This window comes from Lissotriton helveticus, chromosome 1_1 (assembly GCF_964261635.1).
Source record: "Lissotriton helveticus chromosome 1_1, aLisHel1.1, whole genome shotgun sequence".
NCBI lineage: Eukaryota > Metazoa > Chordata > Amphibia > Caudata > Salamandridae > Lissotriton > Lissotriton helveticus.
The window spans coordinates 1709044570-1709621285 of record NC_136057.1 but is presented as its reverse complement, the minus strand read 5'-3'; the positions used below and the strand labels follow the sequence as shown (position 1 = coordinate 1709621285).

Genomic DNA, 576716 nt, shown 5'->3' with positions numbered 1-576716 from the left:
CTTATGTATGTATACAAAAGATTTTGCACATATGCATTGACTTATATACATGTTAAACATAGAATAATATAACCATAAATAATATGTACATACGTTAAGCAGAACTAATGAAAATCTATTTATTTATAAACATGATTATTATACACATGCATACAAAGGAATATACATATCCAGGTAAACATATTTAATCCAAATAACTGGTTATATACACAAGGATATGCTGTATGTTTATGTTTGAGTATGGAGAGTTCCAAAGTTTGGCTGCTTGAACAGAGAAGGCTATGCCACCTATGGTTTTTTTCTTGTACATTGGGATTTTGAGATGAGGTGTCACTCTAGAGCAGAGGTTTCTTTGTTGAATGTATTTGGTAAATTTTTTCCTGATGAAGAGTGTCCCTATTCCATGTATCGCTTTGTGGGTGATACAAAGCAGCTTGAATATGGATCTTCTGGCAACGGGTAAACCAATGTAGGGCCTTCAAGGCAGGATAAATATGGGTGTGTGGCTTTGTAAGTAAGAGAAGTCTGGCAGCAGAGTTCTGAATCTGTTGTAGTATTTACATAGTTGTTAAAGATGATCCATGGGAGAGGCTATTGGCGTAATCGAGTTTTGACAGAACAAGAGAAATAGTAGTCTGGACCCCGTGTGGAAAGCCCGGATGGGGGAAGATGCGTTGCAGAGTTTTTATAGTAATGAAGCTTGATCTTGCTAGTTTGTCCAGTTGGGCATTCATTGATAGCTTGGAGTCCATGGTAGTTCAGAGGTTTCTTACTTCCTCAGATTCTTTAGGCAGTGTGCCCAGATGGTTGGGCCAGGCAGCAAGTGGTTCATAATGTTTCAAATCTTCACATGTGAGTATTTCCATTTTGGAAGCATTCAATTTGAGATGGCTCCATGTCATCCATTGATCAATGGCTCTGAGGCAATTGAAAATCTGTGAGTTTCCAATGTAGGGCTTTCCAGTTTAAGGAGTATTTTTGTGTGTCATCTGTATAGTTATAGTATGTGTAATTGAACGATCAGTGCCGGTAATGACTTCATGTAGATGTTGATAAGCATGGGAGAGTTGATAGAGTATTGAGGGACCCTTGCTTTTGTGAAGTGTGGTTTGGATTACATTATTTCTGTTTTTAAGGTAGGATATGATCCATTCAAGAGCAGTGGTATTAAAAGCTTGGCCCCTGCATCTATGCTGTAGCGCCAGTCACTCTTTCGCCATTAGATGTGTTGACTGTAAGAGTGCTGTTTGCTCTCCCCTTCTATTCAGGTAATAGAATAGATTGTAGTGTTATGACATAGAATGCATACCACAGATCTTATAGGAGAGACATTTATAAGTTAGAGGGACCCCCATCTGTAATACATTGTGAGAGTATGGGCATGCACTTCCCCTTACCGCTGCTTTCTCCTACCCTTCAGCAATTCCCCATGCAGCACAGATATTTTATGCAAAATAGTACAATGCATGAATCTCCAACATTCTAACCCAAAAATATTATTCCAACGTCCTATCCCCACAAGTAGGTGGTCATCCCCCATCCAAACCGTTAAACAATAGCTAGAAAAATCATGGGAGTTCCCGTGTATTTCTCAGATAGGGTGGGGTGTCCAAGGGATCCCCTCAGCAGCGACCCCTCCATCCAGTGTAGGACATAGGATATCTAACTCCAGCCCAGGAGAGGGATTTAAGTAGTATTTTCATTGACCATCAGCATATGCTGAAGGCCAATGTTCGAGCTCCCCCATTCGGTTACCAAGAAATTTAGATGAGGTTGTTGGACGATCTCGGGGTCACTTTGGGTAGCATGAGGCTCGAGACTGTAGAGCTGGTGGAGCCTCGATCAGAGTCCAAGTCCCGCACTGTAGCCATCCCTTCTGGCATTGGCGACCCTGTATCTCCTCTGCTTATCAGTGCCATCACCTCCACTAAGTTCTGTTAACCGAGTTGCTTCTCAACTTGGGAGGGAGCCGCAGAAGTGAGCAGCGATTTTCTGTACCTAAATCGGGAGTGATGTTCACGCTTTGATTGGGGACTCAAACTGGGCCCTTGCTGCAGGCGAAAATCCAGCCAGTCCCATATCTCCTGTAGAGACTGGAAAAATCAAGCACCATCGAATGTCGGCACCCGCAATTGGGCCGGAAACAACATTGCGTAGGGAAGACCCAGTTGTTGCAGTTTCTTCATAGCCTCCTGAAATGTGGCTCTCTGCCTTTGTACCTCACATGAGAAATCCAGAAAGATCCATATCATCGAGTTTTCATCTCTGAGATCTCCTTTATGGTGGCCTGCACTACGATGTGGTCTCGGTCTTTGTTGTAGAGTAATCGGGACACCGCTGGTGTCGAGGGTGGCCCCTGGCACCGGCTGCCTTGTTAGCACCCGATAGGCATGCTCAAGAGCAAATAATGCGGAGAAGCCCTCTGGCACCACTGCATCTCGTAGCTATTGCTTAAGATATTCTATCATATTGGTTCCCTCTACTTTCTCAGGTAGGCCTCCACCCGTATATTGTTATGACGGGAACGATTTTCAACATGCTCCGCTCAGAGCTCAGAGCTCTAATGTAGGAATCTCGGTTTCCATATTTGTCATTCTCTCCGTTGAGGTGAGTCTTAGTGGTATATCTGCCAGCTATCGTTGAGTAGTGGTAACTCTCTTCATTAGGCGCTTGTGTTCATTGTGTAGGAGGCTCAGATCAAAGCATAGATTTGGGCCCAGATCTTTTGACTGGGGGAGTGTGTAACATTGATCCACATTCAGTCCATCACTTGTTGTTTTTTGCAATTGCCGCCCTAAGTGCGCTGGGGATGCCCAGACGTGGGTCCCAGGCACTCCACACCACTTGGAGTCAAGCTAGCCGGGCTGAAGAGAGGTGTTACCTCGAAACCGGTCCGGTCCTCGGATGCTTGATTCCGGTCTGGGAAAGATATGGCTGTTGTAGTTCGGACTGGACTGTTCCCATGGGGCAACAGGGTCAGAGCTGATTTGCATAAAGCCATTATCTGACCCAGGGTGGTGTGGAGTGCAAAAAAACGATGGATTTGGGCCCAGATCTTTTGACTGGGGGAGTGTGTGACATTGATCCACATTCAGTCCATCACTTGTTGTTTTTTGCAACTCTCTTCATTAGGCGCTTGTGTTCATTGTGTAGGAGGCTCAGATCAAAGCATAGATTGTCTGTTTTTTTCCCAGTCCTGTCCTAGATGTTGTGTTTGCCTGGAGGATATAATGTAGTGAGGGGTTCCCATCTGATTCAGGCATTGGAGGTACCTCCTCGCGGTTGGGGGCAGACCCAGCTCGGCCCCCATGGTCCAGGTCTTGCCTGCGGGTGCGACTTGCCCATGGGCATCGCAGGTGACATCAAGACAAGAAGTCTAGGCCACAGTCTATTGACAGAGGAGGGTGTGTAGGCTGTACCAGTGCAGCAACGCAAAGATCAGTACCAAGCAATGTTAGTGACCCAGCTGTTGGGGGGTACAGGCAGTAAATATTCCTGCATAGGAGTCCTTCTTTAAAGCACCACTGTGCTGGGTGTCAGGCAGCTCCTGGTCAGTCAGGCTTGTCAATCACATGCACCCTGAAGGTGTAGGTGGAGACCGTCCTTCAGCCCTCTGCAATTCACTCTGCCGGCGTGCCAGAATTTTTAGGCAGCTCAGTCTCTTTCACTTCATGGAGCGCTCAGCAGGCCCTCAGGCCTATTTATGCGCCATTGGCAAACCTCTGGGGCCCAGATAGTGTGTCTGGCCTGTCCAGGGGCCCGCAGTCACACAGTTGTTGTCTGAAGTGGGGCAAAACCAGGTGTCGCAGCAGCTCTATTTGGGGTTATGAGCATTTTTTATTTCTCTTTTTTCAGGAAGAAATTGAAAGGGCGCAAGTCTTGGATAGGACAAAGGCCTCCATCCTTTTTGGCACTAGGAAGTAGCAGGAATAACAACCACAGCCTACTTCTGATGCCAGCACCCTCTCTATGGCTTCCATGGCCAAGAGAGCTGTCACTTTCTGGCGGAGTAATGAGATGTAGTCCTCCGTTAGCCTGTCGCAAGAAGGTGGCATGGGTGGAGGGGTAATCACAAATGGGTGAGAATAGCACTTTTGGAAAATCTGGAAAACCCAGATATTATCTGTCCTCAACCGCCAATTAAAATTAATATACATATAATTAAACTACTCAATATAAGTTATTTCAATCGGGCCTTTGAGCGCAACTACAGCAATGAAAAAAATGTGGTTGAGCACCCAATGGATTTGTTAGATCTCCCACTAAAACAGAACTGTGTTGCATCTTTAAGTATCCTTGTACTAGCTTGTCGAAAGAAGAGATTTTAGAAATGTGTTTGTGACGGCCTGTACCGAAGGACATAGGCAAAGGCTGTGCTCTACAGTTTCAAGAAATAGGTTACACAAGTGACATTGACGGTTGTTATCCCTGTTCTTGTTCCAGGATCCCTCAAACTGCCCACAGCATAAAAAGGCTTTTTGTGCCCCCATATTTAAGTCGTAGTCTAGTTAAAGTTGCCCCTTATTTCTAAAAGTTGCATATGTGTAGTGAGAAAACGTATACTTGGTTATGGCAATTAAACCACGTTCATATGATACAATTTTCATCTTTTTAATTAACAGTTTATGGGTCGTCTCAGGGATCTCCACTAAGATTTTTAGTGTGGCAAGCTGATGATTTCCTGGTAAAAGCTTTAATTCTATATCCATTGCTACCAATCGTCCTCTTGGATGCACTTCCCGATCTTCTCTGATTAGACCCTTTCGGATGTACCACGATTCATTCTGACACTCACATAAATAATTAACTACATTTATTTAATTTCAAATAGTGAGCAGAGTATGAGCGAAATAAAATCTAATCATAGCACGTGGAGTCAAATGAAAGTGTGACTGTCAGCACAGGTTCTGATTCTGCCAATTACATCCCAGGCCCTCCCATTGGTAAGAGCTCTGAGAGGCAGTTAGAGACCTGTGTTAAGGAGTCATGAGGCCTTTTTAGGTCTCAACCTAAAGCATTGCTTTAGCAATGCTTGTTGTCCAGATTTCTAGTAAGCAGTCCGAAAAGTCTGCCAAAACAGCGGATTAGCCACAGTTCATGTTAGACAGGCGTGTGCACAAACCAGCTACGTCACAAACCACCATTTGTCATTACCTCGCATCAGACTTCAAAGCTGCCGCTCCCCCGCCCGCGCATCAGACTTCAAAGGAATGCTCTGCCGCTCCCCCGCCACAGCAATGCAGAGAGCTTGTTACTTTCATGACTCTTTCCCTTTACTAATTGCTGAGCGTCTTCCGGGTTTCCACCGAGAACACGCCAATCGTACTAACAAAGAGCTGGTCACAACTTCGTACTTCGGTACACTTTAACCACTGTACGTTGAGGTAAGCGCCAATAGCATGATTCAACTCCTGGTGTTTCTCACTCTGTGGGTCCAGTACTGCCTTCATACATCTTTGATATATTACCTGAATCGGTACTAAGTCACTCTTGGCACCTCGCACTGTGGAACCTTGCTCAGACTCGCATGGGCCACGCTTGCGATCATGTATCGAGCAAAACCACGTTTTAGATGTTTATTTTCATTCAATACCTCTTTGTTTCCTTTAGGACGAACCTGGCATGTTTGTACATTGTATTTTCACACTCGTCCTTCCACCGCGTTTTTTCACATGAACACGGTATTTTTCATCACCGTGAGACGCATTCCTTAGCAATTCTGATCACATCGGTGTGTTAAAAGCCTCTGCTGCCACCTTGTGGGTTGTTGACTCCTTCCTTATGATAAAGAAACAGAACTTCATTTTTAAATGGCTGTTGTTATTTTTACCTCGTTTCTTTCAAACGTGCGATAGCCATTTCCACAGCGCAATTCTACCTGCGCCATTGTAGTCTTGTTTTTGTTGCAAAGGTGCAATTAATGCGGCCTACTGAGATGTCTTTGTGAGTCTCCCGCTGTCCTATCTGTCATCAGCATGGGTCAGACCCACAGGCCTGTCAGTCTCAGCCATGCTCCTCTTGAAATCACCTCTCTCGCTGCTTAGACAACCCCTTTCACAGCCATGCCCATCAAAGCTCAATTTGTCCACCACACATCAAGTACTGCTTACAGGCCTTCCCCTGAACCCCCTCACATCACCAGACTCGTCTTCGAGCTGACAAAATGGTTCATTAAAAGGCTCGCTGGGCAACAGTAACTAACATGAGATATTACGAGCGACAAATAGTAAGGCTTCAAGTAGTCATTGTTCCACTTGCAGCCTTTATCACTGACACGCAACTCAGCACCTCCCCTCATCAACGCATTCACCTTCACTACCATCAGAGCCATCCATTCTTACATGCATCCAATAGGCACTTTCAAACATACTCTACCAACCTTCCTCGATCATGTAATTCTTTGTGTGGGCCCATCTTGCAGCCCCTCAGGCATGTACCCACTGCCAACCCAGCCATCAACTCCATCATAGATGCATCCTTCTTGCAGCCCCTCAGCCATGTCTGCAGCCATATCCCAAACTCTGCAACAGCCAGGCCTCCCACTTATAGCAATTGTCAATCTCAAGGTCCCTCAGTTGTGTGCAACCCTTACAACCTTCCCCAATTATGCATTCCTTACAGTGTGGGCCCCTCTTGCAGCCCATCAGCCATGCACCCACTGCCGCCCCCACAGCCACCACCCTCCAACACCACCCTCCAACTCCAACTCCAACACCACCCTCCAACTCCACCCTCCAACTCCAACTCCACCCTCCAACTCCACCCTCCACCCTCCAACTCCACCCTCCAACTCCACCCTCCAGCTCCAACTCCACCCTCCAACTCCAATTCCACCCTCCAACTCCACCCTCCAACTCCAACTCCACCCTCCAACTCTAACTCCACCCTCCAACTCCACCCTCCAACTCCACCTCCACCCTCCAACGCCACCCTTCAACTCCACCTCCACCCTCCAACTCCACCCTCCAACTACACCCTCCAACTACACCCTCCAAATCCAACTCCACCCTCCAAATCTAACTCCACGCTCCAACTCCAACTCCACCCTCCAACTCCACCCTCCAAATCCACCCTCCAACTCCACCCTCCAACTCCACCCTCCAACTCCAACTCCACCCTCCAACTCCAGCCTCCAACTCCACCCTCCAACTCCAACTCAACCCTCCACCCTCCAACTCCACCCTCCACCCTCCAGCTCCAACTCCACCCTCCAACTCCATCTCCACCCTCCAACTCCACCCTCCAACTCCACCCTCCAACTCCACCCTCCAACCCCACCCTCCAACCCCACCCTCCAACCCCACCCTCCAACTCCACCCTCCATCACTCAGGAACACCACCACATCACTCCGGGACACCACCACATCACTCAGCAGCACCGCCACATCACTCTGGGCACACCACCACATCACTCAGGAACACCACCACATCACTCGAGAACACCACCACATCACTCGGGGACACCACCACATCACTCGGGGACACCAGCACATCACTCAGGGACACCAGCACATCACTCTGGGACACCAGCACATCACTCGGGGACACCAGCACATCACTCGGGAACACCACCACATCACTCGGGGACACCACCACATCACTCGGGGACACCACCACATCACTCGGGGACACCACCACATCACTCGGGGACATCAACAGATCACTCGGGGACACCACCACATCACTCGGGGACACCACCACATCCCTCAGAGACACCACCACATCCCTCGGGGGCACCACCACATCACTCGGGGACACCACCACATCACTCGAGAACACAACCACATCACTCGAGAACACCACCACATCGCTCAGGAATACCACCACATCACTCGGGAACACCACCGCATCACTCGGGGACACCACCACATCACTCGGGGACACCTCCACATCACTCGGGGACACCACCACATCACTCAGGGGCACCACTCAGGGGCACCACCACATCACTCAGGGACACCACCACATCACTCGGGGACACCACCACATCCCTCAGGGACACCACCACATCACTCGGGAACACCAATATGTCACTCAGGAACACCACCACATCACTCTGGACCACCACCACATCACTCGGGGACACCACCACATCACTCGGGGACACCACCACATCACTCTGGGACACCACCACATCACTCTGGGAACACCACCACATCACTCAGGAACACCACCACATCACTCAGGGACACCACCACATCACTCGGGGACACCACCACATTACTCGGGGACACCACCACATCACTCGGGGACACCACCACATCACTCGGGGACACCACCACATCACTCTAATACACCACCACATCACTCGGGGACACCACCACATCACTCTGGACACCACCACATCACTCTAATACACCTCCACATCACTCTAATACACCTCCACATCACTCTAATACACCACCACATTACTCAGCCCAATCACATCATCACTCAGCACCACAACAGCACTGTCCTTGCTTGCTACCAACAAGCATTGCCATAGCCAATAGGACTCGCATTAGGAAAGTGTAAGCTATTGGCTTTGTGAATAACAATGCTATTAATTTATATATTTTCAAAGCCAACACATTAAAAAAATGTGTCATTTACAATACCAATAGCTCACACTTTCCTAATGCGAGACATATTGCATTGCAAATGCTTGTTTAAGGTCTGTCTCTTCTCAAAAAGGGGACTACCTCTCAGTGCCTAATTTGAGCCGATGGTTGCAGGCGGGGCTCACTTACACTCAGTTTTGGGAAACCTCACTTATTTTCTTCATCAGACTTTAATCGAGAGCAAGAGAGAGAAAAACTCACAAGCAGGAAAGGAGGAGCACGAGAAAGACAGATGTGACAAAGGGACAAGTGCCTCTGCAACTAGGGCTAGTGTCTACCTAACAGCCAGTCTCCTAGAGGTGAGGAGACATTGCCTACAGTCTTCACTTTATGCTGGATGATGTCAATGGTCTTCCTAATGTCTAGACGGCTGCCTGCATTTTGAAAGAGGAGTGGGATGTGACTGTCCCTGAAGGAGGATGTATGGAAGGGAGTGACTGGTGGTGGATTAGACAGGCATGAGGTGAGTTGATGACCACGCAGTCTTAATATTGGTAATGCCGACATTTAGTAGCGCTTTACAAATTAAGCACAGCTCCCTATCAAACTCTAAATACCTGAACACAACTTGCTTGGGCAAGTTTCCTCACCAGCCAGTGTGGCTGTGTTGTTTCTACTGTCAATTAGAGTCTGAAGCTGTGGTGTGTGCTTTCTGACTTATGGACCTTCAGAGGAAAAAGCACATGGGGGCAACCACTAAAAATCCTAATGTGCGAACTGCCACTGCTCATGTTTTTCACCCTTCCTCCCCTAACAGGGCCTATGAGACCAGCGCAGGAGCAAAATTTCAGCCCACTTTGCTATTAGGTACCTGAAAAATGCTTGAGTTTAAGACAAATGGCTTTGTTGCTAAGGCTGAGTACTGCATCCTGAGTATGTTGCATCATAAACATGTACTAAGACATGGGTACTCACAAACATTTCTCTGGGGGCCACAAAGTACTGTCTATGGTTGCCCGAGGGCCGCACCGATGCCAGCAGGGCAAGGGTCGAGGTGATGAAAGGTGGGCATAGGGGGGACTCGAAACAGATGCATCGTGGCGACAACAAACCGAACCTTCACGTGACGTCTGTCTGCCACCAACGCTCTATTGGGACGCACTAAGAATTAAAGTCAAAACAATGCTTATGCATTTTTTTTTTTTTTAAATATGTTTTTATTGCAGAGTTAGAAACAAAGCATCCAATCAGGTCAACCAGTACACCCTTGACCCCATAACGCCCAGTAGTATCCACAAAATTGCACACAGCCATTTCGCCCACATCCCGGAGGCTGGGTGGCGTATCAGTATTCCGGCATAGTGTCACGGTGACCATCCCACGGAGATACCTGGTCAACAACAAAAGCATAGTATCTGCATTTTCAAACCAACAAAACCCCCCCCACGAAGCCCCGCCTAGTGTAACTAGCCAGCCTATATGGGCTACGTCAGTATCAACAGTGCCCGCCGTCACAGATCCTTATCAGTACCCCCCATTGTAGCTGTCCGTGAAGCCTATCGAGGACCACTATCCCTGTACCCAAGGCTCTACACCCATCGGTCCTGTCCAGTCTGATATGCGTTACGGATCCCCACTGCAGGCTCCCTCCTAGTACTACAGCGGGACTCTAAAACCTACCCTCCTCCCTCCCCCCCTCCAACTGCTGTTGATGTGGGTAGTATTCATGGGATTGGACTCTAGGGCTCTCTACCTACAGAGGTCAGCTTATCGTACTACCAGGCTTCATTCCACCTCACTCTCTGATTGTTCTCGCCCTTCACCCAACGTCAGGTGGTCACGCAGCGCCTGCACAATCGTCTCCCAAGCTCTCGCTGTTTCCAAGCTCTTCTCATTACCCGCCTTGGTGGCCTGCCGCATTCTCACCACACTCTCACATCTGGACCATTTCAGCAGCTCATTCAACCATCTCCTGATCGATGGGCCCTCCTTGGATTTCCAATGCCAGGTAATTTCCCTTTGGGCCAATACGAGTCCCAGGTCTATAAATTTACTCGTAATTTTTGTCCGCTTTGTATGAGGAAACCAAAGCAGTAGGCATGTCGCTATGTCGAATTCCACCTCCCTGTCAGTTACCGTGTTCAGAAGCTCTCCCACCTCAGGCCAATATGTTCCTAATTTCGGGCAATCCCACAATAGGTGATCCAGCTCTACCTCCGGCGCTATGCACCTTGGGCATGCTGTGTCCTGTACCCGAAAATATCGTCTAATCTTCCCCGGGGTTAGATAAGCCCTATGTAATACAAAAAAATGCACCTGCTGGAAGCGGGCATTCCTGCTACCCTTCCACGTCCTTTCCAATATCTGGCTCCAAACCGTGTCCGGTATCGGTTTGCCCACACTTTCTTCCCACTTTGCTTTGAGGGTAGTCAGCGGCTCCAATCCTTCACGCAGCATTCTAGAGTGAAGGCAGGTCACCGCCTTAATCGTTCCCGCCGCCATCACCACATATTGGCAGGCCAAGGTTGTGTTCGGCTCTGTCAGACCCCCCTTCCAAAACTTTTGTATCGCTGCCACCACCGCCGCATGCAGTAGGTAGTGTCCATCGTGGAGGCCATACTGGTCCTGCAGTATCCGGAGGGGACCAACATCCCGTCGATAAATAAGTCCCCCACCATCAGCAAACCCAGCTCCTCCCATTCCTGCAACGGGGACCAATCGCCCCCATGTGGAAGCGCAGTCAACATCCCCAACAGGATCTCCGGCGCGTACGGTCGAGTTGCTTTCGCCCTCCGTAGACTCCTGTTCCAGCTCAGCCGGAGAGTCCTCTCTTCTACAGACAAACCTTTCAAGTCTAATTTCTGCTGCATAATTATATATGTGAGGACATGACGCTGTATGCCAGTCCCTCGTTCCTGTTCCGGGCCTCTAAATTCTTTAGCTACATTTTGCGTCAACACCTGTAACTGAGCAAAAACAATGCTTATGCATGTTAATAAAATACACTTTTTTAAAGTTTGCAGAGAGCTTATCATGTTTTTACATGTTTAGTGCAAGATGTCTTTAAAACGAAAGGTGTTCGTAAAGATGAGTGGACCAGGGCACCTTCTTTTCTTCTCTTCCATTACTTTAGTAAACGTGTAAATAAAGGAAACCCATTTCTTTCACAGTTGTCTGAATGTGGCTGCTCTGTCAAGTGAACAGCAGCCCAGCCCAGGGCTGCTGTTCACCAGGGGGCGGCAATTACAGGTCAGGAGGGTTACATGCAGCCCCCGGGCCGTACTTTAAGTATCCCTGTAAGATGTTCCACTGCCCCTAAATACAAGCATTGGGATTGCCAATAGGTCTCGCCTTTGGGACCTTATAAGTGTTTAGCCATGCAATAGTTGATGTTGTTGCACCAAGGATATTTTGCTGGATAACTAAACACTTATAAAGTCCCAAAGGCGAGACCGATTGGCTATGCCAATGCTTGTTATAAATTGTTTGTGGGATTTTCATTGTGTGGTGTTTTGACGTTATAACTGTTTTAGTACTGATAAATACTTTACACATAATCCTACATTAAGCCTGTGTGCTCTGTGCAATGGATACCTTGGAGTTTAGCCCAGGTGTAACTCACGGAAAATGTATTTTTCCTTATCAAGTCTGTGACCTTATTCTTTGTGGCAGACTCCCACCCACCCCAATTACTAGGCAACATACTTATACTGGCCTTTTAGATATCACCCTAGTTTCCCAATTTGACTCCCTGCGGAATCAGGTTTGGGTCTCGGCTTCGGCTCAACAACCTGTGATTCTGGGCAAGTTACTTAATCTCCCCGTGTTTATCGAAAATGATGTGTATTGTGATTGGTGTTCATGTAAAGCGCTGCAATACCTTCTGGTCGAGTCCGCGCTATATAAAAACTGCAACAACAAAGAAAGCGGATGAAGGCTCGAAGATGGGGTTACAAGTACAAACCGAGTGGTATGCGCATGGGGGAGTGTGACGCAGTGGTAGACGGTGCACAGGGCATGGGTGCCATAGAGTGCAGGAGTGCAGAGAGTCCATCATAGCTCAGTGAAAGTGGGAAACGTCGCAGAGTGGGCGTTTTGTTTTGTTCTGCTTTAGAATATGCTGTAGAACCTTGCATGGTCATTCTGTGGTTATACTAAATAAGCAGCTACCTATGTTATGCCATCTATTAATGTAATAAATGCACTTTCACAATTGCTTTATTAACCTTCCTGCTTTCTCGAATTTGCTTGAAAATGCACGATTTTTCTTATTTTTTTTCAAAAGTTGGCAACTTTCCCAAGCATGCGCACTGTAAGTTCCCCAGCGGGACTGTCACTGCGCACTACGGTCTGCTGCAGCCTGAGTGTGGACTGCCACTCAAGTTGCAGCAGGCCACCTCCCCTGCGCAATTCCCGCCGGCGGCTGTATTTTATTTAGATTAGAAGTCAGATAGTGATACTAGGATTGCGGCCGGCGGCCGCGGTGCAGGTCCATGGTGGCTGGTGGGGCTACGCCCCTACGCCCTAATGGACGCACCGCGGCTGTGTAATACGCCGGTCTCATTTCTCTTGACTATGCCCGGTACTGTTTTCTGAAGAGCATTACTAGGAATGAGATAAGTGAACAGTCACGCTCTCGGTAACAGCAGGGTAATTATGTATTTTGCTGTTCGGGTTTCATTGGCTTTTTTTGGCTCATTCAGAGGTCGATGGTGACCCCCAGTGGTACTTGAGTGTTTTACACCAGTGAAGGGGTGAAGAACATAAGTATGACTTAAAAGAACAAGCCCATCTACAGCGTTTACCTTACGGGAGCGTGCAGCGTCAGGCGCGTTAATTGCTAACAGAGAGCGTCGCTGCTTGCTCCCGCAAGGTAAACGCCATGCATGCAAGAGTACTAATAGGAAACAGTGCGAAACATGCACGAGTTTCAACAAAAGCCAGGAGCGATTCCAAGAGCCCACTCCAACTGCAGCGCTTGCGCGCTGCGTAGGCGGGACCTAACTACCAGAAGGCCCCAGTGTAGTGGAGAGGCACTAAATCTGCTCACATCACCTCCTTTGTTAATTAATTAAGATGCCTTTTCACCCTTGGCCTGAACAATGTGCACTGGCACACGGATAGGCAGTTTGAAAGGCTATTTACTTAAAGTCTCTGAGTAACTTAAATAAACGTTTCACTAAAGCTTAAAGCCACTTTGCTATTTTAGGTTTTTAGAGTTTTCCAGGGAGAGCCAGCGCCAGTTATCTATTCACTGCTTAATATGGAAAAAAATGAGCACAGAGGGGCCAGAGTTTTTCTTAGGAGGCTGGTGCTTTTTATTCCAATAAATATGAAAACTAAGGTGGCCTAGCTTTGATTCCAACCCATACCTCTTTCTTCCACTGCGCCAGTTCCAGTCTGTTTACTACTATCTTGCAGGTTCTTTTTCATCCATTAACCCAGTGTCACTGTTTTCCTATATTTCACCTCCTCCTCCGCCTTCCTCTCTTATGCCCTGAATCAAAGTCTAATGATGAACAATAACTTCAAGTCCTCTTAAATAAGAACCGGTGCTCATCACCTACAACCATTGGTACAAAATAAATACCCATTTCGAGATTCAGAAATGGTCAAACAAAACAGACCGCTTTTTCGTTGAGGGTTTTAAACGTAAAAACCACTGAAGCTGAATCTTCAGACTGTAGTACCCTCTATTATCACTTATAACAACATTTCTATTTTTAAAAAACTTTTTAAGGAATCTGTATTTCTTTTATTCATTTACCTATTATCAATACTCTTCATTTTACAACAAGCTGCAAGAAATGCACATTTTTGTTTTTCGCTAAAATATATCATTGTATTAGGTGAAAAATAACGCAGTACATTAAACTGTGGGTTTGTGACTCAGAACTCTGGCTGGGAAAATGATTGTGGGGTGCAGATCTTGTACAAAGGGTATTCGCGTGCATATGTTGTGCACAGGACTGTGCTTATGTAGATATCTATATCTATACTAATATAATAAAGAGAGAGCCCAAACCCTTGAGGCGGGTAATCTCAGGAACCACACACCAATCACAACACCCAATACAGCGTTGGAAAGGGCAGTTGCAGCAGAAGGACAGAGGCTATGCAGACGCCCACCATATACATTTAAAAGGTAAAAGTACCGTGCCAGCAAAGTAATCCCTTGTGGGCGTGTCTGCGTTGTGCTGTGGGCGTGACAAACGCTGGGGGCGTGTGGTACGTTCGGCCCTTCATGCCATGTCTCATATCGTGTGCTGTGGGCCCGTGCTGGGGGCGTGGGCGTGTGCGGGGCACGGGATTACGGAAAGAAAAACCCAGCTTGGTGCCCAATATTTCATTGTTTTTTCTTCCCAGGTACTGTACATTCCAGCTCTGAGTGTCCACCCTGCTCCCTTTAAATATCTCTGCACCCCATAATCATAACCCACCCTTACTCCTTAAAATACCCCAACACCCTTAAACACTAACCCATCTTAACCCTATAAATATACGCTGTACCCCAAAACCCAAACCTATCCCTAAACCCTAAAAATACCCCTGTACCCCAAAACCTAAACCTAGCCTTGAACCCTATAAATACCCCTGTACCTCAACCCCCAAACTTAGCCCTGAACCCTTAAAATACCCCTGTACCCCAAAACCCAAACCTAGCCCTGAACCCTAAAAATAACCCTGTACCCCAAAACCCAAACCTACCCCTGAACCCTAAAATACCCCTGTACCCCCAAAACCCAAACCTAGCCCTGAACCCCAAAAATACCCCTGTACCCCAAAACCCAAACCTAGCCCTGAACCCTTAAAATACCCCTGTACCCAAAACCCAAACCTAGCCCTGAACCCTAAAAATACCCCTTTACCCCAAAACCCAAACCTATCCCTAAACCCTAAAACTACCCCTGTACCCCATAACCCAAAACTATATCTGAACCCTTAAAATACCCAAACACCCCAAAACATATACCTCAGTACCCCAAAACATATACCCCTATACCCATACTTACCTTATCCAAACATTAAAAAAAACATGCTTTTACCATTCATGCATTTACAACGAATTTCGTTGTAAATGTATGCGTGGTAAAAGCATATAAAATGTAATGCCATGCGTTATAATGGCATTGCGGAGTCATGGTACTTTCGTAATGAAAGTGTGCGGAGTGATGTTATGCGGAAAGAAAGTTGCGGAATAATGGGTGTTTACCCTCCCCCGGTAAGTACATTGGTGGCACGGCGGCCCACATCTCCAGCAACATACTCATATTTTTTCACCACCGATTTGAAAAATGCACAGGTCTCTCTCATTGATGGCCAGCACCGACATACACTTTTAGACACACCTCCCGCCACAAGTTCTAGAATTGCGAACTTTAGAGCTGGGGGAGCTACGTTCGAATCTCGGCATCAGCTCAACATCCTGTGATTCCAGGCAAATCGCTTTGTCTCCCCGTAACTACCACAAATGAATGTGTTCTTGTGTAATGTAAATTGTGCTCATTCCATGTTGTAGAGTTCGCGCTATATAATATTGCAAGGAAAAATAAAGTAGGGAAACTCGAGTTCACACACTACTGAACGCGCACTCATAAGTGCATCAGCAGTGCACTGTGAATCGGAGCGTTCCACAGGCCTGTCACAGATAAGAAATGCTATCAAAACGAAATCCTACAAAACAATATACTACTGGCCGGCAGCAATTCCTACCCGAACAACGTCGGGACGGGCTGCTAGTGCATTGTATGAAGGAGCTTGGGTGTGCATATATTGTGCATGTTTGCGTGTATGCACATATTGTACATAGAGTGTGGGGATGCATTTTTGCAAAAAGGAATGTGGGTTTGTACCTACTGTGCACATGATTTTGTGTAAACAGATACTGTGAAATAGGTGTTGGGTATAAATATCTGGTGCAATATGGGGAGTATTGCACAAAGTGTCCAGGGAGGGCAGTGTACATGGGCAATGTATGTGTGCACACTTTCTGCACCACCAGCCGGCGCACTTCAGGATTCCATAAGGGGCTGCAGGAGCTTGCAGTGCCCCTTCAGTCATAAAGATCATGCTGGTGGTACATGTGCAAGTGCACAATTTGGAGAAGGGAATGGTGCTGTGGGGAAACATTTGTGCCTCTGCACAATATTACAGAGGCGGGGTCACAGAGGCAAAGGAGCTTTCAGGATGCGCACTGACTGTGCTTCACACTGTGGTAGCACATAGTCAACACCCCTCCATTGACCCTTGAAAGGAGGAAAAGCAGGTCCAATTGACCCCCCCAGACAACCCGTGCATGTGGGTGTAGCCCTCGCTATATGGGGATCTCTGTCTTCCTTTGAATGGTTTTGCTGGTTCCTTTAAACAGCTGGTCCGCCTTTGACCAATGTGCTGCCTCCTGGGCACAAGCTCCTTGCTGTGTTGGGGGTAGCGTATTAACTGTAACAGGGCACATTATCCCAGTTTGCACCCAACCCACCCATTTAAATGAGCAGTGCAGTGTAAACAGTGACAGTGAATCCTACATAAAATGCCAGCCCATTGTCTGGCTATGTATCTGTTGTACAAAGGAGTGTGGGGATTGCATATTGTGCACAGGCTCTGGCTCTTCAGATGTTTACATAAGCAATGGCGTAGCAAGGGTGCCATGGACCCTATTGCAGGTACTTCCTCCCTACTGCCCTGGTTATGGATTAAAAACTTTGGATAAATGGGCCCATTACACCTCAGTTCCACTGTACTCAGTTCCACTGTACTTGTATTAATGATAGCCGTGTCCTTGTTTCCATATGTCTATTCACCCACCCATTTCCCTACATCATTCTAGAACATCTTCTGTATCTGTTTGTGATCCCTTTATTATTGCTCGGCTCTATTACTTTCTTTCCTGCCTCTTTTCATCACCTGTTATTCACTCTCTACCCCCATTGTGTCCCTTCATTCTCCCATGTATCCCTCTGTTATGTTCATCCTTCCTCATAACTCTCCTGCCCCCCTTTTCATTAGTCACTGCATCTCTCCTCCACTTCATTATCTGTCCACTTCTAAGTATCTCTTAATTCACCCCATTATTTCATTAGTCTTTCTTCTATCTTTTCTCCCCTCTCCCCATTTTCTCCACCTTTCTTACCCGCTATCTCTCCATGCCACAATCCATGTGTTCTCTCCTCTATCACTCTTCTCTACATTGCCATCTTTCTATTGATTTATGCATCCTTTGATTCTTCCCTGTACCTCTTCACTTTCCCTCATTTCTACTCACCTCTGAATGACTGTTTCTGACACTGGGTTTCAGACATGACACTATAAAATGCAGTTCTAGCTATAACAACTCGCAAGTGGCAGGATTCATGCATTCTTCACTTTGCTTCAAAGAGGCCCACCGAATGACTTAGCCAAAGCAGAAGCAATTTTGGATCTCTGAAGTTTTTCAGGTCCTTGTATTACTCATCCAATCTAGGTTTCCGCTTTATTCTGATAATTTCGGTCCTGTTTATTTCAGTATAAAGACAAGACTACAAAGTCAGGAGTGCTCCGCATCTGGCCTTTGTTGCGGTGGAGGCGGAGCAATGAGGGCATAAAGAGGATATGTGAACAAGGATGTTGGAATAGAAATGCTTTTAGCCCAATTCTCTATGCATTGTACGACTTAATTTAGCATTCGCTGCACCATTTTGTATTCAGCCGCCATTTTGAGCCATGATCAAAACTACCATCTATCTCACTCTGTCTGCCTCGGCAGAAAGCAACTGCGATTTTCTTATTGTATTTCACCAAGTTTGAGCTTCGCTGTACTAATGAATAGACTGTTTTTGTCATCACATACCTTTCTCCCTAGATAGGTCTGCTCCCACCCTTAGAGCAGCGGATGCAGGCAGAGTAACCTTGACGCTGAGATAGCATGTACCTGGTCCCAGAATTGCAACTCATCCTTCTGTATCTTCTTTGTTCACCAGCTACCAATTGGAAAATTCCAGTCTGGGTGTGCCTTTAGTGGTCTGAACGTATACACTACGTGTTACCATGTTGGCAGAAGTCAGTCCCTCTGCCGCAATCTAAGGAAGATGGTCGGACCGAACTCCACTTGAGTGTACTTTCAATAAATACCTTTGATTTGTATTCTTTACTGTCTGACCAACTCTTCATTTGTATGGAAGGCTGAGAGGTGGTCGCGAGTGACCCTAAACGGCCACTTCCCTCACGGAGTGGCGCTTCGTGTTCTAGTTATTGAGTGTGGCTCTTCCGTATCCGGTTCACCTAACTTGTTTCATCCGGGTCATCGCGTCACACTGCATGTCGGCGTTCCTCATTGGGCTGCAGTTCAGCAGTTCTCACCCTGGCTCCTGGTTGAGTGCTCCTTGTCAATGCTCTGGTACCCGTCCCTTGATTCTCCTGCAAAAAAAGAGAAAGAAAGTATCCAGAGTGACTGTACGGTGGTAATATATTTATGAGTTACTCATCTTTTTGTTGGCCCCATGGCTTTGGAGATCCCGTTTTCTGTCTGTGCATTCTGAGGAAACTGTAGTATAAAAATAGTGGATTAGTGTCTCCTGAAGTTAAGGGAACATATCAGGTAGCCTGCATATTTTCTTTTATTTAATTCAAGGGAGTCCTTCCTGTTGTTTATGCCTACTTTTCGAATATCTTATGAATTTGTGACATTTTGGGCAATACTTCGCTCACTGCTATATCCTAATTGTAGGTGGGTGTTTTACTGTTCTATTCATTTATATTTCTTTGTTTGTCCTACCATGCTGTGATTACATGATCTGTCTCTATTCTCCCTCACAGATTGCACACTTTTCCTGTATATACTGTGTAGGAAGGCAGGATCCTTCTGCATGGTAACCCCCACTTTTTTGCCTGGTGCTATGCTGTTTCTGATTAGTCTGACTGGGAGCCTGCTAATCAGGACCCCAGTCTCTGTGCTTTCCCCCTAAATTGGTTATGGGAAGTACTTAGGTATATCCCATATTGAATTTTGGTGTGTCCTTATCAGTCCCTACCTAGCATATGGTACTAAGGTACCCAGGGCACAGGAACACAAGGGTTCACCATGGTCTGAAGCATGTATTATGTCACCCATGGCAGACCACTTAAACTGCAACTACAGGCCTGCCATTGCAGCCTGTGTAAGCTGCTGCTAGCACCACTTACGACAGATATAGGTTTCCTTATATCTAAGGTCACTGCACTTAAAATCTATGTCACCCCTAAAGCAGACCTTTCAATCCTGAAGGCAGGGTGCTCGGTTCTAAGTGTGAGGGTGCCCTGCATGAGCAGGACACCCCTACAACAGTTCATTCTCCCAGGTTGTAAGTGCATCAGCCATTACGATACGTAGAGTGGCCATGCGTCATTGCACGATGACCCTCTGGAAACTGACTATAACTAACCCTGTCATGATTGTTATAAAACATATTGGAATCATACCCACACACCATAAAGGTTGTAGGAGGTATGATTCCATGAGGTATGATTCCATGCACTGTAAAGCTCCTCCGGGAGGCCCTCAGTGCTCCCGGTACCAGTCTTCTAGACCCAGACAGCACAACATGGATGCTGCTGACCATCGACATGATGGACAATAGGTATCCTGTCAAAAGGAGGGGTGGCCACCTCTCAGACAGGGTTTAGTGTATTGGGTGTGGGTGTGGGTGGGGATGCTTGTCAGCGCCACTAAGTCTGCTTGAAGGGCGCATTTGGTACCCTCCTTGCATAGTACATTTCAAACTAGCTCCGGGAGCCGTCGGCTCCCGTTCTGGCGCGTAACTGGACAAAATACATGTGAGAATCCTCCCCACAGTCCAACCCCTCCCCTGGGAGGGAACCCTGAATTATCCCAACCTTTCGTTAGGATACTTAAGGGCTTACCTGTGGGTGGGTCCCTAGATTCGTTGTGGAACAAGATTCATCTCAAGATACTACATCTTTTCCGACCGTCTTGGCACTCTGGACTTCGCTGCACTTCGCTCTGGGTATCGAGACTGCAACTAGTAAGACTCCTGCCGCTCCTAGTCTCGTCGCCCTGGTCATCTGCTGCAACATCTTTGCCTGTGCCCTATACAGGAACCTTCCAGGGCCTGTGGACATCCAAGACACCTGAAGGAATATCCCTTGAAGTGAAGGAGTCACTTCCCTGCATCTGCAGGCACTGCATCAAAGCTGACCACTCTGCTGATCCTGGGCTCCCATGGGCTCCAAAATGCTCAGCAACATAGGTGGTCGTTCTTCACATCCCTCAAGGCCTGCCCTGTCCTCTAGCCAAGTTTGAGGCCAGTATCCCTCGTTGGAGACGCAGGAACAGAACCCCTGTGCACCGCGTCGACTTGCGGTTGCAAAGGCTTGTTGGCTTTCTTCCACCAAGATCTTTAGGCTCCAAGTAGCCCCAACCTCAAGCATCTCCAGTAACCAAGATCTTTGTCCTCACGGCATCACTTGCACAATGGGCCTGCATCTTTGGTGAGCTGCTCAAGGTCCTCTTGCGACTCCAGTGCCTCCGGCCTGAGTGTCCTCTTGAGGGTCTTCCTTGATTTCAGCAAACTCCCTTGATAGCTTGGGGCCTGCTCCGACTCCCCTGATTGTGGAAAGTCACCTGGACCTTGCTGATCCTGCCACTGCACCTTTTTCGTTTTCCATGTTGGTTGCGGTTGCCATGGCCTGTTGGTGCTCCCAACAGACACCGACCCCTCAACTCTCGACATGGGACAGCTCCCGAACAGCACCTGGCCTTCCACAGCATTGCCTGGTCCGCACAGCTGCAGCTCCAAGGTCACTGTCAGCTCTCTTGCAACACCCGAAATCGGTGGGCATTTGTCTTCCATGCCTCCTGGTCACTCCTGAGTGGCATAGACTCTGTCCCCTCTGCTTGCAGGTACTTCTCCTTCTGAATCCACCTTTGGGTTCCACCGGACACTTTCACCTTCTCCAGCAGCGGCATCTTCCTGAAGTCCTGTATTGGGTTCAACAGCGGTTTCCAACACCACTTCACACGCATGCACCCGGCTTCCCTGGTGTAGGTATACTGGTTCCTAGGGTATCCACAGGTAGGGTGGCTCTCTAACCTTCTGTCTTCCACTGGGTTTCTTTAGGGTCCACTGGGAAGGGTCCTTCTTCTTTAAAATTGCAACCGCAACTTACCCACTGACTTGTATTGAGTCTGTGGTCGTGTTTTCACTGTGCACACAGCCTCCGTGGGGTTCCTAGTTACTTACCTCAGGTGGTTCCTTGGGTCCCCAGCACTTCTACATCTTCTGGGCATAGTATTGACTCGAGTCGTGGTTCGCATACCACTCTTTTAGTATATGGTTTGGTCTCCCCCTGGTGACTACTGTAGATTTCGTGCTACTTACCTGTTTTCTCTGCAAAGTATTATGCGCATTGTGTATATATCTGGGCAGTAGATATCTGTATGTGTTAGTGAGTGTCTTTTAATGCATATTTTTATAACTACACTGTGCAGTTCTTTTTCACATAATCTATACCTAAAAGATCACGTTCCTGTAAAACATCTGCTTTACACTCCTTCTGGACTAAGCCTGAAGGCTGCTCTCCTCAGCTACCACTTAGAGAGCTTTCTAAGGTTGTGTAAGACCACTAAAATCACCATAAGGGTTGTCTGGATTGGTGCAGGGTGCTCACTTACATGAGTGAGCACCATATACCAAGTCAGCTTCTCACACCTTCTTTCAGGGCCGGACTGAGAACCAAAACCGGCCCTGGCAAAGTGCTCGGCCGGCCCCCTGTGGGTGCGACCGAGCTCTTTGCCGGGGCTGGTTTTCGGCCGATTTTGTTACAGGGCCGATTTTGCAGCTCAAAATCGGCCCTCACCCTTGCAGCGCACCGGGGGATTGCCCGGTGCCCGCAACGGCCAGTCCGGGCCTGCCTTCTTTCCCCTCTTCTCCCATTACACCAGTTTTGCTTTGACGCTGTTGGGCGTACTTGCATATCGTTCCTGAGGAAACTACAGGTGAGAAATTAACAGAACGCGAAGCCCACGTTTATTTTCCACCTGGGCGATATGAAGGACACCAAATAGCACTCTCTGATTAAGCTCACATGATAGGGAATCTACAAAAAGAAACCCAAGCCCTTACACTGAGGGTAGACTCTTTAAAGCATGGCTCTCAACCTGACATGGCATCTGGGTCTAATACATGGGCTAGAAGTGCGTTTAGTTTCTCTTCTCTCCTCTTCTGTTATTCAGGTAATCCTGCCATTCATGTCACTACTCCTACTATACCGTTGTCCCCTCCTGAAAGATTTATGGGAAAACCCACAAGGTTCACCACATTCAGAAATCAGTGTCAACTACATTTAATGTGTAAAGCCTCCTGTTTCCCTACTGAACATGCTAAGGTAGCATTTGTTTAATCCTATTTAGGAGGGACTGCTGCCACCTGGTCCATCCCATTGGTAGATCGTAATGACCCTCTAGTTTATAATTATACTGCTTTCAAAGAAGAGCTAAGGAGGTTATTTGACAGGCATTCCTTTATGAAATCCGTTGATACCAAATTGCTGAATCAGGATCTGATGAGTTATATACCTAGTTTTAATAGACTAGTGGCAGAAGCTGGGTGACCTGAAGCAAAGCGTAACATCCTTTTTTACAAAGGACTTAGAGATGATTCAAAAGACCTATTATCACATGTAGTAGATCCCCCGAGTCATGTAGTGCTCTTATTGACTGGTCGGTAAAGCTAGACCACCGATTAAATGAAAGAAGGAGAGAAAAAGGGCATTCTGACACCTGGATAGTGGGGTACAGAGATAAAAAGTAGAACCTGGGAAATCAGCAGACAAACCAGAACCCATGCAAATCGTTAGCATTAGGGGCTCCCTCAGTGATGAAGAGCGACAGAGAGGTCAAGTCAAGAAGCTTTGCCTTTACTGTGGAAAGCAAAGACATTTCTTGTGTGAATGTCCACTGAAACCTAAGAGACGAAGTGAGTCGGGAAACTCCTTAGCCCCAAGCCTGTGGGGGGCAAGTGCGCGGGGAAAGTCAGGATTGATTATCTCACAATTTGCAGAATAGTTCTATACCTTCCTTCCATCATTTCTTTGTTCAGTCTCTTCTCAAATGGGACTTGCACTCCATTGCAGTCCAGATTATGATTCTGCTGCTACGGGGAATTTCATGGACATACAATGGGCCAAACAAATGAGAATCTCTTTTATGACTAAGGCTATCATGGATGGGGTTAAAACCTTCATTAAATTTGGCCCCATAACACATGATACTGGAGATTTGACCCTCTTCTTACATGACAAACATAAAGAGATAATATCTTTTGATCTTATTCAATCCCTTCAGTTTCCAGCCATTTTGGGCATTCCATGGCTAACACAACACACCCTGACATTTATTTTGAGAGTTTTATATAGTGCTGACTAGACCCGGAGGTATCAGAGCGCTTTACATAAGGTTCCACAGAAATTACAAAATTACATCAGTTACACGTTACATCAGCTACTAGAATTCTTTTTTTTTTCAAGAGAGTAGAAGACGAAATAAATGGAGCTTAGAAGGGTAAGAGGGTATAGATAAATCTATGCGACACATTAAAGAGCGAGAAGGGGGGACAAATAGAGCGGATAGGGGGAGAGGAGGAGTGAGAAGGGAGAGGAAAGGTAGACGACAGGAGAGACGAAGGGAAAATCTGCCCAATGACCGACTGGGTAGGTGACGGCCGAGGAGGGAATCCACAGCCAGTCTCCCCTTTAGCTCTCAAGGTAGCTCCATCGGGCATCAGTCAGATAGCTAGGTCTCTACGTTACATCAGTTACAGGTTACATTGGTTGCTCGAAACATTTAAATAGCATATAAGACGAGATTAATGGCACGAGGAAAGGTAAGGGGGTAAGGGTAAAAGGGAAACGAGGAGCAAGATACAACGGGGAGACAAAGGAAAAAGTCTGCCCAATGTCCGGCTGGGTAGGTGATGGCTGGGTGGGAAGTCCATAGCCAATCTCCTCTGTAGCTATCAAGTTAGCTCTACCGGGCACAGGTCAAAGTGCTATGTCCCCGCTCCCGGTGTCAGACCATAAATTTCAGGTTACATCGTTACAAAAGGTTACACAGTTATTGGAGCCTGGCAACATAGTGACAAGTAAGATCGAGACAAACAAAAAGGACATATACGTAAGTAATATAATTTCTCACTGAGCACTCCACAATATTCATAAATATAGTATGATTGTAACAGGTTCAAATTGTAAGGTCATACATCCAATTGTCAATAAAGATCACGTCCTTCAATAGTCTTTATCGAGACAATATCCACTCGATTATAATCTTGAGGAAAAAAGACACCGGGGCTCCATGTTCAATCCTGGTAGTATAACCAAGTTAGTTTTATTGATAGTTCTCCAGTCAGATAATATTCTCAGCAGCCAACACGTGTTTCGTCAAGCATTATTGTCATGCCTCAATGACTTCATCAGGGCTGCAACCCAAGAGGAAGTTATTAGGAATTGTAATAATTAAACAATCTTCCATAAGTTTAAACATCACCTCCAAATGTCAGAAAGTGAAGTTAGGAAGAGTAATACACACCCTTGTAAAAAGGTGAAAAGTATAGTCTCAAAGTCGTGAGCTGGTTATTAAAGAAAAGACCAAAATTAACATGCACCCCACAGTGTCTGTGAAAGGACCAAGATGCCAATAAAGAAATGTAGGTTTAATAAAAGTAAGTTGAATAAAAATTACCTCAACTGGTAATCCATGTGCCATAAATAATATATTTGGCCACAAAATAATGTGTGAGACCAAATTCTGAAATAAAGGGAATGCCGCATTCAAAATATATCCAGGTGGTGTGGCAGAGAGGCTCCTGGGACTTGGAGTCCGCCTTGGTGTTCCGGCGGTCTCTACAAGCCCAGGAGCGCGGCACAGCGTCCCCAACCAGTCCTCCAACGGTCACTGCTCCAAAGGGACGAAACCAGCAGGGATTAGTCTGTGATAAGAAAAAAACACAGTCTGCCCAGTGACCTCTACGCTGCGGCACCCCAGTGACACCAAACCTGCTTCCCTTTCCCGGACACTAACACCATAGCCGAGGTTCCATTCACTGACCAGACACCAGCACCGAGCTTCCCAATCCCTGAAAGTGACAGCGTAGCCGAACTTCCCCTTCTCTGACAGTGACAACAGGCCAAGCTTCCTATCCCCTGAGAGTAACACTAGTGCCGAGCTTCCCATTCCCTAACAGTGACACCAGCACCTAGCTTCCCATTCCCTGACAGTGACAGCATAGCCGAGCTTCCCATTCCCTCACAATGACACCATAGTCAAGCTTCCTGATCCCTGACAGTAACACCAAATCTGAGCTTCCCATGCCGTGACAGTGACAGCATAGCCAACCTTCCTATTCCCTGATAGTGACACCATAGCAGAGCTTCCCATTCCGTGACACTAACACCATAGTCGAGCTTCCCATTCCCTGACAGTGACACCATAGCTGAAATTCCTGTTCTGTGACAATGGCACCATTATCGAGCTTCCCTGAAAGTAACACAATAGCCGAGCTTCCCATTCCCTGACAGTGACACCAGTGCAGTGCTACCTATTTCCTGCAATGAAACAGCACCAAGCTTCCCATTCCCTGACAGTGACACCATAGCTGAGCTTCCCATTCCTTGACAGTGTAACAATAGCCGAGATTCCCATTGCCTGAACGTGACACCATAGCCGAGCTTCCCAATCCTTTACATTGAGAGCAGTGCCGAGTTTCCCATTCGCTTACAGTGATACCAGCACCAAGCTTCTCATTTTGTTTCTGACAGTGACACCATAGCCGAGCTTCCCATTCTCTGACAGTGACACCAGTGACGAAATTCCCATTCCTTGAGAGTGACACCATAGCCAAGCTTCCCATTCCCTGACAGTGACACTAGCGCTGAGCTTCCCATTCTCTGGCAGTGACACCATACCAAGCTTCCCATTTTATGACAGTGACACCAGCACCAAGCTTCCTATTCCCTTATAATGACACCATAGTCGAGCTTCCCTTTCCCTGACAATGACACTGTAGCCGAGATTCCCATTCTCTGACAGTGACACGCAGAGCGTCTAATTGTCTCTGACAGTGAGATCAGCCTCAAACTTCCCATTCCCTGACAGTGACACCATAGCCGAGCTTCCCATTCCCTAACAGTAACAGCAGCGTTGAGCTTCCCATTCCCTGACAGTGGCACCATAGCTGAGCGTCCCATTCCCTGGCTGTGACACTAGCACCAAGCTTCTCTTTCTTTGAGAGTGACACCTGCACCAAGCTTTCCATTCCCTGAAAGTTACTCCATAGTCTAGCTTCCTGAAATCTGACAGTGACACCAAGCTTCCCATTGCCTGACAGTTACATCTGCCTCGAACTTCCCTTTTCCTGACAGTGACATCATAGCCAAGCTTCCGATTCCCTAACAGTAACAGGAGTGCTGAGCTTCCCATGATGATAAACGCTCGCACGTATGTGAATGGTGAAGCATTTTGGGAACTGTACTGCTAAACTTTGGCTGTGTGAATGATATTTCGATTAGCACAGACCTTCAATTGATGTATTTTCATGTTTTAAAACTGACGCGCACTAAAACGAATTAGAGCTTTAGGCAGCGCGAGAAAATTTTTAAATGCACTGCGCCGATTGATTTTACGAATCTGCACTTTGAAATTCTACTTTGTACTCCTGATACACTCACCACTGGGAAATCGATACTCCTGCTGCCCCGGTCCACCGCAAGCGCTAGGCTTGTTTGTGTGGAGGGCGCAGGGAGGCACCTTCTTCCGGCCTCACGGCCGAGGCAGGCACTGATTGGCTGCACACGTAGAGGCGGAGCTGAGTAACAGCCCGTCTTCTACAAAAGCCCATTGACTCTGCTACTCTCCCTGATGATAAACGCTCCCACGTATGTGAATGGTGAAGCATTTTGGGAACTGTACTGCTAAACTTTGGCTGTGTGAATGATATTTCGATTAGCACAGACCTTCAATTGATGTATTTTCATGTTTTAAAACTGACGCGCACTAAAACGAACTAGAGCTTTAGGCAGCGCGAGAAAATTTTTAAATGCACTGCGCCGATTGATTTTACGAATCTGCACTTTGAAATTCTACTTTGTACTCCTGATACACTCACCACTGGGAAATCGATACTCCTGCTGCCCCGGTCCACCGCAAGCGCTAGGCTTGTTTGTGTGGAGGGCGCAGGGAGGCACCTTCTTCCGGCCTCACGGCCGAGGCAGGCACTGATTGGCTGCACACGTAGAGGCGGAGCTGAGTAACAGCCCGTCTTCTACAAAAGCCCATTGACTCTGCTACTCTCCCTGATGATAAACGCTCGCACGTATGTGAATGGTGAAGCATTTTGGGAACTGTACTGCTAAACTTTGGCTGTTTGAATGATATTTCGATTGGTACACAGACAAAATATCGAAAAAAAAATATCGGAAAGACAAAATATCGAAGTTAAAATATCGAAGGTAAAAAATATTGGGAAGCAAATATATCGGATACAAAAATATCGTAATAGGTAAGTAAGTAGAAATATCGAAAAAAATAATATCGTATGACAAAATATCGACAATACAAAATATCGTGTAGTAATGGAAAAAATAAATAGTGTAGGAAAAAATATAATAATTGTAAATAAAAATTTGATAAAAAGGTCTATATTAAAAAATTACAATATATTTAATATAAAAATATTTTTAAAAAACATATATCGTTTTAGGAGCGGGTTATTGGGTTTATAGGGGATAAGGGTGGGAAGTAATTTAAAAATAATTAATAAATTAATATATATTTGTAAAAAAAATGTATTAATAATTAATTGGTAATTAATGAATATTAATTAGTTAATTAATTAATATAATTTTGTACATTATTTTATATAATAATTAATTGGTAATTAATGAATATTAATTAGTTAGTTAATTAATATAATATCGTACATAATTGTAAAAAATTAATAATTGGTAATTAATTATAATTAATTAGTTAATTAATTAATTAATATAATTTGACATAATTTTAAATAATAAATAATTGGTAATTAAATAATAATAATAATTATTTGGTAATTAATATTAACTAGTTAATTAATTAATATAATTTTGAATATATTTTTAAATAATAAATAATTGTTAATTAATTAATATTAATGAGTTAATTAATGAATATAATTTTTTACATATTTTTTAATAATAATTATTTGGTAATTAATTAATATAAATTATTTAATTATATTAATTAGCTTCATTTAGTTTAATATATATTTTTTACTTATTGTAAATTATTTTGGAAAATATAATATTAATAATTAAATTTATTTCTTTACAGCTAATGTGCAAATATATTAACTTTATTGTTATTATTAATTAATAATTAATTTGTAATTACATAATAATAATTATTTTTGGGTAAAGGAGTATTGTTAGAGTTCAGGGTCAGTTTTCAGTTCTTGGTTAAAGTGGTATTTTTAGGGTTCAGGGTCAGTTTTCTGTTTTTGGGTAAAGGGGTATTTCTTGGGTTCAGGGTCAGTTTTCAGTTTTTGGGTAAAGGGGTATTTCTTGAGTTCAGGGTCAGTTTTCAGTTTTTGGGTAAAGGGGTATTTTTAGGGTTCAGGGTCAGTTTTCAGTTTTTGGGTAAAGGGGTATTTCTTGGGTTCAGGGTCAGTTTTCAGTTTTTGGGTAAAGGGGTATTTTTAGGGTTCAGGGTCAGTTTTCAGTTTTTGGGTAAAGGGGTATTTTTTGGGTTCAGGGTCAGTTTTTAGTTTTTGGGTAAAGGGGTATTTTTTGGGTTCAGGGTCAGTTTTCAGTTTTTGGGTAAAGGGGTATTTTTTGGGTTCAGGGTCAGTTTTCAGTTTTTGGGTAAAGGGGTATTTTTAGGGTTCAGGGTCAGTTTTCAGTTTTTGGGTAAAGGGGTATTTCTTGGGTTCAGGGTCAGTTTTCAGTTTTTGGGTAAAGGGGTATTTTTTGGGTTCAGGGTCAGTTTTTAGTTTTTGGGTAAAGGGGTATTTTTTGGGTTCAGGGTCAGTTTTCAGTTTTTGGGTAAAGGGGTATTTTTTGGGTTCAGGGTCAGTTTTCAGTTTTTGGGTTAAGGGGTATTTTTAGGGTTCAGGGTCAGTTTTGGGTTTTTGGGTAAAGGGGTATTTTTAGGGGTCAGGGTCAGTTTTCAGTTTTTGGGTAAAGGGGTATTTTTTGGGTTCAGGGTCAGTTTTTAGTTTTTGGGTAAAGGGGTATTTTAAGGGGTCAGGGTCAGTTTTCAGTATTTGGGTAAAGGGGTATTTTTTGGGTTCAGGGTCAGTTTTCAGTTTTTGGGTTAAGGGGTATTTTTAGGGTTCAGGGTCAGTTTTGGGTTTTTGGGTAAAGGGGTATTTTTAGGGTTCAGGGTCAGTTTTGGGTTTTTGGGTAAAGGCGTATTTTTAGGGTTCAGGGTCAGTTTTTTGTTTTTGGGTAAAGGGGTATTTTTTGGGTTCAGGGTCAGTTTTAATTTAATGTACGCTGGATTTGGTATAGTAATAATTAAATTATTAGAGACCAACATATACTCACATTTAATATACAGTGCAAAATTTCTGATAAGATTGTTACATTATAGTAAGATAATGATACAAATAGTACAACATGATTGTAGAAACATTATTTTTATTTATGTTTCACAAATAAAATGTTATTTCATTACAAAATTCTTTTTATTACATTTGGTTTTATAAACATATTTTATAAACACAATGATAAGCAACTATACAGAAGCATTATTATTTTCATACTTTTTGTACAAAAATGAATATTATTTATTATCTCTTTTACATATTGTAATTTCATAAAGAAATGTAGAAATAACAAAAGTATTTTTTACACTTTATTTCAATACATAAAATATTTATTATGTGAGTCACATATTTTTAACACATTTTTCTATTATTATAAATTTTGACAATGTAGTTATATTTCTATACATTGTTAATATAAATATTATTCTTTTCATAATATGTATTTATTACATTCATTTACATATTTGTTAATCAAATCATTGTAGGATTAAAGTAAATATTTCTTTACAATAATAGAAACTTAATGTTCATTTTTGCATATTTAGTGAAGTATATATATTATATTTTATACTTGGGACTATTTTATTGCATTTGGGTGCTTTATTTTGTAACCGGGTTAGGTCGTTTTGGGTTATTTGGAAGAAGGGCTGATCGCGGTTGGGAGACACTTCACGTCGCTTCAGGTAAGGTTTATTTTATATGTTTTATGTGTATTTTAATGATGTTTTGAGATTAGTGACCTTATATTTTGTGTTGTTGAATGTGAGGGAGGTATGTTTTAGATTTCGAAAACAGATAATTACTTATGGTATATACACGTAGTGTTAGTTAGTTAACTCATTATATATAGAGTGAATTTTAGTCTTTTACGGTATATCTACAAGTGAAATCATCTATTTTAATATGTTTGTACCTAATTACTAGCTAATTAATGTGGGTGGGAATGTCTGTTTTCTATGTTTTTGTCATAGGTGTACGCTACATCGGAAGTTCCGTTTTTTTTTAAAGGAAGTGTTTGTTTGTTTAATTCAACACTGCTTTACAAACACTTCTTTACATTTTTCGGTTTTGCTGGAGCGATTCTTTCTATTTTTCAAATTTTTCGGGTTTTTTATGCTTATTCGATGGCTCTGGATAACGTGGATGTCTTAATTTTGGAACAGTTGTATTTTTACATTTTTTTGGGGTTAATTTGGCACTACCTGGATTACTTTGGTGGACAAGGAGGTTATTGGATTGACAACATGATTGGTAAATCCTTGCTTTCTTATTTTGTGTGGGTGGGTAATGTTATTTTTATTATGGAATAGTTTTTTACTTGTTATTTAGTTTTAATGTGTGCATATATTATAATAATATCTCTATATATTGCATACATTAAATACTTTAGAAGCTCACGTTACATATTTTTCCATACTTAGGTGATACTTTTAGTGTTTTATAACATTTTGGGAATTAATTAGAGTAGTGTTTTGGCAATGATATTTAGGTATTCTATGCCTTTTGTACTAGGGTAAAGTTTAACTTGTTCTTCCAGGTACTTGTGCATTTGTTTATTTTGCTTTGATGTTTTAGGGACAAGTTCAGTTACAGATTGGTCCATTCTAAATTCCTGGTAGCTCTGTTCTTTCTGTAGGCATTTAATGAAATGTTCTAGAGTAGGTTTGGTTCTGCCAGTTGATTGTACAAATGCATTGTGCCAACCTTCCACTGCATTGTTAGTTTTTGAATCTCCGTTAAGGGTACTTCTGTAAACGTTCCACCAGGGTATGAGGAATTTGGGATTTCGTCTGTGGCCAGATCTGTGGAGTCTGCCTACCCAGGTGTCTTCAAAGTAGTCGAGAAATGGACTTAATTTAGCTTCATTTTGTTTGTAGAAGGGGCTGTCTATAAGAATGTTGTAGTGTTCAGCTACGTCTGTTTCAGGTACATAAGCAAGTGCAATGAGTTTTTTAATTTGGAAAGCAAAAGATGAGTTTGTAGCATATTCGACACTTAGGGTAGTTTTTTGAAGGTGTCTCCATAAACACTGGTTTAAATGATAATAGCAGCCTTGAATGCAGGTATGGGGGTGGATTTTTATGATAGTTGAGAGCATTGCTTGCTCAAAATCAAGAATGATACTTTCAGGAGAAAAATCATTAGTTTTTTGTTTAATTATATTTATTAATTCCATATATGTGGAATTATTTTTGTTTGGTAATAGTGCATATAGCAAAGGTATGTTGCAGTTGTGGTAGAGGCCATGTATTGTGTATAATTGGAAAAATGGTTTGGGACAGATGTTAAATGTTCCATCCATCATCCAATATTGGCTTTGCTGCAGTTTAACTAAATTCATACTGGTACCAAAAATTATAAGCCTTTTGTCATTGTTTTCGTTGTCATAAACTATAAATGGTTGTTTATTTAAAGTTATTATTTGGTTAGCAGTTAAATTTATATCCTGATATGTTCTGGGAGATGGTGTTGTAGAAGTAGTAGCTTTTTTAGTTCGTGCTATAGTTCTTTTTAAGGAGAGGATATTTGGCATTTGAGTTGTGGCAGTTTTGGGGATTTTAGGAATGGCTTCTTTTAAAATGACATTTGTTTGCTTTTGGGAACCAGTACTAGCTTCTTTTATATTTTCCAAAGCTGTTCTAACTTCTATTTCAGTAACATTAGGTGGATGATTGTGTTCCCTAGTATACAGTACTGTAGCTTCTTTAGTTGTTGCTCTGCCATAGCACTTGTTAGAATAATATTTACAACATTTCCAATTTACTTGCATGCCATATTGCTTTTCTTGTGTATAAGTGTAACCCATGTAGCATAGTAATAGTTTTCCTTTCTGGCTGGTCACAAATTCGGCTCCTTCGGTCATTTTGTACTTTGTATATCTATAAAATGTATATATAATAGTTAATGTCAAATTAAATGTGATAAATAATCTATGTCAGTGATAAGTAGGAATGTTTATACTTACGTGTTTTTGAATTTACAGCAAAATTAGGAGCTGCTTGCTTCTTTAGTTGGGGATATTTATTTGTGATGTTGTTGTAGCTGTTATGAAAAACATGAAAGTAGTATATTATTAATTAATGTTTCGGTACATTTGCAATGTTAGAGCTCATTTCTACTACAAAAGTGTATCTTCATGATTCACATTGTGAAGATACTTACATATTTTTTTAGGTTGGTCTTTGCCAGTATAGTTGTTTCTTCAGCTTCTGGAGAGTAGTTTGTAGTGTTACCTTAAATAAAAAAGGAACATATGTATTAGAATAATCACCATGTTGGTATGTTTTTTAATAGATTATCTGGTAATTATGTTCTTTAATATACTTACATTGTGATTATTATCTGTATTATTCAGAATGTGGAGTTCTGTATTATGTCTGTATATCTATTCGTTGTGTTTGCTCTGTAAATAAACAATATATAATAGAACATATTTAGAACAGTTCTAAATGTTTGTATTGTTTTTCCACATTTATTTCAGTTGCATAATACTTACGTAGTAAAATGTATTGGAGAAATAGTACTGATGTCCTTAGTTCATTAGTAGTGCAGTTTTCAGTAGTAGAATCTACAGAAAAAAAGAAATATGTGGGGCAAAAGTCATTATTTCTGTGTGTTTAGATTTATGTGCACATAATGAATCAATGTGAAATTACTTACATAGTTATTAGAATCTGTATTCCTAGGGTTTGTTCACAGTTATTTTGAGTAGAATATTCAGTACTCGTTGTATCTAAAAAAAATAGTTTCATATAAATATTTAGCATGTTAAGTAGTATGAATAGCAAAGGGGCACTGGGTATTTAGCAGGTAAGTAAGTAGTATTAGCAAATAATGCATTTTCTATTTTATTTACTTACTTAGAAGATGTGATAGTAGGTTGATAGTCTGGTTCTTCTAGTTGTTGTGCAGCAATTCGGATAGAGATGAATCTCCTTCAGTGACTTTTGGCAAGTAGTTTGTGCTTAGATTTTAATTGTTTATATAGGGGAGTGTCAGTAGTAATTATTTTGCTATTGGTTCATTTAAAAAATTAGGTTTGTGATTGGTTAGTTAGTATATTTGAATTTCAGTTGTGATTACTTTGTAATAGAAGTGAAAAACAAAAACAAATTATAAAATTATACAAAGTACTATAGAATATTTTTATATGTGTAGGTGATATAATTATACCAATAGGATATTTTTGACAAATTAATAGTGTGTCTATAGTATTAATTTAAGTATTGTGTGTTTATTTAGATGTGAAAACATATAAAACGTTAATTAATTATGCAAACAGATGCATATAAAAAGTCGATATAGCTGATAATCCGATATTGAAGTGCACGATATTTTTGATGTCGATATTATAGTTAATGTCATTATTTTTTGTAGATAGCGATATTTTTGTTTTCCGATGTTAATGTAGTCGATATAAAAGTAAACGATGTTTTTGTATATCGATATTAAAAAATCGATATTTGTGTATATATCTAGTTAAGTATAGGAACCCGATATTTTTGATTTCGATATTTTTGCTCCGATATTTTTGTACGTCGATATTGTGAATCTCGATATTTTGTCAGACATTCATTTCGATTAGCACAGACCTTCAATTGATGTATTTTCATGTTTTAAAACTGACGCGCACTAAAACGAATTAGAGCTTTAGGCAGCGCGAGAAAATTTTTAAATGCACTGCGCCGGTTGATTTTACGAATCTGCACTTTGAAATTCTACTTTGTACTCCTGATACACTCACCACTGGGAAATCGATACTCCTGCTGCCCCGGTCCACCGCAAGCGCTAGGCTTGTTTGTGTGGAGGGCGCAGGGAGGCACCTTCTTCCGGCCTCACGGCCGAGGCAGGCACTGATTGGCTGCACACGTAGAGGCGGAACTGAGTAACAGCCCGTCTTCTACAAAAGCCCATTGACTCTGCTACTCTCCCTGATGATAAACGCTCGCACGTATGTGAATGGTGAAGCATTTTGGGAACTGTACTGCTAAACTTTGGCTGTGTGAATGATATTTCGATTAGCACAGACCTTCAATTGATGTATTTTCATGTTTTAAAACTGACGCGCACTAAAACGAATTAGAGCTTTAGGCAGCGCGAGAAAAATTTTACATTCACTGCGCCGATTGATTTTACGAATCTGCACTTTGAAATTCTACTTTGTACTCCTGATACACTCACCACTGGGAAATCGATACTCCTGCTGCCCCGGTCCACCGCAAGCGCTAGGCTTGTTTGTGTGGAGGGCGCAGGGAGGCACCTTCTTCCGGCCTCACGGCCGAGGCAGGCACTGATTGGCTGCACACGTAGAGGCGGAGCTGAGTAACAGCCCGTCTTCTACAAAAGCCCATTGACTCTGCTACTCTCCCTGATGATAAACGCTCGCACGTATGTGAATGGTGAAGCATTTTGGGAACTGTACTGCTAAACTTTGGCTGTGTGAATGATATTTCGATTAGCACAGACCTTCAATTGATGTATTTTCATGTTTTAAAACTGACGCGCACTAAAACGAATTAGAGCTTTAGGCAGCGCGAGAACATTTTTAAATGCACTGCGCCGATTGATTTTACGAATCTGCACTTTGAAATTCTACTTTGTACTCCTGATACACTCACCACTGGGAAATCGATACTCCTGCTGCCCCGGTCCACCGCAAGCGCTAGGCTTGTTTGTGTGGAGGGCACAGGGAGGCACCTTCTTCCGGCCTCACGGCTGAGGCAGGCACTGATTGGCTGCACACGTAGAGGCGGAGCTGAGTAACAGCCCGTCTTCTACAAAAGCCTAATGCCCCCTACGACGCGCAGCGGAGACGCGCTGCGATCGCGCCAGAGCCGCGCCAAAGACAAGCCTAAGACCTGCCCGTCTGGGCCCGTCCGGGACAGTACGGGGCTAGGGGCACGGAGCTATGACCCACCTACTCCGATAACCACAGGTATGAGCGCCTCCTTTCTAAAATCCCTGCGCCCCACCAAACATAAAAATTGTGCCACTTTATCGCCTTTACAACTTATAACAAATACCTGTTGCAACTGCAACTTCACTCTCTCTAATCATCAACCCTACCCGGAGCCCGATCACCACAACCAAACTCCTAAATTACGACCTAACCTAGGGGCCCAATGCTTCACGTTCTACAGTATCAACTGTAGGTCGCTACCGCAGCACAAATTTGATATTTTTCATCTCCTATTTGACAACAAACCCAGTGCTCTATTTTTAATGGAAACTTGGCTGCACGAAAGTGCGGGTCCTGATATAGCCACGGCTCTCCCACCTAACTATGCCATAGTTAGGAAAGATCGCAACGGTCAAGTGGGCGGGGGAATTGCTATTATCTTCAATAGAGACTTTACATGCACGTTTGAACCCGTTAATATCCCAGACTGTGAAGCGGCGTCGTTCAAATTGACTCTGACCCCCAATTTCACAGTCTCAGGCATCCTAATATACAGACCTCCTGGGAATGCCAATTCGTGGGCAGCAAACCTGGCTAATTACATCACTCCTTTCCATCTCTCCTCTAAAAACTTTTCCCTTTTGGGAGATTTTAATCTACATTTTGACGACCCTGCTAATGTGACTTGCAACAATTTAATGGATGACCTAGTAGCATTGAATCTAACACTACTCAACTCTGGGCCTACTCACAGGGCAGGACACTTGTTGGACCCTATCTTTTCCAATATTCCTGAACTGAAATGGCTAAATACGTCCCCTACTGGCTGGTCAGACCATTACCTTGTTCAATTCTGTCTAAAACTGCCACTACCCTCGAAACCAAACAACCCCTGCCCCATATCTTCCATGAGAAATTGGAAGAGGCTAGATGTTGAAAAATTTAATAATACACTAGCCATACATCCCCCGACCTTTGGCCATGATATGGAAAGTATAGCCACATCCACTCACGCTTGGCTTGAAAAGGCCAGTGAAAACTGCCTCCCCCTCTCTCGTCTAAAGAGTAACATCCACCGTCCCCCAGCACCATGGTTCAATGAAAATCTAAAAATTGAAAAATCAAAATGTGAAGTTCTAGAAAGGAAGTGGCGCAAAGACTATGCTCATGACAAAAAAATGGCATACCACAAAGCCAGAAATGAGTATCACTCTGCATGTGCCAAAGCGCGTGCCTCCTACGTGGCAAAGGCCATTGACACGGCGCCGAACAAGGCAAGAACGCTGTTTAATACAGTCAAAGACCTTGCCGGCGCAAACACGGCTGCTATAACTCGCCCTCTGGATAAAACAAAATGCCAAGTCCTTGCGTCTTTCTTTACCGATAAAATTGAAAAAATCATCTCCGACATCACCAGGAACACCCCTGGTCATGACCCTAGTGAGGAAATGCCCCTGCGGTCAACAAACTCTAATACCCTTGACCACTGGCCCCAATTCACCCTGGAATCATTGAAATCCACTCTTAAGACTGTCAAATCTGGTTCCCCTTGCGATCCATTACCCGCCTCTGTTTTCAGACAACTGGATGACCCAGCCTTGACCATCATTGCTGAAAGCCTTAATTCCTCCCTTCAGCTCTCCATAGTACCATCAATCTGGAAACATGCGATGGTATGTCCACTTTTGAAAAAACCCTCTGCAGACCCTGAATTACCTGCAAACTACCGACCCATTTCACTCCTCCCCATTTTTTCAAAATTACTTGAAAGACACATCCACTCTGCCCTCACTCTCTTCACCGAAGAAAATTCGCTCCTCCACCCGTCTCAGTCAGGCTTCAGAGCGGGTTTTTCCACTGAAACTGCTCTGCTGGGAGTAACTGAAACCATCAGGAAGCTCCTTGATGATGGCCAGACAGTTGCACTCATTCTGCTTGATTTGAGTGCGGCATTCGATACCATCTCCCACGCCAAACTCCTGGCCACGCTTGAGAGAAACGGTATACAGGGCAAAGCGCTCAAATGGATCGAGTCTTTCTTGTCCCAGAGAACCTTTCAGATCTCATCCCCCATCGCCTGTTCGGACACGTTTAGTACCCCGCACGGTGTACCCCAGGGTTCCATTCTAAGCCCTCTGTTTTTCAATCTGTACCTTAGACCCCTGGCAGATTTGGCAGACAGGGCGGGACTCACCCTGACGACATATGCTGACGACTCTCAGATCGTCTTCTCACTGTCAGAGTCCAAACCAACGGCTCCATCCTCCCTTAAAGTAGGGCTAGGAAATATCTTTAGCTGGATGTCTACAAACCAGCTGAAGCTGAACGGTGGAAAAACTGAAATCCTCCTCTTGGGGAAAAATAAACATCTATGGAATGCCTCCCATTGGCCCACGGAGCTAGGCAATATCCCCATCCCTGCTACCCACGTTAGAAATCTTGGGGTCACCATCGATAATACTCTCTCGATGAAACTTCAAGCTAACAAAGTAGTAGGCATCTGCCTCACCATCTTGAAATGGTTGAGAAAAATCCTCTGGATGCTGCCCCCTGCAACACAAAAGACCGTAGTCAGTGCCTTAATTACATCTCGGCTTGACTACGGCAACATTCTCTATCTGGGTTCGAATCAAGCAGTCATCAAACGCTTACAGCTAGTCCAAAACTCGGCTGCAAGATTACTCTGTAAAATTCCTAAAACGGCTAGCGTGTCCAAACATCTGAAGGACCTACATTGGCTCAGGGTAGAGAACCGGATCAGGTTCAAAGCCCTGAGCTACATGTTTAGGATAAAATCTGGTACAGCACCCAAGTATCTTTTATCCTTAGCGACCCCCTATACCCCGGGCAGAGAACTGCGTTCTCTTACCGCAGCAAACTTCTCGACCCCGAGATTCAAACTGGCAAGAATAGGAGGTAGATCTTTTTCTGTATTAGGGCCCTCCTTGTGGAACAAACTTCCCCCTAATATCCGAAAGGAAGAAAATTACGCCAGTTTCAGAAAGAATATAAAGACCTGGCTCTTCCAGAAATAAATCCCCATGCTTCACCGTTTCCCCCGTTCATAGAAGAATCATCGGCGCCGGGAAACCCTTTTTGGGTAGCTGTACAAATGTAAAAAATAAATAAAATAAAAAATAAAATTCCCTAACAGTAACAAGAGTGTTGTGCTTCCCATTCCCTCACAGTGACACCGTAGCTGAGCTTCCCATTCTCTGACAGCAACACCAGCGCCGAGCTTCCCATTCCTGGACAGTGAAACCAGTGTCAAGCTTCCCATTCCCTGACAGTGACACCTTAGCCGAAATTCCCATTCTGTGACAATGGCATCATAGCTGAGCTTCCCTTACCCTGACAGTAACACCATAGCCAAGCTTCCCATTTCCTGACAGTGACACGAATGCTGAGCTTCCCATTCTATGACAGTAACACCATTGCCGAGCTTCCTATTCCCTGACAGTGACACCAGCGCCGAGCTCCCCAATCCCTGACAGTCACACCAGGGCAGAGCTTCCCATTTCCTGACAGTGACACCAACACTGAGCTTCCCATTCCCTGGCAGTGACACCATCACAGCTTCCCATTCCTTGGCAGTGACACCATAGCAGATCTTCCCATTCCCTGACAGTGACACCAGCACCGAGCTTCCCTTTCCCTGATAGTGACTTCATAGGTGAGCTTCCCATTCCCTGACAGTGACACCAGTGCCGAACTTACCAATTCCTGATAGTGACTCCATAGGCGAGCTTACCACTACCTGACAGTAATACCAGCTCTGAGCTTCCCATTCCCTTTTAGTGACACCAGCACCGAGCTTCACATTTCCTGATAGTGACACCAGCACCGAGTTTCCCATTCCATGATAGTGACTTCATAGGCGATCTTCCTATTCCCTGATAGTGACACCAGCACCGAACTTACCATTCCCGATAGTGACTCCATAGGCAAGCTTCCCACTAACTGACAGTACAATCAGGTCTGAGGTTCCCATTCCCTGCCACTGGCCGTGACACTATAGCTGAGCTTCCAATTCCCTAACAGTAACACCATAGCCGAGCTTCCCATTCCCTGACAGTGACACCAGCGCTGAGCTGTCCATTCCCTGACAGTGACACCATAGCCGAGCTTCCCAATCACTGACAGTGACATCCGCGCCAAGCTTCCCATTCTCTAAAATTGAAACCCGCGCTGAGCTTCCTATTCCCTGAAATGTTACCATAGCCGAGCTTCCGATTCCCTGACAGTAACACCAGCACCAAGCTTCCCTTTCCCTAACATTGGCACAATAGCCGAGCTTCTCATTGACTGACAGTAACAACATAGCCGTGCTTCTCATTCCTGAACAATGACAACAGAGCCCAGCTTCCCATTCCCTGATAATGATACGATAGTCGAGCTTCCGATTCTCTGATTGTTACACCAGCACTGAGCTTCCCATTCCCTGACATTGGCAACAAAGCTGTGCTACCCATTTCCTGAAAGTGACACCAGCGCGGATCTTCCCATTCCCTAATGGTGACTCCACCGCTGAGCTTCTCATTCCCTAATAGTAACACCATAGCTGACATTCCTATTCCCTGGCAGTGGCACCATAGCTGAGCTTCCCATTCTCTAATGGTGACACCAATGCTTAGCTTCTCATTCCCTGACAGTGACTCCAGCGCCGAGATTCCCAATCCTTGACAGTGACACCATAGCAGAGCTTCCCATTCCCTGCTAGTGACACCAGCACCGATCCCATTCCTTGACACTGAAACCAGCGCTGAGCTTCCTATTCCAAGACAGTGATACCAGCGTCAACCTTCCCATTTCCTGATGCTGACACCATAACTGAGCTTCCCATTCGCTGACAGTGACACCAGTGCCGAGCTTCCCTTTCCACAACAGTGACACACTGTGGGGCTAGGGGTAGTTTTCAGGGCTGGGGGTTCGGGGTAGTTTTCAGGACTGGGGAGGGTTTGGGGTAGTTTTCAGGGCTGGGGGGCTGGGTATTTTTCAGGATAGATGGGGCAGGGGGAGTTTTCAGGGCTGAAGGGAGTTTTTCAGGGCTGGGGGAAGGGTTGTTTTTAGGAGGGAGGAGGTAGTTTTAGGTGTCAGGGCGTGGACTTGGCTGTTTTAGGGCCCAGGGCGGGGGGCAGGGATCTTCATACTTTTTTGACTTGGGGCCAGGGTAGTTTTTAGAGCTTGTGTAGTGTTTAGGGATTAGGAGAGGGTGGGGTCGTTTTTGGGGCTGGGTGGGCCGCGATAATTTTTAGTATTATAGTCAACAGTTGGTCCTAGACATCAAATCAGCATATACAATATAATGATATAGTTCGATTAGTCACTTTTGTCATTACTAGATTAAATCCATTATGGTTCATATAGAACAGAACATGACAGATACAGTAGTCCAAAATATCAGTTGATACAAGAAAAAATACACATAAAACCAAGCAAATATGTCTCACCAGAGTCCGAGAGACTTACTCATCTAATATATATTTTTTGAAAATAGCAAATATAAAATACAAATATTTACAAATGGGGTTCACTGTCAATAAGTGTGCACAGAAAAGAGTGAAAGTAAGTGCTCGTGTAAAGTGACCAAGATGGACAGTGTAGAAAAAATAGAATTTTTTAAAATGACAAACGTAGGTTGTCCAGTGAGGCGACTCGGAGCCGTTACAACTTGTGGATGGAGGCATACTGGTTGTTTGGCGTCTTGGGAGACGGACTAAAGTGAATTGGTATCGAAGACTGAGATTTGTTTCAAGGGACGTCTTGTTGTGCTCACTTCAGCACACTGGCAAATCTTTTTGGGTGCGGACTAACGTCGCACATGTGGCACACCGGTTAAGGGTGCCCACTGATATTGGGGTCATTAAACCTACGTGCACATTGTCCCCCCCCTCCCTCGTCCTGATGAAGACCCGTCCCTGAGGATCCTAGCCACCCGGTATTTTGTTTTGGGTCGATACGTTGACAATTCCCTTCCTTTGGAGCCTGTACCAACGTTTTCCTGTGCCCTCCCCCTTCCACCCTTTTCCCGTTGTCTCCTGTGCCAGTCCAGGAATACGGAGGACTATCCAACCACATGCCACTAAGAAAGAATCACATTTTTTGCGAGCTATTATTTTAGGACAGGCTCACCTACGTTTGTCACTTTAAAAAATTCTATTTTTTCTACACTGACCATCTTGGTCACTTTACACGAGCACTTACTTTCACTCTTTTCTGTGCACACTTATTGACAGTGAAGCCCATTTGTAAATATTTGTATTTTATATTGGCTATTTTCAAAAAATATATATTAAATGAGTAAGTCTCTCGGACTCTGGTGAGACATATTTGCTTGGTTTTATGTGTATTTTTTCTTGTATCAACTGATATTTTGGACTACTGTATCTGTCATGTTCTGTTCTATATGAACCATAATGGATTTAATCTAGTAATGACAAAAGTGACTCATCGAACTATATCATTATATTGTATATGCTGATTTGATGTCTAGGACCAACTGTTGACTATAATACTTGATACCCAGGTCCTTTGACTACAATTGGGTTACCCCTTGTTTTATAGCGATAATTTTTAGGGCTTAGGGAGGGCGGGGTAGATTTTAGGACTGGGGGCAGGGAAGTATCTAGGGCACGGAGGGGGATGGGGTCGGTTTTCAGGAAGGAGGGGGTCGTTTTAGGACTTAGGGTAGGAGTCAGGGGGTTAAGACTTAGCTTTCAAGTCTTAACCAAGGATTTGTCTTTACCATACATGCCGAAGCAACGCATAATTTGTTGTAAAGGTGTGCGTGGTAAAGGATTATTCGTGGTTAAGACTTGAGTTTTTAGGTCTCGCTGAGCGAACGCGCATGGGTTCTCAGCGAGACTTAAGTAAGGGCTCTCAAAAATGCACCCAAAGGCGGATTGCCGACAGTGCATGTGTGCGGGCGCGTGCACATCGCACACCATTAGCCTCTCCCCTCACTCATGCTGGTTTGCTTGCAGTCAGCATCAGACTTCAAAGGAATCTGCTCCCCCGCCCCCGCCGTTTCTGGCTTTGCTGGCTGGAGGCTGTCATGCCCAAGATCACACCCGATTAAACAGCCGAGGTAATGCGCCCATAAATTATAATGTTGCTTCCTGCTACTTTGGTGTCACCTCCGCTTTCATCATTGGATCCCAGTCTTTTGCTATCTAGATGTTGTAAAATAGACATGAAAGGCTTAGTTATGTCCTGATTAGGGTCACTTTCAGAAAGTCTTACAGAAACTACATTGTACGCATTCCTACCCGTTCTGGTCTCGTTTCTTAGAGGTTTATGGTGCTGTTCATTCACACTTGCCAGAGATAACGAAAGAGCTCTTTTGAGCTTCTTAATTAATTATGTGCTAAGAAATGTTTTATTGTGTACCATACCATGATGCCAAATTCTGTGTGAAGTCTGTGCATTGCAACAAACGGCTAGAGGCGCTGCTGAATTTTGCACAGCCTGCTGGCAGACTTCTGCAGGAGTACCACCGCACCCACCTCCACCACGTCCACCACCCACCACCACCACCATGTCCACCACCACTACCACCACCACCACATCCACCACCACGTCCACCACCACCACGTCCACAATCACCTCCTCCACCACCACCTCCACCACCGCCACATCCACCACATCCACCTCCACTACATCCACAACCACTACGTCCTCCACCACCACCACGTTCACCACCACCACGTCCACCAAACCCACCTCCACCACCACATCCAACACCACATCCACCACCACCTCCACCACCATGTCCACCACCACCACCACATCCACCACCACGTCCACCACCACGTCCACCACCACCATGTCCACAATCACCACCTCCACATCCACCACCACGTCCACCACCACGTCGTCCACCACCATGTCCACAATCACCACCTCCACCACCACCATGTCCACCACCACTACCACCACCACATCCACCACCACCACGTCCACCACCACCACGTCCACCACCACCACATCAACAATCACCACCTCCACCACATCCACCACCACTACATCCACCACCACTACGTCCACCACCACCACGTCCACCACCACCGCATTCACAAACACCACCTCCACCACCACCTCCACCACATGCACCACCACTACATCCACCACCACTATGTCCACCACCACATCCACCACCACATCCACCACGACCACGTCCACCACCACGACCACGTCCACCACCACCACCACACCTACCACCACCACATCCACCACCATGTCCACCACCACCATTTCCACCATGTCCACCACCACCACATCCACCACCACTATGTCCACCACCCACCACCACCACGTACACCACTACATCCACCACCACCACGCCCACCACCACCACTACTACGTCCACCACCACTAGGTCTACCACCACCATGTCCACCACCACGGCCACCACCACGTCCACCACCACCACTACCACCACATCCACCACCACCACATCCACCACCACCATGTCCACCACATCCAACACCACGTCCACCACCACCACACCCAGCACCACCACCACCAGGTCCACCTCCACTACCCCCACCACCACATCCACCACCACCGTGTCCACCACCACCATGTCCACCACATACACCACCATGTCCACCACCACCACGTCCATCACCACCATGTCCTCAACCACCACGTCCACCACCACCACGTCCATCACCACCACGTCCATCACCACCACGTCCATCACCACCACATCCATCACCACCACGTCCATCACCACCATGTCCACAACCATCACATCCACCACGTCCACCACACCCACCACCACGTCCACGGCCACATCCACCACAACCACATCCACCACCACTACGTCCACCACCACCATGTCCACCACCACCACATCCACCACCACCACACCCACCACCACCACATCCACCACCACCATGTCCACCACCACCACATCCACCACCACCACGTCCACCACCACCACGTCCACTAACCACGTCCACCATCACCACGTCCACAATCACCACCACCACCACATCCACCACCATACATCCACCACCACTATGTCCACCACCACCACATCTACCACCACCATGTCCACCACCACCACCACGTCCACCACCACACCCACCTCCACCACCACGTCCACCACCACCATGTCCACCACGTCCACCACATCCACCACCACGTCCACCACCACCATGCCCACCACCACCATGTCCACCATCACCACGTCCACCACCACCACGTCCATCACCACCATGTCCACAACCATTCCACCACCACTATGTCCACCACCACCACATCCACCACCACCACCACGTCCACCATCACATCCACCACCACTACGTCCACCACCACCATGTCCACCACCACTACGTCCACTACCACCATGCCCAGCACCACCACATCCACCACGACCACCACACCCACCACCACCAGACCCACCACCACGCCCACCACCACATCCACCACATCCACCACCACCACATCCTCCACCACCACGTCCACCACCACCACCATGTCCACCACATCCACCACCACATCCACCACCACCATGTCCACCTCCACCAATGTCCACCACCAACAATGTCCATCACCACCACATCCATCACCACCACGTCCATCACCACCATGTCCACAACCACCATGTCCACCACTTCCACCACCACAACGTCCACCACCACCACACCCACCACCACCACCACATCTACCACAACCACATCCACCACCACTATGTCCACAATCACCATGTCCACCACCACCACGTCCATCACCACCACACCCACCACCACGTCCACCACCACCACGTCCACAATCACCACCTTCACCACCACATCCACCACCACTACATCCATCACCACCATGTCCACCACGTCCACCACCACCACACCCACCTCCACCACCACCACATCCACCACCCACCACCACATCCACCACCACCACCACGTCCACCACCACCACGTCCACCACCACCACGTCCACCACCACCACGTCCACCACCACTATGTCCACCACCACCATGTCCACCACCACTACGTCCACTACCACCATGTCCAGCACCACCACATCCACCACACACACCCACCTCCACCACCACCACATCCACCACCACATCCATCACCACCACATCCACCACCACCACGTCCACCATCACCACATCTACCACCACCATGTCCACCACCACCATGTCCACCACCATGTCCACCACCAACAATGTCCATCACCACCACATCCATCACGACTATGTCTACAGCCACCATGTCCACCACATCCACCACGTCCACCACCACCACACTCACCACCACCACATCCACCACCACATCCACCACCACCACCACCACACCCACCACCACCACCACATCCACCACCACCACGTCCACCACCACCACACCCACTACCACCACCACATCCACCACCACTATGTCCACCACCACCACGTCCACCACCACCACACCCACCACCACTACCACCACATCCACCACCACTACCACCACGTCCACCACCACCATGTCCACCACCACCACGTCCTTCACCACCACCACGTCCATCACTACCATGTACACAACCACCACGTCCACCACCCCACCACCACCTCCATGTTCACCAGCAACACCGCCACCACCACATCCACCACCACCACATCCACATCCACATCCACCACCACGTCCACAACCACCATATCCACAACCACCATGTCCACAACCACCACCTCCACCTCCACCACGTCCACCACCACTACGTCCACCACCACTATGTCCACCACCACACACACCTCCACCACCATCACGTCCACCACCACTACCACCACCACCACGTCCACCACCACCATGTCCACCACCACCATGTCCAACACCGCCACATTCACCACCACATCCTCCACCACCACGTCCACCACCACCACATCCACCACCACCACCACGTCCACAACCACCACATCCACAACCACCACCACCACCACCACATCCACCACCACTATGTCCACCACCACCATGTCCACCACTACATCCACCTCCACCATGTCCACCACCACCACGTCCACCACCACCATGTCCACCACCACCGTGTCCACCACCACATCCACCGCCACCACCACCACGTCCACCACCACCACGGCCACCACCATGTCCACCACGAGGCCACTACCACATCCACCACGTCTACCTTCACCACCACCACATCCACTACCACCACCACATCCACCACCATGTCCACCACCAAGTCCATCACCAAGTCCACCACCAAGTCCACCACTACATCCACCACCATGTCCACCACCGCCACCACGTCCACCACCACCACCAAGTGCAATACCACGTCCACCACCACCACGTCCACCACGCCCACCACCACCGCGCTCGTCCACCACTACCACATCCACCACCACCATGACCACCACCACATCCACCACCACCACGTCCACCACTTCCACAACCACTACCTCCACCACCACCACGCCCACCACCACCACATCCACCACGTCCACCACCACTACCTCCACCACCACCATGTCCACCACCACCACGTCCACCACCACCACCACACCCACCTCCACCACCAACAAGTCCACCACCAGCATGTCCACTACCACCACATCCACCACCACCATGTCCACCACCACCACCATGTCCACCACAAACACCACCACATCCACCACCACGTCCACCACGTCCACCACCACCATGTCCACAACCACCACCACCACATCCAGCACCTGTACGTCCACCACCACTACATCCAGCACCATGTCCACCACCACCACGTCCACCACCACCACCCCACCCACCTCCACCATGTCCACAACATCCACCACCACCATGTCCACCACCACGGCCAGCACCACGTCCACCACAAGGCCACTACCAAGTCGTCCACCACCACGTCAACCTCCACCACCACCACATCCACTACTACCACTACATCCACCACCAAGTCCACCACCAAGTCCACCACCACATCCACCACTACATCCACCACCACCACGTCCACCACCACCATGTCCACCACCACCACCACACCCACCTCCACCACCAACACGTCCACCACCATCATGTCCACTACCACCACATCCACCACCACCATGTCCACCACCACCACCATGTCCACCACAAACACCACCACATCCACCACCACGTCCACCACGTCCACCACCACCACGTCCACAACCACCACCACCACATCCAGCACCTGTACGTCCACCACCACTACATCCAGCACCATGTCCACCACCACCACGTCCACCACCACCACCCTACCCACCTCCACCATGTCCACAACATCCACCACCACCATGTCCACCACCACGGCCAGCACCACGTCCACCACAAGGCCACTACCAAGTCGTCCACCACCACGTCAACCTCCACCACCACCACATCCACTACTACCACTACATCCACCACCAAGTCCACCACCACATCCACCACTACATCCACCACCACCACGTCCACCACCACCATGTCCACCACCACCACCACACCCACCTCCACCACCAACACGTCCAGCACCAGCATGTCCACTACCACCACATCCACCACCACCATGTCCACCACCACCACCATGTCCACCACAAACACCACCACATCCACCACCACGTCCACCACGTCCACAACCACCACCACCACATCCAGCACCTGTACGTCCACCACCACTACGTCCAACACAATGTCCACCACCACCACGTCCACCACCACCACCACCACACCCACCTCCACCACCACCACGTCCACCACCACGTCCACCACCACCACCACCACATCCACCACCACCATGTCCTCCACATCCACCACCACCATGTCCACCACCACGGCCAGCACCACGTCCACCACAAGGCCACTACCAAGTCCACCACCACCACGTCGACCTCCACCACCACCCCATCCACTACTACCACTAAATCCACCACCAAGTCCACCACCAAGTCTACCACCACATCCACCACTAAATCCACCACCACCACATCCACCACCACCACGTCCACCACCACCATGTCCACCTTTACGTCCACCACCACCCACCACATCCACCTTCACATCCAACACCACCACATCCACCACCACCACGTCCACCACCACCATGTCCACCACCACCATGTCCACCTTCATGTCCACCACCATGTCCACCACCACCACGTCCACCACCATGTCCACCACCACCATGTCCACCACCACATCCACCACCACCACGTCCACCACCACCACCACGTCCACCATCACCGCGTCCACCACCACCATGTCCACCACCACCATGTCCACCACTAACACCACCACGTCCACAACCACCACCTCCACCACCACTCCAAATACCACTCAGTGCCACGTAATTACACACCACATAATTACACTGCACTCAATGTAACATACACACCAAATACCAGTCGGTGCCACATAATTACACGCCACATAATTACACTCTACTGAATGCCACACACACGCCACACAATACCACTCAGTGCCACATAATTATATGCTACATATTTACACTGCACTCAATGCAACATACTCTCCACACAATATCACTCAGTGCCACATAATTATATGCTACATAATTACTCTGCGCTCAACGAAACATACACTCCAAATACCTCTCAGTGTCACATAATTATACCCTACATAATTACACTGCGGTCAACATAACATACACTTTAAATACCACTCAGTGCCACATAATTACATGCCACATAATTACACTGCACTCAATGCAACATACACTCCAAATACCACTCAGTGCCACATAATTATATGCTCCATCTTTACACTGTGCTCAACGCAATATACACTCCAAATACCACTCAGTGCCACATAATTACACGCCACATAATTACACTATCTATCTATCCATCTATCTATCTATCTATCTATCTATCGCCCTCACTCTAATGCTCTCACTCTATCTATATATCGCCCTCACTCTATCTATCACCCTCACTCTATCTATCGCCCTCACTCTATCTATCTATCACCCTCACTCTATCTATCTATCACCCTCACTCTATCTATCTATCTATCTATCTATCTATCTATCTATCGCCCTCACTCTATCTATCTATTGCCCTCTATCTGTCTATCGCCCTCACTCTATCTATCTATCGTCCTCACTCTATCTATCTGTCTATCTATCTATCGCCCTCACTCTATCTGTCTATCTATCACACTCAATCTATCTATCGCCATCACTCTATCTATCTATCGATCGCCCTCACTCTATCTGTCTATATATCGCCCTCACTCTATCTATCTATCACCCTCACTCTATCTATCGATCTATCGCCCTCACTCTATCTATCTATCACCCTCCCTCTATCTATCGCACTCACTCTATCTATCTATCACCCCTCCCTCTATCAATCCATCTATCTATCGCCCTCACTCTATCTATCACCCTCACTCTATCTATCTATCTATCTATCGCATTACCACAGCATCACTCAGGGGCACCACAACATCACTATGCGCCACCACAACATCACTCAACGCCACCACAGCATCAATCTGTGTAACCATTCAACAACAACTGGTTCAAATATGTTCTCTCAATGTTTCAAGCTTCATTACAAATGTCACAAAAAGATGTTAATATTTCACTTCTGTTCTTGTTTTTTCGTCACAATAAAATACACTGAACATAATCTTCACAAAAGTTATTTATAAAAGTTTAAGCTATTGCCATTATAAATACAATAACTTTTATTTAAGTATTAATTATTAATTATTTGTAATATCAATACATCTAAGTCACGTAAATACAACACATATTGCATTACAAATGCTATAGGTGTCACATTTGCGAAAGTTATAACTATTGGCATTGTAAATGACAAAGTTATTAATTTCGCTATTTTCAAAACCAACACATAAATAAAAAATGTGTCATTTACAATACCAATAACTCAAACTTTCCTAATGCGAGACCTATTGCATTGCAAATTCTTGTTGAGACTGCATGCAACCAGCATGTGTAGGGTCTTGGGTTGCTTGCAGCTTCATTTTATGGACGGATGGCAAAGTTCTCCCTGAAGCACAGAATCTACTTGAAAAATATGTAAGTGTCCCATACCCTCCTTATCCCCGGAGGTGATAATATACATGCCAACATTTTAAAACTTCAAAGAAGGAGATTATGGCTAAAAATCTGAGTAAGTTATTTTCTCCATTGACGTGTGTGGTACGCAATTTTAGGCGGTACACAGATAAAGTAAAGTTGTATGGTGTGGTGTGCGCTCTAGTCTATGTGCGCATACGCGATGACGCGGTGACGCACTAGACTAGAGCGGAGAGGCCGCGCATGCGCAGGAGCGATAGGAGATAGGCGCGAAAGACAAGAGCGGCAGTTGGCGACCGGAGCTGGGGACAGTTAGACGCTCGGCGCCCTTAGCTCTGTGATATATACATAAATGTATGAAAATAAACCTGTGTTAATTACAATACTGGCTCAGAGTGATCAGTGGAGGAAATAACATTACAGTGGCGACGAGGCTGGGACTTGGACACCACCCGGTGCAAGGACGACAGCAGACACCCCCACAGCCATCCTCAAGAGTCAGCAAGGCTAATCACCGGCAAAGAAGAGCTAAAGGGCGTGGCAGCAGCGCAGCATCAAGGCAATAAGCTGAACACCAACCACACAAGACAGGTCAGTGTGGCCCTAGACTTCAGGAGCCCCCAGGCTGCACCCTGGCAACCAAGGGAGACTCCCCAGAGCCAGAGGAAAGGGGGGAGAGTGCACAGTCTGCGCACAAGGCGAGAAGTACAACCCCAGGGAGCCCAAGGGGCCAAAGTGACGCATCAGTGAGCGCAGGAGTGTCAGGTGAACCCACTCAAAGGAGGGTCCAGGAAGGAAGACCCAGAAGTGAGGAAAGAATGGCGAATCAGGCGTCGGCCCTGATGGCTCCAGTTCCGTTTCTACCGAGACCAGGTGAACCCCAACTCAAATGGGAAGACTGGAAAGATTATTTCCTAAATTACATTGAGGCTCTAGGTGATGAAAGCGAAAGTGAGTTCACGCCGGAAAGAAAAAAGAGACTGTTGCTCCACAACTTAGGCCCAGAAGGGGTGAGAGTGTTTAAGAACCTGGTGCCCAAAGAGAGGGGTGCAGCGGAGACGGATGTGTTTGCAAATGCACTAGATGACCTGGACTGCCATTACCGCCCAGCGGTCTGCGTCTCGATAGACCGCTATAACTTCCAACAGCGGAAACAGGAGGCGGGAGAGTCCATTGATGATTACGTGGCAGCCCTTCGCCGTCTGGCAATCACATGTAGGTATGGCAACCTGCAGGATGAGTACATTAAGGACCAGATTGTAATGCACACCACCAGCAGGTCGGTGCAAGACAAGCTGTGGGCAATGAATGAGACAACCCTGAAAGAAGTGGTGGCGATGGTCAAAAAGGCCGAAATGTCGAAGAGAGGCGCAGACGCGGCGAAAAGGGAAAGTGGCCCAAGACAGATGGTCAACAAGATTGAGGAGGCACCACAATCCAGTAAACCCAAAAGTAACTACGGGGACCCGAGGAAAGATATGAGAGGAGCTGGGAAACAGGTGACTCGCTCTGGCCAGGGATCAAAATTCGCATGCTACAGATGTGGTAGTGCAGCACACGCGGCCCAGGACCGGCGTTGTCCCGCGTTCCGCGCCAGGTGCTCGTTCTGTGGGTTGACTGGCCATTTCGAAAAAGTCTGCCGAAAGAAAGGGGCGAAGTCCATGGTTAAGTGCATCGATGCAGCAGCGGCCAACGTAAGTGAGGAAGACGAAGTGGATGATGATGATCTAGTCCTGTGCATAGAGGATCAAGTTTTGGACGTGTCCGGCAAGCGAAGAGACAAGCCCCGCACCGACATGCTCATTGGGGGCGTCAAAGTACACGTGGCCGTGGATTCTGGATCCCCCTGGACCATTGTACAAAGGTCGATATGGGAAGAGGACTTCGTGCCTGCCATAGGTCCTGACTTGATGCCGCCGGACATCAGACCCATCTCGTATACTGAGAATACCATCCCCCTGGTTGGGTGCAGGGACTTGGAGTTCGAATTCCGAGGACGGTCAGCCACGTGCACCCTGTATGTAGCTGAAAAAGGCCCATCGGTACTGGGATGGAGAGATGCAGGTGATCTCGGTATCATCCTCAACCCTGGGGGGAAAGAACAGATCCTGCTAACAGACGAATGGCCCCTTTCGAAGGAGGAGGATTGGAAGGTGGCATACTCCAAAGTATTTGAGGGCACAGTTGGAAAACTGGACAAATTCGTGCACAAGATGGTCATCAAGGAGGGAGCAGTGCCAGTGGTGCATAAAGTACGGAACATACCGATGTCTACGAGCGAGGCGGTGCGCCAAGAACTAATGAGGTTGGAAGAGCAAGACATCATTGAACCAGTGGACAGTGCGGAATGGCTATCGCCCTTGGTGGTAGTTAAGAAGCCGAACGGCAAGGTCAGGCTCTGCGTGGACCTAAGGGAGCTCAACAAAAGCCTTGTAGTGGAGAGATTTCCGCTCCCCAGAATAGATGAGATGCTGGCGAGGACTAAAGGGATCAACCATTTCTCCACCATAGACCTGACGTCTGCGTACTACCAGATAGAATTGCATCCATCGAGCAGGAAGTACACAGCCTTCATAACGCCCTTTGGATGCTACCAATTCAAGAGAATGCCGTTCGGCCTGGCATCCGCTGCGGCCGTGTTCCAGAAACTTATGCATAGGTTGTTCAAGGACATTCCGGGAGTGCAATACTTCCAAGATGACATATTAGTGATGGGCTCCGACAAAAGCGAACACGACAGGAAGCTACACCGAGTGCTGGGAGTGCTGCAAAGCAGGGGATTGACGGCGGAATGGAGCAAGTGTAGAATAGGGTCCCGCTCTGTGACCTACCTGGGGCACGAGATAGGGACGCATGGCATATCACCGAAGGAACAAAATGTGAAAGCAATTAAAGATGCCAAGGCTCCAACTACCAAAGAGGAAGTGCGGTCATTCCTTGGAATGGCCGAGTATTACAGCCGGTTTGTCAGACATTTTGCCACCAGAACGCACCGGATGAGACAACTAATCAGGAACAATGCAAAGTTCGTATGGGATGCGGAGGCCCAATCCGAATTCGAGTCCATTAAAGACTGTATCAGCCACGCCATCCCGCTGCAAGGGTATGTCCCCACCGGAAAAACAGTGGTGACAACTGACGCAAGTGACAAGGGCCTGGGAGCTGTCTTGGCGCAAGAAAGGGAAGATGGTGCCAAGGAAACGATCTGTTTTGCATCCAGGGCGCTGTCCCCGACGGAACAACGGTACAGCGTAATCGAAAAAGAGATGCTGGCGGTCACATGGGCACTGAGCAAGTTTCGTCAGTTCATATGGGGCACAAGATTCAGGCTCCAAACGGATCACAAGCCACTTATCAAGGTGTTGACGTCATCGGGTCATGACACGGCCACCCCGAGGATAGCGAAGATGACCTTAAAGTTGCTGGACTATACATATGATGTAGAATACCTTCCAGGTACACAGAACAAAGTAGCTGATTACCTCAGCCGGGCGGCAGCAATGGAGGAGGCGCCAGGTGAGACCCAGGACACAGAGGAGATGGTAGCCAGCATGGAGGACCACGAAACGTCAATCAGTGCACAAGAATGGCAGGCAGCTTATGAGCTCGATGAGGAAAAGATGGAAGTAAGGAAACACCTTACCATGGGCTGGCCGGACAAGAAGAAGCTCAAGGAAGGTGTGCGACGATTTTATGAAATGAGGGAGGAACTATCCCTGAGTGACTCAGGAATATTCTTGTACAGAGGAGAGAAAGTGGTGCCCCCAGTGACACTGATACCAAGACTGCTGAATTTGCTCCATGAGGGGCATTTGGGCATCGTAAAAACCAAGGCGTTGGTCAAACAGATGTATTGGTGGCCGGGAATGGATAATCACATAGAGAGGCAAGTGAGGGAGTGTGTACAGTGCCAGGGCGCGGATAAGGTGCTTCGGCCACTCAGACCAGCTCTAGGGAAGTTCGACACCCCACGAGGCCCGTGGGAAGAAGTGGCCATTGACATTCTGGGGCCTGTGCTGGACAGCAGAGGAGTGAATAAGTACATTTGCGTGATAATTGACAAGTACTCCAAGTGGCCGGAAATAGACTTACAAGAGTCGATGGACACGGAGACGATCCTTAAGTTTCTAACCTCGGTGTTCCTCAGAGAAGGAATACCCAAATCCATTCTTAGTGACAATGGACCGCAATTTGTGTCAGACAAGTGGGGAAGATACATGAAGAGGAATGGGATCGAAGTGAAACACACGGCCGTGTACCATCCGGCTTGCAACGGCCAGGTCGAAAGGTTTAACAGGGTGCTCATGGGTTCCATCCAGGCGGCCATTTCGCAAGGAAAAGACTGGGAGATGGAAGTGATGAACATGCTGTGGGCTTACCGGATAACGCCCTCGGTGGTGGGGTACAGTCCGTTCCAAGTGCTTAGGGGACGTCATCCCTTCACTCGGGACAATGTGGCATGGCGGGAGAAGACCATCACCAGCAAGTGGTCCCCGGCGGTGGTGCAACACAACCTGGAGAAGGCCCAGAGGATCTACGCAGCCCACTATGACAAGCGACGAAGCACAAAGGACACGGCATTGGAAAAAGGGGAGTGGGTTAGGATCAAACTTCCCACTCTGCAAAAGAAAGGCGAAAGTAAGTTCAGCCAGCCGCTACAAGTCAAGGAAGTGCGTGGTAGGGCGGCTCTCCTCAGTGATGGAAAGGTCTGGTCGCAAGACCGCATGGCCAGAGTCAACAAAATATTGGTTTGGCCCAAGGTTGAGGTGGAAGAGAGTAGCAGGAATGACCAGGAGGCCAGATCCTTCGCGGAGCAAGGCACGGATAACCATGAAGAAGGCGCAAAGGCCGACAGTGAAATGGAAGCCTGGGGAGCCAGGTTGTCCGAGGGCCGTGATGAACAGGTGAACGCAGACCAGAGAGCAGATGCGAGAGAAGCTGGGGTGTCCCGAGGAGAGACAGAAGTGTCAGAGAGCATACCGGTAAGACACACCCGCAGTGGAAGGGCAGTTATTGTGCCCTCTCGTTATAGAGACTTTGATATGGAAGGACATTAGATGGGCTATGCCCCCCCTGGGTTCCCCACCAAGACTATTCTCAGTTGAGGACACCCAACCTGGTGGGAGGGGGGAACATGCTTCTGTTTTCATTAAAGGAGGGAGATATGTGGTGTGCGCTCTAGTCTATGTGCGCATACGCGATGACGCGGTGACGCACTAGACTAGAGCGGAGAGGCCGCGCATGCGCAGGAGCGATAGGAGATAGGCGCGAAAGACAAGAGCGGCAGTTGGCGACCGGAGCTGGGGACAGTTAGACGCTCGGCGCCCTTAGCTCTGTGATATATACATAAATGTATGAAAATAAACCTGTGTTAATTACAATACTGGCTCAGAGTGATCAGTGGAGGAAATAACATTACATATGGGGCCTTTTAAATTCGAGTCTCCTGCCTCAATCGGGTCTGTTGGCATGTATGGAACCATACTTACAAGTGTTCTGCTGAAGGATGTTTAAATGGCAAAATATACTTGGCTCTTTCTTCCCTTACCTGTCATCAAGCTCGGAGTCAGTGCTACAGCAGGCAGAGTCTGTGACAAAATTATTGTGCACTGGGCTGCAGCAGCATATCACAGTCAGTGCATACTCCAAATCAGACGAGACCATTTCCGAGCTCATGCTGGCTTGTCACCAGCAGATCATCGTTCGTCAATTGCCGGGTTTCTGCCTGCAGGAATCAGGAGGCGGGAGATTCGCCTTTAAATCGGTAGTCTCCCGCCGGAATCGGGAGGGTTGACATGTATAGGGTTGATTGACTAGACCTGCGGATGATCCAACAGTGCCCTCTTGTGGACACTTGTAAAATGTTTCAGGTGTCGGAAAAATGGGCTTTCATTTTGCAGCTAATAGGGCACCGGCAGAGTCCAGAGTTGACTATTTATTTTACCTTTTCGGTCTAGATGTAGCGCGAACCATCCATTGCTACACAACCGCTTGTAGTAAATTAAGTACTCTCAACAAGAGTGCTGGGTGCAGTACCGCCTTCTACTATATCTTAGCAATAAACCTTTGTTCATCTTATGCCACATAGCTAAACCCCCTAGGATCATCTACTAACGGCTCATGGTCAAATTTTTATTTATTTATTTAGTGCATTTTTATATAGCGCGGATTTTCCCCAAAGGTGTCAGAGCCCTTCACAATAGAACCAAGTACGTTACATGAGGAGAATATTACAAATTTACACATTGCAGAAAAAAACGAGAAACAAGAACAGGTAAAATAAAATAATAGATGGCAATCACTCAAAAAAACAAAAAACACAATAGGATGAAGATTGTACAAGCATAGATTACAAATTTACAATAATGAAAGAGCTTCCTTGAGGGAAATGAAAAGAGGTGTATTAGTTCTGGAAGTGTCTTTTGAAAAGAAGAGATTGGAAGTCAGTTTTCAAGGTCTGGGTAGAGGTGGTGGTACGGAGTAGTGGAGGAAGTGTGTTCCAGATTCTCACTGCATTGCCTTAAAAGGATTGAGCCATTGATCCTTCCCTTTTGAAGGTGGGTGGCTCAAGCAGTAAATGTTCTGCATTACGAGACGGTCTAGAGCCTCCAGAGATTTTCAGTTTATTTGCCAGGTATCGAGGGGAGGAAGTGTGCAAGGCTTTGTGAGTGATACTGGCAGTCATATAGATTGATCTTGCCTCGATGGAAAGCCATCAAAGAGAAGACAAAATGGGTGTGATGTGGTCACTTCTTTTGGCTCCAAATATAAAACGAGCCGCTGAATGGAGAATTGATTTAATAGTCCAATCTAGAGAGAACCAGAGATTGGACCAAGGTTTTTAGGTCTTGCCCCAGAAAGAAACGACGAATCCCCCAGAGAAGGAGCAGTTGGTATCAGCATTCTTTGCCGTGGAATTGATGTGGGAGAGTAGATTGAGCCTTTTGTCAAGTATGACACCCAGGGATTTTGAGGTGTAGACAACAATATGTTTTGTGTTGAGTAAATTAACTCATCCATCTGAGATTGAACAGGAGGAGGAGAGAGTGAGGTAGAGAGCAGGAGGAATTCCACTTTGGAAGGATTCAGAATGAGTTTATGACCTAACAACCAGTTTTGGATAGGGTTGGGGTTGGAGATATTGTGTGCGGAAGACACCTTAAGGTAGATTTGAGTGTCATCCGCATAGAGATGATAACAGATCCCAGATTTACTTAAGAGATTTCTCAATGGTTCCAAATAGAGATTGAACAAAGTGGGTGCAAGGATAGAACCTTGAGGGACGCCTTGACCTACCGCCAAAGAAGACGAAAGACTGTTCGCTATTTTGATAATTTGGGATCTGTCCAAGAGGAATGAGACAAACCATGTAAGTTCTGTGCCTTCCAAACCCATTCTCTATTGAAGAGTGTTGAGGAGAGTGTTGTGATTAACAGTGTCAAAAGCTGCAGAAAGGTCTAAAAGAATCAAAGACAAGACTCTCCTGAATCGATTATATGCAGCGCATCGTCGTTCATTTGCAGGAGGGCTATTTCAGTGCTGCAGTTTTGAATGAAACCAGACTGGAAATTGTCAAGATGATGGAGGTGCGTTTTGCACTGGTAGATAAATTGAGCCTTCATAAAGATGACCATACCGAAGAAATCTCTTATTTTTGTTTTAATTTCTGCAGTGGCGGCCGGTGACATTTGAAAGTGGTAAGACATAGAGTTGGGTATGATTTGTAAGTAGCAAGCGAAGAAAGCAAGGTTAATGGACAAACGTGGGGGACAGGGGGGTACTCCTACTGAGATAAAATGAATAAAAATGCATTTGAAAGTAAAATACATTTAGTGTGAAAGCAAGCTTTATGAAGCAGTGGGAAGGTATAATATTGAAATATTAAACACATTAAAAACTGATCCATATCTTACTGAATTAATATGTTCAATAGTTATTTTAATGCAAATTGTACAGTGTGACAACTTCAGGCTCTTTAAATTGTGTGCTTGCCCAGTGTCTTGCACTGCATGTGGCATCAACTTTGGAAGAGAACACTCTAACCAGGTATCGGAAAGCACCCACAGCTGCTGGCTGCAATGAGTCATATAGAAATATGTGCAGGCAGTGGGATACAAATAGTGGGGGTTCTCTACGAGGGAACGTGTCACATACATTTATGTGATTCCCACAGTGGTTTCTCTCTGAGATGTTATTGCATCAAGATATATAAAACAACAACTGACATACACCTAATTGGCTTTGTCAATGGTTGTTAGTGGTTTAAAATAAAGGAATAACAAAAATGATTTGTTATGAATAATTAAATGTAAATGTTTCAATTCTGAAATTGTCAGACAAGTAATTAAAATATTATTGAGGCCTGTGGAAGGAGTATTAGCCTTCAGTTATGTGCCCTTTATGTTAGATATGTATGGGCCACATGTATGAATGCACAATTTTGCAACTTCCTAGTTGCAACTTTTTGTTTCTCACAATTAGGAAATCGGTAATGAGTCCCACCGCTAAATAGGAAATCAAACAAATAACATTTTCCTGTTTCATCGCAATCTGCGAATGCAGTCGCAATTTGCGATCACAATTAGCGACCGCACTTGAAAAAAATAGCCTTTCTGCTTCCTGGGTCAGGGGAAGGACCCCAAACACAGGAATGGCTGCCCAGGAGAAGCCAAGAAAGCAGGCAGAGTGAGGAGGTGAGAACTGCTGCACAACCCTGAGTGAAGTTAGGAGGCTCAAAAGCACCCAAAATCACATTCACAAATGCCAGCCAGCAGCTAGAGAAGGAAGCAGGGCTAAGATAGAGGAAATTAAAGTCCGCAGAAAGAGAACTTGAAATTTTGACTGAAGAATACTGGAACAATCACGACCAGCTGCTTGGGCATGCCCCAATAACTGTGCCAGAATCCCAGAAAAGAAAGTTCTGGAAAGACATGCAGCCGAGAACAAATGCTGTGGGAGTGAAAGAACACTCAGTGGAGGAAATAGGGAAAAGGGGGTACGACCTGCTCTCCCGCCCAAAGGAAAGTGTGGCAACACACCTGCGGGACGCTCAACTGCACCCCAACCTCGACAATGCAGTCAGTGGTGGAGACTACCCATGAGCCAGAGGCTGTAGCAGGATTTGGGAGCCTGGACATGTCTACGCCCATACCATCACCAAGTAACTGCTAAATTTCAACTATGCCAACTTTTCTGCCCTTATACCTGGTGACCACATGCATGTAATACAACCGTAAACATACCTATCTGGATGGTCCATTTTCATGTAGAAAAAAATCACACATGGCGCATTATGGAAAAGGTAGTCATAGACCTAAACAGTGTAGTCAGTGTCAGAAAATTGTTGAGTAATGTAGTATGACCAATGAGAATGTGTATCACATGCAACATTTATTGATATCTCCATTATCCAATTAGATACACATGTGGATGAAATTGTATGGCCGGCAGTTGACGGAGAAGGCCAGCAGGAGGAAGACTAGAATGAAGTGCCTGAGAGTGTGACCTCCACATCACATGGCCAGTCCAGCACTTTGTCCATCTCCCCACAGCCAGAAGCAGTAGAGGGACAAGATAGCTGACAACCTTGAACCAGCCACTCCAAGCCTGCAACCAGTCAGCAGGACCCGACAGCAGCGCTCCACTCTGGCTGGGCGTGGGGCCATCACACTAGGCAGGCATCTGGGTCCCAGGCGAGTTCTGAGTAGCATGCGTTGTATGGCGGGCTGGAGGCAGCAAAGCTGCAGGTTCAGTGCCTGCAGAAAGAACAAATAAGGTTGATCAACTGAAAATTGACACTGGGGTTAAGCACCCTGTCTAAGCAGGTGGCTGGCAATCAGGACACCATAGACAGCAAAATGGACGACCTAACAAGTCAGTGCCATTACCAGACTCTGCACTGAGTTGTCTGAGGCCAGGAGCCTGCAAAGGCGCAGGGAGAGGATCAGAGATGCCCGGGTGGATGCCATGAGAAGGACAGTATGGAGGCTAGCACAGGCCACCACAACTTTGTCCTAGTGCACGGTGGCCCTACAGATGGAGATGGGCCACTACGGTGGGGGACATCTCACAGGGCCTTGCCCAGATAAATGTAGCACTGGATGCTATCCAAACTGCTCACATCGCTAGCTGGGAAAATGTAGAGGCCCTGGACAGTGAGGTGTCAAGCATCAGCATTCCTCACCCTCAGATGCCCATGTGCTGCCACGCAATGGCAGCTGCACATAGTAGCAGCTCACATACTAGATGCATTTCTAAAAAGTAATTGATGGGTGCAAGTTAGAGTTTGTTATTTTCAGTTCTTCACTTCAGTTCAGTTTGCAGTGATGTAACCGACCTACATTTTTACTCAATTGATTTTTGACTTCTGGTGGCCAGCAGGTTGTCTGTCAATGCTTGTTAAAACCTGGCATTAAAGGGACCTTAAGTTTGAGCAATCAATCACTTGTTGTGGCATTGTCCTACAGTATTATGTATATGGACGTGTCTTACAATGCACAGTGATGTCTGGCTAAGTGATCCCTGTGCCTTCTCCCCACTGCTGCTCTGCTTTCCTTGGTTGGCTGCTGTGCAAGTCCTCCTATTTGGAGTCACTTCCGGGTACCTCAATGAGTAGGCCTGTCCTGCAGGCAATGTTATGAAGTATGGCACAGGCTGCCACAATCTTGCAAGCAGTCTCAGTCGCATACTGCAAGGCACCCCTACTCTTGTGCAGGCACCTAAAGCAGCTTTTGAGGAGCTTGAATGTCTGCTCGATTACCAACCTGGTGTGCCCATGTACTGTATTGTATCTCCTTTCTTGTGGGTTGCGGGAGACAGGTAGAGTGTCAGGATCTAGGGCCTCAGGGCATATGCACTGTCACCTGAGAAAACAAATATCTGTGTAAGACTACATACAAAGACTGATGAATCAGCAAATATGTGTATGTGTTTTATTTAATTTGCAGTACCTTTGTAGGTAACCTTCATCAAACCTCTCTCTTTCCAGTCGGTACGGAGTGTTCTTGCGGTTCCTGGACAGTTCGGATGGGGGACAAATGGGCACATGGGTCCAAACTATACACCCTGTGTGAATCTGGCTATCTGGTAAAATTGCAGATTCTCAGTTTTTATTTCCAAATCATTCCTGGGCAGGTAAATGTGTTGGTGTATGTGAAGGAGTATGGCATCTGAAACAGAAACTGAAAAATGCTTTATTCGATTTTAGCAAGAACATAAAATCATAAAAGCAACAATTATATATAGACCATTTCATACGGATATAACAAGAAAAACATTAAAATAAGATTAAATTGTTTCAGTTAACAAGCTAAAACCTTTTCTTAATACAGTTAACAGGTTATAAAATTCAGTTTCCTCTGGATACTTTTTAAAAAACCAGACATAATCATAATACAACATTCATTTTCCAATTGTTGTAGGAATAGGTACACTGGGTGGCATTGCCGCCAAAATCCCTGCTTCAGATATTGCTTAATCCACCTTCTACGTTCGTTCTCATAATATTTACAAAATAAAACCACGTGCAATGTGGATTGCAATGGTAGGTTATCACACGGGCAAAACTCCAAGGGGCATATTATCAAGGGGGTTTATCTCCGCTTTTTTGGCTTTAAAAGCCAAGAAAGCGGAGATAAAATTATCTCCCTATTACCTAGCTGTCGTTAACACCAGTTAGCGACAGCTAGTAGGAGATAGCGACCATCTTGGGCCCCACTTTGCATGTCAGTGATATTTATCACTAATGACATGCAAAGTGGGCGTGCCAAGATGTTAGCGACTGGAAACAGTCGCTAACATCGCTATCTCCTATTACCAACTTTTGGAGATACACCTGCCCTGAGCAGTTCTTAGCCATGTTATCCAATGGGAGGTGGATAACATGGCTAAGAGCATTAGCTCGGTAATGCATGAATATCGCGAACTTTTCAGCGATATTCATGCATTGCGGCCGTTTTTTATCGCATTTGCGATAAACCTTGGTAATACCAAGGTTTATCTGCGGTAAAAATCGCCGCAGCTCAGCGGTAAAATTTTCTCTCTAACCAAGCAATAACGATAATTATCGCTATTGCTTGGTAACATGCCCCCAAATTCCTTGACCAGTCATTTTTAGCTGGAAATGTTACCAGGCGGTGGAATATTTCAAATCTAAACCTGGTCAAAATAAATCGATCAAAGCCCTTTGTGCAATGAAGCAAAAAAAGTTGGATCGTGTAACAGGCCAAGGTCATTTGATGTTGAATCACTGATATTTTAGTAATTTCGCCCGATGATCTAAGCAGTTCTAAGTGGTTCATACATAACATTTTTAGTTCCTTTCTAGATATCATGCAGATTATGAAAATGCGTAATAAACACGAAAGTGTACTCTGCTACAACCCTCCTCCCACAGCTATCACATTTTGGTAACTGCCACTGGCCAATTGGTGGAGGGAGCACAACCCCTGAACATGGGTGGGGATTGCATTGCTGCGCTGCGGATTGCTTTTAAGGTGAGGCTTTAAGAGGGCTATTAGCTCCAAGATAACATTACTACTCAGTCTGTATTGTTCATATATTTCTTCCTCTGTCTTTTCAAACAAGGTCAGCCTGACTCGTAACATCCTCTCCTTTCTCTGCCTCCTCTGCTGAGCAGTCAATATGCGTATCCTCCGCGCTATCACATACCGGGCAGCCATTGTGAAAGCCCCTGATGTATTCTGGGGCTGCTTTCATACTTTGGAACCTGTTACCACCTGAAATGTATTGGTGGTAAACTGCATGTGCAAAGTAACCGATTTGCGAATAGGCGCAATTTGCAGCTCGCATGTACATATACTTTGCAACTCGCAATTAAGAATTTCCCTATTGCAACTCGCAATTTCCGGTCGCAAATCCTGCCGACCCACAAATCTACTGCATTGGTATTTTTGTTTTGCGAATGGCTTTCGTACATCGCGCACTGCCCTTTTTGCATTCTTAAAACTATTTGTGACCAATTTGTGAGTCGTAAACCATCGTACATGTGGCCCCAAATTCTTTGTCTGTCAACCAACTGCACATTTTAATTTCCTCTCTTTCCTCTTTAGCACCTTCAGCACCTGGTAAGCAATGCGTTGTGCGTCTCAGTGCAGAAAGTTGATTTACTGCCTAGCTTCCTTCTCCTGTTTAAGAGTGAGGTGGGACAGGCAGCCTGGGGCAGAAAGCACAGACTGAAATACATTGACTTGTTTAGAGATTGATTGTATCTCTAAATAGATCGTCCAATTTAAGATTTTTTTATGTAAATGTGTAGGAATTTTAGAGGGGCGCAGTCCCTGAGCCCTAATAGAATGAATTTATGGGCACTGTGTTCTGATTGAATTTTAACTGTGTGTTACCTAAGTACTATTATTACTTGTATTTATGTAGCACCTATGACATACAGGTTCCTAGTTGCAAGTCGCCTTATTCATGGCCAAGCTTCAGGTAAAGACATTCCGTACCAATTTAGAAGAGATGTGCGTTTTAATATTTTTCAAAGCTTCCTAAGATATTTTTAGACCTTAGGCCAGATTTACTAACATTTTGCATCTTGATTTTTTGGTATAGCCTTGACACCAAATGCTAGTTGAGATTTACGAAGCCACACAACATATGATTTGCACTCACCTTGCGTGGCATTGTAAAAAAAGTAATGCAGTGCCTTGAGCTGCATTGCATAAAATTGCATCAGGTAGTCACTACATGAGTGGGGCATGGGCATTCCATGCATGTATCCATGTATTTTGACACAAATCCAGATTTACTAAAGGAAGTAAACCTAGGTTTGCGCTAACATGGAGCACCTACCCGAGGCTTGTGTAACGAAAAGAAATATCTTAATTTCTCCTTGTTACTTCCTCTTTCCATGTACACTGCATTCTGCAACACACATAGAAAGAGTAAAATGCCGCTGATGGTTGTTTTTGTGCAGAAAGATATCCCTTCAAACATAAAAACAATCCTGATCGCAATGCTGACACCCTTGCGATATCCCGCAAGGGAGGCAGGATAGGCGATATCAACAAATGCGCTAGCACATGGAGAGAGCTGAACAGCGACATAACTTTATAAATATGGTGCTGTTCAGCTCTTTCCCACTCACGCAACACAGTGCAGCAACTTGCTTTGATACATTGGGTGAACTCTTAATAAAATGGTCTTAAGTCATTGTGACACTATTCCAATTTCTCGAGACTAAAACTGAAAAGCGGCTGAAAATTGATATTGTTTATTTTAAGTGATCATTTTATATGCAGGGCACAAGTACGGAGAAGAGTGTTGGGAGTGGAGTGAATTGGAGTGGGGAAGAGGGGAGTGGAGTAGAGTGGAGTGGAGTGGAGTGGAGTGGAGTGGAGGGGAGGGGATGTATGACGTTACAACGCATGCTTTTACCACGCATGCTGTTACAACGCAAGTACCTTTACAACGCATTACACTTGGGGGTGCTGGATAGTGAATAGTTTAATTTACTATTCCAACTCCAGTCCCCGTGGACACTAGGGAAGGTGTTGGATAGTAAATTAAAACTATTCCCTATCCTAGAGCGCCCCCCAGTGTAATGCGTTGTAAAGATTTTCGTTGTAATACTTGCGTTGTAACAGCACTGCGTGGTAAAAGTTTCGTTGTTAAGGATGTTTCCCAGGGGAGGGGAGTAGAGTGGCCTGAAGTGAAGTGTCATAAAGTGGCATAAGGTGGAGTGGGTTAGAGGAGAATAGAGTTGAGTGGCGTAGAGTAGAGTGGAGAATTGTGGATTGGAGTATCGTAGAGTGGAGTGGGCATAGAGTGGAGTGAAACAGAGTGGAGAGGCATAGAGTAGAGTGTCGTGAAGTAGAGTGGTGTAGAGTGGAGTGGCATAGAGTGGAGTGGCATAGAGTACAGTATAGTTGGTATAGAATGGAGTAGATTGGTGTTGAGTGGAGTAGAGTGGCATAGAGTGGAGAGTGGAGTAGCATAGAGTAGTGTAGAAGGAAGTGGCGTAGGGTGGAGTAGAGGGAAGTGGTGTAGAGTAGAGTGGTGTGCAGTGTCGTAAAGTGTCCTAGATTGGAGTGGAGTAGTGTGTTGTAGAGTGCAGTGCAGTAGAATGGAGCAGATTGTCATATAGTGGGGTATCATGGAATGAAGTGTAGAAGCTAGGGCTTGAGTAGAGTGGAGTGAAGTCGAGGGAATAGAGTGGAGTGGCATAAAGTGATTTAGATGGATGTAGAGTGGAGTGTTTTAAAGTGGAGTGGTGTAGGGTGGGGTGGATTGGTGTAATGAGAATTTGTTTGGAGAGGCGTAGACTGGAATATAATGACGTAGCCTGGTGTAGAATAGAGTGACGAAGAGTTGAGTAGAGTAGAGCAGCGTAGGGTGGAGTAGTGTGTCACAGAGTGGAGTATTGTACACTGTGTGGCATAGAGTGGTGTGGTCTGGAGTAGCATATAGGTAGGCTGTCCGAATTCGGTTAAAACCGACTCTGCCCGATATTACCCTACCGACTGCAAATCAGCGGACCCGGTTTAAACCGAGTATCGCTGAATTTTTCACATTTGATTCACCACTTGGCCATTTGAGGGAGCCAAAGCAGTACAAACCCAGCATCCGAGCTAGGCATCGGTAATTCGATGAAACATTTCACCCTCCTCCCGCTGTTCATGGCTTTCAAATACACTTTTACTTTTAGCGCTGTGCTCTTGAAACGGGCGCTGCGCTTTGCATTCGGCGATGGTTCCGTGTCCCTCCCCACTGTAGTGTATGTCTCCCCTGGGGCTTAAGTTAAACCCCGAGCACCAGAGTCTTAATCTCAGCGCAGTGCCCTTGTTTTAATTGAAGTAACAAGAGGAGACACACTTCTCCTCTCACCCTGCTGTTAGCCTTAGTTTTCAAAGTTATCATCCCTTTCCTGTTAATTATTTGGCACTGTTTTCCAACTCAATTATAATAATAAAGACATTTATAAAGCGCCTGGTTACGCCATCCCGGCGTGTCCCGGCGCTGTGGAAAAAGGAACTGTCAAGGGCGAGCAACCAACAAGATTGACCACAAGAAACTAGTTGTTAAATAAATAAGTTTTAAGCAGTCGTCTAAAATTAGTCTCCGACCTCTCCAACCTGAGGCCGGCCGGAAGTTTGTTCCAGCTTTGAGCGACTAAGAAGCAGAACGAGCGGCCGCCCATTCTTGCTTTCTTTATCTTGGGTACTACCAGCAGCCCCGTACCCTTGGATCTCCGGGCCCTTCCTGGAAGATATCTGGCGACCAGATTCCTAAAATATGCTGGTGCCTTTTCCCAGAGAATACGATGGCAGATAAGAAGGGCTTTAAACAAAACCCTTTTTTTTATTGGAAGCCAATGAAGAGCATCAAGGGCCGGCTTTGACGCTGCCCTTCGTGGCAGCCTCATGATCAGCTGTGCTGTGGCGTTCTGTAGAACCTGTAAATGTCCCAGATTCTTTGCAGATGCACCCAAGTATAGTACACTCGCGTAATCAATACGAGAAGTGATAAGGACATGTGTCAGCGTCTGTCTGGCTTCCAGCGGGAGCAGGTCTAAAGTTTTGCGTAAGGTTTTTAAGATGCCAAAACACTTTCCCACAACACGGCGGATCTGACCATCATAAGAAAGGGTGGGATCCACCCATACCCCCAGATTCTTTGCTTCCCTACAGGGCGTCGGGATAGGGCCCAGACATAGTGGCCACCAGTCTGAGGTCCAGCTGGATCTGTTTCCACCTACCACCAGCACCTCCGTCTTTTCACCATTTAACTTCAAGCAATTCTTGTTCATCCAACAGGCCAATTCTTGCATACATGCTTTAACATTAGAAGCCTCGACCGAGGGTGCTTGGGATAGGGAGATCAGCAGCTGGGTATCGTCTGCATAGGAGACTAGCTCCACACCAAACGCCTGGACCACCTCAGCCAAAGGAGCCATATATATGTTGAACAAGCTGGGGCTTAGGGCAGAGCCCTGAGGCACCCCGTGTTCCAGTACAAAATCCCTGGACTGGAATGTTCCTCTTCGGACCTGGAAACTGTGCCCTGTCAGGAAAGATTTCAACCAGCCTAGAGCAGGACCCGAGACACCACCCCTGCTCAGACACTGCAGCAAGGTGTAATGTGCTACAGTGTCGAACGCTGCTCTGAGGTCTAGCATTATCAGCGCATGGTGTGTCCCACGTCCACCCCCTGCCTAATGGTCTCCGTGGCACTTAATAGGGCAGTTTCCGTGGAATAGCCAGCCCGGAAACCTGATTGAGAGGGTTGTAGAAGGTTGGCCTCGTCCAGAAACGCCATTAGCTGTTTATTGACCACTTTCTCTGCTACCTTGGCCATGTAAGGCAGGAGTGAAATAGGTCTCAAGTTTCCTAGGATGTCATAGCTAATGGAAGTTTTTTTCCTAATGGGCTAGACCACAGCTCTCTTCCAATTCACTGGCAGTGTCTGCGATGCAAAGGAGGTGTCTAGTAGATGCCTGATGTAGGGCTCCAGAATCTCCAGACTCTCCCCAATACCTTAGGGGGGGCAGGGTCTCTAGGGGAGCCTGATTTAATAGTGAGACAGATGCTCCTTAAGGTCTCAGGAGGGGGGACTGAGAAACATGTCAGCCTCCACCCCTTCTCCCTGTCTCCTACCAATTCCTCAAAATCTAGACCATTCCCAGGACAGCCAGTGAAAGTAGAGTAGATGTTTCTCACCTTCTGGGAGAAGAATTCTGCCACCCTATTACATTCACCCTCGGAATCATCACTAGGTGCATTTAGATTGGCCACCGCGGAAATCTCCTTATATATTTTAAACAACTCTTTTGAAGAGTTCTCCGTATCTCCAATTCTAACTTTATAATGTGCCGCCTTAGCTCCTCTCAGTTGGGCCTTATATTTCCTCTGTCCCTCCCTGTACAGTCGCCTATTCTCTGCTCCAAAATCCTTTCTCCAGCACCTTTCCAAGCGCTTACATCCTGCCTTGGTTTGCTGCAGGGCTGGGGTAAACCATGGGGCAGATTTCCTTCCTCTGGTGCCTGCTGTATTCATAGTTAGCAGCGCCACCTTATCAAGAGCATTAAGAATGCGCCTATCCAGGTTTTCACTAGCGCACTCACTATTTGACCCCCCAGGGGGGGCCCCTTCACTCAGCTCTTTATTGAATTTATCCAGCGTGAAGCTATTCCACTTCCTACAGGGATATCTGTTTGTCACCCCCTTCAGTGTCTCCTCTGCGGTTATATCTAAGCTAAAAGACACCAAGAAATGGTCCGAACAGGGAACTGGAATTGGAGTCCCAACCTCCACACTTTCCCAGCTAGCGAACACAGGGTCTAACAAATGACCAAATTCATGCGTGGGGGAACAGGACCTTAAATCCAATCGCATTGATTGCATTATAAGCAGTTCCACCTTTAAGAAGGCGGGTCTTCTCCATAAATGTGCAACTTCCTCCAAAGCCCGGAGTTTCAAGCCGGCCCAGTTCCACAGGGTCTGCATTTTGTATTACCTCCTCGTCCTGTCTCCCCGTCCCATTCCTTAACAGTGAGCAGCTAGTCTGCTCTACAGAAACCTATTACCTAGCTGAGCTTTTGCACTTCCCCCAACATGGTGTCACCATCACGTAACAATAAAGGGGGAAGTGCAGAAGAGAAACATCCTGTTCCTTTTTTTTCTGCGTTGCAGTTGCCTTTATACCTGGCTGTGCTGTGGGTAAGTGTTACCTTTTTTTGATTTCTCTTGTCATGCGGCAGCCTGCTTTAGCGGCCGCCTTTTTGTTTTTCTTTTCTTCTTTCTGCCCCCTTACTGCCTGATGTGCCTTTGTGTGAGGTTCGCTTTAGCGGCCGCTTTGGCGGGATGCGCTCACTTGTTAGGTCGCAGCCTGCTTCAGCGGCCGTTTTCCTATTTTGCCGGTCCCGGGACGCCCTGCTTTAGCGGGCGGGGGTTGAGGCGGTGTTCTCAGCGGCGCGTGTGATACGCTTCTGCGGGTTGGATCCTGGGGGCATATTTCGGGTGGCCGGCTGTGTTTTGTAGTCCGGCCCCTTTTTTCAGGTCCCACGGGAGCTCGGGTCCTCGGGACTTCGTTGCTTCATAATGGGGTCCTTTTTTGCATGCTCTCGTCCTCTGTGAGTGCCTGTTTTGGTTCTTGGACGTTGTTGTCTGCAGTCATGGACTCGGGTGCCTCTTCCTCTGCTGCTTCTATTGATGCCCTGCGCCTGTTAATTAATGAGACGGTGGCTGCTGTTTTCCTGGCGAGGGACGCTGCTGGGCCTCCTTCCAAGGTGCCTCATGGTTCTGTGGATCCGCAGGCCGCTCCGGATGATGAGATGGGTCCTGATGAGGATCAGGGTGTCCGGGGGCGCTTTGTTCAGGGTGCTGATCTCCCTGGCCTGTTCGCCCATGTGCGGGACAATTTGGGTTTCTCTCCTCCTGTTGCGGATGTTCTGGAGCATGACTTCTTTACTCAATATCACCAGCCGGCTCCTGACTCCTTCCCGTTGCACGATGCTGTGCGCAAGGTGCTGGATCACGAGTGGAAGGACGTGGATAAATCCGCCTTCCCTCGCTTCCTGTCCAGGCGTTACCCTCTGGCGGGTTTTGCTGCTGAGTTTCCTCAGGCTGTGAAGGTTGACAATTTGATGGCTGGTCTTTCCTCTCAAGGTTTGGTCCTCTCAGATGACGCCCTTCCTGCTGACGCTGTGGAAAAGCATGTTGAGGGGGCGGTGAAGCGTTCTTATGCTGCTTCCAATTTTTCTGTCCGTGCTACTGCCTATTCAAATTACATGGTCCAGTCCCTCTTCAAGGATTTTCAGTCCCTGTCCCTTCGGTTGCAGGACGGTGAGGATGCCACCCCTCTTTTGTCTCTGATGGAGTTGCAGTTGCGATACTTATCAAATCTTTCCTTTGACAATTTGAGTGCCACTGCGGCTGCTTCTGCTGCTTCAATTGCTGCACGACGACATATCTGGATGCGTTCCTGGAAGGCTGAGTCTTCCCAGAAGTCGGTCCTCCTTAAGTTGCCCTTTGGGGGTTCCAAAGTGTTCAGTCCTGAGCTTGGAGAGATGGTCAAACAATCAGCGGAGAACCGCAAGCTTGTGGCTCCTGTCCGCCCTCCTTCTCTGGGGCGTGGTTTTGGCTACCGTCGCGCTTTTGGGCCTCCTGCTTGGGGCGCTTCACAGCCCTTTCGTGGCAGGGGTCGTGGCCGTGTGGAAAAGTAAATTTTGCCATGTTCTGTGTCCCTACGTGTCCTCCATCTTATGTTATGTGTGCATGATTAAATATGCATATGTATCCCCCATGTTTGATTAAAGACGCAATTACAGTTGTGTCCATCACTAGTATGCCAGTTTCCAGTTCTCGTGAAAGCTACGAGTATCAGGCCTATGTAAAGTTACGTTGCCACGTTTCTCAGTGTGCACGTTATTTTATTGTAAAGTCCCCGTTTCTAGGCCTCAAAAAGGGCCCGGACACCAGATTCAGCTCCTGTCTCCTGAACCCTCGCTGAGGAGCGATACAGCCCCCACCTGTATCCTCGACCCTTCACTTACTTCCTGCCTCACAGTGCCCGGCTCAGCCTGGCTCTGCCTCTGAGTCTGCCAAGAGTATGTTATGATTCTAGTTATCAGTCCAGCCCTCCTTCTCTGCATTCCTAAGCTACTGAATCGCATCAATAGTTTCCGTCATTGTCTAGCCTTTACGTCTCCATGTAAGAGAAATACTGCATTTAATGGTCATTTAATATTCTTCATCACGCACTACATGTAGAGTAATGCATGCTCCAGTCTTAGAGTCTGTTAGCCTTTACCCCGATAACTTTTGGATTCTATCAACATGTTCTCTAAACATCAGATACTAGATATTGTTTAGGTACATGTCGCCCTGACTCTCCAGACTTCAGTCTCTGCTCCTAGCACAGAGTTCATAGCCCCCAGCTTCTCCTAGTAACACGTCATTGTCAGTTTGCGCGCACCATTAGGTTAGAGGTCCCGGCTCCTTAGGTAGCCCCCTCCATGTTTCCGCCCCATTTATGACATATTCTGTTACGTTTGCATCACATGTCTATGTATACGCCCCTGTTACACCCATTTTCACCCTTATCTTTCGCGACTGCTATTGACCACACCCACTGCTCCGCCTACTGTAATTCATTGTAATGTAACTGTTTTAGTATATATATTTGTGCACTGTTATTAAATGTTACGCCGATTCTGATCCTGCCCCCGGCAGCGCTGCCATCCTGTTCCCGTGCAGGTTGTCCTGTTCCTGTCCTTTATGCTGTATTAAACCTGCAAACTCCTACTACCTCGAATCTTGACTCTTATTTATTGAGCTATCTGTTATTGCTATGTCCAGTAAAACCTAGATCCGGTATTATTTATTTATATACCACATAATGGCGCCCGAATAGGGACTTGCCCTTTCCCCACGCGCCGGTGAAGCCACGCCGGCCCCCTGACCCTCTGCAGCCGTGACGGAACCATACCGTGCACGTGCAGATATTTCTGCTTCAAGTATCCCTCAGGCCCACGGAGGAGACGGAGGTGGCGGTCCAGCATCCAGACGAGGCGGTGGAGGAACGCGGCGAGTCCCGACCAGAGCCCAAGCCGAGAGTCCAAGGTCCGAGGTATCCGGAGGCCCACCAGTAACAGAAGTCCGAAGTTCGTCCGTCCGGCGTCGAAGCAGTCCAGTCCAGTCCGAGGCCTTCCGTTCTTGCTGCCCGGTGAGTACCATTGCTGGGGTAGTATCTAGACAGGGTCAATCTAATTGACTCTGGTCCGTGGGTTGGTGGTACACAGACCCAAAACGAAGTGTCCACTTCGGTGGATGCGGGTCCTGACGTGTCTCTTTATGAGACCGGTAAGTTTCGTACTGTTTTAGCAGTGCATCTAGTTTCTGTTCTAGTCAGTTCTGTTCTCGAGAAAATTCATGTATTCTGTTTTCAGTATTCCAGGTAGTATTCTGTTCGAACTGTTATTTTAAATGTTCTTCATGTATTTTTAATGTCGTGGTACGAAAGTGGTGTAATTATCGTGTTCATTGTGTATTGTAATTGCGTATTGTGTCTAGGTTACAGTTCAGTCATGCCGCTATTTTCTAAACTACGTCAGTTGAAAACTAGAAACGGTCTGTTAGAAGCAGCAGTTCCTGTCCCGCCTAGGGACAGTCCAGGTCATTTTATGTATCAGAAGCATGGCATAAGTGCCATATTATATCTAGATTTATGGGTGGAATACACCAAAGAGTTAGAAGAAAAGTATAGATGGCCCGTATCAGGCACATGGGATGCCGAGTGCATCATGAGAGTAGAAGAAGCATTATGGAAGAAGAAAGCCAGACAGTCACAGAAGGATGCCATCGAGTTATGGCGCAAAGAATCTCATAGAAGAACCGAAAAAGAAATCAGAAAGTCAGAACTAAGTAGAGAATCCTTAGAACGAGCCCAAGAAAAGGAATTAATCGAGATAGGTGAACGAGTTAAAACCGAACAGTCAGACAGACAGAGGCATGCCCTTATTAAGGGTATGTATCCTCTTCTTGCCGAGGGCTTGCCAAAAGCGACCCCGGAGGCATCCAGTAATTTTCCGCCACCACTAGTTCCGACTAAGCTACGTCACAAACCGACCGCAGCTGATATTTTCATCTCGTCCTATTTGGACGACACAGTCCCGGAATATGCAAATCCTGTTCCGCCAGTCCCTGTAAATAATGTAAATCTAGCTCCTCCAGCCACCGGAGTACCTGCTACGGTACCCCCGGTCCAGCCTACATTACAATTTCCCACTCTGCCAGCACGAAGAGTATCAGTCGACGATTCCAGTTTAGGGGCCGCAGGAGGAGGTCCTCCTGGTACCCCGCCACCACACCAACGTAGAACGTTGGCCGAGTTACATGAATGTGCGTTACAGCGTACGCCCAAATATAAGTCCGTTGCAGACATCCGACGAGCTCTTACTGAATGCCGCTATGATCCAGTTGCAGGTGATGATAGTACAGTAATATATTCCATCCGTGTAAGACGGGTGACCGGGTATTTAGACACCCTACCAGATATGAAAGGAGATCTAGACCGAATATATCGTTTCATCCGTACAGGGGATGATCCAGAAAGTATTGGCGAAGCCATGTCTCAAAGGAAAGCTGAGATCCAGCTCATGATATTAAAGTTTCTGATTAATTGTCTAATAAGAGAACAAGATTACCCAACTAAAGATCCGGCCGAAATGAAAATCCTGACAAGGTGGAGTGATAATATAGCCGAGGGTAAGCACAAGACTATCAGTAGTATAGAGAGTATGTACAAGAAAATTCGTAAAGAAATACTAAAGTTACACGAACAACGTAAAGCAGCACAAGTAAGCGAGAAAGAAAATGACTCTACTGAAGAGGTAGAGGACGAGAATCCCACTAGAATAGCGTATGTAGGAAAATCTAGATTTCCAGACCGACATTCACGTCTAGACTACAAGAAAACTGTTCCTCATCCAGCACCAGAACAAGGTTCTCTGGAACAAGTATTTCAAGCTACCGATCACATTCTGAAATCACGAATCGGTTATAGTGAGTTAAGTACTATGCATGAACAAGAACTAGCCCGATCAGCAGTCCGATGGATTACTGATTCTACCACTTTTCCAGATGAAATAGTGGCTCAAATGTTTCTGAAACTGCCCCCAGCCGAGCAACGACTGGTGGGTATGTATATGATCCAGCACCTCATTACTCTGTATGAGGGTCAACATTCTGATCCAGGTCCGTTACACGATGTCCTGAACGAGTTACTCCAGTACAGATGGAAAGGTTTAGGTACCGATTTAATTAGTGTTATTTTAGAACAGCGCCACAAATATAGAACGTTTTTGAACCCGCATTTTGTTCATGTCTCACCCCCAGAAAGTAAACCCTTTTACATAGACAGACAGAATCCGTTACGAGAAGTACACCCAGTCAGGACAACAGATGGTGAAATGCAACGAGTGTTTGTTTACACTCCGATTACAAAGATAGAACTCTTAGAGATGAAGAAATTAATTCCCTGTCATGACAAAGATCCAGCAGGGTTCCACCGAGAATTAAAAGACATGCTCCGTATGGGAGAATACACGTATCCAGATATAATTAAAATGTTAAAAGTCCTGTTGCCCGCAGGGGTATACGAAAAACTCAAGGAAAAAGATTGGGAGGTGGGAGAGAAAAAGATCGATTGGGCAGTCCTAGAAGCTGAAGATAAGATACGAGTACCAGGTACCGGTCTAGGAGAGAAATGTAAAGAATTACCAGAACTGTTAATACAAGTTTTGCCCAGATTATTAGCCACTAAAAAGGAAGACTGGGATGCAATCTCAGCCTGTAAACAGAAACAAGACGAAGACACTAGTGATTTTTATTCTAGATTCGAGAAATGCTTTAGTATCAACAGTGGCCTCAAGACAAGTAGCGAGTCATACCCTCATCTTTTTGTTACTAAATTAGTCGAGAATTCAAGTCCACAAGTTAAGAATCGAGTTTTGAAAGTCGAAAGTACCTGGCAAGCTAATACCCCGTCCCAGATGTTACAGATGCTTCAATACCACCAGAATAGAATCAGAGAAGAACAAGATCATGAAAGGAAACGTATGAAAGACTCGAAAATGAAAGTACTGGTTGCACAATCTATTCCACAAGACAGTCAGAAGAGGGGTACGAATCAAGCCAGTCATCCTGCAGTTCCCGTTAAAGGGACCTGCAATTATTGTAAACAGCTAGGTCATTTCATAAACGAGTGTGCAGTTCTGAAACATAATATAGCTACTGGTAAGACTAAAGAAAGACCACGTCCGCCTAGACAAGAACAAGTTTCACAGACTTCTCAGCCACAGAATGCACAACAGACAGTTCCAGCACCGCAGCCTATTGCTGCAACACAGCATGTTACACAGCAGATGTACCAGTATGCACAGTCCGAGTATCCAGAGTATCAGCCATATTCATGAAACAGCCTAGAGAGGGAGGTAGGCTTGCCTCTCATCGAGATACCTGTAGATCAAGAGGGTCCCTATGTTCACAGTCAAGTATTAGGGAAAGACAGAAAGTTTCTGATTGATACAGGGGCAAGTAGGACCACCATTAGTCACGCCGAAGTTCCAGGGGCTCCGCTCTCAGGCTCAAGAAATGTTTCCCTTGGATTTTCAGGAAAGCCTATTGTAAATGAGATATCTCAGCCAGTTACTCTAGAAGTAGGTCCATTGTCCCGCACTACTGATCTGTTACTTACGAAGTCATGCCCAGAAAATTTATTAGGCATTAAAACACTGAAAGAATTAGGTGCAGTTATTTGCTGCTCCCCAGAGGGAATACGATTGTTCCTACGTGACTTCAAGGGTCACTATGTATTACGAGATTTTGATCCGAGATTGTCTAATGTTCCGCAGCATCTATGGGCGCAAGGTCCAACTGATGTTGGCTATATGCAAATCACACCCCATCGTGTGACTCTTAAGCCAGGTGTGGTCCTGCCACGAATCAGACAGTACAGATTGCCACCTGAGGCTGCAGCAGCCTTATCCAAAATTATTGACGAGCTCATGGCTCAAGGAGTAGTTGTAGAAACTGACTCTAATGTATGTAATTCTCCGATCATTCCAGTCATGAAACGTACTGATCCAAATGCACCCCCAGTATATCGATTAGTGATTGACCTTCGGGAACTCAACAAATGTATTATTCCCCAGTACCCAGTTGTCCCAGATATCTCTTCCCTATTGACAGCCATTGATTCTGAAGCCACATTTTTTTCAGTCATAGACCTCAAGAACGCATTTTTTAGTGTCCCCATTCATCCAGACAGCCAGTTCCTTTTCGGATTTTGTTTAAATGGAAGGAGCTATATGTTTACACGAGCTCCTCAAGGTTTCACAGAAAGTCCTAGTATTTACAGTCAAGCACTTAAGAGACAACTAGACAATATTCACATGCCAACTGACACTGCCCTGCTCCAGTATGTCGATGATCTACTGATCACAGCCCGTTCTGAACGTGCTTGCGAGCGAGCATCCCTTACAGTCTTGTATTTCCTTGCCGAGATGGGGCACAAGGTGTCCCCTTCTAAGCTTCAATTCTGTGTCCAGCAAGTGATCTATTTAGGCCACTTACTGTCCAAGAGGGGTAGGCAGTTGACACCCGACCGTATCCAGTTAATAGCGAGTCTTCCTCAGCCCAAGACCCAGAAGGAGGTACGTGCTTTTATCGGCCTCACTTCTTACTGCAGACAATGGATTCCTCAGTATGCATTTCTAGCTAAACCACTGATACAGTTAACGACACAGGAGGCAGCCGTATCGACTGTCCTCCCTTGGACATCTGAACATACACTTAGTTTCAACGAATTAAAGAAAGCTCTATGCCAAGCTCCAGTTCTAGCTACACCAAACTACAGTAAGCCTTTTACACTTTGTCACTGAACGCGAAGGTACAGCATTATCTGTTCTCACACAAGATCAAGCAGGACAGTACAAGCCCTGTGCTTATTTTTCGAGCACATTAGATCCTGTAGCCCAGGCTCTGCCTGCGTGCCTCAAGTCAGTTGCAGCCACAGCACTAGCTATCAGACAAAGTGATTCCATAGTATTAGGACATTCCTTGACAGTACAAGTTCCACACTCCGTGGAAGTTCTTTTAAACCGAACACAGACTCAGCACTTGACAATTGCACGTTTAACAGGTTATGAATTGACACTGTTCCAGCCACACATAGAAATCAGACGCTGCAACGTTCTAAATCCTGCAACACTGTTACCGTCAGTTAATTCAAATCCTGCCACACATGACTGTGTGGAAGTTGTTAACACTATGACTAAGCCAAGACAAGACTTGACAGATATTCCATTACCAGATCCCGACCTGACACTTTATGTGGATGGTTCATGTATGAGAACAAGTACAGGAGAACTAGTAGCCGCGTATGCAGTGACTACTGACACTGAAGTTATTGAAACACACCGTATTGACACCCTGTCTGCTCAAGCAGCAGAGCTAGTTGCTCTGACACAAGCCTGCATACACGCTAAAAACCTGAAAGTTAATGTTTACACAGATTCACGTTATGCATTCGGAGTCGTACACGACTTTGGAGTGCTCTGGCAGGAGAGAGGTTTCATGACTTCTCATGGAACCAAGATTCAGCATGGTCTCCTTATTCAAGCTCTGTTAGATGCCATACACTTACCGACATCCATTGCTATCATGAAATGCAAAGCACATACGAAAGTTACTGACACTATTTCCCAAGGTAATGATCTAGCAGATCGCACAGCCAAGCTTACAGCTCAGACACCAGACATTCCAGTAAATAAGACACCGACATACACTCCAGATCTGACTACCTGTATGACAGTTAAGGACCCTACTCAAGATGTCATAGATATCCAGTTACATGCTACTCCCGAGGAAATCAAGAAATGGTCCGAACAAGGAGGGGTCCAGACAGATCAGGGATGGGTAACGAAGGGTAAAGCCACATGGTTTCTCCCCGACTCTATGGTTCAAGTCATTATCAATACCGCACATAGTCCAGCACATTTAGGAGAAAAAGCTATGTTAGATAGTATCCAGAACATTTGGTTCAACAAGCATTTACGAGCTGCAGCCAAGCAGAAGGTCCGTACCTGTATGATATGTTGCCAGTTTAACCCAGGTAAAAGTGTCCCGGTGGAACAAGGTGGATTCCAGCCTCCTGACCACCCTTTTGAAGTCCTCCAGATGGATTATATTCAGATGGAGCGATGTCGAGGTTTCAAGTATGTCCTCGTAGTTGTATGCGCTTTGTCCAGGTGGACAGAAGCATATCCAGTCCCAGATTACACAGCCGCGACCACTGCCAAGCAGTTGGTTCGTGAATTCTTCCCCCGCTACGGACTCCCTAGAGTCGTATATTCTGACAACGGCCAGCCATTCTCATCTGAGCTCATGAAACATATTTCCCTTTTGTTAGGGTACCAGTGGAAGTTCCATTGTGTACGCCATCCAGAAGCAGCCGGTCTCGTAGAGAGACATAATCAGACCCTGAAAATCCGAATTGCAAAAGTATGTAAAGAGAAAGGTGTGGACTGGCTAGTAGCTCTGCCAGTTGCCCTATTTTATATGCGCATGGTCGCACATTCCAGATCAGGTCTGTCCCCTTATGAGGTCGTATTCGGCCGCCCCCCTAACATGTGGGGTACACCTAGACCTCGAAGTATTACCGATGTTTCAAGTAATATGCTGACAGATTACCTAGCTTCCTTGATGTCTGCCCTCAACTCTTGTCGTTCACAGGTTGCTGCCGCATTTCCAGACAATACCGAGGTGGCACCGCATGAAATCGTTCCCGGATCCATGGTTCTTGTCCGGAATTTTGATCGTTCAAGTCCGCTGGAGCCTCGCTGGAAGGAACCCCGACAGGTCCTCCTGGCCACCCGTACTGCCGTCAAGTTGGAAGGCAGGAAGGGCTGGGTCCACTTGTCACATGTGAAAAGATTTTTTGGACTGAAGCCTGTTTCAAAGAACATTTCCAAGGATCTTAAAGACTGCCAAAGTACTATTCTTAAGGACTGTCCCGCAAAAGACATTGCTACGAACCCTTCCCTGTTAGAGAAAACTCTGCAACAGGAGTATAAGCTTAAACTAAGGTCTAGTAAAATAAGTCAGCCAGTTTGATTGTCTAAGTCCTCCCCTAGGTGAAACGGTTAGACCGGTTTCTGACATGTATATAATAGACCCCCATAGTGAGAGAGTTAGTCAAAACTCAATCCGATGTATCGTTTTTCTAAGTTTCATATTGTTTTTCAGCCTTATGACTACCTGCACCAGTTATGCATTTTATTTGTATTTTCCAGTTTCTCATGTAAATAAGTCTGCTAATGTTACAGTAGAGCACACGTTTAGTGATCTGCCTCCTCATGAACTCTCATATCGTCTTGCTATGCGTAATAATTCTTTTATCCGCATGTTACATTATTCACACCAGACCAGCAATGCCACAAATTGTTGGGTGTGTGGTCGACTCCCCCCTTTCCAGACACCGAAGGGAGTTCTGCCACTCTTTCCTTATCCATTTTCACATAATGGTTCGTGTGGAGCATGGTCCACGTTAACGTCATCCTCAACAGATATGTCTTTTCTGAACAGTACATGTTTCCCAGACAAGCAAGGTCTTCCCCACAGAACAGGGTTAGATCTAGAAAATGAAGTTTATAATTTGGGTAATTATTCTTCGAATTTTATGGTCCTGAATGTTCAGTCTGATTCTACTCCAGACTTACCTGCCATGTCAGTACTACCAGTAAAAGGTGAATTATGTGTCCGAAATAATGGTTCCGTACATGTAGGCCATAGTGATTGTACTACTATTGTCAAGTATAGTGACAGTGGGAAATCTATTTTCAAAGCTTCACGTCATTCTTATTTTGTTTGTGGTCAGACCGCATATGTTCGTCTGCCCCTTGATTGGGATGGTACATGTTACATTGCCTTCCTACTGCCACCAGTTTTCCTAGCCCCACCAGACTATCATAGGAATTCCCACCTAGTACATACTAGACACAAGAGAAATTTCCCGATTGTCGATTATACTGAAACTGCTCTAGAACAATACATAGATATCAATAAAGGTGTCTTCCCCTATTTAGGTACTGTCGTGAATAGTAAACTGATACGTAGATTAACCAGAACACTTGAAGCAGTAGTGATCGAGACTACTTCTGCTCTAGGTAACTTAACCGAAGAACAATCCTTTATGAGAATTGTCGTGCTCCAGAATCGTCTCGTCCTTGACGTCATACTGGCCGATAGGGGCGGGGCCTGTAGAGTCATCGGATCTAGTTGCTGCATTTTCATTCCTAATAACGCACCGTCTGTTTATTCAGCTATTACCAGACTCCATAAAATTGCCCATATGTTACACCAAGATCCAGGCACCTGGACATGGTCCGGTTGGTTCTGGAATATAATTTCCGCCTGGGGATGGAAAGTATTGTCATTTCTGGGTATTGCAGTAGCGATCATGTTCAGTTGCTGCCTCTGTTTACAATGTGGCCCTGCGATTTGCTACATCTTGTATTCCTAGTCCCAAGTCCCGTTCTAAATCCCGTTCCATGAAAATTCGAGACGAGCAAATGATACTGTATGAAATGATAGATGGTATCATGAATATTGATGTTTCCTGATGGAAACGTAGTGACAAGGAGGGAATGTGGAAAAGTACATTTTGCCATGTTCTGTGTCCCTACGTGTCCTCCATCTTATGTTATGTGTGCATGATTAAATATGCATATGTATCCCCCATGTTTGATTAAAGACGCAATTACAGTTGTGTCCATCACTAGTATGCCAGTTTCCAGTTCTCGTGAAAGCTACGAGTATCAGGCCTATGTAAAGTTACGTTGCCACGTTTCTCAGTGTGCACGTTATTTTATTGTAAAGTCCCCGTTTCTAGGCCTCAAAAAGGGCCCGGACACCAGATTCAGCTCCTGTCTCCTGAACCCTCGCTGAGGAGCGATACAGCCCCCACCTGTATCCTCGACCCTTCACTTACTTCCTGCCTCACAGTGCCCGGCTCAGCCTGGCTCTGCCTCTGAGTCTGCCAAGAGTATGTTATGATTCTAGTTATCAGTCCAGCCCTCCTTCTCTGCATTCCTAAGCTACTGAATCGCATCAATAGTTTCCGTCATTGTCTAGCCTTTACGTCTCCATGTAAGAGAAATACTGCATTTAATGGTCATTTAATATTCTTCATCACGCACTACATGTAGAGTAATGCATGCTCCAGTCTTAGAGTCTGTTAGCCTTTACCCCGATAACTTTTGGATTCTATCAACATGTTCTCTAAACATCAGATACTAGATATTGTTTAGGTACATGTCGCCCTGACTCTCCAGACTTCAGTCTCTGCTCCTAGCACAGAGTTCATAGCCCCCAGCTTCTCCTAGTAACACGTCATTGTCAGTTTGCGCGCACCATTAGGTTAGAGGTCCCGGCTCCTTAGGTAGCCCCCTCCATGTTTCCGCCCCATTTATGACATATTCTGTTACGTTTGCATCACATGTCTATGTATACGCCCCTGTTACACCCATTTTCACCCTTATCTTTCGCGACTGCTATTGACCACACCCACTGCTCCGCCTACTGTAATTCATTGTAATGTAACTGTTTTAGTATATATATTTGTGCACTGTTATTAAATGTTACGCCGATTCTGATCCTGCCCCCGGCAGCGCTGCCATCCTGTTCCCGTGCAGGTTGTCCTGTTCCTGTCCTTTATGCTGTATTAAACCTGCAAACTCCTACTACCTCGAATCTTGACTCTTATTTATTGAGCTATCTGTTATTGCTATGTCCAGTAAAACCTAGATCCGGTATTATTTATTTATATACCACAGCCGGGGGGCCCCTGGAGGTGCCAAGTCCCGGACCCCTGCCAGTGTTGCTACCGCCGCTTCTTCCTCTTCCCAATGACTATCTGCCTTTGCCGGTTGGTGGTCGCCTCAAGTCACTCCTGCCCCAGTGGTTGTCGGTTCCGGATGCCTGGGCTGTTCAGACCGTGTCGGAGGGTTGCCGGATAGAGTTTTCCTCTCCCCTACCTCCGGTCTTCCTACTGACTCCCCTGCCCCGTCTTCCTCTGTGAAGGGAGGCTTTGTTGGCGGGTGTGCGACTTCTGTTGGAGAAGAAGGCGGTTGTGGACGTTCCTCCTCTGGAAAGGGGCGAGGATTGTTATTCGATCTCCAAAAAAGATACTTCGGATCTGCATCCTGTTTTGGATCTGAAGCGGGTCAATCGCTTCGTTCTCCATCGTCCGTTCAAGATGGTGACTGTGCATTCCATCCTGCCTCTGGTGATTCCGGGGGGCTTCCTGGCGTCCCTGGATCTGATGGATGCATATCTACACGTCCCTATCCATCCGACGGACCAGAAGTATCTCCGGTTTGCTGTGGGTTCCCGTCACTACCAGTTCCGGGTGCTCCCCTTCGGCCTTTCATCGGCACCCAGGATTTTCACCAAACTCTTGGCCCCTCTGGTGGGTATTCTTCATTCCAGGGGGCTGCAGATTTTTTCCTATCTGGATGACTGGTTGATTGTTTCTCCTTCTTTTTCTCAGGCTCTGTCGGATGTGGGCCAGGTGTTTCATGTCCTGGGTTCCTTTGGGTTCCTAATCAACCACCGGAAGTCCTCCCTGGTGCCCTCCCAGTCCCTGAAGTTTCTGGGGGCTCTCTTCCACATGCATCTGGGCATGGTATTCCTCTACCAGGAGCGCCAGTTGACTTTGTTTCTTCACCTTTCTTGGCTTCTGTCCCAGTCCCTGGTGTCCGCCCGTCTCTGGTTGCGGAGTCAGGGGGAGATGGCGTCCACTTTGCATCTCCTTCCTAGGGCTAGGCTGTATCTATATCCCCTCTTGCATCATGTCCTGTCGCACTGGGATCCTGCCACCCTGGACTACGAGGCTCTGTTACCGGTCTCTCCGGGGATTTGTGTGGATCTCCAATGGTGGTTGTCCCCTCAGTCTCTTTCCCGGGGGTTCGATCTTCTTCCACCTCACACTGTGGTTGTGTTGTCCACGGATGCCAGTGCCATGGGTTGGGGTGCTGTATTGGGTGCCTCCAAGGCTCAGGGTCGGTGGTCCCATTTCGAGTCCCTCCAGTCCTCGAACTGGAAGGAGTTGAGGGCGGTTTGGTTGGCTCTTCGATGGTTCGCTCCTCTCCTTCGGGGTCGGGCTGTCTCGGTGCAGACCGACAACCAGTTGGTTCGGGCTTATGTCAATCGGCAAGGGGGCATGTGTCGGTCTCTGTTTCTCCTCACCAGGAAGATCGGGCTTTGGGCCGAGCTGAATCTCTTGTCTCTGACGGCGGTCTATCTTCCGGGGAAGGAGAATGGGCTGCGGACTCTTTGAGCAGGGTGTTCCCCTCCTCGGTGTCTTTGTGTCTGTCCCCGGATCTGTTCAATCAGATTGTCCTCCGGTTCCGCCGTCCGTGGCTGGATCTCTTTGCCTCTGAGGATTCTGCCCTTCTTCCTCGGTTTTGCAGCCTCGTTCCCTCCCGGTTGGCATGGGCGACCGATGCTTTCTCGGTTCCGTGGTCGCTGGGGCTGTTGTTTGCCTTCCCTCCGTTTGCTTTGATTCCGCGGGTCCTCCGGAAGATTCGGTTGGTCTGGGCGGAGGTTCTCCCGGTTGTACCGGAGTGGCCTCGTCAGTCTTGGTTTCCCCTGCTGCTGACCTTCTGTTTGCCCCCATTGGAGTTTCCCCTGTGTCCCTCCCCTCTGCGGGCTCTTCTTCTCGGGATTGCCTCCCTGTGCCGCCTCCGGCTGGGGGGTTGGCACTTGAGAGGTTGAGTTTGTTGGGTCAGGGTTGCACGTTTGAGGTTGCCCGGTGCCTCCAGTTTTCGCGACGCCCTTCCACCTTAAAGTCCTATGACCGTCATTGGAAGAATTTTTCCTCCTGGTGTCTTGGGAAGGGTCTCTCTTCTGCCTCCTGTGAGGCTGTTGGACTTCTTACGGGATGGTTTAGTCTTGGGGCTCGCGGTTTCTTCCCTGCGTGCGCAGTGGGCTGCCATTCTTGCTTTTCGGGGTTCCTCTGTGTCCTCTGTCTCTCCGTTGGTGGCTCGCCTTCTGCAGAGTTGTTTGCTTCAGCGTCCTGTTTCCCGCTCTCCTGTGCCTGCCTGGGATCTTCCCTTGGTTCTCCAGGCCTTGACGGGCCCCCCTTTCGAGCCTTTGGCCTCCGTGAACCTTAAGTTCCTCTCTGCTAAGGTTCTTTTCCTGGCGGCCATTACTTCTGGGAGGCGGGTTGGTGAGATTGGGGCTTTGATGGCTTCTCCCCCCTTTTTGCGCTTTTGCGCTGACAAGGTCATTCTCCATCCCAGTCAGTTTTTTCTACCTAAGGTGTTATCGTCTTTTCACTGTCAGGAGGATATTGTTCTCCCGTTTTTTTTACGGATCCTGCCTCTCCTGAGGAGTTGGTCCTCCATTCGTTGGATGTGCTGAGGGCTCTCCGCATCTACTTGGAGCGGACCTCTAGTTTCCGTAAGGTTGATTCCTTGTTTGTCACCCATGGCCTCTCAGGGCGGTCTTCGTCCTTCTTTGTCCACCATGACTCGTTGGGTCAAGGGTGCTGTGATTTCTGCCTACGATTCTGCCCGCTGTCCTCTCCCCTCTTCTGTTCAGGGTAGGTCGACCAGGGGTGTTTCCTCCTCTTGGGCCATGTTCAAGGGGGCCTCCTTGAGGGACATTTGTAATGCTGCCACGTGGGCTGCTTCCCATTTCTCATTATCGTCTTCAGTTGGGGATGGCGGCCTATGCTCATGTCCTGTCTGCGGTACATGGTTTGTGATATGTACTGTTTTTCTGTTGACTAAATGGACCTGTTTTCTCGCACTTTCTGGTCTGTTTTTTTCTTACAATCACCGTTTGCTTGGGTATGGGCTCACTGTTAAGGAATGGGATGGGGCGACAGGACGAGGACGTAATGCCCGGTTACTCACCGGTAATATTCATTACTCTGTGTCCTGGTCTCCTCGTCCCATTCCTGAGCCCTTCCCTCCCTCCCTGTGTTACATTTGTTTTCTTTGGGGTGATTGTTTCGTTTTCTGGGATTGTTTTCTTTGGTATTCTCAGGATGTTTCTCTACTGCACTTCCCCCTTTATTGTCACGTGATGGTGACGCCATGTTGGGGGAAGTGAAAAAGCTCAGCTAGGTAATAGGTTTCTGTAGAGCAGACTAGCTGCTCACTGTCAAGGAATGGGACGGGGAGACCAGGACTCAGAGTAATGAATATTACCGGTGAGTAACCGGGCATTAACTGTGGGACTGTGACTCGCCGCCAGTGTCTGTGCCCTGAGGAGGAACTGGCTACATACACCACAAGAGGTGCCCAGGTGTGCGTTACACCCCTGTTGAGACACTTAAGGAGGCTTTGTTCATTCACCCGAGATTCAAAGGAGATTCAATAATAATGCCTTGTCCGATTTTATTGCGGGGGGGTCACACATGGCAGCGCCTGCTGAAAACATGTGCAAGAGGCGTGTCATCAATGTTAGTATTGACAATTGCTATTGTTGCAGTTTATTGTTTGTATTTGCAGCGCACCCACCGCTTTTAGTATAGAGCCCACAGCACTCATGGCACTATGGCAAAGCTTTTTTTTTATGGCAAAGCTTTTTTAAAATATGACTTTTTAGAAGAATGCGGCGTCCGATTCAGGGACACCGCACGTTCTTTCGCCATTTCTATTTTTTTTAAACTTGCAAGCTGAGCGCGGCGCACTACACAGCCCTGCAACTCTGGGTTCGGAGGCTGTGCAAATGAGGGGTAAAGTTTCTTTTTGTAGCACCAAGTCTGATGTGATTGTGGCAGATGGTGTAATGAAGGCGTTGCGCTGCCACACACTTTGACCGTGTCCTGGTGCTGCAGCTCTAGGTTGGTGGCTGTGCAAATGAGGGGGAAAGTTTATTTTTGTAGCACCAAGTCTGATGTGCAAATGAAGGGGAAAGTTTATTTTTGTAGCACCAAGTCTGATGTGACGGCCGCACCCAAGTACTTCACAGGTCTTTAAAAAGACCATTTACTTAACAAGACGTTAATAAAGGAGTGGGCGCCGGGGGACGGGCACTGGAGAAAGAGACGGCACCTAGACAGGTATGAGGAGGTACTTGTCATGACGTGGATGCCATTTCTTTTTCTCTTATTTTACCATTACACGATAACGGATTCAAGACTTGGAGAGGTACACAATATGTGCGAGAGCACTAAAGAGAAAGAGCAAACTGCAGCCTCCCAAAATGAGATTGGGCAGGAGAGCATCTGCACTGTCTATCAGTCTTGTGATCGAAATAAAAGAGGAGAGGAAAACAGCACACATTTTAACTTTACATAAATGAGATTGAAGCATGAGCACAAATATCCACTACGTCTGACAGTTTCAGTCAGCACCTTTATAACAGCCAGTTTTCCAGCAGTCACTGAAACGTGTGTGCAGATCACATTTATAATTGTTTCACCTGATCACTGGGCATTTACAGGTTATAATCTGATGCAAGAGTTGCATTACTTACAGACAAACAAATGCAGAGCAGTATTTCCCAAAATATTGGGATAGCAGAGACACCTCGGTGATCATGATCCTGGAGTTTAAAGTGCTTGTTATCCATCACAAGCACATTTGCTTATATAGCACACGCCATATTTTTTTACCAAATCTGAGAGTGACATGAGTGAAATAAAGATACCCAACAGCAGCATGCCCCCCCCCCCGCCACACCCCCCCCACCCCCGGGTCAGCTGGGCACCAGCACATTACAGAATATGAGACTACACAAAATAATCTGACGGGTTAAAAGTTGGAAATTACAGCTATAATGAATATTCGGTATTCTCAACAGCTTACAAACAACACATGCATGAATTTTTGTTACAATTCCAACCATCAGGATGTACCAGGCAAGGCAAAGAGCCAAAGGCATAATACAGAAAGACAGCCCGCCCAAGGAAAACAAGGCTAGAAGCCCACAAGGCTAATGCAACCCTACAGATATCCATAGGCACTGGATGGTGCAGGCCTACATTCAGGGCCATTCCTTTAGCTTTGGGGACGTGGAATAATCTGAACGGTCGCATTTACATGTGAGAGAGCTGGTTAGTAGTTCTTTTGGCAGCAATGACAAGGGTGATGGGTGGTGCAACTGCAGTGGCCTCCTGGTCAGTGCCCTGGCACTTAATACTTTACAAATTAGGCACTGCTAGTCATACAATAAAACACATGGTAAAGAAGCTGTGGTCCAGGGGACAAACAAAATAAGGAGGAAAGCCATTGAACAAAAGCACACAAATGAGATTGACAAAAAAGCCAACCAATGATCAGCAAAGGGCCGCCCCAAAGCCTACTGTAAGTATTGGTATAGGACACACCAGGTCTTTTGACACAAACAGCTAAAACTGTGGTACGGCAAGACCTAAGAATGACACAATATTCTGAACCAACAAACTCAGAAGTGTTTTCAAAACTAAAGAACTTCAAAGCAAACGAAAACTGAATTTTCCAATGGAGCACTTATTTCCACTTTTATGAATGTGCATAGATAAACAAGTATCAGGCTCTGAAATTACATAATTTGGCAACTTAAAAAAAAAGAGTGCAGTTTTGCCTTAACAACTAAGTGAATGACGAACCTCTCAAAGTTAACCACTCCTCTTGGGGTAACAGTTCCACCTCTTGTTTACATTCGAGTGGCTCACCCACTGAAGGACACAGCCCGCCCCCTGGGTCCTACCCCAGCGCCAGTCCCATGGAGCACCCCGACTCATGGCTCCACCTCCCGCTCTTTGTTCAGGCTCACTCCTTGTTCGACTGCCTTAAATGTCCCAAGAGGCATCAGATCCGTCCTGGCTGAGACACTCCTTACCTCTCATCCAGTTACTAAGGCCTCTTAGGCTAACTGCCACAGGGCAGCTTGGTTCCTACAGACACCAACCTAGAACCTACAGTCTGGTCCAAAAAGGAAAAGGAAGGCAAGCGCTGCAGGGTTAGGGCTGCTCCTGGTGTGAGGAGGATGACTCTGTGGGGATGGTATGGGTGAGCGTCTGGAGAGTCAGAAGAAAGAGAGGAGGGGACAAGTCCTACCCCTTCTATATAGAACAAAAAGTGACCATGGGTGAGGGTGGACCAGCACACAAAATGGTGAAGACTACTCGTGAGATGGAGCTGGAAGGTAAGACGAGGACAATGCCTTCGAGCACAGGATTGCAAATAACAATGCCTTTTATTTTTGTTTTTGTTTTTAAAACATAAATAAAAGGCTTTGTCATTTACAATGCCAATAGCTTAAACTCGCATAAATGTGAGAACTATTGCATTGCAAATGCTTGTTAAATCTGAGCTGCAGAATCAAAGAACAATGGAAAGTATTTCATGACTTTATTAAGCTTCTGAAATGTAGAGCAGTATACAATTTCTGAAGAAAAATTGAAAAAGCAATCATAAAACAAAGTGTTCCATAATAACCGGCAAAACACAGTTTCAGTTGTTTTTTAAGGCGCAAAAATGAGTAAACTCTGAAAAGCACTGTTTTTTTGAAGTATGGAAATCACTGTAAAACACTGAAAAAACGCCACCAGAATTTATCAAAAATAGAAACTGAAAACAGGAAAGCCTACGTATAGTGATATCAAGTGGAATGGCGTAGGGTGGAGTGGCGTAGAGTGGAGCACAGTGGTATCAAGGGAAGTAGAGTAGAGGGAAGTACAGTGGAGTAGAGTAGAGTAGACATGAGGGTTGTTGACTAGAGGACAGTGGAGTGGCATAGAGTGGTGTAGAGTGGAATGGAGTGGAGCAGAGTGGTGTAGAGTGGCATGGATTAGAGTTGTATAACATAGAGGGGAGAAGATCTTTGGTCGTGTTTCATGGAGTAGGTGTCACCAAGTGTATTGATTTGTTTTGATCGTATTAAAGTACAAGTTCGGTAAGGATGTATCTGGTAGAGACGATTCTAGCCGCAGATTCCTTAACGTAGAATTATCCCCAGGCATGAGACTGGATCCGGAAATTTATCTTTGCCGCAGCATCTCTGTGCACCGGGGGCAGTACTACGTGATTCCGTCCTGACGTCATCCGTGGGCGTGACGTCAGCGAGGTCACAAAATCCCCACCCCGGCACGCCAACATCAATTTTCTTCTGAGAACTTTTCCATGCCACAACACGAAGCCATCACAAACAAAAACTGTGAGAATATGGGAACAGTGTGCAAAGTAGCAGATAAACAGAAAGGAAAGAAGCGAATGGAGGGGAAAAGTTCCGTTTGTAAAACTAAATTGTTTTGATGAAAAAAAAACAAAACAATATTGACCTAGAAAAATAAAATCGTTTTAACATATAACATTAAGTTCCTCTCATGAAAACGATGTTCTGAGAGAAAACTACCTAAATCCTGAAAACAAAATGGAGTCACGCTCAGGATCGTAGGCTACGCAATGACGTCAGCAAAAACATCGACCGATGTCAGTTACAGCTGAAAAACGCTTGGCTGAAAGACTCTGCACTGAAGATTCCAACGGGCCGACGTTGAAATCGACGTGACCGTTGACAGTTAACAGCTGAGGAGAAACGAGAATTGCTTCCTCGGAAACGCTGTCGAATTCGTGCCTTTACCATACGTCAGCACATAGAAAAAAGTAATGATTGAATTAGCAATTGAACATTACTTTTGGCAAAATTCGAAATATAGTAACTTGCCTGAAATTAACTTTAAGAAGATCGCTGAGTCTTTAGCCAAAGGAACACGCTTTCAGTTCTCAACTCCACCTCACATGAAAAAATAAATTCGAATTAGCATTAAATAATCTGCCCCGAAAAAGACAATCTGTAAAACTTGCCTTGTGAAATTTTTCTTTGACGAAAAGAAACGATCCTCTGTAATTCACCGGCGGGCCTTGTACAACTCTTTTAGTATCCCACCCTCGTCGCCATCTGAAGTGTCACACCAAATTAGGACACTGCGCCAATTGAGTTGAAATGGTATAAGTTTATTAATATCTACGGCCCGCAGGTAACGGACCGGTACAATGAACAGCTGGGGCTCAAATGGCGGCCCGTGAACAAACACTGACTCAAGGTATATGACGAAGGCCAGCAATAACCAATGAGCGGGGAAGGAGAGGGAGGGGAAGGGAAAGAACACTGATAGGCTAGAACGATAACCCTTACTACATTATGTTGAAGGTTACAACAAGCCCATTTGGGGAAGTGCCAGACACTGTGGCACCGAACGTCATAGAAGGGAAGAGCAGAGCACAGCCACTGCAAAGCAACCCTGCAAGCGAATACAACATTCTCCCTGGAGACAGAAAAAACATGTGAAAAACTGTGCAGCAGACAAAAGAAGCCTGCAACCACAGTCCATTAACAGTGAAGGAGAAAGAGTCCAGAACAGAAGAGTAAAGACAATGAACCCCAAGACAACAGCATCAAGGAGAGTTGCGTCCCCTGAAAGGAGGTAAGGCTGAGGTCCAGCCAAGAGACCCCAACTTAGAGGACTGCACATGAGTTAGAAACTCCAAGCAAGGTAAAGGGGGAAGTATGAGAAGGCCCCACACTGGAAACACCAGGATGTAGGGATGCAGGAGTCCCCATGAACCTACCAAGCAAGTACCAGAAAGGAAGGCATGGATGCAAACCCACTGAACAAACATCCCGCTAGGGAGGAGTAAAAGAGGGCACTCGCCGAAGACAAAGCACCCAGAGGCAGGCGAGTGCGGATGACCAAGCTAAGGGCCCTCGCAGAATGGGGAGGAAGGGCGGGTTGTGAAGGAATCTGCGGCTAGAATCGTCTCTACCAGATACATCGTTACCGAAGGTAAGTAACTTGTACATCTGATAGAGACTACTAGCCACAGATTCCTTAACATAGAATAGATACTCTAGCTATAGCCATGGGGAAGGAGGGTCTGCGAGAGGACCCCACCAGCCTGGACATAGCAAAGGGTCCCACAGGGGACGAGTCAGACGGACAGGGCGAGGAGCCCTGTCTTCCCAGGCAAGGTGAACCCCTACAGTCAGAACACCACCGAGCACAAGGGAGATGGTGGAAGAAGAAAGAAAGAAAAGAAGAGGAAGCCCGTTCACACTCCGCAGAGGAAACAGGGGCAAGGCAAAAGGAGGCAGAAGCACCCCACTCCCATATCAGGCAACAAAACCTCCATCCAAGGCCAAAGCAAGGAAGAGGAAGAATATCAACCTAGAGACACCAAGGAGACGGGGCAGAAAAAAGGCAAGCCCCACCACCAGGAACACACCCCATGAAGAGGGCAGCTGAGCCTACCACAGCCAGAAGTCAATAGACCTGACAGCACAGTGCCGACAACAATAAAGCAGGCGGAAGCAGAAAGAGTAGCCCGGGGGCACCCAGGAAGACCGGGCAGGGTGTGCCTGAAAGAGAGAGGAACAGAAATCCATCCCAGCCCCCAAGACAGAGAGCAGGAAGGCGAAAAAGGGCCCAGGCACACCCCAGAGAGGGTTCCGCAAACACGACACAAAAAGACGTGGAACCAGAGCCATGACGCCAGGCCGCAGACCGCAGGTCAGACCAGGCTAACAGCGCAGCGACCCCAGAGAAGGATACCCCGGCGCACCACCAAAGGCATTCCAACCCAACAAGAAGGGAATTGCACCTGCAACGTACTGAAATGCCAGGGAGAGCAGAGGCCCGAAAGCGACCACAACTCCCAAGCACAGAACAAGCTATGTAACAGCTACCACTACCCCACAGAGGGTATGTTAAGTCCCAAGACATGGGAGCCCTCTTAGGAAGAAACTTCCGCAGCAGAGGACAACAGAAAGATCCACGGGAAAAATCCCCACAGAAGGCTTGTCAAGTAGCCAAAGAGAAAAAACAGAAGGCCTAATCTCAGGGCCAACCTGGTGTAGATAACCCAAAGCAAAAACACACAGACAAGAAGGGCCGGCCAGCAGCCAACAGAGCCACAGTCCCAACAAAAGAGGACTCACAGGCACATGAATCACACAGATCACACAACTGGGGTAACCCGCCCCAAGGAAGGAACAGTTCCCCAAAAACCAGATCAACTCACAGGTCACTGAGGGGGAGAAGAAGGAGGAGGAGGCCGAAGCCCCGCCAAGAACCTCCGGATGGCCGAGTCTGCCGGGGCATGGAACAAAAGAGTGCCATCGAAGGGAAGATCCACCAGCCGTTCCTGAAGGTTTTCCGGGAACACACTGTCCCGAAGCCAAGCATGGCGGCGAAGGGCAACCGAAGAAGCCATGGCATGACCAAGCACCTCCGAAATGTCCAGAGCAAAGCGAAGAATAAACGCCGCCAGCTCCCGGCCATCTAACGCATGGTGCCGCAAATCAACACCAGCACCCTCCTGAGAAGCTGCAGATCCTTGGGACTCCACCGAGTCCCACAAGCAAGAGGTGGCCCTAGCCAACACACATGAAGTGTTAAGGGCCCGAAGAGCCGCACTGGCGTCCGAAGACGAGTCCACGACCTGACGCCTGTCCGGTGCCATAGAGCCGCAACCTGGAGCAGGTTGTCGTCGTCCAGCGCCAAAGGAGACCGGGGCTGGGCCGGAGCCGAGGCTTCTAAGGGACAGCGCCGACTCAACCTCAGATGAGGCAGCCACGTGCGTGGAGGGACGAGAGGCACCCGGGAAGTGACAAGGAGTCCCCGCCAGCCTCGACCCACGAGGAGTTTGCGGCAAAGCCGGGGCACCGTGGTCCGAAGGAGTGACCCCCGAAGGGCCACACCCCAACGACACCACATCCTCTGAGCCTGGATCCAAACCAGTTGGCACCTGAGCCGGCGGCGACGCCGCAGAGGGCCCCACACAGTGCAAGGGATCCACCAACGTCCCAGGAGGGGAAGGAGGAGAAGGAGAAGCCAGTGAGGCCTGCAAAGCCACCGCATATGTCTCCATCTGGGCTCTCGACACCCCCTCACTGGGAAACGGTGGATAGGGGGACGATACACGGGGCCGCATCACCAGCGGAGAGCCCATGCCCCCAACAGGCCGGAAACCAGCCCTCGAGGACAAACTGCAACACTTACCGACAGGGGAGCAACGCTCTTGCGGCACAGGAGAGGGATGAGGACGACGACGATGACAGCCGCTTCGAAAACCTTCTGCAGGAGCTGATCTAGGTGACGAAGCGGATCTGGACATGAGAGCCGAGAGAAGTTTCATCCGGCGCACCCGCCGTGACTTCGGCTTCAACTGCTGACACACCTTGCAATCAGTGGAGCCGTGATCTTCCCCCAAGCACCACATGCAAATGAGGTGAGGGTCCGTCACCGACATCAGACATCCACAAGACGACCATGTCTTGAAGCCCGAAGGCATCCACACACTGTTCCCACAAACACAATAGATGAAAGGGCCTAAACAGGCCCGGAGCACGAACCGGATCCGCGTTGCACGCGGAAAAAACTGATGTTGGCGTGCCGGGGTGGGGCTTATGTGACCTCGCTGACGTCACACCCGCGGGCGATGTCAGGACGGGATCACGTGGTACCGCCCACGGTGCGCAGAGATGCTGTGGCAAAGAACATTTTCCAGATCAAGTTTAACGCCTGGGGATAATTCTACATTAAGGAATCTGCGGCTAGTAGTCTCTATCAGATATATTTGTTTCCACCACACTTTAGAATTACAAAAACTGTGCTTAATTTGTGCTTTCCTATTTATGATATATTCTGAAATATTTTCTCAGTTCATTCACAGACATTTAAATTTTGTAGTGAGCTAGAAAAAAATAACGTCCTACATCATGTCCTCTCACCTGGGTAATCAGCAGGATTGTCACTTTGAAGGCAGAGAAAAAAATGTTGATGCCAAGCTCTCTCCGAGGACAAAGCCTGACATTTGATCTTTCTCTTTGAATACACAGCAAATATGATAAGCGAAGAACAACATTTATAGGCCTGTGTACAGAAAGCGTGCACTCGTGGAAGAATACAAGGAGTGGTGGTGAGCAGGATATGCTCCACATGAGGGACAAATACATGCTGGACAGCCTTAAACAAAAGCCAAAAAATTAAAAAACACATAAAACGCCAACAAAAGCCAGCAAATAGAAGCACATGTGAGTTATAATCCACAAAGCCAAGTGCAAGCAGTGGGCAGAATGCATTTTCAGGAAAGCATTCAGAATGTCCCCAAGATGTTTTTTTTCAAACCAGACACGTAGGCTTTGACCTAAAAAGTGGCCCATTTTGCAACTCTGGGTAGTTTTGAATTTGTAAAGACACAGTGTATTGGTGTTTTGCAAGGTATGGAAAACTACATGGATTTATGCTTGCTGCAGGCAATGTTTGTTGTACTATCAGGGAAATCATCAGTAAAAACCGGCCCAGCAGACCATAAAACAGCCAACACACAGCTTCCACACTAACCTGTTAAATAGCTCTTTGGGCCCTGCCTAATTGCCCTACAGGCTGATTCGACCCTAGGTACTGGACTGTCAAATTAATTAATTACAGAAAGGCAGGTTGTCTTAAGATGAACAGAGAGTGCTGCTTCCCTATGGGGTGCTGTCCTTTTGGAGCCCCACACTTCAAACAGTTTTTGAAGCAAGCTGCTATTTGGATTATTTGGAACGGTACCATGGTGTCTTTCAAGTGTGTACGCCTTTGGTTGTGCAGATTAAAATGTAAATGCTGAGAATTCTGCATACACACTACAAGGGAGGAACTTAGGGGCTTGTTATGAGCCTGTGGGGTGTGGCGGTGGCGGTCTTCCGACTGCCCTATTAGAACCAGAGTAGCCGGGCTTCCCTGGGACCACTGCAACTGCCAGGAATCAGAGATTTCTGGCACTCATACTATGAGTTTCCTCACCACTACACTTTTCATGGTGGTGCGAGCACCATGAAATGTAGGGCCCCCTTGTGCCTCTCCGCCACGGGGTGCACGCAGGGGGGGACACTTGTTGTGCCCCTGGTGTGCATACGCCCCATTTCCTGCAGGACATGGACTTGACAGTCCAAGCCCTGCAGGAACTGCCTTTGACGCTTCCATTTCGGTGCCTTTTTCAAAGAGACCACAGTGAGACCACCAAAGAACCACCCGCCGGAGTAAAAATAAGTCATACTCTGGCAAGCGGTCTTTAATGGCTTTGGCGGTCTTGGAGTGAGGCAGCAGGATGGAGGCACCGCTGCAAGACTGCCGAAGTCATAATAAGGTGGTTGTTCCGCCATGAAAAGTGTGGCGGTGAAGAAACTTGTAATATGCTTGCCGGGGCCGCAGCGGCCCCGCCAAGAATATTGTGGCTTCAAGACCACCACGCCACCGTCAGAGATTTATAATCCCGGTTGGTTGCGGTGGTCCCTGGGTGACCATACTGCCCTGGTCCTAATACACCACGCTCCCGCATGTCTGGTGGTCCCTGGACCGCCAAACTCCTAATCAGCCCCATATATCAAGCTCCATTGCTTCTGCCAGGTACATTAAGGGCTTTTGGCCAAACAATTAATTACACTTGTTTACAAAATTAGATAAAGGGGACGCAGGTTCACACTATATTTATTTGATGTTTTTTCCTTCAAATACGTTTTTTTTTTTGTGACTAGACACTTTCTGATCCCAAATAAAACAATCAGTAGAGTACTCTAGGGTGAGATACTTACTAGCAAACTGCATCCAGAATCTAACAATGTTTAGCTTATGCCAGAGTACATAATAAATTCTCCTGCCAAATGCTCTGTCTCATTTGTGATCTCTGCTAAATTTGAACTATAACAAGGGCATCGTTCGCAAACACTGATACCTTTGGACCCACATTTTTTTACAAGTATAAGTCCGATAAGGGCTTCATATAAAGTACAGGAAGCAGGTGCATGTGGGTATCTCTGCCAGTACGGATGATGTACATCTGTTAGCACAGACTGCCCCTTGTGGAGGGCGGCAATGGGCATTAACCCACGGTGCAAAGAAGGCCTGGCCACACAACCCGATCAAACGCCCTTAGGTTCTATCAATGTGGTGGGCTGTTGGGTCATCTCTGCCCAGACCGTCAGACTGGTGGGTGATGTGGTGTCCTGCTCTGAGTCGGAAATTGAGCCAGGGCCCGACTGGCAGTAGCAGGCACCGTGCATTTCCCTGGTGGGCCGGAGGGGTCGGGCCAATTTTGTGCTTGTGGTGGCAGGTTTTGTCACTGGGGGATGGTTTTGCAGCAGTGCTGCAATATCGGCCCCCTGTGACAAGAGCGGGAGTGGTGATTCTTGCTAGCCACCCTCCAACCCGCTCCCGGTGCCGGTCGAGCAGCAATCTGCCAGGGCCAGTTGCTGTTCCCAGTCCGGCCCTGATTGAAGCTGTGCTGCCATGGAGACACTAGTCAAGCTATCACTGATGAGAGTCACATCACTATTATCCGGGCACTGATGTTACCACCATAGCCGAGGAGCACACGTGGATGTTGAAGCTCAGCTGGATTAGTGATTTGTCCCTTTATAAAAAATAGAATAGACTTAAGTGTATGACAGGAAAAATCTAGTATTCCCAGTGATGCCTGGTGCTTTACCACAGGGAATTGCCATCAGTGCCTTCATAAGTTACTGCTTGGTGGCTTTATCCTGCTGCTTTACAGAAACCTTTGGAAGCCCAACTTTCTATATGAAAGCCAGACTCCATTATTTATGTATGTATTCATTTGTGGTTTTGTGTAGCCTGAGCTAGACTCATCTGGGCATTAAGAGCAGAAGGTGTACAACTATAGAGGACAGCAAAAGGTACATGGGAAAAGGAACCAATCTTGGTAATACGGAGGATGATTAATTGTTGCAATGTAAGAATTCAGTGGCACATCAAGAGAATGAGGAAGAAGCCTCTAGAAACACAAGTTCAATGAGGGGGCTTAGGTGCGATATATGGCCAGGCTCATTTGGAAGTGGCGCCGGAGCAGCAGAAATTTAAGTTCATTTTTTAAAGTGCTGTAAGAGGGCATCTTCAGTAACAGTAGGAGTGAGTTTCATATTTTTGCTCAACTCCTGGAGAAGGAATGATTTAAGATTTTAGAATTCCTGGACAAAGGTATTTGGAAGAGGAAGAAGTCTGATCTGTACAGTCAGAGGAAGTCACCTCAGATGGTCAGATTTCTACAAGATAGAGTGCGGAGGGTATTTGGACATAACATCTAATCTTTAGTATAAAAAGTACAGAGTTTTAATGTCGCGACACATTAATATCGTGATACAGAAATATCATGGACATAAATATCGAATTTTAGTTTAATAATGTCGTTTGCAAGAATATCTGTGTTTTTAATATCGTTTGCAATAATATAGTTGTAAAAATATCCTTTTTAAATTTTTTCAGTGTGTTTTAGTTCATATTTTAATTGTATATCCTATATATTGTTTAAAAATTTCCTTGCAGGCATAGAGTGACGCATAAATTTTGCAAAAAAGAAGAAGAGAACTCTGGGTAGTTCCCAAGTTTAGGTGGAAGGCAGCTCCTGTATAGAGCACCCTCAACACCAGCGACACTCTAAATTTGCTCACCTCAAATGTCTGCTTTTCTATCAAAAGTTTTTAAGCATAGGATTAGCACAGTGCTATCCACGCCGAGATAGAAATGGACAAAGTCTTTTGCCATTTGTACAGCAAAGTCTTTAAGCATAGGATTGGCACAGTGCTATCCACGCCGAGCTGTAAAATGACAAAAGCCATTTATCACTCCAGGCACAATATTACAGCTTTGGATTGCTAAAATACCATCCAAGCAAACATGAAATGAATAAAAGCAACCCCTGACACGTGTTTCGCTGTCATTACAGCTCTTCAGAGAGGTTTAGCTTTGTCCAGACACAAGGAAGCACCCGATATATGTCAAAACAAATCCCTTGCAGGCATAGAGTGATGCATAAATTATGCGAAAAAGGAGGAAAGAACTCTGGGTAGTTCCCAAGTTTAGGTGGAAGGCAGCTCCTGTCTAGCACCCTCAACACCAGCGACACCCTACATTTTCTCACCTCAAATGTCTGCTTTTCTATCAAAGTTTCTAAGCATAGGATTATCACAGTGCTATCCACTTGTTTGTATAATTGTTTTTAACATTTGTAAATGCCGTTTTTAATTTTATTTTATATTTTTTATTTAATTGTTAATAGTAATTTATAGTGTTGTTGCGGGTTGTGAGGTTTGCAGAGTTACAGGGTGGGAAGTTAATTAAGTAGAATTAATCAATAGTTAATTTTAATTCACATTAATTATTTAATTAATAATCATCAATTGTGTAATATTATAATTGTTTAAGTGATATTTTAGCTGTGGGTTGTTTTGTTGTAGGGGTGTAGGATGGGAAGTTAATTAAGTGATAATGTATTAATTATAAATTAAAGCATGGAACAAAGCTGCACCACATAAAACACAATAAAATACTGTGTTACAATGGAATGTATCAACAATTTAGAAATCATAAAATGTAGCATGGTCCAATTGCATTTTCTTCCTTTATTCTTCTCTCATTTGATATTCTTAGAAACACCAGCCAACGGGTTTCGTCCAGTAAAAACCTTGGGCTTTTTTCAGGGCAAAATGTAGTAATCTGTTACAACGGTATCTGGACTTCCAACATTAAACATGTTTCAATAATTCTTGGCCAAACAGCAATATCTGTTTAATGTCACAAAGGAAGCCACTATTCTGGCGACACCTTAGAATGGAAAACTCTCAATGGGTCCGGCTCTTTAGTGCGCTTGTAAAGCTCCTTATTTGTCATGTCAATAGGCAATAACCTATTGGAGGGGAATGAAACCACCCCACTGGATACACTTCAATCGGTGTCCCACGGGTAAGATGACCGAAAGTGCAACGCAGCGTCATCCTTAGTTCGCTAGACTAGGAGGATGCCAAGTTGCACTTTAGGTCGTCTCACCCCTCAGACACCAATTGAAATGTATCCAATGGGGTGGTTTCTTTCCCCTTCAATAGGTTATTTCTTATTGATATCACAATTAAGGAGCTTTACAAGCGCAATAAAGAGCATGACTCATTGAGAGTTTTCCATTCTAAGATATCACCAGAATAGTGGCTTCCTTTGTGACATTACACAAATATTGCTGTTTGGTCAAGAATTAATGAAACCTGTTTAACGTTGGAAGTATTTTTTGGAAATATTTGGGTGTGTGTTGTTGGGTTTGTAGGGTATAGGGTGCGAAGTTAAGTATTAATTGATGACTTATTGGGATCTGTGGGGGAAGAATGGTATCCTCCCCTTCGAGACCCTGCAAGAACGGTATCAGATGCACAGGAGTGAGAGGTTCCGTTATCTTCAGATTCGGCATGCGCTGCTGGCTAATATTCCCCTTGGGGGGATACCCCCGGAGGCATCTCTGTTGGAAGATAGGGTGCTCGATGGTTACCTCGCGATGAAAGCGATTTCTTTGGTTTATAAGAAGCTAGTCAATCATGCGGAGGATCCTTTGGTGGCCCTGAAAGATCAATGGTCGGCTGACGGTTTGCTATTTGATGACGAGGACTGGAGGGAGGCGGTGGCCTCTCCGCGGGTTGTGGCTGTCCAGATGAGGCTTCGCCTGGTCCAGTTAAAGATTCTACATCGTAATTATGTGACTGGCCCTCGGCTGGTGTGAATAGGTTTGGCCGATAGCGGAGGGTGCAGGAGAGGGTGTGGTGAGTCGGGAATCTTTTTTCATATTTTGTGGGAGTGCGCTCACGTTCTAGGGTACTGGTCGGCTGTTCATACCAAGGTGAGAGAGGTGTGGGGAGTGGGATTTGGTTTGGAAGCGAGGCGCTGTCTTTTGAATGTATGGGACCCGACAGATCTTAATTCGCATGGGAAGGTGTGGGCAACGCTGGCATGTAGTATAGCGAAGCGTAATATCGCTCAGTTGTGGGGAGCGGCTCAGCCACCGACGGTTGGGAAATGGATGGATGATTTGGATTGGTGCATGTTTCGAGATCGGGCAGTGTATGTGGCAAGGGGCAGACCCAAGAAATGAGGGAAGATCTGGGGGCCCTGAAATGCTTATAGGGGCGACATATGTACTCCCCCAACGCCAACAGATAACCCAGAAGTGTTGGAGGACCCTTGATCCCAAATGTCGCTGTTATTTTTGATATTTTCGTGTTTCAGGTTGATGTGAGCAGATTTATTGTGCAGATTGGTGACTCAGTGCAATTATTGTAAGTGTATTATTTCTATGTGTTTACAAAAAAAAGTATTAATTGATGACTTATTAATCAATAATGTATTATTAATGATTTAATTGATAATTCAAGTAAATTGTGTAAAAAAAATAATCTTATTTTTAGTTGCTGGTTGCTGGGATTGTAGGGGTATAGCGCGGAAAGTTAATTAAGTATTAATCAATTAATTATTTTTTAAGTAAATATTTAATTAATCATTATGTAAATTGTTTAATTATATTTTATGTTGTGTTTGTAGGGGACTAGAGTGGGAAGATATTAAATTATAATTAATTAACACATAATTAAAAATGTTTTAATAATTATTTTATATATTACATAATATGTTGTGTTATCTTTTTTTTATTTAAATTATATTTTAATTGTATGTTGCTATGTTTGTGGAAGTATGTGTTTTAAATTAAATTATCAACATTTGTTATTTGAAAATAATTATTATTATTTTAATTTAAAATATTTAATTGTTTTTCAAAATGGATTACATTTATAAATATAATTCTTATATTAAAAGAGATATATTTTTGGTCAATTAATAGAGTCATTAAAATATGTAATGTGTTTGAAGTAAGCTACTTTTTCTGCTGTTGCACAGACTGGAGTGGGAATAATAATTTCACCCCTCTAGGGACCAACGCTTTCCCTACTGTTGCACAGACTGGGGTGGGTATAGTAAATTTTACCTCTCTAGGGTCCAACGCTTTCCCTACTGTTGCACTAACTGGAGTGAGAATAGTAAATTATATCCCTAAGGCGTCCATCATTTTCCCTACTGTTGTAGAGACTGGATTGGGATCAGTAAATTTTACTCCACCAACGTCCAACTCTTTCGTTACTATTGTACAGACTGGAGTAGGAATAGTAAATTTTACCCCTCCGGAGTCCAATGCTTTCCCTACTTGTTGCACAGACTGGATTAGAAATAGTAAATGTTACCCCAACGGAGTCGAACGATTACCCTAATGTTGCACAGACTGGAGTGGGAATAGTAAATTATACCACTGGGGTGTCCAACGCTTTCCCTCTTGTTGCACATACTGCAGTGGAAATATTATGTCTACTTTTTTACAGAATTTATTATATTTGTATTATTGTTTAAGTATATATAATATTATTCGTTGTTTATTTTTTAAATGTATTATATATATATATGTGTGTGTGTCTAATAAAAAAAAAATATTTTTAGTAAATGTATTTTTCTGTTTACCTTTTGTTTTTATTTTTTAATTTTTTTATGTTTTATGTGTATATGTATATATATGTATCTCAAGTATCGCTCCTTCCAACTGCGTTGGCTCCGGGGAAGGTGGCGTACATGCCGGCGGAGCACGCCGGTAATCAATCACTCAAAGTTCCTTCCAGTAAGTATGCTCTCAGTAACGAAGATGTTCACCAGGTCATAAACATCAAAAGGTGTTTATTCGTTTACATGTTTCGGCTTGCGGAGAAGCCTTGTTCAAGTAACCGAGTGTGCTAAACAAACAAACTAATAAAGCATTGGGCACATATTAAACATAGACACTTCTCACTGCTCGTTTACCTGCCATTCGCCTTCAGGGTCTGATATTTGTAGAAACTGACAAGACCGCTGCATTCGAGCGACGTATTTCATGTGGTTACTGTCAAAGCAGTCCATTGATTACTGCTGCTTTAGAGACAATTCGTCCAATTCACCTGCGGGAGTCGCACTGGTGGTTGCCCACAAGCAGTTGACACACAGGTACGTTCCACTGAATCATTTCATGTACTGGATGCACTTGCCTTGTCCTCTGGGGTATACAAATACGCTACAGGCTGGTATGATCTTTTGGCTGTAGTTGTGATGTAATTTACATAGCGAATCATTGCATCTGAATATCTATTATATGGGTGTGTGACATTTGTGTGGCAGGACGTAGGGGTCACTCTGTAGGGTTACCACTGTGCAAAGTCAAGATGTGAGAGTAAACTGGTGGTCACATGACCGTTATTTAAGTTCTTTTTAACATTTACTTTGACAGCTTATCTTTTTATTCTTGGCTGTAAATAAGAATAGTTGTATTGCACATGATTAATTCAAGTTTGAGTGGTGATCCGCTTGCAGTACTATCATGCATTATGAATTAACTACTAACTTATTTCAACATTCAAATATGTCTGCCATTTTCACCTGATGAAAAAGAATTCCCTTGCAGTCCTTTGCCTATGTTTAATATGTGCCCAATGCTTTATTAGTTTGTTTGTTTAGCACACTCGGTTACGTGAACAAGGCTTCTCCGTAAGCCGAAACATGTTGTAATCGAATAAACACCCTTTGATGTTTATGACCTGGTGGACATCTTCGTTACTGAGAATGTATATATATGTATAAATATATATATATATATATATATATATATATATATATATATATATATATATATATATATATATATATTCACTGAAAAAACCATAGGTTTCACACCAGTTACAGTTAGCTGAACAGTTTACTTATACAAAACCATTGAAATTCCCACGTTATAGTTAGTTGGACTCACTATAACTTGCGCGCCCGCAATCCACTGCTGATGATGTCACATATTACATCATTCATGACATGGTCAGTGACATCACTGATGACTTCTCAAATGACATCACTGATGACATCACCGATGACACCATCCAGTGAATGTGTGTTCCTGTAAAGTTAAAATGTGTCTAACATATTGAATAATGAGTGTATGTATGAGTGTTTGGATGAAGGATTTAGTAGGTGCATGACTGACTGTATGAGTGAGTGATTAAATGTGTCTTACTGAATGCATTGGTTAGTGACTAAACTGTCTGAATGTGTGCATCATTATGTCTGTTGTTGTGTAAGCTGCTGCATGTGTTGATCAGTAGCTATATGAGTGGCTATATGGGTTATTGATTGGTTGTCCAAGTATTTGAATGTGAGGGTGAGTATGTGTGTGGGTGGCTGTGAGGTGTGTGACTCTGTGCATAGATGTGTGACCAGTTGATTCACTAGGTATATGGGTTCAAGAGTGCATGTAGAAACAGCTGTATGGGCGGTTGACTGTGTGCATGGGTGTGTTGCTGAGTGAATAGATATATCAGTGCTACATGTCCATGTAAGTACATATATAAAACACAGTGCAAGTTAGAGTTGGCATATATAAATGACTAAACATCAGAGCCTGTGATTGCGTAAGTGAATGTATGGATCAATGTGTACTTGTATTAGTGATTGTAAAAGAGAGTAAGTATGTTTTAGTATATGTTTGAATAAGTAAGGTTTAGTGTGTATAAGTTTGTAGTTGTGGAAATGGGAGTGTCATTGATTCTTTGCATAACTGACTAGGTGTTTGAGTAACTTTGTGGATGAGTGTCAGCATGTAAGTGTCTGTATAGGTGTATGAGTGGATATGATAGTGTTCTATTGATGAGTGACTTTATGTATGAGTGATTGTATGGGTGAATGAGTGGATGTGTGTGTAGACCTAGGAATCAGTGAGTGCGTATGTAGTTACGGGTATTGGTGTGTCAATAATTTCAGAAATGGTAGTTTGTATTTAACACTGGGTGTATCAAAGGTTAGATTAGAGTATGAGGAGGTGCATCGTATTATCAGATAGATGATGTCATCAGTGATGTCATCAGTGATGTCATTTGAGATGTCATCAGTGATGACATCAGTGATGTCACTGACCATGTCATGAATGATGTAATATGTGACATCATCAGCAGTGGATTGCGGGCGCGTGAGTTATAGTGAGTCCAACTAACTATAACGTGGGAATTTCAATGGTTTTGTATGAGTAAACTGTTCAGCTAACTATAACTGGTGTGAAACCTATGTTTTTTCAGTGAATTTCAAAGGTTTTTTAAATGCTAATTCCTAACTATAACGATTGTGAAACCTATGTTTTTTTTAGTGAATTTCAAAGGTTTTTTAAAAGCTAATTCCTAACTATAACGTTTGTGAAACCTATGGTTTTTTCAGTGAATTTCATACTTTTTTAAAAAGCTAATTCATTTGTATATCGACTTTGTAACCTACGACTATTTTTTTTTGTTACCTGTTTTTTACCACAATTAATTATATATATATATTTTTAAAAATCATTTGTTAAATGTATATATTTTTTTTTAACATTTTTTCCTGGTGCGCTCAGGGTGCGCGCACCGGTAAGCTCTCCCGAGAGCGCTCCGAGAGCGCTATTTCTGCGTTCGTAAAAAAAAATATGTATGAAAAGTAAATAATAATGGAAGACATTTAGGGGCCTATTATGATTGCGGTTTTTCCGCATCCTCAGGGCCGGCGGAAGCCACCGCCGGCCCGGAGGATGCGGAAAAACCACAACGGACCCACCAAAGACCCACCGCCACATTAGGATGGCTGGTGGGTCCTGGTTTCCGTCCGCAGCTTTTCCGCCGCGGTTGGCTTACAACCGCGGCGGAAAAGCTCTAATATGGTGGCCGTGTCTCTCAGACACCGTCCGCCATATTAGGAAGGACTTTAAAAAATGCTTTTCCGCGGCGGGTTTTCCGCCGTGGAAAAGCATGTGTAACGGGGGGTGGGGGGTGCACATGGGGGGTACCTATGGTACCCCCCTGCATTTGTATGCAGAAATCGGCAGGCACCCCACGGTGCCTGCCGCTTTCTGCATACAAATGCAATGCATTTTGTATTTGTATTTTGTATTTTGTATGGGGTATTTCTAAAGCGCAATCTGTCGCTCCGGAAGGAGCATCCTGGCGCTGATAGACTAGTAGGTAGACCTAAGGTGGAAGTCTAGATGGCTGCCATTACAAAGTCGTTAGGCAAACTAAAGATCCAGGTTTTTAACTGTCTCCTGAAGGCATTTTCCTGTGTAAGTAATCTAAGATTTAGGGGCATGGAGTTCCAAGCCTTAGATGCCAACACTGTAAGAGTCTTTCCTCCTTTGGTTATAAGCTTGAATCTTGGAATTTTGATTAGGTTGCCTCCCGACGACCTCAAGCATCTCAACGGGTCGTACCGAGTAAAACGTTTCCTCAGATATTTTAGTCCTGCCCCGTTGAGGGATCTGAAGGCGGTTAGCAGGATTTTAAAAAGAATCCTTTTGTGTAAAGGTAGCCAATGGAGGGTTCGAAGCGCAGTGGAAGTAGCGGATCTTCTAGGTAGTTTTAATACTAATCTAGCAGCCGCATGTTGCACGCTCTGTAGTTTTTTTAGTGTGGATTTTTTTATACCGGCCATAAGTCCGTTACAATAGTATAATCGGGATAGTATAAGGGCCACTGCGACCGATGTGCGAGATTCGGTGGGTAAGAAATCAAAAAACTTTTTAAGGGATTTAATAATGCTGAAACAGCTTCCTGCTGTGCACCTTACATGCTGGTCAAAAGAAAGGGAGGAGTCGAATATGACCCCTAAGTTTCTTGCAGTTTCTACGGAAGGAGGGGGAGCGGGATAGTTTTCTGGCCACCAATCCTTGGAACAAAAAGAGGCCTCCTTTCCCAGTGAACGGATCTCTGTTTTATTAGTGTTACATTTTAGATGGTTGTAGTCCATCCAACGGAATACATCCGTCATGCAGGTCTTTAGATTTTGTTCTGCTTTAGTAGAGTTTTTGTCTAGGGAAACCACGAGTTGGGTGTCATCGGCATAGGATGTTACCAATATGCCGAATGACTCTATTAATGTAATAAGTGGGATCATATAGATATTGAACAATAGGGGGCTTAAAATCGAGCCCTGTGGGACCCCAATTTCGACCTTTTCGTCTTTGGAGAGAAAGGGGGGCAGAGACACTGATTGCGATCTATCGGTCAGGAAAGATATTATCCAAGCTAGGGCTGTGTCAGTTACCCCTATACCTCTAAGTCGATTGATCAGAATCTCGTGGGAGATGGTGTCGAATGCTGCCGTGAGGTCCAATAAAATCAAGACAGCCTTATTACCTTCATCCTGTAAGAATTTAATGGAATCGGTGAGTTCTATGAGTGCAGTTCCAGTTGAATGTCTTGGGCGGAATCCTGATTGTTGCGGATGTAAGATATCGTGAGTATCTATGAAATTCTTTAACTCTTGGTACACTACCTGCTCTGTTATTTTACCTAAGTCTGGAAGGAGTGATATTGGGCGGAGATTTGACAATTTGGTGGTTGGTTTATTAGGCTTCTTTAACAGAGGCTTAACGATCGCTTTTTTCCAGTCAAGAGGTACGAATCCTGAGCTCAATGAGGCATTGACGATGGTATTAATAGTGGGGTTAACTATGTCAATTAACTGATGTAATATCAGTGGAGGGCAGGAGTCGGAGGGCGCTCCAGACTTACAGGCCATAATGACTTCTCTAGTTTGAAGGAGGGAGGCAGGGCGAAAAGTGCTCAGGACGTGGGGTAAATTATTACCCCTCTCCAGTTGGATAGTAGGAGCATCCGGGGGAAGGTTAGGGAAGTCCTTTTGGATGAGCGCAATCTTCTCCTCAAAGAAGTCTGCGATTTGGTTGCAGAAGGCTTCTGAGACAGGGATTGACGGCTGGAGGACTTTAGGGTGTGTAAAAGATTTGACTATAGAGAAGACCGTTTTTTGCTTTAGTTGGGCATCATTGATGGCCTTGATATAGTATTCTCTCTTGGCCAGCTTAATATTGGCCAAATAGAGTTTACATTGTTGGACATAGGCTAATTTGGCAGATGGGTCGTAGGACTTCCTCCATTTGCGTTCCATTTTCCAATGTATGCATTTTTATCATTGCGGCGGATGCAGCTTGAAGCCGCACCCGCCGCAATGGTAAAAATAGAGGATGTGACCGCTAGGGTGGCGGTCACATCCTAATTGCACAGGAGGGAACTCCGCAGGCAATGCGGAGGTTCCCTCCTGCTCTATGGTGGCGGACGGAGTCAGGTCCGTCCGCCATCATAATCGGCCCCTTAGTACCATACTTATAAAAGCAGTATTTTTGATTTACGAAATGAAAATGATTTTGCATTTCCGTAAAGCTATCAAAACGTCACTCAGGCGCGCCGCGTAAGCGCCCCTGGAAGCGCCTACGTTCTCGCCGCGTAAGCGCCCCCAGAAGCGCTCCGGTGCGCGCAGCGTAAGCGCGTCAAGTCATGTGACCTTAAAATAACTCTTTTCATTGGTTGCTAACAGTTTTTTTTTTACAAAGAATGAAATCCCCACCCATTTCCTTCACTTCTTCTTTCAATTTTGTAACTGCAAGACCTGTCTTTTTGCTGTCGGATCTTTGTTGGTTTACTATCTTGGATTACCATGGCTGCCAGAGCATCCAGCAGTGAAGATGACACAGAGGGATTTCTTGATGAAGAGGTTCCTCAGCCGAAAATAAAAGAACACTTCATATGGAAGTTTTTTTGCATTCCAAATGACCAGAAAAAAGTAAATGCTCCAAAGGTGGAGTGCAGGATTTGTCACACTGTCCTGTCACGGGGTGACCCCACCAAGAAATAATCATTTGGAAACTCCACTATGATTCGCCATGTCGAGAGGAGGCACCCCCAGAACTTTGCCCGGGAGAGTGTCAGGGCTCTGGCTCTGGCACGAGAGGCTCCCAGTGATGGGGCCTCTACTTCAACCGGAGGAGCAACTACTTCACTGAGGGGGCGATCACAAGAGCTGATTCCTAACATTCAGCCTGCTTTTAATAAAGGCGTTATTAAATGCAGAGATTGTGATCAGCTTCTTTGCTATGGGGAACAAAGTGTTCTGCTCATGGTTCGAGCATTGGAGAACCATCGCTGCCGTTCCCAGCCCTAATTTTTGTTTTTGTTTTTTTGCTCCTGTTGAGCAGTTTCCCATTGCCTGTTTTTGTTTTTTGTTCTAAAAAAAGGAAAAAAGAAGAAAAAAAAGTTCTTTTCAGAACTACCTCCAATTCTCATCAAAGAGCTGTGTACTTAAAAAAATGAAAAAGAGTAAGTGAAGTGGAGTGCATTGATAGATGAGAGGAAAATGAGTGAGAAAGCACCCCCAGAACTATGCCCGGAAGAGTGTCAGGGCTCTGGCACGAGAGGCTCCAAGAGATGGTGCCTCTACTTCAACTGGAGGAACAACTACATCAGTGAGGGGGCGACCAGAGCAGCTGATCACAAATATTCAGCCTGTTTTTAATGAGGCTTCCATCAAATGCAAAAATTGTAATGCCCTACTTTGTTACGGTGAACAAAGTATTATGATCATTGTTTGAGCATTAGAGAACCACCGCTGCCGTCCCCAGTCCTAATTTTAGTGAGAGAAGAAAGGAAAATGAGTGAAGGAGCAAAAAAAGGGACGAGAGAGGAAGGGAAGTGAAGTAGGGGGACTGAAAGAAGGTGAGTGTGAGAGTATAACTAAGTTATAGGGAGTGAGCTTGACAGAAGAGGAGTGAGAGACTAAAGAGTCGGAGAGAATGAGACTTACAGAGAGAGAATGAGGTAAGGGGAGTGTAGAACTAAGAAGATAGAGGGAGTAAGACAAGGAATTAGTGAAGTGGATTAAGGAGAGTAAGGGAAGGGAAAACAGTGAAAGAGCGAATGATGGGAAGAGAGAGGAAGGAATGTAGAGGAGAAGGTCTGAAAGAAGATGAGTGTGGGAATATGGCTCAGTAATAGGGAGTGAGCATGATAGAAGAGGAGTGAAACACTAAGAGGACAGAGAGAATGGGGGTAACACAGAGAGAGTGAGAACAGGGGAGTGAGTAAGTTAGAGAACAGAGGGATTGACAGAAGCAGTTACTGAACTACAGAAAGAGTAGTAAGGGAAGGGAAAAGAGTGAAGGAGTGAAGGATGAGAAAAGAGAGGAAGGAAAGTAAAGGAGAAGGTCTGAAAGAAGGTGAGTGTAGGAGTATGGCCGAGTTATAGGGAGTGAGTGTGATAGAAAAGGAGTGAGAGACTAAGAGGACAGAGAGAATGAGGCTAACAGAGAGAGTATGAGGGAAGGGGAGTGTACAAATAAGATTACAGAATAAGTAAGAGAAAGAGTAAATACATTGGAATAAGAAAGTAAAGGAAGAGAAAAGAGTGAAGGAGCAAAAGAAGGAAAGAGAGAGAAAGAAAACTAAAGGAGAAGGGCTGACAGAAGATGAGTGTGGGAGTATAGCTGAGTTATAGGCAGTGAGCGTGACAGAAGAAAAGTGAAAGACTAAGGGGATGGAGAGAATTAGGCTAACAGAAAGACATTAAGGGAAGGGGAGCGTAGAACTAAGAAGACAGACAAAGAAAGAGAAGTAGTAAGTGAAGTGGAGTCAGGAGAATAAAATAAGGGAAATATATAAAACAATGAAGTAAAACAAGAGAAAGGAAAGAAAATAAAGGAGAATGCCTGTTTTTCCCTATGGTGCGCTTTAGGACCTCATTTATGAGGACATGCGTCACTTTTACGCCGCCGGTGCGTCACTTTTTGTGACGCACCAGTGGTGTAAAAATTGCACCTTGTTGAGTCATATTTACAAAGTGACGCATCTAGGTAGATGTCTCACTTTGTAAACCCTTGCGCTACATTATACCTGCACCAGGTATAATATATGCAAAGGGGGCGTATTGACGCAAAGAAGGGTCGTACAAGTGACGCAGTAACATCTAAGAGATTTCACTGCGTCACTTTCAGGACGCCATTGTGTCAAAATCTTGCGCCTGCCTCACAGCAGGCCTAAGACTGACGCAGGCCCTTTCACATGGGGCTGGCCCCATGTGAAAGGATGCATTGCTTGAAATTATTTTTTTACTATAATTTTTTACACTGTTTTTCTCTGTGGTGCGCTTCAGGGCCTCATTTATGAGGCCATGTGTCACTTTTACAACGCCGGTGCGTCACTTTTTGTGACGCACCAGTGGTGTAAAAGTTGTACCTTGTTGAGTCACATTTACAAAGTGACACATCTAGGTAGATACGTCACTTTGTAAACCCCTGCGCCACATTATACCTGCGTCAGATGTAATGTATGCAAAGGGGGCGTATTGACGCAAGGAAAAGTCGTAGAAGTAACACAGTGAAATCTATGAGATTTCACTGCGTCACTTTTAGGACACCATTGCGTGAAAATCTTGCATCTGCCTCACAGCAGGCATAAGACCGATGCAGGTACTTTCAAATGGGACTTGCCCCATGTGAAAGGATGCATTGCTGGAAATTATTTGAGGGTAATAGAAAAAGACTGAGAAAAGTGGAGTGAATAAATTAAAAGACAGAGGATTTGAGAGAAGTGGAGTAAGAAGAGTAAGAGAAAGCAAAAGAATGAAAAAGCAAAGGATGAGAAGAGAGAGGAAGGTAAGTAAAGGAGAAGGTATCAAAAAAGGTGAGTGTGTGACTATAACTAAGTTATAGGGAGTGAGCTTGACAGAAGACGAGTGAGAGACTAAAGAGACGGAGAGAATGAGGCTAACAGAGAGATAATGAGGTAAGGGGAGTGTAGAAGTAAGAGGACAGAGGGAGTAAGAGAAGGAATTAGTGAAGTGGAGTAAGGAGAGTAAAGGAAGGGGAAAAAATAAAACAAAGAAGTAAGAGAAGACAGAGGAAAGAAAGTAAAAGAGTAGGCCTGAAAGAAGGTGAGAGTAAGAGAAGAGTGTGAAAAAAGAGAGTAAATGTGGGGATTCAGAATAAGTGAGGCAAGCGCTATAAGGGAACAGAGGTGTGGGAATATCAAAGAAGAGTAGTGAGGTTATGGAAAACAGTATAGAGAAAATAAATATTGTACATAAAACTTACCTTATAAGTAATGTCAACTTAGTTTTATATTTTCATTTAAATTTATATCTGTGAAAGACAAAACAAAATAAGTTACAATATTTATAATATATATTTTACAATACAAGAGACAAAGTAGGAGATTAACAAGGGTAAGTGAGGGTGAGTGAAGGGCAGGGAGGTTGATGAAAAAGGGAAAATAAAGAGAGGATAAAAGCAAGTGAGCTTGAGACAAACGAAGTGAAGGAGTGAGAATATAGAGCTAGTGAAGGAAAGAGTGACAGAAAGGAACTGAGTAAGAGAGCAAAGAAAGGTAAGGAAGGGAGTGTGGGTCATTTTTAGGGAGTAAGCATGACGGAAGAGGCGTGAGACAGTGAGAGGATCCAGAGACTGAAGCTAAGAGACAGGCTGTGAGGGAAAGGGAGTGAGGATGTGAGAGGACAGAGGAAGTTAGAAAAGAAGTGAGTGAAGTGTAATAAGGTGAATGAGAGAAGGAGAATTATTGAGGGAACAAAGAAAGGAAACAAAGGGAAGGGGGGTGAAGTAGAGTGACTGACAGCTGGAAAGTGGTGGATGGGAGAGAGGTAAAGAGCCGTGAAGGAGTGGTTAATGAGAATAAGTGAGGAAAATGGAATAAGGGAAGGGAGGTGAGGGAGAGTCAAAAAAGGCCAGTGAGGGTGAGTTAAGAAGAGTGATAGAGGGTGGAAATAGGTAAGTGAGCATAAGAGAATGGAAAAATAATATATTTTTAATAATAGAAAATACAAAATAATTTCAACAACATGTTAAATGGTTTATTTTTGCTGTTCTCAGAATATATTGAATTTCACTTAAAACAGTGAGTTCAATAGTACTCATCATATAACAGCGGGCAAAAAAAAACACAATCAAAATGATTGTGTTTAAAAAACCCATTGAATAATTTCTTAAATAATGTAAATTTTAAAAAACCATATCTAAACTCACTTTTGATCCATCCACTTTTCCACGAGGCCAAATAGTATATGGAAAGTCCTTTTCTATGTAAATTAGTCCACTGTTTTCTTAATGTCTCATTTACCCGACTTTCTGAAAGAAAAGCTCCAACATCTTTCACATTATGAAACAAGAGTTTTACTTCCATCTCTAGCTTACATTTAATAAATAATTCCTATAATACTCACAGCACACTTTACATAATAAACATATACTATCTCTGTGAGAACTACATGTTTTTTATTACCTTCATCACTCTCATTCAGAAAGTAATTTTGAAGAGCAAACTAAGTTATATTAACTGCTGCAATCTTCATAGGCCAATTACCTTCCCTAAAATTTCGGTTGTAAGAACACTAGGTAAGAATTTAGTAAGTCAGAAGGCAAACGTTGTTTGAAAGTCAATTGTGTATCATTACAGAGCTTCCAACCTTTTTCACATTTTAAATAAGCTGTGTAATGTCCTGATGTTGTTGAAGGACCATCATGGTAAATAATTGCTGCAGTTGTAAAGGTTCTTCCTGAAATTGATAATTGAGAAGCCACAAAATTTTTCATTAATGTTGTCAATTTAGTCCCATCAGGTCTACATCGTTGGAACATTAAAATAACATACTGTCCATATCTTATTAAAAATAAAGTTGATAGCGTTTCAGATTTACATTGACTACAGACCATGTTTTGATTTGCTGCTCTAACTAGATAATTAAAAGATACTGATTTGCAGTCTGGTAAAGTCAAATATATAAATCTTTCAGTGTGTACTGTAGTACTACTTGAAAAGGAGCAATTGTCACAGTCATGTTGCCATTTATAAGAAAGGCCAAAAAGATTTTCGACATCTACTCCTTCATCTTGTAAAACAACAAGCATATACATTAAAAATTCCTGAAAATCTTGCTGAATATTCTGTGAAAATTGATTTAGACCAGAACATATGTCTAAAACCTTTCGAATTTCAGAAACACTTGGTATTTTTGTTCTATCACTGCTACATTTCCCAAACACAGAATTTAATAAACAACAAAGTGTTTGATCACGATTTTCAGCAATCTGTTCTTTTACAGTTTGGAGAAAGAAAACAACATTAACCACTACATTAGCATAGCAGTTGACACCAGAACTATTTTCAAACTGAAATCCAACAACATCTTTAACTGAATCCATTTCCTTTCTGCTTACAATTACTGTCTCATCTACTTTTTTTCTTTTTGCTACAACTTCACTACAATTTTTCTCATTTCTTCTTTTTCAGCCTACCACACGCTTTTCAAACAGAGGATATTGAGGTAAATTTGGAGCATACTCTCTTCTTAACCTATTATATTCTTTTACACAATTTAGATCTGCATTAATCTTTGTCTCATCAAAATCAATCAAGTACAATCCAGATAAAGTTCTGACTTGAGATAAAGCAACATATGCCATGCCCTCCTTGAACACAGAATTTCCAATATTCACCAAAGCAGTATCAACACTTAAACCTTGAGATTTATGAATAGTTACTGCATATGCTAAAGAAACAGGAAACTGTTTTCTGCGGACATATAAATCTTTCACCAGCAAAAAGCGAGCAGAACAACGACTGATTTGTTGTACTTCTTCAATACCATCAAATTTAATTTTTATAATTTCAATTCCATCTCTATTTCGGTAATTCACTAAATCCACAACATGACCCATTGCTCCAATTACTAAACCTCTTTCCACATGTAAATTACGTCGTAAAATTATACGACAATTTAAAGATGCATACAGAGTCTTTTCCATATCAGCAGTTTCAGATATTGTCTTCTCTAAAGAATCCAATTTTGTTTTCAACTTTTCTGACAAAATAATAGTGGCTCCTTCATGTTCTATTTTATCAATAGCTTCCAGTTTCACAATCTCTTGATTTTCCAACTTTAACATTTTGGTGTTGAAGATTGAACATTCTTGCAGAGTTGGCATCAAGCATATGACAGATTTGTTTTCAGGAATTTTCTTAAAAATATTCTCTGGGAGAATATTTTCCTTTGGAAACAAATTTGAAATTAATCGTCCATGTAAAGCTTCTTTGCCATGCTCAGTTAGTTTTCCAATTCTTACATCTTGTAGAATATTTTTATAATCTTCATCCTTTGCCTGTCGCATATTTTGAAGTAGTTCTGCATATTTGAAATTTAGCCATATGTTAACATTTCCAATGCTTCCTAAGCACTTCCTGGTATCTTCATGCGTAAGCATTTTAAACACAGGCTGTCCTTTCACTGGAGTTAGTTGCAGTAAATCTCCAAAAACAATGATGTGTTTACCTCCAAATAACACATCATAGTCTGTTTTAAGAGTTTCTTGCATTCTTAAATGCACAAAAGCAAGCATTACATTTGATACCATGCTTACTTCATCAATGATAAGAAGTTTCATTTTCTTTAGTACTCTTGAAACTTCACAACAAGCTTCTCCAGATAGCTTGTGGTATTGTAATTTGTTATCATGCTCCACTGGCAGCATCAATAAGCATTGTAAAGTAATCCCTTTAATGTTGTGTGCTGCCAACCCAGTTGGAGCAGTAACAACACAAGAGAGCGATGACTCCGTTTTTTTCTGCAAATATGTTGCAATCACTTTAATCAGGAAACTTTTCCCAGTTCCTGCTTCTCCACTGACATACAGTCGGATAGGCACAAATGATGTACATGAGCACTCTTTTTTCTCATGTGATAAAGCATGCTCAATTTGTTGTGTGACTTGTTCATATATTTTTCTCTGTTCAACGTTTAGTTCTTTTTCCAAATCTTCTAAGTCAACTCCATCCTCCTGAGCTTGTTCCATGGCTCTTTCAACTTCATCCATGGCAGTGGCAGCTTCATTTTGTATAATTGGTCCTCCTAGTGGATCCTGACTCAATGAAGCAGAACTCTGACTGTCTTGAGAACTGTCTCTAGCAATCTCTGCTGCAATTGTAGCTTCTTGCTGTATTTCCTCGTTCAACATTTGCAGATAACTTGAAAAAACAGGACATTCTATGGTATCTTTTGGTTGCATTGAACGAATCTTCATAAGTAAGAAAATCTCCAAGTAGTTCCTCTTCTCTACGCCAAGGTTTAAAGAGTTGTAAAAGCGCTAAGTAATAAAATTCTCTTTTGTCTGGAGAATCACAACTCAATTTTCGATGATTAATCAAATGGTTTGCAGAACTTCATAGAGACAAGCGTTCTCAAGGTGAGTACTTCTATTTGGATAGTATGTATCCAACATGTTTGGCTTCAAAATATCTGTACTGTCTGGTTCTTTCTCTGCCAAATACTCAATTTCTTGTACAGATTTCAAAACTCGGTTTCGTGTTGCAGCAAGACCTAGACTCACCCAAATGATGGTTCTAGATTTGGCATATAGACTTGCTGATGACAACCGATCAGAACATTCATACGCTCCAATTTCATCTTCAGACTGTAACTGTATCATTTCTTGCTTAGACTCTTTTCATGTGAAATTTCCTCCCACATTTCCTTCAGTTCCGTCTTTTCTGATTTTGTGATGTAAGACGTCACATATCGAGCCACAGCAATAGAGTTGTCAGCCACATATTGAATATCCAAGTTAGCATTCCACATGGACAAAATGACTGGGTTGTAGTCATTTATGTATTTGGATTCCTCATTTCTTCTTAGGTTGTATGTATTTTTGGGTGATTTCCTTGTCACAGTATGTCGCAGAGAAGACATAAAATTGTTGACTCTTCCTTTCAATGTTACTGGACGTGGAAATGCAAAACAACATTTCATGTAGAACTTGTCCTTGGATTTGTATTTTCGACGACAATATTTCCCACAACGATGGGTTTGAAAGCGTAAAACTTGCTGTCTTAAATTGTTTTCGTCTGTACTTTTCGGAACAGCACATGTAGAATACTGCTCAATGAAACTCATCACTTTCTCATCTGAATCTGTTCCAAATTTTGGTGCATCTTTAATCCATAGCAGCATATGTATATGAGGAGCACCTCTTGCTTGATACTCCTTTCTCCAAAAGAAATCCAACACCTCTCCAAGCGGAGGATTTTTTTTGTTTGTAATAAAAGACATCATAGCTTCAAACCTATGATTGAAATACCTGCATACATTAACTGGATCCAAAGAGCACAGTTCTCCAGGTGTCTTGTATTCAATATTTTCAATGTTTTTATTTGCCTCTCGTAGAAATTCGAGTAAGTCTTCCCAAGCATACTCAGCACAGCTAAGAGTGAGGAACCATGTAGGAGTTCCTAAGTTTCTTAGCATACATTTCAATTCCTCATGACGACATTACCAATACTCGTTAGTACCACGCTGACATGCCATGAGATTAATTAGCTGAAATTCCAAAACACTGTCTTGCAGTTTAACTTTATCCATAAAATCCCTTGCCGAAACATTATGTAGATGTGCTCCACTTTTCAGTATATGGTTTACTGCATAGGAAAGTCCAGACAAGTCACTCTCAAACAGTAGATGGAACAAATATGGAATGCATTGACGAAACCTTGGATCTTCTGCATATAATCTTGAAGTCCGGTATTCAGATGCAGGAATTTGAACAGGTCGGTCGTCATATCGTCCCCCTTCACCTGTTGGAAATAACTGTGGAAAACAACGAGCTTCCAAACTTTCTTCCCATACACTAATGGGACTTCCTTCAGCTTTTTTCATCTGAAATAAGTCAATAGCATTCCCCATTACTTCTTTGGAATGCAATGGATGAACACTATAATGTTCATAAATGTCTTCACTTCTAGAGACATCAACTTTTTCTATTTGCCCAGCAGAGACATCAGTGTCCTCTTCTACAGTTGTTTCTTCTTCTCCCACATACACATTTCTATAGTACTGATTATTTTTTACCAAATACAACGTTGCCTTCTTGACTTTCCTAACATCCACTAATTCTTGCCAGATTTTCTTACTTTTTGTCGGAACACCATTGACTAGAATAACCAGAGGTTCCTCTTCTACTTTTTCAACACCAATCGTATCAATATTTTTCTTAAAATCTAGAGGCAAATAAACAACTCTTCCCTTTAATCCTCTCTGTAAATCTGAAGGAGGCAATTTTCCTGTCTTAGGCTCCAAGCGAATAATAGCCTGAAAAGGATGCACACATTGAATCAGAATAGACTCATAGGTATTTAAATCCATCAATTCAGAAGGAATGTCTACCAACTCCATATTATTATGAACAGGTCTAGCAGGCATTTTATTTTCATTTAATTTTTTATAGCAATATGTACAAATACGTTGATCAGAGCCCGAATCAAAACAATTTTCAACCAAAAAATAAGTAGCAAAATCCTTCCACTCATTATTATTTATCTTTTCGCTTTTTACATATAAATCAACTAATCTAGTCTGATGCTTATAATGAGTTCGTCGACAACAAACACAAGAAAAATTAGGCCTTTCACTTGAATTGACTTTAAACTTTATAATTTCATTTTTAAAATTTTCTGTACTTAAAATCTCTTCATTCTCTTCTACATTACCTTCTATTACTGTATCAATTTCTGTACTGACCTCTTTTTCACCAAAGTAACAAGACTCAATTTCATCACAAATGTTTTTGACATCTAATTCAGTTCCATGCAAAAGAGCACTGTTTAACTGTTTTAGTTTAAGTGCTGGACTTTTTGCATAGTACAACCTTCTCACTAATTTCCTCACTTTATTATGATGCACTGCTAACATCCTAAAATGATGAAAAACACTCTGATATACTTTTCTTAAAAGACAAGCCAATGAATGCCCTTGCAAACCCGTTTTTTCTCTCAGTCTACAAGGATCTAACTCTTGTAAAATTTTCATTTTTTGTTTCACACTTTTCTTAGTATATGTCCGTAAGAAATTGTGAAACAAATCAATTGATTCCTGTCGAACACTACAAATACTACTACAAATCCATGTATACACTGGAGCCTTAGGACATCTCCCTAAAACTTCATTTGCTAACACCTCTTTTGTATTTCGAGACACAATCTCTTCTTTTTCAACCGGACAACCATCCTTCACCTCATATGCTCGACCACTGGTGTCTACTGCATGCACCAAATCATTATCTTGAAAGTAACTTTCTTCATTAAAATATGGCTCAGAACTTGAACTATGCTTCCATTCTCCAGAAAAAACATCACAGAAATTAGTTCGATTAATTACTCTCCTCCACTTACATTTTGATTTGAACACATTGATTATCTTATCAAGTGTACGAATTCTATTCATTACTAAACTAAACAATTTATTTTTCACTTTAAATGCTTCATCCACAATCTTAACTATGTTTTTTTCTTGTAAAAAGCGGTCTTTTTTATATCTTTTGATATTTTTTAATAAATTTAATACAATTCTGTTGTAAAACATTAGTCTACGAATGTCAGAAAATTGTTTACTTCTTCTATTGCTAAGTAAGATATTGTCTCCTTGTACACGTCTAACATTTTTAGAAGGATATCCTGTCTTTTTTGAATTTACAGGTGTTTCATTTTTCTTAGGTAAACAACTTTTTTTTGCTTCATATTTCAATAACTTCCTAAGAAATTTTTTACTTTGCTTACCAGGAGCATTTTTCTTTTTCTCTGAAGATTTTATTTTGGTTGGTTCTTGATTTTCTTTTATAATTTTTTTTCTGTTCTTCTTTTAGAAGGCATCTTTTTGTTTGTTTGTATAGATGATTATAATCTGTGGAAAACAAAAAATAACATATTATACACCACTAAAAACATATTACATACAAATTACAATAAGTAAACAATATAAACACTAGTATACAACAAAAGGCTCATTTACATTACATGTGCTTTGCTTTGTGTCAAAAACGATTTACTAATTAATGTTATATCTTGTTTATATATAGGTGGCCTGTTTTTGGCCTGTAGATACAGAGAAATAATTAGTGCAGAGACACACATAGTGCTTGCACAGACAGAGATGGTAGATTACATGTAATATCGTGCACATGTGCCTAAGATCACACCAAATCTATTGCATTTTCAATGCTTGAAAACCTTGATTCCATCAAGAAAGCAGTCAGATGTGTCACACATTTGCCATAAATTTAGAATGTTAGCACTCTAGTTGCTCATTATTTCAAGCTTCACTCACAGTGTAATCTTAGACAGATTAATTGGATTTTAGATATAATGTACCATGTCTGTCACTGCCAACAGTATGTGTGACACCGAGGGCGAGATCTATTGCATTTTCAATGCTTGTTTACTTTGATTCCATCAAGAAAGCATTCAGGTGTGTCACACATTTGCTATAAATTCTGAATGTTTGACATTAATGCTGGTCCAGAGATAGTGTAAAGGTTTCATTGGCATATTTACAAACCGCTTGCACAATGTTAGATATAATTTACTAATTAATGTTATATCTTGTTTATATATAGGTGGCCTGTTTTTGACCTGTAGATACAGAGAAATAATGTGTACAGAGACACACATATTGCATCCACAGACAGAGATGGTAGATTACATGTAATATCATGGACATGTGCCTAAAATCACACCAAATCTATTGCATTTTCAATGCTTGTTTACTTTGGTTCCATCAAGAAGGCATTCAGATGTGTCACACATTTGCCGTAAATTCTGAATGTTTGACATTAATGCTGGTCCAGAGATAGTGTAAAGGTTTCAATGGCATACTTACAAATCGCTTCCGCAATGTTAAATATAATTTACTAATTAATGTTATGTCTTGTTTATAGATAGGTTGTCTGTTTTTCGCCTGCAAATACTTTGAAATAATATCAGCAGAGACATATATACTGCTTGCAGACAAAGAGATGGTAGATTACATGTAATATGGTGCACATGTGCCTAAGATCACACCAAATGTATTGTATTTTCAATGCTTGTTTACTTTAGTTCCATCAAGAAGGCATTCAGATGTGTCACACATTTGCCATACATTCTGAATGTTAGCACTCTAGTTGCTCATTATATCAAGCTTCACTCACAGTGTGATTTTAGGCAGATTAATAGGATTTTAGTTATAATGTACCATGTCTATCCCTGCCGACAGTATATGTGACTCTGCCTAACATCACAATAATGGGTGAATCAAGCTTCAGTCGCAATGTGATCTTAGGCACATGATCAGAATGTTAGATATAATGTACCGTGTCTGCCTCTGCAATAAGTATGTGTGTCTCTGCTCATATTATTTCACTGTATCTACTGGCCAAAAACAGGCCACCTATATATAAGCAACACATAACATTAATTTCTCATTACATGTAACATCCTGCTCATGTGCCTAAAATAACACTGTGACTGAAGCTTGATTCACCCATCAGTGTGATGTTAGGCAGATGACCAGAATGTCACATGTAATATACCATGTCTTTATAAAACATGTACTTCCATATTTTTTAAGACATCAAGTAAGCATATTATTCAGCCACATCAATTTCAAATGAAGTTTAACTCACAGTGTCATCTTAAACACATAATCAGCATGTTGCATGCAATTTACCATCTCTGTCTCTGCAAGCAGTATGTGTGTTTCTGCTCATAATATTTCACTATCTCTACTGGCCAAAACAGGCCACCTATATATAAGCAACACATAACATTAATTTCTCATTACATGTAACATCCTGCTCATGTGCCTAAAATAACACTGTGACTGAAGCTTGATTCACCCATCAGTGTGATGTTAGGCAGATGACCAGAATGTCACATGTAATATACCATGTCTTTAAAAAACATTTACTTCCATATTTTTTAAGACATCAAGTAAGCATATTATTCAGCCAGATCAATTTCAAATGAAGCTTAACTCACAATGTCAACTTAAACACATGAGCAGCATATTACATGTAATTTACCATCTCTGCCTCTGCAAGCAGTATGTGTGTCTCTGTTCATAATATTTCACTGTCTCTACTGGCCAAAAACAGGCCACTTATATATAAGCAACACATACCATTCATTTCTCATTACATATAACATCCTAAGCATATATATATATATACCAGACTTTTTACCAGAAAACATTTTCCATACTAAATCGTTTTTAACACAGAGCACAACCCATTTAAATGACCACTGAAAAGCAAAGCAGAAACCTAACTCATTTCCAAAATTCATTTCCAATATACACCATACAAAAACACAATATGCTTCTTAAAAACTCAATATAAATATTTATAAGGTAGACTCTCACAATGTTAACATCTCTCACAGCATTTTATATTCTTGTCTGGGTGCATATTTCATTATTCTGCATGCATTTTCGTCTTGCACCAATGTCAAACATTGCGCAACAGTCTTATGAATATGCCCCTCTTTATCTTATATTCCATCTCTTTTGATACCATTACTGAAATACTTTATGCATCTCCCCACCATTTCATATGGTTTTCTATCTGGTATTCCTATCCCTCTCCATACATTCACTACTTCCACCCAAGCTAAAGGTTGCACAAGGCGCTTAAAAAAAAAGAGCATATTTACAAGACCAATAAAACCATTACACAATTTCTAAACCAGCATTGAATCCACCGGTGGCGTAAAAGTGATGCATGGCCTCATAAATGAGGCCCTCAAGCGCACCACAGGGAAAAACAGTGTAAAAAATTGTAGTAAAAAAATAATTTCCAGCAATGCATCCTTTCACATGGGGCAAGCCCATGACCTTACCTTATGTAATGTGAGAGATGTTAACATTGTGAGAGTCTACCTTATAAACACACAGCTATGTCAAAGATTGCTTTGTCTGCCTGCATATTTACAAGCTGCATAGCACAATCTTTGACATAGCTGTGTGTTTATGCATCTCCCCACCATTTCATATGGTTTTCTATCTGCTATTCCTATCCCTCTCCAGACATTCACTCCTTCTACCCATGCTACAGGTTGCACAATGTGCTTCAAAAAAATGAGCATATTTACAACTCCAATGAAACCATTACACAAGTTCTAAACCAGCATTGAATCCAAGCATAAAAAACAATGTATAAAGAAGTCTACCTTATAAACACACAACTATGTCAAAGATTGCGCACGCAGCTTGTAAATATGTCTCTCTTTTTTTGTATATTCTATCTCAATTTATGCCATTTAAAAAAATAATTTCCAGCAATGCATCCTTTCACATGGGGCAAGCCCTAAGTGAAAGGGCCTGCGTCAGTCTTACACCTGCTGTGAGGCAGGTGCAAAATTTTGACACAACAGCGTCCTAAAAGTGACGCAGTGAAATCTCATAGATTTCACTGTGTCATTTGTACAACCCTTCTTTGCGTCAATACGCCCCCTTTGCATACATTACACCTGACGCACGTATAATGTAGCACAGGGCTCTACAAAGTGACGCATCTACCTAGATGCGTCACTTTGTAAATATAACTCAACAAGGTGCAATTTTTACACCACTGTTGTGTCACAAAAAGTGACGCACCGGCGGCGTAAAAGTGACGCATGGCCTCATAAATGAGGCCCTCAAGCGCACCACAGGGAAAAACAGTGTAAAAAATTGTAGTAAAAAAATAATTTCCAGCATGCATCCTTTCACATGGGGCAAGCCCATGACCTTACCTTATGTAATGTGAGAGATGTTAACATTGTGAGAGCAATGCATCCTTTCACATGGGGCAAGCCCTAAGTGAAAGGGCCTGCGTCAGTCTTACACCTGGTGTGAGGCAGGTGCAAAATTTTGACACAACAGCGTCCTAAAAGTGACGCAGTGAAATCTCATAGATTTCACTGTGTCATTTGTACAACCCTTCTTTGCGTCAATACGCCCCCTTTGCATACATTACACCTGACGCACGTATAATGTGGCACAGGGCTTTACAAAGTGACGCATCTACCTAGATGCGTCACTTTGTAAATATAACTCAACAAGGTGCAATTTTTACACCACTGTTGTGTCACAAAAAGTGACGCACCGGCGGCGTAAAAGTGACGCATGGCCTCATAAATGAGGCCCTCAAGCGCACCACAGGGAAAAACAGTGTAAAAAATTGTAGTAAAAAAATAATTTCCAGCAATGCATCCTTTCACATGGGGCAAGCCCATGACCTTACCTTATGTAATGTGAGAGATGTTAACATTGTGAGAGCCTACCTTATAAACACACAGCTATGTCAAAGATTGTGCACACAGCTTGTAAATATGCACTCAGACAAGAATATGAAATGCCGTGAGAGATCTTATCATTGTGAGAGTCTACCTTATAAACACACAGCTATGTCAAAGATTGCTTTGTCTGCCTGCATATTTACAAGCTGCGTGCACAATCTTTGACATAGCTGTGTGTTTATAAGGTAGACTCTCACAATTTTAACATCTCTCACGGCATTTCATATTCTTGTCTGGGTACATATTTTATTATTCTGCATGCATTTTCTGCTTCCATCCATGTCTAAAATTGCGCAAAAGTCTTGTAAATATGTTACTCTTTATCTTATATTACATCTCTTTTGATACCATTACTGAAATACTTTATGCATCTCCCCACCATTTCATATGGTTTTCTATCTGCTATTCCTATCCCTCTCCAGACATTCAGTCCTTCCACCCATGCTACAGGTTGCACAATGTGCTTCAAAAAATGAGCATATTTACAACTCCAATGAAACCATTACACAATTTCTAAACCAGCATTGAATTCAAGCATAAACGCAATTTATAAAGAAGACTACCTTATAAACACACAGCTAACATTATGGAAAAAGGTAAAAATATAATTCCTTAATTCACAGAGACACACACTATGATACTTGTAAAAAATCTTTAAACTCTCTATCTTTTTAAAAGAATCATTATTCACCTTTAAAAATGGTTTGGAAGATGTCAAACAGTGTCAGTCACAGTCAACAGATATTCTTAAGCAGAATCTCTGAACAATGCTTCCTTCACTGGGAGCCTTTCAATAATGGCACAGATTCTTTCTGATTTCAGAGCCATATTCTTGCACATAGTTAATAAAAATTATTCCCCCACAAATTCAAAACCAAACTGCACATTTTAATTGGTTGAAGATTTCAAGACTTTGAAACTCACATAACATTCACCCATCCCCCCAGTCCTCATTCACCAAGTAACCATGGTAACTCCCTCTAAAACCAGCACAGAGTTCACAAGTTCCTTTTACTATGATGCAAAAAAATCCATCAAGCCTGCTTGACCTCTCAATCTACTAGCTAATAAAATGCAATGTTTCTTTAAATGACTTTTTCTCAACCATTGAAATGACTTCGTTAAAAAAAAAAGCATGCACCCTAATTTTCAGTGGAGATTTTAAAAAAAGCTCCAATCATTTCTACTTATTCATCTGCACTGATTCTCAAACACTTTCTTTTCATAATCAAACTGCCATTTCATTTCCACAACTCATCTGACTAGAAGCACACCTACCTTCACACACCTACCTTCAAAATGACAAAAGTCTGGTTTGTGGGTCATAGCTATGTCCACTGGGCTCAAAAATACGCAACTAACAGAGGTATTTACAATCTTGATTTACCAAATGTGAACATTGTATGGATTGGACAAAGAGGATTGAGGAGTCACCAATTGATACCATTGGTAAAATCCTTTATGCATTTACCACACCCTGACCATATAATTGTGCACTGTGGTGGAAATGACTTAGGCACTTTGACTGGGGTAGGTCTGGAAATGCTTTTAAAGGACATCTTTGGGCAATTGATGTCACTTTTTCCAAAAACTGCCTTGGTATTTTCTAATATATGCCAAAGGCAAAAATGGAACTGGTCCAACCAGTTTTGTCCACAGATTGAGAAAGCAAGGAAACATGTAAATAAATCTGTTTCTGCTTACCTTTGAGACTATGCTATGGGTTCCATTTACCACAACAACTTGCGTTACAACATGCAAGACATCTATAGGAGAGATGGTGTGCATTTTACAGATGAGGGGAATAGAGTTTTCCTCTTGAATATAAGACTCTGCTTTGGTACCTACTTGTAGGTACAAAAAACACCCATTGAACAAAACAGCTCTTTTCAGAGCTAACTTACCTCTAAACACTCTACATTATTTTTTTACTCTATTTTTTTACACTGTTTTTCCCCGTGGTGCGCTCAGGGTGCGCGTACCGGAGAGCGTACCCGGGAACGCACCCATCGCTTACCCCGCGAAAATTTAAAAAAAAAAAAAAGTTTTTTTGCCCTTCAGGGTCCTTCTAGGCCCCCCTCAGAAAACCTGGGGGGTCAGGGGGTGTGTACTCTGCCCCCTTTTAATTATATCCCCCTTTCTTTTTTCACCTCTTGTGTCTCGATTCTACCGAGACACAAGATGGCGGACTCTCCGGACTGTTTAGAATGTTGACAGACACCCAACAGTCAATCAGCTTTCCGCTCGCGCACTCCCGTAGCGCGCCGGGTGCGCTCCCCGGTACGCGTACCCGTGAGCGCTCGGAGCGCGCCTATAGATATATATGTGTTTTTGAAGTTAATTTTTAAAAAAAACACTGGAGCAATTTTCAGCAAATATAGCAAAGGCACATCTGCGTACCAGTCCCTACAATTTTGCCAAGTTTGGCGTAATTCCGTTCAGTTTCAATTCTGATCAGCTGATTATGTATTAGCCGGTCGGAAGTGAAACAAGCCAGTCATTCTGACTGAATTCCGATGGGCTCATGGAGCCCGTTAGCCAGTCGGAACAGGCTCATAATCCCAAAGGGCGGGCCTTTCCGCCCTTGGGATTACGATGCATGGTTTACATGCCCAGCCTGTCCGACATTGAAACCATGTCATAAAACGTGTCTTGAGGACCCTAGCAGGGCGCCCTTCTGTATTCGGCCTCCAGTTAGGGGCCTGCACCTTGTAGCAGGCACTTTGAGGTGCCTGTCACGAGGTGCTGGGATGAACACAGACTCCTATTTCTCAATGGAAGCTTGTGTTACGGTCGGTTTACGGCCATAACACAAACTCCCATTGAGAAATGGGAGTATGCAACTGAACAGTGTTCAGTCACATTGTAATTAGGCGGTCGGGACCGCCGACAAGAGGTCTGTGAGCCCCGTTTCCGAGACAGAGTCGGGTGAAGCAAGTCCACCAGACATCATATTAAGGCACTAAATGTTACTTAGATTTATGCAATACACATTATATTATAATTATGTATTAAAATAGTTAACTTTTCCTATTTTAAACTGTATTTGTTGAAGAACAATATTATGTCTTATTTTTAATGATATTAGTGTAAACAATATTTTTAACTCTATATTTTTGTACTTACCTTTATAAGTATAGAAAAATGATATTTGTGTAAATTATATTTTTGACACAATATTTGTGTGTCACAGTATTTGTGTGTTCAGTATTATGTCATTGATCCGTGGCGGAGCCAGCTTGGATGGCCTTAAGGATGATGAACACCAGTAAGAAGGCACTCTTCTTTTCAATGAAAAGCCAGTTGCAAGATGGAAGAGTTGGCATAATGTGGTCTATCTCCTAGCATCAGAAATTAGCTGTGCAGCTACGTTGAATGCTGCTTTTAGAGGGACAACGTGTGATTTAAGGATCCACAACCGGAGGGAAATGCCGTAGGGCTTGATTATGACTATGGCGGTCAGATGGACCACCGTAGCCACAGTGGCAGTGCGGGCACAGCTGCCCTATTACGAGTTGGGCTAAATGACAACCATAGGACCACTGCTACCACCAGGGATCCACGATCCCTGACAATCTTGCTGCGGTCTGAGGTCTGCAATATGCTGGCGGTTCACCGCAGCAACCCCAAGCATAATACGAGCTTCCTCACAGCCACAGTTTTCATGGCGGTGAACCTACCAAGAAAACTGTGGCAGTGAGGAAATTAAGGGGGCCCTACAGGTATCCCTGGTTCCTCAGGGCCATGGATATGCATGTAGAAGGGCACAAGGTATGCTCCCCTGTCTGCATGTACGCTCAGTTCCTGCACAGCATTGACTTAACAGTTCATGCTGTGAAGGAACTTGCTTTTGTGTTCCAATTAGGGTGACTCTAAGGCTCACTACCTGGGACTGCCAAAGCACCACCCGCCAGACAAGGAGGCAACTCCTAATCTGCTGGGTGGTGTCAGTACGGCTTTGGTGGTGTGACAGCGAGGCGCTGGCTGACAGCCGTTGCCACACTGCCAAAGTCGTAATCGGGCCCTTAATCTAGTTTAGAAGGGACTAGAGCTTACACCACAGATCTGAGGTAATCATCAGAAATGAAGGATGTTATCACACTGAGGAGCCTGATCTGAAATTGGCAAGGGCTTTAATGTAAGCTTGCAAGAAGAGGTCCTTATCGAGGGTCAAATTAAGTGTTTGGAGTTGTTGATAATTACAGGTTTACTGTCTAGCAGATTGTTCGGATTCTGTTCAGCAAGAGTAAAGATCCATGAGGAAGGTGGGTGGTATCTCCCCTCCTAAATGGAAATGCTATAATTGGTGTGAGAGCTTTTCTCATCTTATGGTTGCAAATAGAGTGGTCCCCATAGAATCATCAAACTCGAATACCCAATATAGTGATTCTGACCAAATGTGAAAAATATGTACAAACCACTTTTCTCTCATATCTGCTGCTAACTATACCCCCTTCTTGAAGAGAAGGCACCTAGATGTAATACGTGGGTACATTTATCACACTGTCAGTGGTGGAGCTGTCCACTTGATCAAAACAGTGCTAGTTTCTAACACCTTTCAACTGTCTCTGTCATTTCCTATCCATGTGCCATGTAGCCCATACTTTGCCAAACTCAGCTCTATGAGTACCTGCTTTATGTGGCACCATAGGGAACCACGCAAAGCACTTCAGCAGAGGCCATGTCGGCGGAATCTGGGCCCAGCCATATTGTTGGCCATGTTATTGTGTTTGGGTAAGTAGGAAACTTAAAATGGCGATAAACCACGCCCTCCCCACTCCCTTATTTTGGGATACCTTAATGGAAATAGATATTTTGTTTTTATTCCTGTTAAAAGCGGCCTGTAATCTGTGCCACTTCGTATAGTACAAGGTACCAATGGATGTAGCCCATGTCAGTAACAAAATACTGAAATAACACTGGACTACTCAGTGTCACAGGGGGCCAGCGGCATAGCGAATGTTACACGCGCCCGGGGCAAGGCAGTTATGTATGACACAACTTGCAATTTGCAACCCCCAATGTTGCACCCCTAAGAATTTTGCACCCAGAGCAACTGTCCATGTGCCCCCCCATGCTGTAGGGAGCTTCCCCCTAGCGGACACTCACTCTTCCATGCAGGGCACGAGTCAGTTCAATTTTTTATTGTTTGATTAATTAAAATCTTACAATATAGTAACAATAATTCCTATTATCATAAATATATTAATACAAATTTGATTTAAAACTGTTAATAAAATGTACATTTCATTTTATCTTTATAGTTAAATATAACAGCACTTAGTAGTTCAGATTTCATAATACAACTTTTCCTATTATATACATTCTATATTACATCTCGCATTGATCTCAAATTACTCTTGTAATTCTACTTGCCTACTTACTATTATTACATTTCTAAAAGCTGAGGTCCATAATGTGACATCTCAAATTAATCATGCTGGTCTAATGCCCTTTTTGCTAGTAATAAAAACTTTACAAAGGTTGAATTAAGTGCTATGTCCTCTTCATGAAGGCATCTTATCAATGCTTGTCTACAGGTCCGTATTCCTCAGGAGTTGGAATGCCACTTAAGTATAGCTTTTCTTTCAACTTGAAGTTTTGGGCATATGCAGAGCTAATGAATAATGTTCTCTTCTCCCGTTTCACATAGGCGACAGGGCATCATCTCCGTTGATCGAATGATCGAAGCCAAGGCATTACGTGGCATAAGCCTGGGAAAACACCTAAGCAAGCTTTTATGAACACATTTTTATGCTTCAAGGACCAGGGAATTTCTAAGTACTATTGGACTCTCAATTTTGTATACCCCTTTATTACTGACCAAGCATGCATTCTCTTTGCCAGGGAATTTTTATCATTAAACATAGTTGGATGTTTTGTAATTTTATTGATTGATTTTTTTAATGAATCCGTAGTAATCGGCATATCCCAAATTGTATGCGCTGAATAATCACCTAAAGCGGCTTGTATATACTTCCAGAATGAAGACTTCTGATTTGTTTTAATCTCCTGCTAGAACAAATTGGACATTTGATTTACATTATCCATTTTGATTATTTTCCATATTTTGATGTATTGGCCTTTTCGTGCAATTAGCTGATTGTTTAGGCCAAATTCTAATCTAACCTGTGCAGACGATGAATTATGTGGAAGATAAAAAAGTGATTTAAAGATTTTTGTCACAGCATTATTAATGATTATAGCGTCAGGGCACGAGTCAGGGGTACACACGGGTGGACGGTGTCCACCCACTATTTTCACAGTGTGGATGCCGTACACCCTGCCAAGAAGTTGGGCCCCACTGAATAATGGGCCTAATTCGTCTTGATGTGATGTTCTAACACCGGGACACATTCAGCAGCGCCTACATCTTGTTGTCTGCTTTCGATAAACAACAACGTGCAGGCGTGGACAGGGCATTCTTATTTCAGACTCCTACTGGGCCCATAAGAAAGACCCAATTTGAGGGGTCATCAGGCCTCCTTTTGTCCATGCCTCCTGCTTGGAGCAAACAGGACCCTCACACCTAGACGCAAAAGCAGCAAAGGGGAAACAAAGGCTCACACTTGGTAGCACTTCAGACATACTTTAAAGAGGGAGCTTTTCACTTTGTTCAGGCTCTGTTTACGATATATTAGTGCATTGTAAGAATGTCAGATGTGTTGGTCTCTCCCATTATTTTCACAAAATAGATGTATTTTATATATCATTTTCTACCCTGAGGAGGCGTTGAAAGAATTTAAGCACTATTATGTTTTTCTGTATAGTGCTACTCATCCTAATGCAGGGTGTCAGAACGCTTTATATCACACTTATATATTACATTGACAATAAATCATATGCATTTGTAAATCATTGTACAGGATGTGGTGCATAAAACAGTGAGGATTACAAGGTGCAGAAGTCACATATCATCCGCCACATTTCACTGTGCTATATTAAAAGGTTTACAATGCAACTGACTAAAGAACTCTGTGCTCAAAGCAGTAACCCACTTACCTAGCTACATAAAAAAAACTGTCATTTGCATGTTACGTGGTGTGCTTTGCATTAATCCTCTATGTTAGTTTGAGTCAAAACTGAGGCTAGACAAAACACAGATATTTCCAGCAAGTGCATTAAGCTCCATCCATAGTTATATTAACAACTTGTATTCATTCAGATTTACTAGAACACACAGATCTCAGCAGCAGCTGCCTTAACCCCAAAAGATATTTTAAAATACAATATTTGCAACCAATTAACCAGAATAGATTTACTGTCCATTTTCTTCTTGTTGCCAATTTCTTTGTGGCAAGAGTTTAAAAAAAAAATGTATAATTTGAGGCCCAGATTTTGTGTCAGGGTTAAGTCACTTTTCTGGCACAACCCTAACTTAAAATCTGTTTTGGGATTTACAGTACTATACATTGCCCTATCTTGCATTACCTTGCATCAGGTAGGCATTATATGGGTGGTGCTAGAGTGTCCCTATGCATCCATCGATGTATTTTGACACCGAACCATATTTACAAAGACTTGTAAATATAGGTTTGCACCAAACTGGTGAGTCTACCTGAGTCTGGAGTAGCAAGAAGAAATATATCCATTCCTCCTCGTTGTTTCCTCTTTGCATGTATGTTGCATTTTCAAGCACACATACAAAGAGAAAATAGCCTCTTAAAATAGTTTTTGTGTGGCTTTGGGAAGAAAAAAATACACACATTTTTTCTTAGGGTCTTATTGCTGAATACCAAGGTTGCAATAACCTTTTTCTCTCACTACCCTAAAAATGGTTATTTTTGCAGGTTCTTTTTTTCTGCCCCATTTATGCATTCATCATTGTTTTCTTATCACTCTCTTATCTTCCCTTTCTTTCTTTCTCTCTTGCTTTGAGTCATGGTCTGTTGGTGAAAAATGAGCCCCAATCTCCTAAAATGGGTACAGGTGGGTAAGACTGAGTAAGAAAACTTTGAATAAGCTATCACATCTACATGGAAATGTGCTGCATATGGAATATTATACCTGGTTGAATAGGCTGGCGGTAGAGTTAGTTTGTTCAATCCTTGGGCAAAGGAAGCTTTTACGCTGACAAACTGCAACATTGTTTTATGTATAGCTTACAAAAGTTTGAGTCTTCTCCCTAGATCAGGAGGGTTTGCATGTATACTTGAAATGCGCTCAAATGTACTCATGATAGACCAGCTAATCATATATGTGAGGGCTCAAGGTCTGATGTCACTTCTTGCGATGCCACTTCCTGTAAAGTTGTGGCTTGTGGTGCCACTTCCTATGATGTCAACTCCTGTGATGCCAAGTTTGATGTCGTGAGCAGTGATGTTGTGCGCCGTGATGTCGTGCGCCGTGATGTTGCGTGCTGTGATGTTGCATGTTGTGATGTCGCGCGCCGTGATGTAGCTTGCCGTGATCTTGCTTGCATACTGCCTAACTAGGTTAGTCCCCCCACTTCTTTTTTTTTAGGAATTGTGCCCTGCTTCCATGACTTCTGTGCCATGGTGGCCAGTAAGGTCTTGCTTTGGGCGGGGCTCCTGTTGTCCATCAGTAATCTGTCAAGATTTCTCCCAATAATTGCAGCTCAAGAGTTTTTTTGGTGCTCGGCGGTGCTTCATGGACTTGGCCACCCATTGCACTGTAGCATCTCTTTGTGGGATCGAACCCTTTGCAGACTGGGATTCTTTCTCCAACCCCTGGAAGATGGCATGGAAAGGTGGGCCCTTCAATGATCTCACTGGATGAATCTGCCGCTCTCGCCCAGCCCTCTCACGGTATTCCTTTGAAAGGGGCCCTACATTACACTGGTTTCCAACCAAATGGAAACAGTAGGGTTTTTTTTAGTTCTACATCACCCGCTCAAAATCCAGAAGTGGAATTGAATTTTTGGGAGACTTCCGACGACTTTCAGCTCCCTATGCAAATATATTTGTATAAAATCAAGTAATTTTGCCATTTTGAAAAAAAAGTGTTTTAGGCGCTCTCTCGAATGTACTTTCTCTCAGTCAAACTCGATCCAAACATTTTATGACACACCAGTGGCGTACAAAAATGCGCCATGTTGCGCCATATTTACGAAGTGACGCATCTAGGTAGATGCGTCAATTCGTAAACCCCTGCGCTATAATATACCTGCGCCAGGTATTCAGGATGGGCGTACCCCTGCAAGAAAGGGTCCTTAAAGTGGGGCAGCAAAATCTATGAGATTTCGCTGCGCCACTTCTAGGACGCCAATGCGTCTAAACCTTACGCCTCCCTCATGGCAGGCGTAAGGGTGACGCAGGCCCTTTCACAGGGACGCAACTCCAGCAATACGCCACTTTTTTGCGCTGACATACGTTAGTTATATAGGTATCTGTCCTTCCTTGTAAATATGACTCATCATTGTTGTCGCAAGGAGGGCGCACTGAGAAGTGGCGCATGGCTGCTTTCACGCAGCGATGCGTCACTTCTAATAAATGAGGCCCTGAGACCCTAATTGCGACCTGGTCGGAGGAATGGGTGATATTTATAGCACTCACAAATAACAATACCTTGAAGTAGGTTATATTTCGTTGGGTTTAAACAGCTCCTATGCCCCGTTTTTGAGGAATAACATGCAGATTGTTGTGCTTAACATATCAAAAGCTACATGGTGCGGTAAACAACTTACACTTTCCCCTATTAAATATTGGCAGAGTTGACCCCATAACTGCCTTGTTGTTACCCTTCATGCTGCCAATTTAGAAATAAAACAGAGATTGAAAAATATATTTGTTGACTTGATCCGGTACAAAAGTTAAAACTACATCTGGTAAATGACGGGTGTAAAAGACGTGTACAATTAACTTGGCCAGAATGATATGACTGAGAGGCCGCTCATCGGAACCAAGTTCAAGTCTATGTTGTGAGTGAAGGATGCTGTTCGGCCCTTTGGGACCATCCTAGGCTGCCCACAGACGCTTCTTGAGTGCTTGCTGGCTGTACACATGAGATGTGGATGACAGACACGCCCCACTCCCACCCCCCTCGGTCTCAGTGCATCACCCTCAGATCCTTCCAGATGGTTCCCAAAGTCTAGGCCGCAAAGGAGGATGCTGCAAGTAACTGCGGCCACGTGAAGTCGGGGGTGGTCTCAGCTAGGTGCTTCACTGTGGTGAGCTAGTCTGCTGAGCAGCAGCAGCCTTAACCTCCCCCAACCATCGCAGCAGCTTTAGATGTTGCCCACAGGGCCCGACTGGCTACCAGGCAGTTTGGAATGCTGCTGAGCTGGGGGCTGATTTCGTTCACGGAGACCTGCGTGTGCTAAACGAAATTCGTTTTGCTTTAATTATTTTGAAGCACACGCAGGTCTCCATGAACGAAATCAGCCCCCACCGCAGTGAAATCAGTCCCCAGCTCAGCAGCATTCCGAACTGCCCGGTAGGAAGTCCGGCCTTGGTTGCCTACGCTCTGGTAGGTATGTGTGGCCACGAGGGATAGCACTGACAGCAGTGAGACAGTAGGTATAAACGGCAGTTAGACAGTATGTATATACGGCAGTGAGACAGTAGGTATATACGGCAGTGAGACAGTAGGTACATATGACAGTGAGACAGTAGGTATATACGGCGGTTTTCAGTTTCTATTTTTGGTCAATTCTGGTGGGTTTTTTCAGTGTTTTCAATACCCTAAAAAAACAGTTGTTTTCAGTGGTTACACATTTTCGAGCATTAAAAACAACAGAAACAGTCTTTTTCCGGTGTTTATGGAATGTTTCGCTTTTAATTATTGCTTGCTTTCTGCACTGATGGTGCATGTGTATAGACAGCGTGTGTACAGGGTATATGAGGTCCAAATACATTTTTACAAATCAAACTTATTGTAGTATACCATACAATACTTCTTTAGTGAGTCTTTGGTTATGCACACTTGCTCTGTCCTTCCTATGGGAACGTTTATCTGTGAAAAGGCCCTCTCAACATTGGCACTTGAAACAGGCAATTCCAAAACAGGCAGTACACAATGACATAGTTTTACATGCCAGTACTGGTGCACCTGAAGATTGTGATTCTCTAGGACATGTTCTGCAACATATGTGTTGATTGGACGCATAATCCTCAGTTATTGAAGCAGTCAAAAATGAAGTATATTCAAGGGGCAAACTACCTTCCTTGTGCTGTAATTGATTATTACAGATAGTCTATAGTCTGCATGAGTACCCTGAGTAGGCCCCCCTTTTACATCTATGTGCACTTGTAAGGTGTCTACTATGATCCCCCCATGGCATACTATTTGCCTTATTCTTTCTCCCACCTTCACCTTAGAGATTCAGCTCTTTCACATCTTGGTCTCCTGAGACACTCGCCTTCAATAGCGGCTGCTCGCACTTATCATCCTTCACCCCTCGCTGTTGTGAGGTTTGGCAGATCCTCCATCTCCTTTGATAGAATGACCCATGTCACAGCTGCTTCTCTAGTAGATACCGCTAGCATCACACCAACAACTTGCCTACTAGCGCTGAGGCTCTCCGCCGCTGTGAGTGTGCTTTGGCTCTGTGGGTTCGACCCCCTGCCTACTATATCCACACAGATTTATTATCATTTTCATTCTTCCTGCCTGCCTGGCTGGAGACATTGTTTGTGATCAGCCTCTGCAGAAAGAATTCCTCAATAGTGTTAAGATCTGCCCTCCGTGCTCTTTGGGGGGCAGAGTACGGTCGTGCGCTGCCACAAATAATAGCGAGACCACATACTGTTGGCACTTTGGCACGGACTGCCTAGCGCAGCACCGCCCATCTTAATTTATGGCTTTGTACTCCGACTTCCGGCGTGAGCCCAGGGGATGTCTGCTTCCAGCGCGTGTGCTGGCGGACAAAGACTAGCACGTTAAATGTCACATCCCATCCCAACTCAGTCCTTGACTGATCCCCTTGGCTGTGGCGGTCCACTTACTTGGCAGGCAAAGTCTTTCAAGCGGGTGCCTGGCTGGGGGTTGCCCCTCAGCGCATATCTGGACTGGCCACGGCTGGAGCTTGCTGCAGGAGTTGGCACACCGAGAGAAGATGTCGCCTCAAGGGGCTCTTGGGTGGCTTCGAGAGCCCTCGGAGGCGTGCTGGGTTCTGGGTGGCAACCTTCTGTCTCTTGGGGCTCCGCTGGGATGCTGCTTGGCCTGCCGGGCTTGCTGGACATGTCAGCAGGGGGGTCAGGAATGGTCACTTGCTTAAACCATGAGATGTTGCAGGTCACAGTCCCTCCTTCCTTGCTGACTGTCACCATAGTTCCTTTGATGTCAACTACTACCCAATACCCTTGTTCGTAGCGGGTTCGAAACTTCCCTCCTGGTCTCCGGTTCTCTTATGATGACTGTGCCCCCTCGATGCAGGTGGTGAGACACCGCTCTCCTGGCATGGCAGGCACTGTTGTTGCATTTCTCCCTTCTCCTGAGAGCGCCATCTTCGTCAAAGGGGGAAGGTGTCCATCCCGGGGCTGTGGGAAGACCATCCTGGCGATTGCCGTTGAACATGAGCGCCCAGGGTTCTTCCCGTGTGGAGCTTTGGTGGGTGCTACAGTATTCCCTCAGGAACTTCTGGAGATTTTGTTCCGGGTCTGTTTGTTCAGCTACGGCGATGCGGAGTGCCTTGTCAATGGTTCTCATAAATCGTTCTACCTCACCATTTGCCTGAGGCCACTGTGGTGTGATGCATCTGTGGTGAATTCCGTGGTGCTGCATGAACTCCCGGAATTCGTGCCCTTGGAATGGCGGTCCATTGACAGTTCTGAGTTCTTTCGGGCACCCGAACATGGCGAAGAGGTTGTCTATGGCAGGGTCCACGTGTGAGAACGCTGTTAAACTAACAACTTCTATGATAGGGTACTTTGAGTAGCTGTCGATCACGGTTAGGGTCACTTGGCCGTCCGGGAAGCTCCCAAAGTCCGCACTCTGCTTCTCCCACGGCCCCTCCCCATGCTTGTTGGTGTGGATTGGCGCAGATTGGCACTTGTCACCTAGCAGGAGGGGCACCTCCGGACTGTCTCCTCCTCCTGGGCGTCCATGCCTGTGAACCAGGCTTTCATCTTCTCCACCCCTTGATGCCCTCCGTGAGCCAGTTGAGTCGCTCGTGCATGGAGGGACTTAGGGATCACAATGCAAGACCCTCTTCGTAGTATCCCTCCTTGGGTGACACTCAGCTCGTTTCTGACTCTCCACATCGTATGAGGCTCTCCTTCTCGGGGCCTGACCATGAGTTGGCAGATTGCAGGAATTGACGCCAGGGTCCTCCTTGAACTGCGGTTAGGACTTTGGCAATCACCGTGTCCGTTTCAGCTGCTGCAGCGACCTCCTCGAGAGTCAGGGCTTGTGGTAACATAAGGGCTGATATTAGGTTCAGGTGAGTTCTGTGAACACATCACTTGTTTCTTCATCTCCGTTTGCTGGCACAGTCGAGTGTCTTGAGAGAAAATCAGCAGGATTCTTGGCGCCTGGCCGGTACGCTACGTCCATTTCATACTGTTGGAGTCCAATGACCCACTTCTCGATGCGTGGCGGGGGTGGGGTGCTGAGCGTTTAGATAGCGGTACCAGGGGTTGGTGGTCCGTGATGATCTTGAACAGGTGTCCACATATGTACAGGTGAAAATGCCGAAACGCCCAGCGGATTGCCAAGGCCTCCCTCTCAATTTGGGCATATTGCTTATCTGTTGGAGAGAGTGCTTTGCTGGCGTATGCCAAAGCGGACCATCGCCCGGGCTCCTGCTCCTGGGTGAGGACGGCCCCTAGCCCTAAGGGTCTGGCATCTAAGAGTATTTCAGTCCATCTGGTGGGGTCAAAGTACACCAGCGTGGTGTGGTCGAGGAGGGCGTGCTTGACTGCCCGGAATGCTCATTCTTTGTCCGGGCCCCACTGCCACCTGGCGTCCACTCGCGTTAGGTTTCGGAGTGGCTCCGCGACGGTGGCCAGGCCGGGAATAAATACCTAGGAAGCTACGGACTTCTGCTACAGCTAGGGATGCTTGTGCGCTTTTGATGGCTTGAGACTTCCGGGGGTCGACTTGTATTCCGTCCTGCGTGAAGGTGTAGACAAAGACAAAGAACTCTATTCGCTGCTGGAATAGCCAGCACTTCTCCCTGTGTAGGGTGACCCCATGGTCTTGGTGCCGTTTCAGCGTGGCTCTCACATGTCTGTAGTGGTCTTCTGCCTTTTGCGAGTGAATAAGGATATCGTCACTCACGTTCATCACGCCAGGCAGCCTGATCAGGATTTCTTTGATTGTGTTTTGGAAGATTTCGGCGGCCGAAGATATCCGAAAGTTCAGGCGCTTATATCTTCTGACTCCCAGGTGTGTGCTGAATGTGGTTAAATATTTAACAATAAGGGGTGGTGATGGACAGAGTTTCTGAATTAAGCAGAATACTCTCACCCAGTCAAGAGATCAGGGCTAGATCCAACACCGTTTTTTAGCTCACTGCACCATCCCAGTTCAGAACCTGGCTACATGCAAATTAGTCTGTTCCTGTCCCAGTGCATGATGGGAACAGGGCAAACCAAACTACCAAGCCAATTCTTACACTGGGAAGGAAACAAGCTTCCGGGGACCGGTTTCTGGCATTTCAGCCGTCGTCGGCCCGGCTTGCTTGAATCCTGACGGTGCAATGAGCAAGGGACTCACATCTGAGTATACCCTTCCACGCTTAGGGTGGACAAAATATTTAACAACAAGGGGTGGTGATGGACAGAGTTTCTGAATTAAGCAGAATACTCTCACCCAGTCAAGAGATCAGGGCTAGATCCAACACCGTTTTTTAGCTCACTGCACCATCCCAGTTCAGAACCTGGCTACATGCAAATTAGTCTGTTCCTGTCCCAGTGCATGATGGGAACAGGGCAAACCAAACTACCAAGCCAATTCTTACACTGGGAAGGAAACAAGTTTCCGGGGACCGGTTTCTGGCATTTCAGCCGTCGTCGGCCCGGCTTGCTTGAATCCTGATGGTGCAATGAGCAAGGGACTCACATCTGAGTATACCCTTCCACGCTTAGGGTGGACAAAATATTTAACAACAAAGGGTGGTGATGGACAGAGTTTCTGAATTAAGCAGAATACTCTCACCCAGTCAAGAGATCAGGGCTAGATCCAACACCGTTTTTTAGCTCACTGCACCATCCCAGTTCAGAACCTGGCTACATGCAAATTAGTCTGTTCCTGTCCCAGTGCATGATGGGAACAGGGCAAACCAAACTACCAAGCCAATTCTTACACTGGGAAGGAAACAAGCTTCCGGGGACCGGTTTCTGGCATTTCAGCCGTCGTCGGCCCGGCTTGCTTGAATCCTGATGGTGCAATGAGCAAGGGACTCACATCTGAGTATACCCTTCCACGCTTAGGGTGGACAAAATATTTAACAACAAGGGGTGGTGATGGACAGAGTTTCTGAATTAAGCAGAATGTGGTTAAATAGCAGCTCTCCTTCGCGACCACCAGCTGATGGTAACCAGAATTCAGGTCTAATTTTGAAAACCATCTGGACCCATTGAGGTCAGCCACAATGTCATCCATGGTTGGTGTTAGGTGACGTTCGTGCCAGATGGCTTTATTGGGGAGGCGCAGTTCAATACAGAGTCTTATCTTCCCCGGTTGGCGGGTTTCTCGGCGATCTCCATGGGGTACACCTAAGGTGTGGGCCCAGAGACCTTCTCTATGACTCCTTGGTCTTCCAGCTTCTGCAGCTCTTCTTCCACTAACAATCAGAGGTGGAAGGGAATCCTCCTGTGCCTCAGGGCAGTCAGCTTGATGGTCGGGTCTATGTGCAGTCTTATGGGTGCCTTCTTAAGCCGCCCTAGCCCCTGGGACAGGCCCTCAAATTGGTTGAGCAGGTCTTTGGTTTGGTCCTCCTGCATGCTCCTGGCAAACGTTACCAGTCCCAGGTCTTCTGCTGCGTGGCCACTTAGCTGTGTGTGGGCCTCCTGGTTGATGACGTGGATAACCACAGCGATCTCGGTTTCTCCTGACCGTACTGGCACGGTCATTTTCCCTCGCAGGGGCAACTGTGTGTCAATCCCATATGCCAAGATTCTTGTCTTGGACAGTCGAAGTTCTGGTCTGGGTCTTAGTTTGTTGTATTGTTGGATGCCAATGACGGTGACTGACGTGCCCATATCAATCACCGCATTGACTTCTGACCCAGTAATCTGCACCGTGCACCGGGGCTGAGGCCATCTTCGTCACTTCAGAGCTTGGGTGAACGAGACTAGGTATGTCTCCACTTCTTCATCAGATGACGACTTATCCTCTTGATATGCGGTTTGCTCCTTCCTTTTCCTCCCTGGCGTGGACGCCAGCAAAACTCTTGACAGCTGGCAGACCATCCTTCGCACCTGTCTGTGTTGGACCTCTTCCTTCCGTTGTGACTTTTTCCTGCACACCGATGCAAAGTGATTTGTAACCCCCCAGTTGGTGCATGTCTTCCCTTGTGCTGGGCATGACTGCGGGGGGGTGTTCGTCATACCTACAGTATCCGCATCGGTTCTGCGCGGTGGGTTGTGGGTAGCCTCTTGCTTTGGGGGCCTTTTTTCGTGTTCTGACAGCATTGTCTCGTATGGTTTTGACAGCAGCGCCTTTGTCACCGCCGCGCACGAACGCCACGTCCATCTCCTCCGCTCGCGCCGCTGAGAGGTCGCGTGACTGTGCCAGCACTAATATATCGTTCATGGGTATATTTGGCTGTCGGAGGATAAGGCCTCGTAGGACTTTGCTGTGGATTCTAAGGATCAACTGCTCCCTGATTTCTTCCGCCGCTCTGTCCCTTGCCAGGTGGGTGCTGGCGAGCTCTCTCAGTCTGGCGTGAAATGCATCAACAGATTCCCCTTCTCTCTGTTTCGCATGCCTTAGCTTAAAATGTTCAAAATCTGGATTGAGTTAGGGGTCAAAGTGCGCATTCAGCGCAGTGACTGCCGCTGCATAATCCTCAGGGGGTCCAGTGTTGGGGAGGTGTTTGATAAGCAAATACATCTCCTCCCCTGCTTAGTGGAGAAGAAGCGAGCGCTTAACAGCACCACTGGTCTCTCTTGTAGTGATAAAATGGTTTTCCAGGTGGTCTAGCCAGACTTACCACCTTGGAGCCGCTGCAGCCGGGTCCGCTGCCTCACTGAAGGAGGGTAGGACCCCTGTTGGAGGGTGCTGTTGCGTAACCCTAACCAGTGGTTTTGCATTGTTTTCCTGATCCCCCATGGCGTGGCAAGGAAATAGCTGGGTGCTTCCACGGGAGCGCTGTGCCTTTGCGCTGTCTTTGTGGCGCAGTGCGGGTGCTGTTGGCATCGCTGGGCCCTTACGCTGTACCCCTTTTGGCGGCGGCCTTGCTTCTCGAGGTTGGGTGGCAGCAGAGTGAAAACCATGGCCTCTGCAAGTCCTGCGCGGTTACCCGTGTGGGCGTTGTCTGCAGTCCTGTACCTCTGACGGGCCCAGGGCTGCTTCGCGGCACCGTGCATGCTGCACATGGTGCTGCTGGATGGCTGGCTATGCTGGATGCTCAGGCTTAAGGGCGTGCTGCAAGCCCCTGCTGCGAGTGCGTGGGAGCGTGGGAAGCTCCGCCCTCGTCACCAGTGTTAAGATCTGCCCTCCCCTGCTGTTGGGGGGGGGAAGGGGGGAGGGGGGCAGTGTATGGTCGGGCGCTGCCGAAAATATTAGCGAGACCACACACTAGTAGTGTTGGGCCTCAGGCCCACATGGCGGCAAATAACCGACGCAGACACAGGGTAGTATTGGACTGTAACTGGCCTCGAGCACGTGAGCCCGGCCCCCTTTATTGACCGGGTCACCTGACTCGTGACGCCGGTGGTGGGTGGGTGTATAGTGTGGATTACAACTTGTGAAAGACTAGAACGTGTCCCGCAGGACACTACATTCCTCCCAAACTTTAATAAAAATTAAAAAGAACAAAAGTCCTAACCTGCGGGAGGAAACAGACATATAATATACTATTGTCACAATTTTACAAAAGTCTCTTCAGCTGCTTGACGGATGACGATGGTGGAGACTTGCAGCTGGAACTACTAGTTCACATGGGCATGACGTCCTGGTGCTCCGTGGATGTGCCTTTCTGAGCTTTCAGCCTCGCTCCTGTGGTGACGACAGGCAGATGCCAGGATGGTAGATCTGACGGATGTTGTTCTCCACCAGTCCGTCTGGTTTCTTCACGGGTGGCAGCGGGGCTTCACTTTGCAAAGAAGGGAGTAGTTGAAAAACATCCTGCTCACTAGGACGCCCCTCTCGCGGGTGTTCTCCTGCCACGAGATATCCCGGAGGCCCTCTTCATCAGGTTTCCACTGGGCCGGGCGTTCTCCGCAGCGTTGCTCCAACTCCACAGTCTGGGTGTGAATGGAGGAGACGATGAGAGTACTACCTTAAAGTCCGTAGCTCCACCTGGAGGGTGGTTGTTGACTCCTGCCTTTGTGCACAAGTTCCTCTTCTTCCTGCGACGTGCAGGATGGACAGCGGTGGATCCATCTCTCTTGTCGGGACCCTCTGCCACCGGTGTCCCTGAGGCCTTTACCCCTTGGATGTCCACGGGCTGTTGTGGAGTGGTCAGTTCTCCTTCTGCCGGATGTCTGAGCGCTCTCCCCATCCAGACTTCCGCTCAATCCCAAAGGTGGGTGTTGACAATGGTCCGGCCTGTTCCTTCCTGCATCTGACAGGTTGTCAGAGGACTTGTAAGTAGATGCCTGTTCTTTTTCTGGTGCTACCGATGTTCCCCTGGACTTGTAAGTCCTGTATTTGATGTCGTGGCACGTGTCACCTTCTCTTCTGGTGCGTGTTGGCTTGCCACACCTTTTCACATCCTCCAGGACGTTGATGTTTCTGGTGGCACCATGCCCTTCGATTACTTTCTTCCTTTCTTCCTCGCGACGCGGTCCGGTCATCTTACTGCTCTTGTCTTCCTGACCAGGCTTCTCCGAGAGGCGTGTACTCCGCCCGTTTCCATCTGGTCTTGTCCTGGCTCTAGGACACGGTCTTCTTTTTCACTCGGTGACTGGACCGGTTGCCGCGACCTTCTCCTGTTGATAGTTTTACTTCTGGTTCTTGATCATGTCGAAGTTCGTTAGTCCATGTTCGCGGACTACGTCTTGTTTGAACTTCTCGGACCTCTTGCCAGTCCACTCTGCCGATCTCTGGCAGGGGTGTTGTCTGGCGCAGGTGCTGATGGCTGGGGTGACGGTGGTTGCCAGCCATGTAGTGACTCGGGATGACAGGTGTTGGTGACTTGCTGGGAGCGTTGGATGTCCGGAGAGACTTGGCAGCCATTTGCCTCCGCTTTGCTGAGGTGGAGGGTCTGTGGCGGCTTGACACGTAGAGTGTGGGGATCATCTCTTGCCTGTTGTGGGGCCACTGCCGACTCCCTCTTGAGGCGGTGTGAGGAGGGACACTCTGTGCTGATCTTCACCCTTGGCATCTGCAGACAGGAGCATTGATGTCGCTTGACTTAGACTGCCAACGCTCGGGACGGACGGTCTCCTGGGAAAGCGTTAGGATGAGACGCGGTTGGCGCTTGCTGCGGCTTATGTTTGGTTCACCCATGAGGCTGTATCCGGGGACTTCGGTCTGCCTTGGTGGCTGTCTGGTGTGTCAGGGTGTGCTCTTGGCTGGCTGTGATCCTCGGTTTTCTCCCTTTGTTGGCTTGTTCAGCCCACCTGTGCTCATCCGGTCTTCAGGGTGACAGGGCTGTCACTCATCTTCTTTTCTTCGAGGGCGCTGCACTTGGACCTCGAGGCGGCGCTGTCATGGCGCCGGCTTCTGCCTTCACTCCGGCATACTGGTGACGTGTTCCTTGCTTGCCGGGCGACGTGACATCCAGTCTTGTGTCCCTGTTTGGTGGAGCGCATGGTGCTGTGGCGGCCTGCCACGTGGGGTGTGCGACTCCTCTCTCGCCGATCTGGGTCTTGGCCGACTCCATCTTGAGGCAGTGTGAGGGAGGACACAGTGGGTGGTCTTCGGCCTACTGCAGGGCTTCGCTGTGGCGGTGGAGATGTGTGTGCTCTCCAACCTGTGTTCTGCAGTGCTTCTGTGTGGAGAGGTTTCCTGGGTGCTGACTGTGCAGTCAGGTTCACTGGCGCGACCTCCTGCGCGTTTCTGGCTTGGCGTGTCCTTTGAGTGCTTGGTCTCGTTTTTTTTTTTGATGCTTTCTTCTGGCACTTGGGGGTGCCTGTGGTGTGGTTGGCGGTTGTGCCTGTCCATCAGTGGGGGCGTGTGATGCGACCTCTTCACTGGCGGTGGCTTTGGGCAGCTACGTATGGTGCGTGTTCTGCACCAGTCTTTCTTGCGCCATTGCCGGGGGCACCTTCCCTTGAGATGTCGCGGTCTGAGCTGGTCGTCCATCCTTGCTAGTGGGGTGTGTGTCGCTGTGTCTTTGCTTGAGGTAGAGTCTAACAGCCTCCAGTGGTGCACACTCTGGGATCTGTTAGCTGCTGTCACTGGTTGGTCAGCTGGACGCTGTGCTGTACTGTGGTACAGCTGACGTCGGTCGCGGTGAGCAGTTGGGTGTTGGACCGCTGCTTGGATGTGCCGGTGTGGATCCCCCATTGCTAGGATTATTTAGCAATCTCCTGCTACTGGTCTAGCCACTTTCAGCAGGGTTGTGGGGCGTCAGGGCCTCCCTTCCGGTCTACGGCGCTGTCTGGGCTGACAGTCGTGGGGCACAGCTGGCTATCCGTTCCGGCTCTGCAAAATGTCTGTCCCTTAGCGCGTTGCGCCTGGGGAGCCACCAGGTGGCGCTACGGTCGTCTTAGAGGTCTGCCCTGGTTGCTGCAGATTTTGAGCTCCCTGGGAGCCTTTGGACTTCTTGGGGTCTTTGGCTGTGCCATGTGGGTGTACCCGGATTCCTGGCCGCTCTGCCGTCATGGCATCTGTGACTTTCCTGCGGCCATTAGGAGGGATCTGCACCTCTCTTGCGTCGATGCGGGGAGCGCACTCTATTCCCTTGGTGCTCTTCACATACAGTGGTATGTGGGAGATGGGAGGCAGGTCAGCACCTCCCAGGCTTGGTGTCTGCACAGCTTTCCTGTTTCTGTGCTTGCTCCAGGTGGTGGCAAGGTTTGTGCAGTGGTTGCTCCCGGCCAGGTATCAGTGCTGTGCTACTGTGTGGAGCACTGTGGGCCCCTGGCTGGTGCTAGACAGCGGGACCAGCCTTATTTCGTAGAGAGGGTTCTCTATTGCAGACTGTGAGGTGTCTATGAAGGCGGTACTGCAGGTTACCACTAAGTGGCGCTGTGGGCGCTCTTGTGGACCCTCTTTCCGGCCACGGCAGCAGTCTTTATTATGCCGGCCGGTTTCGGGGGTTTGCCGGTGTGACCATGGTCATTTGTTGCAGACCAGTGGCAGCCTTTTGTCCTGTGGTGGCACTGCGTGTGGCCACTAGATGGCGCAGATCCTTTTCACCGGGGCGTTGGCAGTCTTTCTCCGGTCGTATGCTGAGTCGCCCTCGCGAGGATCGTGTGGCGGGCGTGGTGGCAAGGTGGGTGCTTCCTTATTTATCATCTGTTATAGGCAGGCGTGGGCAGCCTGCCGTCGGGTTGCAGACAGAGAGAGACACACTGAGGGGGCCAGGTAGCTTTCTGCTAATAGTCCGCTGTCGCTCTGCGGGCGTGCCGTGCTGTAATTTAATGAGGTGCCGAACTGCTGGTGTGTGTCCGTTCTTTGCCTTGACCGGACACCGATCTCTTACCGACGCCGGGTTGCAAGGCGTGCAGTCTCTGCTGGGGGGCGCTGCACGGAGGCTGTGAGCGGAGCGCTCCTGGCCCCTGGGCTGCAGCGCTAATGCTCTTCAGCTGCAGAAACGCTGGGGTGAGATCGGAGTGGTGGGGCGGGCGGTTCACGTCGCTTCTCCTCTTCCTCCAATGAGGTAAACTGGCTCTGACCTCCTGCTGCTGGTGTCGGCGCTGGGAGGTTGGGAGCACCGTCGTCAGGTGTCTTCTCATTCTTCGCAGGCCATGCCCGATCAGTGTACGGAACGGCTGGAGGGTTGCAGGCTGTCTTGCTGCAGCAGGCTGCCTGTGACACTGCGGGCTGCTTGCCGTGCCATTTGCGGGAGAAGACTCGGGCTCTGGCTTGCCGCTTGTGTACCTTCAATCTGGGCAGCGTCGCTGGATCTTCCGCCTTCGGGTCCTTGTCGGTGCTGTCCCTAGCATGTCTTCGGCAGGAGACTCGCTGACCGGGAGGGCTAGGCACTGCTGGGTAGATGCCGTGCTTACTCTGGGGTTGCTTGTTCACCGTCCTCCACCTCTGCCATGGGGGGCACGGCTAGATTTGGATGTTGCTCTGGGACTGAAGGGGTGGTGTTGCGCTGGAGCAGCACTGCAGTTGCTGGTGGCCGGGGAAATCGCTGTGGGGTGCCAAACTCACAGGCACGTTTCTATTCTTCTCCCGCGAGCGATGAGGTAGTGTTGAGCTGCAGGCACACGGGATCAACTACCCGCCTCGTCGCCAGTGTAGTGTTGGGCCTCAGGCCCACATGGCGGCAAATAACCGACGCAGACACAGGGTAGTATTGGACTGTAACTGGCCTCAAGCACGTGAGCCCGGCCCCCTTTATTGACCGGGTCACCTGACTCGTGACGCCGGTGGTGGGTGGGTGTATAGTGTGGATTACAACTTGTGAAAGACTAGAACGTGTCCCGCAGGACACAACAACACTGTTGGCACTTTGGCTACGTGCTGCGCCTTCCGGCGGCAGCGCAGGAGATTCCGCTTCCACCGCGTGTGCCGGCGTACAAAGACTAGCACGTTAAATGTCACAAATAGCAGCTGTGCACCTCTATCATCTCCCCTGGTAAATGGAAGTTTACCTGATGCTCCTTGTTTGGGAATGACCCACTTTCCGGCTCATGCTACAGTAGCTGTACTGCCGACATCAGACCACAACCCATGCACTAGCGCTGAGGTTGCTCCACACTTGATATGGCTCATTGTAGTACCATGGGTTCGATCCCCACCCCGGCATAATACATTTTTATTTTTCACAATTATTTATTTTCTTTGCCCTCGCATCTGGAGGTATTTTCCTCCACTGGTTTTGCCACGATCACAGACATGTCATGTCACCGCAGGCTTCCCGCATCGGATTAACTGCACAGTAGCTTACACACCCGTGACGCGCCCCTCCACAAAGACTTGATGCGGCCTCCTGGCTGAATGCTTATCTGTGGCACGTGCCAGTAGCCTCAGACCCGGCATCAACTAGCATCGGGCATGCTACTCTGAGCATTGTGGCTCTAAAAGGTATGCTTGCGAGCCTAGCTTCAAAATACCTTGAGGTTCGGCCTAAGCCTTCTCCCTATCGAATTCTCCCATTTTCTTGCTTCGCTACAGGGATTCTTTTATTACTGAAACCTTCTCGGCTTTATCAAAGCCTTTGCAGGATCCTCTTCACTAGACAAGAGGTGAGATAAGTATTGTTTTTTCAACCCGGGAGGCGCGGACTGAGTTGGCCGGACCCATAACACGACAGGAAATAAAACTGGCTATCCCCTCCCTTAATCGGGGCAAAACCCCTGGTATGGACGGGTTGCCTGCGGAATTTTATCAGGCTTATTCTGAAACGCTAGTACCCGTCTTAGAGAAAATTTACAGGACCGCTTCTGAGGTCGGCCGCCTACCTGCCACGACCATGCAGGCTTCTGTGATATCCATCCCAAAACCCGGCAGGGATACCCTTGACGTAAATAACTACAGGCCACTTTCAATGCTCCCTACGGAGTATAAAATACTTAGCAAAGCTATCGCTATGCGTGTACAGGCCCATATCCCCACCTTAATCCACCCAGGCCAATGCGGCTTCCTTCCAGGGAGGAGCACCTCCCAAAATACGAGGCGGCTCCACGCCCTCATGTCGGCCACGCCACTGGATCTGCCTCAGGCTGGCTGTATTGCCCTGGACCTCCATCAGGCATTGGACTCACTGACGTGGAGCTTTATGTTTGAAGTCATAAAGCGCTTCGGTTTCCTTGACACTCTGATAAAGTGGATACGCTTGCTGTATACCCACCCGACGGCTAGAGCACGTACGGGTAGATACACCTCGGATAGCTATGACATTTACAGAGGCACCAGACAAGGCTGCCCGCTATCGCCATTGCTGTTCGTGCTAACGCTTGAGCCTCTGGAAATTGCACTCCGGACTCGGGCGGCTGGGATGGGGATATCCGTTGGAGGTACACATAATCTGATCTCCATAATGGGGACCACTCACAATTGGCAACCATCTTTGACCGTTTTGAGACCGTCTCTGGCCTGGCCATAAACCTGTCGAAATCCCTGGGTTTCTATTTCCGGGAAGGACAACGACCCTCTCATATACAATTTGGTGACTATTGGATCCAAATAGCACCGACCACATTTAAATACCTGGGCATTAACGTTTATAGAAGTCAGGAGGACCAGATCGAGGGTAATGTAAGGAAGGCAATTAATGGTCTCCGAGGTAGTGTGAATTTCTGGACCTCCGTACCCTTATCTGTCATGGGCAGAGTGGCGATCTCAAAGATGGTCCTACTCCCCCGGATATTGTACTACTTCGTAAATCTGCCAGTCCTTCTTCCGCAACACGTATTTGCCACGCTGAACACACTGCAGATTACCCTCATATGGGGCCCAGGGAGACGACGAATAAGCCTAAAAAAACTACAGCTGAGCACCAGACAGGGTGGCCTCGGTGTGCCAGACCTGCGAGGTTATTACTAGGCAAGCCAACTACAGTGGCTGACACGATGGGTGGCGGGTAGGGACCTACACGAGATCGCGTTTACACAGGACCGACTGGCACGCGGGGAACTACACTCCCTTTTGCTGCCTACAGCCAAGATTCCCCGGGACTGTCACCCCCTGCTGCGCACAGCTTTACGGTGCTGGCGAAAGGCACTGGCGAACACGTCCGGGAACTCCCCCTATGCGGATAACATCCCCCTGTTAGGGCTCCCAACACCGTAGGGAAGCTTGACACAACGCAGGTTGCGGCCCTGGACGGAGGCGGGAGTGGATAGAGTGGGCGACCTGTTTGGGGACGACACGCTAATGGATCATGCCTCCTTTGCACAGTCCACAAGAGCCCCATTACGTTTGTACCTACTACACGCCTCAGTGATTCACTATGTCCGACGTACATGGGCTCCACAGCGCAACAAACCGAAACAACATGAACTGGTACACCTCCTCCACTATATGGGGGCGGGGGGACATCTGGTACGATGGCTCTATGTGGGCATTAGGGAACACACTGCCCTACCCCTTACCACACTCAGGGACGCTTGGGTTGGGGACACAGGAGAGGCTATGACAGATGGGGAATGGAAGATTGTCCTAGAACATCACAGGAGAGTGTCCAGAAACGTCAAATTTAAATTCATACAGGCTATGATATTACACAGAGCGTATCTCACTCCCCACAAGCTCCATAGAATGTTCCCTACTTCCTCCCATAACTGTCCCAGATGTCAAGAGGATGAGGCTGATATCCTCCATATGATATGGACATGCCCGAGAATACGCAACTACTGGGGGACGGTCAGACACACACTACACGATATCACACCCCTGCAGATCCCGGAGGGGGCACTGCCCTGCCTGATAGGACACAGGAAGAGGCCAAAGACCCACAGAGCACAACTGAAATTCTTAGACCTGGCACTCTTGTTGGCACTCAGTTATCACTATGAGATGGAAATCGGCCAGACCACCGAGTGTAGGGGTGTGGCGCTCTGATTTGTTAAAATGGGGCAAAGCCGAAAGTGCGATCCTACGCAGGGAGGAGGAGAAGGGGGCCCGCAAACATCCCAAAGCGCAAGATTGGGAGCGAATGCTGATAGAGATAGAGAGTGTAGACCTATAGCCCTCACAGGGGAACGCTACATGATCATACACGAAGGGTGCAAAGCAATGGAACTGTGGGTTGAGGATATGAACACCAAATGGGGGGTTAAGCCAGCCAACTGTCGAAATCTTTCTCTGGACAAGATATGGTCCATGTGCCAAGGAAAACAGTGTGTACCTGATAGTTACGCTAGGAGACGGGAGGGTGGGATAGACGTGGGTGGGATGAAGGTTAATTAAAAGGCGATAATGTAATGTGAATGCAAAGAGATTACTGATGTAATAAGACTGATACCTCGGAGAATATAAGGAAAAATGAATAGAAACACCTGTTAATTCGCCGACAGTATATGTTAAGAAAACGAGAAAAGACTGATAAGTGGTAAAATGTTCAAAGTACACTGCAATGTTTGGTACAGTCATGAATAAAGTGTTTAAAAAAAAAAAAGTTTAAAAAAAAAGTATTGTTTTTTCAAACTCACCACGTCTACCTACTGCCCTTCACTAACCCCCTCCTCTTATGCTCGGAGAGTGGCCTATTATTTTTGTAATTCATCATCCACGAGTTACACAGAAACCGTTGTGACCGCATTGTCCGGTCCACTTCTTAGTGAACTGAGGTGAGTTCCAATGAGTGTATTTTTCCACTGATCATTGCTCTCCCTCTGCACCCCTCTGCATCCAAACATCTTTACTCTTGTCTTTAGGGATGCTGCCGTTTTGTACTTTTTACCTTTTGACCAAACTGAGGTTTTCTATAGATTGAATAAATCCATCAATTTCTAATACTCAGTCCTCTTCTTCCCTAGACCTCCATCATCCTCAGTCCTGATGAGACCCTATAATTCTGAAAGGGTCGAAACGCTATCGACACAAGTATAGAAACTGACAACGTTTCTTGCTTTGTGCAAAAACAAATATTACATTATTGTATCCACAACTGTTTGTACCTGAATTTGCTGTCTCACATGTGTGTCAGCCGATCCCTCTTTTAGTTGATTCCCATTTGTTTCACCTCTTTTATTATCTTTCCTTTAGTCTTGATTGCCTACACACCTGGGGTCTGCTATATCTTCTTTCACTATGCATAACGTAATTGATTGTTCGAATTTATATTGGTTTTGATTAAATTTGGTTCGACTGAATCATGTTACATACTTGCTGAGTTATCATTGATCCTTTTGAATGTTTGAAAAATTGCATTGCCTTTGTATGTGATTTAGTCCGGACAGAAATATCTGTGATACCGATATATCGATGTGTAAAATGAGTTCCATGTAAACATAATTTCTCAAGGATTACTTGATACCTATGATCACAAGGACATAAGGGTTGCTCTTGTTGTTTTGTTTAAACACTCATTTAAGTGAAGCACCCTCCACTAATCCACAGAACGCTTATGGTGATTTTAGTGGTCTTAGACAACATTAGAAAGCTATCTAAGTGGTAGCTGTAGAGAGCAGCCTTCAGGCTTAGTCCAGAAGGAATGTAAAAGCAGCGTGTTTTAACAGTACTTAATCATATTGAGTAGGTTAAGTGAAAAAGAACCACACAGTGTAGTTATAAAAATATGTATTTATTATAAACACTCACTAACACATTGCAATAGATCCTACCCAGAGATATAATCACAATATACACAATACTTCAATAATAGAACAGGTAAGTAGCACAAACACACAGTGGTCTCCAGGGGGAGACCAAACCCTAAACTAAAACAGTGGAATGTGAACCACAACTTAAGTCGGGACTGGACCCAGAAGACATAGAATAGTTGGGGACCCAAGGAACCACCCAAGGTGAGTAACTAGGAACCCCACTGAGGCCGTGTGCAGAGTGGGAATATGACCAAGTACTCAATGTAAGTGAATGGGCAATTCGCGTTTGCAGTTTTAAAGACGAAGGACCCTTCCCAGCGGTCCCTGAAGAAACCCAGTGGAAGATGGTAGGTTGGAGAGTCATCCCACCTGTGGATACCCCAGGAATCAGGATACCTACACCAGAGAAGCTGGGTGCATAGGTGTGAAGTGATGTCAGAACCTGCAGTAGACCACAATGGAGGACTTCAGTAAAGATGCCGCTGGTGAAGAAGACAAAAGGGTCCGGTGGAACCCAAAGGTGGATTCAAATCAAAAATCCTTTATTCGGTTTTTATATTGTAAAAACCATAAAAGTACATATGCAAAACAGAATTTCACCATTAAAAGTACTATAAAATTGTTATGTACAAATTTAAAATACAAAGTTTTAAAAGATCAAATTAAACTACCATGAATTTCAATAGTCAGAATCTGTAAAACATGAATATAGACATGGGATTTTTGGAAAATATCAAAATACGATATTCCATTAAATTATTCAAGATTTGTCCTATGTTTTATTGTAAATTTCAGAAATCTGACAACCTGTTTCGCAATATGTTCTTCCTCTAGAAATTGAAGACGGAGAAATGCTGGTCTGCATCTTCGTAAATTCATGCATTTTAAAATGGGACTGATCCAGCGCTTTCTGTGCTCAATAAAAAAACTTACAAAATAGGACAGTGTGCATTGTGCTTTGGGCAGAAGATTCATCGCATGGGCAGAGGGATAGCCACTTTGCCCAATCGTTGGTTTGCGGGAAGGTGACAAGTCTATGGAAAGTGTTCATCCTAAACCTGGTTAATAAAGACCTTTCATAGATAGTTAAATTAAAAGTTAAATAGGGCTGGATGGTCATAGATGTTTGAACCATTAGCGCATGTTGCACCGTTTTTTTTGATACCTCATTATTCAGTCGCACCTGCTCTAGATGAGTAATGCACATTGTTTTAAACACTTTCCTCGACAGCACAGGGATTGCTGCCGGATTGTAAAAATATTCCTGCATGCCCAGATCAAATAGGAACTTCTTAATGTAAGCAATCCAGCCTATCTTCTGTGCATTTTCTAGAGAGAGAGACAATCCTGTATGAGGTTTTGGCAAAAAGTTGTTCTAGTTGATGTCCATATGCGATGCCACAACAGAAGTGGTTGGATTCTAATTAAGTCTGTCAAAAAAGGCAGACCTAGTTCTATGTGGCATGCAAAGGTTGCGGAGCCCTGTGGTAGTGCCAAAAGAAATCTAAGAAAGGAATTTTCCACGGTTTGAATAGAGTCCACCTTCCCGTATCCCCACACTCCAGCCCCATAAAGTGCGGTACTCCTGCATTTAGCTTGATAAATATACAATAGTTTCTTTGGGGGTCGTTTCCCTAGTTTGCGTGAAAAACTAACTAGTGCTGCTGTTGCCCTCACAAACGACAATTTCCTGACCTCAACTGCTTGTTTCCAGGATTGCTTGTTGTCTATTACAATCCCTAAGTAGGTGTATGTCTTTGTGGTTTCTAGCTTGATGTTATCAAAAAAAATTGCCTTAGATCTACGTGTATTATGGCCTGATGTCATGACATAAGTCTTTTTTATATTTATTTTCAAGTCTAGTTTGGCCATAAATTGATGATATTTTGAGAGGGCACGCTGCAGTTCGAGAGCTGTACGAGCCATGATCACTGCGTCGTCCGCGTACAGCAGGGCAGGCATTGGACGTGTTTTTATTTGCGGTAGGTCCTGGCACCTCCTCACCATGTCTTGTTCAAGACCGTTGGTGTAGAGTGTAAAGAGAAAGGGAGCCAGGACACACCCCTGCCTTACTCCCCGCTGCACGCTGAACGGCGCAGTCAGTTGCCCTTCAAGACCGTACCTCACACGTGCAGTCGCACCCGAGTATAATTCACGCAATAAATTTACTAGCCGCAAGTCAACCCCCAATTTCACCAAGATGGCCCATAACTTGCTATGACTAACGCAGTCAAAAGCTGCTGATGAATCTACGTATGCCATATGCAAGGCACTACCCTTGGCATGTACATATTTACCTAGAAAAAGTGTCAAATTAAGGACCTGTTCGGTAGTCCCAAGCCCTTCTCGAAACCCAAACTGAAGGTCCGAGAGGATCTTATTCTCATCTGCCCACTGCTGGAGGCGATCTAGGATAATTCGTCCGGCCACCTTCCCCAGTGAATCTAGCAGCGATATCGGGCGGTAGCATGAGGGAGACTGCCTATCGCCCTTTTTGAAAATTGGTACTAATATACTGTCCGACCATGACTCTAGTAACCCTACCTTGCACGATGCCTCCAAGACACGAGTTAAAATAGGGGTCCACAGGGCTGGGTTGTACTTATAAAAGTTGGCTGGGACCCCGTCTGGGCCTGGGGCCTTTCCGTTTTTGCTTGCAAGGAGGGCTAACTCAACTTCCACAGGTGTAATATCAAGATCAATTGGAAGAAAGGGAGTGCTAGTTAGGCCGTTAATTGTGGTCGTCTTTCCTATAGCTAGATTCTCTTGTGGGAGTAAGCCATATATCTGAGTAAAGTGGTCGATCCACGATTTCTCATCTATGGCCACATCAATTTTTGGGCCATTATTGTTATCAGCTAAAAAAGGAGATTTAACTGTTGCCCAAAAGGCGATATTGTCTTTCGTAGCACAGCTTTTTTTTGGGTGGATTCAAGATGAGATGTACCTTGAAGCAGAGGGGACAGAGTCTATACCACTTAGGAGTGACCAGGTGGCACGGGAGATGAATGCCCATGGATGTCGGTAAATGCAGGTGAGTTTAGGGTGCCCTTGAAGTTGCAGCTGTGCGGACCAGGCGACACTGTTGAAGACCAGGAGCCGTTTTTTAGCTTTCCCATGTTGGATTTCAAGAGCCAGGGGGGCGGTGTCCATCGGGAGCACCAACAAGCTTTGGCAATAACAACAAATGTAGTATGCAAAAAAGGTGCAGAGTCGGGACCAGCAAGATTCAAGGGACTTACCACAAGCAAGTAAGTCAGAGTAGTCCCTAAGCAACCAGGGGAGCCCACTGGAATCAAAGAAGACCCTCAAGAAGACCTCCAGGCCGGAGGCACAGGAGTCCAAGAGAACCTCGAACAGCTCGCCAATGATGAATGTCCACGGTGCAGAGGATGTTGTGAGGACAAAGATCTTGCCAACAGGAGATGCTTCAAACTGGAGCTTCTTGGAGCCGGAAGATCTCTGGTGAAGAGAGTCAACAAGCCTTGGCAACGGCGAGTCAACGCGGAGCACAGGGGTTCTGTTCCAACGGTTTCAACGAAGGGTACTGTCCTCAATCTCAGTGAGAAGACAGTGCAGGCCTGAAGAGAGTTGCAGAACCACCACCTGTGTTGCTGACCCGTTCATAGTTCATGGGAGTCCAGGATCAGCAGACCGGTCAGCTTCATTGCGGTGCCTGCAGATGCAGGGGAGTGACTCCTTCACTCCAAGGGGATTCCTTTGGGTGTCTTGGATGTCCACAGGCCTTGTGAAGAACCTGTATGGAGCGAGCACAGGAAAAGATGTTGCAGAAGACTGGCAGGACAAGGAGACCAGGAACGGCAGGAGTCTTCAGGTGCAGTCTTGGTTCCCAAAGAGATGTCCAGGGAACTACAAAGTGCCCTGATGGTTGAAGATGAAGTGGTTTCAGATCTGAATCTTGTCCCATGATGGATCTAGGGACCCACCCACAGGTAAGCCCTTAAGTACCCTAAGGAAAGGGTTGGGACGATTCAGGGGTCCCTCCCAGAGGAGGGGCTCGACAGTGGGGAGGATAATACCATGTCTTTTGTCAAGTGTCACGCTTGAGCAGGAGCCAGTGGCTCCCTGAACTGGTTTCAACTGGAGTATGCAATGAGGGCACCAAATGTGCCCTTCGAAGCAGTCTAGTGGCGCTGGCAAGCTCCCCCACCCTGTTCCCATACAGTCATGTATGGGGGGTGTTCACACCTCCCTGTGACAGGAAACTATTGTCCTGTCTTCCCCTTCTCGAGCTTGGCTCTGCAGGAGGAGGACCGATCGTGGCTTGGATAAGCAGCAGCCATAGCTTGCTGTCTGGGTCTAAAAGACTGGTACCAGGAGCACAGAGGGCCTCTCAAAGGTGCTTTACAGTGCATAGAATCATACCTCATGGAATCATACCTCCTACACGGTTTACAGTATTGGGTTATGATTCCAACATGGTTGATACCAAACACAACAGGGTTAGTTCCCGCCAATTTAGAGTTAGCCATCACGTAATGACGCATGGCCACTCTATGGGGCATATTCTCAAGAACGTGTGATAACCATCGCAAAAATAATGCAACTTCCAACATTGCAGTCTATCACAGGAAAATTACGCTGTGTTAACAAAGCATTCTCAACACGGCGACACCATGCGATATGCTCCAGATAACGCGTCAAATGACCACGTTAAAATCAACGCCACGCCGCAAAAATTTAAAAAGCAACAAAAGCTGCAATGAGGCCAATTGTGATACAGAAATCAGCGAAAAACCAGCTACAGGCCTGCAATTAACACGTGTAAAGGCGGGAAAAATCACTATAAAAGTAGAAAAAAACTGACAAAGAAATGCCAAACAACAGCAAAGCACAATAGATGTTGCCAGATCAAGTATGGAAGAGAATCAGAACCCCACAAGCTCCCGGAGGACCCGCCTAACACCCACTGTGTCATTGGCAACAACAAAATGGACTATGGCAGTCCATCGTGGACAAGGTGAATGCAGTGGGAGTGCTGAAGAGGACAATGGAAGAGGTCAAGAGGTGCTGGAAAGATGTCAAGCGCAAAACCAAGCTGAAACTTGCAAACAACCGGAAGGCAGCAATGCAGACTGGAGGTGGGAGTCCTTCGCCACCGGAGGAGCTGGACTATATGGAGGAAATGGTGTCCACAGTCATCGGTGGAGAGACGGTGGCAGGAGTTGGGGGACCGGACACTAGTCAACATGACTGGACATAACAGCACCAGGGTGAGTAATAACCAGGGACTTGGGGGACGGGGGAGATGGGCACAATGGCACACATGCACAATTGAGCTGAGCACATCTGTGGACAAACCATGCCCCAGCCCCCAACTCCCACCAAGAGACCAATGTACCCAAGTATGCAACATCTCAGCACTGTACAGGCACAGAAGTCAAAGGCGCATCGCAGAAAAGGGATACGAGCAGCAAAATCAGAGCAGCAGGGGCTACTCCCCCAAAATGCAGCACATACACATAACACGCAGAGCATTTCAACACTGACAGCAATGTGGCACAAACCGCAACACATCCACACAGGACACAACTGGTGCCGACTGGGTGTAGACACTGGCCAATCACCAGTGGCATTGCAGGGAATTGTGAGTTGATAATGTACAAGTACACACACCTTCAGTTGTCGAAATGTACACTGTCCCCCATCAAAGAGGCACCTCCTCCCAAACAGCCAGAATGTACACAGTCATGCAGTCTGTATGTAAATATGTACAATGCGACAACATACATGTGAACACATTGTTAAACTGCATCTCCCCTTCACATTGCAGAGGGACACTCAACACCTCCTGCAGAGCAGCTCGAACCTCTTTTCTCTGATGATGAAGAGGACCACCACAACTTCGACTCCGATGCCCTCCAAGAGTTCATTGACAGCCTCCGCAGCCCATCTCCAGGAGTAAGGCAGCCCAGCTGCAACGAGGACACCCCTCCCCCTGCACAGACCACACAGCAGGTAGCACCCACCACCATGGCTGCCTCCCAGGAACCCCATGAAGAAAGCATGACCTTCCAACGCCGTGTGTTGGGGTGCCAGGAGCAGCTGGCTGAACAGGTGTGGGGGTGGCTTCGACCGCCTGGCAGACAAATTAGATGCCATACATGGGTGTCTAAGTCCCATCAGGGACCACTCACGGTCCCTAATGGACACCCACAGTCCCCTACAGGCTCTCCAACGGGCCATGGCTGACATCGCTGGAGCCCTGACTTAGAGGATAGAACTGTCCAGTCAGAGTGGTTCTAGCGATGTCACATGGGAGGTTAATGGAGACCATTAAGCGGGCCAATGCGGAAAGAGTGTCTGTCACAGCTGCACACCAGCGAGTGGTAGCTGGGTTCTCAATTACCTTAAAATCATCCTCATGGTATTGCTGCAACAAGGCCTGGTTCTGATGCATGCTGCTGCTACCACTTCATCCACATATCCGCCCCCTGAAGTGTCAGTGCCACACAGTGCGGCAGGCATTCCAGCTCCGGCCCCTGAGGTGTCACTGCCACACAGTGCTAGTAAAAGGCCAGCACCACCCATATGTGAGGCACATGGAACAGCAGAGGACAAAGATGTGGATGAAACCGCCTTCGTGGTAAGAAGGACGCAGTAGCATTCATCTCCGCCATATGGCCGGTTTCAGCCTGATTCTACCCTCTGCATCATCACCTTCCACTGTCCCCCGATGCACTCGGCGACACTCACCTTGGACCTCGACAGGGACCGCTATATTCTGTTTGATCGCCAATGACACAGCAATCAGACTGTGGACTGAACTCTTCCTCTTTCTTTGGACTTGTCATTCCCTGAAGGACTCTGGCAGGCCCTCCAATGGCCAACATTGTAAAGTGGGGTTTGCATGGCCCTGTACTGCTCCCGATGCAACACTCCACTGAATGTGCATTAAACATTCCGAATCACAAAGATGTGTTGTGTCTATGGTCTTTCAAGTGTGGTAGTATGGATGAATGTAGGGTCAGCGAATTCCTCTTACGTCCATGTGGCTCATGTCGTTGGACTTGTGTCACAGGGTGACACATTGCCGAATGTTGTCCATGTGGCGCCACGCAACAACAGCGACACACGCATTTGTTACTTCCTTGTCAAGCCCTGTACGGAACAATGCCCTGAGCCCCGGGGTCATTGTTCAAACCCTTAAGCTGGACTGGCATAAGCCAGGCCAGCCCACTACGCTTATGCACACAAGGGGGACGATAAATCTACATGTCCCAGGTCTACCCTGTATTGATCTACAGATCACAGGTCTAGTTGTCAGCATGCCGCAGCCACTCCCTCACGGGTGGTTTACACCCACACCACACCCATCTAGCACACGTGTCACAGGACATGTGACCCTGCCAATAAAAAGGGCTGGGAGCACTTGCTCGATTCCATTTCCAACCTCTCTTTGAGGGTATCTGTGTAGTGGACATGTAGGCATAGGGGCCCAGGGGCCTGTGACATCACATTCCGCTGGCCCGGAGGTGACATGATGGCGCACCACGATACCCAATCATAGAGGGTCCATGACTTGCGGGGCACAGACTTGGTGACACCAGATACACTGCGTCCGTCACAGGCACACCGCCACTGGACGGTAACTTTCAGTGCACTGAGGTAGGAGCACCTTAAGTGCTGAGCGGGTGTGCAGCCTGCGATGATGCCCCGTCCTGGCGGTCGGGACTGCTCAGCTTTTGTGTGCTCTGCTGGACCGCAGTGTAGGCCTGATCCAGCGGACAGCAGGGGCCTTTCTGCCATGCGGCGTGGCCTCGTAGGTCACAGAGTTAGTGGCACCTCAAAGGCTTAGCGGGTGTGCAGCCTACGATGATTCCCTGTGCACTAGTATGTCCTCTGCCATGGCGAAAGCAAGACCCAGCACCAAAAGTGAGACATGGTGGCCTGCGGAGCGGGCTGCATGATGTGGAGGGTTCCATGTCCGCGGGTCCCAGCATGTGGCTTGCAGCGGCATGTGGTGGGCCCACTTTTCTACATGCCGGTGGCGGAACGTGAGCAGTGAGGCCTGGGTGCGTAGGGGCGGGTATGCACCGCTGGACTGTGGGAGGGGCTGGGGTGCAGCTGCCTGGGTGCGCAGCGGTGGGCATGCACCGCTGGCCGGCGGGAGGGGCTGGGGTGCAGCTACCTGGGTGCACCCCATCACCGCTGGGTGGGCATGCACTGCTGAGTGGCGGGACGGGCTGGGGTGCAGCTGCCTGGGTGCACATGGGCGGACAGTCGATGATGTTGTGTGCAATTGTATGTACTGTGCCATTCATGTATCTGGACTCTGTTTCAGGTGACGGGTCTGACTCAGATGTGGGACCTGGGGAACTGCACTACGTACTGGCACGTGGTTGGAGACACACTGGTGGCAGCAGGAGAGCAGTGTGGCCTGGGTGCGCAGTGTCAGCACTCTCACTCCCTGTCCCTCTCTTCTTTTCTCTGTCTCTCTCTCCCCCTCTCTGTCTGTCTATCTCTCGCTCCCCCACTCTGTCCGTCTATCTCTCTCCCCCCTCTCTGTCCATCTGTCTCTCGCTCCCTCTCTTTCTCTTTCTCTCCTTCGCTCTCTCTCTGTCCCTTGATGTGCGCAGGACACACATTCTCATCATGATTTTTGTCTTGCAGGCTGTGATCTACCGATTGTCCCGAGGGGAGCCGCCATGTGTCTACATTTCAGTTCTGTGTTTATTTGAATACAATTTCATTTGTTGATTCGAAGGTGAATATGTGATGCTCATTTTTGTGACTGCACATGCATGTCACCAGATGTGATTGTGCAACATCAGACGGATTATTTGGTACATGATTCCGTGTAGTTGATGTGGCATGTCTTTGGCCGGGGGGGGGGGGGGAGGGGGGGCTTTGAAAGGGGGGTTCCTGGGGGTGGTGGCAGTGGGTGTTGTGGCCCTCTTGGGTGTCCGGCCTGCATGCTCAATGGCTCCATGGCGTCTGATGGCCTTCAGGTGTGGCTCTGGGCTGGGCTCCCTTCTTGTGGTGCAGGCAGTGATCTGACTTTACACCAGGCCAGAGCAAGTGTTAGTTTCCTGCTGCTAACGCGCCTTATCGCATGTTTTGTGGTCGTATTGCTGATCTGGCTGGTCGTTGAGAATGTTGCGGAGTGGTGTTGTCGCGGCTTTTTGCACGGGAACGCCTACTCTGCATCTCATTAGCGATAGTTGCGGGGGTCATCCGTGGCGATGTTTTTTGCGGTTCCTATCGCAGGTAAACTGGTGCTATGGGCTGTTAGCACCAGCTTGTGAATGGGGTGAAAAACTTATCATGACATTGGCTGCAATAAAGTGCCGTTAACTCGGTGATAACTCCTTGAGAATATGCCCCTATGTATCTTAATGGCTGATGCACTTACAACCCAGGAGAATGGACTCCGAAGGTGGTAGGGGTGTCCTGTCATGCAGGGGCACCCCCACACTTGAGACTGAACACCCTGCCTCCTGAATTGAAAAGCCTACCTTAGGTGAGACTTATAGGTTTTAAGTGCAGTGACCTCAGATATAAGGAAACGTATATCTGTTGTAAGTGGTGCTAGCACCAGCTTACACAGGCTGCAATGGCAGGCCTGTAGTCACAAATTAAGTGGTCCCTCATGGGTTCCATAATACATGCTCCCGCCCATGGGGGCCCCTGATGTACCTATGCCCTTAGTACTATATACTAGGGACCTACAAGGGTACACCACTAGCCAATCTGGAGTGTACCTAAGTACTCACCATTTCCAATTTAGGGGAGAAGCACAGAGATTGGCAGGATCCCAGTCAGACGAGTCAGCAAAACATAATGACCCCAGTAAAAAGTGGGGGTGACCATGAAATCAGATCCTACTTTCCTACATTCAAGAAGAATCAGGAGGCAGGAGTTGCCTGAGACTAGTTTTCGAGGTGCATCGTCGACCACCTGTACTACAGCTGTTTCTGTGTTGTATCCCTGATTGAAGCCGGATTGGTTTTCATCTATTAGGTTGTTATCTGTGATGTGTTAGGTGAGCTGCTCCGCTACACACCTTTCAGTGATTTTTGCGAGGTAAGGTAGGTTGGAGATTGGACGATAGTTGTTGAGGTCATTAGTATCTGCTGAGAGTTTTTTGAGGAGAGAGGTGACTTGTCCAGCTTTCAGACAATCAGGGAATGGTCCTTGACTGAGGGACAATGTTATCAGTTATGTCCAATAGGTGAGCACATGAGTAAAAGGTCTCTGACAATGTTACCTGCGATTGGGTCAGCAAAGTGGTTTGAGGGTTTGGTTTTCATGATACTTTTCAGTAAATCTTCCTTTGCAATGGTGTTAAAAGTTTGCTATGTGTCTTTAAATTTGCTCTTCAGGAGAGGGGGAGAGTGTATGTCTTGGTGTAGAAGCAATTTTGTTTTAGAGTAGAAGAACTCTAGAAATGTTTCAGCTTTCATTGGCATGTCATCAAATATTATGGATGCGGAGGTGGAGGGTCTGTTGGCAGTTTTGATCAGGTCATGAAGTTGTTTCAGTCTGTTCTTAGCTGAGTTCAGAAGGGAGCTAAAGTGATTGGCTTTCTTGCAAAAGATAGGCCTTTTGTACAAGGACCTTGCTTTATAGAGTTATTCAATGTTTTTTTGGTTTTTTTTGTCCTCCTATGCCACCAAGGTTTTACATGTACAATCAATAGGTTTACAAGCCACATGCTGCCTCAGTATATTCCAACTGGTAGGGACAAACATAGTGAGCAGACCTCATCCCTCGGCACTATTGCTTGATACACCCACGATCGCCAGACCAAAACCATATGGGGGGTTCAGTAGTTCAGCCAGAGTGCCAAAAGGAGTACCAGAACACGGCTTTACCCAGGAGAGGGGTAGATGGCTTAATCATTGGAACTGGGAAAAAAACAGTTTCTCAATGCTCCCATTTCAGGAGATACCAGAAAGATCTTTTATCTGGATTCCCAACTCTAGTCAAGTCCAACTTGAAGACCTGCAGGGCGGAGGCACACCAGTAATTGATAGAAGGAGATGAAGAGTCCTTCCACTTCCTGCATATCTCCCTCCTGGCAAGCAGAATGGCATAAAAGACCAACTTCTTTACCAAAGCAGGAACTCCTTCTAAGATTCCAAATATCACCAAAGGGAGATTTAACACAATATTGAAGCCTATAGATGCTGAGAGAAGCTTACTTATGTCCTCCCAAAAGAGTGACAGGCGAGGACACTCATAGAACATGTGGATGTCCGAGGCGGCCATCAGCCTGCATTTAGTACATGCCACCGTAGACCCCTGGGTGAATTTGGAGAGTCGAAGGGGAAAGTAGTAAGCTCTGTGAATTGTAAAAATGTGGTTCCAGGTTTCACAATATCCCACATCATTCTACATGACATATCCCAAAGATCTTGCAAATTGGAATTGCTCATGTGTGACGACCAAAGTTTATCTGGTAACAGGAATACTCCATCCATTTCTTCCAAAATCAACTTATACCAAGATGAGATCTCCTTCGTAGTAGGGGGTTTATCAATTAAGAGATCTATAAGAGAGCTATACCCACCTATGGGGAATTTACTTCCTCTAGAGGGCTGTGCAGTGTAAGAGCAAAACCAGCTAGATATTTGCAGGTATTTTAGCCTGGTCAAATTTGGGCCAATTTTATTACTTAAACACTCCCACGATAGCAGCTCCCCCTCGACAATTCTTACCATTCCTAGCAGGATCTTCATTTTGATTTTTTTAAAGAACTTGGGATCTCCAAATTTTAATAGGAACCCTGACTGGCCAACCCCCTCTCCTTTGAGCAAAGTAGAGTACAGAGTCCCTACCCCATACTCCAATGGTTTCTTTAATAACATCCTGGCATGAGATAACTGGAATGCCCAGGCATAAAGCTGGATGTCCGGGGCAGCCAGCCCCCCCTTTTCCCTTCGCCTCCTGAGCTTTTTCCACGATATTCTTGGAAGATGTTTATTCCATATAAAGGTGTTGATTTAGGCCTGAAGTTTTTTAATAGAAGAAGGATCAAAATATAAAGGGATAGTATTGAATAGAAACGAAATCTTAGGCAAAATGGACATTTTGACCATGTTAGCCCTTCCCAAAAAGGACAGTGGAAGGTGTGCCCAAGACTGAAGTAGCTTACGGCAATCTTTAGCTACCTTGACAAAATTGGTTGTGGCAATCTGGTCTATATCCTCTACAATTTCTAGGCCCAGATACCTCATTGTGTTTCCTGGCCGAATGCCAGAGCTAAATAGGCTCTGGTCCATGCTCCAAGTCATCATCTCGGTCTTTGTGTCATTGATCTCATAGCCAGACACTTCTCCAAATTCCGAGGCAAGCTTAAATATTACAGGTAGGGCCATATGAGCATCAGACATAAAAATGAGGATATCATCCGCGTATAGGGCCACCTTTCTCTCCCAACCCCTATACGCGAACGCCTTGATGTTGAGATTGTCCCTCAGACATTGGGCAAATGGTTCAGCGTATAGATCAAACAGGAGTGGGGAGAGCGGGCAGCCCTGACGCGTACCCCTCGCGATGTTAAAGGGATCTGATAAACCGCCATTGACCAGAACATATGCATTAGGGTTCTGATATAACAGACCAATTGCCCGGCGGAAGCCTCCTCCCATGTTGAACTTTGCCAAGGCCTCCGACAGGTACAACCAATTGACCCTGTCGAAGGTCTTGGTGGCATCCAGAGTAAGAACCGCCAAGGGGAGGGACTCCAAAACTGCCAGGTCGATAGCCCCTATTAAATCAAAGGTTAGTTCATATAACTGCCGCCCCTTGACAAACCCCTTCTGATTCAGGTGTAAGATGTTGGGGGCGACACGAGCTAATCTATTGGCAAGAATTGAAGCGAATATTTTGTAATCTACGTTTAAAATAGAGATTGGTCTGTATGAGCCACATGCCGTAGATGGCTTCCCAGGTTTTAGAATTACGGTTATGGACGCACTGTCCCATGACATAGGAGGGCGCCCACCATCCAGTAAAATCTGATTAAATAATACTACTAGGAAGGAGATAAGTTCCTGCTCCAATACTTTGTAAATTTCAGCTGGTAAGCCGTCTGTACCCGACGCCTTCCCCTTCTTAGCATTATGTATGGCTTTTCTAATTTCGTCCTCCGAAATTTCATTATCTAGCATCTCACTTTGTTCAGTCGATAGGGCTGGGAGATTGATCTTACTAAGCCAATCTTTGATCCTATCTGGGTTAATGATCTTATCCTCGTAGTAGATACTCTGAAAAAAATCTCTGAAGGCAGATCTAATGTCCACATCTAGAGAGAGTGGGACGTCATTGACTTTAATTAGCTCGATGTTATTTCGGACCCGGTCCGTTTTAGCTTTCCATGCCAATAACTTCCCCGCTCCTTCCCAATACTGGAAGTGAGTGAGTTTGCTGGCCTCCCACCTTTCTTGTATCCGCTGGTTTAGAATCGAGGCTAGTTGACCCTTTAAAGAAAGTAATCTTTCCCGCAAAAGTAACAGGACAGCGTCAGTGGAGGTGGAATCAGCGTCTATATCTTGCTGAGTCTTAACGATATTTGCCTCCACTGAGGTCATGGCCTCTCTATATTCCCTCCTCCTGTAAGCCATTTTATTTGTAATAAGGCCTCTCAAAAATGCTTTAAGGGAATCCCACCCCACTCCTATGCCCACCGTCCCTACATTTATCTTTAGAAAGTGACTAACCTCAGACTTGAGAAATAATACATCATCCGGATGGGAGAGCAGAGAGCGATCAAAAGTCCAACTATTAGCCGGGACCGCCAGCAGTGATGTAAGTTCCATGACTACTGCAGAGTGATCTGATAGATGAAGTGGGAGGTATTTAATGTCTTTAACAAGATCAATTAGCGTATGGTTAATTAAAACAAAATCGATTCTGGACTGGTGGTGATATTTATAGTTTCTGAAAGAAACACCCTGCTGGTCACCAGCCCTTAACCTCCAGATATCAACATAACTGTACTGCTTCATTGCATTTAACAAAAAAGACCTTGATTTTGATGGAATTCGGGGTCGACTATTGTGCGATTTGTCCAAAAGCGGATCTAGCACAATATTAAAATCACCAGCGAAAATTACAGGCTCGGGGAAAGACAGGAGATGGGAAAAATGGTGACAAATCATCTTGGTTGGGGCCATAATACCCCACCATAGTGATTTGAGTGCCCATAATGGAAAGAGAGGCAATAACCCATCTACCGGCTGGGTCGACCTTAGATTCTAACACCTTTGCCTTAAGTTGTTTTTTAAAGATAATCGATACCCCTCTACTAGTCAACGACTGAGAAGTAGATACTGCAAAGTCAATCCACTTGTTCTCCCTAACTAAAACATCCATTTCAGCCTGAATCAAATGTGTCTCCTGCAAGATGATGACCTGTGCCTCTACGTCCCGAAGATACTGCAGCAATTTTCTGGCCCTAGGTTTAGTACGCAGGCTGTTGACGTTCCAAGATATTATCCTTATACCTGCCATAGACATTCGTCCAGACCACTACTCCTGATGCCCCCCAGCATTACTTGGAGAAAAGGGCCCTTTTTCGTCCAACCTACCCTTGAACCAGGTGACAGCATATCAAAATTTGTCTCATACACAACATAGTGCAATAGAACCCAGCCTTGGCAAATGAGGAATTTTTTATGAAATTTTAACCCAACCCCCCCTAACCCGTGTCCCCCCCGACCACCCCCCCCCCCTCCCATGGAGAACCCTTGGTGTATCTAACTGGATCAAGTCCAGTAGATGGCACCCTACCTCAAGCTCCTGCATCTCCACCCAACCCCCGTGACGATTTTTTCTCCAAAATAACCGAATGTGTGTAAGTGTATGCATTAAAAAAAAAGGAAAAAGAAATTTATATATACGTTTTTTTTTTCGGGTTTTTTTTCCTTCCTTTTCCCTTCTTTCCCCCTTTTTATTTCCCCTTCCTTCCTTTCTTCCTTCCCTTCTCTTCTCTCTTTTATATTAATATCGAGATTAATTCATCTAATTTCACCTATTAATCAATAGGGATTGTCAAATTTTCCATACCTACAGTTAGCAATCAAAACCCTTCAAAGGCCTGTGTTATTAGGGAATCACATCTTATTAACCCTTCGCCTTACTGCCCAGATCTAAAAGGAGCTCATCAGCAGCCTGCACTGACCTGATGTTGAACATTTTATTGTTAAACATCACTTTTATGGAGGCTGGAAACATAAGCTGAGCAGTAGCACCCAGCTTCCTGAAAGCGTCCAGCCTCCTGCCAAACTCCCACTGCTTCTCCAGCGTGGCACTAGAAAGATCTGAACTGATTAGAAAGGTAAACCGCTTACCAGGAAGAGACTTTTGTTTTAGAGCTAGGTTTAAAATCTGCTCTTTGAGGGCATAAGTATGAAAATTAACAAGTATTTTGCGAGGCTTGGACCTTTGTGGGTTCCTCCTAAACGGATCTCTATGGACCCTTTGAATGTCAGTTTCCAACTCCTCGGGGGTTTGGTCCAGGCACAGCGACTCCTTCAATAATTGCACCACAAATTTTTTGACATCAGACCCTTCAGACCCTTCCGGTACATTGAGTATTCGAATGTTAGATCTTCTGGCATTATTCTCCAACACCTACATCCTGTCTAGAAGGGCCTGATCCTCTCTCCTCAATTTAACTATGTCTTCCTTAGCCTTATCCAAATAGATAGACATTCCAGCCACGGTCTCTTCCAGCTTCCCCGTCCTTGAAGTTAACCCATCGATCTTATTATCTAGGGACTCGCAATAATTCCGAATCTCGATCTGAATGGATGAGGACTCCTCAAACCCTCTTTTTATGTCGTGGGACAAAGTAGAGAACATTGCCTGTAGAGAGGCTGCAGACACTGTAGCCGTTACATCAAGACTAGGAGCCAGAATCTGCTGCTGATCATGAACAGGGGGGGGAAACTTCTGCCTCCTTACCACCCATCTCCATACCCCCAATTCCCGCTGGAACTGGGACACTGAGACTAGTATTGTCCCCTGCCCCCTCACCCACCGAGTCGTGACTCCCTCCCCCTGCAGCTCTCGTACTGATGCCCCAATCGAGCCCCCAGCTGGTCCCATCTCTGTAGGTGAAGTTGAAAGTGAAGGTGGAGCTGAAACTAGGGCCTGAGCTGACACTGCTGCGGGGGTATTACAATCAGAAATGATCAAAGGGCCCAGATCCCCTTCGGTTAGGTAGTGAGAAGCAGAGTCCCGGGCAGGAATGTCCAAGTCAGACATGTCTCTGATACTGGACTCTGACATTGTCAAAGAGGTAGACTCACCCTGGGTTTCTGATAGGCGTAGGACCTGTGGTACTGCTTTAAAATATGACCGGAGGGATGGCGTTATTTTAGAGCCCACATCAAGCGCTGCATTAGCCCCACTTTTCAGTTTTGCCTTACCCCTAGCCCCATTAGCTCTCACACACTTTGCCTTAATTTCCGCTGACAAGTAAGAAAAGGCTCTCTTACCTCTAGGTGGAGAGGAGCTGTTGTGAGCCGATTTTACAGAAGAGGTAATGGCAGGCTCCCTCGAGTGTGCTTTAACAGATACCTTACCTCTTTTACTAGTCCCTCTGCCCTTGCCTTTCTGCTGCTGCTGCTGTACCAGCTTGCTTCCCTCTTTGGAGTCCTCCGACGATCCTTCCACCCAGCCTTCCGCCTTCGTAGCACCCCCAGGATCCTTTGTAACCACAGCGAACTCTTCGCCATCCACTGCGTCAGGAAAAGTGGACTCAAGACCCTGAGCACGAGCCTGAGCCTGAGCCTGGAAACAAGCTGGAGCAGGGACGCCACATGAAGCACGTACCATACAGCGTGCCCTTCTGCCACACCGCAGCTCCAGGGCGGCCGCGGACCACAACCTCAGGACTGCTGGTGCTCCCGTAGGATCAGGAGCAGAGACGAGCAACACACCACTGCCGCCTCCGACGGTAAGAGCACTAACCACGCTGAGGGATCCCGTCATAGACAAGGAGAACAGACGTCACGCCGAGCCGTCAAAGCAGACGCGAGGTAATCCGGACCAAAATACTCAGTTTTTCTTCTATTTCTCTTTTCTCTCGACTTGTGATATTGCACACACCGCATTAGGAAGAATTCACCCAGTGGTCATACGGATTTCACGGGGACCAGGCGGAGAGGAGCGGGAGCCTGATTTCCAGAGCGCCACGGCAGCTCAGCCGACTGCCGCCATGTTCTCCCGAAAACCTTTGGAAAATTCATGTTATTGGTGCGGGGCGACTGTCTCCATTTATCTCTAGAATTCTTAAGGATTTTCTTCCCTTATATAAGGCCTTGTTGAACCATGGGGCTGATGGTTTAGTATGTTTCTTTTTGCTTTGAAGTAGAGCACCATTATCAAGCAGATCAGAGAGACATCCAAGAGTGAGGGGAGGTCAGATTATTGACATCTGTGATGTGGCCAATGGGGGTAGTACTTTCCGAACAGTGTCGCTGAGGAAACTGATGTCCAAGTTCTTGGTATCTTGAAACTAGGTAATTATGTTTTTTAGGTCGGCCAATTGTCACGGTATGAGAGAGTCGCAAGGTGAAGGAAATAAGGAAATGATCGGACCGGTCTACTGGTATAGGTTCATCCAGTTGGAGAACGTCTTCTTTGGAGCTAATTAGGTCAAGTGTGAAACCTTTTGTTTGTGTTGGTTTTTATGCTATGTTAGATCAGTTTTTTGTCGGAGAGAATGGAAGTGAAGTAGCACACTGCATACTCTTCTGTGGTGCCCCAGTGAAGATTAATGTCTCCAAGAAAGATCACTGTAATTGTATTGTATGTGTTCATTAATAAGGTCAATGTATTCCTCAACAAAGGCTGTGTTATTACCTGATGGGTGGTAGATTGTTTTTATGCTGAAATGATGGGTGGTAGATTGTGTTTATGCTGAAAGAAACCTTGTGTTGAATGTGGAGATGCAGAGTGAGGCTTTGGAATATGGAAGAAGAACCGTTGGTTATCTCCTTCCAGAGAGCCTCTAAAGATGGCTGAAATAGCGCCCCTCCCCCGTGCCCCCCTTGCTGAATTTGCCTAACCGGTCCTTTCTGATGATGGAATAGTTTGGAGGAAGCAGAAGATCAATAGTATTATGGGTGTGTCATTTAACCAGGTCTCAGTCAGGATTAAGAAATCGAGGTTGTAGTGTGTAATGAAGTCTGAGATGTATAGCTTGTGCTTCCTTGCAGATCTGCAGTTGTGGGGCGTGCAGCGTAGAGCTGAGGTGTCTGATTTGGTGCAAGGGGTGTCAGTGGTTTTGGGTATGATAGGAATAAAGTTCCTGTTAGCCAGCGACTGCTTTTGGCAGGTCTGGTGCTAGAGACTAGGGAAATGGTCAGAATTCTGTGGTGGATGGAATGGTCTCCAGAGCTGGTGGGACTGAGAGTAGAGGGGGTAGAGGAGGCTGGGGAATCAGGGTGCTTTAGCTTGCAAGCAGGCTGTCAATCTCAGCTTGGGAGAGAATAGGTGTGAGTCTTGTGGTGCGAGGGAGACTGCTACTCCTTGGTATTGAACGAACACGAGGGAAAGTGAGGCTTCAATCGAGGGAGTGGAGAGTCTAAGAGAGAAGATAGTCTAGAGTTTGGGTGGGATATAGTGTTATCTAGCTGGGAGAATTTTGAACAGAAGAGAACTAGTTTGTATTTTAGGCAGTGGGTCATGCAGATGAAGGCATGGGGAGAGTGGAGTTCGGAGGGAGGGCACGAAGATGTGTCGTTTGTGGTGCTGGTGTGTAGAAGATTACATTGTGCAGGTGTGTGAGAAGAAAGGGAGTGTCAGGTGCAGCGTATAGGAGCCAAGTGAGGTGTTCTGTGATGTGTGCCCTCAGTGGGATTGTGCAAGATTGCCTTTGTGGTGGGAGCTGGATGAAGTGGAGGTGGATGCCTAATGCTGTGTGTCAGTGTCGGGTAAGGCGAATAAGTAAACTGAGCCACAGAGGAGGGATTGTTGTCAGAGTAAATGAAGAGGATGCCTGCATAATCAGAGCTGGGAAGCTGTAGGTGAGATTGATCATTCAGGTGCGTGGGTGTTGTTGCAGTGATGATGGGGTGTGACTGAAATAGTGCCACATGTCACACTTGTATCAGAGTGATGGTTAGCACTAATTGATGGGCCTGGTTCTTTTTGCATCATTTCATTAAAGCGGAGCAAGAGTATGCACGTAAAGAGATGTATTTGCCCACAATCTTCCTTGCCTTAACCGATGATGCAATGTACCTATATAAACTGTATGACATACCACAGCAGTGAGAGCAATCTCTTGGCTAAAGCATCCTCCACTCCAGGCAGATTATGATCTCAGCCTGTTTACATTGCAGCCCATTCAGGAGGTACATTTCTTTTTTTACTTTGTCCCATTTTACTATGTATCCATTTTTCCTCACTAATAATGGGTTTGAGACTTTGACAACATAATTCCTAAGTTTACCTTCTCAATTCAAGTTACATTTGAGGGCAGCATGATCAGTAAACCCTGAAAATTGCACCTGTATATTCACTAGTCTAGCACTGATTGTTTCAAAGGTGATTATATAATCTATGGTAGACCCTTTATCTACACTCCTGAATGTCGCATCCATGGTGCCAGTGAGTGTATTTGTAGTATTAAAAATCAGCAGGTTCCATGTCATCAACAGCCTATTCAAAGCATTCCCAGAGGTACAGTGAGCAAAATGGGCCATATCGTCACCTTCACAGTCCGTTATCCCACAGATAGGCTTCCTTCTTTTTTTGCGACATTTGGCATTGAAATCCCCCACCCATTTAAAAACAATCATTGGCATAGCCAATATGTCTCGTTTTTGGGACCTTATAAGTATTTAGTTATGCAGCACAATATCCTTTGTGCAACTGTTGCATGGCTAAGCACTTATAAGGTCCCAAAGGCGAGGCCTATTGGCTATGCCAATGCTTGTTTAAGTATAGCTCAGTTATCTCATTAGCCACTGAGATAGGCCATGAGAAGGCATTACATGTTTCACCATGGCTAGTTTTAGTAGTGAACTATAAAGTAGGGATCTGCCCTAGGTGTTGGGCACTTTGTATGTCATGTTTGGCTATGGCTGACTCGTACAAGGAAACAGGACGTAATCACTTGATGCTCCTAGTTTTGTTTCCTCAATTGTATTGTGAAGTTTATGTACTCGTACTACTAGCTTCGGAAATTCGACTCTTTTTCCAGGTGTGGAATTAATTCAAGCCCTGGTAAAGTGGCCAAGCAAAACCTCAATGATTGTTGTCAAAGTCAGGTTAAAATAGTTTTACTGAGTCTGTTCTACTGAGATCATGGCAGTTGCTTTAGATAAGCGAGGACTTCCCAATTGTAGTCCATAGAACCTGATGACACTGGTTCACATGGTCTGTAGGACCAACGCAATATAAAAGCAACTTATTCGCTGTGAAGGTATTAGAAACTATGGAGCGGATAGAATACATTGTTTTTACTTTTATGTATCTTTATCGACCTAACTTGGAGAAGAAAAGGCTGAGTTACTTGACAGTATTCCGAATCTGAACCTTATTTATACATTTATCTAAGTAATAATGCCAAAGTTGCATTTCAAGAAAGCACTTAAATCAACCTACATTTGTTTTACCCACATTCAAGAAGAGATAACCTAATTTGTCACTGTATTACTTTTTCTCTGTCAAAGTAGCTGTACATTACAAAGAACCAAAACACCACCATATCTTTATGCAGTTAAGAGGCTAGGGATGTCAAAATCATAGCACCCTGCTTTAACAAGTGCTTAAAAACAAACACGAAACAACCTCCCCCACCGCAATAGGTCAGAGACGTTATCTGATCAAGGGTTCCACAAATTAATTAGACAGCGACACGAGTGTCAACCAATACATAATAACCGAAAGTTCGCTACTTTTGCAGCTATGGCCACTAGAGTGCATGGAGGGTACCAGCATCACAGCACCCAGAATCAAGTAGGTTTACAGTATTTTAAGAATTAACCATCAAGTCACTCAGATGTAACCTGAACGGGCAGGCAAGTGCGAGACGCAGCTGTGGAAAGAGACAAGTTTTATTACAAGGCCGCGAACTGCGCTTCTGTATGCCCCCGGCCTGGGGGCACTGGCTCTCGTTGTTCTTACATGTTCACACTTCAGGAATGCCGTCAAAGCAAAACAAGATGCTTCTGGGTAAACGCTGGTCTCAAGAGCACAGAGTAGGGCGCCTCTAATAAAACTGCACCACAGTCTGACGCACCCATAGGTGCCCAGAGCTGCGAGTCGTGAAAGTGGTGATTTTTCCCCAAATAATTTTTATTGACATCTTGTCTTTTAAATCGCTGGTGGATACTGCGTAGCAGAGGACAAGGCAAATTTTTTGCAATTCTGATAACGATAACGCAGCGCAGTAGGATCGAGTTGCTTGGCAGTCAGCACAGGGAAACAATTGTGAAAGTGGTGTTTGTCATGGAACAGAAATCCTGGCAGCTGGTGATCTGCCGTCAACAACCTCTCAATAAACAACAGCTGGCACAGCCTCCACAATCCCGGGAGCTGTGTGCGCGCGCTGAAAGAAAGAAAAAAAGCACACGAGTGGTGCGCACACCGGCAAAAGTAAAACAAGAAAAGACAAGCGCACACGCCTCGTGCGACAAGTTAAACAAGCAACAGAACATTGGAGGGGCGGAGCGAGGCACCTGCGCTTGTGCGCGTAAAAGCAAGCTGGTGGCTGCCTTTGGCAGCACTTTAAAAACCTGCTTACTAAATGTCTCGCCAGACCAGCGCATGTGCTGGCTCTAGCGAGACCTAAACAGGGGTTTGCGATGGTAAGAAGTAATGTCACCAATCGCCTGTTCGAAGGATTCAACCACTTGTGCCATATCACCCTCAAAAAATTATTATAAAAATGTATTAGAATCTCATCACTATCTCTATTACCCTCACAGACCAGTAAATTCAAGTAGGGTGAATTATTCACCAACTTCAAGATTTTGATCTTGGTAGTATTGGCTATCAATGTCAATATTTCACCTTTAGCCCTACAAGACATAACTGGAATCGCAGGGGATTGATAAGACTGGAAGTTATCTAAAGATGACGAACCCACCTCCCCGTTTCTTGAAAGCATATTATGTCATACTTTGTTGCCTCTTTCATCCATTCCAGGTTATCCTTTTTCTTTCTAAACCTGCTATATTCCATGTGACCAACTTTAACAAGTCTGTCCAGCCCTCCTCATCCTTTTTTTGTAAAGGTACTTCCCTGACATCCCCATCTCCAACTGCCTTTCTGCCATTAATATCCATTCAACCGCATTCCTCTAAGTTCTGCAAAGGGACATATCTATTTCTGAATGGGATCCCCCACTTCTCATTTGTGAGTAACTTCTCTGATTAAAATGGCAAGTGGTGGTGGATTTCCCCCTCTTTCCCGTCTGGGAGCTTTGCGGTTTATAAAATTAACCTAATGGCAAAGCAATTTAGGGATGGGGCAATTGGGAGTTGACATAGCAGATTCCCCACTAGGCCTGGACTATGTAAATTCTTCCCAATGCATTTCCCAATATATTCTGTGGCGCCTTCCCCATAAGTTGCTTAGTAGTCTCATCTTGGGCTGTCTCAAGCTCTGGTAGATTTTCCAATAAAAGAACATGTTGGGAAGCTACTGGTGGCAAGTCTAATACCTGGACCGTCTGAGACCTCCCTCCCCGTTTTTCCTCCCTGCTTCCCCCGCTACCCTTGCTTTTGTAGCTGCCTCTAGAGGCAAAGAACAGGGAACTGTTTGTTTTGTGAAAGGACTAACCAAGTTGGGGGTTGCATCAGTGCTAGAGCCGCCTGGCTGAACTAATAAAGAGGGAGCATTATCTTCCATCTGAAAATTAAGGCCCTCTGTGACAACTTCAGCAAACAGACTCCAGAAACCATGCCTTCCTCCAGCAATGACAGTAAGCCTACCATCGCCGCCTGGACCCCGGGCACCACTGAAGATACCACCATGTCACTCAGGAGCCCCCAAGGACCCCTGCTCTCCACACATCTTCCACAGATCCGCCACCCCATAATACCCGAGCTATGACGCACCATCAGTGCCACCTTCGAATCCGGCACTTTCCCCAACATCTGGAAACGTGCAGAAGTCAAGCCCCTCCTCAAGAAACCCTCTGCAGACCAGATGGACCTGAAAAACTACAGACCCATCTCTCTCCTTCCCTTCGCGCCCAAAATCACAGAGAGGATCGTCAACACCCAGCTGACCAACATCATCGAGGAGAACGCCATCCTCGACCCTCCCCAATTCGGATTCCACAGCAACCACAGCACCGAGAGCGCCCTCCTTGCCACCACAGACGACAACTGCACGCTCATCGACAAAGGCCACACCGCAGCCCCCATCCTTCTAGACCTCTCCACTGCCTTTAACACTGTCTCCCACCGCACCCTCACCGCCAGACTCCACGACGCCGGCATTTATGGAACCGCCCTTGATTGGCTCCACTCCTTCCTCACCTGCAGAACTCAAAGAATCAGACTCCCGCCCTTCCTCTCCATACCCACAGACCTCAACTGCGGAGTACCCCAAGGATCATAGCTCATCGTCAGACAACATGGACTCTGCATAGTATCCTAGGCCGACGACACACAGCTCCTCCTCTCCCTCACAAAGGAATCCTACGTCACCAGAATTAGCTTCCAGAAAGGAATGAAAGACGTTGCATCTTGGATGAGCAGCAGCTGTCTGAAGCTCAACTCGGAGAAGACAGAAGTCCTCATCCTCAGGCCCACCCCCTCAACTTGGGACAACACCTGGTGGCCCTCCGCCCTTGGCATCCTCCCACACCCAGAACCTTGGCATCATACTTGACTCCTCCCTCTCAATGAACCACCAGATCAACGCTGTCGCCTCCACCTGCTTCAACACCCTCTGCATCCTTCACAAGACCTTCAAATGGATCCTCCCCCCCCCCCAAATCCAGAAAGACTGTCACCCGCGCACTCATAACTAGTAGACTGTATTATGGAAATGCCCTCTATGCCTGAATCAACAAATCCCTGCTACGAAAATTCCAGAACATCCAAAACACCGCAGCCAGATTCGTCCTCGTCATCCCATGGCATGAACACATCACCCAACACCTGCAGGACTTCCACTGGCTCCCCGTCAAGAAGAGAGTAACTTTCAAGCTACTCACCCACGCCTACAAATCCCTCCACAACACCGGACGCAAATGCCTCAACAACAGAGTCTCCTTCCACGTACCAAATAGAATCCTCCTCTTCGCCGACCTCACCCTCACCAAAACCCTACACATCCGCAGAACAAGACCGGGTGAAAGAACCTTCTCCTACATCACGGCAAAGACCTGGAACGAGCTCCCAATCAACATCAGACAATCTCCCACTCTGCACACCTTCAGAAACGCGCCTCAAGGCCTGGCTCTTTGGCTGACTCTGAGCTGCACCCCAACACCTCCCTCCCCACCTCCAGTGTCTTGAGACCCTCGCGGGTGAATAGCGTGCTTCACAGTTCCCTGATTCATTGATTGATTACCTATATCTTAGTTGCAGTGAATAAAATCTCCTCCGTGTCAGTCATCTGGGTGTAATATGCTCCCAGAGACCTGCTGCTGAATAAGTTGTTGTGGAATGATAGCTCTGCCCCCATGCCAGATTTCAATACTCACATCCAGTATAGGTACAAAAGATTTTGATAGTGGATTCAAAGCAATGGAAAGGGGACTATCTGATGTGTTCTGGATTACCCCAAAATATTTGGATATTTGTGATATTCATTGCTCTATTCATTCTAATCTGCCTAAAACAGACTGCAATTGTAATGACAGGATACACTCCAATCTAAGACAAAGGTCGTCCACGTTCACAGAAAACGGGGCCTGGAATAAAGGTTCAGGTCCAAAAGCCTTCTTCGCTTTCTTAGGTTTAGGTGCACTATATTGTCTAGTCCCACCCCTTTTTCTCTTAATCGGGGGAACAGCTGCAACCGTGGACAGGTGCCATGCTGAGCAGATTGAATATCAGGCAAACCATGGGGGTAGGTTCTATCAACACCTCAGGTCCCAATTTGTTGCTATTTTCTTGCTGCTGTTAATCCTCAGTAATGATCTGACCACTTCTTATCTCCTCAATAGAGAGCTGTAGTTCTGGGAGCCTGATCTCCTTAGTTAAGACGTTTGCAGCTCTAACAAGAAAGGAGTCAAGGGTATGTATAATTTCTCCACCTGTATCCGGGTCCTTATCCTTTTTTTCCCCATACCTCTTGTGTACGACAGCTCGAGAACCTGGACGTTAGGGGGTGGCCCAGCCCAGCCTCTTCCGGGCTATGCCGGGCGCAAATGGGCCTGCTTTTGGCCTGGGCTTCTCCGGGGCTCAGCCCGCGCCCGTCCTGCACCGCGGGGTGGCTTGTGCTTATGACTGCATTGTTTGTTTGTTTTTTATATTTTTTATTTGCATTTTTTCCAGGAACAATATTACAATTACGTCATCATCAATCAACATCCCCTGTCTTCCAACCCTCCACCCCCTTCGCCATATGTCTAGTAAAAATAATGCAATCCATTTGTCAATCCAGCTCAAACTAACCTGTCGGAAACACGAAAGGGCCTGGAGACAGGACTATTCCAAATCTAGGAAGGATGACTATAGAGCCGCTATCAGGCTCTATAAACAGGAGATAAAATCGGCACAAGCTTCCTTTTATTGCAGCAAAATCGATGAAGCCGCCAATGCTCCAAGGGAAATTTTTAAAATTGTTAAAACACTTATTTCACCCCCTACTGAACTTCCCTCTGCAGACGGTGCCCAAAACCGCTGCAATGAACTAGCTGTTTTTTTCTCTGAAAAAATTCAGACTATATACTCCTCTTTTGGGGATGTTGACAGTGACTTAGACCTTCCTATTCCTACCACCTCTGAAGGCCCCGTCCAGTGTATGCTTGACGCAATCCCCCCATTAGACACTCTGGCACTGGACAGACTCATCTCTAAAGTCACCACAGGCTCCCCTAATGACCCAGCTCCCCCCCAGACCCTTGTTAAGGCAATAGACATAATTCGCCCGGTCATATTGGACGTTCTCAACACTTCCATCTCCTCAAGAACCGTACCTCCCTCCTGGAAGTGCGCGATGGTGAGGGCCCTGTTGAAGAAGCCCAATCTTGAACAATCCAACCTGGCGAATTATCGTCCTATTTCCTTGCTCCCCTGGCTGAGTAAACTACTTGAGAGGCACGTGAACAACATCTTGATGAACTTTTTGGAGTCAAATGGTCTCTTACGTGCCTCTCAGACCGGGTTTCGGCCCCTACATGGGACCGAAACAGCCCTCCTGGCGGTAACTGAGGAAGCCAGAGCAGTGTTAGACCAGGGTGGCAAAGTCGCAATCATCTTGTTAGACCTCAGCGCCGCGTTCGACACGGTGAACCATGTCACGCTACTACAACGTCTGGCAGACATGGGCGTGTCGGGCCCGGCGCTGGATTGGTTGACATCCTTCCTGGCTGACCGCTTCTTTCAGGTCTTTGAGGGCGAGGCAGTGTCACCCAAACATCCTCTTAGGTGTGGGGTTCCTCAGGGCTCATCCCTGAGCCCCACCCTGTTCAATGCCTACAAGGAACCTCTAGACAGGATTGTCCAGCCCTTCGGTGTGCGTATTGTCACCTACGCGGACGATACCCAACTGGTGGTCTCTCTGGACCACTCAGAGGTATCGTCCAACACCCTAGGTCCCTGTCTAGAGGCTGTTGCCAGATGGATGCAATCCTCCCGTTTAAAACTTAACGGGGAGAAGACAGATGTCATCTTATTGGGTAACCCCTCCCCTTCTGTCTTTTCATCCATCTGGCCACCATGTTTGGGCCCGCCTCCTGCTCCCAAGCCTCAAATAAAAAGCTTGGGGGTTTGGCTTGATACCGCATTGAACTTCTCAGCCCAAGCTACAAAGACCGCAGCCACCTGTTTTGGCTTGATGAGGATGCTACGGAAGGTGCTCCCTCTGCTTCCATTCCAGGCAAGGAGGATTCTAGTCCAGGCCCTTATACTATCTCGCCTGGACTATGGCAATGTCCTCTATATGGGAGCCCCTTCCTATGTCATTCAGAAACTCCAAGTCACCCAAAACAGTGCGGCCCGTTTGCTTTACAATCTCCCTCGCTGGCAGTCAGCAAGGACCGCCCTTGGGGAACTCCATTGGCTCCCCATAGCGGCCAGAGTACAATTTAAAGCTATGTGTACTCTACATAAAGCCTTCCACCACCTTGGTCCTGCAATTCTGCAGCCCCTGATCACCCCCTATGTCCCCTCACGTTCCCTTCGTTCCAGTACCCTCCAGCTGGCCTCCTCTATTAGAGTGAGGAAAGCCCGATGGGGAGGTCGTTCCTTTTCATACACCGCGGCTAAGTTCTGGAACACCCTCCCCTTATCCCTTCGAGGAACCACCGATCATCTTTCCTTCAGAAAAGCCCTGAAAACTCACCTGTTTGCCAAATCCCGCTAATCTGCCCGAGCCTGCGCTAAGTTAGCTTTAGTCATATGCGCTACGAGGCCTCCGGGTAGATAGCGCTATACAAGTGCAATTTCAATTCAATTCAATGCTTCTATATCCATCATTGTCCATATCACAGTGTCTTGTTTCCTCCTGATCTTTCTATACCCTAAAAGAGCCCTAGCCCTAATAGCCCTCTTACAGTCCCCCATCAAGGCCATGGTACTTTCTCCATTTATTCCAGACTCTTCCAAATTTCTTGGGGCAGCCTCTCGCCTTATATGTGACCCTTTCTGCCGTCATATAGAGGTCCATACCTCTCCTCCATTCCTCAATCTGTGGCGTCGTGCTCGCCCCCCAGTATTTTGCAAAATCTCTCTTAGCCACCACCAAGGCCAGGACCAGGAATATCAGTAGCGGGCGCGCCAAATCTATATCATTAGTCATGCCTAGTAGGATTAGCCTGGGGTCCATGTGCAAAGGGGATTCCAGTACCGCTGCCAATTCTTTCAGTATCCCCTCCCAGTATGTTTGGATCCTTGGGCAGGACCAGATTATATGGAAAAAACCTCCCTCTTCCTGTCCGCATCTGAGGCAGTTCGTATCTCCTATCTTCCCCATTTTGTATAGTCGCACCCTATCAAAGTAAGTTCTATGCAGTACATTAAATTGTATGAGTCTCAGCCGGGACTTAATGGCCACCTCCCTCGGATGCATGAGCACCGTGTCCCAATCTACCAAGTCCATCTCTCCTACTTCTCCCTCCCATTTTGCTCTAAGGGTGTCCAGACCATCCGGCATATTATTCATAATAGTCCTGTATGTGAGTGATACTGCCCTTTCAGGTATGAGTTCTTGTAGTAGCCTACCCCCCAGGGGGGCATATTCGGGAAGGATACCCTCTGGTATCCCCTCTGCCCGCCAGGCATGACGCAACTGAGCATACTTTAAGTATTGCATGGGGAGCAATCCAAATTCTGTCCTCATAGCCTGGAATGATTTTAAGATGCCTCCTTCAGTCACGTCCCCTATCGTTGATATACCTATATCGTCCCATTTCTTGAATCCTTTCAACGTATTCAGTTCCCTCAGCCAGGTACAATGCCATAGTGGCGTTTGTCTAGTAAGCTTTTGCTTCCACCCTATGGCCCTGGTCGCCCTATTCCAAATTATCAGCGTCAGTCTAGTGGCCGGCAATAGCCGACCCTTCCCTTGACCCCCATATAAATAGTAGGTATATGGACGATTACCCATAGCACTCTTTTCCAGGGCATATGTGGGGTGAGTGGCCGAGGCATGGACCCAATCGTTGATCGTTATCAGGTGCTCTGCCCAGTAGTAAGCCTCAACATTGGGGAGAAAAATCCCTCCGCTATATTGGTGTCTCTGCAGGGTCGACAATGCTACCCTAGGCTGTTTACCTAGCCACAAAAAGGAGCAGACTTCTGAATTTATATCTAGGAACACCCGTCTTGGGAGAGGGTAGTATTCGTTTTGGAACGCATATAGGAGTTTAGGTAGCGTCACCATTTTGAACAGGGCCGCGCGACCCAGAAGCGTCAGGGGCAGTAGCCTCCATCTGGTCGCGTCTTCTACAAAGTTGCGCACTACCTGCCTGACATTTCTATCGCACGAGCGTTTCCTGTCCATTGTGACAAACACTCCAAGGTATACGAACCCCTCCACTGTCGTCTGTAGCCTGCCCGGGAGGTTCGTCCACTGTTCCCTGCCACTAGGGTCATATATGACCGATTTATGCCAATTAATCTTATATCCCGAGTGCGCTCCATAGCGTTCTAGCTCTGAGAAGAGCACCGGTATCGTTGTCTCCGGATGTGTAACATATAGTAGGACATCGTCCGCGTACAATGATATTTTTTCCTCTGCCACCTCTCGGGGGCCTACCTTGAAACCTCTGATCTCCGGGTGTTGTCGAACCACCGCTGCCAGAACTTCTATTGTCAGCGTGAAAAGCAATGGGGACAAAGGGCACCCCTGTCTTGTTTCCCGCTGTACTAGGAAATCCTGTGACAGAACCCCATTTACTTTGACCCTCGCGCTGGGGTCAGTGTATAAAAGTCGTAAACACTGCCTGAATTGCGGGCCAAACCCGAAGCAGACCAGAACACCTTCCAGGAATGGCCAGTGCACAGCGTCAAGCGCTTTTTCCGCGTCAAGTGAAAGGAACCAGTGGGGGTCCCGCCGTGTACCCACCTCCTGCAGCCAGTTATGAGTCCTTCGTAGATTAAATCTGGTGGCCCTACCTGGCAGGAACCCCGTCTGGTCCAGATGGACCAAGTCCGGGATCACCCTTCGCAGTCTAAGTGCTAGTACAGTTGCCAATAGTTTGACTTCGATGTTTAATAGAGATATGGGCCGATAAGAGGAGCAATCCTCCGGCGGCTTGCCCTCTTTGACTATTGGGATAATCGTGGCCATTCGCAGGTCTGGAGGGAGTTTCCCTGTTTGGGCTGCATCCTCAAACAGCCCAAGTAGGTGGTGAGCCAGGAGGTCCTTAGTTTTTTTGAAGAACTCTGCCGGGAACCCATTCGGGCCTGGGACTTTCCCCGCACGTAACTTAGCTATGGCCTTCTTAATTTCGTCGAGTGTAAGTGGAGTTTCTAAATCATGTATGTCTGCGTCTGCCAGTCCCGGGAGCTCTATGTGCTCCATATAGGACATAGCCTCCTCTTGCGTTCCCAGCTCTCTTCCTGCATAGAATTGTCGGTAATGCGTAGCAAACGCCTCCGCAATCTGGCCATCTGTCACTGCGAGGTTTCCACGGTCGTCTCTAACTTGATCAATCCACCGCGCGTCCCTCTCTTTCCTACTTAGCCAGGCCAGCAATTTGCCTGACTTGTCCCCCACATCGTACAGGCGATGTAACATTGCCATCGCCTGTGTTTTGGCCTCTCTCGTCACCACGTCTCTGTAATGTCTTTGCACATCAGTCAGTTTCCGAAACGTTGTCAAGTCTCTGCTATCCGGATAATCCCTTTCCAGTGCCAGTATCTGGGTCTCCATCATCCCCCGCTCTCTCTGGGTGTCCCGATTCCTCTCTGCCAGTCTATTCTGGGCTCTATCTCTCATGACAGCCTTAAAGGCCTCCCAGAAGACCACCTTCGACGAGACTGAGCCCAAATTCTCAGCTATGTACACCTTGACATCCGCCCTCAGGCCCTTCAGTACAGTCGGGTCTTGCAGGTCCCAGGCCGCTAATCTCCATTGTCCCCATCTCTGTTGTGTCTTTCGCCCCACTGTCACTAGGCGCGGCGAGTTGTCCGATATCCCCCTGGCTTTATAGTCTTCTATGTCTTCTCTTGACACCATATGTCGAGCCATAAAGATATAGTCTAGTCTGGAATAGACCTTATGCGCCCCAGAGAAGGAGTATGTCCTGTCTTCCGGGTGTACCCATCGCCATATATCCGTCAGCCCTAGCGCACTAATCATATTACAAAGGGGGGTCTGGGCCTGATCTTTCGATCTTTATCCCGTTCTATCTAGGGGTGGGAACATCACGTCATTAAAGTCTCCCCCCAGTACCTGTATGGTATCGGATGTGCTAAGAAGGATATCCGTGACCCCACGTAGTGTGATTGCCTGCAAATTTGGAGGGGCGTATGTTGATATTATTGTGTATTCCTTCCTCCTCCATGTGCCTCGCACCTCTACATATGTTCCCTGCGTGTCTGTCCAAATCTGCGCAACCCGGAATGGTTGACTCTTCCTTATCAGTATGGCCACCCCTCTCGAGCCTTTTGTGAAACCCGCATGTGCGAGGACTTTATAGTGTCCTCTCGCTAGGAAGCCACACTTGGTGCCCAGGAGGTGAGTTTCTTGCAGCAGGATAATGTCCGGGCCCACCCTTTTTATATAAGCATTTACCAGGCCTCGTTTGAGTTTGCTCCCCAGTCCATTCACATTCCATGTCAGTACTGAGAATTCCTCTAAGTTCCTATGTGATTCCCTCTGCCTATCCGGCATCTTGTGACCTATTGTATGTATTAGTGAACTGGCGTGTTGTCGATGTAGAGATCTGTAATTCAGTGCATGCGATCATGATGACGTACTGCAGTCCCCCCCATTCCCCTCCTCCCCACCCCTCCCCCCACCCCCTCCCCCACCCCATCCCTCGACTCCCCTGAACTTAGAACTGTCGTAACTCCCCCTACCCTCCCCTCCCCACCTCTCCCTCCCTCCAATCCCATCATCCGAGGAATCAGGACCATCGGTAGAGAAGGTCTGTCGCCCTCCCTCGTATCCCCCCTCAACCTAGGCTCTCAGTCCAAGCAAGGACCATGTATCCCTTCCCTGTCCGTTCGACCCGGCAAAGGCAATACAGTATTGTACAACAAACTCAATACAACAGAACGCCAAAAGGGAAAAGGGGGGTGGGATGTGTTAACTTGCGTGCTCCATGGCTATGAGCTGTAAGCTCCATTGTCCATAGCTGCCACCGTTTAAGAATGGGACTCCTGTGAGTCTATTCTCAGGTCTAGCGCCTGGCCCGATGCATCTTGTTCCAAGTCTCGGATAGCTGCTACCAGGGGGTGCAAGGATCCGCCCCCCCCCTCCTCTTCGCCCCCCGGGGAGCGGCCCTCCGTTTCTTCCTCCCCTTCCGAGCGGGCCCTTCTCCCCAGGCATCTGAACCTGGACCCCATTGCACCCCTTCCTCCGGGTGAGTCAGAGTTCCTCCTTCGACGACCTGTCGTGGAGGGGCCTGGGTACGGCATCGTCTGCAGTCTCCTCCTGTTTCTTGGTCTCCTCGTTCTCTGTGTCTTCGGCCTTTCCCACTGAAATCCGGTTGGCGTCCGTCGAGGTATCGCGTCTGCGGCCCGGACCGCCGACCCTTGGGTTGGGGGGCGCTCCTCCAGCCACTGCCATGCGTCGTCTGGATGCGTGAAGAAGTTTGTCTGGTTCTTGTAGATTACTTTCAATTTCGCTGGAAATAGCAATATATATTGAATATTCAAGTCTCTCAGCTTTCTTTTCACTGCGTCAAAGGAGCGCCGCTGCTTCTGTACCTCCTGGCTATAGTCCGGGAAAATCATGATGTTGGTGTTTTCCAGGCGAATCTCCCCCATCTTTCTAGCCTCTCTTAAAATTAGGTCTCGGTCTGCAAAGTTAAGAAAGCGGGCTATGACTGGCCTTGGGCGCGCTCCCTCCGGCGGTTTCACCAACAGCGCTCTGTGCGCCCATTCAATCACAAAGCAGTTCGAGAATTGTGTCTTTGAGAAGGTCTTCCGTATCCAATTATATAGGAATGTAACCATGTCGGCCCCTTCAATTCCCTCCCTAAAGCCTACAAAGCGGAGGTTGTTGCCTCGGGCCCTATTTTCGGCATCATCTACCTTCCAGAGTAGCTGACGGTGGGAGACCTGGAGCTCCGCCATATCCTTCCGAAGAGTGGTGAGCGAGTCTTCTGCCTCACCTATCCGCGTTTCTGCTGTGGTCACTCTCTCCGAAAGGTTCCGAAAATCTTGTCTGAGTAGCGTTACCTCCGATCCCACCTCACCGATCTTGACCTCCAGTGCTGAACGGGACTCTTGTATGTCTGTCCTGGATGCCTGGATCGCCTCCATCAGTAGCTCAGTGTCCGAGCGCGGGACCAGGGCTGGGGCCTCCGACTGAGGCTGGGCCGTGGCATACCGTTCTATGGTCCCTTGTCTAGGAGTCCTGGGGACTGCGTCTTTCTTCCCCATTCTGCCTGCTGTCGGATGACCGTCTGCGTGATTATCAGGTGTCCCTGTCTGTCACTGACACCGGCCCCTAGCGACAATTACTGGACCTCCCCGGGTGCCGGCGGCCCTCAGCGGTCAAAGTTATGGCACAGCGTGTCCTCTATGCCGGCGCCGCTATCCTCCCTTGACTCTGTAGTGCCGGGGGGGATGGGGGGGTCAGCAGCCCGGGGGGTAGTCTAGAGGGCCGTCCCCCTTGCCTCTGTGCCTTACTGTGGCCGACTCTAGCCCCCAGAGGGCGCCCAGCACTCTCGCAGGCCTTCCTAGCGCGACTCCCGCCGCCTCCCAGCGTAAGTCGGGGTATTTCTCGGCTGTCAGCGTAAAAACAAAGGGACCCAAGACCCAATTGTGGGGGGCCTGTCCCAGATGGTGGCCCGGCAGTAGGTCATGCAAACTCCTAGGGCCCCCCCAAGTCCCTCCAGGAAGGCAGCACCACCTGCAGGGCTAACCTCTTTAGCCTTCAAGGGCGTCTTCAGTCACTTGCCTCTCCTATTGTCCACTAGTGGGGTCCAGCTTGATCTGCCTCCCCTCCGGTTCCAGGGCTCCAGGCACCGACCTCATCTCTTCATTACTGACTCATCCCAGTCCGCACCCTCCAGCCTCCAGGCCTACCTCGGCTCCGCTCACCCTCAATCCATGTGGGGCGGAGGGGGGGCTCTCTCCAGCGGGGCACACGCTCAACCTTGCGCAGGGGGGCACCGCCACTCCCAGGGCTAATCCCGTCGCGTCCTCCTCTCCTGCGCGAGCCGGGGGTGGGCGCCCGGGCACCATCCGCTCCTTCTCACCGCGGCCCAGCTCTATCACCGGGACATCGTCTCCCCACTCCGTCGTCTGAACCGGAGCCCCTCTGCAGATAATTCCCAGCCTCGCTGGGCAAAGCAGCAGCCAATGATCCGCGGCGGGGCAGACCAGTCCCCCGCACTGCGATCTCCCTTCACCTGCACGGCGGACTGCTCCGGGTCTGGGCACTCTCCCCGCCGTCACCCCAGCCGACGGTAGGGCGAGCCCAGACTGCGGCCCCCGGGGGAAAGCAGGTCGGCAGACCAGTCTTTTCCCCGGGGTGTTCGCGCGATACCAGGACAAGGCAGGAAGTAGTTAGGGGGCTTAGGTCAGGGGTGGGAGGGGTTAGGAGGTTATTTAAGGGGACAGGAGGGGGAAGGACTTCCTCTTCCTGTCCCCGGTGCCTCAGGGAAAGTCCCGGTACGGCGCGCGGCGGTGCGGAATCCCACGCATCTCGCGGACGGGTCGGGGTTGCCAAACCTCACGCATCTCGCGGACGGCCTGGATTTGAGGTTGCCAAACCTCACGCATCTCGCGGAAGGTAGGGAAACGTTTTTGGAGGCATGGCAGCACCTGATGCTGAGGCAGTGAGGGCTGCACTACTGGTTCTGGGACGGGCAGGGAGGTCGGACCTCCTGCAACCCGGGGTCTTGGACCAGGCTTGGGTGGGGATGACCCGCACGCCCCGGCCGGCATCAGCGGGGGTGGCTGCAGCTGTCGCAGCCTGTATGGACGAGCCCGCTGGGGCTCGGGCGGGCGCGCCTAAAAAAGCTAGGAGTAAGAAGCAGCAGGAGGCGCCCAAGAAAGGGGGGAGGCGGCTGAGCCTCCCGGCTAAGATCGAGTCCATTGAGGCGTTTTACGGTGGGGATGGTGGGGCGTCCGGGACTCCGCTGGCACTGGGTGCCGGGGGGTCGGGAGTGTGGGGCCTCTGGTGGGGTACGATGAGAGCAGTGAGGGCAGTGGGGGGGAGGAACTGGGTGAGTGGGAGGCGGCGGCTGGTGAGGATTTTGCGCTCACCCTGTCGGGGGGTGAGTCTGGGGGGGGAGGAGGAGTTCACCATCCTGGAGCAGCCGGTTGACCTTTTGGGGGGCCGGAAAGGGGTTGTCAAGCAGCAGGGTTCCAAGGGCAAAGGCCCGTTGAAGGCGCAGCAGCAGTCGGGGGCGGGGGGTGCTGCGGCACTCGTGCCTGGAGGGGGGGGGCCTGGCGGTGCCTGGGCGGTCGTCCATTTATGACAGGTGGGAGCACATGTCCGAGGAGGAGAGGGCTCGCGACCAGCGTCGCGTCATTTCCGAGTATGAGAGGGAGTGGCAGCGTTTGAAGGAGGCCAGGGGGGCGAAGGCGGGTGGGGCGCTCAAGGGCGATGGGGCCCTGGCACCTGCGCGTGGCAGGGGGGCGAATGGAGGTAGAGGTAAGGGGGCCCCATGGTCACGCGGGCAGTGGGTCTGGGTGCAAGGTTCAGGGACTGCCTTGACGGATCAGAGACCTGTTGGCACTGGGGCCTCCCCGAGCGCATACGGCTCGGGGGGGGGGGGGACAAGCCAGCGGGGTCAGCTGGCAGAGGCCGGGGTGGGCCGGCGGGGCGCAAAACAGCCTCCAAACGCCGGGACGAAGAAGCAGGGGGGTCTGCGGCGGCCTGCCCTCCATCGAGGGAGCGGGCACCATCGATGCTGGAATGCGAGTTTATGCCTGGTGTGAAAGGAAAGGGTGCCAAGAGAGTGGTGACGGAAGTGGTGCCGCTGGATGTTCAGGATGAGTGGTTGGATTATGAGGATGAGGAGGATGAGTTGGAAGAGGGTGAGTTGCGCGAGTCAGAGTGTGTGGACAGGGCTAAGGTGGCATCCGCCACGGTGGGTGTTTCCCATGAGGCACGAGATGGCGCCAGGCGGGCCACCAAGGGGACCATGAAGCCGGCGGACGCACGGCGACGGGAGACGGACGCTCCTGCAACCTTGTCAGGTGAGGGCTCTTGGTGGGATGCATGGACTGACGGGGGGAAAGGAGGGAGGAAGAAACCCTGCCGGTCGGTGGGGGTGGGGGATGGGTCTGTGAAGACGGGGGCATATGTTGGGGCGGAGCCAGTGGCGGCTGCTGGGGGGAAGCAGGTCACGACGGCCAGTGCGCAAACCGACAAGGTGGAGGATTTGGGGGGCAAAGATGATGGTGTGGGGAAGCTCCCCAAGAAGTTGCCTTATATGGGTTTGGCCGTGCCCCTGGGCTCGCATCTGTCGGAGAAAACGAGAGGGAAAATTTGGAGGCATGAGTATGTTTTTTTTTTTTTTTTAATATTTTATTGAGCATGATCTGTAATATTCAATCAATCAAACATTTTCTTTACAAAAGAATGAATTCTTAAGGAAACAATAATACATCAGGAAAATTTAAAAATGAATACAAAAGAAAAGAAGAAAAACCAAGTAAAAGTACAAGTTTACACAGTTCGCCTCGTCATACCGTATCAGCCCTTCTCTTATCATGGGGGAGATCTTACATTAGAGTACCATTTAGAAATTGGGGCCCAGATCTGAGTGCCCCGGGTTCTAACTTTCCTGCCTCTTGTGCTATATATAGCTATCTCCTGCTTATATGTAGCAAGAAATCGACAAAGCCACATCTGAAAAGTGGGTACATTGGGGTCTTTCCAGCAGGCCGCCAGAATAATACGAAAGACGGCAGTACCCAGAAAGACAATCCTCTGTTCCTCTAAACTGTAACCTAAGGATTCGTCGTGACCTAGAAGATATAGGGTAGCGGAAGATCTAAGATTCCGCCCGAAAACTTGAGCCCAAAATCCTCCAATCAATGTTTGTAGATTATCTAACTTCGGACATTCGGCAAACATGTGGATTACGTTTGCTTGTCCCTGTCTACATCTGGGGCAGCAATCATCTACTCGTAGTCCCCAGGTGAAGAGTTTAGCCGGAGTAAAATAAAGGTTGTAAATAGTTTTGAAATATTGTGCTTTAAGGTTAGGTGCTAAAAATAATGTTGTGTAAAGAGTTATAGAATAGTTAATGTCTACATCTGGGTTTCCAAGTTTTTGTGCCCAGGATCTCTCAACACTATCTAGATCATCATTAGAGGATTGAGAAAATATATCATATAAAGTACCTATCCTACTTGCTCGTTTCTTAATAATAGAGGAAAAATAAAAACTATCTAAATTAATAGTAAGTTTAGAGTTACGGATGTTGGTATAAACTTGGAAATATTTTAGATAATCTGTGGATAGTATATCATATCTCTGTTGTAGTTCCCCAAAAGATGGAGTATCATTCTGCCCAAGAAAATGGCCAAGTGTATATATACCTAAGTTCTCCCATCTCCTGGAGACATTGTCTATCAAAGATGATGATATGATCTTGCTATGCCAAAGAGAGGTATATCTTGTTATTTTCGGTATACCTAGTTGTTTGGAGGCAAGTTTCCAGATTTTCCATGCGTCTACAATCACCTTGAACTTGGTCTTTTTATAATATGATGCTTCAAGTTGTTTCAAAAATAACCCTCGACAGTTATCACCTAGTCCAAGTTCAAAAATAGAAGGGATATAAGAATCTGTGTTGGGTAAGTTGGAAGGTTTAACTTTAAAGAGCAGGCCCATTTGTTGGAGTAGTGTCCCCCAGAGATAGAATGTCAAGTTCGGTATACCAAGGCCGCCTCTATGTGGGGGGAGAGTTAATGATGGTGGTGCTCTCCTTATTTTGCCATAGTTCCATATAAATTTAGATATTATGGAGTCAAAGATTTTAACAATGCTACCGTCGGCCATCAATGGAATAGCCCGGAATAGATAAAGTATTCTGGGAAATATACTCATTTTAATATAATTCGCTCTCCCTATTATTGAGAGGTGTAAGTTATCTACCCTCTTAAGATCAATTTTTACTGCCTTGATCAAAGGATCATAATTAAGCCGGTTAATCTCTTTTACCTCAGGGGAAATATTTACACCTAGATAGATTGCATTTTTGACTTTATAGGGACTGTCGTATATGATATTGTTTGTACATAAGACCATGGTTTTATCTCTATTGAGTGAATAGCCAGAGTGGAGTCCAAAATCCTGGGTTATTTGTTCTATTTCTGCTACTGCATCTGCCGGTTTGGTTGTAAGCACGGCAATGTCATCGGCGTATGCCAATATTTTAGTAGAATACGGACCTACCTTAACTGGTTGTATTTGGGGGGAGGTAAGAAACTTTAAAATTAAAGGATTAATTACTAGGGAAAATAATATCGGGGAACAGGGACAGCCCTGCCTAGTGCCTCTTTGTACCTCTACAAACTCTGACTCAAAGCCTTCAATGGATAGTTTAGCCCTAGGGCTGATATACAGGGCTTTTAGGGCTTTAATAAAGCCTGGGCCGAAGTTGTTAAATTTCATAATTTCCCATAAAAACAGCCAAGATACTCGATCAAATGCCTTTTCGGCATCGAGTAGGACCATCGACATCTCTCCCCCCGTGGCGCCCATGATGTCGAATAAGGCAATGACTCTACGGGTATGATCAGTCGTTCCCCTCCCGGGGATAAAGCCATGCTGCCACGGGGATACGAGATGTTCGATGACCCCCCTTAGACGATTTGCAAGTATCTTGGAGTATAGCTTTGAGTCAGAGTTTATAAGTGATATGGGTCTATATGAAGATGGAAACTGGGGGGGTTTCCCCTTTTTTGGGAATATCGCTATATTAGTGTGTTTCCAAGACTCTGGTGTAGCTGAGTGATATTGTACCCCTAGAAACAGATCTAATAAATAGGGTAGTATCTGTTCGCCCAACATTTTATAAAACTCTAGAGGGATCTTGTCAGGACCGGCCGCCTTCCCGTTAGCTAGGTCCGATAATGCAGTTTCTAATTCTTCCATTGTGATTTCTTTCTCCAGTTCTTCTCTGTCTACTCGATCGAGTATTCTAGATAGCTCTGGTTCCGGTAACCACTCACTGAGAAAGGTTTTCGTATCTCTTGTAGGTAGATGTTCGTTTTCATTTTGATATAATTTTTGATAATATTTTCGAAACACTTCTACAATATCTTGAGGGGAGGTATATTGTTGACCCTCGTATTCGATATTCTTTATCTTATTGTATGTTTGTGTTTGTCTAGTTTTGAGGGCTAATTGCTTCCCTACCTTTTCCCCTGCTTCATAAATTCTATCTCTATTAGCTTGATATATTTCTGCTGCTTTTCGAGTTAGCGAACTATTAATTTCTGTTTTTAGGATCAATAGTTTTTGCAGTGTATCAGAAGTTGATATTCCTTGCTGGATTTGTTTGGCATGTGCTATTTCCAAATTAATGAGTTCTGCGTTGAGTTGTTTATTAATACTATCTTGCGTTTTCTTATGGTTTGCTACAAACGCTATAGTCTCTCCCCTCATTGCTGCCTTAAAACAATCCCATACACTGAATCTGGGTGCACTATATTGATTATAATCAAAGAAAAATTGAGCATATGATGTAATATGATTTATATAGTCTGAGTTAGTGAGAAGCTTTCGGTCAAATGACCATTTGATATTAGGTTTATTAAAACTGTTCAATTCAAAAATTAATGTTAGTGCGTTGTGGTCAGAGATGGTTTTGGGGGATTTGATTATGTTTATTATGGCTGTCTTATGTAATGATGTCATTATGTAATCTAAGCGGACATACTTGTTATGGGGATAAGAATAATAGGTGAAACCATTTTCATTCTGCTTCAGCAAATCCCAAACGTCAACTAAGTCGTGACTGTCCATCAGGTGGGATACTGTCATGTAGACTTTGGGTTTACGGCCACTATAATTCTGTGGGAGTCTATTGTTTGTTAGTTTTTCGATATTTATATTAAAATCCCCACACAGGATAAGTGGACCGACCCAGGAGGCCAGTTCTAATTCTAGTTCAATAAAGAGTTGTGGGTCATCAAAATTAGAGCCGTAGAGTGAACAGATGGTTATATCTGATTCTAATTGAACCACAACCCACCTGCCATGTTTGTCGACAAGTCGGCGTCTAGGACTCCCCAAACCGGGTCTTGCCAAGATAGCGACCCCCCGTGTTTTAGACGTTTGAGATGTTGCAGCTATCAAGTTAAATCCAGGTATTTTTAATAAATTTTTATCACAGCTAGCTATGTGGGTCTCCTGAATACAGAGGATGTCTACAGGATCCTGACGTAGCAGTTGAAAAAGTTGGGCCCTTTTTCTCCCATCGTTAAGACCCGCTACGTTCCAGCATCGCAATGTTACTCTCCCCATTCAAAACTATTTTCCATTGAACCAATACCATCTCTGTAACATAATTTGCAACACCACCGTCCAACTTTAAATTCAATATTTACATTGAGATTCCTCTCCCAGGTTTGGTTAGTCAAAATACATGATATGAGACTCCAATCACTCAAAGAGATTAGAGTAACCGAAAAGCCTTTAAGGTTTCTTGTACTACAGATCAAACTAATTTTTACATTTCCCCCCCCCATTTTACCCTCCCCCTCCCACTCCCTCCAAACCCCTGCAACCCACCCCCCGCCCTCCCCCACCCGCAATGTGAGGCAATTAGACTCTATAAGAGTCTTTCGTGATGGAGAGACGCTCCCAAACCAGACTTAGATTAAAGATAAACACAGAAAAAGTAGAAAAACAAAAGGAAATAGAAAAAGAGGAAAAAAAAAAGAGAGAAAATAAGGAAGATATAGAGAGGCATATAGAGACAAATTGATCTAGTGTATCCATATTAAGTCTCAGTAATGTCCAATACGCTCTCTATACTCCTCTCACTATTCTGGAGTTCAGCATCCGAATTCTTTATCTTCTCTATTTCTCATCCGATGACTACTTAAAGAGTCATCTATACTGGCTTTATCGCTAGTAAATCATTAAGTGAGACTATCTAAAAATTCTTTAGCTTTAACCTCAGAAGTAAAAAATGTGGTCTGGCCATTGTATAGCACTTTCAGTTTGGCTGGGTTATTTAAGTAGACTTGTGCTTTCTTCTCCATAAAGGGTTTAATAAGTTGCCGCAGGCGCCACCTCCTTTCCACCGTAGTGTGACAAAAATCCGGTCTTACAAAATAGGAAATGGAATCCCTAGTCCGACGAGCTTCTGGCCTAGCTCTATCTGAGATAGCTTGTCGGAGAAGAAAGTTTCCAAAGAAGACAAGGACTGCTCGTGGATAATTTCCCTGCTTCCTAGTGGGTTTCAAGGTGATTGGAATTCCATGCACCCGTTGCACCTCAAGCTCCCAGTTCCATGAAGAGAGTTCTGGAAGAGTGTCTTTAAAGAGTTGGATGATGAAGGCTCGGATATCAGTACCTTCAATATTTTCTGGTATTCCAAGGACACGTAGGTTGTTACGTCGTAAGCGATTTTCCATGTCCTCCAGCTTCCATCTGACATCGCTTAGTTCTGCTTCATGTAGTTCAACTTGTTCCTGTGTGGCTGTAGCCTCTGCCTCATTGATGACTATACGATCTTCATTTCTGTCATTCTGGCATTGAAGGTGTTAACTGATCTTGACAATTTACGCACCACACCCTGAACCTTATGTAGAGCTAGTTGTGCTTTGCGTCCATCTCTTGATGTTTCTTCTCGATGGGAGGCGATAGCCTGGAGGACTGTGTCCATCACCGTGGAAAGCGTGGCATCCTGTTGATGTGGAGAGCTCCGTTGAGTTGGACGAGGGCCGGTGGTATGTTCTTGAGACCCCAATGCAATAGAGGGGGAATAATCCCACGTCAACCCTTGGGCCGTTTTCTTCCGTGTGATAGTTCGTTTATTTTCCCTGGATTCTGCCGTTCTCGTCTCATGGTCACTCTCCGTCTCAGAGCCAGTGTTAGTTTCAATATCCAGTTCAGAGTCATCTGACCATTTTGCATCTTCTATCCCTTCTGATATTGAATAGAAGTCTGAGGGATCCCTGTCAGTGTCAGTAGGATCGGGGGTTAACTCGTCTCCGTTGATTTTCTCTTTACCATCAGGGACCTCCAGCAAATCCCCCAGATTTTTTGTGATATCTCTAAAGTCTGATGTCCCCATATCCCTCTCTAGGGCATTGCATATGGGTTGATATTGCAGTGTTTGCCCTTCCTGCACATCTTGCACAGCCACAGTCATTGGGGTTTTACAAACCATTGGTATAATTTCAGGTACTGTTAGTGGTGCTGACGCTAATACCCCTGCTGGAGTAGTCTGTTTCATTGATGTTGAAGATGCTAACGAGACATTAAATAAAACAGGAGTATCACACAAGGAAAGATTCTCCATACCTTGTATTCCTTCGTTAGGGTCTGCCCCAGCCTTAGGGTCTAGTATTCCTGCCAACACATCTGTAGGCTCCTTAAATATCACAGAGGTGTCCTCTCCTGTTGTTATAGGAGTATTTGCGCTAATGTTTATTTCGATTTCCTCGGTTATGCCACTCTCTCTTTGCCCACTAGATGTCACTGTGGACCCTGGAATGGCTCTCAGGTTAACCGCGGTTTCCGAAAGAGCTGCTGGAATCTGGACCGGAGCCGAGACTGGAACGGGAGTCTTTCGGAGAAGTTCAATCACAGATGGGCCAGCTATGGGCGCTTTCGGCTGTTGCTTTGAGCCCTTTGCTGATTTACAAGCTCCCGCGTCGAGATCTGTAAAATCGCCGCTGCCTTCCAAACGTGTGCCGCCTCGCTTTGCCACTAACTCCTTGTCACGGAGAGCCTGCTTCGCTGCTCTCGTCTTAGCTGCAGCGGCTATCGAGGCGGCGTTTTTCGGCGCCATGCCACAGGGGGTGCAGGAGACACTCAGTGAAGGCGGAGCTGTGTTCGGGAGCCTGGATAGTTGTTCTATCTCTAGTGGTATGTTTTGGTCCACTCTTATAGCTCGCGTAGCTCCCCCACTGGTCTGTAGGCGGGCAATGAATTGCAGCACAAGTACCCCGATCAAAGAAGTACAGAATGAGAAGCGCAACTGCACTGCACTCGGGTCGAGTGTAGACATCAAGAGCCGATCCTCCGCTCTGTTCCCAGACATCACGCCAGGATCGCCATTTGAGCCGCAGTGAAAATGGGGTAGGTCCTTTTACTTCTATTGTTACTTAGTTACTTAATTGTAACGGGTCATTTTGTTTTTCCCATCTCTATACTGCTTTTCAGAGCGCTGGCTCAGGAGCTGCCTCACAGCGGTCTAGCAAGCCGCCGCCATCTTGCCTCATGAAGGTCACCGAGGCATGAGTATGTGGATGTGTTTAAACTGCTACATAGGGAGATTCAGGCTTAGGAAGGGTCTAAGGAGGAGGAATGGGAGCTGACCAGGCGGCCGAGGGTGCCGGTTACGATGGAGAATTGGACGTCGGCTTTCTTGATTTACGCGAGTATATATTGCGAAAAGCATGGTGATAGGGCGATTGCTCTGTTCAAGTATATGGATGTGATTAGGAAGGCGCAGCTGCATTTTGGGGGTTTTGCTTGGCTGAGCTACGACGAGGAGTTTAGGGCCAGGATCAGCGTCAATCCGGACAGCCATGGAGGGAGGTGGACCAGGAGCTTTGGATTCAATGGATGTCTTCGACGCAGGCGGCGGCTTCCACTCATACGGCTAGCGGTCTTCCGGTGACTTATCGGTCTTTTCAGTCGCGCCCCGCCCAGTCTGGGGCGGGTAGCCAAGGAAGTTCAGGTGGTTCAGGAAACCAGGCGGTGTGGTCCGGGGCTGCGGGACAACAGTACAAGCCAGTGTCTTCAGGAGCCTGTTGGGGTTTTAATAAAGGATTCTGCAACCGCCCCTCCTGTAAGTTCAAGCATGAGTGTTCGAAGTGCGGGGGGCGGCATGCAGTTACACAGTGCCTCACGTTGGCTTCACCGTCAGAGCAGTGGAAGCTTGCCAAGGGTAGGGGTCAGCCTGGGCCGAAGGGCCCATATTCCGGTTAGGTTGGGGGCCATGTGTCCATGGCTCTCACGGTATCCTGATAAAGAAGCGGCGCTGCGTTTGTACTGGGGTTTCATGGAGGGTTTTCGGATTGGTTATCAGGGGATGAGGGAGAGGCGATGGGCTGAGAACTTGCAGTCAGCCAAGGAGTTGCCGGAGGTAGTGGCGCGTAAATTGGAGAAGGAGGTTTCGGAAGGCAGGATTGCGGGTCCTTTTGCGGACTGGCCGATGTCGGATCTCATTGTGTCACCTCTGGGGGTGGTGCCCAAGAAAGAACCTGGGGAGTTTCGATTGATTCATCACTTGTCTTGGCCTGAGGGAGGGTCGGTGAATGATTTCATTGCTGAGGAGGACTCAAGAGTACTGTATGCATCGGTGGATGATGCCATAGGCTTGGTGAGGTCCTGTGGGAAGGGGGCGGAGTTGGCCAAATGTGACATCAAGTCGGCCTTTCGCCTCCTCCCCATTCACCCCACGGATTTTTCATTGTTGGGCATGCAGTTTGACGGGTCCATCTTCGTGGACATGGTTCTACCGATGGGTTGTGCGATTTCCTGTGCGCTTTTCGAGACTTTCAGTTCCTTTTTGCAGTGGGTCTTTGTGGACCGCAGTGGACACCGGCTGGTGTCTCACTATTTGGATGACTTTCTGTTTGTGGGCGCAGGTCACTCTGGTGCTTGCGGCGCGGCTTTGCGGCAGTTTCAGTTGTTGGCGCAGGATTTTGGGGTGCCTTTGGCGCCGGAGAAGACTGAAGGGCCTAGTTGTTGCTTGACTTTTCTCGGGATTGAGTTGGATTCGGAGGCTTGGCAGGCGCAGCTACCGGTACGGAAGGTGGGGGAGATGCAGGAAGCTTTGAGAAGTGCGATCGAGGTTCGGAAGCTGGAGTTGAGGTCCGTGCAGCGCCTGTTGGGGTTGTTGACATTTGCGTGCAGGGTGGTGAGGGCTGGAAGGACGTTTTGCAGGCGGCTCGGCATGGCCATGTCGGGGGCGGCCCTCCCGCATCACAGGATCAGGATCACGCTGGGGGTCCGGTCGGACTTGCGAGTGTGGCTGATTTTTCTGGAGGACTTCAATGGTGTGTCTTTGGATTTTGCGCCTGACCGGATGGTGTGGCAGATTCAGCTCTACTCTGAAGCGGCGGGTGCTGCCGGTTTCGGAATTTTCTGGGACGGCCGCTGGTGTGCAGAGCGGTGGCCGGCTCATTGGCTGCGACAGGGCACGAGCATTGCGTTTTTGGAGTTCTTCCCCTTGTTGGTTGCGTTGCTGGTGTGGGGCCCGGAGTTCAGGAACAGGTCGGTGTTGTTTCATGTTGACAATATGACTGTAGTGGACTTGGTGAATAACCAGAAGGCAAGGGACCTGCGGGTGCTGCGCTTGCTGCGAAGTTTCATGCTGCTGTGTCTGCGTTTCAATGTGCTGTTCCGCGCGCAACATGTGCCAGGCGTAAGTAACGAAATTGCGGATGCGTTGTCTCGTTCGCAGTGGCAGCGCTTCAGGGAGCTGGCGCCGGGAGCGGAAGCTTGCAAGACCAAGGTGCCGGAGGGTATCTGGGCCTGGGGGGAGTGAGAGTGGTTGGGTTGGTTGAAAGGTCAATAGCGGGGTCCACTAGGCGGGCGTACAGGTTGGCGTGGGCTGAGTTTGGGTCCTTGGTGGGGGGAGCGATGGGAGTGGGACGATTGTCCAAGGAAGAGTGTGAGCGTGGGGTGGTGCGCTTTGTGTTGGATTGCATGAGCAAAGGGCTGTCGCAGACGACGATTGCTGGCAAGTTGGCGGGCGTATCTTTCTACAGCATGGTGTACTTGGGTTTTGATCCGGCTAGGGCGGATCTGCTGAGCCGAATGTTAAAAGGTTGGGGTCGGGTGAGGGCGGAGATGGGTGGGGGGGAACTGCCACGGGAGGCGGTCACGTTTGAGTTGTTGGTGCAGGTTTTGAGGGAGTTGCATTTCTGTTGTTATGACAGGGAAGAGGTGGCGCTCTTCCGTTTATGCATGATTTGGATGTTTTTTGGTGCATTTCGGGTTTCTGAGTTGCTGGGGACGCGTGGGGCGCCGGGCCGAGTGTTTGCGGATGTGCGTGTGGACGGGGTTCGTTTGGGTATATGGTTGGGAAGTTCCAAGACAGATCAGTTGGGTCTGGGCAAATGGGTGTGGTTGTCGGAGAGTGGGTGCGAGGGTGTGTGCCCGGTGCGTGAGTGGCTGGCATTTTGTGGTCGAGTGCGGAGCTTGGAGGGGGAGATTTTTGTGCATGGGTCGCGAAAGCGCTTGACGTCCTCTCAATTGTTGGCGGTTCTGCGGATGGCTTTGCGGAAGTTGGGCAGGGACCCGGCGCGTTTTGGCACGCACTCGTTTCGGATCGGGGCGGCCACGGCTGCGGCGGGTTTGGGTTGGTCGTGGGAGGAGATCCGGAGGATTGGTCGGTGGAGGTCGCGTTGTTGCGAGCGCTATGTGCGTAAATAGAGGGTGGGGCGTGCTGCTTGGCCGGCTGCACTGTTTTTTGTTGTTGTTTCTCTTGTTCTGCTGAGGTACTAATCTCTTTCTCTTCGTAGGTTGTGTTCGTGGGCCAGGGGCCAAGACGGTCACCTGGGTCGTTGGGCACTCTTTTGTGCACTGGGGGGAGAAGTATGCTGCCAGGCGGGTGTGCGGCCGTAACCTGGGCCTGAGGAGCAGTCATCATGAAGTGCAATGGTGGGGTAAGAGCGGAATGCGATGGGGAGAATTGCTACCATGGCTCACGAAGAAAGTGGCGCAACTGGGCTGCCCGGACTTGCTCATCATCCACTTGGGAGAGAATGACTTAGTGAAGCAGTCGGGGGTGTCACTTTTGCACTTGATGCAGAGGGATTTGGAGGCAATGAGACACAATCTGGCTGGCGCCTGTATTGTGTGTACTGAATTTGTTCCACGACGGATCTGGAGGGGTGCGCTTAAGCCTGCGGCAGTCGAACGGGCACGCAGGAAACTGAACAGGGCTATGAGACTCTTTTGTGCAGATAAAGGGATTCACGTGCTGGCTCATGTCGGGCTTCAGCTGGAGCAGCCACTTCTTTTCCGGGACGATGGCGTGCACCTTTCTCACATGGGGAATGCCTTTTACCTAATGGAGTTGCGCGACCTGATTAGCCATTTGTGGAATGAATCTATCTGGTGTCCGAGAGTATGAGTTCGAAAGGTGCACGTGTGGTGGGGCAGGTAACCGCCCTCCGGGGGTTCCCTGGGTGGCGGGAACTGGGAGGGGTGGGGAGTACATGACGGGCAGAATCACCCTTTCAGGGAGGGGGTTACAGGTGCAGGTTGGGGGGAGTGGTAGACGGGAGTGCGATGGATGGAGATGACAGAGGAGTTGGAAAGTGAAAGGGGGAAAGTGAATGAGATGCAAAGAGGTCATGGTGTTAAGGGGGAGTGGCTGGTGAAGCACGTGAGTGGATGATGGGGTGAATGGCAGGATGTTGGGGGGATTGTTAAAAGTTAATGTGTTATGTTTATTGCTGATGTCATGCCTGTCCTAATAAATGGCCTTTTATGCTAACTGATGCGTGGAGTGGTTATTTGCGCGATGCGGCCCCCGGGGGAAAGCAGGTCGGCAGACCAGTCTTTTCCCCCGGGGTGTTCGCGCGATACCAGGACAAGGCAGGAAGTAGTTAGGGGGCTTAGGTCAGGGGTGGGAGGGGTTAGGAGGTTATTTAAGGGGACAGGAGGGGGAAGGACTTCCTCTTCCTGTCCCCGGTGCCTCAGGGAAAGAAGTTAGTTTTACCACCCACCCACCCTACATTTGGAAAGGGGTTGTGGGCGTTTGTTGTAATTGCCACAGTTGGGCAATGTGCCAGTTTAGGACAGGATGGCTAGATAGGGTGTTGACGGGAACTGGGAGGGGTTGGGAGTCCATGACGGGCAGAATCACCCTTTCAGGGAGGGGGTTACAGGTGCAGGATGGGGGGAGTGGTAGACGGGAGTGCGATGGATGGAGATGACAGAGGAGTTGGAAAGTGAAAGGGGGAAAGTGAATGAGATGCAAAGAGGTCATGGTGTGAAGGGGGAGTGGCTGGTGAAGCACGTGAGTGGATGATGGGGTGAATGGCAGGATGTTGGGGGGATTGTTAAAAGTTAATGTGTTATGTTTATTGCTGATGTCATGCCTGTCCTAATAAATGGCCTTTTACGCTAACTGATGCGTGGAGTGGTTATTTGCGCGATGCGGCCCCCGGGGGAAAGCAGGTCGGCAGACCAGTCTTTTCCCCCGGGGTGTTCGCGCGATACCAGGACAAGGCAGGAAGTAGTTAGGGGGCTTAGGTCAGGGGTGGGAGGGGTTAGGAGGTTATTTTTAGGGGACAGGAGGGGGAAGGACTTCCTCTTCCTGTCCCCGGTGCCTCAGGGAAAGAAGTTAGTTTTACCACCCACCCACCCTACATTTGGAAAGGGGTTGTGGGCGTTTGTTGTAATTGCCACAGTTGGGCAATGTGCCAGTTTAGGACAGGATGGCTAGATAGGGTGTTGATGGGAACTGGGAGGGGTGGGGAGTCCATGACGGGCAGAATCACCCTTTCAGGGAGGGGGTTACAGGTGCAGGATGGGGGGAGTGGTAGACGGGAGTGCGATGGATGGAGATGACAGAGGAGTTGGAAAGTGAAAGGGGGAAAGTGAATGAGATGCAAAGAGGTCATGGTGTGAAGGGGGAGTGGCTGGTGAAGCACGTGGCCTTTTACGCTAACTGATGCGTGGAGTGGTTATTTGTGCGAGGAGTGTCCGCCTCTATCTTGGCCCCTTTCCGATCCTGTCCTCAGATCGGCAGGGGGTGCGCCAACGTCTCGGGGGCCCATATAAGCCTCTCCTTCTCCTCAGGCCCGTCTCTCAAGCTCAGGGCCACTCCGCCATCATGGGTCTCGCGGCCAGACCCGGCTCTCTGTCAGCACCGTGTTCAAGCTGATGCCGGGGATTTACGTTTCGATCTTCGACCGGACTGCAAGCCGGGCCTTCTTCTCCTTTTTCCATGAAAAAGCGGGGCTTCAGGACAGATTGTAACGTCGGATTTAGGCCAGCTCGCCAGGAGCTACTCCGGAGCACATCTCACTCGGCCATGTCTTCGGCCACGCCCCTTATGAGTGCATTGTTGAGCATGCAGTGGCTGATGGTGCTTGTGGTCCCACAGCAGTGCGGCAGGAATGGTGCATGGCTTCCCCCACTCTCCTAGATCACAACAGCAGCTATGATGGGTCTGGGCAGCGTCGCACTTATGAGCACATTGCAGAATTTGCAGTGGCTTGCGGTCCTCCAACGGAGTGGCAGGAATGGTGCACGGCTTCCCCCACTCTCCTGCATCACAGCAGCAGCTACGATGGGTCCAGGGCGGCGTTGTGCTTATGAGAGCGTTGTACAATGTGCAGGGCCTGATGGGGCTTGTGGTCCCCAAAGTGCAGCAGGAATGGTGCCAGTGTTGCCAGATTTTGATACCCGTCCCAAGCCCAATGCTGTCCAAGTATAAGCCAAATTCAGCTCAACACAGACCAGTTTTAGCCCAAAAACCTGCCCACAGTTGCCACCTTCAATTTATGAAAAATCAGCCTCCAGGAAACATTTTCGCATAATCCTAATTTCTATTCAATATGCTTCAAGTGGGAGGAGGTTCAATGGGAACCTATGCACTTCTGCAATCATTTTCCAATTCGATTAGTAACTACAGATTTTTAAGATCGGCCCCTTTATGACCTGTTGCTTTGTTAATCACAAATCCAAACCTGATCCTGGCACTGATGAACAAACTTTACAAGAGCAGACTATAACCCATTTTAGCAGATTCCACAGGCTGAAAAGTTGAAACACTATGTCATGTAGCTTCTAAAACAGGACATTTAATACATTTCATGGATCTCACAGGATTAACACCACACTGATGCACATATAAAGTAACCACCTTCGCATTAAAGCAATTTCAGCACAACTTGTTTGGCAAGCTGCGATTAGAGGCCCACTCCCTCCAGTTAAAATGTACAAAAGCCATATAGGAGAGTCGCTTACTCTGATTACTGCCTGCCCTCCACTTCAAAGTCTTTCACCATGACTATCTACTGTGACACTAAAAGGTAAACAGAACCTACGTCATTCCCTTCGTGCTTCAGCAAAGGCTTGACTAAAGGCCACAGTCTTGGCAAGAAGCTTATGGGCTTGTGTGGGGTCCAAATTAAATCAACTGGAGTGGATAGGAAAAAGACTTCTTTCCCAAAACCTTAGGTAATGCCCTTCCCCACCATCTCAACACTAATGCTCCCTCAAGTCGGATGACACTGTCATCACTCCACTTGTCCCATTCAGATCCATTCCCCTTCATCATTCACACGGTCGGTCACTTATATCACAATTGATTAGTGAAATCTCACTAGGCTGTGCAACTCCTTTAAACCTATCAGCCACTCATGGCTTTAGGCATAGAAGCACCTAGAACTGACTTTGCAATGGATCACTAATGGGCTCTATTGTAGTGTAGTTCCTATATTCCCAATAGGCTCTGCACATTGGAATAATATACCCTGCAGCTTAGACGTAGGACTTAGGTCGACTAGGTCCCTGCCAAATATATTAGACTTAATTGTGAGTGCCAGCTAGCTCAGAGGTCACTAGAAACTTTCTCGAATAAAGAAGAAGGGATTAGTCTCTGACAACCATATAACATGACAACGTTGTTTCCCCAGAATGAAACGTATCTCTAGAGTCGCGGAAACAATAGACGGCTATTTCACTCAGTCAGAGGTGCATGCTTCGTTTCACCAGAGTTGCTTAGAAATAGAGAGACGGGCGTTTTCAATAAAAGTATTTATTGAACAGTCTTATTTCTTAAGCATAAGAAATGCACTGCTACAATTGAAATGCTAGTTAAGAAGTACACTGCATATAATACGAATAGTATTATAAAATAGTACTGTAAAAGCATTATATGGTTTCTGAGCCATATACATAAAATACATAGAATGCATAAAATACATACAATGAGAAAATAGTGGCTAAAAGTACTCAACTGGTGCTTCTAACATACGCCTACCCCGGTGTACCTAACCTAAGCCTAGTACGAGGGAGGAAGTAAGTGAGGTGTAGTTTAAGTTTTAGTATTTCTCTGCCAAGAATCTGTTCAAGAATTCTCTAGGGATCTAATCAGCTCCGTACCTTGGTTTTAGAATGATAGAGGTCTTGTATCTCTCTCTCGGGACTCGATCTCCCAGCAACCCGCAAGGGTGGCCTGGAAACACCGGAGCTGGACTTCTCGGCAAGAGAAAAGACAGCGTCTTTTCAGTGTGTCAGTTGGAGGGTCGGCTTCCTTCGGCACTTGCAGCAGCAGGGCGTCGGGCAAGTAGTTAGTCTATCTGCTCCTGAACCACCGTGTGTTTGACTGGGCAAATGTGGGCATATTTATACCCCTGAAGGTGCCGAGTCTGGCGTAAGATTGGACATAATATCGTCACTAGTGCCTCAGTTCCTTGAAAACTCCCGGCTTTCTTGGACAAATCAGTATTCAAGCAGGGGGAGGTTCCTGACTGCTGAAGGCTGGTTTTACCACGAAATCAATGTGATTCTCGGAGTTCGGTGGAAGTAGTCATGCCGTATTAGGGCTGCACAGGCTATAACTAAATAAGGCAATGATTCTTTATGCCTATATAAGGACTGGGTGATTTATACCTATATATGGACAAGAATCGGGAAAAATTACACTAGGGTCCTAGATTCCCACATAACACTATATTCAGGTCCTTAAATTTCAGTGCAAAAGCATGGATCAATTTCTCAATAATGCTCAAAGTGTGAACAAACTCTCAATAATGCCCATAAAATAAAACCCTAAAGTAATCCATGCCACGCAGTTCATGTTTACAGTACAAACCACTGCGTAAATGATGTGGATGTTTACAGTTTATCTTCATTCCATCTTTCATTACCTAAGAGTATTTTCAATTTTGCGATTAATGGGCTATATCGTTCCTAGACAACACATTTTCTTCTATTCAGATAAGGTGTCCTGTACCGTTCTTCCGACTAATAGAATTGAGTATAGACACATTTGTTTTTAAATAGGATTGAAGTACAATATATAAATTGGTCCCACAGAACTATTGTTGGAATATAATACAATTACCCTGGTTCTCGTGGGCATGTGGGGTTCTCTTTATTATATTTAAATGCAAACAGAAGGGGGGGCGGCTCTGGGGATTAGTTGCATACTGCTTACGGTGCATGTTTACATGAGATTCCCATCATTTAGAATATATGGAAGAATACTACTGGCTTAGCTCAGAGACTCCCTGCCTGCTACTGTACTAGGAGAAAGATGGGCCAAACAGAATGGGGCCAGCTCTAGGGAGTACTGTGTGTGCACACTACTTATGGTGCATGTTCTACATGAGATCTCTCAAAGCAAGGTTACCATTTAGTGTGTATGGAAGAATGCTACAGGCTAAGCTCTGAGACACTTCTGCTTGATGCTGGCCTTGAAGAAAGAAGATTCAAACAGTCCTTGTGGGGTATTGTGCCTTCTCGCTAGTCAGTCAGTGTGGGGTATTGTGCCTTCTTGCTAGTCAGTCAGTGTGGGGTGTTGTGCCTTCTCGCTAGTCAGTCAGTGTGGGGCGTTGTGCCTTCTCAGTAGTCAGCCAGTGTGGGGTATTGTGCCTTCTTGCTAGTCAGTCAGTGTGGGGTATTGTGCCTTCTTGCTAGTCAGTCAGTGTGGGGTGTTGTGCCTTCTCGCTAGTCAGTCAGTGTGGGGCGTTGTGCCTTCTCAGTAGTCAGCCAGTGTGGGGTATTGTGCCTTCTCTCAGTGTGGGGTGTTGTGCCATCTCACTAGTCAGTCAGTGTGGTGTATTGTGCCTTCTGGCTAGTCAGTCAGTGTGGGGTATTGTGCCTTCTCGCTAGTCAGTCATTGTGGGGTATTGTGCCTTCTCGCTAGTCAGTCATTGTGGGGTATTGTGCCTTCTCTTAGTGTGGGGTGTTGTGCCTTCTCGCTAGTCAGTCAGTGTGGGGTATTGTGCCTTCTCGCTAGTCAGTCAGTGTGGGGTGTTGTGCCTTCTCGCTAGTCAGTCAGTGTGGGGCGTTGTGCCTTCTCACTAATCAGTCAGTGTGGGGTATTGTGCCTTCTCCCAGTGTGGGGTGATGTGCCTTCTCACTAGTCAGTCAGTGTGAGGTATTGTACCTTCTCGCTAGTCAGTCAGTGTGGGGTATTGTGCCTTCTCTCAGTGTGGGGTATTGTGCCTTCTCCGCTAGTCAGTCAGTGTGGGGTATAGTGCCTTCTCACTAGTCAGTCAGTGTGGGGTGTTGTGCCTTCTCGCTAGTCAGTCGGAGTGGGGTGTTGTGCCTTCTCTCAGTGTGGGGTGTTGTGCCTTCTCCGCTAGTCAGTCAGCGTGGGGTATTGTGCCTTCTCGCTAGTCAGTTAGTGTGGGGTGTTGTGCCTTCTCGCTAGTCAGTCAGCGTGGTGTGTTGTGCCTTCTCCGCTAGTCAGTCAGCGTGGGGTGTTGTGCTTTCTCCGCTAGTCAGTCAGCATGGGGTATTGTACCTTCTCGCTAGTCAGTCAGTGTGGGGTATTGTGCCTTCTCTCAGTGTGGGGTATTGTGCCTTCTCCGCTAGTCAGTCAGTGTGGGGTATTGTGCCTTCTCCGCTAGTCAGTCAGCATGGGGTATTGTGCCTTCTCGCTAGTCAGTCAGTGTGGGGCATTGTGCCTTCTCACTAATCAGTCAGTGTGGGGTATTGTGCCTTCTCCCAGTGTGGGGTGATGTGCCTTCTCACTAGTCAGTCAGTGTGGGGTATTGTACCTTCTCGCTAGTCAGTCAGTGTGGGGTATTGTTCCTTCTCCGCTAGTCAGTCAGTGTGGGGTATTGTGCCTTCTCGCTAGTCAGTCAGTGTGGGGTGTTGTGCCTTCTCGCTAGTCAGTCGGAGTGGGGTGTTGTGCCTTTTCCGCTAGTCAGTCAGCGTGGGGTATTGTGCCTTCTCGCTAGTCAGTTAGTGTGGGGTGTTGTGCCTTCTCGCTAGTCAGTCAGCGTGGTGTGTTGTGCCTTCTCCGCTAGTCAGTCAGCGTGGGGTGTTGTGCTTTCTCCGCTAGTCAGTCAGGATGGGGTATTGTACCTTCTCGCTAGTCAGTCAGTGAGGGGTATTGTGCCTTCTCTCAGTGTGGGGTATTGTGCCTTCTCCGCTAGTCCAGTGTGGGGTATTGTGCCTTCTCCGCTAGTCAGTCAGCGTGGGGTATTGTGCCTTCTCGCTAGTCAGTTAGTGTGGGGTTTTGTGCCTTCTCGCTATTCAGTCAGCGTGATGTGTTGTGCCTTCTCCGCTAGTCAGTCAGCGTGGGGTTTTGTTCTTTCTCCGCTAGTCAGTCAGCATGGCGTATTGTGCCTTCTCGCTAGTCAGTCATTGTGGGGTATTGTGTCTTCTCTCAGTGTGGGGTGTTGTGCCTTCTCCGCTAGTCAGTCAGCGTGGGGTATTGTGCCTTCTCCGCTAGTCAGTCAGTGTGGGATATTGTGCCTTCTCGCTAGTCAGTCAGTGTGCGGTGTTGTGCCTTCTCGCTAGTTAGTCAGTGTGGGGCGTTGTGCCTTCTCGCTAGTCAGTCAGTGTGCGACGTTGTGCCTCCTCGCTAGTTAGTCAGTGTGGGGTGCTGTGCCTTCTCACTAGTCAGTCAGTGTGGGGCATTGTGCCTTCTCGCTAGTCAGTCAGTGTGGGGTGTTGTGCCTTCTCGCTAGTCAGTCAGTGTGGGGTGTTGTGCCTTCTCGCTAGTCAGCCAGTGTGGGGTATTGTGCCTTCTCTCAGTGTGGGGTGTTGTGCTGTCTCGCTAGTCAGTCAGTGTGGGGTATTGTGCCTTCTCCGCTAGTCAATCAGTGTGTGGTATTGTGCCTTCTCGCTAGTCAGTCAGTGTGGGGTGTTGTGCCTTCTCGCTAGTCAGTCAGTGTGGGGTGTTGTGCCTTCTCGCTAGTCAGTCAGTGTGGGGTATTGTGCCTTCTCCGCTAGTCAGTCAGTGTGGGGCGTTGTGCCTTCTCTCTAGTCAGTCAGTGTGGGGTATTGTGCCTTCTCGCTAGTCCGTCAGCGTGGGGTATTGTGCATTCTCGCTAGTCAGTCATTGTGGGGTATTGTTCCTTCTCTCAGTGTGGGGTGTTGTGCCTTCTCGCTAGTCCGTCAGTGTGGGGCGTTGTGCCTTCTCGCTAGGCAGTCAGTGTGGGTGTTGTGCCTTCTCCGCTAGTCAGTCAGTATGGGGTATTGTGCCTTCTCGCTAGTCCGTCAGTGTGGGGTGTTGTACCTTCTCTCTAGTCAGTCAGTGTGGGGCGCTGTGCCTTCTCGCTAGTCAGTCAGTGTGGAGTGTTGTGCCTTCTCGCTAGTCAGTCAGTGTGGAGTGTCGTGCCTTCTCGCTAGTCAGTCAGTGTGGGGTCTGAGGTCAGTTTGGAGGCTCTGGGGGTGAGGAAAGGTACTGTAGGAGAGTATTTCAACCAGGCCTCCGGGAAGGGGGCGCTGTGGAGCAAGGGGGTGCTGCTGTCCCACACCATAGCCTCTCCAGGAGGGGGCTATAAAAATGGCGGTGTGCTTTAGTAAATCCTGTCTTCTGCGTTTCATTGAAATCTTTTGGTGTGTATGAGAGAACTCTTATGAAGAGGGCACTTGGGGTAAGAGGCATCAAAGGGTTTTACCCATTCTTTGTGAATAGGGAATGCGTTGAAACATAAGGGCCTTCTGTGTATGGCTATGTAATGGCATTGAGCTATATGGAGGCCTAGAAAGCGCTCATTGTATTGTATTGTATTGTATTGTAATTGCATTTATATAGCGCTTACTACCCCTGACGAGGCGTCGAATCGCTTTTTCGGCGGGTTGAATTAGTATAGTGAAACATGCAAGTACATTTTAAGTGGTGGATAGGTTAGTCAGTTATTTGGATTTGGAATGATAGCAGAAGGATAGAGTAGGACAAAGGTTTGTATTTATTTATCGCTTGCTTGTTGACGCATGCTATTCAGGGAGCCTATAAAGGATTAGTGGTGAATTAATATGGTGAAATATGAGGTAATTTCAGTGGTGGGTATTAGTCTATTACTTGGAGTGAGAAGGATAGCGGCTGGATAAAAGGGGAAGAAAGATTTGCATTCATATAGCACTTGTTACCCCTGATGGATGTTGAAGCGCTTTTTTGGCGAGTAGCACGCCAATCCAGAACCCATAAAGGATTAGTGTTGAAAATTAGTATAGTATAAATATGAAGTAATTTGAGTAGTAGATATGTTATTCAGTTATTTGGGCAGTATATTAGTATAGTTAAATATGGAATATGGAATTTGAGAAGTGAACTGTTAATTTTGATAGAAAAAGCATAGTGGAATGATAAAAGAGTGAAGGATATTTTTTATTTAGTTTAATTTTATTTTTTATTTTTAAGTCAACTGATGGAAGGATCATTATATATTTGTTAGTGATAAAAGGTGGACTGTTAGGTGTAATTACAGAAGGGAGAGTGTATCTGAGTGGGATGTAGTTATTTATGGGGTTGATTGGAGTTGTGTTAGTAATGAGTGTATTGGTTAGTGGTATAGGATAGAGTTGTGTACTGTTTGTGGGTGATGGTGGATATGTGTGGTAGTTGGGATAGTAGGGTGTGTAGATGTGGTTTGGTTGGGTTGGTGGTGCATGCTGGTACATTAATCTGTGCATAGTGTTGTGTGTGGTGTATATTTGGTGTGAGTGTGTTGCTCTGTTTGTGGTTGTGGATGGTGTGGGCTGGGTATTGTTAAATGAATAAAAGGGCAGCATTTCTGGCCCTAGTCCCGACCAGTCTCGAACAGGCCCAAACAGGCAACTACCCTTGTCCTCTCTGCCCTTAACAGGCCCAAACAGGCAACTACCCTTGTCCTCTCTGCCCTTAACAGGCCCAAATAGGCAACTACTCTTGTCCTCTGTGCCCTTAAGAGGCCCAAACAGGCAACTACCCTTGTCCTCTCCACCCTTAGCCTCGACGCCCGGGCTGAGACGCCATAATCCTTGCCTTTTTTGTAGCCCTAGTAATCAGGTGACCCCTTCAGCCAATGGGAACCCTAGCCCTAACACTATCCAATCACAACACTAGCCCTAACATCTAGAACCAATAGGAGACCAGGACCTTGCAGCCAATCTTAACCCTAGTCCAAGCACCCAATCAGTTAAAAAACCCTGATCTCTAAGTCCAATAAAGGCCTTTGCCCTACCACTAGTCCCAACCCAAGTCCAAGCAGCCAATGGTACAGGTAGCCCTAATCCCTACTTCCAATAGAAAGTCTAGCCCTACTCTTAGTCCCACAACTGGTCCAACAACCAATCACACCAGAATCCCTAAATAGCTACTTCCAATTAAAGGTGTAACCCTAGCCCTAGTCCCACCCTACTCCCAACAACCAATAACATAGGAAGCCCTAGTCCCTACTTCCAATAGAAATCTTAACCCTAGCCCTAGTCCCAACCCTGCAATGATTGAATCACAGACCGAGAAACCAATCAGAACCCTCAAATACCCAACCAATGAGGACATTAACACTAACCCAATAGAAACACCAGATACAACCACCAATCAGTGTACACATGTGCCAACCACTAGCACATCATATAAGGTCCCGGCAACCTCAGACAAGGTTTGCTGGCCAGGGAGTTGAAAGCTGCTTGCTCCTGTTCAGAATCTCCCAGGAGACAGACAGGCTCAATCCACAACTTTGGACTTCAGCAGGTAAAAGCTTCACTAACTCGAAATCTAACAATACTGTTTGAATAAAGCTTTACTCCCCCCTGCTGGCCAAAAAACGAAGTGCACAGGCCCCAGTAAATACAGTTTAAACAGCTCACAGAAGCACCCTCTGATGGGGGGGGGGGCAGGGGGGCTGGCCTCACTGGCTTGTGAACACAAAATGGTGGCTGGGGTGCACTGTTTGAGCACACAGGCTTAAGCACAGAGCAAAGGAGAAATTTGGAGGGAAAACAGATTTGTCACCAAGGAATGAGAGGGACAAACTACAGAGGTTGGACTGCAAATCCCACAATTCAACAGACTAAATGAAGGCAATCATGGACAGGGAAAACCACACATTTAAAACACAACACAGGTGATAAAATATGCCAATCCAATCCAATCCAAAAATTCTTTATTTCGGCCATTAAAGACCATAAAAGATGCAATAAAAAACATGTAAAACCACATGCGAGCATACAGTATAAAAACAGTGCAAGGAAGCAAAGACTACTTAAATCAATACATGTAAGAATCTGGGAGACTGGAGGTACAATTAACTACAGTTCTTTACAGTCTATTTCATGTTAAGGAGTTAAAAATTACCCTTTCAGTGTTTTTTTTCTAATCTGCCACATAGCCATTAAATACTTGGCTACAGCAAATACGATGTGGTGCAGAGTACTTGTCTTCAGAATTCTGTATGATTGTAGATAGTTTCTGAAGCCTAGATTCCTACACAGTGGCACTAGCCAGTACTTTCTCGGTCTATTGTAGGCAGGGCAGAAAAACTGCACATGTAGATCATCCTCCACATTCGTGCTACACCCAGGACAGATTTTGTCGTCCAACATTGACCATTTACTCGTAAAGTCTTTAAAGGGCAATGTACCAAACCTCCCCTGGATAAAAAGTTTCCTTGCAGTAATAGGAAAGATAATGTCCATGAATCCTTCAAACTTAAAAGAACTTTTGGTGGCCAAAAATTGTTCAGTAAGGGTGCCGATTTTCGGAGCACACACAAGCATTAGGCTCTTGTCCTTGAAAGTCTTGGTGAGCGTTTTGCGGGACACCCCGAGACAGCCTCTTTTGGGATCATCCCACAGATCAGCCAGGCCCAATCGATAAATTTCTCGTTTTACGTATGCCACCCAAGGAATTCTGTCGGAGCAGTTAAAACTCAGGACGTGCTTCAGGTCTTGCCTGTAGTGGGAGAGTTCACTAGTTGACCAGAGCCTGTGCCAGACCCTCAATGGCTTTAGTGCGAATTCATCCCCTATTGAAGGGAGCCCCAGATCTAGTCTCAGTGGTAGCAGGGGTGTACCTTGTGGTAGAGCCAACAAACGTCTGAGGAAGTTATTTTCCACCTTGACGAGCTCTGTCCCGACATTATGACCCCACAGCTCACCACCATATGATGAGGCTGCTCTGGCTTGGGTTTTATACATTTCCAAGGCTGGACTAACTGGCTTGAAGGTTGAGGAATTCGAAACCTTCAGGATTGCCCCTACCATTTGGGATAACTTTAAGCGGGATCTTGCTATCTGTGGACCCCAGGATAGATTTTCGTGTAAAGTTACCCCCAAATACTGGAACGTTCTAACCCTTTCCAGCCTATCGGGTCCCAGGGTTGGATTAGGCCTAGTTGTTGTCGAGGGATTGAATACCATGAATTTGGTTTTTTCTGCGTTGATCTCAAGGCCATGCGCCCTGCAGAAGTCCCCGAACCCATCCAGTATCCGTTGGATCCCCATCGGGGATTTGGAAAGCAGTAGAGTATCATCGGCAAACATAATTGCCGGAACCCTCCTGCCTGCCAACCTAGGGGCATCGTTGTTGCTGACATTGTCAAGGTAAGATATTACACCGTTAACAAAGAGGCAACCCAGGGTCGGGGCAAGGACACAACCCTGTCTTACCCCCCTGAGAACTGGAAACCTAGATGACAGCGCCCCATCCCTCCCACACCTAACCTGGGCAAAGTTTCCGTTATGGAGCCTGATTATTGCCTGTAAGAGCTGTGGTGGGACACCTAGCTCCATGAGCACCGTCCATAGTTTCTCGCGTGGTACCAAGTCAAATGCGGACCTCAGGTCCAAGAACACCATGTACAGACTCCCCCCTTCGATCCCCACCGTTTTCCAGTAGAGGAGGACGAGCCGAAAAATCTGATCCATGGTGGACGTGTTCTTCCTGAAGCCCGCCTGGAGCGGACTAAGGATCGCATTGTCCTCCATCCAGTCCAGGAGGTGGTCCAGCAGAAGACGGGCGAAGAGTTTTTGAGGTACATCTATAAGACTGATCGGCCTGTAGTTGGCTGGGAGCAGAGGAGAGCCCTTTTTGAAAATCGGTACTATCTCTGCCCCCAGCCAAGTACAGGGGATCTCCATCCCTCTTAAAACAGAGTTGAAGATAACAAGCAAATAGGGACCCCAGATCTCTGGTTGATGTCTGAACAAATCTCCGGGGAGTTTATCGAGACCTGGGGCCTTCCCCGGCGCTAGTCTCCCTATAGCATTTAGTACTTCACCCAGTGTCAACTCTAGTTTTTCATTGGGCTCAGAAGAGCTATCAAGAACTGCCTCTGAGGGGATTACAGAAGTATCTTGGTACAGTTTACTGAAGTGGGATTCCCATATCGAAGCAGCGATGTTTGGCTCTACTGCCGATTTCTGTTCCCCTGCGCCTGTATGGACCAGAATTTTCTTGAATCCCTGGTTTCCAGTGCCATTGATAGGTCATGCCATCTATTCCAATCCTATTCGGACTTTGCGTGGGTGATGGCTTCCCTATATTTCCGTCTCAGCTCAGTTACTCTATTTTTGTCAGTGCCAGACTTGACCATAAAGATCAACTCAGTTTTTATCTTTTTGCACGTGAAATTGTACCAAGCTGAGGTTGGTGTCCTCTTCTTCCTTATCGCAGTCACAGGGTAGAAAACCTCTCCTAAGCTTCCAACTAGGTCTGCATGAATTTTACCTAGTTTCTCATTAAAGTCATTAGCTTTGGGTTTATTAATCAGTTCATCCATTTCAACAAACTTTGGGAGCGCCAAATCATAGATTTTCGTAATGCACTCTGTTGAATTAACTAATTTCCCCCATCTTACCCTACGTCTGTTATTAGATAAAACTAAGGTCCCTGTGTCTTGCTTTGGGTCATTAAGTAGCGTACCTTCTTTGGGCCCTGGGTGTACCATATCCAAACAGAGAGCATTATGATTACTGTCTGCTCTCATGATCACCCTGAAGTCCAGAACCGTGGGCCACATGCTTGTATCTACAAAAATGTAGTCCAAACGCGATTCATGGTCCTTCCTATTGAAGGTACTCACTGAAGGGGCATCAGATGGTGTGCGCCCATTACAAGCGCTCAGGGCATAGTTCAAGGTAAGGGACGTAATTTGCAGCGCCAAGGGAGACCATGATTTTGGGTTTGGAGATTGACGGGGGGATCCCCCAGTAATCGTCCTCAGCCATTAGGGCACCCTCCTTTAGACCTTTTAGTGGTTCAAAATGGCAGTTGAAATCCCCTCCCATCAGTATCTTGCAATCAACGGGTAGTTGTCCCAAAAATGAGGATAAATCATCTAAGGTGGATGATTCCATGGACACACTCACTGGACGCGAGTACACATTAAAAATCGCCAGGTTGTAGGCGTGTGGCCATTTAAGAAGAACACATTGTATGTCTTCCGAATGTGTTGATATTATCTCCGCTATACAACCCATGTGACTAGCCACCCAGATAGCGAGTCCGCCTGAAGGCCTCCCTTTGCCACCCCACCTGGCATGGACATAGAAAGTTGCAAAACCCACCCTGGGGTAAACTTCCCTAGCCCAAGTCTCCTGAAAGAGACAGATGTCATTGCTATCTACTAGGGAACCCCAGTCGCTGGAATCGATTTTGTTGGCGATACCTGCAACATTCCATGAAAGAACCTTCATCCTTTTTGGGCCTTGCTTGAGTGCCATTCCCCTCACTCTCTCGCCAACTATGTCTGTGTTTGGCGCTAGAACCCCGTCCAGAGTTACCTGCCCTTCTTGAACCCCCAAATCTGTTACTTCTTGGGATATTATATTCTGGTGAAGTATTCTTGGTGAATGGAGGCCAGAAGGTGTGGTTAATAATTCAGTAAGGGAGCCCTGAGTACTAATGATGCCTAGCCACTCTGGCGATAGGGGACAGGGCTAGAGTTACCAATGTCAAAGATATCTGTCCCTGTCCCAAGCTGAACAATAGGGAGGACCTCCCCTTCGCTACCCACAGCAGAAACAGCCCTTGAAAGTCAGTCAACCTGGTCAAGGCAACTGTATCTGTTAGCATGAACATAATTGCTCTGTGTGATTATGTCATAGCGTGGGGGCCTATACCTTGAACCGTCAATGGCAAAACCAACCCTAGTCCAGCCGTTGTTCGCCTCAGGATGCGAATTAACACTATTTGGGTAGAAAAAGGACAACGGTACCAATTCAATGGATGTATTCCCCGAGCACCCCAGCCAATTACAAATATGGGAAGCAATCTGGGAGTCCCTAAAACTTACAAGGATGCAGTCACCCCCTATTTTCTTTGCAGTGTGCCCAACCCATGGAACCCTCCTGACCATCAGTATTTCCCCTCTCAAATTTGATGGTAGTGGCCTATGAATGTTCAACCAGCTTATAACTTTGTTTCGTAGGGAATCGAAAGATTCCAAAGCAGAGTTGGAAAGCTCGGGGACCCCGGTCAAAATTACAGTGTGGGCCGCCGCCTCTGGAGGCAGATTGACTATATTTGGCCGGTTTAAGTTTTTACCAGTCCGATGAGAACGATCAGCCATCCTGGTGGGTGTCTTTTCCTGCCTCGTTATAGTTGTCGGAATAGGCAACTTTGACTTCTGGACTAAAGGCACGGGGTAGTTGCCTTGGAAGGGGTAATAGGTTAGGTTGGGGCAGGGTCGCAATGGGTGCATTCACGATGGAGGTAGAATTGGGCTGTTTTGAAAGTAAAGTGCTGGGAGCACTAGGGGGAGGGGAGATCCCCGTATTTATCACAGTTACTCCTTGAGTGCTAGTCGAGTTCCTAGCAGATCCTCCATACCCCCGGTTGCTTTTTCTATTGCTAGGAGTCTGGTGTCAATACAATCAAGCCTAGCCAACAGGGGGTCTAGCAGTTTTTTAAGGATGTTAGTGATAAAATGAATGGAGTGGTCCATACTACTACACGACCCTTCACCAAAAATAAACGGGCCGGACTGTAGTGGCATCTGAGTGTAAGCAGGGTGCATTGGACTCGCTGTTTCATTTACAATCACGGTGGAGGAAGTTTCCGTGACATCAGTGATATTAACAGGAGTGTTGGGGATGTGATCCAGTTTTGCCCTCTTTACACCCTTTGACTGTCTAGGTCTTTTTCTTTTCGGGACTGCACCCTCCCGAAGACCCCGTAGATGTGTTGTGTTGGAATCGCTCCCCTCTTCCTGGGTCAAAACTGGACGAGGTGTTGGAGATAGAGTCACCTCAGGTATAATAAGAAGAGAGTCTCGGTGTGAGTTGGAGGGTGTCCTCAGCTGCTGTAGCACTGATTCGATTTTTTGGTCGATACTATCCAAGAGGGATAGGTGGGTAACATCCACTAATTCTGGGGATCTGGCATTCGTGGTTGATCCCAGGGAAGATCGCTGTGAACTTTCAATCCCCTCTACTAACTGTTTTTCTAGGGCTGTGAGCCCATTGTTTTACCACAGTATTTGCTTTAATGAGAAAGCTATCCAAAGTACCTGTTACCAGGGTGGCCGCTTTACTCCTCGTCTCCCTCATTGCCATATTAATCAGTTCCTGGTTTGCACAAGTCCGGACCAAGTTGTTAGAGTGTGGTGCAAGCAGACCAAGAGCAGCTGGCCACGGACTTAGAGGGGTGGCCCGGTCCAGTCTCCCCCGGGCTCGAACGGGCTACAGCGGGCCCGCCCTTAGCCCGGGCTTCGCCTGGCGCCGTCCCGCGCGCGTTCCACGTGTGCGTGTATGGATGTTGTTGAAATAGGTAGGAGGAGGATGCGGGAAGAGGACGCAGCTGTGGCCAATGATGACACTCAAGGCCCGCTGGTCCTCGCAGTCCCGACCCGGCTGTTAATCCCGGCGTACTCTGCCCATCGGTCGTGAAAAGTTCCCTTGCTCAGCCTCCCTTGCTCCGTGAACCAAAGGAAAGGAGAATTCAATCTGCCAAGTGCCCACGCCTGCGAGCGGCTCCCGCTGAGCGGGGGCCGCGAGGCGCAATATGCAGTCAGGGAGGAGGGTGCGGGAAGAGGACCCAGCTGTGGCCAATGATGACACGCAAGGCCCGCTGGTCCTCGCAGTCCCGACCCGGCTGTTAATCCCGGCGTACTCTGCCCATCGGTCGTGAAAAGTTCCCTTGCTCAGCCTCCTTTGCTCCGTGAACCAAAGGAAAGGAGAATTTAATCTGCCAAGTGCCCACGCCTGCGAGCGGCTCCCCTAAAATATGCAATTACAGGCAGGCTAAAACTACAATTTTTAACTGTAACAACCACAGGCATAGACAGTAAACACAGAAAGTGAAAATCGTTTTTTTAAACAACTTTTTGCCTTGGGAAGAGACAGCACTAGTCTGTCTCCTTACCACTTCCTGGACTCTGCTCACTGCAATCTGCAATCTGGGGCACATGTGGGCTGCAACTCACAAGATGGAGGAGAATGATTTGGGGTGCACCCAGCAAGGCCTTAAGGGGCCTGGGCAAGGGTGAGAGGAGGGCTCAGACTTGCCTGGTAGCTGAATAGCCAATGGTCTGCTGGCCTGGGGATGGGGTCTGGGCAGCTGCTTGCTCCTGTTCAGAATCTCCTACGAGACAGACAGGCTCAATCCACAACTTTGGACTTTAGCAGGTAAAGGCTTCACTAACTCGAAATCTAACAATACTGTTTGAATAAAGCTTTACTCCCCTTGCTGGCCAAAAAACGAAGTGCACAGGCCCCAGTAAATACAGTTTAAACAGCTCACAGTGGCACCCTGTTGCTGGGGGGGGGGGCTGGGGCAGGGGGGCTGGCCTCACTGGCTTGTGAACACAAAATGGTGGCTGGGGGTGCACTGTTTGAGCACACAGGCCTAAGCACAGAGCAAAGGAGAAATTTGCAGGGAAAACAGATTTGTCACCAAGGAATGAGAGGAATTACGTCTGCCCTGCACACCCTTGTCCAGGTGTGCAGGGCAGACGTAATAGTCAATGTTTTATCTGATTACATCTGATTTTGCGTGTAATAAACTGCTGGTGTGTTCAGTATAAATTAGCATTCCTGCTAGAAGGCCTTCTTGTAGCGCACCTGTTCAATATTCAGACGGACTCCATGTGCAGGTGTTGGGAACTGGGACCGGGATGAACTCATTGCACTGTGCTCGAGCCATACCAAAAGGAACTCTAAATGTAAGAAATGGCTTTGGCCATGTATGATGGTATGGAGAGACGTATAGAGTAGTGCTAATCCGCTTTCGGCGCCAAGTGAAGACTTCAGGGAGCTGGGCGGGTGGAAGGAATGAACTCTGCGGGTTGTGGGTGGAGTAACACATCCGGTTCATGCTTTTGAAAAGCAGGTAAGGCAGTGACGGAGAAAACTTAAGTTGACTGAGAACTGTAGCGCCTATAAAGCATAGTCCTATTAACACTTTATGAAGAGCATGCAGAAGGGGAAAGTGCTTTACATGGATATTTCAGGTGATACCATGGGGGTACTCAATCATAAAAAAAATGGGTTGGGCAGCAATTGCAGTCACACAAAACCACCTGTGCTCTCCACGGTATTGCAATGTGTTGTACAGATGTGTGCGCTTTGCTCCCTATGCTATTGATTAAATGCAGAAAATAAAAATTTGGAAAATTAAACCTCGTAGAGCAACAAAGAAAACAGTTGTTCAACCCGGGAGAAAAACAGTTTGGACAGAAAGCATATCAGCAGGACCAAGTGGAGCCAACTGCTTAAAATAGAGAAAAAAGCAAAACTGATAATGTAAAGAAATTATTAAACTGGATAGCGAACGGTAAAGCAAGGAGATAACGGCCCTGATTTTGAGTCAGTAGGAGTTTTCCGAAGCCAGTGCATACTCCTGTTTGCGCAGTGAAAGTTTAATTTGCACATCTGTTTTCACTTGTGTGTCCTCGTACTGTCGTTATGTGGTTTGGGCCTGTTTTGGCTTGACTCATCTGGCGTGCTTTTGACACGCTCTTGTGCTTGCTCGTCCGAGGCGCAGTCTTGCCTGCTCTTAGCCTGAGGCAGCACTGGTTGCTTCGGCTGCGAGACGGGAGGAGCGATGCGCTGCTGCCGCCTGCTGAGAGCTGTGCCTGGAGGTGTGAAGCACAGGGGAGGCTGGGCATGGGCTGGAGGGACCCCCCAGGGCCCCCAAGGACCCGGCTGGAGGATGCTGAGCGAGCAGCACCCGAGAGAGTAAGGAGCGCGCGTGCCACTTGCTGTGGTCTCCAAGCATGGCTAATGGGAGGTGTAACCCCCTCTAACTAACTGTTCTTCCAGTAGTAAAGTAATTAATGACATGGGATCCATACATCTCGCTCTAGCATGTAGATATGGTATGGATCTCTACTTCTCGCACTTATATTTGAGCTACACCTCACAATCAGGTATAAGATACAGATATCCATATCTCACACATGTAGATAATGTATGGTAGTTACATGTCAATAACATACCTTCCACTAACGTGTTCATAATTTCTGGGGTCGTTCTACGTATATAAATATCCTAAACGCCAACAGACATAACGACTGAAATCTGCACCATCTACATTAACATATACTTAATGCATAGGATCTATACCAGCAAGTAGCCGATGCGTGGGATCTCTCTTCTGATGCCTCGCGCAGACTCGCGTGGCCAGGCCACTCCATGGAAGTGCTTTGAGCCTGCTTGATAAGTACATTAACAAGTGCACACAGGTTGGGGACGCTGCTGTTAAATAAAGGCAGTAAAGGTCGGACTTTGTGGGAGTTTTCAAATGTTCTGCAATACCTAACCCTTTTCCCATCCCCTGCCAGGCCAGGTGGGACGCTTATCAGGCATCTGCAGTTTTTATTCTCTCATTTTTGAGCAGTGCTTTTTAGCAGTGTTTGAGAATGGAGGACTGGGGCAGCAGCGCTGAGCAGTCATTAAACAAACATTTGTGTTATTAATACACGGATGTGAGCTTTTCCCCCTATCAAAGCCAAAGTTTCACATACGTCACTTTTCCTAGACTGCTCAACTTGTGCCTCAAATCAGGGAGACACAAAGTGACGGAAACCACTAAGGAATGCTGTTTTTTTATGTTTTAATGTTGATCCAATCCCCACCTTTACATTTTATACTCAGTATGTTAAACGAGTTCTCTGTACAGCAAAGCTGGTCCTGCCAAGGCTTGTTAAGTCACGGTCTGTATTTGTAATAGAAAAATCAAACTGCAAGTAGCAGGAGGGAAAGACACCAAAGGGAGAGATGAACTGGCCCCATCTTTCATGCGGTGACATAATATTTGGCTGTGTCACAGAGTGGCGCGTGGCCATTGGCTGCAGTGTCTCTTTCACGCGCTAAAGACGTCTTACAACACCTCGTGTCAGCCACGGCAGCGCGTGTCATCATTGTTTTACCCATGCATTCTGGGACCGCCAATCCTGCTGTTGACAGGCTGCATCCAAACGTGATGTTTGAGTCTAACAGCACTGTCTCCTGTACTGTAAGTGACCTGTGTGTGTGTGTGTGTGTGTACCTGCGATGTATGTACATCTCACACCTGTCATGGTGTTACACTTGCTGATGTCTGTACCTGTGATGTCGGAATGCAACAGCACTGCCTCCTGTACTGCAAATATATATATATATATATATATATATTACCTACTGGCGGTCGCCAGTAGGTATATATAGTTAGGATTTTTTTCCTATGGGATTTTTGAAAATTCTATGTTGAATAACTTTGGCGTTTGAGGACGGAATTGGCTGAAATTTTCTGGAAAATGGAACATTTTGTTTCTGAGCAGCCCCTGAAAATTTGGGGGGGTTTCGTCAAGCGGGGGCCGAGAAAAAAGGGGGGTCCCAAAACGTGTTTTTAACATTGAGTTTTCCATAGGGCGGTTGGACTCACTTTTAGCTCGAACGGCTGAATGGATTTCCACGAAACTTGGCAAAATTGTAGGGACTGGTAGCCCGATGTGCCTTTGCTATGTCTCAAGATATATGCTCCAGTGGTTTTTACGAAAATTAACTTTGAAAAATATATATTGGGCTACATTGGGCTATATATATGTTGGAGCCCAAATGTAGCCCAATGTAGCCCAATGAAGCCCAATGAAGCCCAATGTAGCCCAAAGATGGCCGCCAGAGACAAAAAAAACAAATGTAGCCCAAATATCAGCCAGATGTAGCCCAACTATAGCCCAGTGACAGGATGTCCCAGAGTGTTTTAAAGAACAACTAGAACGCTAACAGTCTTACTTATGACAAAAGTATGGCACACCTGAAGTCATCTTGATTGGAATAAAGTGGTAACACTTAATACATTTAATTTGAAAAGGAACAAAGTAAGGGGTTTCATTTTGCCATAGAAATGTTATATATATATATATATATATATATATATATATATAATATATATATATATTACCTACTGGCGGTCGCCAGTAGGTATATATAGTTAGGATTTTTTTCCTATGGGATTTTTGAAAATTCTATGTTGAATAACTTTGGCGTTTGAGGACGGAATTGGTTGAAATTTTCTGGAAAATGGAACATTTTGTTTCTGAGCAGCCCCTGAAAATTTGGGGGGGTTTCGTCAAGCGGGGGCCGAGAAAAAAGGGGGGTCCCAAAACGTGTTTTTAACATTGAGTTTTCCATAGGGCGGTTGGACTCACTTTTAGCTCGAACGGCTGAATGGGTTTCCACGAAACTTGGCAAAATTGTAGGGACTGGTAGCCCGATGTGCCTTTGCTATGTCTCAAGATATATGCTCCAGTGGTTTTTACGAAAATTAACTTTAAAAAATATATATTGGGCTACATTGGGCTATATATATGTTGGAGCCCAAATGTAGCCCAATGTAGCCCAATGAAGCCCAATGAAGCCCAATGTAGCCCAAAGATGGCCGCCAGAGACAAAAAAAAACAAATGTAGCCCAAATATCAGCCAGATGTAGCCCAACTATAGCCCAGTGACAGAATGTCCCAGAGTGTTTTAAAGAACAACTAGAACGCTAACAGTCTTACTTATGACAAAAGTATGGCACACCTGAAGTCATCTTGATTGGAATAAAGTGGTAACACTTAATACATTTAATTTGAAAAGGAACAAAATAAGGGGTTTCATTTTGCCATAGAAATGTTATATATATATATATATATATATAATATATATATATATATATATATATATATATATATATATTCACTGAAAAAAACATAGGTTATAGACCATATATAGTTAGGAATTAGCATTTACAAAACCTTGAAAATTCACTGAAAAAACCATAGGTTATAAACCATATATAGTTAGGAATTAGCATTTAAAAAACCTTACTTTACTCACACAAAACCATTGAAATTCCATATATAGTTAGTTTACTAACTATATATCGCGCACCCGCAATCCACTGCTGATCATGTCACATATTACATCATTCATGACATGGTCAGTGACATCACTGATGACATCACTGATGACATCTCAAATGACATCACTGATGACATCACTGATGACATCTCAAATGACATCACTGATGACATCACTGATGACAACATCCAGTGACTGTATGTTTCTGTAAAGTTAAAATATGTCTTACATATTGAAGAATGAGTGGATGTAGAAGTGTCTGAACAAAGGATTTAGTAGGTGCATGACTGACTGTATGAGTGAGTGATTAAATGTGTCTCACTGAGTGCATGGGTTAGTGACTAAACTGTCTTAATTTGTGCATCATTATGTCTGTTGTTCTGTAAACTGCTGCATGTGTTGATCAGTAGCTATATGATTAACTATATGGGTTATTGATTGGTTGCCCAAGTATTTGTATGGGAGACTGAAAGTGTGTATGGGTGGCTGGGAGGTGTATGACTCTCTGCATAGATGTATGGGTTCAAAAGTGCGTGTGGAAACAGCTGTATGGGCGGTTGACTGTGTGCATGACTGTATTGGTGAGTGAATAGATATCTCAGTGCTACATGTCAAAGTAAGTACATATGTAAAATACAGTACATGTGAGAGTTGACATATATAAATAACTGTGCATAAGAGCCAGTGAATGTGTGAGTGGCTGTATGGATCATTGTGAACTTGTATCCAGGATTGTATAAGTGAGTAAATATGTTTTAGTATATGTTTGAATAAGTAAGGTGTGTTTAACTGTATAGTTAAGGAAATGGAGGTGTGATTGATTGTTTGCATGACTGACTAGGTGTGTGTGTAACTTCATGGATGAGTGACAATCTGTGAGTCTGTGTTTACACTGAGTGTATCTAAGGTTATATTAGAGTCTGAAGAGGTTCATCGTATTATCACATGAATGATGTCATCAGTGATGTGATCAGTAATGTCAAATGAGATGTCATCAGTGATGTCATCAGTGATGTCATTTGAGATGTCATCAGTGATGTCATCAGTGATGTCATTTGAGATGTCATCAGTGATGTCATCAGTGATGTCACTGACCATGTCATGAATGATGTAATATGTGACATGATCAGCAGTGGATTGCGGGTGCGCGATATATAGTTAGTACAACTAACTATATATGGAATTTCAATGGTTTTGTGTGAGTAAAGTAAGGTTTTTTAAATGCTAATTCCTAACTATATATGGTTTATAACCTATGGTTTTTTCAGTGAATATATATATATATATATATATATATATATATATATATATATATATATGTGTGTGTGTGTGTGTGTGTGTGTGTGTGTGTGTGTGTGTCGCTCACCTTCCTTCACACACACACATACTATCCCCTTACATCTGTGCCATCCATCACTTGTCACAAGTGTCAGCCCTGCGCTCCTCAGTGTAGAGCAGGCCTGCTGGGAGGTGTTGATGCCACGCTGAGGGGACAGCAGTCCTGCTGAGACAATTTGAAATGGTCCCCATTAAACACGAGCGTCCTCTTTGTAAAAGCTGAGACCGTTCCACTCGAATAGTGCCCATGGGCTGCTGGGCCTCTTAAGCTTCGCCCCTGCTTAGTAAATAACCCTTTACGACACCCAGAAGCAGCTCACAGTGTCAAAGGGAAAGTTTAGCTCTGGCCATCGCCGTCTTACCGTACGTCACCGTATTAGCGCGTTATAAATCCAAATGTCATTTCTCATATGTTGTTAAACGCACAGCCTTGATTTGCAGCCATTATATGGAATGAATGAATGAAATGATCTTTATTCGGATTCTGAAAAATCCATAAAAGTACATACAGGATGAATCTTTTTAAAATACATAAAAACATATACAAAAGTTAAAAAATAGAAATTGTTAAAATACATCCCAAACAGACATGAGCAGCATAAATGGCATAAAGTGCATATTACATGAAATGGTATCATAAACAGTTTAGAAAAACATTCGTAAATTTCTGTTTGGATAATACTGGTAACAATGTTTCCATACAGGTAATAAAATCTCTATACAATTTATATTTAGAGTTTAAAGTGCGTTATACATCCGAAGATCGTTATGCATGTTCCATACTTGCCCTCGATTTTACACAGGCTTTTATGAAGCAGCTTATAGTAAATATAACATCATCGGTTGATAGCATTTGCAAGAATTTCAATGCCAATTTAAAGTCTCTTAAATTGTATTTTCTGAAAATTGGCAATAGGTAGTGACGGATGTACAATTTATAGTGGCCACAGAAGATAAAATAATGCAGTAAACTTTGCTTCCCACCGACAGAACACGGGCATTCAAGCTCTTCTAGATTCTTATTATAGCCGAGTGGAAAGCTCAGTAAGTTTACAATACTGCCATCACGGAACCTAAATAAGAGGCTCCGGTTCCATCTTCCTATCGGTAGAGACAGATATCTACAGGGTTTGTAAAGTTCATTTAAAACAGCATTACTAGTCACAGTTAGTGGAAGATATTTGATAATAGCTGATTTCATTAATTCAATTCTCATGCGTTCCTCTTTGTATGACTCATACAATGCCCGTTTTACAATATTCTTATGGGCGGGCACAATGGTGTTCGGCGAGCTAAACAGGGAACCATGTCCAACACTAATTAGGCTATTCTTGACCGCATTTAGCCAAGGTATGAGGTTGGATCGTTCATGGGATAAACAATCTAAAATTATGTTACGGGTCAAGGAAGCCGCTGGATTTGCCCATATTTTTAACCAAAAAAGCGTTGGCCTTGACCTTATAAAATCAGCTATATATGGCAACTTAAGTTCTTGGTGACAAATGAAGATAGACGTGCAAGGAATGCCACCCAATACCTTCCTGCAAAATCTATTCTCCTCTAGCTGCAGGGGCAGACTGTTACAATAACCCCACACTTCGGATCCATACGTCCCAGTTGGCAGACATTGGGTACGATAAATATTTAACAAGGGGGTGATCACATCAGCCGTTCTCGGTTGGCGAAGAGATAAGATTGAGTTGATTGATTTGCCAATCTTATTTCTTGCGTGAGCGGTGTGATGTTGCCACGAGCCAGTATTGGAGAATAATAACCCTAAATAGGGGAAAGTGCTTGTGCATTTTAATTCATTTTCACCACTTTTAATTGAAAGAATGTTGTATCTTTTTAAACCACAATTCATGATAAATGATTTTTTAAAATTGGTATTTAAACCTAAGTCAGACATAAAAACAACAAACCCTCTGATTAATGAGCGCAACGCATTTGGGGTACGCCCCATCAATACAGCGTCATCCGCATAAAGTAAGGTAGTGATAGGAGAACCATTAATAATTGGAACATCCTTGGTGTTCTTGCTCAGGGCAGGGCTCAGTCCATTAATATATAAAATAAAAAGTAGAGGGGCGAGTACACAGCCCTGCCGAACTCCTCTTTGGATGGAAATGTCACCAGATAATTCGCCTTCATTGTTGATGCGTACTTTTGCCTTAAGATCCCTGTGTAAATATGAAAGAAAATATACTAATGAATCATCTAAACCATATTCCAGCAATTTTGACCATAACCTAGAACGGTTAACGAAATCAAAAGCGGAACTCAAATCCATGAAGCCTAAATAAAGTGGGGACTTTTTGACAATAATATATTTGGCCATGATTAAGTTCAGGTTGAGACACTGCTCAACCGTACCCACATTACTTCTAAACCCCAGTTGGCTGCAGTGTAACACATTATTGTCCTCGGCCCAATCCCTTATTCTCTTAAACAGTACCCTTCCAAGGACTTTTAATGTATTGTCGATCAGCGAGATCGGACGGTAACAGGCCGGATCGGCCCTCTCACCTTTCTTAAATATTGGTACGATAACGCTGTTCGACCAGGTTTCGGGGATGGAGCTGTCGGTCAAGTGATTAAATAAGTTACATAATAGGGGGGCCCAGAAATTAATTTCCGATTTGATCTGGTCAATAGATAGACCATCCGGGCCAGGGGCTTTATTGCTAGCGCTGTCAGAAATTGCATCCTCCACCTCAGATATTGAGAAGTTCAATTGATCAGCATTATTTAAGGACAGTATAGGATCTATGCTAGGGGCAGCTGTGTTATAAATTTTGGAGAAGTGCTCCACCCAGTCCTCTCCATTTATGTTACAGTTAATTGGTCGGATGTTAGAACCAAGGGACCTGAGTGATTTGACTTCTCTCCAGAACCCCGCGGTGTCTTTTATTGAGACAGTCCGCGTTAGTGACTCCCAATGATTAACCACTAGAGCCTCAGTTCTTGTCCGTAGGGCGCGTTTATATTTAACTCTCAAGTCTCTCACTAGGTTGGAATCCCTAGGCTTTAGTTGTAAGGCCGCCCTCAGTTCCCTATTAGCTTTAGAGCACGCGGAATCAAACCAGCGTGGGCTGTGGTCTGTATTGGGCCTAGATGGTTTGGAGGATTCCCTTCTCACTGCCCCACAGAGATTGCCAAATGCCACAATCAATACTTCATCAGTACTCTCAAGAGACAGACAGATGTCTATTAACATTGGATGCTTTCTGATTACCTTGGCTAGAATAGCTTTGTTATTCGCCCCTTTCCATATTAGTCTTAGTCTATCAGTAGACAATACCAAATTTTGTGGCCCACTCTCCACCTTTGATGCAGCCTTTCTTGTCTGAGGATGGTCTAGATGTATTCTAAGTGGATAGTGGTCACTGTATGTACTACAAATAACCTCAGCTTTACGAATTATATTACACAAAGATGGGCAAAGAAATATATAATCAATCGTGGAGGCGCAGCCTTGGCCTATATAGGTGGGAGCAAATTTAGTTTCAGCACTAGTTCCAGCGATTTCCATAGCGTTCACTAGGTTACGTGAGGCTAGTATATTCTTCAATTCCTCGCCATTTTGACATGGAGCACTGGTGCGATACATATGAGCATTAAAATCTCCCCCTATGCAGATACCATCGTAATGACCATACTTCAAACCTTCAACGATATCATCAATAAAGCTAAACAAAGACAAAAAGTTTCCGTTGGGATGGTTAACAAAATCATTATTATAAAAATTAATTATACATAAAATCATCCTATTAATGTATTTTACAGCCATAAAACATTTGCCTGGTGTAGGGATCAATTTGGTTTGTACCCCCGGTTTTATCTTGGACCAAATAGATAGCCCCCCGCTTGGCCGTCCCATGGATGAGGCTAAGGCCTTTGAGTTATAACAGCAGAAGCCCTCCATTGTGGGGTCAGTTAAACACCAAGTTTCCTGGAGCAACAATAAGTCACAATTAGTATTCACCCAGTCAAGCCATTCTTTGATTTTCAATTTGGAATTAAGACCCGCTATATTCCAACTCACAACAGAAAATACAAAATCCGAGGACTTATGATTCGTAGATTGGCCTCTTCCAGGAGTCCCTGTCAGGGAATTTATATCTACCTGGTTTCCGTTGGTAACAGATGATAAGGAGACAGCTGAGTTGGCTGGCTTAATTAGAGGGGGTCAATCCAACATGTCCAAACCTGACAAGGGTGCAAATCTATTGAATGTATTAAAAGGGAAAGCAACTGGCTGGAAATGCATAGCTGGTGGCTGAGGGTACCTAGGTGGAGGGTAGAAATGCATGAATGGCGGTTGGAATTGCATAGGTGGCTGTCTGTAAAAATAGCTTAAAGGTAGCATAGTTGCGACCGTGGGAATGGTTGAGCAGTTACCACTTATATTAAGCAAATGCCTTACAGTTCCAGGATTTTTGAAATTAAGAACTATGCAATCTCCGTCCTTGTCTTTAGGTAGTGGTCCAATCCAAGGCACCCTACGGGCTGATATTATTACTCTTGATATGTCATATCCGACCCCTTTGTGTTTAGTTAGCCAGTCTATACATTTGTTTCGTAGTTGAACCCAGGTTTCCCCCTGATCCTCCCTCAGCACTGGTACTCCTGCCAAAATCAGAACAAACGGGCAGGCGTCCGGTGGTAAGTGTAGAGGACGCACCGGCCCTTCATTTTCATTTTTGCGGGGCTTATTTGGCCTTACTTGGGTAGAACCTATGTTATCGTTTGCAGCTGATGTTGTTGCATTAATAGGTTGGGTAGGGCGGTCGTCCTTGGTGGTTACGCTTTTATTAGTAGTGGCGGCCAAAGGAGTAAATTTCCTTGGTGCAGGGGTAGGAATGGTTTTGGCAGCTATACTAGATTTTGCACACTTAACCCCTGAATTAACAGTTCGCGGTTGGATTAGAGGTTGTGTAATGGGCGATGATGATAACGATTCCAGATTTTTCATTCCCTTATTCAATGTAATGCAAGCAGCCTGTGTTTTAGGTGGAAGGGTGTTGCTTAGGGATTCAAGGTCCTTTAAAAAACGGTCGGCTCTAATTTGGTCCAGACTAATAGACCCCTTCCTTTTAGCTTCAACGTTTTTAACCAGGTTGTCTAATCTGTCCAATCTTTTAAAAACATTATTAAATTGATTGATCATAAGTTTCTCCACTCGATTAAAAATAGTGTCTACTATAGTTTCGATAAGGTTTCCGTTCTGTTTGGAAAAATTATAATTGTCTCCCATTAGTGTTGTTTGGGTCCAAACAGTATTACAGTTCCCACCAGGGTGAGTTATGGGCGAAAAAGAAGTGCTATCTATATCCGCTGAGTCGTTTTCCTCCATGGGTACAGTTGCCACCCCCAAAGATTTTTGTTTGTTCCATAGGCTTTGGGGAGTAGGTTGACTCTTGTTTAGTGAGGGTTGTTTTCTTTTATTATCATTTTGCTTAATGATACATCTTTTCCTTTTTCCCCTTCCTGGTTTGTTACTGCAGGGCTCCGTAACATCCAGGGTGATGACATCCCCATGGGAAACAGGTGTGCAAATGGGGATGGTTTCTTTAGACAGAGGTGCCAGTTGGCTAACAGCCGCAGTTCTTAAGGGGGCAGAATCTGTAGCTATGTATGTGACAGTGTTTTCATCTTCCGACACAGTAGGCACAGCTACAGGTGGAAGTGGTGGCTTGACCACTGTGATCTCGGGGGTAATATGGATGTTTCCAGGGGCACTCGATATGTTGTTGGTAATATAAGAGCCCATTGAAAACCTCCTCTCCGTCTCTACAATTTCATTGAAAGCAGTTTCAATTAGTGTTTCAAAAGATGTGATAAGGGAGACTGAGGCAGAGGTATCAGCATCCTGGGAGGAAATATCGATGTGGGTGTTTACAGTAATGGGATCACCCATGTTTGTGCTTGAGTATGACACTTACGATTGAGGTGTTCTTAGGGGGGTGGCCCGCCCGACCACAGTCGTCCACGGACGGCCACAGACGGCCCGCCCTCTGCCCGGGCTCCGCCCGGCGCCGTCCGCGCGCGTCCGCGACGCGGAGGGAGCTCCTCGCTTTTGAGCACCTCCTGGTGCGCGGGACAGGAAGTGGCGGTGGTATCCGGCCGCTAGGGATGCTGGGAACCGTAGTTCCTCCCCTCGGCAGCCAAGGTGGTGTGAGGCGCCGTCAACGGGGATCACAAACGGCGTCAGGAGCCCAGCACCCAGCAGCAGCAAACACAAAGAATCAGCAGTGCCCAAGGGTAGGTGTAGACACGCTTCAAGCAAAAAGTCCCCGCTCCCCCGAGGGAGCTCCTCGCTTTTGAGCACCTCCTGGTGCGCGGGACAGGAAGTGGCGGTGGTATCCGGCCGCTAGGGATGCTGGGAACCGTAGTTCCTCCCCTCGGCAGCCAAGGTGGTGTGAGGCGCCGTCAACGGGGATCACAAACGGCGTCAGGAGCCCAGCACCCAGCAGCAGCAAACACAAAGAATCAGCAGTGCCCAAGGGTAGGTGTAGACACGCTTCAAGCAAAAAGTCCCCGCTCCCCCGAGGGAGCTCCTCGCTTTTGAGCACCTCCTGGTGCGCGGGACAGGAAGTGGCGGTGGTATCCGGCCGCTAGGGATGCTGGGAACCGTAGTTCCTCCCCTCGGCAGCCAAGGTGGTGTGAGGCGCCGTCAACGGGGATCACAAACGGCGTCAGGAGCCCAGCACCCAGCAGCAGCAAACACAAAGAATCAGCAGTGCCCAAGGGTAGGTGTAGACACGCTTCAAGCAAAAAGTCCCCCTATATGGGTTACTCTGACCGGATGTGCCGGCTCCTTCCTCAACAAACGTTGGCACAGCCAGTAAAGCTGTTTTATTACAATGACAAGCTTTGTTGGGACGAGTATGAAAAGGTGCGGTGTTTTACGTTTTTTAAGGTTGTGTATATGTGGGGGAGGGGACTTTAAAAGTTGTTTGGGGAGGGGCAGGAGTGAGGGCAGGGGATTCCACTCTGTGGCGTGGAATCTGCTTTAACTACCAGAGCACGCATAGGGCACACTGGTAGGAAGTGGCACCTGTGCTTAGAATAGGCCCACTACCGCGCCGCTCAGCAGAGAGGCCATACTGTGAATGGGACAGAGCCAGGACTTCTGAGCACGGCTCTTTGCTACCGCTCCTGGGCAGGGCTGCTGAACTTACACTGGAGCAGAGAGGGCACTGTCCACCGTGGCTGCCACGCTCTGAAACTGGCACTTCGCGGCGTGGGGTGGGGGGGTGGGTGGTCACGGGGGCTGTTGGACCAAAGGGTACTGTGTGTGCTGCTGTAGAGTACTGGTACAGCCTGCCTGCCTGTGCCAAGTGTTCCATCAGGCACATTGAATGTCATGTACTAATGTAGGGGGAAGAAGCATCTCTCTGGACGGTGAAGACGATGTGGCCTAACGGTTAGAGCGGCCGATCTGAAGCCGGGGAGCGGATTTCGAGTCTCTGCAGGGACGCTCAACATCCTGTGATTCTGGGCAAATCCCTCAATCTCCCAGTGCCTAATAAAATGAGGTCTGTAACTCAATCGGTGCTTATGTGAAGCGCCCTGATAGTTCGCGCTATATAAAAACTCCCCAAAAAAATCTGCATCCCAGACAACATGTCCAGGCCCTATACATCTTACACAGATGTGTATGGCTTAAAGCACTAGCTAGGAATGTAAATAAAAGCTGAACTCGATCTCAAACATATTTATCTAGTCAAATAAAGTGCTGTTAGAATGGACTTTACACTTCGCTCAAAGGGGCACAGCTCAGCCAGATGTTGCATTGGAGCCTTGCGAGAGACAATAAATACAACATTTGGAATATTACACCCAGAAAACACGCCACTGAACCCATATTATTCTCATCCAAGCTACAAATACCTTTTTTTTTTAAAGACTTGCAATGTCTACAAAGAGGCAGGTGAAATGATCCTTAAGCGTTCATTTTTGAGGCCACGGCTCCAGGTTCAAAGGGCAACTGCAAAGTAAAACGTCTTGTTTACCGTAAAACGCATTACCAACCGACTGTGCTTTACAGCCCAGCTCTGAATTGTTAAAAATGATCCAGACCAGCACCTCCACGGGGAGGCAAACACACGAGAAAACAATCATTAACAGGTTATGGTGGTGTTATGTTTTTCCAAAACAGTTCTGCTCCGAGGGGCCTTTTAAAGGTGCCATAAAATGATCGCATGTGGCTGCAGGGTGGGTGCTGCGCCTAGATTCAGGGTTCCTAGCCATGGGCACCTTTTCCTGTACAGTTTATACTAATTATATATATATATATATATATATATATATATATATATATATATATATATATATATATATATATATATATATATATATATATATATATATATATATATATATATATATATATATATATATATATATATATATATATATATATATATATATATATATATATATATATATATATATATATATATATATATTACCTACTGGCGGTCGCCAGTAGGTATATATAGTTAGGATTTTTTCTCTATGGGATTTTTGAAAATTCTATGTCTAATAACTTTGGCGTTTGTGGACGGAATTGGCTGAAATTTTCAGGAAAATGGCACATTTTGTTTCTGAGCAGCCCTTGAAAATTTGGGGGGGGTTCGTCAAGGGGGGGCCGAGAAAAAAGGGGGGTCCCAAAACGTGTTTTTAACATTGAGTTTTCCATAGGGCTGTTGGCCTCACTTTTAGCCTGAACGGCTGAATGGATTTGCACGAAACTTGGCAAAATTGTAGGGACTGGTAGCCCGATGTGCCTTTTGTAGGTCTCAATATATGTGCTACAGTGGATTTTGAGAAATTAACGTTTAAAAAAAGATATATATCTGTAACAGCGGACCGGGCAGCGCTCCAGGACGCGTACTTTTCGCGCAACGGAGCTTTGTGAAGCGAAGCTGATTGGTTCTCCGGCGTCTGTCAACATTCCAAACAGTCCGTAGCGGCCGCCATCTTGTCTCTCGGTAGGATTGAGAGACAAGAGGAGGCGAAAGCGAAGGGGCAAATGACCATAAGGGGGAATAGTAGATCCTCGCTGACCCCCTAGGTTTGATGTGGAGGTTTTAAAAGGGCCCCGCGGGGCAAAAAAAAATAATAATAATAATAATCGAACGGCTGAATGGATTTGCACGAAACTTGGCAAAATTGTAGGGACTGGTAGCCCGATGTGCCTTTGCTAGGTCTCAATATATGTGCTTCAGTGGATTTTGAGAAATTAACGTTCAAAAAAAGATATATATCTGTAACAGCGCACCGCTTCGCGTACTTTTCGCGTTACGGAGCTTTGCGAAGCGAAGCTGATTGGCTCTCCGGTGTCTGTAAACATTCCAAACAGTCCGTAGCGGCCGCCATCTTGTCTCTCGGTAGGATCGAGAGACAAGAGGAGGTCAAAGCGAAGGGGCAAATGACCATAAGGGGGCATAGTAGATCCTCGCTGACCCCCTAGGTTTGATGTGGAGGTTTTAAAAGGGCCCCGCGGGACAAAAAAAATAAATAATAATAATAATCGAACGGCTGAATGGATTTGCACGAAACTTGGTAAAATATTAGGGACTGGTAGCCCGATGTGCCTTTGCTAGGTCTCAATATATGTGCTTCAGTGCATTTTGAGAAATTAACGTTCAAAAACAAGATATATATCTGTAACAGCGCTCCGCTTCGCGGAGATAAAATTATATCTGTATTACCTAGCTGTTGCTAACACCAGTTAGCGACGGCTAGTAGGAGATAGCGACCATCTTGGGCCCCACTTTGCATGTGAGTGATATTTATCACTAATGACATGCAAAGTGGGCATGCCAAGATGTTAGCGACTGGAAACAGTCGCTAACATCGCTATCTCCTATTATCAACTTTTGGAAATATTCGAGATAAGCGGGAATATCTCCAAAAAGTAACAGCTGCCCTGAGCAGTTCTTAGCCATGTTATCCAATGGGAGGTGGATAACATGGCTAAGAGCATTAGCTCGGTAATGCATGAATATCGCTGATTTTCAGCGATATTAATGCATTGCGGTCGTTTTTTATCGTATTTGCGATAAACCTTGATAATAGCAAGGTTTATCTGCGATAATTTCTGACGGTAAAAAAATCTTTGCAATGCATCGTTAGGGATAAATATCGCTTAACTTTGGTAATATGCCCCAACGTCTGTTAACGTTCGATTCGAAGGAAATCAGGAAGTGTTGAAAAACATTGTCTGCGCCATCTTGTCTTTTTTCAAATGCCACACTTTTGTCGTGCACGGCAGCCATTTTAGATGCCTTGACCAGACCCACTCTGTGCACGCTGTCGATCCTTAGCATGGCTCCCCACCCTCGCAAGCATCTCCCCCAGGCAGTGGTCACCCCCGCTCTCTGTCTTATGCATGGGTAATAAACCTCCCCCCATCTGCGCTGCTCTTCCCTGAGAATCACACCCTGTGCCCGCCCGACACCTCCCTTTCACCCTATTCACTACCGCACCCTCTGACACTCCTTTTCCTCTGTGTCCGATTGTCCAGGCTGGTCCTAGGGTATCAGCTAGCCCTGCAGATGTAGTTTATGGCCACAGCTGTAAAGAATCACCCCTCTTCAAAGGAGTTATAGTAGATCAAGGCCCACACTCGATGAGATCCGTCACAGCAGAAGCGTTGCTATTATCTGAAAACCATCCTGTATTGTGATTGGGGAGGGGACCGAGCGTGAAGCGGAAGATTCCAGGGATGACTCTTTGTACATCAAAGTTTTTACAATTATGTGTCACATTAAAAATATATAGCACTCCGACAAAGTAGTAAGATTATAAAACTTTAATAGTTTATAAATATATACAAGAAAACAAAAATAGTAATAACATATAAACATTTTTAGGGAAAAACAACGAAGTAGCGGTCGGCTGTGCGAATAGTCCCAACGCAGCACAACGTCCAGATTTCCGGCATGGGGCGTCGCGGGGGTGGGTCATCAGTAGCAAACTGTTGTGCGAATAGTTCCAAGGCAGCAGAACGCGCTGAAATCTAGATGACACGAAAGTGATGTCTAGTAAGTTGCCACCCAGCAAATAACGGCGTGGGGCGTCGCGGGGGGTGGGTCATCAGTAGCAAACTGTTGTGCGAATAGTTCCAAGGCAGCAGAACGATGGCACCAAGGTGATGTCCAGTAAGTTGCCGCACTGGTTTTGGTATCCTACAATGCTGCTCCGAATAACGGCGTGGGGCGCCCCGGGGGAGGCGGCGTGAACGGGCCTCTCCAGGTGGAGTGTCATCTGTTGTAGTGGGGCGCCCCTTTACCGTTTCAGTTGCCATTCCGTCCGTTTTTGGTCCACTGTGTCAAAAGCCGCAATTCAGCTGAGTTGCGCCCACTCTTGCGGTGCAGCGATAGGCGGCTGTCACAGGACTCTCAAAATGGCGGCAGGCTGTTTCCTTTTTGGGACTGGTCCACTGAAATGGCCCTGGGACACCTTGGAAATCGGACGCTTGTCTGCTAGGTCTTGGACCCCATTCTCGAAAGCGTCCCCTCCGCCTTGAGAATTCATCAAAAGTTTTGGGGGCCCCGACTCCTGCAGGCTTCTGGTGGGGAGCGGCTGCCATGATTGCTCGCGGAATGACCACGACGGAGCTACGAGATGGTGGTGCTCTCATGCTGACGCCAGCTTCAGTCTGAAACATCCAGAAACAAGGTGGGGCTTTCATCGTTTGGGAAAAAAAAAAAGTTTTCATCCAATGAAAAGTGTTGTTTTTAGGTCATATGATCAAGCCTTCCATCATTAGGAAACCAAAAGTAAAATGAACCAATGAAAAGTTTTATAAACAAGTCACATGACCTGTTATGCGGCATAGGGTATAAAATGCGGAGAAAATACGTTGGCACGTGAGGCGGCGTCAGTAGCGGACCGATGTGCGAATAGGCCGAAGGCAACACAACGCGCCAAGATCCGGATGGCACCGAGGTGGTGTCCAGCAAGTTGCAGCACTGGTGTGGCCATCCTACAATGCTGAAAGTCGGCGTGGGGCGCCCCGTTGGCCTGTGAGTTTGCGTCAGTAGCGGACCGATGTGCGAATAGGCCGAAGGCAGCACAACGCGCCAAGATCCGGATGGCACCGAGGTGGTGTCTAGTAAGTTGCCGCACTGGTGTGGCCATCCTACAATGCTGAAAGTCGGCGTGGGGCGCCCCGTTGGCCTGTGAGATGGCGTCAGTAGCGGACCGATGTGCGAATGGGGCCAAAGGCAGCGCAACAATATTTTCTGACTAGAAGACACCACAAGGCGCTGAGATGCCAAGATCCGGATGGCACCGAGGTGATGTCTAGCAAGTTGCTGTACTGGTGTGGCCATCCTACAATGCTGAAACTCGGCGTGGGGCGCCCCGTTGGCCTGTGAGTTTGCGTCAGTAGCGGACCGATGTGCGAATAGGCCGAAGGCAGCACAACGCGCCAAGATCCGGATGGCACCGAGGTGGTGTCTAGTAAGTTGTCGCACTTCTGTGGCCATCCTACAATGTTGAAAGTCGGCGTGGGGCGCCCCGTTGGCCTGTGAGATGGCGTCAGTAGCGGACCGATGTGCGAATGGGGCCAAAGGCAGCGCAACAATATTTTCTGATTTGAAGACACCACAAGGCGCTGAGATGCCAAGATCCGGATGGCACCGAGGTGGTGTCTAGCAAGTTGTGGCACTGGTGTGGCCATCGTACAATGGTAAAAGTCGGCGTGGGGCGCCCTGTTGGCCTGTGAGATGGTGTCAGTAGCGGACTGATGTGCGAATGGGGCCAAAGGCAGCGCAACAATATTTTCTACAATATTTTCGGAGTAGAAGACACCACAAGGCGCTGAGATGCCAAGATCCGGATGGCACCGAGGTGATGTCTAAGTTGCGGACCGATGTGCGAATGGGGCCAAAGGCAGCGCAACAATATTTTCTGAAGAGAATACACCACAAGGCGCTGAGATGCCAAGATCCGGATGGCACCGAGGTGATGTCTAAGTTGCGGACCGATGTGCGAATGGGGCCAAAGGCAGCATAACAATATTTTCTGTATGGAAGATACCACTAGGCGTTGAGATGCCAAGATTCGGATGGCACCGAGGTGATGTCTAGCAAGTTGTGGCACTGGTGTGGCCATCGTACAATGGTAAAAGTCGGCGTGGGGCGCCCTGTTGGCCTGTGAGATGGTGTCAGTAGCGGACTGATGTGCGAATGGGGCCAAAGGCAGCGCAACAATATTTTCTGACTGACACCACAAGGCGCTGAGATGCCAAGATCTGGATGGCACCGAGGTGATGTCTAAGTTGCGGACTGATGTGCGAATGGGGCCAAAGGCAGCGTAACAATATTTTCTGTATGGAAGATACCACTAGGCGTTGAGATGCCAAGATTCGGATGGCACCGAGGTGATGTCTAGCAAGTTGCTGTACTGGTGTGGTCATCCTACAATGCTGAAACTCGGCGTGGGTCGCCCCATTAGCCTGTGAGATGGCGTCAGTAGCGGACCGATGTGCGAATAGGCCGAAGGCAGCACAACGCGCCAAGATCCGGATGTCACCGTGGTGGTTTCATAGTTGAGAGGCACTTCATCTGCAGTGGGGCGCCGAGATCCGGATGGCACCGAGGTGATGTCTAGCAAGTTGCTGTACTGGTGTGGTCATCCTACAATGCTGAAAGTCGGCGTGGGGCGCCCCATTAGCCTGTGAGATGGCGTCAGTAGCGGACTGATGTGCGAATGGGGCCAAAGGCAGCACAACGCGCCAAGATCCGGATGGCACCGAGGTGGTGTCCAGCAAGTTGCCGCACTGGTGTGGCCATCCTACAATGCTGCGCCGAAAGTCTGCGTGGGGCGCCCCGTTGGCCTGTGAGTTCGCGTCAGTCAGTGGGGGCTGTTTGAGGATCTGACTGCATTGGAAAGCAATGTGATGCTGTGCTTCGCCCCCAAGATGGAGGTTCCTCGGCTGCAGTGGGGCGCCCCTTGGTGTTTCACTCGCTATGCAGCTGAGTTGCGTGCGCACTTGTGGCGAATAGGCCGAAGGCAGCACAACGCGCCGAGATCTGGATGGCACCGAGGTGGTGTCCAGAAATTTGCCGCACTGGTGTGGCCATCCTACAATGCTGCGCCGAAAGTCGGCGTGGGTTGCCCCGTTGGCCTGTGAGGTGGCGTCAGTAGCGGACCGATGTGTGAATAGGCCGGAACCAGCACAAGGCGCCAAGATCCGGATGGCACCGAGGTGGTGTCATAGTTGAGAGTTCTGAGCAGCGCTTGTAACACTGTCTGAAGCTTATTTGCACCTGCTGCAGCTTCACTATTGCCCTGGTGTGGCCTAAGATCGCCCATGACATAGGCGGCCACCTCCCGGGGTCCGGCGGAACTTTTTTCCTTTTCCTTTGTGCATCTTGTCCCACAATCCGTTTGACCTGAAGACACGACCAGGTCCCTGAATGTGTGCAGGGGGACGCTATTGATTGAATCAAAATGGCGGCTTCACACAAAGCTGACTCAAGCGTTGCTGCTGATGCTATACAGACAAAAACTGGTTTTCAGTTTGTACATTCTTCAGGATTTTTCCATCCAAGGCTGGTTGAGAGTTTGTAGAACAATGGCTTCAGATTTTCAACATACTACTCTTCAACATTCTTCCTAAATGTAACAATGTGAGACTCACTAGGAGAACGGTGTAGTGAGGGCCACAAACGGCTGTTTATCTTTCCTTTCAAAATGCTGCCAACAATATTTTCGGAATGGAAGACAACACAAGGCGCCGAGATCCGGATGGCACCGAGGTGGTGTCTAGCAAGTTGCCGCACTGGTGTGGCCATCCTACAATGCTGCACCGAAAGACGGCGTGGGGTGCCCGAAGGAAGTGTCCTTATCCAGGGCATTATCGCTGTATCATGTCCTCCACTAAAATGGCCCTGGGACACCTTAGAACTCGGACGCTCGATTTTTTTTTTCCTTTCCTGTACATGCAAAAAAAGGTAAATGCCCGGTACGTTACACGCTTCATCTGCCACGATGAACTCTCCAGAGGAACCGAAAAAAAATATAGTTGTGGTAACTATACCATGCATCGTCATATGGAGAGGTGGCACCAATTAATTATAGTGCTGCATAAAAGAGAGATTTGGAGGAGAACCCCTGACCTGCTAGTACATTCATCAAAGAAGTGGCACTGAGAGCTTCAGAGGCAAGGGAAACGGTCCCAAATATTTAGAAGAACTTTGGAAAGATTAAAATGACATGTTTAGATTGTGGCAAATTAATTTCATGTGGACAGATGAGTGTTACTCTAATAAATACAGCATATGAACATCATCATAGTCGATGGTTGGTAGAGACATTTTGACTATATCCTGGACCTGCCCGTCCTCGCCCAAAATGGCGCCGGAATAAATGGGACTCGTAACTCCTTGTTGTGTACTGGTTGCAGAACCTTGAAATCACGAGATACGTATGCAGTTTTGAAGCACATGGCGGGCGGGGACGAGAATTGATTGAATATTTCGACATCCCTATTGATATTAAGTTCTGATGTGTTATTGATTACTGTACTGTTGAAAGTTCGAATTAACGTCACCCATGGTACTTGCCCGAAAATGAATATCTAGATAATTTTATTGTAACTGGCCCTGTCGTATTTTAATTATAAAATGTACGTCCACCGATTCCGTAACTGTTAGACACCTTAGTTCTTGCAACCTAATGGCCCGCCCGTTACGTTCCTCTACAGCAGAGGTCTTCAAACTTTTGTAGGTTGAGCCCCCCCTGCTTAATTTTTTTAAATGTCGGGCCCCCCCACCACCTGACAGAAATTTCTGCAATCTGGTACACTACATGATTGATCGCCACCCGCGTGTCCCGGCCCATATTCGGTAAATAATGTTCAACGCAATAAGAGTTTAGTTAACTGTAGGTTTGTGAGTGGGTGTGGTTAAATCACAGAGGCTTATTACACAGCTCAAAACAAAATTTTCCAAGATAAAATGTGCGTAAATTGTTTTTACTGGGATGCTTTGTTTTACAAATGACAGATTTATAATAACACCACGAACATTAATGTGATGGGTGTGCCTGTTTTCCACCACAGAGACGGTCAATCTGCGGATGGATTTTTGCCACTGCCATCCTCAGGTTGTGTTCCACATCAAGTCTTGAACGGTACTTGGTCTTTAGTACCGCAAGTGCTGAGAACCCAATCTCACATAAATAGGACGAGCTGAAAGGCAAGAGAGTTTTGATGGCAGTTTCTTGCAAAGCTGAATATTCTGCAGAAATTTTCAGCCAAAACTCTCCCAGTGAGACTTTGCTGAAATGCATCTGCAGGGTGCGGTCACTTTGGAGATCAATCAGTTCTTCCTGCATACGGATTGGGAGATGGCTTGTCACCTTTGCCAGAAATGGTTCAAAGACCCAGTCATTTAAGTGATCGTTGTCCACCGGAAAATACTTTTGCAAACTGTCCCTGAGAGAAGTCAGATGCTTTTTTATTACCTCAGCAACACTTGGAAGTTCATATTCAGTCTCCGCAAGAGCATCTACTAAACATGGAAACTGCTCAAACAGGCCTTCTTCAACTAGTCTTCTCCATAATTCAAGCTTGTTCTTGAATGCAGTTATTCTTTTATTCATGTTAAAGGAAGTCATGTCAGCTCCTTGCAGCGACAGATTCAGGGCATTTAATTTCTCAAAAATGTCAGCAAGGTATGCTAGAAGTACAAGCCAGCGGGGATTGCATAGTTGTTCTGCTTTGCCGGGGTCCAAACACAGAAGAAACTGCTGTACTTCATTCCTTAATTCAAAGATGCGAGACAGCACTTTGCCCCGGGATAGCCACCGCACTTCTGTATGAAACAGCAAGCCATCATGCTCAGCTCCCATTTCTGCACATAAAATTGCAAATAGACGAGCTCTTGTGGGATGGGTCTTTATAAAATTTACTATTTTTACGGCAGAATTCAGCACATCCTCTAGTTCGCTCTCCATGTTTCGAACAGTAAGGGCTTCCCGGTGTATCATACAGTGGGTCCAAAGGATATGTGGGGCCACTTTCAATACGTTCGCTTTTAGGCCAGCCCTAGCACCACACATTGAAGGAGCACCATCTGTGCAGATTCCAACACAGTTATCCCATTTTAAGCCATGGATATTCAGGAAGTCATTGATCATGGCAAACAAATCGGATCCTGTTGCCCGCCCCTTGATTGGCTTGCAAAATAAAAAATCTTCTAATACAAGTGTTTCATAACAGTAACGAACATATGCAATTAAGTGGGCATCCTTTGACACATCAGTTGCTTCATCCAGCTGTAAAGCAAACAAACTTGATTGCAACCTGGCTATGAGCTGCCCCTGGATATTTTCTGACATGTCAGCGATGCGGCGGCAAACTGTTGTATCTGAGATTGGTATACTTTTGAACTTCTCTGCTGCTTTGTCACCAAGCATTGTCCTAGCTACGTCGAGCAATGCTGGGAGAATCACCTTTTCTCCATCTACAAAGGGCCTTTTGTTTTTGGCAATGTGGTATGCTACTTGGTATGAAGCTTTTAATGCATTTGCTGGAGTACTTGCCACATGTTTCACCGCTTCTTTCTGCTGGGTTATCTCCGCCAACTTCCTGGAAAAAAAATCTCTTCCTTTTCCTGCCAGAGACCCATGTTTCGTTTCAAAGTGCCGCCTTAGTTTGGTTGGCTTCAAGCTGTCGTTAGCTAAGATCACGCCACAAATCACACACTGCGGTCTACTTTCTCCACTAACAACAATGCAGGTGAAACCAATATCCAAATAGGAGGAATCATATTTTCTTGTTTTTGCAGCTTTTCTCTCCCCGTCGCTTTCTGTTTCAGCCTTTCGCTTGAGCACTCCTCCATCTTTTCGGAGCACAAATTGATCCATATCAAATGTTTGCTTAACCTAAGATACAAAATTTGAAGCTGCATTTTAATGAATAGTAAATGGCTGCAATGTTACAGCTGCAGGAGGTACAGGAGGTCTTTAGCTTTGTAGTTGCAAAAAAAATCTTTAAAAAAAATATCTTATGTTTTAAATAAAATAAATTTGGCTAAAAGCATAATTCTGTGGTAAGTGGCAAAAAAGTAATTCCAGCTCATCCAGGCTTTACGTAGGTGCTCCCAAAATTGCTGCTGTATGTATATACTGTATACCACCGATGAGGCTCTGGGAGTTACTTGTTCAAAGGTTAGTGAGGGCAAACTTCAGCCCTGCCTCTTCACCCATCACTCAAAGACAAATGCGTACCTTCTTATTCACTTCCTCAGATGTTTCTTCTGCTTGAATGGGAGTCCTCAGCCTAGCGACCAAGTATCTTTTTCCCTTGCAATGAAGAGAAAATGTTGAAGAAATATTACTTGCATGTTCTCAAGTTATTAGTTGACGTCCTGATGACTGGTAAGATGGCCATGATCTGCCAGTTAAAAAAAAACACGTAATCTACTGCATCAAAAAGTGTTCATACAACATGTGCAGCTGAAAGGCATCTGGAACAGAACAAGGAGGGATCCTGGGATACTCCGTACTGCCACTCTATACCTTTTTGAAATTTGTATTCGAAATATAAAGCTAAATATGCCAAAGCTCCATTGGTTAAGATACGACCTTGATATATTGGGAAAAATCCCAGGCGGTTCAAAAAAAGCAGCCACTGAATTTTCAGCATGTATCTGTGCATACTTTGAATAGCAAATAGAAATAGAAAGCACTTTACATTGTGTTCTAGAGCTGCCTGAAAGATCTGTGACTGAAAGGAAACAATGACAGAAAAGTCACATTACAAATGAATACATACTTCGTTCTACATTCCCCAAATAATTACAAACACGTTTGGAATGGTGTAATTTAGCTTCTTTGCCAGAACCAGGCAACTGGGCATGAATGTGTCAGTTGTCTGTTTAATTTTGCCACGCATCCATTCTCAGAGGTGGACTGGACAGTGATGGAACCCTTCTGTTTTCTCGAAAGGCGGCCACCAACATAATAAGTGCAGGTGCCCAAACTTTTGCTTAGAAGCCCATGGCCCACGCTATCGGAGGTAGGAACGCAGAATACCAGGGCTGCATAGTCTTGCATCCAACCCATGCTTCTTTAATCCGCCACCCATCACTTCTTCACTCTTATCAGGTTCCTTTCCATTCCTGCTTTCTCACTGTTTTTCCGTCTATCTCCACACAAAAAAAGGTCACATTCAGGCACAGGGGGATTAAGTGATTTGCCCAGATTCACAGGATGTGGGTGCGACCCTGAGGCTCGAACCTTTGTTTCCAGCACCAAAGTCGGCAATCTAGCTGGTGAGACACATACTCACCTTCTTCTTTCCCCCTTGTGTGTTTTTGTCTCTTTCTTGGGGTAAAATTCTTTTGGGGGAAAATAAGTGCTGGTCCCTAAAAATAAGTGCTACTAGGCCCCACCTGCAAGCACCAGTTCAAATTAAGCACTGGGCAGGCACATTTTAAGGGCACCAATAATGTGAGGGAGACAGGCCACTGCCAGACATGTTTGACTTCAGCAGACCCTGCATCACTGACTTCACTGAGTGGACTGTTGTAGATCCAGGTACATGCCAGTCAAACACCACACTCCACATAGGATTCTGAAGGTGCCCTTGTAACCCACGGTTGCTTCCTCTCACATATTTTTACCTTTTGATACTTGCACAAGTGCCACCTTGCCCACATAACGCTTGTTCTTGTGCCCGAGTGTCTAGCACTTATTGCAGTACTATACCTCAAATTATACTCTGTTTTCTATTATAATTGCACACTTGTCACTTTCCTCTTGTGCACTTTTGACTACCTCATGTATTTTTGGTCGCTCACAATTTTTACTCAAGTATTTTGTTTACTCACGATTGTCACTATTAACTTTACTACCTCATGTATTTTTGGTTGCTCACAGTTTTTACTACCTCATGTATTTTGTTTGCTCACAATTGTCACTATTACCTTATGTAAGTAACGTATGTTTTGGCAATCTGTTCTTTTGTAATGTCTCTCATTATGTTTCATTTCTGTTCCTAACGTGAAGCGCTCTGACGCCTTCGGGTAAAGTCCGCGCTATATAAAAATGCATGAATAAATAAATAAACAAACATACACACAAAAACGGCCGGAACCCCCCCCACCCCCCCGCCTTCGCGCTATGTACAGTATACACACTTTGTGATCATTAAAAATCAACATTTATCTGGACTCACTGTTGGACTTTCGTAAAGAGCACAATTTTGGTACAGAGCATTAATTTGCGGTCCCTGGGCTCAAAACGTCTTGGGACATTTAACTCACCCCGCCTGCCACCCCAACTCCACAATTCTATAAATTCCAGGAAACATCTGGAGTGTCAGTGTATCACTGCTTCATTTACTGACCAAGGAAACAACGAGCGTGCACTTTTGGCCAAGAATTAAAAAAAAAAAAATAAAAGCATCAACCAAATCCATTTTAACATTCGGACAAACAGCATCGACTGGAAAAGAACACTATGCAACTGGTTAAATAAGGTGTATTGGTTGGCACATAAAAAGACTGGTTATGTAGGTATCCGTTTCTTTAGTTCTCAGTGCCCTAAAACAGCTGACAACTGTATAAAAAAATACAAATTCAGTAGGTGAGCTGAGCGGATCACGCGGAATAAATGATCATGGAAAGATGCAACCACAGCATTTCACAGTGCAAACGTTCATGTCCCAAAAGCCCCTTTAATGAGGAGTGTTTTCTTACACAACACTGATGACAGACAAAGCCTTATTGATTTGATTTGCACACTTGTCACTTTCCTCTTGTGCACTTTTGACTACCTCATGTATTTTTGGTCGCTCACAATTTTTACTCAAGTATTTTGTTTGCTCACGATTGTCACTATTAACTTTACTACCTCATGTATTTTTGGTTGCTCACAGTTTTTACTACCTCATGTATTTTGTTTGCTCACAATTGTCACTATTACCTTATGTAAGTAACGTATGTTTTTGCAATCTGTTCTTTTGTAATGTCTCTCATTATGTTTCATTTCTGTTCCTAACGTGAAGCGCTCTGACGCCTTCGGGTAAAGTCCGCGCTATATAAAAATGCATGAATAAATAAATAAACAAAAATACACACAAAAACGGCCGGACCCCCCCCCACCCCCTCCTCGCCTCCACGCTATGTACAGTACACACAAAAACGGCCGGAACACCCCCCCAACACACACACACACTTCTACAGTCCTCTTACCAGCAGTCCAGCGATGAGGGCAGATTCCAGCGATGATGGGGGCACACAGATTCCAACGAGAGGCACACGCAGAGGAGAGGCGATGAGGGGCCGATTCCAGCAGCCTTCACAGCGAGGAGGCGATGAGGGGCACAGAGTCCTTTCCGGCGATGAGGGGCCGATTCCAGCAGCCTTCACAGCGAGGAGGCGATGAGGGGCACAGAGTCCTTTCCGGCGATGAGGGGCCGATTCCAGCAGCCTTCACAGCGAGGAGGCGATGAGGGGCACAGAGTCCTTTCCGGCGATGAGGGGCCGATTCCAGCAGCCTTCACAGCGAGGAGGCGATGAGGGGCACAGAGTCCTTTCACAGCGAGACGAGGGTGAAAAGCGTCCAAAACGAAAAGCAGGAAAGGCAGCTACCTTCCAATGCAGGGGCTTTAAAGCTGCAAATTTCGCGCCACTTCCTGGAATTGCAGCTGCTGCCACTCCCATTGGTGGAACGTCGCTGGTGACGTTCTACATGCTGATTGGGAGCAGCAGGCCAATCAGAGTAGTATTAGTCCTTGCGTGTATGACTGCTAGCGTGACGAATTAAATGAAAATCAAACAAAGGAAAGCTTTTCGGCAGGAGTGCCGCGCCCCCCCTGGAATGGCGCCGCGCCCCCCCCTGGGGGGCGCGCCCCACAGATTGAAGACCACTGCTCTACAGTGTAAATGTCTACTCATCATATACGATTACAGTTTGCTCCGTGGCCGGCCCACGTGGTTATAGGCTCGTATTTGTATAATGACATTTTCACAATAAAGGTTTTTAAAAGAAAACATGGTAGTAGTATATACATTGGTAAAGTTTTTAATAATAGTCACTGTTTTAGAATCATTAAAAGGCAAGTGAAATAAAGCAGACCAATTACATGAAGGGTAAAAGGTATAATACGAAGGAACGCAGTAAAGATAAATGGTCAAGGGCTGTTGTGTTTTCTATTCCTGCAACATAAAGTGATCGATAAGAATCTCATATTCAGGCGTATCGGCGACTAAGACAGCAGGTCGACCCTCTTTTGCTCAACGGCTCCGTCATGGGACGAAGAAACGCTCTTTTTCTCGAAAAAAGAATATATTTTACTTGCAGGACAGTTGTAAAATTTCCGGGAAAGTACATTAGCCTGGAACATTATAACATATATTTAAGAAAAAATAATGTTCGGAAGTAATGAAAAGCGTAATTTTTAGGTCATATGACCAAGCCTTTCATCATTACAATAAGAAAAGTAAAATGAACCAATGAAAAGTTTTATTAACAAGTCACATGACTTGTTATGCTTACGTTACGCGCTGCGCGCCCCGGATGACTTCCGGATGCGCTAACGCGGCGCGTCATATGACGCATTACACGACAACGCAGGTCCAGAATATAGTCAAAATGTCTCCACCAACCAGCGGTCGGAACACAACCCCTTTCAGCAGGCTAAATAGTTCTGTTAAATGACAACAGAAGGGACAGGCAACAAGAACCATCAGTCAAAGAGGGGAGGGCTAGTTCTTCTCTACCGGGTTACATTGGGGCGCTACCGGAACTGATCGAATTGGTAGTCTATAGTGTTTCTGGATGTTTCAGACTGAAGCTGGGGTTAGCATGAGAGCAGCATCATTTCGTAGCTCCGTCGTGGCCATTCCGCAACCAATCATGGCAGCCGCTCTTTATCGTTATTTTGGGCGGGGTGGGTGGCGGAGCCGAGCTGTTTTGCAGCCATCATTGTGTGGAGTTCAGTTCATCTCACTAGTTTTGTATTTGTCATGAGGGGTTGTTCCTAATGTTTCTATTGTAGCGAGGTCAAAAAGAGATCCCATTAGTGGCCTACTGATTTTGCTCGATTCCTTTTCTTTTTTTTTACACGATTTTTCGTTATCTGCAAAGACTAAACAGAGTATTGCGACTCTGTGTTTGTTTGTAAATAGAGAATGAACCAAAGAGAACTAATTCTAAAACAGTAAATACTTGGATAACAATCAATCAAATGGAGAGAGAAGCAGGCACGACGGATTACAACGGGGGCAAAGGCCTGCGTTAACTACCTTTCACTATCTGCAAAGAGAGAGTACTCCTAATAGAAATGAGGGGGGGGGGCACCATTCAAAGCAGATCAGTGTGCATAAACACGAAAATGTTTTCACTTACCACGTACTTGACATTCGACAGCTTATGATATTTGCTATTAAAAAACCATTGAAATTCACTGAAAAAACCATAGGTTATAGACCATATATAGGGGTCGATTAGGATCGCGGACGGACTTGCGTCCGTCCGCGACCCAAGAGCAGGAGGGAACCTCCGCATGGCATGCGGAGTTCCCTCCTGTGCAATTAGGATGTGACCGCAAGGGTTGCGGTCACATCCTCTATTTTTAACATTGCGGCGGGTGGAGCTTCAAGCTGCACCCGCCGCAATGTTAAAAATGCATGTGTTGCATTTGCATGCAGTAAGAGGCAGGCACCGCGCGGTGCCTGCCGCTTTCTGCATGCAAATGCAGGGGGGTACCATAGGTACCCCCCATGTGCACCCCCCACCCCCCCTTCACCTAGGGGGCCCGCAACGGGCCCCCGCAGTGAAGTTCCGTATGTTTTTCCACGGCGGAAAACCCGCCGCGGAAAAGCATACTTTACAGGCCATCCTAATATGGTGGACGGTGTCTGACAGACACCATCACCATATTAGAGCTTTTCCGCCGCGGTTGTAAGCCAGCCGCGGCGGAAAAGCTGCGGACGGAAACCAGGACCCACCAGCCATCCTGATGTGGCGGTGGGTCTTTGGTCAGTCCGCTGAGGTTTTTCCGCATCCTCTGGGCCGGCGGTGCCTTCCGCCGGCCCCGAGGATGCGGAAAAACCGCGATCCTAATGACCCCCATAGTTAGGAATTAGCATTTACAAAACCTTGAAAATTCACTGAAAAAACCATAGGTTATAGACCATATATAGTTAGGAATTAGCATTTAAAAAACCTTATTTTACTCACACAAAACCATTGAAATTCCATATATAGTTAGTTGCACTAACTATATATCGCGCACCCGCAATCCACTGCTGATCATGTCACATATTACATCATTCATGACATGGTCAGTGACATCACTGATGACATCACTGATGACATCTCAAATGACATCACTGATGACATCACTGATGACATCTCAAATGACATCACTGATGACATCACTGATGACATCTCAAATGACATCACTGATGACATCACTGATGACATCTCATTTGACATTACTGATCACATCACTGATGACATCATTCATGTGATAATACAATGAACCTCTTCAGACTCTAATATAACCTTAGATACACTCAGTGTAAACAGACACTCATAGACTGTCACTCATCCATGGAGTTACTCAGACACTTAGTCAGTCATGCAAAGAATCAATCACACCTCCATTTCCTCAACTATACAGTTATACACACCTTACTTATTCAAACATATACTAAAACATATTTACTCACTTATACAATCCTGGATACAAGTTCACAATGATCCATACAGCCACTCACACATTCACTGGCTCTTATGCACAGTTATTTATATATGTCAACTCTCACATGTACTGTGTTTTACATATGTACTTACTTTGACATGTAGCACTGAGATATCCATTCACTCACCAATACACTCATGCACACAGTCAACCGCCCATACAGCTGTTTCCACATGCACTTTTGAACCCATACATCTAGTCAATCAACTGCTCACACATCTATGCAGAGAGTCATACACCTCCCAGCCACCCACACACACACTCAGTCTCCCATACAAATGCTTGGGCAACCAATCAATAACCCATACAGTTAATCATATAGCTAATGATCAACACATGCAGCAGTTTACAGAACAACAGACATAATGATGCACAAATTAAGACAGTTTAGTCACTAACCCATGCACTCAGTGAGACACATTTAATCAGTCACTCATACAGTCAGCCATGCCCCTACTAAATCCTTCATCAAGACACTTATACATCCACTCATTCTTCAATATGTAAGACATATTTTAACTTTACAGAATTATACAGTCACTGGATGTAGTCATGGAATTTCAATGGTTTTGTGTGAGTAAAATAAGGTTTTTTAAATGCTAATTCCTAACTATATATGGTCTATAACCTATGGTTTTTTCAGTGAATTTTCAAGGTTTTGTAAATGCTAATTCCTAACTATATATGGTCTATAACCTATGGTTTTTTTCAGTGAATATATATATATATATATATATATATATATATATATATATTCACACACATATATACATATATATATATATATACATATATATGTGTGTGTCTGTGTGTATACATATATATAGTGTGTGTATATATACATATATAATGTGTTATATCTATAGATTCAGAGCTAAGTGGCTCAGGAGGGTCGTGAGCCTGCTGCAGCGCCTCTTGTTTACAGTGCTAGCAAACTGCTGGAGGGTGGCAGCAAGCCCTACATATTCTCAATTTATTATTTATTTCTCCCGCCACTTTCTTTTAACTTTATATTACTTTTCTGTTTCGTTTTTAGGTTTCGCCTGGCGTCCGCTGCGCAGCAGCGTTCGCGCAGGCGAAATCTGTTGATCTACACTATGTGGCAATGTCCCGCCTTAGTCTACCATTGGCTAGCTCCATAAATGGAGACTAGCCATTGGCAGACATTGTTGTCCGTCACTCTTTCCCCTGTCCGGACGCGAATCGGGGGCGTTCCCGTGCCTTTTTTAAGTCCCGCCCCCTTTTTTCGTCACCCGCCCCTTTTTTCGTCACGGCATTTTGTTTTTGTGTTCATTACGAGTATGAGAGGTAAGACCTTTTTATTATTTATTTTTAGTAACTGCTAATGTTAATGTGTGTTTAATGCTGACTTTACTGATAATGTGTGCTTATATATGTGTTTATTTTACTTGAGGGATTATTAAAACCTAGACTGAGCCAAATAACGTTATACGTTTTTCTTGCCTCTGCCATACTACAAGGCTCCTTATTGGCCAATTGAAATCTGTCTCTACCCCTTGGCGTCCCCTATTGGTTACATCGGCGGCAGGAGGCGGGCCCAGTGACGTGTGCCCCGCTGCTAGGGCTGGGCTTCCCGGCGGCTGTAGTAGCGAAGGAGGCGGCGGCTGGCTGGGAGCGAGCCCGGCACCAGGTACACATGGGACTGGCAACATTTATGCGCCCTTGTAGAGGGCGCCATGTTGTGGGTGCTAGAGGTGGGCTGATATAAAACCGGAGCGGGCCCCAGGGAGGGGGCTCTGTGCATCGGTGGCTCGTCTTCTTGGCCGTGATTTCACAGGGTCGCAGGGAAGTGTTGCTGTGTGCACGTCTCTTCTGTTTGGGAGCTTATGTTCAGCTTAAAAATTCCATCAGACAACCCGAGGTCCGCAGCAATATGTACTTAGACAATTAGCATTGTTTTTCGTTGTATAAGCTTAGCCCTAAAGGGAAGGAACGTGGGGCAGAGGTTTAGGAATTCCATGTAATTTTGTTTAATTTGCTCCTCGTCGGTTGTAACCAACTTTATTGTTACACCAGTCAAGAATAAACGACCCTAAACACTCCAATGTAACGTGCAGTGGAGCAGCTCACCTCGGTGGCACTTTTGACCCCTCACAGCCACCATCAGCCTCCCTCTCGCAGCCAGTTAAGAGTTTTCATTCACCTCCAAATCAAGGCGCAAACAGAAACTGCGAGTCTTGATTGATTGAGTTTTCAGATTTTGACTGGACAAGCACCCGCTTCCAGGTTAAAAATGTTTTTGATATGAACCAAATTCTTCTTGTAATAACGTGATGTCTGCAGCAGTTTATTAGCGTTACATTAACGCTAAGTTAAGGCGTGGGATTGTGTGATTGGTCTCTAGGAGTTCAAACTGAAATGTTTATTTGATAAACCAGCCCAGGGGGCCTTGGCCCCGTGAATCACACACTTCTGGTCGGGCCTGGAGCGCGTGCTTCCTGCTGGCACTCGGAGAGTTGGCAGCTACAGGTGGTTGCACGGCTCAGCACACAGCACAGATCTGTGACGCCGCCGCCCTATGGGGGGGCAGCGGCGACAGTGCAGGTCACCTCAAACGATGGACGTGGACAGTGGGCATTTCCCCATGTGTTTCTGTATTTAGCTAGGTCCACCATCGAGCTGCAGGCATACAATGTGCACGCTACACTTTAAGCAGCCTGTTCCACGATGCTGTGTATTTATCATTTATTAAAATCTCCACGTTTTACAGTACTTTTGTCGACAATATTACCAGATTAAATTCACGGAAGTTTGGTCTCTTTTGAAGCAGACAGGTTACACTTTTTACACTGACTGGCATATCCGGCTTTTGTGGGACGTTGTTCTGTCTCATTCAATAAACGCAAACTTGTAAACCTCCTAATAATAGTACGTCACCACAGGCTTCTGTGGAAGTTGGAGTATTTAAGCGGATTCTTTTAGGTGTAAACTCTGCTGTTGGACTTTACTCCATGTCCGTGTCTTGAAATGTTAATAAAAGCAGTATTGGCAAAGCCATTGGGTCTAGCCTTGGCAAAGCCTTGGCAAATATATACATTTGGTACATAATTGTGAACTTTTTTTGTTGCTGAGATGTACATTAGGTGATAGAAGTTTTAAAATAATAATACGTAAAACTGAGTAGTTGTTTTGGAAGAGCATCCTCTATTTTGACATGAGCCCTTCTATCTTTGTTTTGATGGGACACGTTTTTGTTGACTATAATAGACATAAGTGTGGCTCTGTGTGTGGCTCTGTGTGTGTGTGGGGGCTCTGTGTGTGTGCAGGTGTGGGTCTGTGTGTGTGTGTAGGTGTGGGTCTGTGTGTGGCATTTGCGAGAGATTAAGCTATTGGCATTGTAAATGACAATGCCATTTATTTATCCGTTTTCATCACCAACACATAAATGACAAATTTGTCATTTACAATGCCAATAGCTCTAACTGTTGCAAAGGCGAAACCATTGCATTGTAAATGCTTGTTTTCTTTCTTACCAGGATGTGTTAGGATGGATATTTGTAAAAAAAAAAAAAAGTCGTTGTAAGTATATCTTATGCAATCTGATTTGTTTGCATCTACGCAAGGCAACTCTACTGTGCGACTTTAATCTTAATTTGCGCAGTGTTGTACAAAGATGGGGGGGGTGCAGAGAATGGGGTACACGGAAATGCATGTCAGCAGTTTTGGAGTCTTTTCCGGGGTGCCTGCTCACTGCTCACACAAGGACGTAGTGGTGTTGGAAGAGACTGTTCTGTTTTGGTTGCTCAACGCAGTCGCGAGCCCGCATGAAAGCGCAAGTTCTCTTTTTCTTATCACTGCAGGCATGGCTCGGGGTCAGGTTGGGGGGGTTACTAACTCATTCACCCTTTACCTTAGCTGTGGGTGACCGCGTCAAATGGGCTAAAATACAGTGCACCCAATACCGCAAATATCACGCCACCTCTTACTCATCCCAAGCCTCCTCCTACTGCTACGAGCTCCAAAACATCCCTCCAATATCCTTTTCAATCCAAATACCAGACTAACATGGCCACCTCTCAAATTAATTTCATATTATACTATACTAATTCACCACTAATCATTTACGGGTTCCGAAGTAGCATGCAACGCGCCAAAAAAGCATTCCAACGCCTTGTCAGGGGTAGTAAGCGCTATGTAAATGCAATTACAATACGTTGCTATAGCTAACGCTGTATCCGATGGCAGGATAACTGCCTCGATTACCTGCTTCACGCAGGAGATGGAAACACTTCCCACGTAGGTTCGATGCAAAAACAGCACCCTCCACTCACGCCACAAAACAAGCACATACAAGATTGTTTTCTATGTGCATCGCATGTATGACAAATTATGTAATGTGCATTGATTCTGTGCGCATTTGAGATGTGAAATAGTTCCCTTTGCATTTAAAGACAAGCACTAGAGAAAGAAGAATGATACATCAAACAGCCAATACAATGAGGTGAGAGGGTTCCTCCTCGGGACAGAGCCAAAGCCCATGTAGAACAAGACTTGTTAGCAATAGATTTTCACATAGCTGGAGAGTCAAGCCAGACTTAAAAAGACGAGCTAAAGAGAGGGGGATTCTGCACATCAGTTAACAGGTACTGATTGCAGTAATTCAGTCATTCAATAATACCTCGGGCAGACTTGTGTTTCCAGCACACACATTTTTCATGCATGGGATGGCACTAGACGAGGCATTTGATTTTAAGTTATATTAAGTACTGGGATGCATTAGGATCTTGTGTGTAATATTGTGGGGGCGAGTGGCCCTTTGACATGGAGAGTTACGGCTGGGAGGAGCCTCCATGTACCGCGAGCTGTCCTATCTATAGAACTGTCATCCTATTCATAGAGTGTGACAAATGTTCTGTCATGAGTGGAAGAGAAATATTTTACTACTCTGGCACTGATCCCCACGCCGTGACGCTAGCTAGACCCAGGAGTGTAGGTGAGGAGGGATGGGGTCGCACAGCCTCATCCTCCTTTATATTAAGCTCTTTAGGGGGCATGTGTGTGGGTGTGAATGCCACCTGCACACTTTGGGGCATATATACTATCACCGCCACTTTTTCTGGCGTTGTGGTGGTGATAGGGGCTTTGCCTTGCTTAACGTGGCCTAACGCTGCCTGGTAAGTAAGCCCTCCTTTCACGCTTTGCTTAGCGTGAAAGGGGAGGGCAGTGGGTGTTGCATTGGGCGTTCCACCGCAAGACCCACTGATTTGGACGCTGCCCTATATTTACAAGGGTGGCGTTAATATGGGGCAGCGCGAACATTAAGAACAGGGAAAACCTGGACTTACCCTGGTGCAACAAGGAGAAATGTTTGATTTCTCCTTGCTTTTGCTGTTTCCATGGGTGCTGCGTTGTGCAGCACACAATGCAGCACCCATAGAAACAGCAAACCACCCTTGATTGTTTATGTGCAGGAAGGTGTCCCTTCCTGCACATAAACAATCATTACAAAAATGACGTTTTGCAACTTCTATGTGTGCTGTATTAGGCAGCACACATAGAAGTTACAAAACGCAATTTAAAGATTGTTTATGTGCAGGAAGGGACACCTTCCAGCAAATAAACAACTTCCCCAGCAATGCAGATACCCTAACTCTATGGTGCAAGGGTGCCTGCGTTGGAGCTAGGCAGCTACATTTAGCGCCTGCGCAAGGGGAAATGCAGGGCTGCACCATATTGTTGTAAATATGGTGCAGCCCTGCGTTTTAGAAGCGGTGGAGCGCGGCATTAAGCCAAGGAGGCGAACGCCGCGCTGCGCCACTTCTGCTTCCCTTTGTGTCTCTCTGCTCCTGCTATTGTTACAGTCCCTACACCTCAGCAGCCTCTGCACCATCTGAGTTCAGTCTTTGTAATTTTGGCTGCATCTCTCCATCTTCAACTCCTCCACCATCTGTCCGGCAGCCCCTGCACAATCTGCAGCTCACGGGCAACTCTGTCTGTAACACCCGTCAGTGACTTTCCTGCCCTTGCATTCTCTGGCTGCAGCTCCTGTGTCCTCTGAGTGTGCCACGTGCTCTTGGACTCTCCAAGTGCAGCATATACTAGGGAATAACTAGCATGACAGCAGCCAAACGGCTATAGATTTCTCTACTTGTTTGTTTGGTTCATGCTTCTCTCTTTCTTGGGTTTTTATCTTTTTCTGTCGTAGTTCTTTCAGTTCAAAGGGTATCGGAAATCGAATTTGTGCAAATCAGTGAACTTTTTGGTTTTTGCTGGACCTCAGATAATCTGAAGATCAGTTGTGTCACTGGAATTTGCCTAGCCTGACCAACATGGCCCTACATCGAAATCGGCATTGTACCCGAGTTTCTTCCTTATCAAAAGTGTCCCTATAGCACTGGCCCTTAACCTGGGACCCATGGACCCCTGGGGGCCCCCCATGACTACTAAGTGGGTCCACGTCTATTTAGAAATGTCAGTAAGTATAGCAGGTCATAAAAAGTATATACACATAAAAAGAGCAAAATTGAAAATTAAAATGTTTGTAACACTCTGTAAATGTGAAGGAGTTTGAAATTGTATGGTAAACATTACGGACCTCATTTTTGAAAAGTGCTGCATCGCTGGGGAAAAAAACGGCGCAGCACTTTTCATTGCGCCATCCTTGCCACACTATGGAAGCGCCGTATTTATACTACACTCCATGTCGCCAGGATTGCACAAATGTGTCAGGAATCGTGGTGTATCTGGTGGCGCAATAATGACGCATTGCTGGAGTGTGTTGGTAAACTGACACAACTTCAGCAATGTGTCATTACACATGGGGTGAGTCCCATTTAGAAGGCTCTGTGTCACTCCTTATGCCTGCTTGAAGCAGGCGTAAGGATTGCGACGGAGTCAAGTCATAGGAGTGGCGCAGTGAAATTTCATAGATTTCACTGCTCCACTTCTATGAGGCATTTTTACAGGGGAACACCCACCTTGCATACATTATGGCTGACACAGGTATAATGTAGCACAGGGCTTTACAAAGTGACACATCTGCCTAGATGCGGCACTTTGTAAATAGGGCGCAGTGTGGCGCATTGTTTACACCGCCTCAGATTCACATAAAAATGATGCAACGGAGGTGCAAGCCCTCATAATAAAGGGCCTATTTTTTTATGCTTATTTGGCGATGTGGGAGTGGCACAAGTACAGCAAATGGAACCTAGCATTGGTGACCTGAACGGAAGCACTGTTATGTGCCGACAAAAAGGAGCAGGCATTAGGAGCAAAAAAGTCATGTACCACAGTCAAGTATATATATATATATATATATTTTTTTTAAACAGTTTTATTGGAAACTTCGGTGGGTTACACAGCTTCATGCCTACATCCAACTTGTGGCCGGCAGCGTTGTTGCACGTATCTTTTAGCAGCAAACTCTGCGCAGTATTATGAGGCAATTAACACAGCAAGTCGCCTACAACCACATAGGGCCGGCCGCGTCTGTAAGTTCTGACATGACAGAGGTGTAAGTATTCATGAGGTAACCCATAACGAGGTAATAAAAGTTATAATAGGTACATAGGTCGTCTCGTAAGCTCAAGCTGTAAGAATTTAGCAATTCACCAGTAACTGTAAAGAATGTACTCATCAGCAGACCCCATGGCTCACTCATCGGCACATTATATAATACATCAAGGTTGCACAAATAATTCAATAGAGGACAATTAGGGACCTTCCGTGCAGATCATGCTCCAGTGGAAGTTAGATACACAGTTTAAAGATGGCAGCCATGTGGCGGCTCACAGGAGGATCAGTCCAATAAGGCAATGTAAATAATGGAAGTACTTATGTGGGAGGACTAGCAGCAGGCTGATCGGTTGTCTCTGGGCGAGACAGCAGGTAAGCTGCAAATAGCACCTAGATGTCCCTGGGTCAGGAGTTGGTAGGAAGAAGTTCTGCATATATGTGGAGGTGTTCTTGACAGTATATCATGTCTGTAAGCCAGTCCTTAAATTTAGGCACTCTTCCTCTCCCCCACCTGCAGGCGATGCGGCGTTTAGCTACCAGCAGAGCTAGGGCTACAAATTTACGGTACGCTGTGGGGACATCTTGGACATAGCTCAGTAGTGTGATCAATGGGGAGGTGTCAAGGTCTGCATGGATTATCTGGGCAAGGGCCGCAAAGATCTGCGTCCAATACTCAGAGATAGTGGGTCAATCCCAGGCCAGATGTAGAAAATCAGCCTGAGGTGCATGACATCTGTCACATAGGTCGTTGTCTCGCAGTTGATGTTTGTGCATGCCAGCTGGTGTGCAGTACAATCTATGGAGAAATTTATCATGGATTATTCTGAAACGACTGCTCGATGATACGCGCTCAGTTTGCGAGCAGCAATACTCCCATTGTTCGTCTGTGATCTGCACTCCCATGTCCAGCTCCCATTTAGTACGGGACGGTGAGTCCAGGGGCATAGGTCTAGTGTGTACTGTGCGGTAGATAAGTGAGACCAATCGCCTTGGTGTGGGTTGTAGTAGGGCAGCATGAAGCGGCAGGAGCACAGTAGGCTCACTAGGGAAAGCAGTGTGAAGTGCTCGTAGTCCTTGTTTGAGTCTAATGTACAAAAAGCGATCTAATGGAGTATGCTGTGTATCTTGAAATAAGTCTTCGAATGTCCTGAACACTCCATTTGTGTAGATGTTTCCCCATGTTAATATGGACAATCTGCGCTGCAGTCTATGAAAAATAGCTTCCTGTAACAGTGGCATATCTGGATGATAAGTTAAGGGAAGTAGGGGTGAATAGGGTAGTGGGAGATCAAACATGCCTGTTATACGTCGCCACGCCGTGATCGTGGCGTTAACAGTGGTGTGTGTGCGCTCTCGGGCAGGCAGGGTTACATAGATCACTCCCTCGATCGGAATAGGGTGTAGCAGCCAATGTTCTGCCGCAACTTGTGGCATGTAGTTAGGCTGTCTAATCCAGTAGTAAAGGTAATGCGCTTGGGCACTGAGATAGTAAAGTTCAAAGTCAGGAATTCCAAACCCCCCGGCTGTATAGGGTTTAATAGGTGTAGTCCATTTTAGTCTCGCTCTTTTCCCTCCCCAGACTAATCTGCACCACAGTCAAGTATATTGCTTTGTCTTTTAGAAATAGAACACATTTTTGAAATGCTGCACCCTTACCACTAAAATTAAAATTTCGATTATTGTATATTTTTTATTTGTGAACTAAATAAAATATTTCATAATTTGTGTATTTGATTTGTAGTTGTTTCTGTATGTTTGTGCCTTGTTTTTAAGAACTGCTGCCCTGTGGTAAGCTAAATCTTTTGTTTCTGTCTATCCTGTGTTTTTTCTCTGGTTTTTGCTGTCATTTATTTCTTACTCGTGGACTTCTCCCTCCAGTGTTATTAACTTGTTGCTTCTTGCACTCGCGATTCTCATGATGCTGGGATACCTACATCTAATTATTAAGGCTATCATATCAGTAATCTTCCATTCACAGAGTAGCACACAGTTCTTCATAGGAATCGTTGTGTTCTATTCCACAACAAGGCTTGGTTCATATTGCATGAATGTACGCTCATGGTTGCCTCCTCTATGCCTCCTACAGCCATCAGCTCATAGAATAATTAATTTTGATATTTTAATAGTTATATTTGAATATAATTTATTATTATATAGAATTCATTTATATATATATTTTTATATAAATATTTATATAGAGCGTCATATCCCTGATGAGGTGCCAAAGTGAATTAGAAGATGGGCAGCATTCTCCACAGTTTGGAGTGCTTGGTTGCAGATAGTGACTGTGTAGTTATACTTAGGTCACTGTTTCCATTTAGAAGGCTTTTTTGGAAAGGTTATATACATTCTGTACCAGTCTGCGGGCCAAAGTGCTCTGATTGTCTGGCAGCAACTTAAAATGTTTGTTGCAATGGCAACTACTGAATGCCAGGCACCAAAGCTTGCACCGTGGAAATACATGACCAAGTGGTATAAGGGGCAGACAGAGTATCCCTGACCATACAGAGGTTCTGGCGACATCCCAGAGGGGCAGGTATTATCCCTCAAAAATAAAAAGCCTCAGTTTTAATTTCAGGGTTCGCAGACTTGAGTTCTGATGGACCGGGTTGTAGGTTCTGATTATGGTACTGGTATTTCTTCCTTATCATGTGCACTGATGTCTGTTGGTGGCTTCTCCTATCATAGGGCCTGATTCTGATGTGGTTAGGAAGGCCTCCTAACGGCATTTGCTCTGTCCAAATCAGATCAGGAATGTGTCTTTCCAACCAAGGGCTCGAATTACTATGTGGTTAGGAAAGCATTTTCCACCTAGGGACTGATTACGATGCGGTTAGGGACATAGGCTCCCTTTGAAGCCAATGGGAGTCCAACCAAATAGAATCTGGAAGCATCCGGATGCATCGTACTTGGCCGGTTGGACTCTCCCGATCCGATTTGGTTGGAAACCATTCCCAAACCCATTTGGTCGGGAAGCTTACCAAACCGAATCAGAATCGGGCCCATAGTCTGACGTGTTCACTGTCTAGCAAGACTCAAAAACACAAAACCAAAGGGTGTGCGCAGCACGGTTGGCTGCACAGAGTGATAGGAATAGTGAAATTAAAAAACATGGATCTTGGATGTAGTATATCAACAAAATATGCTGAAAAATCTTTGTTGAAGGTAACTGGTAGTTTCTTTCGCTCATACGACATTTAAATGAGTTTTCTAAAACCTCAGAAATCTCTGAAAAAACACAATTAAAGTGAGAAAACCTAAAAACTTGCTGAAATTAGTCTGCTATTGTTAGCTGTGCAAACCATACTCACCCAAGATTTTCTCAAGATCTCACATTCACACATGATGGGCCTGATTCACACAAGTTGTTTGCCCTTTGTGTAAGTTTACTATTTTTTGGGTATTCACAAACTGCGAGTTTCTATTTACTAATAGTCATTTTTTGACTGATGAGACCTTGTATTCATGGCGGAGATTATGTGCCAAGTTCTTCATCCAGACTTTTGAGTCTCCGCAGTCGTAAAATTACTTTTAGCAAAATTACATTTGTAGTTTGTGAAAACTAAAAACTAGTAAACCTACACAAAAGTGTAATTTTACCTTTGTGAATCAGTGCCAGTGTCACAGATGACATCATAAATGACATCATTAGCGAAATCCCTGGTGACATAGCATTACCTCATCATTAACGTCCTCAACAGTTCCTGAGGGGCAAAAAGGTTTGATGAGGTACCTGCTGCATTCAGTAGGAATGAAGATTTCGATTAGGAAAGGTGATGCTTTACAGATTGTTGAGGTGCATTTGCTCTGAGTTGCCTGTGGGAAGACCAATTCAAAGAACTTGAATGCCAAAGAATGTTATTCCACCAGGATTGTCTTTTTTGACCAACTTGTGGTTTTTAGGTCTTGGGTCTAGACAGCGTATGCGCTGTCTCAAAAGAGATATGTTGTATTTACTTTGTGGGTTTCAGCCCGCCATAGGCTTCCCATTTGCTGGCTCCATTATCACTCTTCTATTCTTTCTCCCCATTTGTCCATGGCATGCATGTGTTATGCCTCTTCCTGTGTTTAGCCCTCCTCAAGAGCAGGGGCCAATTACTACTATCCATCCATGTCTCCCATTTAATGATCATTTTAGGAACTTCTTTTTTCTTTGTTTAACAGCCCTCGTCAGGAGCGCTTGTGTTTTACCTTACTCCAAGTGCCATTGTAAACAGCGCTGTAAAACATTTTGCTATCTCATCACATTGCTGAGGTCATTGTTCAAAGACCGACATCAAATTTTCACAGGGCCCTTGTTCCGTGCCCCAAACCCCTCCCACTTTGCTGCTTCTTCTAAAATTAACGAACATTTCAGTGTGGAGGCAAGCAGCCCGTTTGCTCTCACGTTCCTCCAGCTGTTATTGTCCTCCCATGAGAGCTTAAAGTAGGGCTTCCAGCTGTGCTTTTTCTTTGAAAGGGATGTGGTACAAAAGGGGGTGGTGATGGACGGAGCATCTGAATCAATCAAACACTCACACCCAGTCAAAAGATATGGGTTTAATCCATCACCGTTCTTTAGCCCACTCTGCCACCCAGTCCAGCCCGAACTGCCAAGCCATGTCTTCCCTGGACCGGAAACAAGCTTCCGAGGACCGGTTTCTGGCCTTCCAGCCGTCTTCTGCCCGGCTTGCTTGAATCCAGTGGCAAAGTGAGCAAGGGACTCACGTCTGAGCATACCCTGCCACACTTATGGCGGCCAAAAGTGGTACAAAAGGGGGTGGTGATGGACGGAGCATCTGAATCAATCAAACACTCACACCCAGTCAAAAGATCTGGGTTTAATCCATCACCGTTTTTTAGCCCACTCTGCCACCCCAGTTCTGACAAGCAAGCCGGGCTGAAGACGGCTGGAATGCCAGAAACCGGTCCTCGAAAGCTTGTTTCCGGTCCAGGGAAGGCATGGCTTGGCAGTTCGGGCTGGACTGTTCCCATGAGGCACAGGGTCAGACTGATTTGCATATAGCCATGTCTGAACTGGAGTGGCAGAGTGGGCTAAAGAACGGTGATGGATCAAACCCAGATCTTTTGACTGGGTGTGAGTGTTTGATTGGTTCTGATGCTCCGTCCATCACCACCCCCTTTTGTACCATTTTCTTTAAAGGGAGGCCCAGATGCTTCTTTTTCTACCACTTTTCACCTCTACGAAGTACAGCAGGCACGCTGCCACCACACCTGCCGCTGGAATGGGGTGAACCCTCACCCTTGCATGCCCCACTATTAGACAGCGCTACGATATCACTATGCCTCTAGTCGTCACTAGGTGGCTTTGATTGCTTCTCCAGTTCCCCGCCCACCTACTGAATGCCCACACCCTGCCATGTTGATATTGGCTGAGAACACTCTGTCCACAAGCCAACCTTTCTATTGCAATCTCACTCTTGCCTCGCAGTCTGATCTCTATGTCAGTTCTCATCTATCTGGTGCGCTCTGTGGCATACTCATTGCTGTTCCTCCGACTCTTCTTTACAGCAGTTTCCTGCCTGTGTCATTTCTTCTCTTTGACAGTTTGCACCGGTACTCTCTTCTCTATACTAGTCCTGCACTTGCTCTTTGCTGCAGTGCCACCCACTATCCACCTCCATTCGAGACGCATGCGCATTCTCTCCCCCACCTGCACTCACAGGGGAAGTGCCTTATGGGGTGGTACCAACAACGCCAGTGTTTATGGCTGTGATTACACAAAGGAGTAACAGCACCTCAGCTGCAGGGGCTTTGGTGCTGCATTTGCCTGGGAAACACTTTTTTTTTTTTTTTTTTTTTTTTTTTAAATGTGTTTTTATTGCAGAATTAGAAACAAGACCACATCAGAGGCCAGTCATTACACATGCTGCAACACAGCCTGAAAGACAACAGAGGCACCATACACAGCCATTTAGCCCACATCCCGGAGGTTGGGCGGCGCTGCAGAACCCTCCTTCCCAGGAAGATAGCTCTGTGTACCCCTGTCCCAGGATTCGACCAGCATCACATTTTAGTATCTGCTTTTATCCCCCTAAAACACCCCCCCCCATGTATCAACAAGCGCACTCCAAATGCCCCAGGAAGGACCGCCAGTAGCTCAAACCCGGTCCGACATAGTTCAAGCCATACCTCTCCAGAGTCCCATTCCCAGGTCCCCCCAGTGTAACAGCCAGAACGCCTACCTACTACCTCAGGAACCCCCCGTTACCCTGATCTGATCCACACACTATCTGCCGAGAGTGATCCAGGCCGCTATGTCGAGTAACCTCCCTCCGGATCCCCTTCCCTCCCCCCCCCCACCTCCCTCAACTACCACTACTGCTGCTGCTGCCAATGCGGGTCGTCCAAAACCGTACCATCTCAGGGGCTCGCCACATATCAGGAGTCGTTCGCAATCGCTAAGAGTGCATGGAATCCACCGGGACTATCACTCCTCCTCATCCTCTCCCACCATGTAATCACGCAACGCTTGCACCACCAATTCCCAGGCTCTCGCCATGTCCAGACAGCTCTCCTTGCCAAGTCTAGTAGCTTGCCTCATTCTAATAATGCTTTCACTGCCCGCCCACTTCAACAGCTCATTCATCCATCTCCTCACTGAAGGGCCTTCTCTAGATTTCCAGTGCCAGGTTATCTCCCTCTGCGCCAACATAAGTCCCAAATCAATGAATGTACTCGTGATTTTCGTTTTCTTAGTATGCGGGAACCAGAGCAGGAGACAAGCCGCCATATCAAAGTCCACCTCCCTATCCGTCACCACATTCAAGAGTGCCCCCACTTCCGGCCAATATGTCCCTAGTTTCGGACATCCCCAAAGCAGGTGATCCAAGTCAACCTCGGGAGCCAAGCACCTCGGGCACACTGCGTCAAGCACCTGGAAGTACCGCTGTAACCTCTCCGGGGTCAGGTACGCCCTGTGTAAGATAAAAAAATGTACCTGTTGAAACCGTGCGTTCCTCGTGCCCTTCCACGTCCGTCTCAGGATCTGACTCCAGACCGTGTCCGGGATGGGCTTGCCTATGCTATCTTCCCATCGCGATTTCAAAGCCAGCAGCGGTGACAACCCCTCGTACAACATTCTCATGTGGATGCACGTCACTGCCTTCACAGTGCCCGCGGCCATTAGCACATATTGATACGCCATGGTCACCTCCGGTTCAGCGAGCCCCACCCCCCAATGCTTTTGCAGCGCCGCCACCACTGCCGCGTGTAATAGAAAGGTACCGTCCGGCAACCCAAACTGCTCCTGGAGCACCTGATAGGGAACTAATACTCCATCAACGTACAGATCCCCCACCATCAGTAGTCCCAACTCTTCCCATTCCAGAAGCCTAGACCAGTCACCCCCGTGCGGCAGCGCTGTTAACATCCCCAGAGGTATCTCCGGTGCATACGGCCGAACTTTCTTCGCTCTTTTCACGCTCCTCTGCCAGCAAAGCCTAAGCGTCCTTTCTTCCACCGTAAGCCCCTTCAGATCCAGTTTCTGTTGCATAACTATATAAGAAAGGACGCACTTTGGAATACCAGCTCCGCGGTCACTCTCAGGACCCCTGAATTCCCGGGCAACATTCTGTGTTAGGATCTGCAGTTGTGCTGCTAAGTAATACAGTTCAAAATCGGGGACTGCCATCCCCCCTTCAGTCTTAGGCCTAATCAGAGTGTCCAGTGCAACCCTCCGCCGGCCCTGGCCCCAAAGGAAGCCAGTCACCAGCGTCTTCAGTTCTTTAAAAACCCGCTGCGGAATCCACACCGGCAGTGTTCGAAAATAATAAAGCAGCCGCGGAAGCGCCACCATCTTTAGCAGCGCTACTCGGCCCAGTACCGACAGGGGGAGCGAGGCCCAGAATGTCATGCTGCCCCTCAGTGCACGTATGCATCGCCCTACATTCCCCTCTAGTAGGTCCGCCGCCTCGTGGTAAATGCGCACCCCAAGGTAGGTGAAGCCAAAGGGCTCCCACACCACCTCCCTCGTCAATAGGGGACAGGGTGTACCCGCCCGCAGCGGGAATATACAGGTCTTAGTCCAATTCACCTTAAGGCCTGACAGCCGACCGAATCCATCCAGCATATCCACCGCTCTCTCTAAGGACCGTTCAGCATCCGCCAAGTACAGAAGCAAATCATCAGCATACAGCGATATATAATGCGATTCCGGCCCTTGCGCGATCCCTTCATACATGGCGCCTGTCCTCGCCTGCGCCGCAAGCGGCTCCATCGCCAATGCAAACAGCAGGGGTGACAACGAGCAGCCCTGTCTCGTCCCTCTGCAAACAGGGTAGGTCGGAGATATCAGCGGGCCCAGGCGCACCCTCGCCCTAGCCGATTTGTAAAGCACCCTCGTCCAACTCCGGAAACCCTCCCCAACTCCGAACTTCAGTAGTACCTCGTCCAAATACCTCCATTCAAGGCTATCGAAAGCTTTCTCGATATCTACTGCCAATACCACGGAATCAAGAGCTGAAGACCCGGCACTATCCAAAATTCGGACCAGCCTTCGAATATTCATGGAGGTATTCCTAGTCGGGATAAACCCCGCCTGGTCCCTATGCACCAGTGTTGTCATGTGCGGCAGTAACCTGGAGGCCAATATGCGACTCAGGATCTTATAGTCCACCGTCAGCATTGATAACGGCCTGTAGGACGTGACACTCAACGCATCCCTGCCTGGCTTCAACAGTGGCACCACAAGTGCCTCCCTCATTGACTCAGGCAGGCAACCACGCTGCCTGGCCTCCGAATACACCACCACTAGTTTCGGCGCTAGTGTGTCAACAAATTTGGCATAAAATTCAATCGGCAAACCATCTACCCCTGGGGTTTTATTTCGAGCCATCTGCGCGATAGCCACTCTCACCTCCGCCAGTGTTATCGGACTCCCCAGTTCTTTGGCAACCTCACTATCCAGCACTGGCAGTGTGAGTGAGGCCAAGTGGTCACCTATCTCGTCCCTCCCCACCTCCAGGTGGCATTCATACAATCCCATGTAGTACGACTGAAAACGCGCCAGCACAGCTGATTGTGAGTAGACCACCTCCCCTCTCTCTGTTCTGATACTCAAGATCGGGCACCCTCTAGGTTCTGGATCTGCAAGTTTGGCTAGGAGCGCACCCACTTTATCACGTTCCTCATGCACCTTAACGCTGTATAACTTATAGTCATAGCACCGCAGCCGTTCAGTTTCAGTCGCCACCACCTCCCTCGCTTCCGCCAGTCTCTCCTGTAGGTCCGGCCGTTCAGGCCTCTGTCGCTCCAGGCCTCGCAACTCCACTTCCGCTTTCGCCAAGTCATTCAAGACCGCCGTCCGTGCATTCGAGAATCCACCCACGCACTCGCCTCTCACCACCACTTTCATCGCATCCCACTCCACCGATCGGGACGTGGCAGAGCCCTCATTCTCCGCAAAGTAGCGGTCAATGCCCTGCTGAACCATGGCACTGAACACCTGATCTTCCAGTGTCTCAGGCCTCAGCCTCCAAGACGGGACCGCCGACCTAGCCCTTTGCCACTGCACTGACACCAATAAGGGGTTATGATCTGACATGGTCCTAGCCAGGTACTCAGTATTGGACACCAGCGTCGCCAAAGTGCCACCACACAGGACTGCGTCCAATCTAACATGCAGTTCGTGCACTGTGGAGAAGTAGGAGTAGTCCCTCACCTCCGGATGCTGCTCCCTCCACACATCAAGCAATCCCCACCTCTCCTGCCAATCCTTCCTATGAGCCGCCAGCCTGCGAACTGGAGAGTCGACCAACGGCGGATGTGACCTATCTAGTTCCACATCAGTGATCAAGTTAAAGTCGCCCCCTAGTAAGACCGGGCCAGCCAAAAAGTGAGCCAGCGAACTCGTTAAGCCGTCAAAAAAACGGGCCTGATCGGAATTGGGGGCATACACACTGCACAGGACCACCTCTCTACCATAAAGCCGCCCCTCCACCGCCACATACCTACCCTCGGGGTCCACCCGCTGTGTCGCGACTTGGAACGGAGTTCCCGCTCTCACCCATATTAGTACCCCTCTGGCAAATGCAGAATAAGTCGTGCCAAACACTTGACCCCGCCACCTCCTTTGCAAGGCTCCACATTCTTTCTTAGTTAAGTGAGTCTCCTGAAGCATTGCTATCTGCACTCCCCGCCTCACCAGGTATGCATGCACCTTATGACGTTTCACCATTGTCTGAAGTCCGCGGACATTCCATGTGATACATTTCACATTAGGTAACGACCCCATAATAGGCAGTTCTACACATTGTCACCGTTGACCAGTTGTTCCCCGCATTGCAGCAGTTGCCCCCCCCTTCCCAACTCCCCCCCAAAACACCCCAAACCCCACTCCCCAGGACAGGACCTAATAACCCAGCTTCAGTCCCGTTCCAAACCATCAAAATCACACACATACACTAGTCTGTGGTCGCCACCACAGAAGGCCTTAAGGGCCACAAGAGGGTGATAGAGCACCGAACCAGGACAGGCAGAGCTCCCACCCCGCGCCCCAGTCCCATGCTGCTTACACAGCCCCATACCTGACTGCAAACCAAAAGTCTGGAGAGTCAATCCCAGCCGGCACCCCGGGGTGTCAGAGTCATCGAGACATCACTCATTAAACAGCCCATCCGACGTCTGTGGGGTGACCTCCGGACCCCTGGCACTCCCTGTGTCCGACTCATCGCCTCCAGATTTCTCACCCTCCACCTCCGAGGCCGATCCTTCCGACGTTCTTCCTTGCTGTGATCCCGTAATGCTCGCCGTTGCTGCCACAGCCCCCTTCCTGTCCTCCGCCAGCTGGGCATCTCGTATGGCCCGCTGGAGTTTGTTCCTTGAGCGAATGCGCTGCGATTTCCTGATCCGGATCGGTTTTGGTCTGTCCCTTCCGCTCTTATCCGTGCGGTCCGTTCCAGCCCGGTACAGTTCTAACCACGACCAAGCCTCGTCCGGAGTTTGGAAGAAGTGTGTCCTGCCATCGAGAATAATCCGTAGTTTGGCAGGGAAGAGCAAGGAATACTGAATCCCCTCTTCCCTCAGCTCTTTTTTAACTGACAGAAAGGACGCCCTGTGTCTCTGCACCTCTTGTGTATAGTCCGGAAAGATCGTGACCTTGCTAATTATCCACTTGGAAGGGCCCCTGGGAACGTGCTCTCTGTATCAAGAGGTCCCGGTCCTTATAGTGCAGCAGTTTTACCACCATCGGTCGGGGTGGCCGGCCCTCCAGGGGTGGCTTAGCCGGGACCCTATGCGCTCTCTCCAAGGAGAAGAAAGGAGAAAGCCCCTCCGGCGCCACTACAGTCTTAAACCAGTCCTCCATGTACGCCACTGCGTCGTCTTTCTCGATCTTTTCCGGAAGGCCCACTACCCTCACGTTGTTCCTTCTGTTACGACTTTCCGCATCCTCCGCCCGTCGTTCCAGAGTCGCCAAACGACCAAGAATATCCGTTATTGTGTGTTCCGCCGACACCACAGCCGGCTTCAAGTCCAGGAGTAATTGCCCATGTTCCTTCACCTTGTCCGAGAGCTTGGTGTGGTCCGCCCTCAGGAGGCCTAGCCCCGTGGCAACCTGCGCAATATCCTCGTGCAGCGTGTCCTTTGTTGTAGTAATCGCGGCCAGGATAGCGTCGAGACGCAAGTTCAACCTCTGTTCCGGCGTAGCGTCATCCTGCGGGGTCCGGGCACCTCCAGTTTGGATCGAGGTGGACGCGTCATCTTGTCCTGGCGGTGGGCCCAGAACCTTGCCCGTAGCGGCCATCTTGCGCCCGGAGGATGCTCCCCCCAGTCCACCAGGGAAGGCCCCGCTAACCGCAATTCTCCCTCCAGTTACACCACCAGTCGCTCCCTCCCGGGGAAGACTGCGGCGACACACAACAGGGCTCCCCACTCCTCAGCAATGTCAGTTCCTGTGTCCGTCCCGTGCCAGCTGTGACCCCAAAAAGCGCCTTCAGGCTGCGGCCATTACCAGCCAAACACAGGTCAGTGCCATCAGTGGGACCCAGGGCCACCCCCCAAATCCAGCCTCCAGGGCAGCAACGGTTCTCCTGGCAAGGAGGCGGGAGCCCCCCAGGTCCACTCACGCCGCCGCCCGATCAGGGCCTCTGAACAGGCCAATAGAACAACCACAGCCCTCGCCCCAGATGCGTCCCACCTCGGAAACACCGCAATCCAGGCGGGGGAATCCCGCTAACACAAGAGGCCCCTGTGGTCTGATAGTGAAGGCAGGGTGCGTCCGGGTTTTAGGAGCCCATAGGCGTGGGACCACCTCCCGAGATTCTGGGTCCCCAACCGCGTGAGCCCCGGCTCTTCTGCTCTCGCGGCTGTAACGTCCACCTTCCGCCCGCACCAGAATGTCCTCATGCGGTCGGGTCTGCCCGGCAGCGCGGCCCCCTCCAGACGTCTCAGGCCAGCGCTCGAAATGAGTGCCCTCCGCCCGCCACAGGCGCCGCCGCACCAGTTCCGCCTGTCCCGCGCCAGCCTCCAGGACAGCAAGCGGGAGGGGGAGGGGGGAGGGCGCGAGGAATCACACTGACCGCAATGTAGGGGGAGAACGCCTCCGGCTCCTCGCTCGAACCCGTGGGTGTCCTCAAGCGCTTCTCCGCACCCCACACTCCACTCGGCGGCCTTCAGGACACCAGCCGCAGGCGCCCACAGTCCACAGTCCGCTCCGGACCCTCACGCCGCCATCTTGCCTTTGTTCACGGGCGGGCTCCACCGCGTCATGGATCTCCGTCTCCGCTCAGCCCCGAGGTACCGCCAGCATCCCGACTCTCTGCGCCGGGCAGCAGACACCTCACACTGCAAAGTCCGGCTTCCAGAGGTCCCGCAGGCAGCAACAACAGGATTAATTACGGGACTCGGCGCGGAGCTACACGCTCACACAGCCATCCCGGTCGGCGCCAAACCACGCCCCCCTTGCCTGGGAAACACTTACCATCTGGCCATGCAATGCTGAAACACTTTAACATTGACAAATCTAATAGATCTCACATTGCCGATACCTATTGGCTTTGCCGATGCCTGTTCAGTCAGTGCCATCTTAATGTGCTCTACACTATAGAAAACATTGGACAGCAGAACCAATGGCTCTGCTAGACAGGAGTGGAACCTCACCCTGAGTCATGGGTGGTTACTCCCAGTGATGTAAAAAGAGAACAGGTGGACAATGTCTGCTGATTATAGATCAGGGGGACACACCTGTTAACCTGTATTAATACGTGGGGACACTATCACCTTTTCCACAAACCACTTAAATCCTTGGTCCGTAACTCTCATAAGAAAGAGAGTGCATGTTTGCAAATATGAAGAATAAAAAAGAACTTATATTGCAAACTTAATAAACATCAAAAAGGTGTTAGATATTTGTTGCAAAAAGATATTGGAATCAGTTTATTACAAGTCAGTCTTTTTTTTTTTTTTTTTTAAAAGGGTGAAGTAGTGCAGAATGAGTAGAAAAATGCAGAAAGATTCCAGGTTTTCCATAATTACCCAAGGAGTGATAAAAATAAACATGTTGCCATAAATAGTCTGCTTGTCTCTGTATATTAGAAAAACCGAGCAGAAGAAAGAAAAGCAACATTTTGTTTTTCATCAAACAGCTGATTTAATTATGCTCCGTGGCCTGACCTGCCTTTGCCCTCAGCTGTTGCCTATGTTAGCAGGCATTGTGACGTCAGACCTCAACTGTAATAAGTTATTACAGTGTCGTTTTAACATCTTTTCTTTATTATCGGTAACTGGGTGTGTTACAAGTCGTCTATTATAGAGAAATAAAGACATGATTTATACATAGGTTGCAGAATCCCATGTATTATAAAGGACATAGATCACTTCTAAGTTTATATTCCCAGTCATATTCCCAGTCATTTTAAAATGATTCATGGCGTTAACAATTCTTTTTGCTTGCTCTTGTTCACCTACTTTGTATATAGTCTGGGCCTCTGCTCCACTGGCCAAAGACGACCCACCATAGTTCGAGATACCTGTCTGCATAGTGGGGATGTCTGAGCTTACCGTGTAGCCTCACTTGGCGTTTCTATTTCTTTTATACAAAAAACTCCATGAGTATGAGTTTGTTTGTGTTAAACAATCAGTCAATCGACTTTTCTCCAAGTTGCATGGGGGCCACTGTTGGATTGCCATGCTTGGAGCAGCCATGCTTTGCATTGTGGGAGCGACCATAAGGAAAGTGGAAAACGGTCCTGGTAAAGTTGGAGTCTTTATTCATAAATCTATGGACCCCCCTCCGGCTGCCGTTGCTCTCGCCAACCGTAGGTGCTCACCGCTTCTCTTGCTCTCCCCACCATTCATGCACCATAACTCATGCGCTACCCTACACATTCTCTCACGCGACCAGTCTAAATAGCAGCACGAAGCAGCGGAGGACCGACGAGCAACACAACACTATGCTCAGTGCCCTCAGGCAGGGAAATCGTTTGACGTGGCCTCGCTTTAAATAGGGTGGAGTGACCATCACTGTTACCTGGTTGTCCAGTGGCAAGAGGCCACAAGGTCAAAGATTGCACTGGCAAAGCAAACTCTGTAGGTGGATACTGTAAACGTTGCCTACCTGTAAACGAGGAAACTGCCCAGATGGCAAGCCAGTCTGCTGGCTTATGATGTGGCTCCCGCTTGACAAACTCTAAATCACCCTTGTACCTCAGACAGGGCAGGCATCTTGTGCATTAATGCTTTGTGTCAAATGGTTTCTGAGTTCCAAACCACGTGATCTGCTTATCATCCTGAATCCTTCTCAGCTCCTCCACTTTGGATTCTTCCCTTGCTGTATTCCCTGCTTATCTCTATGAGCCTGCCCGTAACCTTCTGGCACCTGTCGTCACCTTCTTCCGGGCATCCCAACGTAGTGGCAACCCATGTTGACCCAGACGTGGGTCCCAGGCACTCCACACCACTTGGAGTCAAGCTAGCCGGGCTGAAGAGAGGTGTTACCTCGAAAGCGGTCCGGTCCTCGGATGCTTGATTCCGTTCTGGGAAGGACATGGCTTTTGTAGTTCGGACTGGACTGTTCCCATGGGGCAACAGGGTCAGAGCTGATTTGCATATCGCCATTGTCTAACCCAGGGTGGTGTGGAGTGCAAAAAAACGATGGATTTGGGCCCAGATCTTTTGACTGGGGGAGTGTGTGACATTGATCCACATTCAGTCCATCACTTGTTGTTTTTGCAATTGCCGCCCTAAGTGCGCTGGGGAGCCCAGACGTGGGTCCCAGGCACTCCACACCACTTGGAGTCAAGCTAGCCGGGCTGAAGAGAGGTGTTACCTCGAAACCGGTCCGGTCCGGTCCTCGGATGCTTGATTCCGTTCTGGGAAGGACATGGCTTTTGTAGTTCGGACTGGACTGTTCCCATGGGGCAACAGGGTCAGAGCTGATTTGCATATCGCCATTGTCTAACCCAGGGTGGTGTGGAGTGCAAAAAAAACGATGGATTTGGGCCCAGATCTTTTGACTGGGGGAGTGTGTGACATTGATCCACATTCAGTCCATCACTTGTTGTTTTTGCAATTGCCGCCCTAAGTGCGCTGGGGATGCCCAGACGTGGGTCCCAGGCACTCCACACCACTTGGAGTCAAGCTAGCCGGGCTGAAGAGAGGTGTTACTTTGAAACCGGTCCGGTCCTCGGATGCTTGATTCCGTTCTGGGAAGGACATGGCTTTTGTAGTTCGGACTGGACTGTTCCCATGGGGCAACAGGGTCAGAGCTGATTTGCATATCGCCATTGTCTAACCCAGGGTGGTGTGGAGTGCAAAAAAACGATGGATTTGGGCCCAGATCTTTTGACTGGGGGAGTGTGTGACATTGATCCACATTCAGTCCATCACTTGTTGTTTTTGCAATTGCCGCCCTAAGTGCGCTGGGGACGCCCAGACGTGGGTCCCAGGCACTCCACACCACTTGGAGTCAAGCTAGCCGGGCTGAAGAGAGGTGTTACCTCGAAACCGGTCCGGTCCTCGGATGCTTGATTCCGTTCTGGGAAGGACATGGCTTTTGTAGTTCGGACTGGACTGTTCCCATGGGGCAACAGGGTCAGAGCTGATTTGCATATCGCCATTGTCTAACCCAGGGTGGTGTGGAGTGCAAAAAAACGATGGATTTGGGCCCAGATCTTTTGACTGGGGGAGTGTGTGACATTGATCCACATTCAGTCCATCACTTGTTGTTTTTGCAATTGCCGCCCTAAGTGCGCTGGGGATGCCCAGACGTGGGTCCCAGGCACTCCACACCACTTGGAGTCAAGCTAGCCGGGCTGAAGAGAGGTGTTACCTCGAAACCGGTCCGGTCCTCGGATGCTTGATTCCGTTCTGGGAAGGACATGGCTTTTGTAGTTCGGACTGGACTGTTCCCATGGGCAACAGGGTCAGAGCTGATTTGCATATCGCCATTGTCTAACCCAGGGTGGTGTGGAGTGCAAAAAAACGATGGATTTGGGCCCAGATCTTTTGACTGGGGGAGTGTGTGACATTGATCCACATTCAGTCCATCACTTGTTGTTTTTGCAATTGCCGCCCTAAGTGCGCTGGGGAGCCCAGACGTGGGTCCCAGGCACTCCACACCACTTGGAGTCAAGCTAGCCGGGCTGAAGAGAGGTGTTACCTCGAAACCGGTCCGGTCCTCGGATGCTTGATTCCGTTCTGGGAAGGACATGGCTTTTGTAGTTCGGACTGGACTGTTCCCATGGGGCAACAGGGTCAGAGCTGATTTGCATATCGCCATTGTCTAACCCAGGGTGGTGTGGAGTGCAAAAAAACGATGGATTTGGGCCCAGATCTTTTGACTGGGGGAGTGTGTGACATTGATCCACATTCAGTCCATCACTTGTTGTTTTTGCAATTGCCGCCCTAAGTGCGCTGGGGATGCCCAGACGTGGGTCCCAGGCACTCCACACCACTTGGAGTCAAGCTAGCCGGGCTGAAGAGAGGTGTTACCTCGAAACCGGTCCGGTCCTCGGATGCTTGATTCCGTTCTGGGAAGGACATGGCTTTTGTAGTTCGGACTGGACTGTTCCCATGGGGCAACAGGGTCAGAGCTGATTTGCATATCGCCATTGTCTAACCCAGGGTGGTGTGGAGTGCAAAAAAATGATGGCTTTGGGCCCAGATCTTTTGACTGGGGGAGTGTGTGACATTGATCCACATTCAGTCCATCACTTGTTGTTTTTGCAATTGCCGCCCTAAGTGCGCTGGGGATGCCCAAACGTGGGTCCCAGGCACTCCACACCACTTGGAGTCAAGCTAGCCGGGCTGAAGAGAGGTGTTACCTCGAAACCGGTCCGGTCCTCGGATGCTTGATTCCGTTCTGGGAAGGACATGGCTTTTGTAGTTCGGACTGGACTGTTCCCATGGGGCAACAGGGTCAGAGCTGATTTGCATATCGCCATTGTCTAACCCAGGGTGGTGTGGAGTGCAAAAAAACGATGGATTTGGGCCCAGATCTTTTGACTGGGGGAGTGTGTGACATTGATCCACATTCAGTCCATCACTTGTTGTTTTTGCAATTGCCGCCCTAAGTGCGCTGGGGATGCCCAGACGTGGGTCCCAGGCACTCCACACCACTTGGAGTCAAGCTAGCCGGGCTGAAGAGAGGTGTTACCTCGAAACCGGTCCGGTCCTCGGATGCTTGATTCCGTTCTGGGAAGGACATGGCTTTTGTAGTTCGGACTGGACTGTTCCCATGGGGCAACAGGGTCAGAGCTGATTTGCATATCGCCATTGTCTAACCCAGGGTGGTGTGGAGTGCAAAAAAACGATGGATTTGGGCCCAGATCTTTTGACTGGGGGAGTGTGTGACATTGATCCACATTCAGTCCATCACTTGTTGTTTTGGCACTGGGGTGACAACATGCCTGCTGGCGTGTAAGAAAACACAACGGACACCCTACTCACATGGAATCAGGGTACTCATAATTTAAACAAAACAACAATGGTTCCTGTGAACACTTAATGGTTAATATTACAATATGATTATCAGCACAACCTCATTTAAATGGGGGAACAAAAAAATATCAGGTGTCCCTACATTGATAGGTCCTGATGAGACCCCATATTGTTAGCAGGGTCGAAACGTCGTCGACAAGTTGAAGCGAACCAATTTCCAGTCCCTACTATTATTGCACTAGGAGACTGTTAACATTTACTGTGTATCTATTGAATGGTCGTTTCTACAACATCATTGAAATCTTGTTGGTATGTCACAAAAGTCACAATTAATACTCATAGGTTTCACTTCTTTCACTTGGGACACTCGACACTGAAAATCTATAATAATTGTAAATTTTCATATATAAAATAACTTGTTTCTCTACACACTCTTTGTTACATGTCTCTTCTTTCGCTGATATTTTTTGTTCCCCCTTTTAAATGCGATTGTGCTGATATACATATTGTAATATTAACCATTAAGTGTCCACAGGAACCATTGTTTTTTGTTTAAAACGTGCCTGCTGGAGCATGGGGTTTCACTCTCACTTACTCATCAATCATAAACCCCGCGTACAGGTCAATGGATCTTTAATGTCGACAGAGATGCTAAGAGCTGCAGTCAATGTGAAAACGTTATCATTATCATTTCTTCTAATTCAGCCAATAAAGAGATTTAGTGTAAGTAAAGGGTTTTTATTTTAGATCTTTTAGTTTGTCATCTTTATTAAAGTATTATATTCCAAGTCTCATCATCAAAGGTTAGTATAGTCAATGAATCAACATTAAATAGTAAGGTAAATCAATATATTAATCAATAATGCAATCAATACAATAATAATGAAACAAGCGTGTTCCATTAAGAAACTCCCCTATTCTAAATTAATCAAAATGAAATGCAAGAAGGAAAGAAGATGTCAATTCAGATACCCATGAAGGGTTCTGACGAACGAATCAAGCATAAGAAGCTTTAACATAATAAGCTGGAAAGTATTCTCAGATCAAATAACAGCCGACCAGGAAAAAAGCGAAGACTTTTTATGAAGAGAGGTCTAAGAAAACTTAGTAGAGAGTCTCCTCTCTTTTTTTTTTTATTTTTTTATTTGAGATGGATTAGAATACAAAAAAAAAAAGAAATACATTCATACATACTGTTAAAGTGTCAGCTGGATAAAAGAAAAAGATACAAGATACACGAGGGTTTAAGAGCAGATCATTTATACATAATACAAAACACTATCTAAAAGTGCTTAAGAAAAGACATGAATTCAACAATTTCATCCTCTTGTTTCCCTCCACTTACTAAGGGGTGCCCAAATTTTTTTGCCATATTCTTTCTTCTTTTGTCCCTTAAAATCATATAAACATTCCTCGATATTGTGAATCCCAAGCAATCTAGTCAACCAGATCTGGAATGAGGGGGCTACTGGATCTTTCCAGGCCGCCGCTATTAAAATTCTTAACACTGCCACACACAGAAAGACAAATGCTTCCGCTTCATGTGAAATTTTAAGATTTTCGTCCCTACCAATTAACACCATCGTTGGGGATAGAAAGATTTGGCCCTCTAGCAGCCCCGATAGAAATTTCTCCATTTCAGTTAAAACAGATTTCAAATTTGGACAAGAATAAAACATATGGATTAGATCTGCTGGGCCTTGATCACATCTCGGGCACCTATCTGTATCCCTTTTACCCCATTGGAACAACTTCGCAGGGGTGTAATATAAATTAAAGATCATTTTGTAATGTTGTGCTTTTAAGTTGGTTGCTCTTAATATTTTCCTGTTCAATGCCAATGCATAGTCCACATCTACATTAGGATCCCCAATTCTAAGGGCCCAGGCATTTTCCACTTGCACAACATCATCTTCCAGACCCTGTAGCAGAAGACCATACCCTATTTTAATCTTCCTACCCCCATTCCTTATAAACTGAACAATCGGATTCATCTCCTGAATAGAAATCCTAGGTCTTATAGATTTCACTGATCGTTCTAACTGGTTGTACAACAGCCAGTGGTTCGTTGATATACCATATCTTTGTTGCAGGATCTCAAACCCAAACAGATCTTCCTTACTCATAACATCCCCCAAATACTGAATACCCAACCTTTTCCAGAGGGCACTATTCCTATTCTGTCCAAGGTGTCTAAATGGGCTTGAGTCCCAAAGGTCTACAGTTCCATTAATCTTAGGGATCCTAAGAAATTTCAACATTAGGTTCCATACACCCCATACACCTAACATCACTTTACTTTTACTCCTCTTATAGAATTGCACATTCACTTCCCGAGTTAAAATCCCCTTGGCTCTTTCACCTATTAGTAATTCATAAATTGTGGGGATTCCGGAAAAGCCAGGCAACCATACGGAGGTATTAGAACATAATAGCTGTTTCATATGCAGCAATAAACATACCCAATGGTACAGTCTGAGATTAGGAGCTGCTAGCCCTCCTCTCTCTAAAGGTAATGACATTTTAGCTAGCGATCTTCTTACCTTACCATATTGCCAGAGAAACTGTGAGAAAACTGATTCCATTTTTTTCATCAGGGCTTCATCAATTAATAAGGGAATAGCACGGAATAAATACAACAGTTTCGGAAACATTGTAATTTTAAGCACATTCACTCGTCCAATCAAAGACAAATGTAAAACATCAATTCTCCTCAAATCTTTCTCCATCGCCGCTAGTACTGGCGAATAATTTTCCTGAGTTATTTTACCCACGTCAGCATTAATTTTAACTCCCAGATAAATTGCAGCATCGACATATCTTTGATCTCTTTTCTGAATAGTCTTTGTGCAAATTATTATGGTTTTCTCGGTATTGAGTTTATACCCTGAATATGTCCCAAACTGCTGAGCCACATTATTTAGTTCCTGTATTGCTATATCCGGCTTATTTGTAACAATTGCCAAATCGTCCGCATACGCTAATATCTTAGTAGTATGACCATAAGATATAACAGGAGATATTCTATCTGAAGCCAAAATTTTCCTAATCAGCGGGTCTATATATAGTGCGAACAATATGGGTGAGCATGGACAGCCCTGGCGTGTACCTCTTTTAATCGTTACCTCCTCTGATTGAAGCCCCATAGTAGTGATTCTGGCGACCGGTTCCGTATACATAGCCTTAATACCTTTCCTACAGTTTTCTCCGAAACCCCTTTTCTCCAACACCTCCCACATAAATTCCCACACAACACGGTCGAACGCCTTCTCGGCATCCAATAAGATCATAGCCATGTCACTCCCTGTAACTGCAACCGCATCAAATAATGAAATCGCCCTGGCTGTATGTTCAGTGGTGCCTCGCCCTGGGACAAACCCATGCTGCCAGGGTGATACAAGTTGACCTATGATCCCTCCTAGTCTTTTAGCCCAAACTTTTGAGTATAGTTTCGCGTCTGTATTTATTAAGGAAATCGGCCTATATGAGCCGGGGTTCTCCTCTGGCTTTCCCTTTTTGTGAAATACCACAATATTAGTCTGCTTCCAAGTATCCGGAATAACACCTGAACATATGACTCCATTAAAAAGATCCTCCAATATTGGAAGAATTTCTTCACTCAAAGCCCTATAAACCTCGATCGGGATCCCATCTGGACCTGCTGCTTTACCCAGTGCCAGTTCATTCAGAGCATTTTTTATCTCCTCACTTGTAATACTCACTTCCAATCGATCTCTATCTTCCTCCTCCACCCTAGGTGTTATCGGAAATTGGTCTTGCATAGGAGATAGCACTCCTGGCTCCTGATCATAGAGTTTTTGATAGAATTCTTGAAACACCTGTATTATAGAGTTTGGGTCATTATATTCTCTTCCATTGTAGTTAATCTTACTGATTTTGTTTCTAGTCAAATCCTGTCTTATGCGTAGTGCTAGAGCTCTGCCAGCCTGTTCCCCTGTCTCATAGCGCCTAGCTCTTTGCGTCTGATATCCACAAATCTCTTTCTGAGTGATTATTTTTAAAAGGTCACCCTTGATCCTGGCCATATTTCTAGTGGTCTCACTACTATCTTTGCCGGTTGTTATTTCATCAATATGATATCTTTCTACTTCTGCCAGATCTGCTATAAGTTTATGTATCTTGCTTTTATCCTCTTTCCTAATTCTTGTTGCACAGCTAATCGTCTCCCCCCTTAATGCAGCTTTATACGAATCCCAGACTCCATTTCTGGAGGCGCTATATCTATTACAATCAAAGAATTCCTTTGACCATTTTTTCATATGCTTTAAAAACCTTTCTTCATTTAATAATTTTCTATCAAAAGTCCATCTAGAAGTTTTCCTTAATACACTGGGAGCTTTATAAGAGAGTATCAGAGGGTTATGATCAGAAACTATTCTTGGTAGTTTCTGAATCTTAACCCTACCTATCTCCTCTCTTGTAATGAAGAAATAGTCTAACTTAGAATACTTTTGTGCTGGATGGGAAAAATATGTATACCCACGATCACCTGGCATCTTATCCCCCCATACGTCTAACAGGCCATGAGACTGCATCATGGAGCTTATAGCTGCGTTAACCTTTCGTTTACGGCCTATATATTTGTTCCCCTGGTGCCAATCTGCAGAAATATTCATATCCCCACATACTATCATTGGGGCAGTCCAATTGGCCATTTCCTCTTCCAACTTATCATAAATCATAGGATCATCCTCATTCGGACCATATATTACACATAGTGTGAGCCCCATATTCATTTCCGCCAATAACCATCTACCTGAGCCATCTGTTCTAATACGTTTCGCTCCACCTAGATGATTTTTAGCTAATATGGCCACTCCTCTTGTCATTGATGATTGAGTGGAGCATCCAATCAGGGTAAACCCATACATTTCCAACATCTTTCTTTTATTCCAAGGAATATGGGTTTCCTGAACACAGACTATATCGATATTGTTTGTTCTGACCAGGTGGCTCAATCTCTGCCGCTTCTTCCACTCATTTAAACCCCCTGTATTAATACTACAAATTCTAATGTCTGCCATATTTTACATGTTTGCCTTTCCTACATTGACTCTTATCCAGAGAGCTGATATCAACCTGAAAACTATTCCTTTCCATCTCATACCTTTTCAAAATTTTCACCCCCCCTCCCCTCCCCCCCCACCCACTCCTCCCACTGCACTCTCTCCCTCCCACTGTTGAACTCCAGGATGGAGCCCCCCCTCCACCCCCCCCCCCCTTGTCTTGAGGCGCTCAGACCGCTGGTCTGTGCACGTGATGGTTACAGCTTAGCGTGAGGAGAAGTGACCCCTACTCTACCTTTATTTATTTATTTATTTTTTTCCCCATAGTTTAACCCCCACCAACTTTACATTATGATCCCATTGTAATCCCCTACCTTTTTCGAACCCCTCCACCACACATCTAATTACCGGGTTAAAATCTGCCATTTTCTTTGTACTCCCTCAGTGAAACACAAAACACAAGAGTATCCCCTAGTCTGTTCACTCCACATAGGAATAATATTCATCAATACCCCCATTCCCAACTTGGATCACCATTTTAGCGCTCCAGTTACTCCTTCTATGACATCAAATACTCTTTAGCTTTAATCTATGAAGAGAAATAAAGTGTTTTTCCATCCTGTATTACTTTCAGCTGGGCGGGGTTGATAAAATAAGCCTGCATACCCTTGTCCTGAAAAGGTTTGATCATCTGCCGTAGTCTCCAGCGTCTCTCAACTGTCATATGGCAGAAATCTGGGCGAACAAAAAAGGTATATTCATCAACTGTCTTTTTTTTATCCGGTCTCGCCCTCTCAGAGATAGCTTGTCTCAAATTAAAGTTGCCCAGAAAAATTAAAATTGCCCTAGGCTTATCTCCCTCTTTTGCCTTTTTATAGATGTTGGCCGGGGTACGATGTGCTCTCTGAATCTCCCTATCAAAATCCCAATCTTTCAACTCCTTGAAGGCAGACACAAAAAGTTTGACGATAAATGATTTCATATCTGTCCCCTCCGCCCCTTCAGGGATTCCAAGGATACGAAGGTTGTTTTGCCGCGATCTATTTTCTAACGACTCCAGTTTCCATTGGATATCGGTAAGCTGTTTTGCTTGCATGTCGACTTTATTAACTGCTGCTGCTGAATCAGCTTCTGTGGAAACCACTCTGTCTTCCAGGTTAGTCACACGCTCACCCAGGTTCACACAGGCCTTGGTCAGTTTTCTCACTGCCCCTTGCATTTTCCTGACAGCCGCCTGGGATTTCCGGCTATCTTGCCTTGCTTCCTCTCTGTGAGCCAATATCTCCTGGTGAATAATCTCCAGGAGCGACATTTGTGCTGAGTCCCCCTCTGGGCTGTCTAAAGAAGCATTCGAATGTGGTAGCTCTTTGTTTTGATTAAGTATTTTCGATTTCACCACCATTTTTACTGCTGTGCTTGGGGGGGTGCTTTCCTCAGGTTCTACATCGCTGCCGGTCTCTATATCGCTGATTTCTTGATCCAAGCTATCGTCCCCATCCTCTGACCATTCACCGCCCTCAGATACCGAGAAGAATGCCTCACTTGGGGCTTCTTTTTTACTACAACTACTCCCCCCTGTGTCGTCCTCCAAAATCTCTTCTGAACCCTGGTGTAATGTTTTACTGTCGCCCAGCTGGTCTGCTGCCGGGATTTCCCCTTGCTGTTCTTTCCCTTCCACCATTACTACAGTATCTGACTCAGCAAGACCATCAGCTGTTATACCAGGGGATACCTCTTCATTACCATTATCCGGGGGAACCTGTATGTCATCTTCCTTCTGATCTTTCATATCTATCTTCTTATTCAGCTTTTGGAAGATATCTGATATTGGAATAGTACCCAGATTGTCCGGGTCCCCCTTACTAGCACCCAGCTGTACCATTTTTTTTTACTAGAGGGGAGCCTTGTTTCATCCTTCTACTGCCATCATTGTCCACCATTGATTCTGCTAGCTTCGCTGCTGCTTTTCTTCTAGCTGCTGCTTTAGCGCTGGCGCTCATCTTGGGAGCCATGATTGCCCTCCGCCTCTCCTCTGGCCCAAATGCCTCCTTACCACCTAAAGTGTCTCCGTTTTCGGCAATCTCCGTCTGCAGAACGCCGGCACCCTCCAGAATGTAGGGACTCTTTACCTTCCCGTCTCCCGGGAGATTAAGATCCAGCTTCAGTTGTCTTTCAGCCCAGGACTTCCTTCTCCGCTGAAAACGCCGTTTTTGAAACCGGCTCCGCGAGGCTTCTTCCCTGAATGTTACCTCTGCGAGCTCCGCCGCCTCTGCTTGCAGTCTGATGACAGCTCCGCCTCTGAACCGCCGCGTCAGCTGAACCACCTCCAGTAGCAGCCGCTTCAGCGGCTGACTGCACGTCAATTTCATCAAGCCGCGTCTTCTTCGGTGCGAGTTCCTTTTTTACCCGTTCTCTTCCGTCTCTTCCGTCTCGAGGTAAAAATCGCTCACAGGTCGCATCAAAACACCCTAAACAGCCTTTGTTAGGGGGATATGGGGTCGTATCTCGACATTGCACTCCTCCTCACGCGCGCTGCTTTCCGACCGTCTCACACGGCCGCCATCTTCCGCAGTAGAGAGTCTCCTCTCAGAGAGTCTGGGATAAGAAACACACCTATTGCTCCAACTAGTCTAAGAACACGCCCATTTTCTATGTCGCAACATTATTATTCTTTCTTCTTCAGGTTGAACAAAAAGAAATCAGTATGCTCCTGGGAACTGGTTTACTCTCCAGCTTCTCACCAGAGTAAAATCGTGTCCTTTAACGTTGCGGCACATCCTTTTTTTGTTTTCCAAAAACGTATTCCCATGAATCATCCTGCATTTCGTCTGCATCTTGCGATGAGAACCTTACTATAAGACATCTCATACAAACAAGTGTCTACTCACTTACAAATAAACAGTAGGTTCTGAAATTGCAACATCTGCAGCAAAGAAAAGTAATACATCTTGCACAACGGTCTTTTAATGTTAAAAACAAGCCTTTCGGTATTAATATATTTTCTAATTAATTCATGGCATCTTCGGTTATGTCAAGTTAAAAACCCATGCTTTATTTCTGTGTTACAGGCCTATAGTTTTTTTTAAGTATGGTTGCTACTACAAATTGCGCTTTTAACACATGTAAATTTTAAATGCAAGATCAGTCCATTCTTTTTTATTGAGAATTTTGCAAATATTACCAAATTTGCGGCAGCATGCCTGTGCTGAGATTGCCACACCATTCCTCCATAGGGCAGTGCACCCTCTACTCATGTTTTCACTTTCTTAAGCCTGCTCATCTCTGGGTGCTAGTTCCTTGGCATCCCCACCCTCCCAAGGGCGAAGAGACAAGAACACAACCCATTTGTACCTGTTGTGCTCTGCTCGTTTGTTTGTATGTTAATGTGTTTATTGACTCCTATGTACATTGAGCCCTCAATGATGAAATTGTTATATTTTTGCATTATTTTTGCTTACTTTCATTTAATTATTATATTCATCACAGTAGATTCATTTCTCTTTCTGTTACTCAAAGCAATTTTGTACATCCTAGTTTTATCTGTCCACTTCTATAGATGTTTTCACTTGGTCTTCGGAATGTTAGATCACTTGTGAAGAAGTTTATAATTTTACCATGTTTCATTTGCATGTATCACTGAGATATGGATTTCACCTTTTATCTTTCTTGATCCTACTAAACTATTTTTCTTTCAAACCCCTGGAAGTCAATGAGGTGGCGGAAATATTATTTTTCAACCAGACATGATCCATAGTTCTTGGTCTATTTCTTTTCCAGTTGTTTGAGCTCTTTTGAGCATCTTTTTGTTAACTTCTGTAAACCTTGTTCTTGCTTTTCCCAACCTCTTGCCCTCCTATATTCCTAGTCTGTCCTTTAACACGACTTTGACTGGTTTTTTTTATAACCAAATTTTATTGTTTTGCAAAGGCAAATATACAAGAAATCGCAGCCCTTCCCAATACCCACACCGGATCCCATATTTGAATAAATCAGTACTAAGATTGGCCCCTCACCCAATAGATGCAGCGCTGCAGAGTCCGTACGGTTTTAACTGTATTTTTTCTGCTGTGTTTTTGCCTACAATTCATGTTTCTTGGCAACTTTCACATTCATTATTGATCTCTCCTTCTCTCAATTATGTCTTCTTATGAGTTAGAGCTATTACCACCAGCTTATATGCACGCTAAGGGGTCCGTGGATCTATATCCATTTCTTCTGATGTTTTGCCAATGTATTCTTTGTAAACTATGTGTCCCACCCACAAATCATTTCCCGCTTCACTCTTGATGAGCTCTGATGTCACACCACTACTCCATTGTTCCTTTAATATAGTCCATTATCAGAGCGGCTTGTGCCGGGCATCTCCTTTGACCATCGTTTGAGCCTTTGTTTCTAACATCCTTACTTATATTGTTGATGCTGCTACTGACACCTCCTCACCTATGGTCCTTTATACAATCTATGTTCTTCATCAGGCTCTTCCACACAATCCCACATATGAGCCACATCGACTATGGCTGATTACCTCTCTTTCTTTTTTGATGCATTGACATGCTTCTTCATAAAGCAGAACATCAATGGCTTAAGCCCCAAACTCTATCCTTCATTAAGGCTTTTCTTCAATCTCCTGTGACTTACCATCCGGTTTAAAACGTCGCCAAATAATAGTATTTTATTTCCCTCATCAGTAACTTCTCATCTCACACTCATCATCTTTTCTCCTCTTTTAGATCCTCGCCTCCTGAATCTGAATTTTTCTTCTAATAACCCTTCGGATGCCTTCTCTACTTATTTAAATTCTAAACTTTATATTAGCTGTGCATATACACTTGTCTACTGTTTCATCTGTAGCTTGCAGGAGTTAGCCTGAATGTGACTTGGATAATGAATCTGTGACCCAGCACTATCTTCCCAGTCTGATTCTAATTCTACGGCTTCTCCATGGGATAATTTTCCTGCTATTCCAACACACTCCGTCTTCTCTCTTGTCTTGATTCATCTTATTATCTTGGTTAATCTTTATCATTTGTGTTTTTCTGTCTTCCTTTAAATCAGATACCTTTATTCCTTTATTGCAAAAAATACTTTAGATGCTTTGCTTCCCGCTATTACCCTTTTTGCCTGTTCGAGTGCGGTACCGTTATGTCATTGTCTAAATATCATCATTTTGTTAGAGTTCATTATTTGCCACTGCTGTGGTTGAAAGCAATTTACAAATTCGAATAAATAAGAACATAAATAAGTAAACCCTGACTGTATGTCTATTCCAGAGAGTGCAGATACAAATACTAGTATCTTTAAACCATGAGCAGCACAGTGGTCCTTATGGCCAGGAACAGCAGGAGTAGACATTAGAGAGTGATCAGAGAACTGACCAGTTTAGCCAGTGGCCTCTTCAGGGCCTGTCGAAAAGGACTAGAATCCAGACTCCCTTGACTGCTGTTCAGTGGCGTAGCTAGGGTGGGTGTGGGCGGTCTGCCCGGGCAGCACTCTTTTGGGAGCGGCGGAGGTGAGAAAGTCAAACACCATCATCCCCCCGCCGAAGAAGTCGTCTGTCTGCCATCACCCGAACCCCGCCTCTCACCAAGGGAACAAGTCGGTTGTCGGCTGCCACTCCCCAACCCCCCACTCTTACCTGCACTGGGCGGTAAAGTTAGAGGCCACTCTTGGTGGCAATAGGGCTAGCTATGCCCAGGGTTGGATTGGGATCAAAAATCGGCCCGGGGGAGGGAGGAGCCTAGCCCGAGAGCGTAATGGCCGCCTTTTAGCTCGGCTCCGTCGGCCCTCCGGCCAACCTCGACTATCCTGCAATTTATCCTGTACTGCGACGATACTTCACTACAGATTCTGGAATTTAACGACCCACTCTTACTCACCGTCTGGTCCGGAGGCTCCTGCGTGCTGTGGGTCTGCAGTTGTGCCCTCGGAAAGTTTCGGCCTCCGGGCGCTCGAGACCGGAACCTCGCCGGTGGGACCCGACCGGCGGTGCTGAGATTGCTGGCCCCGGCCGCGAGAGAGAGCCACTGGTGGGAGCCGTTGTGTGTGTGCCCCGGAGATCCTGAACCAGCCCCGATTTGTGGACAGTGCGGCTGGAGGGGGACGAGACGTGTTGGGGGCTGACTGTGTGAAGGGGTCCCTTCGCCTTTGTTCTGTCCGGCGGCCCTGGACCCCGCGCCTGGCTCTCGTCTGTGGGGCCCGCCGCTGTTCGGAGGGGACCTCCCCCCCCCATCGGGCACCTAACCGTTCTGTGCCGGTGAGGCCGTTGTTGGGAACCTCTGGAGGTCTGTAAAGTCCTACATTTGGGAACTGTTTGGGGGCCCGCGGTGGAGTGCGGGGCGGCGAAACTCACAAAATGGCTACCACCAACGTGGGGGGTGCTCCGCTCTGTGTCGACGAACTTTGCTGGCCGGATTGCGCGGGGGCCTGGGCGTGTGATCGAGCGCCCACGCTCGGAGATGTCCTGGACGCCTTGATGTCCTTACACGCTGTCCTGGCCCCCGGTGCTTCTACCGGCCCCATGCGGCCCGCCGCCATTTTGGGTCGCCGCTCCTTCATGCACCCCTATCGTCCTGATGCCTCCATTGCTTCGCCCCCTTCGGCTGCGCCAGGAGTTGCTGCCGCTGTTCTTCGGCAGCTTGATGGGCCGGTGGCTTTTGAACCTCCGGTTTTTCACCATCCGGGCTTCGATGACTTGCACACGACGCGGAGATCTGCTTCTTTCCGGACAACTGGGAACTATGGTGGACCGCTGTTTGCTCCCGCTTCGATGGATCCGGGCTTCTGTCCTGGAGGGGTACCTTTGCATTGTCGAACTGTGACACTGGACTCCGGCTTGCTTTTGCTTGCCCTGTCGTTGCTACTACAATTGACTTGCTTCATTGACTTTTTGTATTCCATTAGTTTGGTGGCTCTCCCTAATCTTCATCACTGCCGTAACCCTAGTCAACATCCAGATTATTCTGCGCTGGGTGGTCCGCTTCCTGTTATCCTTTATTGGGTTGGTTTCGTGGTTAGGAAGGGCTGGGGGTAAGGTGCACAACATTGATAGACTGCTGGTTTACCTATCCGTTGCACTGATGTTTACATTCTCGACATTGTGAAACGTTTGAATTTTCCCCCTCCCCCCCCTGCGGTTATTGCTGTATGTGAAGGTGTAGTACTGATTTGATGGTCATTCATTTGATGGTCGGGGGAGGGTCGCAGCCGAGTGTGTTTGTTCGTATCCTCTGGCTCCTCCCTCTCATTTTATTTTTGTTTCATATTCCTTCTCCTCCTCCTTTTTGTCTCCCTATCCTACTTTCTTGCTTTACTATATTTTGGGTTTCGGATTAGGGCGACAGGCACGCTGTTTGGAGGGTAGGCCGTAGCCTTCTGCAGGGGTGCGGGGTGGGACGGGTGGACGGGGTCTTTCAGATGTTTTTTCTTTTTTGGTTCTATGGCCCTTTTCTATCCCTTTATAGAGGTGCCGCTTCTGTCCTCGCTTCTCTGGCATGAGTGGGTTGGGGTCTGTTGCTATGCCACCTTTCTCAGTTTCGGTGTTTCCGTCGCGACTGCCATACCCTACTTTTCGCCTGTTTTCTACTTTTTTCCATATTACTAGCCGCGGGACGCTTGGCCCGGGGTGGCGCCCTTCTTGCACGATTGTGTTTCTCCTTTTATATTTCCTTTCTTTGTTCCTCCTTCTTCCCCTTTCCCCGTTTTTGCCCTTATTGGTTTCCTTCCCTCAGTTTCCCCCTTATTTTTCCCCCTTTTCCCTCCTCCCTCTCCTTCCCCCCCCCTTTTTTCCCCAGGCTAGTATGGCGAGTAGGTTTGACTCGTGCAGTTTCTCCGTTCCCCTTGCATCTGTTAGCGTGTTATTGGGTGGGGGGCATGAGATGCTGGTAGTACTTGTATGCTTCTTTAATGTATTTTGCGTTTGTTTTGTGCTACGATCGACTCGTGTCTTCACATCCTCCTCCCCCCCCCCCCCCTCTTCCCATTTTGGCGGGGGTATATTTCTGTTTATTGGTTTTTTCCGTAGTTTTATGTGTCTGCCATAAGCCTTGTCCCCTTATTATAAAATGGACCTCATTGTTCCTGATATTGGGCCGTTAATGTAGCTTGTCCTTTCCTACTGTTTTAAATATGTTTGCCTGCCTGCCAGCTGGCCTGTGTCGCTTATTCCGACTTTTGATCATTTAATTGACTTGTGGCCGGCCGGATTGGTTGTGGGCCCACGCATGTATATCCTGATTGTGCAAATAAAGGTTTTCCAAAAAAATAAAAAATAAATAAAAAAAAATAAATCGGCCCGGACACACCAAAAAAATGTGGCCCGCTAATGCGTATTGCCTTTCCACAAAACACTGCTTTAGAGAAGTTTTATGAAAAGAAAGGGGATGGGGGCGTGTTTTATTAACTTCACTTAGATAAAAGAAAATGCACAGATTAGTTTGCACTGCTGAGCCACACATGAATGCAAGTGAGACCATTTCTGCTCAGGCCCCAGGGGGCTGCACCGCTCAATTAGCATACATTAATGGGCTGGCCCAGCGAAAGAAAGGGAGTGATACCTCTGCCCAGCTGCCTCTAGAAATGCCACTCAGGCACCCACTGGCTGCATCCTAATAGCACAGACAGCCCCCAGGCTGCCCACAAAAGCAGCCCACAGCTGGAACTCGACTACCGGCCCTTCGGCCATTTACCGAGTGCCCGCGTTACCAATCCGACCCTGGCTATGCCACTGCTGCTGTTTATTACTTACCCTTGTTCGTTAAACTGCCCTTATTGCCTTCGCTACAATGAATCTTTCAGTCCAGAAGCCTCACTCCCACCTGGAAGCTATTTTAGTTTTGGAATTGACCTTATCTACTAAGCACTGAGGCTATTTGTTTGTTTTGCAACAGATGGTGTTCATGGGAAGGAACACTTAGTGACACAATTGTGTACTTAGGATAACATTAATGCCGGTGCAACCTACTGTCTGGATCAACTCACTAAACTGTTTGCACATATTTGTGACACAGAGAGTGCTCTTTGGTCGAACTTTATCTGAAGAATCCCTACAAATCCCGTCAGAAATTAACTGCTCTGACATATCAATCGCACCACACCCTGCCCCCTTTTACCGGGGGAATGCCATTAGGTAGGAAAAATGCAATTGATGAATAATTTAGATTCAACCCAAACTATTGTTTACCACTCTATGAAAATTGTTCTCCAAAATATTTGTACTCACCTTCGCCATTATAGGGTTCACCATTATAGGGTTGGACCAACATGTACAAATTGTGTCTTATTATATTGTAGTGGTATGTATAGCATTATTTTACCCTTTGTGGGCTCCAAAGTGCTTTCTGGGTGGATTAGTTAGGAGCTACATAGTTTATGTCATTTATGTAGCGCTTTGTAACTCTGTTGACGTCGTAGAGTGCTTCTGATTTCTTTGGGGTTCCTTGGCACCTTTCGAAGTGGCTGGTTGAAAGAGTGTTGATTTTAGTTAAATCTAAAAGGTGCGTGCTGTGTGAAGTTCTTTAATTTGGGATATGTGGGATAAACATGCTGGTTCGAGAATTGCTTTGCATAAGCATGTGGAGGGGGGGTCATATTGCCGCAGAGTCTTATAAGGGAGTGCAGCGGAAGGAGTGGGAGAGACAGGATCACAACTTGCATATATTGACCAGTGGTTCTTTTGAGCTTAGTCAAATTGGAATTAAGTTTGTGGAAACTGCCTGGGTTATGACCTTTCTCATATCAAGGTGGTTGTTGATTATGCATGTGTTGGTCACTAGTCTGTTTTAGATCTTGTAAATCTATACATCGAAGGATCACCTTCCAGTTTGTGTTTTTATGAGCAGGGATAATCAGGAGTGGTGGCATTCAGGATTTGAGAGGCCTCCTTCGACTGCAGAGGTTGACTTTTGGTAGGATGAAGATGGGTCCAATCTGTTGACTGCCCGGTGGGTCACGTTGCGAGTTGAAAGAGATTCTTCTAGACAGCGGACACCAGGGCCAGAATTAGAAGGCAGGGCTGATGTTGCTGCATCTGCTCAGGTCTTGTGCTATTCACGCTGCAGCAGTCTGGATCCATTCATAGTCAACGAAGGGCAATTCTAAAGCTCTGTGGGGGAGCACAAGGCTAGGAAAGAGGGACACAGCTTTTACAACGTGGGCTCAGCCACGCGTGCCATTTTCTTACAAGTGTAACCACGCTTGCCTTAACCACGCATATGCATGGTTAAGGCAGATAGAAATCTATTGTCCGGATGGGCGGAGAGAGTAAGAGAAAGCATTGAAACAGAAAGCTCCGGATACAGACAGGTAAATGGGGCTGGGTAGCTTTTAGGGGGTGGGGTCAGTTTTAGGGTTCAGGGCGGGCGGGTCAGGGTAGTTTTTGGAAGCAGGACTGGGCTTTAGGTCTCAGGGCGAGGGGGAGGGTCAGGGTAGTTTTAAGAACTGGAACCGGGTTGGGGGGGGGCAGTTTTTAGGGGTGGGCCGGTTTTAGGGTTCAAAGCAGGGTGTTAGGGCAGTCTTTTTAAAAGAGGACAGGGTTTTAGGGCTCATGGTAGGGTGCTGGGTCTGGGAGGGAGTTTTTAGTGGTGGGGGTTGGTTGTAGGGCTAAGGACAGGAGGGTCGGGTCATTTTCTTTAAAGCGGGCAGGGTTTTAGGCCTCAGGGAAGGGTTAGGGGTAGTTTTACAGGTAACGCAGGGTAAGTTTTAGGGCTCAGGGCAGGGGGGCTGGGGTTGGGGTAGTTGCAGGTAGGGGGCTGGGTTTTAGGCCTCAGGGTGGGGGAGGGGTAGTTTTAAGGGCAGGGTGGGGTCGGTGTTAGGGCTCAGGACGGGGGGGCAAGGTAGGGATATAGGATTTTAGGGCTTGGGACGAGGAGGGCGGGTCGGAATAGTGATGATCTGTACCAGGCATATCTTGTTACCAATCATGCCTTTACAACAAAATTGCGTGGTAAAGGCATGCATGGTAAAGGCATTTGTGATGAAGGAATGCTTGGTTAAGATGCATTAGTTGTTGGGACCGCATTGTAGAGGCATACATGGTTCAGCCATGCATGCTTCTGTCATACAACCTAAGGAAATGATCCTGGTTAAAAGTCGCATTGTGAAGAATGGATTTCTGGTCTCTTTGATGGCCTTTGGTTGAGGGGAGAAAGGTTGGAGTCCATGATCACCCCTAGATTCCTCCCTTATGTAAAGGTGTTTGAGGCAGATCCGAGTTCCTAAAGCCAGAAGATGGTGAAATTATAATTCTGGTATGCTCAGTGAGTAAAGATCTTTGTTTTAGTGGAGTTTAGCATCAGGTGACTCTGCAACATAAAAGTGTGTATTGCCCTTGGAGCAGCACAATTTAGAGTCCACCCCTATATGTCACAAAATGCAATTATATACGTGCATTCGACATTATATTTACTGTGTGCCTTATCTTTATTAAAGTGTGCGAAATTGTCTACATATTAATTAAATATATCAACAGTACCAGAGAGTTAAATATGTGTGCACTACTTGTTCAGTTTAAACACGAAGGCATGCATTCCTTATCCAAGTTTTACACTTACACTTAATGGTATTTTTGCATATGTAAACATGTATTCTTTTACTCACCTTTTACATTTATTCCCAAAGTTACACGTGCATATGTATAATCATGTATTCAAAGTGCACATTATATGCTTAGTTAAGTTAGCCTGTCTACAGGTCTCAGTTGAAATGCATTTTGCTTTGCCAGCATGTTTTCTGTTTCCTTTGCAGGTTTATTATCATGACTTTGTTAGTTAGAGAAACGTTTGTTGTCTGTATTAGACTGTTAAGAGAGAGATCTTTAGGGAACACTTGGCAGTGATGATGGAGAAAGAATTGTTGAAAGAGGCCTTTTATTCATCATGTACCAGGATGGCAAGGTGTTCAAGGATGAGAACCGCAGTCTCAGTTTGATACATTGGGAAACTGAAGTGATATTGCAGATGCACTCGAGTAGTGCCTTGATTGGCTCCTGGTGGTGTGAAAGGAGATAAGGCGGTTTCTGAATCTCCAGTTACTTTTAAATAGGTGTTCACACATTTAGAGTCAGGAGAGATTCCCTTTAGACTTCAAGAGGTACTGGCCTCTCCGCTTGCCCTATTCTTGCAAGTGTGAAGCTTTATGCTAAACACTTATTTTCTTTTTCCAAGTCTTCTACTGAGGTCTGATCATGCTGACACCTTCTATGCTTCTGAATTAGAGTCCTTAACCCCTCCCATACTCGTGGCGGAACCGCTCCGTCACGAGCCTCGGGCGCGCTGTGCTGGTGACAGAGTGGTTCCGTCACGGCCCGCTCGGCGCGCCTGCGCGGCGCTGATTCCGCGCCTGCGCTGGACGTTCCATTGAGCGGGCGGGGCCGTGACGGAACCGCTCCGTCACAAGCACAGCGCGCCCGAGGCTCGTGACGGAGCGGTTCCGTCACGAGCATAGGAGCGCCGCCCCCCCTCCCCCCTAGCACTGCGGCGGAATTGCCGCCGCAGTGAAGGGGTTAATAAATGACCCTATATCTGGCCTATGTTTAGAAGAGAGAAGAGAGAGAGAACCTGTTTGCTTTAATCTGGCAATTAGGACTGTTTGTGCCAGGTCCAAGCTCCTTCTGCTCCTGTAACAGCGCTAGCAGAATATGATTTTCATTACTGCCATTACCCTGCACTATGGTGACATAACATCAGCAGAAAACAACTTGCTTCAAGGCTGTGACATCTGGAGGAAAAAAAGTTCTTTACTGTTGTTACTTAGGGCCAGGAGGAACTTCTTCCTTCACTACTGTCTATTACAACCAACCAAAAAACAAACAAGTGACTTGACACTAAGATGAAATACATCCACAGTCACTCAAAGAGGCCTCTATGATCATATTGCAAAGTCATATTGGGTTTGAACAGTGGTTCTTAACCTGGAATCTGTGACCCTCCTAGGTTCCATGACACCTACTCAGGGGTCTGCAACTCTTTAGAAATTAAATCATTTAAAAAGATTAATAAGGTATATATACATTAAAATAAAATCTTAGAATGCTCTAAAAAAAGTCCAGACATTTGACCTGGAGGCTAAAAATTAAGTTGGTATCCTTAGCTTTATTTGTGTGAGTAGCCCATGTACGCCAAAGCAAATCTCGTAGAAACGATTTGATTGGCACAATTCAAGCACTGCTGTGCGCAACAAAAAGAGAGAGTGCATGAGGAGCAAAAAAAGACAAAGTGATATGCTGGAGACTAGCATATTTATTTGCCTTTTAGAAATAAAATCACATTTTCAACGTCCAATTAAAATTTAACTTTTGATTTTTGTATACTTTTTGTTAGTGAATTAAAATAACAAAATGTGTGTACTTGATTGAAGTATTTTTGTTTCTGTGCTGTTCTGTATTGTTTTGATGTTCAAATCAGGGAATCTGCTTATTCATTGAGGGTCAACAGAAGTCTTAAGGTTACGAACCGTTGTGTTAGATTGCATTGTGGATGTGCGGCTGGCAGGCCTTGGTGGCTGTTCAGTGTATAGCTCATCTAAAGGCTGCTCAAACGAGTCAATAAATTGTTATTTATTTATAAAGAAGGAAAGTCCACACTGAAACTCTATAGGCCAGCCATTGGAAAGTAAAAAGGGCTAGTGGCGGAAAGAGAATGAGCAGAGGGTGGCCAAAGAAGAAAGCAAGCGAGTGAAGAAACCTTGAGAAAGGGTTTTGCGATGGGGAATACAAGAAGTGTGGACAAGAAGGACCAGGGAATGAGAATAATACATTCACATCTCTCTACACTGCTACTACCAACGCCACCAAGACTCGCCCGCACTCCGTTAGTAGTACTGATGGTGTTTTGAGACTGTTAATTGTCTAATTTTTTTATTTTTTTTATCAGGGGAGACGTGAGAGGGAGCAGCATGTTGGAGCGCCTGGGAGACCTCCTCTTCTACACAATCGGCGAAGGCCAGGAGACCATTCCTATCTATAAGTTCACACGGGTGAGATATAGCCTTCTAGTCTCTGCGTCTCGATAGACCTATTCCATTCCACCAAGTATGGGATACAGAGATAGACTAGTACTGACCTGACAAGGGCTGTCCTAAAAGGCTACCTAGTTTGTTTATAGGCCGCCATGTGCTATTCTTGTGGCCAAGGTGGTCTTTTTTTTAATAAATGGTTAGTGTATTATGAACCACTTCCTATACGTTTCCCCAAAAGTGCGTACCAAAGTGCTGCCCAAACAGAGTGTGGGAAAAATATCAAATCACAATTTGTGTACATAATCTACTTTTCATTTGGGTGCCAAGACTGCCTCTTGGCCCTGTCCATTCGTGGGTGGTGCAATAGTCACATATTCTAATACCTTTCTTCAGCAAAGCTGCACACAGAAGCATTCAGAGATAAAACAAATGCAAGCAAGACTACATTTTCTCCACTCTCAGTTTCCCTAAAACCATTTTCTTATTTTTATACCCTAGTCTTGACTCCCTAACACCACTGCTGGATCTCTGTACCTTAATAATGAATACCAGAATAAACTCCCTGCACACATGTATTATTAGGGTTGCAGCCAGCGTTCCTCAGGGTGATGGTACCCCCATCTCTTCAGTGAGGGACAGGATACTCCCCCATCTATTCATGGTCTTGATACCCCCAAGCTCTTTCCGTTGGTGCCCGATTATTCTTGCCTTCTGCCATGCATCAGCATACCACCACCACCCTTTACTGGTTTACCACTGAAATAACACAGGCCTTTTCCCCCATATTTCCACACTGTCCCCTTTCCGGTGGGGTCCCTCTACCTACGTGGAAGAGGTGTGGCGCCGCGGCCAGGGCGACTGACGCTGGAATCTGGGGACCACGGTTCGATCCCCGGCTACGGCGGCAGGTCAGCCCAGCACCATGTGACTCTGGGCAATAGCTCGCTTAATCTTCCCGACGGCCCCCCAGCGCCTAGAGACCCCAACGGGTGATTGTGCGCTTTACAAATGTGGACTTTACTTTACTTTTTACTGTAACGTGTTTTACCCATAAGGCAGTTTCATTCGACCAGTGTCATACTCTGAGTGGCCACAGGTGTCACTGCTGCACCCCTTTCTTCTTTCTTCAGAATCTCAGCTAAATCCGTGACATCACGTAACTGGGCTGTGGTTTCCCTCAACGACCTTAGCCAATATTACAAAGTATGAGTACATTCTGTGTGTCACTACTGCACTGACCTAAGGGCCATGTACAGACCCTAATTAGCGAGTCGCAAATTTATTTGTGACTCACTAATTTAGGGTTTGCGACTTGCTATTAGGAAGGGGTGTTTCAAGTGCATCCCTTCCTGATAGCGAGTCTGAGCCCTATGTATGACTGTTTTGCGACTGCAATTAAGGTCGCAAAACAGTTGCAATTTACCACCTACTTCAAGTAGGTAGTAAAGCATTCGCAAACAGGTAGCGGTCAGGTGAGCCCTTCTCCTTTGGGAATGCATGAGAAAATATTTTTTAAGGGCAGGCAGTGGTCCCAGGGACCACTGCCTGCCCTTAAAAAATTGAAACGAAAAGTTTATTTTTATTTTTTTTAAATGCATACCGTTTTCCTTTAAGGAAAACGGGCTGCATTTAAAAAAATTAAAAAACTGATTTAAAAGCAGTCCCATACATGGAGGTCTGCTGAGCCCAGCAGGCCACCATCTTTGGGAGGGACAGCCATTCCCAATGGGCTCGCAAATTATGAGTGGCTCATTAATATTCATGAGCCTCACTTTTTGAGACCCCATTGGGAATCGTCAACAGTGCCTCTCTGACACTGTTGTACATTTGCCTTTGCGACTCGCAAATTGAGACTCGTAATTTTTCAAAATTTGCGAGTCGCAAAAGCAAATGGTCGCACATCTGGCCTCAAATGATTAAATGTGGTTAACCACTAGGCGTCACGGCTACTGTCTGTGACGCTTGTCTGTGCAATCCAGAGTACAGCCATTTTAATATTCCAGCTGTGACGTGTCTCAGTTTCAACGTTTTTATCGACTGGCTTTTTTTCTGAAACCGTGCCGCCATAGATTATGGGGCTTGGCGTATAGGGGCTGCAAAAAGCCCCTCCATTATAGATGATCTTTTTTTGAAGCGAGATTAAGTGGAACCATTACCTCCATAAAATACTCTTTGGGTTGTAGAGCTGTGCCAGGGCATACAACACACTCAGAATGTGAGTCATAAACAAAAGAAGTGGTCAGATTTTTCTACTCAGAGTCAGAGACCACAATGGATAGCAATCTTGCTCTGAACTGTCGCAGTCTCTGATGTGTCGAGGATTTCTTTCCTTTTCCTAGGCGCTGGAGGCCACAGGACTGAGGACCAATGACCCTCGACTGCGGGACTGTATGGGGCTGTTGAATGAAGCCGTCCAGGAGTTGAGCAGCGGGGCTCTACTGGATCGAGACCTCTTCCAGAGGTAAGAATTCTACTGCGCTCTCATGTGCACGGGGTCCACCTCGAATTCAGACATCGGTAAAGTGTTTCTCTGCAAATCCTCTCTAACTTGGCATTTGTATGTCGGTGAGGTGACCAGCTTGAGTGAGGCTAATGGGCACTCACATAACATGGTGTTACAATTTCCACCATGGATTAAAAGGCTGTGTGTAAATTAGCTCTTTGTATGGGTTTTTCAGTTCAATCATTTTTGTCTTGTCAAATCTCTTTGCATTGAACGAAACAACGATTTTCAGTGAAGCAGTTTAAAATTTTGCCCGAAAGTACTGCCACGGGCTGCTCAGCGCCCACACAACTTTATGGGACATTGGGGCATATTATCAAGCACCGGTGTTAAAATTATTGCCGTTTTATCGGCAGGAAACTGCTGATAAAACACCGATAAGGGGCTTGATAATACGCCCTTGTTAATTCCCATAGAAGCCTTGGTTAATACCAGAACCTGGGCTTCTATGGGAATTAACAAGGGCGTATTATCAAGCCCATTATCGCCGTTTTATTGGCAGTTCCCTGCCGATAAAACGGCGATAATTTTAACACCGCTCCTTGATAACATGCCTCACTATTTTTGGAGGAGTTAGAAGCCCAGGCGTGGCGTAAACCGTACCAATGGGTGTTGTCACCCGTGCCTGTGTTTATATTTACTTGCCTACGCAGTTACTGCTAACGTCCGTGACATGTTTAACCCCTTCGATGCTGATGACGGCCCCCAGCCGTCATGCATCATGGGGCTCGTGTGCTGATGACGGCTGGGGGCCGTCATAAACCCGCCCACTTTGAAAAACGCCGCACAGGCGCCGAATCGCGGCCGCGCCCAAGGGGTTAAGATGCCACAGCCCTGCTTCCTGCAGTGTAAACATGGCAGCCGGAAGGGAGCTCTTGATGAGCCTCGCACAGCTTTGAATTGGGATACTCAAAACTCATCATCAGGCTCCAACGTTTCCCACTGGCAGATACAGCTAACAAGGAAGGGAGAGGTCACATCCAACTGACCACAATACACTTTAACTCACTTATAAATTGTAAGATTACCCTTTGGGGGTTGCCAGACTCTGTGTCTCATACGGTTGCCTGCGGCAAAACCAACAAGTCTGGGCTTGGCAAGCTGATGCCCTGGTTATTTATAAAAAAGAATCTATTTGTAAGCATATGCCACAAACAGAAAAAGAAGGCAAAGACAAAAAATTAAAGAAGCATTGGCATAGCCAATAGGTCTCGCCTTTTAGACATTATAAGTGGTTAGTCATGCAGCACATTATTCTGAGTGAGCTCAGACAATTCCAGCATGGAAAGTTGTGTTGAAAAGAAAGCCAATGCAGGCTGGAGGTGTCACACTGGCACAGCGCCACGTGCAGGTACAACCTGCATGGGAGAGGGAAGGTTGGGAGGGGCAAGGAAGTTGGATAGAGACAGGAAATTACTCAACTATGAGGGTGAGAGACAGCAGGAGGTGTTACTGGTGGACAAGACGGGAATGAAAGAGCTAAGGGACAGGAAGTGGGGCAGTTATCAGAGAAGATGTCCGGTTGTTTGGATGCATGTGGCAAAACAGAAATGTCGGTGCTCGTGCAAGCTGACAGCTCATGCGCTGCCTTCCGTTTAAAGCCAAGCCCCAGCAATCCGGGAAGACACATCTCTAAATTCATTTGACTTGTGTCAGAGAGTAGCAAGGAGGATTAGACGATTGCTACTAAGTGCTAACTTTTAGCTGTTAAATTTGTAATAAAGTGGCAGAAGTTACATCGGAAAAAAGAAACAAAGCATTAGCAAAAGTCTGTAGCATAGCAACCTGTGACAATAAAAATAGAACTCATGCCATCTAAAAGTGACGGCCATATGCTTGTAGATCAAATGTATTTTTATTGTATGAGCTAATAATTAGTATATGGGCTTATTTTCAGGCAAGGGTGCTTCACGCAAGCATTGGCAAAGCCAATTAATCCTAACTTTTGTATTCATTGCCTTTGCCAATGGTTTTTAGCGATTCTGTACAGTGTCCACAATGTTGAACAGCATAGCTTAAGAGTAAACAAAAAAATGCACAATGACGCATCAGCATGCATGCCCATGTCTACAAAATATTAGCGCTTCTTTTTCTTTATTGATTCTGGTTGGATCAGTATATAAAAAAAATTATAAACGGGAAAGCATTCCTTTCTAATTTAGGCGCGTGTGAAGGGAACCAACACAGGTGGGGCGAGTGTGGAAGGAAGCAACACAAGGAGACAAAGCAGGGTTGGGGGGGCGAATCAACATTGAGGGCACAGGTGTAGGAAGCGTTAGAGAGGGAAGGGGAAACTACGCTCAAGGGAGAGAGAGAGAGGAAAGTGAAGAGCAGGGCAAAGAGCAGCACATTGGTTAGAGACACACATGTGGAGAGTATGTATGCGAAAGCATATGGGGAGGGGGAGAGGTACACAAAGGAAAGTACAACACAGAGGGCAAAAGAGCAGCAAACAGGCAACAGAAATCAACCTGGAGTGTGGCACAGTGGGGAGCAGTACAGAAGGAAAACAGCTGGTAAACTGAAATACTTTGAAGGAAAACGAAATGCGATAAAACGATTTACACACCCCAGAACGGAAAGTTAAAACCTGGACTGGGTGAGCCACTAATGCATGCACCAGGGACCTTTGAGAGTTTTATTTTTTCACTATTGTACTTCTACTTAAGGTAAAGGTAGCCAAAAAGGCATTGCCCTTGCAGGAAAGGTGTATAATTCTTTTTTATGTAAAGAAAAATGTAACACAAAGCCACCGAAAGAGCAGACGTGCAGTTGAAGAGCCAACATGAATGAGAAGCCCCCTTTACACACACACAAGGGCGCTCTGTGCCCGCGCCCGCCGATGCCAGGCTACTGATGTCCCAGACACAAAGAGCAGCTGTGATGCGCAGCACCAGCTCCTACTAGAGGGCCTGAATTAGCCGGGGTATTGCGGGCGGAAGGTTTGTTACATGAAAAATAAACTTATGGGGGAGGCTTGCTCGTTACTTGCTAAAAGAAACTAGCGCTGGTCACATGGCACTCCCGGCACTCCGAGCCCAGCACCGCGGAGATCATATTTGTTTTCAGCACGGCTCACTCCCGCAAGTTTGATGCCAGCACAAGCACGAGTGCTTGAAAAGAGCTGAGCTGACTAATTTCTAAAGGTCATCTCCTAGAGCAGCACATGCGTGCTGCTTAGGTGAGACCTAAAAAGGCACGGACAATGGGGGTGTAAATAAGGTATGACAATGGGAGGGAGGGTGGGGGGGTAAAGAAGGCACGGACAACAGGAGGGAGGGCATGGTAAAAAAGGCACAGAGGGGGGTAAAGAAGGCACAGCAACAATAGGGAGAACAGGGTTGTAAAGAATCCACCAAAGCACATTATGCTTGCAGTTGGAGAAGCTTGATAAAGAAAATAGTGCTAAAAGACAAAATAACAGGTACCATGTAACAACCGAAGTAAAAGTGCCAGTTTCCATGGGAGGTGAGAAATGAAGACGAGGTGGTACTAAGGAGGGACTAACAAGCCTATTTTCGAATCAGAAGCCAGCATTTAGGAAGGATAATGACACAAGCCAATGGCAAATATGGGCAGAGAGGGGGCGGGGCTTCTATTCCCTTCTCCACTACAACAAGTCTCGCAGAGCAGTGCATGCGCGCTGACTCTAGGCTCGACCTCAAAAGGTGAGACCCAGATTTTTTCAATGCTTGTTGAAAAAGGAGTGGTGACAGGCCATCATAATGCCCATCTTTTAGAAAACATAATTTGCTAGTTCCATGAGGAGGCTATGCGCTATAATGCCAACATTCCAGAGAAGATTTCCCAAATAAATATGTAAAGCAGGGACGTGGAAGTGACATTGTGGAATTCTAATTTCTCTATCAAGATCCAGGGTATACAACCTTTACCACGCAACTTTTATCACGACCTACCTTTACCACGCAACTTTTACAACGCAGGACCCTTTACCACGCATACCATTACAACGCAGGTATTTACAACGCAGATACCTTTACAACGCATACCATTACAACGTAAGTATTGGTAAGTATATAATTTTATTTAAAATATTTTAGGTTTGGGTTTTAGGTAAATGGGTATTTTTAGGGTTCAGGGTCAGTTTTCAGTTTTTGGGTAAAGGGGTATTTTTAGGGTTCAGGGTCAGTTTTCAGTTTTTGGGTAAAGGGGTATTTTTAGGGTTCAGGGTTAGTTTTCAGTTTTTGAGTAAAGGGGTATTTTCAGGGTTCAGGGTCAGTTTTCAGTTTTTGGGGTACAGGGGTATTTTTAGGGTTCAGGGCTGGATTTGGGTTTTGGGGTACAGGGGTATTTTTAGGTTTCAGGGTTGGGTTTGGGTTTTGGGGTACAGGTGTATTTTTAGGTTTCAGGGCTGGGTTTGGGTTTTGGGGTTCAGGGGTATTTTTAGGTTTCAGGGCTGGGTTTGGGTTTTGGGGTACAGGGGTATTTTTAACATATATATTTAAAAATTAATAAATAAATATTAATATAAATAATTAAAATATTAAATATTAACATAATAATTTATTAATTAAAAAAAATATTATTAATAATTACATTATTTTACCATATTATTTACTTACCTATACTTACGTTGTAATGGTATGCGTTGTAATAGTACCTGCGTTGTAGTGTATTGCGTTGTAAAGGTATTCGTGGTAAAGGGTCCTGCGTTGTAAAAAATGCGTGGTAATGGTCTGCGTGGTAAAAGAACGCGTGGTAACGTCATATATCCAGATCCAGTTGTGTTTGAAGGTGTCAAGATTTGCTGTTAAGGCCATTCATTTTGGGACTACCCCACATTGGGTACCAAAATGGCATATCTTTGGTGGTCTGTAATGAATCCCTCGCTCAGAGTTTAGCTTGGAGACATCCCTGGTTTACAAAACAACAGCTGCTCTGTCATTTGTAGAACAATTTTAATGGGTTGCCCAACATTCGTCTGTAGCACGCGATCCATGCCAGATTTTTAGGATAAGCATTGCCAATGTAAATTACTTCCATTTACATATTTGACTCTTGAGCCTATCCCATGAAAGAGACATAGATCAGACTTCTGACCTGACAATTTGTTAAAACCTTTCTTGATGTGGAAGGCGGGGCGGCGCTTTGGAGGTTCAGGTTTTTGGGCTGAACACTACCTAAGATGCTCTTCCAGTGGCCCGCCCACCAAAGAAAAAAAGATTCTGAGGCTGCCACCGAAATCCTGGGGAGGTTTCAAAAACCAAACTGGACTTTGGTTGTGCGCAGGCTTCAAACACAAGCTGGAACTGCACTCTCTGCAGGGGTTTCTAGTTGACCCTGTGTTCCGCTATGTGATATTGGACCTTCATCATGTGACCATGTAAAGAGAGTCAATATCATGGGACTCAAAAGTTGGCACCATGTGAGTTGGAAAGACTTCTTCCCCATTCTTGGACTAATGGTGGACATTACCTCCTAGTTCCATTCCTTATTCCAGTCCTTATGCCATGGAGGTGGAGAAGACAGAGTGGGCATTCACGCCTAGATGCCTCTGGTATGCTATTCCACAATGTATCTGACATTAGGTTTCTAACAAGAGTGAAGGCAGCTACCTGGCAGGAGAGGTAAGCCTACAATTTTCATATCCCATCCACAGGTAAGCACAGTTGAGTAATGTGTTTTATGTAGGGTAGGAAGAATGTTCCAATGTGTAGTATTCAGGGTCCACTGTCTCTATCTCATTCATGAGAATGTTTCAGGGGTTTAATCTCTTGAAAAACAGAATTTTAATATTTTTAGTGGTTGCATTTCCCAGCTTTTTCTGCCCTCTCTAAAGATGGCTTACTGCTTGTTGACTGGATATTAGTTAGCCTCCAATTTGCTTATAAGGCACCCTTTAACACTATTACGCAGCTTCTATTCCTTATCAGTATTAAGATGGTGGTTGAGGGGGAAATTGGTGCCTAAACAGAACTTCTTGGTGTTTTCTAATGAGAGAATAACCAGAAGGAGTAGAACCCGACTTACACTTTCTCCGGTCTCTAAGCATCCTCAGAAACCTGTATATATTTTTTTAAACCATTTATTTTTTATTGTATTGCATTCAGTGGCAAAAGCTTCATCGGCTGTAAGAGCAAAGCAGAATTATTCCTAGTACAGCTCTTTAGAGGAGGAAGCTGGCCTTCTTAGTGTGGCAAATATGTTTGTCCTGAAGAGCCCGGTACTGCTCTGTATCATCCAAGAGAGTATCTGGGCTTTCCTGACATGGTATCTGTACAAAAATTCAGCTCAGTATTTTTTCCTCAATGTGATACACTTTCTGATCCAGCTCTAGTTTTGTACGCCAGGATAAAATCTGTTATTCAAAGAAAATGGCATGATTTGGTTCATCGAACTATTCCCCACTTCATGCACGGGATGTCACGGAAGATGCTCTATGTTGGTGAGCCTGATGGGACAAACATCTGTAAATCCAGAAGAATGCTTTCTGGTGGATCAGGCCGACAAGTGGATACAAGGCCCAGAGATTGGGAATACATGCGGCACAGCACAGCCCTTATGTAAGGATTTCCAGAGTCTAGCGAGAGCAATGCAGAAGGGAGAAGACTGTTCTGATCTTCTGCCTCAGATGGAACAGAGAGCTCAGCTTCAGATGTTGCTTGTGATGGACTAAGGGCTTCTGGTTTACCATCTGGAGCTTTAGTGGTAGCCAGAAGACACATGTGGATGAGAAATTGAAAAGCAGATAGTGCAGACAAGGCAGCTCTACTAAAGTTTCAATGCATATGCATTAAGCTGTGGAGAGACCAGTTGGTTCAAATGCTCACAAAAGTGTTTAAAGACAGGAAACATGATTAGCCGTATAAGGAATGTATTTAGGTTCTTCCTAATCTGGGTGGTGGGAAACAAGCAGCAAGCATTCCTCTGAAAAGACAACTGGTACATTCCAAATATGTCCTTCACAGAATAAAGGGAAGCACTCCTAACTACTGAAGGGTGATGAAGGATGCAGATCCAGTGGGCGGATGTATCCAGAGCCTTTTGACTGCATGGGAAGCGGATAACACAGATGAATTGGTTTTGGATGTAGGTCGATAAGGCTACTATGTAGACTTCGTCTCTATGCCTAAAAATTTGGACTGCATCTCTGAACCTATTCCCAGAAACAGATGCAAGGCCCAGGCTTTAACAGAAAGAATCAGAACACTGATGCAAAAGAAAGCAGTGCCACTTCTCATAGGAGAACAGGGAGAAGGAATCTATTGTATTGTTGTTTGTGCCCAGTGCTGGATCTAAAGTGATATCAACAACAATGGGGAACCCAATCTATCCTTGACGGCTTGGGCAAGTAATATTGGCAGGTAAGTACGCCTACAAGGTATTTACTAAACTAGACACTTAGATCAATTCATACACTCAGTCTTGAAAGGCTATCTTAATTTGCTTGTCAGTAGATGGTGTATATCCAAAAACCAATTGCAATTATTTTTACATGTATAAATCTTATATAATAGAAAACAGTGTGGAAACACGGGTCCAAATCGAAATGCCTTCAAAGTCCTAATTTAATTTGGATTACTAAATCCCTTTGTATATACCTTGAAGTAAGTGACAATAAGTCCCTTTTAAGTCACCATCGTTTTTTCTGTAACCTATTGGGCATGATTTGTGGAAGTGAAGAATCCTTATTTGACTATGGCTTTTTTTTATTTTTTTTTATTTAAATAATGCCCCTATTTTTCTTCCTTTTTTTTAAGATCGTCTAGTGGACAAAAGCTTTAATTAGACCGAAACTTCGACAATTACACCTCTTTCTTTTTTATTATTGTTTAATCATTTAAGAAAAGGTGCTCACAATTGTTACTAGGAAGAACATTTATTTGAATATGGCAGTAACTTCTGGTTTCATTGGGTTATATAATGATTCTGTACCCTCTATAAAAAATCTTGTTTTACAACTATATAAAACTCTTTTGAAGGCACACACCCGTGTTTCCACACTATTTTCTATGTTTATATAGGATATAAAGAGAGTCAACAGATGGGTTAGAGCATTTAATTTCAAGATTGACCGTCTGCAGAAAATAATTCCCTAAATCTAACCAGAGAAATGTATGGTGGCTTTGGACCTGCAGTATGTATATCTCCACATCCCAATGCATCAAGACCATATGTAATATCTAAGGTTTACAGTAGAAGCTCCACATGTTTACAGCCTATTAACATGGGTCATAGGCTCTTTTAGTGACCTACATTAGTCAATTAACAGCGTATAGTTCCTCCTCATCCCATGGTTCCTCGTTCCTTGCTGTGGAAGTGAGTCCACTTCCCACAGGCAGGCACTCCAGTGCCCAATCTACTGATAAACAAACCACCTTAGACCATCTTAAGTAAGTGTATCTGAATCACTAATACAGAAAACATCCAATTTTGTTGTTGTCTGACTTTTGGGAAAGTGCCCTATAAACCTGTGGGCAGGTTTCCTTGAAGCCTGCTTGGGTTTCTGAATGCTTGCAGAGCAGCAGATGCAACAGCATAATTTAATTTTCCCTCCCTGCCTGCAGGGCTTGGGCTGAGGCTGAAGCAAGCCAATTATGTTTTTTTACCTATGTGTTAAAAAAAAATTCTGAGCACAGAGAATGCAGTAATGTACAGGAGGGTTGGCATTCCATCCTTATGAAGTAATACAGGAAAAATAAAAGCAGTGTTGTACCTGACCACAAAGCATGATGAGCGCAGGGCAGCAGAGCAGGCCACGCCTTGAACCAGCTTGGAAGAGATCCTTGGTAGCTGTTGTTTATGAAGTCTGAAGGTAAACTGAGGCGGTAGAAAACGTCCTGGTTTTTGATTGCCCTAAGCTTCCGCCTCCTTATGCCGCAGGTAAGCGCGGCCGCATAATGTGTTTTATATAGAGAAGTTTAGGCATGAAGATTATTGTGGGTCTGTTGCTCCTTTTGTTGCTGTGGGTCGAGTGTCCTGTTTTTGTATTTAAAAGGGGGTGTGTTCACATGTTTTTTAAGGGTTTGGATTTTTCAGCAAAACATTGGGAACTGGATACATGGCTCTGTACAGGCTTCATTAAATAGTGTTTAGTCTCCAGTTGTGTTATAGGAAATATGTTAACAGTTTCTCTACCTTGTCAGTGGTGCTATAATAATTAATCGGAGAAGATCTGCTAACCAAAAACATCTTGCTTCGTTGAATTCTTCTGATGATGAAGATAGAAGAACCGTTATGAATAAATCCAGATACGCCGTTTATCCAGTATCTAAGCAGCCTTTGTCATCTACAGATGTTCAGCAGTTTGTGGAGCTTTCTGTTGCAAAAGTTATCCTAGCTGAAAGAGCACATGAAACAATCCTGGAAATCAAGTACCACAACAAAGAAAGGATTCAGAATCCAGTTATTCAGAAAAGAAGTCTGATCCTTAAATTGGTACCAGATATATTCGTTATGAGGAGCTCAGCCCTTTTCAGGAAACTTTCAGAGAGATGCTGCACTTTTCTGAGATGGTATCTGTTTAAGAGTTTGCTCCATATTTTTTCCTCAATCCAATAGATGTTATGGTTCTGCTTCAGCTTTGCAAGTTAAAATAAAAGCTCCTTTTCTGAGAGTGTCATGAGCTGGATCACCTTACTGTTCTTTGCTTCATGCAAAAGATGGGTTCCTCAGAAGACGCATATAAAGTGCTGCAGCGTTCCCTCAAGATTGATTCTGTATTGGCAATCGTGACAGGAGGCACAATGGTACATCCAGTATAATGGACTTTGGTAGATCAGGTGCACAAATGTACATAAACTTCCATCATGAAGGTCAATGCGGAGAATAATCTAACATTATAAGTGGAACAGTAGTGGCGCACACAGCACCATCCTTGGAGCAGGATTTCAAATTCCTGGCTTAGCTGTGTCCAACGTAGAAGACTATTCCGCTCTTCTGGTTACTTTCAGATAATATGTGTTACGGACTAAGGTCTTCTTCTAAAGCATCTGAAGCTTCAGTGATAGCTAGAAGGCACATGTGGATAGTGTTGGAAAACAGATAGTGCAGACAAGGCAATACAGTGAACGATTGATTCCTTTCTTAGCCATTAACCTTGTTGGAGACCAGTTGGAGAAATGGACACTAAAGCTTTCATAGATAGAAACTACGCTTTGGGAAGTCAGCTAGAAATTCCTGCTCTGAAGTGTGGGGATCAAACAAGAATTCATTGCGCAATTCCCAAACTTCTAGGAGAAAATGTTTCCAGTCCAGGAAGTCATAAGTCATTCTCTGGTCAGAATAAACGACTGTGAACCTGACTAGTGGAGGGAAATGCAAATTGTAGATTTTAAGGGCTGATTTCCTGCACTTTTTGCCAGGATGTGAAGCTGACAGTTCAGATTTTTGTTTTCTGGATATACTTCAAGAAGGCTTTGCTAAACACTTTGTGCATATTCTCAAGCCCCTATCGCCACAGGAACGTCACGTTTTCTGATGTTCCCGTGGCGATAGGGTCAGCGCCTTATTCTCAAGGCAGCGTTAACCCACGAGAATGATGGCCCCTTTCACGCTAAATTTAGCTTGAAAGGGGCGTGCAGTGGGTGTTGCGGTGGGCGTTCCACCGCAACACCCATTGTGATCGACGATGCCACCTATTATCAAGGGCAGCCGAACTTAAGACCAGAAAAATCCTGATCTTAAGTTGGCGAAACGAGGAGAAATGCTTTATTTATCCTCGTTTTTGCTTTTTCCATGTGTGCTGTCTTGTGCAGCACACATGGAAAAAGCAAAATGCCATGGTTTGTTCATGTACAGGAAGGTGTCCCTTCCTGTACATTAACAAACCTTTCCAAAATTGCCATTTTATAACTTTGATGTGTTCTGCACGAAGCAACACACATGAAAGTTACAAACACCTTCTTGTACATAAACAACCCTCTCCTGCACACAGACACCCTTGCACTCTGGTGCAAGGATGTCTGCGTTGGTGCTAAGTCGTGAAATGTAGCCCCATCGCTGGGGGAAACACCAGGCTGCACCACATTCTTGAGAATAGGGTGCAGCCTCACATTTCCGAGGTGGCGATGAGAGGCGTTAAGCCAAGGAGGCTTAACGCCTCTCTCTGCCACTTCACTGAGAATATCCCCCTTTGTCTCTAGGCTTCCAGATTAGGTGTGCATCTCTATGCCTATTCACAGAAACAGATGCAAATCCCAGGTTTTAAAGATGGCATCACAACATCAATGTAGAAGAGAGCAGTCACACTTCCCAAAGGAGAAAGAGGAAAAGGGGTCTATTCTATGCTTTTTTTCCTCAGAAAAAGTATCACAAGGCTATCACTAAGTACTGGATCAAAAAAGAGTCTACAATTGGATTTGAATATCTTAGATCAAGATCGCCTAACTTAATAAGAAAACCTTAATCCACCCAGGTAAATTAATGGGGATTTTAGACCTGCAGGATGTGTCTCGCCATATTCCAGTGTATCTGATCCATCAGAAATATCCAAAGTTTTCAGAGTCCGGTGACCATTACCAATTCCGTGCCCTACTGTATGGCCTCAAATCCGCCCCTAGGGTGCTTACCAAGCTGATGGCACCAATGATGAGTCTTCTTCAATAGAGGGGGTATTCTTATCCTCCCTTACTTGGACAATTGGATGATTCAGTCATCTTCAGTGCCTCAAACAGTAAAGGATATCAGGGAAGTGATCTCAGTTCTTCAGAGCCATGAACTGGTAATCCAATGGAAGAAGTCTCAAATTATTCCTGTTCAGGGCATAGAGTGCATGAGAGCCCGCTGTCAAACTGCTCTCCTTCCAAATCTGCGGATAAAAAAGATCACTTGATATCTCTTAGCTCTTCTGAGTCAAGCCTCTTCTATAGGTTCTGGTGGACATGGCGTGCCAATAGTGCCACACTCCGGATTTCACCTCTAGAAAGATAAGAGACTTGTTCTTTTTCTATGGAATCAAACACCACAGAATTTTGTGATACCAATCCCTTTAACCCGGAATATAAGAAAAGGAACTGTCTTGGTGACTGCGGAGTCAACATCTAAAGTAAGGGATATCTCTTGCCAATCAGAATCCTTCAATGATCACAACAGATGCGAATGGTGGTCTCATCTGGTTCATGGTCAATGCAGGAAACAAACTTTTCTGAAATTGGAAATAGTGGAAACCATTAATTTGACAAGGGAGGCCAACTCCAGGCACTAGCAAGGATACAGGCCTAATTTTTCTGTGTGCAGAGAAGGTTCGGATCTCCCTCAGTGTGGTTTATGTTCCTGTGGGAGATAGTGTTGAAGCGGAATCGTCCCATAATCCAGAATTGTTGTCTAGTTCCCCGCCTGTTTTCTCTGATTTGCAAGTAATGGGGGATTCCTGTGTGTTGCTGTTGATGAAAATGGCCTGGCACCTTAGCTCTGTTTCACGCTCCAGGTATCAGATGCATTTGGAGTGAATACTCTTCGTAACCTTTGGTCACAGGGTCTCTTACATGCCTTTCCCCCATTTCTGCTGATTTCAAAAATAATAATATGCATCAGAAGTGAGGAAGCCACATTGATTTTGATCGTTCCAGATCAGCCCCACTCCTCTTGCTTTACCCTTCTACGCTAGGTGACGACTTGTCAGTAGTGGGTACTTCCAACCCTTCCCGCTCCATTGAAATATGTGATCCTGTCTCGGCTCAGCCTTATCTTATCAACTTGGGAGTTGAGCTGGTGCAGTTGCAGAACAAGAGTCTGTCCAGAGGACTAGCTGTTGCAGTGCTAGATTTAATGAGGTAGTCTACTCTGAGATCTTAATCTCATCATTGTGCTTCATGCAGAAATTGGTGTAGCCACAAGGATGTGCTGATTATTCTATCATTCCATCAAGAAGGTTTTCAGTTAGGGTCGACACTGACTACCCTTCTTTCTTGCAAACACTATGCTGCAAGATACAGCAGACAACAGTTTGAATATCTTAAAACTGCCACTTCATTTGGGTTGCCCAAGTGTACTGGGATCTGGATATTAGGCTTTAGGGAATCTATTCCTCTTTCATGGCCTCCATCTAAGAATGTTTTATGTCACCCATCTATCCTTCAATTAGGAGTCACTGGCATAGTTTAACTATGCCTACCAGATGCAGGTGAGAGGAAGGGTCATGTAGGACTGCAAGAGTTTTTCTTGGAGGCAGCTGGTTGCAGACCTTTTTCCAGAATTGCAGTTAACGCGCTGTAACACTTCTAATAGACTGCCACCAATCAGGACATCGCCCCTTTGGCAGGTCAAAGCATTAGCCACCTTAGACAAACGAATGGCTACATTAGGTTCTTAACAAGGCACTGCCTAGAACTCAGCATAGGAACACCTGGGAGTGTGACCTTGGTATACTCTGTGGTTTGAAATCCTCTAGATAACCATGAACAGGGGAACTTTTTGAGATCCAGTGAAAGAAATTCATGGAAGTGGCAGGTGGATCAGGTAGCTCCCGATGTTTGTCTTCTCGGTGTAGATGTGTGTGGTTCACAACCTGCTGATCCAATTCTTATGAAACAACTTCAAAGTCAGTAGAACTTTCAGAAAGGCAGTTGCAAAGGGGTAGCCCCATCTTTTAGGAAGACATGGGGAATAAATAAAGTTGTCCACCCTTGTGTAAGGCGGATGGGGAGGGGAACCTGACATTACTCACACCCTTGGGCAATGTAGGGGTTTAAAAAGGACCATTGCCCCCTATACAATTGTGCAGTTGTATGGAATTTAAAACACCTGCATTGGCAGGGATAAAAAATTATTGTGAGGATTGTGGCGTATTATGGTATGGTTGTTAGACCGTAACGTCCAATACACTCTCAAAACTATCATGGGTCAGTCAGGCTCTTTTGTAAAAACATTTAGGCCAACTCTGGGTAGCTGTAGCTCGAGCAGCAAGCCTAAAACATAGGGACTAGTATAAAGCGTTTAGAAGCACCAAACAACAATATAGGAAAGTCACAAAACACAAAACAAATCTGACACCAATTTATAAAAATAGATTGCATTTTTATGAATTTGTAAACACCAAGATGAGCCAAATCCACTGTAGGGTTCCATGGATATAGCTTTTTAAGTTAAACGTAAATCTCAGCTGTTTAGTTCAAAGCACAAACAAGCATTGCTAACTGTAACGTTTTGAAACGTTTGAAAAGTTGGAAAGTGTTGCATTTGACTACTCTGACCCAAGTGGGGCAACCAAATCCAACAGGGAGAAGGCTAGGGGGCTCACCAAGAAGTAGTTGGACAGTTATCTGATCACCAAAGTAGTCTCAAGTCCAGTTCCACATTTACGTCAAGACCGTCCTAGACTTCCAAAGAAGTAGTCCTGATGATGGTGATGCAGGATGCTGAAGGATGCTCTGGGTGCTGTGCGATCGACGAGGGTGTTCTTGTGGATATACCTCAGTCTACGGGTTAGCTGGAGAGGCATTGGTCACAGAGGTCTGTGTCCCTCGAAGTCCTCTTTGAGCCAATAGAAGGCCAGCTGCGGCTGGACTACCAATCTCTGTTCACTGCGGGTCCAGGGATATCCTTTGGTGAAGGCTGGTGTCCCCTCTTGGGCTACCACTCTGGACTCAGATGACACTCCTGGGTCAAGCAGACTCGAGGGCAATTGTAGGCCATTTGGGATCGGTCTTTTGGGGAACCCAGCAGCGGTCAGCAGCGATTTGCAGAAGGTGGCTACTGACTTGACAGAATGGGTTTCTGCAGCTTTGATGCCCATGGTGCTGTTTCCGGGAGTCAGCTGACTGACCCGTGGAGTCACTACTTTGGTCTGCAGCTCTGGAAGCATCTTTTCCATGAGCCAGGAACCACAGGCACAGTCCTCGTTTCGCTAGCCTAAGGTGCAGCAGGTGTGGTCCAGCAGATGGTGCAGCCTCTCTTGCCAGGTCCAGGAGTCAGCAGGGCAGCCCTTCTTCTGTCCTTTCTCCAGTTCCATGGTCTGAGGTGGCATAACTAAGCCCAGAATGTGCCGTGATGGGACGATGCAGTCACTAACCAATGGGCTCCAAGGATCCCTCCCGCCCTGTGATGGCTTCCTGCTATGTGTGGCGTTTAGCAATCCCAGGGTGCACTATTGTGTCTGAATCCTTCTTTGGATGTTAGGAGCATCATATCCCACCCTTGAGGCGTGGCTATCCATGGGATACACCAGTGGTTCCCAAACATTTGTGACCCTGGCTCCCTTTACCCATTGGCCATTGCCCGTGGCTCCCCACTGTTATTTGTTTGTGAGTGGGGGGAGGTGTTAGCCCGGCCTTGGGAGTACTTGCATTTTCTCCCTGAAAAAAATTGGGATAAATCTGATGAAGGTATTATAATCATATACACAGGGTGTTTCGTATTACTAAGGGGGCACCTCTAATAAAATATTCCTAGTTACACTTCTTTGCCCATAGAGTACCCTCTCAAACCTTTGTATCCCACCTACAGTGCTAGAAAGCACCTCTATGCATGTAGGCCCCATTGCCAAAGTGTTTCTGCTCTTGAAGAATATTTGCATGCACTTCCGTTTCTACCCATGTCATATGTGGTAACACACCTGGGTGACTCATGGTTTTTTAAATCACATACAGCTTTATTTTTGCTGTCTCCTCCCGAAAATTGCCTCCAAAATCAATGCAAGTAAAATAAATTCCTCTGATTTTTTATTTTTTTTTACACGTCCCTCTTTCTTGCTTTCAAATGTTGGCATTATGCCGTATTTGGTGTATTACTTCCTTGTGCTCAAGGCGAGAGCAGGCATGTTTTGAAATGTGTGTGTACTGAAAGAAATGTGTACTGGAAGTACCTATGATTAAAGAACAAATGTGTCCCAGCTAATGAAGGAGACTGTGTCACGCCGCAAGTGAGAGATCCAATCTCGGTAGGCGGGGCCAAAAAGAGACAAGGCGGCAACAAGGAGGGACTAAGAAGCCTCCTTTAGAATCAGAAGTCAGTGTTTTGCATGGAAGATGACGCTACCCAATTAAAAAGATTTGCAGGGCTTCAACTCCGCCTCCGAGAGCTTTGGAATCTGTATTGATTCCAAGAAGCTCTTGAATGCCGAGAGCAGCGCATGCACGCTGCTATTGCCAGCCGAGACCTAAAAACAGCATGCCATAAGCCACACATCCAGGGGCAACTCATTGGAAAGTTCTAGAACATGAAGATGTTCAGAGCAGCAAGGAGCACAGTGCGATGATTCAGAAGGAGCTCAAGTTCTGTGATAGTAGTGCTGGATTTGATCTTCACACTGTAGCATTAAACGAGTCTGCGTTGTTAGTGTGTCTGGTCCAAATAACTAGACACTGTTGTACATTTACTTTCAACAGCAGGTCAAGACACCCCAAAGTTTATTGCTTCTTGCCAATTAAGCATATTACACGTGCCCATGAATATCCAGCACTGGCAGTGCCAGCACTGTGTGGCAAGAACTTGGATGACTGTGAGTATCCGCACTGTTAAAGGCTGCATTCACTGGAGTGGGTGAACCGGTGGTGACAGTCAGGCAGTCAAGCAGTGTGCTTCCACCCCCACAGTTTGCATTTATCAGGCAGATGCACGCTGGAGATGCACCTGTGTGCCTGAACATGAAATACTGAAAGCAGCTTACGAAGCACCCCAAAAACCGATTGCTCCTTTCTGTTGAGCGCCAATGAAGCAAGAAACTTGTGCCCAAGAACATTCATCGCTGTTTGTGCCAACAGTGGATGACAGTAACTTTAAGGACTCCTGAGTATCAACACTATTGAGAAAAGCATTTACCATAATGCTTTAGGAGGACTGGTGCAGGCAGTGTGACCCAACCACTGTTTTTAGGTCTCGTGACCTATCAATGCGCATGCGCATTGAGAGAAGCGAGACTATAGGGCTTTAAACAAAGTTTAACTAACTGTGGCGATTTGGTGCTGTGCCCGTGCGCTTTTAGGTCAATGCGCAAGCGCATTGACCTAAAATGTGCGTGCACATCATCAAATCGCCATCTGTTCCCAAAGCCACACTCCTCCCACACCTTTGAAGTGAAGCTTAGCTTCACTTCAAAGGCCCCGGCTGCTTCACATCCTCATGCCGCTCTCCCCGCTCCGCCCCCTCCCCTGCCCGCCGTGTGCATTTCTCCTCCCCCCCTCCCCACAGCAATGCCCTCCGTCTTGTTTCCTTTCTTGTTTGTCGCCCTGCCCTTCATCTGACTGTATTTGTTGTCCCTTTGCAACTGTTCACTTCTTTTGGTTTCCTTTAGCCCCCACCTCGGTACAGCTTCGATTCCATCTATGATCTGCTTGTTTGCCATCTTTCACAGGCACGGCCATGCCCTGCGCATAGCGCCGTTCAAATGCACCCGTGCACTCTGACCAACAGCGCTATCTTGGCTCTCCTTCTGTTCTATGTCTCAGAACCGATAGTTCACTCATGAATGATCTTGTCACCTGTTTGTCATCTTTCACAGGCACGGCCATGCCCTGCGCATAGCGCCGTTCAAATGCACCCGTGCACTCTGACCAACAGCGCTATCTTGGCTCTCCTTCTGTTCTATGTCTCAGAACCGATAGTTCACTCATGAATGATCTTGTCACCGGTCAGATACCTGAGGTTCTCCTCATTTCTGAGACCGGGATTAGTGCGATGCGACCCCTGTTCAAAATTAGAAGAAATCACACATAATACCAACGTCGTCTCCTGGAACCATCTGAATAAAAAGTGCCATCAAATATCAGATGCATCAAATCACCACTGCTATCCTTGAAGTGCGGAGACAAAGTGCATGAAATATTGCTGTAATTATATCTGAATGTAAAGATCGGGATCTAAAAACCGGGACAAAATGAACAAATATATTCCAGAGTAAAGTCTCAGCTCAGATCTGATACTCCCGTGCACCAGCGATCAAAGGGTCCTCGCTCTCTCCCTCCCGCCCTCTCTCTTTCTCTCTCTCTCTCACTCTCTCTCTTTCTCCCACTCTCTCTCTCCCACTCTCTCTCTTTCTCTCTCTCTCACTCTCTCTTCCTCGATCTCTCCCTCCCACCCTCTCTCTTTCTCTCTCTCTCCCACTCTCTCATCTTCTCTCCCTTCCAACCTCTCTCTTTCTTTCTCTCTGACCCACTCTCCCTCTCTTTCTCCCACTCTCTGTCTTTCTCTTTCTCCCACTCTCTCTCTCTTTCTCCCTCCCACTGTCTCTCTTTCTCTCACTCTCTCTCTTTCTCCCACTCTCTCTTTCTCCCACTCTCTCTTTCTCCCACTCTCTCTCTTTCTCCCTCTCTTTCTCTCCCTGTCTCCCAAACTCTCTCTTTCTTTCTCTCCCACTCTCACTCTCTTTCTCCCACTGTGTCTTTCTCTCTCTCTCTCCCACTCTCTCCCACTCTCTCTCTCTTTTTTTTTCTTTCCCACTCTCCCACTGGCTCTCTCTCACACTCTCTCTCTTTCTCCCACTCTCTCTCTCTCCCACTCTCTCTCTTTCTTTCTTTCCCACTCTCTCTTTCTCTCTCCCCCACTCCCTCTCTTTCTCTCTCTCTCCTTGCTGCTTGTTTTCCACAATCAGAGCACTCTCCTCGCTGCTTCCCCTGTATCATCTTAAATTTACACAGATGCCTCCTTTTCTGCATAATTCTATATTGTTATTGAAACTAGTGCGTAATTTATATTTGAAAAAAAAGTAAGTGTCAGGGCCCTTCTTTGGATGCCACTGCAGCCTGCACTGCCAATAAAAGTACCAGTACAACTACAACACATTGCAATGTTACAAGTGTAACAATTCAAACTATTCCAGGACTCCCAATACGAATGGCATGGAATAGTCTCAATTGCCATTTTCAATGTATTTTGAATTATTAAATACTGTTGTTGCTCTCATCTTATAATTAAACAGACAGCGCCACCATGTGTGAACTGTCATTAGCGCCGACACTGAGAATAAAGTGCCCGTACTGAGCCCTGGAAACCACCGGTTCAAATTAATTGCTGCGTTCCCGGTATTCATTCCAAACAATCTCTATTATACATGCACACCACACCAACCACCACCCTTCTTTCCCACATATGAATTATTTATGTACGGCCTCAGAAAGGAATCATTTAAATTTCAAACCTGTAAAGTTCAATTCACAGTGTCTGTATTTTGTGGTCGCCTTTACATAGTGCATTACACAGTGAGTTATAGCCCTCAGTTCACGACAGGCGACACTGTTTCAAGCTGTTTTCAAGCTTTCAAGCCTTATTACAAATCACAAAAAAGATGTTAATATTTCACTTCTGTTCTTGGATTTTCGTCACAATAAAAAACACTGAATATAATCTTCACAAAAGTTATTTACAAACGTTTAAGCTATTGCCATTACAAATTAAATACAGTATTTAACAATTTAACAAAAAAAATAAAAACCATTGTTATTTGTAATATTAATACATCTAAGTCACGTAAATAAAAAACATGTTGCATTACAAATGCTATAGGTGTCACATTTGCGAAAGTTATAACTATTGGCATTGTAAATGACAGAGCTATTAATTTAGCTATTTTAACAAATACATAAATAAAAAAAAAAATGTAATTTATAAGACCAATAGCTCAAACTTTCCTAATGCGAGACCTATTGCATTTTGTGTGTGATAGAGAGAGAATATTTTGGCTTCATGTCCTCTTTTCTTATTCTATTTATTTTTTTACTTTTTTATCTATTTTTATCATTTCTTTACATATTTGTTTCTGCGTGTATATTATCTTTATTATACCATAGCATATTCCAAGGGAAGAGTAAGTAGCTGTCTCGAGCGGCACCAGCAGGTAGGCATGGCCTACTCCTTCTTCTTTCGTCTTTATTCGGTTTAAACATTTTAAACCAATAAAGTACAAGGTAAAAAACAAGAAAATATACATAATTCAATTTAAAATCAGAGCTGCCCATGCCATAGGAGTGATCAAATTATTAAAAATAGAAGAAAAATTCACATCAAATATGAAACAGCAATTTAAAATGCAGGTGTGAAAACTCTAAAAACATGTTAAAATTCTAGCATTGACATTGACTTGCGTACTTGCACCGCGACTTTCAGAAACAAGGTGACACAGTTAAGAATGTCGGCATCATCCAATTGGAATAGTGCATTATTCAATTCTCTAAAATCACGGGTATGTAGCTTCTTAATCACAGGGTGCAAGATAGTTTTAGTATATATACAATAAAAACTGCAAAAAAACAAAAAGTGAGGCATAGATTGGCCAGATTTCCCATCGCATAGACATAGGCAGGTGTCTAGATTAGTTTGAAAGCCTAATGAGAAGTTTAGTCAATATTTTATTGTGCCTTCCATAAAACGAAACAATAGACTGCGTTTCCAATGATTCACGGGGCCAATCGAATAACTTTGGGGTGAGCCAATCCATCCCTGATTTTTACCTAAATAGGCCGATACTCTGGATTTTTCTGACTTCCTCTTTACTCTCTCTGCCTGCACAAGTTGGGACCAGCACGCATGCCGGTGTTTCTTACTTATAGTGCTAGGACCCTCGGATGTTGATTTACCCCTTCCACGCAGGGCCGCGCGTGGTGCCGCTGTACCCGTGACGAGCCCAGCTCATCATGCTGCACAGTGGAGCTGTGCTCATGACAAGCTGGGCTCGTCACGACTCCGCCCACTCCTTTAGAATGCCTGCACAGGAGGGGAATTAGCCCCACGTGGGCGTTCCGCGGCAGTTATGTCGAGCTCAGCTCGTCATGAGCACAGCTTCACTGTGCCTCATGACGAGCTGAGCTCGTCATAAGCGTCGAAGGTGTTATAACATATCTTGCTCAAACAGGATTCAATATGTTATGTTATGTTAACCGACATTTTATAACGTGCGCAGCTACTCGGAAGTGTCCCGGCGCGAAAACCTGTACATAGGAGAGCGGAAGTGAGAGACGCGGCTAAAAGACTAATCAAAAAGCAAGGCGTTTAACTGCTTTTTGAACAGCCTAAGGTCTTGGTTGTTCCTGAGCTCAAAAGGCAGGCTGTTCAAGGCCATAGCTGCCCTTACAGAGAGGGAGCTACCTCCCATTCTGGCGAGGCGATGGCGAGGGATAGCAGCAAGACATTGTCCCCGGGACCTGAGATGTCTGGATGGCGCGTAGAACTCAAAGCACCTCCTGAGGTATAGAGTTCCTGATTTATAGAGGGCACAGTGGGCAATGGTCAGTGCCTTAAACAGAATGCGCTGGTCAACCGGAAGCCAATGCAAATCATGAAGAAAATGCTTAATACTGGAACTACCCGGAATACCCAGTAGCATTCTAGCAGCCGCCTTCTGAATGATCTGTAGCTTTTTAAGCTGATAACGGGGAAGGCCGATGTAGGGAGAGTTCGCATAGAAAGAATGAAAACACAGGTCACCATTGCTTTAGTCATTTTAGGCAATAGCGGCAGGAATTTCTTAAGGAGTTTCAGTGTGCCGAAGCACACTCCCGCCAATGTATTAATTTGTGTTAGGAATCTGAGGTCCTCGCCAAACCATACCCCCAGATTTTTAGCTGGGCTGCCCTTGTTTTTTGGCACAGGGTAGCCCTCGGGCCACAGGTCATCCCTAGAATCCTGCAGGAAGGACCCATAGAGGAGAACCTCAGTCTTATCCTTGTTACATTTAAGTTGGGCCCGCGCTAACCATTTACAAACCTCCGTCAGGCCGTTTTTAGCGGAGTTCAGAGTTACCTCATCTTTTTTCCATGTAAAGAGCAGCTGGGTATCATCAGCGTAGGCTATGATTTTGGTGCCCAGCCCTTCCAGCAGATAAATCAGTGGAGTCACATAAACATTGAAGAGTAATGGGCTCAAAGTTGACCCCTGAGGAACACTCGTAGTAATGCTTCTTGGAGTGGGTGAAAAGGGCTGCAGCCTCACTTGCTGTGTTCTGTTAGCTAAAAAGGATTCAATCCAGTTCCACACCTGGCCTGAGATTCCAATGTTGGCCTGACGGGCAAGTAGCTGACGATGAGGTACCGTATCAAATGCGGCAGAGAGGTCAAGTAAATCCAAGGCCGCTCTGCCGCCAGAATCCCGGCATTCCCTGATAGCCTCCGTCATCTCGAGCAGAGCAGTCTCTGTACTGTAGGAGACCCTGAAACTGGACTGAGACAGATGCAGGGTGCCAGACGTTTCAACAAACGCAGACAGTTGTTTGTAAACTGCCTTCTCATATACCTTTGCCACAGCCGGGAGGAGTGAGATTGGTCGGTAACTGGCCAATATGTCGGAGTTCGATGAGGGTTTTTTTAGCAGGGGGAGTAGTTTAGCCTGTTTCCATTCATTGGGCACCGTGGCTGATTGCAGAGACAGGTTGATGATGTTATTTACTTCGGGATTGACTACCTCCGCCACAGCTACCAGCTGCCTGGCAAGACAGGGATCTGCTGGGGAGTCTGATTTAAGCGACTTGAGAATGGCCAGAGTATCTGGCAAAGAAATGGGCGAAAACACTGACAAGGAAGTGTGGGCGGGATCAGACTCAGGGACTGTCTGGGCCGACTCAGGGACTGTCTGAACCGAGTGTTCCGCGAGCTCAGAACATGCCGGCCCACAGCTATCCTGGGTTGCTTGTATTTTATCAATAAAGAAATCTGAAAGCTGCTCACACCAGGGATTGGAGGCAGGAGCGACCTTGTATTCCGCACATGGCTTTAGAAAACTAAAGATTTCCTTAGAGTTGTTCCTAGATTGTGCAATGCGCTCCGCATAAAATAGGCCCTTGGGACTCTTGACCGCCGTTTCGTAGCTTTTCTGATCTTTCCTAAGTGCTATTTTGGCCAGTGGGCAATAAGCTTGACGCCAACTGCATTCAAGCTTTTTACACACTTTTTTCTGTTCTTTTAGTTCGTTGGAGAACCGAGGTTTGGACGGGGTTGATCTTGCTCTCTTGTGGCCCAAAGGTATAGACAACTGTTCCACTGTTTTCAAGATCCAACTATGAAGATCTCCTACAGCCTCCGACAATCCCCCAGCAACTACCGGACGTGTTTCAGTCAGAGCACTGCCAAAAGCAGCCAGCTGCAAGCGTGGGGCGGTTTGACTTCGGAAGACCTCAGTGGCGGATCAGAGGATTTAATGGACATGGGGAAATGAATTAAAAAGCGGTCAGACCAGGTGACCGGGAGGGGATCCTAGACCACTATGGGAAAGTTGGAACAGACCACATCAATAGTATGACCCCCGCAATGTGAGGGGGAGTTAACCCTTTGCGTCTACTGGGCGATGTCTAAGGAGTCGTTCAGTTTGCAAGTATCAGCAGCCTCTTTGCAATCCAAATGGATATTGAGGTCACCGAGCAGCAGAAAGTTCTCACGAGATAGGTAGCCAGAGATAGCAGGGAACGTGCACCACCACTCTCCCCTAAGGCTGTGGCTTCTTTAGCCATGGGATTTTTCTGCCTTTGTCACATGCCAGGCAATCTTTTATAATGATCTGCTCATAGAGGGACTGATCTTGTAGAGGAGTTTCAGGAGGAGAGGTGAATAACCACGCCCCCTAGGCCACCAGTATGCCTTGCCTTGGTGCTGAGCAGATTCTTGTCATTATTTACTGTTTGGTCATAATGGGAAGGCCTCAGGTTTGTTGAGAAAGTGCTTCATCTGGAGATGGATCCACTGGAGGAATTTCCTAAGTCAACGGGTGGTGGGAATTTTGCTGGTGGATTCCCCATTGGATTTAGCATTTCCTCTGCAATTAAAATGACATTCTACTCTAACTCAAGGCCTACATGTCATGGATTAAAAGGAGTTAGGGTCTGCCTAAATAACTTTTTCCTTTCTGTGTAGTAATTGTTTGTCATGGGGCTTTACGTTGGGTGGGTCCGGCCAGGTATCAGACCTGGTAGTTATTAAAACTTGACTTTAAAAAGGGTCTTTACTGGGCCCTATACACGTGTCCTTAACTTTACAGGTTAAATCACTAATCAACTTCTCCAGAATGACTAAAAACCCTTAAGGTAATCTTTGTCATTGACGCAGTCCCGGTTTATATTTCACATTTTACTTCAACTCGATTTCGACAAGAATCTTCAATTTCTTTCGATGTTGTATTTCTGTAGTTTGCTTCCATGCAATGTGTGAGTCTTGTACATGGCATACTGTGTAAGGGGTCTCCTCTAGGAGACTGGGGACTGGGTGTTGATGGGTGTTCGTGATGGGGTACAATTGACTTTAGAAATGAGGCCGAAGGCAGTGTGGGTTTCTCACAGTGCAGAAAAAGAGCATATGTGACTAACAGAACGAGAGACTGCACAAATGGTGTGAAGAGGAGTGACTAAAACACTTTGAAGACCACTACACTTTACACAATCTTTAGTAATGTTTAATTCACAATGTCATAATTTGGTAATTAAAACATTGTCATTTCTAATTATTCACAACAATGTTGTTGTTGCCCATTTATCTGATATGTCTAGCAAACTTCAGGAACGCGAATAGCTCTGGCTTGTCGTTGGGCTACATGTCTGGACGCTTTAACAGAAAACTCCCTGAGAGGGACCCAAACCCTGGTCGGATGGCATGCTGTGCGAAACACTGTCCTTCTCCCTTTTTTCTTACACTTTCTCACTCGCTCTTCATTTTAAATACATTTTTACTTTTATTGTTATAACTTCTGTTTTCAATATTTGCTAAAACTTCACAGACTCCCAATTAGAAGCTTAGCACCAGCCCTGCATCACAGGATGACTCTAACCTTTCTGGGGCCGCCTCTGATTGGCAAGGCAGGCAATCGGCCATCAGCCAATAGGCCTGTGGCTAAAACCAGTTGGTGGACCTGTTTTTTGGTCTATGAAGCAGTATAACTTGCTTGGGTAGCCTTGTTACAGCCTTTAGATACATATACTGAGCCTGTCCCCATGCACACTAAATCAGGACGGGCAGACAATTGTCAGAGCCAGAGTGACAATGGGCTGCTCAAGTTGTCACAGCACGAGGTGTGCCTGTCCCACTGGCTCCCTCCAGGTGTAACAGAGGCCTCAAGGAGCTGTTGATGGGGATCCATTAGCATTGTTGCCAACATTTGAAAAACAATCCCAGGACATTTTGCAGCACAGGGACGCTGCATATAGAAAGTTCTTGTTTACGTACCTGTGTGTAAGAAAGAGAGACAGTATCTGCAACAATATTACCCGGGACAGACTCCAACTTGCCGGGACTGTCCCTACAAAACCGGGACAGCTGGCAACTATACATTAGCTCTTGCTTTGCAGAGGACTAGGACAGGGGTGAGAACTGGAGGGTTGGGTGGTGAGGTTTTGGTGAGAGGCAGGTAGGGAACTCCTCAGTTTAATGTTGTCCCCCTTCCCTCCATTGGAAATGCGGGAATAAATTAGGTCTTCTTCGCCTGCCCCATATTAATTCCTGCAGTCAACAGGGAGAAGTTGGGCCTTAGCTGACTTTGATACTGGGAAACTGGGTTTGAGTCTGAGCGTCAGCTCAGCGTCCTGTGATTCTGGGCCAATCACTTAATCCACCTGAGCCTACAAAGAAATAAATCTGACCTTCTGTGATGTTATCTGGTGCTCATGTAAAGCGCTCCACTACTTCTGGGCCATGTTTGTGCTATATAAAACTTCAGGTATGTTTCCGCTTATGTATTTTTATGGGGAACGTGATTGGGGGGTACAGTGCTTTTGCGAATGAACTCATACTTGTGATTTCCGTGTATTGGCTGATTTGTTCCTGTGTTTTTAAAAGCAATACAAATTTGTTTATCAAAAATAAACTTCAGGTATGTGAGGAAAGTGACGTGTTTTTTTTTTGTATTTACACACTATCATCATTCCCTTTGTGGGAACGTATGCATGATTCTAGCAGCAAGTAAAAGAAATATAACAATGCACCTTTCGGGGGGAGGAGCCTAGCTCGAGAGCGTAATGGCCGCCTTTTAGCTCGGCTCCGTCGGCCCTCCGGCCAACTCGAATATCCTGCAATATATCCTGTACTGCGACGATACTTCACTACAGATTTTGGAATTTAACGACCCACTCTTACTCACCGTCTGGTCCGGAGGCTCCTGCGTGCTGTGGGTCCGCAGCTGTGCCCTCGGTGGGATTGGGGCCTCCGGGCGTTCGAGACCGGGACCTCGCCTGTGGGACCCGACCGGCGGTGCTGAGATTGCCGGCCCCGGCCGCGAGAGTGAGCCACTGGTGGGAGCCGTTGTGTGTATGCCCCGGCGATCCTGAACCGGCCCCGATTTGTGGACCGTGCGGCTGGAGGGGGACGAGATGTGTCGGGGGCTGACTGTGTGAAGGGGTCCCTTCGCCTTTGTTCTGTCCGGCAGCCCTGGACCCCGCGCCTGGCTCTCGCTTGTGGGGCCCGCCACTGTTCGGAGGGGCCCCCCCCCCATTGAGCGCCTGCCCGTTCTGTGCCGGTGAGGCCATTGTTGGGAACCTCCGGAAGTCTGTAAAGTCCTACATTTGGGAACTGTTTGGGGGCCCACGGTGGAGTGCGGGGCGGCGAAACTCACAAAATGGCTACCAACAACGTGGGGGGTGATCCGCTCTGCACCGACGAACCTTGCTGGCCGGATTGCGCGGAGGCCTGGGCGTGTGCTCGAGCGCCCACGCTCGGAGATGTCCTGGACGCCTTGATGTCCTTGTACGCTGTTTTGGCCCCCGGTGCTTCTCCCGACCCCATGCGGCCCGCCACCATTTTGGGTCGTCGCTCTTTCATGCACCCCTGTCGTCCTGATGCCTCCATTGCTTTGCCCCCTTCGGCTGCGCCAGGAGTTGCTGTCGCTGTTCTTCGGCCGCTTGATGGGCCGGTGGCTTTTGAACCTCCGCTTTCTCACCGCCCGGACTTCGAGGACTTGCACACGACGCGGAGATCTGCTCCTTCCCGTACAATTGAGAACTACGGTGGACCGCTGTTTGCTCCCGCTTCGATGGATTCGAGCTTTTGTCCTGGTGGGGTACCTTTGCATTGTCGAACTGCGAAACTGGACTCCGGCTTGCTTTTGCTTGCCCTGTCGTTGCTGCTACAATTGACTTGCTTCATTGACTTTTTTTATTCCATTAGTATGGTGGCTCTCCCTACTCTATATCACTGCCGTAACCCTGGTCAACATTACGATTATTCTGTGCTGGGTGGTCCGCTTCATGTTATCCTTTATTGGGTTGGTTTCGTGATTAGGAAGGGCTGGGGGTAAGTTGCAAGACACTGATAGGCTGCTGGTTTACCTGTCTGTTGCACTGATGCTTGTACTCTCGACATTGTGAAACGTTAAAATTTCCCCCCCCTCCTCCCCCCCTGCGGGTTTTTGCTGTATGTGAAGGTGTAGCACTGATTTGATAATTATTCATTTGCTGGTCGGGGGAGGGTCGTAGCCGAGTGTGTTTGTTCATATCCTCTGGCTCCTCCCTCACATCTTATTTTTGTTTCATATTCCCTTTCCTCCTTTTGTTTGTCTCCTTATTCTACTTTCTTTCTTTACTATATTTCGGGTTTCGGATTAGGGCGACAGGCACGCTGTTTGGAGGGTAGGCCGTAGCCTTCTGCAGGGGTGCGGGGTGGGACGGGTGGGCGGGGTCTTTCAGATGTTTCTTTTTCGGTTCTATGGCCATTTTCTATCCCTTTATAACGGTGCCGCTTCTGTCCTCGCTTCTCTGGCATGAGTGGGTTGGGGTCTGTCGCTATGCCACTTTTATCTGTTTCGATGCTCCGTCGCGACTGCCATACCCTTCTTCTCACCAGCTCTCTACTTTCTTCTGTATTATTAGCCGCGGGATGCCTGGCCCGGGGTGGCGCCCATCTTGCACGATTGTGTTTCTCCTTTTATATTTCTTTTTCTCTGTTCCTCCTTCTTCCCCTTTCCCTGTTCTTGCCCTTATTGGTTTCCTCCCCTCTGTTTCCCCCCTATTTTTCCCCTTTCCCTCCCCCCTCCCCTTCCCTCTCCCCCCCCCTTTTTCCCCAGGCTCGTATGGCGAGTAGGTTTCGATCGTGCAGTTTATCTGCTCCCCTTGCCTTCGTTAGCGTGTTATTGGGTGGGGGGCGTGAGATGCTGGTAGTACTTGTATGCTTATCTACTATATTTTGCGTTTGTTTTGTGCTACGACCGACTCGTGTCTTCACGTCCCCCCTCCCTTCCCCCTCCTCTTCCCATTTTGGCGAGGGTGTATTTTTGTTTATTGTTTTTTCCGTATTTTATGAATCTGCCATGAGCCTTGTGCCCTATTATAAAATGGACCTCATTGATCCTGATATTGGGCCGTTAATGTCGCTTGTCCTTTCCTTAGCATTGTTTTAAATATGTTTGCCTGCCTGCCAGCTGGCCTTGTGTTGCTTATTTTGACTTTTGATAATTTTAATTGTGGCCGGCCGGATTGGTTGTGGGCCCACGCATGTCTATCCTGTTGATGCAAATAAAGGTTTTAAAAAAAAAAAAAAAAAAAAAAAACAATGCACCTTTCACCAGTGTCTGAGCATTGGAGGGCCTCTTGTGAGTACTGTAAAAATACTGTGCATATCTAAAAAAAAACGGGGTGAGTGTAAAAGGCCTAAGGATGAAGACTGCTATCTGTTGAGGTGAGAAATATTCACCCAAGAGAGCAGAATCCTCTGGGAACCCTTCTGGGGGCAGGAGCCTCACGGATCAAAGCGTGAGTAAGAGCATAACTGGATCCTCCAGAGGAAATTAGCGTAAGGGTTCTGAGAGTAACTGCGTTCTTTATGTGCTAACCGATGATGAGCTAGAGTCGTGACACATTAGGGAGTAACAACGTTTATATGTCGCCCACTACTCCAAAGGGACTCTTGCTGATGATTTAGTATAAACGAGGGCCACTGGTCTCTGAGGGTACCGAGAAGTCTCAAGTCCTAAGAGTTTGATCCTCTGGAGACCAGCTGCTCACTGTGAAATAAAGATCCTCTAAGGATGATCAGAAACTTGAGAGACTGGTGGCAGACAGGACATTCAGGGATCGAAGATTGAGCACGAGCTACTGGACCTAAGGTTGAGGCGCAAATTCATGGACCTCAGGGTGAGCACGAGATTTATAGCCCTTAAGCTAAGTGCCAGGAACCTGTGGGTTTGCTGCAGTAGAATAATATTGTTTCCAGACTTGGCAAAAGTTCCTGGCCCTATACGGTTCAAAATACTTTTATTATAGCACATGGTTACCAACATTCGCTCCATGATCCTAAGCAGACAATGTTTTGGAAAGGTTGCAGTCTTCGAATGTGGGCTACTCTTTATTGGCTGACTGTTCCAAATTGTGGCCCCAATCCCACCCTGTTCAGGGGGCACCATTGAGAACAAGGCAAACGAAAATCTGTGTGAAATTGGAACTCAGGGGCTTCTCATCACATTCTGCAGGAGGGCCCCAGCATTTTACGTTATGACACAGCTCGCAAGAGTCATTTAAGTGGTTCTTTACGTCGAGCCTAGCGGCAGCGGGCTTGCATTGCTCACTCAGCAAGGCATGCTGTATTAGAGTATGCTCCGCCCATATTTTTCATTGGCTTGTGTCTTTGTCCTTCGTAAATGTTGGATTCTGATTCAGTAATCGGTTTGTTAGTTCCTCCTGTGTTCCTTTGAAACCTCCCATGAGGACTGGTCCTTTTTCCTCGACTGTTACATGGTATGGTTATTTTTGTCTGTAAGCACTATTTTCTTTTATGAGACTCTGGTCCTGCAGGCACGACGAGCAGCGCGCCATAAGCACTTTCACTTTCAAAGCAGTCTGAGTTTTGACCGGTCACGGGCTCTAAGTGCCTTGTGACACACCCTCCTGCTTTACTGACTTCAATGTTATTTTTTAGGTCTCAAGTGGGTTGCAGCGCAAAGCGCTGCTCCGCCTCAGCAAGAGATGTTGTGGGAGAGGAGTTTCAGAAAAAGGCTTTAAGCCCCGCCCCTCATTTCCATTGGCTGGTGTCACCGTTTATGGTAAACAGTGGCCTGCCATTGAAAATGAGCTTTCTGGGTTGCCTCCCTTTCGCTTTTTGTTCCGGCCCACCCGGACTGGCTCGCCTGCTTCACGGCTGTTGTGAAGACTTTGCTTATCTGCTTATTTATTTAACAAGCAGATAAGAAAAGTCTTCACGACAGCTGTGATGCAGGCACAGAGCTCAGAGGTGCACAGGGGGATCCCGGCAGACTCTGTGTTTTCCTGCCGAGGCAGCAATTACATTTCCTTTCATACCTAAATGCAGTTGTGCACTGATGACATATTGGCTTGGATTCCAGATCACAAAAGTTCTCATCCGTCAGCATGTTAAATACTCGCAAGTATTAGTTACAATTAATGGAGCACATGAACTGAGCTTTCAAGTTGTAGCGAGTGCATTCCAAAAGTATTGAATGGCTCCTTGCAATAATGATGGCTCAGATTGACCCGAATCCGGACTGCATGCGCAGCTCACGCAGCTCAACGCCACAATAGGCTCAGGTTGCAGGCAACCATTGTTTGGTGACTTGACATGTCTTACCTTTCTGCTCTGTGGCATAAACATGTGAAAGCATTTCTCATAACCTACCCTAGCCTAATACAATATAACATAGCATAACATAAAAAACATAGAATAGCCTAACATAACATAACTGCATAACAAAACATAGCCTAACATAACATACCATTACATAACATAACAAAAAATAGCCTAGCATTGCATACCATAACACAACTTAACAAAACATAACATAGCAAAACATAGCCTAGCCTAACACAGGTTAAAACATAACAAATCATAACATAGCATAACAAAATATAACATAGTTTAGCACAACATAACATAGTATAGCATAACATAAGAGTATAACATAACAAAACTTAGTATAACATAACAAACCATAATAAAACAAAAACATAACATACCAAAACGAGCACAAACAGCACAACACAGCCTAGCCTAACACACCATAACACAGCCTAGCCTAACACAACAAAACATAACAAATCATAGCATAGCATAAACATAGCATAACTAAACATAGCATAACACAACAAAACAAAACATAGCATAGCATAGCATAGCATAGCAAAGCACAACAAAACATAGCATAGCATACCAAAGCATAGCATAACAAAACAAAGCATAGCTTAACAAAACATAGCATAACGTCACAAAACATAGCATAACTAAACACAACATAGCATAGCAAAGCACAGCATAACAAAACAAAACATAACATAGCATAACAAAACATAGCATAACAAAACATAGCATAGCATAACAAAACATAGCATAGCATAGCTAAACGCAACAAAACATAGCATAGCATAACAAAGCATAGCATAGCAAAACAAAACATAGCATAGCATAACAAAACAAAGCATAGCATAACAAAACAAAACATAGCATAGCATAACAAAAAATAGCATAGCATAACAAAACATAGCATAGCATAACAAAACATAGCATAGCATAACAAAACGTAGCATAGCATAGCTAAACGCAACAAAACATAGCATAGCAAAGCACAACAAAACATAGCATAGCATAACAAAATAAAGCATAGCATAACAAAACAAAGCATAGCATAGCAAAACATAGCATAACAAAACAAAACAAAACATAGCATAGCATAACAAAGCATAGCATAGCAAAACAAAACATAGCATAGCATAACAAAACAAAGCATAGCATAACAAAACAAAACATAGCATAGCATAACAAAAAATAGCATAGCATAACAAAACAAAACATAGCATAGCATAACAAAACAGCCTAACAAAACATAGCATAACATAACAAAACAAAACATAGCGTAACAAAACACAACAAAACAGCATAACAAAACACAACAAAACACAGCATAGCATAGCATAATAAAACAAAACAAAGCATAGCATAGCAAAACACAACAAAACATAGCATAGCATAACAAACCAAAACATAGCATAGCATAACGAAACATAGCACAGCATAACAAAACTAAGCATAGCATAGCATAACAAAACATAGCATAGCATAACAAAACAGCATGACACAACAAAACAAAACAGCATAGCATAGCAAAACACAACAAAACAAAGCATAGCATAACAAAGCATAGCATAGCATAACACAACACAACAAAACATAGCATAGCATAACAAAACATAACAAAACATAGCATAGCATAACCAAGCATAGCATAGCATAACAAAACACAACAAAACATAGCATAGTATAACAAAACATAGCATAGCATAACAAAACAAAGCATAGCTTCACAAAACACAACAAAACATAGCATAGCATCACAAAACATAGCATAGCTTAACAAACAAAGCATAGCATAGCAAAACACTACAAAACATAGCAAAACAAAACACAACATAGCATAGCAAAACATAGCAAAACATAGCATAGCATAACAAAACAAAACATAACATAGCATAGCATACCAAAATAAAACAGCATAGCATAACAAAACATAGCATAACAAAACATAGCATAGCATAGCTAAACGAAACAAAACATAGCATAGCACAGCATCACAAAACATAGCATAGCATAACAAAACAAAGCATAGCAAAACACAACAAAACATAGCATAGCATAACAAAACAAAACATAGCGTAGCATAACAAAGCATAGCATAGCATAACAAAACAAAACATAGCATACCATAACAAAACAGCACAGCATAGCAAAACACAACAAAACAGCATAACATAGCATAGCATAATGAAACAAAGCATAGCATAGCAAAACACAACAAAACATAGCATAGTAAAGTAAAGTAAAGTCCACATTTGTAAAGCGCACAATCACCCGTTAGGGTCTCTAGGCGCTGGGGGCCGTCGGGAAGATTAAGCGAGCTATTGCCCAGAGTCACATGGTGCTGGGCTAACCTGCCGCCGGAGCCGGGGATCGAACCGTGGTCCCCAGATTCCAGCGTCAGTCGCCCTGGCCGCGGCGCCACACCTCTTCCTAATAGCATAACAAAACAAAACATAGCATAGCATAACAAAGCATAGCATAACAAAAAATCACAGCATAGCACAACGAAACATAGCATAGCATAACAAAACTAAGCATAGCATAGAATAACAAAACATAGCATAACAAAACATAGCATAGCATAACATAACATAAGAAAATATAGCATTAAGTTTGATAAACTCATAGTAGCGGGCTAGCTAGCTTTAGCGGGCAGTGACTGTAAGCAACTCCGTCTACCCAGAAGCAGTCACTCGGTCACCTTTGCTCTTGAATTGCAGTGGCTTTGTTTGTTAAACAGTGCCCATATTTATACTGTTTGCACTTTACTTATGCAAATTTCAGGCCTCACAAAACTTTGATGAATAGAAATTCAAAACTGAGGCTGTTAAGTTTGCGCTATATAAAACCTCAAGGGTAAATAAAAAACATTGCCATTTACAATGTGAATAGCTCCAGCAAATACAAGACCTATTGCAACGTACAAAATAGTGCCATTTCCATTTACAATGCCAATAGCTCCAGCTCCAACAAATGCGAGACCTATTGCATTTCCAATGCTTGTTTATTTTGTGTTTCTGTTGACTTTTCAGCAGTCAGGGAGGGCGGCGTGAACGTTTTAACTGCAGCGTATTGGCTTCCTGGTGGCATCCACCATGGGTGAGTGTCTCCTGCTGCTGAACAGCGGCAGCAGCTGCAGAGACGCAACTGCTCAGTTCTCATACTCTGGGCAGCCATTGCCACTGTATCTTACAGGGGTTCATTTCCATGTCTGTGGCTATCCCACGCATGGGGGGGACGAACTTCAAATACGTAATGGAGCATAGAGTTGCAAGCATATATAGCTGCTCTTTGTAGAATCTGAGCCCTCTCGCTTCGCATCTGTGCAGCTGCTCTTGTACTTATTTCCTGCGGATTGGGTGGAGGCGAGAAGGATCTGTCCATGAGGCTGACTAGAAGATTATTTGAATACCAGACTGAACCCCAATAAAACAAGCATTTGCAATGCAATAGGTCTCGCATTTGCGAGAGTTTGAGCTAATGGCATTGTAAATGGCAATGCCTTTTATTTATGTTTAAAAAAAACACATAAATAAAAGGCATTGTCATTTACAATGCCAATAGCTCAAACGCTTAAATGCGAGACCTATTGCATTGCAAATGCTTGGTTTTGGAGTTGCTGACGGTGCACGTGCTGATCCTTTCAGTCTCTCTCTCTCTCTCTCTCTCTCTCTCTCTCTCTCAGGCACATTCCCCATATTTGCAGTCCTGCGCTTCCCTCCCTCCATACCTCCAGTGTTTGCATATCACACTGCAGCAGGTGCTGAGCCATAACTCATGGAGAGGACAGCTTCAGCCGCAAATGTGGCACCAGAGAGAGGAGGGGAGTAGGTCGAGGGGAGGCCAGTGCTGTCTGCTTCGGCTCCCATTGGAGGAGCTGCCACACCCCTCCACGTGACCCGGGTGGGCTCAGGTGCTTTTAGCCCTGAGTTGGCACAATCCGAGAAACCTGCTCAGCACCTGTTAAAGCGTCTGACGGGGCCCTAGCTTTGGGTTCAGAGGTGAAGAGGTGGCTGCTGGGAATGGGAGGGGAAGCAGAGAAAAACAGAGAGTAAGGAAAACAAGAAAAAGCGAAAGGGAATGGGTAGAATCGGAGAAGAGAAGATGGTAAACTTGCTTTGTTGGAAGAGGGACGGCAGAAAAAAGGAAAGGAAGAAAATGAAAGAGATAATATAGGAACAGGAAAGAGGTACTGGGGAGAGAAAACAAAGTTGAAAGAGAAGTTAATGATTAGAATAAAAAGAGAAAAATAGAGGCGAGTGAGAAAGTAAAACAAAGCGAAAGAGGGTCATTGAGAAAAAAATCTGGAAAGAAATGGAGAACGAGTGAGAGAGAAAGTGAGGGTAAGGAAGAAATGTTGAGATAGAAGTATAAAAAAACATACAAAAAAGAGGCAATTAAAGACGACAGGAAAGACGAGTGGACCGAAGAAAGGAATGATAGTTGAAGAAAAGCCATTTTGCCAAACATCTGCATCTTTACAAACAACTAAGAAAATAATTTAAAAAAAATGAAATAATGGAACAATAGTCACAAAGCTGGGGGTAAAATAGGCGTCATAGTCAGGAATGGGTAACAACGGTATTTCTGCAACTTAAATCTTCGGAAAGAGCGAAACACTGCATACACAGAAACCTACAAGACCCTTGTAAGAACAGTAAGAACAACAGAGCTACTGAAGCCCCTGACAAAACCAGCAGTCCAAGCACCTGGACTTGGGCCCAGCATTAATGAAATGTTTAAACATCCCACATACCATACTTTTAGGCCCTGCTTATGAGTCGGTCAGAGGGAAGACGCAATTTATTGCACCTGATACAACCCAAATACACTTAGGCAGAGGAGCGTCACCCCACCAGTGCAAAGGAGAAACTAAAATTATAATAACGGAGTGTTATTATCATTTTATTTTTTGTATTGGAGTTGCCGCCAGGTTAGGGCGGGATGGGTGTGGCTCCCCACGTCACAGGGGGGAGGAATGGATGATGCTACACCTAAAGTTCACATGACTGTTTGGCCAGCCATCTCGGGCCGGCCAAACAGTCATGCTCACTTTGCATGTTCTCCACCCAGGCTGCATTTCAGCCTGGGTGGAAAACATGCCTAGGGTTCACCTCCTCTCTGAACCACAGCGCACACACCAATCACAACGCTGCAGTCAGCAGTGTCATGATTGGCTAGGGAAGCCTGGGTGCTTCCTGTTCTTGCTGAGGAGAGGCGGGGGCTGAAAACGGCAAAGGCGACCAGCAGGTCATTTTTTAAAATGTATATCCTAGCCAGGCCACAAATCCCAAAAAAGGAAGTGGGGGGACGCTGTCACCAGAAGTAACGTCACAACAGAAATCTCATGGGTATTCATATGCCTTTAGATGAAAGGTGGTCTGCACCCTGCCTCGCGGGGGCTGCCGGTGCCTGCGTTTCATCCCCCCGCGGTGTATACAGGTACACAGACGTTCTGAATGTGCTCTGAGTTCTCCTCAGATAGGCCAAAGAGTGAAGTCCAGCTTTTGGGCAGGGGAGACGGCGTCCACCCGGTAAAAACCCGGTAAAATAAGTGAGGGGACGGCGTCCACCCGCGTGGTACCCCGACTCGAGCCTGATCCTACCACCCCCACCTTCCCCCGCCCCCTGCCACTGTCCCCTACCAGCCGCGCTACTGCCAAATGCCTGGGGTAGGCGTTTATCAGGTACCATAAACACACCTCTTCTGAGTTTTTGTAGAATAACATGTATATTTTGGTGTTTACCACACCAAAATTTATATGTCACAGTTAATAGAAACTCTTTTCTCATTTCAAATCCTGGTAGGTTTCACCTGTGTGAATTTAATGAATGATGAGGACGTCACCACACCTGGTAATTATCGTGCCCAGTTAATTCCACACAACTCAAAATTCCAACCGCCATGTAAGCAGGTTGGGGCAGGGTTCGGAAAAACTCCAACCCACTCATAGTCAGGGTTTTAGACTACAAACTACAGAGGTGAAACTATTCTTTGTGGCAGTCACTTCAGGAAAAAACTGAGTGATGCAGACGTGAGGGTTTCTCATGAGCATTTGCAACATTGAGGTCCAAGACAATTACGTCTACACAAACTGCACAGTTAAAAGCACGGGAGGATGGGGTATTTTGAATAGGGATGATGCTGGGGTGCACTCTTAGTTCAGATTTACCAGGCCTGAGTTCTGTTTGATATTGGCGCTTGCCAGTCCTTAAATTGTGCCTGTGTCCACATGTAGTCTGCATCTGCACATGTATTTGGGGAAGGAGATGTATGCTTTGCCATCAGACTTTGACCCAGAGCTTATAAGGGGAAGGAGGATGGAAGAGGAAGATAGGAAAACTGACAAAAGGGAGAAGGATAGGAAGAGAACTAAGACAGCAATTGTAGAGTGATGGAAAAATGAGGCAACCTTTATATTGGTAGCCCTCGCAAGCCCCCATATGAAAACCATTGGGTCCCTGGACTTTTGTAATAGAAATTAAGCACTGGCATTTCTAAAGCACACTTCTACCACTGCTGGTTAACAAATGTCATGATGTCGCATCATGAGCCACTCATTTACGCAATCAGGCCTTGAGGTGTGCTTCATAAAGGGAGAGTACAAATCAAGGAGCAGCAACCTTGAATATGTCACCAAAATAACTCGAACAATCATACCATAAACAAATTGTATACTTCAGTTATATCCCTATGTTGCCACGGCTAAGGGGTCACTATCAGCTTTTTACTACTGGGGTTGTGGTAGCACTGGTGCTTTAGTATGGCAAGAGTGAGCAGACCTCACTTAAGAGTGTCCCAGAGCCAGTTACATTGAGTGATCCGACAGTGACTAAAGTTTTGTTTAGTCCTGTTAGGGCCTGAAATGGCCCCTGCTCTGCTCATCCCTAAGTGTGCACCACAATTCAGGACGCAGCGCGTGCTTCTTGCTGCATAAGTCCACCGCCATCCCCACCATCATAACAAACACATAAAGCCTGCCTTCACATCATGCTCATCAGTGGTCCACCCGTCTTACTGCATGCAGATATGGTAGGGAGTATCACCACAAATCACCTTGATACTCTCTTCCTCCCTGAGATCTGTTTTCCCCCTACCTCCACGTTCTGGGCTCTCAAGAGTACAGCATCGTGTGCATCAGCTCTTCCCTCAGAAAAGAGGTGGAATTGTGGTCATCCATAGATCTTCATGAGCCTACTTGCACCAACAGTGCTTTCACATGCCTTATCCTGCTTTCAGGAACTCGGTCTGTTACCTTCAGTATAGTCTACAGGCTTCAAAGGACCAGCTCCACCTTTGCTTCCAAATTCTCCAACTTTAGCATCCAGAAGATACTTTAACATATTCCTCAGTGACTTCAACCTGACAGGAGATGCAGCCACAAAATCCACAGAAGACCTGCCACACATAGGTCACCTACCTAAGACACCAATTGCAACATCCTGAACCTCTTCTCTTGCACGCTTTTACCTGTCACCCGCCATTACATTACACATCCTTCACATCAGTCAATCAACCATGGTTTCAAACAGTTGTCCATCAATATCATTCAGAATGATCAGGGCTTCACATGAGAAGGATAGTTGTGGGAGTTGCTACGCTTCTTTTGACGACGTGTGCAACATATCCTGGGAGCAGCATGCCTGAGACTCAAATGGAGAATCCTATGGTGAACTCAGTATGCTGCAGCCTGAACAATAGTGGTGCATTGTGCTTTCTTACTTTGAACACTGGTATAGGCTCCTTATTTCTGTTGCTTTCACCCTATCTGCCATCTCCATCGAAGCTGTAGTTATTTACACCAACAGCTATACTACTCAACACCACTTTATGCCACTCCACCCCACTCCACTCTATGCATCTACACTCCACTCTACAGAGCTACACTCCTCACCACTCTACTCAATGCCACTCTGCTCTACACAACTTTACTGCACTCTACGCCACTCCACTCTATGTTTTGCCACTCCAAGCCACTCCACTGTACGACACGACACTCCACTCTACACCACTCCATGTCACTCTACTCAATACGTCTCCACTCCACTCTTTGTCACTCTACTCCACTCTGTGCCACTCTACTCTATGATACTCTACACCACTCCACTCTATGCCACTCCACTCTACGTCACTCCATGCCACTACTCTGTATGCCACTAATCTCTACTCTTTGCCACTCCACGCAAATGTACCCCACTTCACTTAGTGCCATGCATGGTACTCTCCACCCTATGCTACTCTACTTTATGCTAATCCTCCTCACTCTACGCCACTCTACTCGTCGCCACTCCACCCTTCGCCACCCCACTCTATGCCACTCTACACTACCCAACTCCATTCTCTGCTACTCTAGCCACTCCACTCTACACTACTTTACTCTAAACCACTTCACTTTGAGCCACTCTACTCTACGCCGCTCTACCCTATGCCACTCTACTCCATACCACTCCATTCCTCTCCATGCCACTTCACACCACTCCACTCAACTCTATACCATGTCACTCTACTCTATGCCACTCTATGTAACCCCAATCTACTCCATGCCACTCTATGCCACTTCAGCCCACACTTTTTGTCACGCCACTCTATGCCACTCTACTCTACATCACTTTATGTTACTCCATGCCAGTCTAATCCTCTCTATGCCACATTACTCCCCACCACTCCACACTCTACGCCACTCTACTCTATGCGCCTCCACACCACTCTACTCCACTTCACTCTACGCCACTCCATTCAAAGCCACTCCACTCTGTGCCACTCTGCTCTATGCCACTCTACTCTATGCCACTCTCCTCTACACCACTACATTTCAAGACACTCTACCCTATGCCATTCTACTCTACACCACTCCAAGCCACTCCATTCCTCCGTATGCCACTCCATGCCACTCCACTCTACTCTATACCATGCCACTCTATGCCACTGTACTCTGTGCCACTCCACTCTCTGCCACACCACACCACTGCACTTTTGTTCATGCCACTCTATGCCATTCACGCCACTTTACACCATGCCACTCTACTCTATACCACTCTACATTACTCCACGCCACTCTACTCATCTCTACACCACTCCACTCTACAGCACTCTACTCTACGCCACTCCACTCTACGCTACTCTAGCCACTCCAGTCTGCACCACTCCATGCTACTTTATTCTACGCCACTCTATTCTTTTCTACACTACTCTGTATGCCACTAATCTCCATGCCACTGTACTCCACGACACATTCCGCCACTCCATACCACTTCGTGCCACTACTGTACGCCACACCACTAATTTCACGCCATGCTGCTGTACAACATGGTTAAAAGACATTGGCAAAGCCAATATCTCTCATGTAGACGAGACCTATTGGTTTTGACATGCTTGTTTCTGTATGTTCTCCCGTTCGCCCATTCTACTTTGCTTGCTTTTATCAATCACTCATTGGGAAAATAGCTGGTTCTCAAATGCTCCTGCTTAAAATTTAGTATCCAGAGCTGGACTCATGAAAGTCATTCCATGCTTGACCATTCAGTGCTTGGTGGAAGGAAAGATACCTGAGGAAAATGTGTTGGATTCTTGTGCTTGGGAAAGTGGTGAGAGCATGGCACATCCTTCCCACACATCAACTCTGCACAGGGCAGCACTCACAGCTTTGGTTTTAAAATCATGCTTACCAAGTTAAAGTCAATACAACAAGACTTCCCAAATAAGGAAAGCAGTGGAAAATCACCACCAGATGCCACATCATATATAAAGTGCAAACAAGAGGTACTGGTCCAGTTCTTTCCAAGGTCTTCTCTTGTGCAGAGCACTGATATCTTGTTGCACAGGTGTCCAGCGTCACTCTTATATGGATGACCATATACATTTTGCCTACCCTGAATTTAAATGGGAATCATTTCATTAGTCTGGGGAGATCATGTAAATATTTCACAGTCCCGGCCCCCCCTGAACTTCAGTTGGATTTCTTTTCTTTATTGCTTATTCTGGGCTATAAAAATAGATGTACATATGTACTGCAGAAATTTCTCATGGTTCTGAGAGTGGTCATTTTTGGATAGTACTCAGATCAATCCGGATGTCTCCTGTATCGTAGGTCCGCACTTTGGAATAAACGTCATGTGTCTCAGCCAAAGCCTCCAGTGGTAATTATAGTGCTCTTCCATCTCTACCCCATACTTCATATACTTCATCTGGAACCAGGAGTGGGGTCAGATTTGGAAACAATATAAGACTACTTCACACAGAGGGAAAAATCTACATTACCAAGATGTTCCTGCGTGTTTGGGTGAACTGCGCCAGTTTTAAATATCCTCAAATCAAAGTTGTTTTACTTGTGGGCTCGAGACGTGGCAACCGGCAGTACCTTCGCGAGCAGGAAAGTGGAGATGCTGTCTTCATACAACATGGTTCTGAGAGTGGTCATTCGTGGGCAGTACTCAGATCCTTCCAGAACTCTAATATGTCATGGGTCCGTACTTTGGAATAAACTTCCTTTCCTCAGCCAAAGCCTTAAGTGGTTATTACACAGTGGCGTAGCTGGGGGGAAGGGGGCGGTCCGCCCCGGGCAGCACAAGTTGTTGGGAGCAGCGGCCTCCCCCGGCTTTCACCTGCTGTCTCGGGGCAGCAAGAGCAAGCTCTCCCCTCCTCAATGCGTAAATGCTCACCAGCAAACCCCCCTCTGCTGCTCTTCACTGTGGCAAACACTGAGACCGCCATGGGCGCCCATAGGGCTAGCTACGCCACTGCTATTAGAATGCTCTTCCACCTTTACCCCATACTTCAGTGACCTCACAAATTAGTCCACCTCCACATCTGCTCAAGCTGCAGTGCATTGAATCCACCATAGGGTTTCTCCATTAGACCCTCAGGCTTGCTACTCCCAGGATATGTTGCACACCTTGTCAAAATAAGGGGGCGCTAGGTGGCGCACGACCAAGATGGCCACACACCAGTGAGGCACTGGAACCTTGGTGGCATGATATGGCATTTATCCTCTGCTAACCCATAATTTCTCATCTGCAAACCAGTGCCGCTATCGCCTCGTGACCTGCCCTCACTCCGGTGCAAGAATCAGCGAGCTGCGACCTCGGCCGGAGCTCCTAGAGCGCGCTCTGTGCATGGAGCATTGCCTGCTGCCCTGAGCGGTCACTGCCGCTACTCAAGTCCGGGGACACCATGTGGCTGCGGGCCCCTCGGCGGCCTCAACACCGCTCCGCCAGCTCTTCTCGCACCCGACCTACCTAGCCAAAGCACTGATCTGCCGCTGCCTGAGCCTACCTGCTCTTTGGCCCTATACCGCCTTGGATTTGCGGATCCTTCCCACCGAAGCATCAGCGGTACCTTCGATCGCCGCCGACTCCATTCCATGACTGCTGACGCTCTGCTGTGTGAGCGCTGGGGCGTCTCTGGACTCTGCACCCCAGCCGCATCTTCGGAACTGACCTCCCTCCATTGGATCCTCATTGGCCGATCTGCACTAGCAATCACCCCTGCATCTGCCAGGTCATCCGCCATAACAGCTCCATAACACGTGGAGGCGGTGAGTCACAAGGGGGGCATGTTTCCCGGGCAGCCCCACAACTCTCCCTGCTTCCAGCGCCGACACATTGGGACTTCCTCACGCTACTGGGCCTTACCTTACCATGCTCAGAGCCGGCTTGCGGCGCCCGCAACTTTCTCTCCATGCAATTGCCTGAACTGCTCTCTCCCAGCCTACTACTCCCATACGTGTAGAGCCGCTCCCATCCACCAAGCACCGGGGCGATCGTACGCGCCTACCGGCCTGTGCCACAGCAACACCTTCCTGCCATAACTATCGTGTGGGCACCTCCCCCCTTTCCTCTGCTTGGTCCACGACTCTGCATTGGCTGGGCCTTGTTCCTGCGCCCTCACCGACACAGGCATTTGCTGGCCAGTTGGCTTCCCCCCTTGGTGGGTTCCTGCAATTCCGGTGGCACACTGAGACTAGCCTCCTGCTCCTTACCCTGCATTTCCTGGGCCTACCAGCTGCGACATCAGCCACCTTCCACCACTCCTTAAATGAGCACTACTTGGCTTCAGGTGGCAGCCGCCTCCTGGACTGAGGACTTCCATTGTTCTATTGCTCTCTTTGTGGCACGCCTCCCTCGGGGGCCCCTGTTTCTCCTCCTGGCAGCAGTTGTCGTATCCTGTGCCTTCGGCCCTCACTGGTTCCTTTGTTCAGTGCACCATCAGCCGCTGTGACCTATGATCGACTGGGAGAGACATCTCTGCTTCTGTCGGCTGACACCTAAGGAGTGGGAGTCTTAAGCATACCCCTACAGGCTCTTTCCGGACCCTCACCATTCTCCCACCTACGCCCTGTGTGACGCACCCAGTATCTGGGCATTGCTTTACTACTGCAGACATTTTCTCATGGGTCGTCCTCTCCTACGGCGGTCATGGGGAAGCCAGACGGACGCCAGCATGAGCTTGTTTTTGATACCAAAAAAGTGGCTACAGGCTCCAATTCAGAGGACTCCATCCACCCAAGCGGAGAGCAGACACAGACGCAGTCTTCAATCCCTGGAGATGAGGTTCAAAACATTGCTTCTGGCTATGCAGCATAGTCTTACAGACCTATCTACAAAAATGGACACCATGAATAGTCGCCTAGACTTTTTAGTCCAAAAGGTGGATAAGCACGATGGGCAAATCAAAGAGGCAGAGCGCCGTATATCGGACACTGAGGATACCACCACACAGCTCTAGCTCCAGGTGTCACAGATGGATAAACTGCTCAAAGTCATCGCTGCCACAAATGAGGACCTGGAGGCCTGCAGGTGGCAAAATATCATTTGAATAATTGGCATTTCGGAAAGTACCAACACGGGCCGCATGGAAGATTTTGTTGAGCACCTCCTGAAGGGTGCATGCGGTGCTGGAACATTTTTCTTGCAGCTTATTGTGGAACAGGCACATCGATCCCTGGGCCCCGATCCCCACCAGTAGTGCGCCACGTCCCATTGTGGCCCGCCTTCTCCATTACAGGGATCGGGACGCTGTGCTCAAAATGGCCTGAGAGAATTAACCGCTGCATTATGAGGACTTGGAATTCACTGTCTTCCCAGAATTCACCTTTGCAGTGCAGGAGGCGTAGCGTAAATTCCTGGTAGTCAAACAAAAGCTTTGGAAGTCGCAGATCGAATATGCACTCCTGTATCCTGAACACCTACGGGTATACTATCAAGGGAAACACTCCATCTTCACCAACCCACAGCAGGTGGAAGACTTCCTCAAATATGTCTCCCGCAGATCCCCGAGAGGAGCCTCCAGTCTATGGGAATCCAGGTCTCCATCCCCTGCCGCAGACTGACCCCTGTGTCGGCATCGCGACCGGGTGCTTCTCTAACGCCTCTTGCGCACTCTGCTTCTTCTGCGGAATCCAAAAATTCAACCGCAAGTGGACTGCCGATGTCTGGGTCTGAAGTGACAAACATTTCCTGATTCCGGAGCTCCTGATGGCTCCCAGCACATGATGGGCAGATAAGTGATGTGCTCAGCACAAGAACTTTGCATGTTGGGAAAGCGGACTCAATTCATGGTTAGACAGTTAGTACTGAACAATGCCAAGTGCCCTCCCTCTCCATGTATCCCATTGGGTAACTGCTTAGCAGTACGAGCGAGCAGGGAGGAAATCGTGACCCACCAGCGATCCCCTCCACACGGCCGATCCCCCTGGTTACTTGATTTCTGTTTGTTGGACTCTCTAGAACTGGACTGCAATGTCTTCTTGGGTTGTGGGTAGGGGGGATGGGAATTGTTGTTTTTGAATGTTCTTTGTGAAATACATCAGCAGATGGTCATACCAGCACACATTGGAATAGCCATGTATAGCACACACCATAACAATGCTTTCACTTGCCACTTACCCATCCCTGAGTAATGCATTCATCTCCTGACACACTCTGTATAAAATTGCTTACATGGAATGTCAGAGGCCTTTGCGACCCCCGTAAATGTCGGCAAATCCTTGCTTATCTTGATAGACATCAGATACACATTGCCATGCTCCAGGAGACACGTGTAGACCCGCGCCGAGCCCCCTGTTTCAGGAGTAAATGGGCGGCGGATCGCGGGTTCTCCTCTTACTCTACATACTCCAGTGGTACCTTCGTTTTAGGTAAAAAGAACACCCCCTTTATCCTAGGCGGCACTTTCAGCGACCCTTCTGGTAGGAGTTGTATGCTGTGAGGTACACTGAGTACACAGTCAATTACACTTATCTGTTGCTGTGGCCCTAACGTCCATGATCTACACTACTTTACTACACTATGGGGACACATCCTTAAGGTGGGATCCACTCACGTCATTTGGGGGGGGGGACTTTAGCACTTCCCTGTGCCCTTCTATGGACAGGGCCAACCCTCTTCCTCACCATTACACCAAAACTTATGAAACGTTAATGCGTCTACTCCCTGATCATGGGCTTATTGACGCTTGGCTCCACGTTCACCCCACTGAAAAGGAAGGCACCTACTATACTACGGCACATACTTCCTGGTCACAGCTTGATTATTGGATTGTCTCCCGAGGGGTTGCTCCTTGAATTCTCTCGGGGGAACACATGGCCAGGACCCTATCGGATCATGCTCCGGTATGCATGACAATCGCGCCCCCTAGCTCGATTGCCTCCCCACGACCCTGGCGGCTAATGCCGGAAGCACTATTAGATACTGCCTTCAAAGCGGAACTTGGGGAAGAAATTTCTGATTTCTTTGAGAGGAATAAGGGTACAGTCACCCATGTGAGCACACTTTGGGAGGCTTTTAAAGTTACGGTGCGTGGTTTCTGCATATAAAAAAGCTTTGGAGTCCTCAGAGACATTCGCCGCAGCCTGCGCCGCCTTGAAGGGGAGCTAAAACAACTATAAAAAGATATCTGGCAGGATGCCACCGGGACCCAGAAGGTTACACTTAGGGACAAACTCACAGAATGCACAACCACAGCTGAACGGGATGTTCGTTTTTGCGGCAAATACTTCACTGCTTGCAGGTTTGGGGAGGGGGAGAGGCCTGGCAGGGCGCTAGCGACGGAAATTCGCTTGACCCGTTTCTCCAATTACATTATGGATATAATAGACAGCTCGGGGACACACCACCTGGGATAGTATCGAAATCTTGCAAACTTTCACTGACTTCTACACAAATCTTTATCATTCTCACAGGTCCGAACCCCCGGATTTTGCTCCTTTCCTTAAAGATATTTCGCTGGGGTGGTTGGGGGATAATCAAAGGGAATTCCTAGGGGCTACCTTTGAAGATGAGTTTCGAGCAGCCATTATGCAGATGAAATTGGGCCAAGCCCCTGGTTCTGACGGCCTTCCTATCGACTTCTACAAGACGTACCAGGATCAATTACTTCCGGTGATGAGAGAGGTATACCTTGAAGCTCTAGAGGCACACATCCTTCCCGGTACAATGCGTGAGGTGCTAATTACCTCCCTCCTGAAGCCTTGAAATCCGGCAAACCACTGCGACTCTTACCGGCCCATCTCCCTCATTAACACAGACGCAAAAATTCTTGTAAAACTTTTAGCCAACAGCCTCAGTTTATTGATGGAGAAACTTGTGCTGCTGGACCAGGCGGGTTTTATCTCTGGGAGAGCGACCTCCCACAACCTTTGTACTCAATTTTCCATTCTGCAAACGGTTGATTCCCCAACTGGCCCTAGTGGCAGTTTTTTTAGACGCCACTAAGGCCTTTGACTCCGTGGAATGGGACTATCTTTTCACTATCCTTTAATGCCTGGGGCTACGCGTTGGCTTCTTAGCATGGATACGTCTGCTTTATGCCTCTCCCACGGCACGGGATCTGATGAATGGCCATATCTCCGACTCCTTCCACCTCATTCGAGGTACTAGACAGGGCTGCCCTCTCTCTCCCCTCCTGTTTGCCCTTGCCATAGAGCCGCTGGCGGCCACAATCAGGCAGCATCATGAAGAAAAGGGCCTTTGATGTTTCCTTCGCCAGATCCTCATTTCCCTGTATACCGACGCTGTTACTCTGTATGTCAAAGACCCTCAACAGAACCTCAACCCGCTCCTCCATGAAGTCGTTCAGTTCGGAGGTCTCTCCGGCATCCATATCAATTGGGCCAGATCTCAACTTTTTCCACTCACATAATCTGTGGTACGATTCCCCACAGACTATCCCATAGAATGGTGCACTGCCGAGGTGAAATACCTGGGGATTCACCTTACCATTGATCGCGAGGAATTAATGAGGCTCAATTATGGACTACATTGGAACATATCGCTAGCAGCATCACTCACTGGAACCCTCTCCCCCTCACTATGGCGGGCCGTAGTCTCGCTCATTAAAATGGCTATCCTCCCCAAGCTCCTATATTTGTTTTTAAATATCCCTTATGACCCGCTGGCATTTCTTTTCTCAGCTTTGCTCGGAGCTAATCAGATTAGGTTCGGGTGGTAAACAACCATGTTTGCAGTGGGGAACACTTACACGACCATATTCCCAGGGGGGACTTAATGTCTCTGATTTAGAACTGTACTATATATGTGCCCAAGCACACTATGCTCATTATTGGTTCCACCCTCCCAGATATATGCCTCACGTAGCAACTGAACACTGGCTGTCAGACAGCATCCCGCTTGATGGGGTCATATGGGCCTCGCGCGTCCTTCCAGACTTCAGTAGATTTTACGGTTGAAGCTTGGCGCTGCATTCCTTGCCGCCTAAAAGCCCCCATCTTATATTCCCCGTTGCTCCAGCTTACATATCGCCCAAATATGCCAGTCTCGCAGGAAGGAGTTTTCCACAAAACCACAACTAAACATAGCTTTCATTGCTGGGGTGACCTCTATCTCGCTGGCTTGTTCCGCACCGTACAGCAACTATTTGGTGATACGCAGCCCTCTCCCATGGACATATTCCTCTAAAACCACCTGCGGCAAGGTTTTAAAGAGTACACTCCCTCATACCCTCAAGAACCCCTGGCTGTTGCTCCACTGAGTCATGTACTACACGTTAGTAATATGTCCCACCTAGTATCTACACTCTATCATAGCATGTACACAGAGATGGTCTACCCCCTGTACTTCCCGGGATAAATGGGCGGCTGACATCGGACATGAGGTCACGGACCAACAGTGGTTGTATTGTTGCAGGCAGATTGAACAAGTCCCTTCCAGTAGTCTGTTGCGTATCACTCACTACAAGTTTCTGCACCGTATTTACTACACTCCTGTTAAACTACACAAATACAAACTACGTGAAACAAACCAATGAGACAGGTGTAGGGCGGAAGCCGCTGACTTTCTTCATCTTGCATGGGGTTGTAGCTCAGTCTTCACCTACTGGCAGCAGGTATTCACTGCGCTGGAATTGATGACCTCACTGCAAATCCCCTTGTCCCCGGTCACCGCTCTACTCGGATACACGGAAGGGATACCCGTGACGTGCTGTAAATATGTCTCATTCACTCTCCTTCTAGCCAGGCGGCATGTGGCCTGTAGATGGGGCCACGGACGTGCATCCAAATTCAAGGATTGGATTAGCGACATGACACTCTGGCAGGACCAATCACTTATGCTGAACTGCTTCCGCTCTCGTACCGTCCCCGGGATATCTGGGACCCATTTAAATCATATCTCCTAGAACACCCTGTGTAGACTAGTAATGAGTCTTAACTGTCCTCCCTATGCTACAATTTACACCCTGCATACGAATGATAGATGATTGGTATCTCTTACTATGACTATCTGGATTGCCTTACTACTTTGAATCGCCATATTTTTTTTGTCGTAGGACCTGCAGCAGAACCCAAGCCTACTGCAAAACCACTGAAACATAATGTGCTTGAAAACAAACAAATCAAAGTCATTGATTTCCAGGAAAAAAACCAAATTAAATTCCAGACAACGCGATCGTACACAAAATTGGGAGAATATCAAACTCACAACCAAATAACCATTTTTATAATGTGTCACTATGTATTTTTTTTTTACTGCACATGCTGTTGCTGCTGTGATATGTCTGTAAAGTGCTCTGATACCTTTGGGCCTAGTTTGCGCTATATAATCTTTATAAATGAATATATGTATTTGGAAACATTATTCATTGACTGGAAACTTCACTTGTGCCTTGATGTGACAGAACAGACCGTGTGAGCAGTCAGCAGTACAGAGGCAAAGCTCCCTTGCTCATCTGGATGGTGTATGTGTTGGTGGTGTTACCCATAATCCTCTGCAGCAGCGAGCCTCAGTTTCTCTTGCACCAAAGGAGGGCATTAGCCCAAGGGAAAACGTGCACCTGCTGTTCAGTAAGCAGCTACTGAAGGAAAAACCAGTTGTCCAACATGCATTAATGCTCAAAATTGGAAAGCAGCCCAAATAATTCTGGACATTTCCCAGGGAGAGCAACAAGTCGTTTGGGTTCAAGGCCACATATTTTCACAAAACAAGGCATTTACCATCCGTAGAGCTGGAGGCGTTCTTCACACGCCAGAGAACCAGAGACGGAGGCCCACGCCTCCCACATAAAGAAGAGAAATCCGAACACATGAACATTTGATCTATCTATACTGAAAGAAGCAACACAAAGGTAGACACCATAAGATAGAGTTGTGTAGTCTTTTTAAGAATGTTTAAACAGTACTCTGCATTTTTGTAGTAATTCACAATCGATCCTGTCTTCATCCGATATATGTACCTGGGAGTCAGTAGAATTTAAACCACATTGAGGCATCAGAACTCAATCAAATATGCAACAACCAAGATCCCCTCTTTGAGACGATTAGTGGTGGTCTGTAAACGTCGCCGCTCCCAAGGAATCTAGACCAAACTTTTCAAAGAAAGAACTTGGACCATTCTGAATTAATTTTAAAAATCTGATTAATTTTTGTGTTTAAAAAAAAAGAAAAGCCAAGTATTTGGGGTCTCTGTGACTAGCTCAGCGCCCAAGCCCTACTCTGGGGTTCACCCTATAGACTTTTTAAAGCCTTCCTTTCCACTGGTCTCCCTGGAAGATCTGGGCTACTCTCTGGCTTGACACTTCTATTTAGGGTCATGGATCACTGATCTGGGTTGCCTTGTGCATCCTATTCAACTTCCCACGCGGGGCAGGCCTGGTCCTTGAAGTAGGGCATTCCGCATTCCACTACAAGAGTAGACTTTGGAGTCTTAACCCTTCAAGCTGGACATCGAGTATCACCTTCATTTCTCGTTTTAGTAGGGAGAATGAGGGCTTTGCCTTCTTGCCCCATCGCTCTCTGAAGAGACGAGGACAGAGGCCTGTGCCAAATACCCGCAGAGACACCTCTCTATGCTGTGTCACGGGTGCTGGCTCCAGTGAGCAGGTATGCACTATCCTATGCATTGTCTGGTTAACAAGGCTTTAACAGTTTCACACTGGGTGGAAGACTTTGCGGTTCAGATTCAAGGGCACCCTGCAATACACCGGTGCCGCCTGCCATGGGTGATACCAGTCGTTTCAGCCCCCACTTCCAGCTTCTGATGTCTGGGTGAGAGGAGCCTCTGCATGAGGGATGGGGTTGTGGTGTGAGTTAGCCCACTAGAAGTCTCCCTCCACTTCAGAGGTTGCCCGCTCTTCTATGGCTGACGATGATGGCATCTCTCTGGTAGCAGCAGAGGACCAGCAGAGGTTCTGGTGGGGGAGCGGATGCTGTGCAACTCCCCGGACCGCTTTCTGTCAGGATCATGCTTGGTGGCACCATGGCACTGAAGGGTGCCAGCATGGCTTGAGGTGGTGGCCGACCCGGGAGCTTGAGCAAGCCTGGACTGCACCTATCATGACTGCTCCACGGGTTCGGATGGTTGTCTTCTCTGCCTGACCCCTACTGATGCCCAGTTGCTGGTCCAGGGTAGTCTGACTGGCTGTAGGAGCAAGGACACCTTAACTTGCTTGATTTGTGCTGGACCTGCCCACCCGGAAGTGAGGTAACCCAGGGTGAGAGTCTTCTCCTCGAATGGTGTAATTGCTGAATTGACTTGTGGATGTGGACACCTAATATGGTAGGGAGCACACTGGCACGCTGTGGCCCTTCTCCTGCCCCTCTGCCCCCCTTCTGGGCCCTAGCGTTGCAGCTGTATCTCCTCCTCTGCCCCCGTGCTTCGTTTTAAGCTGCGAGAATAGACTCATAGTTTGGGCTGTAAATTTCGTCATCTACCCACCCAACAGGCATATGCAGACAGTTCCAGTAGCCCGCCTGATTGCCCTTCACCAGGCCCGGCTGACCCAGGTGATCACTGCCCTGGCACTACACTAGACCCAATAGGCTGCCTGTTGTAGGGCCCTGTCAGCCCTTCTAACTAACTCCTATGCTATCTCCCGCCTGCTGATCTGGAGTTTGTTGATGAGTGAGTGATGCTATTGGACTGATATCATAAAAACAACTAAGAGAAGGAATGCTTGAATGAGTCTTAACCACTGACGATCGCTTAGGCCACATTCCAGTCCATCGTTTTTTGTTCACTATACCACTCTATAGACCATCCATATGTAAACCAGTCTTGCTTCTGTTAATATAATGTCAGTCCAGTCCGCTTTGCCAGGCCAGGTCCCTTACAGGTGGGGTCAGAAGCAACCCCCACATGTATCAACCTCGTTGGACCTCATCAGTGAGGTACACTTTGAACAGGGCCGGACTGGGAGCAGAAACCGGCCCTGGCAAACTGCTCAGCCACCCCCCCTGGGGTGAGGGGGAGTGCAGCCGAGCAGTTTGCGTGGGCCAGTTTCGTCCGATTTTGTTACACAATGATTGCGGTGCAGGTGAAGGATAGGGTACTGGGTGCCTTACACCACAATTTCTTCACACTGCAACCCCTAATTTGTCTTTATGCTAGTTTAAAAAATATGTATTTTCTACTTTGTTCATATTTAGTACAAAAATATATTTTACAGCAATCTGATTTAAAAGTATAATCCATCAAATCTGTTCCAAAACCAACACAACGTGCTCCGATGACCTGTCCCCCCACCGGCCTTAAACTCTCCGGGTCAGATGCGCGCTTGCTGAGCACAAGATGGCGGAGTGCTCCTCGGTGCTCTGACTGCGTCCCCCCTCCGACCCCACGTAATGGAACTCTGCTCTCATAGTTTTTGGTTCCTGACCCGGGTGCATCTTGCCATTTTGAGATGGTTTCCATTGATGCCCGCGACCTGGGTCCGCCATTTTGTGGATTCTTGTCCTTTCCTTTGATCCATTGTATTCCATCCTGCCGACCTTCAGTCATTTCTCTTTTTCTGGACTGCCTTATCTCTTTCTCCCCCTCAGGTCCCCCTCTCTCCTCTCACCAATCTCAGCCTCCGACTCTTGTCCCCCACCTACCGCTCTCTACCCCTTTTGATTTTTTTAAATTTCACCATTAACTCTGTAAATATGTGATATATACTTGTCCAGCCTAATCGCTAATAAAATGTAATCCTGAGCAAATCTACTATTTGTATATATATGTATATAGAGATAACTCTAACCACTAGTATATATAGTAGACCCTTGTACTCACTACCATTCCTATGTGATTCTTAGATTTATCTATTTGTATCTCTTCCTTGAGTGACTTTACAACTTGTACATTTGCAATTTTCTCTGTTTGGAGCTCTTTCTTGTGTGACTTTACAACTTGTACATTTGCATTTTTTTCTGTTTGTATCTTTTATGTAACTCGTGTAATCCTAAATCCTTATGTTTCGCAACTGGTTCTTTTGTAAAGTGCTCTGACACCTTCGGGAAATGTTCCGCTATATAAAATCGCATTAAATAAAATAAAAAATAAATTCGGGGGCACCCTCCCACTCCGTCAGGGTTTCTGTCTTTCATCCAATCTGCGCTTCTAATACAAATGCTGCAATGAATGTTTAAGCCAACCCTGTGTCCGCATTTTAAATTTCAAACAGATTAACACTCGAAAAAAGTATCTCCAAACGTTCTTACAAGAGTGAAGGTCCAATGCATTTTTTACCTCCTTGCACCATCTGCTGGATGGTTTTAGAACCACAATTTTAAACAGATAAGATACTTTCAAACATTGGCAAGAAGGATCTTTTGACATTCTTTGTTAAACTCAAATCAAACTTACATCAAAATTACATTTTGGTGTAATTTAAAAAAGGCAGATTTGTATCAATAGTGAAACTAGGCCCAACTCATTATTTAAACCTCCTGGTTCCATGGTTTTTAAAATCAGAATGTATATACTTTCTTTCTATCTGAGTATATATTCTCTATCGCTGCAGCAAATATCTTGTGAAACATGTTCCAGCGACAGAAATTTCCGGCCCGCTATATTACCACGATGATTCATTCATATGTCAATGTAAGGTAACAGTATATTTAAAGTCTTTGTTTTCTATGACCCTAAAGTTCTCTGCTATCTTTTAAGTTGGCGAATTGGGGCACCAACATAATAATACCTAGTGAGCATATGTATTATCATAAAGATCACATACGTTGTTTGGCAACTGATGGACGAATTAAGAATATAAACGTATTCTTTAATTGACTGTCATTGTCCAACCATTTTAGGGCATTAAAATGAATTTGACAGTATTTACAGTGCTCTCAAGTAAAAATGAATCCTACCTTGCAGCAAGCATAGGGCCCAGATCTCAAGTTGAAATGTTTACCACAACAAACAACAAAGTGATGGAAGGAATGCTTAAATTAATCTCAGCCACAGGCGCTTGCTCAGGGCCACATTCCAATCCATCATTTTTTGCCCACCCTGCCACTCTAGAATTATATCAGCCATATGCTAATCAGTCTTGTCCTGCTCCGAAAAAAACTGTCCAGCCCAAAGCATTCTTTCCATCACGTGGCTCGTTGTTACTGCTAATTTCGTGCATGTGATGGGTATGCCTAGAAATGAGTCCCATGCCCACTGTGCCATAGGATTCAATCTGTGCCTCCTGATGCAGCTCATGTAGACTGGAACTGGTTTAGAATGACTTGTGTTCCCATTTGAAGGGGACCAGTCCTGGCAGTTTTGGCTCACAGCTCCTGTAGGAACTCTGTAGTCTCTGGTGGACCTCTTCACCAGACTCCCAACACCAACCCATTCACCACACTACTCTGTGAACAGCTGTGGCCAAATGATGTGGCCATTTCTGCCTTCAACATCTATGGAGAAACAGTTGGCAGCTGATTCTGTCTGGTGAAAATCTATTAATAGCCCTAGGACAGCTTTCATTGGGTGTAGCACTACAGCGTCTCTTCCCTGGCCTCCCTCGCTTTACATCACTCAGGATGCTGGAACAGAAGAGACAACCTTCGTTTGCTCCTCACCTTGTGGCCTAGAGGAGTATTATTTTCAGTTTCCGGAACAGCACCAATTGAAGTGCTTCATGTTAGGCTGACCTGCCCTTTTCTTCAAACTACTTAAGAAAAAATACTTTAATACACACAGATTTTGGAACATGTGATTAAAGAGTCTCTGCTTCTACCAATAACATCTTTGTGTAACATTCTAAGAATCTTCATATCTGGATTGACGTTCCAATAGACGTACCGCACTTGGTGCAAAACAGAACTACACAATGGAACTTCTGACTCCTGTTGTGCCCTGAAGAAGTCCATCTGTATATGGACGAAACGCGTCGGCCGGCTTTTTCTGCGTATATATGTGAAGCAATTGTTAGAAAAATACAATAAAGGAGAAGATAAATAACCTTTTCGACTTTGAAATGATCAATCATTCTTATTTATCGCATGTGTGGTTCACCTCTGTTTTTTATATACAAGAGGCAACCCCTTTACCTGCAGATGTTTGTATATAAAGACAGGGATGCAGGATCTGCCACCTCAGTGACCAGTCTTGTCTCCTCTCTGACCCATCAAGTCAAACTCTTGCAATGCAGAATAGCAGCCGGTAAGAATTTTTTTTATACAAGATGGTTGACGTTACAGCGTAGCTCACAAGCCTTTTAGGCAGGATGGCTGAGTTGATGGAGCAGACCATGGAGTTGGCGAGGCATTCACGATGTAGGAGATATTTATCTCTGACAAACTACAAGGCTATTGCTCCCAAAATATACAGGTCAGGTGCCTTTCTCAGAAACCAGAGCCTGACTTGGTGAAGTCTACATAGAGGACATCCTACCTCCATCTTTGACTTGGTTGATTGTGCTTCTGCTAGCAGTCTAAGAGCGGAGGAAGTCTGCACACAACTCCTCTCCATTTTGAAGGCTAAAGACCCAAGGACTGGATCTCCAAGCTGCCCCAGTCCAGAGAGAACCATACTTAACCCAGTTGACCCAAAAGGAACACCGGTTTACACTTACATCAAGCTGGATCTCAGAAAATAACACATCTATTATCCTGCTATCTTTCTGTTCATTCTCTGGACCCAGGTGTGTCTCGAAGCACTTCACCATCTCCATGGTCACCCCTTTTTTAATAAACAACAGTGAGACGAGTGACTCTGCATAACCTCCAGTACCCTGCTGGATCACCCAGTGCTCCTAATGATGGAAAGAGATACGACCTGGAGCTTGGAATAGGTCTAGTGCTGTCAAATGTGCCCCTTGATGACATTGATTGTCCTTGGGTCGCAAACATTTGCTCATGGTAGGGTGCTGTATGCCTTCCTGTGTTTTTTGTTTGTATTTTTTTGTAGGATTGTTGCATTTTTGCCCTCTTTGGTGCATTCACGGGTGAGTCAATGGGGTTGTTTTCTGTTGACTATCTTATGGAATGCATATCTCTGCAAGGTTTGTTTGTAGGTTCCCCTTGTTTAGTATGAAAGTAGTTCTGTTCTGCCCCTTTGGCTTTATGGGGTTGCTGCTGCCTACTCCTCCTCACCTAAGGCGGACTTTCGTCGGTCTTCCACAAAGATTTTAAAATGGACTGACGGATGGCTTCCTGGTTCCTCTATTGATGGTTGGGACAGCATTTCTTGCAAGAAGTCCGCCAGTTACTGCCCGAATGCATTCAGTTTGCAAAATGCTAGGGTTTCAAGCATATTTCACTTTACCAGCTGTTTTGGAGGGCTTTGTGTTCTAATGTGCCAGGTCCTGGTGCTGGCATGCTCTATCTAGGCTGGCATCCTTAGGGCGTAGGAGCAGAGCAGCGGCGTTGTATAATGCCGCAGATAGCTGGTATCCTGATTCATATAAAGGTACATCACCGTCCAACTAGGTGTCATTGTGGATATGTTTAGCATGTGTACAATACCTCATCAATGCATTGTTCAAGGCCGGAAGGGTCAATATGAAAAGAGAATTGCAGGATATGACCAAACCCACAATTTTAAATACAGTGAAACAAGATTATTTACAATGAGATGCAACATATTATGTGCTACATGCCCAATGTAATGCGAACACACAGTACTAATGCAAAACAAGGCAGGCGAATAAAGGGTGATCACATTAAAATCCATAACATGGCAGTGAGGTCAAGAGATGGGGATATAGGTTCAAGAGTCAAGAATATTTTGTCTCAACTGCTTTAGCAAAGTCCAATTCCTGGTACAGCCTTTCTTGGTGCAGTAAAATTGACATTTGAGCTGAATCAAGCAGAGAATAAATCATAGCACGAATGCACCCTGAGAAGAGAGGCGACAAGTAACTTTATAACTTCAACGTTTGGTGGATTCCTGAGGATGACAGGGGTGGGAGGTGATGATCTGGCTTATTAAATGTCAGGGGGCTTCCTATCCAAGAGAACAAAACACTTCAGGGACAGACCATCACAAACCAATATGTAGAACAGTTTTTTTCAGCTCTATGAATCTATTTTTGTACAGGAATATCCAAGTCCAGAATTGCTACTGCTAGTTTACAAGGCCCTGACCCCACAGGTCCTTCTAACTATTGAACTTAGATTGGCATTCATAGCCTTCCCTCAGACTACTAACTGGATTATGTCCTAACAGTAGCTCGGAAGCAGGAATGAGGGCCATGTGGGAGGATATTAAGGGGCATATTATCAAGACAGGCGATACAATTATCACCGTTTAGCGGCAGAAAACTGCGCTAAAACGGCGATAATGGGCTTGATAATATGCTCTATGGAATTCCAATTGAAGCCCATGTTAGATGTCCTTCACATCTAACATGGGCTTCAATTGGAATTCCATAGAGCATATTATCAAGCCCATTATCGCCGGTTTAGCGGCAGTTTTCTGCTGCTAAAACGGCGATAATTTTATCGCCTGTCTTGATAATATGCCCCTAAATCCTCAGTTGGCTCAAATGGAGCAGCAGCGCTCCTGCTCCTGGATCTGTCTTCTGCGTTCGATACGATTGATCACCCCAGGCTGTAACAGAGATTGGACAATGTAGGAATTCAAGGAACTGTCAGGACCTGGATTCAACGTTGCTCATTGACAGATCCCTCGTCATTCACTTCCTCCCTTCTCCTAAGCAGTATTCTACTCCGCAGACAGTGCCCTTCAAGAATTGGTCATTGTTCCCCTCCGTTTAATTGCTTACCTAAACCATTCACCTCTTCAACGACTTGCAGAGGGGGGCGCTGGATGTTGGAATAGTATAATTTACTATTCCTACTCCAGTCGGTGCGGACAATAGGGAAGGTGTTGGATTTAAAATCCAACACCTTCCCCCCACCCCTCTTCAAGTCGTTGTTCCGACTTGCGGAGTAATGGTATGCGGAATCACAACACGGTCGTTGTAACAACCGCGTTGTGATTCCCTGCGGGGAGAAAGATTCATGGTAAACGTTGTTTACCGGCTGCAGAGTGCTAGAGGTCAGGGTTCAGTTCAGCCCAAATCTTTTCCTTGACTGCACTACTCACCCTTGTGGTGGCTCCTTGATTAAATATTCTTTTAGATACAATCAAAGAATGCTGGGGAATCAGACAGCCTTGGTCTTAGAATTGGTTGCTTCCTCCACATTCTTCATTCTCTTCTTTTTTTTCTTCTCCTTCTCCTCTCTGTCACCCTGTAGGCTCACCTCCAGCTTTTCAATCCTGCTTACTCCCTTTCTTCTCGCTTCAGGTGTGTCAGAGGCAACATCGTGCTGCTAACCCAGGCTTTCCGCAGGAAGTTCGTCATTCCCGACTTCGAAGACTTCACCAAGAGTGTGGACAGGCTGCATGAGAGCTGCAGGAAGATCAGTGGGGGAAAGGTAAGGGGTGTGTGAGCAGGACCAAGCAGCAGGGGGGATGGTCATGTATGTACATGTTACAGGAAGCTTGGATGTGGAACCAGAAGGGATGCAAGCAGGGTTGGATTGGAGCCAAAAAAAATGGCCCACATTCGCAGATCGCAACCTTTTGTAGTACACTGCTTGGTTAGGATCATGGAGCTAAATTATGGGAAATATCAGTGGTAATAGATGTTTTTTAAAGCTTATGAGAAATATCAGTGGTAATAGACGTTTTTTAAAGCTGATAGGGCCAGACCTAAAAAGGAAATTAACATTCCAATTGAAAAAATACACTTTGGAGGCAGAGAATTATCAAAAATACTAGGAACTCACGTTTAATTACTTTTTTATTCATAACTTACATTTTTGTGGATTTTCTTTATTAATATCCCCCGAGAAACAGGTCATGCTGTAGACCTAAACTGCCTTTTACACTCACTCTGGACTTTTCATGTTTTTACAGTACTTGAGAGAGACCTCCAATGCTCAGAGACTGATGAAAGGGGCATCTGTTTTTTTTTGTTTTACTTGCTGCTAGCATCGCATGTGCGTTCAGACTAAGGGAATCATGCTAGTGTGTAAATGGAAAAATCAAAAAATAGAGCCAATATGTTTTTATCTCACTCCAGGTCTTTTATTTCGAAACCTGGCAAGCTCTACAACCTTCAGAAAGATCGCAAACAATAGGTTTAGCAAAATAAGATTTTGTAGGCAAAAAATACCAGCGATAGCTTGGTGTGTGAAACTATACTGAGGTCGATAACACCTACCTACAGTAATACTGCATCCACTGTATAGCCTACCACTAGTGTTACCTTTTGATCTCCTTAACTCTGTATACCATGCAATATAGTCAATAGGGCAATGTAGTGAATGTGAAAATAGTGTCATGCGATATAAACCACGCAGCAGTGAGGCCCGACCCAAAAAACTAATTTACAGTGAGAATTTTCTTATAAAATACTTGATTCTGTAGGTGAAGTTTTGAGAGGTGGCAATCCTGTGTAACCTGCACCAAGTGCTAAAGTTGCAAACTTTGCAGGCAAGATATAAATTCCCCCACTGCTAGCTGTAGCTCTCGCTCTGCAGCTGGTTCCTGCTCAGGGGTGGACATTTTACACCTCAGGTGAGTGAAACCCCTAATGAGGTGCTCGGCTATCTGAGGGTCAGGGGCCACAGTGGATGAATGAATGATGAATGAATATGCTTTTATAAAGCGCATGGCTACCAGAAGGCCTCCCAGCGCTGGAAGCAGAGTCATCACCGTGCTACAGTCAGGTATCATGGAAACAGAAAGGTTTTCAGGAGTTTGCGAAAGGAAAGATAGTTGTCCTCAAGGCGAATGTTGTTAGGAAGCTGGTTCCAACATTTCGCTGCGGTGTATGCAAACATGCGTCCACCACTCCGAGATTTGTTTATCCTGGGGACAACTGCCAGATGTTTATTCTTGGAGCGCAGGGATCTTTTGGGATGATAGGGGGAATGATTCCTGGCGACTGTCCCATGGAGTTCCACCTTCTACTTCCGCCTCACGATCGCGGTTTGTATTGTCTGAGGACAGGTCTAGCCTCTGCTGCTCAGAGCACTGAGAACAAGGGTGATTCCTGTCCTCCTCTTCTTTTGCTTCCCTTTCTCTTTGTTTGTCCTCTTTTATGTTCTAACAATTCTTTTCTGTGCTATGTCTGATTGTGAACCTGGTCTTCTATTTTAAGGGCAACTGCTCGGTTGCCAGTCAGCTCTCATCATAGCGGATGCGCCCTTTTTGGGGTACTCAGTACGAAGCAGGTTATGGGCAGGCCGGGGTCAGCGCTTAATAAAAACAGAGAGGAAGGGAGGGGCAGGAAATTGGAGGAGATGAACTTGGCAACCAAGAACAGGCATGGTAGCGATGCTGCGAGAAATGTTGGCCATGTAGAGTAATACGGTGGAAAATAGCCACAGAACTCTGAGTAGTCACAAATGATCCTTCCACTACAGCCATAAGTCAATTTTATTGTATGGTTAATAAAAACCTTAACAAACAGTAAAACGCATGGGAATATACACCATTTAGATAAAACCATGTGATAATAATATGTTCGAGGCATATGGGCTGCAGATGGTACATTTATGAATAGATCGCCATCTGGTGTTGGGCTCGGATGATTGCACTTTGTTTTTCTTCTGGAGAAGTCTTTGTCGTCATAGGTGACTCCTCCTCTCGGTGTTAGTGCGCATGGGCATCGGCTCCATCCTTAGATTGTTTTTTTCCGCCATCGGGTTCGGATGAGGATCGAAGCGCTCCGGACCGACTTCAACAAAGAAGGTTATAACCGGCGCGTATTCCTTTCCAAATCGACGGTATCGTTATCGAACGCGACTTCACTCCATACCGACGCGATTCGAAGGACGACGACTACGAGAAACTCGACGTAGTCCAGCCCGGGGTCCATGGAAAGGACTCCATTCAAAAAATGTCCAACGTGTGGTGCTAAGTTCCCACACAAGGACCTACACGAGGTGTGCAACCTCTGCTTGTCCCCTGAACACGAATCCAGGGACTGTGAGGCCTGTGCAGCGTTCTCGTCAAAGTCGACGATTAGAAACCATCGAGCCCGAAGACACGAGGTATCGAGAATGCAGTCACAAGCAATCCCGGAGCTGTTCGAGGACCAGCAACCAGAAGAGGAGGAAGAAGAGGCCGACGAGGCGGGGTCAGAAGCGGACGAGTCCGACGTCGAGGAGATCGACGTCCAACAAACCGTGAGTGACGACGTCCCTTTACCGAAAAACAGACCCCGCACGGTGTCGACCCCGCCCTCGAGCCCGGTCAGACAACCGAAAAAAGTTTCCAACGCCCCGCCTTCGAGCCCGGCAACGAAACAGAAACCGAAACACTCGGTCCCCCATCATAGTGGTTCCGGTTCCGATAAACCAACCACATCGACACCGAAGCACCAGGTCAAGGAAAGCTCGAAGTCGAAGCAGTCCATGTCGACACCGAAGCACGCTTCGGCGCCGAAAACACCCTCGACACCGGGGACATCTTCGATACCGAAGAAATCGGATCCGAACAAAACTTCGGCACCGAAAACACAAATGGACATTTCAAAGAAAAGACACCTTTCGGAACCGAAAACTGCGGTACCGACACAGGAACACGGAACGGATCCTAAACAAAAGACTTTGTTTATTGACCCAAAGACGGGCAAGGTAGTCACAGAGCTACCTAAAAAGAGGAAACATGAACATTTGGACGACAAGGCTCATCCAAAGAAGAGAACAATGGGGACGAATACAACTCCTCCTCCTTCTCCCAAACCTCACACACCATCTTCGCCTATTCCTCACAATAGGCCAGATATTCCTCCCACACGTCCATCTACACCTACAACAGATGGAGAAAGTGACACAGGGGAGGGGGGACACCCTGGGGATGATGAGGACACAATCCCAGAGGAGGCAGACCCATGGGAGGAGTATAATGTGGGATCAGGTAATGATACCGACCTTGAGTCATATCCCTCAAAACCTTCACCTCCTGATGACAATACTGGGTTTGCACAACTCATTACTAGAGCAGCAACATTTCATAAGGTAGACCTACATACAGAACCTCTAGTACAGGACTTCTTATTAGAGACACTACCTACTGCACAAAGAACATCAGGAACACTACCAATGCTAAAAGGCCTTCTCAGTCATACATCAGAGATATTCAAAGACCCAGTGAGGGCTAGGGTATTGAACCCAAGAATTGATAAAAAATATAGGGCAGCTCCAAAAGACCCAATATACATTAAGGGACAAATTCCTCTAGACTCACTAGTGGTCACAAACGCTCGCAAGAGAGCAAACTCTTTATCTACGGGAGAAGCGCCACCTCCTGACAAAGAGTCTAAACTAATAGATGCCTCTGGCAAGAGAGTAGCATCTCAAGCGGCAAACAGTTGGCGCATAGCTAATACGCAAGCACTACTTGCAAGGTATGACAGAGCGCATTATGATGAATTAGAAACACTCATCAAACATCTCCCTAAAGAACATCAAAAGAGAGCTGATCAACTTATACAAGAAGGGAAGTTAATTACTAACACTTCAATAAAGTGCGCCCTAGACGCGGCAGAAACTGCGGCAAGGTCGACAAATACAAGCATCATGCTAAGGAGACATGCATGGCTCAGAGTGTCAGGATTCAAACAAGAGGTACAAACCTCGTTACTTAATCAACCTTTTGATGGGAAAACACTTTTTGGCACAGGGACAGATGAGGCCCTAGAAAAAATGAAAAAGGATACAGAAACGGCTAAATCAATGGGAGCATTGCAGCAGCCGACACAAAGAGGTTCCTTTCGTAGATCCACCTATAGAGGAGGATCCAAAAGTACAGGTACAAACCAACAGCAAACCTCTTTTACACCTACATCACCCAGAGGTAATTCTAGAGGTGGATACAGGGGTAACAACAACAAGGGTAGAGGTCGCGGAAACAACAACAACCGCAACTCTCCAACCCCAAAACAGTGACTTCATAGAGCTTCCCCCAGACCATATAACACCGGTAGGGGGACGCCTATCACAGTTCCTACCTGTCTGGGAAAACATCACATCAGACAAGTGGGTAAGACAAATTATCCAACATGGTTATTGCCTAGAACTCACAGCTACCCCACCAAACATCCCCCCCAAACAGCGTCCAATGAAACAAGATCACCTGACACTGTTAAAACAGGAAGTAATATCACTGCTAGAAAAGCATGCCATAGAGAAGGTTCCACAGCACCAACAGGGAACAGGAGTATACTCCCTATACTTCCTAATCCCCAAAAAGGACGGGTCTCTAAGGCCAATACTGGACCTAAGACCTCTCAACGCATACATAAATTCGGAACATTTCCACATGGTCACGCTCCAACAAGTACTTCCTTTACTGAAGAAAGGGGACTTTCTTTCTACACTGGATCTAAAAGACGCTTACTTTCATATCCCTATTCACAAAGCCCACAGGAAATACCTCAGGTTTGTGGTAGAAGGACAGCATTATCAGTTCAAAGTCCTCCCATTTGGTGTCACGACGGCACCAAGGGTGTTCACAAAATGCCTGGCAGTGGTAGCAGCTCACCTAAGAAGACAACAAATTCATGTCTTCCCATACTTGGACGACTGGCTAATAAAAGCCAGGTCGCAAGAGGAGTGTCTGCAACACACACAAAAGACAATTCAGCTACTACACCAGCTAGGGTTCACGGTGAACTACACAAAGTCACACCTACAACCAAACAAAGTTCAACAATATCTGGGGGCTACCATAGACACAGAAAAAGCCAAAGTGTACCCCAACCCAATAAGAGTCCAAGCAATGCTTACAATCATTCAGAGATTTCAGCCACAACACTCACTAACAGCAAGAGTGTTCATGCAGCTACTAGGTATGATGTCATCCTGCATACTGCTAATACCATATGCAAAACTACAAATGCGTCCGCTACAAGAATGCTTAGCGACACAGTGGAATCAGGCTCAAGGACAGATTACGGATCTGGTGTTGGTAGACGACCGCACACACCGCTCTCTGAAGTGGTGGAACAGAACAAACATTACCAAGGGGCGGTCGTTCCTAGAGCCAATTCCACAGGTGACAATAACAGCAGACGCATCGCTCACCGGATGGGGAGCACATATGGACAAATACACAGTACAAGGAAGGTGGAGTGTGCAGGAAAAAACACTGCACATCAACTATCTAGAACTACTGGCAGTGTTTCTAGCATTGAAAGCCTTTCAGATACATGTTATCCACAAAGCAGTCCTGATCAGAACAGACAACATGACAGCAATGTATTATATTCAAAAACAGGGGGGGACGCACTCTCTCCAATTATCCAGACTAGCACAGGAGATTTGGAGATGGGCCATTCCTCAAAACATCTATCTGTTAGCCGAACACCTACCAGGAGTTCAAAACCAGATAGCAGACATCTTAAGCAGACAGTCGGAACAAATACACGAATGGGAACTGCACCAACAAATACTGCAGCCATTTTTCCAAAGATGGGGACAACCAGAGATAGACCTATTTGCCACTCATCAGAACGCAAAATGCCAAAGCTTCGCGTCCAGGTACCCACATCACCTGTCGCAGGGCAATGCGTTATGGATAAATTGGTCCAACAAATTTGCATACGCTTTTCCCCCTCTCCCACTAATCCCATTAGTGGTCAGGAAACTGCAACAACATTCAATGACCATGATACTAGTAGCACCCACGTGGGCAAGACAGCCGTGGTTCACCACGCTCCTGCAACTCTCACAAGTGCCACATCAAAAGCTAAGAATTCTACCCATGCACCTTACACAGAACCATGGAGAGATAATGCACCCAGATCCAACTCAATTGAACTTAGCGATCTGGCTCCTGAAATCCTAGAATTTGGGTACTTAGATCTCCCCCCAAATTGCATGGAAATAATCAAACAAGCGAGACGTCCAACCACCAGAGCATGCTATGCAGCTAAGTGGAAGAGGTTTGCTATACACTGCACTAATAACAATATCAACCCTCTAGACGTATCAACAAGGGAGATTATTTGCTACTTGTTACACTTACAGCAATGTAATCTAGCGTACACATCTATCAGAGTACATCTAGCAGCTATAGCAGCATACCTACAAAATAGGCAGCGCATATCACTGTTCAGAGTACCAGCGATAAAAGCATTCATGGAAGGGCTGAAAAGAGTCATTCCACCAAGATTACCACCTACCCCAGTCTGGAACCTCAACGTAGTACTCACCAGACTAATGGGGCCACCCTTCGAGCCTATGCATAGGTGCGAAATACAATTCCTTACATGGAAGGTGGCATTCCTTATAGCCATTACCTCACTCAGAAGAGTAAGCGAGTTACAGGCATTAACAATACAAGAACCATTCCTACAGATACACCAGAATAAAGTGGTTCTTAGAACAAACCCAAAGTTCTTGCCTAAAGTAATTTCAGCATTCCACATCAATCAGCCAGTGGAATTACCAGTCTTCTTTCCAAAGCCACAGACGGTGGCAGAAAGGGCTCTACATACACTAGATGTTAAAAGAGCCATTTCATACTACATAGAAAGAACACAAGACTTCAGGAAAACTAAACAACTATTTGTAGCATTTTCCCCAACACATAAGGGCAATCCTATCTCTAAAGCAGGCATCGCAAGATGGATTGTAAGATGTATACAAATATGTTACATTAAAGCAAAGAGAACATTAAATGTTCCTCCTAGAGCTCATTCCACAAGAAAACTAGGAGCATCTATGGCATTCTTAGGGAACATTCCCCTAGATGACATATGTAGAGCAGCAACTTGGTCTACACCACATACATTCACAAAGCACTACTGTGTTGATGTACAGGCTGCACAACAAGCCAGAGTGGGCCAAGCTGTATTAAAAACTCTATTTCAGACAGTTGCGACAGACACTGGTGACCACCGCTAGGGAGGTAACTGCTGTACAATCTATTCATAAATGTACCATCTGCAGCCCATATGCCTCGAACGGAATATGCTACTTACCAGTATGCATCTGTTCTTGGCATAGAGGGCTGCAGAGTGGTACATGCCCTCCCTGCCTCCCCGGAAACCTGTGTCTGTCCCAACATTATCTTATTTAGATACATTTACATGGGCATATCTTTATGTACTACACTACACTACTCCATCTAACCCTACTATGGCAAAACAATCTAAGGATGGAGCCGATGCCCATGCGCACTAACACCGAGAGGAGGAGTCACCTATGACGACAAAGACTTCTCCAGAAGAAAAACAAAGTGCAATCATCCGAGCCCAACACCAGATGGCGATCTATTCATAAATGTACCACTCTGCAGCCCTCTATGCCAAGAACAGATGCATACTGGTAAGTAGCATATTCCTTCTAGGTATTGACAGAGGAAATTCAGATAGATCTTAGCTTTCCTAGTGGGTGGGAAACACACAGATCACGTAGCAAGGTAGACCTTTATAGATAGGATTAAGCAGTGGGCCTGTGGCTCAAAAAACAGGATCCAGACACAGTGCTGAAGAAGTGAACATGGAGAGTTAGAATGGTCTTGTTAAAATTGATTAAACCCAGCAAACAGTGCATAAAATAAGACCAGCTTTACGCAGAAGAGTTTCAAATAGTGTACAAATTTCGCAAAGCACATGCCTAAGCGAAGAACGGTCAACTAAACAGGAATGAGTATCAAAAGTTCTGTTGCTCGAAGGTTGGCTGGGTGCAGTCGAGACAGTTGAATTTGGAGTGAATCTATGCAAGGAGTGCCAGCAGACAGTACCGCCCCTCCCATGTGGTCAGCTACGGCTGATACCTAGACAGGTCCATTCTGGAGAAAACGATCTGTGGATTAGCTCTTTATTAGGTGTAGTCTTCTGCAGTTGAAGGGCACTTAAACTAGGCAAGACCAGACCATCTCGTGCCTCTTTCCCATTAGCTAAGCTGGCCAGATTCCTGATCTTTAGCAGAAATTTAGGCTTACCTTACCAAAAAGGGCTTCCTCCATCCCAATCTGGCTAACTCAGACACCCTCTTAGCGGACTGTAAGAACATGATGTAGAGGAAGCTCTCAAACCTACCCACTGACTTAATCAAGAAATTCCAGGCTGGCCAGAATGAGGACAAGTAGTGGAGTATTATTCTGCCCATCTCTGCACTGTAGCCGGCCGCCCAGGGTAGGAATCCAGTAGAGAACAAAGCATTTCAAACTTTGCTTAAGTCTCAATAGCAATAAGAAGAGACGCAGTAGATTGTGATGGATCTTTCTTTCAGTGAGAAAGAGCTGTTTCCAGAATTCCCCAACAAATAAATGATCAATTGCAAGTTAGGCCCTCAGCCACTTCTCTTCAGAAACTGCCTCAAACCCCTTCCAAGGAGCGGCGATCACCCTCTACGAAGAAGTCCCCATACCTTGCAAGGGTTTTGCAGATTCATAATCAGCTCAGACCAAAAGCTTTCATTTGTTCTCTGCCACCTAACACTAGAATCTCATTGTACAACGCATGAAGAATGCTATTCCTGTGGAGGATAGATTTTCCTTCATCTGCAATCATTGCAGTCCATCACCGTAGACCTGTGGAACTTATCGGTGGCATGCCATAAGTTTGAATTTCCTGTCCCTTCCAACACTATTTTTGCTTTTCCCTTGCATGAAGTTTCGAGAGCTCCTATGAGGGGGACAGAAGTTGCTTGAGTTGGGTCATCAAAGCTTGTGCATCTAGGGGAGAGGCCTGAAGTTTTTATTAGAGGTTCTTTGCAGGAGACACAACAAAGTGCAGTCTTTATACCATTCTAAGCCTACACCTGTTAAATCTTGCACTGCTCAATAAACCTTTCAAATAATCACTTTGGATCAAAACCTGTCTATGAGAGAACGGCCCTTAGATTGCATACACCCTACTGTTTGTCCTTGACATAGGGAGTCTTCGTTTCATAGCACGGGGCATCCATTACCAGTAGAGGACACGTTTTTTAGGTCTTGCCTGAGACAGAGATGAGCTGTCGCTTGCAAGATATTTGTTTTTTTTAGATGAAAGTGGCTTAGAGCTTGCCCATTACTTACCATTAGCTTGTTTCATTTTCACTCTCATTTACTTGCTTTTCATTTGTGAGTGTGCACTGGGTTCACTTTCTCTTTGTTTGTTTGTCTTATTTCTGGAGCATGGACCAAGTACTGCTGCCTCTTGATGCCCAGTGTCCTTCCACTGCTCAGGCTCTTTCGGAGGTACTTTTCTATTGTATTTCCAGCACTCCCTAAGAGTGCATGTGTTTGCAGGCCCTCTCTCACCCACACCTGTCTCTCATTGTTGCTTGCACCCCCTCCCGTCCCTCCTTTCCCTCCCTCCTTCTGTTGCTTGCCCCTGATTCTCCCACCCCTTCCTGCATTCAGTTTTTGCTTGTTCACAACTGATTCAAACTCACTGGGTGTCACCCCCATACTGAAACTGCTGCTCATTCAATTAACTTACACACTTTAAATAAAGGCTAAGAAAACAGTCTTTTTTGTTCGATTATTTCAAGTATTTGTTATAAATTTATTTTCTAAAACGAGGATGGGAGCTACCAAAATCCAGGTATAATTAGGAGGAGTTCGTCTTCAATTTATCTGTGTGCTGCAATAAGTCTCATCACCATACCTTCTCCACGAGGTTTACTAAAACCTCCTTGTTAATCCTTTGCAGTAACACTGAAACGAGGTAACTTGACCTGTATTGCCAGCCCCATTAAATACCAAGATAATCACTCGCTAAGGATTAAGATTTCCCACCACTATGCAGCCCTGCAAGGTCTGAAATAAGGAATTACAAGAGAAAAGCCAGGTCAGGTGGTGACACTCTCAAGCATCTTTTTTTTTTGTAAACTTTATTTATAAAGTTTTCTTGATGAACAACAAGAGGAAAAGACATTCAGGTAGGTTACACAGGTTCACATTGCACTCCTAAGCATAAACATAAACAAATATGTCGGTCGGCTAGTCCGAGCAGGCGGGATCACGTAGAAATATTCACTTAAGCTGTACTTTAGCACATGACCTACACATTACAAAACAGTAATTTATTACAGCATAGGCAGTTGTCGCTAGAGGTCAACAAGAACAATAGGCAGGAAGATTGTATACACCATCACTCGTGCATCATTGTAGAGCTGATTCTGGGCTATTCCAAGCCACACACCTTCTGTCACGTATAGACCCCTGTGCGCCATCCACAGCAATCGGCAGACAGGTAGGGGGTTATCCCCTACTCAGGACTAGGTGGACATAGCGTCCCATACAGGAATCCACTGGGTACCTCCAGCCGTGTCAGCGAAAAAACAGGTCATATGGGAGCAGCAGCTATAGCCTTCACTCTCGACTGTCATTATCTGAATCTGTTGATGCCGCTGCCTCTTTCAATAAATAGGCCTGCAGTGGACCCCATATATCGTTTGGTCTGCTTCGCACTGGTATCAAATCAGCATATACATTGTTTTGATCCTGGCAATAAACCATATCAGCAATCCACTCCTTAAACTTTGGGGCCCTCCCTCTACCCCAACGACACGCAACACGTCTCTTGGCTAGTAGTAGTGCAACATCCAGAAACCTGCAAACAGACTTAGGTATATCCCGTGTGTACCCCAACAGCATTATCAACGGATATCTATCGACCACCCCTCCAGTCATAGTCTGTAAGGCTTCCTGTACCTGTGACCAATAGTCGTATACACCAGGACACTCCCACGCCAAGTGGACGAATCCCGCCCCTTCCGCCCTGCAGCGGTCACATCTATCGTTGTCTGCTAAATGAAAGCGTAGTTTTCTAACAGGCGTATAATAAAATCGTTGTAAGAACTTGAAATGAATAATCTTCAGCCTGCTACTAGGCGAAATATGAGCTGTAATGGCACAACAATAGTGCCATTGATCGTCAGAAATAACCCTGCCCAGATCCCCACTCCAATGTCGTCGAGCTGAGCCCTCAGTCCCTTGGTGCTGCAATCTGATATTGTTATACAACCTGGAAACAAGATGGCGGCCATCGGACAGCAGCATGGCGTGCAATGGCAGAACCACATCAGGTTCCTTTGGGAAGTTAGGCAAGACTGCTCTCAACCCCTGTCTAAGCCTGACATAATAGAAGACCTCCAGAGGAGTAGGCATACCACCCTGAAACATTTGTTCCCTGGTACGGAACTGCCCGTTGAGGAACAGGGCTCCCCACGTGGCAATCTTCAAGCGTTTACACATCAACTGAAAGCCCACCTCCTGTAGGAGCGATATACAAGGGTGATACGTGAGGGGCAGAACAGGTGAATACAAGTGCGTGGCTTTAAGAATCTTCGCAATTCGATTCCAAGCGTTGATGGTGCATGTCACCATAGTAAACGGTGTGTCTATGTCCCATACCGAGCCTTGTATCAGGCCATTGAGTGGAAGAGGACGTGCGATCCAGTCCTCTGCTGCGACTTGTGGCATAAAAGGCGTGGGGTTAATCCAGTGATAGGCGTATTGTGCCTGGGCAGCAATATAATAGGTTTCGAAATCAGGCACGTAGAAACCCCCTTTCTCATAAGGCTGGGTCAGAATGTCCCATTGCAGCCGCGGTTGTTTACCCCCCCAGAAAAGACGAAGAAGTTCCGACCTCAGCTGTTTAAAGAAGAAAGTGCCAGGGAAGTAAGGCACGTTCTGAAATAGGTATAAAAACTGTGGCAGTATCACCATCTTTATCAGCGATGCCCGTCCTGCCATTGATAACGGCAACGTTTTCCACCGTGTAACGTTATCCGCCAGTTTCGAGACAGCTACCCCGTAATTCATCCTCAGTGTCACCTCCTTACTCAGGGATATCACTATCCCTAAATACTTAAAATCCGAATCACACCATTCAAGTGGGTAGTCCAACTGGTATTTTTGAACAGCGCCCGTGAGCGGGAAGAATTGAGATTTTTGCCAATTTAATTGCACCCCTGACAGTCGTCCAAAAACTAGAAATTCACGTAAAATAGGGTTAAGATTAGTTTGCGCGTCTTTCACATAAATCGTGATGTCGTCCGCATACAATGACACACCAATCTGGTGTTGGCAGCAGCGAAAGGCACTGTCTCTGTGCAGTTGTCGGATCCGACATGCCAGCGGCTCTATCGCTGTAGCGAAGAGTAGTGGGGAGAGAGGACACCCTTGTCTGGTGCCTCTGGTTATCGGTATCGGGGTCGACAGCAATCCATTAACAACCACTCTGGCCGTCGGTGCGGTATACAGCAGTGCCACCCAGCTAACAAACAATTTCGAAAACCCCATTCTATGCAATATATTAAATAGGTACGTCCACTCAACCGAATCGAACGCCTTCGTGGCATCTAGGCAGCGACTGGGAGATCCGGGGCGATCGTCTGTATTAAAGAGAACAACGTTCTGAGATTATGTGAGGTAGCACGGCCCAGGACGTACCCGGCTTGATCTGGCAATACCAACTTAGACATAATCAACGAAAGACGCGTTGCGAGGACTTTGGCTAGAATTTTCGCATCGCAATTGATAAGCAACAGCGGTCGATATGAGTCCGTGTCTGTTGGGTCCTTCCCTGGTTTCAACAAGGAGGTAATGACCACCTCCCTCATCGAGCCCGGCAGAACCCCAGCTTCCAAAGATTCTACATAAACTTCCCTTAGGACCGGAGCCATTATATCTATGTAACATTTATAGAACTCCGCAGGGAGTCCATCCAGTCCCGCCGCTTTGCCATTAGCCAATGACATAATCGCGTCGCGGATCTCATCGAGCTCCAGCGGCGCGCTAAGGAATGCTCTATGCACATCACTGAGCCAGCAGAGTGCAATGTCATCAAGGAAGCCTCCCATGTTCTCTACAGTCATCTGTTGCGAAGTATAGAGGTGGCCATAATGCGTCAGAAACTCCCTCTGAATCCTCTCAGTATCCCGATACCTTTCCCCTTCCGGCGTGACAATCTCTAATACATTGGAACTAAAGCGCGGTTTCCTCGTCATTGCAGCCAACACTTTGCCCGGCCGTTCCCCTTCGCAATACCTACGTGCAGTCCAATACTTCCCCCTGAAGTTGACTTCCCGTACCGCCTCTTCCTCAGACTCAGATAGCTTATCTCTAAATGTCTTGTGTAATCCCGCGTCTGGCCTCATCGCCATATCAATTTCTAGTTCTCTCAGCTCGTGCTCCAGTCTACTCAGTGTCCTTTGTATATCTCTCAGCACCCCCCCTCCCTTGGATATGCAAATCCCTCTGATCGTGACCTTGAATGCCTCCCACACCGTTTCCACACTAGCAACCGAATCCCTGTTCCTGGGGAAAAATTCCTCAATTTCAACCCTCAACTCTGTCTTAAATACTGTATCTAGTAGCATGGATGGGAGCATCCTCCAGGGAGGTCTCATTCGATCATGTCCTGGTATAGTGAGGGACAGCAGCACCGGGCAATGATCAGAGTAGGTCCTGGGCAAATGCACTACCACACCTATCCCCTCACAGAGTCCTCTCGTCACAAAGCAGTAGTCTAATCTAGCCCAAGTATTAGTGTGCGATGTAAAGTGCGTGCCCTCCCTGCGCGCATGATGTGTGTGCCTCCAACTATCTACCAGCCCAGCTTCCTCAATGATGCCTACCAGCACATCCCGCGCTTGTCTGTTATATTGCATGCAGCCGTCCAATCTATCCATACCAGGAATCAATGTAACATTAAAATCTCCCCCCCAAATGACATGAGTGGCACCCACCCCCAATATATGCCCCCAAAGTGTCGTGAAGAAATCCGGAGTGTCAACATTAGGAGCATAGCAACTCACTATCACAACAGTATCTGTGCCCAGCCTTCCCCACAACAGTACAAAGCGGCCATTAGGGTCCAGGATCTCACCCATCAGGTGAAAAGCAATTGAATTTTTGATCAACACAGCAGTACCCCGAGAGTACGAGGAATATGATGAAAATTTCCTGATCAAAGCCCCTTTTCTAGCAAATGTGGGATCCGAACGCGGCCTAAAATGCGTCTCTTGTAACAATGCTATATGCACATTATGCCTATCCAGATAAGCAAGTATATTTCTACCTTTCCTAGCATCATTAATGCCCCACACATTCCATGACAATATCGACAGTTTATTCCTAGACGTATCAGCCATGAGCATTTGCGACATCTATAATGATACACATTCCCACGCGCTCCAACCGCCCGCCAGCCACCTCATAGCAATCCCTCCAATGGACATGCAATTTCCTGTGTAACCTGTGTCCGTAGTAACCAACCTCTTCAACCATACCCCTCAACCATTGCCTCCCCCCGCCCAATTCAAACATCCCTCCGAACGCCCCCCTCCCCCAACCAAGCATCATCCTAGCATCCCCAACCCTCATCCTACCCAAAAGTACTCTAAGCATCCACATCGCATTCACACCCAGCCCACCCACCTCCCACTAAAGCAACCCCAACTCTCCAGCACCCCATTCCCCCACCTCCCTTATCACCGCTAGCAAACCCCCAATTAGCTGCAGTGCAAAAAACAATGTCAATGGGGCACACCCTAGTGGGGCCATCTAAGGTACGCACTTCACCACCCCCTTCGCCCCACCCTTCGATCCGAACCTCCCCACGGAGGGCTCCTCGAGGGAAGGGGGTGTCGCCTGGCATACATTACCACCATTAGTCCCAACGCCGACTTCAACAGTATCTTGTATCCATAGTAGCAGTGCTCATGCAGAGTCCCCAATTCGGCAGCACAGCTAAAGGTATTCAATATGACCCAAACTTGTCACACTGCCGTCAGCAATAAATCTCAACAACATCCAAAGAAAGTTCAATCCCCTTCATCCTCCGCTGCTGCCGCTGCAGGACGGTGTCCTTGCTCTCTCCTCAGTATTTTCAGGCAATCCTCAACCTGTTGTGGATTCATAAAGATGTGTTGTTTCGCCTGATGCGTGACTCTAAGCTTCGCAGGGTATAGTAAAGCATAATCAATTTGCAGAGCCCTCAGTTTTCTTTTCACATCCAGAAACTTCCGTCTTTGGTCTTGCACCATTGGTGTGAAGTCCGGGTATAAGGAAAAATTCACTCCATCACACGTCAGCTGTTTTGTGTTTCTTTCAGCCCGCAACGCAGTATCCCGGTCTCTATAATTCAGGAGCCGCGCTATGATCGGTCTTGGCGGCGCTCCAGGTTTGGGTTGAGATCCTAGAGAGCGATGCGCCCTCTCAACAATAAATTGCTGCGAAAAGGCTTCCCCCCCACCGCTGTCTTTAGAATCCACTCCACATAGTCCTCCATCCGCCCTGTGTTTGTCGATTCCGGCACACCAACCACGCGTACATTATTGCGACGGCTGCGCGCTTCTAACTCTTCGTTCTTTGCAGCTATTACCCGGAGGATGTTGTCCATTCTCGTCAGCCTAGTATCTGGGACGCCGTGGTATCGTCATTGTCCGAAATCCTCCTCTCAGCCTCTGTAATGCGTTCCTCGTGAACGTCCATCTTTTGTACAATAGCGTCCATTATGGAGGAAAGCCGATCCACCTTGTCCACTATCGTCGCGAATCCCTGTTTCATCTCCTGCAGTAGAAGGTGCATATCCGGCGCAGCCATGTCACAGCTAGTCCCGGCCGTGGATGCGTTTTGAGGTCCTCCTGAGTCCGACTCCAATCTCGTGCTTTTCTTCGACGGCTGGGCCGAGTCAAAGGATATTTTCGGCTGTCTGGTATCCTGCCGCCCCATGGTAGCGCCTTTGCCTTATTTGACTCTTGTTACAGAGGTCCCCTTACCCCCTCCGCCACTGGGCGATCCAGAGGCCTCCGTCATGAACTGGTACAAAATCAGTGATCGGTCCCCCAATCCTACTTCGAGTCCGTTGATTGTAGCTGTGGCCCTTAGCAAGTGCCTCACCGTCCCCAGCACGGATGCCCGCCAGATCACTGTGCACTCTTGTATGTGCCGTCACGCTATGACGTAGCCAGCATGCAGGGTATGACTGGCCTAGTCTTGCAAGGCTACAGCGCAAAAGGGCCCGGGGTCGGTCTCTCGGACTCACTCAGACACCCTTCGTCTCAACCAGCAGAGTTCAGCGTCTAATGGGTCTCGAATAATCCCCAGATTGCACCTTCCAGACTATAATCTCCCCTGTCAGGATCGCACCAGCATATTTATTTCTCTCCGCGCTGCAGAGTGGGAACCGCAGACGCTCAGCGTGTCTCCTCGATATGGCAGTGAATATTGTTGGCACCGCGTGGCTTCCAAGCACTATTCCGTATGGACTGGCATGTTGCGCTTCTGACCGTTAGCCCAGTACCATCGGTCCGCTGAGCAGGTAGACTCTAAAGTAGCGCGTCCTTCACTTTCCACACTGCACGTCGCCGGTGGTATGGTTCTCGCTCTCCGCACCCATGCAAAGCCGGCCGTCACACAGATCTCAGCCACAGCTTCCCAGCCACGTCTGGGAGTCCAACGGTCGCTCTCGCCCACTTCACGCTCAGACTCACTTATGGCGCCAAGGTATCCGCATCAGCTCCGTCCCGAACAGTTCACAGTGCAGCTTCGCCCCCTCCAACGGGGGAACGGGGTGTGGGTAGGAGGACACTGGTAGACAAGGCATATTTCGAGCCGCACCACTTCCAGCAATCCCGACCAGCTCGGTATCTCTTCGCGCCACTGCCCCGTCCGTGTACACCCCGGACCACCGCCACTCCACGCAGTCATGTCTCTGACCTGTTCCAATCTGCCAGTTCGGGCGTCAGTGTGTACAGCACCACATCTCCGCGTCCTGACCATCAATTAGGCATGGCCGCACGAACTCCCTCAGGCCGGGGCCTTCCGACCTCGTGGGCTCTCCGGTGTTGCGTAGGCTCGGCGCCCAGGCACACGCAATGCAGGCTCCGTCGCAGCAGTCGGTCGGGCACTCCCGCGGTGATATCTCTGCAATTACGGGTCCGATTCACTCCAAATTTTCAGCGAGTGTCAGACCATGGGCTCTCTGCAAACACACCAACTTTCATCGGCGTCGGAGGTGATAAAGTAAGGATAAAAAGCAGGATATCGGCACAGGCTGCAGGAGCCTCACACAAGTGCGGCCATGCTGCTTGTGCGCCCTCTAGCGCCCCCTCCACACTCTCAAGCATCTGCTGTGTATCACGGTGTCACGAGTTAAAGCGTGAGACAGACGCTGTGGGGCAAATTTACAAGACCCTTATGACAGATTTGTGCCACCGTTGCATCACTTTTGTGACGCAGCGGCGGCGCAAAGCCAGCTCCATGCTGTGGGCTATTTACAACGTGACACATCTGGGAGATGCGTCACGTTGTATAGCCCTCCACCACATTTGGGCGTTCCTGCGCAGCAGGGGGGGGGGCAATCCAGCGCAGGAACGCCTCCTAAAAGTGGCTGAGTGAAATCTACAAGATTTCACTCAGTCACTTTTAAGGTCATGCTGCGTCAAAACCCTGCGCCTGCTTGAAGCATCCAGAAGGATTGACGCAGCATGTTAGGGATAAGGGCAACCCAAGCTTTGCTGGAGCTGCGTCGCGCTTTTGACGCAACTCCAGCAATTCGCCACCTTCCCCCGGGGGATGCGACACGCATCTGCCCATCCTTGCACCACGGTGCGCCGCATTGTAAATGCGGCCCATCAGTGGTGGCACACGGCTGGGCAGATGCGCTGCAACTCTTCTGGCGCATCCCTGCTGATTAGCAGAGATGTGCCATAAGTAGTAAATCTGCCAATGTGTGTTTTATGCTTAGTTTTCATGTGGTGGCTGTGAGTTGAGGTATTTATCCTTTAATCACAAGGGCTGTTTTGCCAGGCGCACCAGTGAGTTCATTCAAAAGAAGCCAGCTATTTAGCTTTGTAAATTTTATTTTTGCCACATTGTTTTTGCGTGGCTTCTGTGCAGCATGGTTGAAAGTAAAAAAACAAAGCTTTATGACGATGTGCAACATGGCAATAAAAACATTGGCGAAGCTAAATAGCTCTACTATTTGGCTTAGTCAATGTTTTTCAGGTCTATGACACGGTCAGTGTTGACAGTGCCATTTCAGAATAGCACTTTTTAGGTTGAGTTTTCGAGACCTTTTGTATATACTTTGAAGCACGCCCACTTCTTTTCATTAGTTTGTTTCAGTGTCCTGACAAAATTCTTGCTTGCAAGTGGTCCATCCTTCCTCCTTGTCCCCCTTTTTCCTCAGTTGTTCACTCATACAGAGCAGCTCTCCAGTACTTGTACCCTTCTACTTGTCCCATTGTAGTATCTGTTTAGGACTACTCTTCCCTTTCTCTAAGAGCATTTGACCAGAGCGCTTGATGTTTTCAGTTGCTCTGAGCCCTGACTTCTATTAATTTGTACAGGGCTGTAATTCTTGTTATCTCCTCACATCTGATGCGCCCTCCTCCCTGTGTGCCTGCAGAGGTACATAATTTACCGGTACCGATCCCCTCCTCCCCCCACCCTGCTTTTCCCATTTTCTTAATAAAAGCTCATGTTTCCAATTGTCACCAGCTCTCTGTCTCTTTAACTCTGCGTGGAGTCCTCCCGGGTCACTACCCCGATTGACTAGTGCCCCCACCTTTAAATCCTGACTTCAGTGATCCGGCATTGTGACTTGAGATCCTCCTTCAGTACAATGTCCTGCTGTTAGAGCAATTGCATATCGGGTATTGTAGTGCGGTAGTGCTTGCTTTCACAGACCATTAATCTGCTGTCACTTAAGAACTACAAGACTTAGGCACCCCATCTAAGCCACTGCCCACCGTTCTTCTGCCCCACCGCCACATGGTCGTTGTTTGTGCGCGCTGATGTCACTGCGCCCTTCACACCGCTGCTCTGTCCTTGCTGCCACTGTCTTGTGCTCAATCTGCTCACTGAAGATGTCGGGGGAGAATGAGCAAACACAAGGAGATGATGGACGGAGCGCTGAAACTTTTCAGACACTCGACCCCAGTCACAGGTCTGGGTTGAGTCCATCATCGTTCTTTAGCTCACTTCACCACCTCAGTACAGACCCAGCTATATGCACATCAGTCTTGACCATGTGCCTCATGGGAACAGTCCAGTGCGAACTGCCAAGCCTGGTCTTCCCTGAACCGGAAACAAGCATACTGGGACCAGTTTCGGGGTAACACCACTCCTCAGCCAGGCTAGCTTGAACCCAGTGGCAAAGTGGACAAGGGGCATCATCTTTCTTTAGCTCACTTCGCCACCTCAGTTCAGACCCAGCTATATGCATATCAGTCTTGACCATGTGCCTCATGGGAACAGTCCAGCCCGACAATGGCCCACAAAAGCAGACCATTGCTGAGGACCTGGTGGTGACCAAGTACAAGATGAGCAGCGCCGGCTCGCCCACTACTCTTTCAGTCACTCTTCTGGAGAGCAGTAGGCATGCATTGCTTTCAGCCAGATATCATTGCGACCCTTACTAGGGCCTGGTGTTATCGGGGTTCCTGGCCCACCCTCTTGCTGAAATGGAAGTTGCTGTCGTATCTATCTTTATTTATGATGCGACCTGCGGTCCACGTGACTTCAACTGTAGATAGCAAGCAGAGAATATTTAATAATTTTCTAGAAACGTCCTGTCCAAGTGAAAGCCTTTCTTTTAGAAGAGGACACCCCACCTTTTCAAGTGTTCACAGACATGCGTGCAGAGGTAACAGGTGGATGCAGAAGTATCAGGAAGAGTGGACATGCTGGTGAAAACTTCCCATTCCTTACGTGTGCCGCGAGCACATCCTCTTCCCGGGCTTCAGGATGCGCCCCTTCTAGACACCTCATATGAATGAATCTGCCTTGAGGTTTCTATTGGGATCAGTATGCCAGCTTCCTTCTGAGTCTGAGATTCTTTCCCTAGTTGCTTTACTTGAATTTGCTCTGTCTAGCTGTATTTGTACATTGTAGAGGATGGCTCATGTCACTCAAATTTCAGATTTTAACTGTTAGGATAGCAGATTTTGGGCAAGGGCTTCCTTTAGTTTAGTTATATAGTAGTGCATTTGGGTAGCGGATTATTATAATATTAAACTTTTGTATTGACGTGCCTTGCTTTACGGGACACGCTAAACCTAAAATCTTTATCAATTCTTTGAGCGCTCCTGTTAATCAACAAATTGTATTTGGGTGTGCTTCAAGCCAGGCCATCTCACAGTCACTCATCAAGTAAGAAAGTGCTGTAACACGCTCATGTCACTGTGCAATAATAGGGGTGATGCTGTTGGATAAGGCACTCCAGGGTTCCCATATAGACTGAGCTAAGGAGGTTTATCAGGTGTGTGCTATGTCTTTAGAATAGTTAGGATCATGATTTAAACTTAAACTGGTATCTGTTGTTTATCCATTTATTGGCTGATTTGTACAAAGTGAAACCAGAAAACCTGGACGCATTGTGGCTTCCTCACTTAAATTGTCTTATCAGTCAAATTAATTATTTCGTGAAAACTCTTTTTTTCTTCATTATCGTGTATGATAGCACTTCCAGATATGTGAGTATAAACTACCAATTGTACAATAGTAACACTTTCAATAAGTACTGCTAAGTGCAGTGCTATAATGGGCCTATTAGTGTCAAAGCTTTCATGTTAAAGAACAGTAGATGTTGTAGCACCCTGGATAATGTGCTGCATGGCTAAATACTTATAAGGTCCGAAAAGTGAGACCTATTGGCTATGCCCATGCTTGTTTTGTTCACCTTTAGCCATTCTGCTGCACATCATAGCTAAAAACAACTTTGACAAGAGCCAATAGCTCTTGCAAAGGCATATTGGTGTGTGTGTGTGTGAGGGAGAGAGAGAGAGAGAGAGAGAGAGAGAGAAAGAGAGTGTTTCTGTTTCTGTTATGGAGAGGTGGATGGGGAGTACCTGCATTTGCTTAAATAAATCAACAGAAGATTTCTTCCAAGAGTCACATGTTACTCATACATTGATTTGTAAGATAATATGCATGCATTTTCTTTCAATAAATCTTTAGTTTAGGCATGTTATGAAAAGGAAGCTCGGTCTTGGTAAATTTGTCCTTCTCATTGTTTGACCAATACCTTCCTTTTTTCGCTCATGTATTTTGCACGGGATCTCCCCGCTTCTTTTTATTTGTCGTTCTCTTTCTCCCATTCCTGGTCTTTGCTCTCTTCTTTCATTGCTTCCTATCCTTAGCTTCTCCCCCTCGGTGTACCACCCCCTACTCCAGGTGACCCACTTCCTCCCCTCTGTTTCATTCATTCACTCACATTTCACTCATTCTCTCTAGGTCGCCAATTACATTCCCCAGTTGGCCAAGTTCGACCCCAGTCTCTGGGGTGTCTCTCTTTGCACGGTGGATGGCCAGCGGTAAGGACTAATGAAAAGAATACGTTATTTCCAGTTTGGTAGCAGTGTAAATAACAGTTATAAATACTGTCCTGACATAATGGAACTCATTATATCCATCTTGAAGGATGAAAGAATGAGTTTGCATGTGTGTGTGCCTCACTCCCTATTTCTGTCTGTCCTACTGTAAGTGCAAACGTATACACATTAGAGTATGAAAGGTTTTCTCGTTTTATTATTTATGTGTGGCCCTTGTGTTAATATTTCCTTCACTATGATCCAATCTCAGCTGTCTGTGATCTTGTGAAGGTCTTTTAAGTTACCTGTTTTTTCCAGTGTCTCACTTTGGACAGTAGCCAATTGTTGGTCCAGACTTCAAGGTACCCGCCTTGGTCTAACAAGCACTAAGTCTTGATCTTTCATTTTTTCCCCACACCTGCTTCTTATCCCAGTACACACTTTGCGGTTACCCAGGGACGGAGAAGCGTCGCACCACTGCCTTGCAGCAGTAAAAAAAGAAAAAATTAAATGATAATAACGTATTGTTATCATTTTATCTTGTACTCCTGCTGCGGCAGGGCGACACTGCAAAACAGGGGAGAAGTGGTAGAACCCTCCTAAGTGCACGATGAATGTTTGGTCGGCCCTCTCGGGCTGCCCAAAATAGTCATGCACACTTTCCCTGTTCTCCATGCAGGCTGCATTACAGCCTGCATGGAGAACATGCCAGGCTCCCAGTCCATGGCTAAGTGCTGAACCACGGCGCTCAGACCAGTCACAACAGGGGAGTCTGGCTGTTTTCCGGCGGCAAGGTAAGTGTATTTTTTATTTTATTTAACAATGTGCCCTAATAAAACCCCTCCCCTCCCCCGCCACCCGCGAGCCATGCCGGCCGCACTGTGGTTACCCTTCGAGGTTATAAGGTGTTTTCATAGAAGCAGGAAGTAGACGGCCATGTCTTTTAGTATAGAACAACCAAGAAAGCATATTTTAAAAAGCGGCAAAACAGTGCATGTTTTAAAATAAAATAAAAACCCAAAGTAAGGCAGAGGGCTCTAGACCACAATGAATAAATAAAAACAATTGCCAGAATCAATAGGGCTGGCCTTGACAAGCTGGCGTAATGTTTACTTTTTTTTTTTTAAACAAGCATTTCACGCATGTTCCCTAGAGATAAAAAGTTAAAAACAGATAAGGTGTTGCTGCCTACAAAATGCCATCACTCACAGTGCAAGAGAGTCAGTGACTGAACTGGGCTGACCTAGTGTTCTATGTTGTGTGGGGTGGTGGGCGGAGGCAAAATGTGAATGACACTTGACCAGCACAATGGATGAAGAGACAGTATCTGAAAAGCCCTGTATATATTTTGATTAAGATTTTATAGAAAATATAAGGCTGGGGAGGCAACCAAAGCAGTCTATAGGCTAGACCTAAAAATGAAAGATAACCATTTCAGTGGCCAGCAAAAGCCCAATCTTGTCACACCCAGAAACAGGAAAGGAATTCTTCCCCAGTAGCAGTCGTCATGACTCGCTGGTGGGGGAGTGGGCACAAGGGGTCGTGTGGGGGATACGCGGGGGAAAAAAAAGTTTACAATTAAACTTACCTTTCTGCCGGCAAGTCCCGCTTCTCCTCTGTTTCTCCTCTCCTGCTCTCCTTCCTCCGGCAGGAACAGGAAGCAGACAGCCAGGCTCCCTCCCCTAAGCCAATCACAACGCTTCAAGCAGCGTTGCGATTAGTCGGGACGCAAGCTAGCCAGGGGCTAATGGGGTGGCCATGTTCTCCATGCAGGTTGCAATGCAGCCTGCATGGAGAACGGGTAAAGTGAGCATTACTGGTTTGGCCGGCCTGAAAAGGCCGACCAAACAGTCTTTACGCACTCTGGAGTGGGCAAACCACTCCTCCCCTGCCCTGCTCAAAGAGCAAAGCAAAACCAAAGGAAAAGATGGACGGAGCGTTGACAATTCAAGAACTCACCCCCAGTCAACTGATTTGAGTTTAATCCATCACCATTCTATAGCCCACTCTGCCACCCCAGTTCAGACATGGCCATATGCAAATCAGTCTGACCCTGTGCCTCATGAGAACAGTCCAGCCTGAACCGCCAAGCCATGCCTTCCCTGGACCAGAAACAAGCTTCCCAGGACTGGTTTCTGGCATTGCAGCCATCTTCAGCCGGGCTAGCTTGAATCCAGTGGCAAAGTGAGCAAGGGACTCACGTCTGAGCATACCCTGCCAACTTATGGCGAACAAAGCAAAACCAAAGGAAATGATGGACGGAGCGTTGACAATTCAAGCACTCACCCCCAGTCAACTGATCTGGGTTTAATCCATCACCATTCTTTAGCCCACACTGCCACCCCAGTTCAGACATGGCCATATGCAAATCAGTCTGACCCTGTGCCTCATGAGAACAGTCCAGCCCGAACTGCCAAGCCATGCCTTCCCTGGACCGGAAACAAGCTTCCCAGGACCGGTTTCTGGCATTGCAGCCGTCTTCAGCCAGGCTAGCTTGAATCCAGTGGCAAAGTGAGCAAGGGACTCCCGTCTGAGCATACCCTGCCAACTTATGGCGAACAAAGCAAAACCAAAGGAAATGATGGACGGAGCATTGACAATTCAAGCACTCACCCCCAGTCAACTGATCTGGGTTTAATCCATCACCATTCTTTAGCCCACTCTGCCACCCCAATTCAAACATGGCCATATGCAAATCAGTCTGACCCTGTGCCTCATGGGAACAGTCCAGCCCGAACTGCCTAGCCATGCCTTCCCTGGACCGGAAACAAGCTTCCCAGGACCGGTTTCTGGCTTTGTTCGCCATAAGTTGGCAGGGTATGCTCAGATGTGAGTCCCTTGCTCACTTTGCCACTGGATTCAAGCAAGCCGGGCTGAAGACGGCTGAAATGCCAGAAACCGGTCCACAGAAGCTTGTTTCCGGTCCAGGGAAGGCATGGCTTGGCAGTTCGGGCTGGACTGTTCCCATGAGGCACAGGGTCAGACTGATTTGCATATGGTCATGTCTGACCTGGGTTGGCAGAGTGGGCTAAAGAACGGTGATAGATCAAACCCAGATCTGTTGACTGGGTGTGAGTGTTTGATTGGTTCAGATGCTCCGTCCATCACCACCCCCTTTTGACCACTCTGCTCAAAGGGCAGAGCAGCTCCGTCCGACATGCGCAAAGCAAACATAAAATGGTAATAACTTTAGGGCTTTAAGTGGGCCGTTTTTCTTAAGGGGGCCTCGAAACGGGTCTCTATCGGGATCAGTTTTGTGCCCTGACACAGGCGGTCCATTTTTTTCCGGACTGCAGTGACATCAGGCACATAGATGTAGCCTGCTCACACTGCTCCCGTCTCACTAGTGGAGAAGTAAGTTACGGCATGACGTCATGCCAGCTGAAAAAATATCAAAAAAGGGAGTGAAGAGGTGGTGCTGAACTACACCAAGGTGGGCGCGTCCTCCTCTCCTGAAAGTATAAATAATCAACAAGGTCCACCTTACGTAGAGTTAGTGTATAACCAGGTGTTCATGGAATACACGATGGGTGTTAAAATACCCCTCACGCACCAAAAGGGCCCTTGGTGTCATGCTTCATCATTGGGGTCTTCCCGCCCCGCTGCGGGACGGGGCAGTGCTGCGACAAGCGACTACGCTGGAGCACCTTTTATTTTGAGAGTGCTATGTGAGTGAATGGGAGTGAGTGTCAGTAGGGTCAGGGGTGATAATAGATAAGTGAAGTTAAAAAATACCTGGCCTAGTGGTAGAAAAAACTGTTTGATAAACACTGGCTGGTATTGTTAAAAAAGTGAAGCGGAGAGAAAAAGTAGGTTAATGGACTTACTCTCCTGTGTGGGTCAGCATGTTTCGGGGCCTCAAGCCCCTTCGTCAAGACCGGGGACTGATCCCCCTGTCACTCACTAATGTTTTACCACAAAAATATATAGTGTATGTACTAAGAATGATCAATGTGTATAGATATACTTTATAAATCTATGTATTCCTGGCTATATCAGTAATGCTGATGTAGTATGCCTGAAAAGATAAGAGCATACAATTATAATTGCGCAGTCCCAGAGCGCAGGACTAATAGTCACCTGTGAGGGAAAGAAAAACGAACAAACACACATATATAAAATGGTACATAGTATCCAAGTCCGTGCTGGTAAGTACCCTGTAAGTGAAGTGCTAAGGATCAAAACAGTACAACTACAGCACATATCATGAACTCTACACAAAAAGTCAAGCATTCATTCTGGTTGAGATACATACTCAGGATGTTTGGAGTCAGTGCCCCATGAGCCAGCTCTGGAGCGAAGGGTAAAATGAGGATCCAAACTGTGAATAGGGAGAGAGAGGGAATAAAAGAAAAAGTGTTTTCTAGATCTCAGTAGTTGCAGCTGAATGATTCCTAATCTCAAATTAGGGATAGAGCAGAAGTCGCTATTCCATTCGACTGTGCCGTACTCACTTAACCCCCAGCAACGTGGTGCTTCCTCCTTCGTCCTTGGCTTCCGTGATACTGAGAAGCTGGGGAGGTACGCCTTATATATGTTTAGGTTAATGGAGTAATTGGGAGTTAATAGATTTATTGGTCTCACCCGAGACAGTATTGGCCCGCGAGATCCCGTTCAGAAACGTTGTTTTTCGGCGGCCATTATTGTCAGGCTAGTTTGTTATTGAGGTACCGTTTATCTATCGTGATTCGTCCCTGTTCGGTCAGCAGAAAGAGCCCGGGTGTACCGCTAATAAATCTTATTTAACCACACTTCCAAATGTGGTGCGGAACGAAAATATCGTCCGCTCTGGGCTGGGTTTACTATTTGTGCGCATGCGCGGTGAAGAAATACTTGTAATAGTAAACACGCGCGCGTTAGAGTTCAACGCGCCTGCGTGTATGACGAGTCACTGCATGCAATACGATCTTCTACTGTTAATGGACACACGGAGTGCATTGAGATACAATGCGCCTGTTTATATAAAGTGTGCTAGTTTACAGTTAGAATGTTGGAGGCGATTTCACTTAGAGATTTGAAAAAATTAAATTGAATAAACGCACAGAAAAAGTCCCTGTTGTTATTTCAGAGGTGGGGGCAGTACTTATAAAGTTATAAATGGATAAAAAAACAGTTGGTAATGGATATTTTCAGCGCATCATGAATCAAAATTATAAATAGATAGATAAACAGTTGGTAATGGATATTGTCACAATGCATCATGAATCAGAGTGTTCGTGACTGGTAACTCACTCTTGTCTTACTCAATGGTTATTTTGAAAGAGGTGGTGGGCAGTTTTTGTAGACAGGAGTTATTTTCAGACTCTCAGCTGGGACCAAGGTATCTCGTCATTGAGGCCTGTCATATGAGTGCCTAGACGGAACACCCAGCGTTGTTCTTTTGATAGGAGGTCCTTGTCGTTACTGTATGCCTCTAGTACCGTCCATTTCAAATCATGGATGCTGTGACCCATAGTTACATAGTGTGTCGCCATTCTAGTTGTGGTTTTTTTACAGCGCACATTGCTGCGGTGTTCGCTCATCCGGACTTTTACTGGCCTGGTGGTCATGCCTACATATTCTTTCAGGCAGGGGCAGGTGATCAAATAGACCACGTTGCGGCTGTTACAATTCGTGAAGGAGCGTTGCTCCCAAGTGGACTGGTTTGAAAAGATGATTTTGCAACTTTTTTGCGTGTATTGACAGGACGCACATGAGCCGCAAGGGTGGTGTCCACTGACAGCTGTTAATTTCCTCTGATCAGTATTGGTGCGATCTTTAAGTCTTGTGTGGACCAACATATCCTTAAGATTCTTACCCCTTCTGTGTGAGAACATAGGTTTTGGGAAGTTGAGTTTCCCACAGTTCAGCATTTTCCAGTGCTTGTTCACAATCTTTGTGATGTGGTTCGAGTTAGTATTGTACGTGGTGACACATATAGGTCATGGATCAGGTTCTTTTTGTACTGTTGGTTCTAACAGAGCCTCTCTGTTATTGTTATGCGCTCTTTTTAGGCCTTTGTTGACAACAGTTTTTGGATAGTTTCGGTCTAGTAGTTTGCGTTCCAAATCCCCAGCTTGGGTTTTGAAGTCTCTAATGTCGCTGCAGTTTTTCCGCAAGCGAAGGAATTGCCCATAGGGTAAATGTTCACGGAGATGTCGCGGGTGGAAACTGTTGTAGAGTAACAAACTGTTTTTAGCTGTTGGTTTGAAGTGGGTACATGTTTCTAGTCTTCCATTGGTTGGGTAGATATTTAAATCTAGGAACACCAGGTTCTCTCTGGAGGCTGTGCGGGTAAACTTAAGGAACCGGTCTTGTTGGTTCAACCAGGTCATGAACTGATTGACTGAATCTTGGTTCCCTCTCCAGATCACTAGCACATCGTCAATGTACCTTTTCCATGTTATCACATGGTTCCTAAAGGGATTATGGTCGCTGAGAATTTTCGTTGATTCAAGGTGATGTACGTACAGTCCGGCTAGACTAGGGGCACATGTGCTCCCCATGCTCGTGCCATGTTTCTGTAAGTAATACGTACTCTCATATTGAAAGAAATTTTTCTTCAGGTACAAGGAGATACATTCAAGTACTACCTGTCTTGGTGTGTGGTATTTCCAAGTTGTGGAGAAAAGGACTTCCTCTATTATCTCCAGGGTTTCTTGGTGAGGGAGGCTGGTGTAGAGGCTCTCCACATCTAAACCTAGAAGGAGGTCCTTTATGGGCAACCAGTTCCCCCCATGGGACCAACAGGCACCCCCATTTTATTACTATGGTCAACCGCCTTTTTTAGGCCCGCGCCAAGGGCCCCGAAGAGGCAGGAATCGAAAAGGGACCCAGGTCCACTGGAACCAACAACCAGCAGCACCTCCAGGTGTGTCAACCCGGAGCCAAACAGCATCCGCCAGTCGGGAAACCTAGTGGTAAACCTGTCTGACCACCAACTAACACAGGAACAAGAAAATGTCCTGAGTAAAGGGTTGGGTTTCGTACCAACCAATAAGATGGACAAATTTAAAATATGTCAAGAGATGAAGGAGTTCATATGAAAACTAAAGCTGAAAGCCTTTTTTCAGAACTCCGACATTGACACTTCTGACCAATCTGACACCGGTCTAAAGAAAAAATACACTTTCACCCCATTAGACTCTACTCTACCAGTGGAACTTCTGGCATTTGAGAAAGCAGTCATGGGTGATCTGGAAAACTTACCAACTGACACGGGCGAAACCTACCAAAACACCACCAGATTGGAAAGGATAGCACTCCAGGAACTAGCCAACGACCAAGATATTGTAATCAAGCCAGCCGATAAAGGCGGGGCAACGGTCATACAGACCTACACCAACTATGATAGAGAATGCAGGAAACTCCTAAATGACAGACGTAACTATCAGGTACTCAGAGAGGACCCCACAGAGAAAGTCAGGATCTGTATCCTCATAATGATTGAAGAAGCAATGGCGCACGACTGGCTCACCAAAAAAGAAAGTGACTTCCTTGTTCAGGAAAATCCCAAAACACCTTATTTCTACACTATACCCAAAATTCATAAGGACGCCCCCTACCCACCTGGACGCCCCATAGTATCCGGGATTGACTCAATCCTGGAACCCCTATCCAAGTTCGCCGACGCTTTCCTCAGGCCCATAGTACAATCAACCAACACATATCTGAAAGATACAAAAGCTGTGCTACAATTGGTCAGGAAAGTTCTTTTTGACCCAGAACAGGACCTCCTTCTAGGTTTAGATGTGGAGAGCCTCTACACCAGCCTCCCTCACCAAGAAACCCTGGAGATAATAGAGGAAGTCCTTTTCTCCACAACTTGGAAATACCACACACCAAGACAGGTAGTACTTGAATGTATCTCCTTGTCCCTGAAGAAAAATTTCTTTCAATATGAGAGTACGTATTACTTACAGAAACATGGCATGAGCATGGGGAGCACATGTGCCCCTAGTCTAGCCGGACTGTACGTACATCACCTTGAATCAACAAAAATTCTCAGCAACCATAATCCCTATAGGAATCATGTGATAACATGGAAAAGGTACATTGACGATGTGCTAGTGATCTGGAGAGGGAACCAAGATTCAGTCAATTAGTTCATGACCTGGTTGAACCAACAAGACCGGTTCCTTAAGTTTACCCACACAGCCTCCAGAGAGAACCTGGTGTTCCTATATTTAAATATCTACCCAACCAATGGAAGACTAGAAACATGTACCCACTTCAAACCAACAGCTAAAAACAGTTTGTCACTCTACAACAGTTTCCACCCGCGACATCTCCGCGAAAATTTACCCTATGGGCAATTCCTTCGCTTGCGGCGAAACTGCAGCGACATTAGAGACTTCAAAACCCAAGCTGGGGATTTGGAACGCAAACTACTAGACCGAAACTATCCAAAAACTGTTGTCAACAAAGGCCTAAAAAGAGCGCGTAACAATAACAGAGAGGCTCTGTTAGAACCAACAGTACAAAAAGAACCTGATCCACGACCTATATGTGTCACCACGTACAATACTAACTCGAACCACATCACAAAGATTGTGAACAAGCACTGGAAAATGCTGAACTGTGGGAAACTCAACTTCCCTAAACCTATGTTCTCACACAGAAGGGGCAAGAATCTTAAGGATATGTTGGTCCACACAAGACCTAAAGATCGCACCAAAACTGATCAGAGGAAATTAACAGCTGTCAGTGGACACCACCCTTGCGGCTCATGTGCGTCCTGTCAATACACGCAAAAAAGTCGCAATATCACCTTTTCAAACCAGTCCACTTGGGAGCAACGCTCCTTCACGAATTGTATCAGCCGCAACGTGGTCTATTTGATCACCTGCCCCTGCCTGAAAGAATATGTAGGCATGACCACCAGGCCAGTAAAAGTCTGGATGAGCGAACACCGCAGCAATGTGCGCTGTAAAAAAACCACAACTAGAATGGCAACACACTATGTAACTATGGGTCACAGCATCCATGATTTGAAATGGACGGTAATAGAGACATACAGTAACGACAAGGACCTCCTATCAAAAGAACAACGGTGAGTGTTCTGTCTAGGCACTCATATGAAAGGCCTCAATGATGAGATACCTTGGTCCCAGCTGAGAGTCTGAAAATAACTCCTGTCTACAAAAACTGCCCACCACCTCTTTCAAAATAACCATTGAGTAAGACAAGAGTGGGTTACCAGTCACGAACACTCTGATTCATGATGCATTGTGACAATATCCATTACCAACTGTTTATCTATCTATTTATAATTTTGATTCATGATGCGCTGAAAATATCCATTACCAACTATTTTTTTATCCATTTATAACTTTATAAGTACTGCTTCCACCTCTGAAATAACAACAGGGACTTTTTCTGTGCGTTTATTCAATTTCATTTTTTCAAATCTCTAAGTGAAATCGCCTCCAACATTCTAACTGTAAACTAGCACACTTTATATAAACAGGCACATTGTATCTCAATGCACTCCGTGTGTCCATTAACAGTAGAAGATCGTATTGCATTCAGTGACTCGTCATACACGCAGGTGCGTTGAACTCTAACGCGCGCGTGTTTACTATGACAAGTATTTCTTCACCGCGCATGCGCACAAATAGTAAACCCAGCCCAGAGCGGACGATATTTTCGTTCCGCACCACATTTGGAAGTGTGGTTAAACAAGATTCATTAGCGGTACACCCGGGCTATTTTGTAGTGTAGTTCCTATTATCCCAATAGGCTCTGCGCATTGGAATAATATCTTCAATAGTATAGACGTAGGACTGTGGTTAACTAGGTCTTCTACTGACGATATTAGACCTAAAGTTATGTGTGCCAGCTAGCTCAGAGTTCACTAGAAACTTTCTCGAATAGGCAAGGAGGAGTTTAACCTCCCTGGATAGACAAGAAGGGATTTAGTTTCTGACAACCATAGAACATGACAACTTTGCTCTCCCCTAATCAAGAGTATATCTCTAGAGTCGTGTGAAAACAAAAGACAACTATTTTACTCAGTCAATACGTGCATTCTTAGTTTCACCAGTTTGTAGAGAAATAAGAGATGGGCGTGTTTCAATAAAAAGATGTTATTTATTGATCAGTCTCTTTTCTCATACAAGAGAAATGAATCGCTATTATTGCAATACTTATAGTTAAGTAAAGTGCATACAGTAAAAACAGAATTATAAAATAATACTGTAAAAGCATTTATATGGTTTCTTAGCCATATGATACTTAAAATGGATAAAAGATATACATACATATATACATTGACTAATCGTTCTCAACTGGTGCTTCTAACTACGCCTACCCCGGTGTACCTGACCTAAGCCTAATACTTGGGCGGGAGTAAATAAGTAGCAGTTTAAGTTAAGTTTGTTTTGCCAAGGATCTGACTCAAGAATTCTCTGTAAGGGGTTAGTCAGTTCAGTACCTGGGATTTAGAAGGCTGGAGGGTTGGTATCTCTGTCACAGGATTCGATATCCCAGTTACCCGCGAGGGCGGCTGGAAACGCCGGAGGCTGGATTTCTCGGCAGGAGAAAAGGCAGCGTCTCTCTCAGCGCGTCAAAAGGGAGGGGCAGCGTCCGTGGGCTTTTCTGCATCAGCTGGGCTCTCCAAGCTCGTCACCACCGTGTCTTATCTTAGGGCACCGTCGGTATATTTATAACTGAAAGGTGCCGTGTTTGACGTAAGGATGGACATAAGACGTCAGCAAGAATGTCATAAGGACTGGTCGTTCTTACATTCTTTGCAGGAGTTCTCGAGCGAAATCAAAACAATGGCTGCGGGGATTTCCCAGGTCTGCTGGAGGTTTGATTTGTTTTGAGAACTCGGTGTGCTTTCTAGGGGGCTGGCGGGATAGTGCTTTCTTAATGTGACAGCATGCGCTATGACCTAATCTGAAAACGGGTTTCTGTGCCGGTGTATGGACATTAGTGAATTAATAACCGGACAAGGGTCAGAAATAGGAGTATCAATATAGGTACCTAGATAAACACACTACACTTTCTGCTGACCTAACAGGGACGAATCACGATAGATGAACGGTACCTCAATAACAAACTAGCCTGACAATGATGGCCGCCAAAAAACAACGTTTCTGAACGGGATCTCACGGGCCAATACTGTCTCGGGGGAGACCAACAAATCTATTAACTCCCAATTACTCCATTAACCTAAACATATATAAGGCGTACCTCCCCAGCTTCTCAGTATCACGGAAGCCACGGACGAAGGAGGAAGCACCGCATTGCTGGGGGTTAAGTGAGTACGGCACAGCCGAATGGAATAGCCGACTTCTGCTCTATCCCTAATTTGAGATTAGGAATCATTCAGCTCCAACTACTTAGATCTAGAAAACACTTTTTCTTTTATTCCCTCTCTCTCCCTATTCACAGTTTGGATCCTCATTTTACCCTTCGCTCCAGAGCTGGCTCATGGGGCACTGACTCCAAACATCCTGAGTATGTATCTCAACCAGAATGAATGCTTGACTTTTTGTGTAGAGTTCATGATATGTGCTGTAGTTGTACTGTTTTGATCCTTAGCACTTCACTTACAGGGTACTTACCAGCACGGACTTGGATACTATGTACCATTTTATATATGTGTGTTTGTTCGTTTTTTTTCCCTCACAGGTGACTATTAGTCCTGCGCTCTGGGACTGCGCAATTATAATTGTATGCTCTCATCTTTTCAGGCATATTACATCAGCATTACTTATATAGCCAGGAATACATAGATTTATAAAATATATCTATACACATTGATCATTCTTAGTACATACACCATATATTTTTGTGGTAAAACATTAGTGAGTGACAGGGGGATCAGTCCCCGGTCCTGACGAAGGGGCTTGAGGCCCCGAAACATGTTGACCCACACAGGAGAGTAAGTCCATTAACCTACTTTTTCTCTCCGCTTCACTTTTTTAACAATACCAGCCAGTGTTTATCAAACAGTTTTTTCTACCACTAGGCCAGGTATTTTTTAACTTCACTTATCTATTATCACCCCTGACCCTACTGACACTCACTCCCATTCACTCACATAACACTCTCAAAATAAAAGGTGCTCCAGCGTAGTCGCTTGTCGCAGCACTGCCCCGTTCCGCAGCGGGGCGGGAAGACCCCAATGATGAAGCATGACACCAAGGGCCCTTTTGGTGCGTGAGGGGTATTTTAACACACATCGTGTATTCCATGAACACCTGGTTATACACTAACTCTACGTAAGGTGGACCTTGTTGGTCATGCCAGCTGAGCCTTGTAGTGGAAGGGAAATCCCTTAAAGAGAGTCATTTTCTCTCTGGATTTCTCTTCTCTTTTTGAAACTCAGGAGCAGCAACATTGCCGTGGTGTCACCAGGGTTTTAAGGGGAAGCTTTTTCAATACTATATACAAGCCTAAGAGAGAAAGCAAGCAGTGGGGCGACGCTCCTCCGCCCCAATTTTCCCTGACATCCAAACCTCCTCTCTTGGGTGGAGGATGGAAAGAGGGCTAGTTTAATCTGTCATCGGGGTTTGGGGTTCATGAAGCCTTAGTGACAGCACTGCCTGCGTCTGTCAGGCGTTTAACCAGGTTTGAAATATGAAGCAGCGTCTGTGACGCTACCGGACAAAAGTCATTTCAAACTTCTCTGAAGAGCTATGAGGCATCTAAAAGCACATGCCAAACGTTATCTCAATTAGGGGGGAAAAAAGTCGTCATGCTTTCATTTAGCTTGAAAAATACTGTTGAAATATAACCTGAGTCCCAACACTAGAACGCACCGGCCCTTTCACGAAAGCCTATAGTCGCCAGAGCAAGAGTACTGAAGACCGAATGGCCACTAGAGGGCACTGTTTGTCCGTGATGTCCAATCTCTAGAGGTTAGCAACGCATTCTTAGTCAGTAACAGGTTTCTCCTCACCCTTTTAAACATGCAAATAAAACGTTATTTATGAATTTCTTTCACCAGCACGTAGCAGTAGAAAAATAATCTGTATTCAAGATTCCAGGCGGGGCGTTACATCACCGAAGCTTATCAACGTGCCTTCTACTGAAAAAGACACGTAAAACACAATCATTGCTAATCATTTCCCCCCTCCAACACCGACTGAAAAAAAACACCCTTTCACTCAATAATGCGTCCCATTAAGAGCTTCCCGTTTCCCCCTGTATTGTCAAACCTTTAATGCCCCTCTCTCTACAGCTTTCTCTGTCCTTCCCAGTCCTGTGTTTCAGCTGTCTGGCCTCCACCATGCATAGTGTTGTAAAATCTCTCTGCATTATAACAAGGTCCTGTGTAGGTCTTCTATGAATAGTAGTGCTATCAGTATCGTTGTTTTCTTTCTTCGTCCATATTCAATCCCGCTTGTTACTGATGTCACACTTGACGCCACCATCTTGTCTGTCTTTTTGCATTGTCAGATACTCTATCGGGGACACCACGGTGCCCTTCTGCCTGCAGTCATGCATGAAGCCCCTGAAGTATGCCATCTCTGTGAACGATCTGGGCACAGACTATGTCCACCGGTATGTTGGCAAGGAGCCCAGCGGCTTGAAGTTCAACAAGATGTATCTGAACGACGAAGGTCAGTAGGCCAAGATTGGATCTGGTAATGAACGCTGGGGCGGCCAGTGTTGCCTATTGACCCATGCTTGGGTCAGCTTGTTTCCCAGCAGGAATGTGAGAAGCCTTCCTCCCCTCCCCCAGCTTTGGATCTTGATTACTTGGTTGAGTGGGCATGAGTGTAATGTAACAAAAGAGGGAGGCACCCTACTATTAGAATAGGGACAGGGTTAGTTCAAACCACAAGTCAGAAAGTGTCCCAACTGGGAGGCACAACATTACCCAGGCTTTATCAAAAAGCTAATAGATAAAGGCCTATTGACAACTAAAAATGTTATAATCTAAGGTACGTCAGCATAACACAATACAATCAATAAAAAGCAACAACAAAAATTATGTAAAAAACGTTGTTCCATATATTTATTACAATCAAGAGTTTAAAAACATATAGTACATAAAAAAAATTCATAATGACATTCTTAGAAAACAGAGTCGACGTGGCGTTTCGGTGAGTTAGCAGATGTTCACCTTCTTCAGGACAGTTTTCTAAATAATGGAAACAATTTATTATTTGTACATTCTTGTGTTGCTGACGAAAACCTATAAAATAGCTATTTACAATTAACATCCTAAAATAACATGCAATGTAAAAAAGGCAACATACTCTCTCTGCATTCGAGAAACTTCATAATCGATCACATATTTTTTATTGTTATAAAGTTATTTCGACATTCTGAAGAAACTGAGTATCATCTATTTCCCAGTATGCTATTAACTGTTTTTCATTACAAATCACAATGAATACAGAGGAAACAAATTATAGCCACCGTACCTCTAATCTAAGGAAGGCTGTGTTTCCTCCTTATCAGGATTGAGCCAATGAAATGAAGGCACAGGATCTTGGTGATATCCCACAAGGTAAGACCTATATCACATCAAACAAAATATGGTGATGGGGGATTTAGTTGACACTACCTTCAACAATCGGGGGTTAGTGTTCTAATTCATTAAACTAGATAAATACATTTTTTTATTTTACATACCGCTGAGTCAATGCCCAGAATCGTATGACATTTGTTGGAGCCACCGTCTTGTTAAGGTAAAAACATGAACTGTTTGGGTAGGAAATGAACCAAAGCTGATTATTGTGCCCCTGTAATGCTCTCCAATTTAAAGATGATATATCTATATGCTAATTGGAGCGTTACTTGCCTATAGAGACAGGGTCTCAAAATGCAGGGAAGCCTGTCAAGGAGCCTGTGTAGGTCAACTTGTAAGTCGCGACTGGATACCGACTTGACTTGAAACCATCCATGGGTTTTATACACTGTTTGAACACAATATTATATATAAGGTATTAATATTAAACAATATTCTCAACCTTTGTTTCCCGTTTATAAGATATTTTTGAGGGACAAGGTATATATTACCTGAGATTGATGTCTGTGGTATCACTGTGCAGGTTTTGTTAAACATTTCTCCTGACCGGCCTGTAATCATAGAGTGATAGGTAAGGTCATTCTATCTGCTCATTAGTAGTCCAGTAGATCAAAGAGCTAGCTACCATTTCATAACACAGTGTTCCTCTACAATTTACTATAACTTACAAAGCGCAATGTTTAATTAATCACCTGAACGCGAAGGGGTAAAATAATCACTCATACTTAGTTTTTAGTCTTCCTTATTGTAAGTCTTATCTACAATGTAACACATAATCAATTTGCCGATCTACAGCTACCTAATACAATTTGGGGCTAGAAGCTGTGCCAAAACACTCACAAACTAATGGTTATTGCCATTGCAAAATAGTGCTTAGGGGGTAAGGATATCCCGCATTATTACAGCGTTTGTTAGTGCTTAGACCGATAACGATCAGCCGTAATTACTCATTGCTTAGGTAAACAACAATGGCATTTCCAAGATAGTACGAATTATACACCCACCCAGAAAACGGGCACATCACATTGTTACTATAGGGCAGTCCGTAATTGCTTAGCGGTGCAGAATCGCATTAACGAACTAATGCCCAGGGATTTAGTATCTGGATAAAGCGGGCATAACGTTCTGTCACTCACCTTGGGGGTAAACTGCGGCCTTCCTGTGTCTAACGAAGTCACTTCCGGGTTTCAGTGTGACTCGTTGGCGCCGTGGTGTGCGGTTAAATACATAGTCACGCAGGTCAGAGGGAAAGGTCGCGTATGTGTGTTGCGACTTGTTATGTGTATTTACAACAGCTTCTGATTAAGAAAATTGTTTCTTATTCCTTTGTATTACAGTCAGGCATCCCACCTTAAATTTTCGGGATATTCTATTGTTATTTAACCGTTTCTTCGGGAGACGTTTTCTTATATTATAACGGCGGCTATCTTGGAAAGGGACAGCTGACTGTCATTATGAAATGTTTTTTATGTACTATATGTTTTTAAACTCTTGATTGTAATAAAAATATGGAACAACGTTTTTTACATAATTTTTGTTGTTGCTTTTTATTGATTGTATTGTGTTATGCTGACGTACCTTAGATTATAACATTTTTAGTTGTCCATAGGCCTTTATCTATTAGCTTTGTAATATAGCCTGGGTAATTTTGTGCCTCCTAGTTGGGACACTTTCTGACTGGGCATGAGCCTTGGTCAACAGCCACAATCCCTTGCAGGGTCAACCACAAAAAGTCACTAAATTAAACAGTGCTTAACCCTAAGTACCTTGGCACAAAAAGCAGTCAGGCTTAACATAGAGTCAATGTGTAAAATATTTATGCAGAACACAAGCAGTAAAAAAGGGAAAACACAACACAAGAAAAATCCCACACAAATTTAGAAAGATAACGTACATTTTAATAAATTACTTGACACCGAAATGACGAAAATATAATCAGTAGAACCAAAGTTATTAATTTTTTTAGTTTTTAGTAAAAGCTAGCTCCTAAAAGATGAAAGCAACAACCGCAAACATCTAGTGGCGCGAGACCGGGTTAAAGTAAAAAAATATGACCAACTGCAATGGAGCGTGTTTCTGATACAGGAAGTGGATTGGGCCCAGTCAGCGTTTACCTTCGTACTTAGAAGAAATGTTGAGAAAATTTTTATGAGAAGGTAAAAGTTCAGCGGGGCAAGGCTGCAGGAGGTGTCTGAGGAAGAAGCGTCATCGTCTGGGAGCCTTGGGTCAAAGCCGTGGTGAAGATTTCTATGTTCGGACTTGGTCTCTTTTTTCGATGTTGAAAATATCTAGCAGGACGGGGCAGAAAGCTGTAACTGAAGACAGTTCCAGGGGCTCAGATTCCCGTTTGGCAAAGGACCGGTGAACAGAATTTACTGCTGCGCAGAAGCACGTAGCAGGAGAGGCTGTGAAGTAAATCCAACCGGCAATGCACCTCCGGCAGATAGGTGAGCAGGCTGGTCCCGGTCTCCTCCTGGTTCAGTTTTTGACTTAAAAATGTATGTCCTCATATTTGGGTTTTGGTCATCTGGGTTCCTTTGACACCACAAGCAAGGGTCCAGGACTGGTGGGACACAACTTTGGGGTTCAGGACTCACTCAGGCTGGGTACAGGTGTAGGTTTAAGATGGTGGGAGCCTATTGTGTCCCCATGGCTCTGAACAGGAGGGCAGCAAACTAGCTCTTGCAGTCAAACTGGTAGTCCTGGGTTCAGGTGAAGATTCAGGACTCAACAGCAGGGCTGTTCTCTGAGGGTTCAAGGCAGTCTCCAGACAGCAAAGTAGTCCTTCAAGGTACAGCAAAGCAGGCTTACAGAGTGCTCAGTCAGACACAGTAGCAGGCAGTCCTCTGAAAGTCCTTCCGCAAGTCCAGGTGTGAACTGAAGAGTGGGTCTGAGGGCTCTATTTTTGTACCCAATGCCTCCTTTGAAGTCGGGAGAACGGTTTTAGAGGTTTCATCTTTGAAGTGCTTGGAATTTCCTGACTCCCCTGGCTCCAAACTGGCTACAGTGACAATGTGGAGGTGATAAGCCTTTTGTGTGAAGGCAGAGCACAGTCTATTCAGTTGCAAGATGATCCAACCTGAGACAACACATTCTTTCAGGTCTGAGGCACTAGATACAAAGTATTGTTTGATTGCCGATTGGTGAGATCTGTAGAGAGGCCACTTGAATGACAGTCCATACCGTTACCAGACACTACTTACTGTACTCTGACTGTATGCTCAGTATTCAAATTAGTCAAACCAGGTCCACAGTGTCATTAAATATAATGAAAATCCTGCAATGGAGAAGGAAAGTTACTTATTTGTAATTCTAGTTCTCTGTGTTGGTTCTTTTTTCATAAAATGAAACAATTCCCTACCTCATCAGAGGGCTCTGAAGATTATTCTGTTCAAAACAATTAAGATTCTCTCTCTCTTACTCAGGGCCACTGGAATTATGCGGCAGGGGAGTACCAAATTATGTGACAGAGTTGGCTGAATTATGCTGCAAGAAAAGGCAAATGATACGGAGTGATGCCACACATTTTATGATAATCTTACTTCATCATTTTGTAATTTTTACACAGGTTAACACAGTCTGAACAAAGGTTTCACCTTATTAGTACCTGATTAACACCCAACTACAGTAATAAGCAACTGTAAGGAGGCCAGTCAAACTTTGCAAAGGGTCTTCAACTGTGTGGCAACAAGTGTTGAAGCGTTTTTTGCAACCTTTGATCTGTTTGAAGAAGAAATCATTTTTTGGTAACATATGCAGATTCTGCAGCAGATGATGGATTAATTGGCAAATGCGGCAAAACAATAATTATGTGGCAAATGCCGCAGTCCGAAAATAGTATAATTTTAGTGGCCCTGCTTTTAGCTACCAAAAACATGAATAGAGGCTAAGTGACAATGTGGTAATTTGGAACAGTTTGGCAGCGGCAAAGGGTTGGAAACTAATTTCTGTTGCTTAGGGGTAATTTATTTTTTCTTTTAAAATAGGAGTTGGCAAATATTGTAATTAGCACTTACAGCTCATTAAATCTTGATCAGTAAAAAAAAGAAAAAGCTTAGATACGAAAAGTTATTTATTTTTTAAAAGAGATGTTGTTTCCTAAGACAGTGTTTAAGAGATCCCTCACTTAATCTGAGATACAGACTGTTTTTAGGTCGAGCCTGGGCAGCACACGCGCTGCTCTGTGAGGCATGCTGTATTCAGGTAAGGACTTTAAGCTCCGCCCACTCTCCGCCCATATTTTTCGTTGCCTTGTGTCATTGTCCACTGTAAACTGAGGCTGTTAATTGGTCAATAGGCTTAGTAGTCCCTCCTTAGTAGGGCCTTGTCTTATTTTGTAAACTCCCATGGCAACACCCCTTGTTACATGTGTTGTTATTCAGTAGGCTGTAATTTCAGCCTCCGAGCACTATTTTCTGAAATAGCTTTGTCCTGCCTCCTGTTGCAGGCAGGACACGCTCTCTCCTAACCCTTTTTTTAAAAAACAATAGCATAAATGCATTCGCAATAGCTCTAGCAGTTGCGAAAGTTTAAGCTATTGGCATTGTAAATGACAATGGCTTTTATTTATCGCTTCTAAAAACAACACATAAATAAAAGGCATTGTCATTTACAATGCCAATAGCTCAAATTCTTGTAAATGCGAGACCTATTGCATGGCAAATGCTTGTTTAATTCATGGAAGATACCTAAAATGGAGAACTGGAATTGCATGTGAGTAACTTTTCCTTTGGCATCACTTGTAGCCTCCCTATGTCCATTGTGGACTTGCCCCGTTGTTGAGTTTTAATGCAGAAGTTCACGGATGCAACCAAAATCTTACATGGACACTTTGTGTACAAGACTTAAATGGCACTATTTTTGGACCCCGCACATCAAATACTGCACTCCTGCCATGCCATGCTCTGGCAGCGCTTGTGGAAGTGGTGAGATTGACTGGGGTTAGGGGTTAGTAAGCAGGCGCCTGCACAATGGGGTCCTCTCAAAAGGGGAAATCCTTATCCTGACTACGACTATCACTGGGACATTAGGAACAAGGCCAGAAGGCACAATTTTAGAGTTGTGCTCAGCTGCTTAGTTTGACATTTTACCCTTTGTTCTTGCTTGAGTCTTGTGTGGATGTCCTTGCACTCACAGAACCCTGCCTCCCTACTTAATGCTCATCACCCTACCAGTGCCTCCTCTCTACTAATGCAGCCTATCTTTCTTCTGTTCTCAGGTAAACCACATAATCCAATGGTAAACGCTGGAGCTATAGTCATCTGCTCCCTGATTAAGGTAAGAACCAGCCGAGACACAACTCCACTACCACCATCACCATGCCAACTTCCATCACTACCACCATCACCACACCAATTTCCATCACAAGCACTATCAGCATCACTTCCACCACAAGCATTATCACATCCACACACTACATTCATTTCCACCACCCCAACCTTTTCAAACACTACACTAGCATGACTTTTGCCACAACCTCCACTTCAACATTCTACACCTACATCCACCAGCCCCTTATTTATTCACACCCATATTTCAGCCACCACTGCTGTTTACACCACCGCTTGCCTCACCAGTCCTTCCATGCCCCCACTGAATCCACCATCACTCACACTTCCAAAAACATTTCCACTGCAAACACCCCCACTATAAGCAATCTTTTAACCCATTTGCACACCACTGCCACTTTTAACTCATCCACTAGCATTTCTGTCACCTGCACCAATATTGCCACCACCTTTTCCACCATGCCAAGCACTACCATATTCAAAAATAGTACATCTTTCACCATTGCGATTATCACGTTACCACCACTTCCACCACCATCATAACTTCCACCAACACCATCAGAAGCAGCACACCCACCACATTTACCATTAATCCCATCACACCAGCCCACCGCAAACCACCCCATTACCTATATATTTATATATATATTTTATGATTTTCCACAATAAAGAAAATACCAGGACTCCCTGGGAGGCTTTGTTAATTCATTCATAAAGAATGCCTCTACACCAACGCATTTCGCCTGTCGGCATGATCATGACCGTGATCAAGCGAACTCCACCCCAAGTTATTGGAGTGCTTCACATGAGCACCAGTTACATTACACAAGGACACGTTCATGTTTGTTAGGCGTGGGGAGATTAAGTGATTTGCCCAGAATCACAAGATGGTGACCCAACGCCGAGACTCAAACCTGGTTTCAAAGTCAGCAGCTCTGGCCATTAAGCTACTTCTTCTCCCCCAACATCATTACCTCCTGTGCTGCGCTACTCAGGCCACCCCTGAGGTGCATCAACAGAACTGTTTGTAGACCCTAGTATTCTAAGAGCAGGGAGTGTTGCAGGTAAGGATTGAGGTGCGTTGGCAGAGTTACCTGGGGATTGCAGTTTTGGAATACCAGGGGGCGCTGCAGGTCAGGACTTAATCCCCCGGAAACTCCTTTGGGGTAGAGTTCTATACAGAAGTAGTCAACTAGGTTTGAGTGGACATGAAACATGGAGTCTTGGACCCCGGTACTGGAATTTCAGAGAGGCAGCAGTTCGGGGTTGATGTGAACTGGGTGCCAGTGCTAGAATAGCAGTGGGATCAAGGTGCACTGGCAGTGATGTGTGTGCTCAGTCCAGTTCTCTAATAGTAGGGTGTACCGTAGTGCAGTACAAAAGGGGGTGGTGATGGACGGAGCATCTGAATCAATCAAATACTCACACCCAGTCAAAAGATCTGGGTTTAATCCATCACCGTTCTTTAGCCCACTCTGCCACCCCAGTTCAGACATGGCTATATGCAAATGAGTCTGACCCTGTGCCTCATGGGAACAGTCCAGCCCGAACTGCCAACCATAAGTGTGGCAGGGTATGCTCAGACGTGAGTCCCTTGCTCACTTTGCCACTGGATTCAAGCAAGCCGGACTGAAGACGGCTGGAAAGCCAGAAACCGGTCCTCGGAAGCTTGTTTCCGGTCCAGGGAAGGCATGGCTTGGCAGTTCGGGCTGGACTGTTCCCATGAGGCACAGGGTCAGACTGATTTGCATATAGCCATGTCTGAACTGGGGTGGCAGAGTGGGCTAAAGAACGGTGATGGATTAAACCCAGATCTTTTGACTGGGTGTGAGTGTTTGATTGATTCAGATGTTCCGTCCAGCACCACCCCCTTTTGTACCGCTTTTGTACCATAGTGCAGTACTGAGGTGTATCGGCAGGATTGTAAGCAGATGTGGTGCTGCCTTTTTGTTGGAGCTCCTGGACTTATTTTTTAAAGATCCTGCAGTAGTTAGAGATCAGCAAAGCACACTGCTATGATACGCCGTGACAACCCTGTGGGGCTGTGCAAGTTCACCATACTGTGTTTGAGCAACTTCCACCTCCCTCCCACCTCCAGGAGCCAATCCAAAGATCCTAAAAGCGGGTGGGACAGGGCAGTTGTTGTGTAATTCCAGGCTCCACCTTTCCCACACAGACATAAACAAAGGTCACTGTACAAGGGTGGTGTGTCTGATGATGGGAAAGGTTGGTGTCATTTATTGCACTCCCGGCTGCCCCTACATAGAGCCTTGGGCCTTACATGGCAACCTTTGGATTCTGATGCAATGAATGTCAGAGAGATAATTTGGAGGGTGCTGTGTGACATGTGTATAATCATCATGACAGGGTTGGTGATCTTATGTACAGCTCACATCTTCTTGAACACCACAGACCATACCCTTGTGGACAGTCATTTTTCATTATTCAGATTTTAAAACTAAAGGTCCCCCACAAAACCTGTAAATCTCTCCCACTCGATATTATCACACATATCTTCCCACATTTGCTACACACAACCTGATCAAAGGAGCGTGGCATATGTAATTAAGGGGATATCTTAAAAACACCGAAGCACAAAATCTGTGCTTAGCATGATGTGCCGCCTGACTGGTATGTTGCTGTTTGTCATTGCATCCAGATATATAATACAGCAAGTAACATTACATCTAGAACAAGCCAGGACTGTTGGCTTTATCAATGGTTGTTAGTTGCATAAGGTAAATGAGCAACAACTATGGCTTCATTGTAAATAACATTAAAAATGCTTCCGTTCTGAAATGATGAGTCTGTGAAAGAAATTTAAAGAATATCTTTGAAGTTACATTAAAGGTAGTGAAGGATGGTACTGCTGAAGAGTTAAGAGATTTTTTTCACCCTGAGGCCGGGTGAGGGCAATCATGGAGAGCCTGATAGGGACCCGTCTCAGCACCTGCTTTTTAGAACTGCTGGTGCTGAGCACCGGCAGGACCCGGCACACTTAAAGCCCTGGCTGCTACTTCCACACCCTCTTCAGCTAACGCCTCTTCCACCATCATTCCGCCACCATTTTCACCATCACACCCACCGTCGCTACACCCTCTTCCACCACTACCCACACTTTCACCACCGCATCAAACACCACGCCTTCTGGTTGTCATGCAGGAGAAGGTGACATTTCACATTAAGAGTCTCGCTGCTTCAGTTTATAAGCCGGATAATAGCTGCCTTCACCATACCCCTCCCATGCTGCATGTCTCCCAACAGTCTCTACCCCACCACTGCCATATAGCGCTTCTCTCTACAGGCTCTACCCCACCATTATTACCATGAAGCCTTCTGTGCTCAGGCCCACCACTCCCACACAACTCCTCTCTCTGCAGACCCCACCCCACCATTCCCATATAGTGCCTGTCTTCTAGACTTCCTCTACCACTCCTACATAGAGCTTGTCAGCAGTCTCTGCAGCAGAGGAGGCAGGTTCTTCCTGCCCTTGGGGCATAAATAAAGCACAGGCAAAGTGAGCACTGGCCCGGGGCCCCAGCCTTTCAGGGGCCAATAATAGAGTGAGCTCTGTTCTGCCCAGAGGCTCGCTCTGATCACTTTGCGTAATTCCTAAACAGATTGTTTTAAATACCATTTTCCTTTAATATATTTTTAATGTGGGTGATGTGTGAGAGTCTATTACAGACATTTTTCAGTGAAATATTGAGTTTATGTCTCTTGCTACATCAATAAAAAAGTTTCGATTAGGTCAAAACAGGACCTCTCCTATGAGAAATGGGAGGGGGTCACAGAGATTATTTGCAGTTATATTAGTAAGCTGATGCTGTGTTACAATGTTGAAAACACACCTATCCCTGCATATTCGATGTAAACACATTTAGAATTTGGACGAGTGTGCCTGTGCAATCTCAGTGACCTGGCCAAAGAGGGCATGAAAGAGCTCAAATTGGATCAAAAATTCAAAGCAGTTCTGACAGGGGCCCCCAAAATAGGTTTGGTCCAGGGCCACCAAAATACTTAAGATGTCCCTGCCTTTGGGGTTAGGGTTACTCTAAACCTCACAGTTTGGGTGGTTAGTTACAAATAAATTCTGATAATATTTGTTGTGGAATGAATTGGGCCTGAGGTATCAAGTTTTACCCATTCTGGGTCTATCTGGAAGTGCGTTGTTACATAAGGACCTGGGTCCCATTGTATGGTCTAGAGGTAGCCTATACACTGATAGGTGGGCTGATCAAATGTCGAGCTCAGAAGTACGCAGACATTCATTAGCTGCGTCTTTACGTACTGCGTGCTTTAGTGACCTCTGGCTATAAAGTTCTCCGGCTGGGTAACATCCTAGTCTACCGCAGCCGGATCTTGTGTACGAACGCTGGCGCAGGACGCCAGGCGTATCTAGATAATAAAGAGGCGCGGCCCCGAGATAGTCAGTCGGGACGCGCCAACGATACTAAAACATGTGTGGCGTACTTTATTAGCGGCCGCAGCGCGCCTCACTCATCGCTCCAATATCGAGCTCAGAAGTATGCAGAGATTTATTAGCTGCGTCTTTACGTACTGCGTGCTTTAGTGACCTCTGGCTATAATGTTCTCCGGCTGGGTAGCATCCTAGTCTACCCGCAGCCGGATCTTGTGTACGAACGCTGGCGCAGGACGCCAGGCGTATCTAGATAATAAAGAGGCGTGGCCCCGGGATAGTCAGTCGGGACGCCCCATCGATACTAAAACATGTGTGGCGTACTTTATTAGTGACCGCAGCGCGCCTCACGCATCGCGCGCAGCGGCACCACAACACTGGCGATGAGGGGTACTTTAAAGCCCACGCTGCCGATTTGCTCAACCCCACAGCGCATACAAGTGAGCAATCAACCTGCTGCCACCAGAGAGAACCCTGTGATCCCGGTGTGAACCTGATGGCTGCCACATGTGAGGGCCTTGTAGCCCAGCCGGTACCTGTACTCTCAGCAATCATTAACCCTTGAAGGCCTGGTCTGCAGCCCCTCACCAAGCGGTCTCTCCAGAGCACTCTGGTAGGTGTGAACAACTGGGGCGACCTGAAGCACGCAGGGCACAGTGTTCAAGCATGTTCTCAGGCCTGACGGTGAGACAGCACGCGTGCTGCAAAGCACGCATACGTCCACGTCCAAATGGCTGCAATTATAGCCATTGTGGATAGTGCCCCCTCTACCCTTGCCCCGAAATGGAGAGACTGGATGGAACGTCTCCAATTCTACTTTGAAGGGGCGGGTATAGCCCGTGAAAGGCGGAGAGCATTACTCCTCCACCTAGGGGGCAAGGATATCCAACGTATCTACAAAATGCTGGTAGAGGCTACCCCCAAAATGTACGTGACATTGCTCAGTGCTCTCAATGCGCACTTTGAGCCGATGGTGAACAAGGACTATGAGAGGTTCATATTTCCTCAGGCCAAACAGGAAGCAGAAGAGTCTTTAGACACTTTTCATGTGCGTTTGAAGGAGCTCGCCAGTACCTGCGGTTTTCAAGATGAACAAGAGGAGATCAGGGCCGAGATAATACAAGGCTGCTACTCGTCCAAGTTCAGAGAGAACATTCTCCAGGAATCCGGCAAATCCTTGGTTGATATCCTCACCCTGGGACGGTCTAAAGAATTATCGAAGGCCAGAGCATCACACATGGAGGCGCCTGCACCGCCCCATCAATACGGAGCAAGCAAACGTGGTGCAGAAGGTCAACGTAGTGAAAGCCAGGTCACGCCAAAGCCCAGGGATGCGTCCGCAAGACAGGAAGAAAGAATGTGGCTACTGTGGAGGCCCGCCCCACCGCTTGCAAGACTGCCCGGTGAAAGGAAAAAGGTGCACAGCCTGCGGAGGGATGAACCACTGCGCGGCGGTAAGCAGGTCGTTGAAACCCCGGAAGGAAACAGCACAAACCGTAGCTGAAACGCAAGACAGCGAAGATATGGACGACGACACAGGAGATTACCCCGTCCATTATGTATTAGCAGTGGATCAACCACCAGAGAAAAGACGGTGTCTTTCATAGTGGAGACTCAAGATTCACCACCAAGACGTACGAGCCACTATAGACACAGGAGCCTCAATCGAACTGATGGCTGCCAACGTATACAACCAATTGAGTCCACACCCGCCCTTGCGCGAAGCAAAGATCCGAGTATTTGCCTATGGACAGAAGACACCCATCCCACTCCTAGGATGTTTCGAAATGGAACTCAAGCATCAGGACCTCGAGACAACTGACAAAGACTGTGGGAGTGCTTCAGCATCGATTTTGGCCACCTTCTGGATAGGCGCTATGCCCTGGTAGTCATTGACAACTATACGAAATACCCCGAGGTAGAAGTGATTGAAAGCCTAACAGTCACAGAAGTGATCACCAAGGTAGAAAAGATCATTGCAACTCAAAGGATTTTTGAAGTGGTAAAGACTGACAACGGCCCACCCTTTCAGGGACAAGACTTTTCTGACTATCTCAGGTCCTGGGGCATCCAACATCTGAAAATAACTCCATGCTGGCCCCAAGCAAACGGGGAAGTAGAGAGGTTCATGTGCACTCTCAACAAGGTCATTTGGATTGCGCATGGTGAGGGAGCCCCTCTGGAAACAGCCATCTACAGCTTCCTGAGGGAATACAGATTGACGCCTCATCTCATCATGGAGAGGGCACCTGAACTAGTATTTAATTATTTATTTTATCAAGTTTTATATAGTGCGAATCAGATCCCGAGGGATATCAAAGACAAGTGATACACAGCAATGCATTGGTCGAGTGGTGCGAGACACCATCTCTCATCACCCGGACTGGACCCCTTCCCAGATTGATACTACAAGGATCCTAACCAAAAGGACCAGTGCCAACGACCATGCCAGTGTCAGCCGAAGAGTGAAAACATCGACCATCCAAGAAAGAGACCTGGTCTATGTCAAAAACAGGTATCCAGGGAGCAAGTTCCATCTCCCGTTCGAACAGCATCCATGGACAGTAACTCGCCGGACCGGTATGATGATTACATCTTGGAGGGGAACAGAAGAACTCACATGGAATGTATCCTTCTTCAAGAAAATCAATGCCGGGACTCCCAACGTTCTATCACGAAGCAGTAGGGAGGCGGACCCAAGTCAGCAGAGAATGGAGGAGTAAGTAGAAGATGGCCAAGGAACTATCCCTATAAATAATCTGGATAGATCTGATCGAGAGGCACCATCATCGCTCGACAGTCCAGACGAACGTCTGTCCAATGCCCCAGCGAACGCTCCGGAGGTCAGAGCCTAACAGGAAACAACTCCATCCCTATCATCACAGGGAGAGCATCCCAGATATGGCCTGAGAAACAATCTGGCTCCCTCCTCTCGTCTAGTGGGATTCATGGTGTGACTAATCAAAGACTTGCAGCTGGAGGTGATTGGTGGCTGGGTATGAGCAGAGAGCAGATGACCCGACCAGGACTGGTAACAGATCGACAAGTTGATGTTTTGTTAATGTTTTATAAAGGTTGGAAGGAATATAATGTTCTCCGGCTGGGCAGCGTCCTAGTCTACCGGCAGCCGGATCTTGCGTACGAGCACTAGCGCATGATGCCAGGCGTATCTAGATAATAAAGAGGCGTTGCCCCGTGGTAGACAGTCGGGACTACGCCACCGATACTAAAACATGTGTGGCGTACTTTATTAGCGCCCGCAGCGCGCCTCACGCATCGCTCGCAGCGGCATCACAACACTGGCCTCAGCGTGAGGGGGTGCAGCAAGGTTGTTGGTGGGTGGCTCATGTAGATACCATGCCGTGTTTTTGTAGCGTCTGGTGATACTCATCTTGGTGATCCTCACCACTGGGGGGGGGGGGGGGCGTCCTGGCGGGGTTTTGTGGTTTGGACTTGCGTTGGCATGAAAATGAAAAGTTCCCAACAGGTCCCTAGAGAGCTGGGCTGCCCGTCCGTGTGTTTTGGGCTGCCAGGTGGCGGGTATTCATTTATTAGGTAGTATCGAAACATCCTCCTGCACACTGTACTCCGAGGCCCTCATTTGGAATGTGCTGGAATGCTTTCAAGGAGCAACTGATTAGCAGGGGGGGAGTGGGAAGACAATATGCAAATAAGATGGCGAACCTTCACCTGCAGACCCCGGCTGTTGCGTATTTTCACTGTTAGAATTAAACTATAAAATAAGGTATTTTATTCATTAATGCTCTTTTCTTTAACCAGGGGTGTAAAGTTTACTATAACGAGGTGTGAGTAGCTAATTCCCTCTTATTTATATCATTATTCTGGCAGTTGCAGATTTGCATTTCTCTTGATTAATTCAGGACCGCAAATATCAAAAAGCTGCACGGAAAAGAGGACTAGTATCCAGATGTACGAAGCATTTTTGCAGTCACCAATGCGATTGCAAACATTATTTTTCTTATGTACAAATGACAAATTCAGTGGGGTTCTCCCGCTAGACGGAGGAGCGTTGCCCCACTTCTCAAAAGGAATAATAAAATGATAATAATGTATCGTCATTATCATTTGATTTTTCCTATTGAGTCAGTAGCTCTCGGTGTGGCGGGTCTGGCCAGATCATTGGAGAGAGTGGTTGACACTACTTAAGTGCGCATGACTGCTTGGCCGGCCCAAATCCCAGTCACAAAATATTATTATTTTACCACTTCCTCAAAGGAGGTGGTAAGTCATTCACAAACGGGAATAAATCTCCAAAGGACCTCTTCCTCGTTGTAAATGTTGAAAAAAATATTATTTAAGAGTAGGCAGTGATCCCAAAGTGCCATTGCCTATTTTAAAACAAAATGTTAGTTACACTTGTTATTGTTTTTTAAGCGCATCCTTTTTTGCTTTAAGGAAAATGGGTTGCATTTTTTTTAAAGTCGCTTTATTTAAAAGCAATCACAGACATGGTGGTCTGCTGACCTCAGCAGGCCATCATCCCTATGATCCAATTTGTGACCTACTTCATTAATATTCATGTGGTACGTCAAATTGCGATCCACTACAAATCGTTTTTTTTTTTGCGACCGTACATATTAGTACATATGTTAGTTTGAAAAATAATACACTCGGCACAAAAACGCTGATTGCAAATAGCGACCAAAATGTTGCACCCTGTTCTACATACCTCTTGCCCCAAGTGAGCTACTCGCACATGGCGTGGGCAGCATGAGATCTCTGTTGTAGGGAATGTGTGTGAGATCTGTTTACTTTGCTGAAGCACTAGACATTTAATTATCACCTTCTGAAATGTTTAAATTCTCTTTGTCATATTTTATAAAGCTATCTGCTGCCAGTCTTCGCTGGCCAGATGGTACTAAAAATTGAAGATTTTTGCAGTAAACCTTTGGCTGATCTTTCTTTCTACAGGGCTCAAACAAGGCAGAGAAATTTGATTATGTAAGTCTCTTGATTTTGTTGCTCAGTGTTCAAGAGTATTATTATTATAGTTGCTGTTATTATAATGTGTGTTAACATCATTTTAAAATGTGGTTCTGCTGTTTCTTTGCCATCGTTTGAGGCGACCTAAACAGGCAGGCCAAGAGACAGCCGTCAACAGCTATGGTTGTCAGTGGGACTGTGGCACTGAGTGGGTTGTGGACACTGTCCACCCTAAATGGCATAGGAACTCAGGAAGGAGGGCCATCTTTTAGACCGGAAGTAATACAAGGAGATTGGTGTAGTGCAAAGAGAAGCCTGCTGGGGTGAGAAGCCCATATAAAGTAGGGTTGGGGGCGGAGCATACGAGTTAGGGCTCACTACAATTTTGGAGTAACCTAGAATGGGGAACTGCAGGGATCAGGGAGCCAGGGGTTAGAGAGATTTCATGAGTATGGAAAGAGAACATTTAGAGAGATGGGATAGTGTAAATAGACTAACCCACACAGAAAGCGGGGCTTCAGTGGTAGGGGTTACTCGGAGGGGGAGCTGTAAGACTCGGGTATTAGGACTGGAGATGGGACCGGCTGGAGAGTACTAACCGGTGGATGAGAGTCTCTGCTGAGATTGCACTTGTCCTTTCTGCAGGTGATGCAGTTCCTGAAAAAGATGTCCGGAGACGAATATGTTGGATTCAGCAACGCAACGTAAGGGTTCATGACGTTCCTACAAGGCACAAAGCACATGTCCTCACACTGCATGAAGATGTGCTACCCTTCAACACAACTGCGCTGTCTCTCTTATTTTCTTCTCTCCTTCTCTTTCATTTTGCTCTTCCTCACTCTAAGTACCTCTATCTATCTCTCTTTATCTGTGTTCTCTCTCTCCCACCACCTCTTCCTCTATTTCTGTTGGATACCTTCATGCAGACCCCTGACCATATACCTTTCCAAGTGTTAAACTCCTCTGGCAGGCTTTTCCCCAGGAATAGCTCTCCAGCGTTGCTAAGTGGCCCAATACAGCTTCAGCCGCGACTCTACCCATCCGACGTGACAATATCAGAGCATATTAGGTATCAACGAGTGCACTGGTGATAATTCCTGTTTTTTCGTGCCTCATCGACGCAGAGACGTTTTAAGGGATGGGCAAAGTGGGCTCTGGCCCAGGCTCCCAGCCTTTCAGGGGGCCCCTGATAGAGCCAGCTCTGTTCTGCAAAGAGTCCTGCCCTGATGACCTTCAATAATTGGTAAACAGATTGTTTTAAATACTGTTTCCCTTTAATTTGTTTTTAATATGGATGATGTGTGAGAGTCTATTACAGACATTTTGAAGAGAAATGTTGTGTTTATGTTTCATGCAACATCCATAATAAAAGTTTCTTCTGGACCTCACGTGCTAGAAATGGGCGGATGTCACAGAGATTATTTGCAGTAATAGTAGTGAGCTGCTGCTGTGTTACAATATTGAAAACACAGGTGTCACTATTCCTGAATATTAAATGTGAACACATTTAGAATTTGGACCAGTGTTTCTGTACACTGTCAGTGACCTGGCCAACGAGGCCACGAGATTTGAAACTGGATCATAAATTCAAAGCTGTTCCGAACAGAGACCCCCAAAATACGTTTGGCCCAGGGCCCCCGTAATCCTTAGAATGTCCATGCATCAACGTAGGTGCAAAGCTCTCTCAGTGTTTCACTTCCAAAATTCCCCCACATTTTTACAGGCACTTAATTAAACGTCCCTAAAACCCTATCATAGATGCGGCAAGAAATAACCTTGACGGACCCACGTGGTATCTGCATGTGGTGTTTAGGCTCTGAACAAGATGTTGTTGCGTGTGACTCCTGTGCTTTGATGCACCCAAAAGTCATCAGGGAGCAGGAGGCCAAACTACTTTTAGCAGAGTCCCTCAGGAATTTACCAAAGCATTCTCCTTCGACTTTAGGTAAATCTCCTGACAGAGAATGATCTCCAAAAGGATCTTGCGCCAAAAAAACAAAAAAAACATAAAAAGTGCCATTAATAGGAGAAATCCACTTCTTTCTCATGTAAATTGTCCTGCTCCCAGGAGCATTTAGAGTCTCACTGCCATTCCCCAACACCAAATCCTTCCTTGTCATTTGAGAAAATTAAGATATTGAAAAAGATGAGGTTTAAGTTCCAGGCTCCATCAGCCAACCTGCACAGGTCAATGACTTTCGGCTCATGATGCTGGATTTGTTCAGTGCGGCTGCCACACCCTCTGGGCCACTCCCTAAGGGTGCATCTGACACTGCAACTTTGGCATCTTCAACCCCGACAATACCCAGTGCTGCACCTCCATTAGCTCCTGTCCTGGCGCTTAAAGAAGTCGAAGCCTGCCTCATCGCAGTCTACCATTCAGCTGGAGTGTTCCTCAGCACCCTCACAGATGCTATCCTTGGAAGTGCCTATGGTGCAACATTCAACCTACCAGACCATGTGAAAAAGACATTTTCAGTCAGTAATTTCACGTACGGCCATCATGCTGCGTTTCCACAGTTGGATGTGTTCTCCTGGATTCTCAGGAGAAGTCCCGGCAATCTTAAAGGACATGCCCTTTCGTGGTGAGTGGCTGTTCAGAGTTAAGACAACATTATGAAATGCACCAGATAACCTACAAATGTACCACTCATATCTGGGCAAGGGAGGATCTAGGGGACCCCTTTCAAAAGCAGCAGCAGATCCAGCCCATGCTTACCTCTGCTGCCTCTGTAGACTCTACTTCTCCTAATCCCCCCTTTACTCCATCATCTTTTGGTGGTGTGGGGTCTCTTAACTTGAATTTAATTGCAAGATGACAGCAGCAGATGCTGGTTCATTCAACTAAGCCGCAAGGGATACGTTCTACCCATCCTTTCCCTCCCTCCATCCGCCGTCCTTCCACCAGGATGTGTTCTTTGACACACACCTTGACTTAAAAAACAGAGGTCCTTGCCCTTTGGAACAAAGGGGCAATCAAGGTGGTGCCTCTGGAACAAAGAGCCATAGAATGTTATTCTATTTGTTTCTTGGCTCCCAAGCCGGATGGGAGTGTGAGTCCAAATTTTGACCTTTGCCTCTTGAACTTGTTCATTTGGCAAGACAAGTTCAGGATGCTGTCCCAGAGCCACATTCTGCTGGCCCTGAATGCAGGGTTGGTTAGCATTCCCGGAACTTTAGGACACGGTTTCATCTGCTACTTCTTTCTACCCACATAGGTTTCCTGAGATTCACTTTGGAGAAGGCCTCACAATATTAGTTCCCTGTTACCATTTGGACTGATGACTGTACTAACAGGCACATGCATCAAAAGAAAAACCGGTCGCAAACGGGCAGATTCTCAGAATCTGCCCCTTTGCTACCGGTATTTTTGCATTTAGGATGCATCATCCCAAATGCAAAAATCGCAATTTAAGTAATCTCTAAATTGCGATTACTTAAATTGCGATTGCATTTAAGGAATCGCAAATTGAGATTCCTTAAATTCAATGCATTAATGTAAAAAAAATAGCAATTTGGCTAATAGGGGGCGCAAATTACCATGAAGTTGAACTTCATGGTAATTTGCAAAAACTTTGAAAAATGCATTTTTGTGCATTTTTCAAAGTTTCATGTTGCGCGCACACACATGCCCTTAGGGCATGTGTGTGCCCAACATATGTGCACAGATCAATTTCAGGGGGTGCAACTGGGCGTCCTTTTGACACCCTTGCACCCTTGAAATTGCATGCGCAATTTGCGAGGACCTATTGGTACTCGCAAATTGCGCATGCAATCTCCCATTCATTCCTATAGGCCTGTAAGTAAGTAATTTGTTTATTGTGCAGTTAATTAAAACTATTACAAAAATTGACCATCTCTTGTAAGCAATAAAACCTCAGATTAAAAAGGCTGATAGCCACAGTTAAAAACACACTTTAAGATTGCGGAACAGATCCACTCCCCCGGCCTTGATGACCCATAATCTTGTTTCGTCATTTTTGTTAATAGAGATTAGCAGCAGTTCGTGAGATAGAGTTACCTCCCTTGTCAGAGTCTTGGCTACAGAGTGAAGACATGCTGGAAGATGACAATTTAAAGTGCTTAGTGCCGCCTCAACATCTGTTGATTTGTGCAAACAAATATCATATAGTTAGCCTATTAATACTTTCCTTTGAGGCTTACATGTGCAAAAATGCTTGAATTTATGTGCTTAAAATGCCTGTAGGGCCATAGGAAAGAATGGGAAGCCATTCCTTATTTGTGAATGTGTAGGAATAGCTATTTTAACAGCAATTCCTACATGCATAGGCTTTTGCGTGTCCTTAAGTGTGATTCCTTAATTATCGCAATTAAGGACTCGCAAAATCCTACCTTGATGCATGTGCCTGTAAGTCTCTAAACAAAAGGGCTTGTAGTTGTGCTGATAGTCAATAGTCTTTGTATTTCCATACTAGGAGGAATGACTGCTGAAAGCAACGTCCCTGGTGCTAATGGAGGATCACATATGAGCATGACAACTCTTCTCTTCGATATGTGCTTTAATATGAATGGCCAGATGTCTCACCCCCTCCAACTCAGAGGTTAACGTTCGTGGGAGCAACGCCGGACAGGATCTGCTTGAATGTTTTTCCCCCTCCTCAGAGGCTTGTGAATATTTAGAGATGATTCCAAGATTTCTGACTCAGATCCGACTCATGCTTCTACATGTCTTAAGTCTGCTTGGTCTCATGGCCTCATGCATCCTGTTAGTGACACACGCCAGATGAGGGTCCTCCCGTGCTGCCTGCAACAACAGGTGCTGCAGCATCAAGGGAACCTCTTAGCTCTGGTGCCAATCTTACAACCATGTTGTCTCGATCTGCACTAGGAGATGGATCCTTCCAACTATTTGATGGGTCATCCCTTCAGCCCTCTACCGACATAAGCTACCGTGGGCTGCGGTGCCAATATGGGCGACATGATGTCATGGGTAGTTTGATCTGCCGTATAGCAGTGTCTGCACATAAGCATGCTGGAGCTGCAGGCAGTCTGCCTTGCCATGAAGGTATTTCTCCTGTCTCATGGAGCCCCAATTCAGGCGCTTTTAGAAAAAAAACACCAGCATCCATTATATTGACAGGGAGGGCAGTTTAGGGTTGTGAAACCCGTACTGAGAGGCAATTCACCTGTTGCAGTGGGTGCTGCAACTGCGAATTTTTACTGGTAACATCACAAATTTCAGGTTTCCTCAACTTGAAAGTGAACAATGGACCACGAGTGGAACCACACCACAAAGTGACAGAGGTTATATTCTCCAAATTGAGGTGTTGATACAGAGATCTTTTTGCTGCTGCACATTACAGGAGGGGTCCTCAGTTCTGAGATATACATATCCCTCTGAATTGTTCCTTAGTGGAAGCCTTCAGGTATAAGTGGTTTCATGGCCATGTTGTCACCAATCCATCTTCTGCTGAAACTCTTGCAGAAGGTGCAGTAGTATCAAGCAGAGCTGACACTGATCACCCAAGATTTAGCAAGGAAGCTTTGATATGCTGATCTGTTCCCACTCATTGTTCGAACACCTTTTCCTCTTCTACACTGGGCGGACCTGTTGTCATCCTCCGCCCCAACCCACAAACGCTGTGGCTGCTTGCATGGAGAATGAGGGGTGCCATCTAGGGTCCTGTTACCTTCCTGGTGAAGATGCAAGCTAGAAGGCCTAGATCCTTATAAATCCGACCTGTCTGACATCCTGAGATTACACTTTGTCTTCCACAACAGGGTCTGGAAGAGGCTACAGTTAATGGCTAGTGGAGGCCCTGTTTGCCATCACGTGTGTTCCTGACCCGCCATCCTTGTTTAGGTCACGTTTACTAGACCATTGTTTAAAAGGGTAACTTGTTTCTTCCCAATCCGTTTGTTGTTCCTCATTCTGACTTAAGTCTTCAGTTGACTTTCTTAAATGCTTTCCCATTCAAGCTCATGCAAAGTTACCCAGTTTGACTTTTCACTTTGAAGACAATATTGTTGGTAGCACTAGCTTCAGATTACCCTTTCACTTCCTCTGCCTTGTGCAGTTTTTGAGCTGGGACTTCATACCTGCCCATCCTTCTTACCCAAGGTGGTGTCTACCTTTTATGTGGCCAGTTACTCTTCCATCCTTCTTCCCTCATCCTCTTGGCTCCAAAGAGCAGGCACAGCTACACAGACTCGATGCCAGATGTGCTTTGTCATATTGTGTCAATCACACTCAACATAATAACGTTTATAATCACCTGTTTGTGGGCTTTGCCTACCTAAAAAGGACAAGGAAGTGACCAAATAAACCATTTATTGCCAGGGCATCCTCTGTATCAACGCCTGCTAGGCCTTAGATGAAAAGACCCTCCTTAGGGCATGTAGGCCCACTTCACTATGAGTTGCTATTTTCATGGCTCTCCTTAAAGATATTGTGGTGACAGTTGGGCAGCCACATGGCCTTCCCTGCATACTTTTGCCTTACAGCTTAGTCATTCAGTAATGGGCACTCTTCCAGAACTGTGTATCACGACTTTCTTGTCTAATCAAAACTACGCAATCCTGCTTCCAAGGGAGGAATTGCTTTGGGACTTATTCATGGGATGAGAAATCTGTGGGAAGATGTAACCATCAGAAGAAACAGTTAATTAATGTTCCTAATAATATTTGTGGTGGGTACATAATCTCCCAATTGTTTCTTCACCTCCTTCCCTCCTCCCCTAATGGGTTACTGCATTTTTGTAGGATTTATTTTATTTATTTATTTTTAGCGCAAACATGACCCTTGCGGGTATCAGAGTACTTTACAAATTCCCAGAGAGCAAAGTAGTAGAAAACAGTAATATTAAATTCACGACAAATACAGTAGTAGCCAAATATCATAGTTCCGTGACTAATAACAACATACGATCATAGTTCAGACAACTGTAAGTACCGGGTAGTGGTGAGAAGGAGGAGGGTAAGTCGGTAAAGATGCTAAGGTATGCTAACAAGTTAGGTGTTGTTAGTGTCACTGTTGTCAACGCACTGTCCATTTCTGTCCAAAAGACTAAATGGAATATGGAAAAATTTCTGGGATTTGACACAGCACACTAAAATGCTTAATATAGCCCAATGTGGTCGCATCCGGCAAGATAAACCACAGCTGTAGCCACATAGTGCCTCTTAGTGGTGCTGGAGAGCCATTTCTTGGAAAAAGTTTTCCGCGCCACTTTGGCAACTGAAAGGATATTCATAAAGGGAGGAATATGCAATAAGTCTACGGGCCTGATTTAGAGTTTGATGGATGGGTTACTACAGATGTGACCAGTATCCCGCCTGCCTTACTGAAGGTGTATTATATCCTATGGCACTTGTAATAAGGCAAAGAGGATATTCTGATATGACTGAGTAACCTGTCCACCAAAACTCTAAATTGGACACTATGTATCTACCAGAAATATCATTACAGATGGTAAGTAACTTTTTCTTCTCTCTGTCACTTCTTTTTTCGGTCTTCTTATCTGTCCCTTTCTCTCCCTCTCTTTCTCTTTCTCTCTCACTCTTTCTTCTACTACCTTTTTCTCCCTGTCCCTTTCACGTCCTCTTTTCACTCTCACTTTCTCGCTGTCTTCTTTTTTTCTTTTGCTGTGCCTCCTTACCTCTCTGTCTCTCTGATATTATCTTACTCTATTACCTGTTGTCTCTTCTCACTCTCTCTCTCTTCCCCTTTCTGTGTCTGTGAGAAATTGGCCCGGTATATGCTGTCCTCTAATTAAAATGGGCATCTTGCACCAGTCCAAACAACCCTTATGGTGATTTAAGAGGTCAAAGATAACCTTAGAAAGCTATCCAAGTGGGGTAGCTGTGGAGAGCCGCCTTTAGGCTTAGTCTTGAAGGAATGTTAAGCAGCTTGTTTTATCAGAATGCAATCTTATAGTATTGATTAAAGGAAAGGAGAACAGAGTAGTTATAAAAATAGGTATTTATTGCTATAACCCTATCTAGTATGACACAGTGTCTCCCATACAGAGATAATCACAAAGCACACAATACTAAAGCACAGAAATGACAGTAAATAGCACTAATACACAGTGGGCCCCAGGGGGGGACCAAACCATATGCTAAGAAAGTGGTATAAGAACCGTGACTCAAGTCAAGACAGTGTCGAGAGGACGTATAATCGCTGGGACCCCAAGGAACCGCCCACGGTGAGTAGATAGGGGCCCCACGGAGGACGGGTGCAGTGTGGAAACACAACTGCGTACTCTGTACAATTATATGGGAAAGTCGCGGCTGATGTTTTAGAGTTTAAGGACCCTTCCCTGTGGACTTTGAAGAAACCCCTTGGGTGATAGGAGGTTGGAGAGCCATCCCACCCGTGGATACCAAGGTACCCAAGTTACCTATCCCAGGGAAGCCGGGTGCAAGGGTCTGAAGTGGCATCGGAAACCACTGTCAAACCCAGTGGAGGACTTCGAAGAAGAGGCGCTACTGGAAGGAAGAAAAGTGTCTATTGGAATCCAAAGGTGGATTCTTGTTGAGAAGTACCTGAAAGCAGAGGGGACAAACTCTACGTCAACCAGGGGTTCGGTAGGCGAATGCCCACCGATGTCGGATGCTTCAGGTTGGTTGATGGAGTCCTTGACTCCGCAGCTGCAGGGACCAGCAGATGTTGAGGATGACCAGGAGCTGGGTGTGAGCTGACCCACAAAGCATGCCGAGTGCTGAGGGGGTCGGTGTCCAGCGGGAGCACAAACAAGCCTTGGTAATGGCAACCCACACAGAAGGTCAAGGTAGCGTACGATTCGGACCAGCGCACACAGGAGAGTCAGGGCAAGCCTGGAGCAACCAGAGAAGCCCAAGAAAAGCAAAGTTGACCCTCAAATGGACCCCCAGGCCGGAGGTACAGGAGTAGCAAGAGGACCTCGAGCGATTTCACCAAACAACAGCCGACGGAGCACTCAGGAGGTTGAAGTTCTTGGTAGGAAATGGTGCCAGAGGTTAGGGCTACTCGAAGCCTAATGCACTTATTCGGGGAAACGCCAACAAGCATATATACTTGCAAATGTACACTGTGCACAAGGGTTTGGGTATTGCAGCCCCCACGAGGGATTCTTGCCTCAAACTTGGTGAGAAGGCAACTCGGGCCTTGAGGGACGTAGAAACCCACCTCCTGTGTTGCTGAAGCCTTCGGAGTCCTTAGGAGCTTTGGATCAGCAGACCGGACAGCAGTGTTGCGGCACCTGCGGATGCAGGGGAGTGACTCCTTCACTCCAAGGGAGATATCTTTGGTTTGCCTTGATGCTCCATAGGGCCTGCTCAGATCCTGTATGGTGCACGGGCACAGACAATGCTTCAGACTGAGAGGGAGAGGGAGTCGGGCCCAAACGAAGTCCAGAGTTTCCAGATGGTCGAAAACATGGATTTCTTATTCAGAATCTTTTCTACGTCGAATCTACGGTCCTACAGCCAGGTAAGCCCTTAAGTACCCAAGAAAAAGGGTTGGCAAGATTAAGGGGACCCTCACAGGGGAGGGTCTGGACAGTGGGGAGGTTACTCCCATGTCCTTTGTCCAGTTTTGCGCCAGAGCAGGAGCCAGCGGCTCCCAGGACTGGTTTGAACTGGACTATGCACAGGAACACCAAATGTGCCATGCAGACTTTCAGTCGCTGGCAAGCACACTCACCAAGCCCTAATACACTATAACCTGTCTGGGAGGTGGTCACACTTCCCTGTGACAGAATGCCTATTGTTCTGCCTTCCCCTGCTCGAGCTTCGCTAGCAGCAGGAGGGTAGAAATGTGTCTGTGGTCGGCAGCAACCATTTTGTGCTGTCCGTGACTAGAAGGCTGGTACCGGGAACACCAGGAAACTCACAAAGCTGTCTTCTGAGGGGTGGAATCAGACCTGGTGTGAGGGTATGAATCCAACATGTTTGACACCAAACACAATAGGATGTTTTCATTCGTTTTAGAGTTGGTCATCACGTGGCCGCATAATGCCACTCTATAAGTCATAAATGGCTGCTACACTGACAACCCGGGAGAATGGAGTCTGAATGGACTCCGTAGGCTGCAGGGGTGTTCTGCTCATGCAGTGGCACTCTCTCACTTAGAAGCAAGCACTCTGCCTTCAGGATTTTTAAGGCCTGCCATAGGAGTGACTTATAGGTTTTAAGTGCAGTAACCCTTAAATATAGTAAACCTATATGTTAAGTAAGTGGTGCATGCACTAACTTACACAGGCTGCAATGGCAGACGTGTAGTTCCATTTTGCCTGGCCGCTCATAGGTGGCATAATACATGCTTCAGCCCATGGGAGGCCTCTATGGTACCTATGCCCCGGGTACATGTGAACCATATACTAGGGACTGATGAGGGCAGCCCAGTATCCAATTCTGGAGTGTACCTAAGTACATGGCATAACAGTTTAAGGAGAAAGCAGATAGACTGGGGTCTTGATTAACAGGATCCCAGTCAGACTAGTCAAAAACAGTATTACATTTAGCAAAAACTGGGGGTACCTATAAGAAGCAGATCCTACTTTCCTACACATCTCTTTCTCACTGCCTCTCACACTCTATCTTTCTTCTCATCCCTATTTCTCTTTCCTTCTCTCTCTTTCTTTGTCTATTTCTCTTTTTATCGTTACCTTCGCGTTTATGGTCTCTATTTTCCTCTCTCCATCCATGTCACTGCCTCCTTCTTGCTCAGCCCTATTGCTGTCTCTTTATCTTTATATCTTCCTCTGTCTTTTTTCTCTATCTCTCTGATTCTCCTTGTCTTTCACTCTGTCACAATCTCTTTTCCCTCTCTGTCTCTTTTCTCTTAACTTTCTATGTAGTTTTGCTCTCTTCTAACCTGTCCATTTCACCGTCTCTCTGTCATCCTCACTTTCTCATGCTGCCTTCTCTCTCTTCTGTCTTTCTCTTTCTGTTTCACTGTTTCTAGCGCACTCTTTTTTCTCTATCTTACCCACTCCCTCTTTATCTCTCCTCCTCTCTGTTCCCATTCTTATTTATATCTTGATTGCTCTCAGTCTCTTTCTCTCTTTTTCTGTCTCTCTCTTTTGTCTACCCTCTGTTCCCATCTCTCTCCTATTCTCTCTCTCAACATGCCTCTCTCTCTTTGCTCTCTGCCTCTTTCCCAACTTTCCTTGCTGTGTTTTTGACTCTCTATCTCTCCTTCTCCATCTCTTTGTTTCACTCTCTCGTGATTCTTATCCCTAATTCCAGAGTACACTCAGTTAGATTTTCCTAGCTCCTAAAGTTGCAGACAGATATCCATCGCTAGAGAAAGGGATAAAGAAAATCATCTTACTCCCTCCCTTCCTTGCCTGTGGGCAATGCACATTTGGAGGAGAACCGTTTAGAGAACACCAGGGGCCATATTATACAAAGTTCTCCAGGGGCGCAATAGACATTTGCTCCCACTTTGCACGCCCCGGGGGGGACTATGGTTTTACAGAAAGGGCCGCAGACACTTGTGCTGCCCCTTCTGTAATATAGACAGTGCTGGTGCACATGTAGTGCCAGCGCCATCATCAGAGGGTGTTTCCTCATTTGCATGGGAGAGTGGCCCCATGCAAATTAGGTAAGCTCTATGCCTCTGCGTCTACGCTGTAATATAGACTCGGGCTCAAAGGTAAAGAAGCTGTTAAGAGGTGCGCTGACAGCACACCACCTAAAAGGTGGCACACTGTCAGTGCGCCCCCTGGGCCGTATTATATAATGCTTGATTGAATGTGCTGCCCTAGAGCAGCCGCAACCTCCTGCTGCCTTGGGGGCAGCACATCAGTTAAAATACCGAGTGTTTTTGAAGCATCCTCTCTGTGTTTCACTGTGCAGGGGCAGCCCATCCTCACCTTTAAGTGGGTGAGATATCCTCCTGCAGGCTAGTGAAGTGAGTGACGGAACTGGCCAGCAATGGAGTAAAGGGGGTCTATAGGACCCTCTTAAGCCCCCCAGAAGGCTGCCATCAAGGGGGCGCACTGACAGTGCCCCGCCTTTTAGGTGGCGCACTATCAGCATGCCTCCTGACCGCTTCTTTATCTTAGCGCCTGCGTCTATATTATGAGAAATGAGAAGAGGTGAGCAACCCAATATACCCTTGCGGGCTTGGGCAAATATACTATTGTAGAGTTGGGCCAGCAAGGGATTTTGTTTGTATTATTACAATTAGGCCAATATGAGACTTAGATTAAATTGAGTACTCACACTATTGTATATTAGTTGCTAAGATAAATCAATTACAAAACAGACAAATAATGTTACCACACTAACATTATTAAAAATAATGATACACAAGCCAGGATTTTGAAAAAAAGGGTTTTCGTTTTGTTTACTTAGTGAGATAGAAATTGATCATATATCACAAAAGGGGTACAAAAAGAATGCATTGAGGATATACAGGGTGTATAATTAATATTCCACAAATATATCACACAAAAGTCTAAACTGCTAATGGATTAAACATAAAGATTCCAAATCAACTAGTAAGTAGAAATCAATATTGAATAAACCTTCTGCAGAATTAGACAATGTAGTCGACGTTTCGGTCTTCGTGTTGTACTTTCATAAGACCATCATCAGGACATAAACTTTATTGCATTTGGATGTGGACCCTTCCGAGTCAAAAACAAGTACTTCTTAATCAGTCTTGCTGGTTGGGGGGTTGTAAATGATTCAGACCCTTAGTCAAGGATAAGTGACTGCAGTTATATTTCAACCTACGCGTTAGATTTTGAAGTGAAAAAGACGTGGGTGGGACGTTTACAGGTCGGATAGTTGCACACAGTGTGTCGTCACGTTTTTTCTTTAAATTTAGATGAACAGACGAGGGTGAAACGTTAACACTTTCGGAAAGTAGCACTCGTTATATCGTCACGTATTATTAGATAATCGTGCACTGAAGAAAACATCAATTATTCGATCGGCTGTGGCAGCATATTCAGACACAATAGCTGATGGCGCAGAGGTAAAGAGATTCCCTCATTTACATGGGGCCACGCCCCCATGCAAATGAGGGAAAACCCTCTGATGATAGCGCAATATGTGTGTCAGCACTATCTATATTACAGAAGGGTTGCACAAGGGTCTACGTCCCTTTCTGTAATACCAAAGTGCCCCGGGGCAGGCAAAGCGGGCACGAACGCCTGTATTTGCATGATACGGCCTCCCAATGGCAGCCCTCTTGAGGGGGTTAAGGTGGTCCTATGGTACCCCTAGACATTCCTTGCACGCAGGTGCAATCACTGCACCAACCTGAAGGGGAATCTCTCGCGCCTCTTGAAAGTGAAGGCAGGTTGCCACCTGCACAGTGAAACAGAGCGGCTGCTTCAAAGTTGCTCCGTATTTCAATTGATGTGCTGCCCCGAGGGCAGCACAAGTTCGTGGCTGCCCTGGTGGCAGTGCCTTCAATCTAATATGGCGCACTCTCCTTGTGAACGCAGAGCTGACCGTTTGAAAGGTGTTTCCCGGCGCTAACAAGGAAAATGCGCTCTATTGTATAATATGACCCCAGGCCTGCCAGATGACTTGCACGGATTGCCTAGTCGATTTCTAAACCCCATTCCATATCAGTATGCATACAACCAGCAATTAGAATGGGTAAACAGACATAATATCGACTACAAAATATCGAATGGACATAATATCGAGTTTAAAATATAGACTGGACAAAATATCGAATGGACAGAATATAGACATCAAAAATATCGTTTTTAAGGTAAGTAATGTAATATCGAATGTTAAAAATAAAGAAAGTTAAAATATCGAAGTATATAATATAGGTTATTAAAATTATCAGAATTTTTAATAGTATCAAATTTTTTATAGTGTTTTTTATGTTATTATATGTGTGAAAATTGTGTATTTATGTTATAATTAATTTTAAATAAGGAAATTTGTTTTTTTACTTTTGCGTAATTTAATTCTGTAGCGGGTTGTGGGTTTATAGGGGAATAGGGCGGGAAGTAATTTAATTATAATTAATTAAATATGTACATTTATTTATTGGTATTCATTATTTATTAATTGTTAATTAATTTATATTTGGTAATTAATTAAATTTTAATTGGCAATTAATTTTAATTAATTGATTAATTGCTAATTATGTTAATTTTACTAATTTATTTTCTGTAGTGGGTTTATAGGGGAATTGGGTGGGAAGTAATTTAATTATAATTAATTAAATATGTAAAAATATTTATTGGTATTTTTTTCGAATTAATTGTTAATTAATTTTTTATGGGTAATTAATTAAATTTTAATTGGCAATTAATTTTATTTAATTGATTAATTGCTAATTATGTTAATTTTACTAATTTATTTTCTGTAGCGGGTTATGCGTTTATAGGGGAATAGGGTGGGAAGTAATTTATTTATAATTAATTAAATAATTCAATTTATTTAGTTGTATTTAATTTGAATTAATTGTTAAATAATTTTTAATTGTTAGTTAATTAATTGTTAATTTGTAATTAATTTGGATTAATAGGTAACTAATAGTAATACTTAATTTTAATTTGTAATTTTAATTGATTAATTGTTATATTATATTAAATTGGTAATTACTTTAAATTAATTTTTTATAGATATTAATTTATATTTTTTTAAATAATGTATGAAGTATTTACTTTCCTTACTGTTGCACTCTCTGGAGTGGGAATAGTAATTTTTACCCCTACGCTATCCAACGCTTTCCCTATTGTTGCACTCTTTGGAGTGGGAATAGTAATTTTAACTCCTACGCTATCCAATGCTTTCCCTACTGTTGCACTCTTTGGAGTGGGAATAGTAATTTTAACCCCTACGCTATCCAACGCTTTCCCTACTGTTGCACTCTTTGGAGTGGGAATAGTAATTTTTACCCCTACGCTATCCAACGCTTTCCCTACTGTTGCACTCACTGGAGTGGGAATAGTAATTTTTACCCCTACGCTATCCAACGCTTTCCCTACTGTTGCACCCACTGGAGTGGGAATAGTAATTTTTACCTCTACACTATCCAACGCTTTCCCTACTGTTGCACTCACTGGAGTGGGAATAGTAATTTTTACCCCTACGCTATCCAATGCTTTCCCTACTGTTGCACCCACTGGAGTGGGAATAGTAATTTTTACCTCTACGCTATCCAACGCTTTCCGTACTGTTGCACTCACTGGAGTAGGAATAGTAATTTTTACCCCTACGCTATCCAATGCTTTCCCTACTGTTGCACTCTTTGGAGTGGGAATAGTAATTTTTACCCCTACCCTATCCAACGTTTTCCCTACTGTTGCACTCACTGGAGTAGGAATAGTAATTTTTACTCCTACGCTATCCAACGCTTTCCCTACTGTTGCCCTCTTTGGAGTGGGAATAGTAATTTTTACCCCTACGCTATCCAACGCTTTCCCTACTGTTGCACTTACTGGAGTGGGAATAGTAATTTTTTCCCCTACGCTATCCAATGCTTTCCCTACTGTTGCACCCACTGGAGTGGGAATAGTCATTTTTACCTCTACGCTATCCAACGCTTTCCCTACTGTTGCACCCACTGGAGTGGGAATAGTAATTTTTACCTCTACGCTATCCAACGCTTTCCCTACTGTTGCACTCTTTGGAGTGGGAATAGTAATTTTAACCCCTACGCTATCCAATGCTTTCCCTACTCTTGCACTCTTTGGAGTGGGAATAGTAATTTTTACCCCTACGCTATCCAACGTTTTCCCTACTGTTGCACTCTTTGGAGTTGGAATAGTAATTTTGACCCCTACGCACTCTCCTTGTGAACGCCGAGCTGACCGTTTGAAAGGTGTTTCCCGGCGCTAACAAGGAAAATACGCTCTATTGTATAATATGACCCCAGGCCTGCCAGATGACTTGCACGGATTGCCTAGTCGATTTCTAAACCCCATTCCATATCAGTATGCATACAACCAGCAATTAGAATGGGTAAACAGACATAATATCGACTACAAAATATCGAATGGACATAATATCGAGTTTAAAATATAGACTGGACAAAATATCGAATGGACAGAATATAGACATCAAAAATATCGTTTTTAAGGTAAGTAATGTAATATCGAATGTTAAAAATATAGAAAGTTAAAATATCGAAGTATATAACATAGGTTATTAAAATTATCGAATTTTTAATAGTATCGAATTTTTTATAGTGTTTTTTATGTTATTATATGTGTGAAAATTGTGTATTTATGTTATAATTAATTTTAAATAAGGAAATTTGTTTTTTTACTTTTGCGTAATTTAATTCTGTAGCGGGTTGTGGGTTTATAGGGGAATAGGGTGGGAATTAATTTAATTATAATTAATTAAATATGTACATTTATTTATTGGTATTCATTTTTTATTAATTGTTAATTAATTTATATTTGGTAATTAATTAAATTTTAATTGGCAATTAATTTTAATTAATTGATTAATTGCTAATTATGTTAATTTTACTAATTTATTTTCTGTAGCGGTGTTGGGTTTATAGGGGAATTGGGTGGGAAGTAATTTAATTATAATTAATTAAATATGTAAAAATATTGGTATTTTTTTCGAATTAATTGTTAATTAATTTTTTATGGGTAATTAATTACATTTTAATTGGCAATTAATTTTATTTAATTGATTAATTGCTAATTATGTTAATTTTATTAATTTATTTTCTGTAGCGGGTTATGCGTTTATAGGGGAATAGGGTGGGAAGTAATTTATTTATAATTAATTAAATAATTCAATTTATTTAGTTGTATTTAATTTGAATTAATTGTTAAATAATTTTTAATTGTTAGTTAATTAATTGTTAATTTGTAATTAATTTGGATTAATAGGTAACTAATAGTAATACTTAATTTTAATTTGTAATTTTAATTGATTAATTGTTATATTATATTAAATTGGTAATTACTTTAAATTAATTTTTTATAGATATTAATTTATATTTTTTTAAATAATGTATGAAGTATTTACTTTCCTTACTGTTGCACTCTCTGGAGTGGGAATAGTAATTTTTACCCCTACGCTATCCAACGCTTTCCCTATTGTTGCACTCTTTGGAGTGGGAATAGTAATTTTAACTCCTACGCTATCCAATGCTTTCCCTACTGTTGCACTCTTTGGAGTGGGAATAGTAATTTTAACCCCTACGCTATCCAACGCTTTCCCTACTGTTGCACTCTTTGGAGTGGGAATAGTAATTTTGACCCCTACGCTATCCAACGCTTTCCCTACTGTTGCACTCACTGGAGTGGGAATAGTAATTTTTACCCCTACGCTATCCAACGCTTTCCCTACTGTTGCACCCACTGGAGTGGGAATAGTAATTTTTACCTCTACGCTATCCAACGCTTTCCCTACTGTTGCACTCACTGGAGTGGGAATAGTAATTTTTACCCCTACGCTATCCAATGCTTTCCCTACTGTTGCACCCACTGGAGTGGGAATAGTAATTTTTACCTCTACGCTATCCAACGCTTTCCCTACTGTTGCACTCACTGGAGTAGGAATAGTAATTTTTACCCCTACGCTATCCAATGCTTTCCCTAATGTTGCACTCTTTGGAGTGGGAATAGTAATTTTTACCCCTACCCTATCCAACGTTTTCCCTACTGTTGCACTCACTGGAGTAGGAATAGTAATTTTTACTCCTACGCTATCCAACGCTTTCCCTACTGTTGCCCTCTTTGGAGTGGGAATAGTAATTTTTACCCCTACGCTATCCAACGCTTTCCCTACTGTTGCACTCACTGGAGTGGGAATAGTAATTTTTACCCCTACGCTATCCAATGCTTTCCCTACTGTTGCACCCACTGGAGTGGGAATAGTCATTTTTACCTCTACGCTATCCAACGCTTTCCCTACTGTTGCACCCACTGGAGTGGGAATAGTAATTTTTACCTCTACGCTATCCAACGCTTTCCCTACTGTTGCACTCTTTGGAGTGGGAATAGTAATTTTAACCCCTACGCTATCCAATGCTTTCCCTACTCTTGCACTCTTTGGAGTGGGAATAGTAATTTTTACCCCTACGCTATCCAACGTTTTCCCTACTGTTGCACTCTTTGGAGTTGGAATAGTAATTTTTACCCCTACGCTATCCAACGCTTTCCCTACTGTTGCACCCACTGGAGTGGGAATAGTAATTTTTTACCCCTACGCTATCCAACGCTTTCCCTACTGTTGCACTCTCTGGAGTGGGAATAGTAATTTTAACACTTCCGCTATCCTACGGTAATAATATTGATTATTATTTAATTATATTATGTTACTATATATATATATATATATATGTTTTAACAAATATGATTGTAAAAAATTTTTTTTTATATAACTTTCATTAAATATTTAATTATTATAAGGTAATTTAAGTATTTTTAAGTATATTTTAGTAATTAATTTTTAATATTAATTTAATTTAACATTGTTGTACTTACCTGTTTGTAGATACAAAGTCGATATTCTGTCTGTCGATATTTTGTCAACGATATTTTTGATAGTCGATATTATGTCCCTCGATATTATGTCAGTGATCCCACTAGGAAAAATAAACAAAATGAGAGAAAAGGTTTAAAAGCACCAAACATTTTGGTTGGTTAATTAGATTCCTAGCCTACCTATGCTTTCATATCTCCAAAGCTAAGTGAAACTTCCCCCACATTCCTTGGTATGCCCAACAAGGCTGAGCCACTGGTTTATTGGTGGTAAATGTCCTTGGGATGGGTTTGGCTCTAAGGCATATGGAGTGGTGTGCCTGGAGATGATGGCTGCCTGGTAAAGATAGCATGGATCCCCGTTGCGCAAGGTTACACATTGCTGCTCTTCACTACTTAGGGACTTGTTGCTGAGCAGGAGGGCACAGCATCCACTCATCCTATGGCGTTCCAGCAAGAACTCAGTGTAGGGACTGTTAGTAAATGACATTATATCATGGCCATATGCAATCTTTGCAGGCACTCCTCAGTGAGAAAGCCTCAGTCGTATCATGTCGGTTTGACCAGTTGCACAAAACAAACACTCTTAAGCCTAATGGGCTTTTACCTAAAAATCAATTTGCTTGGGTAGTTAGTGAGGTACTATAACCAATATGAAATGGTTTCATATTCATGGAAATATCATGACAAATGATGGACTGAGGAAATCTCCCCTTGCCGCCTCACCCCAGGAAGGAGGGGGGGGGGGTGTTGGGGATTACACCACACTTTGTCTTCCTCTGTCTGTTTTTAATTCTCTTTGACTCTCTTTCTGTTTTTTTCTGCTCTTTCTCTGTAACTCTCTTTTTGTCTGTCTGTCTCTCTGTCTTGTGCTGCTCTCTCATTCATATTGTCTCTTTTGCTCTATCTTCTGTCTATCTCTGGTTCTCTAAACCTGCTTCTCTTTCACACTCTTTCTCTCTTCTTTGGTTCTGTCTTTCTCCAGCTCTCTTGATTTCTCTCTCTTGTTTTCTCTCTTGTGCTGTCTGTTGTCTACCTTTCTATGTTTATCACCCTTCCTATCTCTCTCTTTTTCTCTCCGGCCCTTCCTCACATCTCCCTCTTTCTCAATGTCCTGGTTTATTTTTATTTTTATCCCTTCATCTATTTGTACCTCCTCTTTGCATTTTTCTTCCTCTTTTCCTATCCGTCTCAAATGTTTTAATCAACGTTCTCTCTCTCATTATTATTAGAATTGTGTCTCTTTTAACTTTCACATGATTTCTTCTTCATATCTCTTCCATTCAGTCCATCATCCCTACCCCAGTGTCTCACTTAATTTCTTCCTGCCTTTAGTGCGCCGTATCCAGCTTCTATGTTCTTATTCCCATTTATGTTATTCCTCCTTCCTTCCTCGCTTGTTTTGCTTTCTTTCTCCATTCATCCTTTCTTTCACTATTTCTCCTTTCCCTTTTTATTACCTTGTCATGCTTTCGCTGCCCTATGGTGTGTTGTAAAGTTGAAAGGACTTGTCTTTACGGTTATTACGCGCAATGTGAGAGCGGAGTGATGATTTACGGTTATTACGCGCAATGTGAGAGCGGAGTGATGAGACAGCAATTGGATCCAATAACTTCTCTCCATCACCTGGGTAGGAATGCCCACATGCTTTTTCCAATAAGTTCCCTACCGTTGGCAATGTTCCATCTTGTGGTTCTCTAAGTGCCTATTTCCTGTCTGACTCCCCCCACCCCTGGACATGATGACATGGAGCTGCACTCAGGTGACACCCTTGAGCACTGATGTCAGTTCGTCTCTTATTTTTTCAATGTACTCAGATGCAGATCATGGCTGACAAGGTTGAATCTGCGCAGGCAGAATGTAACAAGCATTGATAAAGCCAATAGGTCTCACCGATGGGAGGCCTATCAGCATTGTCATTGTCTTTTACCTATGTTGTACAGCAGCCCAGCTGCTGTGCAGCATGGCTGAAATCTTACTGTCTGGCTGGACAGTGGCAATATAGAACTGATCTCATTCTATATTCATTTAGCTTTTTCACTTTACCTTCATCAAGGACCACTGTTTTCAAAATTATCGCTACCCAAGTTCCTTGTATACCATATTGGGTCCCCTTGTTTTGTTTAAAACCTCCAAACCATTATAGAAAAATAATCACTTTCCATGTTCATGGTGACATTGGCAAATCAAAAGTGGATTCAGGTGAAGTATCGAGGCCACTGGCATTTAGTAAATCCAATGTTTTCTGTAGTGCAAGCTACTTCTGATCAGTGAAAATCATTGTGAGCTACTAAGCCAAGTAACTCACGCATGATTACCAGGTACCCACATGCTCAGCTTCATCGACTTTAAGCCTATTGTCCATACAGCCAGATACTATGGTTTGAACAAAATACTTTAACTAGGGGCTCTATGACAGGGCTGCCATGTGTGTTCGTGAAAGCGTGGTCTGTGGAGATGTATGAACATGTGCATCTATGAATGGGATATATGTGTACAAGTGACTGAGAGCCTGTGTCATATGTACTTGTACATACAAAAGGGGGTCCCAGTATACAAATTAAAAGTCACACCAAATATATATACAATCAAATAAGACAACATGAAAGGAATAGATGAACACATTGTTGTTTAATTACAATGTGTCTTAGATTTCATATATTGTTAATACAATCATATTAGTGCCCCAAAGAAAGGGAGAGTGGAGGGTGTAAAGTGAAAAGGAAGGAGTGTCCAAAATCGATCATTTATACATGACATAAAATCAGAACATGAAAATACAAGGAAACCACATCATTCTGGCTTCAAAATAGAGCCAGTGTACGAAATACAGCAATCAATGTTGTATATTATTTCGGCAACATGCTATGAGCGCACTTATTAATAATGAAAATGCTGGTAGCGTATGCTGGTTAGGGGTTATATATGTCGGAATTACAGAGACAGAGACGCAGCTCTCAGAAAAGCTCGTGAATTGGGGAAGCTGACCCACCAGGGTATGGATATATCCATATACCCGGACTTTAACTTGGTGGTCCAAGACGCCAGAAAGAAATTTATCATAGCAAAACAAAAATTAAGAGATATGAACATACAATACGCTATGCTTTACCCGGCACGGCTCAAAATAACAGATGACGGCAAGTCAAAGATTTTCAATGAGCCCAAGGACCTACTGAAATTAATTCAACAAAGAAACAGCTGAGGTCCGAGACGCAAATCCCCAAGGGGAGACCAGGATGACCAGGCCACAGCGTCAGATGCTGCAGAGTAGGGGATGGAGGAGCACACGGCAGCCTTCACTGGATTACACACTACAAATAAGACTGGATAACTAGGCGCAGTGGACTGGGGTCTCAGCTGCTGAGCATTAGGACTCAGAACCTGCTGGAAGAGTGGAGCTAGCTTGGATTGCAGAGCATTCTCCCACATATGAACAATCTTCTCTCAGAAGCCTCACGGGAGGAGGTATAGGAGACGGGACGTGGGAGATAAGTTGTAATATGTGTGCAAACTGGTCAACAAACTAGATCGCTGGCAGAGAGCTAATGTCTGTAAAGTTTTATGCTGTAGCTAATATTGAAGTTTATTGCAATTATTATACTCCATCACCTGGAGTCATTAAAATATGGTTCTAGACACACTAGGTTTAGTAGGGCATCCGCCCGTGTGGAAAAGTTCCACAGGCAATGGGCTGGCAGTTACTGCCCCTCTGTGTGCACCACACACGTTTCTGTTTTCTGTTTTTGAATGGGCTGTTCTTGATCCTTGTAGAGGAGGGGGGAGAGGGTATTCAGGAAGCATAACTATGGGTCTGGCTCCGCCAAAGGGCACATGACGGAGTGGGTGGGGGGTAGGTTAGGGTACGCAGAAAATGTCTGGTCATCAGGAATGGACACAGGTACAGTTATCACGTTATCTTTGAAGGTTACAGGGCAGTGGCCGTCTTCAATGGAAACAGATGAGTATGGCTAATACAAATAGTGCAACTAGAAAAATAACATTTATAACATAGAATGTGCGAGGGCTGCAAAACCCACACAAAATACGTAAGGTGTTTGCATACTTAGATAGACACAGGATAGATGTGGCATGCATACAGGAAACACACCTTACCCCCACTTCAGAAAAACTAGTGGGCACACGTTGGGCAGCATACCGCATAGCCTCTTCCTACTCTACATACGCTAGAGGCGTGTTACTACTTGTTAGGCAAATTGGTCGATTCCAGCTCATACGAGATCTACCGGATGATCAAGGTTGATACGTTATTGTACAAGGCAATTTCGGCGGCACAGTGCTAACGGTAATAACATCCACGGCCCTAACACAGATAACCCCAGCTTTTATGTGGACTAAACTTAGAGAATTCCACAGTGCGCCTATACTATGGAGAGCGGACGTCAACACCTGTCTAGACCCGGCCCTTGACAGATCTACGGGAAACGAGGGTTACAGAAAGCAAGCAGCTTAGGCCCTAAAAGACGGAATGGTTTATGGGGAATGACAGACATTTGGAGACTGAGAAACGTGAGCAGAAAGGAGGGCACATGCATGTCAACAACACATAATACGTGGTCACGAATACACTACTGGTTACTCACAGCAGAAGCAAGCACTTGGACGACGTCAATCAAACATCTACCCAAAACATTGTCAGACCACTCCCCGGTATACATTACATTAGAGATCCCCACACATATCCCCAAACAATTCATGTGGAGGTTACACGGAAGTGCCTTGCTGGATCAAGTGTTCCACACAGAGTTGCAGCTGGCAATAACAGACTACTTCGACTTCAATGCGGGGCCAGTGTCTAGTGCAAGTACATTGTGGGAAGCATTCAGAGTCACGATTCGTGGTCATTGCATTAGCAAGAATGCCGGGATCCTGAAGGATATCCAGCAGTAACTGGACATTATAGAAAGAGACATTGGCACACTAGAAGCGGAACATACACAAACAGGAGACCCCACACTACTGGGTAGAATAAGGGAACGGATGGATAAATATTCAGCATACGCTAAAGATGAGATAAAATATAAATCGAGAAGATATGTGGCATGAAATTATGGCGAAGGTGGTAGGCCAGGTCGCGCTTTATCCTGCAAGATCAGATCCTCATGTGCAACATCATACATCACACAAATCAGGAATGAAAACAGCCATACATGCTATGATTCACCAGCCATTCTAAATCACTTTATGGAGTTTTATTCACGACTATATGACACACAATTAGGCAATTCTGAGGAAGACATTGACCTTTACCTGCAGGAAGTAGCGCTGGCTTGGTTATCGGACACCCAAAGGAAGTTTTTAAGTAACCATATATCTAAGGACGAACTCAGTGACGCAATCAACTCCCTACGAAACAACAAAGCCCCGGGGGTATATGGGCTCCCACGCGAGTTCTACAAAACATATAGAGACTTGTTAATACCACACTTAGCAGCAATGTATGAGGAATCATACGAGGAGGGTAGGCTCCCTGATTCACTTCGGGAAGCACTGATAGTGGCCCTATCTAAACCCGATAAGGACCCGACTAACTGTGACTCTTATCGCCCCCTGTCACTCATTAATATAGATGTAAAAATCTTAGCAAAGGTCATAGCTACTAGGATACAGCTACTACAAGAAAAATTGGTACTACCTGACCAAGCAGGATTTGTCCCAAACAGATGTACCACCAAAAACATAAGAACTATTTTTGCCCTTTACCACCACCTGGATCCAGAGCTAGCGACAGCGGCGGCACTGCTAGACGCTGCGAAAGCCTTTGATTCAGTGGAATGGAGGTACATGTTTGTAGTGCTGCACAGAATGGGCTTCCTGGAGCGCTTCATAAATGGACAAACATCTGCCCCTATACATATAGGAAGGGGAACAAGACAGGGATGTCCACTATCACCGATACTGTTCACACTGATCTTAGAGCCCCTAGCCTGTAAGATACGCCAGCACCACTCGGAAGCTGCCCTGCAGCTAGGTCTGCGTCCTCTTAATATTTCCCTATATGCAGACGACATGGTGCTATTTATTTGTGATCCAAACACCCACCTCGATGACCTGATCAGGGGTAGTATATCCGCTTTGAACAATAGCAGGACTGCGAATAAACTGGGACTGATCCCTTTAACGCTACGCACAACTCAGCCAACACTGAACTACCTTCTAAAATGGCCAACTGACTCAGTCAAGTACCTGGGAATATGGTTACATAGGGACCCAGGTCAAGTAGTAAGGGAAAACTATGGAAAGGCGCTAACTAAACTTGATGAGCAGATAACCAGGTGGATACAGCTGCCTTTATCGTTGGCAGACAGGATTGCGCTGCAGAAGATGATAGTCCTCCCCAAATTTTTATATTTATTTATCAATATCCCAATCTGGCTGACACAGGCGTTTTTCTCCAAACTGCGAAACTCGTTACAGAGACTCACATGGGCAGGCAAACAGGCCAGAGTAAGCTGGAAAGTACTAACAAAACCAAACCACCAAGGTTGTTTCGGAGCACCAGACGTACAGCTATATTTTTATTGCGCACAGGCGCAGCACGCGCACTATTGGACGACACACCACACGTACATTCTACACATAGCAGTAGAAACAGACAGCGTACACCTGACCTCGCTGATGACTTTTTATCTAACCCTACGTCCTATACACACACGGACATGATCCAACCTGTGCGCTGCACCTCAAGAGCATGGCACACACTAGAGAGTAGGGCGGACAAACTTCCTATGTACGCCCCGGCACTCCCCAAAGCTAACCACCCGAGACTGTCGGTGACGCAGGAAAAGAAAATGACACGGTTGTTAGAGTACATGAAGATTTATACAATGAAAGATATTTTCCCACATGGTAAATTCATACAGCGAGACGACCCATCGCTAAACGTACATAACACACCAATGAAGATGTCCGCCCATTTGCGCCTACAGATGGCGATAAGGGATATGTGTGCAACCTATCCGGAGAAACCACCCACACTACTCGCACTACAAACCTTGTTGAAAGCACCAACATGTCAGAAATTAATAACCCGCCTATACACTGCATCACAATCAGAGCAAACAGAGCTTAGTAACAAATCACTCCTTAGGTGGGAACCAACACTAGGTGAGCCCATCGAGGTACAAGATTGGGAATATAGCTGTACGCAACTGCAGCTACTTACATCAAATTGCAATTTGCGTATCATACACTTCAAATTTCTACACCAATTTTATTATTCCCTGACTCAGTTACGGACTCAGAACGCATGACAAATGCCACAGATGCGACGCTGAACATGCTGATTTTCTGCCCATGGCATGGGCATGCCCGCAGATACACAAGTACTGGCAAGAAATAATGGAGGCACTAACAGGGATGCTAGCCGAACTAGTGCCGAATACCCCTTTAGTATGTTTGCTGGGAATATAAAAGTTCAAACCCGCAAGGAGACGGAAGTTCCTTGCGGTGTTCCTACTGCTAGCGAAAAGAAGATTGGCTATTAGATGGGGTAGCAAGCGCCCCCCAGGTTTAAGGAATGGCTCGTCAACATGTCATAACTACCGCAGGCATCAAGGCCCAAGGACTTTTGGGAACCGCTAAAGCAAAATCTTTTGAATATGCAGAGTGATGATTAAGACGGTATAGAAGATGTAAATGTGATTATAAGAGATCGACGGGGATGTATGCCTTAGAGGGAGGTGAATAGTATGAAGATACAACTGTCATTTATCCACATGGCTGCCAAAGCTGTAAGATGAAGAATGTACTGGGTAACGTGTGCAATATAGAGGGACCTAAAGACACTAATGACTATTCTTTCATCAATGTATCTACTCATGTGTCTATGGATGGCGACCTGATGTAACTTGTACATATTAGATTCTCATTACTGTACCCTGTGATCTAAACACTTACATTGTAAATGTGAATCATTTGTCAAACCGAACGAAATAAAGAAAGTTTTTTTTTTTAAAAACAGTTTTTAAGTCGCCTGCCGCTTGTGGGTGATGCTGTTGTGCCCCCGAATGATCCAGCCGTCAATCTGGTGAGATATTAAATTCCCCACCCTAGATCACATTCCCTGGACCAAGGCCCGCAATCAGTCTCGAAACCTCTGGGATAAACCCGGGGTCATCCTGATTCGGACCATATACTGCCGCGAGGGTGATGTGTTGCTGGTAGAGCCTCCCGCAGGCAATGACAAATCTGCCCTCCTTATGATCTTATGAGTGGTGGACCATGCTACGGCTCGGTGGGTGGCCCGCCGCAGTGGGAGGGGTGAGGGATTCGCGGGGGGAGCTCTGCTGCAGCGGAGATCCAGGCCCAAGGACGACACCCCCACTGGGCTTGCGTGAGGAGCAGGGATCTGGCCTCCTTAATCAGGGCCTAGACAAGCTCCGAAGAGTGGGCCTCCACAGCGGCAGCGGCGCTGCCCTACACCATCCCCACGGCCTCACCAGCCCGCTCTCCTGTTGGGGCGGAGTAAAGAGAGTCTCACCATCTGCTGCCGGCGGCGAGTACCCGTGGCCAGTAATTTCCACACACACCACGGCAGGCGAGTGGGCCTCGTACCCCTCCTCCAGCTACAGTCACCGGCCTTCCTCTGCCTCAGACTGCCACGTTGATGTTAATGTAAATGACATTTATAGAGTGCACCTGCTACCCAAAGTTGTCCTGGCGCTGTGTAAAAGTCCTACTGGAACCTAAAGACAAAGGGATAAGGCTGAAGTTATACAGTGAAAAGTCAAGTTTTCAAGGCCTTTCTGAAGGCCAGTAAGTTTGTCACACATCTTAAGTGGTAAGGCAGACTGTTCCATGCCTTGGCTGCACAGACCACAAAGCCTCTGCCACCCCAACCGGCTTTTTAACAGAGGGCACTGCCACCAATTTTGCTTCTGAAGAGCGAAGTAATCTTTTTGGTACATACCACTAGAATTACTGTTTTAGGTGGTCAGCACCAGTACCTTGAAGAGCTTTGTAAACAATGAACAGCGATTTAAACTGTACACGCTTACTAACAGGTAGCCAGTAAAGCCTTCTCATCCCCGCAGAGACTGAGGTATACTTTGGTATGCCGGTGACCAATCTGGCAGCTGCATTCTGCAGAAGTTGAAGTCTGTACATATACCTTTCCTGGATATTGATGTAAAGGCTATTACAGTTGTCCAGCCTGGACATGGCTAAAGCAGTAATAACGGTTTGCCTACTGTCTTTTGGCAAGAACAGCATCATTTTCTTGCAAGATCTAAGAATTAATGCTGTGGTTGAAGCCACTGCATTCACCTGATCCCCAAAATTGAGTTTGTTATCTATCCAGACTTCCAGATTAGTTACCTTCTTGATGGGAGTAGGAAGAGGACCCAGCGTATCTGGCCACCAAGCAGGGGTCCAGAAGTTGGGGTCATTCCCAAACAGCACAACTTCCGTCTTACCGGAGTTGAGTTTGAGACAATTTTGGGCCATCCAGTTTCCCACCGCTGTCATGCCATAATGGAGTCGAGCAGCTGTTCTCAGCTCCCTCCCCAGCAGTAACAACACCACAATTTGGGCGTTGTCCGTGTATGATGTCAGACTAAAGCCAAATGATTCAATCAGGGGAGCCAATGATGACACATAAATATTAAAAAGAGTCTGGCTTATAGACGACCCCTGGGGGACACCACAAGTCAGTGAAAATGGTTTGGCAGAGAAGTCGCCTAGAGAGACAGTTTGTATTCTATCTGACAGAAAGGATTTAAGTAGTTTCCAGGCGCTGCCTTGACTCCACTCTGTCGCAGACGGTCCATCAACAGGTCATGAGGAACCGTATCAAAGGCTGCCGAAAGATCTAACATAATCATTGCAGCAGTACCTCCCCGGTCTAGGATTGCCCTGGTTTCCTCAGTATGACGGGCTCCATAGCTCGACAGTTCTTACAGGGTATGCAAGACCCGCCTGGCCGAAATCGCAGGTCCACCGGGCCGCACCACTAGCCATGTCATATGAAGGGTTCCTGGTCGCCTCAGGTCCTATAATTGCAGCGTTGCCTGATCCACAGGCCCAGGGACCGATTTCTGTGTGGGGAGGTTGTCAAGCACCCCTCTGTCCACAAGATGTTGACGGATTTTTTAGCTTGGCCAGCAGAGCCCACTCAAGGTGTGCCCATCTTGCAGCCCCCACACATACTAGACTCAACCCTTGATAGACATCCCCCCAAGGCAGGAACAAAACCAATAATGTCTCAGATGCTTAGGAAGGTCATGCTAGACCTCGGGGCCCACAATGTACGAAGTGAAACCCACTCTACTCTGCCACTCTTCACATGCCATTCACATACTTATGGAACACAAAGCAGACTGGACAGGGTTCCACTGGCGGGAGTGCTGGCCTTTCCAGAAGTGGAGGTGACCCACTTGGCGTGCTTTATGTCTGACATTCCCCGGTACGATGTTTGGTTAGGGGGGATCACCCATATTAGGCCAGAGGTGTTGGAAATTTCCACTCGATCTACTTGAGGATGAAGTGGGGAGAGCTACCGTATCTAAGACAGTAAAATCTGTCAACAAACTGGGGGGTCCCACTGGAAGTGCCACTGAGTGGGAGGACTTGTGGGGCGAGCATGGGATTGGTGTGTGGGGTGAGGCAGCAGTTGCTTGGAGAGCTGGATAGAGAGGAGAAAGTGTTACCCCGACATACAGGCGGGGAACCTGACTGATTCAGATTCAGATTCAAAGAACTTTATTCGGTTAAAAACAAGTAACCATAAAAGTAACAAACATGAAAAACAGATTACAATGATTACAGCTCTTCAAGTAAGCTCAGTAAGGAAGACCAAAAGACAGATTCTTAAAACGGAAAAAGAAATAAACATTCAACACATTTCCGTTACCATATGTTTCCGTAATTTAAAAACACTCTTTAGGAATTTTAAAACCAGATACAGATAAAACCGTATCCATTCTCTGGAACTCTAAAAAGGCTGGGCGACATCTGGTAAAATTCATTTCTTTTAAAAAAGGGACTATGATTTCTCTACGTAAGGCACTATAGATTCTGCAGAAGAAAAGAATATGGATATCAGATTGTTGTGAGGTGACATCACACGGGCAGGGGGGCAGAGTACGTATCCATGAATTCAATCTAGGAAAAGACACCAATCTAAACAAATATACAAAATCTAAATCGGGTTAAAAGGAAACGATCATAGTTTGTCATAGGCAGGGATAGGTATGGCTGTACAGACTTAGTCTCACATAAAATCAGGAGGTGTGATTGAACTGAGTGTTTCATGGATTCAGCTCTCCTCCTCTTGTCTTCAAGGTGAACCAAGCAGATGGCTTTCAGTGAGCTCCTTGAGATGCTATCCATTGTAGATGGATCCGAATAATAAGAATAGCACCCAATCTCAGTCAGAAAGCCCTTAACATATCCCAGCCATTGTGATCTCTCCACGTGATCCAGGTTGAGGGTATCCTGTAATAAAGCCCGGTTCATAACACATTTATTTGTAGTCCATACCCTGTGCCACAACAGGATGGGTTGAATTTTAATAATGTCTGTTATGTGGGGAAGGGCAAGTTCAGCGTGACAATTAAAAGTGGCAACACACTGTGGAACAGCAAGGACCTCCCTGATAAATTTGTTTTCCACCACCTGGATTGGATCAACGTTTGAGTACCCCCACAAGCCTGAGCCATACATAGCCACCGATACACATGTTGCTTTATAGATGGTTATCATTTCTTTTATCGGCTTCCTGCCCAGTTTTCTTACAAAGTTCTTTAAGGCCATGATCGTTTTCATAAATAAAAGGGTTCTCGTCTTAATTGCACTTGTCCAAGAGCCTGACTCATGGAATAAAATGCCTAAATACGAAAAAGTTGGGGTGTTGTCTAATGGAACATTATTTAAAATCATCCGCTTCATTGGTTTACCTGATTTGGGGCCACAGTTCATTGTGAAAGTTTTGCTGCAGTTTACTAGCAAGTCTAGATTAAGCATAAAGTTCTCAAAGCTTACTACTAGTTTTTGCAGAGCCCGAGGAGTGCGTGCCATAAGCACGGCATCATCCGCATACATGAGTGCAGGGATTGCCCTCCTCCCCACTCTGGGCATATCCCTGCACTCATGCAGCAGGCGATGCTCAAGCCCATTGATATAAAGTAAAAAAAGAAAAGGTGCTAAAACGCATCCTTGGCGCACTCCACGACCCACGCTAAATTGTCTGGAGCATTCACCCCCCCTGCCGTAGCGAACAGAAGCTGTGGCTCCACTATACAGATCCCTCAGGAAGGAGATGATGGTGTTGTCCACTCCCAAACTTTTCATAACTGCCCACAGTTTGGTGTGCGACACGCAGTCGAACGCTGATGAAAGGTCCACAAAGGTAAAATACAAGCGTTCCGACTTAATCCTTATGTATTTATGTTGCAGTAACATCAAGTTTAGGCCTTGCTCAATTGTGCCAATCCCTTTTTGAAAACCAAATTGCAGGTCACTCATAATTTCGTTTTCCTCCGCCCAGCTTTGGAGTCTTGCCAGCACTATTCGACCCAAAATTTTTATTGAGGAATCAAGAAGGGAGATTGGCCTATAACAGGCGCAGCTGTTTCTATCCCCCTTCTTGTAAATGGGAACAATAACAGAGGTGAACCAAGACTCCTTTGGGCCCCTTGATAAGGCCGCATTAAAAAGTTGTACCAACATTGGGCCCCAGATTTCAGGATTTTCTTTAAATACATCCGCAGGGATCCCATCAGGACCGGCTGCCTTTCCTCCTTTAGTGGCTCTTAGGGCAAGCAGTACCTCATCAAGTGAGACAACCAAGTTTGGACCTGGTTCCAAGTCCAAGCTGGTCTGAGGATCACTACTGCGGGTATCAACCTGTGCATTGTAAAGGTTGGAGAAATGATCCACCCAGTTGTCTTCGGTTATAGCGATCTCAATTCGCGCCGTATGGGTTTCATAGGGGAAAGGGGTGTTAATTACTTTCCAAAATGCAGCGGAGTTTTTTGTCTTTGAAGCCTCGCAGAGTGAGTCAATGGCCTCCTTATTTAGCGCAGTTTTCCTTGCTTTAAGGGCCTGGTTATATGCCGACCTACATGATCTTATTTCACCTATAACCCTGGGGCTTCTGTGCACTGCATGTTTTAGATTTTTCAGAGCCCTGGTGCATGCATTATCAAACCAGCTCTTAGGGCCCTTGCCTCTACGCTTCGACTCCACCCTCAAGCTGCTTTTTATGTTTGCGGCTATAATGCCAAAGTGCTCAATTATTTGATCACTACTAGAATTATGTCCCAGGCAGATCGAGAAACTAGTAGAGCACACCTCCCAGAGTTCCTTGAAGAAAGTTGCGGGGATTACTTTATTCCAGTTAAGTGTATAGCCATTTTGTCTCCCAAGGGCCACATCAACCGCTGCCTCAACAAGTGGCGCGGCCGTAGATGGGTCATGAAATAGATCTGCAATCTTAAGGCATTGGGGAAGATGATCACTTATAGGCAGTGGAATGTTTGTAACCATCACAACTCTATGACTTAGGTTACTGGGGGCGATGATAAAGTCAATGGTTGTTAAGCCTCTACCAACAAAGGTCGGGATAAAGGGTGTGGGTTTTGACGCTAATTCATTGGCAAACCCTAAGTCAAACATAAACAATAATTCGTTTAGCAAATCCCCCATTAAAGTATGATCGAAGTGGGTCAGATTCACATCTCTCTCTGTCATTAGGCCACATAGGCCCTGACTCCCTTTGATACAAAGCGAGCAGTTAAAATCCCCTCCCCATAAAATTACTAATTCTCTGTCATTTTTGTCTACCTCTAATTGAACTTCCTCCTTGAGCTGCTTAATCGCAACCACAATTTCATCCCTCGGGACATTATTATAAAAATTGATGATAATCACCTTTGCTCCTTTAAGATCTCTTAGGATTATTAGCTGGAAGTATTTGGAATTTAAGTGACATTGGACCTGTTTTGTTTTAAGGTGATTAGAAACAAACGTAGTCAAACCGCCTTTTGCCCTTCCAAAATGGCCTCCAACTGCGGGAGTAAAGAAGGTTCTAAAGCCATTTATATGGATTGGGACCTGGGTCCATGTTTCTTGTAGGGCCACTATATCCTTGCCTCCTATTACAGACTCCCAAGCTGGGTTGATGATTTTTTGCTTTAGCCCGGCTACATTCCAGAAGAGCAGTTCACAAAAAGCGCTCTTCGCCTGCATTGAACCATTACCTATCTTTCCCCTACTCCCATTATTATCGCCTACGGAGGAATGCACCTGATCCAGAAGAACACTGTCACAGGGTGTCGGCCCCTCGAAGGCGCAGATCTTATTTAATATGGGAGGTTCTTGTGATGGCTCACTAGGGGCCTCTGTATAATTTGAAGTGAAATTAGAAGAAGAAACCCCACCCATAGTACACACTTGGGAAGCTGGGGAAGGGAGCTTATTCCCATCCAGAGATTCTATGGGGGTCTGGGCTTGTTGTCAGTCTACCCCATCCAAACCAGAGAAGATCTGGTACCGGTTTTGGATCGGTAAATTATACATATTTGGTAATAGTTCTCTATTATTCCTTGATCTACTTTGGAAAGGATTGGGTTCCAGGTGTGGTAGATAGTGATTACTGGGAAGAGGGTGTTGATAGGGTTGGTGCTCATTTCTAGGATAGTAGACCTCCGGCCTCTGGGTGTAAAAAGACGAACCTTGTCCATTTGCATAACCAAAACTACCCAACGGAGGCGGTGCTCCCTCCAACTCGGTCATGTCCCATAATATTGCATTTCCAAACCTCCGACGTTGTTGGAATGGCTTCCTAATGAGCTGTCTATCCCTGCCCCAGTTATTAAAACTTTTTGGGGGTGCATAGGGATAGAAATAGGAAAGAAGATGTGTGGAGATTGAATCACTGCTACTAGCATCGAACCAGTCCCGATATGCCTCACGGCCCTATGATCCTTGAAATTGATGATTATAACATCACCATTTTTATCCTTTGGCCTAGCTCCTACCCAGTTGGCACGCCTTAGGCTTAACATTTCACCATTTATTGAGGCAGGTAACGGTCTATTATCACGGAGCCAGAACACAACCTTGTTCCGTAACGCTCCTTGATCTTCCCATTTACCTGCAGGCAGTTCCGGTACCCCTGCCATTACAATAACATAAGGGGCTGAATCAGGGGTTAGGTCTATAATATAATTAGTTTGAGTTTTTTGGGGGGCAGTGGAGTTAATATTACCTTTATTTGACTTAGTCGTTGCCAAGTCCTTATTACCATCTTTATTTTGACCTCCCCCTGCCTTAGATGGTTGCTCCTTAGTTGCAGGAGCCGCCAGTTGGGCTGTGGTCATCTGTGGCGTAGGAGTTATTGATGTAATCGCCGGGCTGGCCGATCTCACTCCCTCTTTCACTGGTTTCTGTTTTTGGTTAGATACCGGTATTATTGATGCTGGTGTTGTCATTACTTGCAGTGGAGGGGGACCTATTACTGGGGATTTTACAAGTGGGTTGAGTTTTAATAGCGGGTTTGCCTTAGGTTTTCCTATCCCCTTTACCAGATCAGATAAGAGAAGGGAATTCTGTTCAACCTTCTTCTCTATTTTGTCTAGATGTGCACACATCATAGAAGTCTTATCTAGAAGAGGTTGCATCACACCCCTGATAAGTTCTATAATTTTGGCCATCGTAGCTACCTCACATCCTGGGGTTGCGCCAGATTCTAATTGGGATGCAATGTCAACCTCTTTCCTTATTTTATGTGCTTGGTTTCCCAATGGCTTTTCCCCCCCCTTTTTTAGGTTTCGTAACCTGGCGAGGGGCGAAGCCACTCCCAGATCGAAATCTGTTGTTTCTAATAGTGAGGTTAGGACAGCCTCTGTTTCCAATTGGTTAGCTCCATAAATGGAGGCTAGCCATTGGGAGGCAGAGGCTGTCAATCGCGTTTTCTCTCGAAAACGCGATTCGGGGGCGTTTCTGGTGCTTTTTTTAAGCCCCGCCCCTTTGTCCCGGGCCGCGCTGCCATTGGCTGCCGGCCCGGGACACCCCCGTGACGTCATTCCCGGGCCGCGCTCTGATTGGCTGGCCGGCCCGGGACCTGAATTGTTCTTTAATGCTGACGTTGTGGATTAGTCTTGCAAAACCGCTTTTCTTTTCAGCGTAAAACTAAACATATGAAGGCATCTTCCAGGATATTGAGAAATATAACTGGTGTGAGCAATTGGAAAAAACTATGTATGATCACGTGGTCCGTTTTCACAAATTAAATAAGTAAAATAAAATGCACAATAAATAACACACTCAGCTTTTATCATTTTTTTAACGGGTCTGAGCTAAATCCTTGGGATATTTACTATCCATACATCTCAATCTCATGTTTAAAACGGCTTAGGTCGTCTTCAGGCAAGCCCGTCTTTGCTTTCAATGAGTGTCCCTCCTTCTTGCTGAGCCGGGAGCTCGAAGGTTTCACGTGACGTTTGAACTGACGTCTGTCATACGACAGGCAAGGAAACCTGGTGGTAGAAAGAAGATCCCGAAGAGCGCACCTGGGTAGGTACACTACTGGTGCGTTTTGGGGAGCAGTCAGTGCATTTTCGGGGAGTCATAATTTATGATAGAAGGGTCTGTTTGTAGCAGCCTTGTGACATATTACAAGGAGGGAGCTGGCGATTTAAGAAGTATCGCCGGTAATGTTAAATTAGGGTACGAAAGAGGGAAGTTTCTGGTTGTCTGAGCCACGGGAGCTCTTGCATTCAGAGAGAGAGAGTTGGTCATGTCAGAGGAGGGTAAGGTGGCAATTGTGAACGGTTAGTGTCTGCGTGAGGCCGCCCTCCCTTCCACTATGCAGTTCCAGTTTAGGGAATACACACTTCAGTGATTATTACATGCAGAGTAAACAACGGAAGTGATTGCATGCATTTGTAATGTCTGGTCCTCAATAGCGAGTTACTGAAGGGATGCTTTTGTTTGAGATGCTGCTACATTGTGCTTTTTCTGACGCGAATACAACTTGTAGTTTCCATTTATTTTCTGATTTGATCTGCTAGTTAATATACACATCGTCATATCTTTGCTCTTACAGGGACTTGAAGAACATGGGGGGTTTAAAATGGTGTAGACCGTTTCGAAGATCCGAGACATTCACCTTCCTGTTTCACAGACAGAAAAAAACCTCGCACAAACTGCTTTTTTTCCTCACTTGGTGGCCGCTTTAGGGCTCATGCATGTTTTTTTGCCCCTAACCCCTTCATCCAATGATGCCTGATATGAGTGCATGGTACAGCCCTGAATCCTGGGTAGCTTTTCTTACATGAGACATATTTTTAAATGCCTTTATCTGTCCGCATTGTTCTCCTAACTCATATTGAAAACTTTATATTAAGTGAATGTCCGGGCCTAAGTACATCCAATGCTAAATTTGTAAAAAGAATAAGTGCTCAAATCTTTAATGTATAAGCAATATAAATCTCAAGTGCCTGTCCTCTATCTCTTCTTTCACCCCTTGCTTTCATGCTCCTTTCTATTTTCCAGTCCTTCTTGACTGTTATGACAGGTAGGGAATGCATAGAATTATATAGACTAAAGGCGAGTGGACGAATCGTTGCAAACCCTGTAACAGAAATGCTAATATGTTCTTGTATAAAAATGTAATAAAGCATGTTAAAAAAAAAAAAGGCCGCCGGTGCTGCATACCGAATGTCATGGTTGCCAAATAACACCAAGGGTCTCTTGTTTTAATTTCACCTCAGATCCTTTCATCCACAAGCATACTGTACCTGCCTCTTTAACTCAATCTTGCACGTTCTTTTTCATCCATGCTATCTCTATTTTCCACTGTTTTTCTGTATCTCTCCTCCTCTTTCTACCCATACCCATTTGCTGCCTTCTCTCTCATGTTCTGGGTTAATGTCTAATGATCAAAAACAAGTCTCGGTCTGCAAAAAAAAGTGCAGTTGGGCCCCACCTGAAACCATCGTCTCAAAATAAGCAGTAGAAATTAGATGCAAATTAAAACCAAAATCAAATCCAAAGTTCTTTCCGAAGTATGCAACAAGTCTGATTGTGCTTGATTGTTCTTTAATTTCTTTTCCTTCATCGCAAGAACAGAACAAACATTCGCAGCCAACACGTTTCGCCCAAGCATGGGCTCCTTCAGGGCAGTATTGTTCTAATAGCAGTAGAATTAACGTTGATAAATGACAACCTCCTACCAGAGTCTTAAGTCATCCGTTCTAGGCTAATTATATATATATAGAAGTTAGAAAAATCAGCAAAGATATGTTGTCCTGTGAGTCACGAATCCAACAGAGTAATCCTTATCTCAGGTATAATTATTTGAAAAGAGCAAAGTACCATGTTCGGCATAGCTGTCTGGCCTGCCGCGTCCATGTCCACGTGCAGCAAACCCTTTTGTGGATCTGGACGCAGCGGCCAAACGGCTTTGACGAACATGGTACTTTGCTCTTTGGAATAATTATACCTCAGATAAGGATTACTCTGTTGGATTCATAACTCCAAGGTCAACCTATCTTTGCTGATTTTTTTCTAGCTTCTATTTGTATATAATTAGCATGGAATGGACAACGTAGGACTTTGGTAGGACGTTGTCATATATCAACTGTAATACTACTGCTATGCGAACAATACTGCCCTGAAGAAGCCCATGCTTGAGCGAAATGCGTTGACTGCAAATGTTTGTTCTATTCTTGAGACGAAAGAAAAGAAATGAAAGAACATTCAAGCACAAACAGACTGGTTGCATTCTTTGGAAAGAACTTTAGATTTGATTTTATGTTCTTCACTTGCCTCTTATTTCTTGTATTTCTAAATGCTTAATTTATGACCACCTGGTAGCTGGTCATCTGAGGTGGGCAATGTCTATATAGTCCTAAATCTGTGGTTACATCATGTGGTGCAGTGACTGAGTTTCCTAGCTGGCAATATTTCCATAGTCAAAATAAGCACAGACTGTAGATCTGTGTAGTGTACAGTATGGAGTTGCCCAGTTTCAATGTGTTTCTTCTATGTATATTTAGTAGAGGGCATCTGCAAGCCTTATTAGTTTACTACATAAGGTGTCTTATACATTCTGTTCAATTGCTCCTTGTTACGTTGTATCCTGTAAATGTGATGTTGTGCGGTGCTGGTACTGTGCAGATTGTACATTCATTGGTCCAAACATATATTAGTTGATTCAATTGTTTATTTGTAGGTTCAGTTGTACATGTGTAAGAATTACTCTGGATTTATTTATCTCTATTTACATTCTTTAAATTGGTTCCATATTTGATTAGGCTCAGCTCCATTCCATGTGCTCTAGATAATGACGTGATAGTAAGTAGTAGTAAAACGTTATTCTATTTTTCACGAAAATCACAAAAGTGTACATAAAAAAAGCATAAAATACATAGCATGGGAGTCATTAACACTAGCATGCCTCTATTAGAAATAATAAATAATGGAAACAACAAAGCTTCTATGATAGTCAAAAAACCCACTTGTTTAAAAAAAAAAGAACAGATGCCAACATTCACCTCCCATTAATAACCCCAGATAATAAATGAGTCAGATAAAACAAATGTTATGTGATTTTAACATTTGCAGAACGAGATGGCAGGCCTATCTTGTTTGAAATTCATTGGCAAGAGGAGTGGGCTGATAAATTTAAACCGCAGGTGGTTTAATGTAGGGCATATCTGGGCAATAGGGAGAGAGTAAGAAAGAGAAACGCCGTCATAGTGGTAAGGCGGAAGGTCTGAGACTTTGCACCAGGACCCCTTTGGTAACAGAAGTTGATAAAACATGTTAAACCAAAAATATGTCAGGAGCCTTCAATGATAATTCGACAACTCCAACGACAAATAGGGCTCCATTCCATGTACAGTTTCACCATGATAAAATGACGCATGGAGCGTTTATGAAGCTCCACTGCCTTGTGTTCCACAGCCATTGACATTGCAAATAACAATGCCTTTTATGTTTGTTTTTGTTTTTAAAACATAAATAAAAGGCATTGTCATTTACAATGGCAATAGCTTAAACTTGCGTAAATGCGAAACCTATTGCATTGCAAATGCTTGTTTATTGCTTGTCATGATGAGGGGGGATGTAGGGGACATGAGGGATGGCTCAATGGGGAGTTTTGGGGAACCTGATAACCTAACACTATCATTCCCGGTAAGGAGGTCCAATACAGATACACTAGTAGGTGTACTGGACAATGGCTGGTTATTAGTCATGGTGGGGTCATCAGCAGCGCTTTCGCTGTTAACAGCGACCCCTGTGTGTGAGAAATCGATCAGAAGACAAGAATCACCAGATCGTTTAGGCGCAGTAGGATCTCCTGTTTCTCCAAATACGACTGATCTGTTTCCTATGAATACAGATGAAAATACGAACTCACCCCCCCCCCCTCCTTCTAGGTTTTTATAGCTGTTTTTCCCTTGCTTCCCCCTGCGTCTCACTCGGGCTTTCTTAAATCTGCGTGGTGATTCCTTTACTGCGGGCTCGTGTATTCCGGAACAGCCCAGACCTGACCCCAGAAAGGCTGGGCCATTAGAATCCCCATCATTCTGGCCCGCATGGATCATAGCAACTGCAGTAATTATCTTGCGTACAGGGGCAGGGGGCTCCTCTATCAAGTGTGTCTCAATAGCAATGAGTGGTAGCTCCTGAGTAGTTATAGAAGGGAGCTCCAATCCCAGAGACGCCCTTCTGTTGCTATTAATTTGCGCAACCTTTTTAATTAAGAAATTGTCCATGGTTACTAGTTTAGAGGGCATAATGGGATGAAAAACAAAGCTTAAAAGGGGGAGCGTGAATAATTTGTAGACAGCAGTTTCTGACCCATGTATCAAGATGCTGGCGTAAGCGAGGGACGGACAAGGCAAGGGTTATGGCCCCGGCCCGGCACCCTCGGACCCCGGAGGGCCACAGAGGGCCCACCCTTTGCCCGGGCTTAGCCCCGGGCTGCGTCCCGCGCACGTCCCGCGGTGCGCGGCACTGTGCGTACTAATATAGACAAGGCTGGTAAGGGGGCGGGCACTGGGAGGGGGCGCGGCTCACCCGGGAAGAGGACACAGCTGTGGTTGTTGTGGGCTGGTCCTCGCAGTCCCGGGGCCGCGCCTCTCGCCTCCTCTGCGGCCTCACGCCTGACCCTCCTCACGCTGGAAATGAAGTCTGGAACAGAATCAAGCTACTCCTGTAGCGCGGTCCGTGGTACAAGCAAAGTGACTCCTCACACGAGCGGCTCCCGCGGAGCGGGGGCCGCGAGGAGTAAAGAGCGCTCAGATGGGGGCGGGCACTGGGAGGGGGCGCGGCTCACCCGGGAAGAGGACACAGCTGTGGTTGTTGTGGGCTGGTCCTCGCAGTCCCGGGGCCGCGCCTCTCGCCTCCTCTGCGGCCTCACGCCTGACCCTCCTCACGCTGGAAATGAAGTCTGGAACAGAATCAAGCTACTCCTGTAGCGCGGTCCGTGGTACAAGCAAAGTGACTCCTCACACGAGCGGCACCCCGGGAGGGGAACCTGACTGACACAGAGGTAGGCATGAAGGAAAGGAAACAGTGAGAGGGTATAGCCGACATTTGGGACAGGCTGGACAAGTACACATTGACATGTTACCGCCAACGACTACATACTGAGGGTGACAAATCAGGTCACATATTGGCATGGATACTCCATAGGGAGCGAGCTCCCCCTTCTGTTACCACTCTGAGGAGCGAGGGAGGGACCCTCGTGCACAACAGGGCTGGGATCCTAGAGGTATTTCAGCACCACTTACAGAAGGTATATACTGCAGACCTTGGAGTGGTGGCCGAGGGGTATGCCCCCATTGTTGGGGGGTTGGCGCTTCCACAGCTTTTACCCTCTATGATAGAGGAACTAGATGCTAAATTCACCGCCGAAGCAGTTCAGGAAGCATTACGAGCTATGCCCAGAGCAAAGGCGCCTGCGGCTCATGGGTTTCCTGTGGCCTTTTTACAGGCCTATTCTAGTCAGCTCGTCCAACCCTTGCTACAAGTCTATGAAGAGGCTTTCGAAGTAGGGGTATTGCCCCCGTCAATGCTCGAAGGGGAAATTGTTAAGCTTCTCAAGCCGGGGGAGGGGGAGACCAGCCCATCATTATACCGTCCCCTGACGACGATAAACTCAGATGTATAAATTCTGTGCAAAGTCATGGCTGCTAGGTTGCCCCCCCACATGGTGCACCTGATTCACGAAGACCAGTATGGTTTCATACCCGTAACATGGGCATGAATATTGGGAGGCTAACTCATGTTTTGCATGTAGTACAACATAGAGACAATGATCTAGCCCTGGTCTCCATAGACTTGGAGAAAGCCTTTGATTTGGAGGATTGGGAGAATCTGTTGGAGGTGCTGAGGGTGGCTGGCTTTGGCCCGCGGTTTAGAAGATGGGTACAGATCTTGTATACAGCGCCCAGCACCAGGGTCCGGGTGGGGCACAGCAGGTCGAACGAGTGGCTTTTGGGGAGGGGAACGCACCAGGGCTGTCCACTTTCTCCACTGCTGTTTGCACTGGCAATAGAGCCCCTGGCAATATGGGTGCGTAGAGACTTGGGACACTGGGGCATCAAAGTCAGTGAGGCTTCCCACATCATATCATTGTATGCCAACGACGCTCTATTCTATGTCTCCACACCACTGAAGACTATTCTGAGGGAACTACAGGTCTTGGAAGAGTTTGGTGGGTGCTCAGGGTTGCGACTAAACAAAACAAAATCATTGTTATTGCCCCTGGCTCGCTTGGCGAGCAGTCCCGGGGATACACTCCCTAGAGTGGGCTTACATTGGGAGACGGAGCAATTCAGTTATCTGGGAGTGCAGGTGACGGGTGTGGATTCACGGATATTGCAGCTTAATGGCCACAAGCAGATAGATGCACTAAAGGGGTTGGTGGGCTTATAGAATACTCTCCCACTCTCCATAATGGGCATGTTGGGGATAGCCAAGATGGTGGTGTTGTCCCGCTGTCAATACATATTACAGAATGCCCTTTGCCCCGTCCCCAAGCAAATATTCTGGGCATTGGATTCTATACTGATAGACCTGTATTGGGCAGGTCAACGCAGCAGAGTGGCATTTGCCACACTGAATCATACATATAAAGGGGGTGGCCTTGAGGATCCCAGAATGGAGCTCTAGTACTACGCCGCTCATCTTCAGCATGCTGGGAGATTGTTTGTTGAGGGGATAATTGGGAAAAAAGGCTGCTTCAGGACAGAGTGCAGGTTACAGATTTACGGTCCCTCATCTTGCATGGCGCATGCACCTCAGGTGCGGTGCCATATGTGGTGGACAGACTGCATGCATCTTGCAAACTTTTCCTGTGCGTATCTTAAAACGCGCCCCCGTTCCATCGGGAGCTGTCTGTGTGGGACATTGTGCCTGTTAGAAGGGTGATGTCCAAAATTACATTCGGGCCTGGCGAGAGTGGGGTTGCGGCGTTCTAGTGGATCTGTACCAGCGTGAGAGCTTTATTACATTTGAACAAGCTTGTGACGACTTTGAGTTGGGGCAGGGGCAATATATACAATACGGTGCCCTAGCTAATATATTTAAAGAAATATGACCCACACACCCAGCGATCCCACAGCTTACGCAGACACTAGACATTCTACTCACGTGCGGGAAGTCACATCATATCACTGCTGTATAGGGCCATGAGGGAGGATGCCTGTGCTCCCCCTCCCTGGGCGTTTGCTACTTGGAACGCAGTTCTGAAGGTACCACTGGAGGAAAAGGACTGGAGGGTGGTGGGTGCACTCACGCACACGGTCTCTTGTAACGCCTGATTTCGGTTAATTCACTACAATTACATGCACCGCACATATATGACTCCAGGTAGAATACATCGCATGGCCCCCAGCAGGTCCGACTGATGCTCTAGGTGCTGTATGAGGGGGGGGACAATTTCCTGTGCTTGGTTTGGGAGTGCCCTGAGGTTAGTATCTACTGGACGGAGGTGGTAAAGTGGTAAAGCGTGCCATAGGCAGCGTGAGTATGCGATTGCAATTGACACCTTCCCATTGCCTACTGGGGTTAATACAGAAACCTAAAATGCAAAGAAAAATTGCATATGGAGTCCAGCAATTCATTTTAGTGCTAGCTAGGCACAGAATTGCTATTGTGTGGATGGAGACGTGGGCACCTGAGGTTTTGGCATGGCTACGAGATGTGCGCGAATGGACATTTGCTGAGGAGGTGTACATGAAGAGATGTCACAAAGATGAGAAATTTGACGATGATTTAAAGATTTGGAGGGAACTCTGTCATGATCTGCTGGCTAATGGCACACAGTCAGGCTCCCAAAGCGCTTCAGTAGTGGGCAGCCAGGTAGGAGCCGATCAGGAAGCGGATTAAATGTCTGTTTCCTTTGCTTTGCTTTTATTGGTGGAAGGGGGGTTCAATGGTTGGTCCAACTTCTATAACTGCACATATTTAATGACTGCATGATTCTTTTTGCTGCATTGTTTGCACACTTGTAGTTTGTTATTGTGTAAAACTTTAAATAAAGTTTCTTAAAAAAAATACAGAGGGGAACTCTCAAGTGCAATTTGCTCCTCCAGAATACACCTGCTGTTGAGAAAATCCCAGCACAGCCATCAGAACCTGGAGTTCTTTCCATTGCCACCCAAAAGAGTAAGATGCCTCTTACTTTTTCATATGCGTTACGCTTTACCACCTTCTCTGCTTTTCCTCGACAACTTTGTGGGCAACCACAGTGCTTAGTTTGAGCCGGTGGTTTCCTGTGCTCAGCACCGGCAATTGTCAACATCGGCAATTATGACAGACTGCCACATGGTGGCGCTGTTTGTGCAATTTAAAGATGAGCAGAACAACAGTTGTTTATTAATTATTACACATTAAAAACCACTAATAGCTGCCGCCTAATCAATTCTTGCTTTGAGGGCCTCGAACAGTCTGAATTGTCACACTTTTAGGAGGTCGATGTTTAGTAGTTATGTAGGTATGTCATTGGCAGCGATGGGTGGTGCAAGCTGTGGTGGTCTCCTGAGAGAAGGGCGCTTGCAATTATTTTTTTCTCCAAATTAAGCCCTGGTGAGCATTAAGGAATTGCCAGTCAGTGTGTCCTATCAGTACTTCTGTGAGAAGTGTACAGCCTATAGTATGTGTGTGTGTGTGTGTGTGTGTGCTTGTTTTTACTTTAGGTCAACCTGTCCTTTAAGAGATGACGGGTGAGGGTATAAAGAGAGACAGGGCGCGAGAACGCTTTTGGGCTGCCAGTGACACCACCTCCTCTTCTGTTCCTTATGCAGGTTCCAGTCTGAGAAGGAGACGGGGGACCGGAATTATGCCATCGGTTACTACCTGAAGGAGAAGAAGGTAGGGCAGAGGAGACTGTGCTGAGAAATGTGCAGGCCTTGCGCTGAGTGTACTGCACCGGGCGCTCAGAGGCCACATTTACCAAGCTTTAGGCCAGGTGCTCGCCAAAGAAAGAATCGTAGTACGCACCATTTTAAAGGCCTGAATGTGCACTGCTATATTGCGTTGGGTTTCGGATCGCCTGAGCAAACTCTAGTAAATGTGGGCCAGGCGTGCAACGCCCATTGGGCTCAAAGGCCTTCAGCCCCCGGCGTGCGTGTCAGCCAGGGCTGAGACAGCTTCCCAGACACACACACAGCCGCACCAAGTACTTCACAGGTCTTTAAAAAGACCATTTACTTGTTAATTAGGCTTTGTTGTTTTTTCACCTCTTATTAGGGCCCCTGCATCTCCACTGTGCCTTTTTCAGCACACACACACAGGTTATCGAGGTGTCCATCCCCAGCCCTGTTTCGGAACGTCAACCCCATTTGAGCTGTACATCTCCACAGCGTGGCTGTGTTTGTGCTTCTCCAATCGTGAGGACGGATGGTAGAGTAGAGCACACGTCACTACATCCAAGGCTTTTGTGTATATGTCTCAATGTTAGTCCCATAGGAAACTCGTGCACTTAGCTCATTCTAACATTGTGTGTTTATTTCAGCACCACGGAGAGTGCACACTGACATTCCTAGATCGCAGTAGTTACATTTTTCTCTGTGAGCCCTAACTTCACACACATATGTAGCGCACAGACACCTCTCCACAAAAAAACAGGTGCTTTCTCAAGTTTCGGAAATTCTAGCACGTTTACATATCTATATATGTGCATACAACAATAACAGTGCTGCAAAGCTGCAGGGGTAGTGAGAGTGTGTGATAGATAATTAGGGGTTAGTGATCAGCTGCGTGTGGTGACGGAACAGCACAGGTAGGAATGATCTATACACAAGGTTGGTGCTTAACCTAACCGCCTCCCCCTCCCAGAACTCTGCAGCTAAGTTTTAGGTCAAAGTCTACCAGATAGCTTAACTGTCTCGTTTGCTAAGGACATCTTGAGAACATCCGGAAAGATACCCTTGAAGTGCTTTTTAACTGTTGTTTGCCATTGGTTTTGTGGTTTGTATCTCAGATGCGCTTGCTTTCTATTTGTTGGCTGCATTTGTTTTAAATGTAGGCTGTCTTGCTTGAGTTCGCCCCTTACCCTGCCCAAACCCTATTCAGTGTATTCGTCCATGAGTGCTCGATTTCTGTAAACAGGCCTTGTTTTATTTTGTCACATTGCTGTGCATTCAAAGAGTTTTTGTTTTAAGGAACAAGGGTCCCTAACATGAGGTCACAAAGCCAAAGCATATGAAAATAGAGATACAATGATGTCTACTTTTTATGTCCAATTGGACTTGATCATGTAATGTACATGGTAAAAGAGGGGAAACATGCAAGTGGGAACGTAATTATACCAAACAATTCAGGCACACAAAGAAGCGTGGCCGAACAATGTTCAACATGCAGGCCACCAATGGATAAATGGCACAACTTAGCACATTTAAATAAATGTATACAGTTGTGTCAAGGTGCGAGAAGTCGACGAAGTTTCGATCTCGCTACAAAAATGCAGGGATCATCTTCAGGACAAAAGAATGGATGCCTGTGACAATTGCCTATTGGGGGAAAAAAGAAGGAAGGGAAAGGGGGAAGGAAGAAGGGGTGGAAACAAACAGGGTGGGGGAGAAAACACAATTAGCGAAGGGATGCACAATCTGTACACCACTTCTACTCATGCCATGCATGCCAACATGGGGAGAGGATGTAGCCTTACGGCTAGAGCAGTCGACCTCGAAGTTGGGAAACCGGGTTCGAGTCTTGGCAACAACGCTCAACATCCTGTGATTCTGGGCAACTCACTTAATCTCCCCGTGCCTAACAAAAATAAAAGTGTCAATCTGTAACCAAACTGGTGCTTATGTAAAGCGCTCTGATACCCGATGTCTTGGTTCTAGTTCGCGACGCTATATAAAACTCTTTAAAATAAAAAATGCCTGTGGGAGTTGTGATAATATACTATAGGCCTGAGTTGTGGAACATGCTGATTAATCCTATTGTGGGTCAGAAGGGATGACTGTGATCAAGGTGATTGGGGGCAGTGGGGAGTGTATGGGTAACTACAAAGGTGAACAAGGGTAGCCTGGGTACCTGGAATTCACTGGTCGAAGTGCCATGATCCTGGCATAATTATCTGTGGTGGATGGTCACTGGAGTGCATTGCAGGGGCCATCGAGGGGTATAAGGGCCTAAAATCATACAGAGAACGTGAAGTTACTCTAGGAAGGAATATCGTCTTACACAATTTGAATAGGTATCTAGCTTGCATACCACAGGGTTGTGGGGGTCCGGCCCTGTGGGTGTGGGTTTGGAGGCACAGAATTGGTGTTGATAGATCCCGGGCCAGCCAGGACGGCTGTCGCTGTGGAAAATTTGAAATGAAGAATTTAGAATCAAGATTTCAGAGAAGGCTACCTAGCTCGATGTGAATTTGTGATTTACTTGCATACCTCAGAGTAGTAGGTGTCCGGGATGGGGGTGACAACATGATGTGATTAGGGGCAAAGTGTTCGTAGGTAGAGAGCCGCGGCCATATTGGAAGGAGGATAGGTAGAGAGAGAACAGATTTAACGAGAAACATTCCAAATGTTCATTATAAATTTTTTATGGATACCATTCATTAGGACTCAGTTTTAATGTTTGGACAACAATGAAGTGGAGGAAGGAATCATTTGTATATGCGGAACATTAACGTCATTCACCTTATAATTGCACAGGAAAAACACTTAGAATTACTTAGGTTTAAGATTCATGAGAAGCCTTTCTATGCCACCTAAAAGTGTATGACATAACATTATGGACCTCCAAGTAATTGGGGTTAGTGATCAATAAAGTATGGTTCATCCAGTACATTTTAAAATTAACATCCCTAGACCGGCATATTGCACAGTCAACCAAGCAAATGATATAAGAGTATGGCATAACAATGCAAACCTCCAAGTAATTGGGATTAGTAATCTCTAGACAGGCATAATGCACAGTCTAACCAAGCACATGATGACAGTGCGAGACCATCCTATGTAGAGGGACATGCAATCATTAGAATAGTTAACATTACAGTCTGACTTAAAGAATTAGAGAGGCTCATCATCTCAACGTGCAAATATTATCACAATGTGGTTCATCCAGAGAACCCCTTGATTAACATTTGGATGGGTATATTTTGCGGCGTAAACAAGAAGATAAGTAACAACGTAATGGTTGCCATAAAAAGATGAATGTATTCGCAGCATACATATAGTAATATAGTAATAGTAGGATCAAATTGAAAGGTATGGTATGGAGATAATGTTAATACAGTGATATGGAGATTATGTTAATACAGTGATATTTGTATATTACTCTCTTTTAGATAGTGGCTTCAGTTTAGGAGGTGCATAGTCTGAGAGGTGGTTGTTGCACCATTAATTGCGTGAGAGGGTCAACCAGGAAGGACATAGTCATAACTGCATTTTTCGCACCCGATGTTGTCTCATTAATCGGCTGATCTTAGACCCATCTCTGCCTTACCCGAGAGGAAGTTCAGTATATGGATAATCCCTGCCCCCAAGGAATCCAATTATTTCTCCAAACACCAACCAGGCCATTTCTTCCATGCTGCTCCATTCCTCTTAACTGTGTTTGAGGCCCTTGGCTGTCTGATGAATCCTGAAAAGACTTCCAAAAGTCCCTTGTTCATCGAGCTTCACCTGAATTCATCCTGGCAATCAGTTTGAGATGTCCCTGGACCACCATCGAATGTGGTTGTCCGCAACAGTCTAAGAGGATGACCAGGGTCTCTGGCAGCATGATTATGAGGTTCTTTGACAGCTCCATTAGAACAGGGAATCACACCTGTGACCTCCATGCAGGATTCACCATAATCAGATTTGTTCTCTGTGTCCTGGTCTAAGCCGTCACCCTAGCAATTATGGCGAAGGGTGGAAAGGCATATTTCTGTATTTCTGGCGTGAAGACCAATCCTCTAGGAAGGCCTCTGTTGCTGTGGCATCCGGTCTCCAGCTGAAGAATATCAGTAGCTGATTATTCAACCTGGACGTAACGAGGTCCAAATCCCTCAGTCCCCACGTATCCATCAGGGCTTTGAAGTCCGACCAATACAACTCATTGGCGGCCATACTATTACTGCAGTTCCAGTTCTCCACCTGTTAACCTGGGAGATATTCCGCTGTTACTGTGATCTTGTGTCACAGGCAAAAATGCCAGAAGTCCTTCGCTAATTCTATCAGGTTCCTTGAGCTTGTGCCTCCTAATCTGTTGATGTGTCTCACCGCAGACAAGTTGTTCATCTTTAGAAATACACAGCAAGAGACTTTGTCCTTGGTCATCTACTTCAAAGCAACGCATCTTGCAAAAAGTTCTTGCCAATTTATGTGTAGACTAAGTTCTTCTTCTGACTATCTTCCTCCCATCTTACTAGCATCTAAATATTCTCTGCATCTGGCGCCCGAGCCCCATCTCCCTGTGTCCTATCCTATGATCAGGTCCAGGGAGGACCTGATGATCACTCTCCTGTTCCATGCCTCCATGTGATCCACCCATGCCAGGATCTCCATCATGGCATCCTGCATTAGGAGAACTAGGTGGGAGTATGTCGACCTTCGCCTGAGATGTGAAGCCTTAACTCTTTGTAAAGCTGTTTAGTGCGGCTGCTCCAGACAGATCACTTGAATAGATGAGGATAGGATGCCTACACTCCTGGCAAGTTGTCTGATACAGACTTTGTCCCTTCTCGTGACCTTCCTTAATTCCTTTTTGATCTTCTGCGGCTTCCCTTTTGAGAGGTTCAGGGATGTCTTCACTGAGAATCACAAACCCAAAAAAAGGGGATGATCTGGCTTAGTCATAGGTGTGTATTCTCTTGATTGATCACAAAACCAAGATCTGGCAATGAGTCAATAGCCGTGATCATATTGAGTCGCAACCGTTGACGATATTGATCCATCAAGAGGATATCAGCTAAATAGATTATCTACCTTATTCTAAAGGACCTTAATTGTTCCACCACTGGACTGGGAGCATTAGCTTGGTAAAGAAACAATGGGGCAAATGAGAGGCTGAATGGAAGTGCTTGGAATTCGTAACGCTTTCCCCTCCAAACAAAGTGCAGAAATTTCATTTGAGTGGCATAGATGTGAACCGTTAAATAGACATCTTTGAGGTTGAGTCTGACCATCCAATCTGTTTGCAAGAGGATGTCTGTAACAGGATAACCTTCATCTTAAAATGGGGGTAGACCAGCCACTCTCTGAAGTCTTTCAAATATTTTATAGGTCTGAAACGCGTGACTTTTTTCTCTAATAGAAAGAGATTATTAAAGAAACATTGTGGCTGTGTTATCAACCTGTAAATCACTCCATCTGTTTCCTGTCCTCGTGACTCCTGATCTATCAGACTCATTTCACCACCCAAAAATTTCAGAGGAAAGAGGTTTGCTTTGGGGAAGCATAAAATTCTATGCGAAATCCCTGAAACGTCTGTAAGACCCAGAGGTTTTCAGAAATGTCCTTTCATTTATCCACAACCCTCTCAATCTTTTCCCCAATTTCATGGGTAAAATGGATAATCCTTACCAAAAAATCCTCCTTGGGCATCAGCTCCTCTTTGGAAGTTGGTTCTGTAATTCCTGCCTCTGTTGGAAACTCTTGAGGAGAAGAAAATTCCTCATCGACAGCCATCGTAACAGGTGTTGCCTGCCCTCGAAAGGAGCTTTGTGGAGATTCCGGCAGAGGAGCAGTCCCTGCCTCTTCCAGCCCGAGGAAAACCTTCCCAGAGAAGATCTTCTTAAAGGAAGTCTGAGCATTCTCTATGGCTGAGAAAGTGACTGAATTTTCTTATATCCCTGCCAAAATAATCTCTGAATAACTTGCCTTGGGTGTTGGCCCCTGCTTCTGAAGTTGAGAGGCCTCCCAATTTGAAATCTATCTTTATTAGGAGTGACAAGCGTTGCTCTGCTGACAGGGCGCAGTTAGCATTACCTAACAGACAGATCGCACTTTGTGCCTAGCCACAGACTGTCTCTGTCGATAGGATCATGTGCGAACTCAAGGTGTCCTCTGCTAACTGCAGGATCTTCATGAGAGGGCCCATCCAGCCAAGAAGCTAGTCCTGACAGGCCCTCCACAAACGATCGATCCCCTTTTTATGGTCATTTACATACTTTGCAAAAACTTGCACATTTTTGATCAATGTCTGGTGTTTTGTAACTTTGCCCTCCAGGTAGGGACATTCTGCTCCCAACCTTGCTCTAACCATCCTTTTAAGGGCTGGTCTGATTCTCTTGGTGACATGGTCTGCCACTTTTTGCTCGGGAAACCATTCTGATGACCTAGGATGTTAAGGTTCCCAGGTTCAAATACGTCACACTGGGGAACCTCCTCTTCCAGTGCACCTATGGAGTTGGACCCATGACACCATGGTCTGCTGCACCCAGGTTCACCATCTGAGGAACCATCATCGTCCTCTTTACTGCCCTCTCCTTATGCGGAGGACCATAGGATCGGATCATAATCTGGGTCAACTGTGTCGCCGCTCTTCCAGAAAGTACTGCCTCCCGAGAGGGTAAATGTTTCAACTTGTGCGCACTCTTACGGAAGACTTCACATAGTCCAACAAAGTCTTCCAGGTGCCACGCGTCACACTGTGCGGCCGCTTTCTTGGGGCACTGGTAATCTAGCTCTAGGTCTGCAACAGGTTTAATATTTTGGAAAGGGGGAACATTTCCAAAGGATTGAGGAATATTGCATAAAGGCCCCCAAATCTGGTCATTGGTGGGCTTAAGGGTCTCAGTAGGTGCCTTAGAAATTGATCTCTATACTTCCACAGGCAGGCCTTGCCCATCTGAAAGCCATTCTCCCCCCCCCCCCCCCCCCCCCCACCATAATAGAACTGGGAATACTCGCAGTCGTTGGATACCAGCATTAGCATCAGGGCGAGAGCACCAGTTCCATGCAATATGTGTACTCCAAGCTCTAGCTGCACCCTTTATTACTACTACGGATTTCCATGCCCTTGTGCTCGGATAATGTATTGCAGTTAACCCAGCGGGGTTCAAATCGTACCGCAAGCTCCTGTCACAGGAGTGGGTGGGACCTAGGGAGAATCGCTGGCTTCAGGGCACACTGGATGCCTTAGTCGTTAGTTTGCTGTCAGAATTGGATCAGAGCGGGTCTGTGGTGTTGCAGTAAAGAGGATATACCCTTACCATGGGGCATTGGTCACTAATTTGGAAACTTTGGATTTTGGTTCGTGTGTTAAATTGGGGTTAATTAAATAATAATATTGTGAGGTCCAGTCTATTATTCTCAAATTGAATTGTGAAGGCGATCTGAGAGGATGTGTAGAAGCAGCAAATTTGTGAAAACAGCCATAAAGAAGCAATTATATTGCAAAACACATTTTAGCTGGATGTCTGCTTTTCTGCGTCATGCAATATTTGTGAAAACAATTGAACGAGTGCTATCATAGAATGGAATTGTATCGAAAATTGAATACATTTCTTTTGATCTGAAGCAGCAAGATTGACGGATTTCTTTGACACATTTTCTCTCAGAGAACTTGAATCATTGTGTAGTTGCCTATCACTAACATGTTGTCCTTTCTCCTGCTTTGGTTCATTAGTGCTTCCCCTATGATGCAGATATGATGGCCGCTCTCGACTTCTACTTCCAGGTGAGTGTTTGAGACCTGTTCCTTCTTTTCTCCTCTCGGATGGTGGGATCTTGCCTGCATTTGGGTGTGGCATAATCCTGGCTGTTAAGTGGTCAAAGTACCAAGATTGGCCAGATGGGATTCTGTCCTTATTTCAAATAATTGGGCGCAGACTTGCTCCAGCAATGTAAATTTAATTGAAAAGTATTTGTTATAACTATAGCATTAATGTAAATGTAAATGTACAGGAATTTATATAGCGCAAATCACCAAGCGGTTTCTAAGCGCTTGCTTAGGGAACCCGTCCCCTGTGAGATAACCCCGGCAGGGTATCCGCAAGGTGAAAGCCAGGCATCCCGCCGCGAGGGGCCGTTGTGGAGATTAAGCAAGCTATTGCCCAGAGTCGCAGAGTGTGAACCCGTGAATCGAGTAGGCACCGGAGCAAGAATTGTCGAGTCCATGGACATTTTAGGACTCAAGACCCCGCCGAGCCGGGAATTGAACCCTGGTCCCGGGCTGACCTCTGCTTCCAGGTCTGTCTCCGATAACCAGTGAGCCACACTTCTCCATGTAACTACTTTATCCAGTAGCAACACCGCAGCCTAGACTAGTACATTTGTACATTTCTTTCTTGAATACCCCTAAAACAGACAGACACATGTGTTTAAATAACATTTTACAATAGCCTGCAACGACATTAAGTAGTTACACTGGATAGAGGGTTGCTGGTAGGTGTGAATCTGATTTGCAGTGTACATTAAGGCCACAATTATGTTCATAGTGGCAATGTTATGCAGCCAAAAACGTCGGGGGTGCACAGATTTTTCCGCTCCGTACCATTATGGATGCATCTCATTGTCTACTGGAGATGGACTGGGAATACCGCGCATATGGTAATTCTTGTTGGGAAGTCCCACAGCTGTTTGCTGTCACTGAAAGGATGGAGGAATTACCAAATGGAAATATTGTTGCTACCGATAAATCTGCCACTTTATCCCTTTCTGGTCAGCGGACAACATTGTTTGTGGCAGTTATTATCCAAATTACCAGTTCTACCTCTGGATACATAGCAAACAGAATGGTATTAGCAACATAGGACCCGATTTAAAGTTTTCGGGTGGTCATGATGTGTGTTCAACGCACTTTGTAACTAGTGCACATAAATATCGATGTTCAAAATATTGAAAACAAATATAGACTCCCATACCTAAACAGGTAAGTACAAAAATATCAAAGCAAAAATATTGATGGAAAAATATAGATGTAAAAAAATCGATTTAAATATATATGAAAATAAAAGAATATATATTAAATATATTAAATATTAATTTTAACAAGATAAATTACATTTAATATATAATTTAACAAAATATAACAAATAAACTTAATTTAAAAAAGATAAACACACAAACATAATAGTTTACACATATATATTTACTTTAAAATAATGAATAAACTACTATCTTTCATTTATTTTAAAACTTTAAGATTATATAAAAATATAATATATATATCAATATTTAAAACAAAAAAACATTCTATAATAAAGTAAAACATTAACTATTAAAAAATGTAAACTTACATTTCCCAATACAATCAGTGCAACAGTAGTGAAAGTGTTGGAAAGCAAAATAATAAAATTGACTATTCCAACTCCAGTTAGTGCTGCAGTAGGGAAAGTGTTGGATAGCGGAGGGGTAAAAATTACTATTCCCACACCACTGGAAGCAACAGCAGGGAAAGTGTTGGATAGTGGAGGGGAACCAATTACTATTCCCACTCCAAAGAATGCAACAGTAGGGAAAGTATTGGATAGCGGAGGAATAAAAATTACTATTCCCACTCCAAAGAGTGCAACAGTAGGGAAAGTGTTGGATAGCGGAGTGGTAAAAATTACTATTCCCACTCCAGTGAATGCAACAGTTGAAAAGTGTTGAAAAGCGCAAGGGGAAAAATTAATATTCCAACTGGAGTGAGTGCAACAGTAGGGAAAGTGTTGAATAGCGGAGGTGTAAAAATTACTACTCCCACTTCACTGAGTGCAACAGTAGAGAAAGTGTTGGATAGCGGAGGGGTAAGAATGATGACTCCCACTCCAGTGAGTGCAACAGTAGGGAAAGTGCTGGATAGCAGAGAGGTAAAAATAACTATTCCCACTCCACTGGGAGCAACATTAGGGAAAGTGTTGGATAGCGAAGAAACTAAAATTACTATTCACACTCAAACAGTTTAAACAAAAATAAAAACATTAAAAGTTATTTAAAAAGGGACGTGGCCAAGATGGCGACCTGATCGGACGCAGGTCTCCGTGGCTCCCTGCCCCGATCCTCGAATAAAGCACCTGACATAGCCTAACCCTCTCCAAACACTGCTCACCTGGTCCCTACTTGACCGCGGAGGTGGACTGCACCGTCTACGCTGCTGCTGTCGAGCCTGCCTGACCGAGCGGGGGACCTAGCGGAGGTGACACCCCATGACCGCAAGCCCTGAAATGGCGGCCACCCCAGGGGTGATCGCCGGCTTTGACGGGACCAGTGGCTGCCATCCGGGAGAAGAGACGGTAGTCCCGCGCCCTGCGGGGCCCACGACGGGGCCCGGCGGCCCGTGATACCTGGCCGGGAGTGAAGTGGAGCCCCTGGCTGCAGCTGCCGCGACCCGGCCGGTGGAGCAAGGGAGATCTGGCCGGAGGTCGCGGAAATCGAGGTCCCGGCTTCTGGGCCTACCCGGCCGCTGGCCCGGCGGACCCCCGCGACCGGAGTGGGCGCCCACACTACGAGATCCATCACCCCGCCGTTCGTCAGGCAGAGAAGTGAGTGACGGTCTGGACTGCCGCGGGGAGAGGTGAGGTGGCGGTGCGGGAGCAGTAGAGACGGGCCTGGCATCGAGCGGTGATTCAACAGGCGGCGCCCGCCCCGGGGACGGGGTCTGAAGCAGCCGAAACCGGAGGTGAGGAGAATTGTGGAGGGGCGCGAGGGAGAGACTCGGGGGGGGCACGCTCGAGCCCCCGGCGCCAGGCCTGGCGAGCCAGGAGGCGGACGGGTGCGAAAGAAAGAGGCAAAGGCCTGCATCGTGCACGGGGGCCTTCATCAGAGAGACCCCAGCTGCGGTTCTAGCAGCAGTCCCGGCCCCCACGTGCGTGCCTGCGCCCGTCGCCCTCGGGCGGGTCCCTGCCTGCGGCCGCACTCGGCCCACCGACCCCTGCACGACCGCCGACCTCCCGGCCATCGCCACAACACTTGAGACCTACCCCGGTGCTTCCGTGGGGCCCCGGTCCGCCTACTCGAGGGCCCGAATTCTGGCTCTCGCCGCTGCCCACGGATCAGGAGACCACCCATTCGGCGCCCCCGACCGCACTCGGCAACGGTCGCTCCTGGCGCACCTGGGTCCCCGAGACTACACAGGGAGGGGGTACTCTCGACAGCCAGAAACAGAGGATAGTGTACGCACCAACCGACCACTCCCGACGCCTCGCGATACTTCCCCTCCACGGAGTCCATTCCCTCCCCGCGGGGCAAACCGCCGGCCTACCCCTTCGGGGCCCACGGACAACTCAGGGGCGAGGAGTGCCCCGGGAGATGAGGGACCCGATAACACGCACCGCGATCCAGCCATGTCCTCCACCAACCGCAGAACAGGGCGCACCATCACGGACATGCTAGTAAAGGGGGCGGCCAAAAGTGAGAAAAACCCAGACAAACAGAACCCGGAGCCCCAACCCAAAGATGGAGGTCGAGCAGATGGGGAAGCGCCGGCCACGAAATCCTTCATGGAAGCGCTGTTCACCTCCCTCAAAGAAGACATTCAGACCCTTAAACAGGAGATGGCTGGAGGGTACAAAGAACTACGACGAGATATGGACGAGATTGGGGAAAGAGTGGCGGGAGTGGAGAACGCTGATATCGCCAGAAGCGAGGAAGGGCACGCACTCCAACAAGAAATACTCAGACTTCAGGAGCAACAGATGGACTTACAAGCGCATTCCGAAGACCTGGAGAACCGCTCGCGGTGCAATAACATCCGCGTCCGGAATATACCCTCAAAGGCCGAAGGAGGGGAAGTGGCAGCCTACTTACAGGGCCTGTTCCGAGACATTCTGGGGGAGCCCGAGGACTTCGAGATTAGAATCGACAGGGCGCATAGAGTGGGCCTCCCGCGCAGTTCTGCCGCCCCACCACCGGACATCCTCGCCTTCCTCCCTGACTTCTCCCTCAAAGAGCGCATCTTGAAAATGGCTCGGCAAAACCGACCCCTCATCTATCAAAGCCACACGGTGGAACTCTTCCAGGATCTGTCCGCAATTACCCTGCAGAAACGACGAGCATTCAAGAGGGTCACTGCTTTCCTAAGAGACAAAGGGGTCCCATACTCTTGGGGGCACCCATTCCGCATCATTTTCAAGTGGAACGGAACGCTGCACCAATTCAGATCCTTAAGTAACACTTGTGACCTGCTGGGCATTCCCCTTGAGGGGGAGGGCTCGGGAGACGAGACCGGTGCTCCGCTCTCTCATTCAACGCCCCCACTGAGCACTGGAGATGGCTGGCAGAAAGTGAGACACAGGCGACCTAAGAAAAAAATCAGCAGGCCAGATCCAGAGACAGTGGCGCAGGAGCACGCGGCTGCTATCCAAGAGGTGACCAAAGACACGGCCAGCACGCCATGAGACATAGCAGCCTGGGATTCTGATATACAATACCGCCGAGAGGCGGGAGGACCGGGACAGGGAGCCGGCGGGTCGCCGCTGCCACTACTTCCCTGTCAACGTTACACGTTACCACAGGCCCTGCCGGACTGATGGCTGGACCTGGGGCAATGTTCACCAAAGGGTTACCCACAGTTGGGGCACGGTTGGGGGGGGGTGTAGGGAGGGGACGGTGGGAGTTGGGGGGATGTTGGGGGGGAGGGGGGGTGCTCCTTGTCCACGAAATTCTGAGTTTATGCCGGGATTTCCTAGGCCACCACATACAAGACACGGTTCAGCTTCGCCACAGACTAGTGCAGGCCCGGCACCGCGCGTAGCGACTTAAGCTGACACACCCCTTAACGATTCTCTCACTTAACGTGAGAGGGCTCAACAACCCTATTAAGCGCAGGGCGGTCCTGTCCCTCCTGGAGCACTCGAAGGCAGACATCTGCCTCCTGCATGAAACCCATCTGATGCCCAAAGACCAACACAGACTCAAGTCCCGATCCTTTCCCTGGCAGTTCTTCTCGTCCGCTAACAAAAAAGTAGCCGGGGTAGCGATATTGGTGGCCAAGTACTTCGGGGGGAGGGTCCTGCAAAAAGAGGCTGAGATCCAGGGTAGGCTGCTAGTCCATCGCTTCCAAGTGGCGGGTCAGACATTGTTGGTAGGTACTATCTATGCACCCAACGACGGCCAAGAGACATTTCTACACACCGCCCTGGAGGCAGCCACAGCTACCACGCATTATTATTATTATTATTATTATTATTATTATTTGCTGTTTTATAACGCGCTCCATTACTCCAGAGTATCCTGGCGCGAAAAAGGGAAAAAAAACAAAAAAAACAAGCAAGTGGCCATCTAAAGGAAACATGACACTATATTATTATTATTTGCATTCACATCTGCTGCTTGGGGGTGACCTGAACCTTGTGTTTCACAAGACGGCGGACCGCTCCGGCCAGCGGTCCGGTCAATTGGGGGCACTGTCTACAGCGGGGCACACTCACATCACAGACCTAGACCTCGTTGATCTTTGGAGACACACACATCCACGGGCGACAGCATACACTTATTACTCCGCAGCCCACAAAACATACGCACGACTTGACCACTTTTTGTGTTCCTCCCAACTGGCACGTCAAGCACGAGATGTGGAGATCCTCCCGGCCTCTCTGTCTGATCACTCGCCGGTAGTGGCGTCCTTTCTGGTCTCGGCAGCGCCCAACCCGCAGCGACACTGGCGACTGCGTGATAGCCTTTTGCAGCTTCCGTCCACGTTGGAGTGGATTAAAACGGCGCTTGCTCAGTTCCTCTCACACAACGCCAACGGAGATACCTCTGAGGCTACGCAATGGGCAGCCCTGAAAGTGGTTCTAGCCTGAGCATTTTTCTCCCTCCTGAGGCGGAAGCCGGGAGGTTCTTGCACTATCCCTTATCTTGCTTCATTTTAGCGTACTAATTGTACCCTGTACCCTGCTTGATCGAAAAGGCAGTGTATTTTACCTTGGACTCTGGGGCACTTTTAAACTTACTTCGAAGCTTCTCCCCCCTCCTCCGCTACTCGGGCCACTCTCAGCTGAGCATAGACGCTGGGAGATTGGTCCCGAGTAGACGAAGGGAAACGCAGCGGCCATCTTGGGGGTGGTAAGCGCTGTGACGCGCTCTAGTTTACTATATAAGGGTTTCTCATGCCTCGGCGCCTGATCTAGCCTGAGCATTTTTCTCCCTCCTGAGGCGGAAGCCGGGAGGTTCTTGCACTATCCCTTATCTTGCTTCATTTTAGCGTACTGATTGTACCCTGTACCCTGCTTGATCGAAAAGGCAGTGTATTTTACCTTGGCCTCTGGGGCACTTTTAAACTTACTTCGAAGCTTCTCCCCCCTCCTCCGCTACTCGGGCCACTCTCAGCTGAGCATAGACGCTGGGAGATTGGTCCCGAGTAGACGAAGGGAAACGCGGCGGCCATCTGGGGGTGGTAAGCGCTGTGCCGCGCTCTAGTTTACTATATAAGGGTTTCTCATGCCTCGGCGCCTGTTCTAGCCTGAGCATTTTTCTCCCTCCTGAGGCGGAAGCCGGGAGGTTCTTACACTATCCCTTATCTTGCTTCATTTTAGCGTACTGATTGTACCCTGTACCCTGCTTGATCGAAAAGGCAGTGTATTTTACCTTGGACTCTGGGGCACTTTTAAACTTACTTCGAAGCTTCTCACCCCTCCTCCGCTACTCGGGCCACTCTCAGCTGAGCATAGACGCTGGGAGATTGGTCCCGAGTAGACGAAGGGAAACGCGGCGGCCATCTTGGGGGTGGTAAGCGCTGTGACGCGCTCTAGTTTACTATATAAAGGGACGTCCACTCTCCGCGTAGTGGACGCGTCTTGCGGACGCGCCGGACTCACGCCGGAGTCATGCCAGAGTCCTGCCCGTCTGCGCCCGTCCGCGTCACGGAGGCGGACGGGGCGGGATGTGTTGCGGGTTGTAGGATTACATATTCAGCGGCTGAGCTCTTGACATTTAGGAAATATACGACCACATGTCAGATGGTCTTTCCGGCGAGGTATAGAGGTAAATGCCGGTGTCCTGGTTGTGGATGGTTTCCATGCACCCTTCCGGTGCATGGGACCTCTAGCCCTAGGACCTCTGTTAATTATAAATGCCTTTTACTCAATACTCGCTCCCTGGGCAGACATGCTCTTGATATTTATGAACTGCTAACGGTCGAAAAACCGGTATGTCTTATGCTCACTGAAACATGGCTAGGGGTGTCCTCTAACCCTGACATTGCAACTGCTATCACTCCTGATTATGTTATTCACAGACATGATAGACCTATCGGGAGGGGTGGAGGGGTCGCGATTGTGGTTTTAAGATCTACCCCTTGTGTGGTTGTCCCTATGGCGTCCATCTCTGGCTGTGAATCCTTGGATTTTTCTATTGCCCTATCTGCCCATCAATCCTTCTCTGGGTTCCTGGTTTACAGACCACCTGGTCTGCGTGGATCTTTTTACGAGGAGCTGCAGGAGTCAATCGCGGCACTCTGCTTAAAAACTGAACATTGTATTGTGCTTGGGGATTTTAACATACACATGGACGTCCGGACGGACGGCGATGCGATTAAAGTCAATGACATCACCGCCCCCCTGGGCCTTATTCCCTATCTGTCTGGTCCAACCCATAACAAGGGCCACACTCTTGATCAGGTATTTTCCACCTTTCCTCTTGTTATGGCTAGTCCCGCCCCCGTCCTCTGGTCGGACCATTATCTGATTTGCTTTCAGATTCAGGGAACTAGCAAATCACCTGGCGGAAAATCTAATTATCTAAGGCACCCCAGGCGGGCCTATCATCTGGTTACCCCTGGGAGTTTGTCTCAGGCTTGTCTGGAGCATCCCTGTTCCTTATCAGGTGACTTAGAGAGTGATCTTAATGTGTTACAGAAGTGGCTAGTAGAGCGGTTAGACGAACTTGCCCCGCCTATTGCGCCCCGGACATCTACAAGACGGATTTCAGCGCCTTGGTTTACGGAGTCTCTTGCTTTGTCCCGGCGAAATTGCAAGGCTGCTGAGAGGCTTTGGCACCAGCAGTATGATCCGGAGGCCAAGGCCGCCTATAGGGCCACCTTAAAGGCTTATCATGCGGACATCCTGGCCGAAAAAAAGAACTATTTCTCAGCCAGAATTGAGACGGCGTCAAGTTCCTGTAGAGAAATGTTTTCCATTGTTAAGGAGTTTGTCACCCCTAAGGCTAGTGTATCGCAGCATGACTTTTCTGAACCATGGGTGGTTTCATTAGCAAATTTTTTTAGTACTAAAATAAAGCGGATTCAAGAGTCCTCCTCCTTGAACCCCTGCGCTGATGCCATCCCAAGGGATCAGCTGATCTTGACAGACGGAACTGGTCCTTTTCTATCGGAGTTTCCAGCGATCTCTGATTCTATTTCTCAGGACCTCCTCTCTAAACTTAAGTCAGGTTCCCCCTTGGACCCCTGCCCTGCTTCCTTCCTGGCCAGGGCTGCGGAGGTTTTGAACCCTCTGATCAATCCGATCCTTAATCTGTCATTGACGAGTGGTGTTGTCCCTATGGTCTGGAAACGAGCCATGGTTCTTCCACTCCTTAAAAAACCTGGTCTTGACCCTGAAAATCATGCCAATTACAGGCCAATTTCCCTGCTGCCTGCTCTTGCAAAGATAGTGGAAAAGCATGTTCACTCTGTGCTCTCACCTTTTCTTGAAACCCATGGCTTGTTGCACTCCACCCAGTCGGGCTTTCGATCCAATCTAAGCACCGATACTGCACTTCTGGAGGTTAATGAAGCCATTAAGGAAGTGCTGGATTCAGGTGGAAGAGCCATGCTGGTAATGTTAGATCTGTCGGCGGCTTTCGACACCGTCCCTCATGAGGCTCTCCTCAGCAGACTTCATGAGATCGGTCTGAGAGGGACGGTGTTGAGCTGGTTTAGATCTTATTTAGCTGGTCGCCGGCAGATGGTCTGGGCCCCCCTCACTCTGCCGAAGTGCCGCCTTTGGAGGTCGGAGTCCCACAGGGGTCGGTGCTTAGCCCGACTCTGTTTAACATCTTCATGACCCCTCTGGCGGTGCTGGCGGAGTCTTTTGGGGCTCAGATCTTGTCATACGCCGATGACACCCAGCTCCTTTTCACTTGTGGATGGGGGGCGGAGTTCAACGGAGAGAGCATCCGCGGGTGCCTTGGGGCTGTTTTTGACTGGTTTCAGCTGAACAGCCTCAAGTGCAACCCTGATAAATCTGAGGTGCTCTTCTTTGGGTGTCAGGCTGACCCCAGCTGGCAGGATTGGTGGCCTGTGAACATGTTTCCACCCTCGTCCTCCTCCTTGGTTGCCAAGAATCTTGGGGTCAAAATTGATAACAGCCTATCTCTTAAGCCCCAGATTCTAGGCCTGACCGGCACCTGTTATGGTCTTCTTAAAATGTTGCGCAAGTTTCTTCCCTTGCTCCCTTTGGCGCATAGGAAGACGACGGTCCAGGCTCTTATCTGCTCCAGGCTTGATTACTCAAATGTTTTATATTTGGGTCTTCCGGACTATCTATTACAAAAGCTTCAGGTAGTCCAAAACTCGGCTGCACGGGCGATTTTTGGCCTACCTCGTTGTGCGAAAGCCTCGGACCTGCTTCTTTCCCTACATTGGCTCCCTGTTAGAAAGCGGATTGTTTTTAAGGCACTCACACTTGCGCATAAGGCACTTCATGTGGTCGGAGCTGAATATATCCAGAAATGCCTTGCCTTCTACAAACCCACAAGATTCCTAAGATCGGAATCTCTTGGTTTGGCTATTGTCCCTGCTGTTAGGAAAGCAAGGGTTGGGGGACGTTCTTTCAAACATCTGGCTCCTCAGCTATGGAATACCCTCCCCCTGTCGCTCCGCTGTACTTCGAACCTGTTGGCCTTTAGGAAAGGTCTGAAAACGTGGCTCTATGGACAATGATTGATCTTTTTTCCTTCGCCCTCTTTTCTGTTTCCTTGTAGTTTTTCTGTGGGTTAGAAAGCGCCGGGACACTCCTTGGAGTAGCCGAGCGCTATATAAGACACCCATAACATTAATATTAACATTCTCCACGGCGAATTCATTTCTATAGCCACAGCTGACAATAGGGAGCGCGCGCAGAAAAGAGCCGAACTCACTCAGCGAGTGGCGGAACTGGAACAGATGCACCAGCGCACTGGGGCCACGCGGGCGTGGCGTCAACTATGCACGGAAAGGAAAATGCTGGCGGCTCTAGACCAGGATGTTGCGGAATATGCCGCCATGCGCCTCCGACACGCGTACTATACAGGAGGGGATCGCTGCGGGAGATTACTGGCGAGCAGGTTACGGGAACAGCGCCAGAGGCAACAGATCCGATCCATCCAGCCTAGCCACGGCGCCCCCATCACAGATGACGTGGCCATCGCCGCGGCCTTCGGCGACTACTACGCTGATCTTTATACAGCAGACCGCCTCGACCTGCAAGACGGTCATAATTACCTGCAGGGTGCAGCTCTCCCGTCTCTAAGTGAGGAGCAGACGGCATTCCTCGACCGGCCCATAGGCCTAGAGGAGGTCATATCAGCAATTTCTCGCCTTAAACTGGGGAAATCCCCAGGCCCGGATGGCTACACGGCGGCCTTCTATAAGACCTTTTGTCCACAAGTGGCCCCGCTGCTGAAGGGCCTTTTCAACACCTTCGATAAACCGGGTGCCATCTCCTCTGACTTGCTGGAGGCGGCCATTTCGGTGATTCCCAAGGCGCGACGGGACCCCACCCGATGTGGCTCATACCGGCCGATATCCCTGTTGAACATCGACCTGAAGCGCTACACCGGCATCCTAGCAAGTCGACTTGCACCCTATATGCAATAGCTGGTGGAGCCCGATCAAGCGGGCTTCATCCCACAGCGGCAGACGAGCGACAACACCAGGCGAGTCCTCCACCTCATCGAGGCCGGGTCGCGGACGAGGCCGGACTGCTTGCTCCTCACGATCGATGCAGAGAAGGCATTCGATAGGGTGCATTGGCCCTATCTGGAGTTGGTGCTACAGCGGTTCGGGATAGGAGAAACCCTGCGCAACCGTATATTTAATTGTTATCGCCAACCAAACGCTGCAGTCCGGGTTAACGGCCACACTTCCCCACGGTTTGCAATTGGCAGAGGGACTAGACCGGGGTGCCCACTCTCTCCCCTTTTGTTCGCGCTCTATATGGAGCCACTGGGGCAACGGGTGAGGAAACACAACCTCATTACGGGCATCCCGTTTGGCGGGGACACGCACACGATCAGTTTATACGCTGATGACATCTTACTATCCCTGACCAATCCGATGCAATCCCTCCGAGCACTTTTTATTGAGCTGCACGCCTTTACGCTGGCGTCAGGCTTTAAGATCAACGAGGCGAAGTCGGAAGCCCTGAACATATCACTGTCTCCAGAGGTGCTAGAGGATGCCAAGGCTGAATTTGACCTGCAGTGATCAGAGTCCACCATCCCTTACTTGGGGGTCTTGTTGGCCGCAACGGTGCAGGCCACCGCGGATGCCAACTATGCCGGGCTCAGCTCCCGACTTCGGGACAACCTTAGACGGTGGAAGCACCTAACCCTGTCTTGGCTGGGTCGTATCGCGGCAGTGAAGATGACCCTGCTGCCCCAGATTCTTTACATATTCCAGACCCTCCCTCTGCGCCCACCGGCGGGATGGCTTCAGAGGGCGCAATCAGATCTAGCGTGCTTTATCTGGAACGGCCGACGCCTGCGGTTTAAGCATACGATTGCCACACTTCCCCCTGAGCATGGCGGCGTGGGCATGCCCGACCTCACTCTATACTTCCAGGCAACTCAGCTGCGCACTCTGGTGGAGTAAAATGATTCAGAAAAGGGGGTGGTGATGAACAGAGTGTCTGAATTAAGCAGACCACTCTTACCCAGTCCAAAGATCAGGGCTTGATCCATCACCGTTATTTAGCTCACTGCCCCATCCCAGCTCAGAACCTGGCTATATGCAAATTAGTCTGTCCCTGGCCCAGTGCATCATGGGAACAGGGCAGACCAAACTACCAAGCCAATTCTTCACCAGAAAGGAGACAAGCTTCCGGGGACCGGTTTCTGCCATTCCAGGCGTCATCGGCCCGGCTTGCTTGAATCCTGATGGAGCAGTGAGCAAGGGACTCATGTCTGAGTATACCCTTCCACGCTTAGGGTGGACAAAATGATTCAGAAAAGGGAGTGTTGATGAACAGAGTGTCTGAATTAAGCAGACCACTCTTACCCAGTCCAAAGATCAGGGCTTGATCCATCACCGTTATTTAGCTCACTGCCCCATCCCAGCTCAGAACCTGGCTATATGCAAATTAGTCTGTCCCTGGCCCAGTGCATCATGGGAACAGGGCAGACCAAACTACCAAGCCAATTCTTCACCAGAAAGGAGACAAGCTTCCGGGGACCGGTTTCTGCCATTCCAGGCGTCGTCGGCCCGGCTTGCTTGAATCCTGATGGAGCAGTGAGCAAGGGACTCATGTCTGAGTATACCCTTCCACGCTTATGGTGGACAAAATGATTCAGAAAAGGGGGTGTTGATGAACAGAGTGTCTGAATTAAGCAGACCACTCTTACCCAGTCCAAAGATCAGGGCTTGATCCATCACCGTTATTTAGCTCACTGCCCCATCCCAGCTCAGAACCTGGCTATATGCAAATTAGTCTGTCCCTGGCCCAGTGCATCATGGGAACAGGGCAGACCAAACTACCAAGCCAATTCTTCACCAGAAAGGAGACAAGCTTCCGGGGACCGGTTTCTGCCATTCCAGGCGTCGTCGGCCCGGCTTGCTTGAATCCTGATGGAGCAGTGAGCAAGGGACTCATGTCTGAGTATACCCTTCCACGCTTATGGTGGACAAAATGATTCAGAAAAGGGGGTGGTGATGAACAGAGTGTCTGAATTAAGCAGACCACTCTTACCCAGTCCAAAGATCAGGGCTTGATCCATCACCGTTATTTAGCTCACTGCCCCATCCCAGCTCAGAACCTGGCTATATGCAAATTAGTCTGTCCCTGGCCCAGTGCATCATGGGAACAGGGCAGACCAAACTACCAAGCCAATTCTTCACCAGAAAGGAGACAAGCTTCCAGGGACCGGTTTCTGCCATTCCAGGCGTCGTCGGCCCGGCTTGCTTGAATCCTGATGGAGCAGTGAGCAAGGGACTCATGTCTGAGTATACCCTTCCACGCTTATGGTGGACAAAATGATTCAGAAAAGGGGGTGGTGATGAACAGAGTGTCTGAATTAAGCAGACCACTCTTACCCAGTCCAAAGATCAGGGCTTGATCCATAACCGTTATTTAGCTCACTGCCCCATCCCAGCTCAGAACCTGGCTATATGCAAATTAGTCTGTCCCTGGCCCAGTGCATCATGGGAACAGGGCAGACCAAACTACCAAGCCAATTCTTCACCAGAAAGGAGACAAGCTTCCGGGGACCGGTTTCTGCCATTCCAGGCGTCGTCGGCCCGGCTTGCTTGAATCCTGATGGAGCAGTGAGCAAGGGACTCATGTCTGAGTATACCCTTCCACGCTTATGGTGGACAAAATGATTCAGAAAAGGGGGTGGTGATGAACAGAGTGTCTGAATTAAGCAGACCACTCTTACCCAGTCCAAAGATCAGGGCTTGATCCATCACCGTTATTTAGCTCACTGCCCCATCCCAGCTCAGAACCTGGCTATATGCAAATTAGTCTGTCCCTGGCCCAGTGCATCATGGGAACAGGGCAGACCAAACTACCAAGCCAATTCTTCACCAGAAAGGAGACAAGCTTCCGGGGACCGGTTTCTGCCATTCCAGGCGTCCTCGGCCCGGCTTGCTTGAATCCTGATGGAGCAGTGAGCAAGGGACTCATGTCTGAGTATACCCTTCCACGCTTATGGTGGACAAAATGATTCAGAAAAGGGGGTGGTGATGAACAGAGTGTCTGAATTAAGCAGACCACTCTTACCCAGTCCAAAGATCAGGGCTTGATCCATCACCGTTATTTAGCTCACTGCCCCATCCCAGCTCAGAACCTGGCTATATGCAAATTAGTCTGTCCCTGGCCCAGTGCATCATGGGAACAGGGCAGACCAAACTACCAAGCCAATTCTTCACCAGAAAGGAGACAAGCTTCCGGGGACCGGTTTCTGCCATTCCAGGCGTCGTCGGCCCGGCTTGCTTGAATCCTGATGGAGCAGTGAGCAAGGGACTCATGTCTGAGTATACCCTTCCACGCTTATGGTGGACAAAATGATTCAGAAAAGGGGGTGGTGATGAACAGAGTGTCTGAATTAAGCAGACCACTCTTACCCAGTCCAAAGATCAGGGCTTGATCCATCACCGTTATTTAGCTCACTGCCCCATCCCAGCTCAGAACCTGGCTATATGCAAATTAGTCTGTCCCTGGCCCAGTGCATCATGGGAACAGGGCAGACCAAACTACCAAGCCAATTCTTCACCAGAAAGGAGACAAGCTTCCGGGGACCGGTTTCTGCCATTCCAGGCGTCGTCGGCCCGGCTTGCTTGAATCCTGATGGAGCAGTGAGCAAGGGACTCATGTCTGAGTATACCCTTCCACGCTTATGGTGGACAAAATGATTCAGAAAAGGGGGTGGTGAGGAACAGAGTGTCTGAATTAAGCAGACCACTCTTACCCAGTCCAAAGATCAGGGCTTGATCCATAACCGTTATTTAGCTCACTGCCCCATCCCAGCTCAGAACCTGGCTATATGCAAATTAGTCTGTCCCTGGCCCAGTGCATCATGGGAACAGGGCAGACCAAACTACCAAGCCAATTCTTCACCAGAAAGGAGACAAGCTTCCGGGGACCGGTTTCTGCCATTCCAGGCGTCGTCGGCCCGGCTTGCTTGAATCCTGATGGAGCAGTGAGCAAGGGACTCATGTCTGAGTATACCCTTCCACGCTTATGGTGGACAAAATGATTCAGAAAAGGGGGTGGTGATGAACAGAGTGTCTGAATTAAGCAGACCACTCTTACCCAGTCCAAAGATTAGGGCTTGATCCATCACCGTTATTTAGCTCACTGCCCCATCCCAGCTCAGAACCTGGCTATATGCAAATTAGTCTGTCCCTGGCCCAGTGCATCATGGGAACAGGGCAGACCAAACTACCAAGCCAATTCTTCACCAGAAAGGAGACAAGCTTCCGGGGACCGGTTTCTGCCATTCCAGGCGTCCTCGGCCCGGCTTGCTTGAATCCTGATGGAGCAGTGAGCAAGGGACTCATGTCTGAGTATACCCTTCCACGCTTATGGTGGACAAAATGATTCAGAAAAGGGGGTGGTGATGAACAGAGTGTCTGAATTAAGCAGACCACTCTTACCCAGTCCAAAGATCAGGGCTTGATCCATCACCGTTATTTAGCTCACTGCCCCATCCCAGCTCAGAACCTGGCTATATGCAAATTAGTCTGTCCCTGGCCCAGTGCATCATGGGAACAGGGCAGACCAAACTACCAAGCCAATTCTTCACCAGAAAGGAGACAAGCTTCCGGGGACCGGTTTCTGCCATTCCAGGCGTCGTCGGCCCGGCTTGCTTGAATCCTGATGGAGCAGTGAGCAAGGGACTCATGTCTGAGTATACCCTTCCACGCTTATGGTGGACAAAATGATTCAGAAAAGGGGGTGGTGATGAACAGAGTGTCTGAATTAAGCAGACCACTCTTACCCAGTCCAAAGATCAGGGCTTGATCCATCACCGTTATTTAGCTCACTGCCCCATCCCAGCTCAGAACCTGGCTATATGCAAATTAGTCTGTCCCTGGCCCAGTGCATCATGGGAACAGGGCAGACCAAACTACCAAGCCAATTCTTCACCAGAAAGGAGACAAGCTTCCGGGGACCGGTTTCTGCCATTCCAGGCGTCGTCGGCCCGGCTTGCTTGAATCCTGATGGAGCAGTGAGCAAGGGACTCATGTCTGAGTATACCCTTCCACGCTTATGGTGGACAAAATGATTCAGAAAAGGGGGTGGTGATGAACAGAGTGTCTGAATTAAGCAGACCACTCTTACCCAGTCCAAAGATCAGGGCTTGATCCATCACCGTTATTTAGCTCACTGCCCCATCCCAGCTCAGAACCTGGCTATATGCAAATTAGTCTGTCCCTGGCCCAGTGCACCATGGGAACAGGGCAGACCAAACTACCAAGCCAATTCCTTTTTGTAAATAATTTTGTCCACCCTAAGCGTGGAAGGGTATACTCAGATGTGAGTCCCTTGCTCATTGCACCATCAGGATTCAAGCAAGCCGGGCCGAAGACGGCTGAAATGCCAGAAACCGGTCCCCGGAAGCTTGTTTCCTTCCCAGTGTAAGAATTGGCTTTTGTAGTCTGGTCTGCCCTGTTCCCATGATGCACTGGGCCAGGGACAGACTAATTTGCATACAGCCAGGTTCTGAAACTGGGATGGTGCAATGAGCTAAAAAACGGTGTTGGATCTAGCCCTGATCTCTTGACTGGGTGAGAGTACTCTGCTTAACTCAGAGACTCTGTCCATCACCACCCCTTGTTGTAAATAATTTTGTCCACCCTAAGCGTGGAAGGGTATACTCAGATGTGAGTCCCTTGCTCATTGCACCATCAGGATTCAAGCAAGCCGGGCCGAAGACGGCTGAAATGCCAGAAACCGGTCCCCGGAAGCTTGTTTCCTTCCCAGTGTAAGAATTGGCTTTTGTAGTCTGGTCTGCCCTGTTCCCATGATGCACTGGGCCAGGGACAGACTAATTTGCATACAGCCAGGTTCTGAAACTGGCATGGTGCAATGAGCTAAAAAACGGTGTTGGATCTAGCCCTGATCTCTTGACTGGGTGAGAGTACTCTGCTTAATTCAGAGACTCTGTCCATCACCACCCCTTGTTGTAAATAATTTTGTCCACCCTAAGCGTGGAAGGGTATACTCAGATGTGAGTCCCTTGCTCATTGCACCATCAGGATTCAAGCAAGCCGGGCCGAAGACGGCTGAAATGCCAGAAACCGGTCCCCGGAAGCTTGTTTCCTTCCCAGTGTAAGAATTGGCTTTTGTAGTCTGGTCTGCCCTGTTCCCATGATGCACTGGGCCAGGGACAGACTAATTTGCATACAGCCAGGTTCTGAAACTGGGATGGTGCAATGAGCTAAAAAACGGTGTTGGATCTAGCCCTGATCTCTTGACTGGGTGAGAGTACTCTGCTTAATTCAGAGACTCTGTCCATCACCACCCCTTGTTGTAAATAATTTTGTCCACCCTAAGCGTGGAAGGGTATACTCAGATGTGAGTCCCTTGCTCATTGCACCATCAGGATTCAAGCAAGCCGGGCCGAAGACGGCTGACATGCCAGAAACCGGTCCCCGGAAGCTTGTTTCCTTCCCAGTGTAAGAATTGGCTTTTGTAGTCTGGTCTGCCCTGTTCCCATGATGCACTGGGCCAGGGACAGACTAATTTGCATACAGCCAGGTTCTGAAACTGGGATGGTGCAATGAGCTAAAAAACGGTGTTGGATCTAGCCCTGATCTCTTGACTGGGTGAGAGTACTCTGCTTAATTCAGAGACTCTGTCCATCACCACCCCTTGTTGTAAATAATTTTGTCCACCCTAAGCGTGGAAGGGTATACTCAGATGTGAGTCCCTTGCTCATTGCACCATCAGGATTCAAGCAAGCCGGGCCGAAGACGGCTGAAATGCCAGAAACCGGTCCCCGGAAGCTTGTTTCCTTCCCAGTGTAAGAATTGGCTTTTGTAGTCTGGTCTGCCCTGTTCCCATGATGCACTGGGCCAGGGACAGACTAATTTGCATACAGCCAGGTTCTGAAACTGGGATGGTGCAATGAGCTAAAAAACGGTGTTGGATCTAGCCCTGATCTCTTGACTGGGTGAGAGTACTCTGCTTAATTCAGAGACTCTGTCCATCACCACCCCTTGTTGTAAATAATTTTGTCCACCCTAAGCGTGGAAGGGTATACTCAGATGTGAGTCCCTTGCTCATTGCACCATCAGGATTCAAGCAAGCCGGGCCGAAGACGGCTGAAATGCCAGAAACCGGTCCCCGGAAGCTTGTTTCCTTCCCAGTGTAAGAATTGGCTTTTGTAGTCTGGTCTGCCCTGTTCCCATGATGCACTGGGCCAGGGACAGACTAATTTGCATACAGCCAGGTTCTGAAACTGGGATGGTGCAATGAGCTAAAAAACGGTGTTGGATCTAGCCCTGATCTCTTGACTGGGTGAGAGTACTCTGCTTAATTCAGAGACTCTGTCCATCACCACCCCTTGTTGTAAATAATTTTGTTCACCCTAAGCGTGGAAGGGTATACTCAGATGTGAGTCCCTTGCTCATTGCACTATCAGGATTCAAGCAAGCCGGGCCGAAGACGGCTGAAATGCCAGAAACCGGTCCCCGGAAGCTTGTTTCCTTCCCAGTGTAAGAATTGGCTTTTGTAGTCTGGTCTGCCCTGTTCCCATGATGCACTGGGCCAGGGACAGACTAATTTGCATACAGCCAGGTTCTGAAACTGGGATGGTGCAATGAGCTAAAAAACGGTGTTGGATCTAGCCCTGATCTCTTGACTGGGTGAGAGTACTCTGCTTAATTCAGAGACTCTGTCCATCACCACCCCTTGTTGTAAATAATTTTGTCCACCCTAAGCGTGGAAGGGTATACTCAGATGTGAGTCCCTTGCTCATTGCACCATCAGGATTCAAGCAAGCCGGGCCGAAGACGGCTGAAATGCCAGAAACCGGTCCCCGGAAGCTTGTTTCCTTCCCAGTGTAAGAATTGGCTTTTGTAGTCTGGTCTGCCCTTTTCCCATGATGCACTGGGCCAGGGACAGACTAATTTGCATACAGCCAGGTTCTGAAACTGGGATGGTGCAATGAGCTAAAAAACGGTGTTGGATCTAGCCCTGATCTCTTGACTGGGTGAGAGTACTCTGCTTAATTCAGAGACTCTGTCCATCACCACCCCTTGTTGTAAATAACTCTGGTGGAGTGGCACCAACTGGAATCTGCCAAACATTGGCTCTTCAAGGACCAGGCGGTGGCTGGTCGCCCACTCCAGGGCATCCCGTTCTTGCCGCGCTGTCATAGGCCTCCCAACCTCTACGCCTCACGGATCTCCAGCACAGTCCTGGATACCTGGGATAGAGTGGCAGTCAAGCGAGAGCTCACCTCCTTCCCCTCCCCAATGACGCCGATCTTCGACAACCCTGACTTCTCCCCTGGCCTCGATCCTCGGGCCTACGCGACATGGAGGACGAAACCTTGTAGGGCTGTGGGACATATGTTCGACCTTAAGGGCATTCTCCCATTCCGAAAGGTGAAGGAGGATTATGGTATACTCGAAACAGATCGCCTGCCCTACCTGCAGGTCCGTCACTGGGTTCTACAGCCATCGGTTCAACCCGATGCACAGCGCCACCTCACCCCATATGAGAAGTGGCTGTTGACACGCACATCCGACAAAAAACTGATCACAGATCTATACAAGCACTTACTCCTCACTAACATATACACCTACAACGCGGGGAGGGTCAGATGGGAGAGGGATCTGGGAGACAAGAATGGGAAGGAGTCTATTACAGAGCCTGGCACTCTGCCCACCATACGGGCCTCACCGAAACTATGACCAAAATCGCCACCTACTGGTACCATACACCTGAACGACTACATAAATGGGATCCCCGGGTTAGTGACCGTTGTTGGAGAGGGTGTGGGGAACTTGGAACGTTGGAGCACTTACTCTGGAGCTGCGACCACCTTCAGCCATATTGGACCTCAATCCTAGATTTGATAGACTCTCACCTAGATACCCAGCTGCCCAGGTTCCCTGCCTATGTCCTACTGGGCCTTCCTAACGCGTTGATGTACCCCTTAAAATCCTGGAGAGGGAGGCTTATTGCGATTGCGCTAGGGGCAGCTGTGCAAAATGTTGTAGCACATTGGAGAGCCCTCCAACCTCCACTACAAATAGGCTGGCTACATAGGCTGTGGGCGATCCTGGGAATGGAGAAATTATCATTGGCTAAGGCAGGGAGAGGGGCAGAGTTTGCAGCAGTTTGGCGACCATTTCTGTCCCTGCTGACAGCAGAATTCCGAGAGCTGAGCTGCCCCCGCTATCTAAGACTGCTGCGCCTTGCAGACGCCCAGCTTCCTGAGCCCAAGGTGCAGCCACACAAACGCAGGGCACCGGAGAGTTCTGCATCCGATGGCATCCCTTAGAGAGGTGATCCCCTATGGTATCAGTCTTTGCTCAGTGGACAAGGAGAGGGGTGGTTGTGGGAGGTGGGTGGGGGGGTAGGGGTTTGATTTTCCTTCCTTTTTTTTTTTTTTGTTTGTTTATTTTTGCTTACTCATGTTTCATTATAGACGCCACCTGCACCTGCATTTCAGCCTTTATGACGAGGCCGGCCCAGATGGGTTGTAGGCGGCTTGCTGTGTTAACGCTTGTAGTAGGGGCACCTATTAGCCGTGTTTATGCTATTGAACCGTTCTTGACCGCCATACGCTCAGCCAGGTGCAGGGGTGGTTTGAGATGCTATGTTTTCCTGTACTGCTTAATAAAAAGATTTAATACTAAAAATTATTTTTAAAAATCATAAAAATAAATAAACAATATGTAGAAATGAAAAATAAAATATATGAATTATATAAAAAGAAACATTTACATAATTAATAATCAATTTAAAAAATATTATTAATAAAAAAACAAATAAACATTAATTGACTACAAACACTTTAACACTATGATATCCACAACACACACCTGAATTAAACTCTAAAAAAATCAAACATAATTAAAAGTTATTTATTTATTTAGTGTTTTATAGAGCGCAAACGTGACCCATTAGGGTATCAGAGCACTTTACAGAGTTAAGCAAGATGTTTACAAGATAATTCAAGGCAGACGAAATCATGAGAGCGTTTTGCCATCAGAAGCAGGGTAATGCAATGAAAGGGAATAAGCAACATGGGTACAATTTAACGGGGAAAAACAAACATTATCAGGAGCAGAGACAGAGTGTACAGCAGGAGACTCTGCCCCGTAAAGTGAACATTGAGGTACGAATGAGGTAGAAGGAAATACCAACAACCATGGTACAAGATATTGCATAGGCTACATCAAGGAAGTCCAAATTGGCATACATATGTAGAGGTCAAGAAGAGATGCATGTCGCTAGGCAGCAAGCTGTATAAGCTCTGAGAATGTTAAGGAAGGAATTTGCCCATTAGGAAGGTCGTTGCTTCCTTTTTTAATCTAGCCAAGCACGGTATACTTCTGATGTGGTGCGGCAGCGAGTTCCAGATTCTGGGTGCAGCCCCAGAGAAGGCTCTGTTGTATGTTTTCTTCTTCCGGAAGAGGGAAGGTTTCAGAACAAAAGCCCTGGCGGACCGGGAGTGCCTGTTCCCTCCAGAGACCACGATTTTCCGGGCAAGATACGCTGGAGAGTTAGAGTGTAGTGCTTTGTGTATGACGCAGGCCAATTTGAGCTGTATTCTGGCTTCGTACGGGAGCCAGTTTAGCGCTTTGAGGTGCGGAGAGATGTGGTCGAATTTTTTTGATCCTGTTAGGAGTCTAGCGGCTGCATTGAGACAAGCATTGAGGGGAGCTGTTGAGATCTTGGGTAGTTCTGCGAGGGTAGAGCATCCGTACTCGATCCTAGAAATAACTAGTGCCTGAACTGCCATTTTAAGGTCTTATGAATCTAGGAATGGTTTTAATTTTCTCAGGTAGCTCAGGTGAAACCTTGCATTTTTGGCTAGAGTGTTGATGTGGGCTCTCATATTCAAGCTCTTGCCCAGTGTGATTCCCAGTGATTTGGCTGAGTCCACTAAGTTCGGGGTGCAGTTCAGCACGGTGATCCAGTTTGTCCATACTCGAATGTCATTTGAACTTTTAGAGGAGAGATTAGCAGGAATTCCGTTTTTGACGCATTCAGCTTGAGCTGGTTGCTAGCAAGTCATTGCACAGTTAGCTTTAGAGCCTCATTCATTGTTGTGATCTCTTTTAGAGATGAGATTTTGATGTAAATCTGTGTGTCATCTGCATTCATGTGGAAAGAAATGTTGGCGTTGCGCAGAATTTCAGCTAACAGTTCCAGATAGAGATTAAAAAGCGTAGGGAAGAGAGTTGAACCTTGGGACTTCCGATTGTGATTGGAGAAGGATTGGATAGTTTTCGGAGAATAGTAGTTTCAGTGCTGTGATCTGGCCTGAAGCCTGATTGGCATATGTCTAGCAGGTTGAATTTGGCGATGTGTTTGCTAAGTTTCTGTTGCATGCATTTTTCGAGAACATTAGCTAGAAGTGTAATAGTGGATATAGGTCTGAAGTTGTCCGGTTCACCAGGATTCAGGATGGTTTTTTTTAAGATCGAGATGACTTGCCCAGCTTTTAGAGAGTCAGGTATGGACCCTTGCAATAGAGAATCATTGATTATTGTGGTCCAAATGGGTATGATGAATTGGTTGGTTGCGGATAAGCAGCTGGTTGGTAGCGGGTCATTGAAGTGGTTGTTTGGTTTAATGGATGCTAAGATTTTCGAGATGATATGGTCATCGTATAGGTCAAAGGTAGACCAATGAGCTTAGTTTTTGGGAGCTGCTTGGTGGAGGTGAGTGGAGTTGATGGTTTGTGTTGCCGGATATTTATAAATTACAAACTATTAATATTAACAACTAATAATAAAGTAATTAAAAGTATTTAATACCCACCCTTTACCCCTTTAAAAGTAAAAACAACAGACAAAAAAATAAACAATTACCCAAAATATATATCAAAATATATATCAAATAATTAACATTAATTGACAACTATATAATAAATACAAACTACTTCCCACCCTTACTCCAATAAACACCAAAACACCCCCCAAAATTAATTCCACAATACCATAATTAATGACCAATTAATTAATTATATTTAATTAACATCCAATTATTAATTTATCAATTAAGATAAATTAATTCCCACCCTTAACACCTATAAACACCGCAACACACACCTAAAATTAATTACACGATTACCTTAATTAATTACCAATTAATTAATTTAAATTAATAAATAACCAATTATTAATTAATAATAAATTACTTCCCACATTTAACACTATAACATCTCAATTATACAATATGAATAAATTCAAAATAATCAATAAATGTAATATAATTAAATTACTTCCCACCCTATTTCCTTATTAACCAACAACCCGCTACAGAACTAAAAGAGCGAAATTCTAATTAAAAAAAAAACGAATAACTACTAAAGATGTAACACATATACTAAAAATACCAACAATTCTTATACAAAAAATACAACACATACATATAAAATATGTACTAAAATACATAACATTAATAAACAAATGATATTTTTAACAACTATATTTTTTCAAACGATATTAAACACTTCTATATTTAAAATCAATATTACTTACTCTTGACTGCGATATTCTTGCTGTCAATATTTCTGACACACAATATTTGCAACTCGATATTTGTGCAACTCGATATTTGTGATTCAATATTCTGGCTCGGCACCATTTAGATACATTGCACTTGTAATAGGGCGAACAGGATGTGTTACATTTGTGATGGAGTAACCAGTCCCCCAAACTCTAAATCAGGCTCTAGATGCTTTCTGGTGCAGACATTTGTGACATGGGCCAAACAAATGCAGATGTAAGCTATTTAAATAAAAGCATTGGTAAAGGCAATAGGTTTTACTTTTTCAACCTATTGGCTTTGCCAATGCTTAGCGTATGCGTGTGTGTTTACAGATGCATGTGCATGTGTGATTATGCATATGTGTGTGTATGTGTCAGTCAGTCAGTCAATATTCTTTATTCAGCTGGCACAGCCATAAAAGACAGCAACACATTAAAAACACACAGTTAAAATCCAGGCAATGAAAACAGCGCATCAATAAAATGTGACAAGAGCACAATCAAACAAGTAAGAACATACTATTCTAAGTTCGAGCAGTGCACCAGTACATCAGTGGTGCAAAAGGCGCAAAAGAAGCCGATCAACGCTACCCAATTACAGAGACACCTATGTCTCTCTTGGTCATAAGGCTATGGGAAATATAACTAATTACAGCATAACAGATAAGTTCAAAATTCAAAAGCTGCAAAAGTTTGCTACTCAAACTGGCCGATCTGCATTGATTGATAGGTAAAACAGGGTGTAAAAATTGAACTCTGGGGTTATTGAGACAGGACTTTTGAATATGGATCGGACTTGGAGATACGGGATGTAGGACTCGGCCCAATGAAAATCATTCTCGAATCGAATTAAAGAGAAAAAAAGAAAACAAATTGCTGGATGATAAAGTACCAGAGTATAAAACCGAGCCACTTGAAAACAAGACTTCCTCGCTGGTAACTGCGCCTGAAATCTTTTGAAACAAGAAAATAGGAATCACATAAAAATACAAGCCTAAAAAATCCCAGGCTTTTAATAGGATTTACCACCAAATCAAGCGATTCTTCAGGCCACATCCCATTGTAGCTGCCAAAGGATACCCTGTGTCCACACAATAAGGAAGTGAGCTTTTTTCTGTTGAGGTCCTGAGGAAGGTGGTACAAATCCACCGAAACGCGCGTCGACCTGGCTTGATAGTTCACATAACAATCTGTGATACCTTAGCCACAGAAGAAAGAGAGTGTATTGGATGAGAAGTGATGTACGTGTTAATGTATGTATGGATAATGTGTGAGTATGTTTAGATGTGTGCTCTGTAGGGTGTCCTTTGTTTTTTGAATTCGTATGTGTAATTTGAAAAGTATATATATGATGACCCAATTTTTACTATTTATTGAAAGATGTAAAAGGAATGTAATGAACTCAAAAAAAGTATAAAATAAATGTTGATATAAATGAAAAAAACTAATAAATCAGTATAAATACAACTAAAAGTGTTATTGCCATGTTTTGAAGGACCTTTTTTTGAAAAGTATGTAAACTAGGTGACAAGATGCAAAGTATTTAGGCCATGAGGGAATTTTCTTTTGTTGTTCTGTGGTATTGTAAAAACTACAAAAACCATGAAAGGGTTAAGGGATTGGTGACTGGTGTTATCACGAGGGCAGCAGGGCAAGGAGAAAAACCAGGAGCCTTGTGTAGGAAAGGCATCCAGAAAATGGGCTGTACTCGGCCAGATGCAAGTCAAATAAAACCTATGCTCCAGGTTGGGAATCCAGGCAAAGTATAGGGCAAGAATTTCAGTGGGGGTGATTTCCATGTAATGGCATACAGTGTTCATATATTCAGACCTATTAGCCCTTTTTAAATCCCTTCTATTTTGGAAATAGGAACGTATAAGGGTCCTCGAGTTGCCGTCATTTTCACCAGGTGAATGGAATAGATGTGAGACCCCAAGGGCTTTCTTTGACTTTCTGATATAGGCAAACCATCCAATCTTACCCCCATGATCTAATTTGATGCAGTCAGCGAGGACGTGGCGAGGAAATTATGTAAAGGGAGAGCTCTAGATTTTTGCCCACAATAGGAGGGGAGCCATGTTAATGACATCATCAATGTAAGAGGCCAACCTCTGTGTGGGTGATGATTTTGGCAGTACTTTTAGGGACTTACAGAAATCTGGCAAGAAATGTATTTTCGCTAGTTTGTAGACGACCACAATCCACATACCCCCAAACTCCAGCCCGGTAAGTGCCCAGTGATTTACATTTGGCTTTATATAGGGAAATACGCTTGTAGGAAGGTGGAATCTGACTATATGGTTACCCCCATTTTTTTCCTGGTGTTTTGCTGGTTTTCGACTTAGTTGGCCTGGGACCATGCTATTCAGGGCCACAGTCTATCTGCTGTCCCTATAAAATGGACTCCATGTACTTTAGGTACATACCAGATTGGTTACTGGGTCACCCTTGTGAGCCCCTGTATAGTGTACCATAGGTACCCAGGGCATAGGTGCACCCTAGGCCTACCAGGGGCTGCAGCATCTATTGTGCCACCCCTGGTTTGCCTACCAAACTGACACCACGGGTCTGTTCACACAGCCTGGGTAAGGTGGTGTAATCACCCCTTACTTAGATATAGTATTCCTATATCTATATATACATATAGACACATATACACCTATGATTCACTCCTATGGCAGGCCTTAACAATCCTGGAGGCAGAGTGCTTGGTTTTATGTGAGAGGGGGCCCTAGCATGAGCTAAGCCCCTCTACAGCTTTCAGAACCATCTCCTTATAGCTGTTCTATGATATAGCCATACTATATACTCTTAAGTGAATTATAATCCTCGCGGTTAATGCTAACTTTGGTTTGGCTTTATCAAAACATGTCATGTAAGGTGTCAAACACTTAGAAATACTACCCCTCCCCCCGCCAGTCATGGTGGCAGGGGTAGCATTCCACCCTTTTAGAGGGAGAAGACATGTGGTTACTGGTTTACCCGGTTAAACTTAAACAGAGCCTCAGCATCACAAAATGGATGCTGCTGCCACAGACACGAGTCTGACCTCCTGTTGCTGGACGAAACTCCGGAAGGGGAGTCCTGGACAATAGGTTTCCTGTCCAGGGAGTTGCCACAGGCTTTTGTGTATTGGGACAGGGAGGGCTGCATTCAGTGAATGCTTTCCAGACATTGCCTGGGGCATACTAGGTGCTCCATGCATTTCCCAGTTCAAACCGGTTGCTGGGGCACTCTACCCCTGCTCTGGCACGAAACTGGACAAAGGGAAAGGGGTGTAACAACCCTCTTTCCAGGTCCACCCATAGGAGGGACCTTAATGCTAGTCCAGCCCCTAAACTCAGTATAAGTATAGGAGCTGTGTCCCCGGTACTTTAGATTACCCTGGACATAACTTTGAAACATAAATCCTGGAACTTCGACATTCCATTTTGACTGGAAGATGGAAGACATCTCCCTTGTGGTCAAGGAGTAACCACCCTGTTCAAACAGGCACCAACAGCAACTTTGCTGGTCTGCATTTTCGAGGCCCCCGCTGGATCTCGAAGAATCTGCAACACAGGACATAGACTTTCAGACATCTCTGACCCCGACTGACACCCACAGCAAAGCTGAGACACGTGGCGGACACGAGAGATGTGGGACCGGAACTCCTGGACATCCTGCATTTTGCAAGCTGCACTCCTACTACTAGGTATCTCGAAATTGTGAATTGGGGTGCTCGAAGCCCCAGCCCGAGCACCATTTGCACCAAAGCCCAGGCCCCCACACTCCGCGAATGTCCCGTGGGCCCCGCTTTTGCTTTTAAGCTCGACACGTCTTCCCGGTTCCTTGCCCATTGGCTAGTTAGCCACCTGAAGACTTTTCTTTGAACTTAACTTGCTCCCCTGGTTGCTCCAGGCTTGCTCCAGCTTCCCTGCAAAGGAGAAGCGCCACAGACCTTGCTGGTCTGCCACAGAGCCAATCTCAACATCCTGCGTGGGTTGCAGTTGCCAAGGCTTGTTGGGTCCAATCAGGATACCAACACCGCAGTCAACTAGATCCTTCATGGGACAGCTCGAATCCAGCACCTAGTCGATGCCTCCTGGACCTCGTGGCTGAAGAGACAAACTCGACCTCTTCACCTGAAATCACCCGACATCGCCTGGTTCCTTCCTGGTTCCTTCCTGGTCACTGGCTAGTGACTCAGACTCTGTCCCTTCTGCTTTCAGGTTCTTCAGATCTTCGATCCACCCTTGGATCCACCCGGACACTTTTCCTCTGGTCGCCTGCAGCACTTCTTTGCAGCTCTCCATTGAAAACGATGACGAAACCCGACACAAAAAGACACCTATGCATCCGGCTTCCCTGGGTGAGGTAACACGAGTACTCCAGTGCTCCCGTGGGTCTTGACTCTCGAAGTGTCCTAGTTTAAAAGGGTTCCATCCTAGTCCATCTGGAAGTGTCCTTAAATTGTATATTTGTAGCTTTTACGTTTCCCATAGAAAGTCAATGGTAACCCGCGTCTGTGTTTAGACACTGCACACGTCTCCTGTGGGCAGTGACTCCTACCTAACTTTTGGTTGTTTAGAGTAGCCCCAGCGATTCCATAGGCCCCAGGCCTGCTTTCTAATTCTCTCGTGGTTCTTATACCACAATTTTAGTATATGGTTTGTGAGGCCCCTAGGGCATAACGTATACTGTGCAACTTATCGTATATTAACTCAGTGACTTGTATTGTATTTTTACCTCAGACCTCATAAAGAGTGCAGAGGGGTTGTGTTTGGAATAAATACATATATATATATATTCGATATATACCTTGTGTGGTGTCCTTTCATTTGGTACTCAAGGGATTATAATTGGTAAAACAACTTGCTTTATTCTCTCTCTGAAGTCTTAGTCTGATGACTGCTGGTCCATGCTACCACTAGGATAGCTTTCTATAAGGTTGACTTTACAACCACCATCAATAAGGGTTGATTAGACTGGTGCAAGGTGCCCACTAGAACTAGTGGACATCATATGCCAGGCTAACTTCTCACAAAGCTCTTTGATGGGTTTTTGTTCAAGTCGTGGAGAATTTAAAAACGGTGTTGACGGTATTATCAATTTTAAGCCCTCTCTGCGCCATAAGCTTAGCCCATTTAAAATTGAAGTCTAGCCTAATCCCAAGGTAATTAAAATGTGTGACTTTAGTGATGAGGATCTCTTCGATGGTAAACTTGTGTGAACTATTTCTGGGACCAAAGGTCAGGATGAATGAGTTTTTATGATTGGCCTTTAGCTTCAGGTCCCCCATTAACTCACTGAGTCTAGGAGGAACTGCAGCCCATCTGCCGTGCTCGACAATAACTCAGTGTTGTCTGCATAGAGGAGTATTAGCACTGGCTTATCCCCTACCTTAGGCAGATCCCTCCTTTGCTTGACAAAACTTGGTCCAATATATTGATGTAAAAGATGAACAGAAAGGGAGCCAGAATGTACCCTTGACTGACCCCTCCTTTGTGCACCTTGAAAGGAGGCGTGCATTCCCCTTCAGTGCCATACTGGAGTTGAGCCAAGGTATCCCAGTGTAGGCGCTCAGATTTGTCAATTAAGGCACTGTCTACCGCAGCGCTACTCATTTAATCCTACAGCCTGCCCCTGTCCCACGAGGTTGAACGTGCTGGAAAGGTCCATAAAAGCAAGATGTAATGAGCATCCCTTGGCATTCTTCCCCGTGAGCTGAAGCAGGTTAAGAGATTGCTCCACTGTGCCCAAACCTGGACGAAAACTGAACTGCACATCAGATAGGAAACCTTTTTCTTCTACCAAATCTTCCAGTTTCTGGAGAATCACCCTTCCAAAGACTTTGGCAGAGGAATCCAACAGCGAGATTGGACAATAGCATGTCAGATTCCCTTGGTCACGTTTCTTATAGATGGGAACTCTTGTGGATTTTCTCCAGGAATTTGGTATGTCGGCTAAGATGGTGGCTCGGAACACGTTCATCAGCAAGGGAGCCCAGAAAGTTACGTTTTGCCTAAAACATCGATTGGGATCCCATCTGGGCCTGGAGTCTTACCATGGTTGCTCTTTAAGATCACCAATGTTACATCACGGACAACAATAGAGGAAACTAAAAGTTTACAGCCATTCATGGAGGAAACAAGAGAAGTATTACTGGCTGAAGGAGCAGAGGGAGGACCAGGAATTGGAAGATCGGATGACGCATCCTCATCAATCCGGGAGAAATGGGACAGCCAGGGTTCAGGAGAGGCATGGCAATTGATCTTCGAGTTATTCTTCTCTAAGAAATAGGGGTGATTTATCACATCCCAAAAGTCTTTGGAATCCCAGAGTTTTGTAGCAACATGTAAGCCCTCCCAAGCCTTCACTCTAATTTCGCGCCTCCTTGCATTGAAGGCAAACTTTTAGGACCTCCTTGATTGCCTAATATCCTCTATGTTTACGGGAGTGGTCTTGATTGCCCAATTTAAGTTCTTACAGGCAATCGAGCAAACATGAGTAAACCATCGGTGAGAGGGAGATTCAATTAAGGTTTTCTTGGAGGCCATCTTGCTAGACATTGAATGACACAATTCAATAAAACTACTGATCGAGGCTCAGCTAGCTCAGAAAGGCAGCACATCACATCCTCTCTCCTGCCACTTACAAGGTCTGTAAAAACTTTTCCTGGTCCAAATTCTTCCATGTGGAACATATTCCCTTAGTTTTGCTGTGTTGTAAAATGGCGGGACAGCCAACAGCGGGAAAATCAATAGCTGGAAAAGATACACAAAAGCCCACTGGGTTGCGGTCACTGATGTTTGATAATTTAATTGTTAATCCCAGCACTAAAGGGGATAAGTGAGAGGAGAATAGTATAAAATCAATAGTGAATCCCTGACCTTTCCCTATGAACGTTGGGGGAAGTGACGCACCTTCATTTACAAAGTCCAAGTTGAACAATAGATGATGCTTAAAAATGATCTGGTTCATTGCTTCACCATTGGGGTTGTGCAAGAAATTAGATAAATGCTCTGAAAAAGTTAAAATAGAAATCTATCAGAAGGAAGGTGAGGAAACCAGGAAAGCTCATTAACAAAATTTGAGAAAAGGGTGTAGAGTGGAACTCTGTAAGTGTTGAGTACAGTTCACAAAAGTCTTTCGGTCAGTGGACGAGGCATAATAATGAGCATCTGACCGTGTCATAATCAGGGCCTCTGTAATTTACTTTACAATCTGTGGCAGTCACTGTGGTATTAATAGTGGTAAAACTTGTCTCCTCAGTTACATTGTTAAACTCTTTAATATGAATGTTTCAACACTGACCTTTCCTGAAATTGCCTTCTTCTTGGATACAGCTGGCAACATACCTTCATTCTGATTGCTTAAAGAAAGCTGTGTTTCAGAGACATTGTTTTTTTTAATAATAGACAGAATTTGCGTATTGAGGTTACAGCTTAAAATGTATTTGCACATGTTGCAAGTGTTCTGCGGTCTGGCATGGCAGCTGTGAGTGTTTCTAAACAAAGGAATCTTTTGGTGAGATCCACACTGAAGAATTATTATTGCAGGTATTTTTTTCTTCATAATTCTGTAGCTCTACAAAGCTTTCACTATGGAACTGGCTCTGTGTCCTGTGTGTGACCATTAATGAAGGGAATTGGAGCTTACCAATGTAAGATGGAGCTGGCAAGGTTGTGGATAGCAGACTACATTAAAAGATGTATACATTTCCTGCCTGAGCATATTGTCTCCTTTGTCCTTCTTGTTTTCCAGCTCTGCTCCATCGAAGTGACCTGCGAGTCTGGAAGTGTCATGGCTGCCACGCTGGCCAATGGTGGGATCTGTCCCATCACCGGGGAGCGGGTGCTAAGCGCTGAGGCAGTCCGCAACACCCTCAGCCTCATGCATTCCTGCGGCATGTACGACTTCTCGGGACAGTTTGCCTTCCATGTAAGTTGCATGTCATGTAAGTCTATGAGGAGCTTTGCCTTTAGAAGAGCTGAAGATAATAACACCTCATAATAAACACCCTGAGGTACCAGTTTGCCAGTTTGTTGTGGGTTAAATACTATATATATATATATATATAGATATATATATAGATATAGATATAGATATATTCTGCCTAGCTCATGTCCACAGTGATGAGGGGTGAGATAGTGACATTCTGCCGGGTCTCTTGAGGCTTGCCAGGCAACCAGCACTGAGCGCAACAATTTCTGGTAGACTCCTCATCCTGACTACTTCTCCGACCACCTGCAGAAGTACAGTAGGGGTGATGAGAGCACTAAAAGTGTCTTGCTCAATTTAGGCAGCACAGGGAGGAGTAGGCAAAGCACAGGTACCTACTCTATGTCTTTGCTGCTGCCTATTGTACAATCTTTATTGTACTACAGATGATTTCTCCTTCCGGGCATTTAAACACCTGGTGGAGAAAGAGAAGCTACACAGACACTGAAGTGCAAACCAGTGTCACTGTTTACTGGTTGGCATTTGTGGTGGCTACTGTCATTCGCCACTGGTGTCCCAGGGCCTCAAGTACCATTGCTATTCAATTGGATAACCAACTAACTCCCTTTCACTCATCTGGCTTTCTAAGAGTAGTGTGGGTAAGCAGTCGAGCCTTATTCTGAGGGGCAGTAGTAGGTTTGGGACTTACAAACACTGTGATACGGTCACATATAAAAGGTCAGTGCCCAATCACATCTTTACTAAGACTCAGAAAATGTATCTAGTGAAGTAGTTATCCGTGTGGAGGGTGGTATGGCGTAGTAGGTTAGAGTGCATGAATCTAGAAACAGTAACAATAATGTTTTAAAGACCCAGAAACTCTAAATCCAAACAAAATAGTGATTCATCACCCACATAATAATTATACTTTTTGTGTGTCAATAATTGGTCCAAAGCCAAAAGTGCAGTCTGCGTTTAACATGCCTCTGGTTGTCACCAGACACAGTACAACATGAGACCAGTTACTGCCCAAACTAGTCCAAAGAATTCAAAAATTCAACAGGCAACTGCAGGTGTTGAAATTGGACTTTAGCCACCGTAGCCTCCTAAGGGTACCAACTTCAGGTGCTCTTTTCTAGTGCATGGCTGTTCTTGATCTAGTGGACTCTGGCTCCTTGGGCAACCTTGCATGAACCTGTTGTGATGGATATTTCTAACCACAGAATCCTCACCTTTAGAATATTCCACAGGAACCAGACTGGATCCGGAGGATTTCATTGCAGTGCTCCTGCATGCTGCCAGACAACATTGTGCATCTCTGCATGGACTTCGTTCCACCCTGGAAGTGATGGAGCAGAGACGCATTTGAGCACCACCAGTGCATGCTGGCATCGGTTCCCTTTTGCTACTCTCCAGTTCCAGTGTGCAAGGGAATGATGCCCACACATAAAACTATAGGGTTGCAATCATGCTATGACTGTTGAAAACAGTCAGTGATGGACCCTCCTGAGGTGTGCCTGTGGTGTTTGGGCTCAGGATCACGTCTCCAAGCTGTTCGATTAATGTTCTGGGACTGCGAAATAAGGCTGTAAGTTGCCAAACATTGAAAAAAGTCAAATAACGCATTTAAGTCTAGCTCCAAGTCAAAGGCCCTAACCTATTTCTTCTCAAAAGGCTGATCCAGAGACTGGTCTTCTTCGCAGTGAAAGTCAAGAGGAGCTGATCCCGCAGTAATCCCAATGTGTCCTGAGATCCTTAGGCCATCAGCAATGCTGCAACAGATCAAGGCCTTTAAGAAGGACATGCTGCATATTTTTGGAACTCTTCCAGCTCTCACTGGTGCAGCTTAGGGCCTCAAGGATCTGGAGAGGCTTCTAGTTGGATTGTAGCTGGCAGATCTTTCCTCTGTGCCACATGAGCCCCTGGATATTACCTTGGGTTCTGCACCAACTCCTGGCTGACGTCCATTCCAGCTCCATGACATGCACTGACCCCTCTTTTCCTCGATGTCGCCAGTGCCGAAGGGGCATCTGCTGCTGACTCCGGTGTACATCCCAAACCTAATCCATCTTGACCCCCACCCACCTAGGTGATGCTCCAACTTCACTCTAGCACTCCCAGATCCCGTAGAGCTTGATTTAGACACTGCACTCGCACTACCACAGAGCCTTCCTCAGAAGGCTCCAGCAGGTGTTTGGTTTGATTCTGACCAGTTTGCCCCCCCCCCCCTTGGAGGTGACAGTGATTTACCCCCACATTATGATGATGACAGTGTATGCATGGATTTACAGAAGGACAATGCGATTGATATGTCCTCTGATACAGTGTTTGTTTCCACCAATGGACTGCCAACAGAAGAAAGTGCTTCCTTTGCTGCAGTAATCAGACATGCTACTGAAGTTCTGAACCTACAACTACTTGCTGTTGAAGGAAAGACAAACACCCTTACAGATGTTCTGCAACCTGGGGCTTCTTTCTTGTAGCCCATCCTCCAATTCAGTAAATTCTTAACTGACACTTTTATGGCCACTTGGTCTAATCCTTGCTCTTGCCCACTGGAGAACAGGCAGGTGGCGAGTTGCCACATAGCAGCGCCCAGCAACCCTGATTTCATGTGCTGTGTCCTACCCCGGAGAATTTGGAGATCCAAGCTTCCACCAGCAAGGTGAATCCTAATTCTTTCCACAAGACCCCGCTGGTCAGGAAGTCGAAAAGGATTGAGTTGTTTGGGAAACTACTGTTCCCTTTGGTCATAGAAGCCATGATGTTGCTCACCTCAATTTGCCTACTAGGCCTTTTTTACGAATGTACTCTGGAACATGGGCAGCAAGATCTTGCCGGCATTTCGGGAAGAGTTTAGGACCTCCTTGGCTCAAACCATTCAGGATGGTAAGAACCCTGCCAAATATGTGATTTGTGCTGATCTGGACACTACCATTGTTTGGACAAAGCATTTGGTACTAGTAGTGTGGTGCTCCAATGCCGTGCGTGAATGCAGTGATCAGGCTCTTCTGAAGAAGTGCAGACATCCATTATGGATATGCCTTTGGATAGCTCACACCCATTTGATGAAAAAGTTGATTCTGTCCTTGAGCACTTTAAAGAAAATTGGACCACTGTGCATTGTTTGGCCCTTTTGACCCAAGCGAGACAGTTTTCACAATTGTTTTGGTAATTCTGAGGCTACTCCAGAGGTTTGGCTGATGGGCAATGCCAGATTCCAGTGATGTCGTGGCCAGCAATGGGGATCAGGCTGGCAATATCTAGGTTACCAAGGGCACCAATCTTCCCTATTCCCTCCCCTATGACATCAGCACCCAATCAAGGACCCGATTGGCCTATAGGGCAATCAGCCAGTGCCCAGTGGGCTGGTTTGGCAAATCAGTGTGTGGGCCGGTTTTTTAACAGTTTTTGGGCCTGTTTAGGGCCAATGGGGCCGGTTTCTCCTGTTGATGTCCCTGGTTTTGCCACACATGTTCCCTGCAGAAAACTCAAATGCATACAGTCTCCTAAATCACATCCTGCAAAATACCCATGCAGCATGTCTTTGCAAGTTAAAAACTGATCTGATGTCCATAGGTGCCCACTTTTTGAGCTCCCTGGTTCGCTAAAGGGGGGCACTTTTATTTTAGTGCCTGGGCCGATTAGTTTCTCCCAGTCCAACCCTGCCCCAATCCAGTTTTGCTTGCCCATAGTGATGCACACCCGCCCCGTGGGGGGCACGATCTGACATTTTCTCCCAGAGTGACAATTCAGCACAACCTACAGATAGGGCCCGAGACTGTCCAGCAGGGTGTGCCCTTCCATTTATCTTCAACCCACCTTAGCTTTCTCCCGCCTCCCTGCGTTGAATGTATACTGCAGTCAGAAATTCAGACTGGGGTCATTTGGGAATGGGGTCTCTGGGATGTATCTGTAGCGCTGCTGTCCTCGAGGGGTCGAAACAGGTCAGCAATACGCGGAAACCACAAGGGCACTACAACTCCCAGAAGGACCTGGGCGCGGGCGAACCGGAAGTGGTTGTGGGACCAGAGATATAAGCAATCCTCCTGCGTAGCTCAGTGCTTATCAATCTTGCCTTCGTGTCAGGAGAGAGAGAGCCTGTGCGCGGACGCTTGCCTTCCCGCTAGGAGGACGCCGGATAGAGTTGTGCGCGGACGCTTGCCTTCCCGCTAGGAGGACGCCGGATAGAGTTGTGCGCGGACGCTTGCCTTCCCGCTAGGAGGACGCCGGATAAAGTGATGCGCGGACGCTTGCCTTCCCGCTAGGAGGACGCCGGATAAAGTGGTGCGCGGACGCTTGCCTTCCCGCTAGGAGGACGCCGCATCGTTTCCTACTCGAACACTTAGAGGTAGGAACCTGTAAAGCACGGCCGTGCTAGAGAAACTGTTTCTTTATTTTCTTAGTCCAGAGGTGGAGCAACAGTCCGTTGTTGTCTTACTTCGTTTACTACCTCCAGTGACAGTAACTAGTAGGTGCTATCGAAGCCACCCCTGTAATCCTTTCAGCGTACCTAGTGGTCAAGGAACTCTTGAGTCTCAGGATTACCGTCCCGTTACTACATCACCCAGAATCCTTTTGGGCATCTCCCCTGTTAATTTTTTGTAAGTACGGGTTTCTCCTTAAATCCTGTGGTAGTCTACGAACTGTAGGCAGGGAACTAATGTTCTGTTCGTTTGTGTTTTCCCAGTATTGTTGTGACTTGAAGACCTCCTTCCCTTGTGACCAGACCAAGAGGGGTACTTCGCAACAACATCCACCTTCGTTGTTCTCTCCCTTTTTCCTGGAGTGCCTTCTGTCCCTTGCATGTGTATAGTGCAGGGAGAGTGGGCATTATTTGGGAACTGGGATACTATTCTTCGCGCTGTGGTCCCCGCCGGCCAGTACCTGAAGGTTAGTGGCTTAGGGTTTCTCTACGTGGGATATCTGTGGGTTGCTAACCGTTACAGATTGATAAGCCCAAGTAGACAAGCCGAGCCCGGACCATGGAGCCAAATGTTATGTTAGCCTCGTTGGTAGAAAGCCTTAATGCGCTTCAACACGAGGTGCACGCATCGCGTGCCGAAAACCAAGAGATGAAGAAAGAAATGAATACCATGAGGAGAGAGGTAGCGGGCATGGTGCGTAAAGGGCAGGGATCAGGATCTTACATAAGGGAAGTGACTCTACCTCCCCCTGGACATCCAGTAACGCAATCCCCTCCCCAGGGAGCATCAGGGGGTGGGTTTTTTGTCCCCAATGCCATACCTCAGTCCTCCACCGACCACACTCCTACGGTGCATGTCATACAGAACACGGGTATCCCTCTTGCCCCGCCTGAACGCTTTCATGGGGATCCGAAGAAATTTGAGACATTCCTAAATCAATGCCGGCTCCACTTTTTATGTAAGCCTGCGGTGTTTCAGGACGATGCCTCCAAAACGTCATTCATGATGTCCTATATGAGTGGGAACGCGGCTAGTTGGACAATACCGTTGATGGAGAAGAACGATCCGGTGTTGCATCATTTCCTTGATTTCTGTTCTGCCCTACGGAGGTTGTTCGACCGCAAGACTCATATGTTGTCCTTGGACAAAGAACTTATCACATTACGCCAGGGGTCGCAAGACCTATTGACCTATATCACCGCTTTCAACAGACTAGTGGTTGAGACGGACTGGCCACAGGAGAAGCGCACCTCCTTGTTCTATCAGGGACTTCGCTGTGAGTTAAAGGACGTCTTGTCTCAAGTAGTCCAAATGCCTGCCAACTGTGAGGACTTGATAGATCTTACCGTGCAACTCGACCATCGCCTTCTGGAAAGGCGGGGAGATCGGAATCGGAGCGATATGAAAGGATGGTATCCCAAACCCAAACCGTCGGCGGAGGAAGGCTCCAAGAATCCAGAGGGGGTTGAGCCGATGCAGATCGGTGGGATCCGAGGCCCTCTGACAACGGAAGAACGGGAGCGCAGACGAAGAATGAAGCTTTGTCTTTATTGTGGTAAAGGGGGGCACTTCATACGTGAATGTCGAGCCAGGGCCCAACAACCCGAGAGAAACTCAGGGCCACGAAAACCCGTTATCCTGGGAACCAAAGAGACGTCGGAAAACTAAAAAGTCCGGCCCAGACGGAGGTCGCTGGGTTGGACGTGAGACAGACATCGATCTCCTCTCTCCTTGCCAACACTATGATGCCAGCAGTGGCCCATATAAACATGCCGGTGACCTTATTTATAGCCGGGAACAACGTCACTCACGTGGAAGCCCTGTTGGATTCGGGAGCCACAGGGAATTATATAGACCTCGAGTATGCAGCCTCCCTTGGGATTGCGTGGGAGCGGAAGAATGAGCCAGAAAACGTCAAAGCTGTCGACGGCTCTTCCTTGACCTCAGGGCCAGTAACCAAACATACGGTGCCTCTACGCATGCAGCATGAAGAACACCAAGAATTCATCCAATTTGACTTGATAGCGGCGCCACAGTTCCGCCTCATCCTAGGCATGCCCTGGCTGACTCTCCACGATCCTGATGTGAGCTGGTCAGCACGAACGGTGACGATGAATTCGGCTTACTGCAAAGAACATTGTTGCAAAAGTATCCCGGTGGCAACTGACGACGATGAGATCCCTTGGGCACATCATTTGGCTGTCTCCTGTGCGGAAGCCCCAAAGAAGGCCAGCTCTTTACCCAAAGAATATGAGAGCTTTCATGAACTCTTTGACAAAAAACAGGCAACAAGATTACCCCCGCATCGCGTGTACGATTGCTGTATCGATCTTCTACCAGGGGCTGCGATACCCTGTAGTAGAGTCTATGCGCTAGCAGAGAAGGAGAACCAGTATCTGCGGAAATACATTGACGAAAACATGGCCTCCGGATTCATTCGCCATTCTACTTCCCCTGCATCATCCCCTTTATTTTTTATTCCGAAAAAGGACTGCGATGAATTGAGACCCTGTATCGATTACCGAGCACTGAATAGCATCACGGTCAAAAACAGGTACCCCCTTCCTTTGATATCCGTGCTGATGGATCAAATCAAAGGAGCCCGCTATTTCACCAAGCTGGACCTTCGTGGGGCCTACCATCTTGTGCGCGTAAAGCAAGGCGACGAGTGGAAGACCGCATTCCGCACCAAGTTTGGGCTCTTTGAGTATAGGGTAATGCCCTTCGGTCTATGCAACGCCCCTTCCGCCTTCCAATATTTCATGGATGAGGTGTTAAGGGGATTGTTAGATACCATATGCATGGTATACATAGACGATATACTCATCTATTCGAAGACCATGCAAGACCACGTACAACACGTCACTGCAGTGTTAGAACGCCTGCAACAAAACGAATTATACGCTAAACTTGAAAAGTGTCTGTTTCATGTCCCAGAGGTGTCCTTTTTAGGCTACGTGATCAACGCTAACGGTTTCCAAATGGAAAATGGGAAGGTAGAGGCCATTAAGAACTGGGCTACGCCACAGAACGTCAAATCCGTGCAGAGTTTTTTGGGATTTGCAAATTACTACAGGAGATTTATAAAAGATTTCTCCAGGATTATCCATCCCATCTCATGTCTGCTGCGAAAAAACGTGCCATTCCAGTGGGGGGAAGAAGCAGACCTATCCTTTCGCACCCTCAAGGAGCGATTCACTCAAGCCCCCATTTTGCGACATCCGGATGCCCAACTACCATTCATACTAGAAACAGATGCATCTCAATACGCTCTGGGAGGGGTCTTGTCCCAGCGACATCCAACAACTGGACAAATACATCCCGTCGCCTATTACTCCAAGAAACTGAGCCCAAGCGAGATCAATTATTCCATCACGGATAAAGAATTGCTCGCCATCAAAAGAGGCTGCGAAGAATGGAGACACTACTTGTGGGGGGCCCGACACACCTTTGAGATATACACGGATCACAGGAACCTTTTGTTCTTGAAAACGGCGAAGGCCCTCACGCCAAGACAACTCCGATGGACACTCTTCTTCTCGGATTATGATTTTGTGATCAAGTATCGTCCCGGCCCTCAAAATGGGAAGGCCGATGCCCTTTCCAGGAACCTGGAAATCCCTGACTCAGACACCCCAGACAACAGCGAACCACCTTCTATCTTGTCTGAGGGTGCTTTTCCCGATGGCACCATTGCTTTGCTCACATCCACTGATTTCCTCGAGGACATTAGGGTATCTTTGACGGACGTCGATATTCCAACCTGGCTCCAAGAAGAACCCCTAGGGCGAACACAAAACAACGACCTTTTGTATCATCACCATGCCTTGTATGTCCCGGACCCTGGTCTACAGATGCAGGTACTTACGTGGGCTCACGACACTGTACTAGGAGGACATTGGGGTGTATATAAAACTATTGCCACCATAGAACGGTCTTTCTGGTGGCCCAACCTCAGAAACGACGTAAAGAAATACGTCCGGAATTGTTCAGTGTGTGCACAAAGCAAGGCGATACATAACCGACCAGCTGGGTTGCTCCGCCCGATTCCCATTCCCCCCAAACCTTGGCACACTGTATCAATGGACTTCATTGTTGAAATGCCTTTGTGTCAAGGAAAGACAACGATCTTGGTTCTCGTTGACCATCTGACCAAAATGGGCCATTTTGTACCGTTGGAGGGGCTACCAAACTCCGCAGAACTGGCACTCGTGATCCTGCAACATCTTGTGAGAGCCCATGGCATCCCATCCGTCTTCATCACCGATAGGGGTTCGCAGTTTACATCCCGTTTCTGGAAAGCCCTTTGCAAAACGTTGACCATCGATGCCCGGCTCTCAACGAGTTACCACCCCCAAACAGACGGAAAACAGAACGCCTCAACCAGACCATAGAGCAGTACCTGCGATGTTTTTCCCTGCAGAACTCTACGGACTGGGTCACCCTCTTGTGGATGGCGGAGTTCACCTATAATAACACCGAGCACTCCACCTTGGGCTGCTCCCCATTCTTTTGTCTTTTGGGGTATCACCCGAACATTCTTCCTTTTGAATGGCCTGCAGCATCCCAGCTGCCGAGCATCCAAGAACACCATGCCCATCTGCATGCGGTAAGGGTCGACGCCATCCATCATCTGTCAGCTGCACAAACAACGCAGAAAAGACATGCGGACAAGAAACGCAGCCCAGAGCCGGTGTACGAGGTGGGGGACAAGGTATGGCTCTCCACGAGGTATATCCATCTCCGGGGTATTAACAAGCTAAAACCCAAATACATAGGTCCTTACAGTATCGAGGAAGTGATTAACCCTGTGGCCATGAGAGTGTCTATCCCTCGCACCTGGCATATCCACCCTGTGTTTCATGTGTCCCTCCTCCAGCCCTGTCCCGTAGAGACGAGACTGCCTGTTCATCCCCCTCCAGTGATAGTGGACGGGTTGGAGGAATATGAGGTGCAGGACCTGTTAGACTCAAGGCTGTACCGGGGAAGGGTTCAGTATCTAGTACATTGGAAGGGGTTTGGTGTTGAAGAACGGACATGGGAACCTGAGCAAAATCTCCATTGTCCCGAGTTGGTGGTTCGCTTCCACGAGGTGCATCCGGGGAAACCGGGTCGACCGCCGAGTCGGCAGTCCTTAAGAGGGGGCTCTGTAGCGCTGCTGTCCTCGAGGGGTCGAAACAGGTCAGCAATACGCGGAAACCACAAGGGCACTACAACTCCCAGAAGGACCTGGGCGCGGGCGAACCGGAAGTGGTTGTGGGACCAGAGATATAAGCAATCCTCCTGCGTAGCTCAGTGCTTATCAATCTTGCCTTCGTGTCAGGAGAGAGAGAGCCTGTGCGCGGACGCTTGCCTTCCCGCTAGGAGGACGCCGGATAGAGTTGTGCGCGGACGCTTGCCTTCCCGCTAGGAGGACGCCGGATAGAGTTGTGCGCGGACGCTTGCCTTCCCGCTAGGAGGACGCCGGATAAAGTGGTGCGCGGACGCTTGCCTTCCCGCTAGGAGGACGCCGGATAAAATGGTGCGCGGACGCTTGCCTTCCCGCTAGGAGGACGCCGCATCGTTTCCTACTCGAACACTTAGAGGTAGGAACCTGTAAAGCACGGCCGTGCTAGAGAAACTGTTTCTTTATTTTCTTAGTCCAGAGGTGGAGCAACAGTCCGTTGTTGTCTTACTTCGTTTACTACCTCCAGTGACAGTAACTAGTAGGTGCTATCGAAGCCACCCCTGTAATCCTTTCAGGGTACCTAGTGGTCAAGGAACTCTTGAGTCTCAGGATTACCGTCCCGTTACTACATCACCCAGAATCCTTTTGGGCATCTCCCCTGTTAATTTTTTGTAAGTACGGGTTTCTCCTTAAATCCTGTGGTAGTCTACGAACTGTAGGCAGGGAACTAATGTTCTGTTCATTTGTGTTTTCCCAGTATTGTTGTGACTTGAAGACCTCCTTCCCTTGTGACCAGACCAAGAGGGGTACTTCGCAACAACATCCACCTTCGTTGTTCTCTCCCTTTTTCCTGGAGTGCCTTCTGTCCCTTGCATGTGTATAGTGCAGGGAGAGTGGGCATTATTTGGGAACTGGGATACTATTCTTCGCGCTGTGGTCCCCGCCGGCCAGTACCTGAAGGTTAGTGGCTTAGGGTTTCTCTACGTGGGATATCTGTGGGTTGCTAACCGTTACAGTATCCCCTAAGGCTGCACCGGGTGGACAGAGGAGTCACAGGTTACAGCGGTGGGCAGGGAACCACAGTCCTTTGCCATATGCCACATGTCTTCCCAAAGGACACAATTACTAACAAACCTGGACTCCATGTACACCCATGTAAACACAACACACACGAGACTGGGACGAGAAGGATTCCAGCTTTTGGAAGTTACACCTGGAGTGGGTAGGCAGGCTCCTCTTCCAGACCTGCAAGTGACAAGGTGTGTGCCCTTCACTAAAATCTCATCCGCAGTCATTCTCCTTGAAGTATTGGTAATCACCCCCTACTGTGGATGGAGATATGCTCTGGGTGCCCCCCCCGTCCGCAGGACAACAAACCCTGTCCTCTGCTGGCAAATTCCTCCATAGACTCACAGATGTTGAGTCCACTGGGTAAAAATACAGGGTGGGAGGGCAAATGGCATGAGGGCACGCTGTTCAGGTATGCACACATTTGTATCTTTGCAGAGACATGCAAGTCGTACACTAACAATGCCTGAGAGCTGCACAGAGATACAAACCCTGCACTAACAGTGCCTGATGGAACAACAGATACAGACCCTGCACTAACCGTGACTGATTGCACCACAGTGATACAGACCCTGCACTAACAGTGCCTGATGGCACCTTTGATACCACTCTCTCTTTTAAACAACAATCCTTAGCTGTGGTGGGCACCTGCTTCCACATCATTAAAAGCCTAAGGACATTTTTCGACCTGCTACCACACTCAGCCAGACAAACGGTTGCAGGTTGCCCTCATAACATCTAGGCTGGACTACTGTACAGCCTCTACACGGGAACCAACAAAGCAGTCATGCATAAGCTGCAGATGGTCCAGCATGCAGCTGCCCGGCTGGTTTTAAGGTGGCCTAGGAAATGCTTTGCCACAGCCGCATTGGATGTCCTTCACCGGCTGCCAATTCATAAACGTGTTCTGTTTAAGGTCCTAATCATTACTTTTAGAGCTTTTCACTCACGAGGTCCTAAATATCTCCATGCGGGTTTCAAACGTTATTTCCAGTCCCGTCATCTAAGATCATCCAACGCAAATTTGCTGACCATTCCAACCTTTAGACTGATCTCAAAGGGAGGGAAATCTCTGGCTGTCATTGGATCTAAGGCTTGGAATCAACCCCCACCCCTTCTCCGCCAAATTGCATCCGAATCGGTCTTTAGGAAGGCACTTAAGACCTGGATTTACAGTTCACCTGACACACTGTGTAAAGCTTTGATCTGAATGCCTGCACCTCTCGTAGGAGTAGTAAACCAGTGTCCTTCACCATCCCTGGTGTTCCGTTTCTAGCGCCAAGATGCTCCTTGGAGTGATAACTGCGCTATCTAAAATCCTATTTACATTACATTACACCACAGAGATACAGACCCTGCACTAACAGTGCCTGATGGCACCACATACCCTGCACTAACAGTGCCTGATGGCACCACAGAGATTCAGTCCCTGTACTAACAGTGCCTGATGGCACCACAGAGATACAGACCCTGCACTAACAGTGCCTGATGGCACCACAGAGATACAGACCATGCACTAACAGTGCCTGATTGCATCACAGATACAGACCCTGCACTAACACTGCCCGATGGCACCACAGACACAGACCCTGCACTAACAGTGCCTGATGGCACCACAGATACAGACCCAGCACCAACAGTGCCTGATGGCACCACAGAGATACAGACCCTGCTCTAACAGTGCCTGATGGCACCACAGATACAGACCCTGCACTAACAGTGCCTGATGGCACCACAGAGATACAGAACCTGCACTAACAGTGCCTGATGGCACCACAGAGATACAGACAATGCACTAATAGTGCCCGATGGCATCACAGATACAGACCTTGCACTAACAGTGCCTGATGGCACCACAGAGATACAGACCCTGCACTAACAGTGCCCGATGGCACCACAGAGATTCAGTCCCTGCACTAACAGTGCCTGATGGCACACAGAGATACAGACCCTGCACTAACAGTGCCTGATGGCACCACAGATACAGACCCTGCACTAACAGTGCCTGATGGCACCACAGATACAGACAGTGCCTGATGGCACCACAGATACAGACCCTGCACTAACAGTGCCTGATGGCACCACAGATACAGGCCCTGCACCAACAGTGTCTGATGGCACCACAGAGATACAGACCCTGCACTAACAGTGCCTGATGGCACCACAGATACGGACCCTGCACTAACAGTGCCTGATGGCACCACAGAGATACAGAACCTGCACTAACAGTGCCTGATGGCATCACAGATACAGATCCTGCACTAACAGTGCCTGATGGCACCACAGAGATACAGACCCTACACTAACAGTGCCCGATGGCACCACAGAGATTCAGTCCCTGCACTAACAGTGCGTGATGGCACACAGAGATACAGACCCTGCACTAACAGTACCTGATGGCACCACAGATACAGACCCTGCACTAACAGTGCCTGATGGCACCACAGAGATACAGACCCTGCACTAACAGTGCCTGATGGCACCACAGAGATACAGATCCTGCACTAACAGTGCCTGATGGCACCACAGATACAGACCCTGCACTAACAGTGCCTGATGGCACCACAGATACAGGCCCTGCACCAACAGTGTCTGATGGCACCACAGAGATACAGACCCTGCACTAACAGTGCCTGATGGCACCACAGATACAGACCCTGCACTAACAGTGCCTGATGGCACCACAGAGATACAGACCCTGCACTAACAGTGCCTGATGGCATCACAGATACAGACTCTGCACTAACAGTGCCTGATGGCACCACAGTGATACAGACCCTGCACTAACAGTGCCTGCTGGCACCACAGAGATACAGACCCTGCACTAACAGTGCCTGATGGCATCACAGATACAGACCCTGCACTAACAGTGCCTGATGGCACCACAGAGGTTAAGTCCCTGCACTAACAGTGCCTGATGGCACCACAGACCCTGCACTAACAGTGCCTGATGGCACATAGAGATACAGACCCTGCACTAACAGTGCCTGATGGCACCACAGATACAGACCCTGCACTAACAGTGCCTGATGGCACCACAAAGATACAGACCCTGCACTAACAGTGCCTGATGGCACCACAGAGATACAGATCCTGCGCTAACAGTGCCTGATGGCACCACAGAGGTACAGACCATGCACTAACAGTGCCTGATTGCATCACAGATACAGACCCTGCACTAACAGTGCCTGAAGGCACCACAGAGATACAGACCCTGCACTAACAGTGCCTGATGGCACCACAGAGATACAGATCCTGCACTAACAGTGCCTGATGGCACCACAGATACAGACCCTGCACTAACAGTGCCTGATGGCACCACAGATACAGGCCCTGCACCAACAGTGTCTGATGGCACCACAGAGATACAGACCCTGCACTAACAGTGCCTGATGGCACCACAGATACAGACCCTGCACTAACAGTGCCTGATGGCACCACAGAGATACAGAACCTGCACTAACAGTGCCCGATGGCACCACAGAGATACAGACCCTGCACTAACAGTGCCTGATGGAATCACAGATACAGACTCTGCACTAACAGTGCCTGATGGCACCACAGTGATACAGACCCTGCACTAACAGTGCCTGCTGGCACCACAGAGATACAGACCCTGCACTAACAGTGCCTGATGGCATCACAGATACAGACCCTGCACTAACAGTGCCTGATGGCACCACAGAGGTTAAGTCCCTGCACTAACAGTGCCTGATGGCACCACAGACTCTGCACTAACAGTGCCTGATGGCACACAGAGATACAGACCCTGCACTAACAGTGCCTGATGGCACCACAGATACAGACCCTGCACTAATAGTGCCTGATGGCACCACAAAGATACAGACCCTGCACTAACAGTGCCTGATGGCACCACAGAGATACAGATCCTGCGCTAACAGTGCCTGATGGCACCACAGATACAGACCCTGCACTAACAGTGCCTAATGGCACCACAGATACAGGCCCTGCACCAACAGTGTCTGATGGCACCACAGAGATACAGACCCTGCACTAACAGTGCCTGATGGCACCACAGATACAGGCCCTGCACTAACAATGCCTGATGGCACCACAGATACAGGCCCTGCACCAACAGTGTCCGATGGCACCACAGAGATACAGACCCTGCACTAACAGTGCCTGATGGCACAACAGATACCTGCCCTGCACCAACAGTGTCTGATGGCACCACAGAGATACAGACCCTGCACTAACAGTGCCTGATGGCACCACAGTGATACAGACCCTGCACTAACAGTGCCTGCTGGCACCACAGAGATACAGACCCTGCACTAACAGTGCCTGATGGCATCACAGATACAGACCCTGCACTAACAGTGCCTGATGGCACCACAGAGGTTAAGTCCCTGCACTAACAGTGCCTGATGGCACCACAGACCCTGCACTAACAGTGCCTGATGGCACATAGAGATACAGACCCTGCACTAACAGTGCCTGATGGCACCACAGATACAGACCCTGCACTAACAGTGCCTGATGGCACCACAAAGATACAGACCCTGCACTAACAGTGCCTGATGGCACCACAGAGATACAGATCCTGCGCTAACAGTGCCTGATGGCACCACAGAGATACAGACCATGCACTAACAGTGCCTGATTGCATCACAGATACAGACCCTGCACTAACAGTGCCTGGAGGCACCACAGAGATACAGACCCTGCACTAACAGTGCCTGATGGCACCACAGAGATACAGATCCTGCACTAACAGTGCCTGATGGCACCACAGATACAGACCCTGCACTAACAGTGCCTGATGGCACCACAGATACAGGCCCTGCACCAACAGTGTCTGATGGCACCACAGAGATACAGACCCTGCACTAACAGTGCCTGATGGCACCACAGATACAGACCCTGCACTAACAGTGCCTGATGGCACCACAGAGATACAGAACCTGCACTAACAGTGCCCGATGGCACCACAGAGATACAGACCCTGCACTAACAGTGCCTGATGGAATCACAGATACAGACTCTGCACTAACAGTGCCTGATGGCACCACAGTGATACAGACCCTGCACTAACAGTGCCTGCTGGCACCACAGAGATACAGACCCTGCACTAACAGTGCCTGATGGCATCACAGATACAGACCCTGCACTAACAGTGCCTGATGGCACCACAGAGGTTAAGTCCCTGCACTAACAGTGCCTGATGGCACCACAGACTCTGCACTAACAGTGCCTGATGGCACACAGAGATACAGACCCTGCACTAACAGTGCCTGATGGCACCACAGATACAGACCCTGCACTAATAGTGCCTGATGGCACCACAAAGATACAGACCCTGCACTAACAGTGCCTGATGGCACCACAGAGATACAGATCCTGCGCTAACAGTGCCTGATGGCACCACAGATACAGACCCTGCACTAACAGTGCCTAATGGCACCACAGATACAGGCCCTGCACCAACAGTGTCTGATGGCACCACAGAGATACAGACCCTGCACTAACAGTGCCTGATGGCACCACAGATACAGACCCTGCACTAACAATGCCTGATGGCACCACAGATACAGGCCCTGCACCAACAGTGTCTGATGGCACCACAGAGATACAGACCCTGCACTAACAGTGCCTGATGGCACAACAGATACCTGCCCTGCACCAACAGTGTCTGATGGCACCACAGAGATACAGACCCTGCACTAACAGTGCCTGATGGCACCACAGAGATACAGACCCTGCACTAACAGTGCCTGATGGCACCACAGATACAGACCCTGCACTAACAGTGTCTGATGGCACCACAGAGATACAGACCCTGCACTAACAGTGCCTGATGGCACCACAGAGATACAGACCCTGAACTAACAGTGCCTGATGGTCCACAGATACAGACCCTGCACTAACAGTACCTGATGGAACCACAGAGATACAGACCCTGCACTAACAGTGCCTGATGTCACCACAGAGATACAGACCCTGCACTAACAGTGCCTGATGGCACCACAGATACAGACCCTGCACTAACAGTGTCTGATGGCACCACAGAGATACAGACCCTGCACTAACAGTGCCTGATGGCACCACAGAGATACAGACCCTGCACTAACAGTACCTGATGGCACCACAGATACAGACCCTGCACTAACAGTACCTGATGGAACCACAGAGATACAGACCCTGCATTAACAGTGCCTGGTGGCACCACAGACACAGACCCTGCACTAACAGTGTCTGATGGCACCACAGAGATACAGACCCTGCACTAACAGTGCCTGATGGCACCACAGAGATACAGACCCTGCATTAACAGTGCCTGGTGGCACCACAGAGATACAGACCCTGCACTAACAGTGCCTGATGGCACCACAGAGATACAGACCCTGCATTAACAGTGCCTGGTGGCACCACAGAGATACAGACCCTGCACTAACAGTGTCTGATGACATCACTTTGCCTTTCAGGTCGGTCTGCCAGCCAAGTCAGGCGTTTCTGGGGCTGTGCTTCTGGTGGTGCCCAACGTGATGGGGGTCTTCTGCTGGTCCCCACCTGTGGATAAAGTTGGCAACAGTTTGAGAGGAATCAAGTTCAGCCAGGTGTGTGCAGATGTCACATGTATGTAAATGTTCTCATGATCAAATAGTACACCCGGAAATTATACTGGTGTGTAAGCATGCTACACGGATTTGCACATGCATGTTCCAATTACAGCATTTAAGTGAAGATGTGTATACACATGTGTAGAAAGGTATGTCCACCTACATACAAAAATGTGCATACTAGTGCAGTTCCTTCTGGTTCACATGCATTTAGTTAATTATGCTTATAAACATACTCACATGTTGCGGCTTGTGCACTAACAAATATAAACAAACTTAGGGGCACTTTTTTAAAATTTCAAATCACGCTGCATAGCAAGCCACCTTGCTGCAATCTGTGATAGGGAAAGGGCAGGAATGGCCTGTGTTAAACATGATAGGGCGCATTTCTGTCTTTTCCACGCGCTGGCGCATAATGTGCTGCCTAATGCCAACGTTGGCACCCTTGCACCATGGTGCAAGGGTTCCTGCATTGTAACCAGGATTGTTTTTTGTAAAGGAAGGGACACCTTCCTGCACAAAAACAATCTTCTGAGGGATGTTCCCCTTTCTGTGTGTGCCGCACAATGCAGCAAACACAGAAAGAGGAAAAAACAAGGAGAAATAAAGATATTTCTCAGTGTTATACTTCACTTGGGGAGGCGTAGCATTTTGACGCGTTCCCAGGCTTACCAGTGTTGGAAAATCTGGGAATGCGGCAAAATTCATGGGTGGATATGTGAGAACACTCACACTCCATCCAAGCAACGCCTGCCTGGGGCAGAGTAACACAACGCAGCAATTTGAGCTGCGTTGTATACTCTAGATTTATCAAGCCAAGCAAGCTTGCCTTGCGTGGCTTGATAAATCTTACTTAGTAGTTGTGTTGCCCCATTGCATAGCACAAGGGCGACACAACTGCTCGATAAATATGCTGTTCAATGTTCATGCTGTACACAATCTATCACTTGCACGCATATAATTTGTAGGTGTTTGTTTACGCACCTCGGCATCCACACTTATATCAAATTAGTTTTTTAATTCTAACAGGGCTCCAATTAAGGTTTTAACGCAGAAATTATTTAATTGACTCTATTTGGATGTTGGCAGTAAAATGTGTTTAAGGCATGTGTGCTGTAGATACTCTTGCTTTGCATACTCCTGCCATCTAGTGTTGGGTCTGGATATTTGCAATTTGTTTTTATTTGAAAAAGTCTTTCCTAGTCACGAGGAAAGGTGTTTCCTCCTTCCAGTGATACTGCGCATGGCCATCAATTCCATTGTTAGATTGTTTTCTTTCCACCAACGGGTTTGGACGTCGTTTGTGGCGCTCTGGCTCGAGACCGTTCTTCGGGATCCCCTTGGTACACAACCCACTGTGCCCTCGTCGGTATTGTTTTCGTTCGTGTTCCCTTATTCCGGCGTGTCGAAAAAAGCAAGAAAACTCCATCTTCAATCCAGAAGATGTCGTGAGTGATCTTCGGGCCTAGCCGTTTCCTCAAGTTCCACCCTGTCGTACTCCTTGTGTGTACTGCTGATGGAACTTGTGCCTATCACCAGAGCACAAGGAGGAAGATTGTGACGCTTGTCAATCTTTTCCATTGAAAAAGACTTTGCGGGATCTTTGGCCTCAACGAAGAGACATGCAGGGACAGAACATCGAGTAGACACCGGATATCTTCAGAGAAGATACCGAACAAGAAGAGATGGAAGCATCGGCAGCGGAAGAGGCAGAAGCCCTCTGCATTCATGAATCGGACTCCGAGCTTGAGATCGACCTACAGTCCGCAGAACTTCCAGCGGGACAGTGGGTCGTGAGTAAAAAAGCCCCTTTGCCCATCAAACCTGTTCTTAGTAAACCGAAGGCTTCTGGGCCACCACTGCCTTCAGGCCATGGTTGGCACCGAGAGACAGTTTTAAACGCCCTTGGCCTTTGGGCCTGCACCAAAACAACAAGTCAAGCCTTCCGGCTTGGGCTCAAGTCGAGACAAGACCTCTTCTTAGCAAAAACCTTTGACTTCAAAAGACAAAAAGCATCAGCCCGGTTCGGCACCAAAACGTTTGGCACCGAAAGATAAAGATTGTATTTCAAAACCTCCGGAACCGATTTGGACATTATGAAAGAAAAGTTGGAGACCCAAACAGAAATGTCTCTACATTAATCCAGAGACTGGACACATTGTAGCCAAGGATGATACACCATCCTAGAAAAGAAATGTTACTGAGGATTCAAGTCCTACTATTTATTTGAAGAAAAAGGACATGGCTACAAACCCTATCTATCCTCTTCCTCAATCCTCTCCACCACTTATACCATCACAAGGGTCAACTCCCTTTCAGATTACACCACACGGTTCTCCGTATACACAGCCTGACTTTGATGATGGAGATGATAATGGTCCTCCACCAGTAGATCCACAGATTGATTATAATCAACCAGTAGATAATGATCCTGATCTCTATCCTACCAGGCTTTCACCTCCTGATGATAACATAGCTTACCAGAAGCTGATTTCAACCATGGAGTTGCTCTATATAAAGAATTCTTAGAGGAAGATTTTCTGTTTGAAACATTAGGTTCCAAACATAGAACCGCACAAAGCTCGCCTATGTTAAAGGGTATGTTAAGACATACAGATTACATTTTTAAAGACCAAGTCTGTGCCCGTGGTTTTAAAACTCAAGTCAATAAGATGTACAAACCTCCACCATCTGACCCAATTTATATCAAATGGCAGCTGCCTTTAGACTCTCTGCTAGTTTCAAATGCTCGCAAAAGAGCTAATTCACAAACAACATCAGATGCACCTCCTCTAGACAAGGAGTCTACATTAAATTACTTGACGCATCAGGCATAAGGATAGCAGTGCAATCTGCCAACCAGTGGCGCATTGCTAATACACAGGCTCTTTTAGCAAGATATGATAGAGCGCAGTGGGATGAAATAGAGGAAATTCTTCAGTACCTCCCAAAAGAGCATAGAAAAAAGGGACAAGAGCTAGTGCAGGAAGGGAAATTAATATCAAATTCTTCTATTCGATGTGCACTAGATGCAGCTGACACTGCAGCATTAGGAATCAATACCAGCATTCTCCTCCATAGGCATGCATGGTTTAGAATCGCTGGATTTAAGCCAGAAATACAACTATCTATTTCAAATGTTCCTTTTGATAAAGAACACCTTTTTGGACCTCAAGTAGATGTGTAACTTGAGAAAATGAAGAAAGACACAGAAGTGGCGAACTCTATGGGAGCCCTGCAGTCACCATCCAGACGAGGCTCCTTTTGTCACTCATTTTGTAGAGGAGGATCCAAAACCAATACCTCGGGTTCCAATACTTCCACCTATAAAACCAACACGCTATCCTCTTCACCCAAGGGTTTATATAGGGGAGACTAGAGAGGGAACAACTTTAAAGCTAGAGGAAGAGGTATATCAACACGTTCCTCTCCATCTAACATTAAGCAGTGACTTACCTACCATCCCCTCGATCATATTACACCTGTCGGGGAAAGACTACAGCACTTTCTTCCTATTTGGCAAGCAATACCCATGGACAAATGGGTATTAGACATTATCCAACATGGTTATTGAAATGAAAATGAAACGAATTTTTTATTTGTAATGCACACTAATACCCAAGTGTGTCTACACAAATTATTGCCGGGAACTCACCAACGATCTTCCCAACATTCCACCTTGCAATCATCAGCTGTAATTACAACACTCACAGCTACTTAAACAAGAGGCACAAGCCCTTTTGGCAAAAGGAGCTGTAGAAGCTGTTCCAATAAAATATCAAGGGTTAGGAGTATATTCACTGTATTTCCTAATTCACAAAAAGGACGGGTCTCTACGATCAATAATGGATTTAAGGCCCCTAAATCTCTACATACTGTCAGAGCACTTTCATATGGTCACTCTCCAACAAGTGCTTCCATTGATATAGCAAGGCGGCTTTATGTTTACCCTAGACCTAAAGGACGCATACTTTCATATTCCTATTCATCCAGCGCATCACAAATACCTCTGGTTTGTGACGGCGGGAAAGCATTACCAATTCAGGGTACTTCAATTTGGAGTGATTACTGCACCCAGAGTATTCACAAAATGTCTGGCAGTAGTAGCAGCTCATCTGAGAAGACAACAAATTCATGTCGTCCCATACCTGGACGAGTAGCTCATCAAAAGCCAAAACACAGAGAAAGTGTTCCCAACACACTCAATCTACAATAAACCTTCTTCATCAATTAGGATTCACAGTCAATGTGCAAAAATCCCATCTTCCACCCTCACAACTGCAAACGTATCTAGGAGCAACACTCAACAATCATACAGTTCTTGCTTCTCCCAGTACAGCCAGGATTCACAATTATCAAAAGATCTTACTGCATTTTCAGTTAAACCAGCACCAACCAGTGAAGACTTTCATGCAGCTGTTAGGAATGATGGCATCATGCATTCACATAGTACCTAATGCGAGGTTACACATGCGCCCACTGCAAGAATGTCTAGCACGACAGTGGAGGCAAGCACAGCGTCAATTAACAGACCCAGTGTTGGTAGACAGCTGCACTCATCGCTCTCTGCAGTGGTAGAACACACAAAACCTATCAAAAGGGCCGCCGTTCATCGACCCTATTCCACACGTAGTACTAACAGCAGATGCATCTCTCACAGGTTGGGGTGCCCATCTCCAGCAGATTACAATTCAAGGTTAATGGGACACCAAACACAGAAGTCTCCACATCAATTACTTGGAACTTCTAGCAGTTCAGTAGCACTAAAAGCATTTCAGCCCCACCTAGTAGGCAAAGTCATCTTAGTCGGGCTGACACTATGACGGCAATGTACTATGTACAAAAACAGGGGGGCACACTCTATACATTTGTCCCCCCTCTGACAGACCATTTGACATTGGGCAATACATCACAAAATTCATCTTCTGGCAGAACACCTTCCAGGAATAAAATCAGTTTGATGGCCTTCTCAGCAGGATGCGGCAACAAATGCACGAAAGGGAAATTCATCCCCAGGTTCTCCTCCCATACTTCCAGAAATGTGGTTTCCCACAAATAGACCTCTTTGCCACAGCACAGAACTCAAAATACCCAAACTTTGCCTCCAGATTTCCACATCATCTATTCAAAGGCAATGGCCCATGGATGAACTGGTCAGGAATATTTGCTTATGCTTTTCCACCTCTCCCTCTCCTTCCATTTCCGGTCTGGAAACTCAGGCAGACATCACTCACACTGATTCTAGTGGCTCCCATGTGGGCCCGTCAGCGGTACTAGAACTGTCAGTAGTTCCACACAAAAAAACTACACATCTCTTCCATCTTTCTCACACAGAACCATGGAGAAATCAGATATCCAAACTCCAAGGAGCTTAGCATAGCGATCTGGCTCTTTAAGTCATAGAGTTTGGATATCTAAATCTTCTACCAGATTGTATGACAATCCTTAAAGAAGATAGGGAACCTACCACTAGCGCATGTTATGCAGCAAAGAGGAAAAGGTTTGATATTTATTGTAATAACAATAAGATAGATCCGTAAGATGCATTTATTCAGAAAATTATTTGTCATGTTTTGCATCTACAACGAGTAGGCTAAGTCTACACATCCATTCAACTACACCCTGCAGCAGTAGCAGCATATTTACAAAACAGACATAATTTGTCCTTATTCAAAGTCCCAGTTATTAAAGCTTTTATGGAAGGCCTTAAAATAATAATACCACCCAGCATGCCACCTGCACCTGTCTGGAATCTTAACATTGTTCTCACAAGGCTTATGGGTCCACCCTTTGAACGATTACATAGTTGTCAGTTACAATTTCTTTCATGGAAAGTTGCCTTCTTAATCTCCATCACTTCACTCAGGCGCATTGGGGAGTTACTGGCATTAACATTAGAAGAACCCTTCTTTGAATTACACAAAGATAGAGTGGTTCTTGTACAAATCCTAAATTCCTACCAAAAGAAGTTTCTGCGATTCATATTAGTCAGTCAGTTGAGTTATCTGTGTTCTTTCCTCACCCTTATTCAGTAGCAGAAAGAACTCTACAAGCACTTGCTGTTAAAAGAGCACCACTATACTATATCAACAGGACAAAGAGTTTTGTTGCGTTTACTCCACCTAATAAAAGAAATCCGATTTCAAAATCTGGCATTTCTAGGTGGATAGTCAAATGCATTCAAACTTGTTATAATAAAGCTAAAAGAACTTTAACTATTCCACCTAGAGCGCATTCTGCTCGCAAAATAGGAGCATCTGTGGGTTTTTAGGTAACATTCCCATAGCTGACATATGTAAGGCAGCCACATGGTCCACACCACACACATTTACAAAACATTATTGTGTGGATGTCTTAGCACGTCAACAACCTAATGTAGGGCAGACAGTGCTAAAGACACTCTTTCATACAACTGCAACATCCACTGGTTAGCCACCGCTTGGAGAAGTACTGCTATTTAGTCTTTGCAAAGCATGTGTATCCCCAGCACACATGCCTCGAACGGATTATGTTACTTACCCTGAAAGCATCTGTTCTTGGCATGTTGAGCTGTAGATTCACATGCCTCGTCGCCAGACACCTGTGGTTGTTGCAGGTCTTACTATGCACACGACATACACATGGACATCTGCATAGTACACCTAATTTACTCTATTCTCACCCTCTTGCGGGAAAACAATCTAACAATGGAGTTGATGTCCATGTGCATCATAACTGAAAAGAAGAGTCACCTTACCTCGTGACTAGGAAAGACTTATTAGAAGAAAAACAAATTGCAAACATCCGGACCCAACACTAAATGGCAGTAGTATGCAAAGCATGTGAATCTACAGCTCTGCATGCCAAGAACAGATGCTTACAGTGTAAGTAACATATCCTTATCAGGGATAATCATTTTTCATTGTGATTTAAGTAGAAGCAGTTTGACGTATATTTTTATTTAAAACCACGGGTATATTTGCGGCATTCCAAACGTTCATTGTTGCAGGTGATGTACATAAATTAAAAGAAGCATGTTTACTCTTAGAGCCCCTCTTCAGTTCAGGCAGCAACAACAGTAAAGCGCCACCTTCTATCATGTTACTGGTGATATCAGTAGAACGGTGTCACTGGATTCTTGGGTAAAGTTCTTCATATCTGTTATTACTGTTTGTGGTATGCCACTATGTTAGGATATACAACAGGCCAGTGTGCCTCTTATCTGGCTCATGTCTGTGCATGTGCTAGCTTTTCATATATCTTTCTATGCAATCCTTAGCACAAATATATACGTGCATTTGACACTCATTTACAGGAACCTGGACACAAGCTATTTGTCGTGACTCTTGCTTGCACTTTCCCGCAGGAACTTGTTTCTCTTTTCAACTTTCATAACTATGACAACTTGCGGCACTGCCCCTGGAAGCTGGACCCACGTCGGGAGGAAGGCGATGTTAGGGTAAGTATGGGAGAGCTGTTAAACAAGGTGATGCCAGTGATGAACCAGTGTACATTGGAGTTTTGAAAGGTTCCTGGCCTGTCAGAGGCTCTAAGAAGCCAGTACACACATGCCTGGGTTACTCCCTGAGTATAAGTGAGTGGCTCTTTGTTCCTCTAGTGTTTGTGGACTGGAAGTGCATCTGTATTTCTCCATCCTTTACAAATTCTGCTATCTCTAAGAAGTGGGGACACTCTGATATCTGCTGCAGTCACCACCTGGCTAAGTTCCCTTAATGTTTTGGAACTTAAATGACCTAGGTCCTTGTCTTATCCTCTGTAATCCTTACACACTCTTAACAGCTGCCCCTCTCCATTGAGAACAAGCTGTGTTGGGCTCCTCCTTGTGGAACATTGGGGCTCTTGTGATCCTTTTCCCTTTTGTTTACCTTTTGTACGCCTGCCCATTCTTTTACCTGCTATAGAGATTTGAACAGATTACAGGCACGCTCAGTGGCCTCATTGTGATACACGTCCTCTCATAGTTTGTAAGCTTGGCTTGTGGCAGCAGTGTCATTCTTGCAAAGGCTGAATACTATTTTTGTCTTAAAATATATCACGGACATTCTTTTAGCACAGTTGACAGTGGAATCATTTTTGGGGTTTTTGCAGAACAAGACTGTGGTGAACCTGCTTTTTGCTGCCTACAGTGGGGACCTGTCTGCCCTCAGGAGGTAAGATGTGAGCCAGAGAAGCCGAAAAAACAGGATATCCCTTCATTCCAAACGGGAAGGAATACAGAATCAATCTCTTTCTCCCATACACACACAGCCCCTTTCTTCCTTACTGTGTGAGTTATCAGACTCAGATGCTGTTATGTCATTCAGTTGAATGAATCACCACATATTTTCTCAGAAAAAGATGGGAAAATGTTCCTATACTTTTTCCAGAAAACAAGTTTTGCAAGTATGGATTTTATGTGTGAGAATGGGATCAGGTTATTAGGGGCATACTGTCTATTTTCAGAGGTAGGGTAACCAACGGGGATATTTCCAAACAATTCTGTGCCTATGATATGTGTAGCGGGGCTATGCCGGGTCAGCCAAAAGTCATGTTTTTGCCTCCCAATAACCGGTTCTGCGCTATCCCTAACAGTTCTTCAGAGACATATGCCTGTTGGGTATTGCACTGACTTCCACATGGCCTAAAAAGCCTTTTCAGGTTTTTTTAGTTTCTGGTTTTTTTTGAGGTTGTAACACATGTGCATGTTTTCTTTCTCTATCCCTGCCAGATTTGCACTCTCTGCAATGGATATGGAGCAGAAAGACTATGATTCTCGAACAGCCTTGCATGTGGCAGCTGCTGAAGGTACCATACATTGTAAACCATGTCCTTCGCTATGAGAAACTTCCTGCCTTTTGTGACCCTGACAGGAAACTGTAGCAAAGGTGGAGTCAAGTAGAAAATAGTTTGTTTAGAAGAAAGCGGTTGAATACGCATGGTATCTTTTATGAGGTGCCTCTAAGATGGACAACATGGGCAGATCAGGAGGAAGGGACTTGGGCTAGATGGCAAAAGTGGTATATGAGATTGGGTGACATTGGGAAGCATATTGAGGTGTGCCGGGGTGGAAAGGAGTGAGTCCTCGCCAGGAGCGATTGGCACGGACGGGGAACATGGCAGAGATATATCAGGAGAGGAAGTGCTACAAACACACAAGACGCAGTCTGAGATGTGGTAAAGTAAAGCATAGAACCAGAAGTTCCTGACCACCAACTATAAATGTGTGTGCATTATTAAGCTAGAATAGGGATTGGAGAGTTTCAAATAGTTTCCCCAGACAGCCAGGTAATGTGGATAATAAGATTGAATAACTAGAGCCCCACTGCTGTGGTTTGCTGCTCTTCCCCATGAACAATCATTTTCTTTGCAATGTTTTCACCAAATGCTCTTTAGAGCTTAATTCTGACATGCCACTAATCAGACTTTAATCCTGCCACCCAAAGTGTTATTCCTTTTATAATTAGATTAATCCCCTTGGTGGACTGTGGGTGTATGCCAGTTGGTGGCAGTTTTATTGAGTAGTAGGTACAGCTTTTTCTACACTCTTGGAGAATGAAGCTGTTTTCTGCTATTTTGCTCAGAGCCTGAATACAATCCAGCTCTTCCTTAGAACAGTTTCTGTGAACCAGTTTCAAAGAAAAGCCTGTCAAGCAGCCACTGCCCTCTTATGTTTGCCACCCAACTTTGAAAGAAGCATCTATCCTGATTGAACTAGACCACTGTCATGCCCCCCCCATACACGTTGACGTGCTGCAGCACACCAGGATTTACATAGGAACTGTGTACGGTAAATCTTGCTGCCCCTATCCTTTCATCTGGGAGAAAGCTGGGAGACATCCTGCCCAAATGCGCTCAGTGAAGAGCTTGTCTGAAGAGACAGTCACCCCCAGTGTGACCTGTCAAAGACCGTCTGCTTGCTATTCCTGGAGCCAGAGGACTCTGCATAAGTGAGAAACAAACAAAGAGGGAGGTCAGATCCCTCTTAGAGGCCAGAAGGAGGACAACAAGATTAAATGAAATCCCACATTTGAGCAGCTGTTTTTTAAATTGTGCTACTGAGATAATTTTTTGCCATGATAAAATAACGTGTATGCTGCATCTGCTGCTGTAGATCACATGCTGTGCACACCTCTGCCATTTAGTTTTTGGTTTGAAATAATAGAACTCATTGTTAATCAAAGGCATGTTTTTAGTTGTGAGGTGACTTGTGATACCTCACCCAAACATCTAGTGTACTGTCCAGCATTATCAAGGGCCTGACTAAGCTGAATACCCGGGGGCAAGTCATATCAGAATGACTCATTTATAGGGCAGTGGTACCAAACATATCATTTAAATTCTGCCCCAGTTGCATCAACAAATTGATGTGGTTGGACCAACACAGGGTCAGTAACTTCTGTCCACAAGGGATCATGATGAAAGTGTGGGCTCAGCTTGTCAGGCTTTTCAGCCTAAAAAAACATAATTTGGCACCAAAGGGACAGAACGTTCCTGCACTGCACTATAATTCAGTGCCAAGACCCTGCAGAGTCTGCCACCTGCACTGTTACCAAAAGAGTAAAGGAGCAACAATGATAAGGATTCAGATGGGAGGTGAAGGGGTGCAGGGTACACATTACATCTCATAAGACTCCAGTTCCAGAGATCAAGCCTCGGGCACACCACCACACCCTGCACCGAAACTGCACCTTTGGTTTCCTCAATCGACATTGATGACCAGTCTACACAGTACCACCGTCGACATTGATGACCAGTCTACACAAGACCACCCTCAACAGTGTTGATTTCCATAAATAAAAGGGGATTGTTCCTTCAAAGACCAGTTTTAGAAGAAGTCTCAATTCTGTACTAAGAAACTTCATTAAAAGCAGCACGATAGTTTATCTGAAAAACCTCCTTGAAAAAAAGGCTCGACCTCGGAGTCCACACCTTTTTTTTAGTTTTTTTGTTGTTGTTTTATATAGCGCGAACTAGACCCGAAGATATCGGGTATCAGAGCGCTTTACATAGCACCAGTTGCTTTGCGGACGGACACATTCATTTTTTGTTAGGCACGGGGAAATTAAGTGATTTGCGCAGAATCACAGGATGTTGAGCGTCGTTGCCAAGACTCGAACCCAGTTCCCCAGCTTCGACAGCGACCACTCTAGCCGTAAGGCTACATCCTTTCCCCTACGAATGTATGACGTTACAATGCATACATTTACAATGCATGCCTTTACAACACAGTTTTTACACCGCAACATCCCTTACAACGCATACATGTACATCGCATGCCATTACAATGAATTTTTTTAAACTCCAATTACAACGCATTCCATGACATCACATTATACCTTTACAACGCATACCATTACAACGGATTCCATTACATCGCATTATACCTTTACAACGCATACCATTACATTGCATTTAAGGTAAATGTTGGATAGTGTAGGGGTAAAAATTACTATTCTACTCCAGGGCGTGCAACAGTAGGGTAAGTGTTGGATAGTGTAGGGGTACTATGCGTTGTTATGGTATGAGTTGTAATGGTATACATTGTAATGACATGCGTTGTAATGCCTGCGTTGTGGTGTCATGCGTTGTAGTGTCATGCGTTGTAGTGACATGCAATGTAATGGTAGCGTAATGTAAATATTGCGTTTTAAATGTAGTGCGATGTAATGACTCCCCTACACCTATCATGCCCACTGAAAGGTTTTGGCATCGAAAAGCCCCTTTGACATCAGAATAGGCTTGACCTGAAACAAGTCTAAACCTCAAGCTGAACCTCATCTTCAAGTAGACCAAAACAACTATTTAACACTAAACAAGATTTTTAACAATCGCAATAGCCTCGAAATCAATACTGGCACGCAAAGAGGAGGAATTACATCTTCACCATATGCCCATCACCTAACTATATTGTTATATTCTTACAGACACTAGTAATTTTGCAAGGCAAGTCCAAAACTTCACATTTTAACAAGCATTGGCAAAGCCAGAAGTTCTTACCTTTGGGACCGATTGGCTTTGCCAATGCCTTTTATTCACGCTGTACACAATTCAGCATTAACAAAGGGAGAGAAAAAAATGTGATGAAGCAGACGCTGATGGCCATATAGTTTTGTATGCACGCTCATGCATCATTTGCAAGCGCTTATGTGTGACCATGCATGTGGGCTTCTAAAATGACACGAAGTCCTCTTTTTATTTATTTTTCTCTTTTCAGATGGATTGATAAATGTAAAAAGTACCGGCGCAAAAAATGCTTTAAAAAATAAAGTATAAACAAATTAAAAAAAACAGGACTGCCGGGGGCAACAGAGAAGTGAGTGGTGACAGGAAGCAACAGGTAATGAGAAGGCAGGGGAAAAGCAGCACACAAGGGAAAGCAACACAGGGGATTGAGGGAGAAGCGCATGATAGAAACATGGACCACGTGAAAAAGGAGAGATGCGCACAGGTGAGAGTGAGCAACACGGATTGTAGGGGCAGGGAAGCAAGCCGAAAAAGAGAGAATCACACTGTGCGGGGGAAGAACACAAGAGAGACAACTGGAAAACGCATGCTCTCTAATTAAGCGGTTAAGGAAATTAAAAAAAGTATGTTCCCTGAAAGTGAGCAATGGAAGGAAAAAAGTGAAAAGGCTATATTCCAGAGGAGAGACAAGGACAAGCTGGACCTTTGTGTAAACTTAGACTCTGGCTTAGCTTTACAAGGTGTGTTTTCACACTCCTGAGTGACACAAGTGAACTTAGTTCAATGCACCAGCGATTGAATCTGAAACACAGGTTATTGTAGCCCTGCAGACCCCACCCAAAACATAGCTGAAGAAGTGTCAGAGCTTTTGCGGAAATAACAGTCCCTAAACAGGGATTCAGGGATGCAGAGGAGGTTTGAGATCCCAATGTTGCTCTTTAAAATATCTCCCACACAAAAACCACCAAGAAAAAGACAATTTAACTAACAAGCATTGGCAAACCTAATAGGTCTTGCCTCTGAGAGCTATTGGCTTTGACAATATTTTGTAGCCGTACTGTACAGCGGCGTGGATACTTTGCATTGGGACAAAAACTAATTTAAAAAAGAGCTATGAAGCAGCCAAGGCTAATGCCCCTTTTTAGGGCTCGGGCCTACGTCACACGAAGTGGGGCGGGGCTTCCGAGCTCTAATGTTATAAAAAAAAAAAGTTCAGATAGGGCTGTGGGCTGCCGCATTCCAGAAAGCGCGCTGTTTTTGCGTGTGGTATTCTGCCATGTGAATGGTAATTGGTCCAGGCAAGGCTGTGTTTAAGTAAGGCAGCACGCCATAGGGCTTTGGAATTTTTGCAATGTCCACTTCCTGCATAAAGTGTTCGGACACGCGCAGAAGAATACATAAATCCTCAATTACCAGCTGTCCGAGGTGCCGGTAATTGAAGGCAGATGGTGCTGGGAGCGTGTGCACTGATGTGTTTTTTTTCCCTTGAGCTCTGTGTGCGCGCCGGCAAACCCGCGCCTGCTCTTTGACTGAGGTAGGCTAAACAAGCATTGGCAAAGCAAATAGGACTCTCCTATACAAAATCTGTTGGTTTTGTCAGGGATATGTTTAGCCATGTTGTACAGCAGCCTGGCTGCTATGCAGCACAGCTGAAAGTAAAAAACCAAACAAAGTGCTTTGATAAGCACTCGTGCCCACTCACCCGAACTCAAACTTTTAATGTCAAAATAGAAGATCACTTTAATTTACTGCCCTCATAACAGACCCCTTGCAGTAGCTCTCGTTGTCCTCTTACCAGATCCCTTGCATCTTCCCAGCTATTGCCAGATTCCTCACTCGCTCCCTGTCTCGTCACCATGACTCACTCTCTCCACCCTTTCATAAAAAAAACACTCCACCTCGCTTTCCTCTCACTGGGAGCCTCACATTTACTCTCACAGTCCGGTTACCAGATTCCTACTGCCGTTGTACCAGATCACTCATTGTACTATCATTCAGTGTCCTAACATTAGAGACTTGCTTCACCCTAATGTTCATACCAGTTTTTCAAACTCATTCCCAGATCACTCACTCACTGCCCAAGCAGACACTGGTACATCCTCCTGTGACCAATGTCAACAGTTCCCTTTCACACAAAGCCTTCGCAGATCCCACGCATTCACTTCCCCCTCACACCTTTTCCCACACCTCCTGCTTCTCATACAAGCCTAGCCACTGATTTCTTGCACTAACAGCCTTCTCCTTTTCACGCACACTATACTCCTGCTTCATTTCCCTTTTATTTTTCTGCCCCAATGCATTTCGTTCACTCATTTAACAGAATTATATTGTTTTTCCCTACAAAGGGAAGGCCTCCTTTACTTTGTAAAGAAGATATGGTTTATCTTGTAAGCAGGTATCTAAAAAAAAATGGGTGCTGCTCTCAGAAATACATTACTTTCAAAATCGCATGTACAAATTGCATGACCTTTATATACAGAGCTCAGTGTGAACGATGTGGCTTGTACACACCCAACCATACACACCCAACCATACACACCCAACCATACACACCCAACCGCACGCACCCACACACCCGCACACAACCGCACACAACCGCACACACCCACACAACCGCACACACACACACAACCGCACACACACACACACAACCGCACACACACACAACCGCACACACACACAACCGCACACACACAACCGCACACGCACGCACACACAACCACACACACAACCGCATGCCCACGCACACAACCCCACGCACACCACCACCACACACCCGCAGAGTAGTGAGTGCAGAGTAGTGAGGGCAGAGTGCAGAGTAGTGAGGGCAGAGTAGTGAGGGCAGAGTAGTGAGGGCAGAGTAGTGAGGGCAGAGTGCAGAGTAGTGAGTGCAGAGTAGTGAGGGCAGAGTAGTGAGGGCAGAGTAGTGAGGGCAGAGTAGTGAGGGCAGAGTAGTGAGGGCAGAGTAGGGAGGGCAGAGTAGTGAGGGCAGAGTAGGGAGGGCAGAGTAGGGAGTGCAGAGTAGGGAGTGCAGAGTAGGGAGTGCAGAGTAGGGAGAGGAGAAGTGAGTAGAGTAGTGAGTAGTGAGTAGTGAGTAGAGTAGTGAGTAGAGTAGTGAGTAGAGTAGTGAGTAGTGAGTAGAGTAGTGAGTAGTGAGTTGAGTAGTGAGTAGAGTAGTGAGTAGAGTAGTGAGTAGTGAGTAGAGTAGTGAGTAGTGAGTAGAGTAGTGAGTAGAGTAGTGAGTAGAGTAGTGAGTAGTGAGTAGAGTAGTGAGTAGTGAGTTGAGTAGTGAGTAGAGTAGTGAGTAGAGTAGTGAGTAGAGTAGTGAGTAGTGAGTAGAGTAGTGAGTAGAGTAGTGAGTAGAGTAGTGAGTAGTGAGTGCAGAGTAGTGAGTAGTGAGTAGAGTAGTGAGTAGTGAGTAGAGTAGTGAGTGCAGAGTAGTGAGGGCAGAGTAGTGAGGGCAGAGTAGGGAGTGCAGAGTAGGGAGTGCAGAGTAGGGAGTGCAGAGTGCAGAGTAGTGAGGGCAGAGTAGTGAGTGCAGAGTAGTGAGGGCAGAGTGCAGAGTAGGGAGGGCAGAGTGCAGAGTAGTGAGGGCAGAGTAGTGAGGGCAGAGTAGTGAGGGCAGAGTAGTGAGGGCAGAGTAGTGAGGGCAGAGTAGTGAGTGCAGAGTAGTGAGTGCAGAGTAGTGAGTGCAGAGTAGTGAGGGCAGAGTAGTGAGGGCAGAGTAGGGAGTGCAGAGTAGGGAGTGCAGAGTAGGGAGTGCAGAGTAGGGAGTGCAGAGTAGGGAGTGCAGAGTAGTGAGGGCAGAGTAGTGAGGGCAGAGTAGTGAGGGCAGAGTAGTGAGGGCAGAGTAGTGGGGGCAGAGTAGTGAGGGCAGAGTAGGGAGGGAAGAGTAGTGAGGGCAGAGGGCAGAGTAGTGAGGGCAGAGGGCAGAGTAGTGAGGGCAGAGTAGTGAGGGCAGAGTAGTGAGGGCAGAGTAGTGAGGGCAGAGTAGTGAGGGCAGAGTAGTGAGGGCCGAGTAGGGAGGGCAGAGTAGGGAGGGCCGAGTAGGGAGGGCCGAGTAGGGAGGGCAGAGTAGGGAGGGCAGAGTAGGGAGGGCAGAGTAGGGAGTGCAGAGTAGGGAGTGCAGAGTAGGGAGTGCAGAGTAGGGAGAGGAGAAGTGAGTAGTGAGTAGAGTAGTGAGTAGTGAGTTGAGTAGTGAGTAGAGTAGTGAGTAGAGTAGTGAGTAGTGAGTAGAGTAGTGAGTAGAGTAGTGAGTAGAGTAGTGAGTGCAGAGTAGTGAGTAGTGAGTAGAGTAGTGAGTAGAGTAGTGAGTAGAGTGCAGAGTAGTGAGTAGTGAGTGCAGAGTAGTGAGTGCAGAGTAGTGAGTAGAGCAGTGAGTAGTGAGTAGAGCAGTGAGTAGAGTAGTGAGTAGTGAGTAGAGTAGTGAGTAGAGTAGAGTAGTGAGTAGAGTAGTGAGTAGAGTAGTGAGTAGTGAGTGCAGAGTAGTGAGTAGTGAGTGCAGAGTAGTGAGTAGAGTAGTGAGTAGAGTAGTGAGTAGAGTAGTGAGTAGAGTAGTGAGTAGTGAGTGCAGAGTAGTGAGTAGTGAGTGCAGAGTAGTGAGTAGAGTAGTGAGTAGAGCAGTGAGTAGTGAGTAGTGAGTAGAGTAGTGAGTAGTGAGTGCAGAGTAGTGAGTAGTGAGTGCAGAGTAGTGAGTAGAGTAGTGAGTAGAGTAGTGAGTAGTTAGTGCAGAGTAGTGAGTAGAGTAGTGAGTAGTGAGTAGAGTAGTGAGTAGTGAGTGCAGAGTAGTGAGTGCAGAGTAGTGAGTAGAGTAGTGAGTAGAGTAGTGAGTAGTGAGTGCAGAGTAGTGAGTGCAGAGTAGTGAGTGCAGAGTAGTGAGTAGAGTAGTGAGTAGAGCAGTGAGTAGTGAGTAGTGAGTAGAGTAGTGAGTAGTGAGTGCAGAGTAGTGAGTAGTGAGTGCAGAGTAGTGAGTAGAGTAGTGAGTAGAGTAGTGAGTAGTTAGTGCAGAGTAGTGAGTAGAGTAGTGAGTAGTGAGTAGAGTAGTGAGTAGTGAGTGCAGAGTAGTGAGTGCAGAGTAGTGAGTAGAGTAGTGAGTAGAGTAGTGAGTAGTGAGTGCAGAGTAGTGAGTGCAGAGTAGTGAGTGCAGAGTAGTGAGTAGAATAGTGAGTAGAGTAGTGAGTAGAGTAGAGTAGTGAGTAGTGAGTGCAGAGTAGTGAGTAGAGTAGTGAGTAGAGTAGTGAGTAGTGAGTAGAGTAGTGAGTAGAGTAGTGAGTAGTGAGTATAGTGAGTAGAGTAGTGAGTATAGTGAGTTGAGTAGTGAGTAGAGTAGTGAGTAGAGTAGTGTGCAGAGTAGTGAGTAGTGAGTGCAAAGTAGTGAGTAGTGAGTAGAGTAGTGAGTAGAGTAGTGAGTGCAGAGTAGTGAGTAGTGAGTGCAGAGTAGTGAGTAGAGTAGTGAGAGAAGTAGTGAGTAGAGTAGTGAGGTGAGTAGTGAGTAGTGAGTGCAGAGTAGTGAGTAGAGTAGTCATTAGTGAGTAGAGTAGTGAGTAGAGTAGTGAGGTGAGTAGAGTAGTGAGTAAAGTAGTGAGTGCAGAGTAGTGAGTAGAGAAGTGAGTAGTGAGTAGAGTAGTGAGTAGAGTAGTGAGTAGTGAGTAGAGTAGTGAGTAGTGAGTAGAAAGTAGTGAGTAGAGTAGTGAGTAGAGTAGTGAGTGGAGAGTAGTGAGTAGTGAGCAGAGTAGTGAGTAGTGAGCAGAGTAGTGAGTAGTGAGTGCAGAGTAGTGAGTAGTGAGTAGAGTAGTGAGTAGTGTAGTGAGTAGAGTAGTGAGTAGAGTAGTGAGGTGAGTAGTGAGTAGAGTAGTGAGTAGTGAGCAGTGAGCAGAGTAGTGAGTAGTGAGTGCAGAGTAGTGAGTAGTGAGTTGAGTAGTGAGTAGAAAGTAGTGAGTAGAGTAGTGAGTAGTGAGTAGAATAGTGGGTAGAGTAGTGGGTACAGTAGTGAGTAGAGTAGTGAGTAGAGTAGTGAGTAGAGTAGTGAGTGCAGAGTAGTGAGGGCAGAGTAGTGAGGGCAGAGTAGGGAGTGCAGAGTAGAGAGTGCAGAGTGCAGAGTAGTGAGGGCAGAGTAGTGAGTGCAGAGTAGTGAGGGCAGAGTGCAGAGTAGGGAGGGCAGAGTAGTGAGGGCAGAGTAGTGAGGGCAGAGTAGTGAGGGCAGAGTAGTGAGTGCAGAGTAGTGAGTGCAGAGTAGTGAGTGCAGAGTAGTGAGGGCAGAGTAGTGAGGGCAGAGTAGGGAGTGCAGAGTAGGGAGTGCAGAGTAGGGAGTGCAGAGTAGGGAGTGCAGAGTAGGGAGTGCAGAGTAGTGAGGGCAGAGTAGTGAGGGCAGAGTAGTGAGGGCAGAGTAGTGAGGGCAGAGTAGTGGGGGCAGAGTAGTGAGGGCAGAGTAGGGAGGGAAGAGTAGTGAGGGCAGAGGGCAGAGTAGTGAGGGCAGAGGGCAGAGTAGTGAGGGCAGAGTAGTGAGGGCAGAGTAGTGAGGGCAGAGTAGTGAGGGCAGAGTAGTGAGGGCAGAGTAGTGAGGGCCGAGTAGGGAGGGCAGAGTAGGGAGGGCCGAGTAGGGAGGGCCGAGTAGGGAGGGCAGAGTAGGGAGGGCAGAGTAGGGAGGGCAGAGTAGGGAGTGCAGAGTAGGGAGTGCAGAGTAGGGAGTGCAGAGTAGGGAGAGGAGAAGTGAGTAGAGTAGTGAGTAGTGAGTAGTGAGTAGAGTAGTGAGTAGTGAGTAGTGAGTAGAGTAGTGAGTAGTGAGTTGAGTAGTGGTGAGTAGAGTAGTGAGTAGTGAGTTGAGTAGTGAGTAGAGTAGTGAGTAGAGTAGTGAGTAGTGAGTAGAGTAGTGAGTAGAGTAGTGAGTAGAGTAGTGAGTAGTGAGTGCAGAGTAGTGAGTAGTGAGTAGAGTAGTGAGTAGAGTAGTGAGTAGAGTGCAGAGTAGTGAGTAGTGAGTGCAGAGTAGTGAGTGCAGAGTAGTGAGTAGAGCAGTGAGTAGTGAGTAGAGCAGTGAGTAGAGTAGTGAGTAGTGAGTAGAGTAGTGAGTAGAGTAGAGTAGTGAGTAGAGTAGTGAGTAGAGTAGTGAGTAGTGAGTGCAGAGTAGTGAGTAGTGAGTGCAGAGTAGTGAGTAGTGAGTAGAGTAGTGAGTAGAGTAGTGAGTAGAGTAGTGAGTAGAGTAGTGAGTAGTGAGTGCAGAGTAGTGAGTAGTGAGTGCAGAGTAGTGAGTAGAGTAGTGAGTAGAGCAGTGAGTAGTGAGTAGTGAGTAGAGTAGTGAGTAGTGAGTGCAGAGTAGTGAGTAGTGAGTGCAGAGTAGTGAGTAGAGTAGTGAGTAGAGTAGTGAGTAGTTACTGCAGAGTAGTGAGTAGAGTAGTGAGTAGTGAGTAGAGTAGTGAGTAGTGAGTGCAGAGTAGTGAGTGCAGAGTAGTGAGTAGAGTAGTGAGTAGAGTAGTGAGTAGTGAGTGCAGAGTAGTGAGTGCAGAGTAGTGAGTGCAGAGTAGTGAGTAGAGTAGTGAGTAGAGCAGTGAGTAGTGAGTAGTGAGTAGAGTAGTGAGTAGTGAGTGCAGAGTAGTGAGTAGTGAGTGCAGAGTAGTGAGTAGAGTAGTGAGTAGAGTAGTGAGTAGTTAGTGCAGAGTAGTGAGTAGAGTAGTGAGTAGTGAGTAGAGTAGTGAGTAGTGAGTGCAGAGTAGTGAGTGCAGAGTAGTGAGTAGAGTAGTGAGTAGAGTAGTGAGTAGTGAGTGCAGAGTAGTGAGTGCAGAGTAGTGAGTGCAGAGTAGTGAGTAGAATAGTGAGTAGAGTAGTGAGTAGAGTAGAGTAGTGAGTAGTGAGTGCAGAGTAGTGAGTAGAGTAGTGAGTAGAGTAGTGAGTAGTGAGTAGAGTAGTGAGTAGAGTAGTGAGTATAGTGAGTAGAGTAGTGAGTAGTGAGTATAGTGAGTTGAGTAGTGAGTAGAGTAGTGAGTAGAGTAGTGTGCAGAGTAGTGAGTAGTGAGTGCAAAGTAGTGAGTAGTGAGTAGAGTAGTGAGTAGAGTAGTGAGTGCAGAGTAGTGAGTAGTGAGTGCAGAGTAGTGAGTAGAGTAGTGAGAGAAGTAGTGAGTAGAGTAGTGAGGTGAGTAGTGAGTAGTGAGTGCAGAGTAGTGAGTAGAGTAGTCATTAGTGAGTAGAGTAGTGAGTAGAGTAGTGAGGTGAGTAGAGTAGTGAGTAAAGTAGTGAGTGCAGAGTAGTGAGTAGAGAAGTGAGTAGTGAGTAGAGTAGTGAGTAGAGTAGTGAGTAGAGTAGTGAGTAGAGTAGTGAGTAGTGAGTAGAGTAGTGAGTAGTGAGTAGAAAGTAGTGAGTAGAGTAGTGAGTAGAGTAGTGAGTGGAGAGTAGTGAGTAGTGAGCAGAGTAGTGAGTAGTGAGCAGAGTAGTGAGTAGTGAGTGCAGAGTAGTGAGTAGTGAGTAGAGTAGTGAGTAGTGTAGTGAGTAGAGTAGTGAGTAGAGTAGTGAGTAGAGTAGTGAGGTGAGTAGTGAGTAGAGTAGTGAGTAGTGAGCAGTGAGCAGAGTAGTGAGTAGTGAGTGCAGAGTAGTGAGTAGTGAGTTGAGTAGTGAGTAGAAAGTAGTGAGTAGAGTAGTGAGTAGAGTAGTGAGTAGTGAGTAGAGTAGTGGGTAGAGTAGTGGGTACAGTAGTGAGTAGAGTAGTGAGTAGAGTAGTGAGTAGAGTAGTGAGTGCAGAGTAGTGAGTAGTGAGTAGAGTAGTGAGTAGAGTAGTGAGTAGTGAGTGCAGAGTAGTGAGTAGAGTAGTGAGTAGAGTAGTGAGTAGAGTAGTGAGGTGAGTAGAGTAGAGTAGTGAGTAAAGTAGTGAGTGCAGAGAAGTGAGTAGTGAGTAGAGAAGTGAGTAGTGAGTATAGTAGTGAGTATAGTAGTGAGGTGAGTAGTGAGGTGAGTAGAGTAGTGAGTAAAGTAGTGAGTGCAGAGTAGTGAGTAGAGAAGTGAGTAGTGAGTAGAGTAGTGAGTAGTGAGTAGAGTAGTGAGTAGTGAGTAGAGTAGTGAGTAGTGAGTAGAGAGTAAAGTAGTGAGTGCAGAGTAGTGAGTAGAGAAGTGAGTAGTGAGTAGAGTAGTGAGTGCAGAGTAGTGAGTGGAGAGTAGTGAGTAGAGTAGTGAGTAGTGAGCAGAGTAGTGAGTGCAGAGTAGTGAGTAGAGTAGTGAGTAGAGTAGTGAGTAGAGTAGTGAGTAGTGAGTAGAGTAGTGAGTAGAGTAGTGAGTAGTGAGTGCAGAGTAGTGAGTAGTGAGTAGAGTAGAGTAGTGAGTAGGACATCACAGGCAGCAGCTGTGCAAGCTTCTCACACTCACAAGGAGACCACAGGCAGCTGAGGTGCAAGCTTCTCCCACTCACAAGAAGGACATCACAAGCAGCAGCGGTGCAAGCTTCTCACACTCACAAGAACGACATCACAGGCAGCAGCAGTGCAAGCTTCTTACACTCACAAGGAGACCACAGGCAGCTGAGGTGCAAGCTTCTCCCACTCACAAGAAGGACATCACAAGCAGCAGCGGTGCAAGCTTCCCTCACACACTCACAGCAGGTACTGTGCCAAGGCAGCAGCAGCAACAGAGCAAGAGTCCCTTATAAAGAACAGGCACAGCACAGAGATGCACAATGCAATATTCTCATACTCACAGGCAGCAGCTGTGCAAGCTTCTCACACTCACAAGAACGACATCACAGGCAGCAGCAGTGCAAGCTTCTTACACTCACAAGAAGGACATCACAGGCAGCAGAGGTGCAAGCTTCTTACACTCACAAGGAGACCACAGGCAGCAGAGGTGCAAGCTTCTTACACTCACAAGGAGACCACAGGCAGCAGAGGTGCAAGCTTCTCACACTCACAAGAAGGACAACACAGGCAGTAACGGTGCAATATTCTCACACTCACAAGGAGATCACTGGCAGTACACACCACATGAACACACTCCATAACACATAGCAACAATACATTGGCATTTACAATGCCATTAGCTCAAACTCAAATAAATCCGAGCCCGATTGCATTTCTAATGCTTGTTTAAGTATATTAGTGCTGGAGGCATCATAGTCCTTTTTCCATTATTATTTTTAGCCATGCTGCTATAGAGCATGACAATAAATCATTGCCAAAGTCGGCAAAACACATACTGTCCAGCATGAATAAAAAGCAATGGCAGATCTACTAGACACAAATGCTAGTTAGGTCATGACTCAACACCCTTAGGATTCCGAGCAATTGCGGTCATGCTCATGTCTTAGTGAAAATGCATTTGGAAGCAGATAACATCTGTTGTCACGATAAAACAGATAACATGTTGTCACAATAAAGATCCATTTCAAAGGAGAATGGAGCTTCTTTGCAGTGTGTGTAATAATAAACCATAGCTACAAATGGCAAGTAGTACAACAAGGACAACATGGAAAAAGACCAAATAAAAGTAGTACCTCAATTACAGCGGGATCAGCTGAAGGACAGCAGTCAAACTGAAGCGATCAGTACTTGGTCCATGCTCCAACTGAAAGAAGAGGAAGTGAAGCCAGTAGGTGCTGGCCAGTTAGAAGGCAGCAAATAAGAGTGACAGTTATGGCAATGAATAATAAGGAATGGGTGGGTCGAAAACCCCTTGTGTACAATATATCTTACAAGCGAGACTGCATAAAATTAACATTTCTACCATAGTTAAAATGGCATCTAGCAGCCTAACACCTTAAAACGTGCTTGTATGTGCTACACTAGGAAAGCATGGAGCAGCATAACTTGCATCTAGAGGTTCTGAGGGATAATCAATTCACTGTATATCTGTTTACAAAAAAATGCTCTTGTCATCAGCAGCCATGAGCCGGTGTTCCCTTGAGCAGAAAAGACACACCAGTAGCTTCTCTTCCCTTTCAGTGCAGAAACATATGCGGCAAAATCATGGCAGTCTAAAATAACATAACATAACCTGGCTGTTCCAGAACTAGTTGTCAGTGCAGACCCTCCGCTGTCCATAGCGCCAAGACACCTCCGGGTATACGTGCGCTTTACAAATTAAAAATAACATAACAAGATCTTCTGGTAGTATCTTGTGCAATAATCTAGGGTAAAGGAGCTCTCCTGACAAGTGGTCCATTGGAGAGCCGTTTATACTTGATTTTATGAGATTATAATTTCTGACATAACCTTAGGAATGTCTGTGATAACCTGTGTGTATCAATATGCTAGTCTTAGACACATTCTTATAAACAAATAAGGTAAAAACATGTTAATTCAGACTACACTGTTTGGTATTATCTCACCTTGAAATAGACATAACAAGACACAAGTCCTAGACTGATGTCACATCAGGTGTTCTAGCAAGGTCAGTTTAGGCGGATCAAGTGTCATATCAATGACCTGACATTTTCACAGCTTCTTGGAAAGATAAGGAGTGATGACATCTATGCCAAAGGCAGACATGTCAAAGATTCTGCAAAAATAGAGAAAATTGAGTCTTGGCCTGCTCAAGATAGGATCTGGCCTTATGGACTTTACGTCAGGAGAAGGCCAGTCATCTAATAAAAAGTAAGTAAATGAGAACGACAAAAAGCCAACCAATGGTAAGGAGTGGGCAGGACTTTGCCATCTGTAAGTTCGTAGTAAACTGACACTAGGTATATTTCAACTACACAGGTGTGGTGTCATAGGCTCGACCTAAACACTACTATCATACAGCTGAGGATATCTCCTGACATTAGGGCTTTTGAAACCCCTAAAGAACAAAAGACAGCTACTGTTCCAGGACTTTCTTCCCCATTGCCAACTCTTCCTACAGAGGATGACATGTCTATGGATTTCCTGCCTTTGTATCAAGAGTTAGAAGAGGTAGAGAATGAGAATTAACTATGGTATTGTTATAAGGCCAATCCCCAGGATGAGGAATCTTTAGAATCATGTTCTATAAAGACTTCTCGGCCTGATGAAGCCACAACATAATATGCGATTATCCTCATAAAGACACACCAACACAATGTTCTACCACAAATGGAGGAGGAAGAGAATGATTGTCTTATAGAAACCCCCAAACTGAAAGCCTAATCAGCATTGGCCTGCGCGTAAGACAGTCTGCAGAGTGAACTTTAAAGATGCTGTTAAACACGAGCGATCACACCACACTTCGCGAGGAGTGCAAGCCTGCTCCACATGATACACTATATCAAAGGCAATGTTCCCAACCCCCGTCTCATTGCTGGTGCACACAACAAGAAAAATGGCTTTCGTGCAAGGGACGGGCTAAAGCGTGGCTCAATGGTTAGAGCGGCAGACCCTGATGCAGAGGTCTGGCCCGGGACCAGGGTTCAATTCCCGCCTTGGTGGCTCTTGGACTCAATTTCCCCGGACCTGATAATTCCCGCCTCGGTGCCTAGTCTAATCATGGGTCCCACTGTGTGACTCTGGGCAATAGCTTGCTTAATCTCCACAACGGCCCCAGCAGCGCTTGGAGGCCTGGCTTCACCTTGGGGGTGCCCAGGAGTGGACATTTCACAAGAAAGCCAGGATGGGTTCCACAGCAGTATGAATACAGCGCTACGAGACCTCTCGGTAGAAGTGCGCTATATAAATACAAACACACACACACACATACATAAAGGCTACCCTTGGTTAAAGGAAGCCAGTGCAGCACAAAAGCGGGTAGCCACTGATGCCGCAATGTAGTGGCATATTATCAGCTCTTTAGTCCCTGTTGGTAAGATTTGATTGAAACCAGTGAAAGAAGATGGAGGAAATGTTGCACCACATGCCAATCTCCTAAACAAACATCATCCGGAGATGCACAAATGGGAGATCACTTCTCAGATTATACATCTACACTTTCAGCGTTGAGGGCCCCCAACATAGTTCTGTTTGCAACTCATGCAAAGGCCATTGCTTTGCCTTCAGGTATCCACTAAGCCCGGGCGAAATTAAAATTACGCTTCATAATTCACATAATTTCCAGCATTTTATGCAATGACGTTTACATGAATTTGGTGAAATTACACAATAATGTTGCATTACAAAATTGGGGGTCACTCAGATAAAAAAATCCCATTGAAGGAGCACTGAAAAAAGTGCCTCTTTTTCATGGCACTTAAGTTTTTTGCGCTTTTTTTCAAGTGCATCCTCGTGTCAAGTATGGGCAAGAGAATGCACTTAGCGCAAAAAAATATTGCAAAGTGACAGATTTGCATTTAACATTATTTCACATAATTTTTCTGAAATTTCCACTAATTAGGCAAAAAGAAATTACACTTGTCTCTAGTCTCTGCGGAATGCACTATGGTTAGACGGATCTGTGGCATCTGCATGCACCTTTCCCTCACAACCAATGACCCCGTATTTATTGTGGAACACGAGGCAAGACCAATGACACTCATTCACATCTCTCCAATGTGGGCTTGTCAGCAGTGGTATTCCCTTATCTTGGAGAAGTCAATAGATCCACGTAAAAGACTTCCCTTACATCCAGGCTTGTGCAGTCAGCATCATGGACAACTGGTACATCTGAATCCAAGACCCTTATTCTAGCGATTTGGTATCTGAGGTCATAGAATTTGGTTATTTCTAATTTCCACAGGAATGTATGCAAATGTTAAAGGAAGCTAGAAGGACTACCACTAGAGCATTTTATACATCAACATGGAAAGGCTTTGCCAGTTATTTCACTATTCTAAAAGTGGATCTTCTAATGCTCACAGTTCAACATTTATTCAGCTATATTTATCAGATGCAAAAAATGACTTGGCATATAGATCCATATGTGTTCATTTAACTGTAATTGCAACATATCTGCAAGACAAATAACACCAGTGTATTTTTCACATTCCAAACACAAGAACGTTCATAGGGGAAATTCTTCCCAAGGTATCACCACTATCAATATCAATGTTGTCCTTGCTATTTGAGCCGCTACATTCTTGCTCTCTTCATTTGTTCTCCTAGGAAGTGGTGGTCTTGGATGCCATCACTTCCCTCCATAGCGTTAGTGAAGAGCTATTTACTCAGATTCATAATGAAAAGTTAATGTTTCACGCTCATCCTTGTTTTCTACCATAGGTGGTCTCACATTTACATGTTCGTCAATCACTTGATTTACTTATGCCTACCAGCCCTCCTGGGGTATAGGCCGTCAACCAGGACTCTCCAGCCATCTTAGTCCTGGGCATTTCTTTCAATCTGACTCCAGGTGTAGCCCATCTCCTTGAGGTCAGCCTTGAGGCCTCAGCGCCAGGTGTTTCTTGGCTTTCCTCTTTTCCTTTTCCCTTGAGGGTTCCTGGTCAGGACTTGCCTGGTGGTGTTTGACATGGGCTGGTGGAGGATGCGACCTATCCAGCCCCAGTGTATTTTCATGATTTCTTCATGGGTAGGGAGTTGAAAAGTCAGCTACTTTAGGTCGTTGTTGCATATGGTGTTTGGCCAGTGGATTTAGAGGATGTTCCTCAGACAGGTGGTGATGAAGGTCTGGACTTTGTTGGTGGTGCTCACTGTTGCCCTCCAAGTTTTTGCTCCATACAAAAGGAATGATTCTATTGACTTTCATCCTTTCTATCCTAAGCTCCAATGCCTTGATGAGAGATCTCTACACACTTTGGGTGTTGGAAGGGCTATTATGGTTTACACAGTGCACACTCGTACAGACTGAAAAATGAAACAACTCTTTATTGCCTTCACACCACCGTATCTTTGTCGACTAGTCTCAAAGCCAGATGTTGCAAGTTGGATTGTTAGGTACATTCCACTACATTATGCTGAAGCTAAACACACACTGCATGCTGCTTATAACGTACTCTCTACTCGTAAAAAGGGCGCTGCTATGGTTTTCCTAGGTAACATACCACCGGCAGACATTTATAAGGCTGCTAACGTTCCTCACTACAGGCCTTACTATATGTTATTGTATTGAAATTCAGGCTCTTTCGGTAGTGCAGATGGGTGAAGCAGAGCTAAAAACATTGCTCCAGGCAGTTCCCTCACGTTTACACGTCATAGCTTTAGAGGTTGCGGTACTACGTTTCTGTGTATGCACCGCATGCGTTCTACAGAATCACATGCTGTAAATGGTAAAACATGAATTACCTATAACATGGGATTTCACATATAGTGCTGTAGATTCACATGTATTCTCCCACCTCCCATTATGGGAGTGTGGTATTTCCCATGTTTAGGGGGCACACCTAGTAGATCTCCAAAGCCCCAAGTGGAAGAGTACATATTACACCCTCTTCGGAGAATGTCAGAACTGGTAGCTCGATCTCATTCCTCTCTCTAACAAGTTATGCTCTTTTAGATAGGAAGTGTTAGGAGTCAGACAACCCTATCAGAGGATCTAATATCTGCAGGGGGTATGGTAAATACACGGCCCCACCCTGGTTTCTAGGAATAGTAAACACACATTAGCTGATATTTGTCTACAGTAATTTATTCAGCTACACATCATGTGCATTGTAATGATGATACCTCTGAAAATCTCAGCAGTCAATACCGAAATCAGAACAATTGCTTGAAAATCCCAAAACATTTCCTCACGCATTCCTACTCAGTCGAAATGCAACATAATTTGCATATATGCTTCCAGCCATCTTATTATTTGCATGTGCTTGGTTATGATACCAAACTAAAGTCTATTACGCCAAAACATGTTAGTTTCACTGCATATGTTGCAAAGCTGTTGGATCTTCAGTCAGATAGCAGCTGTTCTGAATGTCCCTTCAGCGGCCAGTCCCTTGTGTGTGCTACCCCTTCCTAATTCTAGTATCCTTTTATACCTTTGTCTCATATACTTCTCTGTGGAGAGGAGAGGATTCCCTTCTGCACAGCACTTATATTGTTGGCAATGTCTTTTTTGCGGAATTGTACAAAAGGCAAGCAAGGGTAACTATTGCTGCTTCCTTCCAAGTCAGATACATACCAGGCATTATGTCTTTTGGGCTGTAATCACTACATGTAGCTTTGCAGCTCTTAAAGAGTAGAAAGATTTCAGTTTTCTGGGATGGAATTCTACTATGCCCAATTACAAATGGCTTGGTGTTTTTTCAACCGGTTTCCCCAGGTGTGGAACAGTGCACCTGTTTTTTACTGGCTGTAAAAAACACAGCTTTGGGTGTTGACTGCAACAGTACCAGGCCTCATCTCCAAGCCTCCATTTCCCACCACTACACTTTTAAAAAAAAAGTTTTATTTTGCAAAAACTCAACCCAAAGGTATCAGAGTGCTTTACATGAACACCAGTTGTGTTACAGATGGATACATTCATTTTTTAGGCACAGGGAGATTAAGTGATTTGTCCAGAATCAGAGGATATTGAGCGTTCCTGCCAAGACTCGAACGCGGTTCCCCAGCTTTGAGGTTGACCGGACTAGCCTTTTGGCCACATCCTCTCCCCTCACATCCTTCCATTCCATTCCCTCTCCACCGCCACACCCCTCCATGCCCTCCTCATAGAAGCCCCAGCTCCCATTTACCACGCTGGTGTAAAATCCCATGCAATTGGGAATTTTTGTAATTATGGGTGCCTAGTTTGCATCCTGCCAGTACCATGCAATGTGTAATGAGGGCCTATGTAGGCTATTACTCTGATTTGAGCTAAGGAACTGGCAGGTCTAGAAGAAAATAAGACATGACATGATTGGTAGAAAAAAGAACGACTGAGCGATTGCCAATGGTTAGACTTATTGCAAGCATTCCTCCCAGCACCTTTTGGGTGTTGGATGGACTGGCCTTGAGTGGGAGTGGTATGCCCAGACATGGGTCAGGTGCTTATTGAGACACTGGAACTAAGCTACACCTGAATGACATTCCACAATTAAGGTAAAACATGTCTTGGGTTGCTTGTGACCCATTTGCTGCACACAAGCAGTGCTTAATTTGAGCAGGTGCTTTCAGGTGCTCTGCACCGGCACTTCTTCCACGGGGCCGGGGCTACAATTTCTGACCCAGTTATACTGCACTGATTAATATATGCAAAAAATGCATTTTCATTTGGTGTACATTTTGTTTTTGCACTCTGTGTAGGTAAGAAAGTAAAACACGTCATCTTCCTCTTCCTTAGGAAAGACAACAGGAAAATGCAGATTTCAAAATAGCAGGGATATGTACAGGCTGACAACAGGGGTCACAGGCAACAGCAGTGTTGTAGATGAGAGAGAGAGCAGGAGTAAAGAGGAGAAAGAAACAACAGGAGAAGAGAGAGATAAGACGGAGCTAAGTAGAAGAAAAGGAGAGCAAATCAGATACAAAGAGAAAGCAGCCATAATGTGAAGAAGAGAGCATTAAGAAGAGAGAAGATAGAATGAAAGAATGTAGAGGACAGGATACAGGGAAAAAAGCAGACAAATGATAAAACGGAGACACAGCTAATCACTGCTATAAGAGTGATAGTAAAGAGCCAAGATCGAGAGGAGAGAGCAAAGCATGGATAAACGTGAAGAAGAAAAAGGGCAGGGGTAGAATGAATAGAAGGCAAATCAGAAATGCAGTTAATAAGGTAACACACTAGGTGTGACAACGATGTTAGAAAACAATTAGAGAGGTGAGAGGATAGACTCTTAGAGCAAAGACTTAGGGGGACAGACAACAGATTAAGGTTAGAAGATAGAGACTGAGGCAGTGAGAGTGTTGAAAGTGGGGCTCACCGGAGGAAGAAGTGGGCTGTGGTCTCCTTGGCAAAATGTATAGCACCTGCACTTCTTTTTTTACAAATTAAGCATGGCACACAAGCCATGCATAGCAGGGGGGTGGGTGCAAAGCCTGGCACCCAAAATCTCACACACGCACATAGCTGAATATAAGCAGTGTTATTGTAAGTAAGCAAGAGCTACTAACTTTGTTAAAATGTCAGAACACCAAAATATAAAAAATAGGCCTATTGGCTTTATGAAAGGGTCGGAATATCTACATGTACTGTATTTGTCAGAACATGAACAATAATTGGAATGTATATTTCAATATTGTACAAACAGTTAAATGTTTAATAAAAGTGATTATTGTAAAAAAATAATTAAGCTTCATTTAAAAAAAATCCTTCATATGTCGTTGTCTTTTTTTCCCCACTTTTCGAGCCATAAAGTGCAGCCATAGGAACAACAACAATGGGGCTCTGCACTCGAGCTAAAGAACATAAAGTTCCAACCAAGAGTGCTTTAAAAAATATGGTAAGCTCTCCGGGGGTCACAGTTTCAGTGACCCAGGAGACTTACGGTTTTTAAAAAGTTTTGCTGGGAAGGGGGGCTACTAAACTCCCTGCAGCCCCCCACAACATAAAAATGTTTGGTGTGCTCCCACCCTACTAGGAACACCACCAGGCTGAATAAAATATGTTTCTAAAGCCCTTGCAATGCATTATGGGGTGCTCCTTGCAAGGAGCAGTGAAATAATAATTAAGTGAATTCTGGTGCTCATTTATTATTCATTTCTTTTTTGGTGTCTCAGTTCCCACCCAGGACACCCAAATCCTTATTTTGTGTTGGGGGCCACGGTGATAGACGGCAATTTAAAAAATATATATATATTTACATTTATTGGGGAGAGGCACGTGCTCCCCCCCCCCCTTCCTGAGCCTCTACAGACCCCAGTGTCCCCATCCTCGGAGCCAAAATTCATTAAAAACCCCGGGACATATTATTTTTTAATGGAAGGAAGAGCACAGCCCTTCCCTCTGAGCCTTTGCAGCCCTGTGTAACCCATGCCCCAAGGCCCAATGTGGGTGCCCCAGTTCTTTTCTCTGCTCCCACTGGGCAGGAGCAATCTGAGCTTCCTTGTGCCCAAGCGCACAGACAGGGAAACTAATGTCTGCTCCCACCCAGCTGGAGCACATTTGCAGCTCCCATCTGGTGGGAGCAAACAAGTTTTTCCTGCCCACGCTCTTACTGGCAGGAAAAATGTGTCCCTGGGGTGGGCTCCCATGGACACCAAAGTGGAGCCAGCCCCAGGGGTTTGGGTCCCCGGGGCTGTAATCGGCTGGGGGAGGGGAGTGTCCCCTTCCCCTTTCATAATGATGTAGGGCCCAGGGGATTTGTTTTTGCCTCAATCCCGCTGGAGTTCCTTGCAATTGTAGAGCAACCCCACTTTTTATTTTGAACACAGGTGGTACCTCTACCCCCCAATTGTTATGGGCAGGGTATTCCTCCCCCAAAATCTTGAATATTGCGTGAGGTACCAAGGAAGAGGCTGTGGAGAGGTAGAAAACAACACATTTGTCTAAACAACACCCAAATTTTATCCTAAGAAAATACTGCTGAAACATTCCAAATCGGCAGTGGCAGAGGGTAGGTGAGCTAGTGCCATGGAAGGGCTAACATTTTTGGTGAACTAAAATCTTGGCGTATGGATCAGTTCAGCCAGTGATACCGTGGCCCAGAGGTAAAGCAAAGTAGTGCTACGTGCTACTTTGCGCTAGTGTGCCTCAAGGGGGGCTACCATGGGTGATGCATGGATGTTTCCATTAACTAGTGAACGCCCAGATGCCATCTTTTTAACGGAAACATGGCTCCATGAAAGCTCAGGCCCTGATGTAGCGGCTGCACTCCCAGATGGTTATTCTTTAGTAAGAAGAGATTGTGAAGGAAAAATGGGTGGTGGGCTGGCCATTATTTTTAATAATCGGTTTACGTGTCAATTTGATAAGCTAACCTGGAAGGATAGTGAGGCCATGACTTCTAAACTTGTCCTAACACCTCAGTTTACTTTCTCAGGAATGTTACTTTATCGTCCACCTGGCCTTGCTGGCCTGTGGGCTTCTACATTTCCTGATCTGGTTGCTCCCTATCTGCTTAGTGCAGCTAATTTTACAATTTTAGATGACTTAAATATTCATTTTGATGATCCAACCTGTCCTGTTAGCACCTCCTTAATTTCTGAATTGGCAGCCATGAATTTTGTGCTTTCGAATTCAGGACCGACTCATACAGCGGGACATTTATTAGACTTAATATTTTCAAATAACCTCAGTTTGCGCTGCGCTCCGGACCTCCCAGTCATTTGGTCTGATCATTTCCTAGTCGACTTTAGGGTCATGACAGAATTGACTAATCAAACTGTGCCCAACTAAGGGAATAAACTTAACTCTAGAAACTGGAGTAAATTTGACATGGATCTTTTTAACGATCTTTTAAAGGAAACCATGCCTCCCATTAATCTGCCCTCCATGACCTATGTAGGTACTATTATGAATTGGATCTTTAATTCTGTTGATATCTGTCTCCCTCCTTCCTCGCAGAAAGTAAAAAATCATCGTCCTCTGGCTCCCTGGTTTTCACCCACTCTACAAAAAGTAAAGAGTAAGTGTAAAGCGTTAGAAAGATGCTGGAGGAAGGACTATACCCCAGAATCTAAAGCGAACTATAATTAGTCAAAAAGAGATATCATTCTCTCTGTAATGCCGCTCGAGCCGATTATGTTAGTGCTACTGTTTCTAATGCCCAAAATTGCCCTAAAGTTCTGTTTAAACTGGTTAAAGAACTTTCCGGTACAGCCAGTCAATCTCCACAACCAATTCTTTCTGAATTGCAGTGTCAGGAGCTTGCGATGTTTTTTCTTGACAAAGTGGAAGAAATCTATTCAAGATTAAATACTTCTAAGATCTCTACCTCGCAGGAATGCATGGCTACCCCTGCCTTACTTCATTCTAGAATTCAGTCATATGCCCAGGAGGCCAGTATAAACACACTCGAACAATGGACCTTGCTTGATACTACTTCTTTCAGTCGCATTTTAAAAAGTATTAAATCAGGTTCCCCTCTGACCTGCTTCCTATTACCATATTGCAAAAAATTGAGCTACCTGCTTTGCAGTTGATCAGGGAGCTACTAAATGTCTCCTTAGAGGAAGCCCTGAATCCACTTGAGTGGAATCATGCGATGGTCCTCCCGCGGTTAAAGAAACCTAACGCTGACCCAGTTCAATTATCCAACTTTCGCCCCTTTTCCCTGCTCCCAGTTTTTTCCAAGATATTGGAGAAACATGTGAATTTGCAACTAACTCACTATGTGGAAACTCACAAGCTCATCCCAATTAGGGTTTAGAGAAGGGTATTCAACAGAAACTATACTTCTAGGAGTTAGTGAAATGATGCGTAGTGGCTTGGATGCTGGCGATACTGTGGCGCTCATATTGTTGGATCTGAGCGCCGCTTTTGACACGGTATCTTATACCGTGCTTATGCAAACTCTCCAATCCATCGGCGTGACTGGATCTGCCCTGAAATGACTGACAAATTATTTGTTGGACCGTACGTTTCAGGTTTCTTCCTCAAAAGCAGCTTCCAAAATCCATGCCTCCCCCTATGGGGTGCCTCAGGGCTCGATTCTTAACCCCTTATGGTTTAACATTTATGTTAAACCTTTGGCTGACATTGCCGAGCAGGTAGGACTGTCGGTTTTTTCCTACGCTGATGACACCCATATAGTCTTCTCCCTCTCTGCTAAAGGAGCTTCTAAGCCCTCTTCTCTTCAAGTTGGGCTTAGTAAAATCATGCAGTGGATGCAAGTTAATTCACTCAAGTTCAATGGGGAGAAGACAGAGGTGCTCATCCTGGGGAATAATAGATTTGGTGTCCCCAACATTGGCCCCTTGAATTGGGTGCTCCCCCTCACCCTACTAAACAAGCCCGGAATTTGAGATTCATCATCGATGACCACCTCTCGATGAGACCTCAAGCAATAAAGGTGGCTGCAACATGCTCTTCCATACTTAGATGGCTCAAAAATGTTTTATGGATGTTGCTGAATTCTACAAAAAGAACTGGAGTCCAGGAGTCCACCTCTCGCCTGGACTACAGCAACATCCTTTTTCTTGGAGCCAATAAGGAGGTCATTCGTAAGTTGCAAGTCGTTCAGAATGCTGCTGCTTTCCAGCTCTGCCTGATCCCTAAAACTGCACCTGTTTCCAGTACCTTGCATGAACTCCACTGGTTAAAAGTGGAAAATCGTATTAAATTCAAGACCTTACCTTATATGCACAGAATTAAAACAGGCAAGGCCCCCAAATATCTGAGTTCCATTGTTCAACTGTATGTCCCCTCTCGCTCTCTCCGCTCAGCCAACTAGACAACATTTTCGGCTCCGAGACATAGATTGTCCAGGGTAGGCGGCCAATCTTTTTCCTATTTAGGTCCGACCCTGTGGAACTCTCTTCCTCTGTCCTTGAGGAACAAATCCAGTTGTGTACACTTTCGTAAGATGCTGAAAACCTGGCTTTTTAATCAATAGGTTTTCCATCTCTCTTTTGATTGTTATGATCTCTTTCAGGCGGCGCCGGGAAACCCTTGGGTAGCTGAGCTCCTTATAAAAGTAAATAGCATAACATAACCGCTCATAGGTTTTTACTCAAATCTCTATCTACCAACATGGGTTTACACAAACAAAATGCGCATCCTCGAGGCAGGCTTAACAGTGGAGCAAGTTTTAAAACTCTCCAAATTTTCCCAACTTTGCATGTGTGCTGCACTGTACAGCACAAAAACTAGGTTTGAGAAATATTAATGCACAGATTTTTAATTGGAGAGGTCCCCTTCCAATACAAAACCTATGCTTGGCAGAAAGCATAAAGGCTTACACTATTTTGCAAGGGTGTATGTGTTGCTGCATGACAGCCTAAAGTGTACCAAGGCATGGGGAGAAATAAACTTTGCTGTATCTTAATAGATATGGCACAGTTTTTCTCTCATACTTTATGACACAACTTTGGTCACTGCGTTGAACCAAAACGTAGGCCTTAGTACTTTGCTCTACTGTTCCACAACCAGCACACATGCATTGTAATCATCATTCTCCCCACTTGAGTGCACTGCGTGTTTACCTCCCTTTTCCTTCTATTCCATTTTCTAAGAGCATAGGGAATGCTTAAAAAGTATCTGATCCATAATTGCTTGTGCTTTATAAAAAGGAGAAATATGCATTAGCCCTCCTTGGCTTGGCTTTGATGTCCTCTTCGACTGTGCTTACAGGGCGCCTGGATGTCGTCATGTTTCTGATTGAAGCTTGCAGGGTGAACCCCTTCGTAAAAGATAGGTAAGTGTGGTGCTGTACTTGGCCTTATCATCTCTTGCTGCATCATTTAATCAGATGCTATGGGAGTCTCCAAAAGAGGCACTAGAGATGTCCTTCTTCAGATACATGCCAGATGTTCTGGACATGTGGACCCCAAAATAAAGTGCCAGAATTATGACCCAAAATCTGAGGGAGTCTGCCTTTCCAGTATTGTTAGATTCTAGTAGTAAAGGCAGCCATCCATGCAGCTATTGTTAGCCAATGGCTGCCACTAATCCACATGTTGTGCCCTCCTTTAGAGGAATGCTTAACATCCATGTTTGCTGAGCCACTTGTATTAACCATGGCTGACTTTCCAAAAGGATAACTATCCTTGTTAAAAAGGCTTTGTGCCTTCTTATTTTCTGCTACCCACCAAGATAGTTTTAGCTCCTTGAAGTAAAAGTTACTACTGTTTTTCAGGTACAAAGCCAACCTTTTGGGAAATCTGGGTCCCATATTTAGAATTACCGAGCCATGAACTAAAGGCTAGGTCCCATCCAGATGTTAGCCCCTTGTACTAAAGGTGGCTGCTGTTCCAGATGAGGGCGTTACCTTGAACTAAAAGTGGTTGCCCATCCAGATGTTGCTAGCCCCTTGCCCTAAAGGCCGCTATCTATCCAGCTGTTAATACTTTTGTACAAATGCCTGATACCTATCCATATTATGTTTCTTGTGTTAAAGGTTGCTGACCTCCAAAATACTGGCATCCTTTACTAAGGACCGCCACCCGTCTTGATGCCTTTATCTATCAGTATATGGAGTGCAAACATCCTGATAAAGAGCAGACCTTAGTACAGTGAGCTAACATCTGGATGTGCAGCAGACCATACAAGAGGTGAACGGTACCTAGATGTCAGCAGTCTTTCTTCTGCAATGGGGACAGACCATTTAGTACATAGGATTGAACCAATCAAGATGTTGACACCTGGACTTAAGTGTGATGTCTATACATGTGCTGTTAGGCTTTAGTATTATGGCCTGCCATTAAACCCACACTTGCGCTTAGTGCAGAGGCCTGATGCACACCCAGCTGTCAGCACTCAATGTCCTAATTTCCAGATGCTGTAGGCCTTGTACTTAAAATGGCTGGCAATCTAGAGGTTTTCCTAGAACAGCTTGTAGCCCATCAACATGAGCCCCGTTTACTAGAGTTTGATAGCTTTCTAGATGTCAGGACTCCTTCTCTTATGTTCCTCTGTTCATGCAGCTATTGACTAAGGTATTCTGTCTACCTATGTAATCATACTAAGGACTACTGCCCATCCAGATGCCATGACTTACTGTACCAAGGGTTGCTACCTATCCAAATGCTAGGATTAGGGACTATAGATTCTACATAGTCGGATTTTAGCTGCTTGTTCAGAGGTTGTCTGCCCATAGTTAGAACCTTGTATCAAGGGCTCCTCACTTTGCAGTTTTTTAGGTCCTTGCACCCACAGTTGAAGCCCATTCACATTTTCGCTCCTTGTACTATTATGCTGTCTCATGTTCTAATCATGCAGACTTTAAAAAAAAAAAAATATATATATATATATTGAGTGGATTCAAGCCTTACAATTGATGCAAAAAGAGACAAAAAAATTAATCAAACAAAAACTGTCCTGTAGAATATTCAATACATGTCATAAAGGGTAAAAAAAACTATCCAGTGCTAGTGTAATAAAAATAAGGTGCTAAGATTCCAAGAATAAAGACAATCATGCAGACATGTGTATCGGTTGAGCTGCTTTTGTTGTGTGCTTAAAGGTACATACAAGTCTTCATATGGTAATTGAACATTTATTGAATGAATGCTCTATGATCTGCTTCCTGCTCAGATGTTTGGCTCTTGTGTAAAGGTCTCCTGGCTATCCACCTGCCAATAATCCTTGCAGTCTAGGATGATGCTGCTAGTATTGCAGCACCCCGGGCATGGTGCTGACCGTCCTAGCCCTAACATCCTTCCGAAGGAGCAGTACACTCAGAGATCCTCCAGATTTCACCTCCAGGTCAGGCGAGCACCAGGCTCTTGAAATGACATGACTGAGTAAATGTCCTTCAAGAGTTAGGAACATGGGCAGTCCGGAAGCATTTATGGTGCATGAGTAGATCGCAAGCTTTGCCTCATCGGCTACAAGATTATCCAGTCCTGGTTTCCTTTTGTAGTTCGACACTTATAACACTGTGGGGCATATTATCAATGGGGTTTATCTCCGCTTTTTTGGCTTTAAAAGCCAAGAAAGCGGAGATAACATTATCTCCCTATTACCTAGCTGTCGCTAACATCAGTTAGCGACAGCTAGTAGGAGATAGCGACCATCTTGGGCCCCGCTTTGCATGTCAGAGAAATTTATCACTAATGACATGCAAAGTGGGCGTGCCAAGATGTTAGTGACTGGAAACAGTCGCTAACATCGCTATCTCCTATTGCCAACTTTTGGAGATATTCGCGCTAAGCGCGAACATCTCCAAAAGCTAACACCTGCCCCTGAGCAGTTCTTAGCCATGTTATCCAATGGGAGGTGGATAACATGGCTAAGAGCATTCGCTCGGTAATGCATGAATATCGCTGACTTTTCAGCGATATTCATGCATTTCGGCCGATTTTTATCGCTTAGGAGATAAACCTTGATAATAGCAAGGTTCCTAAGCGATAAAAATCGCCGCAGCTCGGCGATACAAATATCGCCGCTAAACCAACATAGCGATAATTATCGCTAGTTGTTGGTAATATGCCCCTGTGTTTTTAATGGTATAAGCAGAATTGCAAATGTCAGAATGCTAACAAAGTCATAGACCAGATCACATTCGGTCACTTCACATTAAATCTCTGAGTCTGAGTCTGAGTAATTCACTTAGTCCCAAAATCTTGAGCTGTCCTTTGCTAGGTGTGAGTAGCTCATTTTTATGGAGGGAGGCAAAGCTATTTGTGTGTTATTAGTATGTGCGGGAGGTACAGCGCTCCAATTCAACTGTTAAAGATGGAGTAACAATACAAATAATACAGCAATAAAAGACAAAGAATTTGACAGAGGCGTGAGCCAAAAAGTATGGCTCGAGCACAGCAGATAGAGTCTCAAAGGATCAAAAGAGAAGCCTAATAAAAACACAGCATTGATATTGTAAATAAATCACAACACACATCCAATCAATAGGGCTCCACCTAACCTCCGTCAGGTGTAAGTAGCTCACTCGACTACGATCTTAAGCAGTCCACTCGGATGAATGTGAAGCCAATCCAGTCGAGTGCTTCCAGTTTGACCCATGTCACGTGTGAATATTGTGGTACCATGAGTGTGTAATGAATGTTTGAGGAGGTCTATGAAATAGTAAAGTGTCTTCAGTATGCAGTTGTTGGGGTGCAGGTATAGTGTTGGGGGGAGGTTGAAAAGGACTGTTGGTACAGGACACTGGTGGGTGAAGAGCTAGCTGGACATTTGTGTAAGGACGTCCTTCTATTTGAATAAACGTTACTTGAACTGATCATCGTGTGCATCTATGATTATTGGCTTACTGCGAGTAACTCTCCCAATCCAGGTATCTTAAGGTGTCAGTTGTCAAGAGCGAGTACCTCATCCAGTCCATGTTTGATACTTGCATTCCACTACTCTCAGAACTTTATGATGGGGTGTGGGGGAGGAGTAGAACTGCAAGTTTTAGAATGCGCACCAAAAAATCCTGGAAAGGATGAGCTACTCCCATATGACACATTGGGGTAGCTCGAGATGTCTGGAGAGGAAACTTTCAAATGAGCTGTGCCCCTCGTCCCAATCCAGAAACTTCTTCTCCCGGTTCAAATGTCACATTGTTGTCTCCTCTTCCACAGATGGGGTAACAACCCCCTCCGCGATGCCATACAGTTCGACCATCTGGAAGTGGTGAAGGTTCTGCGAGATTACCAGGAGGTCTATGCCAAGGAGCATTCTCTGCCTGATCAGGAGGACCTGACGAAGGAGAACCTCGAGAGCATGGTCTGAGGGAAATCCACTCCTAGACGATCAGGACCGCTGGACTTCTATCAGAGAGCAGCTTCAGTGTGAGAGCAATCACCGCTGCACCTGCACAACTTTCCCACTGGAATTTTCATCCACTTGTAGGGCTCTTGAACACTACCTTGGCCAAACACATCATCTCACCACTGTGTATATTGTATATGAAAGATTGACGGGAAACACATTTATATACGCACAACGCAAAACAGAGTTTTGCATCTAGACTCAGGCTTAAGCTATCATGGCTCTTGTTCTACAGAGAGGAATCTGAAACGAGAGCATGCAATAAGCAATCCTGGCAAGGCCAGAGCAGGAGACACAATTTAAGACTTTATATGGACCCAGTTCATCTGGTGCAATCCCCTAAACTAGGAGTAGGATGTTTCGATAATTTATATTTGTACTTAGTAATAAACAGAAACACATTTTAATCTGTCGAGGGTTATAATCAGTGCTTGCTTTAAGTTGGTGATTGCAGGTGGGGCCCACCTGCACTTATTTTTCTTTATCAGACTTTGACCAAGAGAGAAAAACACACGAGTGGGAAAGGAAGAGGAAGAAGAAAAAAGTAGAAATTGTGACAAAGGGAGAAAGCAGGAGTGGAAAAGAACCTACAAGAGTCCAGTAAAGAGGCAGAGGCTGTCTCGTGGTGGATTAAAGAGGCAAGAGGTGGAATCAAGACTACCCAGCCTTCATATTCAACACTCTAGCATACAGTAGCGCCAATCGTGGTCTTCTGTGAAAAACTTTGGGCTTGGCACATATTATTTTACAAATAACAAACTGAATGAAATGGATCGGAGAGCACAGTGTAGCATCTAAGGTTAACTGGGCTTTTGTTGAAGGATCCTGTTACAGATTGAAATGCTTTCCATATTCCTGCTTTCCACTGATCAGATACAGAACAATGTTAAAAAGTCCAAGCAAGCAAACTTTTCAGTGGGTGTCAATTCGGCAGTGTCTGTAGTCAGACCCATTAAACACTCTAAGGAGCTGAGAACTCCTGGTCAATTCCATACCTTCATCGAATTTCTTTGTGTTGTTTAGAGATAACGTTTAGGAGCAGAGAACAGCCAGCAGTGTTGATTTTGTATCTCATCGCAAATTCTAATGGGGGTCTTCACCAAAGTTGTAGATTGCAGCAGTCTTTTTGCAGTTTTATGTAGCACAAACTTGGCCTGAGGGCATTAATAAAATAATAATAATAAAGAGCTTGTAAAGCGCTCAGTAATGCCATCGCGGCATGTCCCCGCGCTGAAAGCTAACAGTGAAACAGCATGAAAGAGATCCTATGATCTATGCAGTGTATAAGTGTGTTTTCAGCAAGGCCCTAAACCGAGCTTCACTACTCTCCAGTCTCATAGCCAAGGGAAGTTTATTCCATTGTTGAGCTGCTTGGAGCGCAAATGATCGTCCACCTAATCTGGCCTTCCTAATCCTGGGGACTGTCAGCAGTCCGGCACCCTCCGAACGGAGGGTCCTAGAAGGTTCATATCGGCTGACTAGATCCTTTAAGTATGCGGGCGACCTATCCCAGACAATTCGATGACAGAAGAGGAGGCACTTGAACCGCACCCGTTTCTTCACAGGCAGCCAGTGAAGCGCATCCAGCGCCTTCTGCGAGTTAGCTCTCCTAGGTCTTCTCAACACCAGCCTGGCGGCGGAGTTCTGGATGACTTGTAGGCGACCCAGGCTGCCCTCGGTTGCCCCTAGGAACAGAATGTTTCCATAGTCCAACCGCGAGGTCACCAATGCCTGTGTTAGTGTCCTTCTGGCCGCTAGGGGTAGTAGGTCTAAGGTTTTATTTAGGGTCTTTAGAACTCCAAAACATTTGCCCACAAGACGCCTTATGTGGCCATCATACGAGAGGGAGGGATTCATCCAAATTCCCAAGTTCTTAGCCTCCTCACAGGGGATAGGAGTAGGACCCAGGCATGAAGGCCACCACTCAGCTGACCAATTTTCGCTTTTTCCCCCCACCACCAGCACCTCTGTTTTAGAGCCATTGAGTTTTAAGCAATGGGAGTCCATCCACTCTCCCAGTGCCTGCATGCAGGATTTGAAGTTGGTAGGGGTGTTGGAGGTGTTCTGCAATAGGGAGATCAGCAGCTGGGTGTCGTCAGCGTACGACACCAATTCCACCCCGAATGATTGTACCACTTTCGCCAGAGAGGCCATATAAAGATTAAAAAGAGTGGGGCTCAAAGCAGAGCCCTGAGGCACTCCCTGATCTAATGGCATCTCAGCTGAGCGACATGTCCCTTGCTGTACCTGGAAACATCTCTCCGTGAGGAATGACTGTAGCCAGCACAGCGCGTGACCAACGACCCCAGCTTCCTTCAGACACCGTAGCAGGATGGAATGTGCTACGGTGTCAAAAGCTGCACTTAGGTCGAGCATGATCAGGGCCATTGTATGACCTGCGTCAGCCCCTGCTCTTAGAGTCTCAGTGGCTCGAAGGAGAGCTGTCTCCGTGGAATAGCCCACCCTAAACCCTGACTGAGAGGGATGAAGTAGATTCCATCTCTCCAGGTGTTCCGTGAGCTGAGCATTAACCACTTTCTCAGCCACCTTCGCCACGTACGGCAATAAGGAAATAGGCCTGAGGTTTTCCAGCACCTCCATGCTGACATTGGGTTTTTTCCTTATTGGCAGTACTATGGCCTTCTTCCACTCCCTGGGGACTTGTTGAGTGCAAAAGGAGGTTTTTAAGACCTGCCTAATGTGGCGTTCCAGGGCTGACACGCCCTCTGAGATGACCCAGGCCGGGGCCGGATCGTTGGGGGAACCGGACTTCACACTTCGGCATATCTTTATTAGCTTGTCAGCTACGGGAACCTCGAAAGTTTGTAGTAAGGACTCAATGGTTGCCAGTGAGCTACCTGCTTCAAAATCTGTGCCCTTGTCTGGGGATTGAGAAAAGGAGGCATAAATCGCTTTCACTTTATTGGAAAAAAAGTTCGCGACTTTATTACATCCCTCCTTAGAGACCTTTGTGGGGGTATTAGAGCACGAGACTGAGGATATTTCTTTATATATTTTGTACAATTCACGCGAGGAGCTCTCGGCCGCCTCAATGCGTGTATTAAAGTATTTGGCTTTGGCTCTACGTACCGCATACTGATAGCTTCGGTGAGAAGAGCTGTGGCTGTTCTTAGCTAGTTCAGTCGGGTTCTTTCTCCAGCTCCTTTCAAGTTTTTTGCAATTGGACTTGATTTGCTGGAGTTCAGGGGTGAACCAAAGGGCAGTGCGTTGTCTGCCTTCTCTAGCTTTACCCTTACTCATGGGAGCTATCTCATCCAAGGTGGCAGTCACAAGTAGGTTAAATTCCTTGTTCGCCTGATCACTATCCGTAGCACACCATGGTTGTGCTTTCCGGATGGCGCTTATGAATTTTTCCTGAGAGTACTGTCTCCATTTGCGTCTCATAATATTTCCCTTCCCCTTCTCAATAGCCCTACCAGGCTGGTAAAAACATTGGAAAGGGACCAAGAAGTGGTCGGTCCAAGGGAGCTGACAAGGGGTAAGTGCTTTTATCGTGTCCCAGCTAGCAAAAATAGGGTCCAGACAGTGACCCCTTTGATGTGTAGCTGCAACACTTAGCAGACTGAGCTGTAGTTCTTGTAGGACAAGGCGAACATCCTCTGCCTCCTTCTGTAAGGGATCCTCTAGGTGGAGGTTCAGATCACCCAACACTAAAACTTTGTTGTGTTTAATCGCAGTCTGAGCAACCCCTTCTAGTAGACTACTACGGAAGTTGCCCAGAGAACCAGGAGGTCGATATATTAGGATGCCCGAGATTGCTTCATGTTTAGTCAGTTTGATAGTAAATTCGCCAGCTTCGCAGTCTTCAATTTTTACTGGTTTTAAAACACACTCAAAAGGGTGTTTAACAATGATGGCGATGCCACCTCCCCTTCCTTTCCCTCTATCAAGTCTGTGAAGTGTATAGCCTGGCGGAATGGTCGCCACTATATCTGGGTCCGAATGTTCTCCTAACCAGGTTTCGGTTAGGAATAGTATATGCATGTCCTCATCCTGTAGGAGATCCCACAGCTGGAGGGCATGTTTGCTGATGGATCTACAGTTTAAAAGACCCCCTTTAGCAATAATCGCTTCCGGGTCAGGGACATCGGGCACTAAACATCTTCCTCTAAATGAACAATGAGGACACGGACCTAGGTCCAGTGGCTCCATCGTGTGGAGACATAAGGTGCATGCAAGGGGGCAGAGGTCTCTCAGCCTCTTACTTGTGTAGGACTGACTGCGGCTCGCACGAGATGCAGGGGTCTGGGCCCCTGGCCCCGTTCGGTGACGGACGGGCGCAGACGGGCTTGGCTTAGGCGCGGCTTCGGCGCGCCCGCTGCTCCAGCCCGCTGCGCCGTCTGGTCCCTACACACATGTTATAGGTGGAGAGGAGGGCGTGAGGCCGGCGCGACTAGAGCGCAGCCCCTGCCCACACCCAAGATGGCGCCCGCCGCCGCCTCAACCGGTAAGTAAAACGGCTGGGCGAGGCTGAGAGCGCAGATTAAAGCGTGTGTAGGGGTGTCAGAGTGCCTGATATAAATTCCCACGTTATTCTGAGAATAAAATCCCCCCCAGACTAAAATCGATCAGAGATAAAAAAAACGCGATCTAAAATCAAATATACAACACACAGGTACAACAGAAGCTCACTGATGCTGATAGCTAGCTCGCAGCCCTAGTCCTCCCTCTAGGGAAAGCTCTAACAGGCAGCGAGCAGCAAGAGGAGCCTTGTTAAATAATCTGGGAGGGCGGGAGGCCGGCGCGACTAGAGCGCAGCCCCTGCCCACACCCAAGATGGCGCCCGCCGCCGCCTCAACCGGTAAGTAAAACGGCTGGGCGAGGCTGAGAGCGCAGATTAAAGCGTGTGTAGGGGTGTCAGAGTGCCTGATATAAATTCCCACGTTATTCTGAGAATAAAATCCCCCCCAGACTAAAATCGATCAGAGATTAAAAAAAACGCGATCTAAAATCAAATATACAACACACAGGTACAACAGAAGCTCACTGATGCTGATAGCTAGCTCGCAGCCCTAGTCCTCCCTCTAGGGAGAGCTCTAACAGGCAGCGAGCAGCAAGAGGAGCCTTGTTAAATAATCTGGGAGGGCGGGAGGCCGGCGCGACTAGAGCGCAGCCCCTGCCCACACCCAAGATGGCGCCCGCCGCCGCCTCAACCGGTAAGTAAAACGGCTGGGCGAGGCTGAGAGCGCAGATTAAAGCGTGTGTAGGGGTGTCAGAGTGCCTGATATAAATTCCCACGTTAATCTGAGAATAAAATCCCCCCCAGACTAAAATCGATCAGAGATAAAAAAACGCGATCTAAAATCAAATATACAACACACAGGTACAAAAGAAGCTCACTGATGCTGATAGCTAGCTCGCAGCCCTAGTCCTCCCTCTAGGGAGAGCTCTAACAGGCAGCGAGCAGCAAGAGGAGCCTTGTTAAATAATCTGGGAGGGCGGGAGGCCGGCGCGACTAGAGCGCAGCCCCTGCCCACACCCAAGATGGCGCCCGCCGCCGCCTCAACCGGTAAGTAAAACGGCTGGGCGAGGCTGAGAGCGCAGATTAAAGCGTGTGTAGGGGTGTCAGAGTGCCTGATATAAATTCCCACATTATTCTGAGAATAAAATCCCCCCCAGACTAAAATCGATCAGAGATAAAAAAACGCGATCTAAAATCAAATATACAACACACAGGTACAACAGAAGCTCACTGATGCTGATAGCTAGCTCGCAGCCCTAGTCCTCCCTCTAGGGAGAGCTCTAACAGGCATTAAAGTGCTTTACAAGACGATGTTACTTCTACACATTCTGTAGGCATGGGAAGATTAAGTGATTTGCCCAGAATCGGAGGATGCTTAGCCAAGACCAGGATTCAAACCTGGTTCCCAAGTTGACAGATCTAGCGGATAGGCCATTTAATCATCGTTAAGCAGATGGGCATAAAAGAAGTAACAAAATAGGTCATTATTTTTTTATTGAGATTTTGTCCACATTACTAATTCTGCGATAATGAATAGGCTTCCTAAACTGTGCTAATATATTGGACCTCTGTTGTCAGAGGACAACCAAGATATGATGTCATCCAAACGGAAGCAGATGACCTGCTAAGTATTTGAGGAGATTTTAAGTAAAACACTTAGGCGTAGAAGGTTATTTTGCTAGGAGTGCTATGAATGAGCCACAGAAGGTAGAGTTGGCTTCAAAGGCAAGAAAGAAGATTAGTCAATATTGATTTAAACTGAATGACTCGTCCCCAAAAAACAAAATCATACCAAATGATCTTCAGTTCAGAAACCGGGCAAATGGGAAGGGAAAACATGGCCACCATCTTCAGACCAGCCAATGTAGAAGATCCTCATCCGAGTAAGCAGATGGTGACCCAGACTTGAAAGAAGAGTCACAATTCTGCATCCCTGATCCTGAAACACAGCTGTGCTTTCAAGACAATCTTGAAATTGGAAAAAGTGACCTCACCTATAGAATGCTGGACTATGCGCCCAACAGGCTCATTCTTGCAAAGTACACACGTTATTAACCTTTAATAATAGTTTTGAAGCTGGAGGATGTTTTGTTTTTCACTCGTCCTACACAGCTTCCGAGAGACTGAAAAATTGACATACGAAGGACACACATATACTGTGGTGGCCTCAAAACAAATCTGATCAAGTGCAGCTGCCCCTCAACAACACTGAGTCAATTACAGACACTCCCCAATTGACACCTACCTTTACCAAAATAAATTACTAAGATGAATATTGTAATAATTATTGATCCAACACTTAATGGCAGTATTATCCTTCGGCATCAAAAGACCACTCCACAACTAAATCAGTCAATGTCCTCGCTGGCCCCAAGGAACCTGGTGCTTGAGCGGAAGAGAATCCCACCATGACAAACTCCTGTACTTACCATGGATCACAATATGAGGGACCCAGGACTCAAGTCTAAACGTGCGGCATAGCGATGCTGTCTGATCATGACAAGCAGACCCCGACACTTATTAGGGAGTATGGACTCGTATGCAGTTTATGGTGAGCATGGAATAGGCCCCCTTTATGAAGTAGAATTTCTACAGTAGTCACCATATCAAGACATGCTGTTACAAAAAGTCTGTGAAGTCTTATGTCGTTCACACAAATGTTTTTAATAGATTGTCTCAAACCCACATATAGAGTTGCAGTGTTATTTCAAGGCACCAGCAACATATATATGTGTTACATCATCCACAGCCAGACCAGGCCACCCATACTAGAAAGAGTGCACGTGTGCCACTAGACTATGGGTGTAGAATGTAATAACACAAGAGATAAATCCAGTCCAGATTTTTAGGATAACTGACAAAGCAAATGATATAGTGCACATAGACTTATTTCTTGTAGATATCCTGTAGTTCAGGCATGGGTCCAGGACACCCTTACGCTAGATCCTTGTAAAACAGAGGACATTCTGTTGCTGGTGCAGTTTTTCTGAGGATTGCTTAACCTCAGTTACTTTGAAGTGGTAGCGTACATCCAGAGAAGACTGTTTATAACTCTGAATGCTCAGAACTTAGACATGCCAACAGTTGTGAATCAGTTATAACAGAGACCAAAGGTGTAAGATGGCTGCCACAGACTTTCTTCATGGGGGCGAGCAGAAACAAAATGCTTCTGTCCTTAATGAAACAAGAGTGCCTCCCACTACTCAATCACAGCCAAAAAATCAAGGCAAGTTGAAGACGCTATTTGTCGTTTTCAACCAGGTACTTTTATTTATACCAGTTACTTTTTAAGTTTATACCATGTTTGTCGAACACAACATATGATAGGCAGAAAAGACCTGTACATATCATAAATATTGAACAAAGTTAGGTTATTCAATGCAACATAATATCAAAATTAAATGTGGTCCTAAATGTGGTCACAACTGTACAAAAATCAATGTGAAACAGACAGTAACAATGAACATATATTACCAATACATGGTGCAACACATTTTTACATACGTAGAAGGTTTGATTAAAGCAAAGAAAGTGAAATGCAAAGAAAGGAAGAATTAGGAAAAGGAGCGCAAAAGTCAATTCGAAACTCTTTTTAAGCAATGGCTTAAAATTAGATTGTCCTTTTCTAAGAAAAGGACAATCTAATTTTAAGCCAATGGCTTAAAATTAGATTGTCCTTTTCTAAGAAAAGGACAATCTAATTTTAAGCCATTGCTTAAAAAGAGTTTCGAATTGACTTTTGCGCTCCTTTTCCTAATTCTTCCTTTCTTTGCATTTCACTTTCTTTGCTTTAATCAAACCTTCTACGTATGTAAAAATGTGTTGCACCATGTATTGGTAATATATGTTCATTGTTACTGTCTGTTTCACATTGATTTTTGTACAGTTGTGACCACATTTAGGACCACATTTAATTTTGATATTATGTTGCATTGAATAACCTAACTTTGTTCAATATTTATGATATGTACAGGTCTTTTCTGCCTATCATATGTTGTGTTCGACAAACATGGTATAAACTTAAAAAGTAACTGGTATAAATAAAAGTACCTGGTTGAAAACGACAAATAGCGTCTTCAACTTGCCTTGATTTTTTGGCTGTGATTGAGTAGTGGGAGGCACTCTTGTTTGATTACGTATACATTAGGCCCAGCCTTCCCACTTGTCCTCTTAGGGCCAAGCTCCCCTTGTTCTTCTGTCCTTAATGAGGCAAGACATCATCTTAACAAACACAACTTGAAATTAGTCCACTAGAAAATGTGCACCACATGGAATTTCCAATAGGAAGCCCCCCAGAAAACGCCAAGAATCAGTGATTCTTCATGATGAAAATATTTCGTTTTGCTCTTGATTGCAATTCAGATTTCCACTGCAATATTCCCAAAGCTCCCCATATTGTAAGAGGGTACTGTGTATACAAATAATTTTCATTTCTTTTATATGGTCCAATATCTTGAATCTCAAGTGACTCTTAACAAGACACTTAACAGACATCAATCTACATATTGCCCGCTTCAATGTGAGTCACTAGGGATAATGAATTCCCCCATTTTTTTCTCTATATCCTTTCTTTTTTGAAAATGTTGGAATGTATGACATGGTTTGTGGAGTAGTTTTTGATAGAAAGAGGGAATATAGAATAAACAAAACATTGCAATCCAAAAAGCAGGTTTTAACAAAATATTGGGATGTGTAGAATAAAATAGGCACTATAGTATTGCAAGAAATGTGTACACTTAGGTTTGAATTCTGCTGAGTGCAACATTGTATGTATGGTAGGCAGGCCTGACTCCAGGAATTTTTATTTGGGTTGGTCAAGGGAGCATTCAGGTGGGCCACTATGAGCCCAATTTGTCATTCTGGAGGTAGCCACAAGCCCTAGATTACATCATATCTACTTGCAAATAATCACCATGCACAATACAATGGACATATTCTGTGTGTATATTGAGCATGTGGAGAGTTTTTGAAAGTAGGAGCAATGTATGTACCGAAGTGGAAACCCCCAAATTCTAGCAGGCCCAGTTTCAACGCAGGTACTTGAATACCAAGTATACGGTAACAGTAGTTCAAGATTAAGGAGATACCTGTTACCGCACAAACGCATTGACATCATTGCAATAGAAAGGTTGGCTATTTACTCCTTGCAATTTGTCCAACACTTATTTCTCAGCACAAAATGAACTATCATTTGTATTTTCTTGTCATTCTTTTGCGATGTACTTTCAAAGATACAAATTTTTGAAAAACAATAACACATTTGAAAAAAGCGGAGTATTTTTGAAAACATGCCTGCAAATTGCAAAACTGGAAATTGCAGTCATAGAGGTAACCTTCAGTTATGTTTCCCTTACAAACTCACCCAAACATAGGTTTGCTGTGAGCTCCTTCTCATGTGCTAAAATAGTTAAACTCTGTTTTGATCAGGAATTGTGCGTTGGAAAGGTGTGAGGACAAGGAATAGCGTTGAAAAGGAGCTCTTACAGGCTGTTGTTGAAACCTCTATAACCAGTGCAGATACATACATTTCATGAAGTGCTGGGAAAACTTCTGCATAATCATGCAACAGTTCACAAATGGTGGTAACATCTGCACCATCTGTGACTTTTTTGTAACAACGGTTTTGCAACAATTAGTTCTTTTGCAGGAATAGCTTTGCATACATTATTTAAGTCTAAAAGGCTGCACACTTGTTCACATCAAGAAAACGAGGTGATGAGGGAACCAAGATAGAAATGGCTTCAATAAGTTCAATGTTCTTCTGGGAGAATCTGGTCTCCATTTCATCTATTGCTCTGTCCAGAATGTTCAAGAGGGGCCTGAGCACTTGCTGTTGAGAAAAGGAAGAGTCATTTGCAGATTGTCCAACAGTTGAGAGCCCCACTGAATCTGCAAATCGGCAGCCGAGTCCTTCTCCTTTTAGGTCAATGATTAACATGTGTGGTTTCATCTTCCACATCAACAGAAGGGAGCAGTACTTGGTAGAAAACATTAGATCTGCATCACTGCTTTCAGGCCACTAAATGTGGACTGAACAACTCCCACTGCAAAAGCCAAATTTGTTTGCTGTCTCTCAAACGCAAGTTTTAAAGCTAAAAGTAGATCTTGTAAAAAATTCACAATAACATGAACATTTTCCCTTTGAATATGAAATAATAAACCACAAGCTTGTACCTTCAACTCATATGTAGCATTGTCATCATGATATATGTCCGATATAAGATCAGAATGGTGTCAATGTTTTCAACCACACATTTTGTAACCTCTTAATGGCGAGTCCATCAGAGTCAGACTAATATATACTTGATTCACATAATGACAATGAAAGAAATTGTACAGCATATTACAAAGATCAAACAATCGCTTTGCTCTTGGTTCAAACTGGTTGGTATCTATGACAAGATGAAGCTAACAATTGTACCAGTGTATGTAAGTAATATATGTATTTAATCCTCTTGTATCACAGTCTAAGCACCCCCACTGAATCCACTCATCACTGATGCTCCATTCAAGCACTGACTTAAAATGTCTTCTGGTTTGAAACCACAGGGAACCAAGCGGCTTAAAATCTGATCAGCTATATATTCAGCATCTAATTGTTCCACCTGTAAAAGGCCAATTAAACATTCCTCGGATTTGGCACCATGAGGGACGGATTTTCAATATTACATTTATCACGGGTGCACTCGCTTTTAATACAAAAACTTTTTGAATCACAACATTTGGACTGCTTTTTGACTTGTGAGAGAACCAAGGCAGTTAAAGTATCTATTACATCGTTTTGGATACATTAGATGTATATTTAGCATTTAAGGGAATACGGTGTATAATTTCGGCTACCATTTTTTCTGTTTTCAAAGTGTATTGAAAAAGCTTTAAAAAATAATCCACTTGTTTAATCAACAACATCTTTATTGTCGCCACGCAGGGGAGTCCATTCACAGCAAGTAATTGAATGACCACTTCAATGCTTTTTAAGTAATATAGATTATGTTCTATTACTTTGGTATCTAAAAAGAACTGCCACCTATCGTATAAAGGACGCACCAGGAGTGCAGAATAAAGTGGCAGATGGTTTAAGTCGAATACCACTACCTAATACAGAGCTTCCGTGGAGTGACTAGAAAGTCTTCCAAGTTGCATATGCGAATGATGACAAAAATTCTATTAGAGGAAGGCTTACAGTGTTGAAGACATGTTGAACAAGGTGAAGTTGTACATTCGGTATGGATAGGGGGAAAAAAGGTGTCCTGAGGAGTTAAAGCCATTCTGGGAAGTCAGGAATGAGCTGGTTGTGGATTCGTATATTGTTGTAAGGTGCAATAAAATGGTTCTTCCATAAGGTTTTATTTAAAAAAAAAAATGTAAAAGAATTTTGGAGGGGATTTTGGCGTGATGAGAACTAAGAGGGGAGTGAAATCTGTGTACTGGTGGCCAGGAATGGATATAGTGATAGAGAGAATTGTGAGAGTATTTACAGTGTGCGAATTCAGATAAGAGCCCGAAGACATCGAGACCAGTGTTATGTCCAATGTAGTGGGCTTACCGAAGAAACTGTTGTGTCAATGCTCCACAGTTCAAGTCTACAGGCAATTGTATCTCTTCTTTTCCCTCTCTTAGATGCCTCTTCTAAAGCTGGAACAGCACATGTGTGTGTTTGACTGGCCATATGCTTAGCAATACCTGTACAAGAAGCTAGCACACTTTTCTAGTTATGGAAACCAGTTACAATAAAAACAGTATCCTTATTTTTACCATTAGTAATCACATACCACGGGAAACAAAAGCAAGCATCTAGACTAACAGCGTAATCCAGCCATGGTTGCGTTTTGATACCAGTCTGTGCTGAATGCCCTCTCACAGTCGCCAAATTTACTTAGTGGATAAGATTTAAGAAATGGTGGGGATGGTTCATCTCTATTCAGATCAGTAGCATTGCTGCAGAGATTACCTTGATGCTTTTCAATGTCAACAAGGTCTTTATTCACAGCAGTACCGTGTTTAAAATTAGCATACATTGTTCTTTCTTTTTTAACTTCCATTGGGGTGCTGGAACAAGACTTGGATTATAACACAAGGGATTGCGGCTTGCATCTAAAGAACCTCTGTGAATGACGAATTTGTCCTGATGCCTGAGGTAGGCTTAGGAGAACTGAAAATAATATTTAAAAAACAAACATTGGTTAGTTAAAACTGTTCCTGAAACTTTAGGTCAAAATACAACAGATTACACACCTTTAAAAAGTTACAGAAAATTCATAATAGTTACCGTACAATGATTAAAACGTTAAAATAAATCCTAAAGAGTGTAATTGGTCAGGAGGAGCCAAGCCGGCGACCGCGATGGCCGCCTAGTCCCTCGGCTCCGAGTACCATCTCCTCCGGTGCTTACATCCTGCTTGGTATCCTGAAGCAAAATGGCATAACTGGGTATATGAACACGACCGATCATCGATGGCGCAATCCCGAGGTTTGTGCCTGCTTTATAAAGGGAGAAACAGCCAACGACGTCTGCGGCCCGTAGCAACCCTATGACAGGGGCCTCGATTAGACTGTAAGGCCGGTCTCCAAGTGCACAACAGCGGCCACCGGAGGCGTAGAGGGGCCGGTCGGATCCTGTGTGGCGAGGAACGGCCGATTTTTGCAGCGTTCGCACTGGCCTATTGGGGGCACGAGTCGGGGACAAGCCTGTCGTTGTGCCCCTGTGTGGATTAAGTGATTGTTAGAATTTTGCTCGTTTGCCACCAGGAAGTGCTTTGAGACTCGTCCCGCTCTCGGCGGGGGGATCCCGAATTTGCGCCGAGCCGCGATCGAGCAGGGCTGACTCCATCGGTGGCCGCGATCTGGTCGCATTGAATCGGTTTCGGTGACCCTGACGGTGGTTCCATGATGCCCGGTGCCCCGCTGCGTGTGCCTCGGCCCCAATCCGGAGTTGTGCTGCCCCGGAGTATAGTGGGCAGGGAAGAGTGCAGCTTCTGGGAGACCGAGTCTCGATCTAATGCAGGACATATGAAGAGGGGGAGCGTGACAAAGAGGGGGCACGGGGCAGAACTACACTTTGGCGATCTTATGGCTGCCCTGGCTGCCCTTCACGACACCTTGGAGCAGGGTGCCCGATTATTGGAGAGTAAGTTGGATGATGTTATTCTCGCGGCTGGGCGAATGAGTTCGGCTGGACCGTTGATGCACAGCGAGATGCCTTACTCAATACCTAGATACAACAAGATGGCGTCCGTCGCTGATACCGGAGGGCCAGAGACACTGATCTTCGTGCCATTTCAAGCCCGCGATGTCGGATGCCTCGGACATCCTGTAGGCTCTAGATTGGAACTGAGCGATGGAACTTTTCTCCACGTCATGTTGCTAGTGACTCTGGTGCTGCTTCAGCTGTGTTTGGACATTGAGACATTCTCCCCCTGCGCTACTCTGCCGACGGAAGTGTGGAAGACATGTTTTTGTGCCGGGTTGGGTCCGCCGTACCAGCAGGAAATGGGCTTGGATGAGGTCCGGTTGCATCAAAGCATTGCAAACGTGTTGGTGGCTGGGCTTGCCTTGGCATTCCGATTCCCTGCAGCTATGGACTTGGAGATTGGTAATTTGGTGGGCTTTGGCGGTATAAGCAAGACTGGACAAGGATAAATGATGCTTCCTCCGTATTGACATTTTCTGATTTTAGGGTTCTGAGGGATATGCGATACATGGTCTTCGGCTGATTCTGCCCCTTGTAAATTGTCCTATCGTATTGGCCCTTGCTGTTGTGGGGACGTGAGGGCTTGGGCTAAACTTGATTGGGCTCTGATGCAATGTTTCCTTTGTTTTTGCTGGGAAATATCTGTGGGAGTGAAGGCCAGATGTGGTTCTGAGTGTTTGATATCTAAGTGTCTGATGTGTTCGAGACGGGATTTGCTGCCTCTATGGTGCCGGGGATCGGGCGGGATGGTCCTTTTTCTGCTTGCGACTCCCCTACGAAATGCCTCTTGATTTGCTATAATTTGCTTAACATAATGGCACGGACAGTTTGCTCTTGGCGGGGGGATGGTACTCCGGGAGCTCGAATTGATTTGTTATATTCTCCTCCTCCACCTTTTTCCCTTCCTTGGGGTGTAGTTTAGGGGGCGACAGGCACGCTGCTAGTGGGGTTAGGTCGTAGCCATCTGCAGGGGTGTAGGGTGGGGGGTTGTGTTTTTTTTTTCTTTCCTTTGTTATTTTCTATGACCATTCTATTTCCCTTTTCCTTTCTTCACAAGGGCTGTGGCGTATTCTCCTGATTCTAGCCTAAACGTATCGGGGTGTCACGTGGTTGCTCCGTATATCCTTATTCCTGGTGGGAGGGTGTTGTTGATTGTTGCCTGTGGTCGTTGCTATCTAATTGAATTGCTTTTGCCTTACGCTGCATTTGATTTTTCTGTTGCCTATGACTGTACATTTTTTGACACTTCATTTGGCCATCCACAGCTGTGCTGTATTTTGTTTAACGACACCCGATATGTATATTTCTCCTCTTGTGTAATAATAATAAAAAGATTTTTTTTTTTTAAAGTGTCATTGGTATTAAACACTAGAAAATTCCTCAATAAGCATTATAAAATTACAGCCATGGATGTCTTTGGTACCACAAAATGATCTGGCTGTACAGAACAGAATCTACTTTCTGGTGAGGCAAACCTGCCATGAGTCCCATACTGCATTTAAAATAAGAATCTTGAACTATAAATACACATATGAGGATGCAATGCTGTGTAGGCAATGAATTGAATATGTGATATATGGTACCCATTTCAACTCTCCTTCAATCCAAGGCATTCTACATTTGCATTCTGTAGGCTTATTGAGCTGCATACATCTCTGTATAGTTCATGGGGACTGAAACTGTCAGAGGTATGTTTGTTCATTACCATCTCTAGTGGCTTTCTTTTTTCTAACAAAGAATACATTTGTCTGGAGTCTTTTCCCATCACAATACAATATCCTGCATTGTATCTGCGTGTGGTTTCCAAATTGATCTTGCTTGAGGACTAGCTGGAAGAGTGGTGTATCGCAGTGTGTCCTTATTGAGGAGTGTGTCAGTACTTTGCATGAGTGATCAGAGTGATGCTCTTATGTTTTACTAAGTCGTTGCAAGAAGATGTTTAATAGAACGGAGAGCAGAACAAGATGGAATACGTGCAAATTACATAAATGTATTGTTGTGAGTGACTCAGCAGGTTCCCTTAGGATCCACTTAGCTGCAACAGACGAGTGATCCACCACATGCCTGAGAACAGCAGTCATGGTATAGCTCTATACAACCCCCCAGATAGACCGATGAACATCCAACAGGCTTGAACTGTATACAGCTAGCCATGGCAAATAAACTTGAGTCCAGCCAGCAGTGAGGACATGCAATCCAAGGAATGCACTCGTTACAGGCAGCCATAATAGATCTGCCTAGCTAAATTATTGCACGGACATGGGCATAAAGGCAGGTACATCAATGGCTTTGGATCCTTCCAGTAGTAACAGATGAGCATATGCCACTGCATGCGAAGGTCATAGGGGTTATAGGCAGCCAGAATACATATGAACTATACATCCACCCGAGTGGGACAGTGGGGTATCTTAATTCTTGAACCAGATAAAGGTTGCCATTGTAAATGTAAGGCACTTGTACAAAGCATAACGTCATTCAATAATACAATGCTTAACTGACAGAAGATATGGTGATGCGGAGAAGACCAGAACAGTAACCCCCAACCACTTAATTGTTGTAATATGTGAACATTGATGCACTGTATTTCACTGAACTTGAACTGTAATCTGCTTTCTGGTTTCAAAGGTTTGCAGAAAGTGTATTAAGCACTCGTTTTGGCTAGTAAAAGTGTATTTTTTTAACTCTTTTTATTGAATATATGACTTGGAACCATCATCCGACATACATTTAGGTACGTGTGTACAATAATCCAACTTTCTGTGCCACAACCAATTTTCCTAACATACGTGTTCGCTTTAGAGGGAACTGCAATTGTTAATTTCTCCAATATTCAGTACAATGCATCATTCAGCTATCTTCCGGCAAGAATCCCCTTGGCGGCAATGTACAAATATTCCCCCTAAATTTATTCCACCCTCCCCACACCTGTTCCCACTTCATGGGGCATCCTCTGTTCACATATACTGCCTTTTCGGCCACCATGACCCATTTCATTTCATTACACCATTCTGTATATGTTGGTGCATTTTGCATAAAAGTGCTATTTAAGTGCACAAAAAGCAGTGTTTTAGTGGTTTTAGATTTGGGCCTTACCTGCACAACTGAACAGGAGCTTCAAAGTGTGTATTGAGTCTGTTTATATTCAAGGACACTGACTTCAGGAACACTTCTATGCCCCCTGCACACCAATTTGTGCTTTAGGGAGTGGCCCACAGGCTGCATCTGGAAAGGCTTGACCACGCCCCTCCCACCTGCATAGGTGTCAGGTCATATGCTCCTTGAGTAAGTTTCCTATTGGTTGTTGCATCCGTGTTCTTATTGGCTCCTAGGGCTAGATTTCTATTGGATAGGAGGGGGGGCGGGGTAGGGTTCTGATTGGTTCCTAGGGCTAGGGTTTCTATTGCTTTAATGCTTATGGGTTTGACTTGTTGCTAAGGCTGTGATTGGTTAATAGGTACAGTCCTCATCTTCGGTTCTAGTTTTTGGGGCTAGGGATCTGAATGGCACGCAGTCACCTGATCACTAGCGCTATTTAATCTTAGTGCTCAGGGCGACTAATCCGGGGCGGAAAGGACAAGGACAGTTGCCAGTTTGGGCTTAGGGCCAGAGATGTTGCCCTTTTTAGGTCTTGTGACCTGCGTTGCACTGCGCAGCAATGCATGCGCAGGTCACAAGACCTTTAGTAAGTGAAAAACCGGGAATCTGAGCTGACCTAGGAATCGCACATGCTCATGCGTGTGCGTTTCCTTTTCAGCTACCCCATTGGCTTTAGCATGCGTCTATTTATAAAAGACTACACACTATTGGCCAAAGGTGGGGGCATTGCTCCGCCCATGGCCTGTTGGTGTCTATTACAAACTTGGTGCGCATAATAGACACCAATAGGCCGTCACGTGGTTTCAATTATCGTGCCCAGACACGGGTGCGCTAAGTGAAACCCTGGCTCGCTGTGGCGCGCGCGCACCACTCTCAAGCTTTTTTTTTGGGATCCATTTCACGTTTTGCCCCTAAATGTCTTTTATTTATGTTTAACGCCACAAGCAGAACACTGTAAAATAGAAAACAGGCCAGTCGATGGGAGTTGTTCCTCTTTCCCCAGCACATGCGCCCCCTCCCCTGCCAAATACCACACGGATCTCGGGTGGAACAGCGAGTACAATCAAAAAAACACAAAAAGCAAGCATTAATAAAGAGCAGCCTGTAAGTACAAGTAAGCATTATACAATAACCTGTTTGGTGAGATGCTTTAAGTGCATTCAACGATCCTCAAAAAACGACTTCTACTGGCATAACAATATACTTAAAATCTGTCCCATCTACGGGTTGTAACAATAGTCAGATTCAGTCATGTGATGGGATTGTCAAAAGTGCATCGCGGATCGGTTCACTATCGTACCATGTGGTAGATTAGAGTGCGTTTGCCGTGAAGTTTTTGTGCTGTTTATATGGTGCATTGTGTAACCATAAGGCTGCCCCCTAAGCAAGCAGTAAATGGTGTTTGTGTAGTGAAAATAATTTGTCAACCAGGCTCTCTCTTTGCACATTAGTAACAACCCAGACAGTGATATTTCCAGTTAGGTGGTGGCGCCACCTGCCTGACGTTATGGTCCCTGCACGCGAGCTCTCCCGCCCCTTTTCATTGCACTACACGCACGTTTTGCGTGACCAATCTATCACCTCTAGAGGTACAGCCTAACTCTACACGTTCACACAACCATGCGCCCACAAGCCCAACTCTGCACCCAGAGGAGACTGGAAGGACACGAAGTGGCATAACGGCCAGAGCTCAATGTTTCATTTGGTTTTTTTTTAAACCATGGGGCAGATTTACAAGCCTTTGCGCCACCTTTGCGCCACTTTTAACATGGGAAAAGTGAAGCAAAAGTGACGCAAGGGGCTTGTAAATCAGTCCCCATAAGTTTATGGGCCTAAAGTATTGCACACGGGTCCGCTGTCGGTGCAGGGAACGCACGGGGAAGTTTTTTCTAGGTTAATGACGCTCTCGACACACCATGATGGCAGCAATGGAGACATAGCGGTGCATTTTAGCTTCACGAGTACCCCACCGCAGGAAAAGCCAGTCTGTTTTATTTAAGCATATTTATTACCTTACCTCGTCACTATGCCCGTACATGTGAATACGCACAGGACTCTTAAATCAGCTGAGTAGCAGAACTTTGGGTAGAGGCTGCAATGTCATGTCACTTCAAAACCCCAATATACAATATCAACAGACACAGGTATCACATTGCTGGTAGTTGCTTTATGTTAGTGCAATCACAGTGCCCATGGGGTAACACTCTTGTTTAAGTTTATGTGGAGAAACAAGACTGAGCTCTTCACAAAAGGTCAATCACTTTGTTAATGATACTGATACAGGACTTCCACAAGTCTTTCTCTCTGTCTCTTGGGTAAACTTGCCAGCTTTTTGTGTTCCCATGCTTTTGACGCAGTTTTAAGGTGGGTTCTCCTAAAGGAACTTGATTAACAGCAATATTTGCATTTAACTAGCTTGGCTATCTCGATCAGCGAGAGGCATAATTGGAGAAGCTTTGATAATTTTAATTACTCGTTCATCTGAATGCAGTAAAAAAAAAGTCTCGCCATTGAGTAAATGTACTTGGCCTTTTTTCTTGCAACTCTGCCTATTGGGGTTTCTGAAGGAAGAGGATTAATCCCTCGACTTTATTCTCAGCTGAATAGTTTCATACAGTGAGGGTTGAATGAAAAGGCTTCGATCATAGACAATTCAAGCTATAGCACAGATGCATCTAATATTAAGAGAACCTAACAACCAATTTATACATGCGTTAGGCGGTTGCATCATTGTCCCAACTTTTGCAAGTTCCAGACCTCAATTAATATCAGCCAAGTCATTAAGAGCAACAGGCACAATAACTAAGAAGAATGCGCTATGATTAAAACAATCCGTTTGTCTCTTAAAGTGTAAAACATTATTTGAATGTACCAATTACCGTCACTGCTTCTCTAACTAAATAAAATAAATCCACCCCTCCCCACACACGCATGCATGCATGCAAACCTTGCGAGGTATGGTTGAAACACAGCCACTTATTTTGCAGCTGTGGTATTGCTCTGTTGTAAATTCCAAAGGGTCTCACAAATATACCAAAGTGGAAATTCAAATGATACACCATACCTGGAGCCACAAGGCCTGCTAAATTGGAGGCGATCAGGTGAAGGTTGAAAGGAGTTGTTGTTATGCTGCATGCAGTGTAGAACATTGTCCTGGCATGCCCTCCTGACTCCTAATGAGGCTTCTAACCTATCTACCTCTTACCACTTTACCCCACCACCTTAGCCTTCTAAGCTCCATTTATTTCTTCTTCTACTCTCTTAAAATGTTTTTCTAGCAACTGCTGTAACGTGTAACGGATGTAATTTTGTAATTTCTGTGGAACATTATGTAAAGCGCTCTGATACCTCAGGGTCTAGCCAGCGCTATATAAAACTCTCAAAATAAAATAAATCAATAAATAAAATAAATAATTTACATCACATCAATTGTATGCCCGAACTTGACCCAGATGAAACAACAGCCCCTGCTTAACCGCCCAGGAGGTCTCAGTTCATCCTATTCGAATCAATTTGATGTTTATCAAATTTAAGGTATTTTAAGGAGTTTTTTTTTTCTTCATGTCACCTTGGGAGTCAACATAATTGTAAGAGAAAGCTGTCACAAATCCGTAGTCTTTAACATCCATGATAACCTGAACTTTATAAAACTGAGATCTTGGTTGTCTGCTTGGGTTCCCTTACAAACACACACGTGTATTGAAGCCATATTTGAATGCATTCTTTAAAACAAGGTCTACATTTTGAGGGATGTGAAATTCTGGTCATACAGTGTACAGTAGCTCTGTGAAACCCTCCCTTTCTTATTACAATCTATAAGCTTCTATGACAAATCGTTGCCAATTTTACTCTGCTTGGACACAGAGCTGCGACATCTTGCGTTCAGTGCGCACTCTAATCTTTATGCTTAAATTCTGAGGCGATGTGCGGACCCCGCCACTGGCACGCCTAAGGCAAGCCCGTCTGTGTCCCCGACGCAATCTGTGTCGGCCACGCTGCCAGTTCGTAAAGGGACACGGAGCGGAGCCTGCAGTAAGATGGGGCAACACTTTGCAAAATAGGTACGGAGCTGTACTGTAGGGGAGATATCATGGGACAGGGGAAGGAGAATGAATTTTAATGTGTACGCTGTAACTGGGTCCCTCCACACGAAGCTAAGGGTTCTCCCACTGCGTCAGTCAGTAGCGAGGCCAGTCTCGGTAAGGACAAGCAAGGGGGTAACTTTAGGGCTCTCTTGCTTAGGCCGCGCTTCCTGCAGAAGCATGAAATACAGGTTCTCGACCTTCAACTCAACGTCCAACCTAACCTAATGCTTTTAACAGAAACTTCGCTAACTGATTTCTCAAATCCTACGCTTGCTACGGCCATTCCTGACGAGTATAAGATTCTGAGGAGGGATAGTCCCGTTGGGAAAGGGGGGGCATTATTTATAGGCAAGAGTGTGACTGTACAGCCATCACTTTGGGAAGCTTGGATGGTGCTGAATATGTCTGGGTTTCCGCTGTTTGTTATCTCCATATTAATCACTGGCTGGTGTTCCAATATATAGACCACCTGGACCTGCAGGAGATTTTTTGAGATCTCTCAACTAGACAAGTACATCCCAGGTCCTCAGATATAGTCACTTCTTCGTTCTGGGTGAACTAAATCTTCTTGTGGATAACCCCACAGGGTCAGCGGTCATCTTGCTGACTGAGATTCTTTTAGCTCGTAACCTGGTTCCTTTTGTGTCTCATCCTCAGGCCCAGACTGGCCATAGCGGGCACCAGGCCCCTGAAGTGGGGAGGGGGGGCCGGTCGAGCACTTTGCCGAGGCCGGTTTTCTTTCCCAGTTCGGCCCTGCTCATCCTACACACAGGGTGGGGCATATTTCATACCAAGTGTTTCCAAATGTAAAACTAGAGGTTAACCCACATCCCCCTCTGGTTTGGTCAGACACTCTCTAATCAGCTTTAGTTGGCCACTCTCTCAGAAAATGGGTCATAAATATGCAAACAGGGTGGAAGGTAGGCATACATCTTTGCACCGACGGACTTGGGGAATGCCCTTACAACCTCCACCCCTTCCCTATCAGGGAACATGGATGAGGATGCTGTTCGGCTAGAAGCCTGGGTGAGGCAGTGTGTTAATGAGTTAGCACCTTTAACAATACGCGCCTCCACTAAAGCAAGATTCTCTGCCCCCTGGTAACATTAACTCTTAAAAGCTAGCAAAAGAGCCTGGCAAAGTTCTGGAAAGGAGGTGGCGGAAACATTATAGTTGGGAAGACAAACTTGAGGATAAGCAGGCCTTGAAGATCTGCCATACCATAGTCCAGTCAACAAAAACAAGTGCATTGGCAGGCGAGACCTAAAAAGCTGTCTGGAAGATAAAATTGAGACGTCCAAAAATAAAGGAAAGGAGATTTTAAAATCGTAAAGGCTAATGTTTGATGTATACCTGGGTATTATCAAGTGCCTTAAGCCGGGTTCTCCGGCAGACCCATGTCCAGCTCAACTGCTGGCCAGGGTGGCTCCGACCATTAATCCTGTGGTAAATGAGGTTCTTAATACATCCTTGTTAGCGGGCCGTGTACTTTCCATTTGGAAACACGCTATCAAAGATACCTTTGGCAGACTCTAAAGTGCTATCCAACCACAGACCCATATCTTTAGCTCTGGCCTTCTCTAAGGTATTACAAAAATATGTAAACACAGTCATATCGTAGTATATAGAAAAAAATTGCCTTCTGCATACTAGTCATTCAGGTTTCGGGGCTAATTATAGCAATAAAAAGACATATCTAGAGGTTACAGATCATATCAAAGAGAAGTTGGATCAAGGGGGCAGAGCTATTCTACTACTATTACACCCATCGGCGGACTTCAAAACAGTTCCACACACCAGGCTCCTGGAAAGGATTAGGAAGCTTGGCATCTGGAGCTCTGCGTTAAAGTGTCTGGCCTCTTTTCTCGAGGACAGAAGTCAAGAAGTTTGGACCCTACCCTTTACGGCCACCATTCCCAATTTGAAAGTGGGGGTCCCAAAGGGCTCTGTACTGAGCCCCACACTTCTCAATTTCTGTATGTCCCCACTAGCATCATTGGCTGAAGCAATCAGGGATAAAACTGATGGTACTCAGCTGCTCTTTACCTGTGAAAAAGAGGCAGATTTTGAGGGTGAGAAGATTAGATTATGCCTCACAGTGGTGTTCGATAGGCTGTTGAGGAACCAATGGAAGTGTAATCCCGAGAAATCGGAGATTATCTTTTTTGGTTCACTACCCCCTGTTGAATGGAGACTCTGGTGGCGAGGGGATTTGTCTCCCCCTCCCTCTGCTTAAATCACGGTCAAAGATCTCGGCATCTCTATCGATAGCTCCCTCTCGATGAGATCGCAAGTTCAATCAGTAGCTGGTACCTGCTTTGGTCTTTTGTGAATGCTGAAGAAATTCCTACCCCTGCTATCTCTAAATAAGAGGAAAATGGTGGTCCCGACACTGGTCACCTCCAGACTGGATTATGCTCCTGAGTATCTTCTCAACAGCTTGCAAGTAGTGCAAAATGTAGCAGCGAGATTAGTGCTTATGTTTAATCCCAGGACACATATATCCTCACACCTTAAGGCTCTACACTGGCTTCCTGTGAGAAAGAGGATCAAGTTCAAGGTGCTAGTGCTGTTTTTCAAAGCCTTACCAGGCATAGGTGCAGGTTATCTCAGGAAGAGGGTGACCCATCACAAGCCACCCAGAACGCTGAGGTCTTTCTCGAAAGGCATGGCTTCGGTCCCCAGGATACGCCAAGCCAGCTCTGGGGGACGATTCTTCAAGTTTCTGGCAGCCCAAGCCTGGAACCCGCTCCCTATGTGTCTCAGCTCTATAACACAACTGGGGTTTTTTAGAAAACAGCTTAAAACCTGGCACTTTTGCAACTAAAGGGAAGCGGGAAGATAGGTGGAGACCTTTTAGCACTGGGGCACTCGCTTGAGTAGCTGGGTGCTCTATCAATGCGTTCATTCATCTGATAACTTTCCAAAACAAATCATCACAGCTAAGGCTACCTTACATGCAACCACATATCAAGCATGGATCAAACTCAGTTTTGAATACTTAGAAACACAAGTATCATCCAACACAGATCTTAACACCATAAATTCAGTTCGAAAATATTATGAGTAGCTCCAGGAAGCTTTTGATATCCTAATACCATTAAGAACAACAAAACAGGACAAAAGAAAACAAGCATCTTGGAGTAATGCAGAACTACAAATTGCAAAGCACCGAACTTAAAACAAATAACTAAGACAAACTCCACTTACACAAACTTAGCAGGAGCTACAAGTCAACAAGAAAAACAGATTTTAGAAAGGTACTAGTCAAACATAATTCAAAATGCTAAATGTGCAAATAAATAATTTTTCTAAATTCTCACTGTATTTTGTAAACCTAAATGCACAGAAAGAAATTCAATTTCTCAAGAATTTACTGACAAACTGGCAAAACATTACAAAACCAAAAGCAGGCATGCTGGAATTCTACTTAAAAGAAAACACAACGAACAGCACCAACCCATTTCCAACAATCCCCTCCAATGGTAGGCTAAAGCCTCAACATTCCTTCAAACAACTACTGAAGTGAAGTTATGGATCTTAACAAAATCAAGCAGGCCAAGCGGGCTGCCTTTCTGAACCATGTCCACCACAAATCTTCAAGAACTTTCTGTTAACTATCTCTGCTGCCACACTAGTCAGAACCGTCATCAGCAATTGCTTAAGTACAGGAATCTTTTAAGAAGACTTAGAAAAGCCATACATACACCCATTATTGAAGAAAATAAACCTGCACCCACATGACCCAAATAACTACAGACCGATTACAAATGGACCTTCTCCTGGGCAAACTGATAGAAAGAGCAGAATTCTTCAATTTGTCAATTCAGCAAAGATAACTCCACACTTTCCGAATTCCAAACGGGATTCCGTCCATAAAGAGGCAAAGAATCTGCCCTCATCGCCATCTGGGATGACCTTAAAAATACAGTAGATCAGAACGGGGTAGCTGCAAAACTTCTCTTGGACCTTTCAGCTGCCTTCAACACAGCTGATCATGACACTGATCCAAAGACTCTACGAAGGTGGCATAGAGAAGACTCTTCGACTGGATCACACCCTACCTTCCAAGCAGAACTAACGCCATCCATACTCTCCTTTTCTCATCCAAACCGTGCTTCACAAAAGCAGGGGTCCCTCAAGGCTCTATCATCTCACCCGTGCTTTTCAACATTTACATGCAGTCATCACCGATAATGATTAAAGAATTTCAGCTCACATGCTACGCCTACGCAGATGACCAACATATACTTCTTAAACTGCAAAGTCCCAAAGACATTGGAAACTAAAAAATCTTCAGTTGCATCACAGCCGTTGATAAGTGGATGACATGGAGCCATCTCAAATTGAATGCATCCAAAACTGAAATAATTGTGTGGCAATTGGAAAAATTGTGACCCACTCTGCGCCTGGCATGTTTACCTGAGACCACCTTCTTAAGTATCCAAGGAAGTATGAAACCTTGAAATTACCATGGCCTCCAAGCTATCAATAAATGCCTAAGTGGATAAGTTATCAAGATCAAGCACTATGAAAACTCAGTGATGCATCTTCCCCCACCTAGGATCTCCACACAAGGTCCAACCTACATTAGTCCTTGTACTGTATTAAATTGATTAGGCCAATGGCCCCTACCATGGATCATCTTTATCAACTATGAAAAGACTACAAAAGCGGCTTCAGCAGCCACTGCCCCACTCGCCATGCAGAAGATGCTGAAGTGAACAGGCAACATGTGGTTTATTATTACCAGTGAGTGATGAGAGGGGGGGAACGTGGTGGGTGGGGGGTCTGTTGTTGGGGGTTATTCCAAACGTGTTCCAGTGTAACATGATGCCTGGTTCCAGGCCCAACCAAAAACTTTAATAAAGATCTTTTTTTTTTTTAACTATGAAAAGACAACAACAAACTCAGCACTCTGCTGCCATAGGAATCCTACTTGTAAAGCCACAAGCCCACATCTCCCCTGCCACGACAGCCCTGCAATGGTAACCAGAAGATCCACCGTCAAGCTGCTTTTTATCACCCACAAAGCAATACATGGAATAGGACCAATTTTCACCAAGAAATATAATTACCTGGTACCTCAGCAATGGAAGCTCCACTCCAGAACGACACCTCACAGGGTCAATACTGATTTGCATATGGCCATGTCTGAACTGGGGTGGCTTGGTGAGCAAAATAACGATGGATTAAACCCAGATCTGTGACTGGGGGTGAATGTTTTGCCATTGTGCAACATTCCGTCCATCATCTTGTGTGTTTTGAAGTGAACAGGCAGCATGTGGTTTATTATTACCAGTGAGTGCTGGGAGGGTTGAACATGGTGGGGGGGGCGGAGGGGGGGTCTGTTGTTGGGGGTTATTCCAAACGTTTTCCAGTGTAACAGGATGCCTGGTTCCAGGCCCAACCAAAAACTTGAATAAAGATCTTTTTTTTTAACTAAGAAAAGACAACAAATTCAGAACTCTGCTGCCAGAGGAATCCTACTTGTAAAGCCACAAGCCCACATCTCCCCTGCCTAGACGGCCCTGCAATGGTAACCAGAAGATGCACCGTCAAGCTGCTTTTATCACCCACAAAGCAATACATGGAATAGGACCAATTTTCACCAAGAAATATAATTACCTGATACCTCAGCAATTGAAGCTCCACTCCATAACGACACCTCACCTCAAAACCCCAGCATGCAAGAAAAAAAAAACATAGCTAGTACATCTTTCTCTGTTCAAGCAGACAAACATAAGATATACAGGTAACCATCTTCCTTTCAGAAGACTACTCAAGATTTGGCTTTATCCTATATGACCACCAAACTTAAAACACAAATGTACACCATATGAGTGTGTATGTAAACACGTATAATTTGATTACATGTATGTATTTAGATATGTGCATTTCTTTGAACAAATAGATATACTATTCATGGTTTAAAATATATAGACATTCTTATGGGTCTGCTTAAAAATGTATATATTAGTTATGAATAAAATATATATCATGTATTTATGATTAGCAGGTATATAGGTCACTGTATAGTTTACATGTATATTGTTTGATTTTATGCTTATGGGTCTCTACTTTATTTTATCTGTCACAACGTGTAAATTAAATATTGAGATAGATATAAAAACAAACAATCCATACGCCTCAAATGAATATAAATACAAAAATTAACTGTATGTACAGCAACACTTAAAAGTTTGAGTTAACTATCCGTACATGAACATATGGGACTTTATATAATACAATGCTATATCTAGTTACTATTTTGCACATACAAGTATACCTATTTTTGTTATTTATCTATATATTTATTACTTTACTCCTACTGTAGAAATAACAAAGCTTTCAACTCTTTCCAATGCACTACTGTATATCTCATACCTTTCTCAAAATACCCTCTACCTCCACTCTGCCTAATCCCAAACATCATTGTACGGCTATGATCTCCGTAATAACCCTTTCCCTCCCCTATCCCTCCTGTGACTCATCCTATACCTCCTTTTACTACTATGATCTCCCAAAGTAACAATTGCTAGACTCTTCCCTCTCCTATCCCTCCTTTGGATAATCCCAAAACTAAATTTCACTATCATCTCCCCAATAACCCTTTGTAGACTTTTCCCTCCCTTCTCTCGCTCCTTTGACTCATCCCAAACCACATTTTACTTTTCACTCACTCTATCCCATTAAATCCATCTAACAGACTCAAATTTACACCACTCAAATTAACGATGTATATTTCCCTATACTAATCACGAATCCATTTTGGGTTTTAGAGTAGCATGTCACTTGCCAAAAAGCACTTCAACTCCTCGTCTGGCGTGGTTAGTGCTATATAAATACAATTAAAAAAAAATATATCAGATGGCTCCGCATAGGAACAGAAACCATTCTGGGAAAGTGCCCCTAAAAATGATGTTTTACGAAGTTGTGGGATAAGCTATAAATTCCAGGGCAATGCAGAAGCGAAGAAAAGAGAAAAAAAGACAAGCTATGCACACATGATTCCTGAAATATCAATTTCCTTTAACCACAGACCTACAATTAAAAGCAAAAGGAAAAAAAAAAACTTAGAATAGTGAATATTTTTTTTATTGATACGCATATTATGCCCGATTGTAAACGGCTAGCCTAGGAAATGACATCACATTGATAACAATGATTCTTGGATCACAAGAAACTGGTTTATTAAACGGCACTTTCTTTGCTGTGCTGCTCCCACTACTGACCAGTTTATCAAGCACAACGACTGAGCGCATGCACTGCACACAAAGAGCAGCACACCACCCACAGCCAGAAAAAAAGCAGTGCGAACAGGTGCTGGGATATTGTTAGCCAGCTGCCCTTTCTGCAGATATATTTAATGCTGAAGAATACTGGTAATGCAGGGGCCTTCGCGGCAGTGGCGGGGGTTGGGTACTTGGGTGGTGGCAGTGAGAAGCTGGTACACTGGAGACCTGGGAGCCAGCTCTGCAGTATAAGTAACTAAACGGAGACACAGTCAAAACCCTGCAATAATGAAAGGCAGGAGTGTAGTGAATTCACAATTAAGCCACTCAGTCTGTCTTTTTAGGGCTCACTTATCTACGTCAGCTCAGCAGGCAGGAATGAGTCTGGGTGTTGCTGCAGAAGATTACTGCACGACCACAGACCAGCACCAGCTGAAAGTTGAGTGTTTAGTTGGGTTTTGGGGTTTCTGGGTTGAGCAACTTTGGGTGCTCCTCTAAGATTTAGCTATCTTTGCCTTTCTTGTTGATTGATATCATACGGTACCTCACAAGGGCATTATAGGCATGATTTTGAACTTAGTCGTGGCATCCAGGGGCTACCTCGGAATAGGAAACTGACATACACGCCGACATCCCGGAGCTTCCAGAACATTCCAAGGCTGACATCTCACGACTTGGACCGACAAGGACCTGGAAAACGTCCGATACGTGGCATGTAAAATATCATAGATCTGGGGCACTGAAAAAGCAGTTATACACAGTTTAAACTCACCAAGAAGAAATGGATTCAGTTCAGCACTGACTTTAAAAGGAGACTGTCAGTCCCTAAAACACGTTTAAGGGGCAGGTAGTGTCCCTGTACTTCACCAAGAGGACAAGGAGTCCGTATTCCCACTAGAAATTCTCCCCTACTGAATAAACGTACAATAGCTGGCTGAAGCCATTCTGAACCTGTTAATCGTTAGGAATTAGTATAAAGTTATGATACTTGGGAGAATACTGTTGAAGAAAAACTACTGTTAAAGTTTAGTCACTTTTCCTTTTTCTGGAATTGAAGATAGGGTGGGTAGTTGACGCCTGAAGGAAAATAGGCTCAGGCTTTTTAACTCGTGGGGTTACCTAGCATAAAGATCATGAGTAGGACCTAAAATTCCTGCCTTGACAGTTTAAAGAATGTACTACATGTGCTCTCTTCCCCGAGAAACCACAACATTCAGTTCCAAAAGATCCCAGAAACAGTTGAAGGGCTGAGTTTGCGGTTTCATTTAATAGTAAAGTAATTTTTACCCTTCCAGAAAACTCCCAAATTACCTGAATATATATTATTTCAGTTTTCTTTTACAAAAATACTCAGCAAACAAGTAAACACATTAATCCCTCTTACCCTGCTCAATTTACAATTTTTCAAGCAAAGTAGAGCCTTTAGTCTTTGGTCAGATTATTGTGGGGTGTGCTCGAAGTTCGCCCGTTGCTTGTGTCTCATACACCGCAAGTATTCGGTCTGGACTACTTGTTCTGTAACTCTAAGAAGAATGACTGTGTGCAAACTCGTAGTGACCTTTTTTCAACCCTGATGGTTTTCAGGATATTTAAGCATTGTCTCGGTACACTTACACAGAACATCAGCTCAGAAGACGGCCTGTGTCTGCTGTCCTCCCTTCCACAAAAAATATTTTCTTGCATGAATAATTCGGATCTTCTAAACACAGCACCCCACTACCGTCAAGTCTGCCCCACACAAAAAATGGGTCCAAGACTAAGATGTTATAGAAATCGGACTACAATATGGGTGATTTGAACACAATAATGCATTTCATTCCCACCCCATTATCCTGTGACTTGAAGATTTCCAAACAAACCTTCTCCAAACTGAAGTCAAGCCTTCCTAGATGAAGAGGCACACAGTTGAAATGTCGACACTGATCCCTAAAGATTAGCTGGTACATCAAGCCCAGAGTGAGTAAGCAGCTCACCATCCCACAAGGCAAAGGCAGGCACCACAGGGCCCCGGAATGATGTGTCAACAGTGTGGATCAGCATTTGCTTCTCTGCGTCCAACAGGCTGAGTTTTCTTCCTTCGAAATCAAGTAGCAGGCCCACTCTTACCGGGTGTCCAATTTTGGTGATAGGGATGGTCTTGTTACCTAGCATTGCATGCCACTTCTGGTGGGCATACGCAAACACCCAAGAGCGACTGCTGACACCAATGCACTCGTCTCGTGGCATGTCTGAGTCTGCCACACCAACCCGGAACTCGTTGGAACGATTGACGGTCACTTCCCAGTAATATTTTCCTTCACTTACAGCTGTATCCCCCAGAACAACAGCCCAATCGCGGAATCGCTCAAGGTTCTGGGGGACTTTGGTTGGATCTATCCCAAGCATCCGATATACAACACCTGTGTCCTTTTTGATGAGGTCAAGGCTACTGTGGGCAGTTCTCTCGTCGAGTTTGAAACTGATGTCTGCAAGAGAAAAGAAGTCATCATAGGTGGAAATGGCAGTTTTATTATGTCACACTTCTTCTAAAGTAAACATATTTAAACATAAAACGTGATAGCAGGAAAGCATCTGGCTGCCTAATCAAATTACTGTTTTTGTCTACTCCACTTCTGGTTGTCTATTCCTTTAAAAATACTTTCTATTAACTTATGTTTTGTGATGTCAGCACCGAGTTCATCCTACACTGTGATATGGATATGTTTTGTACTGTGCACTGAATAAATGTTAACATCACTTTACACCTAATTATCTACTCTCACTCGGACACCTCTTACTCTTCAGCTTCCACTCGGTTGTTGTGATTCCTTGCTTCGGTCTATTCCTTAATGTAGTGATCGTGCCCCTTGAATCGCCAAACCACCACACCATCACCCACAGCCTTACTACCAAGGAACACCACAATTTTATATTGTGTGGCATCTAATCGGAGGGATTATCTTCTGCCAGAAAATGCTGCCTCCTCCGTAAGATTTCTTCCATTTACGCATTTGATCTATCTACCATTTCCCTTTCACCTAATATAAAATTGGGATACTCAAATTTCGCATATTGATGACTTAGTCAAATACACAAAGATCAACACTGGAGCCTTAAAGGCCGAAAGCTCTATACCTTGTACACATGCTATGGCAACCTTCCAAGAACATTGCCATCTTTCTTTTTCCCTTGCTATTTTTCTCAGTAGCACGTGTGAATTAAAGTCACAAATGAACCTATTGGCAAGCTTGTGATGTTAAGTTATAATATGTTTGTCTGAGCTAAAAATACCTCTTACGTTTAAATTCTTTTTCCATGAGCACCGTCTTTGGATAGGTAAACAGAAAAGGAGTTGATGGATATCTGAATTTTGACTGAAGGCCAATGGATGCGGCAAAAAAAGATTGAAGAGTATTTTTGAGCTTTTTAAGCAAGATTTTGAAAGGATTCTCTAACTAAACAATATGTTCACAAGTGATGGGAAATTATTAGACCTTGATGGATGTATTGGACTCACTGAGATGTTTTCAGGCACTTATAATGTTTAGATGTCGTATCTGCTCAGTAATTCTTGCAGTATGTACACAGAAGTGAAAATTAGGTACAAACAACTGAGCACTGCAAACAAAGGGGTATAATACAAGACGTAGAGGCCAGCTCGGGGGGGGGGGAAGATGTTAGGGCTAGCAGGAATAGAGTGTTTAGACAGCAGCAGTCTCGTACCAGAGGGAAACGGTGGGCACTGTTCACTGCTGGTTTACCAAAGAAGACAAGGGGTAGTCACAGGCAAGGTGACGTAAAAAAGGTCATCTTCGGAGGGAGAACATTGCGAAATTACGCTGGGGCAAGATGTTGCAGCAACCTTCTTCTCTGTAGTCAGACTGAGTGGCCCTGGACTCGTATAACCGACCTTAGAAATAAGAAGTAAAAGGTACCTGTTCTCAGACCGTGAAGCAGCTACCCTATTTGGAGATCCTAAAATACCTAGGGCAGCAGAGCCAAAATACATATAGTTACTGTGCATATTACCTAGCAAGGAATCAGCAGTACATGTGGTGAGGAAACTCATTATGACAAATGCAGCGAAAGGTTTGTCATATTTTGTTGCGTCGGTAGAGCTGGGAACGCAAAACAAATTCTATTAAAAAAAAATTAAAAAAACAGTGCCAGTACAAATTAGTAGTGATCTCCCTCTGTCCCATGTTAGGTGCGAAGAGTCCTACCCGTTTTGTACAATATTTATCTAGTAAAAAGCAAAGCCCGATGTGGGATTATAGCAGTGATATACAATTCCCAAGCTGTTGTTTTTAAAGTCGAATCTTTAAATTTTGACTTTAAGAATCTATTCTTTCCATTTACATGCACAAAAACAATAGTTGCCAAAACCCACACCACAGTCCAACCCATGCTTTTTCAGTCAGCAGCACTTGCTAGGCATTTTCGTTTCATATTATTTGACAGGCATTTATTATTTTCAGTGTGCCTCGCTGTGGCTGTAAAAGGCTAATTGCCTGTATAGTGCAATTGTGATAGTCTTATCTATCCCCTTGGCAATTTCCCCGTGTACGCTCCTAATTGATGGCGATCTTATTTCTATTTACTTGTAGCTTTTGTAAAGCGAGGTGTGCTCTTCAGACTTTTCCCGGTTCCTTCTAGTCGCGTCTAAATCTTTGCCACCGACTCTAATGGGCTATGTTCTCCTATGCAACTGTTGTGTAAACACCACTTCTCGTGCTCTTTATTCCTGTCAATACTTAATGCTATTGCTGTTTTCAAAAGTTAACGCATGTTGATATACATCACCTTTTCTTCCTAGGACCCTTCACTGTACACGCCTTTTTCCTACTTAACGCACCTTTGCAGTTAGTCTGTTTTCAATGTCTTTTTCTGTGACAGCCTTATTTTCAGCTGCCTCAACTAGTGCCCTGTTAGACTGCCAGTGCCCATGGCGGGGCTATTTAAACGATAGGGTCTCTACAATCCCGCCTGCTGCTTACCCCTTCTCTGGCTCGCCATGAGCTGTCCTCCGTACAGCACTGTCCGCAGCCTTGGTCCAACCCTGCACAACACACGACCAAGGGGCGTCGCCATTTTGGAATCAGAAACGCTGGGCAAAGGGAAAAAAACGCACACAAAAAAAAACTGACGGGCTGCATCGAAACAAAAAACGGGCTATTCGACTATCGGCTAAGCCACAACGCCATCTTGGGAGAGGGTAAGAGCTGGGTGTAAAGGAGGGTATAAAGATGGGAACCTCGCCTAGCTGCCAGGGTTTGAGATTGCCAAGTGTGAAATTTTCATAATTTCAGTTTAATTGTGAGTGGGATTCCAAAGACTATGAGTGACACTTTTTTGCAGGTATAATCAAGCAATGAAGACTAGGAAAATATATAAATATCAGCAATTACACCCAATTGAGCAACAAGACACTCGTAGAAGATGTTAAAACCGCTGGAAAGCACCAGAAACTGAAGCATCTAGTGCCCTTGTAAGCTGATAGTACTATTAAGCAAAACGAGGACTCAGATCTGCACCACTCTCATTGACAGTGCGCGCGGTGCAACTCCAAACAAAAGGACGTTTCTATAAATTTCAGCAAAGTCAGTTATTGTAGTAGGGTCACATTATCTGTTGCGAAAACCGGCGCAGTGGGCCTGCCACTTGATCATCTGGAGTACAGAGAATAACATAATGACTGCTGTGGGGGTGCAGGAGGAGATAAGGAGGCGGATGAGGACTGTTTTCAAGATTGGGTGTCTCACTTGAAAGCGCACATCATTGTTCGTTGGAGTACTGAATGTATCCGAGGTGCAGACTCTCCACTACCAAAAATTTGAGCAGGTGTTCTGCTTTAATTTCTTCTGCTCTGACAAAACAAAATTAAAATTCTTTACCTAATCACTTTCCTGACTGCTCGACCTCTATAAATCTGGCCAAACAAATGAGCACAGGGACATCCATTGTATTAAGAGCACCAATAGTTTTCCTTGTTCAGGGGTTATAAGTGACCATTAATCTTGCACTTACTTTGGGCAGGCGACGAGCGGAGACGGCGCTGCGGCGACAGGCCCCTTCCCCCTAGGCTGGTACACACTCTCACAGGCAGCTGTAGGCAGCAGTCCGGCCCGGCGGTGGCGTTATTGACCCTTAGTTCGCAGGATCACGATTATACCATAGCCCACTGCACAGAGCACATAGTGGGCCGAAAGTGGCGAGCAGCTATCTCTGCTACATGGCGGCAGCAGGCTCATAACGGCGAGTAGCAGCTGCCAATGCTTATGGGCCCGGGTGACCCTCAGAGAGACCAAGGCATGCCTGCGGTGGTGCGACCGGTGGTGGCATGCTCATCCATCGCCTCAGCTATCCCGGACCTTTTATTTATCTGAGATCCTGCCTCTGCCATGACTGTGCCCGTCCAGTGAGAAAGCCGGTGTTTGCACGCATAAGCGAGGAGGCAAACAAAATGAGCATAGGAAATGCAATAGGGCCCGCATTAGGAAAGTTTGAGCTATTGGTCTTATAAATGATTTTTTTTTTATTTATGTGTTATTTTTTAAAATAGCTAAATTAATAGCTTTGTCATTTACAATGCCAATAGTTATAACTTTCGCAAATGTGACACCTATAGCATTAGTAATGCGTCATGTTTTGTATTTATGTGACTTAGATGTATTGATATTACAAATAACAATGGCTTTTAATTTTTTTTAAATAATTAATACTTAAATAAATTATTTGTAATGGCAATAGCTTAAACTTTTGCAAATAACTTTTGTGAAGATTATGTTCAGTGTTTTTGATTGTGACGAAAATCCAAGAACAGAAGTGAAATATTAACATTTTTTTGTGATTTGTAATAAAGCATGAAAGCTTGAAAACAGCTTGAAACAACATATTTGAACCAGTGATGCTGTAGTTGCGCAGAGTGATGCTGTGGTTGCGCTGAGTGATGCTGTGGTTGCGCTGAGTGATGCTGTGGTTAGGCTGAGTGATGCTGTGGTGGTGCGAGTGATGCTGTGGTGGTGCTGTGGTGGTGCTGAGTGGTGCTGTGGTGGTGCTGAGTGATGCTGTGGTGATGCTGTGGTGGTGCTGAGTGATACTGGGGTGGTGCTGAGTGATACTGGGGTGGTGCTGAGTGATGCTGGGGTGGTGCTGAGTGGTGCTGTGGTGGTGCTGAGTGATGCTGTGGTGGTGCTGAGTGATGATGTGGTGGTGCTGAGTGATGCTGTGGTGGCGCTGAGTGATCCTGTGGTGATGCTGAGTGGTGCTGTGATTGTGGTGTGGTGGTGCTGAGTGATGCTGTGGTGGTGCTGAGTGATGCTGTAGTGATGCTGAGTGATGCTGAGTGATGCTGTGGTGGCGCTGAGTGGTGTTGTGGTGATGCTGAGTGGTGCTGTGGTGGTGCTGAGTGATGCTGTGGTGGTGCTGAGTGGTGGGGTTTATTAGGCATACACATTCTCAGACTGTTAATAATGGGGATGACACACATTATGAGCCTGCAAGTAACTTTCCAGCATCCAGGGCCGTTTCTACCATTAGGCAAGACTAGGTGGCTGCCTAGGGCGGCAAAATGGCTAGGGCGGCAAAAGGGGGATTTTTTTTTTATTTTAACCTTCGAAAGTAAATCTAGGCTGCTGCCTAGGCTTGCCTAATGGTAGAAACGGCCCTGCATGCACGCTGCTGACCACCACTACCTAATGCGTTGGAAGAGGACGTGTGCTTTAGCACGCTCAATTGATAAACTCAAACTCAACTGATAAACTTTGCATCTAAACAAAATGTATTTCGGTAATCCAACTGCAAAGTGGGTTCGTACTCAAATACGCCGACTTTTGAACAAAAATAACCCCTCCTCTCCCTAAATTAAAAAGAAGAACCTTTTGAATCGCCAGAACCCTCAAAACTATGGAAAAGTATGAATTTCCATGCAGTCTTAAGAGCTTAGTGTGCATATGCACACCACGACTGACTCACCAGCACAGTTGATTGCACGCCTGACCTAGAGAAGCGTCCTTACACTGCACCGGAAGTACTAACGCTCTGTAAGAAGGAACACAAATGAGGGATTGAGAGACCAGCCATCAGGTGCGGTCAACGTTTGGATAGATTTCCTGGAAGTGTCTTGTCTGTAATTTTTGCATTAAGAAGTGGGTGAGCTGCAGCGAACAGCTCTTGTTTTCACCAT

The 576716-nt window shown here is 46.0% G+C and overlaps 2 protein-coding genes across 3 annotated transcripts; one reads left to right on the top strand and one right to left on the bottom strand.

Annotated features, from left to right (window-relative positions):
• The first annotated feature begins 216556 nt into the window (after nucleotides 1–216556).
• Nucleotides 216557–540870, top strand: GLS2 (glutaminase 2). 2 transcript variants are annotated; one of them, XM_078689104.1, is made up of 18 exons: nucleotides 216557–216717; nucleotides 290193–290295; nucleotides 292617–292738; nucleotides 350105–350234; nucleotides 372004–372083; nucleotides 385473–385636; nucleotides 391772–391830; nucleotides 401194–401223; nucleotides 401851–401909; nucleotides 444878–444944; nucleotides 452646–452696; nucleotides 484065–484241; nucleotides 501350–501481; nucleotides 508830–508922; nucleotides 509573–509634; nucleotides 510192–510268; nucleotides 536384–536447; nucleotides 540274–540870. In XM_078689104.1, the coding sequence occupies exons 1-18, from the start codon at nucleotides 216584–216586 to the stop codon at nucleotides 540422–540424; spliced, it is 1755 nt and encodes a 584-aa protein (XP_078545230.1). In that variant the 5' UTR covers nucleotides 216557–216583; the 3' UTR covers nucleotides 540425–540870. The 2 variants fall into 2 exon arrangements, with proteins under 2 accessions (XP_078545230.1, XP_078545231.1); XM_078689105.1 differs by lacking the exon at nucleotides 536384–536447 and having other exon boundaries at nucleotides 216560–216717; nucleotides 540274–540467.
• A 27526-nt stretch (nucleotides 540871–568396) lies between these two features.
• On the bottom strand, nucleotides 568397–573642 carry SPRYD4 (SPRY domain containing 4). The gene is made up of 2 exons (XM_078689106.1): nucleotides 573529–573642; nucleotides 568397–571017 (listed from the first exon to the last, which is right to left on the bottom strand). The coding sequence occupies exons 1-2, from the start codon at nucleotides 573620–573622 to the stop codon at nucleotides 570479–570481; spliced, it is 633 nt and encodes a 210-aa protein (XP_078545232.1). The 5' UTR covers nucleotides 573623–573642; the 3' UTR covers nucleotides 568397–570478.
• Nucleotides 573643–576716: the final 3074 nt, after the last annotated feature.

Bases quoted from the DNA above. Each gene is read 5' to 3' on its own strand.
- GLS2 (XM_078689104.1), top strand. From the start codon at position 216,584: ATGCGCTGCTGCCGCCTGCTGAGAGCTGTGCCTGGAGGTGTGAAGCAC. The intron at 372,084-385,472 runs GTAAGGACTAAT...TTGCATTGTCAG, and splicing joins TGCACGGTGGATGGCCAGCG to ATACTCTATCGGGGACACCA. The intron at 510,269-536,383 runs GTACCATACATT...CTGTGCTTACAG, and splicing joins GCATGTGGCAGCTGCTGAAG to GGCGCCTGGATGTCGTCATG.
- SPRYD4 (XM_078689106.1), bottom strand. From the start codon at position 573,622: ATGGCGACGCCCCTTGGTCGTGTGTTGTGCAGGGTTGGACCAAGGCTG. The intron at 571,018-573,528 runs GTAAGCAGCAGG...TTTCTCTTGCAG, and splicing joins CATGGCGAGCCAGAGAAGGG to ACATCAGTTTCAAACTCGAC.